The sequence below is a fragment of the Schistocerca americana genome, chromosome 3 (assembly GCF_021461395.2).
Source record: "Schistocerca americana isolate TAMUIC-IGC-003095 chromosome 3, iqSchAmer2.1, whole genome shotgun sequence".
Lineage (NCBI taxonomy): Eukaryota > Metazoa > Arthropoda > Insecta > Orthoptera > Acrididae > Schistocerca > Schistocerca americana.
In genome coordinates, this window is record NC_060121.1 from 930,948,321 (window position 1) to 931,525,036 (window position 576,716).

Genomic DNA, 576,716 nt, shown 5'->3' on the forward strand with positions numbered 1-576,716 from the left:
CCTCTGAGGTAGATCAGGGTGAGTGGTACGCGGGGAATCGCTAAACGTGGCCTCTCCGTTGTGTTGTAACTCTGCTTTGTAGTGAAATATGTTATGTAGCTTTCATGACGTACAGGGTGAGTACAAGATATTCTTATAAGCTTTCAAAAATGATGGAGAAGCGTAAATGTATCAGTTTGAGGTAAGGATCCATGGTTCGAAAACGACCAAGTACAAACTTGTAAACGAGTTGTTCTGATATCTCTGACTGAGGAACATGTATTGGTACTGTTGTTGCTAAGATTGTAGGACAGGCAATTTTCAAACTGGCAGTATGGACAAGACAATACAAAATGGTTAGTAAACTCGGGCTCTAAACGCTTATCGTAAGAGTTATTAGCACTTTCTCTTCGTTGCTACTATGAAACACTCTGTACGTCTGAAGGTATACATTTTAGATCCCATGTTTCCTCGCTGCTTTTTTCGTGTTTTGGCCCATAATACTTGCTCCAAAAATATGGAATCCAGGGAGCTTACAATAGAGTAGATGAGTTTCACAGTAGTGAAGACGAACAAGTGTTCATAACTCTTAAGGTATAATTTCAGAGCCCATGTTTGATGACTTTTTCTTGTTTTGTTTCATACTACCATCTCCGAAGGTCGTCATCCATACAGCCTTATCAACAACAGTACCGATAGATGCGAGCTTAATCCCAAAAGTAAGGTCTTCTATTTTTTTATAAGTACATAGACCAGTTTATTTCTACAATGGGATACATCAGTTTACAGCTTGAACATTTAGCTATTTTTCGACATAATCACCATTCCTGTCGATGCACTTTTGTGGGCGCTGTGGCAGATTTGTATGCCCATGCCATACCAGCTCACCGCCATGCTGTTCAGGAAGTTGTTGCTTGGTCTCAGGTGTAAAGTGGTATGCCCAAATTTCGTCATCCGTGACAACTGAGTCCAGAAAGTTGTCTTGTTCAGCTTCAAGGCGGTGAAGAAATGCGCGGGAAGCATCAACTCGTTGCCGCATGTGGTGCTCAGTCAGCATGCGTGGCACCCACCTTGCGCACACTTTCCGGTAGTTCAATGTTTCCGTTAAAATTCTGTGAGCGGTGCTTCGGGAAACCTCAGGAACCAACGTTCAGAGATCATCCAGGGTGATCCGCCGATCTTCACGCATGCTTTGCTCAACCTTCAACACTGTCTCCTCAGAAACTAACGGTCTCCCGCTCCTTTGTTCGTCGTGAATTTCGGTCCGACCAGCTGCAAACTCTCTACACCACTTACGAACATTTTTTACATCCATGCACGACTCACCATACACTTCCGTCAGTTGGTGATGGATTTCAATCGTCGCAGTGCCCTTTGCGTTCAAAAACCGAATAACTGCGCACAATACGCACTTGGCGGTAACATCCAACGGGAGCTGCATTCTCAACCCCTGCCAAGCGCCTCAGCGCGGCGTGCGCATGTTTACACACAGCACGTGAAGCACTCTTCATAACAGTGTGACCAACTGCCACACAAACAGTTCTGTACTTATAAAAAAAATAGGAGACCTTACTTTTGGGATTACCTTCGTATATTCTGCATTCAGGGATATCAGAACGATTTTCAGCTATGAAGTTCATCTCTGTTGTTTCCGGACCAGGTTCCTTACCTCAAATGGATACATTTACTCTTCTCCATCATCTCTGAATTTTTAATATCATCACAGAATCATCCAATATACGTTCTGCGGGAATAAATTTATATGTTACTTGACATTAAAATCGCTTTTTAACTGTTGCCACACTGATGACGGCGGCGACCTCGCTATGACACTGTCGGAACCAGCGGGAGGCAAGCAGGTTGCCGGCACTGCAAACTAAACCTGCCCAGCTGCAATGGAAGAGGCGCGCTGAGGAGTGGCGAATCACACCGTGGTCCCAGCGTGAACGAGACGGGTCACAGCAGCATGCGAGCAGAACCAGGCAGCAAGATGTTTCCTCGCACAAGTGAGGGCGGCTGAGAGGCTGTCGCACGCCAGAATCGAATGGCCGACCCTCAGGGTAGGAGGCCGGCAACAGCTGAAGGAGACCTCAGGTGGCGCCGGCCGCGGTGGCCGTGCGGTTCTGGCGCTGCAGTCCGGAACCGCGGGACTGCTACGGTCGCAGGTTCGAATCCTGCCTCGGGCATGGGTGTGTGTGATGTCCTTAGGTTAGTTAGGTTTATGTAGTTCTAAGTTGTAGGGACTTATGACCTAAGATGTTGAATCTCATAGTGCTCAGAGCCATTTGAACCATTTTGAACCTCAGGTGGCCTGCCGACCTGAAGGTGCTGTGCCTGCAGCAGCGGGCTTGGAGCAAGTAGCAGGGCGCCAACTAGCAGCGGATGGTGACTTGTTGATCCACGTAGAGCCTAGACGCGGAGATCCCCCACGGGGCTGGTGGCTGGCAGACTGGCTAAAAATGACGAGTATTTATACGGACTTGGTCCATCCTTGTCTCGTTACAGCACTGGTTTCTATCACGTAAACCACAATAAACCACGGCTCGGACATGAAGCAACTAGGTTACCCAGGCTAAAGTGACTCTCCCTTCCTGCTGCGTCAACAGTATTACGCCTCTGGAGCTTCTGCTCTGTTGCAACACTTAGTAGCCAGCAACCCCAAAAAGGTACTGGTGCTACACTATCAGAATCTTTGTTATATAGGTTTTTTCGTAATAATTTCTTTTAACACTATAAATTGAACGTTTCATCACCCATTTCCGTCAGCAAACTTTCAGTCAGCTGATTCAAGAAAATACTTTCTCCTCTAGCCACTCGGTTCTACTCAATAAAAAGTTTATTTTGCAATAAATTAGCACTATACTATTCGTGCGATAGCTGTATTCTCATAAACATGTTTTGCGTAAATTTGTGTAAATTTTACCTATGAAATGTTTCATGAAGCAAGCTGAAGAACATCTTAAAAGCAGTTAACAAATTTCATTCCAGGTACAATAATCTTTCTCATTTGTCACTCTGCTGACAGTTTGCGCCGCTGATGTCGCTCAGTTTCTCGCAATCGCAGACTCGCGCCACACTGGCATCCAATGGCCGGTGCTGTGGGTTGATCGCAGCTTGCTCCAGATGGACGTCGCTCAGCTGCCGTCTCACACAGTGGTTCAAATGGTTCTGAGCAGTATGGGACTGAACATCTGAGGTCATCAGTCCCATAGAACTTAGAACTACTTAAACCTACCTAAAGATATCACACACATCCATGCCCTAGGCAGGATTCGAACCTGCGACCGCAGCGGTCCTGCGGTTCCAGACCGAAGCGCCTAGACCCACTCGGCCAATCTGGCCAGCCTCACACAGTGGACATGAAACAGAGAACACAGCACAAGTAATCAAACATATAATAATAAAAATACAAATAAAACATTTCCATTAGTGGCTTTTGTGGCTGAAGCAGCAAAGTTTTTGTGACTCTAGAGGTAGGACAAAGTGGACTCAGCTACCATTTTACTGTTTCCACTCTTTTAATGCTTTAATCAGTTGCACTAAGTTGCTAATAATGAGTCCAGATATAAGTCTCAGTTTGTCAAGACAACTTTATTTTTACATTTATTTTCCTTTCGTATTATTTTCGCCTTAGATAGTCCTTGCCTCAAAGGAAAAATATTTTAATTTATCTACGAGCTAGGAAGTAGTGGAATGTTATTTCACTTTAAGACAAAGTTGCAAGTCTAACAAGAAGAAGGATTATTCATTTATCTGGATACGTTACATTCGGTATATTTCATAAAAGAAACGTATCTTTTCTTTTTTAAACTAATTTTCGAAGGAATGCAGATAATTCAAAAGCAAGTACTAATAGTACATACCGGATTTATTTTATTTTATTATTTTTCAGAAACTTAAATCGTAGCGCAGAGGCTCACCAACAAAGGCGTAACTGGGGTGCACAGAACGGGCTAGAATGAGAGGTACGAGAAACAGAAAAATAAAAAAAACTGGTAAACTTTGAAAAAAGATGGTGGTACTCTAGCATCACATTTGGCAGGATGGCAGAGATAACTAGGAACTCGGGTGGAAACATTTGGGATCGGCTCAACTGAATGGAAGGACAGGGGTCCCCACATCAATGTTTCAGCCTTAGTCATGTTTAATACATAACTTGCATTTACTAAAGTCAAACGAGTTTTAAAACCAACCAGTAAAACTTACTGAGCAGACTCTAGAAAAATGACTTTTAAACAATGGCACTAATTATGAGCCATCAGCCATTAACTACACACCGTAATACAAAATTTTAAAAACGATTAACACTCAGTAAATAGTCAGCTACAGTTAACAAAAATTCGCTGATCGTATTTTAAGCAGATGATTTTTAAACAGCTGCTATTAATTATGTGTGGTAGTTGCGTAAATCCCGCCGGACGGGGGGAAGAGGAAGTGCGAGAGGTAAGGACACACAGGGAAGTTACTTAACTCGGACAGGTTGGCCGCCTTCCTTCCACTCCTTAAGCCTGCAAGAGACTGGACCATCGTGTCTAAAAATCAGGATCGGCAGCTTCATAGGAACCGATTCGCTCTCTCGTGTACCTTATCTTTTTTTTCTTTTTTTTCTTTGTCATCAGTCTGCTGACTAGTTTGATGCGGCCCGCCACTAATTCCTTTCCTGTGCTAACATCTTCATCTCAGAGTAGCACTTGCAACCTACGTCCTCAATTATTTGCTTGACGTATTCCAATCTCTGTCTTCCTCTACAGTTTTTGCCCTCTACAGCTCCCTCTAGTACCATGGAAGTCATTCCCTCATGTCTTAGCAGATGTCCTATCATCCTGTCCCTTCTCCTTATCAGTGTTTTCCATATATTCCATTCCTCTCCGATTCTGCGTAGAACCTCCTCATTCCTTACCTTATCAGTCCACCTAATTTTCAACATTCTTCTATAGCACCACATCTCAAATGCTGCGATTCTCTTCTGTTCCGGTTTTCCCACAGTCCATGTTTCACTACCATACAATGCTGTACTCCAAGCGTACATCCTCAGAAATTTCTTCCTCAAATTAAGGCCGGTATTTGATATTAGTAGACTTCTCTTGGCCAGAAATGCCTTTTTTGCCATAGCGAGTCTGCTTTTGATGTCCTCCTTGCTCCGTCCGTCATTGGTTATTTTACTGCCTAGGTAGCAGAATTTCTTAACTTCATTGACTTCGTGACCATCAATCCCGATGTTAAGTTTCTCGCTGTTCTATTTCTACTACTTCTCATTACCTTCGTCTTTCTCCGATTTACTCTCAAACCGTACTGTGTACTCATTAGACTGTTCATTCCGTTCAGCAGATCATTTAATTCTTCTTCACTTTCACTCAGGATAGCAATGTCATCAGCGAATCGTATGATTGATACCCTTTCACCTTGTATTTTAATTCCACTCCTGAACCTTTCTTTTATTTCCATCATTGCTTCCTCGACGTACAGATTGAAGAGTAGGGGTGAAAGGCTACAGCCTTGTCTTACACCTTTCTTAATACGAGCGCTTCGTTCTTGATCGTCCACTTTTATTATTCCCTCCTGGTTGTTGCACATATTGTATATGACCCGTCTCTCCCTATAGCTTACCCCTACTTTTTTCAGAATCTCGAACAGCTTGCACCATTTTATATTGTCGAACACTTTTTCCAGGTCGACAAATCCTATGAAAGTGTCTTGATTTTTCTTTAGCCTTGCTTCCATTATTAGCCGTAACGTCAGAATTGCCTCTCTCGTCCCTTTACCTTTCCTAAAGCCAAACTGATCGTCACCTAGCGCATTCACAATTTTCTTTTCCATTCTTCTGTATATTATTCTTGTACGCAGCTTCGATGCATGAGCTGTTAAACAGATTGTGCGATAATTGTCGCACTTGTCAGCTCTTGCCGTCTTCGGAATTGTGTGGATGTAGCTTTTCCGAAAGTCAGATGGTATATCGCCAGACTCATATATTCTACACACCACCGTGAATAGTCGTTTTTTTGCCACTTACCCCAATGATTTTACAAATTCTGATGGAATGTTATGTATCCCTTCTGCCTTATTTGACCGTAAGTCCTCCAAAGCTCTTTTAAATTCCGATTCTAATACTGAATCCCCTATCTCTTCTAAATCGACTCCTGTTTCTTCTTCTATCACATCAGACAAATCTTCACCCTCATTGAGGCTTTCAATGTATTCTTTCAACCTATCTGCTCTCTCCTCTGCATTTAACAGTGGAATTCCCGTTGCACTCTTAATGTTACCGCCGTTGCTTTTAATGTCACCAAAGGTTGTTTTGACTTTCCTGTATGCTGAGTCTGTCCTTCCGACAATCATATCTTTTTCGATGTCTTCACATTTTTCCTGCAGCCATTTCGTCTTAGCTCCCTTGCACTGCCTATTTATTTCATTCCTCAGCGAGTTGTATTTCTGTACTCCTGATTTTCCCGGAATATGTTTGTACTTCCTCCGTTCATCAATCAACTGAAGTATATCTTCTGTTACCCATGGTTTCTTCGCAGCTACCTTATTTGTACCTATGTTTTCCTTCCCAACTTCTGTGATGGCCCTTTTTAGAGATGTCCATTCCTCTTCAACTGTACTGCCTACTGCGCTATTCCTTATTGCTGTATCTATAGCGTTAGAGAACTTCAAACGTATCTCGTCATTCCTTAGTACTTCCGTATCCCACTTCTTTGCATATTGATTCTTCCTGACTAATGTCTTGAACTTCAGCCTACTCTTCATCACTACTATATTGTGATCTGAGTCTATATCTGCTCCTGGGTACGCCTTACAATCCAGTATCTGATTTCGGAATCTCTGTCTGACCATGATGTAATCTAATTGAAATCTTACCGTATCTCCCGGCCTTTTCCAAGTATACCTCCTCCTCTTGTGATTCTTGAACAGGGTATACGCTATCACTAGCTGAAACTTGTTACAGAACTCAATTAGTCTTTCTCCTCTTTCATTTCTTGTCCCAAGCCCATATTCTCCTGTAACCTTTTCTTCTACTCCTTCCCCTACAACTGCATTCCAGTCGCCCATGACTATTAGATTCTCGTCCCCCTTTACATACTGCATTACCCTTTCAATATCCTCATACACTTTCTCTATCTGTTCATCTTCAGCTTGCGACGTCGGCATGTATACCTGAACTATCGTTGTCGGTGTTGGTCTGCTGTCAATTCTGATTAGAACAACCCGGTCACCGAACTGTTCACAGTAACACACCCTCTGCCCTACCTTCCTATTCATAACGATTCCTACACCTGTTATACAATTTTCTGCTGCTGTTGATATTACCCGATACTCATCTGATCAGAAATCCTTGTCCTCCTTCCACTTCATTTCACTGACCCCTACTATATCTAGATTGAGCCTTTGCATTTCCCTTTTCAGATTTTCTAGTTTCCCTACCACGTTCAAGCTTCTGACATTCCACGCCCCGACTCGTAGAACGTTACCCTTTCGTTGATTGTTTAATCTTTTTCTCATGGTAACCTCCCCCTTGGCAGTCCCCCCCCGGAGATCCGAATGGGGGACTATTCCGGAATCTTTTTCCAATGGAGAGATCATCATGACACTTCTTCAATTACAGGCCACATGTCCTGTGGATACACGTTACGTGTCTTTAATGCAGTGGTTTCCATTGCCTTCTGCATCCTCATGTCGTTGATCATTGCTGATTCTTCCGCCTTTAGGGGCAATTTCCCACCCCTAGGACAAGAGAGTGCCCTGAACCTCTATCCGCTCCTCCGCCCTCTTTGACAAGGCCGTTGGCACAATGAGGCTGACATCTTATGCCGGAAGTCTTCGGCCGCCAATGCTGATTATTTATCAAAATTTAGGCAGTGGTGGGGATCGAACCCGGGACCGAAGACGTTTTTGATTATGAATCAAAGACGCTACCCCTAGACCACGGGTACCATACAGAACTCCAAACCTCTCTGACCCTGGCTGACTCATTTGGCACACCGCCCACTCACTGCCCAAAACCGTCTTGCCTCGCAGTTTTTGTACCCACCGATGGCACCACCGACGTACCTCCAAAGTTATCCAAAGATCGTCAGTGAGGGGTGAACTCGATAGAAGGCCGAGCCTGCACAGCTCAACTTTGCCTACTGAAACCCAAAGACGCCACGCTGGGGTTCAGCACGAAGGGTAGAAGGTGCTAGCTACCCTCTTTAATCTGACTAACATGTACTCTGGAGATCTTATCGCTCAATTCATCACGAATCACGATATTAACTAGACTCAGAAATCTTAAAATTTTACTGGGGCCTATAAAATGGTGAGTCAGTTTATTAGAAGGGGTTGCGCCAGCCTTGGCTCTGACGTTAAACCTACACACAAACACACGGTCTCTAACTTTCCACTTGAGCGAGCTCCTCCCACAATTGAAATCTACACAACTGACACCTATGTGCGAGGTCTATATTTCGTCATGCTCTCTCCCAGTCGTGCTGGATGGTTTGCGGGGTGACTCAACCAGGGAGCAACTCACCAATGGTCCAAAGATCACTCAGGGGAGACTTAATCTTATAGGCCAGGAGTGATCTTGATGGGCTCATGCTGAGCAGCATTAAAAGAAATATTTAACCAGAGGACAGAAAGACCCCAGTGTTTTTGGGACCTAGAATGAAATGTTATCAATGCGGCCTTGAAATCCCTATTCACGCACTAAGCAAAGGACGACCAGGGGTAGCAAGAAGCAGTGGTAACATGCCTAACATCATGACCGAAACAAAAATCTCCGGCATTCCATAGATGTAAGTGCTGGAGCATTATTACTTACTAAGGTGCTCAGTGGTCCAAAGACATCAAATATTTTGGTAACATGTACTTATTGACCGCTAGTGACTCCACGGATGGGGATTAACAAGCTAAAACCTGAAAACCTGTCCACCACCAAGATGTAACGTTGTCCTTTCCCCCCCCCCCTCCCCCTGGAGTACGTGGAAGGTGTCCTACGTAATCCACAAAGAGACGGTCTATGGGTCTGCTCTCACAAGTAGGCTCGAGAAGACCCTTGTGTGAGTTAGAATTGGGTTTCCCTCGTTTGCATAACTGACACCCCTTCACTAATATTCTTACACACAGACAACCAAATAACATGTTGTTCCAATTTTGGCCAAGATCTTATGAAACCTAGATGACCATCCACCACGGAACTGTGAAGATATCTAACAACAGAGGAAACCAATACCTGAGGGAAACAAACTTTGAATGTGCAGTCGCCCTTCCCCTTTTGACACACAATGCCTTTATTAAGAACATACCCGTCTAAATGGCCACCATTTACAAGTCTTTTTTTATTTGGATAATTCTGTAATCTTCTTCCTGTCTCCCCTTGAGCTCGCAAAAGAGTTCAGGAGCTTCAATTAACACAGATCCGCCAAAGGCAAGTGGTCCACTGTCCTCCGCATATTGTGGGGAGGCGCAGCCTTCATACATGCGACTTAAAGCGTCGGTTACATTGTTGTCTGGATCCTTGATACGACGAATTTTAAAACGAAGTATGGAGGAGATTCAGACTGCCCAACGAGCGACCCTACCAGTTTTTCTGATGCGGGCCAATACCCAACTCAACACCTGATTATCAGTCTCGAGCACAAATGCCCTATGCCCTAGGTCGAAATGAAACTTCTGCAAGGCGAAGAGAACTGCTAAAGCTTCCCTCGCACACAATGAATATTTTAAGCCGCGTGATGCGTAGGCAACGAAACGCTGCTCTCCCTGTTCTTCTTGGAGGAGTACCGCCGCTACCTCAGAACTGAAAGCGTCTGTCTTGACAATAAAGGGCTTGTCAAAATTCGGGATAACTAACACTGGAGGGATTCTAAGGGTGGCTTTAATTGCCTCAAAGCAAGCTTGATGACTCTCCCCCCAAAGGAAGAGCTCGTCTTTCTTGTGCGAGTTATTCAACAGCGCCTCCAATTGGGTGAAATTAGGAACAAACTTCCGAAAGAGATTTGCAATTACAACAAATCTGGACACTCCCTTCTCGCTCTTGGAGAGGGGCGGGGGAAGCCACTCAAGGAAATGTCCGCTCTTGATCAATGCTGATCTCTTGATCCGAAATCAAGTCACCAAAAAAGGACATAAAAGTGGGAACCAAGGTAATCTTAGAAGATTTGACAGCAAGCCCCGCCTGCTTAAGACCTAACAGAACTTCTTAGAGGTGGTCAAAATGCTTCAAGAATGTGGCACTGTAAACTACCACATCGTCAAGATAGTTATAAACGGATTTGAACTTAAGATCTCTCGAAACATGGTCCAAAAGACGAGACAACACGGACGCGCCTGTAGACATTCCGAAAAGAATCCGAAAAAAATTCGTAAAGGTTTCAGTCAGCACAAAAGGCAGTTTCTGATTTGGAATCTTTGGTCAAGAATATCTGACGGTAGGCTTGATTGGGATCCAGTACAGAGAGCCAAACCAACCAGATAAAGCAATTGTGAAGGTCAGACAGAGGGACTGATTCCAAACTGACCTTGTATTTGAGTGCCCTATAATCGATAACTGACCGATAACGCCTCTTTGTCCTTTAGGAACAAGAAAATTGAGTGAAGCGTAGGGAGCAGTCGAAGGTCTAATGACACAATCCTAGACCACGTTATTAACTTTTACAAAATAAAACGCCTATAGCCGTCCTTGTGATTTTATTTATTTTGTAGCTACCAGTTTCAGTGCTTCAGTGTGTCATCTTCAGGCTGTAGTTGAGGCTGAAGGGGTTGACACAATCCCTAGATATACCACCTCAGTGGCCAACATAACTGGTTACGCAGACTATCTGAAAAAGTTGGGGTCAGCACTCCAATCGTCAACTGCCAGCCGTCGTCCCCAAGCCCTCCTGTCAAAAGGATGGACATACTAAAACATGTTATTAATTATCCTGCACAAAATCTTCACCTTGGGTGTGATAATCTGTAAGGAACCTGACGAACAGGAATATCGTGAACCCAGCGAATCTCACATCGGATCTTACTAATGACGTCTAATTTATTAGTGAGGACACTAGAAAATCGGGATAATACGCTCAACAGGTTCCTAGCTTCCCCAGTTTCCAAATGAACAGTGGAAAACTCAAACAATACTAAACGATTAGAGCGCCGAAACGACCACAGTGCTATCCTTTCCTTAATGCAATATTTGAAATTAAAAACACGAGCGTGATGATCAAGAAGCAGACCATTATCGAGTTAACTGACGAATTCTTATCAAAGACAAAGCTGTCAGGGCGTGTGAAATCCAATATGCCTAACATACCCCACCAGAGGTAACTCTTGATCGTTAATCACAAATTCGAGGTACCAGTTGTAATCAAGTAGTGACACAGAACTCCCACAATCCAAAAGAGCGCATACAGGTTCATTATTCAAGTGAGCACACACATAAGGAAGCATCAGATTTCGCACTGCTCTAATGTTAGAGCAGTTCTTAGTACCAAGACGGTTACGCCTTCTGTCCAGTGTCCTTTGGCGCCAGATGTTCGGGCGCGTGCCCTCTTCACCAGACATGACTGCACAAAATGTCTATTATCACCACACCAGAAACAGACCTTAGTTTAACATAACTGAGTGCAAAGCCCGCAGTGTCATGCTGGTTCGCCTCAGATGGAATAACTAGGTGACCGCCCGCCTCCGGTTGCTCATCAGCAAATCTTAACCATTCCATCTCGGCAATCAAAGGTATTTAATTCAACGAACGTTGTAGGTTTCCTAGAAAACGCCACACAAAACTGGTCCTCCGGTCTTAACCACCTCAACTTCAACCAGAGCTATTACAGCAGTGCGGACCCCATCAGTGTATTCAAGCAAGGTCTCATGCTGGAACGGCATACACCAAAAATGCTTGCTCCCCAAGCCTGATCCGGGACGACAAGTTCAGTTGAATAATGCGCTGCCTCAGATTCACGAAGGGATCCTTCATTGTGCATAATCTCAAAGATAATCTTGCTGAAAACCCCGCATGTTAACGGGTAAAGAAGTTGAAGAACAATGGCATGTGAAATGCACAATGCATCAGCATGAAATTCAGACCAAACTGGTAACCATAAAACAAATTCAACCTGTTTTTTTGGAAACTTGTGGTAAGTTCTATGGGACCAATTTGCAGAGGTCGTCGGTCTCTAAGCCTACACACCACTCAATCTAACTTAACCTAACTTACGCTAAGGACAACACACACCCCCATGCCCGAGGGAGGTCTCGAATCTCCGACGGGGGGAAAGCCGTGCGAACTGTAGCAAGGCGCCCAAGACCACACGGCTACCCCGCGCGGCTTCAACCTCTTCAACCTGCTCCATAGTAAGCTTGTAGCAGATGCAAAATAGGTTTTGACGACCAAGCAAAAGCATTAGACGAGATCACATTTACTGGTCCATTAGTTTCCTGCCCATTCCGTGACGACACGGGTTATCACCTGCATCGTCCCTCTCACTTACACTAGTTGTGTCATCGAAGTTAAGAAGACTCAGATCTACCTGTAGCTCCATAAATTGACTAATTAAGCTATCAATGGCAGCACTGTCGTCTGGCTTCAGTGATGCCTGGTTTAAATCACCAAGATAATTCACCCATTGTGTGACCTGCGCTTCAATGCTATACCCTTGATTGCGCGTACGCTGACTGTCCCCTAAGAAGTTCACATTTTCCTGCAGTCCCAGCAATGCCACCGAACCATCACTTCACGTAGCATCTACCTCACCAGTGGAGATGAGGTTGAGGTCCAAGGCTTTCCCCTTGGCGCTGTACAGGCGAGCAGCCAATTCAGTCACTGCGCCCTCGTCCAATTGCTGACTAATTCGTAACTCGTACAAAAGGTGGTTTTTCTGGAGACATCCTGTCGGTGGACGGGGCCTCGCTTTTGTCCTCATACTGCTACCTGTAAAACAGTACGTAATTAACAAAATACAGCTTATAGTTAAGAATAAGATAGTAACAAAGAACTCTGTTGCAAGAAGGAAAGGATGGCCATGACTCCTCCCCCCCCCCCCCCCCCCCACCGCACCCAGCAATCCTTCTGGGCCATTCCAGAAAAGGGAGAATAACCACGCACTGCACTGATAACTAGGAATGTGGGTGGAAAGATTTGAAATTCGGTCACGCTAATGGAAGAACTGTGGTAGCCACATCACTGTTTCAGAGTTCATCGTCTTTAATAAATAAATTGACTTTATAAAAGTGAAACAAATTTTAAAAGCAATCAACAGTAAAATGGACTGTGTAGACTTTAGAAAAATGACTTTTAAGCAACTGCCACTAATTACGAGCCATCAGCCATTAACTACACACCAACAATTCCGAATTTTAAAAACAGTTAGCAAAATCACCGTGCAGCTTTTAACTAAATGACCTTTAAATGAAACAACAATTTTACGGTTACCAGTCACTGTTTATTTATCTCCACGACGCGTTTCAAAGGTTTAAACCTCCATCATCATTAGGTGTCATATTAACAAATGTAAATCCACCTATGTTGGAGGTTTAAACCTTTGAAACGCGTCGTGGAGATAAATAAACAGTGACTGGTAACAGTAAACTTGTTTTTTCATTTAATTTCAATAACAGTCACTTTAAAGCCTAACGTAAAATTTTCGCATTTACAGTAAATGACCTTTAAAGAGCTGCCATTAATTATGGACCCTTTGTCAATCAGTAGACAGCAATGGTACAGAATTTTAAAAACAACTAGCAAAGAGTGACATGCAGCTACAGTTAACCAAAATTTACTGATTAGATTTTAAGCAAATAATTTTTAAATAGCTGCTGTTAGTTATGAGTAGGGGTTGCATAAACTCTACTGAGGGCTGGGAGAGGAGGGGGGGGGGGGGAGGAGCGAGAGATAAGAATACCACGGAAGTTACTTAATTTCGACAGGACGGCCGCCGTCCTTCCACTTCTTAACCCCGCAAGAGATCGGACCACCTTCACTAGCGTTGACCTGGCCAAATAACCTCCAAATCGCTGGTGCGTTTTCCAAAATATCAAGTCCACTCACGGAAACAACTTCGCAGGTCAGGCGATAACAAATTATCAAAACCAGGCTCGGCAACTTCACAGGGCCAATTCGATCTCTCGTGTACCACTCAGAATTCGAAACCTCTCACGCCCCCGGCCGACACGTTCCGCACATCACACACTTACCGCCCAAGACCTTCCTGCTTCCCACCGATGGCAGCACTGGCGTACCTCCAAAGACATCCAGACAACGATCGTCAACGAGCAGTGAAACTGATAAAAGGCCGAGCCCACACGGCTCAAGCAGTTCGATTCCCATCAAGCCATCTAAATTTAGATTTCCCATGATTTTCCTACATCACTTAAGACATATGCCGGAATTGTTCCGTTGAATAAGACAAGGCTGATTTCGTTCACCATTCTCCGTACTCGACCTTGTGCTCCATCTGCAATGATCTCTTCACTGACGCGAAGCTAAACCATAATTTACTTTCTTCATTTTCGAAGAGAGATCCATCGAGGTTGTTACGTTATTACTATTAGCCAAAGAGCAGTGTGAATGTCTTCAAAGGACAATGAGTTTCACCTTATTACTTTTCTGAGTCTATCTAATAAGAAGTTTTCTTCCCAGTCTTTTTCTGAATCATTTTTCACTATTTTAATTACGTTGTTGTGACCAAAGCAAGGCGCGCATAGAAAGAATTAGCTCCCAAGTACACAAGTAACACTATATACTTTATTGAAAACAACGTAAATAAGGAAACTGCAATAGCCACATGGCAATGAGAAACACTGAAAGAAGTTCTGAACGAAGTATGCACTGCTACTTTCTGATAGTACGCATTTCTTAATTAGGTGCCGCTGCAGCATAGCCATTGTAAGTCAAAATCTAGTGTCTATTATAACAGGCAACAAATTGGACTACTGTCCAGCATTACCAAAAGAAAGTCTATGATAGTTTGATACCAAGTCCAAAGGTCAGAGTACTCAGAGGCGAAGGTTCGCGGCTGGCTATCTGGCAGCGCAGAAGGACGGTGAAGCCAAAGACGGAGGCCATAGTCCTCAGAGGTCAATGTTCGATTAGGTAAATGCTCGTAGTAACCCGGCTGGCTGCTGGTGGTGACAGCACAGGCCAGGTGGTCCTGGATCGGTTTTTGGACTGCGTTTTGGTTCGGCTCCTTAGTCCAATAACTTCAGTGGCTGGAACCGAACTGATTGAGTGGCAGAAACAGAAGTGGTTTGCTGTGTCGGTAGAAGTTCCATCGTCGAAGACGATTCTGACTTCAAGGTGAAAGGTGAGGAGTTGTAGAGAATCACATTACTAATACACTTTTGGGGTCAATTTATCGAGACCCATATGTCGGTAGAATGGTTTTGTAGTACCCTGACTGGTTTGATGGAGCCCGCCACCAACTCCTTTCCTGTGTTAACCTCTTCATCTCAGAGAAGCACTTACAACCTACGTCCTCAGTTATCAATTATTTGCTGGTCGTATTCCAGTCTCTGTCTTCCTCTACAGTTTTTGCCCTCCATAGCACCGTCTAGTACCATGGAAGTCATTCACTCATGTCTTAACAGATGTCCTATCATCCTGCCCCTTCTCCTTATCAGTGTTTTCCACATGTTCCTTTCCTATCCGATTCTGCGCAGAACCTCGTCATTCCTTACCTTATCAGTCTACATGTCAAATGCCTCTGCCGGCTGGAGTGGCCGAGCGGTTCTAGGCACTACAGTCTGGATCCGCGCGACCGCTAGGGTCGCAGGTTAAAATCCTGCCTTGTGCATGGATGTGTGTGATGTCCTTAGGTTAGGTTTAAGTAGTTCTAACTTCTAGGGGACTGATGACGTCCGAAGTTAAGTCCCATAGTGCTCAGAGCCATTTGAGCCAAATGTCACTGTTCTGGTTTTCCCACAGTCCATGTTTCACTACCATACAATGCAGTACTCCAGACGTACATACTCAGAAATTTCTTCCTCAAATTAATGCTGATATTTGATATTAGTAGAGTTCTCTTGGTCTTGCCATTGCTAGTCTGCTTTCGATGTCCTCCTTGCTCCATCCGTCATTGGTTATTTTACTGCCTAGGTAGTAGAATTCCATAACTTCATCTGCTTCGTGACCATCAATCGTGATGTTAAGTTTCTCGCTGTTCTCATTTCTACTACTTCTGATTACCTTCGTGATCAATTTAGTACTCCTAAAAATGGGACGAGATTTTTGGTTATGCTATACGCATCATTCCGAAGTACATGAATTGGTTTATACAGAAAAAACTGTTTATCCGGGGGATAACATCAAATTGGCAGGAAGTGAGGGACATTTCCTACTAAAATACAATCCTGGAAATGGAAAAAAGAACACATTGACACCGGTGTGTCAGACCCACCATACTTGCTCCGGACACTGCGAGAGGGCTCTACAAGCAATGATCACACGCACGGCACAGCGGACACACCAGGAACCGCGGTGTTGGCCGTCGAATGGCGCTAGCTGCGCAGCACTTGTGCACCGCCGCCGTCAGTGTCAGCCAGTTTGCCGTGGCATACGGAGCTCCATCGCAGTCTTTAACACTGGTAGCATGCCGCGACAGCGTGGACGTGAACCCTACGTGCAGTTGACGGACTTTGAGCGAGGGCGTATAGTGGGCATGCGGGAGGCCGGGTGGACGTACCGCTGAATTGCTCAACACGTGGGGCGTGAGGTCTCCACAGTACATCGATGTTGTCGCCAGTGGTCGGCGGAAGGTGCACGTGCCCGTCGACTTGGGACCGGACCGCAGCGACGCACGGATGCACGCCAAGACCGTAGGATCCTATGCAGTGCCGTAGGGGACCGCACCGCCACTTCCCAGCAAATTAGGGACACTGTTGCTCCTGGGGTATCGGCGAGGACCATTCGCAACCGTCTCCATGAAGCTGGGCTACGGTCCCGCACACCGTTAGGCCGTCTTCCGCTCACGCCCCAACATCGTGCAGCCCGCCTCCAGTGGTGTCGCGACAGGCGTGAATGGAGGGACGAATGGAGACGTGTCGTCTTCAGCGATGAGAGTCGCTTCTGCCTTGGTGCCAATGATGGTCGTATGCGTGTTTAGCGCCGTGCAGGTAAGCGCCACAATCAGGACTGCATACGACCGAGGCACACAGGGCCAACACCCGGCATCATGGTGTGGGGAGTGATCTCCTACACTGGCCGTACACCACTGGTGATCGTCGAGGGGACACTGAATAGTGCACGGTACATCCAAACCGTCATCGAACCCATCGTTCTACCATTCCTAGACCGGCAAGGGAACTTGCTGTTCCAACAGGACAAAGCACGTCCGCATGTATCCCGTGCCACCCAACGTGCTCTAGAAGGTGTAAGTCAACTACCCTGGCCAGCAAGATCTCCGGATCTGTCCCCCATTGAGCATGTTTGGGACTGGATGAAGCGTCGTCTCACGCAGTCTGCACGTCCAGCACGAACGCTGGTCCAACTGAGGCGCCAGGTTGAAATGGCATGGCAAGCCGTTCCACAGGACTACATCCAGCATCTCTACGATCGTCTCCATGGGAGAATAGCAGCCTGCATTGCTGCGAAAGGTGGATATACACTGCACTAGTGCCGACATTGTGCATGCTCTGTTGCCTGTGTCTATGTGCCTGTGGTTCTGTCAGTGTGATCATGTGATGTATCTGACCCCAGGAATGTGTCAATAAAGTTTCCCCTTCCTGGGACAATGAATTCACGGTGTTCTTATTTCAATTTCCAGGAGTGTAGTTAGCCGCCTTCTTAACCGGATTAAGTTAAAACTTATTAGTCGTACGTCAAGCAGCTGATGAGTCCAGTTGGGTCTGATGGCGTCTGATATTGGCCTACACATACCGTCCGCCTGTAACAAAGGCTGCGTCGTTAGCAAATTACGCTATTTGGATCCCTTCAACAGTCGGCATGTCATTGACGCAAATGTTAAATAGGATCGGGGACAACACGGAGCCTTGAGGCAGCCCGACATTAGCCGTTCGGAAGTCAGACGATAGATTCCCTAGAGTGACAAACGTCTTCCTGTCCACAAGCCTTACGTAACAGTCAGGAATTGACCTATTCTTATGTAGTTTGTGGATCAGTTTCTCCCTCCAAACTTTGTCATAGGCGTTAGCGATGTTCAAAACGACTACAGCAATGGCTTTAGTCACATTCAAGTTCCGTGTCGCGATTTCCACCAAGCGGAAATGTTTTTATTCCGCTGAGAGCTTACGTTGGAACCCATAGTGTTCCGCTCGAATCCTGGCATCTGTGACAAGGGGCTCTATCAGGCGGAGAGTATGACCATTTCAAATGTTTTCAAATGGTTCAAATGGCTGGAAGCACTACGGGAATTAACTTCTGAAGTCATCAGATCCCCTACACTTATAACTACTTAAACCTAACTAACCTAAGGACATCACACACATCCATGCCCGAGGTAGGATTCGAACCTGCGACCGCAGCAGCAGCGCGGTTCCGGATTCAAGCGCCTAGAACCGCTCGGCCACAGCGGCCGGCTCAAATGTTTTGCCCAATCCGGTAAGAAGACTGACAGGTCGATAGTCGTTACCAAGCGTCAATCCTTATGCAGCTTAGCAGTCTTCCAAGAGGACGGAAAATACTTTGTGAGAAAACTGCTATTATGTGTCATCCTGAAGAGCACGGAATATTAAAGAGAAAGTGCTTCAGCTGTGAGTTGAGAACCTTGTCCACATAGCGTGCCTTATTCCCATTCAGTTATCTGGTTATAACCCTCACTTTGCTGACCGTCGTCCGCCGTGATGACCTTGTCGAAGAGCTGGAAGGTAGTAAGTTCATACCCCCTCTGTGCAACACGTGGCAGTTCTATTGTTCAAAGGCTGTAGCAAACATTTCCGGCGTAATGAAAGGATGGTCGCTGGCTTTACTCGTGTGTTCCCATTAATACTGTAGAGACGGATGAATACGGCACAGGTTACTAAACACGGGCACCGCTGATCGCAGCGGCAGCTGACAGTTTCCTGTGACAACAACACGTTACTGTTGACGTTGTCCTGCAGTGCAGTGTTTCGTCTCAATGACGTGGCGCCGGGAGGCGTGTGTTGTTGCTGTGGCCATTCGGGCTGTTGCGCTCGCTCCTCGATAATGCGGCAACCTGGAGAAACAGTCTGTATCGGTGGTGGATTGCGTTTCTCGCTCGTTGGTTCTAACAAGGGAACCTCCCCATCGCACCCCCCTCAGATTTAGTTATCAGTTGGCACAGTGGATGGGCCTTGAAAAACTGAACACAGATCAATCCAGAAAACAGGAAGAAGTTGTGTAGAACTATGAAAAAAATAAGCAAAATATACAAACTGTGTAGCCCATGAACAACATATGCAATATCACAGGAAACTGTAGTCGCAGAAGCGCCGTGGTCCCGTGGATAGCGTGAGCAACTGCGATATGAGAGGTCCCTGGTTCAATTCTTATCTTGACTAAAAAAATTTTCTTTGTTTATTTTCGCAAAGTTATAATCTGTCCTTTCGTTCATTGACGTCTCTGTTCACTGTAATAAGTTTAGTGTCTGTGTTTTGCGACCGCACCGCAAAACCGTGCGATTAGCAGACGAAAGGACGTGCCTCTCCAATGGGAACCGAAAACATTTGATCGCAAAGTCATAGGTCAACCGATTCCTCCACAGGAAAACACGTCTGATATATTCTATACGACACTGGTGACGGCATGACAGGAATATGTTGTCGACCTACCTAACTCGTACACTTGGCGAATGGGTAACAAGATTCTTCTACCTTGTCCGATTTAGGTTTTCTTGTGAATGTGATAATCACTCCCAAAAAAGTGATGAAAACATAAGAGTTTGTCACATAAACTGCAACAAATGAATGCAACAGTTTCACAGTCGCACAGTTTTCCCTGTGTTCTGTCAAAACATATGTTTTTAAAGTTTTCAAATTTTTCCGTGCGTAGACCTTGAAATCGTGCGTATGTCCGAGCAGTAGACTTGAACCAAGGACCTCTCGTTCTGCAGTTGCTCACTCTAACCACGGGACCACGGCGCTCCTGGACTTGCTATGTCTTGTGTTGTTACCTATCTTTCGCATGGTCTACTCAATTTGTATATTTTGCTTATTTTTTTCGTAGTTACACACAACTTCTACCTGTTTTCTCGTTTGATCTGTGTTCAGTTTTTCAAGGCCTATCCACTGTGCCAACTTGTAACTAAATCTGAAGGGGGTGCGATAGGGAGGTTCCCTTGTAAGCACTACGGGACTTAACATCTGAGGTCATCAGTCCCCTAGACTTAGAACTACTTAAACCTAACTAATCTAAGGACATCACACACATCCATGCCAGAGGCAGGATTCGAACCTGGCAGGTGCACGGTTCCGGACTGAAGCGCCTAGAACCGCTCGGCCACAGCGACCGGCTGCGTTTCTGGATACAGCAGTTAACATGCCGTACTACTGAACCATTCATCCACCTCATTACACAAAAATCAAACTACATAGGAGATTTAAGAAAATGTGGTTCACGTTGTTGTTGTTTAAATGGCTCTGAGCACTATGGGACTTAACATCTATGGTCATCAGTCTCCTAGAACTTAGAACTACTTAAACCTAACTAACCTAAAGGCATCACTCGACACCCAGACATCACGAGGCAGAGAAAATCCCTCACCCCGCCGGGAATCGAACCCGGGAAGTTGTTGTTTATTTGGGGTCCAGCAAATACCACTTACCAGTCTAAAAGGTAAATGTATTGATTGAAACAACGTCGACAAAATAAAAATTACAAATTCAATAAACGACAGTTCTTAACCGTATGTAAATAAATTGACTGACGTACTATGAGGAACATAAAATAATTCGCAGTATGTGAAAATACAAAATTACAGTCCGTCTGTCCCGACAACTGAACGTCTATGAAAAACCTATATTCGGCCTCAGATATCTCTCTCACAGCAGTCAGTCTACTTAATCAACTGAGTCCTAGAGGATATACAGGGTGAGCACAAAGTCCTCGTCTTATTATAAAAATTTGTAACGGAATAACCGTTTGACATAATAAGTTACGTTTGATGCCTTTACGTAGGTTAGTGTTACTAGTTGTTAGGACCAACAGATGGCGCTGGTGCTCCACAACACCGACGCGGTCTGTTAGGTCACGTTAGTTGCTGGCGAAATGGCGTCGAAGCATGAGAAAGCGCAATATGTGCTTTGGTTTCACGAAACGAAATCGCCCATCAGTGTTCTGCGTCAGCCCTCCTGACGTTAAATCAATAAAGCGATGGTATGCAAAATTTGACGACACAGGCAGCTTTGAAGATCGTCCTCGAAGTGGCACGCCTCGTGTGAATGGTGCAACTGTTGATTGTCTTCGGCAATCGTTGCAACAGAGTCCGTCTAAATCATCTCGTCAGGCATCATGTGAACTTCAATCACCGCAAACAAGCTTAGGTTGTATGCTTACAAAGTGCAAATCGTGTAGGCCTTGCAACCGAATGATTTGCTTACACGTGCTGAGTTTGCAACAGAGATTCTCAACAGCATTGATGGCGCTAACGATTACTTAAATCGCATATACTTTACCGATGAATCCACCTTTCATGTCAGTGAAATGGTAAATAGGTATAATGTCCGTATATTGGGTTCAGAGTCTCCAAATGCTACTGTACAGTTACAGCGTAACAGCGAAAAAGTGAATTTTTGGTGCGGCCTCATGCATAACAAGGTTTTTGGACCGTTTTTCTTCGTGGAAAAATCCATTACCGCTAACGTTTACTTAGACGTTTAGCAACAGCTCATTGCCCCTCAGTTAGAAGAATATCAACCATGACACTTTTTCAGCAAGATGGAGCAACCCCCCCCCCCCCCCCCCCCTACTCCTTCCATCACTCGGCTTCGATAGTGCGTGATTTCCTGGATGAAACATTTCCGGATCGGTGGATTGGAAGGAACGGTCCAACACCCTGGCCACCCCGCTCTCCAGACATCACGCCCCTTGACTTTTTTTTCTGGGGCTATATCAAAGACAGAGTCTTCGTCACACCAGTTGCTGACGTCGACGAACTGAAGGCTAGGATACAAGCTGCTGTGGGTATAGTGACAGAACACATGTTACGAAACACCTGGCGGGAACAGGAATACCGCCTCGACATTCTCCGAGCTACCAAGGGAGCACACGTTGAGGTTTACTAACGTAAGTGCTCTTAAAAAAAACTGCTAACACAAACCTCCAGAATGAGATTTTCACTCCGCAGCGGAGTGTGCGCTGATATGAAATTTCCTGTCAGATTAAAACAGTGTGCCGGACCGAGATTCGAACTCGGGACCAGCGTTTGAGTCTCGGTCCGGCACACAGTTTTAATCTGCCAGGAAGTTTCAACACAAACCTATTTAACAGCATCAAATGTAAATTATTATGTCAAACGATTATTCTGTACTAAATGGTTATTATCAGGGCAAGACTTTGTGCTCACCTTTTATATGACTTCGAACCTAATCTGAATATAAATTCTTAAATGACACGATAGATGATTAACTTTGTTGTAAGAACGTTTCATCACTAACTTCATTAATTTCTTTGATTGACATCTATCCATGGACATGTAAATACATATTTAACAAACTACTTTTTGATCAGCTGAAGATATCCATGTTCATTATGTGAAACGATGATTGACACGATAATGAAGGTATGTACCTACAGGTTTACACCAACACGGATGTAAATATGTTAATGGTAGAGTTTAGTCTGCAGTCAGAGTAATAAAGCAGACAGTCATTATTGGCCTCTTGCGCCTCTAGGAAAGGCTTGCCACCTAGTAATAGTTTAAAGGAATTCTGTATACAAACCGGGATTGGACAAAGCAAACAGGACTGGTGAATTGCTGGGAAACGGCTTTCAGTCGCAATAACTGTATCGAAAACAATAACCACCGTGCGAAGCTGGGTAGTTATGCTGAGGGTCCTCATTTGGTAAACTGCATGTGGCGAGTAGTTGATATTAGCAGTTTGACAGACCGAACTTCGTGGAGCAAAGGCTTTCAAGGACTACTTGGCTGAATAGAGGCGAAGATCTGTTTCTGAAAAACTTACATACGTTCGTTTCCACTAGTAATCTTTGTACCTGATCAAACGATGCAATTAGGCAGACAAAACTCTGAAGGTAGTTATAGAAATAGTATCAATAAATGCAACTTAGTAAAAAGACGTACTGGACTGTATGAAAGTATTGGAAAGAATGATAATTATTAAATATAAAACAATAGGGGTTGGGACACGCAGTCATATTTAGGAAATCTCTTTGAATATCTAGACCTGTCGTTCGTAACAAGTGACGTGTCTCATACCCAATCATAGCTGTTCTGTAAGATTTGGTGTTCTACAACAAAAGCAACCACATGTCGTGTCCTATAATGTGGCATTACTAACACTACTGGCCATTAAAATTGCTACACCAAGAAGAAATGCAGATGATAAACGGGTATTCATTGGACAAATATATTATACTAGAACTGACATGTGATTACATTTTCACGCAATTTGGGTGCATAGATCCTGAGAAAACAGTACCCAGAACAACCACCTCTGGCCGTAATAACGGCCTTGAAACGCCTGGGCATTGAGTCAAACAGAGCTTGGACGGCGTGGAAAGGTGTACATGGCTGCCCATGCAGCTTCAACACGATATCACAGTTCATCAAGAGTTGTTGTTGTTGTGGTCTTCAGTCCTGAGACTGGTTTGATGCAGCTCTCCATGCTACCCTATCCTGTGCAAGTTTCTTCATCTCCCAGTACCTACTGTAACCTACATCCTTCTAAATCTGCTTAGTGTATTCATCTCTTGGTCTCCCTCTACCATTTTTACCTTCCACGCTGCCCTCCAATGCTACATTTGTGATCCCTTGATGCCTCATAGCATGTCCTACCAACCGGTCTCTTCTTCTCGTCAAGTTGTGCCACAAACTCCTCCCCAGTTCTATTCAATACCTCCTCATTAGTTATGTGATCTACCCATCTAATCTTCAGCTTTCTTCAGTAGCGTCACATTTCGAAAGCTTCTATTCGCTTCCTGTCCAAACTATTTATCGTCCATGTATCACTTCCATACATGGCTACACTCCATACAAATACTTTCAGAAACAACTTCCTGACACTTAAATCTATACTCGATGTTAACAAATTTCTCTTCTTCAGAAACTATTTCCTTGCCATTGCCAGTCTACATTTTATATCCTCTCTACTTCGACCGTCATCAGTTATTTTGCTCTCGAAATAGCAAAACTCCTTTACTACTTTAAGTGTCTCATTTCCTAACCTAATTCCATCAGCATCACCCGATTTAATTCGACTACATTCCATTATCCTCGTTTTGCTTTTGTTGATGTTCATCTTATATCCTGCTTTCAAGACACTGTCCATTCCGTTCAACTGCTCTTCCAAGTTCTTTGCTGTCTCTGACAGAATTACAATGTCATCGGCGAACCTCAAAGTTTTTATTTCATCTCCATGGATTTTAATACCTACTCCGAATTTTTCTTTTGTTTCCTTTACTGCTTGCTCAATATACATATTGAATAACATTGGGGAGTGGCTACAAATCTGTCTCACTCCCTTCCTGACCACTGCTTCCCTTTCATGCCCCTCGACTCTTATAACCGCCATCTGGTTTCTGTACAAATTGTAAATAGCCCTCCGCTCCCTGTATTTTACCCCTGCCACCTTTAGAATTTGAAAGAGAGTGTTCCAGTCAACATTTCAAAAGCTTTCTCCAAGTCTACAAATGCTAGGAACGTAGGTTTGCCTTTCCTTAATCTTTCTTCTAAGATAAGTCGTAAGGTCAGTATTGCCTCACGTGTTCCAACATTTCTACGGAATCCAAACTGATCTTCCGCCGAGGTCGGCTTCTACCAGTTTTTCCATTCGTCTGTAAAGAATTCGTGTTAGTATTTTGAAGCTGTGACTTATTAAACTGATATTTCGGTAATTTTCACATCTGTCAACACCTGCTTTCTTTGGGATTGGAATTATTATATTCTTCTTGAAGTCTGAGGGTACTTCGCCTGTCTCATACATCTTGCTCACCAGATGGTACAGTTTTGTCAGGACTGGCTCTCCCAATGCCATCAGTAGTTCTAATGGAATGTTGTCTACTCCCGGGGCCTTGTTTCGACTCAGGTTTTTCAGTGCTCTGTCAAACTCTTCACGCAGTATCGTATCTCCAATTTCCTCTTCATCTAAATCCTCTTCCATTTCTATAATAATGTCCTCAAGTACATCGCCCTTGTATAGACCCTCTATATACTCCTTCCATCTTTCTGCTTTCCCTTCTTTGCTTAGAACTGGGTTTCCATCTGAGCTCTTGATATTCATACAAGTGGTTCTCTTTTCTCCAAAGGTCTCTTTAATTTTCCCGTAGGCAGTATCTATCTTACACCTAGTGAGATAAGCCTACATCCTTACATTTGTCCTCTAGCCATCCCTGCTTAGCCATTTTGCACTTGCTGTCGATCTCATTTTTGAGACGTTTGTATTCCTTTTTGCGTGCTTCATTTACTGCATTTTTATATTTTCTCCTTTCATCAATTAAATTCAATATTTCTTCTGTTACCCAAGGATTTCTACTAGCCCTAGTCTTTTTACCAACTTGATCCTCTGCTGTCTTCACTACTTCATCCCTCAGAGCTACCCATTCTTCTTCTAGTGTACTTCTTTCCCCCACTGCTGTCAATTGTTCCCTTATGCTCTCCCTGAAACTCTGTAAAACCTCTGGTTCTTTCAGTTTATCCAGGTCCCATCTCCTTAAATTCCCACCTTTTTGCAGTTTCTTCAATTTTAATCTGCAGTTCACAACAAATAGATTGTGGTCAGAGTCCACATCTGCCCCTGGAAATGTCTTAAAATTTAAAACCAGGTTCCTAAATCTCTGTCTTACCATTATATGATCTATTTGATACCTTTTAGTATCTCCGGGATTCTTCCATGTATACAACCTTCTTTTATGATTCTTGAACCAAATGTTAGCTATGATTAATTTATGCTCTGTGCAAAATTCTACCAGACGGCTTCCTCTTTCATTTCTTATCCCCAATCCATATTCACCTAGTATGTTTCCTTCTGTCCCTTTTCCTACACTCGAATTCCAGTCACCCATGACTATTAAATTTTCGTCTCCCTTCACTATCTGAATAATTTCTTTTATCTCATCACACATTTCATCAATTTCTTCATCATCTGCAGAGCTAGTTGGCATTTAAACTTGTACTACTGTAGTAGGCTTCGTGTCTATCTTGGCCACAATAATGCGTTCATTATGCTGTTTGTAGTAGCTTACCCGCACGCCTATTTTTTTATTCATTATTAAACCTACTCCTCCATTACCTCTATTTGATTTTGTATTTATAATCCTGTATTCACCTGACCAAAAGTCTTGTTCCTCCTGCCACTTCACTAATTCCCACTATATCTAACTTTAACCTATCCATTTCCCTTTTTAAATTTTCTAACCTACCTGCTCGATTAAGTGATCTGACATTCCACGCTCCGATCCGCAGAACGCCAGTTTTCTTTCTCCTGATAACAACGTCCTCTTGAGTAGTCCCCGCCCGGAGATCCGAATGGGGCACTATTTTACCTCCGGAATATTTTACCTAAAAAGACGCCATCATCATTTAACCATACAGTAAAGCTGCATGCCCTCGGGAAAAATTACGGCTGTAGTTTCCCCTTGCTTTCAGCCGTTTGCAGTACCAGCACAGCAAGGTCGTTTTGGTTATTGTTACAAGGCCAGATCAGTCAATCATCCAGACTGTTGCACCTGCAACTACTGAAAAGGCTGCTGACGCTCTTCAAGAACCACACGTTTGTCTGGCCCCTCAACAGATACCCCTCCGTTGTGGTTGCCCCTACCGGTGCGGCCATCTGTATCACTGAGGCACGCAAGCCTCCCCACCAACGGCAAGGTCCATGGTTCATGGGAGGAGGGGGGGGGGGGGGAACTAGCATATTGTGTCGAGCCAGTTTCTGGGACACCAGTGACCAGGCGTTTTCAATTGGTGAGAGATCTGGAGAATGTGCTCGCCAGGGCAGCAGTCGAACGTTTTCTGTATCCAGACAGGCCCGTACAGGACCTCCAACATGCGGTCGTGCATTATCCTGCTGAAATGAAGGGTTTCGCAGCGATCGAATGAAGGGTAGACCCACATCTGAAATGTAATGTCCACTGTTCAAAATGCCATCAGTGAGAACAACAGGTGACCGAGACGTGTAACCAATGGCACACCCTACCATCACGCCGGGTGATACGCCAGTATTGTGATGACGAATACACGCTTCCAATGTGCGTTCACCGCGATGTCGCAAACACGGATGCGACCATCATGATGCTGTAAAGAGAACGTGGACTCATCCGAAAAAATGACATTTTGCCATTCGTGCACCCAGGTTCGTCGTTGAGTATACCATCGCAAGCGCTCCTGTCTGTGATGCAGCGTCAAGGGTAACCGCAGCCGTTGTCTCCGAGCTGATAGTCCATGCTGCTCAAAACGTCGTCGAACTGTTCGTGCAGATAGTTGTTGTCTTGCAAACATCCCCATCTGTTGGCTCAGGGATCGAGACGTGGCTGCAAGATCCGTTACAGCCATGCGGATAAGATGCCTGTCATCTCGATTGCTAGTGATACGAGGCCGTTGGGATCCAGCACAGCGTTCCGTATTACCCTCCTGAACTCACCGATTCCATATTCTGCTAACAGTCATTGGATCTCGACCAACGCGAGCAGCAATGTCGCGATGCGATAAACCGGAATCGCGATAGGTTACAATCCAGCCTTTATCAAAGTCGGAAACGTGATGGTATGCATTTCTCCTCCTTACACGAGGCATCACAACAACGTTTCACCAGGCAACGCCGGTCAACTGCTGTGTGTGTATGAGAAATCGGTTGGAAACTTTCCTCATGTCAGCACGTTCTAGGTGTCGCCACCGGCGCCAATCTTGTGTGAATGCTGTGAAAAGCTAATCATTTGCATATCACAGCATCTTCTTCCTGTCGGTTGAATTTCACGTCTGTAGCACTTCATCTTCGTGGTGTAGTAACTTTAATGGCCAGTAGTGTATAAAGACGACTATTACTGACGCAGTAATCTTTCCGGTTTTAATTCTGACGCTTGCACTTTATGTGCTCGGTTTCAGGTAGCTTATATCGCTATTTATTAACAGGATTTTTTTAAAACACATCGACACCTATTTTTCAAATGGCTCTGATCACTAGGGGACTTAACGTCTGTGGTGATCAGTCCCCTAGAATTTAGAACTACTTAAACCTAACTAACCTAAGGACATCACACACATCTATGCCCGAGGCAGGATTCGAACTTGCGACCGTAGCGGTCTCGCGGTTCCAGACTGAGGCGCCTAGAACCGCTGGGGCACTCCGGCCGTCTATCGACACCAGCTGTAGTTGAAAATGGTCTGTAAGGCTGAATCTGGGCAATCGTGCAAGATACGGGGAGTTATAATGAAAGTGCAGCTAGTCACTGAGGTCCGGTGTTGACTGTCATTAATCTACAGCAGCGTAACTAATGCGAAACCGATATAGACTGGAAAACTTTAGTTCAAATTGTGGCCAACAGGTGCAAATCTGTACATTCGGTGCTCATTCTGAATAAGTTGTGGAAGCGGTTGTTAATAATAAGATCAACATTGTGCCTTTCTCGCTAGTCTGATCTTTCCTGTCCATGTCCCGTCCTCGGCCATTACATATGGAAACATTTCTACACCTCTTTGTTGCATTCATAGTGCTACATTTGCACCGTACTTGTGAAGAAACAGCCGAGGTGGAATACTTCAAAATGTCCTCTGCCAAATCCGTAATTCTGATGCGTTCGTTACGGTGATCTCTGATCAGATGGTAAGAGGTTGCCACGCAACTGCAGACATTTAGTCTGTGCAGTTCTTATAGACTTGTACTAACAAATGGATTGTATTGCAGGCCAAACTATGTCGCTAATTTAATAGCATTAGCTCTAACAAAAGTTGTTTCAAACTCTATAGTCTGCAGCGTTCTCCATCACTGATTATTGATTTCTTCCTCCATTACTCGCGAATGTGATGTCTTGCCATGAGAAATAAAACGCAGTGTGTCCTTCCCATCTCGGAGAAACCTCAGATTACGATAGCCTCGGGTATGTCCGAACAAAGAGGTAAAGGACGGTCATCGTTCAGTCGTTAACGATATCCGGTGTTCAGAGACAATGTTATACTGTAGTACATTCAGACTAAATATTGGAAGACTTTGACATCATTAGCTCTTGGTGCGGTTACCGGCAACAGATTCTCATCACAAACAGAATTTACTACTTGGTTTAAATACGAGGAGACAAAAATTTTTATTTGATTCTATCGGTATCTACTATCAATACAAATAGTCACGACCACATATTGTACAGCTGATTTGACGGCAAATGATTAGACGAAACTTCTCGTACGAAGAGATGGCATTACACTAAAATTCATTGCAAAAACCTCAAGGAAATGTAATTTTGCAAATATATATATATATATTGAAACTTCCTAGCAGATTAAAACTAGGTGCCACATCGGGAGTAAAACACAGGTCTTTGCCTTTCGCGGGGAAGTGCTGTACGGGGTACGCCATCCAAGCGTGACTCACGCTCTATAACTTTTCTCGCCCGTCCCCCTCCCCTCTCCCCAACAGCATAACTTCCGCGTGTACCTCATCTCCTACCTTCCAAACTTCACAGTTCTCCCGCACAGCTTGTGGTGCTAACACTCCTTGAGGAAAAGATATGCTTTGGAAGGCAGCCGATGAAGTAATGGCGGAAGTAAAGTTGTGAGGACGGATCGTGAATAGTGTGCCTGGCTATCTCAGTCGGTAAAACACTTGCCAGCGAAAGGCAAACGTCGCAGGTTCGAATCCTGGTGTGGCACTCAGACTTAATATGTAGGAAATTTTCGAATCAGTGCCACGCCGCTGCAGAGTGCAAATTCATTCTGGAAAAGATTTAATTGTCTGCTTGTAATCAGGGCAATTAAGAAAAATCCACTAGACAAATATTCTCAAGCACTCTTTTAAATTGTATGTTAAACAGTGAACTTTAAATTCTCCGCTGACACATTATTTGCTTTCTCTTTGTATGTATACCCCCAATATTAATAGAAAGCCGACCAATATTTAAATATATTTAATGCTCTCTGAAACAAACATGAAAAAAATTAACAAAAAATTATAAAAAGACGGTCAAATATTTTATGAAATAATTTCTGTAAAAGTAAGGAATAATACACAATGAAGAAACATTAGACGCTTCTTTGAATAATGCTCAAAATAATGTACAGCAACTAAGGTGCCGATTGAGAATTTAAATTTCAATGTTTAACTTGGAATCAAAGAATTTTAAATAGTGCCAGGCAATATTTGTGTGGAGGATTGTGTAGACAATACAACCTGCTGCTGTGGGGCTTTGAAATATTTGTATGATTTATGCCAGAATGTATAAAAAAATTTCCAACTATTTTTCAGTCTCAAAAATTTTTCAGTAGAGAATCCATTATGTCTCAGTTAAAGAGAACGCATGTGCCGCAAGAAATATTATCTAGCTTATAAGTGTTGTCGATATGATTGTCCTTGCCCACTCGTTTTTCCTCATGAAAAAATTAATGCAAAATAGGAGAATAAATTGGAACCGGAAGTCAGAAAGCCATCCCAGTCGAACTACAGATTCTACTTACTAGTGCTCTTTCTACGTAACTAACGAGTGAGCGCTCCAGCTGCTACAGTTCTTAGTTTATGATTTTGAATATGTAAATACTTGATTTTGCATTGCAGTGTTAGTTATTTAGACTCTTTCCTTACTTTTATACAAATTATTTCCCAAATCATTTGACCGTTTCTTTTTTTTCCTTTTTTTACATATGAAGCGAGTGAGAAAAGTAATGAGACTGACAACACAGCGAGCGATATGGCAACGCTGCGTTGTCCTTCTTGTGTAGACCTGTGTGTTTACCACTTACAGTCCGAGTTTCAGCTCCGTACACCCATCACATGATTTTTGAAACCGCCATCAGTGAAGTTGTGTTTTTCTTGTGTGTTACGAAAATGGAACAGTGGAATTTAGAGCAAAGTTACGCCGTCAAATTTTGTGTTAAACTTAGGGAATCCGCCAGTATGACACTTGAAAAGTTGAAACAGGCCTAAGGAGAACATTTGCTATCAAGAGGTCAAGCATTTATCTGGCAGAAATTAGTTTTGGATTTCCGAAACGCTTACAAGATGAACCTCGATCATGGAGACCTTCAAAAATCGACGAAAACGTCGAATATGTGCGTGCTCTTGTTAGATCAGACTGATGTTTAACAATAATGACGACAGGTGACTTATTAAACACTTTCACTGTACATCAAATGGTTATCGAAATTTTGCACACTGTACACAAGTGGATGCTGCATCATGACAACGTCCCATGTCGCACGACCACATTTTATCGCAAAAGGCATTCCTTTTCTGCCACAGCCCTCCCATTCAACTCATCTGACTCCTCACGGGTTTTCTGTTTTCCAGAAATTGAAGCCGGCCACTGTGGCCGAGCGGTTCTAGGCCCTTCTCGAACCGCACTACTGCTACGGCGTAGGTTCGAATCCTGCCTCGAGCATGGATGTGTGTGATGTCCTCAGGTTGGTTAGGTTTAAGTAGTTCTAAGTCTAAGGGACTGATGACCCCAGATGTTAAGTCCCATAGTGCTTAGAGCCATTTGAACCGGAAATTGTAAAATGCCTTAAAAGGACATCATTTTGGGACTCTGGAGAACGGTCGACAGAATGTGACCGACTTATTAAAGTCCCTATGAGTTGAAGCTTTTCAGTGCTGCTACCAGGACTGGGAATGACCCCATCGGTTAATAGCTGCCGACGGGAATTACTCTGCAGGGAACGATATTGTTGTTTGAAAAAGAAAAAATAAAGATAAATCTCATTACTTTACTCACACTTCTCGTATAGTACCCTACTGGCCATAAAATTGCTACACCACGAAGATGACGTGCTACAGACGCGAAATTTAACCGACAGGAAGAAGATGCTGTGATATGCACACGATTAGCTTTTCAGAGCATTCACACAAGGTTGGCGCCGGTGGCGACACCTACAACGTGCTGACATGAGGAAAGTTTCCAACTGATTCCTCATACACAAACAGCAGTTGACCGGCGTTGCCTGGTGAAACGTTATTGTGATGCCTCGTGTAAGGAGGAGAAATGCGTACCATCACGTTTCCGACTTTGATAAAGATCGGATTGTAGCCTACCGAGTTGCGGTTTATCGTATCGCGACATTGCTGATCGCGTTGGTTGAAATCCAATGACTGTTAGCAGAATATGGAATCGGTGGGTTCAGGAGGGTAATACGGAACGCTGTGCTGGATCCCAACGGCCGCGTATCACTAGCAGTCGAGATGACAGGCATCTTATCCGGATGGCTCTAACGGATAGTGCACCCACGTCTCGATCCGTGAGTCAACACATGGGGACGTTTGCAAGACAACAGCCACCTGCACGAACAGTTCGACGACGTTTGCAGCAGTATGGACTATCAGCTCGGATACCATGGCTGCGGTTACCTTTGATGCCGCATCACAGACAGGAGCGCCGGCGATGATGTACTCAATGACGAACCTGTGTGCACGAATGGCAAAACGTCATTTTTTCGGAGGAATCCAGGTTCTGTTTACAGCATCATCATGGTCGCATCCGTGTTTGGCGACATCGCGGTGAACGCACATTGGAAGCATGTATTCGTCATCGCCATACTGGCGTATCACTCGGCCTGATGGTATGGGGTGCCATTGGTTACACGTCTCGGTCACCTCTTGTCCCCATTGACGGCACTTTGAACAGTGGACGTTACATTTCAAATGTGTTACGATCCGTGGCTCTACCCTTCATTCGATCCCTGCGAAACCCTACATTTCAGCACGATAATGCAAGACCGCATGTTGCAGGTCCTGTACGGGCCTTTCTGGATATAGAAAATGTTCGACTGCTGCCCTGGCCAGCACATTCTCCAGATCTCTCACCAACTGAAAACGTCTGGTCAATGGTGTCCGAGCAACTGGCTCGTCACAATACGCCAGTCACTACTCTTGATGAACTGTGGTATCGTGTTGAAGCTGCATGGACAGCTGTACCTGTGCACGCCATCCAAGCTCTGTTTGACTCAATGCCCAGGCGTATCAAGGCCGTTATTACGGCGAGAGGTGGTTGTTCTGGGTACTGATTTCTCAGTATTTATGCATCCTGATTGCGTGAAAATGTAATCACATGTCTGTTGTAATGTAATATATTTGTCCAATGAATACCCGTTTATCATCTGCATTTCTTCTTGGTGTAGCAATTTTAATGGCCAGTAGTGTATTAAAAAAGCAGATAGGCAAGATTCAAAGCACGTTTCGTCAATTGGTCTTGACTTCGTGAAAGCGTCACGGCTCAATAAATTTCAGTGACAGACTCTACAAGATAGTCGTTGTACATCACCGAAAGGTTTACTGGTAAGGTGTAAGAACTTATAAGCAACATTATACTTACCCCTGATACATGTTTCATGAAATGACCACGCAGAGGCACACCGAGTTTATTTATGCATGGTTGGGCGGTATTGTACGGAATTTTCATCTCCACTATTTGGCCAGAAAGAAAAGGGAAAGTGGCGATACGAAATTGTCGGTCACTAGCCTATCGCCAGTGTCCGTGGTTAAATTTATAATTAAAAACACAGTCTTGATAGCAAATTTATTTTAATCGGAGTGACCGGTTTCAGTCCTTATGGATGATCTTCAGACTCTGAAATAACATACGTACAGACAGAGGGATCCTTGCAGTATCGTATATACACTGAAATACAATTACAAACTACATATACATCCGGTCACTCCGATTCCATGAAGCAAGCTGCGCTGGCCCACGACGCTGAACTGACTGCTAAATGGATAGGAAGGGAGTGGTCTTAAATAGCACTAGTCCCGCTCACCGTTCTGTGTATGAAATCAATGCTAACCAGTCAGAAGTATAGTGTGTACTATCAACATAAAATGTTTTACAGTAGTCTATATTACTAAGATTTGAAGAAGAGTTATAGTTAAAATACAGCGTAGAGTTGCTACGAAATAGCTGTTCGTCAGAAAATATAAACTGCAATAAATAATTAGCTTAAAATAAACTAGTCCAGGCTGCCATCTGTTATCCGTACCATAAAATACGTGCTGTTGGCAAAGATATATGGAATAGCTGTCAAAGGTTGCTATAGCGACAGAGAGAAGCTACTTCCAAAGATCATTTGTACAGACGTTGAAGGTTGCCATAGAAACGGCGTCCTCTGTCGATGCGTCATTCTGAAAAGTTGGCACAGAGTGCTGTAACGGCAGCAAAGACTATTTATATAGACGTTAAGGGTTGTCGTAAAGACGGCATCCTCTATGAATGTGAATCATCAAAAATAATGTGACACGTCAAAAATGCAAGTCAACCTGCCGTTCTGGGTATATGTACTTTGTAACTGTATTTCGGTGTATATACGATACTGTAAGGATCCCTCTATCTTTACGTATGTTCTTTCAGAGTCTGAAGATGATCCTTAAGGATTGAAACCGGTCACTCCTATTAAAAGAAATTTGCGATCAAGACTGTGTTTTTTTAATTATAATATTGATAAAAGATCGCTGATAATGTTTTCAAAAAAAATTCCATGGTTAAATGCCAAACGTTTGCGTAGTGTCTCATTGAGTGAAAGCATGTAACACTGTTGATGGTGAACCGTCCTGCAGCTGGGGATATTAAGCTCGGTAGCTCTGTTTCTGTCGTTAGAGAGCAGTAGGATGTGTTTCCCCTTACCCTTCTTTCTCCCATCATGCACTAAAGCGTCACACGCACTCGTCACATACAGAATTCGTGAAAGAAAGTTGCTTGACACGCGAAGAAACAAAACTGTTCTAGTTAGGCGAATAAACACGCCACTAGGGCCTTCACAGCGAACAACGCACTACAGCTGTTTCTGTTTTACCGTGGTAGGCAGATTCACCATTCCGGTACCAGGTGGGCCAACTGGGACCGACTGACCGCCGTGTCATCCTCACCAATGGCACCATTTGGATGCAGTATGGAAGGGCGTGAAAGCACACCGTTCTCCCGGCGGTTTTCGGTTATTCACACTTTTAGCCGCTACTTCTCATTCACGTAGCTGCTCAGTTGACATCACGAGGCCAAATGGAGCCCGGTCCAGTATTCCCACCGAGGAAAAGTCACTAGCGGTACCGGGAATTAAACCAGCGCCCTCTGCATAGCAGTTAGCCACGCTGCAAACTCAACCATCCTGCCACCATGGTAGTAAAAGCACAGAAATTCAAGCTCACCGAGACACTTGCCGGCAGTCGAACTTCTCTCCTTCCGTCAGTAATGAAAATAGACGGGAGCGAAATTCAGTGGTAGGCGGAGTGTCATCCATCGTGAATCGTACGGTGGATTGCAAAATTCGGATGTCACATCGTGAGGCAGACTGCGGAAGGGATGAGACGCACGGCAACACTTGTGACAGCTGTACTTCTCTGCAAAACTGAAGGACGAGCTCGATAATGTAGCGCCAAGTACAAGGGCGTGCTGAGAAATTTCACCTAAAGCTATGCAACCAACATTACATAACTGTTGTGCGGTTTCTTCTTCAAGACAATTCTCAGCAGCTTCTCAGCAGCATTCTGCAGGGGCAATGAAGATGCTCCTGCATCGTTTTCAATTGGAAATGTTTGATTATCCACAATACAGTCCGAAATTGTCTCCCTCTGATTTTCATCTCTGCTCACATGGACCGCTGGCTATGAAGACAACTTTTGGCACAGACAACGAGGTGTAGGCCAGCGTAGAGAATTGGCGAAAGGCACTGGGGCTGCATTGTATAAGGATGGTATTGGAAAGTTGACACAACGTTACGACAAACGTCTAAGTCGGATCGCCGACTCCTTACTTTCCGAATAGCCCTCGTATTACTTACTCCTGGAAATTAATGAAAGTGTGGAACCATGTTGCCAGAGGTCTCCCAGTGACGAACACGAGCTTGGACGTCACACGGCGTGAGATCAGAGTGACTATAGCGCCAACTGGAGCTGACGCCGAACACAACGCGTATGAAGGAACGGAAAGAAGGCAGTGTTCAAATGGTTCTTGTGGCTCTGAGCACTATGGGACTCTACATCTGAGGTCATCAGTCCCCTAGAACTTAGAACTACTTAAACCTAACTAATCGAAGGACATCACACACACTTTCATGCACGTGGCAGGATTCGAACCTGCGACCGTAGCGATCGCGCGGTTCCAGACTGAAGAAGGCAGTGTGCGTCAATCAGCGAGCAGTTACGATGCGCTGTCGTGATGTTCTTTATTACAACCCGATGCCCTCTAGGCAGCTTTGGATAGCTCCACACGGGGAAGAACCATCGGGAAACTGGAAGGACGAAGTGTGATGAGCGTAGCCAAGGAGTGTGGTATTCGTCACAGTATTGTTTTACGTACGTTCTTAACCAGAGGCACTGCTGCCCGTAGCATAGGTGATGACAGCGACGCTCAGTTTCATCACATCAGCACCACCACAGGCGGTGCAACAGGCAACAAAGGATCCACGTCAAGTTGCAACCACATTTACTAAGACTACGAGACACACAAGCTCACCCCGCACAGTGGCACGGCAACTTCGTGGAGTTGGTCACTTTGCCCAACGACCAGTCTGCTGTAACCGGTAACACACGCACAGCTTCATCTACATCTACATGGACACTCTGCAAATTACATTTAAGTGCCTGGCAGAGGGTTCATCGAACTACCTTCACAATTCTCTACTATTCCAGTCTCGTATAGCGCGCGGAAAGAACGAACAGCTACTTCTTTCCGTACGCGTTCTGATTTCCCTTATCTTATCATGGTCATCGTTTCTCCCTATGTAAGTCGGCGCCAACAAAATATTTTCGCATTCGGGGGAGAAAGTTACTGATTGGAATTTCGTGAGAAGATTCCTCCGCAACGAAAAATGGCTTTGGTTTAATGATGTCCACCTCAAATCCCGTATAATTTCAGTAACACTCTCTCCCCTATTTCGCGATAATACAAAATATGCTGCCCTTCTTTGAACTTTTTCGATGTACTCCGTCAATCTTATCTGGTAAGGAACCCGCACCGAGCAACAGTATTCTAAAAGAGAATGGGCAAGCGTAGTGTAAGTGGTCTTCTTAGTAGATCTATTACATTTTCTAAGTGTCCAACCAATAAAACGCAATATTTGGTTACCCTTCCACACGACATTCCCTATGCGTTCCTTCCAATTTTAGGTTTTTCGTAATTGTAATTCCTAGGTATTTAGTTGAGTTTACGTCCTTTGACAAATTTTTCGTGTAAGCGAAGTTCAAGGGATTCCTTTTACCACTCATGTGGGTGACCTCACACTTTTCGTTATTTAGGGTCAATTGCCAACTATCACGTCATACAGATATCTTTTCTAAATCGTTTTGCAGTTCGTTTTGATCTTCTGATGACTTTACTACTCGATAAGCGATAGCGTCATCTGCAAACAACATGAGACGGCTGCTGAGGTTGTCTCCCAAATCGTTTATCTAGATAAGGAACAGCAAAGGGCCTAAAACACTATCTTTGGGAACGCCAGAAATCATTTCTGTTTTACTCGGTGGCGTTCCGTCAGCTGCTACGAAATGTGATCTCTCTGGTAGGAAATGGTTCAAATGGCTCTAAGCACTATGGGACTTAACTGCTGTGGTCATCAGTCCCCTAGAACTTAGAACTACTTAAACCTAACTAACCTAAGGACATCACACACATCCATGCCCGAGGCAGGATTTGAAACTGCGACCGTAGCGGTCGCGCGGTTCCTGACTGTAGCGCCTAGAACCGCTCAGCCACTCCGACCGGCTTCTGATAGGAAATCACGAATGCAGTCACATAACTGAGACGACATTCCATAGGCACGCAATTTCACTACAAGCGCTTGTGTGGTACAGTGTCAAAAGCCTTCCAGAAATCCAGAAATGCGGTATCAATTTAAAATCCCTTGACGACAGCATTCAACATTTCGTGCGAGTCAAGAGCTAGTTGTTTCACAAGAACGATGTTTTCTAAATCCGTGTTGACTGTAAGTAAATAGCCGGCCGCTGTGGTGGAGCGGTTCTAGGCGCTTCAGTCGGGAACCGCGCTGCTGCTACGTTCGCAGGTTCGAATCCTGCCTCGGGCGTGGATGTGTGTGATGTCTTTGGGTTAGTTAGGTTTAAGTAGTTCTAACTTCTAGGGGACTGATGACCTCAAATGTTAAGTCCCATAGTGCTTAGAGCCATTTGAACCATTTGTAAGTCAATAGGCCGTTTTCTTCGCGTTAATTCATAATGTTCAAACACAATATATGTTCAAAATCCTGATGCATATCGACGTTAATGATATGGGCCTGGAATTTAGTGGACTACTCCTAGTACCCTTCTTGAATATTGGTGTGACCTGCGCAATTTTCGAATCTTTGTGTACGGATCTTTCGTCGAGCGAACGGTTGTATATGATTATTAAGTATGCTGCTATTGCATCAGCATACTCGGAATACCACTTGAAATGGTGCCAAGAGCATAACAACTAGACTAGTGAAAAGAGACGTGTTCTCTTCGGATGGGAGCAGACTGAGTCTGAGCAGTAATTCTGGAAGCACGCTACTATTGGTGGGAGTTGGGAACACTTAATTCACCCACGAACATTGTCTAACATGACCGTTTTGGTGTTACGGTGTCGGGAGGCACAGTGCTGCATGGACAAATGACCAAATCCTTCAACACCGTACACCCACCGGTCAATATCATTGGGACACTGTACTCCTTCCCGGTATGCGTCTTTGCAGGAGTGCACTTGGCTCCACTTCATTTTTCTGGATGGAAATGCGAGACCGCATCAAACAGCGCAGGTGGACAAGCTCTTGGAACGAGAGGATCTACATCTACATCTACATGGATACTCTGCAAATCACATTCAAGTGCCTGGCAGAGGGTTCACCGAACCACCTTCACAGTTCTCTATTATTCGAATCTAGTATAGCGCGCTCTGATTTCCCTTATTTTAGCGTGGTGATTGTTCCTCCCTATGTAGGTCGGTGTCAACGAAATATTTTCGCATTCGGAGGAGAAAGTTGGTGATTGCAATTTCGTGAGAAGATTCCGTCGCATCTAAAAACGCCTTTCTTTTACTGATTTCCAGTCCAAATCCTGTATCATTTCTGTGACACTCTCTCCCATATTTCGCGATAATACAAAACGTGCTGCCTTTCTTTGAATTTTTTCGATGTACTCCGTCAGTTCTATCTGGTAAGGATCCCACACCACGCAGCAGTATTCTAAAAGCGGACGGACAAGCGTAGTGTAGGCAGTCTCCTTAGTAGGTCTGTTACATTTTCTATGTGTCCTGCCAATAAAACGCAGTCTTTGGTTAGCCTTCCCCACAACATTCTCCATGAGTTCCTTCCAATTTAAGTTGTTCGTAATTGTAATACCAAGGTATTTAGTTGAATTTACGGCTTTTAGATTAGACTGATTTATCGCGAAAGAACTGGCCTGCCCGTTCCCTCGACATAAATCCCATTGAGCACGTGTGGTATGTGTTGGGCAAACTCCCCCCGACTTAAAACACATCGATCACATGTGAGACGTGTTGGGGAGATGAATTTCAGCGTATCCGCAAGCACAAACAACCACCGATGAATGGTCAACCGCGCTAGTTGACGAAACGAACGCCCTACCGCAAGAACTCCTTACTAAACTTGTACCTAGCACGGAAGCACATTACAGGGCATGCAGTGACCATACATCCTATTAAGAACTATGTCCCGGCTTTTTTAATGCCAAGGAGACCATCATAAATCGCGCTGGCTTCAGTGTAATTATTGTCTTTGAATAAAAATGTCATTTCTGTTCGCCTCATTGTGTATTTCTCTCAGTTATCTTCTGCACTATGCTGCGGCAGTTTTTTCTACGTATGGTCCAAGATCCATCGAGCTGTGTTAGTTGCCAAAGACACTTTGTCCGAAAGTTACTTTCAATCTTAGTGTTTGCACACCAGTATAGTAGCGTAAACAAATGCACCGTAACGTGCATAAACAGATGGAAATTCGTGTTACTGTGGGATTGTTTTTTCAGTAAAAGCAGGTTCCCACTGAAATTCTTTGGATGAAAGATACTGTAATTGATCTGTGAAGCCCTCTGTGGGATCGACAGTGTTTACGCCCACCGCCCACAGTCCTGCCAGCACGGCGCGCCGAAAGAAGCCGAGAATGAGAAGTGCGGGCGGGCGCCGGAACCTGGAGATTCCGTCAATCGCCGCAAGACTAGCTGGTGGCGCTACGTTTCCAGACAGGGAGCCCTGCTAATGACCACGCCCAAAGTGGAGCAAACTAAATCCTCCAGCACCTCTTTATAAGTAGGCGCAGGCAGAGGTCCTGCAAAGAAGATGCACGAATGATTTAAAAATCTGTATCTGGAAAGCGAATGGAGTTCGAAACAAGAAAGCAAAACTACATGACTTTGTCACCACTAATACTATTCGAGCTCCGTTATTAACAGAAAAACATCTCCGCATGTCTGAAATTTTCCGACTACGGAGTATGACAGTTATAGAACTGACAGACAAAATAGAAGAGGAAGTGGGACAGCAGTTTTCCTTCGCACCAATATCATGGCCGGCCGCGGTGACCGAGCGGTTCTAGGCACTTCAGCCCGGAACCGCGCGACTGCTACGGCCGCAGGTTCGAATCCTGCCCGGGCATGGATGTGTGTGATGTTCTTAGGTTAGTTAGGTTTAAGTAGTTCTAAGTTCTAGGGGACTGATGACCTTAGAAGTTAAGTCCCATAGTGCTCAGAGCCATTTGAACCATTTGAACCAATATCGGAAGAAAGGTTGCGACCATTACAACAACTTGAGGCAACGGCAATAATTATCAGGACAATAACAGAACAAGTAATATTGGTAGCGATTTACGAGGGGTAGAACTTTAATAGTGCCAACTATTTATTTACAGCTCGTACAGAATAGATACGTGTTTCAAAGTTTTACTGACCTTCAAAGTAGTCACCACCATTGTGTATAACCCGTTGACAGCGTTGTAGAAGTCGTAGGATACTCTTAGCAGTGTCAGTTATGTTGACAGTTCGAGGGGCGCGGTCTATTGCTCGACGAATTTGTAGCAGTTCTGAAGTGAATGCCGTGAACTGTATACTTTAGTTTAGAAATCGAGTTAAAATCATTAGGGCTTAAGTCAGGGGAGTGACAACTGTGGCCCAATCGTGGTCTTTCTTTCTTTCGAAAGAAGGGTAGCGGTTTGAAGGGCAGAGGGAAAAAAGTACCAAGGCAAGAGCCAAGGAAAAAAACCTCCACGATAGTTAGGTCGGTGGTAAGAGCAGTAGCGGATGTCTTGCTTCCTGTGATAGGTCATGCAAGGGTAGGCTTTGTTAGTAGTAGGTATCATGCATGTCGATACCTTTGACGTTGTGCGGTGCTGTTGCCCGACGGCTGCCGCTGGGTGACAGTGTTGAACTCTCGGTCAGTGCTAGCAACCTGCAACAGTTACGTTTATTATCGTTTTGTGTTCGATAGGTCATATATCAGATGCGAAGTGTAGAGTGATGTGGGGAATTTGTTTGTGCGTCAGTGGGTGAGCTCGTCGGTTTCCCTGCTGTTGCCTGTTAGTCGGCTTTAGTTGCATCTGGTATTTCCAGTCAACGTTGCTGATATGCAGGGGCCGGCCGCGGTGGTCTCGCGGTTCTAGGCGCGCAGTCTGGAACCGCGCGACTGCTACGGTCGCAGGTTCGAATCCTGCCTCGGGCATGGATGTGTGCGTTGTCCTTAGGTTAGTTAGGTTTAAGTAGTTCTAAGTTCTAGGGGACTGATGACCACAGCTGTTAAGTCCCATAGTGCTCAGAGCCATTTGATATGCAGGGGCTTGCCGACGTTTGTCGCTTTTTGGCGTATGTTAGCTTGCCATAGGTGGTTATGCCCTAGCTAGTAGTATCTTTGGCCACTTATGCTTCCACCTATGGTTGTGATCGTAGTTTCCCAGAGTAAGGATGAAAGGATTGTTCGAGTGTCTCGAGTTCCTGTGCAGTCGTGTGGCGTGTTTTTCGAATACTTCCTTGAGGGTTTCAAGGTGGTATTCATTGTGAAGATCCGCGGTGCGTGTGTAACGCGGAGCGTTGCTAATGATTCGTAGCATTTTGTTCTGTATGATCTGCAGGCGGCGCAGTCGTGTAGGAGCTGCATATCCCCAGATTTCAAGTAAAAACAGCCCACACCATTCAGAAGTCACAACCTGCACAGTGCCTTGTTTACAACTTGGGTCCATGTGATCTGTGCCACACTCGAACTCTACCACCAGCTAATTGAAATCAGGAGTCGTCAGACCAGGCCACGGTTTTCTACTCTTGGGTCCAACCGATACGGTCACGAGCCCAGCAGAGGCGCAGCATGCGATGTTGTACTACTGGTAAAGGCACTCGCGTCGGTCGTCTGCTGCTCTAGCCCATAATGCCAAATTTCGCAGTATTGTACTAACGGATACGGTCTTCGTACGTCCCACACTGATTTATGCGGTTATTTCACGGAGTGTTGCTTGCCTCTCAGCATTGATAACTCGACGCAAACAGAGTTGCTATCGGACGTTAAGGAAAGGCCGTCGTCAACGGCTATGTCCATGGTAAGAGGCAATGCCTGAAATTCGGTATTCTCGGCACACAACTGTCACTGTGGATCTCGGAATATTGAATTCCCGAATGATTTCTGTGGTGTGTGTACTGTAAGACCTTCGGTACACACACCATCAGATTATTTGACTTGTCGCTCTAACGAAGTAGGCGAGTGTCGGCAATATGTCTCGTGGTCTTATCATGGCGTATTTATCTTCTGCCATTAGGTCAGACGATAGAAATGCCACTTGCACGCTTAGAGTAGCAGATTGACGGTGGCCAACTTTAAACAGAACTTGATTAATTTTCACACACATTTATTAAAATAATAAAAATCGTAGATATTACGTAACTTGATTCTGGATGCTCTTTACAATTGATAATCTGAAGTTACTTTGGTCTTGGTACGTTAATCTTATTCTCACATATTTCTGATACTGGACAAAGCGTCTATTCATTTATCTTCATGGCTATGTACAGGAATATGATAATCTTATTAGGCGCAGACTAAAACTCGACTATAGACTAATGCAGACTAATGCAGACTGATGCAGATTAATGCGGACTGACTAATCGGTGGTCTGTACACTCGTTATAATACCTGGAGCGTTCAGGTATCACTGCGCGAGTGTGATCCGCCAGGAGAAAAGGTTCTACGTTAGCAGCAATCTCATTGGCCGCGTTGCATATTAATACGCGGATCGGCGGAAGCAGAATTTGGTCCGTCTCTATGGCAGCGCCATCTCGTACTGCGGAGACGGACGAGCGCTGCGCCTGCGCTGTTGTGCTTAGCGGGGCGCGCTCTAGTGGGAAAGTTGTGTACGCGCTGACTACGCGGAACTATGTACACAACAATTTCCGAAATGGAATGGCTCACTACCATTTCGCGCTCAGAGTCTGTTAATTCCCGTCGTGCGGGCATAATCACACCGGATACTTTCACGTGAATCACCTGAGTACAACTGACAGCTCCTCGAATTCACTGCCCTTTTGTAACTTTCGTACTGTATATACTATCGCCATTTGTACCTGTGCATATAGCTTATAGCTTTTGTCACCACAGTGTAAATGTGTAAATTTTACCTACGCATCCTTATTTCTGGTACAGGTATCCATCCCGAATCCGCCCATAAAACTTCTGGCACAACACCCTTCGTCGACAGACTCGCGAGTAATTCTCGACCACCTTTCATCCTTACCAAGTAGTATAAACGAAGCGGCGCGTCTCGTCACCGCTCGTCTGTTAAGCACGAGAGTGTTACTGAGGTACTCGTCGGACTCCGGTGGCAGACGCTAAAAGAGAAACGTTGTGGATCAATGCGAGCTATACAGTTGAAATTCCGAGAGCGAGCCGTCAAAAAAGTGTCAGAAATTACATTACTTCCAACGTACATTCCGCGAAATTACCAGGACGACAGCATCAGAGAAATTAGAGCTCTTAGTCAGGTTGGCCATCAGTCTTCCCCGCGCACCATTTGCAACTGTAAGAGACAAGTATCTGATGTACGCTCTGCTGCGAACCGAAAGCTATCTTGCGAGTTATAACTCTATAAATGGGTATAAAAGCTGACTGCCGGTTGAACTTGTGCCATTACCGCACGCTTCGCTTCAGCCACGGAAACATTTCGAGCTGTTTATAAAGGTAAGTTGGTTTTAACGGAATTTATTCAAGCTCCAGTTGCAGATAAATTCCCTTGCGCCTCCCATAGCAATTAGTTCCGCTAATCAAGTAGAGGTACACATTTGAGAACGAACGTCTCGCTACGAAATGCCATTGTATATCGGAACGCCGTGGAGTGTAACTGGTTTAATTACGTAACTAGTGCATTGAAATTTTTCCGTCATTCGTTCTTCCGTAAATTTTAATTTATATCAGTTACTTTGATTGACACTATCTGTCTATTTAGATCCGGACATTGAGATCCGTACGTACATTGTACTGAGCAGGGTACACGAAAGCAGTGCCCACCATTTTATAACGGAATAGCCGAGCCTCAACCGAAAAATGGTCGTCCAGCTTGCTACAAATCCTTGATTCAGAACGTAACATTGACGGATTCTTGACATCGCTGCTAGATGGCACAACGATCTCGCCACCTCTGGAACATAGGAAAACCAGACACCATCGTTCTCGGTCATCCCAGTCACTCGAGGCGCTTAAATATAACATTTTAAATCAACAAGCATTAAACATATGCAATTACTGAATGAATTCCTCCTTTCATGGAGCTACACAATAAGGCTAATAACCGTGCAACGCTGCCACGCCGTTTATTGCTCGTCATCTTGTTTTTGTGGTTCTGTCGCTTTGTTTTTCTTTTAATTCGATTTACTAGCGTCACTACGATGCTAGTTTTCTTGCCCGTGAGTGGCAGCAGCAGTGCTTATCGATAAGGGCACTGCGTACCATCTCTGAAGCGACCGCTAGTATTTCCTGGTCGTGGTGTGTAGCGAGTTCAGTCGGGGGACAGAGAGCCAGTGAGGCGCTGACAGCCAGTAGTTGCCGACCGCTGGCCCCACACACACACAAACTGACCGACGGAAGGAGATTGGATCAGGGACGACCGCCGGTTGGTCGTTCGGTTGGTCGTCTGATCGGGCGACGTGAATTTGGTCTTTTGACTGTTTCTGGGCTGCGTCAGTTGCTCATCTTGCCGGACGTGGATCGGTTCCTTCCTTGTGCAGAGATGTCGGGTGGCCAATGGGAAAGTCTTCCCGCTGCATGGTTGGGTCCGAGCCAGTGTGACCGGGTCGCCGTGTCTCCGAGTTCCGAACGGACACCAAGGGAGTCGGGATGGAGCAGCAGTGAGCTCCGGACGGCGATGACACGACCGACCATTGCCGATACACATGACTTGACTGGGGATGACATTGGTTGGTCGTTCGGTCGGTCATCTCATCGGACAACGTGTATTTGGTCGCCGACCGCTTGTGGGTTTCTGTGTGTGTCGATTTGTGATTTGTCTTTGTTGTTCCACAATGAATGCTTTTAGGATTGTTCGAGTTCTTGTGGAAGTGTTTTCGTGGGAACTTGTCTAGCTTGTGTCATTTCGACTGAGCAGTTATTTTAATGCTGTCTGCGTACTGGAGTAGGCAGTCGGTTGGTTGGGACAGAGCAGCGAGCAAGTCTCCGCGGCGAGGTCATTAGCGTAGTGTTCCACAGTGTGTTTTTCCTCGCCGTGTTGATGCCGTCCGCCACAGCGTGCACTTCGACAGCCTTTGGTTCAAAAATGGTTCAAATGGCTCTAGGCACTGTGGGACTTAACTTCTAAGGTCATCAGTCCCCTAGTACTTAGAACTACTCAAACCTAACAAACCTAAGGACATCACACACATCCATGCCCGAGGCAGGATTCGAACCTGCGACCGTAGCACAGCCTTTGGTGTTTGTTCATATTTTTGAGTGGTTATTGTGCCTTGGCTAAATTTAGACGCCAATATTTGAAGACGAAGTGCTGCTGGTATCTTCGTCCTCGCTGACATTTTCGGTTGTCGTGCCGTTGGTCGGGCTGAAGGGAACTGGGTCGGGTTGCCATTCGATTATTTAATCTTACTTTCGGCTGCCTGTCTCACCTAACTTTACGTTAGAGTTACCTCCTCATGCCGACCCTTGGAACACTTCTGAGCACCACTGTTTTGTTGTTTGTGATTGTGATCTTCTTTGTCGCAGGTACTGTGTCAGGCCTTCAGCCATGTATTAATTTTGTCTGTTCCTTGTTCAGTATATGGCCTTCAGCTGAACCTTATGTGAAGTATATTAAGATCAGGCCTTGAGCCGTGTTTTATTTAACATTCTTTTTTGCTCTGTATTTAGGCCTCCAGCTGCGTTTGTTTTAAAATTTGTGGCTTTCACCCGTAATGTGTAAATTCCTGTCTATAAGGTTTCTCTTTAATTATTTTGAATTCTTAAAATGGCCTTCAGCCATACTGTGTAAATGATTATCTTAAGGTTTGTCTTTAATTATTTTGAATAATTGTCTGGACCTTCAGCCGTTAAGATATTTCAAGTTTTCTTAAGATGGTTTTCTGTTGTATTTTGTAAATGCTTGTCTTTAAAGGTTGCCGAGGAATTAATTCAAATTTTCCTTAATATGGCTTTTAGCCGAAATTGGTAAATGCTTGCCTTTTAAAGAATTTTCTTTGTTGATCTGAAATATTATTCGGGCCTTTAGTCGAGATGATATTTTAATTTTTCTTAAGTAATGCCTTCAGCTGTTCTTGTGCCTTAAAAGGAATTATTTAGGATATTTTAATTTTACTTAAGTAAGACCTTAAGCCATTTCTCTAAATCCTTGTGTTTTAAAAGGAATTATTTAATCCTTCTTATTGATAAGTTTCTTCGGCCCTAGCCGTGAACTGATCCTTGTCGTTTTAAAGAGAAAACTGTGCATTGTGTTTTCGAGGAATAAAGATCTGTGTTCTCATGTAACTAACAGTAACTGATTTTGGCCCCTTTCCACAACCTGATCCACTCTGTCCTGCGTACCCAGATTTCACTATATATAAAACGAAATGGTGCCACTGATGACCGAGAGGCCCCTTCGGGGGAAGTTCGGTCATATTGGGCGACTTCCGGGTCGGTGATGGTTAGATAATGATGAGGACAAACGGCACAACACCCAGTCCACGAGCGGGGAAAATACCCAAGCCGGCTGGAAATCGAACCCAGGCCCGCTGCATGGTAAGCATTCGCGTTACCCCTCAGCTAAGCAGGCAGACATAGCTATGCATAAATATGAAGCTGTAGTAAACGATGCTTCGAAACGGATCGTTACATACCTTCTCTCTGCCATTTTATACATGTTCGCATTAGAGCTTTTTCTTCAGGTAAGTTTACAGTTCTGTCTTAGGTCTAGAACAGAAAACCACAAAATTTCAGTGCAACCTACGCTGACGATGTTCTGTAAGTATAGTATTAAGAATCCCCCAGAGCGTGTATTGTCATAGAACAATACGATTAGAATAGTACTGCAAATTTCAGCATACACTAGCCTCATTTAATGCACATCGGAAGAGACTCAAACAATGATCCTCCAAATTGGTAGCCACAGGTCACTAGCAGATAGAACCTGGACATACACCTACAGAAACAACCGCTTTACATGGCACAGTGTGACTGGAATGACAAATTGCGAGTTATGTTGGCAATTTTTCGCGGCTGCAACCAGAAAAATGTGGAAAGCGTTTTCAGAACGTTTCTTGTACACGATCACTGTCGACGGCGACGTAGGATGCCGGCTGGTGACGTTGCGGGCACGCGACGCGGTAACAGAAGTTTGTAAGCGGAGCAGACGCGGATGAAGGATCGCCCTAGCAATGCGAATGGGGAAATCCACTAACATAAACGACTTTGAGAAATGGCAGATTATTATTACGCAGAGCCTATGAACTAGTATCTCGAAAACGGCGAAGCTGGTGGAATGTTCACTTAGTACCGTCGGGAGAATCTACTAAAAGAGGTAGAAGGACAGCGAAACTACAACTAGGCGCTAAGTGATTGGACGTCCACAACTCTTCACAGAACGTGGCGTTCGGAGAAGCCTGCGAAGCAGGACATAGCGTAATCTGCGGCATCTCTGCCGAAAGAGCGTCGTGCTGATGCACGCACAAGTATTTGGGAGCGCGCTGTTCATCGTACATTGTTGAACATGGAGCCCCGTGGCAGACCATCCCTATGTGTTCGCACGTTGACCCAACGACATCGTCTATTAGGACTGCTTGCATCTCTTCATGCTTTATGTCTCTCCCAACGGCGATATCGTCTTTCAGCAGTATAATTGTCCGTGTCTCGGAACCAGAACCGTGCTACAGTTGCTTGAGTGAACTCACGTTGATGTCTCGGCCACCAAATTTGCCTAATGTACGAAGGCAGTTCAATAAGTAATGCAACACATTTTTTTTCTGAAACAGGGGTTGTTTTATTCAGCATTGAAATACACCAGGTTATTCCCCAATCTTTTAGCTACACAACACTATTTTTCAACGTAATCTCCATTCAATGCTACGACCTTACGCCACCTTGAAATGAGGGCCTGTATGCCTGCACGGTACCATTCCACTGGTCGATGTCGGCGCCAACGTCGTACTGCATCAATAACTTCTTCATCATCTGCGTAGTGCCTCCCACGGATTGCGTCCTTCATTGGGTCAAACATATGGAAATCCGACGGTGCGAGATCGGGGCTGTAGGGTGCATGAGGAAGAACAGTCCACTGAAGTTTTGTGAGCTCCTCTCGGGTGCGAAGACTTGTGTGAGGTCTTGCGTTGTCATGAAGAAGGAGAAGTTCGTTCAGATTTTTGTGCCTACGAACACGCTGAAGTCGTTTCTTCAATTTCTGAAGAGTAGCACAATACACTTCAGAGTTGATCGTTTGACCATGGGGAAGGACATCGAACAGAATAACCCCTTCAGCGTCCCAGAAGACTGTAACCATGACTTTACCGGCTGAGGGTATGGCTTTAAACTTTTTCCCGGTAGGGGAGTGGGTGTGGCGCCACTCCATTGATTGCCGTTTTGTTTCAGGTTCGAAGTGATGAACCCATGTTTCATCGCCTGTAACAATCTTTGACAAGAAATTGTCACCCTCAGCCACATGACGAGCAAGCAATTCCGCACAGATGGTTCTCCTTTGCTCTTTATGGTGTTCGGTTAGACAACGAGGGACCCAGCGGGAACAAACCTTTGAATATCCCAACTGGTGAACAATTGTGACAGCACTACCAACAGAGATGTCAAGTTGAGCACTGAGTTGTTTGATGGTGATCCGTCGATCATCTCGAACGAGTGTGTTCGCACGCTCCGCCATTGCAGGAGTTACACCTGTGCACGGCCGGCCCGCACGCGGGAGATCAGACAGTCTTGCTTGACCTTGCGGCGATGATGACACACGCTTTGCCCAACGACTCACCGTGCTTTTGTCCACTGCCAGATCACCGTCGACATTCTGCAAGCGCCTATGAATATCTGAGATGCCCTGGTTTTCCGCCAAAAGAAACTCGATCACTGCCCGTTGTTTGCAACGCACATCCGTTACAGACGCCATTTTAACAGCTCCGTACAGCGCTGCCACCTGTCTGAAGTCAATGAAACTATACGAGACGAAGCGGAAATGTTTGAAAATATTCCACAAGAAATTTCCGGTTTTTTCAACCAAAATTGGCCGAGAAAAAAAATGTGTTGCATTACTTATTGAACTGCCCTCGTAAATCCTATGGAACCCATCTGGATTGCTATCGTGCGCCATCAGCGCGTACGCAATTCAGCAACCCGTTATTTACGCGAATTACAAGACCTGTGCATAGACATTTAACGCCACATATCCTACAAACCTACCAAAAGCTATCGGATCGATGATACGCGGAGCCGGCCGCTGTGGCCGAGCGGTTCTAGGCGCTTCAGCCCGGAACCGCGCTGCTGTGGTCGCAGGTTCGAATCCTGCCTCGGGCATGGATACGTCTGATGTCCTTAAGTTAGTTAGGTTGAAGTAGTTCTAAGTCTAGGTGACCGATGACCTCCGATGTTAAGTCCCATAGTGCTTAGAGCCGTTTGAACCATTTTGATACGCGTAATTCCTTCAAAAATAGTTCAAATAGCTCTAAGCACATTGGGACTTAACATTCGAGGTCTTTAGTCCCCTTAGAACTACGTGAACCTAACTAACCTAAGAACATCACACACATCCATGCCCGAGGTAGGATTCGAGCCTGCGACCGTAGCAGCAGCGCGGTTCCGGACTGAAGCGCCTAGAACCACTCCGCCGCAGCAGCCGGCGCGGAATATGTGATTTATTTTGTTTAAAAGACGGACAAACAAGCTGTTAAGCAGGTGGTCATAATACTTTGGCTCATTGTTTTACACTACCGAAATTCCAACTTCTCGCGACAATATATCCAACATCACTACACAACCCAAAGGGTTTCATCGATAGCCCTATGGTTCATTTGAGCACTCATTATTTTCAAGCTCCTATATAATAACAAGGCCACACCCTTCATACATGGGAGCTTGGGTATGCAGCGTGTAGACCTGCTTTGAAACATATCTCAACAGCTTCTTCAAGAAACTAACGAAAAACTGGTTTACAATAACCGAAATGTTATTCCGAAGATACCACCGAGCTGTTTCAAAGTCCCCAATGAACCCTCAGATGCAAGTCGCTAACTTTGAAAGCATCAGTCAATCTCCCATAAGAACACTATTAGTGAGGATACAGATTTGACACATGGTTAAAAATTTATTGTGTCTTCTTTCGCAAGAACTCTAAAAGGGGCATGAAAGGATTTTTTTTATTTTCCTTTATTAAAAGCAAATACCTCTATATTCCAAGCAACAGTCGTGGAAATAATCAGAAGATGAGTGATTGATTTCTTACTTCGTTCCAACGAGTAACTCATCTACCAGGCGACCCTTAATCATTGCTGATATAATTTTAGGACTAATTCCATGAGGAAATTTCAACAAAAGCGAACATAGCTTGAACCAATGAAGGCATAAATAGCTGAGAATGAGGAAGGTCTGCAGAGTGTGGAAGGATGCCATCATTAAAAAAGGTTCACTTGATAAGAACTTACGACGACGATTCAAATCGCCGTCCGTTTTGAATCCATCCAGATTTGGGTTTTCGGTGATTTGCGTTTGAGGAAACTGTTGGGATGAATGATTCCTTTGAAAGGGCGCGGCCTGTTCCCTTCCTCACCCTTTTCTGAGCTGAGCTTGTGCTCCGTTTCTAATGACGTAGCTTTCGACAGGACATTAAACACTAATTTTCTTTCCTTTCCTTTTGGTGAGAGCTTAGCACACCAAAGCTAACGTTCTGGTTACGAATCTCGGTTCGATAATCATTTTAAATCTGCCAGGAAGGTTGAAAAACAGCAAAATTTCCGCAGAATTGTGAAAGATTCATTGAAAAAGATTATCTACGCTATGAGAAAACTATTTCTCAGCAGTCTCCTTTATTTCAGCAGGAGCTAGTCTAGTAAGATATGCAGAAGACCTTCTGTGAGCTTGGGAGTAGGAGGTATTCACAGAAGTGATGCTGTGGCGGCACATCATAAGTCATTTCTGGATAACTTATTTGGTAAGGCCCATGTCTGTTTTGTTAGAAACTCTGTCCAAATTCTTATCAATGCTTCTTATCTTAGGTACACCAATGTATACATTATCGCATATGACAGTTGAACAGCCAAACTGTACTACATGTTAGGTAAATTGCATTGCCATATTGTGTGTCGCACAACTGGAAACACATTGAAGCGTCGCTGTCAATTTACAGGGTGTCCCAAAATAATGTAGACACTCTCAGAAACTGAGTTCCATCTTAATTAAAGCAGAGAAAAATGAAAAGTTTTTGGTATCGTATATATTAATGTGTAATTTCATGTGACGCATGCTCAAAAAGATCACATTCCTCTGCATATATTGTCAAAAACTAATTAGAATAGAGCCACAAAGCAATTCTATTGTTTCTAATGGAATAGCACCATAAGTTTCCTCTATTTTCTCTCTTATGTCATACAGGGTTTGTTGTTTTGCAGTGTACACTACCCGTGACAGGTTCCAAATGATGAAAACTAAAGGCGTCAAATCCAATCCTGAGCTGCTTGTATCACTCCCACTTCGTCCCACCCATCTCGAAGGGAATGTGCGACTGAGGAATTCCCTCACATCAGCTTAAAAGTGAGGTGGCTCCTCATCCTAATCCCCATTGTAAAAAATGTCAATAAGATCTGGAGTTACCACGTGCAACATTCCTAGGTAACAATCGCTTGTGACACTCTCTTTGAAGACGTACGGCCCGATTAACCTCTCGACGACAAACCACACCAGACTGATACTCAAAAAATCAAATGTGTGTGAAATCTTATGGGACTTAACTGCTAAGGTCATCAGTCCCTAAGCTTACACACTACTTAACCTAAATTATCCTAAGGACAAACACACATACCCATGACCGAGGGAGGACTCGAACCTCCGCCGGGATCAGCCGCATAGTCCATGACTGCAGCGCCCCAGACCGCTCGGCTAATCCCGCGCGGCAGACCGATACTCCTGGTAGATGAACATCTTTCTTCAGTTACGTATGGATTTTCCTTTGCCCGGTACACGCAATTATGGGAGTTAATTGTTCCATTAAATTTAAAGATTTATTTTACCTGACCAAACAATTAGATCTTGGAATAGTTCATCTTCTTCACACATATTATTGAACCAGTCACAAAATTCAAATAGCCTATTGGGCTCATCCTTCTTCAGAGCTTGGAGAAGTGTTGGAACGTAAGGCTTCCATCTATGAGTCCGAAAAATACTGTAAACATTGGTTTTTCTGATGCCTGTATGTCGAGTGCATCATCTCACAGACATTTGTGGCGAATATTTAAATCGAAGTATGCACTCACAGTTATTAGTATTTCAGTAAGCACTACGATTGAAAGCCCTGGTTGTACAAGCGTATAAATAACGGGATTCTATGTTTACCGTAGTTCCCGCCTACGTTTGGAAAGTCAGTACTTCTGGTTTCCCCCTTCCCCTTACTCCTCTCAGTTTCTGTCGTGTCGTACTAAACTTTCTGTGGTTTAACGATTCTATCTATTGAGTCTCGAACCGTTTCGGATTTCTTGTCGACAACAGGTAGAGTACCATGTGAAAGTACACATTTAACTGACAAGCAAGTGAAAATAATCATGTGTTAAGCATAAACTGTCAACTCTAGAACTCCTTGTCATTCTCGAGACTCTCAGTTTTCATACTACCATCTTCTCCGACAGTTAACAATTAAATTTTGAATGTATTTGGAGCGGGGAAACCGTGATCCGTTTACATCCCTCCTTACCCCTACTTCCCTCTGAAGTCCCCCACTCTTTCTTCCCTTCGAAACGTGCCTGCCTCAAGATGGTGCTTCAAAAATTTTGGAAGTTTCGTGTCAGGTAATGTGAGACAGCAAGCAGCAATGTAGAGGGAAGCCAAATGACGGCGTAAGAGTACAAAGGGGTTGGTGATTGATCTGGAGATAACTGTCACCAGTGTGGGATCCGTACCAGGTCGGGTTGACGGAGGAGATAGAGGAGGTCCAAAGAAGAGCGGCGCGTTTCGTCACAGGGTTATTTGGTAAGCGTGATAGCGTTACGGAGATGTTTAGCAAACTCAAGTGGCAGACTCCGCAAGAGAGGCGCTCTGCATCGCGGTGTAGCTTGCTGTCCAGGTTTCGAGAGGGTGCGATTCTGGATGAGGTATCGAATATATTGCTTCCCCCTACTTATACCTCCCGAGGAGATCACGAATGTAAAACTAGAGAGATTCGAGCGCGCACGGAGGTTTTCCGGCAGTAGTTCTTCCCGGGAACCGTACGCGACTGGAACAGGAAAGGGAGCTCAGCCGTGTATCGACTCGTGCTACAACTTGTGTTTAGATTGCAATGGTTTTCCTTTCTTCCCCTGACATGTTTGTTTGATATGATGTCTGTCATTAAGTGGCTGCTTGGTTGTCTTTTCCCTCTGCTATCGATATCTGCGTTTTGCTTCCGGGAAACTGCTGTGGAGGAAGTGAGATCTTTGATCGGTTGTAACCTCGTGTGGTGGCGCGGAGAGAGTGTGGTGGACACGGGAGGGCGGTGTGGCTCTCCTGCGCGAAGCAGGCGTGGTCGGTTGTACCGAGTCGCCACGTGATGTATGTCGGTTGTGTGTAACGAGCGGGTCGAGTTGACGGAAGAGCTCCCCGCGTGTTGGTTGTATACATAATCGCCCCACGAGTAGTTGCTGTTCATTTTGCCTTGGTGGGACGTTAACAAGCTTCTTTAAATCCTCCGTTTCAACACTGGAGTTTAAAAGGAGACACCTAACATGAAGGAGCGGTAACTACCCGTCAACGTTGCAGAGAAGACGTGAACTCCGGTGACAGAGCGTGTTGTCGCGTGACCGTGGCGTGCTGGGTACGCTGGCGACGCGTGCCCGATCGGATGTGTGGATTCTTGCCATCGGAGGTCGTGTACTGCCTGTTCGAGCATAACTGCAAGTTAAGATCGTGGAAGGTTTAATCATTAAGTAATAAGTTTGCGTAACGAGTGTCCTTTCTGCCTTGTGGCCTCAGGCTATCGGGTTTCCTGTCCCCGGCACCAGTGTAAGTGAAGACAGTGATCTTTCCTCCTCCTCTCGTTACTGTCCGATGGGAGGTGTAGCTTTGGGCAGTTTGTTTCGCTATTCTGTAATGTTTTATGAGTAAATTCATGCTTCTTGTTGGTTGATCATGTGGTCTCTCATTCATGACTGGTGTATTGTTTCCTTGCACGAGGTTAGCTCTAATTATGTCAGATAGTTAAGCCATCTTATAACAAGTTTTCGCTGGCTAAAAGTCGGTGCAGTGACCAACCTGAGAGTGGCAATTGTGTTTATGGGCGTATTTAAATTGGTCACTATTCTGCCCAGCCCGAGCATCCCTGAGTGGGTGATTTGTGGCCGCCTTACACGGGTCCGTCATATCTGTTATGTTCTAATGATATTCCCGGACACTTTTGTTTAAAAAAATTTTAAATTCCTCCAAGTTTGTAAATTTCTTTTACTGCCATTAATCGTGTGTTTGCTGAGACCTGTTTAATTTTTTTTTTTTTTTTTTAATGGCGGTGTTGGTAGCTTCACTACCTCACTGTACCTTATTAACGAAGTTCTGTGTTACTTTAGTGGCCTGTTTACTAATGTTCTTCAAATTTTTTTAAATTGTTGTATTGCTATAAATTGCTTTGATTGGCGTTAGCAGCGTTTTTTAAAAGGTAGTTTATTGCCGTACTCCTAGCTTCTGTGTCTTTTTTTTGATTTTTTAAACTGTTGTATTGCTATATATTACTTGATTGCCGTTAGCGGCGTTTTTTGAAAGATTGTTTATTGCCGTACTGATAGTTTCTGTAAGATACGAATAAAACATTGGTGAAAATCTCAAGTCGACAGTAAACTACTAGAAATTTGGCCCAGTTTCCCAACTTGTGGTGTGGCTTGTAGTAACCGTAACCACTGTGTGAGGAGGTAAAGACAGTGGCACGTAAAGTGGCCTCCGCCACACTCCGCTGGGTGGCTTTCGGAGTATAAATGTAGATGTAGGAAAACTGTCAAGAGACGTCAGTGTTACGTAGTTTGAACTAATTTGTTGCCTGTTTGAAGAAGACTGCAGTGCCTGTTAGGAGGTACGCAAAGCGAACACGGTCCTCCGGAGCGCTGGGGCCGGCGTCGGCGCCGCTATATACGGTGGCAGCGTCGCGGCGCGGCCGAGGCAGTGGGTGGGGGATGGAGTGAGGGTGGGGGGCGCAGGCGCGGCCCCGCCCCCGGCTCGCGGCGCGGATATAAAGCGGCGGCGTCGTCGCCAGCGGCCCACCAGCCGCAGCACTCAGCAGCCAGCAGCAGCAGCCAGCAGCAGCATGCAGACCGCCACACTCCTGGTCGCCGCCTTGGCCGCAGCTGCCGTCGCCCTCACCGGCGCCGTGCCAGCTCCGCAGGTAAGGCGGTCGCCGCGCAGGGCTGCCTACGCCGCAGGCGCACGGCAACACGATTTCTCCGAGCGTCTCCCAATTTCCCAGCGCAGAAAGCCACGACCTTATTAGCAGTAAACAATAAAGACTTTTAGTGCTGAGGAAAAAAATATAAAATCTTTTTCAGCGACGTTTTCGCAAAACATAGACAACCTCACCCCACAAACGTATTATTAATGTAAATCACGGCGCATCTCGAGCCCTGAAGACCCATCTTAAGGAGCTTAACATTCATACTCTCATTACCCCTACACATTAATTCCCAAAGACCTTCTATTATTTGTATAGACTTACAGTAGAGGTAACTTTTCACTGTAAAAACACAAATTTACAACTCACATTAGATCCTCCTTCATAACTTCCCAACACAACTTTAAAGTGGATTGTCCACCACACGTTATCGTTTTCTACACTATTGTAAATTGTAAAAATGTGCCTTTTACTGCGTAAATTATGTGATATGCATTTCTGCACAATTGCTGACTAATTAAGACCAATGGGAACTTCTACGGAAGTATGAGGACAGTACAGTACGATAAAAAGATAATAGTATTCAGGCCCCAAAATGATCGTGATTTGAAAATAAACCATGTTCGTCACTGACAGCTTACGTCCTTTCCTTTATATTGTTCGAAAATAAATCAACCACAGCACCAGCAATAACCACCATCGATCGAATTAAACAACTTCTTCGCGTTTGAATTAAACTTTAACTACAAGTTCCACTATAACAGCTTCGATGGGTGGACTACTTCGTTTACAACGTCATAAGCAATTAATAAGCAAGCCTTTGGATGCTACCTGTTTCAGTCGATCTCATAATCGCGATCTTTTCTTTATGGAGGGTACCATACCGTGAATTTGTTAAAGGACAATGTCATGATCCCATTATCGCTGTTGCTTAATCGTAAGTATTTATGATAATCAGTATATCTGCATTCAGGATATCTCGGTCGCAATGGTAAACGTCAGACATCAGGATAGGAATGACTCTATTGCTCATATGACGTTTGCTGCACAGAGATATGGCGTTTCAAGTTGTACTTGAAACAAACATTCGCAGACTGCGGTCTAGTCAGCCTGAATGCAGAACTACTGATTATTATAATAATGCATCCTGCATGACTTGATGTCACACTTAAATTAATAAGTAGCTACTTCATTACGTTTCGCACGATTGCCCGATTTCAGCCTTAGAGGACATTTCCAACCGCCTCAGTATCGCCAGTTGTCATACCTAAAACATATTGTAATATATCCGACTATAAGCAGCGGACATAGTAGTTCCTAAATCGAGAACGTGCATGGGATAGTCGGATACATTGTGATGTGTTGATTTATAGCACCTGACGATGACAGGTAACGCAGATGGCCAATCGTCCGAAAGATTATAAACAAAATACTTGTTAATCACGCAACAGCCGAGGTGGAACCATGGCACTGTCCTTTATCTGATGATTATGAAAGAATGTAAGAATTACTGCAACTTCTATTCACCATTACCAACATGACATCTACAAGAAAAATAAAATTGTAATAAACGATTATTAGACATTATCGTCAAAAGAATAAAATGCGTTTATACGCTTGTTTAATCTTACAACAACGTTTATTTTTAAGAAACTTCCTGGCAGATTAAAACTGTGCCCGACCGAGACTCGAACTCGGGACCTTTGCCTTTCGCGGCTCTACCATCTGAGCTACCGAAGCACGACTCACGCCCGGTACTCACAGTTTTACTTTTGCCAGTATCTCGTCTCCTACCTTCCAAACTTTACAGAAGCTCTCCTGCGAACCTTGCAGAACTAGCACTCCTGAAAGAAAGGATATAGCGGAGACATGGCTTAGCCACAGACTGGGGGATGTTTCCAGAATGTTTGTTCGTTGCTGTTCTGCAGGAAGCAAAGGTTTCATATCTGCGCTCACATCAAAGAAATTTAATCATCTTCTGCCCTTCATAAGTATATCATCCGATAGTTAAACATAATTGAAGCGATGGAATACAACAATAATTCTGCACCGTCTTCACAAATCTCAGCAAACCAGCGAACTGCTCTGTAGACATTAACAATAAAACGGCAACGACACCGTTGGCAGGTAACACAAATACAAAGATCGTAACGATACGCACGGTTTGTTAGATTTCTGCGGTAATATCAGATACCACTGTTTTTCTTACGGCACGAATAATTATGTACGCTAGAAGATGTTAACATTATTTTACGTTGGCGTAGGAACGAAAGATTTCACTCGAATTTACAGCAGTGGTGACCGGAATTAAACTGACAAAGGGAAAAATTTTGTCCTTTAAAGTGCTGTAAAATGACTGTGAACCCTGCTGAAAAAAAAGAACTTTTGCAGTTCCAGATAATTTGTCAAACACTGCATATCCTCGCTTCGTAACTATACCCTGACGACTACCCAAAATGTCCACTTACGGCGTTTTAGATTTAAGGTTGGTAAGTGCAACATTCATAGTTATTTAAATCAGCTAATGTTTCCACGACATCAACGCTGCTCTTTTACCAGACTACGTTTTCCAGAAGTGTAGCACGCAGTTCCGACAAAAACCATAAATGCAACTGCAGCCAGAAACAATCATAATGAATGTGAAATAACATTCAGTCAAATCATTATTGAATAAGTACGTAAACGAAGTCTCGCAACAGCCGTTTATTTATCTTTCAGGCCGTCTAAGTCGTTCTTATTCTGCTTAAGCTTAAGTGGATAGCCATGTCTCCTCCCTATCACGATTCGTTATTATCTAAAACTGTTTATTTCTATAATATCTACATCTTCTCTATTCCTACAATTGACACCAAAATATTGTTTTCACATATTTGCAAATTCTCAACTATATAAATCCAATAGAATACTATTTACCATCAAACAAATAAGTCCGAAGAAAGAAAGTACTTAAAATTTAGCCACTTGCAACACTGTCTTGAATATCACAGCCGTCCTAACAATTAGGCTTTCTTAATAAAAGCTGGAGAGCCCTGAAACGGCAACCGCTGAATTCGCAGATTTTATAGAGCTGCGTACCGATGAATTAGCGTAGTTAGAAACTTCTGCGTTTGTGGCGAAAGTATCTCCATGCGTTAACGCGATGCGCACAACGAGATGTCCATAACAGTAACTGCAATGGTCTTCACAGTTGCGCACAACAGCGTATAATGTTATTTTGATCTCTGAAATAGGTTATCATCGCTGTCTTCCATGAAACAAGGCTTTTATTAATTAATTGTGGATAGAATGATCCTGCCTATCTAAAAATTTCATTGTGCCATTGTTAAGATCAGGTCTGAGAAAGGAATTCAAATGCATTTATAGTTATGACGTACAGTAAGGACCTGTCGTCATGTAACGATTTTTCTTGGTCACTACCAAGGAACACAACACGTAAGATTTTCTTAGCGTTAATCTTTTAGATATCACCATACAACTCTGACAGAAAGGACAAGTAGTTCGCGATACACAGTACACAGCTATTAAAGTACCATTTTTAAAACTTTCTATCTCCTACTAACGTTCATCGAAGAACATCACAAAATTTCCCGTTAAGGTTACTAAACTGTGTGGTGTGAGAAACCTTCAGTTAAAGTTCATCTGTTAGATAATTTACTGCCAAATAGATTACTGTACCGATTCCAAGCATTTCGAACTTTTCAATTCCTGGACCTGTGTCCTCCTACCACATAAAGTTCTCACATTGTGACTGTAGCTGTCGTGTAACGCCTTTATATGGCCGGTAATTATTTTGTAAAACTACTATTTCTAAGTCTCCGGTGACATATTAGTCTCAGACAATCGGTTAGTAACATCCATCAGAGCAATGAGCTAGTGGTCGTTTTTGAGGCCTGGGATGTCGTTCAATGTCATCAGAGAACCTGGAACCATAGAAATGAGGAACTGACCTCCGAGTAACCTATAAGTACCACGTTTTGAATTCTCGCTAGCATGCCACGTTGGGGCGCCCCTCAGATTCTGAGGGCATCACCTGGACGTCGACTGCCGGTTCTGCGACATTTTATTTTGTCATAGTTGACTTTCAATGGTAATGTTTAGTTACTGCTTCTACTTGTGTGTTTATACCGATCTTACGCACGACTACTTGTCGTAAGATTTATATTTATCCACCATATGTTGGTCGCTTGTCCTCATCTACATTAATTACAGCATGAAAATGGAATGACAGCCGGAATTTGCAAATTCTGTGAAATAAACACAATTCCAGTCGCAGGCGTAATTTCTGTCATTCTGTCATTCTGCGTGTCCAAAGGAAAATAATTCTTACTATCGATAGTCCTGATGTTCACACATTACTTACATCGTCGTAGTAGTTGTTTTTGTCGTTGTGTTCAGTCCAATGACTGGTTTGATGCATCTTTTCAGGCTATTCTATCCTGAGTAAGCCTGTTATCTCTGCACATCTATTGCAACCTATATGTCTTTGAACCTGCTTTCTATAGTCAAGTCTAAGTCTCTCTCTACAATTTCTTCTTCCATTATCAAACTGACTACGCTTTCGCCTCAAGCCGTGATCTATTATCCGATCTCTTCTTTTAGTCAAGCTTTGCCATAAATTTTTCTCTCCAGTTGGAGTAAATCCCTCCTCATTACTTATTCGATCTATCCAACCTCTTCTTTTAGTTAAGTTGTGACTAAATCTCTTTTCTATCCAATTCGATTCAGTCTCTTCTCATTATTTATTCGATCTACCGGTGTAAACTTCAAAATTCTTCTGTAGCACCAGTTTTAAAAGCTTCTATTCTCTTGTTGTCTAAACTGCTGCCTTCCACGAATCACATCCGTTCAAGACCACACTACAGACAAATACTTTCTTAAAAGATTTCCCAACATTAAAATTTATATTTCATGTTAACAAATTTATCTTTTTCAGAAACGCTTTTCCTCCTATTGCCAGTGTGTATTATACATCATCCATCATCACTTATTTTGCTCCATAAGTGGCAAAACTCATCTTCTGACTTGTGTGTCTCACTTTCTATTCTAATGCCTTCAGTGTCACCTGGTTTAATTCGACTACCTTCCAGTAACCTTGTTTCTCTTCTGTTGATTACCAGCTTATAACCTCTTTTCCATGCTCTACCAATTCCGTTACACTGTTCCATCAAGTTATTTGCAGTCTCCGACAGAATTACAGTGTCATAGACAAACCTCGAAGTTTTTATTTCTTCCCCTGAACTTTAACTCTTCCTTTATTTATTGCTCAATGTCCAGATTAACACCGTGGAGAGCGTCCTGTCCTGCTTTGCTGCCTTCTCAACCAGCGGCTCCTCTCGCACCCCTCAACTCCTAACACTGCAGCTAGTTGTAGAGAACTTTTCGCTCCCTGTATTTTATCCTTCAGAATCTCGAAAAGTATATTCCAGCCAACATTGTCAAACGCTCTCTCTAAATTTACAAATGCTATAACCGAATGTTTGCCTTCCTTCAGTCTTAGATAACGTAGGGTAACGTCATATATCGTTTTTGCCCAGTGTTTCCTCTCTCTTGTTAAAGTACATGATATATATGCTACTGGCTTTTCTGGTCTAACGTCCATAATGTCCCTTTCGGTTAGTTGCAACTTGACTTCCCTGAACGTTACTGCGTTGTCAAATACTACAAAAAATCTTCTTCCGTTTCTTCATTTTGCGGTCAAAAAGTTTCTTCTTAATCGATTATTTACTTATGAAAGTGTATACTTTACCACAGGTACAATGAATACAGTAAACACGTGATGTGACAACGGAATAACGTTTTTCTGTTGGTGACCTCAAGAACTGATCCAATTTTTCAATGGGGTCTAAAATAGTTCTAACTGCTTATTCCATGCTCCTGAGCAAAAGCCTGCATCGTCATGACTAAAACAGTTAACTCGAGACGTGTCGATTAGCAAACAATGTGAGGACTAGGACAAACGGAAAACTCAACAGCGATCTGATACGTTTTAATTGTGCACGCACTAAAAACAAGTTAGGCTAGCGTCCTACCTAACACAAAGAAATACCTCACAAAATAATGGAAAGTTATTGAAATAAGAAAGCGTAGCAACTGCCTTAATCAAGCAGAACTGATGCTATATGGATCCCACCACCGATGAAAACAGTGGCAACTAAATTGATATGCAGGGCGGCTACGGACGGCACTGAAAACAACCAATCAGAGAGGCTCTAAGCGAGGCATTCAGAAAATGTAAAATCGGGCAGACACGTTGTGGAGCCGAAAATGTAATCACCAATTTGAGTGTACACCAGCAGAGCAATCAGTATAGCAATACCCTGAAAAAGCCAGCCACGCGCACCGGCGAAACGTCGTCTAGAACAAATGTTACTGACTACGCCCATTATGTCCGTGAATGAACAGCCAGGTGAATTTTACAAAAGAAGACAAAGAGTGCCCGAGTAATTTTATCAGCTCTCAAAGTGCTTCGTTCGCTGTCAGGTAACAGCGAATGAGGTTGATGCCGAACGGGTGGGAGAGGAGTTAGCGAGGCACCAGACATTTTAGTTCAGTGGGTTTCGTTTGTAGCAGGTCACCTGATGGCTTTGATACAAGTATAGCCCGCAGTCCACTGTACAGAGCACACTATCCATTTTCATCCTTAACCTATTCGCGTACTGCGTGGGCGTAAATTGACTGTCTTCATGTCTCTAAACAGGCCCTAATCTCTTTTATTGGCTCTGAGCACTATGGGACTCAACTTCTGAGGTCATTAGTCTCACAGAACTTAGAACTAGTTAAACCTAACTAACCTAAGGACATCACGCATATCCATGCCCGAGGCAGGATTTGAACCTGCGACCGTAGCGGTCTCGCGGTTCCAGACTGCAGCGCCTAGAACCGCACGGCCACTTCGGCCGGCTCTTTTATTCTCACTATCCATACACGAGATACAAGCTACGCTGTGGTAACATATTGACGTACAGTCGTATTTGAATACGAGTTTTATAAATATACTGCGCGAACTATGTCAGTTTTCTTCGAAAAATTTCAATTTACGCACCTCGAGGTATTTGCGCAACACTTTCGTGCAGGGCTATATCGATCTGTTACGATCCTCGCAGAATGTCTCTGAATTTGTTCGAACTCTGTTGTCATACCCCCTTGACAAGGTCTCCAACCAACTGGTACAATATTCAAGAATTGGTCGCACAAGTGTCTTGCGTGTAATTTCTTTTAATTTGCATCGCTCTTTCCCAGAATCGTTACAACAAAAACTGAGCATTCTATTCGCCTTCCCTAAAGGTGACTTCACGTGATCCATTTCATAACGCTCATTAATATTACCCCTAAATACCTTCACGGTGTGACGTTCTCAAAATGTCTACTACTAAACTTGCAAAAACATACTGCATGGTTCTTTCTCTTTGTTGTAGGCCTTATCGTGACGGTTCAATCCCGCGTCCGGCCATCCTGATTTAGGTTTTCAGTGATTTCCCTAAATCGCTCCAGGAAAATGCCGTGATGGTTCCTCTGAAAGGGCACGGCCGACTTCCTTCCCCGTCCTTCCCTGATCCGACGAGACCGAAGACCTCGCAGTTTGGTCTCTTCCCACAAACAACCCAACCAACCTTATCTTGAGGGCTACTATCACTACACCAAGTGGAAACTTAGTCCAAGTCTTCCTACAGTTCTGTACGAATGTCAAACGACAACGAATTCCTGTAGACAACTGCATCCGCAGCGAATTATGTTATTGGACTGCTGATCCTGTCTGATAAACTTTTCACCTGTATTTGAAGCATTAGAGATCTTATTACGCTTCCAAGGGGCACACACTATACTATTTTCGTTTCCGTGGAACACTCACTGTCCATTATAATGTACTGGGCAGCAAACATAGTTCTAATGACATTAATAGTTTTACGTGACATCCTGCAGGAAGGAAATAACGGGAAAACCTCGTTCCTTTTCCGACTCTCGCGTTTATGTCGTCGCCCAGAGAGAGAGAGCTGACATTAGCAAGCCGACGCAGTAGAATTTGTCGATTACATTCGACAAATGGTTCAAATGGCTCTGAGCACTATGGGACTCAACTGCTGAGGTCATTAGTCCCCTAGAACTTAGAACAACTTAAACCTAACTAACCTAAGGACATCACAAACATCCATGCCCGAGGCAGGATTCGAACCTGCGACCGTAGCGGCCTTGCGGTTCCAGACTGCAGCGCCTTTAACAGCACGGCCACTTTGGCCGGCTTCGACAAGAAAACATCCAGTCTTACGTGTACCTTTGCATCACTATCACCGTCTTCTTTTCATTCACATACATAGAGAAGAGTTTGCACGCAGCAGCAAATTTGACATTTGAGGGTCGTTCTGAGTAACTGTTAAATTCTGCGAATAAAAGCTTGCTTACAAAGTAAGTATCGAAGTGAGTAGTTTCCATTCAGCCGTGGTACGTACACTATGTGATCAAAAGTATCCGGACACCCCCAAAAACATATTAGGTGCATTGTGCTGCCACCTACTGCCAGGTACTCCATATGAGCGACTTCGGTAGTCATTAGACATCGTGAGAGCATAATGGGGCGCTCCGCGGAATTCACTGACTTCAAACGTGGTCAGTCAGGTGATTGGGTGTCATTTGTGTCATACGTCTGTAAGCGAGATTTCTCACTCCCAAACGTCACTAGGTCCACTGTTTCCGGTGTGATAGTGAAGTGGAAACGTGAAGGGAGACGTACAGCACAAAAGCGTACAGGCCGACCTCGTCTGCTGACTGACAGAGACCGCCGACAGTTGGATAGGTTCTTAATGTGTAATAGGCAGACATCTATCCAGACCATAACACAGGAATTCCAAACTGCATCAGGATCCACTGCAAGTATTATGACAATTAGGCGGGAGGTGAGAAAACTTGGATTTCATAAGCCACACATTACGCCGGTAAATGCCAAACGACGCCTCGCTTGGTGTAAGGAGCGTAAACATTGGACGATTGAACAGTAGAAAAACATTGTGTGAAGTGACGAATCACGGTACACAACATGGCGATCCGATGGTAGAGTGTGGGTATGGTGAATGCCCGTGAACGTCATCTGCCAGCGTGTGTACTGCCAACAGTAGAATTCGGAGGCGGTGGTGCTATGGTGTGGTCGTGTTTTCCATGGAGGGGGCTTGCACCCCCTGTTTTGCGTGGGACTATCACAGCACAGGCCTACATTGATGTTTTAAGCACCTTCTTGCTTCCCACCTTTGAACAGCAATTCGGGGATTGCGATTGCATCTTTCAACATTATCCAGCGCCTATTCATAATGCACGGCGTGTGGCGGAGTGGTTACACGACAATCACATCCCTGTAATGGACTGTCCTGCACGGGGTCCTGACCTAAATCCTATAGAACACCTTTGGGACGTTTTGGAACGCCGACATCGTGCCAGGCCTCTCCGACCGACGTGGATACCTCTCGTCAGTGCAACACTCCGTGAAGAATGGGATGCCATTCCCCAAGAAACCTTCCAGCACCTGATTGATCGTATGGCTGCGAGAGTGGAAGCTGTCATCAAGGCTAAGGGTGGGCCAAACCATATCGAATTCCTGCATTACCGATGGAGGGCGCCACGAACTTGTAAGTAATTTTCAGCCAGGTTTCCGGATACTGTTGATCATATAGTGTATGTGGGTGACAAAGTTCGTTTCACTGAATGGAAATTTGAGAAGTAACGAGTAGGGACCTGTATACTGCCTACTAATCTGCCTTAACACATTCCCATGATGGCAGATGTTTTCCGGCACCTGCTAGAAAACAAACTTTTGACTTTTGAAATGCTCCAGCAGGAAGCATCATTTCGCGGAAGAGTGCTATTGAAGGGAGCGGGATGTGACCAATAAAAGTGTCTGCATTCTGCTGCAGAGGTTAATTAGCTCAAAGGCACGGTTGTTAAAACAATTTCCTGGAGTAGCTGCGAGTTCACGAAGTCAGGAGTCGCTTAACAGCCCTTAGGGTGTAAGAGGCAAGTGGTGCGCCCTGTGAGACAAAGGCGATACATTAAAAGTACTGCACCTAACAAGTAGGGAATGAGTGATTTTTAGTGATCGACGAAGTTGTTCTACCTGTATGGACGGCTTAAGAAGAGTTCGCAAGAAGGTTCCCGTGCACAACGTGAAATTGCTTCTTGATTTTACAGTTTTGTGGGTGAGTTAAAGTTTAGTAAGCTAGCATGTACTAGGTAAGAATAGGACTCAGAGCATGAGGCCATTGCTTTGCTGGAGGAACAAACAGTTTTTGCGAAGTCTGATTAAACCCAATAAATTTCATGGTTTTGCTGCGGAAATTTAAAGTGTGACTTTTTCCTTTTTGACTCTGCACTGCTCTCCTGTTTTGCTTTGGAGATGTTGTCGGCGGTGGGTGATATAAATCGGCTGGCTTGTCGTGTACGTTTCTCAGTGTAGTAGGCAGATTTAGGTGTCTTTCTGAAACCAATAAAAGTTCTACAAGGTAACTAACTAACTATCTAACTTTTATTAGTGAATCCTGGCCGCAGCTACCAAGGGGCTTTCGCGAGATGCACCGAAGCACCGAGTGATAGACGTAATTAATGTTTCAAAGTGTGTTACTAAAGTTCATACTCAAACAATCTCAACTCACATTAATGCAGTACTTACGTGGATACATCCACGAGTTTCATGGATACAGTTGCAGGTGGACTGATATGGTAAGAAATGAGGAGGTTCTGCGCAGGATCGGAGAGGAAAGGAATATGTGGAAAACACTGACAAGCAGAAGGAACAAAACGATAGGACATCTGTTAAGACATGAGGGAATGACTTCCATGGTACTGTAGTTAGCTATAGAGGGTAAAAACTGTAAACAGAGACTGGAATACACCCAGCAAGCATCAAATCAGTCAGAAGCGTAATGACTAAAAATAAAAGAAAAATAAAAAGTTGAATTCCAGTCTTTCGGAATGTCGTCTGTTCTGGAAATTCTGAAGTGCCGGACCACGATTTAGCTCCAGGCTTGTTATTTGCCACGTTGCCAATAAATAAATTTAAATGGAACATATTGTGTAACATGTTTGTGCATTACTCACTCGCAACCACAAACACCAGGTGACACCGGCCGTGTATGAAACATCATACATTCAAGTGCCCTACCATACCACTGTCATTTATGCAACACTCAATGCTATGTCTGACCACGCCCGAGGTTTTCACATTCTGTCGCTCGCTACGCGAAAACTATTAGTCCTACAGACAAAATTATTCATATGGTTAATTTTGTACTGGTTTCCCTCTTTGCCGGAGGCCACGATAGTTGAGTTATTGAAGAACCTCTTTCAGTTGTGATCTTCAAACGCGCCTCCATGCCCACGCTCATCCCTCACCGGTTAGGATTTCAACTATGTTGTTCGTGGCACTCCCTACTACTGCTGTACAAAGATTTCCGACTACGCGAACTATTCTCGATATTCGACGTTTCTTGGTCTCTGTTGATTGGGTGCTCTATTATACCACCATCACAGACAGTTATTTCGTTAACATTATTAATGTAAACATACCCATGAGGTAGGGGTAAAATACAGAGAGCGAAAGGCTATTTACAATTTGTACAGAAGCCAGATGGCAGTTGTAAGAGTCGAGGGACATGAAAGGGAGGCAGTGGTTGGGAAGGGAGTAAGACAGGGTTGTAGCCTCTCCCCGATGTTGTTCAATCTGTATATTGAGCAAGCAGTAAAGGAAACAAAAGAAAAATTCGGAGTAGGTATTAAAATTCATGGAGAAGAAATAAAAACTTTGAGGTTCGCCGATGACATTGTAATTCTGTCAGAGACAGCAAAGGACTTGGAAGAGCAGTTGAATGGAATGGACAGTGTCTTGAAAGGAGGATATAAGATGAACATCAACAAAAGCAAAACAAGGATAATGGAATGTAGTCTAATTAAGTCGGGTGATGCTGAGGGAATTAGATTAGAAAATGAGGCACTTAAAGTAGTAAAGGAGTTTTGCTATTTGGGGAGCAAAATAACTGATGATGGTCGAAGTAGAGAGGATATAAAATGTAGGCTGGCAATGGCAAGGAAAGCGTTTCTGAAGAAGAGAAATTTGTTAACATCCAGTATTGATTTAAGTGTCATGAAGTCATTTCTGAAAGTATTCGTATGGAGTGTAGCCATGTATGGAAGTGAAACATGGACGATAAATAGTTTGGACAAGAAGAGAATAGAAGCTTTCGAAATGTGGTGCTACAGAAGAATGCTGAAGATTAGATGGGTAGATCACATAACTAATGAGGAAGTATTGAATAGGATTGGGGAGAAGAGAAGTTTGTGGCACAAATTGACCAGAAGAAGGGATCGGTTGGTGGGACATGTTCTGAGGCATCAAGGGATCACCAATTTAGTATTGGAGGGCAGCGTGGAGGGTAAAAATCGTAGAGGGAGACCAAGAGATGAATACACTAAGCAGATTCAGAAGGATGTAGGTTGCAGTAGGTACTGGGAGATGAGAAATCTTGCACAGAATAGAGTAGCATGGAGAGCTGCATCAAACCAGTCTCAGGACTGAAGACCACAACAACAACAACAACCCATGAGAGTAATGGAAAAAAACTGCTTTTGTAAACGTTACGCTAGAACTAATCACATTGACATTTCGGTCCAAACTTAACCGTTACAAGCACAATAGTTTCGGAGTCAGAAGGCCTGATGAATACAAAGATATAATTGTTTAATTAATGCTGTTAAAATTCTCAAAACTGTTAGGTAATATTTATACAAACGTCAGTTTTATAATTTGTAGGTGCTCCATGAAACCGGTGGTGTAAAAGGCAAGTCAACGAAGAGCAAAAAGTCGAACATTGGGAATAGATCGTGTAGTCGTAAATTGTTGTGCAGGGATAGCACGGGGTGCCACAAACAACGTACTTGAAATCCTGACGTGAGAGACGAGTGTGGGGGGTGCACGTGCCCCTGAAGGTCAATTTTGTACGTTTTTCTTGAATAACTCGAAAACTACACTCTTTATCAAAACGTATCCCAGAAAATCAATTTAACTACGTTAAATTTCCTACACAAAAATTCCTATTAATTTTTTCTGTAGCACTAATAGTTTGCACGTAGCGAGCGAGAGAATGTGGAAATCACTCGAATCGTGAGACATAGCCGGCCGGGGTGGCCCAGCGGTTCTACGCGCTACAGTCTGGAACCGCGCGACCGCTACAGTCGCAGGTTCGAATCCTGCCTCGGGCATGGATGTATGTGATGTCCTTAGGTTAGTTAGGTTTAAGTAGTTCTAAGTTCTAGGGGACTGATGACCTCAGAAGTTAAGTCCCATAGTGCTCAGAGCGATTTTGAACCGTGAGACATAACGTTGTGGTTTGCATAAAACGACAGCGGTAGGGACGGCTGAATCGCCCAGTTTATGGCACGTATCAGTGTTATCAAATAAAATTTATCGTGCGAACACACTGTTGACTAGGTAAGTAACAGGCGCAGTACACGTGTTGTCACTGCCCTCAGATGCCGCACACTGTCCTGAACGTGAAAACTTGTCGCTCTGTGGAGAAGATATTTAAGGTAGATCACATTTCTTTGCCACCCCTGCAGAGCTACGGTTAGCGTCTCGCCACCTAAATGAGACTCGGTGGAATGCTGGAGTCTTGGAATCTGCGGCAAGAGCGTGTCGTAACCGTTGCCTGTGCACGGTAGCACCGCCCTTAAGAGCTCCATGAAACGGCAGGAATCCTCGTTTACTGCTTCACGGCTCCCACTGACGAACATGCCGACGCAGCATTCGACGTGGCTGGTACCTTTATTGCATGCTGTCCGCTCCGTTTTCTATCGTGCAGCAGAGCACTTTTACGCTAAACCTTCTACCTCATACCACATGTAGTTTCTTCACCTCTACTACTGTTAATACTACAGGCAGCATACGGAACTAACGTATATAAGAAACTACACTCTAACAAACAAACAGCCGCGTGGTCTGAGGTCCCTTGCCACGGTTCACGCGGCTCGATCCCATCGGAGGTTCGAGTCCTCCATCGGGCATGGGTGTGTGTTATCCGTAGCATAAGTTAGTTTAAGTTAGATTAAGTAGTGTGTAAGCCATGGACCCATGACCTCAGCAGTTTGGTCCCAGAGGAACTTAACACAAATTTCCAAATTTTCTAACAATAAACGACGCACCACGACGAAATTATAAGAATGGGACAGAAATCGGTAAATGAGATATACATGCACAGACAAACAAATCATTACAATTTGAGAAACATTAAATTATTTATTCAAGAGAAACAGCTTCTCAAATTAAGCAAGGCAGTACAGCGTTGGTCCACCTCTGGCCCTAATGCAAGCATTTGTTATTCAGCTTGGCACTGATTGGTAGAGTTGTTGAATGTTCTCCTGATGGATATCGATCCGAATTCTGTCCAATTGGGGTGTTAGATCGTCAAAATCCCGAGCTGGTTGGAAGGTCCTGCCCGTAATGCTACATACGTGCTCAATTCGGGAGAGATCCGGCTACTTTGCCGCCCAAGGTACGATTTGGCAAGTGCGAAGATAAGAAGTGCGGACGTGCATTATCTTGTTGAAGTATAAGCCCAGGATGGCTTGCTATGAAGGGCAAACAAACGGGACGTAGAATATCGTCGACGTACCGCTGCGCTGTAAGGGTGCCGCGGTGAAAACCAAAGGCTACTGCTATGAAAAGAAATGGCACCTTAGACTGTCACTCCAGATTGTCGGGCCGTATGGCGGGTGACAATCAGGTTGGCATCTACCGCTGTTCCGGCCAAATCCATACGCGTCTTCGGTCTGTAATCTCATTGACTGGCGTAAAATTGTCTTCAGTGATGAGTCTCGCTTCGAAATGAGCCCCAATCTGACTGTCGGCCACCACACGGCCAGACAACCAGGACTGGTGGTTCTGGATGCCATTCCATTTCATTGGTTGTCATCCACTACACCATACAGCACACCGGTACGTCCACGATATTCCACGCAACGTTTTGTTGCTCTGCATGTGAGGCCATCCTGGTCTTATACACTACTGGCCATTAAAATTGATACACCAAGAAGAAATGCAGATGATAAACAGGTATTCATTGGACAAATATATTATACTAAAACTGACTTGTGATTACATTTTCACGCAATTTTGGTGCATACATCCTGAGAAATCAGTATTCACAACAACCACCTCTGGCCGTAATAACGGCCTTGATACGCCTGGGCATTGAGTCAAACAGAGCTTGGATGGCGTGTACAGATACAACTGCCCAAGCAGCTTCAACACGATACCACAGTTCATCGAGAGTAGTGACTGGCGTATTGTGACGAGCTAGTTGCTCGGCCACCATTGACCACACGTTTTCAATTGGTGAGAGATCTGGAGAATGTGCTGGCCAGGGCAGCAGTCGAAGATTTTCTGTATCCAGAAAGGCCCGTACAGTTCCTGCAACATGCGGTCGTGCATTATCCTGCTGAAATGTAAGGTTTCGCAGGGATCGAATGAAGGGGAGAGCCACGAGTCGTAACACATCTGAAATGTAACGTCCACTGTTCAGAGTGCCGTGAATGCGAACAAGAGGTGACAGAGACGTGTAACCAATGGCACCCCATACCATCACGCCGGGTGATACGCCAGTATGGCGATGACGAATACACGCTTCCAATGTACGTTCACCGCGATGTCGCCAAACACGGATGCGACCATCATGATGCTGTAAACAGAACCTGGATTCATCCGAAAAAATGACGTTTTGCCATTCGTACACCCAGGTTCGTCGTTCAGTACACCATCGCAGGCGTTCCTGTCTGTGATGCAGCGTCAAGGGTAACCGCAGCCATGGTGTCCGAGCTGATAGTCCATACTGCTGCAAACGTCGTCGAACTGTTCGCGCAGATGGTTGTTGTTTTGCAAAGGTCCCCATCTGTTGACTCAGGGATCGAGACGTGGCTGCACAATCCATTACAGCCGCGCGGATAAGATGCCTGTCATCTCGACTGCTAGTGATACGAGGCCGTTGGGATCCCGCACGGCGTTCCGTATTACCCTCCTGAACCCACCGATTCCATATTCTGCTAACAGTCATTGGATCTCGACCAACGCGAGCAGCAATGTCGCGATACGATAAACCGCAATCGCGATAGGCTACAATCCGACCCATATCAAAATTGGGAACTTGATGGTACGCATTTTTCCTCCTTACACGAGGCATCACAACAACGTTTCACCAGGCAACGCCGGTCAACTGCTGTTTGTGTATGAGAAATCGGTTGGAAACTTTCCTCATGTCAGCACGTTGTAGGTGTCACCGCCTGCGCCAACCTTGTGTGAATGCTCTGAAAAACTAATCATTTGCATATCACAGCATCTTCTTCCTGTCGGTTAAATTTCGCGTCTATGGCACGTCATCTTCGTGGTGTAGCAATTTTAATGGCCACTAGTGTGTTTCAGCAATATAATGCTCGCCCGCACACAGCGAGAGTTTCTACTGCTTGTCGTCGTGATTGTCAAGCCTTACTTCGGTCAGCTAGGTCGCCAGGTCTCTCTCCAATTGAGAACGTTTGGAACTTTATGTACAGAGCCCTTCAACCAGCTGAGGACTTTGGCGCCAATTGCAAATAATTTTGCACGATATTCCACAGGAGAACATCTAACAACTCTATCAATCAATGCCAAGCAGAATAACTGCTTGCATAAGAGTCAGAGGTGGACCAACTCGTTGTCGCCTTGCTCAGTTTGTGAAGCTCTCTTTCCTGAGTAAATCATCCAATTTTTTCTGAAATTGTAATCATTTGTTTGTCTGTACACGTACTTCACAGCTATTGATTTCAGTCGCATTCTGATAACTCAGTCGTGGTGCGTCGCTTATTTTGTCTTAGAGTGTATACAGCATTTACTGATGATCCAAAATATTATGACGAACCCGTTAATAACATGATGACCACCACCGGAACGCAATACGGTAGTAACTGCACGTGACGTGAGCTCAGCAACTCATTGGTATGTTTCTGTAGGTGCCCTGTACTTACCCACGTAACCAAGTTATCTCCCGCAACGGCCGGTTCTACGGTTCGCTATTACGAATAATCCTACAATACAGACGATTATATACTGTTTTTCAACATATCACGAGAACGTCGATACGGCAGGCTCTTCTTTCTCAGAACATGTGTTGTGTTCAAACATTATGAATTACCTCGAAGAAAACTGTCTATTGACACACAGTCAACATGGGTTCAGAAAACATCGTTCCTATGACACGCAACTAGCTTTTTATTCACATGAAGTGATGAGTGCTATTGACAACGGATGTCAGATCGACTCCGTATTTCTGGATTTCCCGAAAGTTTTTGACACTGTACCACACAAGCGGCTTGTAGTGAAACTGCGTGCTCATGGAATATCGTCTCAGTTATGTGACTGGATTTGTGATTTCCTGTCAGAGAGGTCACAGTTCGTAGTAATTGACGCAAAGTCATCGAGTAAAACAGAAGTGATTTCTGGCGTTCCTCAAGGTCGTGTTATAAGCCCTTTGCTGTTCCTTATCTATATAAACGATTTGGGGGACAATCTGAGCAGCCGTCTTAGGTTGTTTGCAGATGACTCTGTCGTTTATCGACTAATAAAGTCGTGAGAAGATCAAAACAGATTGCAAACCGATTTAGGAAAGATATATGAATGCTGCGAAAATTGGCAGTTGACCCTAAATAACGAAAAGTGTGAGGTCATCCACATGAGTGCTAAAAGGAACTCGTTAAACTTCGATTACAACGTAAATCAGTCTAATCTAAAAGCCGTAAGTTCAACTAAATACCTACGTATTACAATTACGAAAATCTTAAATTGGAAGGAACACACAGAAAAATTTGTGGGGAAGGCAAACCAAAGACTGCGTTTTACTGGCAGGACACCTAGAAAATGTAACAGACCTACTAAGGAGACTGCCTACACTACGCTTGCCCGTCCTCCTCTTTTAGAATACTGCTGCGCTGTGTAGGATCCTTACCAGATAGGACTGACAGAGGAAAAAGTTCAAAGAAGGGTAGCACGTTTTGTATTATCGCCAAATATGGGAGGGAGTGTCACAGAAATGATACAGGTTTTGGGCTGGACATCATTAAAAGAAAGGTGTTTTTCATTGTGACGGAATCGTCTCACGAAATTTCAATTACCAACTTTCTCCTCCGAATGCGAAAATATTTTGTTGGCGCCGACGATAAAATAAGGGAAATCAGAGCTCGTACGGAAAGATACAGGTGTTCGTTCCTTCCGCGCGTTATACGAGATTGGAATAATAGAGAATTGTGAAGGTGGTTCGATGAATCCTCTGCCAGGCACTTAAATGTGATTTGCAGAGTATCGATGTAGATGTAGAAACACAAGCAGACATTCTTCACACTCAGGACCTAGTACCGCCTAAAATACTGTCCGCTCAAAAAAGTAAAGCACCTAAACGACGTGATCAGATGATAATGTAGCTTCGTACATATACACATTATCGACGGTACGTAAATGACTACAGCTGCAGTTCTCCAGGACGGGTAGAACGGCTACCACATGCATTAGTGCTGCTCCTATTCAGTGTTGTTACCAGGAGTGGTGGGGTATTAAACGGGCGTGACTAGCGTCAGATGCTGAGTGAACACAATGATGGGCACGGGGACTCCATGTACTCGTTCGAGAAAGCGACATCAGTACCTGTCAGAACATGTTGGTCTCCATCTGGCCGGCTCGTTGAATGGTGCAATCGCGTTTGTGGGGCATTCGGACAGTACCCAGATGTTGGACTTCGTGGGTTGTAGTTCGTGGGTTGTAGTTCGTGGGTTGTAGTTCGTGGGTTGTCCTTCGTGGGTTGTCCTTCGTGGGTTGTACTTCGTGGGTTGTACTTCGTGGGTTGGAGGACCGCTACAATAGTTGTAGGACAGCTTATCTCAGGTGAATGTGCAACAGTTTTGTGACACTCTTCTCATTCGAATCAGTGTATTTATCCAGGCCAGAGGGCAACGTCATACCGACGCACTGCCGAGTAATTACCAAATTTGACTCGATTTTTTAATCACCGAAATAACATCACGTATCCTTTCAATCCGTGAAGCTTCAACCCCATTGGTTGTCATCCACTGCAACCTCCAGCACAGCTGTACCTCGACGATATTCCAGGCCCCGTTTTGTTGTTCTGAATGGGAAGCCATCCCGGGCTTATATTTCAGCAATATAATGCCCGCCCGCGCACAGCGTGAGCTTCTACTGCTTGCCGTCGTGCTTACCAAACCTTACCCTGGTCAGCAAGGTCGCCAGATCTCTCCCCAGTTGAGAATGTTTGATGTATTATGTACAGGGTCCTTCAACCAGCTGATATTTTGGCTATCTAATGCGCCAACTGGGCTTAATTTTGCACGATATACACCGCTCCTTCTGGGTGCTTCAGTTTCCGTCAAAGATTGTTGTAGTGTCCGGCTATTTGTTCTCCATCTCGGAATGTCTGTGCAGACTTCCATGGCCATTATCAATTTGAATTAAATCCTTTTGACCGTTAGACTCCGTTTTCTTAGGTCTATGATCATCTACAGTCTGTGTTTTTTTGACACTAAAGTTTTGGAACAGGCTGCAGCAGTATCATTTCCTATGCTGGATACTGTTTTCTCCAATCCTTATGTCCCTAGCAAAATTAAAAATAAGTAAAATTTGAATGACCGCAACCAATCATATCTCTGTCCCGATATCCGAATAGCTAAATTTTATGGAGGGATCGGTAACGCGAAAACGTGTCAACTTCTTTCAAAAACTCGAGAAACACGGTTTACGTGAACGATACGAGCGAGCTCCCCTAATGCGTGTTAGTTCTTGCAAAGTAGTATTCGCCAATCATTTGTTTTATAACACTACAGTCAGTACCGATCCCTTCTTACAGACTGGAAAGATCCATATCTTTCTCATGTCGTGCGTTGCTTACTTCACTAAAACAAAAGACAGATCTCTAAAAACATATTCACACACAACTAAAATTAAAAGTTTGTTCTAAATAACAAGGTTCCCAGAATTATGAGCATCAGCGTGAAAATTATTTTTCACAATACCAAAAAAATGTTTTTGTCATTCCACATTTCATAGATCAAGAACCCTTTTTAGCATTCGTACATATGCACAGAAAAATACAACACTGTTCTGTTAAAAAATAATTAACATTATTTATTTTGTAAGTTCGTTCGATCGGATGCCTGTACTTTCGTAACATCAATTAAATAGAACAAGAAGTTCTAAATAAAGCAGTACAAATGGAACTGGAATGCAGACTGCCATTTAGAAAGGTTAAGGAATCATAATTTTTCTTTTTTTACGATCTATGTTCCGAATAAGATTTTTTGCATTATACAGTAAGAGTCATAATAATAACAGCGAAGTATTTCATCATTCTGCCATCTTGTTCATTTGTGCAACCAACATTTAGACTCAGCTAACGTGTGACAAGATATGAACATGTGGATACTTGTTCTCCATATTGTCTCAGTTTCTTTCATGATGCAACATATCAAAGACCAGAGGAGCACATCTCCAAGTTCTAATGCACAAAATATGTTTTGCATTACGTACGTAGAATGTAGAACTAGGGTACAGAGTAACAGCTTCTGTAAATTAAAAAAATCTCTTATGCTATTTTAAATTACAGGATAAAATGTCAGATTTGTACAAGATGTCAAGTCCCCGCCGCCATCTGACGATGTGCTTAGCCGCGAAACTAGTTATGGGACAGTAAATTATTGGTTCAAAAATACTGTGACTAGTTGCAGTTTTCTTCCACTCTGATATCCAGTAGCAGCTACGGCCGTCGTAGATAAAATTATAAACAAGTTATTCGATGTTTGTCTTCATCAGTTACTCTTCACTCGTATTCATTTCAAGAAAAAATGCAATCTACGACAGTAATTATATATTTTAACATTCAAAAATATGGCGTTATTGTACAGTTCACGGACGTATATCTTATTTGCGAAACTAAATATCGGCTTTCAGTCAAACAATTGCGCACTGAAGAACGTCGTGCAGTAAAACGTACGCAATAAGCTGATCAATATAGCTGATTCTTTCTATTCTGTGGTAAGAAAGGCAACAAAGGTGAAAACCATGACAGACAGTACATAAACAGCGTGACTAACAAAGAACTGATTATTCTTTGCGGCGATTCTCTGCAAACTACGGTACTAAAATATTCTATACAAGCTTATGGCGTCATATTCGGTGTCTTTTTCTGTAGACCGAAGATTAAAAAAAAAAACAATTTTCAGACCTAAATATGCTAGGTGTACAGTTACGAATAAATGTGAAGTTGCATACTGCAAAAAGTATCGACTCGCATGGCACAAAGAAAGATAGTCACTGATTCTTCCATCGGCCTTGCGGCAGTTAATGACTAAATAATGGCAGTTTCGTTGTACCGTTTCACTTTTAACGGAAGGCTCTTCCTGTAAAAGAAGGGCTTTGTTACTGAGAGAAAATGAAACCCATTATCTGGACTGGAAGTTATTGGCGATGCGGAAGACCGAGAATGAACTGCTCCCCAACAGCAGCAGAAGATTCTCCTCCGAATTCAGACAGTAGAAGAAGATTGGCGCTTTTAGTGGCAGGACACAGATTTCCTTCTTTTTCCATTAACGTTGTATCAGCTCTACAGCACCATAGCATCAGGTAGCGGCAGATGAATATTTCTTTTTTCTGCTAGGATGTAAAAAGACCCAGTTCCCTTAAACATTTAACTTCGTCCTCCGCTTCTGAGGGCTTAAGACTTCTCCTCACTGTATCACGAAATCTTAGAGGCGCAGGAACAGTGGAATATAATTTAGCTTTCTACATCAAATACTCATGACATCAAATAACATACGACTAAGTAATTCAGTAAAAAAATAAAGAATGTCGTATGCTTCACAGCCTGGGGCAATCTGTATTACCGTTTGTACAGCTCCGGTATGCGTGGCAGTGTCGCAGCTCATGCGTTTAAGCGAGTTCTCAGCTCGACTCACGAGCCTGAAAGAAGGAAGGATATACAACTTCCACAGAAGAAGAAAGGTCGTTTGTGTTTAATGTCCCTTCGATGAGGACATCATTAGAGACAAAGCCTACACTGGCTATGAACAAGGCTGGAGAAGAACGTCTTTTTTAAGAAACCTTTGTGAAATTCGTATTTGAGGAAACCACGAAAATCCAGAAACTGGAAGAGTACACCCAGTCAACGTAAAGTTGCTCGTTTTTGAAACATGGAGATCTGAAATTCACTTCTCATTATTGAATACACTGCTTCTGTGATAGTAGTTAAGAATAAAAGTCTCACTGTAAATCGCAATCACGTAAACGTACAAGAGATCTTCGAAACTGAAGGCAATCGTAAGATAAAGAATTGTTCGAGATTTTCCATTTGCTGTTAATAATGTCGCTTCAATAAAACTGTCCAATATCTTCTTAGCACAGAGTTTAGTAGAACTAAGAAGTTTTTGATATGTGAGGATCCAAAGCAATATAGTTGGAAATTGGATATCACACTTTAAGTAAACATAACCACATCCGACAGCCCGGAAATAAGGGTACAAGTATGTATCGCAATACAGAACGAAAGTTCCAGAATACGGACGTCTGTTGGTTCTCGATCATTTGATATTTTTCTGCCACTTACCGCTTCTTTCGCCTCTTGGTAGAGTTTTTGAATGTGAAAAATGGAAAAATGGAACGTTGCTCCCTAGCCGTAGTTTGCGTTGAACTGTAGGTTCCGCTGTAACTGGCTGGACGTAAGTGATTTCAAAGGTTTGAGGAAGGCAATATCGCCATGTATAATAAACCACTGTGTTAATCAAACCATGCTACCGGTCGAGGACAGATTCCTCTTTTCTAGAGATGCTGCCCCCTACCCCTGTCCCCCTCCCACCGCAACATTGTTCCTTAAATAGTACAGACTGCGTGAAATGGATTTGATTGTAATTTCTCCAAGCGTTCCAGAGCTACGCTTCCGAGTCCTCCAGTTCGCTACGGAAATGCCTGCCATTTAGCTGGCTGCGGGCGTCATAGAACAAAAGTACTTTTATTACAGACAGTAAGTCATATGTGTAAAAATGTAGGGTAACATATCTCTGCTTCAGAGTTACGCATTGTGTATCACTTCTTTCTACCGCCACTCTCACTCCTACGGATTAAATTTTTTCGGAAGTAACAAATCCAACGACTACACAAACTGTGGATTTGACATTAATACAGTTCTTAGTATTTCTATGCGTAACCTTCTTCACATCCTCACCGCACCCACGATAATCTTACTCCAGCAATTTACTTACTTTTCTTTCACGTAGCAATATATATGCAAAGTTAGGCAGAAATTGCTCGAAGTGTCCCAGTGTTATGCTAGATATGTCACTACTTCCGACAGCAAATCGAACGCCTAGGAGTTAAATGTAATCGGACGAGTGACCAAAGAGTCCCGCATCCTCAAAAACTGTGGGTCGACACGAAGAAAAACTGTATTTGTATCGAACAATCAAAGAGGAACAGTATTCGATTATTTTTTCATGTCATACATTTCATGGGATGGTCCACCAACAAAGGCGCTAGGGGCATGTCACTCCGATAGCATATTTTGCATGTAATCAGACATACACTCCTGGAAATGGAAAAAAGAACACATTGACACCGGTGTGTCAGATCCACCATACTTTCTCCGGACACTGCGAGAGGGCTGTACAAGCAATGATCACACGCACGGCACAGCGGACACACCAGGAACCGCGGTGTTGGCCGTCGAATGGCGCTAGCTGCGCAGCATTTGTGCACCGCCGCCGTCAGTGTCAGCCAGTTTGCCGTGGCATACGGAGCTCCATCGCAGTCTTTAATACTGGTAGCATGCCGCGACAGCGTGGACGTGAACCGTATGTGCAGTTGACGGACTTTGAGCGAGGGCGTATAGTGGGCATGCGGGAGGCCGAGTGGACGTACCGCCGAATTGCTCAACACGTGGGGCGTGAGGTCTCCACAGTACATCGATGTTGTCGCCAGTGGTCGGCGGAAGGTGCACGTGCCCGTCGACCTGGGACCGGACCGCAGCGACGCACGGATGCACGCCAAGACCGTAGGATCCTACGCAGTGCCGTAGGGGACCGCACCGCCACTTCCCAGCAAATTAGGGACACTGTTGCTCCTGGGGTATCGGCGAGGACCATTCGCAACCGTCTCCATGAAGCTGGGCTACGGTCCCGCACACCGTTAGGCCGTCTTCCGCTCACGCCCCAACATCGTGCAACCCGCCTCCAGTGGTGTCGCGACAGGCGTGAATGGAGGGACGAATGGAGACGTGTCGTCTTCAGCGATGAGAGTCGCTTCTGCCTTGGTGCCAATGATGGTCGTATGCGTGTTTGGCGCCGTGCAGGTGAGCGCCACAATCAGGACTGCATACGACTGAGGCACACAGGGCCAACACCCGGCATCATGGTGTGGGGAGCGATCTCCTACACTGGCCGTACACCACTGGTGATCGTCGAGGGGACACTGAATAGTGCACGGTACATCCAAACCGTCATCGAACCCATCGTTCTACCATTCCTAGACCGGCAAGGGAACTTGCTGTTCCAACAGGACAATGCACGTCCGCATGTATCCCGTGCCACCCAACGTGCTCTAGAAGGTGTAAGTCAACTACCCTGGCCAGCAAGATCTCCGGATCTGTCCCCCATTGAGCATGTTTGGGACTGGATGAAGCGTCGTCTCACGCGGTCTGCACGTCCAGCACGAACGCTGGTCCAACTGAGGCGCCAGGTGGAAATGGCATGGCAAGCCGTTCCACAGGACTACATCCAGCATCTCTACGATCGTCTCCATGGGAGAATAGCAGCCTGCATTGCTGCGAAAGGTGGATATACACTGTACTAGTGCCGACATTGTGCATGCTCTGTTGCCTGTGTCTATGTGCCTGTGGTTCTGTCAGTGTGATCATGTGATGTATCTGACCCCAGGAATGTGTCAATAAAGTTTCCCCTTCCTGGGACAATGAATTCACGGTGTTCTTATTTCAATTTCCAGGAGTGTACATGTACCGAGACTGAAATTTCCACAGTTTCCAGATCTATGCCAACACATTACTACTTTCCTTCCGTGACAAATAAGGGGATCAAGGGTGGCTTATTCCAACAGTATATTTATCTACATAATAAGTTATAAATGTTCCACGTTGAAACTGCTCTATGCGTTCCATGGTTGTTCTTACATACCAAGAACTTCCCTTCTCCCTGTCCCACAAATAGGAATACTTGAGAAGTCTTAATCCAATTGTATTTGTTTCCGAGTAACAAGTGACACGTGTCCCAGTTTTGGTTGAAACTGCTACATGCCGGCCGGAGTGGCCGAGCGGTTAAAGGCGCTACAATCTGGAACCGCACGACCGCTACGGTCGCAGGTTCGAATCCTACCTCGGGCATGGATGTGTGTGATGTCCTTAGGTTCGTCAGGTTTAAGTAGTTCTAAGTTCTAGGGGACTTATCACCACAGCAGTTGAGTCCCATAGTGCTCAGAGCCATTTTGAACTGCTACATGTGATCTAGAGTGTATGTTGTAACATGTAAAATACTTCCCTGGCTTCGCCTGCTCTTACCTTGTATTTCTAACGTGACTCAGACATCATCTTCATCTCCTACTTGCAGGCGTTACTAATCTTGGGCTCTGTTCTAATTACTGTGATTGTCCTGTTTAATACAGAAGCACTGAAACTAGGCGCTAATTCGTAAGGGTGGTAGGAGCGGCAGTCACTGCTCGATCAACAGAAGAAAATTACGCAAAATAAATGCTGAAATATACGAGAAAATGAAGGCAAGTGAGAGAGCGATTCCATCAAATGACACTATGTGGGCGTCTCTAAGCATGAATCATTCTGAGGTCCGGCTGCGGTCGTACTCTTGAGCTATTGCTGTTGATTCATTAATCAAGTTTTAGGAACGAGCGACCAACAAGATTCTTAAACAGTTTACTCGGTTTTAGTACTCAAATCGAAGCACCAGTTGTTGATCAATATGACCTGAAGGCTGCCGGTACCTGCCGAAGAAATAAGGAAATGCACGTTGACTTAGTCACGGCAGTCAAAAGTTGAGGCTCATAGTCCAATTTGGGTATTACTTAATACATCCGCTCATCCCTCTCCGCCCCCCTCCTCAAAAAAAAGTCAACAGACCAAAGTGGCTCTTTGTTTATGACCAATTTGTGTCTTTTGCTGCAGCTCTGGAAATACTTGGTCTGAGACCTTACGTTTATAGGTTACAATGTCTTCTTATGGCGAATTTCACCTTGGCGTTTTAACAGAGATCCTGCCGAGTCCGGCGGTGTAATGGTAATGAGCGTGCGTGCCAACCGAGAGGTCGCGAGACCGAATCCCAGTCAGACCACAGCTATTATCAATCTGCCTTTAACGCAGTCTTCGCCTCTCAACGATGTGAGGAGCCACCAGAAATGACACATGTTTCGCATTCCTTGTTTAACTGTAGGTCTCCTTTCGCCGGTTGGATAGCTTAGGGACACACAAGTCGGCGAAGTGGCGTCCCATTGAAAGACTTGCACACGACCATTGAGCCACAGGAAATTACCACAGCACGACATCTTTAACATAACTAGCTATAGACTCGAAAAATCAGGGAAAATTCCCCTATAACCATGAAATGGTAGGGATCTAGGATCTGGAATTGGTAAGGTGCTGAACATGAAGAAAGTAATCCTTTTAACTTATTTATTTACTCCAGAGGCTAAATTTCAAATCAGTAAAGACGAGCAATATTTATTTGCAAAGATGCTATATTTTACATAAATAACCATGTACCATACACCAGCGGGAACACTCAGATAAAAAATTTATAATACAGCTTTTACAATAGCACAGGGAATTCCTTTTTTAAAGAAATAAAACCAAACAAATCTGAACTCTAAAAAACACTAGAATATCGCCCCAGAGATACTTACTGCGTCTAACAGTAGTTTTTGCTACTTGGAAACCAATATTACAAAGACAATAATGTGCATATACCTTAAAGATTAAAAAAACTTTCAGGATAGCAGGGTATGTAACTTCTACATAGGCTTTGAAATAAGAACATTACCTTTAGCAAGTCGACAAGCATATGCAATTATTCACATGAGCAAACAAGGACAACTCCAAATTAATTGCCCGCATCTCGTGGTCGTGCGGCAGCGTTCTCGCTTCCCACGCCCGGGTTCCCGGGTTCGATTCCCGGCGGGGTCAGGGATTTTCTCTGCCTCGTGATGGCTGGGTGTTGTGTGCTGTCCTTAGGTTAGTTAGGTTTAAGTAGTTCTAAGTTCTAGGGGACTGATGGCCATAGATGTTAAGTCCCATAGTGCTCAGAGCCAATCTTTCCAATCCAAATTAATTAAAGGGGCTGAAACACATGGATCAACTAGTGCAAGGTAACCGGCTTGAGCTTGACCTACGCCCCGAACGTTTTCTCGGTTCAGTACAGATTCTAAAACATGTACGCATAAAATACGTTAAAGTTACAGAGCATATAAATCGCAAAGACCACACGGGCCTCCAACCACCCGACAGGAAAATGAGAGCAGACAATTGGGTCCGTTTGACCTCAAGTTCTTGAAGCACACTCCGTCTTCAAGCCACAAGTGGCCCATCGGGACCATCCGACCGCCGTGTCATCCTCAAATGAGGATGTGGATAGGAGAGGCGAGTGGTCAGCACACCGCTCTGCCGGTCGTTACAATGGTTTTCTTTGACCGGAGCCACTACTATTCGGTCGAGTAGCTCCTCACGAGGCTGAGTGCATCCCGAAAAATGGCAACGGCGCATGGCCGCCTGGATGGTCACCCATTCAAGAGCCAGCCAGAGCAGAGAGCGCTTAACTTCAGTGATCTGACGGGAACTCGTGTATCCACTGCGGCAAGGCCGTTGCCTGCAAGTTCTTGGGATTAACAGAAAAGAAATTGCACGACGAAATATATTGCGACACACATATGGGCCTTTTAATCTAAACTGGCAATGATAAATATTAATAATGGATAAACCAAGAGAGTACACGCACCAGTGGTGCAGATAATGGGAAATCTTTCCAGATCAAAGTTAACTGACAACAAAAAAATTAAAGGTACCTAAACCTAGCAAATACATCACCAGTAGTGGAGGTAAAGACATTTTTTCTAAATCAGGTTTGCCTAACAATAAAAAAGTTTAAAGGTACCTAAACCTAGTAAACACACACACACACACACACACACACACACACACACACCAGCAGTGCAGGCGAAAGCAAGTCTTTGTAGATGAGATACTTACGAGGGTTATTAGGAAAGTAAGGCTCGATCTGTCGCGAAATGGAAACTACAGTGAAAATCCAATGAAGTTTTTCACAGGTGTGTTGGGCAGTGTCTCTAGTCCTTAGTTCTGAGCACACAGGGAGCACATAAAGATACCTAGAACAATAGTGTCTCCCGCGAAGTACGAGGGTCTAGTGAGAAATTTCGCCTGAAGCTATGCAGCCAACATTACATAACTGTCGTGCGTTTTATTCTTGAAGACAATTCTCAGCCGCATTCTGCAGAGGCAATGAAAATGCTCCTGCATCGTTTTGGATTGGATATATGTGATTACCCACAATACAGCCCGTAATTGTCTCCCCCTGAGTTTCATCTCTGCCCACATGAACCACTGGCTACGAAGGCATTTTGGCAGAGAGAACGAGCTGTAGGCCAGTGTAGAGAATTGGCGGAAAGCACTGGCGGGTGCCTTCTATAACGTGGGTATTGGAAAGTTGGTACAACGCTACGACAAAAGTCTAATTCGGATCGGTGACTATGGAGATAAGTAGCTGGAAGTTGTAGCTAACTGTTGCAAATAAAACAATTTTGATTTTCACTGTGGTTTGCCGGCCGGTGTGGCCGTGCGGTTAAAGGCGCTTCAGTCTGGAACCGCGTGACCACTGCGGTCGCAGGTTCGAATCCTGCCTCGGGCATGGATGTGTGTGATGTCCTTAGGTTAGTTAGGTTTAAGTAGTTCTAAGTTCTAGGCGACTGATGACCTCAGAAGTTAAGTCGCATAGTGCTCAGAGCCATTTGAACCATTTCACTGTGGTTTCCATTTCGCGACCTATCGTTCCTTACTTTCCGTATAGCCCTCGTAGAAACAGAACAAGGTAAAATGCAAGCCCTCTTACAGTCGAATAAATGTTTGTGTCAGGCACGTTGTTGTTACTGGGATGGTGGTCCACGTTAAATACTTCGGCCAAAACAAGCATTATAAGGCAAATCAGCTTACAGCGAGAACATCAAACGAAATTCAATAGCAGAAGTACAGAATTTTTCACAAACTGCTGTATACGCTTTACCACACACAAGAAATGGTGCTCACCGTAATTCCTACGTCAGGCCTAAGGTAATTACGGACGATGTATGTGGCCACGTCCACCAGTAGTAGAACTCCAGAGCGCGGCCCGCTACAGAACAGGCAGAAGGCAGAGCTGACTCCCCTGGAGGCGTAGGCAAGCTCCTCAAAGTAAATATTGCCGTCCAAGTACGGCAAGCGGACCTCCGTGGCTAGCAAACTGAGGCTGATACGCAAGGAGACCTCCCGAGACACTAAATCCCAAGGAGATAAACCACTAGCATGAGCTGCACGCGTACTTAAATCCCTCTCTAGGAATCGCAAGTCGCAAGGGAGCTACCTGCCGAGACACCAACTGTAGCTAGGTAACTAAATCCAAAGACGTTCCACAAGCAAAGGTATCGATACAACGCACGACTCTGTTGTAACATGTTACTATGTTTACGACGTTTCTCATCGAGTGAATACGTTATCTCGCATTTCTAGCTGCTTCTCTCACACAAATAATGATAAAAATTCAGAAATTCAGGGTCGCCACCAGCCCAAGGCCTTCCTAACCATTTATAAAAAACGGAGCTGCAAAATTATTAGTTTAATTACTTTAATAATTTAATTACAAGTACGCAAATTTCTTTAAGCAGCCAGATAAATAGCATTCTATGTCGTGCATGAAGTAACTTGATTAATTCAGGAATGGAAATCAGAGTAAGGGGGTAAGATCGACACCAAAGAATTTATCTTTCAGGTAGATTATTCATTGTAGCTAAATATCTGGTTGCACATCCGACCGCACATAACTAGTGCCTGCTCGATATATTTAAGTAAGAATTACGTGAGAATGAAACAGAGTACAATTTAACTGCAGCAAGAAGAAACACAGAAGACGGGGGTGGGAGACAATTATACTATCATCTCCTTTGCATTAATATCATAAAAATATCTAAGTGAAATTTGCATTACGATTCTACGCTTGCACTATTCTGCACAGAGGTTTAACAGATACACAAGGCTGTGCGATAATTATTTTACATACTAACTGCGTCTGCTGCTTGCAAACGGCCGAACTAGAGCACGTGGTGCATTCTGACTCAAACTGTTGTGCTGCTGTGTAGAAAGCGCACGAAAGAACAGATATTCTTGCAGAAATTGTAGCTCATTAAACAAGCAAACTGTTAAAACAAAGACTATTGCGGTGCCGTGGTGGACCAGAAGGGTCATTGATTACCAAACACGTGGCACAAAATCGACACACAAAGACAAAAGCAATTTCCACAAAATATAAGATTAAGAATCATTAAAAGAAATAACTCGCTTCACACGCTTCAGCTAAGCTGAAGTTCTTAAGCGTTTCACCAATTAAACATAACGAAGTCGTAACTCAACCTGATTCCTATCACCTGAAACACCCCTTAAGAGCTACGATCCGTACTCACCAACCGTTCACCGAAGAGTGCCCCTTTCTCTTTCCAGATTACCTAGCTGCAGCGGAAGCTACCAGAGCGGTAGCCCTACGTCACCAACCTCACACACAAAAACAGCCTCCGACACAGCCCTCGACTAAGATGGTTAAACCTCTCTGCCCAGGTACTGGAAACCTAAGTTGGTCATCCAGTGTGAACGAGAAGCAACATCGTCTGCTCCCAGCAGACGACGACCAATTCAGCGATTCCCACAAAGCAAGACCGAAACCCACTTTAAAACACACATATAATAACCAATAGGCCTTATTTGAGTGTTCAGTATTTCTGGAAGAGTTCATGAATTGAGGTAAAATCAGGTAGTAAAATGAATAGGTTGTACAGAATTCGACAAGCGTCTTATGAAACGACTTCACAGAGACGTTTCACTGTGTACTACCGTTATTGTTTATCATCTCTTGGCCGCCCTTGCATCACACACAAAACTGAAGCGCAAATTTGTCCAATCGTTAATTTCTGAAGTTTTCTGAATTAATTTTTAGCATCAAATGCTTCATTTTGCTTAGTCTAATTAATTCTCATGTTTTGTCGGCAACTATTGACGGTGTGGCACCAGAAATACACACACACACACACACACACACACACACACACACACACACACACGTTTATACAGGGTGTTACAAAAAGGTACGGCCAAACTTTCAGGAAACATTCCTCACACACAAAGAAAGAAAATATGTTATGTGGACATGTGTCCGGAAGCGCTTACTTTCCATGTTAGAGCTCATTTTATTACTTCTCTTCAAATCACATTAATCATGGAATGGAAACACACAGCAACAGAACGTACCAGCGTGACTTCAAACACTTTGTTACAGGAAATGTTCAAAATGTCCTCCGTTAGCGAGGATACATGCATCCACCCTCTGTCGTATGGAATCCCTGATGCGCTGATGCAGCCCTGGAGAATGGCGTATTGTATCACAGCCGTCCACAATACGAGCACGAATAGTCCCTACATTTGGTACCGGGGTTGCGTAGACAAGAGCTTTCAAATGCCCCCATAAATGAAAGTCAAGAGGGTTGAGGTCAGGAGAGCGTGGAGGCCACGGAATTGGTCCGCCTCTACCAATCCATCGGTCACCGAATCTTTTGTTGAGAAGCGTACGAACACTTCGACTGAAATATGCAGGAGCTCCATCGTGCATGAACCACATGTTGTGTCGTACTTGTAAAGGCACATGTTCTAGCAGCACAGGTAGAGTATCCCGTACGAAATCATGATAACGTGCTCCATTGAGCGTAGGTGGAAGAACATGGGACCCAATCGAGACATCACCAACAATGCCTGCCCAAACGTTCACAGAAAATCTGTGTTGATGACGTGATTGCACAATTGCATGCGGATTCTCGTCAGCCCACACATGTTGATTGTGAAAATTTACAATTTGATAACGTTGAAATGAAGCCTCATCGGTAAAGGGAACATTTGCACTAAAAATGAGGATTGACACATTGTTGGATGAACCATTCACAGAAGTGTACCCGTCGAGGCCAATCAGCTGCTGATAGTGCCTGCACACGCTGTACATGGTACGGAAACAACTGGTTCTCCCGTAGCACTCTCCATACAGTGACGTGGTCAACGTTACCTTGTACAGAAGCAACTTCTCTGACGCTGACATTAGGGTTATCGTCAACTGCACGAAGAGTTGCCTCGTCCATTGCAGATGTCCTCCTCGTTCTAGGTCTTCCCCAGTCGCGAGTCATAGGCTGGAATGTTCCGTGCTCCCTAAGACGTCGATCAATTGCTTCGAACGTCTTCCTGTTGGGACACCTTCGTTCTGGAAATCTGTCTCGATACAAACGTACCGCGCCACAGCTATTGCCCCGTGCTAATCCACACGTCAAATGTGCATCTGCCATCTCCGCATTTGTAAACATTGCACTGACTGCAAAACCACGTTCGTGGTGAACACTAACCTGTTGATGCTACGTACTGATGTGCTTGATACTAGTACTGTAGAGCAATGAGTCGCATGTCAACACAAGCACCGAAGTCAACATTACCTTTCTTCAATTGGGCCAACTGGCGGTGAATCGAGGAAGTACAATACATACTGACGAAACTAAAATGAGCTCTAACATGGAAATTAAGCGTTTCCGGACACATGTCCACATAACATCCTTTCTTTATTTGTGTGTGAGGAATGTTTCCTTAAAGTTTGGCCGTACCTTTTTGTAACACCCTGTATATCGTCTCTTGGCCGCCCTTGCATCACACACAAAACTGAAGCGCAAATTTGTCCAATCGGTAATTTCTGAAGTTTTCTGAATTAATTTTTGGCATCAAATGCTTCATTTTGCTTAGTCTAATTAATTCTCGTGTTTTGTCGGAAACTATTGACGGTGTGGCACCATAAACACACACACACACACACACACACACACACACACACACACATATTTGTTTATATATGTAGATACCGCATAGTCTGTCACATTTTGACAAATTGATACATTTTTCCTTGGCAAACGAGGACTACATGTTCTGTTCGTCATTAGTGTTTTCGATCATGCATATGAAAAAATTTTTAATTTTTCAGCGTCAGTCACGTAGATAAACCCACGCCAGGGACCGCAGCAAATAAAATACACAATGGCAGGGCCGAGCGCCCCCGCCGAATCGGTGCGAAAGCTGCTCAGCAGTAACGGCATTTAATTGGGGTGTTTGTCTGTTTGCGCCGGTGCGCCGGGCGACCGCAGCGCTGGCAGGCTGGCTGGCCCGCCGCTGTGCCCCCGGACAATTGCCGGCCGCCGCCACCGCCTATCGCGTGGCTCCGGCCGGCCGGCGCGGCCGCGACTGCGCGCACAGCCAGACACACAGCAGGCGCTGCTGCCGGCCGCTTATCGCTTCTGGGTCACCGGGCGCCAATGCGCAGTCGCTCGCCACTCCGCGCCCAACAAAAAAGAAGACGCAAAAATTAAAATAAAGCCGGCCGGCGCGCGGATTAAGCCGCGCAGCCGTCCGCGTCGTGCCGCACCCGGCATTTATGCCCAGTGTTAAGAACTACACCGCACCGCATCAGTCGTCACAATGGCCGCTAGTCCACGGGATGATACAGATGAGCTTTTAAATGGGTACAGATACTGTGGCTGCCCCTGTTCTTCTCAAGTTCGGCTATCCTCAATATTTGGTCTTCACGTTTCATACAGAGTGATTTAGCTGCCCCTATTGTTTCGAATTATGCAGGCTCCATTCCGCTGTTTGAGAAACGGTATCCAGACAGGCGACACTCACGTCTACAGCTACATCTACATCTGCATGACTACTCTGCAATTCACATTTAAGTGCTTGGCAGAGGGTTCATCGAACCACAATCATACTATCTCTCTACCATTCTACTCCCGAACAGCGCGGGGGAAAAACGAACACCTAAACCTTTCTGTTCGAGCTCTGATTTCTCTTATTTTATTTTGATGATAATTCGTACCTATGTAGGTTGGGCTCAACAAAATATTTTCGCGTTCGGAAGAGAAAGATGGTGACTGAAATTTCGTAAATAGATCTCGCCGCGACGAAAAACGTCTTTGCTTTAATGACTTCCATCCCAACTCGCGTATCATATCTGTCACACTCTCTCCCCTATTACGTAACAATAAAAAACTGCCCTTTTTTGCACCCTTTCGATGTCCTCCGTCAATCCCACCTGGTAAGGATCCCACACCGCGCAGCAATATTCTTACAGAGGACGAACGAGTGTAGTGTAAGCTGTCTCATTAGTGGGCTTGTTGCATCTTCTAAGTGTCCTGCCAACGATATATTAGTCCCTCCCATAGTATTGGGTGACTATTAGCAAACAGTCATACTGTAAAAAATACAAGTGGGTCTTGGTCCTGAGCTGCACGTTATTTTTGGACCATTAATTTTGCCATACTTATCAAAGTGTATCCAATCATTTTTTGTGTAACTATTAAAGAGGCCTTTGGAGAAAAGAGAACCACTGGCATGAATATCAAGAGCTCAGATGGAAACCCAGTTCTAAAGAAAGAAGGGTAAGCAGAAAGGTGGAAGGATTATATAGAGGGTCTATACAGGGGCGATGTTCTTGAGGTTCAAAATGCCTCTGAGCATTATGGGACTTAACATCCATGGTCATCAGTCCCCTAGAACTTAGAACTATTTAAACCTAACTTACCTAAGGACATCACACAACACCCAGTCATCACGAGGCAGAGAAAATCCCTGATCCCGTCGGGAATCGAACCCGGGAACCCGGGCGTGGGAAGCGAGAACGCTACCGCACGACCACGAGCTGCTGACTGTTCTTGAGGACAATATTATGGAAATGGAACGAGATGTAGATGAAGATGAAATGGGAGATATGATACTGCGTGAAGAGTTTGACAGAGCACTGAAAGACCTGAGTCGAAACAAGGACCCCGGAGTAGACAACATTCCATTAGAACTACTGACAGCCTTGGGAGAGCCAGTCCTGAAAAAACTCTACCATCTGGTTAGCAAGATGTATGAGACAGGCGAAATACCTTCAGACTTTAAGAACAATATAATGAATCCAATCCCCAGAGAAAGCAGGTGTTCACAGATGTGAAAATTACCGAAATATCAGTTTAAAAAGTCACGGCTGCAAAATACTAACGCGAATTCTTTACAGACGAATGGAGAAACTGATAGAAGCCGACCTCGGGGAAGATCAGTTTGGATTCCGTAGAAATGTTGGAACACGTGAGGCAATATTGACCCTACGACTTATCTTAGAAGAAAGATTAAGGAAAGGCAAACCTACGTTTCTAGCATTTTTAGACTTAGAGAAAGAGTTTGACAATGTTGACTGGAATACTCTCTTTCAAATTCTGAAGGTGGCGGGGGTAAAATACAGGGAGCGAAAGGCTATTTACAATTTGTACAGAAACCAGATGGCAGTTATAAGAGTCGAGGGAAATGAAAGGGAAGCAGTGGTTGGGAAGGGAGTGAGACAGAGTTGTAGCCTGTCCCCGATGTTATTCAATCTGTATATTGAGCAAGCAGTAAAGGAAACAAAAGAAAAGTTCGGAGTAGGTATTAAAATCCATGGAGAAGAAATAAAAACTTTGAGGTTCGCCGATGACATTGTAATTCTGTCAGAGACAGCATAGGACTTGGAAGAGCAGTTGAACGGAATCTTGAAAGGAGGATATAAGATGAACATGAAGAGAAACAAAACAGGGATAATGGAATGTAGTCGAATAAAATCGGGTGATGCTGAGGGAATTAGATTAGGAGATGAGACACTTAAAGTAGTAAAGGAGTTTTGCTATTTGGGGAGCAAAATAACTGATGACGGTCGAAGTAGAGAGGATATAAAATGTAGACTGGCAATGGCAAGGAAATCGTTTCTGAAGAAGAGAAATTTGTTAACATCAAGTATAGATTTAAGTGTCAGGAAGTCGTTTCTGAAAGTATTTGTATGGAGTGTAGCCATGTATGGAAGTGAAACATGGACATTAAATAGTTTGGACAAGAAGAGAATAGAAACTTTCGAAATGTGGTGCTACAGAAGAATGTTGAAGATTAGGTGGGTAGATGACGTAACTGATGAGGAAGTATTGAATAGGATTGGGGAGAAGAGAAGTTTCTGGCACAACTTGACTAGAAGAAGGGATCTGTTGGTAGGACATGTCCTGAGGCATCAAGGGATCACAAATTTAGCATTGGAGGCCAGCGTGGAGGGTAAAAATCGTAGAGGGAGACCAAGAGATGAATACACTAAGCAGATTTAGAAGGATGTAGGTTGCAGTAGGTACTGGGAGATGAAGGAGCTTGCACAGGATAGATTAGCATGGAGAGCTGCATCAAACCAGTCTCAGGACTGAAGACCACAACAACAACAACAGCGGTTTTGGATGACCCGGTATGTTTATTCCGTTTATTGCACTTAAGAGGAGGTTTACTATCTTTGGCCCGAAAAAGCATGTTCTTTGATGTTGTGGATTGGCAAGACAGCCAACCCACTATGAGAGGAAGCCGAAAGGCACGCGTTTTAGCTCACGCAGGCTGGCGTGAGGTCTGGAACAGGTCAAGGAAATGAGACTAACAAAAAACGTACGTAGCTGCTGCAATACTTAACTTTAATCCATAATTGGTGAACATCGCTCTTGACAGTACATGTTTTACAGCATCAATAATAACTGGTAATGGCGCCTTGCTAGGTCGTAGCAAATGACGTGGCGGATGGCTATGCTAACTATCGTCTCGGCAAATGAGAGCGTAATTTGTCAGTGAACCATCGCTAACAAAGTCGGCTGTACAACTGGGGCGAGTGCTAGGAAGTCTCTCTAGACCTGCCGTGTGGCGACGCTCGGTCTACAATCACTGATAGTGGCGACATGCGGGTCCGACGTATACTAACGGACCGCGGCCGATTTAAAGGCTACCACCTAGCAAGTGTGGTGTCTGGCGGTGACACCACATTTGACAAATTTTTTTATCGGTATGTGTTATAGATATAAATGTCAAATTTGGTCAAAATTTTTATTGATATTTCCTCTACAAACTGGAATTTTTTCGAACGGAAATGTCGAAGAGCAAAGGTGGAAGTGCCGTCGGAACGAAACAAAATTTCGATGTAGACCTCCACGCGCGGAATGTCACAGGTCAGCTGGCTCGTCTGAAATCAAAATCGAGTTGGCGTTAGCGAAGTATATAAGATTCTTTAGGAGTTGTATCTCACTTAATTTATTTGCACCATAGAAAACAAAATGGCGGCCTTTTGAAAAATAAGGTTTTTTCATCGATTTTTCACTTCGTCGGCCAAGTAATAATATTTATAGTTGATGGAACGGAATAAAAGTGCTACAACTCCTAGATAATTCAGCTAGCTTCGTTGGAAACAAAGAATCATGCCAAATCGTTCAGTAGATTTGAAGTTACCATACTGCGCGATAAAAAAAGTCATTTTGAGAAAAAAGCGTTTGAAGTTTTGAGTACATACAAATGCAATTTTATGCAACTTACTTCTAATCTGCTATTCCAGGTCCATAAACTAGTCCTTCCACTTCCTCATAGAGGGCGTTCTGCTCGATCTGGGCCACCCTGCGCTGCTCCAGAGACGCTTGTACGGCCGGTGACAAGCGCTTTTCGGCCGCTTGAGTCCGGTGGTTGTCGAATGCTTGGCGAACTGAGTCGAATAGAATCCCGGAGTGACGTCCATCGTTGTCATGGTCTTCAGAATTGCTGAATACCCTTCGTTGAAGCTGCCCACTGCCAGGAAAGTCGCAATGTCCACAGTATTCGCACCAGACTGCAAATGCTTGGGGGCTAACTTCCAAACACACGCGTTCAAACTTTCATTTGAGTTTCCTGCCAAGCTCCGGTACAATAACTCGTCCTCCGAAAGAAAAAAACTGGTGCGTGAAAAAGGCCGATTTCAAGCAGGTGCATTTTTTTGTTCAACTGCGAATAACAAACATTTCCGTTCCGTATTCGGAAAAACCGTTTCAGGGGTGGACTCTAAACACTTTTAGGGATCCAAAAATGCAATTTTTAAAAAATCGATTTTTTTTAACCAAAAGATAGAAAACCTCCCCTTAAACATCCTTGTATAGTTCAGAGGTTAGATATAGCAAAGCTGTTACTTGCATACTTTCCATTTTGATATCGCTTGTTAATTTCGTTGCCTCCGGTGGTGAAATATACTTTGTAGGACAATGTTTATGAACCATTTACGAAAGACAAAGTGTTGTAAATGGAATAAACTTGCAGAGACAACCAAAATCTGTACGTTTACACCGATAATTACACAAAGAAAGATTGGAGACACTTGGATTTGTATGGCAGAAGTAAGGTCTGTCTTAGTCCAAAAATACCGTGTAACTCAAGGCAAATTCTCAGTGCATTTTTTACCGAATTATTCTGTTTCTGTTTGCTGACAGTCTCCAGAAGCTCTGAGAGGGAACTTGTATCGATTACGTGGCTTTCACATGTGTGGATACCGTTCATGATGCAGACGTAGTACGGGTTGCGTAAAACGAATCGATAGGGGCAGCTGAATCAATGTGCACCCACCTGCTCCCTCTCCAACTTAACCCTCCGCATCTACTCAACCCTTAACCATCTGCCCAATATTCCTCCCCCCCCCCCCCCTCCAGTTCCTGCTCTCCTCCATCCTTCACCAACCCCCATCCACACTGTACACTTGTGTGAGGGAAACGAAACTACACATCTTTGTTCACCTGGCCGGATTTAGCCCTACGACCTAACTTACTACGACCACTTGCTATTAAACAAATTATCGTCTGTCTGCAGTGCACACATAATCCGACTCAGATATATCCTGATAGTTTTCTACTGATCATCTGTCCATCTCGTCCAGTCATACAAACAAGAAGTGGTCACAAAGGCCTCCTTGCAGATTAAAACTCTGTGCCAGATGACTCGAATCTGTGATCTTTACCTTTAGCGGACAAGTGCTCTACCCAGCTACCCGAGCACGACTCACGACCAGTCCTCACAGCTTTGACGCTTGATAGAGGGTGGTGAGTCGTGGGAGTCTTCCTGGGAGAAGCAAAAGCTCCAGGTTTGGGTCCATCACTGGTGCATAGTTCTGTTCTGCCACGAAGTTTCAAATCAGCTGTAAAGTGGGGTCAGAAAGTTGTAATTATCACCTCAAGAAAACCAATTGCGACCAATATTCATATTTCAATATGAAACATATCTCTCAACGATACATAACTTGGCAGATAGGTTGGTTATAGAATTCTGCATTTTGGCTATTCAAGGAAAGTACTTTCACAAAAACCACCTTGGTTGACAGTCTGAAAATTGTTACCATACAATATGAAGAAACAGGGAGACGTTACTTGGAGCCATGTCAGGATGACGTGGAGGTTGAAACAAATTTTGATAGCCCAAAAAGCAGCATGTGTGACTGTGGCCTGTACAGAATGAATTCGGGCTTTGCTGTGGAGCAAAAATACCCCCTTACACACGACTTTTCGTCTTTACAGTATAGTGTGACCTCCTCAAGAGATATTGCTAGTATGCTACTGTGAAGGCTTTCCCACTACGAGCATAACCTGTTAGCATCACACCACGGCAGTCCTAAAAAATACTCAGCATTACCTTCCCCAGTGATAACAGGGTCTTCGTCGTTTTCGGCGATGGTAAATTCAAACGTTTGCATTGCGTCTTTATTCTTTTATCGCGAGGCTACAGTAATGTATCCAGTACTCATCTATGGTAATCTGACTACTAGATATGTGATGCAGATTGGCTTGAAAAAGCTATAGCACTCCCGCTATTTCCTCAATGCGACGGGTTTTTTGAAATAGTTTGAGCATATGGCCAGCGACCTTGGCCATATTCAAAATGTCATGCAAGATGGTGAAAAGTGATCCTTGAGGTGAGTGATTTTTCACTCCCCCCCCCCCCCCCCCCCCCCTATCGCCTCAATTGCGATACGGTGAACTTGGTCCACCAGGACCTCGACTTACGGTATCTTGCGATTCCCGACGAAGACATGGTCTGCAACTTCATTCTTCGGCACTGAGAATTGCTTAACCACACGGGAAGTGTCTGCAATAACTAACCGCTGTCTTATAAGATGGTACATTGTTGCAGTATACTTCCGCCAATTCAGCAGTGACTGTTTCTTTGTTGTTCAACTTCAAATACATAAAATGAATTACATCTCGATACTCTACTTTATTAAAGAGCTATGCCTTTTTTTTCGCTTTAGCGGTATTTCGCGGTACTGTGACGCGAGTATTACATTGTGTGCCCCGACTACAGACAGCCTCCTAACAAACAAAACATTCCCTCAGATTTCTTCGGCGTCGTTGATTATTAGCGTGTTTCCAAATGTTCAGCCGAATTGTTGTTTCCATTTTCTCCACAATATTTCGACGACCAGCCCAGCCATCTTCCTCAGGCGCTGTGAGTTTTGCTGCTACATGTACTCGTTGCGAGGACTACAAGCAGACTGTGAACTATTGTTGTTGTTTCTTTTTCAGCCGTTGGCGGCTGAACTTCGCTTTATTAGTGCATTTGGGCTGTTGTCGCACTTCAAGCCAAATATGGTGATAGCTACTGGCTTTTCTTTAGTCTATTCAATTCCTTATTATGGCTCTAGGAATTCTCACTCTGTGCCGTTCTCGAGGTTCGACTGTTCCAGTGTATTCTAAGTGTCTGGTTGTATTTCTTGAACGGTCCATTTTTTGCAACTTTTTCGAGTTTTTTTCCGGTGTTTGTAGTTTGACTGTTGGCATATTGCGTTCACCATGTAAGTTGATTATTATAATCCACCGAGGGGCTTGAGCATTATTTTGAAACATCGGTTTTGGACTTGCTGGTTTGCATTGCATGTTGTCCCCCAAGTTCAATAGCAGTATAATAGAGCTGCTCTCACGCCACTATTTATAGCGGAGTTAGATTCTCGACGTCCACTGCACCATTTGAAGCTCTTTTGTTCCAAAGAGCACGCACTGATACTCCATGAAACCCAAATTCCCTTAGCGTTTTCCAACTCTGATGCGTGTAATGGACGTCGATATTTTAACAAATTGAGTGCCGGACCCCAAGCGTTATTTTTCTTTCCCGACATCTTTAGTCAGACTGACTCCTTAATTATGCTGCCCCATAAACTTGGCGTTTTCACCACGATACTGATCTCCTCGTATTTTACTTCATGATTATATTCAACACAGTACTTGGTCACAGCTGATTTGCTTGTTTGTTTTAGTCTGGTGTGTCGCTAATGATCCTTGCATTTTTGCTCCATTGTTTTGATAGTCTGCCCAATACAAGACATTCCACATTCGCAAGGAATGCGATACACACCCGGCTTTCTCAGACCTAGATCGTCTTTAACATTGCAAAGAATACTTTCTACTTAGCAGAAGGGAGCGAAATACACTGCATGCCATGTTTCCGTAGGAGTCTACTGATCTTTCTAGTTAAGGCAGAGAAGCGATGGAGGCACAACTCAGCTGAACATCCAGAAGCTCACGATTAAACAAAAATTTAATTAGATAACTTTGTTTTCTAGAGGTGGTGGTCACAATATAATGACTGTCTCTCGCACTACCAAGGAAGAACATTGTACATGCTCTCTCAGAATGAGCTCTCTTCAAGTAGGTACATCAATGATGCCAGACTGCCACAAGGGTCAGTACTGGCATCGGCCTTGTGAACCTTTCCACATTCAAGGTGTCAATTTCAGACCAGATACAACTAGCGTTGTATGCACACAACATGCCTGTTTTCCTTAGTTTATTTATTTATCGGCTTCTGTGGGACCATGTGAACCAAAGCTACTTGGTAATGAAACGAGTCAGTATACATTTTACAGAAATCTGATTAGAAAATTTGTAAACAAAGAATTGCAGAGTTAATAAAACAAAAAAGCGGAGTTTACAAATAAGTAACATGTTACAGAGAAAGTTCTCGACTGCTGTCGGGAAATCGTGTACAGACTAGGAGTGTACCACAAGGAAACATTTAAACTCGGATTGTAATTCTTCGGTTTTATCACTCAGTTCTTGTAGATCTCCTGGAAGACTATTTTAAATGAAAGCTGTGAATAGTACATACCTTTCCTTACAGTACTTAAGGAAGAGTTATGCAAGTGTATATCGTTTTCCCATCTAGTGTCCACTAAATGAATGTTCCAGTTGCTGCTGGATGACTCAATTTTGTCAACAACAAATCCCATGACTGAGTATGTATACAGGGACGGGAGAGTTAGAATTCCAAGACACCTGAGCAAAGGCCTACACGAAGTTCAGATGGATCACAAACGCCTGGCACGTTGTCCGACGTCTCGCAAGTCGCGACTGATCGTATAACCGCATGGATGCTGAAGAGGAGCCTGGCTTCCAAAGCAGAGCCTTTTCCCCGTTCTAGAGGAATCCGCTGATCTCACAGCTGTAACCTTCATTTTATAAGGAGAAAATCTCACCATGGAACTAAAAATATATGTTCATTCTTCAGAGTGCTTTCGGGGCACTATAACTCTGCTTGGAATGCGAACAGTTCATTTCGGGCTGTAAAAATAATGTATAAACAACAGGACCTAGTATTATCCTACCGGAAGATATCAAAATCAGTACATACGCGGTTAAAGAATTGCACATCGTGATTCAAGTACATATGAAATACACTGTTATGAAACAATTCTGACGATAGAGGCTCACTGAATACGAACAACAAGTAATCTCAAATACCTTTGAAACAGTCAAAAGGATAAAAGGGTCATCGGACCTGTGAGCCTCTATCATCAGAACTTTAGAATCGGTGGTCGCAGGTTCGAATCCTGCCTCGGGCATGGATGTGTGTGATGTCCTTAGGTTAGTTAGGTTTAATTAGTTCTAAGTTCTAGGCGACTGATGACCTCAGAAGTTAAGTCGCATAGGGCTCCGAGCCATTTTTAGAATCGGTCAAAGTGAGAAATCAGAAAGAATAAGCAACTCGAAGAATAATCTTCTTTACAGTCACTCAAAGAAAATAAAAATATGCAAGTTGAGAACAAATTGATATACGAATAGTTTAAAAATGAACGACATTTAAGTCGTGAAGGAAACGACTCTGATAAAATTCTTTTCAAGGCGGTTCGTTGTGCGGCATGATATCATAGAAATTCATATGAAATTAGATAAGAGGAAGCTGTAGTTCACTCACAAGCACACTAAATCATCAGTTTGTTAGTGTTTAAATATTTATGTACTCCTTCTTACTTTTTAACTACGTTTGACTCCTATACACATCCATGTTTCTTTTTTTATTCCTTACCTCAGTCGTGAAAAACGGAACCGTTGCATAATAACATTGTTGTCCGCCTGTCTGTCTGACTGTTTGACTGCTAATTTCCTTTTTCTGAGTAACGGGTAGACTTATAACCTTGAAATGTGTCGCACATACTAAGACCACGGTCCCTTGGCTGTGTTAATAACTGCGCCTTCTAAAGCAATATAATTCGCAAACTCATTCAAAAAAACTTATAGTGTACTTGCCGTTGAATTGGAATCACGAAATTGGGTGAGAAGCAAAGTTACAGAGTACAGCTACACTACTCGACATTAAAATTGCTACACCAAGAAGAAATGCAGATGATAAAAGGGTATTCATTGGAAAAATATATTATACTAGAACTGACATGTGATTACATTTTCAAGCAATTTGGGCGCATAGATCCTGAGAAATCAGTACCCAGAACAACCACCTCTGGCCGTAATAACGGCCTTGATACGCCTGGGCATTGAATTAAACAGAGCTTGGTTCCCGTGTACAGGTACAGCTGCCCATGCAGCTTCAACACGATACCACAGTTCATCGAGAGTAGTGACTGGCGTATTGTGACGAGCCAGTTGCTCGGTCACCATTGACCAGACGTTTTCAGTTGGTGAGAGATCTGGAGAATGTGCTGGCCAGGGCAGCAGTCGAAGATTTTCTGTATCCAGAAAGGCCCGTACAGTTCCTGCAACATGCAGTCGTGCATTATCCTGCTGAAATGTAAGGTTTCGCAGGGATCGAATGAAGTGTAGAGCCACGGGTCGTAACACATCTGAAATGTAACGTCCACTGTTCAAAGTGCCGTCAATGCGAACAAGAGGTGACAGAGACGTGTAACCAATGGCACCCCATACCATCACGCAGGGTGATACGTCAGTATGGCGATGACGAATACACGCTTCCAATGTGTGTTAAACGCGATGTCGCCAAACTCGGATGGACCATCATGACGCTGTAAACAGAACCTGGATTCATCCGAAAAAATGACGTTTTGTCACTCGTGCAGCCAGGTTCGTCGTTGAGTACACCATCGCAGGCGCTCCTGTCTGTGATGCAGCGTCAAGGGTAACCGCAGCCATGGTCTCCGAGCTGATAGTCCATACTGCTGCAAACGTCGTCGAACTGTTCGTGCAGATGGTTGTTGTCTTGCACATCCCCATCTCTTGACTCAGGGATCGAGACATGGCTGCACGATCCGTTACAGCCATGCGGATAAGATGCCTGTCATCTCGACTGCTAGTGATACGAGGCCGCTGGGATCCAGCACGGCTTTACGTATTACCCACTTGAACCCACCGATTCCATATTCTGCTAACAGTCATTGGATCTCGACCAACGCTAGCAGCAATGTCGCGATGCCATAAATCGCAATCGCGATAGGCTACAATCCGACCTTTATCAATGTCGGAAACGTGATGGTACGCATTTCTCCTTCTTACACGAGGCATCACAACAACGTTTCACCATGCAACGCCGGTCAACTGCTGTTTGTGTATGAGAAATCGGTTGGAAACTTTCCTTATATCACCACGTTGTAGGTGTCGCCACCGGCGTCAACCTTGTGTGAATGCTCTGAAAAGCAAATCATTTGCATATCACAGCATCTTCTTCCTGCCGGTTAAATTTCGTGTCTGTAGCACGTCATCCTCGTGGTGTAGCAATTTTAATGACCAGTAGTGTAAAAGAGAAAGTCCGAAAATTGTTAACTTGTAATATCACACGAAAGAGTTTTTTTGTCATATGTTATCCGACTCTCCATCTGTCGGTCTGTTAAGACCCTTTTTTACAAGTGACAAACCTAAATGTTTATTTGATATAGAGAGAATTGCATTGCCGTTTTCTCACGTGTGTCACACAATAAAAGGATAATACTGATGTTGATAAATTATCTGTCAGTTGGCTGCAGAATATTAAGATAGGCATATCGGCGTTAGGAACAGACTCAAATTTACGGGAATGACAGACGCGTGGGCTGTTCTTATAAAGGGCAGGTCCCAGGACGCCAATAACGCGATCCGGGTTGCCTACCTTATCGGCTGGTGCGTGGCCCCGGGAGGGCACAAGATTCTATCGGAGCGCGTGAGGCGCAGTGGGCATTAAATATTCCAGGCGCGTAGCAACTTTTCCATCGGGCCAACTTCACCGGTTCCTGATAAACAGTTGACGTACTGCATAATTAGAGAGCGTCTTTAATAACGGAGCGCGCTACGGTGCAGTCCGTAATTTCTGTTCTTTTACAAGTTATGTCGTGCCAGAACATCCGCTCAGTTTAATAACCGGCTGTGTACTTGAGTTACTGTGTGAAAAAAGTTACTAAACAAGTAACGTTATTTCCATGATGCCCTTGATGTTTCGAGTGTAGCGTGATAAGTTAACTCATCTGCGTGGCTCAGTTGTGTATTTGTGGAACACTCAATGTGTCAAAGTCTCCAGCGATTAGTTAAGAATGTAAAGCATAACGCCACATACTTCCAAAAATAAAAATATGGTTCAAAAGGCTCTGAGCACTATGGGACTTAATATCTTAGGTCATCAGTCCCCTAGAAATTAGAACTACTTAAACCTAACTAACCTAAGGACATCACACACATCCATGCCCGAACCAGGATTCGAACCTTCCAAAAATAGATACTTCAGACAGTGAGACGTTGACATGCTGTTACTCTGGACACTATCTACAACTTTTAAGCGTTGGACGTCGTGTCTGTAGGAAATAGTAAGGAACTCCTCAATAACTGAATTTTGATAATATAAGAAGAAAAGTAATCTTCTTGGCATTAGCTAAGAAATGTTCAAAGGAAGGTAAATGTTATTAACATGATGGCTTGGGCACATTTTGCCATTAACTGCATGTACACTGTTCATACGATGTTAATCAGCGGGAAGATCGTGAATTTTTCTTTTCCTGTCTAGGAACGAGGAATCGGAAAATTGTAATTCTGCTGCAACAAATATGTAAACGGGAACATGACTGGACCGTATATAGTTCGGGTGTTCCTGGAATCTCCACTACTTTCGTGGTATACACCACTGATTTGACGGTGGGGGGATTAAAAAAAAACTGTTTCCACAGAGCACAAAAAAGTCATTCTGAAGGACGTGGAATGTAATGTAAATGGTTTAGGAAACATAGCAGAGAAGAACTAGAAAATGTGATTATGGAAAAGAAGAAAACACACTTCATTCACCTTTGATACAGAATGCATCTATTTAATATCACATGATAATCATATAAACAATGAAGCTGAATTACTGAACAGGATTGAACTGGAAATAAATAGAATGTTTCTCAGAAGTTTCGAATCAATGAATTTACATTCATAGTGAGTGATACTGACTCCACTGTAGGAATAGCTTTCAATGTCACTGACATGGAAAAGGGAAATCATTTTTAAATTGCTTGTTTTCACTTAAAGATCTCATCTGGTGTAAGACTATGTGGTTGCTCCTTACATTTGTAAAAAATTTTATTAACCTGGACTAGGGCTACTAAACCATATTTATTGCAAGTCTGCAACACGCGCGGTTTGAAACGCTATGTCACGGACTTTGCGCCCCCCCCCCCCCCCCCCCGGAGGTACGAGTCCTCCCTCGGGCATGTGTGTGTGTGTGTGTGTGTGTGTGTGTGTTGTTCTTAGCATAAGTTAGTTTAAGTAGTGTGTAAGTTAGTTTAAGTAGTGTGACCTAGCAGTTTGCTCCCTTAGGAGTTCACACACACATTGGTGATCTGCAACCGTCGTGCAGACCTCTATTCAAGAGTCTCGCTGTTCTAAATCTGCCACTACCACGCATACACTCTCTTATGGAATTTGTAGTTTACAAAGGAGATTATACCAAAGGAAACTGCATCATTTATTCAATTAATAATAAACTTACATTGGAAGTGAGTGTTACCTACTGATGGGAATAGTTTTCAGCATCATTGCATTTGCACAACAATATCTTAACCACTATAAAGATGCTCATTGTTATATAGTCTCTAGTTATATTGTGGCTCAGACAGGAATAAAACTCGAGAGCGGCAAATTTCAGATTTGCAAATGTAAGTTGAGTGATCCTCACTGTCACTGGCAAGAAAACCTGAAAACTAGTTTAAATGGTTCGTTTTCACGCAAAGATGTTGTTTATTGTAATATTATGTGGTAGCTCTTTACATCTGCAAAAGATTTTCTTAACCTGCAACAGGACTATTAAACCACTTTTATTGTAAGTCTGCAACCTTCGTGTGGACCGCTATTCAAGCGACTCACTATTCTAAATCTGCCGTTGCCACACATACATCCCCTTACGAAATTTACTGTCAACAAAGTGGACTGCATAAAGAGAAACTGCAGCATTTACTCAATTAATAATTAATTTACATTGGCACCGAATGTGCTGACTCCATCATGGGAATAGTTTTCAGTTATCATTGCACTAGTATAACAATTTCTTTACTATTACACATGAAGAGTTTATTGCTACGCGATCTCCACTTACATTGTGGTTCAGATATAAATAGAAATCAACAGTGGCGAACTTCAGATTTGCAAATGTAAGCTGTGAGAGCTTTACGCGATGTATACGTTTTACCTTGTGCTGAATTCTCCGTATTATTCTGCACCCTTTCGGGTCATGTAGCAGTTGTGATCCCAAGTCACAGTAATAAGTTTGCCTTATACACTGAGATCTATTTTTCAGCAATAAAGGTTTCTGAAATTTGCTCGTAATGTCTCAGAATCTATAAATTTCTGCTTTCAGACGCCTAAAATTGTAATAAATACGTCGTTGTGCCTAAAAATGAGCTTTAGATTTTCTGTGAGAAACAACACAGCTGAAAGTACACTGTTTTATGTTTGGGAACCTAGGCTGGAAAGAAATTTAAACTAAACAGAAACCGAGCGAGGTGACGCAGTGGTTAACACACTGGACTCGCATTCTCGATGACGATGGTTCAATCCCGCATCCGGCCATACTGATTTAGGTTTTCCGTGATTTCCCTAAATCACCCCAGGCAAATGCAGGGATGGTTCCTTTGAAAAGGCACGGCCGAATTCTTTCCTTGTCCTTCCCTAATCCGATGAGAGCGATGACCTTGCTGTCTGGTCTCCTCCCCCAAAACAATCCATCCAACCCAAGTAAATAAAATCATATAAGATTCTGACTGCGTTCAGCATTAATGCAACACCAACGACAACAAAATTGAAATTACACAGATCAGCTTGATGTTAAATACAGAGTGAAGTTATAAAGCTTTCCAGTTTTACAGTTTTTAAATACGTATCAAGCGTCATAATAGCATTTACGCAACTTCAATTCAGTTTACAGTCCCGAGTATATTAACAGGAATCAGGCTACACTGTTCGACTTTCCGAACATCTAGGCCTCTAAACCGGAGTTCATTCGTCAAGTGCATTGCCCACTGAAATCACGAAAGGTGTCAGCCAATCATAAATTATCAAGCATTCCAGAACTTCGAAAATGCGGAGATCCATTTTTAATTGGAATTCAAAACAATGGTGTACATTACGAGGGCATGTTCAACTCCATAGCTGAGAGTTTCGCTGACCTGTTATGTGGAGCACCCGTGTTCATTACTTGATACTGCGAAGCAGTATTCATTGGAGACTTTTCTTAGGGCACCTGTACATGTATATTTTCACACAATGAAGAAAACAACCACAACACATGTTGAACCAATAAATTACGACGACCGGTTCCGGAATAGTGTAATTCGGTCTTCTAGTATACAGGGTGTTACAAAAAGGTACGGCCAAACTTTCAGGAAACATTCCTCACACACATAGAAGGAAAATATGTTATGTGGACATGTGTCCGGAAACGCTTACTTTCCGTGTTAGAGCTCATTTTATTACTTCTCTTCAAATCACATTAATCATAGAATGGAAACACACAGCAACAGAACGTACCAGCGTGACTTCAAACACTTTGTTACAGGAAATGTTCAAAATGTCCTCCGTTAGCGAGGATACATGCATCCACCCTCCGTCGCATGGAATCCCTGATGCGCTGATACAGCCCTGGAGAATGGCGTATTGTATCACAGCCGTCCACAATACGAGCACGAAGAGTCTCTACATTTGGTACTGGGGTTGCGTAGACAAGAGCTTTCAAATGCCCCAATAAATAAAAGACAAGAGGGTTGAGGTCAGGAGAGCGTGGAGGCCATGGAATTGGTCCGCCTCTACCAATCCATCCGTCACCGAATCTGTAGTTGAGAAGCGTACGAACACTTCGACTGAAACGTGCAGGAGCTCCATCGTGCATGAACCACATGTTGTGTCGTACTTGTAAAGGCACATGTTCTAGCAGCACAGGTAGAGTATCCCGTATGAAATCATGATAACGCACTCCATTGAGCGTAGGTGGAAGAACATGGGACCCAATCGAGACATCACCAACAATGCCTGCCCAAACGTTCACAGAAAATCTGTGTTGATGACGTGATTGCACAATTGCGTGCGGATTCTCGTCAGCCCACACATGTTGAACGTGACAATTTACAATTTGATAACGTTGGAATGAAGCCTCATCCGTAAAGAGAACATTTGCACTGAAATGAGGATTGACACATTGTTGGATGAACCATTCGCAGAAGTGTACCCGTGGAGGCCAATCAGCTGCTGATAGTGCCTGCACACGCTGTACATGGTACGGAAACAACTGGTTCTCCCGTAGCACTCTCCATACAGTAACGTGGTCAACGTTACCTTGTACAGCAGCAACTTCTCTGTCGCTGACATTAGGGTTATCGTCAACTGCACGAAGAATTGCCACGTCCATTTCAGGTGTCCTCGTCGTTCTAGGTCTTCCCCAGTCGCGAGTCATACGCTGGAATGTTCCGTGCTCCCTAACACGCCGATCAATTGCTTCAAATGTCTTCCTGTCGGGACACCTTCGTTCTGGAAATCTGTCTCGATACAAACGTACCGTGCACGGCTATTGCCCCGTGCTAATCCATACATAAAATGGGCATCTGCCAACTCCGCATTTGTAAACATTGCACTGACTGCAAAACCACGTTCGTGATGAACACTAACCTGTTGATGCTACGTACTGATGTGCTTGATGCTAGTACTGTAGAGCAATGAGTCGCATGTCAACACAAGCACCGAAGTCAACATACCCTTCCTTCAATTGTACATGCTGACGAAACTAAAATGAGCTCTAACATGGAAATTAAGCGTTTCCGGACACATGTCCACATAACATCTTTTCTTTATTTGTGTGTGAGGAATGTTTCCTGCAAGTTTGGCCGTACCTTTTTGTAACACCCTGTATACCGTAACGACGGAAACAATTTTTTACAATTCTGGGTAAGCACCCATTCAAAATTGAAAATGTAACAACAAACTAAAAGCGCAAGGGAGCTAGCATTGTGTTACACCCTTTGTTGTCTGCGAAACAAAACTTCCGTGTACTACTTTATAAAACAGGAAACCTAAGAAGTTAAGAAAACGAAAAAAATCGTTAGCAAACGCGAAACACCTGTGAAATATTAATAAAAGAATAGGACCACACAATGAGAGAGACGCATAGGAAAGCGAGAGCTCTGTTTGCATCACGCGTGGCGCGCGCCCTCACAGGTGTCCCGCCTAAGCTGTTAACGATTTTCCTTGTAGTACTGCCAGACGAGCAAGACGGTGCCTGCTGCCGCTTTTCTATGTGTCTTTCGCATATTGTGTCGTCTTCTCCTTTTTTTAGGTGTTTCGCGATTTCTAACGTTTGTTTTCGTTTTCTTAAGTTCTTAGGTTTCCAGTTTTATAAAGCAGGAAAAGGAAGTTTTGTACAGCCGACAAAAAAGGGTAGAAGACAACGTTAGTTCCTTTACGTTGTCAGTTTTTTGTTACGTTTCCATTTTTGGATGGCAGTTCATCCAGAATTGTAACATACTTTCGTCGTATGTCCTACACTGATTTCTACGGCTATTCACGCTGTGTTGCTTGTCTGTAAGCACTGACATCTCTACGCAAACGCCACTGCGCTCGGTCGTTAAGTGAAGCCCGTCAGCCACTGTGTAGTCCGTGGTGAGAGGTAATGCCTGAAATTTGGTATTCTTGGCACACTTTTGACACTGTGGATCTCGGAATATTGAATTACCTAATGATTTCCGAAATTGAATGCCCCATGCGTCTAGCTGCAACTAACCTTTTACGTCCTAATTCTGCTTATTTGCGTCATGAGGGAATAGGAACGTCGGAAATCTTTTCACATGAATCACCTGACTCCAAATGACATCTCTCCAATGCAGTGCCCTTTTATACCTTGTCTACGCGATACCACTGCCATCTGTATATATGTATATCAGTATCCCATGACTTTTGTCACCTCACTTTCTGTTATCAGTCTTTCCGTATAACTTACTCCTATTTTTCTCAGAATTTCAAACATCTACCACCATTCTACACTGTCGATCCCTTTTTCTTGGTCAATAAATTTGTACTGAATATCAAACTAGGTTTGTGGTTAGAAGAAGAATTCCTAGCAAATCAAATCAAAGTCATTCTTTACGGAGAGAGAATTCCAAACGTAAAAGAGTGGAATGTATTATTGGAGCGGTATTGTTCAATATATAGATAAGTGACCCAGTAGATAAAGTCTGGAGCTCCATTAGGCAGTTCACGTGATGCTGTATATACAGAGAGGTCGAACGCTAAAGAATTGTAGGACAATGCAAGAAGATCTGCAAAGAATGAAAGCTTGGTTCAGGGACCAGCAGTTAGTCTTCAACATAAATAAGTACGAGGCCTGTTCAGAAAGTAAGCTCCGATTGATTGCCAAATTGAAACCACAGTGAACATCAGAAATGTTTTACTTGTAACAATTAGCTACACCTTTCAGCTACTTCTCTACGTAGTCGCCGTTCTGACTTAGACTTTTGTCATAGCGTTGTACCAACTTTTCAATAGCCTCATCATAGAAGGCAGCCGCCAGTGCTTTCCGCCAATTCTCCACGATGGCCTACACCTCGTTGTCTGTGTCAAAATGTTGTCTTCAAAGACAGCGGTTCATGTGACCAGAGATGAAACTCAGGGGGAGACAATTGCGGACTGTATTGTGGGTAATCTCACATTTCCATTTGAAAACGATGCAGGAGCATCTTCATTGCCCCTGCAGAATGCGGCTGAGAATTGTCGTGAAGACGAAACAGCACGACAGTTATGTAATGTTAGCTGCATAGCTTCAGGCGAAATTTCTCACCAGGCCCTCGTACTTGGCGGCAGACACTATTTTCTAGACATCTTTACGCACTCACTGTGAGCTCAGAAATGAGAAGAGCGACGTGATGCTAACTGGGGTTATACCAGAGACACTACCCAACACATCTGTGCAAAGCTTTATCGGATTTTCATAGTCGTTTCCATTGCGCGACCGATCGGAGCTTACTTTCTGAACGCCCCTCGTATAATATACTGTGTAAAAGGGTGGAAATACGAGTAGTTGTATGATTGTACGATTTTCGAATAGTTACTGGAATCAGTTCGATTCATTCAATACTGGAGTGTACGTATGACGCGATTTAAACTGGGACGATTATATAAAAGTAAGGAGAGAGAGATGCCAGAGTGAGATTCATTTTACAAAGCCCTTGTTCGGCCGATGCTTGAGGATTTGGAGTGTACGTATGACGCGATTTAAACTGGAACGATTACATAAAAGTAAGGAGAGAGAGATGCCAGAGTGAGATTCATTTTACAAAGCCCTTGTTCGGCCGATGCTTGAGGATTTATCATAAGTCTGGGACCCTTGCCAGATGGGCTGATGGAGGAAATAGAGAAGATCCAAAGAAGAGCAGCACGTTTCGTCACAGGTTTGTATAGTAAGGGCCAGACATTACCAGAGTGGCTCTGTGCATCACGGTGCAGTTCACTGTTAAAATTCTGAGAGCGTATGTGCCCAGAAGAATCAATGTGTTGCTGTTTGCTACTTATTTCTCGTCAGAAGACAACGAATTGTAAAATTCGAGAGATTCGTCGTGACGAGGGGGCCTTCTTTCCGCACAACAACGGGAATGGAGTAAGGAGGGGGGGGGGGGGGGGAAGAGGCCTTCTTTCCGCGCACAACAACGGGAAATGGGTAAGGAGGGGGGGAGGAGGAGGCAGTGACAGTAGTATAAAAGACCCACTGCCTCGAGTGATAAGGTGGCTTGGAGGTTCTGGATGTAAATGTAGAGGTCCTGAAGTTCGTAATTTGAATAGAGCAGTAGCGACGTAATTATCAGACGGGCGCTGGTCTAGCGAGGAGCCCTCGGCTGCGGAATTCAGCAGTTGGCCGGGTGGAGCCGTCGCGACGCAGCTGCAGCTGGCACAGACTCCCCCCGCAGACCTCGGCTGCTCGTAAATACGGCAATTCGCGGCGCGACGCTCGCTTATTCTCGTTTCCAGCCTGTGCGAAATACAACGACGTATGATTCTCGGGAAGTACAATGAATGATAACGTCTCTCAAACGATTTAATCCGCCGTCGCTCCTGAAGTCCTCGGAGATTTTGATAGAAAGAAATTTGTGCCTTCTCCAATGAAACAGCACTCACGTTTTTGGTAACTGTAGAAGGGCCAACAATCGAATGAACCATACGCTTACGCCTTTTGCTCCCGTATTTTGACAGAGCTGTCTTGAAATCTTCTGTAAGCGGAAAGAAGTTCACAAATGTGGCTACTGATTAGATTTAGTTCCGTTTAAAACAGCTGGAAATGCTACAAGTTACATCTCCCTTCGATAAGAAGAAAATCAAACAACAGTGACTAATTATAACGCATTACAATATATTTCTACGTTATAGGTTATCTGCAACTGTCGACAATAGCTACATTAAACTCCAGCTCCAGTTCCGTAATATTGTATATCTACACATGATCGGCTTCGGTATGTAGGCCATTATTAAGTGTTCAGTCCTGAATGTAAAAACAAACGAGACTAAAATATTGACAAATCCGCCTCAGTTGCGATAATTTTCTGGTCTTTACCCAGGTTTCGGCTAGAATAATCTAGCCGTCTTCAGAAGCATAAAATTACTGTAACATTCCTGAGTAAGGCACAGTCAACATTAAAAATTAAAACCTATAGTACCGTGGTATCCCCTTGGAATTAAAACTACTTAACTGAAGTCCAGCCCCGGTATCACTTAACTTTTAATGTTGCCATTACTCTGTCGCGTCCCGAATACCAATATAGAGTTGGTCGAGGCTGCGTGTAGCAATCGGGACGTTGACAACAATTATGGGTTTGTGGTTCCTTTAACTAGTCTTTATTACGGAGGTGAGAGGGAGTAGACTCTCCTGGACTGTCTAAGGACGTGTAGGAGGTGTAAATACATTAGACAATACTTTCCATAGGTAGCGGGTACAAGGGGGGAATTGGCAGCACTGAACTGTCAAAACAGTAAGGTGAGATTTTTCCTTTAACGCAATTTATTGAACTGATATCACAAAGGACATGTGAGGTGTTAGACCCTTCCCCTTACTCTGTACACTTCTATAGATTCAGCCAGAATCTCCACTTCTCGCTCTATGTCGGAAACGACTACTCACGAGAACTACCACCTTTGAATTCACTCCTCGTTTAAATAATGGACCCTTGTCCTAGCTCACAGGAGACAAGCACCGTGGCTTGTTCCTTCTATTACAGAAACTAACTGTAGAGGCTACTTGAGACAGAGACAAACTGTCCCTGTTCAAAACTATTCCAATGCAAAACTTCTACTTAACTAACAGTTGTAGTTGATTCCACCAGAGCATACCCGTCTTCTCGTAGTTGCAGTTCCTATAGACTCATCAGTAGCGGCTGCTACCTTCTCGATACTGCCGGGCCTTGGGCGCTGCTTGTGCCCTCTTCAACTTCTGCGACGACTCTGCTTCTTGCTGCTCGTGGATGCCCTTAAATGCCCATTTTGAAGGTCTGCCCTGCTCGGATACAGCCCTCGCATCCGCTTTCTCTAACTTATTTTTCCGTCTTCCCGGACATTTTGTCGCTTTGGACCTATATTGGTTTCGATATGTCCGGCAGAGTCCCGGGGCGGAAAGTTCCTTCTCGCCCTCCAAGGTCCGAGAGACGCGCTGTTCGTATCCTCGACGTGTTTACTAGCTCAGGCTATTTGTACTGTGTGACAAATGGTTCAAATGGCGCTGAGCACTATGGGACTTAACATCTTAGGTCATCAGTCCCCTAGAACTTAGAACTACTTAAACCTAACTAACCTAAGGACATCACACACATGCATTCCCCAGGCAGGATTCGAACCTGCGACCGTATCAGTCCCGCGGTTCTGGACTGCAGCGCCTAGAACCGCACGGCCGCCGCGGCCGGCTACTATGTGACACTTTCCCTTCCGTGTCTGCGGTACTGCGCGGCGTCCGCGTAAGAAATACTGGCTGAACCTTTACATTATGAATAGCTATGTCATTTTGTTAATTAAATCCTCTGGGGGCCTGACAACTCTGGAATGTTATAGTAATTTTATGGTTCTGAAGAAGGCTAGAATAATCTAGCCGAAACCAGAGTAAAGATCAGAAAATTATCGCAACTGAGGCGGATTTGTCAGTGTTTTAGTCTATCACAGTTGCTGACGGGGCTGCAATAAGCTAAAAATTGTTACAAACGAGACACTTGAACCAAAGTATTATCAGCTGTACATAATGCAAGGTGTTTCAAAAGATTTGATTTCACAAGACTACACCTTCTACATAAATGGAAAGAAATTTGCTACAAATTTTAAGTTATGCATATTTTAAAAAGTACCATACGATTTCCGATTTTCATTTTTGTGTAACTTATAATCTTGTGAAATCGAAAAAATCTTTTTGAAACACCGTAACTACGAACAATGTTGCACAAAAGCTTCTCCTAAGTGAAATGTATAATTATACAGACAAGCTTTATATTTTCTCTGTATGCACATTTTGCTTACTCATGTGTGTTATTCAACATCATTAATAATTATACTATTGTAGCTCCTGATGCCTTATTTTAAGTTACTTGTTTCCGTATTCAGGACTGGATCCCCTGATGTATATATACTCCTTTCAGTTATAACCTTAATTGAGGATGGAAGTAGTTCTTATGTGCCTCTAATGAATGCTGCGATGATTCTTTCTTCAATGTAATTTTCCTCCCTGGCATTGTTTATAAGTACTTCGATATCTGTGGTACACTTATGAAATACAGACAGACGGAAATGTAATGATAACGTTGGAAGCTGAAGAAGGCAATTAAAATCTGTACTGCAGACAGGACTCGAACCTGGGTCTTTTTGTTTATTAGGCGGATATACTGACCATTACATCACCGCAGCATTATAGTCAATTTAGCTACACTAACTACCCAAGTCAATTACCCTCCCCAACACAAGCTCCAAGTCACATCTCCCCTTATATTGTCACTATTACCAGGGGTCCGACACTGGAATAGCACCCCAGCATTGGACGTAATGGTGAAGTGCAGTACTATATGTGATCTTATAGATCTAAAATTAAATTTTCTCTGAGATACATCGAGATACAATTAAACTTTCTACCGCACTGAACCACAATCATTTAAATTCTTAAGCCATCGCACATCATAATCTTTTGATGTACCAGGTCCTGGCCTGGACATCAGCACTGAACGTTCGTTGATGGCGAAAATACTGTAATGACTTCCTTATAAAAAGTGATAATAAATATTAATTCAGATTTCGTAAAAGTAGATGTGCAGTATCGACTTTTGGACAATAAAATACTTCAACGACAAAACGCGATAATCAGTCGCTCGTTCTCCCTTCAGACAAGGTGAGCACAGTTTCCTGATACATTCTCCTGGAAAACGAAAGATTATCAAATATAATTAATCTATTAGTAGCAAAAGGTTTCTGCAATAACTGCAGAAACTACTATTCATAAATAAAGTTATTATTATTCGATAAATCAGATATGACACAGATGGCAGATAGCGAAGTGAGTAGCCAAAAGCGGTAGTCTCAGCTTCTTAATAAATTGTTTATTTCTAAAAAAAGAAAAGATGAATACAAACAGATGTTACTTATTTCGCCTTATGCATGCTGTCTGTAAGTTACAATTAACATCTGTTCTTCAATCATTGTTATTACATACACATTTTCTGATATAAGGTTGTCCTACAAGTTGATGGTTTTTTCGTAAAAGTTGTAAGGAATAAAGCATATTTTTATTTGATATGCTTCACTCTGCGGACTGCCAGATGAAAGATCACAGGGAGAAGCGAGTTCCAAAATCCTTACCTTTCCAGCTCCTGGAATTCCTCTGCGGGGAGCTGTAGGACATGACAACAAGACTGGACGAGGAGGAGGAAGAAGAGGAGAAGGTGGAAGAAGAGGAGGAGGAAGAGGAGGACGAGGATGAGGAGGAGGAGAAGATTAGTGTTTAACGTCCTGTCGACAATGAGGTCATTAGCGATGGAGCAGAAGCTCGAATTAGGGAAAGGTGGGGAAGGAAAGGAACTATCTCGGCGTTTGCCAGAAGCGATTTGGGGAAATCACGGGAATTATAAATCAGGATGGCTGGTCGCGGCTTTGAACCGTCGTCGTCCTTAACGTGAGTAGAATATACTAACCACTGCACCACATCGCTCAGTGACATCAGGACTGATTTGATAATAGTTGAAGGAATGATCGCTAGTATGTGGGAAGGCCGATAAACTCTGTCGTCACACACATCGTGACCAAGTTGCCAAATGGCATGTTTTAGATGCCACACTGCAATTGTCACCACAACGTCTTGAGGGTTGTACGATTGCAGACCCTGCTTTGACACAGAACATGTCTGCGACGCAATACAAAGTCCTCTATTACCACACTACCCTCAACCAACAGTCTTCATGAATCGACACAGCATGTGATTCAGACATGGCAATAAATTTCTCGGGAAGACGTTTCGAAGCCTCTTGCTTCCATGTCCGGACGAATACAAGAAAACATTCCTGCCTTCGGAATCACACCTCTTACTGATGTTACTGATGAAAGTTTAATCGCCCAATACCGTACATGTGATGAATATCTTCGCAAAGTTTGATAATTTTATACTTTATTGCAAAAGGTATGAGCTAGCAATGGGTTTCATGTTGCCTCTTCTGTCTATTATCAACAATGGAAGCATCACGATAAAACTGATATAAATCTGTAAGTCTTTTTTGCCTAATGAATGCTGCTTCCAACAGTGCTCCATTTAAAACATGCCGTGGCGTACTACCCAGAAGGATTTCGCGGCAGTTCTCAGTAAAAGCTCTACACTCACTCATCACCCTCACTTACACTCAAGAAGTTTGCTTACAACACTCCCGAATGAAAGGTGGCAACCTACGCAAAAAAAGAAAACCATTTCAGTTAGGTGTATCAACCTAGCGCACGGGTTTGGCTGCCAACAATGTCGCGCGACAATACTTAATGCCAAGCAGTGTTCTGAAGCCATTCAAATGCAGACCAACCTGAGTGACGGATTACACCGTCCGTCCAAAAAATTCAGAGACTGGTTTTATACCTGGCGTGTAAGAGACTTCAGCGCAGTAACTATGGAACAGCTTGAACTAACAATTGCAAACAACAGGTGTAGATTCGCGACTGCAGTTTTTCTCGGCGTATTCCACTGATGAATTCTTCTCGGGTTATCAGCCGAAGACTGATAAACTCTGCCGTCACACCCATCGTGACCAAATTACCAAGTGGCATGTTCTAGATACAACACTGCAGTTCCCACCACAAACGTCTTGAGGGTTGTACGATTGCTTGGTTGGTCTACACAGACGACGCCAGCACTCGGGTGATAACCCGAGAAGAATTCATCAGGTGTACATTCGACCAGTCAATTGTGAGCAGGTACTGGACATGCGATCATAATGTGCAACATTGTTTTGTCTCAAATCGCAACGGAGCAAACGAACTGTACGTCTCAAATGCAAATATTCAAGAACTCCTTCCTAATGTTTTGAAGAGGAGAAAAGTGAGCGTAAAATTTGGCCCGCACACATTCACTCTCGGATGATGTGTGAGTGGACGTCTATTGCGACCTGATTGAAAAATAAAACTAGGTTAATTATTTTCTGGAAAAAGTAATGACGGGTCATTAGACTTGGTGTTATCAATACAAAGTTAGCACAAAACGACAAAGTCCAGAAATTCACAGGACGGGCCAATGTTTCGACAACATAACTGACATTCAAGCGAATGTGACGCACGATATGAACGACATCCCAAAGAAGGACTTTTCTGACAGTTTCGTGTGGTTGCGTGAACGGTCTGTGCGTTGTACTCAAGTGGAGCGAAACTCTGCAGAACACCTGCGGCACTAAACTCGCCATCTTAAAGTTTCTCCTTTTTTTTTATCAATACAGAATCAGAACTTTTTGGACTGAAGGAATAAGTACCCACGCCAACAGAGAGAATAATCAAACAGAGCCACTCAAATGCAGACTCACCTGCGTGCTGGGTTAACAAGTACTCAGGGCAACAGAGAAATGGTCAGAGAGATGCTGGTGACTTGTCGATCCCGCGCTGTTTCCAGACGTAACAGTCCCCAGTTACGTCACAGCTGCTCCAGAGCGGCGGTCGTTGTGATCTGTATCTGTCGTTAGCCGCCTCCTGCCGCCTTTGACGAACGTAGTCGTTAATGTAAGTCTCCTACGCCTTGTCAGCCAAGGCGTATCGTCCCAAGCTCAACGACATCTCGCTAACGAGACGTCCCGCGTTACCTAACGCTGCGGCCTTAGGTGAAATTCTCGAATAACTGTGAAAGGTCCCCAACAGACCCTCTCACGCAGTCGAAACATTTCCGTGAAAATAACGAGTCTCTTTTTTCTGCTGCGTAAAGTTCAGACGTAAATTACATTGCTTTCTGAAGTTTAAGTACCCCTCTCATAACACGCTTGAAGGAAATCCTTGAAGGAATTTTGCTTGCGTAACATCCATTACTAATGAGATTCTCAAACATGGACTTTTTTACCAGAACCGTGCGTGTTATGTCATACAGAATTTTTACGGAAATTTTTTTGGAAATTTTTGGTAAGGTCTTATGGGACCAAGCTGCTGAGGTCATCAGTCCCTAAGCTTACGTACTACTTAACCTAACTTAAGCTAAGGACAACACACACACCCATGCCCGTGGGAGGGATCGAGCCTCCGACGGGGGCAGCCGCACGGACCGTGACAACGCACTTCGACCACGCGGGTACCCCGTGCGTCGAAATTTTTGTGACATACATCAACAACCAGCAATATATTGGTTTCACATTGCTGATTTTTAACACAAACACTAAAAAGAAATAAACAAACGTTCCATGAAGGAATTATAAGAGTAGGGGAAAACTGGCAGATTTGATATTCACGTAGAAATATACAAACAAACAATTGGTTACAATATCAGAAAAATTCGATAGACAAATGATTACAGTTTCAGAAGAATTCGATGATTTATTCAGGAGAAAAATCTTTACAGATTGAGCAAGTTAATAACGCACTGGTCAGTCCCTGGCCCTTATGCAAGCAGTTATTCGGCTTGGCATTGATTGATAGAGTTCTTGGTGTAGTCCTGAAGGATATCGTGACAAATTCTGTCCAACTGGCATGTCAGATCGTCAAAATCCCGAGCTGGTTGGAGTGTCCTGTCCGTAGTGCTACAAATGTACTTGGGGAAATACCCGCGCCCTTTCTGGTCAAAGTAGGGTCCGGCAAGCACGATGACAAACAGTAGAACTTGTAATCTTGCCCTCCCACATATCACTATTAAATTTTTCTTAGTCTCTTCATTATTTTCAAAAGCTTCGAGAGGCGTAAGATACACAAAAGAAAATATTTTTACTTATCTTCATTTTCTCTTGTTTTGCGTCTAGGCCGGCCAGTGTGGCCGTGCGGTTCTAAGCGCGTCAGTTTGGAACCGCGTGACCGCTACGGTCGCAGGTTCGAATCCTGCCTCGGGCATGGATGTGTGTGATGTCCTTAGGTTAGTTAGGTTTAAGTAGTTCTAAGTTCTAGGGGACTGATGGCCTCAGTAGTTAAGTCCCATAGTGCTCAGAGCCATTTTGCGTCTAGGGGTCCATTCTTGAGGCTGAAGTTTTGATTTATAACGTTGTGGGTTCCTGATGACTGAATAACTGATGAAGCTTTGCCTATATTATTTTTTAATTTTATTCTTTGTCACATTTTTCAATATCACATCTTTTTTACAATTTCCCCTTCTATCATGCCACAAATCACATTATTAGTGACGCAATCAATAACACGTCTGATTCAATCAGAGGCCTGCCACTAAATGGTTCAAATGGCTCTGAGCACTATGGGACTTAACTTCTGAGGTCATCAGTCCCCTAGAACTTAGAACTACTTAAACCTAACTAACCTAAGGACATCACACACATCCATGCTCGAGGCAGGATTCGAACCTGCGACCGGAGCAGCAGCGCGGTTCTGGACTGAAGCGCCTAGAACCACTCGGCCACAGCGGCCAGCGCATGCCACTACTCCTAACATTCTGCCGAACTCACAGCACTGCAAAGAGTTTTTAAAGCGAAAGAGTTTACATACTTTCTTGACAAAAGAAGAATCATTAAGAATTATTTTATAAATGAATCCAGAAATAAATTTAATAATTAGCGACAGATTGTGCAATTAATAACATGAATTTTAAGCGTGCCAGACATTTCGTAGTTTCAAATATTTTTAAAAGAAGAGTAATTTTTACTGTTAGTACATATCGATTCTTTCTTTCTTTGTTTCACTGGTGCCATGTCCCGCGCTGACGCAGGGTCGGCATTGTTAGGAACGGATATCGCAAGGTTAGTGGAAAGGGGTGGCCGGATGCCCTTCCTGCCGCCACCCCGTACCCCCTGGGACGGAATTAGTGTACCCCTCCTGTCTGCATTGAGTGGAATTGATGGAATAGTTCAAATGGCTCTGAGCACTATGCGACTTAACTTCTGAGGTCATCAGTCACCTAGAACTTAGAACTAATTAAACCTAACTAACCTAAGGACATCACACACATCCATGCCCGAGGCAGGATTCGAACCTGCGACCGTAGCGGTAGCTCGGTTCCAGACTGCAGCGCCTACAACCGCACGACCACTCCGGCCGGCAATGCAATAGTGCGAGCGTGTTCAGATGTCTGCGAGTCGTGTAACTGATGCGGAACGTGGGGACCAGCCCGGTATTCAGCTAGCGGGATGTGGAAAACCGCCTAAAAACCACATCTAGGCTGGCCAGCACACCGACTGACGACGGTAATCCGCCGGGAGGATTCGATCCGGGGCCGGTGCTCCTACCAGAGTCCAGGAAGCAGCGCATTAGTGCTCTCGGCTAACCTGGTGAGTCTGTTAGTACATCTCGATTGTAACACATTAATTTCTTTTAATACATTTTAGCCAAATATAATACATAGTATACAGAATCATATGAAATTCGTTTACTTAAACGAGTGATATAAAGTTCACGTATACAAGAATCGATAGTATAAATGGTATCGATTGTTTCCACAAAAAGGTAATGTTAGAGGAGGGTGTCCTATTACAAACTCTCACCATTTGTGGGTGGGTATCAACTTGCTGATGTGAAATCAGTGGATGGCTTGCCACGAAGCGCAACATAACGGGGCGCAGAATATCGTCCACGTGCCTCTGTGCTGTAAGGATGGCACGGATGACAACTAAAGGCGTCTTACTATGAAACGAGATGGCACCCTAGACCGTCACTCATGGGTGTCGGCCCGACCACCAGACAATTCTTCGTTGGTCATCGGGGCTCACTTCGAAGAGGGTGCTACCACTGAAGACAATTCTGCTCCAGTCAACGAGATTCCATGCCGAACGTGCACGACACCACTGGTGTACAGAGGTCAGTGGCAGTCGACGTTAGGGGCGCCTTGAGCTCAGCTCCCTTTTTATGAGCCGTCTACTAACGGTCCCTGGGGTCACTGAAGCACCAGTTGTACACCGGATTGATGTAATAATGAATCCGGGGCTCTGCCTGAGTGCCTCTGACGATTGATAGTTGCTCACGTTCTGTCGTCTTTCTAGATCGACCGCTTCCTTCTTAACGCTGCGTTCGGTCGTGGCTCACCCATTCTTGCCAACATAATCGAATAGTGGCGTCGATCCATTTCAATTGCCGAGCAATTTGCCGATTAGTTCAAGTGGCTTCTTTGAGCCCACCTGCGCGTCCCCTCTCAAATACTGACATTTGCATGTATTGTTCCCGAACCTACCTGTAGGGCACAGTTACTGTTCAAAGTAACTTATGTCCCGTTATCGACGTGTCTCTTGTTTTCTGTTCTTGAGGGCTGCGCGGTGAAATTGTGCTGCAGCGTCACTTATTCATCTATCGGACGTCAATGTTTACAGTTTTGCATTTTCCGTTGATACCTGTATAAATATCAATTTGTGACAAATCTGTATAACTGCTTCGTGGCACAATTTGCTTTTAAGTTCAGTACAAATAGTCTGTTTCTTTAGTAGTGTGTGTCCTTGAGGCAGGTAGAACTTAAGATTGAAATGTATGGCCGGCCGTTTTGGCCGAGCGATTCTAGGCGCTTCAGTCCGGAACCGCGCTTCTGCTACTGTCGCAGGTTCGAATCCTGGCTCGGGTATGGATGTGTGCTGTCCTTAGTTTAGTTAGGTTTAAGTAGTTCTAAGTCTAGGGGACTGATGACCTCAGAGGTTGAGTCCCATAGTGATCAGAGCCATTTGAACCATTTTGAAATGTATGATAATGATGTTTCAAATGAAGCTGTGTTACAAAAAGTGCGTTACCTGAATTAAAACCAAATTGTGCTTTATTGTTGTTGTGTGTTATAAATTTTCTATATCCCTAAGGTAGTTGAGCAACTTCCAGCTCCACGTGCTGGTTCTTACGATCCATTTAGTGCCGATAGGCCGCCATGTCAATCTCTGCCAGCGGCGTGATTAGTATGCGGTGTGGAGGAGCGTGTATCATCTTAGCAGGTATTGAAATTGCTACTTGTCACTCAAGCAGCTCCTCAGTTGACATCCCGAGACTGACTGCTCATCGCGCCAGCCCTCTCAACACGGAAAAATCCCTGGTATTTCTGGTAATTTTGTCCCGGTTCTCCGCATAGCAGTCAGACGTCTTGATAGATACGGAGCCGAACGATTAATTTCCAATATTGTATAAAACTTTTTATAATTTTATGTCGAACACAGCAATTGCCTTATATAAATTTAAACCGTAATCCGCGGTTATCTGTAAGTCTAACGATAACAGACGGAGAGAAATTATCATAAAAGATCAGTTCGTTGAAATACTACATAGAATGCAATATACATAACATACCATACCATACGCATAACTCGTTTTTTGAAAATCACATATAGCAATACTAGCTGCATTAACATAGGACCATGCGTATATTCATGCTGTGTAGTATTTTCATGTACTGGTCTTTTACGATTATTTCTCTTTTCTTCTATCATAAGACCTGAAGATAACCACGAATTACAGTTGAAATCGGTCGTTTCATATAAATACAGGGTAGCCACGTAAACATTATAATAAAAAGTTTTACGCGTTACTGAGCTCGCCTGATTCGCAATTTATCTTAAGCTACTGGTATTCATTCAATCTCAACGAATGCTGTTGTCTAATTTGTTACCCGTAACTTCTCGGCCCAGCCAAAGCAGTATCTTAACAACCCATTATATACTATACTTCGTCCGAACATGTCTTGAAGAATCAACGGCACCGACCGACCGCCATGTCATTCACAGCCCACAGTCGTTAGCTGATGCGAATATGGAGGTACACGTGGCCAGCACACCGCTCTTCCAGCTGTTGTCAGTTTTCGTGACCTGAGCCGCTGCTTTGCAGTCAAGAAGGCCTCAGTTGGCCTCACAAGGGCTGAGTGCACCCCTCTTGTCAACAGCGCTCGACAGACCGTGACGGTCACCCATCCGAGTGCTAGCCAAGCTCAACAGCTCTTACCCTCAGTGATCTGACGGGAACAGGTGTTAACACTGCGGCAAGGCCGTTGGCCTTCATCTTCACACCTATACGTAATTTGCCAAATAAGGCTCACCATTGCGGAAACGTTGTTGGTTCAAATCCATTACCCATTAAAAAGTAAAAAACAAGACAGTAGAAAAATTACTAAGGTTAAATTAAATTTAAATTTAAATATAAGGGAACTCGACTCGTAACAGTGGTAATGAAATAGCTGGCACATCTGGTATCGCATTGAGTGTCAGTGGAGCAGGTCAAGGCGTATTGAGAAATACTACGTCATTTTGCTTTGCCTCATCTAGTGGCGTGCTACGGTATTGTGAAGCTGGAAACTCAACGTGTAGCAGGACTGCCGAAGTGTACCAGCAAACAATCAAAAGTTGTGGAGCATCAATACTGTTGTTTTCTCCAGTTTTTAACAATCAAAAAATTAATTATGTAACTTACGTTTTTCGAGGGGATGATTCATACGCGATGATTTTACGCATTGCAGCTATTTTCTCAGGAACTGTGATATATGTTTCAGAATAAAATTCAGTCCTCACTTTCTCAGCTAGGTAATTTGTTTCGCTTTACCGGTTTCGGCACTTTAATCTGTCGTCTTCAGAAGCTCAAGACTGGTTTAGCAGAAGTCAATGTCCTCTTCACAGAAGCATCATGCCATGACATGTCGAAAAATGTACATATTGTATGTGATTATTGTAAAAACAGATTGCAAATTTACAGTAAGTAAGCACATTTAGGCACATAGTTCATCTACATAAATGTGATGCATTTACTGTAATTTTTCACTCTGTGTTTTTAATTATCATGTACAACATGTACATTTTTCGCATGTCATGGCATTGTGCTGCCGTGAACAAAATAACCACTCTCTCTCTCTCTCTCTCTCTCTCCGTCCGAACAAGCCTCGGAAGGCCCAACGGTACCGACCGACCACCAAGTCGTACTCAGCCTATAGGCATCCCTGGATGCAGGTACGGAGAGGAGTGTGGTCAGCACAGAGCATTATCGGTCGTTTTCAGTTTTCGTAAATGGAGCCGCTACTTGTCAATCAAGTAGATCCTCAATTCGCCTTACAAAGGCGCGTCGCTTCCAAACAGTGCTCGGCAGACCTGACGGTCACCCATCCAAGTGCTAGCCAAGTATGACAGCGCTTAACTTCGATGAGCTGACGGGAACCGATATTGCGGAAAGACCGATAGTGAAGAAGATACCGACTTCTTATAAACCAATATTAAGCTTCTGATGACTACAAATTAATCTACTCAGTAGAGTGAAATAAATTTCCTAATCACGCAAATGACGACTGAATTTTTCTCTGAATTTCAGACCTTATAACTACGCTTCGCACTTTGCAAATATAGTGGGAGCGCTGCTCTTCCGTGACCGTCTGTGACTGCCAGTAGCTCCGGAAAATATTAACTTTCAAATGTTTGCATAACTGTCAGACACACGGTAATATAAATTTTAATTCAATCACATTTGGCTCCCCCCGTCGGAGGTTCGGATCCTCCCTCGGTCATGGGTGTGTGCGTTGTCCTTAGCGTAACTTAGTTTAAGATAGATTAAGTAGTCTGTAAGCTTAGGGACCGATGACCTCAGCAGTTAGGTCCCACAAGACGTTACCACAAACTTCCACTCACATTTTGCGGAGTATGTGTAGCGTGAATACAATGAGCCACCGACACCTGCCCTCGTGTTTGGCTCAAAGCTGCCGGCTTTTCCCCCTGTGCGCTACTCGCGCCAGCAGCCCTCGTCGCCAGCTGATGAGAACCAGGGGCTGCGCCTGCCTCGGGCTGCAGACAGCTTGAGTTCGCGGCGAGAAGAAAGAGCAACTCTGGTCTACTGAAGGTGGGACCAGCCGCGTCAGCCCTTTGTAACGCGTCAAAGGCTGCAGGCGACTGGAACACCAAGGGTTCACGCTACGTTCTCACTCATCTACACTACTGGCCATTAAAATTGCTACACGACGAAGATGACGTGCTACTGACGCGAAATTTAACCGACAGGAAGAAGATGCTGTGATATGCAAATGATCAGCTTTTCAGAGCACTCACACAAGGTTGGCGCCGGTAGCGACACCTACAACGTCCTGACATGAGGAAAGTTTCCAATCGATTTCTCATACACAAACAGCAGTTGACCGGCCTTGCCTGGTGAAACGTAGTTGTGATGCCTCGTGTAAGGAAGAGAAATGCGTACCATCACGTCTCAGACGTTGATAAAGGCCGGAATGTAGCCTATAGCGATTGCGGCTTATCGAATCGCGACATTGCTGCTAGCGTTGGTGGAGATCCAATGACTGTTAACAGAATATGGAATCGGTGTGTTCAGGAAGGTACTACGGAACGCCGTGCTGGATCCCAACGCCCTCGTATCGCTAGCAGTCGACATGACAGGCATATTTTCCGCAGGGCCGTAACGGATCGTGCTGCCACGTCTCGATCCCTGAGTCAACAGATGGGGACGTTTGCAAGACAACAACCATCTGCACGAACAGTTCGACGACGTTTGCAGCTGCATGGACTATCAGCTCGGAGACCGTGGCTGCGGTTACCCTTGACGCTGCATCACAGACAGGTGCGCCTGCTATGGTGTACTCAACGAAGAACCTGGGTGCACGAATGGCAAAACGTCATTTTTTCGGATGAATCCAGGTTCTGTTTACAGCATCAGGATGGTCGCATTCGTGTTTGGCGACTTCGCGGTGAATGCACATTGGAAACGTGTACTCGTCATCGCCATACTGGCGTATCACTCGGCGTGATGGTATGAGGTGCCATCGGTTACATGTCTCGGTCACCTCCTGTTCGCATTGACGGCACTTTGAACAGTAGACATTACATTGAATATGAGTTACGACCCGTGGCTCTACCCTTCATTCCATCCCTGCGAAACCCTACACTTCAGCAGGATAATGCACGACCGAATGTTGCAGGTCCTGGTTCAAATGGCTCAGAGCACTATGGGACTTAACATCTGTGGTCATTAGTCCCCTACTTAAACCTAACTAACCTAAGGACGTCACACACATCCATGCCCGAGGCAGGATTCGAACCTGCGATCGGAGCGGTCACGCGGTTCCAGAGTGAAGCGCCCAGACCGCACGGCCACACCGGCCGGCTTGCAGGTCCTGTACGGGCCTTTGTGGATACAGAAAATCTTAGGCTGCTGCCCTGGCCAGCACATTCTCCAGATTTCTCACCAACTGAAAACGTCTGGTAAATGGTGGCCGAGCAACTGGCTAGTCACAACACGCCGGTCACTACTCTTGATGAACTGTGGTATCGTGTTGAAGCTGCATGGGCAGCTGTATCTTTACACGCCACCCAAGCTCTGTTTGACTCAATGCCCAGGCGTATCAAGGCCGTTATTACGTAGCCGGCCGAAGTGGCCGTGCGGTTAAAGGCGCTGCAGTCTGGAACCGCAAGACCGCTACGGTCGCAGGTTCGAATCCTGCCTCGGGCATGGATGTTTGTGATGTCCTTAGGTTAGTTAGGTTTAACTAGTTCTAAGTTCTAGGGGACTAATGACCTCAGCAGTTGAGTCCCCTAGTGCTCAGAGCCATTTCAACCATTTTTTGAACCGTTATTACGGCCAGAGGTGGTTGTTCTGGGTACTGATTTCTCAGGATCTACGCACCCACATAGCGTGAAAATGTAATCACATGTTAGTTCTAGTATAAATTATTTGTCCAATGAATAACCGTTTATCATCTGAAGTTCTTCTTGGTGTAGCAGTTTTAATGGTCAGTAGTGTAACAACGAAGATACCGACGGATGCCATCCGGTGAACTTCCTATCTTGTGAAGGCGGCATGTAACGAATGTCGATCAGAAATGCTTACATACCACTCTAATGCAAAGAAAGAACTCTCCATAACGGAATTATCCGAGTAGAACGGAAATCAGTAGATGTGAGATACATGTAGAGAGAATCAAATAATTACAATTTCAGGAAAAATTTGATGATTTATTATAAACTGAACAAGTCAATAACGCACTGGTCCACCTATGGCACTTATACAAGCAGTTATTCGACTTAGCGTGATTAACAGAGTTGTTGGATGCCCTAAAGAGGGATATCTTGAAAATTCTGTCCAATTGGCGCGTTAATGGCTCTACGCACTATGGGACTTAACATCTGAGGTCATCAGTCCCCTAAACTTACAACTACTTAAACCTAACCAACCTAAGAACATCACACACATCCATGCCCGAGGCAGTATTCGAACTTGCGACCGTAGCAGCAGCGCGGTTCCGGACTGAAGCGCCTAGAACCGCTCGGCCACAGTGGCCGACTAATTGGCACGTTAAATCACCAAAATCGCGAGCTGGTTCGAGGGCTCTGTCCACAATGCTCCAAATGTTCTCAACTGTGGAGAGATCCTGAGACCTTGCCGGCGGAGGCAGTGTTTGGGAAGTACGCAGGCAAGCAGTAGAAATTTTAGCCGTGTGTGGGCGAGCGTTATCTTGCTGAAATGCAAACCCAGGATGGCTTGGCATAAGGGCGCAGAATGTCGCCTAGGCACTGCTGTGCTTCAAGTGTGACCTGAATGGCGACCAAAGGGCTCCTGCTATGAAATGAAATGGCACCCCAGAACTTCGCATCGTGATTCGTAATAATACAGGCACTGCAATACCGTAACTATCCGCCAACACCGCGCAAACGGTATTCAAGTAAAATGTCTCCTCTGTACAGGAATATACAACATGGATGTACGAGTGCAGGTTGTTGACACAAGGCTAACAACGTATGGAAGTTTGGGAATGGCCATAGGTCCTGCTCGGATACCCAAACGGTATGTCAACCGCTCGCTGTAAGCGAGAAATCCGGGTTCAATTTTCGGTCCGGCACAAATTTTCACTGTAGTCGGTATGTCATAGGGCTGATGCTTGTCCATATGCGCAGCTGCGAATACAGTTCTTGTATTTCATAACGGCTGCAGTCGCCACAGTGCCTGTTCCTTCGGACATGCATGAATGTCCGAAGGAACGTTGCATCATAATTCGTAATAGCACAGGCACTGCAATATCGAAGTAACGCGTTGTCCGACTCTTTCCGGAAACCGTTCTCGTGAAATTTCAGTAGCAAGTCACTCCGTGAAGCACAGTGCCTCTCTTGCAAGGTCTGTCAATGGAGTTCGTTGAGGATCCTGGTAAACCTGTCATGCCATCCATACGATCCCGTGACGAAATGTGGCGCTCTTCGTAGGATCTTTTTTCTCTCACTCTCTCTTCTATCAGTCCTACACGGTAGGGATCCCATACTGATGAACAATACTTCCTTCTTAAGATTCTTCCTGCGTGTCTGTCTGTCATCTGCTTTTTCCTCTATTTGTGTTATGTGGTTATTCCACTTAAGGTCGCTCTGGATAATTACACCTAGATATTTTATGGTTGACAGATCGACAAATGTAAGACCCGCCAGGGTAGCCGAGCGCGCTGACGCGCTGCTTCCTGGATTCAGGTAGGCGCGCCGACCGCGAATCGAATCCACCTGGCGGATTAACGACGAGGGCCGGTGTGCAGGCCAACCTGGATATGGTTTTTAGGCGGTTTTCCACATCCCGATAGGTGAATACCAGGCTGGTCCCCACGTTCCGCCCCAGTTACACGAGTCGGAGACATTGAAACCCGTCCGCACTATGTCATGATTTACACTAGACGCAGACAGTTGGGGTACATTGATTCCGTCCTGGGGGGTACGGGGTGGCGGCAGGAAGGGCATATGGCCATCCCTAAAACTAACATTGCCAAATCCGTTGTAGCCACGCCGACCCTGCGATCGCTGTGGAACTATGGCGAAAGCAAAATAAAGAAAAGAAAGATCGACAAATGTAACGCATCGCGCGTAAAAAGGCAGAGATATCCGCTGTTGTATGATTTCAAAATTGCAGAAAAATCGCTAAAAGCAGTATTTTTGAGCTTTTCCTCATTACAGAGGCTTATTTCCAACATAATAGCTTACTCGGAAATTACAATAGAAAGAATAAACGTTCTTAAACCATATTTTCAAAATATTCCTCCAGGTGTTTCGATCTTGTGTGTCCTCTTCCTCTGCGCCCATTCTCCTTATTGTGTGCTGTACATTTTGTAGCCAGTTGGTCATAGGTCGTCCTCTTCTTCTTCTCCCCTCCGGTTCCCACTCCAATATCAATTTTGGTATTCTGACTTCCTCCATTCGTCCTACATGCCCGTGCCACTGTAAATTCTTCCTATCCATTACGTCACATATTCGTTCTTCTTTTTCCATTCTCTTTATTATTTCGGTGTTCCTTATCTTTTCTTTCCTGGAGATTCTTGCCGATCTTCTTCAGATGTCCATCTCTAGAGCTTGTAATTTTTTAATGGGCTTCAGGTTAATTGTCCAGGTCTCCGTTACATACAGAACCACACTCTCTAGTATGGATTTGTATATTAATTTTTTAGTTCTGCTCATTACATTCGTGCTCCGTAAGACTGAGTTAAGTATCCCAATGACCTTCCGTCCGCTACTAATTCTTTTACTGATTTCTGACTCTGACTTTCCCTCGATTTCTACAATGGATCCCTAATAACAGAAAATGTTTATCTTTTTCATTTTCTTTCCTTCAGTGTATAGCTCATCTGAATCATTAGTCAAATATTCTGTTTTTTGGTAATTGATCTTCAAACCCCAAGTTTTGTGTGCTGCTGCTGGTTGATTGCACATATAGTTAGCATCCTCCCCATCTTGTGCTACGACTACTTGATCATCAGCAAACAATAAATGATATAGGTAAATTCCAGCTCTTATTTCAAATCCCATACTATTACATTTACGAGACCATGTTCTAAGGCTAATATCTATATAGGTTTTAAATAATGATGGTGACATGGGACAGCTCTGTAAAAGGCCTTTGCTTGTTCTAAATTTCTGTGAAAGTTTATTACCAAGCAGTTACACCCATAAAATATCTAGGAGTATGAGTACGGAGTGGTTTAAATACGAACTATCACCTAAAACGTATCCTAGGTAAGGCAGATGCCAGATTGAGATTCACTGGAAGAATTTTTAGGAAATGTAGACCGCCCATTAAAGAGGAAGCTTATAAAACCATTGTTCGACCAGTACTTAAGTACTGGTCGTCGGTCTGGGATCTGTACCAGACAGGATTGATATAGGAAATAGAGGAGATCTCAAGAAGAGCAGCACATTTCGTTACAGGTTCACTCAGTAAGTGCGAAAGCGTCATGGACACAGTCAGTCAAATCTAGTGACAGATGTTGCAAGCGAGGCATTCTGCACCACGGTATGGTTTCGGGAGTGTACTTTCCTAGAAGAGTCAACAAATCCGTTGTTTCCTCCTACGTATGTCTCGTGGAAAGACAATGAAGGATAAATTAGAGAGATCAGAGCTCACTCAGAGGCTCGACACCAGAGTCCTTCCTGTGAACCATTCGCGAGTGGAAGAGACGAAGTGGCTTGTGGAGTATAGGTGTATCAGGACTGCGGTTTTATCGTTCCGCGATACTGCTGCTCGCGTCTGCCATGCGATTATAGAATGGATGGACTCAGGAGGGCACTGGAACACGTGAGGCAATACTGACCTTACGACTTATCTTAGAAGAAAGATTAAGGAAAGGCAAACCTACGTTTCTAGCAATTGTAGACTTAGAGAAAGCTTTTGACAATGTTGACTGGAATACTCTCTTTCAAATTCTAAAGGTGGCAGGGGTAAAATACAGGGAGCGAAAGGCTATTTACAATTTGTACAGAAACCAGATGGCAGTTATAAGAGTCGAGGGACATGAAAGGGAAGCAGTGGTTGGGAAGGGAGTGAGACAGGGTTGTAGCCTCTCCCCGATGTTGTTCAATCTGTATATTGAGCAAGCAGTAAAGGAAACAAAAGAAAAATTCCGAGTAGGTATTAAAATTCATGGAGAAGAAATAAAAACTTTGAGGTTCGCCGATGACATTGTAATTCTGTCAGAGACAGCAAAGGACTTGGAAGAGCAGTTGAATGGAATGGACAGTGTCTTGAAAGGAGGATATAAGATGAACATCAACAAAAGCAAAACAAGGATAATGGAATGTAGTCTAATTAAGTCGGGTGATGCTGAGGGAATTAGATTAGGAAATGAGGCACTTAAAGTAGTAAAGGAGTTTTGCTATTTGGGGAGCAAAATAACTGATGATGGTCGAAGTAGAGAGGATATAAAATGTAGGCTGGCAATGGCAAGGAAAGCGTTTCTGAAGAAGAGAAATTTGTTAACATCCAGTATTGATTTAAGTGTCAGGAAGTCATTTCTGAAAGTATTCGTCTGGAGTGTAGCCATGTATGGAAGTGAAACATGGACGATAAATAGTTTGGACAAGAAGAGAATAGAAGCTTTCGAAATGTGGTGCTAGAGAAGAATGCTGAAGATTAGATGGGTAGATCACGTAACTAATGAGGAAGTATTGAATAGGATTGGGGAGAAGAGAAGTTTGTGGCACAACTTGACCAGAAGAAGGGATCGGTTGGTAGGACATGTTCTGAGGCACCAAGGGATCACCAATTTAGTATTGGAGGGCAGCGTGGAGGGTAAAAATCGTAGAGGGAGACCAAGAGATCAATACACTAAGCAGATTCAGAAGGATGTAGGTTGCAGTAGGTACTGGGAGATGAAAAAGCTTGCACAGGATAGAGTAGCATGGAGAGCTGCATCAAACCAGTCTCAGGACTGAAGACCACAACAACAACAACAACAGGAGGGCATTACTCACTGCTATGCAGGTTCTCAACGGCGACACTCGACTAGCGCTTGAGAGGGCTGGTGTAAGATTCGCTAGGCTGTGCAGGATCACGCCTGGTCACGTCATTTAACGCACCTTGAGTCAGGAAATGAGCTTGTTTGAAAGTTGTATAAGTGGATACAACGCGAAGACAATTGGAATACCACGGACTCTCAGCACTGCAACCATTGTTACAGCTTTACTTGACGCGGCAGCGAAGAGGAGCATCTCGACAGTGCTGCGCCCAGTCACAACGCACAGGAGCAGCGTCAGATCTCATTTTCAGATGAGTCTCAGTCCTGCATACAGCTTCACAATGTATGTATCGCCACAGCGCCATACCAGGCCGCTAAATGAGCCAACACAAAACTGCACATTCCATGGACAAACTTGAGTATCGTGCAATAGTTCTTTTTCAGCAGTGTCAGTCGAATACAGATGACCCTTCTACTACTTCTGCATTTCGGCTCTGTTATGTACAATTGATTTCCCAAGCCTATCGAGGAACGGACAGAAAATCTCCCTTCACAAAAATGGTTGAAATGGCTCTGAGCACTATGGGACTCAACTGCTGAGGTCATTAGTCCCCTAGAACTTAGAACTAGTTAAACCTAACTAACCTAAGGACATCACAAACATCCATGCCCGAGGCAGGATTCGAACCTGCGACCGTAGCGGTCTTGCGGTTCCAGACTGCAGCGCCTTTAACCGCACGGCCACTTCGGCCGGCTTCTCCCTTCACAGATACACATATTGCTTACTTCTCAAAATAAATTCCTCGCATAATCTCTTCTGCCTTATTCGATGAAGGACCAGTTCCTCGATTCGTGACATGCAACTCATGCCTCGGATATATTTACGACATGAGAAACTGGAAGCGCAGAAACAATGTTTGCTATTCTCTGGGGCTTAGTACTGTACTCCTGCGGTAATAGGGAAACTAGTAACACGACACTACTTGTACTGCAGAAGTTGGCGCTGATGCAACCTGTCAATTTCGAGTCACAGAAATACTGTGTTTGTCGTTGCCGTATGTATGCAGATAGAGTTACGCTGAAGCTGAGCACGCCCGACGACAGTTTGCACTGGCAATATTAGTTCCACCGCCATCTCTGCGCTCGTCGCAGATTATTCAAAGTTGGACACAACGGCGGGATCGTCCGCACACAAGTTGCTAATCCCATGCGCAGCCGGTGTTTGTTCTGCCGTCCACGGAGATCACGTGCGACGAGTTCAGATTGCTACTAATGGCGGGCTGGTTGTCGGTACTCTGCACTGTAAGGGGCATTCGCTCTGCGCGGTACGAAAGCGAATGAGCTCATGAAGCTGCCCCGAGCGATAAGTTCACAGAAACTGTTAAACGCGTGACGATATCGTCGGACCACAAGTGAAAATGCCTCTACCAAACTAAGGAGACTACATTCTCACCACTACACCTCTTCAGAACGCATTTACCCCGTGCAGATGTTGTTCTTGAAAACAAGTATGTATATCTCCTAATTACTGTCACTTGTTACACTGACTTCTCTCATAGAGCTTAATGTTACTCATATGCAATTGCCTTCTTCATTCTAACTTTGCTTCCCTATAATAGTTTCCGTGTCGTCACACGGAAATTTTAGTCGAGTTATTCATTTTGATAATAATTTAATTTAACTTAAAGGTAGTTGAAAACAGAAAATATAGGTGGATCTCCATCGCAGCCGCCGGTGTCTGCGGCCTTGAAGTACAACACGCATGCAATCTACACACTTTGATAAGTTGTCTAAATTTTTCATTTACGTTAAGACAGTTTACACTTCAGTGCGGTCCTGGAAATGCTCAGGTTGTGGAGATTTAGACGCCTCACTCCCCTTGCAGTCCTGTTCTTAGTATTATTTACTGAACATTACGGAATTTGATAAAGCTGTATCTGTCGTAGATATCCTATAGATACTGATAGTGCTCGTATCTGAAAATAATCTAATGTTAACAGTTGCCTCTGCCAAACGCGCAAACAGCATCACTTTTCTACATCGGCAAAATAGCGTCGTTGGTCCAAGTGTTGGAGAGGAATGAGCATTAATACACGTTCAACTAAACGATAATGCATTAGTTGATTTCTTCCACAGTCTCAATTAAAAGAATGATACTTTTCTATCAGGCTAGTGTCCGCCCCCGGTAGCTGAATGGTCAGCGTGACATAATGTCAATCCTAAGGGCCTGTGTTCGATTCCCGGCTTGGTCGGAGATTTTCTCCACTCAGGGACTGGGTGTTGTGTTGTCCTAATCATGATCATTTCATCCCACCAACGCGCAAGTCGCCGAAGTGGCGTCAACTCGAAAGACTTGCACCAGGCTAATGGTCTACCCGACCGGAGGCCCCAGCCACACGGCATTTCCATTTATTTATCAGGCTAGTTTCCAGCGTGTACTCATTTCTCATGGGCACGTTGCGTGTGGATACATCATCCTCGTAACTGATGTAATTATATTTTGCCGGCCGAAGTGGCCGTGCGGTTAAAGGCGCTGCAGTCTGGAACCGCAAGACCGCTACGGTCGCAGGTTCGAATCCTGCCTCGGGCATGGATGTGTGTGATGTCCTTAGGTTAGTTAGGTTTAACTAGTTCTAAGTTCTAGGGGACTAATGACCTCAGCAGTTGAGTCCCATAGTGCTCAGAGCCATTTGAACCATTTAATTATATTTTCCTGGAGATATGAGTCTCACCTTTATCTTCAATAAGGATAGAAGAGGAAATAATTAATTAAAATTTGTACCAATAGCAGGACTTGAACCCTGATCTCTAATTTAATATGCAGATGTACTAAGCACTACACCACCATGGCATTATAGCTCAGGGCGCTGCAGAGACTACTCTAGTCCAATGCCCCCCCCCCCCCCCCCCCCCCGGCAAATGTCAGTTCCCCATTACGTACAAAGCTGGGGTGCCATTCCAGTATCGCAGAGCCTCGGGAACATTTGCAGATTTCTGTACAAAAGATTGAAATGTGAATGTGTTGTAAGGTATAATAATATTTTTAAAATTAGCTTATTACCCTTCATTATGTGGAACTGTTAAATGCTAAACAAATATACATCCAAAAAAAGTTATGGCCTTGGCACAAATATTATTTCATTACTTCAGCTTCTATCCTTACTACATGAGGTGTTTCACAAATCCTATAATAGGCTTCTATGGATTATGGAGAAGTCTTAGTACACAACATTTTGATGAGGGCTTTATTTCCAGAAATATGCCGTTTGACGTGAAATAAGTTTGAAGATGGGTTCACTTTCAAATCTCCCGCTTCTCGGTACGCAAACAGTGAAGACAACGAGCTTTGACCTTTGTGCTCTACAGGAGCCCACGGCATTGACAGTGTTCGTCATCGGGTTGTCCTCTTTGTGACGGGGGATGCTCTCTTTAAAGTCGAGAGTGCGGCGCTTGCATCGAGCACCACAGTCAACCCATCTACTACGCAACGGACCAGTTTCTCGGAGCCGTTACTGTAGTCGGACTAAAATGGAATGTGACGTCATAATTACAAGAGGAACTGACGACGGCGGCCTCTTCCCAGTTTGTGTGCGTACCGTGAAGTTGGAGATTTAAAACTCATCCGATCTTACAAATCATTTTAAACTATGGAACACAATTTTTCGTGTATCCCGAAACTGTCTCACAATGCTGCACAGATCTTTAAATGTGGCTCAAATGTGCCAACGACATTCCTCTATAATGGTGGAAAAGCATGGCGCTCTATGCCGCCACCCACAGGCTTAGTTATGCTTTTCCCCTTCTTTGAACTTCTTTGATGTCCTCAATCAATTTTAATTGGTAAGCATCCCATACCGTACAGCAATACCTCACAAGAGAACGGAAAAACCTAGTGCAGGAAGCCTCTTTAGTAGCTTCATTGCACCTTCTAAGTTTTCTGCCAATGAAACGCCATCTTTTGTTCACCTTCAGTACTTTCTATATGATGGTTCTAATTTAGGTTGTTCGTAATTGGACGTCTAGGTATTTGCTTAAAATGACAACCTTTAAATTTATGTGGTTATCGTGTAACCCAAATGTAGCACATTTTTTTTCTTACTTGCGCAGAGGGCCTCGTACCTTTCTTGTTCAGGATCAAGTTTTACTTTTTGCATCATGAACATATAGTGTCTAAATCATGTTGTAATTCGTTTTGATATCATTATGACTTTTCTAGATGGCAGATGAACTGCAAACAATACAAAAGGGCTGCAGAGATTTCTTCCTAGATCGTTTGTATGGATGAAGAACAGCAGTTAGTCTGTAAAGTTTCCTTGGGTAGTCCCAGAAACAAATGCTGTTTCAGTATAAGACTTTCTGTTATAACAAAATATGCCGTTTCTGACAGGAAATAACGAAAAACATTTTAATTGCAAGCAGTTTCAGGCCAAAGCTGGGATGGTTCTACATCTACATTTATACTCCGCAAGTTACCCAACGGTGTGTGGCGGAGGGCACTTTACGTGCCACTGTCATTACCTCCCTTTTCTGTTCCAGTGGCGTATGGTTCGCGGGAAGAACGACTGCCGGAAAGAGTCCGTGCGCGCTCTAATCTCTCTGATTTTACATTCGTGATCTCCTCGGGAGGTATAAGTGAGGGGGAAGCAATATATTCGATACCTCATCCAGAAACGCGCCCTCTCGAAACCTGGACAGCAAGTTACACCGCGATGCAGAGCGCCTCTCTTGCAGAGTCTGCCACTTGAGTTTACTAAACATCTCCGTAACGCTATCACGCTTACCAAATAACCCTTTTGAAATGAACACGATCGAGTTCTTCCCTCATCCTTCTCCTAGCTGAACTTATCTATTTCCTAAGATATCGTCGTGGACACAACGTTAAACCTAATCTTCCTGAAACTTCCTGGCAGATGAAAACTCTGTGCTGCAAGGAACTCGAACTCAGTGACTTTGCCTTTCTCAGGCAAATGCTTTACCGACTGAGCACCCGAGTATGACTCACGGTCTTTCCCCTCATTTCCTCCTAACTTCCTCCAGAGCCTCGTCTCTTACCTTCCAAACTTCACAGGAGCTTGCCTATGAAACTTACAGGACTAGCACTCCTTGTAGATGGGATATTGCCGAGGCATGGCTCAGCCACAGCCTGGGGGAGGTTCCCAGGATTAAATTTTCATTCTGCAGAGGAATGTGCGCTGATAACAAACTCCCTGGTAGATTAAAACTGTGTTCTGGTTCGAGACTCGAATTCGGACCTTTGCCTTTCGCGGGCAAGTGCTCTACCGGCTTAGCTACCCAAGAAAGATTTCTGAACCCTCCTGACAGCTTTCTTTCTGGAATACTAGTCCTGTATGTATCGTAGGAGAGTTTGTGTGAAGTCTGGAAGGTAGGAGAAGAGGTACTGGTAGAAATAAAGCTGTGAGGAGCAGTCATTAGTCGTGCTTGGGTAGCTCAGTCGCTAGAGCATTTGCCAGCGAAAGGCAAGGGCCCCGAGTTCGAGTCTCGGAGCGCTAAACAGTTTTGACCTGGCAGGACGTTTCATATTAGCAAACTCTCCGCTGCAGATTGAAAATTTCATTCTGGCCTGATTCCCAAAACGATCTTATGGAAGTGCCATTACGTTTGTAGGTTTGTCTCTTAAAACGATCTGCGTCTGCAGTTGCTCTAGATGGTGGTTATTATTGTGTGCTTTAGAGGTACCAACACAACGGCCTCGCCATTACCCTGCAGAGCTAGTGTAGTCCTCATTTGTCACGCCACCGCGCTTGTTTCCTGCGCTGCACTCGGCCGGGTCTCCTCTTTGTCCGTTGGCTGGACGAGCCATATGTTTTCGCTTTCCGTAGTTCCGCTGCTGACCCCCGTCCCCAGAGAGGCTGTTTCGCTGCAGTCATTTCTTTTGAGCCGCGCGCGGCGCGCTCCCCGGAGGCCAGCGTGTCTTTTGTGCGGACCTCGTGGCCCGAATCTGTAATTGCGGCTGCTCGCGCTCCCGCTCTTAATTAATGCCGGCCCGTACTCCGGGGCTGCATCCCCCGCGGCTCTCCCAAATTACCAAATTCAACTAACGAATTCTTTCCATTGTCTCGGCCAGTGTCGCGGTCTCCAAGAAATGAGGCTGCGCCGCCTTCACCGGCCACTTGTCGACACGGCGCAAACTTCGCGCCCCCCGTTTAAAACTAATGGCTTCCTCCCACTGCCGCCCGAGACACAGATTCCAATTTAGATGTCTCCCCGACGAGTGTCATTTGTTTTAATTTTTTTGCTTATAGTACATTCCTCATGAATTTCTCCTACAAATAAGAACAAAGCAACCACCGTTTAAGTTACCGACATTTTCTGGCATACATTCTTCTTCTGTTCATTTTGTTACAAAATAACGAGCCTCAGTTCCAATTAATCAACCTACACAAACACCTGGGCGCAAAAATTTGTGGGGATATGAAATGGAATATCTCGTAGATTCGGTGCACTATGGAATATCTCGTAGATTCGGTGCACTACTAGAATGCTGGGAAAATGCAGAACACTCGCACAGTCCATTCTGCAGGATGTCCGGAAATTCCCGTTACAAACTTCTAGGGCTTCTAGAGACGAGTCAATACATACTATTTCGAATAGGAACACACAACCAGACAAAGCATCCATTTATCAATTAAGCACATTTTTTGTATTAACACTTAAACTTTCCATGTTTATAGTATTTCAAAACAGAAAAGAACCCAGCATATAGTGCGTACAGAACAGTACTCATGCATCACAATACCGGCTAGATGTGGCGACCACATGTCGTACAGACATCGTGCCTACGAAGCATGTTCTGGTATATACTCTCCATCCTACCTGATGTTTCTTCAATTTCTAGTGTAGCGGCCAAAACTCGTTCCAGCCGATCGTCCTCTGTCTCTACAGGAGTCTCGTAAATTAAACTTTGCATAAACTGTGAGAAATGGATGTCTCGTTATGTTTCCTTTCGAATTGTTATCTAAAACACGAATTCCTCATCTAGATGTGGATGAGTTAAAGATCTGAATTGAAACCGTCGTAGGACATTGGTTTCTATTCAAAATATTATGTACTCACTCCCCTCTACAAGTGCTACAACTGCGCGGAACACTTGCCACATAGGATTAGTGGGGGGTATTGAACGACAACATAGGGCAGCACGAGGTTTGTTCGCCCATCGGTTAGTGTCATTGAGATGGTTCACACATGGAACTGGCATACGCCTGACGACAGACGCCATACTGTAAAAACCCACTCCCATATTTTGAATAACCACTATCAAGTGCGCCGTCTATGATTGCCCTACAGCGCCATGAATACAGGCTGTGACAATTAAAAACTATATTAAATAAAATCTCATAACTTGTGAACGGTTTGCGTTAGGACGTTCAAATTGCACGGTTGTCGAGGGTCTTGATGGGAATTTGGTTTAGCGACGAAGCCCACTTTCACTTGGATGGGTTCGTCAATAAGCAAAATTGGCGCTTTTGGGGGACAGAGTCTACGCATTTCGCGAGTGAGAAGTCTCTTCACCCTCAACTGATGACTATGTGGTGTGAAATGCTCAGACACGAAATAATCGGTGCTGCATTCTGTTATACCGGAGCCAAGGTAGCCCCTGAGGGCCAGCAACCCATATAACACTACATAGCACGAGGTTGCCTATGCCCAAAGGCGTACCAAAAGCACCATGGTAAACACCGGCTATTTACATACAAGATTATGGAAACAGACATTCCGAGCACTACTTCCTGCAGGGGGAGCTCGAGCCACAGCCTGTAGGAAGTATCACTACGCCAAAACCTGATTGGCTGGAGACAGCTATTTAGAGGGTAGAATCAGGCCCGAAGTTCAGTTCACGCCAGATGCCGACCTCGTGTACTGCAACCGTCGAAGATTACTTCTTCGTCTCGGAACTGGACTGTTACTAGTGTGTGAGTGTTTTACTACGAACCTTTGTGGAAAATAAGAAGTGAACTCTTGTTTGTCTCTATTAGGAGACTTTTTTTTCGCTGTTGATACCTTTCGTTTGTGAGTCCAGTCATCAACCTTGTAATTTACATCAATAAAAGTTGTGTTCTGAAAAATTGCGAATTGTCAGTCACAACACATACCTTTATGGCACTATGACTACCGAACGGCACGTAAGATTTTGGAAGATGATTTCATCCCCATTATTCATAGTGACCTTCATTTCGACGAGATATGGTTCATGTAAGACGGAGCTCCACCCCACCGAAGCAGGAGAGTGTTTGATGTCCTGGTGAAGCACTTTGGGGCTCGCATTCTGGCTCTGGGGAGGTACCCAGAGGCAACAGGTACGGACCTCGATTGGCCGCCATATTCTCCGAATCTGAACACATACGACTCCTTTTTGTGGAACTATATTACAGATAAGGTGTACACCAATAGCCCCAAAACCATTTCTGAACTAAAATGAGATCATCGACAGCATCGATGTTCCGACACTTCAACGGGTCATGCAGAATTTCGCTATTCGCCTACACCACATCATCGCCAACGATGGCAGGCAAATCGAACATTTCACAATCTAAGTCCAAATATCTGTAGTGACGTTTATATGTTGAAGAAAGTGTGTGCACGCCCAAGTTTGTAACTAATTTACGCTTTTTCCATATATTTCAGTAAGTATCATCCTGTAAGTCTCGCAAAGGGAACGAAAAGATCAGATTAGACTAATTACAGCGCATGCAGAGGCAATTACGCAATTATATTTTCCTCGAACTTTTTGCGAATTAAATGGGGGAAACTACATTAAGTGATAGAGTGAGAAGTAGCCTATATTGTACAGTGAACCTCTCAGTAGTTTGCAGAGTATCGTTGTGGATTTAGATGTAGAAAGCTATCATTTGTTAGCCTCACATTCGAAAAGAATATGATGTGATTACTTTTGCCGGCCGATTCTTGAAGTAACCAACTAGCCTTCCTGTCCTATCATAATTTTTTTTTTACTATTATTGGGCTCCAGGTTATTGAAGGTAAGCTGTATAACAGCAGATCTGTAGTAACAGGCTGCTTTAAGCAAAGAGGCTAGTAGATGACCACACACGTTGAAAGAAGAACTTTCATAAGTAATTCGTATTTTCAGTAAACCAAAGCAATTAATAATGTGTCGAAATAATCAACAACCAGTTTGACAAAGGAAATTTTATTCCTTTACCGATTTCAGGCACCTAGTGCCCTTCCTCAAAGAGGAGGTAAAATGCTGCATACACATGCTTATTTTTGACGTTTGCTGTTGGCACGATAGTTAAAAATCTTCTGGAGAAGGGCTAAATGTGTCTGAACCCGGTAAAGGAATAACATTTCCTTGGTGCAACTGGTTGCTGACTATTACAACCAGAAATACGGTTGCTGAAAATGGGTAAGACACTGAAATTAATAATTAGCTGGTATATCTCCGAGCAGTTGACTTGGGTGGAAGATTAATGACACATTAATTATTCCAAGTAGACCACTGGAAGCACTTACAAATATGCGTTATAAGTATTCGTTTTTGCGAAGAATACAGTCTACTACACTTGCATTTTCATTTATTGTAGCTAGTTTCAGATACTGCCAACAACAGGTCCTGCAGTTAAGTTTAAAATAAAATGAGAATAAAACGTGTTATGTATACCGTATTTTATTACTTCTATCTTAATTAATGAATTTGATTATCGCAGCAGCCAAAACACGTAATCGTTGAAAATACGTTAATCAATTTAGACAGTATTATTCGAAAAAGTTCGTGACGATCAAAGATTCATGTAAGAAATTTGGATCCTTTGTTAATAAATATATGTTTAACAAATCAGTGATTGGTGGAACGGGAGAGTTCTGGGTTCCTTCGTTATCCACTACGCCGCATACGTAGTCTTTGTCACACTTATTAATTTAATGTCGTTGACGTTACTTACGGGGCTCATTAGCTGTCTTTCTTCTTTATGAAATGCTGTGGCACGAATATTTTATTAGTTAACCGCCTTATAACACCCACACATTAATCTGAAGCATATCGAAAACTGCTAGAGAATGTATTAATAGAAAATTACATTTGTAAATGCTTCAGCGAACGCAAAAACCGTGTTGGTAGCGTAAGTAGTCCCCGCCCTACACTGTAAGGCGTATGGACGTAGACGTAGAACAGGAGTTTTATGTCAGATTGCTGGCGGGCACACACCCCGTCCTCGACAACATGGTGCCAGCTGGTGCGTGGGAGCCTGGCGGCAGTTGTTTATGGATTAGTCCCGCTCTCGGCCGCGTTACCAGCTGGTGTCTGCTTCGTCGGGGGCCGACGCCACCACAAAAAGCTCTCCGCCACTGCCCGGACAAGGGGGTGGGGACCGCTCAGCGAAGAACCGGCCAGTGTTAACATGGCCTCTAATGTAGGCCGCTTCTGGTACAGCGCAGCGCCGGTGCTCACCGAGCGTGTTCTCTGAGCACCAACTGTGCCCGTCCGTGTCGGCGGCAGCTCTTACCGAAGCGGTAAAAGCCAGGGGGCAGCCCGAAATCTGCACTGTCGTTTAACAAACGTGGAAACCCGCTGGTACGGGAATCCACCTGCTGCGGAGCACTACACTCGTCGTGCTGCCCGTAAGGTGCCTGTCGTACCGATGGACAACAGCATAAACAGGCAATAGCCGGAAATACAGCGCCGTCGGTCGTCAGAAATACACTCGACAAGTGCTGCTACTATTTTCATCTATAGGAATGTTTTCTCCTTGTTCTGAAATGTTATTTTACTGATTTAACGATCTGTTCTGTAATCTTAAATTTTATGTACATTTGACCTAAATATTAATAGTAAACTAGGCTTTTGAAAAATGAAAACCATCTTATAGAGGACGCGCGCATCTAGCGCAAAGAGGGTGAACAAAATCTAAAAAAAATGTATATCTATATAAGAAAGGTGTTTTACATTTTATAGCTAATTTGACAACGCATGAACCTGTGTTCAGTGTATGCCGCCTTTAGGTATGAACTATACGTATTTCGCATAAATTCAGTTAGGTCATTAATAAGCCTGGTTAAATATTGCACTTATCTTTAGGTTTTAATATAAATTTTCTTTTGTATTGTTTTATCATCTGAAGATGGTCATTGTATGGCCGAAACCGGTTATGACTGTGTCATCAACAAGTGATTGTGTCTATATATAAACAAGAGTGATAGGGCACAAATCGCAGAATATCTGAGTGACCACCATCAAACGTTCATTTCTGAGGAAGAGGATGTGGAACAAAAATGGAAAAAATTCAGAAACATCGTCCAGTACGCCTTAGATAAGTTCGTACCGACTAAGGTCCAAAGCGAGGGGAAAGATCCACCGTGGTATAACAATCATGTACGAAAGGTACTACGGAAACAAAGAAAGCTTCATCATAGGTTTAAGAGTAGTCGAATCATAGCTGATAAGGAAAAGCTGAACGAAGCGAAAAAGAGCGTAAAGAGAGCAATGAGAGAAGCATTCAACGAATTCGAACATAAAACATTGGCAAACAATCTAAACAAGAACCCTAAAAAGTTTTGGTCATATGTAAAATCAGTAAGCGGATCTAAATCCCCTATTCAGTCACTCGTTGACCACGATGGCACCGAAACAGAGGACGACCGAAGAAAGGCAGAAATACTGAATTCAGTGTTCCGAAACTGTTTCACTGCGGAAAATCGTAACACGGTCCCTGACTTCAGCCGTCGCACGGACGCCAAAATGGAAAATATTGAAATAAACGATATCGGAATTGAAAAACAACTGCTATCACTTAGTAGCGGAAAAGCATCCGGACCAGACGAGATACCCTTAAGATTCTACAGTGATTATGCTAAAGAACTTGCCCCCTTTCTATCAGCAATTTATCGTAGATCGCTGGAAGAACGTAAAGTACCTAGCGACTGGAAGAAAGCGCAGGTCGTTCCCATTTTCAATAAGGGTCATAAATCAGATGCGAATAATTATAGGCCTATTTCGCTTACGTCAATCTGTTGTAGAATAATGGAACATGTTTTGTGTTCTCGTATTATGACGTTCTTAGATAATACAAATCTCCTTCATCATAACCAACATGGATTCCGCAAACAGAGATCATGTGAAACTCAGCTCGCCCTATTTGCCCAAGAAATTCACAGTGCAGTAGACACTGGCGAGCAGATTGATGCCGTATTCCTGGACTTCAGGAAGGCATTTGATACGGTTCCGCACTTACGTTTAGTGAAAAAAATACGAGCTTACGGAATATCGGACCAGGTTTGTGATTGGATTCAGGATTTCCTAGAAGAAAGAACACAACATGTCATTCTTAACGGTTCAAAATCTGCAGATGTAGAGGTAATTTCGGGAGTACCGCAGGGAAGCGTGATAGGACCTTTATTGTTTACAATATACATAAATGACTTAGTTGACAACATCGGTAGCTCCGTGAGGCTATTTGCAGATGACACGGTTGTCTACAAGAAAGTAGCAACATCAGAAGACTCGTACGTACTCCAGGAGGACCTGCAGAGGATTAATGCATGGTGCGACAGCTGGCAGCTTTCCCTAAACGTAGATAAATGTAATATAATGCGCATACATAGGGGTAGAAATCCATTCCAGTACGGTTATGCCATAGGTGGTAAATCATTGGAAGCGGTAACGACCGTAAAATACTAAGGAGTTACTATCCGGAGCGATCTGAAGTGGAATGATCACATAAAACAAATAGTGGGAAAAGCAGGCGCCAGGTTGAGATTCATAGGAAGAATTCTAAGAAAATGTGACTCATCGACGAAAGAAGTAGCTTACAAAACGCTTGTTCGTCCGATTCTTGAGTATTGCTCATCAGTATGGGACCCTTACCAGGTTGGATTAATAGAAGAGATAGACATGATCCTGCGAAAAGCAGCGCGATTCGTCATGGGGACATTTAGTCAGCGCGAGAGCGTTACGGAGATGCTGAACAAGCTCCAGTGGCGGACACTTCAAGAAAGGCGTTACGCAATACGGAGAGGTTTATTATCGAAATTACGAGAGAGCACATTCCGGGAAGAGATGGGCAACATATTACTACCGCCCACATATATCTCGCGTAATGATCACAACGAAAAGATCCGAGAAATTAGAGCAAATACGGAGACTTACAAGCAGTCGTTCTTCCCACGCACAATTCGCGAATGGAACAGGGAAGGGGGGATCAGATAGTGGTACAATAAGTACCCTCCGCCACACACCGTAAGGTGGCTCGCGGAGTATAGATGTAGATGTAGAAAATGTTTACAAAAGAATCAGTCACGCACTCCATAGACAGAATGTCGTTTTTTTCCAAAATCTAGTATGGGGCTGATCTTCATTCGCAGTGATAATGGTATGCATTCGTCTACAATACAATTGACACGGCTGAGGAGCTGTCCATAATATAATTTCTCGCCGTGCTTTCACAAATAAATATATTTAAGCATCTCTCTGAAACAAACTATACACGATTTAATACACTGCATGTTGGTAATGAAGCAATGCTCCTCTGCAGCCGATGTCGTTTGCACTCACTCAGAGCTGTGGTCTAGACAGCAGTTCATTCAGTCATTTAATTCGTGAGAGGAACACACAAACGTATTTTGGTAAATGTACAGCTAACAAACACACAAAACAGTCTTGCCACATTTCCCCGTCGTTGATTCTGGGATGGACAGAAATATGGAAACACCAAAAACACCTCAAAAAGGTTCAAATGGCTCTAAGCACTATGGGACTTAACATTCCCTGTGTGCGGTGTAAATCATCGATATGGTGCCTCTTCAAACACTACACACTTCGATTAGCACCCATCATATGAGCATCAACAATTTGCCCACGTTCGAAATCACTTAGCTGCGGTATAATACAGTCACAACTACACAGAGCACTGTTCTAAACACGACTGACACTTACAACGTACTGAGGACACTGCGCAGGTGCCATCCGTCGTCAAACACAACAGCGTGTCCTCCAGACGTGAGTAGCATCTTCATTTATGTTGAAGCATGTACTTGTCATGGTATTTCCATATTTTTACCAACCGCTATACTGCGACTGGATCTGCAGCTGTGTAATCTATTTTTAGGGGAAGAATATCCATGGAACAGCTACAATTTTTCTTCGAACTTTATTCGCAGACCAAACAACACGCATCAGCGACGGCTAAAAACTCTCGAAGCTCGTCTCATGCTCCAGTCGAAGCTCGAACTCGATGCGAACGTAAAGCAGCGCGTCGAACTTGAATGAACGATCACGAAAAACGACTGAAATATTAACTGCAAATTATCCCCGACACCGATGAGAGGCACCTGACAGCAGTCCAAACCATGTCTGGCTCATCTCCCTGCTCAACCTGGTGACTACATGCATATGCACATGGCCTGCTATTTATTCCCTACGATGATAAGGATCTGGGTAAAACTTGACTCCACTGACCCACATTCCATTGCAGGTGCTCCCTGGGCCGCATCCTTCGCGCTCCACAGATCGGCAGTTTTTTGCTGTCGCTCATAATGATACCTAGAGGCCAAATTGATCGTGTGGACACGGGTGCGTATTGTTCTGTATCGATCGACGCAAGTCTTCTAGCTGTCTTCAAGGAAGCGCGCAGAATTGTTGCATTCTTCGGGGGATACCCAAGAGCCATAATTTGCAGGCAGCAGCCACTAATCTGTACTGTGAGGCAGATTTTGAATATCTGTCGATAGTAGCTGAAAGTTCTATTGACAACGTTGTGGTGTACTCTATTTCGGTGACAAACTCGACGTGCTCGCAACCCGTGCTGTAAAGCGACTTGCGTATACAGGTTAAGCTAGAAGTTGCCCATCGAGGCGTGTGCACATACTGTCCACTTCCTGACTCTCCCGTTCATGTTTGTGGAAACAGCACAATCTGCTGATAATGTACGTTATTTTTACCTCCAGTCCACAGAAGGCTGTACGTAGCGAGTTCCCATGGGCAGAAGAATATTGAGAAAGACGTTTCCGACCAAAAAATCTAGCCCATGAAAATCATGAAGGTAGTGTTACACTTTTTTGAGAAGTTTAGAAAGTGCATCGTCAAACGTCCTGCACTTAATATGTACAGTCCATACAAAGATGGAGTTATGCACCGGATTAATGACCGTTCGATTTTTGTGCCCGCTTTCCTCTTCACTATTGTGTCGACTGGAATGGCCAACACTACGTAAGAAAATAGATTATATCACCGGTAGGTCCTAAGCCAATAGATCTATTCTCCATGAAACCTTCCCAATCGGTATTCCGCTTACCAGACGATCCGCTAATTGCGTCATTTATTAATAAGGGAATGTTTGGTCCCGTCCATATTGCAACTTCAATGTCATGATTCACGATGTTAGTAACATTCTCTATTTATCACAAGTGATTGAAACTATTCTAAAAAATGAAGGAACCACAGAACAATTGCTTAATCCACAATCTTTTATTGTGTACACAACCGGTTTCGGAACATTTAAAGTTACATCATCTGCTCTAAAAAATAAAATCACTAAATCATCTGAGGCCATGCTCCCTCCAGTGTTGTTCTGTTTGTGTTCTACGTCGCGCAGCAAGGAAGAACGGTTGTCATGGAATTCTTGTCCCTTTTTCTCTATTGGCACGGAACCTTTGGTTTCATATAAGCATTGGGGTGAAGATGACCTCAGATGATTAAGTGATTTTATTTTTTACTCCAGCCGATACCGGTTGTTTAAATAATAAAAGATTGTGGATTAAGCAACTGTCTTGCGGTTTCTTTATTTTTCGAGGAGGACTTGTACTGTTGTTACTGCCCCACAAGAAGAACTCGTTGTAACTGTAACTGGACCACAATTGTGGAGAATGAGTTCTCTAACCTGTGGATTCTAAGCTGTAACACCGGTCGTTAAACAGTTTACTTATAAGAGCAGTCAAGCATTTATTATTCATAAGAGCAGCCAAGCGTTTATTATTCGAAATAACATATTTGAATTTCCGTTTTTCGCGTAATTATTTACCGAATTTCAGAATTTAAAATGATATTATAATCTACTCATTAAGAGGTGTGATCTTACGTTAAATGTTAAACACTAGAAGACACGTGTTACAATCAGATACCGCGTGTTTGTCCTGAGGTAGCCTGACGCACGACGCACATATACTCGAACTTTGTTCAAGCAGTATTTGAGAATGACGGCAGGTAACGACTTCCAACAAACTTTAAATATAATTTTAAACCTTTACGAACATTTTCTCGCCGACACCCCCCAAAAAATGATAAAAGGGAAAAAAGTATATCGCTTACTACATTTTCTCTGTTCACGCAGTAAAATTTCAGTATCAGACATGACGTTTTAATTATTTACGCCTTTACTGCCGAGTCTATTCGCAACACAGTTTAGAGACAGACTCCGATAATACCAATGAATGTATCTGCAAATTGGTATTATATTACTACACATAGTTCAGAAGATATAACATCGCTGACATTTAGATTCGCTAGACACTTTGTAAACACTATCTGCATGTATCAGTGCACCAGCATAATTATATCATTCCACAACAAACAGTGCAGGAGATATGACGTAATAACACTGAGATGCGAAAGAAACTTGCTTTTGCTTAAAACTGGGCGTAAATTATCCACACTATATTCATCCATTGTTTCATAATGAGAGCACTTAGCGATCCCCACCAAACCTTAAGCATAATTTCAAACCATTTCTATACTACTCCTCTTTTACAAGCTGAACGTCAAGTATTTAACACATTATCTCACTTGTACACGCTTGAAGCTGTTTATATGTGGCAGTTCGATTCTTTAAACTATCGGGGTTTACTGGCTGGGGTACAAGGAATAGGCTCCCTGTACCTCTACATTTCGTTACCTACGCGACGACTCTGATCAACGAAACTCCTTGACGGGGTGATTAAAGCGATGCACTTGGCCCCATGCTGGTAGCCGGGAAAGTACGGCAGTGGCTGGGTCGGCTCCACATGTGGAGACATGCTCGCCAAACACCGGCCGCAGATTGAATACGCTGTGGAATTGCTGCGGTCCGCACCCTCAAAGGGACGCCTCTGGCTTCCGAGAAGGCACCCGAGCCCTCGGCGCACAGCCGGCTCGCAAATTACATTACAGAGAGCTCCGGCGCGTAATATTTACATCCGCACCGGCCGACACCGCAGCTTACAGCGTTTCTGGCCTAAGCCGGTGATGAAACGGTCATTTCAAGACGCACCACACTCCACCGTCCTGGCTTATTTGAGTTCCGTCATACCTAGAGGGCACTGGACGGCATCTAGAAGTACATCTCGTTTCTGAGGTAGGTTAGTTGTCTGTGTTTATAAGAAAACATAATTTTATTAAAAAATTAATTTTTGATAACCAGAGTGTTGAGCAAACGCAGATTATCATCATCATCATCATCATCATCATCATCAACAACAACAACAAGAAGAACATCTCTCTCTCTCTCTCTCTCTCTCTCTCTCTTTGTGTGTGTGTGTGTGTGTGTGTGTGTGTGTGTGTGTGTGATAATTCTGGCATGCGAACATATTCGCTCTCTTTTTTAACCGTAACTCGCTCACACCCACACTCCACCGTCCATCTAAACACTCCCACTTGCTCATTCATTCAACCCATCTCACTGTCATTATTGTTGTGACTTGGCACGACAGCCAAGCCACTAGGAGGAAGCCGAAAGGCACGCGTTTAAGCTCACGCAGGCTGGCGTGAGGTCTGGAACAGTTAAAGGAGTTGAGTCTAGTAAAAAGAGTACGTAGCTTCTTGAATACTTAACTTTAATCCATAATTGGTGAACATCGGTCTGACGGTACATGCATCACAAGATAAATAGCAATTGATAATGGCGCCTTGCTAGGTCGTAGCAAATGATGTAGCTGAAGGCTATGCTAACTATCGTCTCGGCAAATGAGAGCGTAATTTGTCAGTGAACCATCGCTAGCGAAGTCGGCTGTACAACTGGGGCGAGTGCTAGGAAGTCTCTCTAGACCTGCCGTGTGGCGGCTCTCGATCTGCAATCACTGATAGTGGCGACACGTGGGTCCGACGTATACTACCGGACCGCGGCCGATTTAAAGGCTACCACCTAGCAAGTGTGGTGTCTGGCGGTGACACCACAATTATCATTTTCTGTCTCCTTCTCCCTATATCTTATTGCCACTGTCTCGTTCATTTCTTCCCACTGCGCCTATTTTTTCTCACTGCCACTATCCCTCTCATCCTCGTTGTCATTGTCATAGATCCTGTGCCCTTAATCACAGCCTCTCACACACTTCCACTTTCTTCTCCTATTTCATTTCTCTTCCACTGGCACTATCTCCTTCACACTTTATCTAGCATTGTTCCGTCGTTGACGACTATGATCCACTGCAACTGTCCCCCTCTCTTTCTCTCACGCTACCATTGCCTTCTTCGCTCTTTCTATACGAAGTTCACTTCTACTACGTTCCAGTATTTATTAATTTTTGGTCTCTTTCCAGCTGCTACTGTCTCCTCGCTTAGAATAAAAAAGCGAAAATACGTTCGCATACTTAAATTTTTGTCAAAATTTTAAAGGTGCGTGGAAGGTAACCTGAGACAGCTGGTTTTCTCCCTTTTCAGACTCTTTTATCTCTTTCGTTGCTTCAGACGTGCCGTTTGTATTCCGTGCTGAGGCGGCTTTTGCTATGGCTGCACTGCGCGCCAAATGCTAGTGTCTGTACTAATAGACGGCGTTCCAGACGATCCGAAATACTTACCACCCGAATTTTCGAAAACCATTAGGTGAAAAACTTTCACTCGATAAAGATCTGAATTTCTTTTCTTTATCCGTTATACTTACTGCGCTGCATCCAATTAAGTAAAACACTGCACGAAATTTTAAAGAGTTCACAGACGTAAAAACGCATAGTGTAAATTTTGCCTATTGTTGATTTTAGCTCACGTATTGCAGTGAATGAAATGTAGATAAGGTATCGAAATTTTATTTTAACATTGACAGCAGAACGACATCTCATTTCGTTCTAGAGTTATTGGGTTTTATATCCGAAGGATGGTCGTGCAACGCGCCCATTCACTTGCTTGCGCTTCGCGAATCATGTGATCATAACAATCGTTACAGCTCATAAACGAGTCAAGATGCAGAAATGGGTTTTTGCAAACGATAGCATCCAATGAGGCGCATATCTTGCGTGATAAATACTCGAAACTTTTTTATTCACCAAATTATGGAATTAACTCATCCGCAGCAGTGTGAGATAGGCGGCCCATGAGGCATTCAGACGTCCGTAGCACTGTAGGAAAAGCCAAGTGGCTCGCATATACACGTCCACAAAACCTGGCGAACGGCGTAGCAGGACGTGTATACACGTCCGGAGCACAGAAAAAGTTAAAACAGAACCACAGTAGCCTTTTTGTGCTTCGGTAGGAGAATTTTTCCGCTAGTTTCCTACTTTTCCCTGCTACAGCAAGGCATGTCACCCACGTGAAAGGAAATATATTGGTCAGTAAAATTTTGACAGATTACTGGTGTCGCATTGGAATAGCGCAAAAGTAATTTTGCCCCTCGGACCGAATTTTATGTGCTCAAAAATTTTGCATGTGCTTCAGTACTATAGTACTGGGTTCCGAGAAGCCTTGTGATATCAGAGACACTTTCCACAATATTTCTCCGCACTACATGAGTTCGCCACACACGTGCGTATTTTACGTGTAGAAATAGGGTAACTTTGAGCCTCTGTATCTCAGAAACGGATAGACATAGCAAGAAAAGTTTCAGTGTTGTTTGAGATCAGGATCTTAAGAATATATCTTAAAAATTTCAGCTATTTGCTGTGCATAGCAGTCTTGGAATCTGCGGCACGGTCTTGGCACCCAAAAGCCATGTTTTTAGGGTTTTCTCGGGAATTGTCCATGAAATAAATATAACCTCCATAAGCGTCTTTAAACGCCCCATAAACTGCATATAATGCGAAAACAACCAACGATTTGCTCCATTTTCCTAAGCTGGATGGAATGTGTAATATTCAAACTCTGAACCTGTACTGTAGAATACTTACAGTAAGACGAGCCTTCTGTTGGGTATACAAATAGTCCCTATCTCAAGGGCTATCCAAAACTATATACGATACCTTTCTACCAATAACACAATACGTGGTACGAATTCCGGAAAAATCCTGTTATAACGTGTCAAACATATTAGGTGGCACATGCTGTCGCGTGAGTACCAGTTGTCCGTCTGTCCCTACAGTTTACTCCTATTTTCGTCAGAATGCAGAAAGCAGGCGTCATGGATAGATGAAGAGAGGGCTGCATAAAAACGGTATTCAGGCTGAAGATTACAACAACAATAACAAAAACAAATTCAAAATGATTGCTGAAACAGTGATTTCATCCCACAGCCTGATAACGTTTCGTTAATGTCTAAATATTATGAAGACTGAATATTTTTCTGATATTGAGAGAGTCTATTACGACTGCGGTGCATCTGCGACTGGCAGAGAGAGAATGAGGCGATGGAAATGGAGAGCTTATACAAACAGGCGTTTGGCTGGCGGGCGAGTGATTTATTCAGTGAGGGTGGTGGGCGGGGCTCGTTAAAACGTAGCGGCGGCAGAAATTGTGTCCAGTGGTGCAGCCCGCTGGAGCAGCCGGCTGGAAGCGCAGCGGGTCGCAGTCACAGCCACGCGCCACGGCACCGATCCGTATGCTAACCGACGGACCGACCGACCGATCGAGTGCCCACCCATTTAACATCGCTGACGTTCCGCCGCGATCCGCAGTCGTCCGTGTCATATGCAGATTCGCGCGGTTCAGTTTGCATATTGCCTAATCATCGTCACCGGCGACGTGTCACTCAGCTTAAGGTCGTTCAGCAAGCGAGAGAACGAAGAAATGTAAATTGAAAAGAGCCCGTGGACGAGTCACGATATTTCCAACATCACAACTGTTGCGCCGCTGTTACGGAACACGTAATTTCTTTCAACGATTAGAAACGGCATTCCACCATTTTAACTAAAACATTAACACAGGGCACAAACTGGACACACTCTTCCACCATGTTAACTAACATGTTAAGGTCATGGAAGAGCGCAGCTTGCGTCCTGCGCTGAAAATTGTGTTTAGTGATTAAGGCACAACAATAGCTTCACCAGCAGTACAGAAAAAGCACTTCCAGAACCGTATGCACACACAGCTGTTGATGGTGCCTAAATGAATTGAGGCTATACACGTCAGGCAAAAATAATACACTTTTTTATTTGTTTGGGATTGAAAAGTCAAGATCGCACATATTTATTTGGAAGAATAACTAGCTTCGTCTAACAGTCTAACTATCTTCAGATCAAAAAATATTCTTGCTTAGTGTTGGTGCCGGCCGGTGTGGCCGTGCGGTTCTAGGCGCGTCAGTCTGGAACCGCGTGACCGCTACGGTCGCAGGTTCGAATCCTGCGTCGGGCATGGATGTGTGTGATGTACTTAGGTTAGTTAGGTTTAAGTAGTTCCAAGTTCTAGGGGACTGATGACCATACATGTTGAGTCCCATAGTGCTCAGAGCCATTTGAACCATTTTTGTTGGTGCCTTTACGGCTTCATGTGTCGTTAAAATCTTCCTTAAAATAACAACATCCATACATGACATAGTTAAAAACAGGTTTTCATCGTTCATGGCCAGTGTAATTGAACGACGCTCATAAAACAATGGTGTTACGCCGTTAAAACTTTGTAATCAATCCAGATAAAGATTCCATGTGCAATCTTGACTTCATGGCTTTTCAGACCCTACCACAAATAAAAAATTTACAACAGATCACGTATCTCCTGGTTGAGAGTGTAAACAAACATGGTAACACGAAATTATTCAAACGTACTTCCGGGGTTTCTGAAGACGGCTGCGCAAAACCTATCACATAAAGAAACAGGCACGTAGTACTAGTGGATAATCTCACCAATTTTCGATACGTAATATCATTTCTTCAGACCGCAGCCAGTCTCCTGCCGTGTGTTTCATAACCCACGGATTATTTCTGTCTCTTGGAGATTTTTGGTACGACATAGATGAACCCTCACAACTGACTTACATTTAGCTAATTTAAGGAGACAACTCATGCATCGCTCAGTTATACTCAAAGTTCTGACACGCCTGCCCCCTAACTTCTGAAACCTCACCACAGCGCGTGTTACGAATGAAAATTTGGGGAGGTGCTCTATCCATTGATATGTGTCATTTTTCTATGTGTCGTTTAGTTTTCGCGCAGCCGTCTTACGAAGCCCGGGAGGTTCTGGGAAGTTATAATTAAAATGGTAGTATTCAGAGGGCTGCAGTGCGGGCTGTATACATTGCAGGACGCTGAAACTTCGTTGGTTTGTTCATTAATCTCGTGGAATATGCTGAAAAAATAATAGTTCCATTTTCTGCCACCAAGTGAAAATATGACGCTGTAAGCAGTCAGAATGCAGTGTTGTTGCAGGAAAATATGAGGAACGATCAAACATGTGACAATGGTGGCTATGGCGCAGTTATTAGTAGCTGGTCATAAATTACAACATGGGTTCAATATGGCCTCCAGACTCAGCAACACGCTCCATCCGTAACACGGCGTGATCGACAGTTGCTCGCATCATATCCGGTATAATCAGAGCGATATGCTATCCTTCAGCTCAGCAACAATCCGGATACATCCCTGATAGACTTGAGCTTTCAGATACCCCCACAACTCGAACCAAATGGATTTAGGTTGGCGGATCTGGAAGGCCATACATCGTGAAACTGCCTAAAGGTGATGCGGTCATTACCGAACCTTTCTTCAACCAAGAGACAAATGGTGTCGCCCTGTCTTGCATGTAAATAGTGGTGTGAACAACTGCGTTCTTGCAAATCTGGAATCACTTGTTACACAAGGATGTTCTTATAACGTGCAGATATCACTGGACACCTAACACACCTGAAAGGTGTCATCTTCTCGAAGTAATTTCCACAGCGAAATTCTGTCCCGAAAGCTGGCAAAAAACCCAAAGAGATTCTGGTCAAAGCACACCAGTGGCAAGATCAATACCTTCACTGCGCGAAAACAACGGTGAAGTCACTGATAACAGTGCCACCAAAGCAGAGTTATTAAACACGGATTTCCTAAACTCCTTCACCAAAGAAGACGAAGTAAATATTTCTGAATTCCAATCAAGAACAACTGCCAATATGGGTAAATAGAAGCAGATATCCTCGGTGTAACAAAGAGAAGTAGGAGTAATCCACTGAATAACAGGCCTATATCACTAACGTCGATTTGCAGTAGGTTCAAATGGTTCAAGTGGCTCTGAGCACTATGGGACTTAACTTCTGAGGTCATCAGACCCCCAGAACTTAGAACTACTTAAACCTAACTAACCTAAGGACATCACACACATCCATGCCCGAGGCAGGATTCGAATCTGCGACTGTAGCGGTCGCGCGTTTCCAGACTGTAATGCCTAGAACCGCTCGGCCACTTCGGCCGGCTTTTCAGTAGGGTTCTGGAACATATACTGTATTCCAACATTATGAAATACCTCGAAGAAAACGATTTATTGCCACATAGTCAGCACGGATTCAGAAAATATCGTTCTTGTGAAACACTTTATACTCATGAAGTAATAAGTGCTATCGAATGAGGATGTCAAATTTATTCCATATTTTTAGATTTCCAGAAGGCTTTCGACACCGTTCTTCACAAGCGTCTTCTAACCAAAATGCGTGCCTGCGGAGTATCGCCTCAATTGTGCGACTGGATCCATGATTTCCTGTCAGAAAGGTCACAGTTCGTAGTAATAGGCGGAAAGTCATCGAGTAAAACAGAAATAAAATCCTGCGGTCCCCAAAGGGCCCTCTATTGTTCCTTATCTATATTAGATTGTTTGCAGATCATGCTGTCATTTACCGTCTTGTAAAGTCATCAGATGATCAAAACGACTTGCAAAATGATTTAGATAAGATATCTGTTTTTTTGTCATCAGTCTACTGGCTGGTTTGATGCGGCCCGCCACAAATTCCTTTCCTGTGCTAACCTCTTCATCTCAGAGTAGCACTTGCAACCTACGTCCTCAATTATTTTCTTCACGTATTCCAATCTCTGTCTTCCTCTACAGTTTTTGCCCTCTACAGCTCCCTCTAGTACCATGGAAGTCATTCCCTCATGTCTTAGCAGATGTCCTATCATCCTGTCCCTTCTCCTTATTAGTGTTTTCCACATATTCCTTTCCTCTCCGATTCTGCGTAGAACCTCCTCATTCCTTACCTTATCAGTCCACCTAATTTTCAACATTCGTCTATAGCACCACATCTCAAATGCTTCGATTCTCTTCTGTTCCGGTTTTCCCACAGCCCATGTTTCACTACCATACAATGCTGTACTCCAGACGTACATTCTCAGAAATTTCTTCCTCAAATTAAGGCCGGTATTTGATATTAGTAGACTTCTCTTGGCCAGAAATGCCTTTTTTGCCATAGCGACTCTGCTTTTGATGTCCTCCTAGCTTCGTCCGTCATTGGTTATTTTACTGCCTAGGTAGCAGAATTCCTTAACTTCATTGACTTCGTGACCATCAATCCTGATGTTAAGTTTCTCGCTGTTCTCATTTCTACTACTTCTCATTACCTTCGTCTATCTCCGATTTACTCTCAAACCAAACTGCGTACTCATTAGACTGTTCATTCCGTTCAGCAGATCTTTTAATTCTTCTTCACTTACACTCAGGATAGCAATGTCATCAGCGAATCGTATCATTGATATCCTTTCACCTTGTATTTTAATTCCACTCCTGAACCTTTCTTTTATTTCCATCATTGCCTCCTCGATGTACAGATTGAAGAGTAGGGGCGAAAGGCTACAGCCTTGTCTTACACCCTTCTTAATACGAGCACTTTGTTCTTGATCGTCCACTCTTATTATTCCCTCTTGGTTGTTGTACATATTGTATATGACCCGTCTCTCCCTATAGCTTACCCCTACTTTTTTCAGAAACTCGAACAGCTTGCACCATTTTATACTGTCGAACGCTTTTTCCAGATCGACAAATCCTATGAAAGTGTCTTGATTTTTCTTTAGCTTTGCTTCCATTATTAGCCGTAACGTCAGAATTACCTCTCTCGTCCCTTTACTTTTCCTAAAGCCAAACTGATCGTCACCTAGCGCGTTCTCAATTTTCTTTTCCATTCTTCTGTATATTATTCTTATAAGCAGCTTCGATGCATGAGCTGTTAAGCTGATTGTGCGATAATTCTCGCACTTGTCAGCTCTTGCCGTCTTCGGAATTGTGTGGATGATGCTTTTCCGAAAGTGAGATGGTATATCGCCAGACTCATATATTCTACACACCAACGTGAATAGTCGTTTTGTTGCCATCTGTATGGTGCGAAAAGTGGCAATTGACCCTGAGTAAAGAAAAGTGTGAAGTTATTCACACGAGTAATAAAATAAATCAGCTAAATTTCGATTACGCGATAAGTAACCCAAATCTGAAGGCTGTAAATTCAGATAAATTCTTAGGGATTACAATTACAAATAACCTAAACTGGAACGATCACATAGACAATATCGTTTGTAGAGCAAACCAAAGACTGCGATTCATTGGCAGAACACTTAGAAGGTGCAACAGGTCTACTAAAGAGACTGCTTACATCACGCTTGTTCGCTCTATTCTGGAATATTGCTGTGCGCAGTGGGATCCGCATCAGGTGGGACTGACGGATGACGTCGAAAAAGTACAAAGAAGGAGAGCTCGGGTTGTATTATTGCGAAATAGAGGAGATAGTGTCACAGACATGATAAGTGAATTGGAGTGGCAATCATTAAAACAAACGCGTTTTTCGTTGCGACGGGATCTTCTCATGAAATTTTAATCACCAGTTTTCTCCTCCGATTACGAAAACATTCTGTTGCCACCCAACTACATAGGTAGAAATGATCATCACGATACAATAAGAGAAATCAGGGCTCGCACAGAAAAATTTAAGTGCTCGTTTTTCCCCCGCGCCGTTCGAGAGTGGAACTGTAGAGAACTTGAAGGTGGTTCATTGAACCCTCTCCTAGGCACTTTATTGTGAATATCAGAGTAATCAAGTAGATGTAGATGTAGATGTAAAGCGGACTGAGAATGAGGAAGCTTGTGAAAAGACACCACGCAGTCTCATAAGGTGAGTGTAGTCGAAGTGCCTGTACAACATTTTGGGGAGTAGGACCCCATATCCGACGATCCTGTGCATTCAAGGCACCGTGGTCCTTCGTTCGTCCAAATAATAGTTCCCGCTCGCATGCCATCAATTTCCATGGCTGCCAAAACTCTAAGGTACAGTCAGTGCATCCTATCTTGGAACTTCACTTGATCCACATTCTGAATCTTATAGGTACACAATTGTAGAATGTGCTGCGGAATCTTGTAAACTGTTGACCATGGGAGAGGCGATTCCAATGACACAGTTCGAGCACTGGCCGCAGAATTTGAGGCATGTGCTGCGCGGTCGGCTACAGCTACAGTAACTTCGTCAACAACTATTATTAGAATGGGGCGTGTCCCTCTCCTTGGCCACCACCCATTTCACCTGTTTCTTCAAGTTTCTTTATCGCATTTTTCAACCCATTTATTGACATGGGGCCTCCTCACAGCTGTTTCTATCGGCGATATTAACGCAACGAAACACTGCTCTTCCTGGCAAATACACTAGTACTGCATGGTCTTTCCTCCCAATAGCCACTCGCAATACAGTGAGTTTAATTATAACCACCCAGTACTTGTGAGTAGCCCTGTACTGCCTTCATTCTGCTGCATGCAGGCGGTTGTTAGTTAAAAATTAATAATATAACATTGATTGCAACTGGATAGCGACAAATCAACAATTTTCAGTTCTGAGTGGCAAAATAAAGATTTTCTTAATCTCTATCTTTCGAACATGCACAAATTACCTTAGCAGATGGTCTTAAGCAATTTAAATCCATATCCAAGCAATCAAAGACGCTCGAAGAGTTACTCTCATGTAAACTTTTCACAAATACATTTGTCAGATCACAAGGATTAGTGATTTCAAACCACGCCACTTAACAGCGTTGTTGCCATTAAGCATGTAATAACAGTATGAGATTTCTGTTAGTAAAATACTGTTATCAAAATAATGAGAACATACAACAAACATATATTTATTTTGCCAATTAGGAATTTGTAAATTGTCCTCAAAACACATACGCACACATACACACACACGCTGAATGCTTTTCTAAGTGTTCAACTGACTGAAGTATATCTCTCACAAACTATGAGGACTTCTCTTTTCAACTTCCGATCGGTCGCGAAATTAAAACCATAGTGAAAATATAGTGAATCTTTGAGAAAATGTGCTGTGCGGTGTCTCTAGTACGCCGGTCTATAGTATCACGTCACACTTTTCAGTTCTGAGCGCATAGTGAAAAAGTAAAGTTGCCTGCAACAGTATAGTTTCCCACCAAGTGTGAAGTGTCTGCTGGAGGGTTTCACCCGATTTCATGCATCCCACATAACGTAATCGTCGTGCCTTTCCTCCTTCATGCCAATTCTCGGCCACACACTAAGACGCTCCTGCAGCATTTTCCATGAGAAGTGCTTCAACACCCACCATAGAGCCCAGTCTTGGCTCCCCCCGAGTTTCATCTCTACTCACGCAGAACGATGGCTATGAGGATACCATTCTGGCACAGAAAAAGAGCTGGAGACCAGCATGGGAACTGGCGGAAATTACAGGCAACTGCTTTCTATGAAGAGGGTACTGGAAAATTGATACCAAGCTAAGACAAATGTCTAAACTGGAGCGATGACTATATAGAGAAGAAGCTGAAATATATAACTAAATGTAGCAAATAAAACATTTTTTATTTTCACCATGATTTCCATTCCGCAATCAGTTAAAAGAAAACAGATCTCTGACAAACTGAAACAGAAGAAACCTTAAATAATGCACTAGATATAAAAAGGTCAGATCCAGTCATTCTAACAACACGTGACTATATCCATCACAACACTTGATAAAGCAGTTTTCACATTTAACAAAATTTTAAAATGTGTGGTAGCTCAGACACATTGCTAACTGATGTAAACATAGATTCAGAATGCAGGAAACTTCTTTTCTATATCAAACAAGAACAACTGATAAAACATAGTCTACCGGAAGCAGAACGCCGCAAGGTTCCACTTCACCAAATAAGGAAATTTCGTGTCAAAATACAATTTTCTATTCGTATCCTTACTAAAGTGTGTTTCGTCCTTGTCAGTGTTGTACAGGGTATGGAATCGGAAGTATAAACTTTACAATGTGAATTCTTTTCTATTTCCACCTACTGAGAAAGTATGCCAAGAAATAGTATTGATTTGCGAAGTATAACATGTACATAGATGTACTAACAGTATGATATGGAACTGACGCTGAAGAATTAATTATGACGTACCTATTACTGTTGAGGAAATTGCTAGAAATTGTTATGTAAGTCGTCACTTTAATCAAAATTTTCCGATATTCGAATGGCTATTGGCAGGGTAATTTTACATCAACATGCTCTTTTTTATCATAACTTAATTCAATGTACAACAATATGAAAATTAATCAGACTTAACGTTTCATTCCATCTCGTTTAATGGTTGAACCGTCGTAAGACATGTACGGTATTGATTCCAGAATACTGAATGCGGTATCGTAAAGAAACTAAACATTTTGTTTCCCGATAACACGAAGACCGTCATATTATCTTGATGCTTTGTGGACTCAAATGCAAATCATGTGGAGGAAATTTCCTCACGAGCATATCCAAGTAGCAGTGTTCGCTGGTGTCAAATAGAAAAAACAAGCCGTCCTATCTCGCCGTCCACGTTCCCACTTCTTGTACGCGTACGTGCGTGTATATTTGCTGCTGTTCTTCTGAACGGAATCTCAAGCAACGAGACGTCGTAATCTTCCCCCCTCCACCCTCCTCGCCTAGCTTTCCCGGGTGCAGAGAGGCAGAGAACTGGTCTGTGTCGAGGCTATTGGGAAGCACGTTGTCCGCGCGCTCGTCTCGGTAAGTGCGAGGGCGGTCGTTAAGGCGTGTGTGTGTGTGTGAGTGTGTGTGTGTGTGTGTGTGTGTGTGTGCAGTTACTGGCTCTTCCGGCCGCCCGCACAGTGACGCTGGGATTGCGGGTGTAGACTGGCCTATGGTCCACCGCGGCGCCTTGGTTTGCTACCCGCATCGCTGCACCTACACACCCTCCCTTGTGCTCTACACGCCGTAACGGCCGCATTCCGGAACAACAGCGCCACACACCGAACATCTGACGCCGCGACGGAACGATCACTTCTTGTAGTAAGAAAATTGCTCTCACTGAAAAAGGTACACTACTGGCCATTACAATTGCTACACCACGAAGATGACGTGCCACAGACGCGAAATTTAACCGGCAGGAAAAACATGCTGCGATATGCAAATGATTACCTTTTCAGAACATTCACACAAGGTTGGCGCCGGTGGAGGCACCTACAACGTGCTGACATAAGTAAAGTTCCCAACCGTTTTCTCATACACGAACATCAGTTGACCGGCGTTGCCTGGTGAAACGTATTTGTGATGCCTCGTATGAGGAGGAGAAATGCGTACCATCGCGTTTCCGACTTTGATGAAGGTCGGATTGTAGACTATCGCGATTGCGGTTTATCGTATCGCGACATTGCTGCTCGCGTTGGTCGAGATCCAATAACTGATAGCAGAATATGGAATCGGTGGCTTCATGAGGCTAATACGGGACGCCGTGCTGGGTCCCAACGGCCTCGTATCACTAGCAGTCGAGATGAGAGGCATCTTATCCGCATGGCTAAAACGGATCTTGCAGCCACGTCTCGATCCATGAGTTAACAAATGGGGACGTTTGCAAGACAACAACCATCTCCACGAACAGTTCGACGACGTTTGCAGCAGCATGAACTATCAGCTCGGAGACTGTGGCTGCGGTTACCCTTGACGCTGCATCACAGAGCGCCTGCGATGGTGTACTCGACGACGAACCTGAGTGCACGAATGGCAAAACGCCATTTTTTCGGATGAATCGAGGTTCTGTTTACAGCATCATGATGGTCTCATCCGTGTTTGGCGACATCGCGGTGAACGCATATTGTAAGCGTGTATTCGTCATCGCCATACTGGCGTATCACCCGGCGTGATGGTACGGGGTGCCATTGGTTACACGTCTCGGTCACCTCTCGTTCTCATTGACGGCACTTTGAACAGTGGACGTTACATTTCAGATGTGTAACGACCAGTGGCTCTACCCTTCATTCGATCCCTGCGAAACCCTAAATTTCAGCAGGATAATGGGCACCGCAAGTTGCAGGTCCTGTACGGGCCTTTCTGGATACAGAAAATGTTCGACTGCTGTCCTGGCCAGCACATTCTCCAGATCTCTCACCAACTGAAAACGTCTGGTCAATGGTGACCGAGCAACTGGCTCGTCACAATACGCCAGTCACTACTCTTGATGAACTGTGGTATCGTGTTGAAGCTGCATGGGCAGCTCTACCTGTATACGGGAACCAAGCTCTGTTTGACTCAATGCCCAGGCGTATCAAGGCCGTTATAACGGCCAGAGGTGGTAGTTCTGGGTACTGATTTCTCAGGATCTATGCACCTAAATTGCGTGAAAATGTAATCACATGTCGGTACGAGTATAATATATTTGTCCAATGAATACCCGTTTATCATCTGGATTTCTTTTTGGTGTAACAATTTTAATGATCAGTAGTGTAGCTAACTGTACATGTGTTTAGCTGAATAAAATGGACGTGCTATCTATCTGCACTCCGCAAGTCCGTTTATAGTGTGTAGCAGAGAGTACCTGTGGTACCACTGTAATGTTACCCTAGTTTCCGATTCATTCGCGAATGGTCTGTTGTAATTACCATTGTCGATAATAGTCAATAAAATTCTTCTGGGTTTGAGGCCGCATTGTCATCTGTAAAATTCCGACGTTTCGGCGACTGCTGCACGGTGCCTTCCTCAGGGCGTATTGCTAACAGTTAGTAATACAGCCTGAGAAAGGCGCCTTGCAACAGTCGCCGAAACGTCGGAATGTTACAGGTGACAATCTGGCCTCAAACCCAGAAGAATTTTATTGACTGTGACAACGGCCGCCATCGCCTACGTTTACATTGTCGATAATCTTTCGTACGATCTCTGAATCCCCTGTTTTCGGATCCATATTGTTCTTTTTTATACAGGTAATTTTGATGCTCCATAAATATAAGCCGGCCGTGGTGGCCGTGCGGTTCTAGGCGCTCCAGTCCGGAGCCGCGCTGTTGCTACGGTCGCAGGTTCGAATCCTGCCTCGGGCATGGGTGTATGTGATGTCCTTAGGTTAGTTAGGTTTAAGTAGTTCTAAGTTCTAGGGGACTGATGACCACAGCAGTTGAGTCCCATAGTGCTCAGAGCCATTTGAACCATAAATATAGTAGTGCACGAGCATATAACATATTGCATGATCTTACAACAGATTCGAGTCGTAAATACAGACTTTTAATTATGCGCGTCAATTTGGAGACTTGTCTTGAAAACTGGAATAACTTGTGGTTTCTTCACCCTCGCTTGGTATCATTCGTTGTTCTACCGACCTACGATAAGCTACTGCTAGAAGGAGATAAAATTATTTCGGATAATTTCTGTGGACTCCTACAGGTATCTCATACGGTCAAGATGCAGTACCACTTTTGAGCAGTTTTAATTTATTTTGTGTGCCACTTATCAATACTTGACATTTCGCAGTATGTGCTATGAAAGGAGCAGTCGTAGTATGGACTCACGCTTTGTAAAAGGTCGATAATGCGATATTAATGTGTTAGTAAAGTACCTGTACATCTTACTGTTATACGTTATTGTGTTAATATCTTATAACTTAGTTACAATTACGATAGAAGTTGAAGCTAAATTTGAATACACTAGGTAATTTAGCAGACTCTGTAGTTTGACAGAAATTGGCTACGGAAGCGATTTGTTGATTGAGGTTAAGATGCAATTCAATTTTACGAACACGACAGAACAGGATAATACACTGCTGATTCCATATTCTGCTAACAGTCATTGGATCTCGACCAACGCGAGCAGCAATGTCGCGATACGATAAACCGCAATCGCGATAGGCTACAATCCGACCTTTATCAAAGTCGGAAACGTGATGGTACGCTTTTCTGCTCCTTACACGAGGCATCACAACAACGTTTCACCAGGCAACGCCGGTCAACTGCTGTTTGTGTATGAGAAATCGTTTGGAAACTTTCCTCATGTCAGCACGTTGTAGGTGTCGCCACCGGCGCCAACGTTGTGTGAATGCTCTGAAAAGCTAATCATTTCCATATCACAGCATCTTCTTCCTGTCGGTTAAATTTCGCGTCTCTAGCACGTTTCCTTCGTGATGTAGCAATTGTAATGGCCAATAGCGTAAATAATGAAGTAATAGAAGTAACAGATCAATTATAGCACCTAAACTAAAAGTCAGTACAGAGCATTTTCCCTGTTTTTCGTTTTCCTCACATTTTTTCGAGCACTATTGCAGCACCTTACACGACCCTACGCTTCTGACTCTCTATGTGTGCGGCTAGGTATGAGGACTTCCCACAGACGGTATCGCCGTTCCGCTCCCAATATGCAGCCATTAAGCAGCCGAGCTCGACAACTCGCCGGCAGCACATTCCCCGTATGCAGGGTGGAGCAGACGAGATGATGGGAGGGGCCGGGAGGTGCGCAGCGGCGGAATGTCAGCCAGCTGTTGGCTGCCGCAATAACGCCAGACCGCGCCGAACGCTTTGCGGGTTGCGTCGCAGCCGTCATAAGGCGCTCGGCCAAAGGCTCGAGGCCAGGTCACGTGCTGGAGTGTGTTCTCTGCCATTCGGCGTTAGGATCGCTGTAGTCGCCCCATATGAGCTCACTACAGATACCGTGTTTCCAATATCTACATCTACATTTATACTCCGCAAGCCGCCCAACGGTGTGTGGCGGAGGGCACTTTACGTGCCACTGTCATTACCTCCCTTTCCTGTTCCAGTCGCGTATGGTTCGCGGGAAGAACGACTGCCGGAAAGCCTCCGTGCGCGCTCGAATCTCTCTAATTTTATATTCGTCATCTCCTCGGGAGGTGTAAGTAGGGGGAAGCAATATATTCGATACCTCATTCAGAAACGCACCCTCTCGAAACCTGGACAGTAAGCTACACCGCAATGCAGAGCGCCTCTCTTGCAGAGTCTGCCACTTGAGTTTGCTAAACATCTCCGTAACGCTATTACGCTTATCAAATAACCCTGTGACGAAACGCGCCGCTCTTCTTTGGGTCTTCTCTGTCAACCCGACCTGGTACGGATCCCACACTGACGAGCAATACTCAAGTATAGGTCGAACGAGTGTTTTTTAAGCCACCTCCTTTGTTGATGGACTAAATTTTCTACGGACTCCTCCAATGAATCTCAACCTGGCACCCACCTTACTAACAATTAATTTTATATGATCATTCCACTCCCAGATATTTTACAGAAGTAACTGCTAACAGCGTTTGTTCCGCTGTCATATAATCATACAATAAAGGATCCTTCTTTCTATGTATTCGCAATACATTACGTTTGTCTATGTTAAGGGTCAGTTGCCACTCCCTGCACCAAGTGCCTATCCGCTGCAGATCTTCCTGCATTTCGCTGCAATTTTCTAATGCTGCAACTTCTCTTTATATTACAGCATCATCCGCGAAAAGCCGCATGGAACTTCCGACACTATCTATTATGTCATATATATATATATATATATATATATATATATATATATATATATATATATATATATATATCTTCGTCCCTATCATTGTATCTTTTATGTCTCATGGCTGACGTTATCGACAAAAACGAAATTTTCTACCACAATAAAGTCTACTGGAAATCAAGAATAAATACTGAAATAAGATTAAAGTTCAGAATAAAAATAGAAACTTTGAGGGTTTCCGATGATTGTAATGGTGTCAGAGACGGCATAGAAATTGGAAGATCAGTAGAAAGAGGTTCTAAGATTTGAGAAAATACTGGCCAGGTGTGAGTACTTACTCACAAACATAATTATGTATACAGACAGTTTATCCATTCCGGCAATCGAAGATATTGACGAGTTTTTCGTGTTCGAACATTATCAAGTACCTCCAACAAAACCATTTAGTGACTCGCAGTCAGCACGGATTCAGAAAATATAATTCTTGTGAAACACAAGTCGCTCTTTATACTCATGGAGTAATGAGTGAAATCGATAGGGGGTGTCAAATGAATTCCATATTTTTAGATTTCCAGAAGGCTTTCCACACCGTTCCTCACAAGCGTCTTCTAATCAAACTGCGTGTCTTTGGATTCGTGATTTCCTGTCAGAAAGGTCACAGTTCGTAGTTATAGACGGAAAGTCATCGAGTAAAACAAGAAGTAATACCCGGCGTACTCCAAGGAAGGAAGTGTTATATGTCCTCTATTGTTCCTCATCTATATTAACGACATAAGAGACAATCTGAGTAGCTGTCTTAGCAACATACAACCCTTCCTACGTGTGAAATCCGGCTTTGTGTTTTCATGCTCGGCAAGCATATGTGATCCCCACTGCGTCCACGGCACAGCGGTTTAAACACGTTGCCTTTTCTCTCCTGTAATACTGCTCCACGCAAATGTGGTGAGTCTACTCGTCATTAAAGATCTTCATTTCTCGTTTTCCGTTAATTTAACGTGGCTGGCAAGAAGATCGTAGATGAGATACCAGTTTTCAGAACACAAATCAGCTGAAAAAAATGCAATTGTGATGGCTATTTACTTGCTTCAGATGTTATCTACGATGTTCAGTGGCTTGATTTCCCACCACAACATACGCTAATCTTCTCGTGTTCTGTGAAATTATTTGATCTGTTCGTCAGGCGTTAGCGGCTGAAATATACTTGTTTTCTGAACAACGTTGTAATAGAACATTAGTTTCATAGCCATTCACATCATACTCTACAATACATAGACGATGCATATTTTGATTACTCGGACATAAGGAAACCAGAATAAAAAATGTTCCTATCATACCACAAAAAGGCGAATACAACGTATGTCCTGGGCAGAATTAGGGACGTAAACGAAGGGCACTACCTTTTCGACTTATCTGGCAACTTCAAAGGCATTTAAATCATAACATCTTGACATATTCGCACGTTTTTACTTTTTTAGTATTCGCTCCCATGTTTTGTAATACAATGCATCGTCTCAACATAATACATGTTGTCATGTCGTATAAACATGACACGTGCCATGATGTCATCCAACGCACCGTGATACGAGGGCTATTCGGAAAGTAAAGAACGATAGGTCGCAAAATGGAAACCACAGTGAAAATCAAAACTGTTTTATTTGCAGCGGTTAGCTACACCTTCCAGCTACTTCTCTACACAGTCGCCGCTTTTCGACAATTTTCTGCTCTGGACTGCAGCTCGTTGTCTGTCAAAATATTGCCTTCATAGGCAGCGGTTCATTTGAGCAGAGATGAACCTCAGGGGGTAGCCAATTACGGGCTGTATAGTGAGTGACCAATCACTTCCCATCGAAAACGCTGCAGGAGCATCTTCATTGCCCCTGCAGAGTGCGGCCCAGAATTATCATGTAGAACGAACCGCATGACAGTTATTTTTTGTGGATTACATAGCTTCAGGCAAAATCTTTCACCAGGCCCTCATACTTCGCGGGACACGTTAATTTCTAGCCATCTTTACGTTCTTACTGTGAGCTCGGAACTGAAAAGAGCGACATGATACGATCGACGGGCGTACTAGACACAGTGCCCAACGCATCTGTGCAAAGCTTCATCACATTTTCACTGTATTTTCCATTTCGCGACCGGTCGTTCCTTACTTTCCGAATAACCCTCGTACAATGTGTCATTAAAGTTCAGAACGCATGCATCCCCACTCTGGAATAGTTCCTACTAAACATGCTCTCCCATTCTCTGATACTTCCTACTGTAAATGCATTCCACTCTCTAGAAACACAAAAATTAGTGTCTATTTGATCTTACACCCCTCACCACACAGGTAACAAGGGGTGTGTTTGGGGGAAAAATGGTCCCTTCGAGGAAAGAATCAGTCCACACCCACCCATACTTCCTACTGTAAATGCATTCCACTCTCTAGAAACACGTAAATTAGTGTATATTTGATCTTACACCCCTCACCACACAGGTAACAAGGGGTGGGTTTGGGGGAGAAATGGTCCCTTCGAGGAAAGAATCAGTTCACACCCACCCATACTTCCTACTGTAAATGCATTCCACTCTCTAGAAACACGTAAATTAGTGTATATTTGATCTTACACCCCTCACCACACAGGTAACAAGGGGTGGGTTTTGGGAAGAAATGGTCCCTTCGAGGAAAGAATCAGTCCACACCCACCCACACAAGAATCAGACAATTATTTTAGTGCCCCTTCCCCTCCCCCCAGGAACAAATCCGCCCCAGGTATTTTAACCACAAGAAATTTTTTTTAGCTGTGACGTGTAAGCTCTTCAGCCACGTGATATTGTGTATTGTTTACTATGGCTGCCGAACCTTCTGGATTTTGGGCATAGCATCAGGGACATTAACCTATAAATTGCAAGATGCAGGTGTGCCAACACCTTGCAGTTAATAGAGCACACTGCTCTTGGGAAGTAGGGTTAACTCGTGAAAAAGTGCGAATGTTTCCGAAGCTGCAAAACGTCGAAAAGCTAGTTCCTTTCTGTTACATCCCTATCTCTGTCCAGGACATAATGGCCTTTATTGTGCCGTGATAGGAGAGGGTTTCATTCTTGTTCCTAACTTTTACTCTACTATATTTTTGACATTACATCGCCTTAGCTTCCAACCGATGTAGATTTTTGTTGACATGGTCGACGACTGATCTGGTATAACTTTTCTTTATTGTCTTTCGAACAATTTCACTTACCGTGGCAGCTGATAAAGCCTCCACAAAACAACAGGACGGCTATTAAATACATACATTTGTCTGACTTCTTACAGACTCTAAACCGATTAGCACAAGTTTTAAACATAGAAGTGGCGCACGTAAGAGGACTCGCAAAAAACATTATTGCACGTAAAACCCGACTGAAGGTGGATATTTTTTAAAGCGAGTTTTCAATTTTACCGTAAGAACACGTGCTACATTTAGCTCAACTTTAAACCATCGTATCTCGACAATGAATAAAGATTATTGGATATTATTGGATAAAAAACTTCATTCATCTATCCACCTTCGTGTAAAGTTTGAACCGATTCTTACAAGTTTAAAGTATAGAAGTCGTGCGCTTCAAAACCTCCCAGAAAAAAGTCCTTTTTACACCCAAAATCCCAAGCAAGGAATTGTTTTTTCTAACAGTTAAAACTTTTCAGAAACAAAGGTCCAGTACACCGGTGGACCAAATGTGAACTATCAGTCTGATTGTTTTCGCATGTAAAATCCGAATGAGGGTGACTGTTTTTGCACTTGAAATCCGAATAGTGCACCTACAAGTGATTCCATTAGCTGAGAATTAATTTCAGTCAAAAGAATTAATCGATTCATACAATTTGCCTCAGCACCAGCTCCGATTCGCCGTTCAATCCTTGCTGAATATACTGTAACAAATGTTCGAATGGCTATAATAATGGCCGCTAGTCCGGGCTAAAGCAAAAGATTTTTCCTGCATGTTCCTATCTCAAAAAAGAACCGAGAACCATGACCCCCCCCTCCCCCCCCCCCCCAAAAAAACAACTATTCTGGGTGTGGCCTTTTCAAACACATTTGTTACAGCGCTTCTATGCTGTAGCGATTAGAAAATGTTATCATCTAAATTTCCATATATCTATGCAGTCTCCGTCTCACTTACTAAAATACCTTAGATCTATTCAGCCGTATCCCTGATCTTCAATCCATAACGCGAATATTTGGTTGGTTATTGGTACTCGTGTCAGGAATGACTACGGAAACTACACAGGACAGTGCAACAGAAATAAATTGTAATGTTGATGACTAAAACAGCCGCTACAACTTTACTGTTATGTATTGACTGATGTCTCTACCAGGTTTTAGGGATTCAACCCATCTTCTGGTGCTTATACACACGCACCATCGATGGCGCGTTGCCACGACCTGGCAGTCCGGAAGTTCTGGAATGAATTCCGCAGCGTCGATTCCCAATATACGGCCTACATGTTGGCAGCTGCGAAGTGGACACACGTGGAGCGAGGAGCCTGTCTGTTCCTCATGGTCAGCATAGAAATTAAACTGCGTATCTGTGAACGTCCGTAGACATATATTTCAGGGAAGGTAGGAAATGAAAGAACAAACCTTATGAAACTGAAACAAGTAGCTACTGTACGCGGTTTTAAAGCACATTTCTCTGAACATCTGTGAACTCAGGAAATGCTCCTGAATTACATTCCTCGCCGTGTTCCTCCAACCAGAGCATCGTAAAATGATTGTATCAGGGGCGACCATGTGTGTGTGTGGGAGGAGGGGGGGGGGGTGGAGGAAATCAGTAAAATACTGAAGGCTATTCTATAATGAACAAAATGCTGGAATTGTTCAAAAATATTAAATACCATTACATAGCAAATTTAACTAGTACTATATTTTTAATGTGATAGATAAATTTCGGTTGTATCCGACACAACTGCTGATATAAAACACAAAAATAACAACTAATACTGTAGTTGATAATGAAGACACACACTGAAATTTAGTTTCAAATGTTCAGGCTACGTTAAAGCTATAAAATCTTTCATGGTGTGGAGACCGTAACTGAACTATTGCGTTAAAGATGTTAGCCACTTTTTGAGAAGATTGTAATGAGAAACAATGTTTGTTGTTGTAGTCTTCAGTCCAGAGACTGGTTTGATGCAGCTCTCCATGCTACTCTATCCTGTGCAAGCTTCTTCATCTCCCAGTACCTACTGCAGCCTACATCCTTCTGAATCTGTTTAGTGTATTCATCTCTTGGTCTCCCTCTACGATTTTTGCCCTCCGCGCTGCCCTCCAATAGCGACTCCTTGATGCCACAGAATATGCCCTACCAACCGATCCCTTCTTCTAGTCAAGTTGTACCACAATTCTATTCAATACCTCCTCATTAGTTATTTGACCTACCCATCTAATCTTCTGCATTCTTCTGTAGCACCACATTTCGAAAGCTTCTATTTTCTTCTTGTCTAAACTATTTATCGTCCATGTTTCACTTCCATACATGGCTACACTCCATACAAATACTTTCAGGAACGACTTCGTGACATTTAAGTCTATACTCGATGTTAACAGATTTCTGTTGTTCAGTAAGGCTTTCCTTGCCATTGCCAGTCTACATTTTGTATCCTCTCTACTTCGACCATCATCAGTTATTTTACTCCCTAAATAGCAAAACACATTTACTACTTTAAGCGTCTCATTTCCTGATCTAATTCCCGCAGCATCACCCGATGTAATTCGACTACATTCCATTATTCTCGTTTTGCTTTTGTTGATATTCATCTTATATCCTCCTTTCAAGACACTGTCCATTCCGTTCAGCTGCTCTTCCAGGTCGTTTGCTGTCTGTGACAGAATTACAATGTCATCGGCGAACCATAAAGTTTTTATTTCTTCTGCATGGATTTTAATTCCAACTCCGGATTTTGGTTTTGTTTCCTTTACTGCTTGCTCAATATACAGATTGAATAACATCGGGAATAGGCTACAACCCTGTCTCATTCCCTTCCCAACCACTGCTTCCCTTTCGTGCCCCTCGACTCTTATAACTGATATCTGGGTTCTGTACAAATTGTAAATAGCCTTTTGCTCCCTGTATTTTACCCCTGCCACCTTCAGAAATGATAATTATACAAAAATATCTACTTCATTCCACAGACAGTTGATTTCGCTCGTTTTTGGGAACTTATCGACGGAATAATGACTTAGCAATACACACAAAGGTGCTACGAGAGATTATCCTATAATTTGTGTGAGAACATGCGCTAATAGAAGACATAGCTGTTCTTAGGAGCGACAAAAATGTCGGCATCTAACAAAGGCAGGTACGGCGCGCGGAATATCGCGTGATGGGTGTTGCCTGCGCACCAGTCCTGAAACGGCGAGAGCGAGATAAATAATAGGAACGTTCTCGCCCTCAGGGGCCAGCAGTGAGAGGCAGGCAGCAGAGTGATGTTTCTTCATCTCAACAGAGGGCGGGCAGTGCGTGACCACCATCCACGGCGTCACACCTCCGCGTAGCTGACGGCCGGCTGCACGCAACCAGTCAGTGTTCCTCCCTCAGTCTGTGTCAGAGGGCATCGAAAGCGCAGAATCAGAAGGGCAGGCGGGAGCTGTCTTGTGGGCTGGGGAGTCTTGCTCTCCGCCGTGGGGCTTCGTTCATCGTTTCCACAAATCAAACTACGAGGGGCGTTCAATAACTGATGAAACACATTTTTATGTCGGCCTGTTTCGGCTGAAAAATGCAAAATTTTTTGCTGTAATCGTGGAATATTCCCTATAGTTTCATGAAGTTCCGGTAGGTAGCGGTGCTACACGCAGCCGTCAAAATTTGCGTCTCTGACTGATGTGCGTTCCAGGCAGGGAGCTGTCATTGAGTTTCTTTCGATGGAAAACCTGAACGTCGCAGATACTCATAGGCGCTTGCAGAATGTCTACGGAAAAATCAGCAGTGAACAAAAGCACGGTAAGTCGGTGGGCGAGGCGTCTGCCAATATCGCGACCTTGTCCGAACCCACATAAAAATGATATTGATGGAAAAATGATAATGTTTCGTGTACTTATGGAAGCTTGCGAATAGTCATTCTTGCCGCACACTGTGGAACATAAAAGGTGTAAATGATAGTGGCAGAAGGAGAGCTCTCACACAGATGGCCGGCCGGGGTGGCCGTGCGGTTCTAGGCGCTGCAGTCAGGAACCGAGCGACCGCTACGTCGCAGGTTCGAATCCTGCCTCGGGCATGGATGTGTGTGATGTCCTTAGGTTCGTTAGGTTTAATTAGGTCTAAGTTCTAGGCGACTGATGACCTTAGAAGTTAAGTCGCATAGTGCTCAGAGCCATTTGAACCATTTCGCACAGATGATAACATGGCACAAATGTAGACGTTTATGTTGTTGACAATTAAACCTCCCAAACGTAGTGGCTTAAAAACTGGCTTGAGATTATAGAAAATGTTCTGCTTTTCAGTGAATTACGCCACATGATGCAGAGCCTTCAGTTACAAGAAAGTAGGACTAGGAGATGCTGAGAAGCAACTAAAGTGCGCGTCATTTATGTTGGCGGCCGAGTTTAGGTTCGTTCTGCGCATTTGACGTCACCAAACACAGTCAGCCAATGAACAGAGAACGACGTTGCCAGATCTCGACTGCAGTGCAGAGCATGGACGAGTGTCTTCAGTTTTAGAAACGTTCAGTCATAAATAAAGTAATAGAACAAAAGCAATTTCGTGATAGCAGACTTCCTTTTATAGAAAGTTTGCAAAAAGCATTCTTTATACCAACTGCTTCATATTCTATTAATTAATTACACAAAACAAGCAATAAGACTCCTAATTCAGGCGATAGCAAGGAAAGGTGTTTGTATCAATCTCACGAACTGCTTTTTCGCAATAAAGAACAGCGGTAATTGTTTATCTCCTATTGTACTTCGACGAAGCGTGAATATTCATAATCATACCAACGGTGTTTGTCAGTATTTTGCGTGACGTGTTATACTTCTCAAGGAGCGATAAACACAGACGAGCTGCGTTAGCATAACGGTGAAGGTGTCGGGCTTCTACGTGAAAAATTACGAGTTCAATCCTTGTGAGGCGCATAATATTTTCCTTATTTAAAAACAATATTGAAGTGCCATACTTAACGAATTTTATTCGTTTGAATGCAATTTTTCGAAATTTATAGTGCTTTGTCTCTTCATTAACCCTTTCGCTGCTGCAGACACGTGCTCCCCGCATTCCGCGCTGTGCGCGATTTTGTCATCGCTGCACTGCTCGCCTGTGCAGACACATGGTGTTCCCACTGCTTTGACACGCTTAACATTCGAATTTCACAAAAACTATTTGGCCCAAAAATTTGATTTTTACACGTCTTCTTGACTGATGCCTTTTCCCCATAAATGACTTAATTTTGTTTCGATGTTCAACGCAGTTATTATGCAGCATTAAATGTAGTTAACCATCGCACGAAATTTTGAAGAGTTTGCAGAGGTAAAAGTCCATAGCGTATACTTTCCGCATGTCGATTTTAGTTGCCACAGTGTTGAGAATGAAATGTGGACAAGATACCTAAATTTCATATAAAATTTACTGTATAACAACATCTCATTTAATTTACGTACCACATAGGTGTCGTATGTAATATTGAGAAATATTCCGTCTTTCGCGACTGTAATAAAAGTTTTATTTACACCGGGCGCGTTTGGCTTTGTTTTAAAGCACTTCAATCAATGAAAGGTATGGCACATACACAATGGTACTCATGTTCTCTTTCTTGTTTTTGTTCCACAGTCGCAGATTTACCAATGGTATTGAAATATATTCCTCTTCTGCAACTGTAATAAGCGACTTATTTAGACCAGACGTGTATCTCTCTTTTGAAGCATCTTCAGTGGACAGTATTTTGTCTCCTCCATTGCCAAGTCACCTTTCGTAGTTTTGTGCTGCGGTAACACAATATTCAACGTTTGTGTTGGCTGATCAGTGTTTTATCAAATAAATGTTGTTTGTGCGTGCTGCACACAAAAATTATATTTGACATAGCTCAGAGGACTTCACTGATAGACGGTATATTCAAGTCCTAATGTTTTTGTAAGTCCACAGTTTTGTTTAATGTATTTTGTGTACTGCCTTTTGATTGATTGAAGTGCTTTAAAATAAAGCCAAACGTGCCCGGTGTAAATAAAACTTTTGTTACAGTCGCGAAAGACGGAATATTTCTCAATATTACATACGACACCTATGTGGTACTTGAATTAAATGAGATGTTGTTATACAGTAAATTTTATATGAAATTTCGGTATCTTGTCCACATTTCATTCTCAACATTGTGGCAACTAAAATCGACCATGCGGAAAGTATACCCTATGAACTTTTACCTCTGCAAACTCTTCAAAATTTCGTGCAATGGTTAACTACATTTAATGCTGCATAATAACTGCGTTGAACATCGAAACAAAATTACGTCATTTGTGGGGGGAAGGTATCAGTCAAGAAGATGTGTAAAAATCAAATTTTTGGGCCAATTAGTTTTTGTGAAATTCGAATGATAAGTGTGTCAAAGCAGTGGGAACACCATGTGTCTGCACAGGCGAGCAGTGCAGTGATGACAGAATCGCGCACAGCGCGGAATGCAGGGAGCACGTCTTTGTAGCAGCGAAAGGGTTAATGCGGCCGTGGTGGCTTTACTTCATGTACTGCGCGCTCCCCCCTAAACGTAAGTTTGCGAACTATGCTGTACTACGGAGCTGCTTCTCTTGGCGCGTGCGTCGTGTGCAACTGGCAACGCAGCAATCTCCCGCGTCTGGGCGGGCATGCGCGAGCCGCCAAGATAAAAGAATTCAAATATAGTAATCTAAAAGTATTTAAACATGTTATCCCGATGAGTTAAGCACGAAGATGTTATAAAGTATGATATTATAATCATGTGGTAACGTAAGAGACTAAGAATTCCAGCTGGAGGAAGTGGCCGCGAGGTTAGAGGCGCCATGTCACGAATTGCGCGGCCCCTCCCGCGGGAAGTTCAAAAAAAAAAATGGTTCAAATGGCTCTGAGCACTATGGGACTCAACTGCTGAGGTCATTAGTCCCCTAGAACTTAGAACTAGTTAAACCTAACTAACCTAAGGACATCACAAACATCCATGCCCGAGGCAGGATTCGAACCTGCGACCGTACCGGTCTTGCGGTTCCAGACTGCAGTGCCTTTAACCGCACGGCCACTTCGGCCGGCGCGGGAAGTTCAAGTACCCCTTCGGGCATGTGTGTGTGTGTGTGTGTGTGTGTTATCCTCAGCGCAAGTTAGTTTAACTAGTGTGTAAGTCAGGAACCGATGACCTCAGCAGTTTGGTTCCTTATGAATTCACGCTAAGAATTCTACACTGGAAATTCGTCTGAAGATGACCGTTTCTATACGTATACACAGCATTTTATGAGGTTCAGCCGCAAATTTCTTCACGCTGAAGCAGAAAACTAAAACTACCAGGAAATGAGGAGAATTGGTCTCTTGAGCTGACATATTCAATTGAGAATAAGATGCAGTCACAAACCGGCTAATATATTGATGGCGTTATGTTTAAAAGTGCTTATACTTGCGAGCTACCGTATGCTTCACCACTTGTCGCTACTGCCATCTACTGCAAAACAGCGGAAGCAAAATTGTAGACCTAATATTTCTACATTCCATTTTCAGTTAGTACTCTTGGAAGTCCGTACTCTGGCATGCACAATTATTTTATATTTTCTCAGAAGTCGTTTAACTTAATTTCCGTCTTATCTTAGTGTTTCTCTTACTCACTAACAAAGTACACTGACGCTTGCTCCGTAAAAACTACTATTCTGCAGGCTATTTTTCCTTACCATTGCCTTATCATCTACCCCTTAGGTCAATGATATAATTTACGTCAAAATTCCTTTGATTTACCTGATTTACCTAACTGTGGTAATTGACGGCATCTTGGAGTTGATGTCGTCAGCGAATATATCTACTGCTATGTCAAAACTTAAACACACTCCCGAGCAGCGACATAATGTGATATCGGTGTGATTTGCTCATAAATGAACAACATATCTTCATCGCAAACAGAGTTATTGATTACCGCTTTTGAGATAAACGCGAGGACCATCTTCAAACTAGAAGAGCTAACTTATTGTGGAAATGAAGACAGCGGATGTAGAATTCGGAGATCTGCTCTATATTTACCTTGACAGCCACGCTTTATTTCAGGCGAGCTGTTATCAGAAAGCAGCGATATCTTCACAAACTACTGCAGAATAAAAAATAAAGAAGAGCACGGGACTCGTATTAGGGTGCAGAATACTTCAAAAGCTGTCCCCTCATCCTCACTTCCATTTTCTTTGTTGTTGTTTTTTTTTCCTGAGCCTTGTAAGGTATATGACCTTACGATTTAATAGAAAATCGTTTCGTTAATCAATATGTAAATGTGAGGAGATGTAAACTTGAATACAAATTCTTATTTTAACTAGCAAAATTAACGCGAGGGAGACTTTGAAACTGGTGGCTTAAAATTTCATAGTTGGTAAATAAATACTGTCTATTGCTTGGAACTAAGCGGTTATTTGTTCACCTACATCTCCGCAGGCCACCGTACGGTGCATGGCGGAGGGTACCTTGTACTTCTACTAGTCATTTCCTTTCCTGTTCCACTCGCAAATAGAGCGAGAGAGAAACGACTGTCTGCAAGCCTCCATACGCGCACTAACTTCTCGCATCTGTCTTCCTGGTCCTTACGCATAATGTACGTTGGGGGCCTTAGAATCGTTGAGCAGTCGGCCTCAAATGTCGGTTCTCTAAATTTCCGCACTAGTACCTTGCGAAAATGCACTACAGCGTCGTCTTCCCTCCAGCGATCCCCATTTGAGATCAAGAACTATCTCCGAAACGCGTGCGGATCGAACCTACTGGTAACAAACGCGCCTCTGAATTGCTTCGATGTCTTCCTTGAATCCGACCTAGTGCGGATCCCAAACACTCGAACAGCACTCAAGAATGGTCGCAACCGCTTTCTATACCCCATCTTCTTTATGTATGAGCTACACTTTCCCAAAATTCTCCCAATAAAATAAATTCGAGCATTCGCCTTCCCTAGCACCAACCTGGCGCTCTCATTCTGTTCAAATGGCACTATGGGACTCAACTGCTGAGGTCATTAGTCCCCTAGAACTTAGAACTAGTTAAACCTAACTAACCTAAGGACATCACGAACATCCATGCCCGAGGCAGGATTCGAACCTGCGACCGTAGCGGTCTTGCGGTTCCAGACTGCAGCGCTCTCATTCTGTTTCATACAGCTTTGCAGCGTCGCGCCTAGGTATACTACTGGCCATTAAAATTGCTACACCACGAATATGACGTGCTGCAAACGTGAAATTTATCCGACGGGACGAAGATGCTGTGTTATGCAAATGATTAGCTTTTCAGAGCATTCACACAAGGTTGGCGCCGGTGGCGACACCTACAACGTGCTGACATGAGGAAAGTTTCCAACCGATTTCTCGTACACAAACAGCAGTTGACCGGCGTTGCCTGGTGAAACGTTGTTCTGATGCCTCGTGTAAGGAGGAGAAATGTGTACCATCACATTTCCTACTTTGATAAACGTCTGATTGTAGCCTATCGCGATTGCGGTTTATCGTATGGTGACACTGCTGCTCACTTTGGTCGAGATCCAATGACTGTTAGCAGAATATGGAATCGATGGGTTCAGGAGGGTAATACGGAACGCCGTGCTGGATCCCAACGGCCTCGTATCACTAGCAGTCGAGATGACAGGCATCTTACCCGCATGGCTGTAACGGATCGCGCAGCCAGGTCTCGATCCCTGAGTCAACAGATGCGGACGTTTGCAAGACAACAACCATCTGCAGGAACAGTTCGACGACGTTTTCAGCAGCACGGACTATCAGCTCGGAGACCATGGCTGCGGTTAACCTTGACTCTGCATCACAGACAGGAGAGCCTGCGATGGTGTGCTCAACGGCGAACCTGGGTGCACGAATGGCAAAACGTCATGTTTTCGGATGAATCCAGGTTCTGTTTCCAGCATCATGATGGTCGCATTTGTTTTTGGCGACATCACGGTGAACGCACATTGGAAGCGTGTATTCGTCATCGCCATACTGGCATATCACCCGGCGTGATGGTACGGGGTGCCATTGGTTACACGTCTCGGTCACCTCTTGTTCGCATTGACGGCACTTTGAACAGTGGACGTTACATTTCAGATGTGTTACGACCCGTCGCTCTACTATTCATTCGATCCCTGCGAAACCCTACATTTCAGCAGGATAAAGCACGACCGCTTTATGCAGGTCCTGCACGGACCTTTCTGGATACAGAAAATGTTTGACTGCTGCACTGGCCAGCACATTCTCCAGATCTCTCACCAATTGAAAAGGTCTGGTCAATGGTGGCCGAGCAACTGGCTTGTCACAATACGCCAGTCACTACAATTGATGAACTGTGATATCGTGTTGAAGCTGCATGGGCAGCTGTACCTGTACACGCCATCCAAGCTCTGTTTGACTCAATGCCCAGGCGTATCAAAAATGGTTCAAATGGCTCTGAGCACTATGCGACTTAACTTCTGAGGTCATCAGTCGCCTAGAACTTAGAACTAATTAAACTAACCTAACGACATCACACGCATCCATGCCGAGGCAGGATTCGAACCTGCGACCGTAGCGGTCGCTCGGCTCCTGACTGTAGCGCCAGGCGTATCAAGGCCGTTATTACGGCCAGAGGTGGTTGTTCTGGGTACTGATTTCTCAGGATCTATGCACCCAAACTGCGTGAAATTGTAATCACATGTCAGTTCTAGTATAATATATTTGTCCAATGAATACCCGTTTATCATCTGCATTTCTTCTTAATGTAGCAATTTTAATGGCCAGTATTGCATTTAGTCGATGGGACTGTTTCTAACTTCTCCATACTAATGTTGTATTCCAACGTTTTCCTATTCATCTGCATTAACTTACATTTTTCTACATTTAGTGAGAGCTGCGATTTATAACACCAACTAGAGATTTTATTAGTTAAAAAAGGGAAACAGCCGTAAATTGCTGCTCACCTCCACCGTCAGGTAATTTATATGTAGAGAGAGCAGAAACGGTCCTATCACACTTTCCTGGGACACACCTGCCGATACCCTTGTCTCTGATGAACCTCATTCGCCCATTCACTTGCTATCAGGATCCTCACAGAAACAGAAGCGTCATGCGATATCGTGTTTGCCTAAGCAGAAATTAACTGAAACCAACTGGACATTTCACGACTGCAGCGCAACGTGTTACAGTGAGCCTGGCAAGCGTGGGGGATTTGAGGTGAGGCCTTGTCGTTGCCCACACAGTAGTGCCTCCCTCTGGACACGCCATAGCAGACACGTCATCGTGGAGCTGATGCGGTGCGTGCGCAAAGAATGAATATGCATCCCGCGGACGCCGGTTCTAAGGCCGACGACTTGCCCGTCGTAATTGTGTCATCCGCTCTAAAATGAATAATGCATGGCCCTGTTACGTATCTGACTTGGAAATTACTCGCCTGGTGGAGAACGTCAAGAGGTCTCCGCTCGATCCCCAGTAGGTCGCATTCCGCCAAGTCAATCACCGCGGCGGTGTCGACGTCCGCCCCGGTGTGGAATGTTAGCGAGGAAGTCACGTGTTTAGTACTCGTATATTATTCATCGTAAGGGAACCAAAGCTACACTCTGTTTTCATCCAACTAAATTCCTACTCGAGCAGTACTTCTGGAACATTAAGGTTAGATGTTTCGAAATCCCAAAGAAAAGATCCTGCTTCCTTAAAATGGCAACATTATAGGTGAGATGGAGCAAATCAAATGTCACAAAATGACGGTAGGTGAAAAGCTCGTACGTTAGCAAATATTCACGACCTATTTCAAAAGTTACAGTCACCTACTACTAATACAAGATGATTCAGCTGCCACCACCGATGTCGTTTTATGCAACCCAAAACGTTCAAAAATCACTCACGAGATTTTCATATTCTCTCGCTCGCTACGTTCCTACGCGCCAACTACTAGTTCTGCAGAAAAAAACGAAGAGAGCCTCTTTGTAGGAAATTTAATGAAGCTAAATTTTGTGCTGGAGTACGTTCTAGCTGGAGTCCAAGGTTTTCGTATTATACAACCTGCACCTGCACTCCTACACTGATCTTGTCCGGATTTCTAGTATGTTGTTACTGCCACTCTCTCTTACCACTGTACAAAGATTTCTGACTACACCAACTGTTTCCGATGTTCGACCCTTTCTGATCACTATTGATCTGGCTGTTATGCTACCATCACAGTCAGCTATTTCGTTAACATCATCAATTGAAAGTGCCAGTCGGGGTAATGGAAGGAAGACGACTTTTCTAAACGTTACACTAAAGCTAATTTCTCTGATAATTCGAGCCAAAATTAATCTTTACAAGCTCAGTAGTTTCGTAGTCAGCAGGCCTCAAGAATTTAACGATGTAATTGTTTATTTGATGCTGTTGAAATTCTCAAAATTGTTAAGTATAATACACACGAAGCTCAGTTTTACAATCTGTAAGAGGTCGGCTAACCTGTTAGCGTAATAAGACCAGTCAATGAAGTAAAAAAAGAGGTTGAATGTAGGATATAATTCGTGCCGTTGCAAAATTTTGTATAGTAGCAAGTGCCACGAACAACATACTAGAAATCCTAACCGCTACGGACTGAGTGTTGCAGTAGGGGTGCGTTTGAAGGTCAGTTTTCTACGTTTTCTTGAATAACTCTAAAACTACGGCCTCTAACGAATATATACCCCAGTACAAAATCTAACTACAATAAATTCCACACAATTCTGTAGGACTAATACACTACTGGCCATTAAAATTGCTACACCAAGAAGAAATGCAGATGATAAACGGGTATTCATTGGACAAATATATTGTCCTAGAACTGACATGTGATTACATTTTCACGCAATTTAGGTGCATAGATCCTGAGAAATCAGTACCCAGAACAACCACCTCTGGCCGTAATAACGGCCATGATACGCCTGGGCATTGAGTCAAACAGACCTTGGATGGCGTGTACAGGTACAGCTGCCCATGCAGCTTCAACACGATACCACAGTTCATAAAGAGTAGTGGCTGGCGTATTGTGACGAGCCAGTTGCTCGGCCACCATTGACCAGACGTTTTCAGTTGGTGAGAGACCTAGAGAATGTGCTGGCCACGGCAGCAGTCGAAGACTTTCTGTATCCAGAAAGGCCCGTACAGGACCTGCATAATGCGGTCGTGCATTATCCTGCTGAAATGTAGGGTTTCGCAGGGATCGAATTAAGGGTAGAGCCACTGGTCGTTACACATCTTAAATGTAACGTCCACTGTTCAAAGTGCCATCAATGCCAACGAGAGGTGACCGAGACGTGTAACCAATGGCACCCCATAACATCACACAGGGTGATAACGCCAGTATGGCGATGACGAATACACGCATCCAACGTGCGTTCACCGCGATGTCGCCAAACACGGATGCGATCATCATGACGCTGTAACAGAACCTCGATTCATCCGAAAAAATTACGTTTTACCATTCGTGCACCCAGGTTTGTCGTCGAGTGCACCATCGCAGGCTCTCCTGTCTGTGATGCAGCGTCAAGGGTAACTGCAGCCATGGTCTCCGAGCTGATAGTCCATGCTGCTCTTAACATCGTTGAACTGTTCGTGCAGATGGTTGTTGTCTTGTAAACGTCAACATCTGTTGACTCAGGGATGGAGACGTGGCTGCACGATCCGTTACAGCCATGCGGATAAGATGCCTGTTATCTCGACTGCTAGTGATACGAGCCCGTTGGGATCCAGCACGGCGTTCTGTATTACCCTCCTGAACCCACCGATTTCATATTCTGCTAACAGTCATTGGATCTCGACCAACGCGAGCGGCAATGTCGCGATACAATGAACCGCAATCGCGATAGGTTACAATCCGACATTTATCAAAGTCGGAATCGTGATGGTACGCATTTCTCCTCCTTACACGAGGCATCACAACAACGTTTCACCAGCCAACGCCGTTCAATTGCTGTGTGTGTATGAGTAATCGGTTGGAAACGTTGCTTCATGGCAGCACGTTGTAGGTGTCGCTACCGGCGCCAACCTTGTGTGTATGTTCTGAAAAGCTGGTCATTTGCATAACACAGCATCTTCTTTCTGTCAGTTAAATTTCGCGTCTGTAGTACGTCATCTTCGTGGTGTAGCAATTTTAATGGCCACTAGTGTACTTCTTTATCAACGGATAACCGCGTATGTTCGATCCTAAGTTGAAAGTTTCTCTCTTGTTATTTCCCTATGATTTTCAAAAATACGAAAGGTCTATTTAAACCTTTCTGTTTCATTGTAATTTAGAAATTGGGTTCTCCGTTGTTTTCGCTGGAGAAAGCGTGTATTGCACCTGGAAATACGCCATTGTTTCTCTTCCAATTCCATGATCGTTATTGGCTATTTGAAATTAATGCCATATACAGGAACTCTGGGATGTGGCAGTTACAGTATCGTTAGTAATTATCATCATTATGTCTCAAAGTATGTTTCTCAACGTATGACCAGTTTCAAGATCGTATAATCTCTCATCGGACATAAATTTCTTGCCTATGATTAGCATTTCAATGTGCACTGATCTTTCCTTTTTCCCATTAACAGACTTAATGTGAGAATTGCATCTCTGAGGCCTTTACCTTCCCTAAATGCAATGTGATCTTCATTTAACAGAGCCTCACTTCTCGTGTTATTGCAGCATATACGTATGATTTACTAGTCTCCACTACAGGGAACATGGAAGGAAGGTTAGGGTTTAACACCCGACCGACGACTAGATCATTACAGGCAGCAAAGAAGCTCGGATTGGGGAAGAAACTAAAAGGTACTGACCGTGTTCTATTCAAAGACACCAACCCGGAACTTGCCCTAACAGAACTTGGTGTGGGGTCACAGACTGTCTGTCACAATGGAACGTTACGTCAAACACGACCCGAATATTTAATACTTCTGTGTAGGGGTGGACGTGCTGCAGGGCTGTTTGATACGGCTGATGCTCGCTCGTTTTTGCGCTTCATTCACTTAAAAAACGGCCTCTGTTATTGAATTTTCTCGTGATGGTGCATTTTTGCGCAGTTTCGTGTCAACCCATACAGCGCTTTCATCTTGTGCATTACGTTTTTATTTGACTTAATACCTGCGTGAAGTCTAATATTTTAATTAACTCCGCTTCGTCACATACATACTGGTTCGCTGTGGTTCTCATGATGATCGACGCTAATTTCATTCCTCGTACCTCCGTGCCTTACCTCTCCGCTTGTTGCGTCAGCGTGAATTTGTGCCGCAGCCCTTAGTTATTACAGTCATAACATCGACAAAACACCTGCCGCCCATTAGCCGTTGCTGTGTTCATAATGTATTCTTTTTCATACAATCCATACAGCTGCACTATATTTTCTTTCACAAAACCTGTACATGTTTCGCGATAAACCCATTATGAACGGCCTGAAGCGAAAATGCGCCGAATTTGTTTGTACACAAATGACTTGACATTTCTTCGCTGTCATGCGCTGAAATACCAGATAATTTTCTGATCGGTATCTAGTCTTACGTGCTGAGGTGTACCTCTACGTATTCTCTGGAACTCAATCCGGTCCTCATTAGCAGACGTCAGAATCCTCAACATCTAAGTATATACTTGTCATTCAACGGGTCCAAGGCTTCTTTCTGTATCTCAGATAATATTAAGCTTGGAATAACAAATAAAAACTCTACAAAATACTTGTTTATTACCAACATCCAGTACCAAAAAAAAGATACGTAACTGGCGCATTCCAGTTTACGTTCCATCAGTTTTGACACGGCATCATTACTAGAAAATGAAAATAGAGTGCTATCTGAAGCTATACACAGCTGTAGCTGTTACATGAGCCACTAACCGCCGCTACCGTCTCTCCTGATGCTCTCCCTAGTTCTGCCGGACTGTGCCATCAGATTCTACCATCACCTAAGGCAGCTTCTTTTTTAATAGTGATTCGTGACGTCACTGTTAAAGCTTCAATCAAGCCATAAGTCATAAGTAAAAAATCAAATTATCTATTCTATAGTTTCATATTACGGTGAAAACCAATTCTGTGGAAGGATTCGTTCCTACAAACGAAAAACTAGAACCCTCGTAGACTGCTGCTTCTGTTCGCATGCATATCATATGTACAGTATGTTAATGAAATCGGAGACTATAGGACTAAATACATAACAAAAAATTACCAAAACCCCAAAATAAAATTTGAACAGGACGTTTTTGTGACTACGTAGGCTTTCCCGGCGTAATAAGTCATGAAAGTCTCTTCGGGATCCGGCAGCAAACCCGAAGAGACTTTCAGGACGTTTTTGCCCCGCTTGTCAAGTTGTAACGGATATAAACAAATCTGATACCAAAAACCATAAACTTTAGGTTTGGCTTTAAGCCAAGGTGCATTGTTGTGGTGAAATGAAATGTCGAGAGGCTAGGCCCTCACGTCGGTAGACTGGTCACCCGGTGCAAGACTTTTTAGTTGACCACTTCCGCGACTTGCGTGTCGATGGGGATGAGATGATGATGATGATGATGATGATGATGATGATGACAACACAACACACGATCCCTGAGAGGAGAAAATCTCCGACCCAGCCGGGAATCTAACCCAGGCCCCTTTGCATGGCATTCCGTCGCGCTGACCTCTCAGTTACCGAGGCGGGCCTTGTCATGTTGATACAATCGATCATCGTCTCGGAAATGTTCCTCCACTTTACGCAATACACAAGGCTGTAAAACGTTTCCCATTCACAGCTTTCTTAAGCTCAATAAGGACACAGCACACTAACCACGAAAACCACCCTTATTCCGCAGCACCACCTCCCCTGTATGTGGCTACTGGCACTACACACGACAGCAGGTAACGTTCTCTAGGTATTCGCCTAAACCAAACCCTTCCATCGGATTGGTGCACAGTGTGGTTTGATTCATCACTCCAAATCATTCGTTTCCAGTCATCCACTGTCCTCTGACAATGCTGCTCACAGCAGCTCAAGCGTCTCGTGGCACTGTCTAGATATATGCGTAGTTTATGATGACGTGCTCGACCACTGTACCTCATTTTTTACCTCCCTTCGCATAGTCATTGTGCTAGCTGGACTGCTGATAGCACTCTGAAAGTCACTAGTGACTCCTTCCACTGATTTTGAGCGATTTTTTGCAACCTTCCCTCCATAATGCTCGACAGTCCGTCAGTCAATAGATTATGACTGCCTGGTGTTGGTTTAGTTGCGGTTGTTCCTTCACGTTTCCAGCACACAACCACATCAGTCGACCTTGGCAGCTTTAGAAGGGTTGAAATGTCCGTGATGGATTTCTTACGCACATGACATCCAAAGAGTACTCCACATTCGAAGTCACTGAGCTCCCTTGACTTCCCCTTTCTGCTGTTAGTGCTCCTCTACATACTGCTACCCACCTGATTTCATACTGGCGGGTACGCCTCTAGTGTCATCTGGTGGTCAATTCCGCATATTGTCCGGATTGTATTTTATCGTATTGTATGTTAACCGGGGGCCTAGAAACGATGGAGCGGCTCAGTCTCCGCCGCAGCCGCAGTGGTCCACAACCCCACGACGACTACCGCAGTCCACTTCACCCCTCCGTCGCCCCACACCGAACCAGTCTTTCACGGTTATGGTAAAGTTCGACCCCCCCCCCCCCCCCTCCCCAGGGAACGTCTCACACCAGACAAGTGTAACCCCTATGTTTGCGTGGTAGAGTAATGATGGTGTATGCGTACATGGAGAACTTGTTGCACAGTAATCGCCGACATAGCGGAATAAGGGGAAGCAGCCTGCATTCACCGAGGCAGATGGAAAACCGCCTAAAAACCATCCACAGACTGGCCGGCTCATCGGACCTCGACACAAGTCCGCCTGAAAGCCGTGCATTAGACTGCACGGCTAACTGGGTGGGCTTGTCCCTGTATACTTTTGATCATATATATCATAATGTTTTTATTCCTTCCCTCATTATGTAAGTTTTTCAGTTTTGCGATTAAGATATTAGGTAATACTGCAATCAATCATGTTTCGCAGTTCTGATTAAAATGTGTTAAATAATCTGCATACACCTCCACATTTAAAAAGAGGTATTCAGAAGTACATCTACTGATCGTTCGAAAGACTAAAACTACGAGGGCTATTTCTTTTTCAAAGCCCGATTGGTCGTGAAATTAAAACCACAGTAAAAATCCGATAAAGCTTTGCACTGGTGTCTTGCAGTCTCGCACTTTTCATTTCTGAGGTCGCAATGAGCACATAATGATGCCTAAAACAATAATGTCTCCCGATAAGTGTGTATTGCGTGTTCTCATCGGATATCTTCAGGCCGAGGGGTTCCGCCTAATTTCATGCAAACCGTATAACGTAACTGTCATGTGTGACAGCAAAGTCCTTCTTCATTACATTGCTTGGCCCTTCTCCCTGTGATTTTCATTTCCTCGCTCACACGAACCGCTATCTATGAGGACAGCATCTTGGCACAGACAGTGAGCTGCAGACCAGCCTAGGGAATTGGAGGAAATCACGGGCGGCTGTCTTCTGTGGCATGGGAATTGGAAAGTCGATACCACACTACGATAAACGTCTAAGTCGGAGAGTCATTTCCATTTTTTGATCTGTCGGATCTTGAAAGAAATTGCTCTTGTAATCTGAAGATATAGAAGCTAACGAGAGGCAAGAGGGAAATAAAGCCAGTTTTAGTTTTAAGACATCTCTCCGGAATAAATGCGTCCGTGGTTATGGGAACAGGTGGGAGCTTTCAAGAGGCTGCATCGACAACTATAAAGCGTAACGTGCAGCGTAACAAAGTTTTCTCGTAGGCGGTGTCGGCGCTTTCCGTGGCAGAAGCGGCAGTCCAACTTCGTCGGCCTAACGGAAGGACGAGAAGGCTTTTATCACATTTCCGCTCGATTTTCACGGCTTCCTTCCAGGGGAATTCACGTCCCATGTGAGGAAAACAGGCATCGCGGCGTCGGCACGAGTAGAAGGAGAACTTTACCGAGTCTTCGGAGACAGTCCGTCGTTTCGCTTAAGACATGTACATTCACTAGCGCTTTGACGATGCCTCAAACTTGGATACCGCAACATCACTTACAAGTGTTCCGAAGCTTGCAATGTTCTTTCAGGCAGTCATTTTGGCTTTAGCAAAAACTGAAAGTTTGAAGGTTGGCTGGTACGTAACCTGTTTACTATTTAATTTGCTATTTTTTTCACGTTTCAGTTACTTCACGTCCTAGCTGCTGCAGACTCATTTAGAAAACGTATTTATGTACTTGTCGATTGCGAATAACGTATCTGTCTTTGGATTACTCTGTAAGGTAAGTATTCTTTGAGTTTTGGGTGTACCGCCAGTCAACTCAAAGCCCGCCTTGCTGAGTACGCCGGAGCATGAATTCGAAGGAAGGACTCCCGTGTTCTGTGTGCTGGTAGTCGATCGTGTTTTGGGGTCTGACGCCACTGATTACTGTGATATGTGCGGTGAGGTAATGATATGCAGCTTGGTTGCGTGCCAGCTTAGCACACTTCCAATACGATCTTGTTAATAACTCACAGCGATCGTGTGCTTCATGGGTAACTACAAATTGAGTCGGAAGCGTCTCTCACATGTGGAGATTTAGTCTTTGTGCCTTCGTAACGAGCGTATATTTCGAGTCTCAGTACATAATCTGCTTGCTAATAATTAATCATAATCGTAGTACGATCATTTTGTCACATTTTCTATTGATGAAGCTTTATAAATGTTATTCTGTTTGTAAGGAATATATTTTGTTTGATTCTCTTAAGTACTGAAACAGTGCGCCACATGCTGTTTGAGCACTTTGTTATGTTAATGAGCCTAGGTTACATTTTGGGAGTCAATTAAATGTATTTACATCCAAATATTCTTTCTAATAAATTTACCTTGCCACTTACTTTTCTGTTTATACAAATTATGCCGATTCGTTGTCAACAGTTGGAATACAGTGATATGAAATGAAACGTGCTATTATTTGCCTTTGACAGTTGGTAAAATCTTGAAAGATCTTTCATTGCGATTAGGTATAGTAGGAATAGTAAGCACTACAAGTGTTTTATTTAGCATTTCTCTGCTTGCTTTTCTGCAGAAAATATAGGAGTGGAACCTTTCCTACACGCTCGCTGATGCCTCTCACATACACTGGGCTGAGTTTGAATCCTGGCGGAATGAAAACAAAGGTGCATGCTCTATGAGCATTATTTGATGCTCAATACAAAAAGATATAAAAAAATGCTTAGATACTTTATAGCTGTACAATCTTCATTAACAATCTTTCATAAAAGATCAAATGGTTCAAAAGGTTCTAAGCACTAAGGGACTTAACATCTGAGGTCATCAGTCCCCTAGACTTATAACTACTTAAACCTTACTAACCTAAGCACACCACACACATCCCTGTCCGAGGCAGGATTCGAATCCCCGACTGTAGCGGTCGCGCGGTTTCAGACTGAAATGCCGAGAACCGCTCGGCCACAGCGGTCGGCCATAAAAGATTGGTAATTAAGATTTTTTATTTGCAGTGAAAACGAGATTTTTGGGGTGCAATATATAACTAGGAATAAGAATCGTGCATTATCCATAAAGATGACAATTATATGTGTTAATTAGCATATATTTGCTGAATTTTACATTTAAACAGCGTAGGTTTCGAGCTGAACGGAAACAAAACTGACTGATTACCATTCTCGTGCGTTTTGTGTGTTCTACACTTCACGGAAATGCTCGTATAACGTGCACTTTTGTTTAAAAATTTGATTTCGCCTGCAATCCAACCCAGGCGGGCTCTGTACCACAGAACCACACTGCCAGCCGAAAAAATCTTATAAAAAAATTACCAAAATTCGACTGCGATGTGGTCCACTTACAAAAGTTTCTAATACTTGTAAATCATTGATCTGAAAATTGTTGACGTGCTCTACGAAAGCTTCGGCTGTAATTAACAAGTATATGTATATAGTTCTCTGACTACAAGAATTCAGTATAATGTCACCGAAACTAAATATCTTACTATACGACGTGGCCCCCACAGCGCCTTACTGACCAAAATCAACTCAACGTACAACGCACATTCGCCTTAACACAAGCTGGTTCAAATCCAACTAGATAAATCTCTGAAGTAGTTTTACGATTACCTTTCACTTTATGCCAGACTGTAATGACCAGGGTAACACATTCATACAAAACAGTGAATACAAACATATACATACTTAGATATAAATACACAAATGCTGCAGTGGTCTCCTATAATAATGATTACTGCGAAGTCAAATGTAATTACTTTTTTATGTGACTGTTACGCAAAGAGTAAGTTAGTAAAAATGTTTTCTTGTTGTGCATTAGGAGATCAGCGCAGCGTAATATATAAAACATCGAATATAAGATGACGATGTTTGGTCTGTGGGGCGCTCAACACTGCGGTTATCAGCGCCCGTACAAAGTTCCAAACTTTGCTCAGTCCTGTCTCGCCACTTGCAGGAATGATGGTGAAATGATGAGGACAGCACAAACACCTAGTCATCTCGAGGGAGGTGAAAATCCGTGATCCCGCGGGGAATCGAACCGGGACCCGTGTTCGGGAAGCGAGAACGCTACCGTGAGACCACGAGCTGCGGACGCAGCGAACATAAGAAAATGCTGATTATTGGAAATTTCGGTTGCATACGACGGTGGAATTCTAGCCAGATTGAATGCATTGGAATAAGGATTAGCACTTAAATGCAGCGAATGAAATTTTCACTTCTATATTAGTTCTAAATTCAATGTTGCCGTCAGCTAAACGTAAGCTTTGATTATATTTCGCAACAAACCCTAGATTTAATTACATATGTTTATGCAAAAGTTACTGTCGTTTTAACCATGTTTACCACGTCCTCAAAACTATCTAATAAAATTATTTCAGTAATAACAAGCTGTGGTAAAATAACGGAAAAAGATGATACTTTATGCACAAATTCTAATCTCCATTATATGACTGCAATACACTGATATTCTATGTAACACTGTTAATTGTTCTTTTAATGTAATACACTTTAACTAACCAGCTTATCGAATCTGTTACGTGAAGTAAAAGACAGATGTCGCTTGTCTAACCTGGTGTCGCTTGTTGCCATGACAGTTCTCTGCAGCCGGTGTTTTGCGATTTCTAAGATCTCTGGTCTGCATCAAGATACCGATGGCTATTAAGTTAGTTAAAAAAATCAACCATCATAGTTGAAATGCTGCTGCTCCGGCAAGCCGTTCAATAACAAAACATACTATAAACAAATATACTGTATATAAAACTGTTTCCAAATAAATGCGGGACGGGATTCATAGGGTTAGTAAATTTTGCAGATGCAGATTTTGCACATACAATAATGACACCTGCGTAGCTGAATTTAACTGGCAGTTAGACGGTTTTTCGATTCACTTCAAACCATATAGTTGGAAGGTCGGGCTTCACATTGTCTAACTTTTGAAAACAATTCATAGTTCGGCGGTCAGAACAATTTCAGTTTCCACTAGTAAGTACGTAGTAATTTTAAAACTCACAGTATGTCTCATCTTAACTATCATGGAAATTAGTTCGGTTTGCTGCTCGAATAAATCAAGAATTGGTGCTCTCTTGATGCGATTGTTTCAGGTTATTGACTGTTTGGCGTATTTTGGCTTCTTCTTCTTCTCCCCATCATCTTCTTCAACGATCTTAAAATATCTTCTCAATTGAATGGTTCTAAATTCTTCTCTATGTCTTCACCACCTGCGCTTCCTCTTCTGCGTGGATCATCGAAATAAATGTTCTCCTTGAAGTATTAGGATGTTCTAAATTCCAGTCACCTCGCCTTGTAAATTTACACCATTCTTCCTGACACGATACTGTCTCTGATATCTTCAAAACTTCTCCTCTCTCCACCACAATTGGAACTTTTTTTTCATAAACTAACAGACTGTCCGCAAATTTACTCCACACTCACGCCCGACCGTTTAAACACTTCAGAGTCCCTCCATTAGACGACCCGCTCATCAGCCGTCATTTTCTTCCGCACTATTTTTTGTTGCGCAGATAAAATATTCTCTGCCTGGCCGAAGCTTCCATAAATACACAGAGGATACGTAAAGCTTCCAGAAATACACAGAGGATACATAATGATTACACAGAAAATAATGTTACTAAGTTACGTAGCAGCATTACATGTTCACGCACATAAAATCATAATATAAATGAAGGAAACAGAAAAGAAAGAAGAAGAATATATACAATTTTATAATGCGACGGAATATTAAATTCGTGGGGACGCTGTTGCTTTATCGTTGAAGGGCCTAAAACATGCCTACCACAGCCTCGATCTTTCTTTACCATCGATATTAAGTACATTGATAATGACACAAATTTTCCATATTATTTTGTAGCATATGCAGCGTCTCCTTTTGAAACTACTTGATCAGACCTTTTCATAAAAATATGTAAAGAAATAAACTGGGTGATGTCAAATGAATTTCTAATACTTGTTGAGCACAGAAAGTAAAACACGATCGAATGTGCATTTCGAGTCAACGAAATTTATTATTAAAAACTTATTCACTTACCATCGCTGAAATACCGAAATTAAGGTGGTTGGTTTGTGGGATTGAAGGTATCACACTGCTACGGTCATCGGTCCCGAAATTAAGGAACGGCAATTTCTCGCGATAGCTATTGCAAATTAGCAGGAACTGTTCAGAGACTAGTACGTTACTGGTAGTGCCGTGTTCGGCGGTCCGTTGACTCGTAGGAAGTGACTCCAAGTGATCGGTAGCCAACTCGACTCAGACACGAGTTCCTTTCCAGTATCCTCACGTTCGTAGTGCCTAACAGTATTATTTGATTACTTTGGTGCGTCTGTCTACATAGGCACCTTATACTGTGAAGTACTTTTTTCAGCCTTCCCGAGATATCGTCGCCAGACACTATTTGCAATTAGTTTGCTTTTTGCAGGCAAGAGTTGAAACCTGCAGCGGCAGAGAGCCACTCTCATTTCCGCGCCGTAGCCGTGTATGTCAGTGGCGGGCGAGTTGTAGCCCATCCCCCTGCCTTCTCTGCAGCTGGCTTCATTACGCCTTCGAAACCGCAATTCCGCACCACACACATACGCAAAACGCGGCGGTTATGCGAAAATACTCGGCTACGCCGGGATCGCGTTAATATTAACGACATTTTATTTTTGCCGTGTTAGTGAATTTTCTACAGTAATGTAAATCAGGTATCAACTTGATCTGCGTATTAGTTTTGTTTACACAGCTTTTTAACGTAGTCGTATTGTGTGCATTTCTTTCAAATGCAGTGAGGAAGATGTCACAATGGTTAGCAATCGAGGGGACTGCGGTTCCCAATACCTCTCGGATATCCAGATCTAGATTTCTACAGTTTTCCTAAATTGCTTAAAACAAGTGCCAGGATTGTTCCTTTGAACTTACAAACGATACATTTCTTATCAAAGTAATTCACCTGTGCGCAACGGCAACAATACAACTGAGATTTTTTTTAAAGTTCAAAATGGTTCAAATGGATCTGAGCACTATGGGACTTAACATCTATGGTCATCAGTCCCCTAGAACTTAGAACTACTTAAACCTAACTAACCTAAGGACATCACACAACACCCAGTCATCACGAGGCATTTTAAAGTATGAATGCAAATATCCACCCTGTTAATCAGATTTGGCCGCTTTGATTTCCACAAAGTCTCAAATCTAAAGAAATTTGTGGCTGGTATACACCAATTTAGAGAATGTCCTAGTCGTAGACGGATATTTTACAAACCCTTCATAATCGCTTTTTAGGAATTTCCATACTACCGGAAACCCTTCTGAAAATGGGCATTGGTCTAAAAATAGGTTACGTCTGTCTATGGTAAGTTATTTATTTTTTAATAAAGGTGGAGCCACTCCGCGCCTACACCGGCATGATAGCCAACACAAAAGGTCTACTGTCATCTCTGCAAAAGAGTTTTTTACTAGAGTGAGGTCTCGCACGATGTCGGTATTGCGATGTTTGCGAGGTTAACCATTAATAAGTGCTCATCTGGAGATAGACTGGGTCGAAAGTTGAACGAAGGGTAGCGGTTTGAAGGGCAGAGGGGAAATAAGTGACAAGGCAAGAGCCAAGGGAAAAAAAACTCTGTGATAGTTGGGCCGGGTTGTAAGAGCAGTAGCGGTTTTCTTTCTGCCTGCGACAGGTCATGCAAGGGTAGGTTTGTTAGTAGTGGGTATCATGCATGTCGATACCTTTGACGTTGTGCGGTGCTGTTACCAGGCGGCTGCCGCTGGGTGCCAGTCTTGATCTCTCGCTCAGCGTCAGCATACCTGTAACAGTTTGGTTCATCATGGTCTTGTGTCCGGTAGGTCATACATCAGATTCACAGTGTAGGGTAGTGTTGGTGATTTGTTTGTGCGTCAGTGTGCGAGTTTGTCAGTATCCCTGCTGTAGCCTGTTAGTCAGCTTTAATAGTAGCTGGCATATCCAGTCAACGTTATTGATATGCATGGGCTTACCGACGTTTGTCGCTTGTGGATGTATGTTAGTTTGCCATAGGTGGTTAACTAACATAGACTTACAAGTTACTTGGCACACATTCGCTTTTATACTACCAGGCCACTGACCTATCATCCTGTCCATAGCAACGACACACTTTTTCGCTACAATACTGCGAGCGTTTTTGTTAAGAACATTAGATAAAATATACTAAAATATCATTAGTGGTTGAGTTTTCGATTAATATTGTTCAGAATCAAAAACAAAATTTCAAAGGTGATTCTTTCATTTTTAGCTCTTTGGTCTCTTCACGGACGAGTCCATTCTCTTGATACACACTCGTTGCGCGTAATAGATGGTGATCTGGAATGTGCATTGACGAATCTGAACTGTACCTTTCTCCCCTAATCTGATAACTCCATAACATTGAGTGACAAAAGGACGCCATACATTGCAGAAATTCACTTTGACAAATTAAAACACATTTTTCGTGCCGTGAGATACTCTTCTAGGATGTTCCAATCAACCGATCTGATAATTATCTGACATGAAAGCAAGCAGTTACAGGTGTCTGAATGAACGCCCTGTCCGGCTCCAGGAATTATTAACGAAAAATTCCCGAAATTTGATAAGATCAGCTGATTTTGTTAAGTAGTTAGCACCTGCGCCAGCTTAAAGCAGAAATTTTAATTAATGGAGTGAAGTTCAGTTGTTATTGAATCGCCGGCCGGAGTGGCCGAGCGGTTCTACGCGCTACAGTCTGGAACCGCGCGACCGCTACGGTCGCAGGTTCGAATCCTGCCTCGGTCATAGATGTGTGTGATGTCCTTAGATTAGTTAGGTTTAAGTAGTTCTAAGTTCTAGGGGACTGATGAACTCAGAAGTTAAGTCCCATAGTGCTCAGAGACATTTTTTTTATTTTTATTTTTATTTTATTTTTTTGTTATTGAATCGTCTTTGGGAGTTACAGGCATGTATGAACTGAGCTAGGTTGTCCTTGCTAAGGTAATGTCTGTGAATGACAGAACGGGAGAGACCACCATCCTGCTCTGTCTGGACAAGTGCTCGGTATTTGGCGTGAGTGTTAAGACTTAGTGTTAAGACTCAGTGCTAAGTGTTCGAACCTGGAAAACCACTTCTCATTGGTAGTTCTCTTGTTAGCGTTCTCTGGTAGGGATTTATCCAATCACAGTTCATGTGGGTCACCGTAAGCCAAAGCACTGTTGAAATCAAGTTTAGGTAGTTATTTTTCTTTCATTCCCTAGGTCGTCAAAGTGTGTAATTCCACTCTTGAAACACGTGCAGCTATAAAAAAACACTATCTTAATTTTAAAATATGTACTATTTTTAAAATTAGTGAACACATTAACATATGTGATGATGACGACCAGTTTGTTGCCCTTTAAAGCACGGACATTGGCGGCTGTTTTCATAATAAGACCCACCCACTTCGCTGTGGTGTACTAAGTCGTACAGTATGTACCAGGAAAGGATTAGTTGGAAAGAACAGGGTTAAGTGGTGCTATGAGGCGTGGAGCGTAATGAAGTAGGCGGGATGGTGTTTAGGGATGTGCAATGTGGGAGACTGAGTGGATGGAGACATGAAATTCAGATTTGGAGGTGTGGAGAGGAAAGAAGATAAGATAGAGCTGGAGGAGGATACCCTGATGTAAGAAAAGTTAGGTATGAATGGGATAAACCTGACAGGAAGGATAAACATGTATTGCCTGGATAAGGAGATGCCGTAAGTTGTGGGAGAGACTGTAGAAGATGGGTGAGGATGGTGTCCGTAGGAGGGAGGGGGGTGAGGAAGTTTTACGTCGTAGCAGAAACAGGGGGGAAGGTAGGGAAACGGGCGGGGGGAGTGGGGTGGAGGTTGTTGGTAAGATTGTTGGAGGCTACTTTGCGGAATGACCAGAGTATATTGAAATTTAAAGGTGTGTTAGGAATGAGGGGAATTTTATGAGAGTTGCTAGTTCAAGAGTAAGCAAATCATCGCCAGAAGCAAAACTGCATTACCATACATCCTCACAATCCATAGCACTTTGAAATACAGTGAATGCCAAGGAACAGAATGTGGCTAAGCGTCGGCGGCAGCCCAGTTAGTGGGCCCTGTTCCGAACTCTTGACAGACTGGCTCTTTGGACAGACTCCCATGAGCGTCCCCGGCGCTGCCTGCAGGAAATAAATGGAAATGTCGAGTGGCTAGGGCCTCCCGTCGGGTAGACCGGTCGCCTGGTGCAAGTCTTTCGAGTTGACGCCACTTCAGCAACTCGAGTGTCGATGGGGATGAAATGGCGATGATGAGGACAACACAACACACAGTCCCTGAGCGGAGAAAATCTCCGACCCAGCCGGGAATCGAACCCGGGCGCTGACCACTCAGCTACCAGGGATGGACTGCAGTAAATAAGAGGACGTCTACTGAGCTTTTGTCTGCATTCGTAGTGCTACCCGCACGACATTATTGTCCATACCTTCCGGTGGTCTGTGTGAACTATTACGTCAATAGACAAGCATATGGGGCTACACTTCGCGTACGACATTGGCTAAGCCAGACTCTCCTTGCATCCTGTATCGCAGGGTGACTTGACTCGCAGAGACCCTCTGTACACGCTTAAAAAGAAACAGGGAGGTAGTTCCAGGTTGAAACTGAGACATACTCAGATGGCTCAGCTAGAAGACAAGACAGGTGACCAGATTCGCACCCCAGTCAGACACGGAGTTTAATCCGTGACATACATGGGAGAATAGAATAAATCATTCAACATAAATCACGTATTTGCCTATAAAAAATTATTCATTTGGGAGCTGTGACTAAAATTCTCCAAAGACTCCACAGCATCCATTAATGTTGTCAATGGTTACTGATGGCATTTAGCCGTGAAGAACCAGGATTAATTGGTTGATATCTAGCACGGCATTTCGAACACATGCCTTTCGAATGCCTTCTGCTACGTGCATGAAAGGAAAAAGAAAATTCAAATACTAGTATCCATCATGAAGACTTCTGAGGACCGTTACAGCAAGAAGTATTGAAATATATGTTCATATATCATCTTTAACAAAGGAAACAGTTTTAGGGTATACCTAATGGGCAGCGTTGTATTTGGAGAGTTATCACAAGATTAGTTAGAGGATAAAATGAAAGAATCATCTATCGTTTTCCTGCTACTATTGATCTCATCATTAGCAAGCACTAAATAGTAGAAACCAAGAATAATTAATGTTAAATCATGGCAGTTATTACTCCCGCTCCTCCAAAAATAGTCATCTCACAGTATGTCAGTTGTCTACGAATATACACACATCAACAAAAGTTTTGCATCACCTCAGTTCCGAGAGTTCCGGAACCTGTACAGAAAATTGGAGTAGAGATCAACATAAACATCATTTCCGCCCTTTTTATTGCTCATGAGACGGGCTTGAGTGGCCGAGCGGTTCTAGACGCTACAGTCTGAAACTGAGCGATCGCTATGGTCGCAGGTTCGAATCCTGCCTCGGGCATGGATGTGTGTGATGTCCTTAGTTCGGTTTACGTAGTTCTAAGTTCTAGGGGACTGATGACCTCAGAAGTTAAGTCCCATAGTGCTCAGAGACATTTGAACCATTGCTCATGAAAACCACACAATGCATGTTGTACCACCATACAGCGAGACCTTGAGAGGTGGTGGTCCAGATTGATGTACACACGGGTACCTCTAATATCCAGTAGCGCATCCTCTTGCATTGATGCATGCCCGTATTAATCGTGGCATTCTATCCACAAGTTCACTAAGACACTATTGGTCCATACTGTCGCACTCCTCAATGGCGATTTGGCGTAGATCCCTCAGACTGGTTGATGGGTCAAGTCGTCCATAAACAGCCCTTTTCAATCTGTCCCAGGCATGTTCGATAGGGTTCATATCTGGAGAATATGCTGGCTACTCTAGTCGATCGATGTCGTTATCCTGAAGGAAGTCATTCACAAGATGTGCACGACGGGGGCGCGAATTGTCGTCCATGAAGACGAAAGCCTCGCCAAAATGCTGCCGATGTGGTTGCACTATCAATCGGAGGACGGCATTCACATATCGTACAGCCGTTACGGCGCCTTCCATGATCACCAGCGGGGTACGTCGGTCCCACATAATGCCACGCGAAAACACCAGGGAACCTCCACCTTGCTGCACTAGCTGGACGGTGTGTCTAAGGCGTTCATCTTGGCCGGATTGCCTTCAAACACGTCTCTGACGATTGTCTGGCTGAAGGAATATGAGACACATCGGTGAAAAGAACGTGATGCCAATCCTGAGCGGTCAATTTGGCATGTTGTTGGGCCCATCTGTACCACGCTGCATGGTGTGGTGGTTGCAAAGATGGACCTTGCCATGTACGCCGACTGAAGTTGCGCATTATGCACCCTATTGCGCACTGTTTGAGTCGTAACATGACGTTCTGTGGCTGCACGAAAAGCATTATGCAACATTGTGGCGTTGCTGTCAGGGTTCCTCTCTGCCATAATCCTTAGGTAGCGGTCATTCACTACAGTAGTAGCCCTTGGGCGGCGTGAGCGAGGCATTTCATCCACAGTTCCTGTCTCTCTGCATCTGCTCCATGTCCGAACAACATCTCTTTGGTTCATTCCGAGACACATAGACACTTCCCTGGTTGAGAGCCCTTCCTGGCACAAAGTAACAATACAGACCCGATCGAACCGCGGTATTGACCGTCTAGGCATGGTTCAACTACAGACAACACGAGCCGTGTGCCTCCTTCCTGGCGGAATGACTGAAACTGATCGGCTGTCGGACCCCCTCCGTCTAACAGGCGCTGCTCATGCACGGTAGTTTACATCTTTGGGAGTATTTAGTGACATCTCTGAACAGTCAATGGGACTGTGTCTGTGACACAACATCCACAATCAACGTCTGTCTTCAGGAGTTCTGGACACCGGGGTGATGCAAAACTTTTTTTGATGAGTGTATTTGTTGTTAATAATACTGGTCTGATTTCCTCCTTTCCTACCCCGAGGAACATTTAATATTCGCGAGTGGTCAAAAATATGTGCGTTTTTCAAACTTAGTAAGAGCGCAGAGTAAAAAAAGGGTTGGGACCGTTTATGAAAATTATTCTCTTTTGTGAACTGAGCCCTTCACTCTTTTAATTTACTTTTTACTCTCAGCGGCGAGATGTGAAAAATAATGTGTGCTCTACAGGCACAAAATAGCTTTGGATAGATGTGCTGCTTGGAGATGACAAAGTTGCCGTCCGCGTACTGCTTTATCGCGATTTGCCCCTGGACAGGACGACACGGATTCTCCGAAACTTCCCTTCACTACTTATCTCTTGATCAAGTTCTGTACTTGAGTGCTTCTTGGAACAGTTCGTCGCAACTGATTTAACGGAAACGGTAGATCGAAGGCCTGATTACACGTAGTGTTCAAGAAGCGGTTCATTTGTTTGGAACCTAAAGCTATGGTGTTACGTTCATCATCACGCACGGCTTCGTCCTTTATTTTCAGCTTGCTTTTATTACAACTTCCTGCTTAAAATACATGTATTTAGCCTACTCCTAGTTTGACTCACCATACTGATCTTCCAATTTTCTCCATTAATCGCATTCGTTAGTGAATAATACGCTTTAGATTTTGAAAAGATATCTATGTAGTGCGAAAATTGGAAATTGGCCCTAAATTACGAAAAGAGTGAGGTCATCCACATAAATGCTAAAAGGAATCCGTTAAACTTCGGTTACACGATAAAACAGTCATTTCTAAAGACCGTAAATCAACTAAATACCTAGGAATTAAAATTGTGAACAACGCAAATTGGAAGGAACACATTGAAAATGTTGTGGGAAAGGCTAACCAAAGACTGCCTTTTATTGGCAGGACACTTAGAAAATGTAACAGATCTACTAAAGAGACTGCTTACACTAAGCTTATCCGCTCTCTTTCAGAATACTACTGCGAGGTGTGGGATCCTTACCAGACAGAATTGACGGAGTACGTCAAAAGAGCTTAAAGAAGGGCAGCACGTTTTGTATTATCGCGAAATAGGGGAAAGAGTGTCACTGAAGTGTTACGGGACATTATTAAAACAGAGGTGTTTTTCGTTGCGGAGGAATATTGTCACGAAATTCCAATCACTAACTATCTCCTCCGAATCCGAAAATGTTTTGTTGTCGCCGACTTACATAGGGAGAAACGATCACCATCATAAAATAAGGGAAATCAGAGCTCGCGCGCTATACGAGATTGGAATAATAGAGAATTGTGAAGATCGTTGTATGAACCCTCTGCCAGGCACTTAAATGTGTTTCACGAAGTATCCCTGTAGATGTAAGAGTAGATGTTGTGCTTTGCATCCTCCATAGAAAAGTAAGAGTATTTTGTTTTTCCTTACACACGCTCATTATTTTTCGCATTTCCTTACACGTTATAACCTTCTTGGTAATGAAATAAATAAACAACAGATACACCCATCACAATATAAAGAGCATATAATACCCTAAACATACAAGAAATCAAGCAAATTTTGAGAGACACCTATGCTGTCACCATCATCAAGTTACTACAAGAGACACAGATATGCAAATCATACGGGCAAGCAAGCAAAAATCCTTCCTAACCGTGCTAGAAAACTACTACACTCATAAGATAAAATCGGAAAATAATTAGTTACTAAATGACCAGACGAACTTGGCAAACCACACATTTTTAAATCAATGGAACATATACAATAACATAGGAGCATAGCATGTATTAAACTTTTCTGTGAGTCACCAGTCTTCTAACTGGTTTAAAGCGGCCGGCCACCTGCTCCTTTCCTGTACCAACCTCTTCATCCCACATTAGCACCTGCACACTTGTCCTCAGTTATTTAATAGATGTATCCCAGTCTCTGTTTTCCCCTACTGTTTTTACCCTCTACATTTTCCCTTGTAGCATGGAGGTTATTTACTGATACCTTAACACTTGTCCTCTTATCCTGTCCCTTCTTCTTATCAGTGTTTTCCATATGCTCCTTTTTTCAGCGTTTCTGCGGAGAACCTCCGCATTCCCTGTCTTATCAGTCTACCAGATTTTCAATATTTCTCTGTCGTACCACGTCTAAAACATTTCGATTTGCTTCTATTCCGGGTTTCCCACTGTCCACGATTCACTGCTATACAATGCTGTGCTCCAAACATACATTCTCTGCAATTTCTTCCACAAACTCACTGCTCAAAATACCGGGTGGTGGTTATAATTAAAGTGTAGGATGTGGGATGTAATTATCGTATGGCGGCGAAACTTGGTGGATAAGACCATGCGTTAATGCGAAACCAATTTTCGCTGAAAAAAATTAGCTCCCATTTTGGCCACCAGATGCAAATCTGGAGCTGTGAAGCAAGAAAGATGCTTTGCAATGTTTGCATGTGTAATGGATTAGGAAAGGGTCGTGGGCATAGATGGTAAAATCTGTGAGAAAGGCATAGTGTTGAATTTATTATTAACCGTCTTGCATGAAAACAGCTGCTTCCACACACCGGCTCTCTTCCAAAACAGGAATCACATGCTATACAAAGAGGTGCAGACGTCACGGTACAACTGAAGGCCCTCTCGGTGTACTCTCTTCAAAGAACAGATTGAAAGTGTTTGTGAATTCTCACCACAAAGTCACATACTGCGAGTGGAATGGCTCCTCGTGCGCAACTCGCGGCTTAACAGTACCCAAAATTTGGCAGTTATGTGTATTCTCTCTACGGTATAGTGTACCTCGTCACTCCACAGAATTTGCCCAACCACATTTCCTCAACTTCTACCCGTGCCAGAAGCCCTAGAGTAAATTCAGAACGTTGCTGCGGATCATGAGGTTTCAGTTGCTGCACCGTTTGTAGGGTACCAGAGTAATATAGACCGCATAACTCATCTTATTGTTGACCATGGGAAGAACAATTCTCGCGACACTGCACAAACACTAGCACTACATGAAGCACGTGCTGCGTGGTCACTTACAGCAACTGCCGTCGATAACTTTCACCTGGATAGGACGCCCTCCTCTTCCACACCAAACACCCATGCTATCGAATTTCATCATCATCATCTTCTTCAAACCATTTAAACACTTCGGGCCTTTCCTCAGACCTTTCACTCGGTGGTACTCTCTCAATGCAGCACTGTAATTATTGCTGCCGTTCACATAAAACAGTTTCACTAACAGCACGCGGTCTCTCTTCTCGATAGCTATGGCGACGCCATGGCCTGTAAGATGACAGTGTGGATTTCATACCGTCATACAGACAGCGTAAAGTGCTGGGATTTTCACCTGGTGGCCACTGCTGGAACTAATTTTTTTTCCAGCGCAAGTCACTTGTCCAGTAACGCTTTAACATGTCTACGAAGTTTCGCGGCCGATCGACAATTAAGTTCACACTGGACCTCCGTGAGAAACTGCACTTAAGAGGAGTTTAAAAAAAAATTTTTTTTCAAGATTTTCGGATTTTTATCTCATAAAATTTGCAGTTTTCTGAATAAAATGATATATATATATATATATATATATATATATATATATATATATATATATATATATATATATATCACTCATAAACTCACATTTTTTTAATGTAATCTACACTGGCTGAAAATGTTAAAAATTTTACGTGTATTAGTCCAAGATCTAATAAGATCGGAAATTTTGTATATAGAAGGCTGTGGATTGCTGTGTTATAAAGGTCATGTTCAGAAGAGAATGGGCACCAGGTTGAGGAAGTTGAAGCAAATTGTGAGGGACAAGAAACTGTATGATGGTACAACCGTAAGAGGTAGGCTGACAGACAAAATGACTGATGAACTACAGCAGTATTATGGGATGACCATTAGAAATAATACTGAGGATTTGTTGAAAATGAAGCTGGCAGTATGCACTACCTTCTTCCACAGACTGTCAAGTGAAGAAAAGCCAGTACACCACCTTTGCCCGCCTGGACCTGTGTCATGGTGCAATTGCTGCAATGCACAGTACTCAGAGAGTTCATACAGCCATAAACATTCCATCCCAGCAGCAGTCATGGGTATCATAAAACCTATTTACAGAGACCTGGCAAATCCTGAATTACTGAAGACGAGTCTGCATGGTCAGACTCAAAATCTCAATGAGTCATTCAATAATCTTATATGGACTCGCTTACCAAAAAGTGTTTTGTTCGAATGAAGACACTAAAGTGGAGGGTAAGTGACGCTGTTATTGCTCTTAATGAAGGCAACATTGATAGAGTGAAAGCGCTACAGCATATAGGAATTAATCCTGGAGCAAACTGCATCAGAGAACTTGAACAGATGGACAAGGTTCGCATGGATAAAGCAGACTATGCAGCACATTTGGCCAGTAAGGAGTCCAGAAAGAAGAAAAGAAGGAAAAAAACTTGGAAAAAGGTGAAGAGGATGATGTACAGTATGGTGCAGGGTGCTTCTGAGTGACTAAAAATAAAAACAATTAAGCATATATTAAGTGTGTTACCATCTTTCGAAACTTTAGAATCCATTCCTGAAAATTTACATTTTCTGTTGCATTTTCCCCTAAATCTCAGAAACCACTTCGAGTAGAGTATTCAGATTTTCAGGGAGTAATAACATACATACCCTGAGTCTAGTGAACTAAAAGAAGAACATAATGTTATGCATAACTAAAATTATTTAGGATAACGTACAAAAAACGTACACAAAATTTTAACACTGTAATTAAAAAATTGTATTTTACGATAGCAGTGCCTGAAATGCAATCATTGTAGTTCAGTAAACTCAGAACATACAGTTTAATGTACTGTAAAAGTTTCATGGCTACAGTGGTTCCTGAAATACGGAGAAGGCAAGTCACTAAATTTAACATTGTCGGGATACGGCGTTCCAACTCCCCTTAAATTATACCCAACGTCATTAGTCAGGCCACTAAAAACTCATACTGATCGCTTTAGAGCGACGTAGATGGTTCAAAACTGCTGTCAGGCTGCAAGCTAACATGTGACTCCACTCCGAAGTAAGTCATAGCTGTAAAGTGACACATATGTCCAAGTCCATCGTAAGTTATCAGCGCTGGAAGATGGGTCCACGGGAGACGTTACAGAATGGCATAAAGGAGCTGTCGTGTTGGGTGTGCCCACGTCCACAAGGAGAAAGAAGTTGTCCGCTTTGTTGGGATGTCGACGCGGACCGTCCAATGTGTCTAGAAGGGCGAGTGGGGCGAGTCTCATGCCTTCTCATTGACAGTCGTCTTCAAACCCGACAGGAATTTTTGCTGTTAGCGAAAGTAGATGAAGCTAAGCAATTTTCCGAGCAAACAATGAGAATGAAACTACATACAGTGCATCAAAAATGGCTCTGAGCACTATGGGACTTGACACCTGAGGTCATCAGTCCCCTAGAACTTAGAACTACTTAAACCTAACCAACCTAAGGACATCACACACATCCATGCCGAGGATTCGAACCTGCTACCGTGGCGGTCGCGCGGTTCCAGACTGAAGCGCCTAGAACCGCTCGGCACATACAGTGGATTTTATATTGTAGTATATGTAGCACTGTAAGAAGAACATTTACAAAATACTCAAAGAGACGCAAAAAATGATGCTGTATAAGGTGACGGCTGTAACTGTTCTACAGTATGGCAGTGAATCCTAGGTTATAAAGAGAAAAGATTCTACCCATGTTCAGGCGGTTGAAATGAAACTCTTACGAGTATCCAAAGATACGTGTAAACAAAACTGCAAGGAACATCTGGAACGAACAGAAAAAAACAGGGATTCCACAGGCGCCCTTGCAATACAAGCCCAAAGGAAAGAGGGAGATGGGACGGCCACTAGAAAGACGGAACTGATGCCAGAACAGGTCGACAGACCTAATCTTGGAAAGGCACAAAAGGACGATTTTTGGAAACGATATTGTTACCCTGTAAAGTCTTTAAAGGTACTGCTCTGATGCAGAGGCTCTTCTTTGATAGACGTTCTCCGTGAGCATCTCGAACCAAGCGTTTTCCAAGGGCAAACACGAGGCCCACGAGAAAAACTGGCAGCGGAGCGTATGTAACGAAGGTAGGCCTGAACTCGCTCGCTCGCTCAGTTCAGCAGACAAAATGCGCTCCTAATTCTATTAACTCGCAGCTGGGTTCGTACAAATTAACAAGAATTGCATCTTGTACTGGAATATGCTATTATGTAGTCTTAATGATTAACAATACTACACCGCGCGACCGCTACGGTAGCAGGTTCGAATCCTGCCTCGGGCATGGATGTGTGTGATGTCCTTAGGTTAGTTAGGTTTAAGTAGTCCTACGTTCTAGGGGATTGATGACCTCAGAAGTTAAGTCCCATAGTGCTCAGAGCCATTTGAACAATACTACAAAAAAATTCAATTTACGATCAATACTCGATATAAATGTTATAACGGCTTGTTTATAGCATTTAGTCTCTTCTGGTTAACAGTCCTCATTTCATACAAGAAGTGCTGCCTTATGCAATTGTGATTCATTTTGGCTTGATATTAATTTTATTGCATCCCAGTAGAGCCGTAACAAATTATTAGCAAGCCTATGAACTCCCGATCATTTTAAGAATAATAATAGCAATATTCCATAACAGCGGATTTCAGTAGAACATGCAATTCTCGTTTGTACGTACGCACCTAGTTACGAGGTAATAGATGAAGAAACGCTGTTGAATATGTCGTGTGACCCGGGCCTCCCGTCGGGTAGACCGTTCGCCGGGTGCAAGTCTTTCGATTTGACGCCACTTCGGAGACTTGCGCGTCGATGAGGATGAAATAATGATGATTAGGACACCACAACACCCAGTCCCTGAGCGGAGAAAGTCTCCGACCCAGTCGGGAATCGAACCCAGGCGCTTAGGATTGACATTCCGTCGCGCTGACAACTCAGCTACCGGGGGCGGAAGAAACGCTCCTTATCTGCCGAGTTAAGCGAGCGAGCGATCTCAGGCAAGACCGACTCAAAGGAAGGCCTCGGCGCTTGTTGGTGACGTCACGTCAGCTAGGCACGGCGAACGCCAGGCCTGTTACAGGCAGAAACGCCTGGGCGTCTATTTTTGGACAAACTGTTTGGTATTGTTTTGAATTCTGCAGTTTTATTTAGATGAAAGATTTTCTTACTATCGTAAAGCTACAAATGAAGACCATAGCTCTGTATTACTGAATCCTGTCCAAACAAACGTAGATCAATAGGAGAAGATGCTTTGCCCCATTGCAAGCTTCGGAAATTTTACATTCAAGAAACTATATTTACTTGATCCATTTTGTTATCGAAACTTACCCCAACCCCCTTACAATGAACTCGTTTCTTTTATTTATTTATTTATTTTCGTTTGACATCGTCACTGGAAATGTGAACTAATTTACATGTGTAAATGTCCAACTGTTCCCAGTCATAAGGTTACAGTCGTTTTCAACGAAAGGAATTCTAAACGGGAAACAAAATAGCTTCCTACATCGAAAATACTGCCGAGCTTAGACTTTTTTAAACATGCACATTAGAAAAGATAAATATTCCCCTCTTGCAACTGAAAGGAGAAACCTTAGAAGATAAAAAAATGTTATTTCATGAAGCAAGTATCACTCTTTTGCCTCTTCTTCTGTCCCCCACCCCCTCCCCCAACGTGTACAATCGCAAAATATTTCATTAAAATTCAGTGCTCCTCACCCTATCGTCAACCAAGATACCTAAAGAAGAGCACCAATATGTTCACAGTTTCTTGTAAAAGCAACCCAGTACAAACGTAACTTCCTCAGATTTACAAATAAGGTAAAGAAGCACTAATTCTGTTGCTGCTGGACCATGAAGTTGTTTTTGTACGTCAATCCTTAAAACAGGTGAAAATTTAAGTTCAGGAGTACACTATTTGTTAAGAAGTGTAATGAATTGCACAATTAATTGATTGCAGAAATCTCTCAGAACATTGTGTGTTGGTCAACTACCGCCAATAGTTTCACGTTTTCCTGTGTCAGAGAGGGAGACACCACCGTTATGAGTATGCCTGCAACAGACCTGGCGTTCGCCGTGCCTAGCTGACGTGACGTCACGAACAAGCGACGAGGCCTTCGTTTGAGTCGGTGTTGGCTCAGGCCTCCGTTCGTGACGTACGCGCCGCGGCCTGTCTTTCTCGTAGGCGTCGGCGCAAACCGGAATGTCGTTTACCCTGCGGCTCTAGGCCGACAGCGAGTAATCCGGAACGGCGAACTCCGACTGACAACAGCAGTGCTGTGCCCAGTTGACAGCTCCCTGCGCAATTAAACTCTCGGCCGCCGTCCGAGTGTTGCTGACACCTCTCTGCGCGACTTCTGTGCGGCGCTGTTAAACGCCAAAAATTATCCGGAGGTTCTCACGTCACGAAGCAGCAGACACTGTTTATCTGCTACGCTGCTGAACCAATAAAGAAACAAAAATACATCGTTGTTGTGTATCAACATAAATTCATAAAAACATAAAATTTATGTGTCATGTGACTCTCGACATTATTCTGGATGAGCATCTGACAAGTGTTGCAACATGCAGGAAATCTTTCTCTTGCCTAGATGCGATTCAAATACAGTAATGTAAATAAGTATACATACACTAGAGCGTGGAAAAGTAAACTGCCTTTTATTTCCAATATGAAATCAAAAACACTAATTGGATATGCACTATATACATTGGCCAGTCGCCAATGCAGCTATGCCGGTATATAGAACGAGAATGAACAAGCCTTTACAAAACAAAATACAAAAACGTCTGCGGCGCGGGATTAGCCGAGCGGTCTGGGTCGCTGCAGTCATGGACCGTGCGGCTGGTCCAGGCGGAGGTTCGAGTCCTCCCTCGAGCATGGGTGTTCGTGTTTGTCCTTAGGATAATTTAGGTTAAGTAGTGTGTAAACCTAGGGACTGATGACCTTAGCAGTTAAGTCCCATAAGATTTCACACACATTTGAACTTCTTTTTTTTTATTTTTTTTTTTTTTATTATTTTTAGCAACGTCTGCCACGTTCTCTACTCTGCTGGGAATTAAGTATCCATACACAAACAGAAAATGACACTTCTAACAATACCAGAACATGTACATACCCTTCCGATGTATTACTTCGTCCGCAGCTCGTGGTCGTGCGGTGGCGTTCTCGCTTCCCGCGCCCGGGTTTCCGGGTTCGATTCCCGGCGGGGTCTGGGATTTTCTCTGCCTCGTGATGACTGGGTGTTGTGTGATGTCCATAGGTTAGTTAGGTTTAAGTAGTTCTAAGTTCTAGAGGACTGATGACCATAGATGTGAAGTCCCATAGTGCTCAGAGCCATTTTTTGTATTACTTCTCGCAACCTCCGTGCCATGGAATGGACCAATTTTCTTGTAGTTTCCGACGTGACACCTTCCCATTCTCGAAGGAGAGCCTCTTTCAAAGAGGTCTTACTACGGATGTTTCCAGCTGACTCCACAAGTGTTCGATGGGATTCAGGTCCGGACTCTGAGCTGGTGTTTTAAGAGTGTGTGAACTGTTGTAGAGCAACCACAGCCGGACAATTTGCGCCGTATGTTTGAGATCATTGTCCTGTTGGAAGTAATAATTTCTAGAAAGACTCAAGGCGTCTACACTCCGTTGTAAGTTCTGTTTGAGAATGTTCATATACACAAATCTGTCCATGGTACCTTCCACAAACACTAATTTTCCGACACCGGAGGCTGACATACAAATGGTTCAAATGGCTCTGAGCAGTATGGGACTTAACTGCTGAGGTCATCAGTCCCCTAGAACTTAGAACTACTTAAACCTAACTAACCTAAGGACATCACACACATCCATGCCCGAGGCAGGATTCGAGCCTGCGACCGTAGAGGTCGCGCGGTTCCAGACTGTAGCGCCTAGAACCGCTCGGCCACTCCGGCCGGCCGCTGACATACAGCCCCACACCATCGCTCCACCACCTCCGTGCTTCACTGTGGGTTGAATGATGTTTCGGTCGATGTTTGTATTCGGTCTTCTCCAGACCAAGATCCTACCATCATTGTGCACAATATTAAATTTTCTTTCATCACTAAACAATACACTTTCCCAGAAGTCTGCTGTCTTGGATACATGCTGTTTCGCGAATTTCATCCGCCACTTCCTGTTCTTTTTGCTGACGTAGGGCTTTCGTCTTGGGACCCTGGCTCTGTAGCCAGAACGATTGAGAATGGTACGAACTGCCCTTGGAGTGATGTCCTTTAGGAAGTGGTCATGTACATATGCGGATAGTGCCGACTCTGTCGTTTTCGGGTTTTTCTTGGTGATTCTTAGTAGCATTCTTGTGTCTCTTGTTGTAAGCTTCTGTGTACGACCGTGTCGTTCATTGTTTATTACTACATGTCTGTCCCAATATCGCTTAATGATAGAATTCACAGTCGCTCGGCTTCATCCTGTGATGTTCGCAATTTCGGCATACGGCTTGTGTTGAAGATATTGGGCGACAACGATGTTTCGTTCCTCAATGGTCGTTTCCTTCCCCTTGCGGCCCATTCTGCCGTTCCACGGTACCCACGTTCGACGTGCTGTTGCTTCACGGCCGCCACACGACTACACAGTGTGGCATGCACTCCGGGGCTGCGTCAGCCGTTTGTTTGGTTGAAAGTAATCCGCTGTATGAATACATTGTTCCCTGTCGTAGACCGTGCGGAGTGTATTTTATTTTCCCAGAATATATTCATGGCGTACGGGAAGCTTCATTACCCAGAACACGGTAATCTGACGCTACATCATCGTACTTATTCTTATCGGCGCTGTGGGTGATTTACTATCCCAACACACCATCGTAGTTTGTCACCACCTACTGTATGAATACTTATTTCCATGACTGTATGTAGAAAAATATTTTCATCTCATATGAAACAAAGATTGTTCCAATCTTTAGTGCTGTCAAATCTTTACTGTTGTGATTTAGTTCGTGATGGCACCAACAGTGAAAACCCAGACAACTGCATTCGTGTATAAGGTATGTCTGTAACATATATAAGTTGGATCCTACAATTATTTCGGGTGCATGCGACCGGATGGATGGCTCGATTTAACACGCTCTATTTCCCTCACAGGTTTCATAGTCACTTATGTTCTCAATGCCTCTCCATAAGTATCCGATATCAACGTCATTCCACAACTGCAATACCAGACTGAATATGTCTAGCACCTTGGTTGCACTTTTATATTGCACTAAATATCTCTCCCTCTCATCTTCCATTTCAGCCATCGGCTGCGACAGACGGCCCTTTAGCCTGTGCATTGTCCAAAATCGCTCGGCTCTCATGAGGAAATGAAAACTTTATCTGTTATCATCGGCGTAGCTTCATCAGTGAACTCCTTTTCCTCATTGTATTCCTTCCGCACTGCTGTCATACATTTCTGTCAGATGTCATTATTCACAATCGACAAACACGTAACGAAGAAATTGTTTAACCAAGTGTTAATAGCACGGACATTTCTTGAATTCCATATATTCATTACTATTACATATTATTACATTTACTACTTCTTCTTCTTTCGAATAATGCATTTGGAAGGTACAATGAATCAACTTTGGCTACTCTTCATTGTATTAGATTTCCTTAGTTTCCAAATTTCCTTCATCCTTTTGGAATGTAGTTCCCTTTCTTCTTGAATCCACTTTCGTCTAGTGTTTTCTTTCTCTGTTGAAATTCTGCCATTTCAACTGCCTTTATGATATTTCTTCTGTTTTCTGTTGTGTCTATTGTAATTCCAGCGTTTACCATGTCCATTTCAGTCTCTATGAACCATGCGGGTTTGGATTTGTAGCTATTGAGTAATGTGAATATCCGCTTGGTTATTCTGTTGTTATCCATTCTGAATATATATCTCTTCCTCATTACATCAGTTACTTTTTCAGTTTTCAAGTATAGCTCTCTGTTTGGTCTTAACCTGTATGCAGCATTATCGTTTCTTTCACCTCCCAGTATTTTTCTTAAAATTCTTCTTTCGACTTTCTCTAGTTTCTCAAGATCTCCATATTTTGAGGGGCATCACAGATGTTTGTCATGAACTTTGTTTTTTCAAACGATATTTGTAGTCCTACTTTGGCTGCTTGTTCTTGCAGTTCTCTTATTTGCTCTTGGGCATTATTTAGCGAATCTGTAATCAATGCCATGTCATCTGCGAAGGCTAAACAGTCGACAGTGATCTTGTTTGGATTTCTTCCTAGTTGAATCCCTTTTGTATTGACGGCCTTCCTCCATTTTCGAACTTCCTTCTCTAACACACAGTTGAAAAGCAGAGTGACAAACCATCTCGGGGTCGGACACCTGACTTTATTTCAAACGATTTTGAGAGTTCTCCCCTAAATTTTACTTTCGATTTTGTATTTGTCAAAGTTGCTTTAATTATTTCAGTTGTTTTAGTATCGAGTCCCAATTCTTTTAAGATATCAAGCAGTGTATTTCTGTCAATCATAGGCTTTTTTAAAATCCACAAAAGTAATTACATATTTTAAGCTCCTGATTTTCCTAATTTCCATTATGTTCTTTAAGTTTAATATTTGTACTGCACATGACCTTCGCTTCCTAAATCCAGCCTGATACTATCCTAGTTGTTTGTCATGTATTTCTTCTGCTCTTTATAAAAGCGCCTCAAACAAAATCTTATAGGTCACTGGTAAGAGGGAGATTCCCCTATAATTGCTAGGGCCTGTTTTCTTCACTTTTTTATGTAGTGGATGTATTAGTGCAGATGTCCATTCTGGTCGTAAGCTGTGTGTTGTGCAGATTTCTTTCAGTATTTACAGTTATCGCATACAGCTAATATAGTATGCATACTGTGATACTGAGACACTAAGGATGTCTAGTTAGAGGTCAGAAAGCGTCCTAAGACCCTTATCTAGCCAGCTGAAATAAATTCAAAAATGAATTAATCCATATATATTATAAAAATGGATATGTGTATGCGTGTGTGTCGGTACGTACCAGTTCTCCTCCTAAACCACCACACCGATTTCAACCAAAACTGCTACACATATACCGTACTGTCAGGCAACAATCAAAATGGTTCAAATGGCTCTGGGCAGCATGGGACTTAACTTCTAAGGTGATCAGTCCCCTAGAACTTAGAACTACTTAAACCTAACTAACCTAAGGACACCACACACATCCATGCCCGAGGCAGGATTCGAACCTGCGACCGTAGCGGTCGCGCGGTTCCAGACTGAAGCGCCTAGAACTGCTCGGCCACCCCGGCCGGCAGGCAACAATGGCTCTGGGGTTAAGAACCACTACCCATCAAAGTGGTGTGGGTTTGTGTGAAAAAAGGGGCGTATCCCGCGACGTAAAAATTCCAATACTTTATTCACACAGCATTTGAGAATGAGAGCACATAGCTCCTTGCAACAAACTTTACGAAATTTTTCCCACTGGCAACTCCCACAAAATTATGAAAGGAAAAAAGACTGATCGCATACTACTTTTCCGCTGCTCATGAACTGAAAGTGTCACATTAGGCATGACGTTATAATTTATTACTTCTCATCAATTACTGCACTCGTGACACATTTTTCAGGAAGTATGCGCTTATAGTACTGAATGTAATTGCAAAATTATATCACTGTTATCATTGTACTATATGTATGTAGGGTATTCGGACAGTAAGGTCCGATCGGTCGTAACACGGAAACGACTATGAAAGTCAAAAATGCTTTACTTGTAACAGTTAGCCACACCTTTGAGCCACTTATCTACGCAGTCGCTGCTCCGAATTAGACATTCGTCTTACCATTGTACCAGTTTTCCAGTAGCCTCGTTATAGAAGGCAGCCACCTATGTTTTCGTATGGCCAGAGATGACTATCAAGGGGAGCCAATTACGGACTGTACTGTGGGTGATCAAACACTTCTCTTTGAAAACTATTCAGGAGCATCCTGGCAGATTAAAACTGCGTGCCGGACCGAGACTCGATCTCGGGATCTTTGCCTTTCGCGGGCAAGTGCTCTACCAACTGAGCTATCCAAGCACGACTCACGCCCCGTCCTCACAGCTTTACTTCTGCCAGTACCTCGTCTCCTACCTTCCAAACTTTACAGAAGCTCTCCTGCGAACCCTACAGAACTAGCACTCCTGAAAGAAAGGATATTGCGGAGACATGGCTCAGCCACAGCCTGGGGGATGTTTCCAGAATGAGATTTTCACTCTGCAGCGGAGTGTCTGCCAGGAAGTTTAATATCAGCGCACACTCCGCTGTAGAGTGAAAATCTCATTCTGGAAACATCCCCCAGGATGTGGCTAAGCCATGTCTCTGCAATATCCTCTCTTCAGGAGTGCTAGTTCTGCAAGGTTCGCAGGATAGCTTCTGTAAAGTTTGGAAGGTAGGAGACGAGATACTGGCAGAAGCAACGCTGCGAGGACGGGGCGTGAGTCGTGCTTGGGTAGCTCAGTTGGTAGAGCACTTGCCCGCGAAAGGCAAAGGTCCCGAGTTCGAGTCTCGGTCCGGCACACAGTTTTAATCTGCCAGGAAGTTTCATATCAGCACACACTCCGCTGCAGAGTGAAAATCTCATTCTGGATGCAGGATCATTTTCATTGCCCCTGGAGAGTTCAAAAATGGCTCTGAGCACTATGGGACTTAAAAACCGAGATCATCAGTCCCCCAGAACTTAGAACTACTTAAACGTAACTAACCTAAGGACATCACACACATTCATGCCTGAGACAGGATTCGAACCTGCGACCCTAGCGGTCGCACGGTTCCAGATTGAGGCGCATAGAACCGCTCGGCCACACTAGCCAGCCCTGGAGAGTGAGTCCGAGAGCCGGCCAAAGTGGCCATGCGGTTAAAGGCGCTGCAGTCTGGAACCGCAAGACCGCTACGGCCGCAGGTTCGAATCCTGCCTCGGGCATGGATGTTTGTGATGCCCTTAGGTTAGTTAGGTTTAACTAGTTCTAAGTTCTAGGCGACTAATGACCTCAGCAGTTGAGTCCCATAGTGCTCAGAGCCATTTGAACCATTTTTGAGTCCGAGAATTGTCATGAAGAAGGAAACGCATGGCAGTTACGTAATGTGGGCTGCATGACATCAGGTGAAATCTGTCATCTCACCAGGCACTCAAACTTGGCGGGAGACTCTATTGTCTTTTCGTGCTCACTTTGCACTCGGAACTGAAAAGAGCGACGTGACACGATCGACCGGCATGCTAGACACACTGCTCTTCATCGGATTTTCAGTGTGGTTTCCATTTCGTGCCCGATCGGACGTTACTTTCCGAATATCTCTCGTATTTATTAACGCTCTGACAGCTCTGGATTCATCTAGAAGATAAGATGTATGAAAAAAGTACAAGACGATGCATTTTGCAAAGGCACCAATTTTGGCTCACTAAATACACTTGTAAATAATTTTATTTGAATCTTAAGATCTTTCAATGATATTCACCTCCAGTTTCAGTCGACATGCAATATTGTTTTCCCAAGTTTTGAAAATCTCTAATAGAATATTATGGGCCCAGCAAAAGAGAGAAGTCAACATACTAGTATCATCTATAACACGACTGCTACCATGGACAGTAGTTCTGCATCAAATTCTTGCGGTTGCAAGCTTCTATATAAGACGCAAGAAATGCATCAATGTCCCTCACGATTTACGCCTTATCTAGTTGTCCTTAAATCTGAAGCATGGCGTTATCGTACTTTCTACTGGTCTTCGAGTTACCAAGTGAATTGATCAAATCAGTATTGAAGATGTTTTACAACAAGGAGATAAAAAAATAATGTGCATATGAGTCGTTTGATGAAAACGTGAAAGTTCATCGACGCACCTAACTACGGGAAGACGATCACTTGCCGAAACACTGTGTCCACTGGACGCTGACATCCAGCTGCTCGCCCATACGCCATTTGGTCAATTTCATATAACTTTTGATATTATCCCCCAGATTATTTACGTACAGTGTATCTCGAGAGTAACAGTAAATATGTTAGGAGGTAGTTCGAAGAAAGCATTCTATAAACGTTCTGAACGTTAATGAGACAACCTGTCCAAAACCTTAATAACCACCTTTTGCAGCGCGGACGTGCAGGAAGAGGGCCAGTGAAGTTCTAGAAGGTACCGACAGGGATGAAAAGCCTCGTCGACTCCGGTGCCGTGGTCATATGCGTTAGGGTTCGCAGCTGAGGATTCATGGCGCCAACAGACCGATCGAGGTGGTCCTACAGGTCTCGATACCGGTTTAAATTCGAGGAGTTTGGTGGCCAGGGGAGTACGGTAAACTCGTCCCGGTGTTCTTCGAACCACACACGTTGCATTGTGCTGCTGGCAGATGCCGTCGTGCCGGAGAACAACAGACTGGTCCCCAAGGGTAGATACGTACTTTTGTTGGTCAACTATGTCTTCCAGAATGACGAGATCACCAAGCGAATGCCGCGAAAACACACCCAACACTATAATGCACCCTCCTCCATTCTGGACCGTTACGACAATTATTGTAGGGCCATATATGCCAAAGATCATCTCTCCGATTGAGCATAAAACGTGCTTCACCTGAAGAGGGTGTCAGACGCCACCCAATGGACGTTCACTTGCGGTATTTGCGCGCAAACTTCAGCCGATGAACAACAGTCAACGTGTACTTATATGGATATGGTGTCTGTTCTTTCGACATGTCTGAAAGTGTGTGTGTGTGTGTGTGTGTGTGTGTGTGTGTGTGTGTGTGTGTGTGTGTGTGCGTTGGGGCTTATGGGCGCTCAACATCGAGGTCATCAGCACCCTGACACACATTAAAAGAAACGAATGTGGACAGACCTAATAAAACTAAAGCACACACTCAAAGAAAGCAGGAAAAGAAGGAAAATGCTACATAAGAAAGTAAAACCTAAGGAAAGGGGAAACATAGCAACAAGAATGTCACAGTAAATTGTTATTGGCTGGCCACTTACATAAAATATGGGCGAGCTGACATGTCTAAAAGAACAGACACCATATCCATATAAGTACGATATAGTTCTGGCAATACCAGCCATAACCCTCTTCTTCTGTGCGGATGCACACATATTACCCGAACTCTTACGGGACTTGGTAAGAATGTCTTCCACGAGTAATGAGTGTGTTGGATAGGGGCACTACGAATGTAGTGTGTGGACATATAACTGAGAATGTGGGCCCTGCGAGAGGCGTGCATGAGATAGTTGCTGCAGTCGCACTATCCTCTGTGCCCTCGGTGGTTCAAATGGATAGAGCATCCGCCGTGGAAGCGGGAGGTCCTGGGTTCGAGACCCGGTCAGGGCACACATTTTCACCTGTCCCCGTTGATATATATATATATATATATATATATATCAGCAGCTGAAGGTACTAATATGTAATTCTAATTTCGTACAGTCAACATGGCTGCATGAACCTAGCGCCTCCCACGGAGCCCATATGCACGAACATTCTCTGAACAGTCGTTGAGGAGCCACTATTGCTAACCTCTTGTTTCATCTGGGCAGTCAGACGTTTAACAGTTGCGCGTCTATTCGCCTGTACACATCATCGCAGCCGTTGTTCATCCCTATTATCTATGGCCCGCGGTGCACCACAGTTCCCTCGTTGTGGATAGCGCCATTTAGCTCTGCACGATGTGCTTCAACCACGGTGGCACACGAATAGTTGACATATTTAGCCGTTTCGGAGATGCTTCCAACCTTATCCCGAAAGCTAATTATTGTGCCCTTTTGAACGTCAGGTAAATCACTCCGTTTCTACATCTACATCTACGTCATTACTCTGCTATTCAAAATAAAGTGCCTGCCAGAGGGGTCAATGAACCACCTTCATGCTGTCTCTCTACCGTTCCACTCTCGAGCGGCACGCGGGAAAAACGAGCACTTAAATTTTTCCGTGCGAGCTCTAATTTATCTTATTTTATCGTGATGATCCTTTCTCCCTACGTAGGTGGGTGCCAACAGAATGTTTTCGCAATCGGAGGAGAAAACTGGTGATTGAAATTCCATGAGAAGATCCCGTCGCAACGATAAACGCCTTTGTTTTAATGTTTGCCACTCCAATTCACGTATCATGTCTGTGACACTATCTCCCCTATTTGGCGATAAAACAAAACGAGCTGCCCTTCTTTGTACTTTTTCGATGTCAGCCGTCTGTCCCACCTGATGCGTATCCCACACCACAAATCAGTACTCCAGAACAGGGCGGACAAGCGTAGTGTAAGCAGTCTCTTTGGTAGACCTGTTGCACCTTCTAAGTGTTCTGCTAATGAATCGCAGTCCTTGGTCTGCTCTACCCTCAATATTATCTTTGTAATCGTTCCAATTTAGGTTATTTGTAATTGTAATCCCTAAGTATTTAGTTGAATTTACAGCCCTCAGATTTGTCTAAGTTATCGCGTAATCGAAATTTAGCTAATTTCTTTTAGTTCTCATGCGAATTACTTCACACTTTTCTTTATTCAGGGTGAATTGCCACTTTTCTCACCATACAGATATCTTATCTAAATCATTTTGTAAGTCTTCTTCTACAACCCTACTGCAAATCGACGTTAGTGATATAGGCCTGTAATTCAGCGGATTACTCCTACTTCCCTTTTTGGGTATTGGTGTGACTTGAGCAATTTTCCAGTCTTTAGGTACGTATCTTCCTGTGAGCAAGTGGTTGTATATAATTGCTAAATATGGAGCTATTTTTATCAGCATACTCTGAGAGGGATCTGACTGGAATACAATCTGGACCGGATGCCTTGCGTTTCTGCAGTGCATCAACGACTGCACTGCTGTTTCCACCCCTCTACGGAGAAGCTTTATACAGAATCCACTGCTAGCCGTCTGTGAGTGGTAATTGCACCTTGACGTCTAATATAGACAGTGGTCACATTAATGTAACTGGTGTAAGATGTGTCCCATTTTTACTGGTACAGAGACACAGCCGTTAGAATGTAACCCAAACAGATGGCTCTAAGCACTGTGGGACTTAACATCTGAGTTCATCAGTCTCCTAGACTTCGAACTACTTAAACCTAACTAACCTAAGGACATCACACACATCCATGCCCGAGGCAGGATTCGAACCTGCGACAGTAGCAGCAGTGCGGTTCCAGACTGAAGCGCCTAGAACCGCTCGGCCACAGCGGCCTGCTAACCCAAACAAACTCTCACAGAAGATGTTCAACTAAGACAAACGATTAAGGTCAAATGTTATTTTCATGAATGACATTTACGATTTAATACATTTTTGAATTTTCTAGAGAGCACCACGTTTAAGTTTTCTAAGGTCCGCTAGTCGTTCATTTATTAGTGAGGTACTATTCTGAGTCCGAGCGATCAATTCGTCTCTTACGGTCACTTTTTTTCGTTTCAGTCATCGCCACAGGCAAAAATCTAAATAGTTAAGATCCAGAGATCTTGATGGCCAAGAAACTTTGGTATTTCTGTCATCTCGTCTTCCGAGGAATGTTAGATTTGAATAATGTTCAGTTGACGACAGATTCATCTACGTAAAGTGAAACACGACTTCACAACTTTAACTTTAAAACAAAAATGACAGTTGATAAATAAACCTGTACCAATAGGAGAAATGATAACTGGTTTATGTAACCAGCTGTATCTCTGTAAACGATAAAAATTAGACGCATGTCATATGGAATGTTTTATACGAACTAGTCTATACTACCACCTTCTGAAATATTAACTATCCCTCCTGAAACAGTCCATATATCTTGAACAGTAGAGGCCCTATGGTACTTCCTGAGCGGACTCCTGAAGTTTCCTTTTACGTGTGACGATTTCACCACGATTCTGTTCGCCAAGAGACAGTGGGGAAACTGTATCGTATGCTTTATGGAATTCGAGGAAGACGACATCAATGTGGGCGCTGTTACACACCGCTTGCACCCATTGCCTTTTATCCTCTTTAAATGGAGCTCCTAATAGCAAACGGATTTATGAACCTAAAAAAAAAGAGCCGCAATCAAACTCGTAATCAGGCTGAACACATTAAAAGTGCGTGTTGCGTGTGACTTGCTGCGGCTGGAGTTTCGACACGCTCATTAGCGCTTGGTGGATGCTGCGTCAGGTGCTGACACCTGCGCATCACGTCAGCGGTTTCGTCACACGCCACGCTCCAACGGCGTGCCAATTTCAGCCGAATCTGGCTGCACCGAGGCTGAGTAAATTGCAGCACTCGGCGCCGTTTCATAATCGATTACCCTCCTGGAATGTTCAGTGGCCATTTAAAAACTGCCGCTGTTGAAGTTACACGACCATTTATTGCCTATTAAACACGTTCCTCTAAAGTTATAATTATTTAATGATACAGCTCACAGGCCATTGTCTACATGTACGAGGGCGTGCTGAATAGTAATGCTTCCGAATTTTGTATTCTGTTCACAATATCGGTAGAGATATTACATGTCATGCATATCATTCGGTCAACTTTTCCACTTCGCTGACGCGAGTTGCAACCCTATGCAGCTAGACGGCTCTGAATTGCAGCGTGTAGCATGGTACTTGTATCGTATCCATCGTGGTGCATGAGACTGCGTGTGCTGTGATCGAGATCCTTACTCGTAGAGTTCTTCTACACATGGATCACCCTCTCCTTCAGCACGATAGCGGCAGACCACGCACGAGCGAAAAATGGTTCAAATGGCTCTGAGCACTATGGGACTTAACATCTGAAGTCATCAGTCGCCTAGACTTAGAACTACTTAAACCTAACTAGCCTAAGGACATCACACACATCCATGCCTGAGGCAGGATTCGAACCTGCGATCGTAGCAGCAGCGCGGATTGAAGCGCCTAGAACCGCTTGGTCACACTGGCGGGCCGACTAATGAGCTCTACTGCCTGGCTGGAATAGTGCCACCATGGATACGCAGAACAGTGGCTGCCAACAAGGAAAGACTGAAAGTGGAACAGGACAGTGCCCATCCACTGCACGGGCATAATCCACCACAGCAACGGCAGAGATCGCGAAAGAGCTTCCTAAGAACATCCGAGAAGCTCACCATTTCACCAGAGAAGGCAAGGCTGGAGTTTGCAAGAAGACGACACCTCACCTGCAGACGCCAGAAGCTGAAGAACTACCACCTGGACACAACGAGAGCTGGCTGGTGTGGAAATCTTTAAACAGATTACGATCAGGAGTTGGACGATCCAGAGACAACCTGAAGAGATGGGGCTTCATAACAGAAAATACGTCCTGTGATGGTGCACAAGAGCAAACCACAAGCCACATGCCCCAGTGCCTTTTGTGCCCTACATCCTGCACGAGATTGATCTCCTGCAAGCCACTCCAAGCGCCTTGGAGGTTGCAAAGTACTGGGCACATGTAATATAAATACAATTTTTATATATATATATATATATATATATATATATATACATATATATATATATATATGTGTGTGTGTGTGTGTGTGTGTGTGTGTGTATTGATGTGTATGGCTACTGCAAATTTGTATGTTTCTGACTCGAGAATAAATAAAAACAATCTGGTCTCTCGTTGGGTGAAATGCGTTCGTCACCATGGTTTGAAGAATAAAGGTACACAATGTTAATAACGTTTGTTTTATTTAAAAAGCTTTAAGAGTGTCGCATAACAAATTCGGAGGGATTACTTTTCAGCACGGTCTCGTAGGCCGGTATTACACTATCAAATTTCTTTGTCAAAGATTTGATCAAATATTCGTCAAATATATTTGACAAAGATCTTTGACGTGGTGCTAAAAAGGGATATTACACTGTCATCACATTTTTCGTCGAAGTTCAAGATGGCTGACCACAACTTGTTATTAACTGCAGCAGTTGCATGTACCACAATTGCACAGTGTGCATATGCGGAAGAGATGCGGGGCAAAAAAAGGAAACGTACCTGGGTTAAGCCGTGGGTTTTACGACAACACGATAAAAGCATTCAACAAAACTTGATACGTGAAGTTATAGTGGAGGATGGAAGTCGTACATCAATTACTTAAGAATGGATGAGAATACATTTCAGTATGTGCTCAGTGAAGTGCATCCTCACATCACAAAGCACAATACTCACTTAATAACTGCTATATCTGCAGATGACAGGCTCACTGTAACACTCCGATTCCTTGCTACAGGAGAGGGTTAGGTCAGGTTAGGTTAGGTCTCCAATCTTCTTAATCTGTTTTTGTATTCAGGGTGCCTCACGTTTTAAAGCGCCTCATCAGCTTGATACATCTTTATTAATTTTGCAGTTGTCTCTACACGCCAATTATTTTTACCAGCAATGTTTATAAAAACACTACAGATGACAGAACGCTGCAGCGATGCTAGCGTTCCATGTGGTAACATGTGACATTGCAGTGAACAGAAGACAAGCGACTTCTTTGCTCAAATCTACAGCGAGCCCCTAGATTTGATCTAATTTATTTGACGACAGACGACATTTGACAAAGTTCCCTATCACACCATCAAATTTCTTTGACAAAGACATTTGACAAATATATTTGACAAAGAAATTTGATAGTGTAATATCGGCCATACATCAAATTGTGCGTGAAGCGGCCTGATTGGCTTCAATGCTAATTAACTCGGAAATGCCGCAACTTCTCGAATTTTCTTCTTAACAGTTATTTCTAGTCACAACCTATTCTGCAACACACTTAAAAGCTTTTCAGACTATTTCCGAGAACCCTGTATTTCTGGTGCCCAACAGAACAAACTTAGTAACGCTATGTGATTCGCAAATTAAATAGAAAATTATTACGCAACATAGACTTGCAGAAATTCAGCGCACCGGAAAGAAATGGGAGGCTGCATATCTAATACTTGCAAACAGCATATGATAGCACTAGTTCTTGAATGCAGTGGTTTACTTTAAACATTTACATCGTTAGTACGCCAAAGCACAGACGTGGACGTTCTAAGTCAGAAAACAAGGATCAGGTTTCAACGTCCCTTCGACGACGTGTCATTACGTAGGGAGCACAAGCTCGGATTAAGGAAGGAGACTGGCAGTGCCGTGCCAAAGAAACCATTCCAGCATCTGCCTTCGATTTAGAAAAACCACGAAAACCCAATGTCTGAATGTCCGCAGGGGGTTTGAAAGGCGTCCCTTTGCAATGCAAAAGCCGAATATTTCCCAGACTCTTTGGGTCGACGGCTGTCTGATACTATTGAAAATTACTGCTAATGCTGTAAATATACATAAATAAGGCTAGCTAACTGGCTTTTGAAAGCCGCCCTTAGCAGAAGAGAGAGCTCCGATTTTCAATAAAAGGCAGGATATCGTAACCGCATCACGTCTCGGGCTCTTTTCACGGGAAGCTCACTTATATTCCCGGCAACGCATCGATAAAAGCGAAACCTCAAATCATGAGAACCTGAAAGGCTTCCGTTATGAGCACGCAGTTGGTTATGCAGAGCTCATATTGCATGCGGTTACACGGGAATCGGACTGCAGTTGTACATAGGGACTTCAGAAAGTAAGTTACACATGTTATCCCGCCCTAAGACTGCTTCACAACAAGAGTGGCATATTTTCGGAGGAGAGTACATATTCTGAGCTGCCTGCAAGCACAGTTCTACTACGATACGAAAGATAGGTGCATCACAGCATGCAAGCGAAATAGAGTGACAACTGGAAACTTTTTCCAAAGTGAAATACATGGAAAAAATAAGATTCCTGAGGGCAAAACGTAAAGGACGAGAGGAATAGAAAATGAAAAGGCATTGTCCTCCATCACGACAATGCAAAATCTCACACGAAGCGCACAACACGAGCTTTGTTCCAACGTTTCCCGTGCGTGGTTTGGGAGCATCCTCTATACAGTCCAAATCTAGCCCCCTGTGGTTTCCATCTTCTCGGAAAGCTGAAAGAATAATTGGAGAGCAGAGGTTTTCCAACAACGAGGATGTTCACAGAACGGTTCTCAAATGTCTCCGTGGACAAAGACCGGATGTCCATCGTCGAGGAATAGACCAGTTGGTAGATTAGACTGGATTTATGGAAGGCTTTTGACACTGTATCACACAAGCGGCTCATAGTGAAATTGCATGTTTATGGAATATCGTCTCAGGTATGAGACTGGATTTGTGATTTCCTGTCAGAGAGGTCACAGTTCGTAGTAACTGACGGAAAGTCATCGAATAAAACAGAAATGATTTCTGGCGTTTCCCAAGGTAGTCTTACAGGCCCTTTTCTGTTCCTTAACTATATAAACGATTTGGAAGACAATCTGAGCAACCGTCTTCGGTTGTTTGCAGATGACGTTGTCGTTTATCGACTAATAAAGTCATCAGAAGATCAAAACAAACTGCAAAACGATTTATACAAGATATCTGAATGGTGTGAAAAGTGGCCTAAATAACGAAAAGTGTGTGGTCATCCACGTGAGTGCTAAAAGGGGTTCGTTAAACTTCGGTTACACGATAAATCAGTCTAATCTAAATGCCGAAAAATTCAACTAAATACCTAGGTATTACAATTACGAACAATTTAAATTGGAAGGAACACGTAGCAAATGTTGTGGGGAAAGGCTAACCAAAGATTGCGTTTTACTGTCAGAACACTTAGAAAATGTAACAGACCTACTAAGGAGACTCCCGACACTACGCTTGTCCGTCCTCTTTCAGAATACTGCTGCGCGGTGTGGGATCCTTACCAGATAGGACTGACGGAGTGCATCGGAAAAGTTCAAAGAAAGGCAGCACGTTTTGTACTATCGAGTAATATGGGAGAGAGTGTAACAGAAACGATACAGGGTTTCGGCTGAACATCATTAAAAGAAAGGCGTTTTTCGTTGCGACTGAATGTTCTCAGGAAATTCCAGTCACCAACTTTCTCCTCCGAATGCGAAAATATTTTTTTGACACCGACCTACATAGGAAGGAGCGATCACCACGATAAAATAAGGGAAATCAGAGCTCGTACGGAAAGATAGAAGTGTTCATTCTTTCTGCGCGCTGTACGAGATTGGAATAATAGAGAATTGTGAAGGTGGTTCGATGAACCCTCTGCCAGGCACTGAAATGTGATTTGCAGAGTAGCGATGTAGATGTAGATGTGGATGTAGAACGTTACGTTCGTTGTTTACAGAGACCCTATGACTTTGTTGAAAAATAGTGTCTTACATCTGTGTCACTTTGAAGTGTTCAATAAAAATTACTTGGCTTATCATAACAATGCATAACTTACATTTTCGAAGGTCCCCCTAACGATGAAGTGACATTGAACGCAGGCAGTTCAAATGGTTCAAATGGCTCTGAGCACTATGGGACTTAACAGCTGCGGTCATCAGTCCCCTAGAACTTAAAACTACTTAAACCTAACCATCCTAAGGACATCACACACATCCATGCCCGAGACAGGATTCGAACCTGCGACCGTAGCAGTCGCGCGGTTCCGGACTGAGCGCCTAGAACCGCGAGACCACCGCGGCCGACAACGTAGGCAGTAGCTAAGAAGAGTGACTCAAAGATGCTGCCTAGACCCTGGTGTTATGCAGTCTGTACACTGAGAAACTGTCGACCAATGACGTTATTTTGTCTGAGACGGCAAGGACTTGCAACCGGAGTTGAGCTGAATGAATAGTGTCTTGAAAAGGGTTGTAACCCAATTATTCTCAATTATCTTCCCTGAGCAAATTCTGTAAGTGGCTTTTTTTTCTAAATATGTCCATGTGCAGCTTCTGTGAGTACCTTTTTCTAAGCGTGTCAATTCCTCTTCAACTTAACTGCCAATGTGATATTCACTGCTCAGCACCTGCCCACTCAGAGAACTTTAAACATACGACGGTAATCCCAAAAGTAAGGTCTCCTATTTTTTTAATAAGTACTTAGACCTGTTTATTTCTACAATGGTTTACATCAGTTTACAGGTTGAACATTTAGCTATTTTTCGACATAATCACCATTTCTGTCGATGCATTTTTGCAGACACTGTGGCAGTTTTTGTATGCCTATGTCATACCAACTCCCTGCCATGCTGTTCAGAAAGTTATGAAACTCTTCTTTTGCCTCGTCGTCGGAGCTGAATCGCTGGGACCACATTTAACGCTGACAAGTACTGTGAGACTCTGAAAAAACTCAAACGGGCAATTCAAAACCGGAGAAGAGGAATGTTGAGCAAGGGCGTACACATTCTCCATGACAACGCTCGCCCACACATCGCTCGGCAAACCGTTGCTCTCCTGCAACAGTTTCAGTGGAATATAATCACCCACCCATCCTATAGACCTGAATTGGCGCCCAGTGACTATTACCTGCTCCCTAGGTTAAAAGAACATTTGGCCGGAAAGAGATTCAGCTCCGACGACGAGGTGAAAGAAGAGGCTCATAAGTTTCTGAACAGCATGGCGACGAGCTGGTATGACATGGGCATATAAAAACTGCCACAGCTTCTACAAAAATGCATCGACAGAAATGGTGATTATGTCGAAAAATAGCTAAATGTTCAAGCTGTAAGCTAATGTAAACCCTTGTAGAAATAAACAGGTCCATGTACTTATAAAAAAAATAGGAGACCTTACTTTTGGGATTATCCTCGTACATCATGTTTCGTCAGTACTTCAGTATGCCACTTCGTTCAGCATTGGTTCCTCTGTCTTACACTTTATTTGATACAAGCACTCCTCTCTTGGGTCTTCATTCTTATTACTCACTCTCGATTCTTGAACGCACTGAAAATCATGTCTTTCCTTATAGCTTATACCTACGTTTCTGTGAATGTCAGTCATCTCGCTCCATTTTACGCAGGAAAAGGTAGTGTAGATTGAAGCTATTGAAGCTGATAGAACAGTTTCATTCATGAATAATGTCATTTCCTTGGATGGGAAGGTGTTTCAAATAACGCTCGAAAAAGTATGTGGAGATGTAACGAAGATGGGAATGGCACGGCAGCAGCGCAGGGTAGTCCACGTTAGGGCATACAGCGGAGTGTTAGAATTCGATCTTGCGGTATCACTGGAGGTCATGTATTCGCAGCGGTGAAGATTTATAAGGGAATGACGACACTGAAAATCTGTGCCGGACCGGGTCCCGAACCCCGAATTTTTGCTTTGCGCGAGCGGTCGACTTGATCGATTTTGGCTATCTATGAACGACTCACGGCCAGGCCTAAACTTCCGTGCGACGCAGACTTCCTGTGACGCAGGAACGACGTCATACGAAAGTTTGGATCTGGTTCAAAAATGGTTCAAATGGCTCTGAGCACTATGGGACCTAACATCAGAGGTCATCAGTGCCCTAGAACTCAGGCCTACTTGAACCTAACTAACCTAAGGACATCACACACTTCCATGCCCGAGGCAGGATTCGAACCTGCGACCGTAGCAGCAGCGTGGTTCCGAATTGAAACGCCTAGGACCGCTCGGCCACCGCGGCCGGCTCTTGGGTGTGGTCGTGAGCCATTCACGGATAGCCAAAGCAAATAAGTTGACCGCTCGCGCAAAGCGGGAAATCGGCGTTCGGGCCCCGATCCGGCATAAATTTTCCCTTATACAGTTGATAGTTGTTCATATTCAATTCATGTATTTCAAAATGGCTGTAGTCGCCGTAGTGCCTGTTCCTGCGGACGTCTACATTTACATCTACCTCCACACTCTGCAAGCCACCTGACGGTGTGTGGCGGAGGGTACTTTGAGTACCTCTATCCGTTCTCCCTTCTATTCCAGTCTCGTATTGTTCGTGGAAAGAAAGATTCTCGGTATGCTTCTGTGTGGGCTCTAATCTCTCTGATTTTATCCTCATGGTCTCTTCGCGAGATATACATAGGAGGGAGCAATATACTGCTTGACTCTTCGGTGAAGGTATGTTCTCAAAACTTCAACAAAAGCCCGTATCAAGCTACTGAGCGTCTTTCCTGCAGAGTCTTCCACAGGAGTTTATCTATCACCTCCGTAACGCTTTCGCGATTACTAAATGATCCTGTAACGAAGCGCATTGCTCTCCGTTGGATCTTCTCTATATCTTCTATCAACCCTATCTGGTACGGATCCCACGCTGCTGAGCAGTATTCAAGCAGTGGGCGAACAAGCGTACTGTAACCTACTGCCTTTGTTTTCGGATTGCATTTCCTTAGGATTCTTCCAATGATTCTCAGTCTGGCATCTGCTTTACCGACGGTCAGCTTTGTATGATCACTCCATTTTAAATCACTCATAACGCCTACTCCCAGATAAATTATGGAATTAACTGCTTCCAGTTGCTGACCTGCTATATTGTAGCTAAATGATAAAGGATCTTCTCAGCATATTACACTTGTCTACATTGGGATTCAATTGCATGCATGTCGCAAGGAACATTGCATCTTTCTTCTTAACAACACAGGCACTGTAATATCGCATCGCTGGAGAAGGTTTTCCAGGCGTTTGAGATGTTTCAGCTTTATAAAACGGTCCGGCATTCAGGTGGTGGAGGGCTGATGGATACGAAATGCGACAGAGAGTGCATGACACTCAGGGATTTGGAGGTAGTCGTTATCTGTAGAGCGCCTTTGGTTACTCTTCGTATAGGTTCTCTACCCCGGGTACCTGACGGGGAACCAAAGGCGTGGACCACCTGGCATTTCCTGAAAGCGCGAAGACACAAAGGCACGGGAGCCGCCTCTGTTGTGAGCCCTGGCAACGTGAGGGCCGTTGTGCTGGACTAAGGCAGACTGTCCCGAAATGTTCAAAGCGTCCGACGTAGAAGAATGTCCCGTATTCCGCTATGCGGAGCCGCAACAAACCGCACTTCTCAATGCACGTTCCTGGTCGATAGCTCTTAGTATAATGGGAATTACAGTTCCATAAGCCGAATTTCCAAATTTCAGCGCAGGTGGCAGCAGTGGAGCGAAGCGGACGCTCCGCGAATACCGGGAAATCCTCTTAGCGCATCTCTTCAGGGAGACTCATGCAGATCTGCCGCTACCTGCGTATACACTACGTCAGGGGCATACGCTCCGTCGGAACACACCGTGCGTGAATTACATACGAACAAAACTTCGCTCTATACCGGGTATTGTCAAACCCAACGTATCTTACCGGCGCTATATTTCACTTGTCTGTCGCTACCTCAAAAAATTGATTTATTCATAGGTCTCAAGGATATTGCGCGACATTACAAATTATGGAGCTGTATTCTGCAACTACACTACAGAGAAAAGTAGAAGATAAAAAAAGCCTACAAACATGTCATGATAGTTAATATATACCAAACAAAGGAATGATAATGCCAAGCATATGAACATTAGGCAAGAATTTAAACTCTTTGGTCTTACAGAAATTATATACAACCACTCGCTCACAGAAAGATCCCTACCTAAAGACGGGAAAATTTGCTTAAGTCACACCAATACCCAAAAAGGGAAGTAGGAGTAATCCGCTGAATTACAGGCCTATAGCCGTCCGCTGTGACCGAGCGGTTTTAGGCGTTTCAGTCTGAAACTGCGCGACCGATACAGTCGCAGGTTCGAATCCTGCCTCGGGCATGGATGTGTCTGATGTCCTTAGGTTAGTTAGGTTTAAGTAGCTCTAAGTTCTAGTGGACTGATGGCCTAGGATGTTAGGTCCCATAGTGCTCCGAGCCATTTGAACCAGTTTTGAACAGTGCTATATCACTAACGTCGATTTGCAGTAGGGTTTTGGAACATATGTTGTATTCGAACATTATGAAGTACCTCGAAGGAAACGATTTATTGCCAGCACGGTTTCAGAAAATATCGTTCTTGTGAAACACAACTAGCTCTTTATACCTATGAAGTAATAAGTGCTATCGACAGGGGATGTCAAATTGATTCCACATTTTTAGATTTCCAGAAGGCTTTACACACCATTCCTCACAAGCGTCTTCTAACCAAACTGCGTGCCTACGGAATATCGCCTCTGTTCTGCGATTAGATTCGCGATTCCCTGTCACAACGGCCACAGTTCGTAGAAATACATGGAAAGTCATCATGGAAATGAAATGTCGTGTGGCTGGGACCTGCCCTCGGGTAGATCGGTCGCCTGGTGCAAGTCTTTTTAAGTTGACGCCACTTCGGCAACCTGCGTGTCCATGATGATGAATGCAACACAACACCTAGTCCCTGAGCAGAGAAAATCTCCGACTCGGTCTGGAATCGAACCTGGACCCCTTTGCGCAGCATTCGGCCGCGCTGACCACTCAGCTATCGAGGTGGACAACAGAAGTAATATCCGGCGCTCCCCAAGGAAGGAAGTGTTATAGGCCCTCTATTGTTCCTTATCTATGTTAACGACATAGCAGAATCTGAGTAGCCGCCTTAGACTGTTTGCAGATCATGCTGTCATCTACCCTCCTGTAAAGTCATCAGATGACCAAAATAAATTGCAAAATGATTTAGATAAGATATCTGTATGGTGCGAAAAGTGGCATTTGACGCTGAATAAAGAAAAGTGCGAAGTTATTCACTTGAGTACTAAAAGAAGTCAGCTAAATTTCGATTACGCGATAAGTCACACCTAAATTGGAACGATCACATAGATAATACTGTGGGTAGAGCTAACCAAAGACTGCGATTCATTGGCAGAACACATAGAAGGTGCAACAGGTCTACTAAAGAGATTGCTTACACCACGCTTGTCCGCCCTATTCTGGAGTATTGCTGTGCGGTGTGGGATTCGCATCAGGTGGGACTGACGGATGACATCGAAAAAGTACAAAGAAGGGCAGCTCGTGTGGTATTATCGCGAAATAGGGGAGATAGTTCACTGACATGATATGTGAATTGGGGTGGCAATCATTAAAACGAAGGCGTTTTTCGTTGCGACGGGATCTTCTCATGAAATTTCAATCACCAGTTTTCTCCTCCGATTGCGAAAACACTCTGTTGGCACCCACCTACATAGGGAGAATTGATCATCACGGTAAAATAAGAGAAATCAGGGCTGGCACAGAAAAATTTAAGAGCTCGTTTTTCCCGCGTGCCATTCGAGAATGGAACGGTAGGGACACAGCTTGAAGGTGGTTCATTGAATCCTCTGGCAGGCACTTTATTTTGAATAGCAGAGTAATCACGTAGATGTAGAACTACAGCAATTTCAAGGTGATCTTTCCTTATAATGCATCCGTCGGTCAAAATTTCTGTTTGTGGAATGTGTTTCGTAGTTAGTGCACATTAATTTTTGCTGTACGAGCAAGATGGTAAATTAAATGTAACTGAACAGTGCTTGGGAATCATATTCTCTTGCCGGCCGCGGTGGTCTAGCGGTTCTGGGCGCGCAGTCCGGAACCGCGCGACTGCTACGGTCGCAGGTTCGAATCCTGCCTCGGGCATGGATGTGTGTGATGTGTTTAGGTTAGCTAGGTTTAAGTAGTTCTAAGTTCTAGGGGACTGATGACCACAGATGTTAAGTCCCATAGTGCTCAGAGCCATTTTATATTCTCTTGACCAGATTCAGTGAAGGGCAACATAATAAAACACACAGATCTAAAGACTGTAAGTTGAGCTGAATATTAAGGAATTACAATCACGAATAACTTAAACTGGAACGGAGGACGAATAGGAGGAGATTAGTTTTTTAACATCCCGTCCACAACGAGGTCGTTAGAGACGGAGCAAAAGTTCGGATTAGGGAAGAATGAAGAAGCAAAGCAGCTGCACCCTTTCGAAGGATGATATCATCCCGACATTTGCCTTACGCAATTCAGGGAAAGCACGGAAGACCTAAATCTCGACGGCCGGGCGCAGGTTCGAATCGTCGTCCTGCGAGATGCGAGTCCACTGTGCGAACCACTGCGCTATCCCACCCGATTTTATATTGGAACGATCACATAATGTTGTCGGGAAAGCAAACCAAAGACTTCGATTTATTGGAAGAACAGTGGAAAATGCATCAGGTCTACTGAAGAGACTGCTTACACTACTCTCGTCCGCCTTCTTCTGGAGTACTGCTGTGCAGTGTGGGACCCTCATCAGATAGGATTGACGGAGGAGATCAAAAGAGTTCAAATAAGGGCAGCTCGTTTTGTATTATGGCGAAATAGGGGAGAGAGACCCACGGATATGTTGCGGGAATGGTGTTGGCTGACATTAAAACAAAGGCGATTTTCGTTGCAGCAGGATCTTCTCTCATCACCAACTTTGTCCTCAAAGCGAGAAAATATTTTGTTGGTGCCATCTACATAGGGAGGAATGATCACCATAATCAAATAAGAGATATCAGAGCAGGCACGGGAAGATTTAAGTGTTTGTTTATCCCGCGCACTGTTCGCGAGTGGAATGGTAGAGAAATTGCTTGGAGGTGGATGGGTGAACCCTCTGCCAGGCAAATGTGAATTGTACTAAATCGCTCCAGGCAAATGCCGGGTTGCTTTCTTTGAAAGGACACGGCCGACATCCTTCTTTGTCCTCCCCTAATCCGATGAGACCGATGACCTCGCTGTCTGGTCTCTTCCTCTAAACAACCCAATCCTCTACCGACATATAGTACATGAACATTGCATGGCATAGTCAAACAAGATTTAAGCAGTGCAGTCCAATAAACCAACTTTAGAAAGCTCATCAAACCAGCATACTGCTGTGTACATTTTCATATTACTACTGCAGCTCTAACATTATAACTCTATGTCCACTGTTTTGACCTTGTTTAAGCGTGTGGTATGTTTATGTATGACAGAAGATGTTTCAATGTTTTGACACGTAGGAAGTCACGAAATGTTTCAAATGAAAAGTAGTATAAGGAGATAGTGGTCACTGAAATTAAACTATCATACAAATGCGAGAATAAAATATTCTTTCTCAAAAAGAGTTCGGAATGTCCATTGTGACCCATAACTACTTGAATACGTTGGGAAATACGTCAGTCGTGGGCAAAAGCGATGTGAGAAACGATTCCCGATGATCGCGAATCCAGGTGTATGCTATCCCGATTTCGCTTAAGAGGCTTAAGAGACGAAAACAAATAAAACTTCGACTGTACCCCGAAGAAACGTAAGAAGACTTTTTTGTGAAGCATAAACTGTTAAGTAAAAAGGGCAGCACTCTCCAGTTGTCACCTGATGATGCTGTTATCTACCACCAGAAATTGTTACTAGATGACTATAAGGAAATACAATACTCTAAATTCAATTCTCTTTACATTTGTTCAAATGTTTGTAGAAGCTATAACAGTGCGATTCATTCCGTACAGAAGCCTATTTATAGTAAACAAAGTGATAAATAGTTTTGGAAATATCCGTTGCGAGCGAAACCAAAATTATGTGAGTGAGTTCCCCAAATACCACGATGCCGCTTTCCCATTTGTCTTTACGGTACATGTTTAACAATTGATTTTAAATTAAGTTCTTGAGGAGCTAAGGACTTGAAATTAAACATACCTAAGAACAGGATGACAATGCAATATTAAATCGCTTTATTGTCTGGTATGTGACGGAGGGTAATTTGTGTAGAGATAAATGGGCAGTGGTACACAAATTACAACTGCCCATTTACGAATGGTTCGCTGAAATAACAATTGATAGTAACTCTCCGCATGAGCCCGAATCTCCCTAATTTTTACTTTCAAAGTCTTCTCGCAAGATACACATGTGATCAAAAGTACCCGGACACCCCCAAAAACATAGGTTTCTGACAGTATGTGTATTGTGCTGCCACCTACTGCCAGGTACTCCATAGCAGCGACCTCAGTAGTCATTAGACATCGTGAGAGAGCAGAATGGGGCGCTGCGCGGAACTCACGGAGTTAGAACGTGGTCAGGTGATTGGTTGTCACTTGTCATACGTCTGTACGCGAGATTTCCACGCTACCAAACATCCCTAGGTCCACTGTTTCCGATGTGATAGTGAAGTGGAGACGTGAAAGGAGACGTACAGCACAAAAGCGCACAGGCCGACCTCGTCTGTTGACTGACGAGACCGCCGACAGTTGAAGAGGGTCGTAAAGTGTAATAGGCAGACATCTATCCGCAACATCACACAGGAATTCAAAACTGCATCAGGATCCACTGCAAATACTATGACAGGCTGGAGGTGAGAAAACTTGGATTTATGGTCGAGCGGCTGCTCGTAAGCCACACATCACGCCGGTAAATGCAAAATGAGGCCTCGCTTCGTGTAAGGAGCGTAAACATTGGACGATTTAACAGTGGAAAAACGTTGTGTAGAGTGATGAACCACGGTACACATTGCGGCAATCCGATGGCAGGGTGTGGGTATGGCGAATGCCCCGTCAACGTCATCTGCCTGCGTATGTAGTGCCAACAGTAAAATTCGGAGGCGGTGGTGTTATAGTTTGGTCGTGTTTTTCATGGAGGGGGCTCGCACCCCTTGTTTTGCGTGGAGCTAGCACATCACAGGCCTACATTGATGTTTTAAGCATCTTCTTGTTTCCCACTGTTGAAGAGCAATTCAGGGATGGCCGAGCGGTTCTAGGCGCTTCAGTCCGGAACGGAGCGTACGCCGTCCAGGGTGGCCGAGCGGTTCTAGGCGTTACAGTCTGGAACCGCGCGACCGATACGGTCGCAGGTTCGAATCCTGCCTCGGGCATGCATGTGTGTAATGTCCTTAGGTTAGTTAGGATTAAGTAGTTCTAAGTTATAGGGGACTGATGACCTCTGATGTTAAGTCCCATAGTGCTCAGAGCCATTTGAACCATCTGAACAATTAAGAGCCAAGCAGAGGGTTCCTCGAACCACCTTCGAACTATCTCGCTACCGTTCCACAGTCTAACAGCGAGCGGTAAAACCGAATTCTTAAACCTTTCCGTGCGAGCTCTGATTTCTCTTATTTTATTATGATGATCATTTCTCCTTGTGTAGGTGGACGCCAAAAAAATATTTTCACACTCTAAGGAAAAAGTTGGTGATTGAAATTTCATGAGTAGATCCTACCGCAACGAAAAACACCTTTGTTTTAATGATTGATTCCCGTGGCACACACTCCTCTATTTGGTGATAAAACAAAACGATCTGCCCTTCTTTCAACTTTTGAACTTTTTCAGTGTCCTGTGTCAATCCGATACTGATTCCATTGCCGCAGCAATACTCCAGAAAAGGATGGACATATGTAGTGTAGACAGTTTCTTTAGCAGACCTATTGCATTTTCTATGTGTTCTTGCAATAAATCGCAGTCTTTGATTTGCTTTCCCTACAGTACTATGTATGTGATCGTTCCAGTCTAAGTTATTTGTAATTGTAATCTCTAAATAATTAGCTGAACTTACAGCATTTATATTTGTGTGACTTATCGTGTAACCGAAACTTAACGGATGCCTTTTAATATACGTACATGAATAACTTTACATTTTTCATTATTTAGAATTACCATTGTATTGGACCTACTTTTCCAAAGCAGTGATCGATTTATGATGTTAGCAATGAATGTCAAATTAAAGAACTAGGTGCGCCAACTTTAAGAATATAATTAATACAGTATAAGTGATTTTATTGCCTCAAAATTTATCTAATGTGGACGACAGCTAAACTGATTGTGGTTGCCCTTGACAACGCTCTCCACACTTCATCACTGTTCATCTGGAAACTAGTTGTTATTACAGGAGAGACCACTCCGCAATTCATTGCAAAAGAAGATAATACATCCGAAGGTGAAAAGAAAAAATAGAACTGATGTGCACGAAACAATGCGGAATGGTGAAAATGTAGTGAAAAAGCAGTTTGTTTGGCCTCTCGAGAGGAGAATGAAGTGCGATCGCAAATAAAACAGGCTATTCCACTCGCCGCTCGGGGTTGACTTTAGCTGCCGGTCAGTGTAGCGGAAAATCGAACATTGTCTGCCGTGTGATGTCAGAGTTCCGCTTAATTCGCGTGGTCCTCTGTATGCGCAATAAAAAAAAAAAAGTCGAAACAAGTGAAAGGCTGCTACCGGCGAGTTGCGAGATCGCCGATACGCACCTGGCTACGCAGCCTGCGTACTCCGGCTGCAAGAGTGAAAAAAGGCCCAACGCAAATGTTAATGGCTGTAATTTTACGACCAGTCTGTCTCTTCAGAAACCTCTGATTTTGTTAATAATATATCGGCTTAACCACTTGTTTATAGTGTAAAACACTAAGATTGACGCGTTTCGGAAGTCAAGCTTCATCATCAGAATAATAAAAAGTAAAAGAACCTGTTAAAACTCGCTAAAGTGGAACATGCACCATGCATGATAAAATTAAAACATCGTGGCTACTTCCCTTTTTGCAGACGTGTCTTCCAAGGTGCATCTCCACATGGTCGTCAAGATATAAAAAACTCTAAAATGGTGTCGCCTATGGTGTGCAACATCTAACCACATGGCTCTCTCCTCTATCGTCGTAAACCACCCGTGCGTCTTCGTTGATACCACACACCACGTAGCCAAACACGACACTGAAACGCGAGTAAACTCACGCGCAAGTAAACAAGGAAGTCACAGAGATGTCTATACAAACAGATAACGTATACGTGTTCCAAGGACCTCATAAAATGATGGTATCCTGCCCATTGCTAAAAATGTAGTTACTCAAAGAAACCAGTGAAATGTTTGAAAAAGTTATTTATATCACCAGTTAGCTGTTCATTCAGTATGTTCTGATTATCCACGCTATGTATCGTAATTTCCAGCTGTTCTAGTAGATCCAGCTTTTAGCCTTTGTCCTGTCTATGTAAAATAACGAGATCCTGATCTGTTCCCAACATGGGGTGTCCCGTTTCCCAAATATGCTTTCCGGCTTAATAATTTCGAAAAGTTATCTGTAGCCACGCAGTATAGTGTTGGGTAGTGTTGGCAGAAGAGCCAACACCGTGTTACTAGAGGACGCCGAAATGCACGCGTTTTAGCTCACGCAGACTGGCTCAAATGGCTCTGAGCACTATGGGACTTAACATCTGTGGTCATCAGTCCCCTAGAACTTAGAACTACTTAAACCTAACTAACCTAAGGACATCACACACATGCATGCCCGAGGCAGCATTCGAACCTGCGACCGTAGCGGTCACGTGGTTCCAGACTGAAGCACCTAGAACCGCACGGCCACACCGGCCGGCGCAGATTGGCGTGAGGAGGGAAGAACTATACTGACGTGAGGTCTGGAACATAACAAGGAATTAGAATTCAGAAAGCGGACGTAAGTAGTTTGATACTTAACTTTAATCCATTAATGATGAACGTCGCTCTTGACGGTACATGATTCACAATATCAATACCAATAGTAACTGAATATGGCGCCTTGCTAGGTCGTAGCAAATGTCGTAGCTGAAGGCTATGCTAAACTGTCGTCTCTGCAAATGAGAGCGTCTGTAGTCAGTGAACCATCGTTAGCGAAGTCGGCTGTACAACTGGGGCGAGTGCCAGGGAGTCTCTCTAGACCTGCCGTGTGGCGGCGCTCGGTCTGCAATCACTGATAGTGGCGACACGCGGGTCCGACGTATACCGACGGACCGCGGCCGATTTAAAAGCTACCACCTAGCAAGTGTGGTGTCTGGCGGTGACACCACAGCTTGAAAGAAATCATGGTTTGAAAGAGTACCTATTACCTACGATACGTTTTATTTAATTATCACAGGTGGAATTTACAATACGTTTAATATTTGGAACAAAATTTCTACATGCAGACAAACGCAAAAACACTTACGTAAATTTTCATCACTGATGTTTGCTCTTAACCTAGACTTATTAATTCAGCAAATGGTTTTCCAGCTCTCGCTATATTAAGCGCAATCTTATAACTTGCACGTACCGCAGGGCTATTATTGTTGTCTTCCTGAAAAATTGATAACAGTGCTCCATAAAATGTTAAATCAGTTAGATGCGAGACATGACGAAAGAAGGTCGCAGATCTCTCGTGACAACAGCAACTTACGTCAGATTCATCTAGTATCGTCAGATTGCTCTTCTTAAGCTCAGTCAATTTCCCCATCCGCTCAGAATCCAACAAATAATTGTACTCGTCCTTGTGAAATTTATTATTATGGCCCTCAATACTAAACTTCCGCTGACCAGCGAGAATACTGCCACATATTAAACATTTCGAATTTTCACGTTTTTGCACAAAGCATAAATAATTCTCCCATTACTTTTTAAAAGATAGCAAATTTCGCTTCTCCGTTTCCTTGTTTCACTCTGCATTTTCCGGTTCTTGAAATACAACGTTCACTACGTAGTGGTCGCTTCGCATCAACGTCCGCAGCTTGTCCTGGTACTACACCGCCGCAACCTGCCGGCCGTCGCCACTGCCCCATTCGACGATTCCACGCGAGCAGCACACGTGCAGCGCTGTGCGCTCATGAGCCGCGTGCAACGTTTGCCCGCCCCTGCACCAGGCGATAAAATGTTACTTCGTAAATCTGTGTCAGTAACTACTCGTAAAACGGTTAATTTGGATTTTATTTTCTGTGCTTTCATTCAGCATAAGAGCAACCAGCCTAATATTCTGACAGAGAAACGATGTCTCAAGTATCTTAACAGTCAGAATGACGTACATCAAAAGAAGTGAATTCATTTGCAGTGCGTCGGTGGAATATCACGGCCGACCCACCCGTCTCGAGGAGACGATAAAAATGGGTGCACGCTTTTGCGCGGCTGCCATTAGGCCAGCGCTCGTCGAACAATAGTGCATTTTCCCGGCGCGGATGAACGGTGAGTGCGCCAGCAGACTGCAGACTGCGAAACAGCTCTGCCGGTCACCGCAGGACTCGCGCAAGTCGCCGATAATGGTGCGGAAATTAAGGCGGGTGGCCTTGCTCTCATTGTCTCGATATCGGTGTGCCAAGCTGACGTATCGATCGCGCCACCGACTTCCGCCGGAAGGAAATGGTGTAAGGAAGGAACTGCTACGACTAGAGGCTTGCAGGTAAATGAAGAACTCGCAACGAAATATCTGGGTTGTAGGCAAGGCGTCTTAGAGAGGGCATGTACACTACTAGCCATTAAAATTGCTACAACAAGAACAAATGATAGTTTTGGTACCCAAAAATCATTGTTTTTCGGATGTAAATTGATAACGGGTAAAGCTTTTGGAAAAAGGAAAATGGCATTTCTGCATAAATATCTAAAGAATGTACAGTTAAAAGTTTAGCCATTTGCTATGGTTAGTTATTTAAATAATTGCAGCTCATGGTTCAAAAACGGCTAAAAACGGGTTTTTGCTGTTTTCTATATAAATGCAGTAAGTTCGAACATGTGGATCTCGGTAATGCATAATGATATAGAAAAAGGTATTGAAGGTCCCCGAGAATATCGTCTTAAGAAAATGTGGCACACATTTCGAACAGAAATTATAGAAGTGGCCATCCCCACAACTGGTACTTTTCGTATGTAAAAATCATGGGTTTTCGGGGTTAAAGCGGCCGAAGGTGCACCTTCGACTACACCTAACGCAAAAGAACCAACCGATTTGCTCAATTTACCTATGCTGGAGGAAGTGTGTAATGTTTAAATTTTGAACCTGTGCTCTAGAATAATTACAGTATACCCTCTCTTCCGATAGATATAAAAATGGTCGTTAGGCAAGGGCTATCCAAACCACGACTTCGTATCTCCGTGATCAATAGAACCCGACCCACTGAAAAATCACATTTTAGAATGCGACTCTTTGGAACATCTTGCTACCGTGCACTATCGTGCGCGGGTCGATTACTATGCGCTGAAGATTTTAAGGCGTTGCAGTAGTCAACTGGATGAATTATACATTCATAAATTGTGCTGTTGCTACTGAATAACAATAATGTGACGTGCGACATATCAAAAAATGCCAACTGTTTTCTTACAGATGAACCTATATACTGCCCTTACTCAACGATCCTTGTACGATCACTGCTGATGACGAGTACTCAACGTCTTTAATACATCAAGTTGTTAAAATCAGTATTAACGTAGTTCATTACATCCGCGGTCTAAGAGTATCGTCTGTCTCTAGTGATGTTGTTCTGGGTCCTGGGTTCAAACGCCAGCTTTTGCTTCAATTTCTAATTATAATCAGAAGCAATGGCCGCCGATGACTTCCAGTATACGTACCCTCGATCTGTCAAAGGCCTTGTCGAACCGGACAGAATGCTTGGGGTCCACTCTTTCCCTGGGTGAGAAAGTTCCCTAATAATCGAAAGAATCAAGACCGACCAGCGGCAAGAGGAAAGTGTTATGATGATCTCTTCACTGGCTAGATGATTACGGATTAGGCCACCATTCGGGTCTCCTGGAGGAGACAGCCAAGGGGGAGATAACCACGAGGAAAAGGTACAATAAAGAACGAAAGTGGACGTGATGTGTTAGAAGTTTGAGCTTGGTAGGGAAGCTAGACAATCTAAAAACAGAAATGTAAAGTCTCAATCAAGTGGGTACTAGTGAAGTTTAATGGAAACAGATAATTTCTGGACATACAAATATGGGGGTGATACCAAAAGCATCAGAGAATGGTATAACGGGAGTAGGATCATTTCGAATAGGTAGGTTGGACAGAGAGTGAGTTGCTGTCAACAGTCCAGTGATAGGGTTGCTGTCATCTGAATCGACAAGAAACAAACGCCAACACTATTAGTCCGGGTATACATGCCGACGTCACATCCAGACGACGAAGAGCCAGAGAAAGTATATGAAGACACTGAACGGGTAATCCAGTATGTCAAACGAAATAATCTAATGGAAATGGAAATGTCGTGTGGCTAGGGCCTCCCGTCGGGTAGACCGGTCGCCTGGTGCAGGTCTTTCGATTTGACGCCACTTCGGCGGCCTGCGCGTCGATGGGGATGAAATGATGATGATTAGGACAACACAACACCGAGTCCCTGAGGGGAGAAAATTTCCGACCCAGCCGGGAATCGAACCCGGGCCCTTGGGATTGACGGTATGTCACGCTGACCACTCAGCTACCGGGGCGGACAATCGTGAGTGACTGGAGCGCACCAGTGAAGAGAAGATGGAGCTACTAAATAATCTGGGATTGGTAATACGAATGAGAGAGGAGAACGACTGAGTTCCGTGATAAATTTCAGATGCGAATACTCAGTTCAAGAAACACAAGAGGAGGAGGCATACTTGGAAAAAGTTTCAGAGACACGATACGATTCCAGCTGGATTACATCATGGTTAGACAGTCATTCTGAAATCAGGTGCGCCCAGGAGAAGGTACAGGCTCCGATCACATTTTAGTAAGTGTAAAAGACGTGTGATACTAAAGTACAGAAGAATGAAGATACGAGGTGTGGCTAGAAAAAAACCGGACTAGTACTGGTGAAACAATAAAACGAATGCAATAAGGCTGAAAGTCGCGTGGCATGTCACGTGACTCTCGCTCCGCCTACTGCTCGAGTTTCATCTGCCTCCTGCACTCAGTCTGCCCGTGGCATCTGTTTTAAATAGTTGACGTTTTGTCTGTGCGACGGAAAATGTTGAGTGTACAGAAAGAACAGCGTGTTAACATCAAATATTGTTTCAAACTAGGAAAATCTGCAAGTGAAACGTTTGTAATGTTACAACAAGTGTACGGCAATGATTGTTTATCGCGAACACAAGTGTTTGAGTGGTTTAAACGATTTAAAGATGGCCGCGAAGACACCAGTGATGACACTCGCACTGGCAGACCATTGCCAGCAAAAACTGATGCAACCATTGAAAAAATCGGTAAACTTGTTCGACAATATCGCCGTTTAACAATCAGAGCAGTGTCTGAGTTAACAGGAGTTGACAAGGATTACCGATTTACCGATTTTTTCAATGTTTGCATCAGTTTTTGCTGACAATGGTCTGCCAGTGCGAGTGTCATCACTGGTGTCTTCGCGGCCATCTTTAAATCGTTTAAACCACTCAAACACTTGTGTTCGCGATACACAATCATCGCCGTACACTTGTTGTAACATTACAAACGTTTCACTTGCAGATTTTCCTTGTTTGAAACAAAATTTGATGTTAACACGCTGTTCTTTCTGTACACTCAACAGTTTCCGACGCACAGACAAAACGTCAACTACTTAAAACAGACGCCACGGGCAGACTGAGTGCAGGAGGCAGATGAAACTCGAGCAGTAGGCGGAGCGAGAGTCACGTGACAGGCCACGCGACTTTCAGCCTTATTGCATTCGTTATATTGTTTCACCAGTACTAGTCCGGTTTTTTTCTAGCCACACCTCGTATGCGTTAAGCATGTGGTTACTGTGATAAGGAATATCACAGAACGCTTTTCAGTTGAAGAGGAGTCGACATATCCAAAAAGGGCAATCACAGGTATTGAACAGTGAGACATAAGTACAAGGAAGGTAACTCCTAAGAAACCTTGTGTAACGTAAGACACACTTCAATTGATCGGCGAAAAGAGGAAGTCCAAAAATGTTGAGGGAAATACAGCAATACTACATTATAAATCACTTAGCAATGAAACAAATAGGAAGTGTATGGTAGCCAAGCGTAGCCTGAAAAAGCGGACCCGATGTTGCACGGAATAAGCACAGAAAAAAAGAAGAAGAATGCAGTAGTTTCTGATGCTTTCTACATCTTCATGTCGTTGATCATTGCTGATTCTTCCGCCTTTCGTTGGAAATTCTCACCCCATGGGCAAGAAATAGTCCTGAAACTGTTTTTCCACCCACTTGGGCAAAGCCGTTGACAAACGAGGATGACTCCTTACACCGCAAGTCTGCTGCTGCCATTACTAACGATTTTTGTTCAAAATTTAAGCCGTAGGAGGGATCGAACTCTTGACCCAGGATGTACTGACTGTCAAAAACCCTAATAGTAGATCCTTACAAAGAGAAGGAATACGCTGCTGTAACACTCACGGCCGTTTACGTCGATCCCATTATCTCGGATGAAGTCCATTTGACTGGAAATACTGCCGGCATAACTGAAGGACGATGCTAATCAGGGCGACTAACGAGATATACAGCTGGTTCAAGATGTCGTAGACATTGCGCATCCCCTAATGCTGTCGTCGGTGACGACATTACGAAATTACTTCTCCGTAACCTAAAGTCCTCCTTCATTTAAGACATTACTCTCGGGAACGATGCTCAATTAGAGTTCTCCATCAGGAAAGCTAGAGTTCGTTAGGGAGAATACGAAACCTGATTCGAGGAATCCAGTGTTGTCGTCAGTATTGTCGAATTTTTGAGCCACCAAATGTTCACTTCGCCTGTCATTGTACCGCACCCTCTTCTTTCCATGCAAGTGAACAAAATCTTTTTATTCGTTCACCTAAGTCATGAATGTAGTGTCGAATTGGTATTAAGAATCATATGTGATGATTATGCAGAATATTACTTCTTGATGTCATTTTGTTCCACTGTTTGGATTCAGAATACCTGCAGTGCGCAAGAGCTTACCCAGAGATACGGAAATTTTCGGCGTTCTTATTAGTTTCACGAAAAAGGGAAGGGTGAAAAATACAAAATATAACTAAAATCTATTATCACCCATGTTTATTACTCTAAATTAACGCTGTTTCTTTGTAATAGGTACCTAGTATCAAAAATGTACTCTACTGGTAGAGAAGAGTTCGTATGGGATTGGTAAATATTATGTGCTGTCAGGCAGGTAAAGGTTCAGCTACATGCGGATATCTTCTATTATTACATTTTTACCTTGCATCTCACAAAATCTGCTATTACACGCAACAAATTTGCACACTTCATTCCAACAATCAGTTGTTTCCAAATCTCGGTACTGATATTCAGATTTAGTAACGCCAAACCTCTTCAGGCGAATGCTGGGATGGGTTCAATCCTGTCAATGACTGTGTATTCTCCTGCACCCTAATGCCTCTTACAGTATTCCCAAGATCTCTGCTCGAGATTCAGAAATGAAATTCCCATTTATGTTCCCTGAGCGTCTGGGTTACATCTTCTGAACGTACTAGATGTCATCCCGGTGGCGTGGCTCTTACAACCGATGTTTGTTGTCGTAGCCCCTTGGTAACGACTCAAAAGGCTTCATCAGCACTCTAAATGGATCGCACAAATGTATTCTACTTATCTGTCTCTTTACATATCCACTTAATTTTAACATTAGACAATAAAGTGAGAAATGAACAAGCAGTAAAAGGATGCACGAGAAACTAAATCTACGGTTCAAATGGTCTGAGCACTATGGGACTTAACTTCTTAGGTCATCAGTCCCCTAGAACTTAGAACTACTTAAACCTAACTAACCTAAGGACATCACACACATCCATGTCCGAGGGAGGATTCGAACCTGTGACCGTATCGGTCGCGCGGTTCCAGACTGTAACGCCTAGAAACGCTCGGCCACCTTGGACGGCGACTAAATCTATGGAAGACCCTTACCATAAGCAGGGACAGGTTACTAGGGCATCTGCTACGGTACGTAGAAATAGTGAATTTCGCTTGTAGGAATAGTACAGGGGGTAAACGGTGAGGCACACAGAGACTAGGATATGTTAAGTTCTTACATAGAGGTCTAAGTATTTGCACAAAATAGGATGTGCTGTTGCACAGCATCAAAGCAGTTAAAAAATGATGGCTTTAACTAAACAGGAAAAGCGTCTTGTACGCCACTTCCTTTACAGACGGAAGAGGCTCTGCATAAGACCGCAACAACAAATACGTCTCCCATTTGCCATCTTTACTGCAGATTTCACGTGCTTCTCCCAGTTCACATTGCTTCTTAGTATTACTTCTAAATATTTAAACGATATCACACGCCTTAGAAGTTTCTCATTAACCTTGTTGTTAGAATTATGTTGAATTTATGCGTATTTAAAGATAGCAACCATTCATCTCTGCAATTCAATAACTGCACTTTCGTGTGCACAACATCGCCGACAGCGAACTGTCCGATGGCACTCTTAATCTTCTTTGATATGTGAGGTAGCAAGCTTTTGTTCTAGAAGGTTTTACCTAACTGAGTTTGAATTTAAGATGGTTTCCTGACAGCTTCATGACATCATGTGAAGTGGGGGGGGGGGGGGGCATTCCATTTGTAACGGGTGCGATGGTTGGCTGCGTGAGGTTGCACGCTAACGAGGCGAGTTTGCTCTAAACTGGAGTACGGCCTGTCATTTGGCGGGCGTCGATAGGAGAAACACTGCTGGAGAGCGTTTCCAGAGGTTGCTGGCAAGGCGCCAGTGAGTAGACTCACTATTATATTTCATAAAGTGCTGATTTCGCCACTAGAAGCGGAATCATTCGTTTCTCTGTGAGCAGAGAATCGAATATTTGCTTCTTTTTGGAGACAGGCATTGCGAAGTGCTTCTTTACGACCGCACACTTGAGCCAAGTCTCTGCTCCTGTCTTACAAGCGATCAGAATTCTTGATTCGGGTTTTTCACCCTAGGAATCAGCGGGCGCTACTTCACGTCCTCTGTGTAGTCAGAACTTTCAGCTACGCAACACTCTTCGTCAGCACTGCGCAGACCGGCGCAGCACAATTGCTCTTCGCAGCACTGAAGTCAGTGATAGACGCATCCCGGCTCACGTTCCATTCGCTTGATCTCTGAGTTCTTTACTCCCAGCGCCAGTCAGGGTGGAGGCATTCTTAACTTTGTTGATAATCAGTATTATTGTTTCCGTAGAATAAACCGGGGGCGCGATTTCGAGTCATAGATGTTTTGTGGATCTCACATTTAGATTAATGAATAGAAGTTAACGTTCTAGGTCAATACTTGTTCAATTTGCGTTTTGATTAGAGTGTTGTTCTTTTTATAATAACTATCTTCCAATACCCAGGTGTTCCGCTTTTCATAGGATTACATTCCTAGTACCTATCCTTATCGCAATTGGACCCTTATTCACATGTCATTCCTGCTTGCAGGTTATCAATGGCAGTGCTCATTTAATTCACTTTTACATGTGAGTATTCCTTTCCATACACACCATTGATAACCGTCCGGAGATAAAACGTTTTAAAAGACGCCTCCTCTTCTTGTCTGTCTAAATCTACGCCGTTTGTTCTTTGGTGGGTATAAGTTCCCTATAAAAGGGAACTTTCGCAGCCGTGAGCTCCCTATTTAACACGGTACCTAAAATTTATTGCGTACCCCTGAGTGCCAAGTCGTCTGAAGTCCCAGAAATATTGAGAGAAATTTAGCACTACCGCAAAGAAATACGCGCTGTGGGAAGTCCAATTACCGGACTTTAGATCAACCGATGAGGGCCTGAATTTCACTGACTGTTCGTAGTACCTTTTTCTTACAGGGTCCAAGATGATGTGCTAGTATGCACAGTGGGCAAAGGTATACCAAAAGAAATTACTGAACATAACGTATTTATTTACAAAAGAGAGTGTACTCATCATCATCATCTTGGACAGTTTCAAGCCACTGGCTGGGTCTGTCGGGAACACAAGCCTCTCCATCGTGTTCTGTCTTTCCACCATTCCCCCTCTTCCACCTTCGTCCAGTTCTCTCCTCTTCTCGTCACACATTCCTTCACTCCCTTCACCCATCTATCTCTTGGTCTTCCCCTGGGCCTCTTCCCCTCCAGTTGCAGATCAAACATCCTCTTTGGAATTCTTCCCTCATCCATTCTCTTCATGTGTCCATACCACTGCAGTTTTGATTTTTCTATCCTGTCCTGGTTCCTCCTTTAGTCTTTCCCTCACATACACATTTCGCAATCTGTCTCGTCTTGTTACACTCAACCTGCTCCTCTGGAACTTCATTTCACTAGCTTGTATTCTACTTTTGTCGCTTTTGTGCATTACCCATGTCTCACTTCCGTATGCCAATATGGGGACAAAGTAGGTTCGGTATATAATTCCCTTGGATTTCTGTGGCACCTCCTTGCTCCAAATAAGCCCCCTAATGCATTTGAAGAACTGCCCTGCTTTTCTGCACCTTTCATTTATTTCAATTGCGTTTCCCCCCTTACTTTCAATCATGCTTCCCGGGTACTTGAAGTTCTCTACCACTTGTAGTTTTTCCCCTCCACAAGTTATATCCACATTTGGCCTATTCTTCTTCCTTGTTGTGACAATTATTTCACTTTTCTTTGCAGAGAAATGCATTCCATATTGTGCTGCCGTTGCCTCCCATACATCTAACAGCTCTTGCACCACCTCCTCGCAATTTCCCCATATCATCAGGTCATCGGCAAAAAGCACTGCTTTCATTTTATGATCTCCAATTGCATCTGATACTTGCTGTAGGATTTCATCCATAACAATAATAAACAATAAAGGCGAAAGTGCACTTCCCTGTCGCAGCCCATTTCCCAGCTTGAACCATGCAGTACGTTCCCTCCCCACTTTCACACAACTCTCACTTCCCTCATACATTTTTCTGACTTTTCGTGTTATCTCTTCATCTATCCCTTTTGCGTTCAGCACATCCCAGAGCTTGTCCCTATAGATACTGTCATACACCTTCTCAATATCTAAAAAGGACATGATTAAGTCCTTCCCGTACTCATAGTGCCTTTCCTGCAGTTGCCTTACCGCAAATATGAGGTCCGTTGTTGATCTTCCCGGTCTGAAACCATACTGCTCCTCTTGCAGTCTTCTTTCAATACTGCTTCTTATTCTCTTCTCCAGGATCTTTTCATAGATTTTTCCAGAGTGGCATAGCAGGGTGATTCCTCTGTAGTTCTCACATCTCCTTTTATCCCCTTTCTCGAAGATCTGGACTATAATTCCTTTCTTCCAATCCTCAGGAATTCTGTTCTCCTTCCACACCACCCTCAGCACTCTGTATAGCCACTGGGTTCCTACTTCTCCTGCTGCTCGTATCATATCCACTGTTACTTCGTCCCAACCTGGTGCCTTGCCCCCTTTCATCCTCTTTATGGCTTCTTCCACTTCATTCCAAGTTAGATAATCAATTTCTCCACTATTATAATCGTCTGCTGCCTTAGGCTCACCATCGGTGTTAGTTACCCGCTTGACGGCAGTCAACAGATCTTCAAAGTACTCCTTCCAAATCTTTTTGAGCTCATGCATTTCCTCCACAACTCTTCCATTATTATCCATGATCCTCAGGCACTCGCTTCTGTCGTTCCTCTTACTTCTTACCATGGTGTACTTTTTTGTTCCCTTCACTGTCCTCTTCTAACATTCTTGTCCATTTTTCCACCCAATTCTTCTTCTCCGCCCTTACTATGGTCTGTGCCGCTTTCTTGCTTCCCTTATATTTTACCCTAGCTTCCTCTGTTCGGGTCTGGAACCATTCTCTGAAGGCCTTGTTCTTTCGAAGTACTGCCTCTTTACATATGTTGTTCCACCATGGGGTTTCCTTACTTCTCCTCTTTGTGCTAGTTCTTCCGCACACAGTCTCAGCTGCCTCAACTAGAGCCCTCTTAAAATCTCCCCATTCTTCTTCCACTGTTCTCTGATCTTCCTTTGGCAGCTTCTTCCTGATCAGTGTCTGGTACTGGGTCCTCCGTTCATCCTCTTTCAGCATCCATGTCTTCAACCTTTTCTCCTGTAGGTCTGTTGCCCTCCTATCTTTTTTCTCTCTCAGGGTGGCTACCAACAGCCGATGGTCACTGTCTAAGGCCTCAGATGGAATGACCTTAACAACTGCTTTCAAAAAGGAGGAAAAGAGAGTGTACTCCTGAACTTAAACATGGAACACCATAAAAATTTTAGCACTGTTGTCCCTGTATTCTTCATGATTATTCAGAGGGGATTAGCCTGGAAAGCATATACGCTTTCACGCGAAGTCTCAGACATTCGCGCAATTGTCTAAAATAATATGAACCATTTCCGAACGAAAGTTGAGTCGTCAAAACTGGTACTTGCCTCGTTTGGTAGGGAAACATGGACATTGTCAGAAATACGACGCATTAAATGAGTCGTGTCCGGGAAAGAATAAGTTATGCCCCTCTGAATTTACTGAAATGGTAGCAATGTTAACACTCGAGAGAAACACACAACGCTCTTCACAAAAGTTTAAGGTTACAGGAAGTTCCTAACTTCAAAAACCTGAACTAGTTCCCGTCTAAAATAGCTGTTTACGTATGCATAGAAGCAACATCGCTAGCACAGAGACTCTGCTGCGACTCTCGTCAGCGTCCCCACAACTTCTGTCTGTAAGCCAATCTTCCTTCTCTTCAAGCACTGAAATAGAAAAACTTGGAGTGGTTGAACTGACCAATCCCCAACACGAACCCGTAAGCGGCCCCCGGAATCTCGTTCAATAAGGAGCCAGGAAAGAACACGTTTTTGTCTGTTCTCAAAATTTTTCGTAGGTTTCACAAGTGAAACTTTCAATGAAAGCATCTCTGTCGTTCGGTCAGGGACAGCCAATTGCGAGAGCCTCGAAAGGCCTCACAGATAACGCTTCCACGACCGCCATACTGTCGCCTCGAGTAAGACTTGAAGTTTCAACTGCCGTTCCCAGGTTTCTACTGCAAATTTAAACCAAGATATTGCACCTGAATTCTACATCTACATCTACATGGCTACTCTACAATTCACACTTAAGTGCTTGGGAGAGGGTTCATCGAACCATTTTCATACTACTTCTCTACCATACCACTCTCGAATAGCGCGTGGGAAAAGGGAACACCTAAATCTTTCCGTTAGAGGTCTGATTTCTCTTATTTTATTATGATGATTATTTCTCCCTACATTGGTGGGTGTCAACGAAATATTTTTTCATTCGGAAGAGAAAGTTGAAGATTGGAATTTCGTAAATAGATCTCGCCGCATAGAAAATCGCCTTTGTTTCAATGACTGACAGCGCAACTCGCATATCATATCAGTGACACTCTCACCCCTATTGCGCGATAACACGAAACGAGTTGCCCTTCTTTGCACTTTTTCGATGTCCTCCGTCAATCCTACCTGGTAAGGATCCCACACCGCGCAGTAAAATTCCAGCAGAGGACAGACAAGTGTAACGTAGGCTGTCTCTTTAGTGGGTTTGTCGCATCTTCGAAGTGTTCTACCAAAAAAGTGCAGCCTTTGTTTCGCCTTCCCTACGATATTATCTATGTGGTCTTTCCAGTTTAAGTTGCTGGTAATTGTAATTCCTAGGTATTTAGTCGAATTGACAGCCCTTAGATTTGTGCGATTTATCGTATGCCAAAAATTTGGCGGATTTCTTTTAGTACCCATGTGGATGACCTCGCACTTTTCTTTGCTTAGTTGCAATTGCCACTTTTCGCACCATACAGAAATTTTCTCTAGATCATTTTGTAATTGGAATTTATCGCCTGATGATTTTAATAGACGGTAAATTACAGCGTCATCTGCCAACAATCTATGGCGGCTGCTCATATTATCACCTAGATCATTTATGTAAATGCATGCGTTTGTAATCACACCCAACCATGTTTAGGATAGGTGGTTACAGGTACATAGCGTGCTATCAATTGTAATAAAGTGAACATTAAATACACTTAATTCCGTTTCCCAGCGCGATCTTTCTCCCTGGCCCGTAAAACTATACGAAAATGCAGTCTTATTCGGACCATGAAATTATAAAACCACAAAATTATGTGAAAGGTGGACTGATTGCCGCCTTTCAGTTTATTCGTATTGAGAATATTGAAGGTTCTACTACGCTTCCTTGGGCAAACCCGGTGTTACTTTCGTTTCTGTTGATCATTTTCCGATCAGTGCAAGATGTTCTTGTTCATCTACTTTCTTTAATAATTACGTGGGCTGTGTCCTTAAATACTGGAAAGAATTATCGGTGATCTGAATTAGTTAAACACAGCTATCAAAGTGCACTGCTATTTGCAGTGAAGATGAGGTGCAGCCAACTACAGTATTGTTGCATCTTGGACCAAGGATGTTTGGTCAGCGTATCATAAGTCAGCGCGTAATTAGGGTTGACAGTATACGCACAAATGACCTCAAAGCATTGACAGTGCTATGCGTTTTCCTTGGTCAATATTGTACTTGTATACTGTGACATAACCACGTGTTTCCGTTAACGTAAAAGTGCAGTAATATCGTGGTTGAGTAGTACATCGACTCAACAAAATATGTATGCAGTTTGTTTGGAGAAATGCATGATACACACTGTGCAGTGTTACAGTATGTGTATTCACGACCGGTTTCGACCATGGATCACCTTCACAGTAAAAAGTATCTAATGTGACAACTTCACACGTCATACATGCTATTTAACGAAAAAAGTGTACGCCATAGCTGATTCGCAAACATTAAAAGAGAGGGAGTGTGCTCCCTGCCGCCGTTGGATAAGCAGCTGCAGCAGCAAGTCGTATACCCTTAGCTTACTTATTTGTTACATAGTTTAATTCTTAATTTCTTTGCGTGTTTTTGGGTACTTGCATTGTTTAATTCATACATTTCGGGCGTATTATAGTATTTGAGAGTTGTAGCATCGCGCATTAGTGTTTACTTCGTCGATTCTTACTTAAATTGCGTGTGAGTTTCGTATAGGAGGTGTAATTTCGAGTTTTAGTTACTGTAATCGTAAATTCAGGCAGATTGTAGCGCAGTCGTTAGGCATTTGTACAGGTTAGTTAACACATTCTTTGCGTGTTTCCCTTGCGTTATCTAGGCACTGACTCGTGTTTCAGTAACTGTTGTTCAACATCGATTAGAATGGACAGGGACTGTGATTGCTGTGTTCGGATGAGGGCTGAGTTGGCATCCCTTCACTCACAGCTGCAAGCGGCGCTGACTTCGGTCACGCAGCTTGAAGCTGTTGCCAATGGGCACCACTGTGGGGAGCCGGACTTAGGTATCACGGGGATATCAACCTCGTGCCGTCTGTCCCCAGATCGGTCTGCCGCTGTGGTTGCCCCGGTTGCTGCCCGCAGTGGGGCTGAGCCCTCGCCTGTGGTTGATTGGGAGGTCGTTCCAAGGCGTGGCAGGCAGCGAAAGACGTCCCCGGAGGCTGATCAGAAAGCCACCATGGTGCGTCTGATACACAGGTTTCAGGCACTGTCTCTGGCTGAACCAGATGCAGCTGCCTGCCCTGTTTCAGAGGATGATTCTCAGTCTTCAAGGTCCGGGCAATCACAGAGGGTGGGCTTATTGGTAGTTGGGAGCTCCAAAGTTAGGCGCGTAATGGGGCCCCTTAGGGATATGGCGGCTAAGGAGGGGAAGAAATGCAGTGTGCACTCCGTGTGCCTTCCGGGTGGAGTCATTCCTGACGTGGAAAGGCTCCTTCCGGATGCCATGAAGAGCACAGGGTGCAGCCAGCTGCAGGTGGTGGCACATGTCGGCACTAATGACGTGTGTCGCTTTGGATATGAGGAAATTCTCTCTGGATTCCAGCGGCTATCTGATTGGTGAAGGCTGCCGGTCTTGCTTACGAGATGAAGGCAGAGCTCACCATCTGCGGCATCGTTGACAGAACCGACTGCGGACCTTCGGTGCAGAGCCGGGTGGAGGGTCTGAATCAGAGGCTCCGACGGTATTGCGACCGTGTTGGCTGCAGATTCCTTGACTTCGGGTTCCGCTGAATAGGTCAGGAGTTCACTATACTCAGCTGGCGGCTACACGCTTAGCGGAGGCTGTGTGGCGTGGACTGGACGGTTTTTTAGGTTAGAAGGCCTCGGGAAAGTACGGGATGGGCTCCAATCTCAAAGGGTGCATGGCAAATACAGGAGGTGCTTGGATCAAGGAACAGTCGGAATTGTAGTTGTAATTTGTTGTAGTTGTGCTGGGAAAGTCCCTGAGCTTCAAGCGCTAGTAGAAAGCGCAGAACCTGAAATCGTTATAGGTACAGAAAGCTGGCTAAAGCCTGAAATAAGTTCTGCAGAAATTTTTACGAAGTCTCAGACGGTGTTCAGGAAAGATAGATTAGGCAGAATTGGTGGTGGAGTGTTTGTGTCTGTCAGTAGTCGTTTATCTTGTAGTGAAGTCGAAGTAGATACTCCGTGCGAATTGGTATGTGTGGAGGTTATACTTATCAGCCGAACTAAGTTAATAATTGGCTCCTTCTACCGACCCCCACACTCCGATGATATAGTTGCGGAACAGTTCAGAGAAAATTTGAGTCTCGTAACAAATAAACACCCCACTCATACGGTTATAGTTGGTAGGGACTTCAACCTTCCCTCGATATGTTGGCAAAAATACTTGTTCAAAACCGGTGGTAGGCAGAAAACATCTTCCGAGATTGTCCTAAATGCTTTCTCCGAAACTTATTTCGAGCAGTTAGTCCACGAACCCACGCGAATTGTAAATGGTTGCGAAAACACACTTGACCTCTTAGCCACAAACAATCCAGAGCTGATAGAGAGCATCATGACTGATACAGGGATTAGTGATCACAAGGTCGTTGTAGCTAGGCTCAATACCGTTTCTTCCAAATCCACCAGAAACAAACGCAAAATAATTTTATTTAAAAAAGCGGATAAAGTGTCACTAGAAGGGTTCCTAAGAGACAATCTCCATTCCTTCCGAACTGACTATGCAAATGTAGACGAGATGTGGCTCAAATTCAAAGATATAGTAGCAACAGCAATTGAGAGATTCATACCTTATAAATTGGTAAGAGATGGAACTGATCCCCCATGGTACACAAAACAGGTCCGAACGCTGTTGCAGAGGCAACGGAAAAAGCATGCGAAGTTCAGAAGAACGCGAAATCCCGAAGATTGGCTAAAATTTACACACGCCCAAAATTTGGCACGAACTTCAATGCGAGATGCCTTTAATAGGTTCCACAACAAAACATTGTCTCGAAATTTGGTAGAAAATCTGAAGAAATTCTGGTCGTATGTAAAGTACACAGGCGGCAAGATGCAGTCAATACCTTCGCTGCGCAGTGCCGATGGTACTGTTACCGACGACTGTGCCGCTATAGCGGAGTTATTGAACGCAGTTTTCCAAAATTCCTTCACCAGGGAAGACGAATGGAACATTCCAGAATTTGAAACACGAACAGCTGTTAGCATGAGTTTCTTAGAAGTAGATACCTTAGGGGTTGCGAAGCAACTCAAATCGCTTGATACGGGCAAGTCTTCAGGTGCAGATTGTATACCGATTAGGTTCCTTTCAGATTACGCGTATACAATAGCTCCCTACTTAGCACTCGTATACAACCGCTCGCTCACCGATAGATCTGTACCTACAGACTGGAAAATTGCGCAGGTCGCACCAGTGTTTAAGAAGTGTAGTAGGAGTAATCCATCGAACTACAGACCTATATCATTGACGTCGGTTTGCAGTAGGGTTTTGGAGCATATACTGTATTCAAACATTACGAATCACCTCGAAGGGAACGATCTATTGATACGTAATCAGCATGGTTTCAGAAAACATCGTTCTTGTGCAACGCAGCTAGCTCTTTATTCGCACGAAGTAATGGCCGCTATCGACAGGGGATCTCAAGTTGATTCCGTATTTCTAGATTTCCGGAAAGCTTTTGACACCCTTCCCCCCAAGCGACTTCTAATCAATCTGCGGGCCTATGGGGTATCGTCTCAGTTGTGAGACTGGATTCGTGATTTCCTGTCAGGAAGGTCGCAGTTCGTAGTAATAGACGGCAAATCATCGAGTAAAATTGAAGTGATATCAGGTGTTCCCCAGGGAAGCGTCCTGGGACCTCTGCTGTTCCTGATCTATATAAATGACCTGGGTGACAATCTGAGCAGTTCTCTTAGGTTGTTCCCAGATGATGCTGTAATTTACCGTCTAGTAAGGTCATCCGAAGACCAGTATCAGTTGCAAAGCGATTTAGAAAAGATTGGTGTATGGTGTGGCAGGTGGCACTTGACACTAAATAACGAAAAGTGTGAGGTGATCCACATGAGTTCCAAAAGAAATCCGTTGGAATTCGATTACTCAATAAATAGTACAATTCTCAAGGCTGTCAATTCAACTAAGTACCTGGGTGTTAAAATTACGAACAACTTCAGTTGGAAAGACCATATAGAAAATATTATGGGGAAGGCGAGCCGCCGGCCGCGGTGGTCTAGCGGTTCTAGGCACGCAGTCCGGAACCGCGCGACTGCTACGGTCGCAGGTTCGAATCCTGCCTCGGGCATGGATGTGTGTGATGTCCTTAGGTTAGTTAGGTTTAAGTAGTTCTAGGGGACTGATGACCACAGATGTTAATGCTGTATTCGAACATTACGGGTTCGTTTTTCCTACTCGTCTGCGTTTGATTACATTTTCTACATCACACGAAATAAAAATTTTGTCCATGTCATCCCCTCGTCTCATATTACTTAACTTATGTGGGTATGTATTTGTCATTGCTGTTATTTGAAGTCCACAGCTCGTGGTTGTGCGGTAGCGTTCTCGCTTCCCATGCCCGGGTTCCCGGGTTCGATTCCCGGCGGGGTCAGAGATTTTCTCTGCCTCGTGATGACTGGGTGTTGTGTGATGTCCTTAGGTTAGATAGGTTTAAGTACTAAGTTCTAGGGGACTGATGACCATAGATGTTAAGTCCCATAGTGCTCAGAGCCATTTGAACCTTTTTTTTTTTTTTTGTTATTTGTGGTCAAGATAACATTGCACCTTTTCATAAATACACCGCTTGTTTATTCAAACACCCACCCGAAGATCTAGCGTTAAGATACGAAACCGGTCATGGTTTTAAATAAAGCATCTTGCCTACAGCTGTTTGTGCTTTTCATTCCACCAGTTACATCGAGCAATGAAAACATTGTCTAATAGCCCGAAGATTTTATCAGGAGTTGGCAGAAGAGTCGTGACAGGAGCTTGCCGCCAGTTACTGCCAGGCGACGCGTTTGACACGCAGGTGTGTCAGCCGGAACTCGGGCTGTTGCGTGTCCAGAAGCAGTTTTTCGTCTAATTTTCCTGCTTTCAAAACAGATAACATTCGTTTGTAAATTATTCTTTCCACGAAACATTCGTTTGACTTTCCTGTGCCTGCATTAAACTGATGATAAATTGGGGCACGATAAAGCATCGTGCGGACGGCTGCGTCGCGTGCGAAACATTCCGTTCTCTGGAGGACCATTGCTTAGTGGAAGCGTCACGACGCATGGCATACGTCTGTTGTTCGCCGCGCGGCCCATGCTTACATGCTGTGATTGAAACGCAGAATTTTGTCACTAACAGGACCCAATATGTGCTATGATGAGTGTCTTGTATACAGGGATGATACATCTGCTTGTCCCGTCCTCATAAAGTTTGTCAGACGGAACTCGGGCTGTTGCGTGTCCTGAAGCAGTTGGGAGAGGTGCTTTATGCAACGTATTACATCGATTTCTTCCAGGATGTTATCCATAGATTATTAAATCCTCGTATAATTTATGATTGCAGATGATATCAACTCACAGTACACGTCAATCCGTTATTGTTAGTGTAGGGTACAAAAAATGGACATTTTGTACTTATTTTGTGTGTATACCGCTGGAGACCTTATAATTGTAATTAACTAGTTCATAAACTACAAATTATAACTTCCTTGGAATAAAATATGGAGTACTACAGTTCATGATTCTTCAGTAAGAATGTAACATTTTTCTCGTGTCTAGGATTCTAGGGTTCAAATGGCTCTGAGCACTATGGGACTTAACATCTGAGGTCATCAGTCCCCTAGACTTATTTAAACCGAACTAACCCAAGGACAACACACACATACGTGCCCGAGGCAGGATTCGAACCTGCGACCGTAGCAGTAGCATGGTTCCGGACTGAAGCGCCTAGAACCGCTCGGCAACAGCGGCCAGCTCTATGGTTAATGGTGTGCCTTTTTTCTCCCTGTACAGTATCTTTTAGTTGTTAGATATGTTGGTGCCGAAATGGCAGTGGATCCCGTAAATTACCTGGTATACTTATGACTCTCCTTCCTATCATAGGGGAATTCAGGATTTTGTTTGGTAGTCTTGCAGTTCTCCTTCAGTTCATATGTTTGCATCTATCTTTGTATTCCCTGTTTTTCGTCATTAATAGCGTATCCATTCAGTTCATTACGGTCATATCTCTTTTTATGCAGCTCTTCACTCCTTCTATAATCTCACTTCTACTGCTTCTCCCTTTCAACTTTCTTGTTATTCATCCAAAATCCCTTCCACACAATAGTAATAATCATTTGTTAAAATCTGATTATTGAACCTTTTGTGGTTTTACTGTTAAGTGTTATATTTATTGAACCATATATTGCTTAAATTTGTTCATCTTTTACTATATACTAATAACATAATTTCAACTCGTGCCGTAGATCAGATACATAAAATGTGACGTCTATGCAATTATTCAATTATTATTGTCTTACATAATGAGATTTTTGGGGCTGTATTGTATACGTCCATTTCGAAAAATGAAGAAAACCGCAAGACAGTTGCTTAATCCACAATCTTTTATTGGGTATAGATTTTCTGTTTATGTTCCCGGTCGCGCACTACGAGGGAACGGCTGTTACGGAATTTTTGTCCCTTTTACTTTTTTGATACCGAATCTTTGGTTCCAAGGCAACAATGGATTTAGGATGACCTCAAATGATTAAGTGACTTTATTTTTCATACCAGATCATGGAACTGTAAGTGTTCTGAAACCAGTCGTCTACCCAATAAAAGATATGTACATTTTTTTTTTCAAGGCTGCTGTCAACAGCATCGATATACTTGGAGAAATACATGATACACACTGTGCTGTTTTACGGTATATTTCTTCACAACCGGTTTCGATCATGAATCATCTTCACAATGGGAAAAATATCTACTGTGACAACTTCACATGCCGTACAGGCCATTTAACCAAAAAAAGGAAATGCCATAGTTGACTTGAAAAAGACGTAAAGAGATACTTAACGCTGGAATACCGGCTTAAGCAAGTAGAAAACATTTAAAACATGAAAACAATAACATTGCTCAGCCACAACACCACTCTCCGCAATGGTGCCATGCACTTACTGCTGTTACAAGTTATCATGTCTACAATGTTTCGCCGGACGGGGTGGCCGAGCGGTTCTAGGCGCTACAGTCTGGAACCGCGCGACCGCTACGGTCGCAGGTTCGAATCCTGCCTCGGGCATGGATGTGTGTGATGTCCTTAGGTTAGTCAGGTTTAAGCAGTTCTAAATTCTAGGGGACTGATGACCTTAGAAGTTAAGTCCCATAGCGCTCAGAGCCATTTGAACCATACAATGTTTCCTGCTTGCTTAAGCTGGCATAATGGTGTTAAGTATCTACATCTACATCTACATCACTACTCTGCAATTCACATTTAAGTGCTTGGCAGAGGGTTCGTCGAACCACAATCATACTGACATCTTGGGTTGTCGGGTGTTCTGCCGGATATCAGCGTCGTACTTGCACGATATTTCGGTCACGTAACTCGAGACCTTCATCAGGTGCGACCTGAGACTGCTCCTCGAGTGGACCTGGTCCAGTATTTATGCCTATGGCCTTCCCCCTCCACCAACGGCTGCAGGCGCTTCCTCTGTGGTCCGCGCCCATTCCCTGTGACCTGCTGGAGCGTTGCTACTCCGTTTTCCGTCCGCTGCGGTTCTAGGTGTTCCCTCTGCGGTCCGCGCCCACCAAACCCGCTCCTGGGGGTTTCATCTACGGGCTGGGGTACCAGGCGTTCCCCCTGCGGTGCGCGTCCGCTCACCACGACCTGTTGGAGCGTTGCCGCGCCGTTTTTCGTCTGCTGCGGCTCTGGATGTACCCTCTGCGGTCCGCGCCCACCAGTCCCACTTCTGGGTGTTCCATCTTCGGTCTGGTGCTCCTGGCAGTCCGTCAGGGGCTCGTTTACCATCTCCATGTCTCTGGTTCTTCTGTTTGTGTAGTGTTGCAGCTGGCCCCGTTGCTCCTTTAACAATTCCAGAGCCAGATCCCAGGCTCTGCTTAGCTGGTACCCTGTGTCACGATTCATAAGATCGTCAGCCATTTTAATCTCAATCGATTCTCTTATAACACCGTCCCAAAATCTGGGTGTTTGTGCTAGAATCTTGGTATCCTCATACTTCATGGCATGATCTAGTTCTAGACAGTGTTCAGCAATGGCTGACTTAGTCACCTGTCTTAATCTAGTGTGCCTCTGATGATCTTTGCTCCTGATCTCCACAGTTCTTGTCGTCTGGCCAATGTAGGACATGCCACATTGACAAGGTATATTGTAAATCCCTGGTTTTCGTAACCCCAGGTCGTCTTTGACACTCCCGAGCAGTCCCCCGATCTTGTTGGATGGACAGAAAACACACTTGATGTTGTGCTTACGCAGGATCCTACTGATTCTGGCAGAAATAGAGCCAGCATAGGGCAGATATGCCACCTTCCTTGCTTCATCTTGGTCTTCTTCAGGAACCTGTGGTATAGTGGCTGGTCGGAGTGCCCTCTCAATTTGTATATAGGGTGTATAAAAGGGATATTTTGTACTTATTTTGTGTGTATACCGCTGGAGACCTTATAATTGTAATTAACTAGTTCATAAACTACAAATTATAACTTCCTTGGAATAAAATATGGAGTACTACAGTTCATGATTCTTCAGTAAGAATGTAACATTTTTCTCGTGTCTAGGATTCTAGGGTTCAAATGGCTCTGAGCACTATGGGACTTAACATCTGAGGTCATCAGTCCCCTAGACTTAGAACTATTTAAGCCGAACTAACCCAAGGACAACACACACGTACGTGCCCAAGGCAGGATTCGAACCTGCGACCGTAGCAGTAGCATGGTTCCGGACTGAAGCGCCTAGAACCGCTCGGCAACAACGGCCAGCTCTATGGTTAATGGTGTGTCTTTTTTCTCCCTGTACAGTATCTTTTAGTTGTTAGATATGTTGGTGCCGAAATGGCAGTGGATCCCGTAAACCCCGAACGTTTCTTTCTTTATTTATTTATATTTATTTTTTTAAACCCTGCTGAGACTTTGAGGGGAGCGTATTTTTTCCCGGAACGTGGTAATGTTTATACTTAGAATGTTCTTAAAGGTTACGCAACGGACATAAGTCAGCGAGATAGGTCTGTAATTCTGTGCACCCGATCTCTTTCTCTTGCCGTAAGTAGGAGTGATCTGCAATCTCTTGGCTGCGCATGCTATTCCCGATAAACGTGAGGTAGGACCTGACCTGATTCCGCGACGTATTCAACAAAGAAAACCTAATTGGAGCTCTACTGTGTCCTGTTGTCTTGTTCGCGTTAAGTAGTCTTAATTGTTTTTCAGTACCACAGGCGCTAATTTCGATATCTATTCGTGAGTCTCTGTGACTTTAGATTGGTTTATATTAGATATACTTTCATTCCATATGGTCCGTAGTGAGGAGGTCCTCCAACAACAATACATGACAAATATTTACAACTAAATCAAATAAGCTAATGTACCATTCCACAGGCCCCAAGTAGAATAATCGCCATTTTATAATGAACATTATATGAAAGAGTCATTTTACAAATACTAATGTACTGAATTTAAAATAAAAAAGATTTTCTATTTATTTATAAGGTAATAAACGTGTAATACAACTACTATAATACTTATTTACGATGAACACGTTACTGCACTGAAATGGTGAAGAAGTTAGTTTGTACTTACAGACACACACACACACATATTTACAATGAACAGATTACTGCACTGAAATTGTGCAGAAGTTATATTGTACTTTATATATATATAATCAGTTGGTTTTACTGAGAAATTCATCAACGAGGTAGGAGTTAGCCACCAATAAATCCTTTAGGCTTCTCTTAAACTGAATTTCATTGGTTGTTAAGCTTTTTATGGCTGCTGGTAAGTTATCGAAAATGTGTGTTCCTGAATAATGCACACCTTTTTGTGCAAGACTAAGTGACTTTAAATCCTTGTGAAGATTATTCTCATTTCTAGCATTGATTCCATGAATTGAGCTGTTGGTTTGAAAAAGTGATATATTTTTAATGACAAATTTCATTAAGGAATAAATATATTGGGAAGCAGTAGTTAGTATCCCTAGTTCCCTAAACAGGCTTCTGCAGGATGTTCTTGAGTTCACGCCACATATAACTCTTACTGCACGTTTTTGTGCCCGGAAATCTTTAGCTTGGCTTGATGAATTACCCCACAAAATAATCCCATATGATATTATGGAATGAAAGTAAGCATAGTATGCCAGCTTTTTCATTTTTATATCCCAGATGTCTGACACAATTCGCATTGCAAATAGAGATTTGTTAAGACGCTTCAGCATTTCTGTGGTGTGCTCCTCCCAGTTGAATTTATTATCAAGCTGTAATCCCGAGAATTTAACACTGTCCACTTCTTCTATCTGCTTGTCATCATATGTTAGTCATATACTGGTAGGACACCCCTTACAAGTTCTGAACTGCATGTAGTGTGTTTTTTCAAAGTTGAGTGACAAAGAATTGGCTAGGAACCAGTTATTAATGTCCACAAATAATTAGCCGACCTTTGTAAGACTACACTTGATATGCTATTTATTGCAATGTTTTTATCATCGGCAAACAATACGAACTTGGCATCTGGTAATGTTACTGATGACAGCCGCAGCTCAGGGACGGTTGAGATCGGTAACCTGGCAGCAGCCCAAGCGGCCGGTGCCCCCCCCCCCCCCCCCCCCACCACTGCACTGTGCTGGGCTGCCGCCTAGTCTCTGGAGGCGCCGCCTGCAAGCACGGATGCCCGAAGAGCTGCGCGCAGACCCGAAACCCGCCGGTCGCCGTTCGGCGTGTCTAACGAAGCCCGGCGGGCGGCGGCCGGCGCATCAAACATTCAGCGGCGCTGCCCGGACAGGCTCCACAGCGACCTCTTCCCTCGTTCAGAGCACAGCACAGCACAGACGGTCCCGTTCAGCCGACTGTGTGTGCCGTGTCCCCCAGGCGCATTAAATCTTGATCCCCGCTGCTGCAGCCCTACGACTGCCCTTTCTCTGCTGCTCGCAGCCGCGATGGTCGTTTTGTTGTTGTCCCGTTCTGGCATAACAGTTTCCGCTAGGCCTTACTTTCTCATATATCCTTCCCTCCCCACCCCCCACCCCCCACCCACCACCCCCCCTCCTCAATGCAACCGCAAACATCCTCTGTAGCTCCTGCTACATTCTGCTAGATGCTGTAATGCATATCGGATAGGGTAATGGGAGGTAGGACGACAGGAAAAGAATACCAGATCTTAGCTTGACACCAAAGAACCAAAGATCTTGTGGAATTAAGTGTGCTCTTTTTGTCTATGAAAGGGTGGGACCAATAGGTAATGGTGCCAGGTTGACGCCATGTTCCCCTTGACACAGAATGCATCGACACAATTCCACGCTAAAAAAAAGTAGACAAACTTTTTAACCACATTTTATTGGGTGGCTTTCTTGTCTGTCGCCGGCCGGAGTGGCCGAGCGGTTCTAGGCGCTACAGTTTGGAATCGCGCGACCGCTCAGGTCGCAGGTTCGAATCCTGCCTCGGGCATCGATGTGTGTGATGTCCTTAGGTTAGTTAGATTTAAGTAGTCCTAAGATCTAGGGGACTGATGACCTTAGCAGTTAAGTCCCATAGTGCTCAGAGCCATTTTGTCTGTCATTTTGCGGTTATTTTTACACTACTGGCCATTAAAACTGCTACACCACGAAGATGACGTGTTACAAACGCGAAATTTAACCGACAGGAAGAAGATGCAGTGATGTGCAAATGATAAGCTTTGCAGAGCATTCACACGAGGTTGGCGCCGGTTGCGACACCTACAACGAGCTGACATGAGGAAAGTTTCCAACCGATTTCTCATACACAAACAGCAGTCGACCGGCGTTGCCTGGTGAAACATTGTTGGTTGGTTGGTTGGTTGGTTTGGGGAAGGAGACCAGACAGCGTGGTCATCGGTCTCATCGGAGTAGGGAAGGATGGGGAAGGAAGTCGGCCGTGCCCTTTCAGAGGAAATCACGGAAAACCTAAATCAGGATGGCCGGACGCGGGATTGAACCGTCGTCCTCCCGAATGCGAGTCCAGTGTCTAACCACTGCGCCACCTCGCACGGTGTGAAACGTTGTTGTGATACCTCGTGTAAGGAGGAGAAATGCGTACCATCACGTTTCCGACTTTGATAAAGGTCGGATTGTAGCCTATCGCGATTGCGGTTTATAGTATCGCGACATTGCTGCTCGCGTAGGTCGAGATCCAATGACTGTTAGCAGAATATGGAATCGGTGGGTTCAGGATGGTAATACGGAATGCCGTGCTGGATCCCAACGGCCTCGTATCATCAGCAGTCGAGACGACAGGCATCTTATCCGCATGGCTGTAACGGATGGTGAAGCCGCGTCTCGATCCCTGACTCAACAGATGGGGACCTTTGCAAGACAACAACCATCTGCACGAACAGTTCGACGACGTTTGCAGCAGCATAGACTATCAGCTCGGAGACCATGGCTGCGGATACCCTTGACGCTGCATCACAGACAGGAACGCCTGCGATGGTGTACTCAACGACGAACCCGGTCGCACGAATGGCAAAACGTCATTTTTCCGGATGAATCCAGATTCTGTTTACAGCATCAGGATGGTCGCATCCGTGTTTGGCGACTTCGCGGTGAATGCACATTGGAAGCGTGTATTCGTCATCGTCATACTGGCGTATCACGCGGCGTGGTGGTATGGGGTGCCATTGGTCACACGTCTCGGTCACCTCTTGTTCGCGTTGACGGCACTTTTGAACAGTAGACGTTACATTTCAGATGTGTTACGACCCGTCGCTCTACCCTTCATTCGATCCGTGCGAAACTCTACATTTCAGCAGGATAAAGTACGACCGCAAGTTGCAGGTCCTGTACGGGCCTTTCTGGATACAGAAAATGTTCGAGTGCTGTCCTAGCCAGCACATTCTCCAGATCTCTCACCAATTGAAAACGTCTGGTCAATGGTGGCCGAGCAACTGGCTCGTCACAATACGCCAGTCACTACTCTCGATGAACTGTTGTATCGTGTTGAAGCTGCGTGGGCAGCTGTACCTGTACACACCATCCAAGCTCTGTTTGACTCAATGCCTAGGCGTATCAAGGCCGTTGTTACGGCCAGAGGTGGTTGTTCTGGGTGCTGATTTCTCAGGATCTATGCACCCAAATTGCGTGAAAATGTAATCACATGTCAATTCTAGTATAATATATTTGTCTAATGAATACCCGCTTATCATCTGTATTTCTTCTTGGTGTAGCAATTTTAATGGCCAGTTGTGTAAATTAATTGCTCGACGTGCTAGAGATGTGAAATTTTAAACTTAGCTCATAATTGGATGACCTTGCTACATTAACCAGATTTCTTGTCTGTTTCACCTATCTCCCATAGGTGTGGAGGTGGCATGAAAAAAAAAGAAAAGAAAGAGAAGCGAGAGAGAGAGGAAGAGAGTTGGTAACACCTGACGTTCGGCTGCCCTGCAGGACCGGAGTGTTCTGCGGGTGGTATCGAAATGTGTTCCAGTCGGTATGCGAGCTAACAGGCGAAGCTGAGCAACAAAGGAGATGGCATAACACTTTCTTGTCTGTCCGTCTGTCAGTTCTTGCAACATTGTAGACATTAATGAAATTCGTAGTAGAGACTTGTGACCACTATAATCAAATGATGAAAATGGCTTTAAAACATCTAGTTTGTCGGAAACAATAGTCACATGATGTTCCTGTACCCATTCATTATTCATTACGCGTTTCGGGCCGAGTGCTGTAAACAGCACACATGCTAGATCGCAAAGTTATCTGCTGAGTGGACTAGGAAAGTTTACGTTTCTTTCCCGTTGTTTCACGTTCTTGTCAAATTCGTATTTTCATTCCATATTAAATGATCACCTGAAGTTTGAAAGAGCCCTGAACGCGTAATGAATAATAAATGGGTCCAGAAACTTCCTGTGAGTATTATTCTGCTACCAACCCGCCGTTTTAAAGCCATTTTCGTTATTGTTCGGTACAAATTTTGCAATTGATTTCTAACTAACATCCGGATGACCTACAGACTTGAAACTTTGAAAATAGCACAGAATGTGTGTGTGTGAATTCCTAAGGGACCAAACTGCTGAAATCATCGGTCTCTCGACTCACACACTACTTAAACTAACGTATACTAACAACAACACATACACCCATGCCCGAGGGAGGACTCGAACCCCTGGCGGGAGGGGCCGTGCAATCCGTGAAATGGCGCCCTTAACCGCGTGGCCACTCCGCGCGGCAAGCTCAGAACTGGTTGACAATGCAGCATTAATTCACGTGCTTGCCGTGGCGGAGAGTACTTTGCACACCACTGCCATTTCCTCATTTTCCTATTTCAGGCACGAATACTTTGCTGTAAGAACGAATGTTGGTAAGCCTCTATGTAAGCACGAATCTTCAAACTTTTACCTTCGCGGTCTTTTCGCGAGATACACAAAGGAGAAAGCAATATATTGATTGAGACAGATGAAGAGTAACTGGAATAAATTTGAAATTTACCACATGTTTTTGTTGCAATCTCATCAGAATGTTCGAAATCGATTGAAAAAATTCACTCACGTTAGATTAAAAAGCAGAAAATAATTATTCAGATGAACATGAATTTTTTAATTTACTACGCTTTTAAATCGGACTAAAGTGTATAAAATAATTTCTCCAAGCTCCATACAGAATCCTAGGCGTATACACAGTCCCGCCCCGTAAGGATAGTCCTTGTGAGTGTGAATTTTTAATAGCTATGAAAAACGGACAAACGTGGAGTGCATGCAATACGTAATTGATGCATAAATAGTTCACCCCCTTACTATTGTCTGCTGCATGCATCCCATGTTTATCGTTTCCTTCGAAGCATTTTCATAAGTGTTAAAAATTCACAGTCACTAATTTTCAGGACTTGTGTATGGGGTTAGAGATCTGTATAGGGCTAAGAAAAATTGTTTTATACTTTTTAGTCCAATTTAAAACTTCGCATATTAAAAATTCATTTTTACTTAAATAATTATTCTCTTTTTATTTTCAACAGAAAATCCTCGGTTCGTTGCGAACCTCCTTTATCACCTCCAAATGGTACTTAGAAATATCTCAGAATGAATCGGTCGTTATTTTTTTTTAATATTGTGAATCTTACATGTATTTTCATAGCTACTACAAATTCGCAGTCACAAATCGTATGGGATCAGTACTCTGTATGGGGCTAGGAGTAATGATTTTATACTCTTTAGTCCGATTTAATTCATAATTATTCAAATAATTATCCTCTATCTATTTTCACAAGGAAAGTCATCACTTTGTCACGACCCGCTCTTAATATTTCCAAATGGTAGCTATAAACATGTCAGAATGAATAGGATAGTTTTTTCTTTCAATATTTTAAAACCAGGACTATTTGCTAAATTTGTGCAGCTTAAGGCGGTTTTTCCTAGAAGAATGAATTTTGCGCCACGTAGTAGGTAATGCGTCCGGCTTAGTGGATCGTCCACTCCACAGTGACGAAACAGTAAAAATGTTTTCGGACAGAGCGCAATACGTACTGGTGCTCTTTACGTCGAGCGTGACAATCCAAGTTATTCTGGACGAGTCTAATGGGCTTTACGCTGCGTTTTAGTGAAGCACTTGCTGCAGCTGAGATAAAATTGGTTTGCAAAATGGCTACAAAGTATGCTAACAGGGAACAAATGCTTTTCGGTGAGGAAGAAGACAAACTCTTAACTGATGCAATGTTAAAACATATTGCTGACTGTTTGTCTGCACCTCGCATAAGTCTGGAGCAAATAATTCAATGTAGGTTAATTCTTATAAAGAAGAAAACAGCAACCAGCCACTATTAATACTGCTATTTATTTAGGTAAATTGCGCCGTTACCGGTTTAGAACTGGCAAGTTCATCATCAGACGGCTGTTCACGTGATTTTCAAGATACACTTTACATTATCGTCCGTTTTCGATTTTTATTATTCCACTGTGGCGAAGTATTTTTGATGTGTTGTTGCCCTACGGTAGAAAACAGTGTTAGAAGCGCCCTGTGTGAAAATAACTAACCCCCACACGATGAAATACAGCGTTAATAAATATGTGAGGTTAAGTGTTTATGGTACTTACGTCGACGTATGGAGGTTAGTTATCGACGTAATACCATAACCACTGCACCTCACATATTTATTAACGCTGTATTTCATCGTTTGGGGGTTAGTTATTTTCACACAGGGCGCTTCTAACACTGTTTTCTACCGTAGGGCAGCAACACACCAAAAATACTTCGCCACAGTGGAATAATAAAAATCGAAAACGGACGATAATGTAAAGTGTATCTTGAAAATCACGTGAACAGCCGTCTGATGAAGAACTTGCCAGTTCGAAACCGGTAACGGCGCTATTTACCTAAATAAATAGCAGTATTAATAGTGGCTGGGTGCTGTTTTCTTCTTTGTAAGAGTTAACCTACATTAATTGTACGCAACCACGGTCTCACCATGTCAATTTTACACAGAACAGCAAATAATTCAATTCTTCGTCGTCCATAACATGTTTATCTGTCGACAAACCCAGAATATCTTCCTTCTCGCGAAACCAATCAATATTGTACAATATATTAGACCTTTGGCTAAAGTATTAACACTTTGAACACTCCTCCCAGCCAGGACGTGTGGACCGAATGCTTAATACGCTTGCGAATTAATTTTCTGGGGAAACAAAAATGCGAAACATATTTAAGTTTCGCGACCCTGTCGACGCAAAACTCCCTGTACTATACGCGTTGCGCAAAATTCCTGCCTCTAGGAAAACCCGGCTTCACAGGCACTGCTGGCGACATAAAACTGTTAGGGTGTAGAACTGCTCACTAATATTTTGAAGGAAACGTAACTTAAGGCTGGTGGCTCTGCATTAAACTCTTCGTTTTCATAGGAAACTAAATCGTAGAGCTTCTATTTTTTTCTATTTTTTACGAAATCTGTTGGTGCAGTGAGGTTTCTGCTGCATATCTCAACGCCAGACGTTGAGCTAGCTGCCATATGAAAGTAATGCATCAAGATTCAGAATAATTCGAAGTTCAGTGACCATCTGAGAAGTTGTTTCTTACGATATAAATTCCGTACTCAGAAAATCTATTTGTGGAATAAATAATTTTGAAGAAAGTCGGGTAAAGTATTGACTAGGATGCACGTATTTTTCAAGAAATAATAAAATAGGAAAACATAAATGCTTTCAGTTGATTATGGTCAGCGATTTAGACTTTAGACTAAAAGAAAGAAAATAGAAATCTTTCGCTCTTCAGATTAGAACTATTGCTTTGAAACTTAAGTCTTGCTTATATGTGCACACAAACATTATGTAAAAACTTAAATGATGGCTGATCGCTTTGTTAATTATTTGACGACAACTTGTTACTCATTTCAATAAATTGAATAAAATAAGAGATTAATTCTTGTTACGGTTAAATAACACTTCTCACACCAATTATTAGTGATAATTAATAATTAATAGAGTGATACTTAATTATATGTTACTGTCCAAGAGACAAAAAATGATAATTTACTCGAAGTTGTGAAACGCGCATCAAAACGCTGATGCGTATGTATCCATGATAAAGACATAAATAAAATATAGATAGCCAGCGATAACACCGCTACAGTTCTAAAAATTGTTTATTTCTAAAATGGAAAGCACTAACCGGTTTCTGGACATATATCCCATCTTCAGGTGCATATTAAAGTGTAATCCCACAAGGATGCATGTGTGTAATGTATAGTGTCACAGAATTAAGTATACTATAACGAAATTAGATACCAAGCCAACTTTGTTTACTACATTTTACAACGTAATTTTTTTTTCATTTTTTAAATGTTCTTTATAATGGGTTAGTAGAGCAATGTATTGGTCTATTACATGTAAAATATAAAATTTCTAGATTGAGCATTTGATTTGCTTTTTTATTTACAATCCTCAATATCACGAAGTTAGGTAGATTATCCTGCTTTCTTCTCCAAGAATGCCTACCCGGGCTCCTTCCGTCCTGCTTCTCAGATATTTCTTGCGCCAACTCTTGGTGACGTCCTTTCATTAACTCAGACACCTCAAATAAACAAGTCTTGGCGCAGGCATGTCTTTGAAAATAGTACTTTTTGCTTGTCTACTTACAGGTACTGTGCTTCCTTCGTTGTGCAGAAATCCACACACACGTAGGTCCTCACTCACACTGTCTGCGTGAATTAGAAATATGTTACACACATTAGCACGTAAAAGCCACAAGATTCACATTTTTCCAGTACTCCAATGACGTTAAAACCACTAAAAGGAGATTTCATGGCATGAGAAGCAGAAAAACACACACGCATACATCAAATAAAATACCAATATAAATATTTACACTTGATAATCAGAATAAATTCGTGAAATGCGTCGTTCTATGCTAGTTCAGTGTCTCATTCTATAAATCGTGAAAAAGGAAGTCACAGGTTTTCAAAAACATTGATTATGACGAATGATTTGGTTTTCCGGGATTTGCCTTAACCAAAAAATTGCAATGTGATCATATCTCCTTTTGATTCTCGGAGATCGACAAAACACACAGCACAAGAAATGGGAAATAAAATCTTCTTTAAGAAATATTTCAAAACTGAATCCCATACCACATCGCAGATTGAGATCGACTTTATATTTATTTTCTCTATGTCTGGATGATGCTGTTGATACCGCAACTATTGTTTAACTAATGAAACGCCTCTCCAGTTAAATTTGGCCTTTATCAAGTGTATCTGAAAGTTAAGCTGTAGAGAAGTAGCTTCAAACGATCCTGCGATAATCTTGTAGTGTCTTCTATAGCATAACTTTCAGATACACTTGATAATAGCCTAATATAAAGGCCGAAACCGGTTGTGTATACAAAATAAAGTTGTAAAAAAAGCAAATGGAACTGAGTTTCATTAATTAATTGATATATCACGTTCTCCGCATCGTTCACTCAAAAAAGTAGGGACGTTCGTTGTAAGTACGTGTGTAGAGACTGCTACGCTTCAGTTAGCCTGCGCTGGCTGTAGAGAAAAGTTGGAGAGCGACTTGATTGAGGCTCGCTCTGACCGCCGAGTCCCCGTCCATTAATTCCTGAGCAGCAGTACCACTTAACGACAATCTCAAGAATTTTAAACTTGCTCTCATTTTCCCATGACGCAGTTCTTATTTAGCCGCTGGAAAAGACAAAGATAATTAATTTTGTCAGATTAAATGTCTTCTGAAAAATGTAAGAGAGCGGGCACAACTTTTCTAAAAAGAAGCACTTAAGCGGCAGACACGTACAAGTGAAAGTGACACTGTTCTCACAGACGGCTAACAAATTTAAAAGGTTCTCTGAAAGAACGTTGCATGTTTCTGAAGTACGTCAAATCCGAGAACTGTTTGAGCAATTACTACGTCGGAAATTCCTTAAACAATATTATTTTTCTAATTACAGATTCTCTTCCACCTTCTAATATTGAGGCTACAAAAAGTAAATTAAACAGCCGTGAAGAGAAGCTACGACAAATCCTTACGCGCTCCCTAAAAACGAGCTAGCCTTTCTTAATTTTCATGTTTTCTCTAGATATTGTAGACTTTTCTTTCGTCCTTGCAGTTAATCCCAGTTTTCGTCAATTTCTCGAACGTATTCCTCCTTACATTGTCACAAAAATTATCTAGCTTAGCAAATCCCGTGAGAATATTTAGTTGTCCTCTATCATACAAAAATATATTTTTCCATCGCCAATGGTTTTCAGTTAACTTCATTTTGCCCAAAGCACAAACCATACCACTTTTGGGACTTTTCTGAGTATACACCCATCCTTACAACACTCTATTAAGGGAGTTGGACATATTGTAATTAAAACCAATTTAAGTAACTGCATGCTGATCACATAGTAACAGATGAATTGTCGTAATAAAAAGGTAAAGGGCATTAGAAGTACTTTATTTTGTTCTGAAGTGAAATTGCTTCATTACCTACTGGTTCCACAATGGTTTACAACAGGTTAAGATAATGCAAGATGCATATATCTCACTATCAACTGACGGACAGTGCATGCTATGGTGCAGAGAGTACACACACAATCAGTTATGTGTGCAAATTATAACCGCTTCGAAAGTCGGCAATGATTCTGAGAGTTGCAGGATTTTCCTAAGCGAATATAGCGGTGGTATTAGTACGAAACTGGTGTTACAGTTTCCATAATCGGTTGCACGAAGTTATTTGCTGATATTGGTGCCCTCATGCGGTAAAAGTCACCATATTATGAAGAGCCTTGCGAATAACGTGGGGAGTCCACAATGAATTGCCACTCTTTTGTGAAGAATACGCTGATTTGAAACTTCCAGGCAGATTAAAACAGTGAGGGATGGTCGTGAGTCGTATTCGGCTAATTCAATCGACAAAGCAACTGGTCGCGAAGGGCGAGGTTCCGATTTCGGGTACCGCTCCGCCACACAGTTTTAATCCGCCAGGAGGTTTTAAAGGGGGGAATCTTGACATCCTGTGGAAGTGATTGGATAAAGTTCCTGCGATGTACGCGCGTCCGTATCAGTGAAGTTAGGTATTGTCGATAGCGAGTCTAATCCGTAAAGTACGATCTTCTTGCTACGGCTGGTTGCACATCATAATACTGGCAGCCTCTTTGCTGCCGTGTTCCTCTCAGTTCTTTCTTTCCATGCTTTAGACGCCCTCGCCTTAAGTTCAGAGATGTGGCTGGACGTATTGAAATCGGCGTAAGTGCCCATTGTACAGCCAGAAAAATATACCAAGTAGATATGTAACATGAGTTATTAGAATCAGTTTGGGACACGCATCTACAGAATTGACGTGCTAGGCTCTCTCACACTCACCAAACATACAGATGACAACGGAGATCTAGATCGTATCACTTTGGAATGTTCCAGATATGCTGCGCATCGAAATGAACTGTGGGAAAACTTCACAGAAATGATTATCTTATCAGCAAATATTAAAACATTTATGAATGAGTAAAAGCTCAAAATTAACAGTTTAATAGGACATTATCTACAAGAAGCAGGTATAAAGCTCTGACATATCAAATAGATTCGTAACTTTATATACGAGTACATATAAAACAGTTGTCTACTTAAAATTTAATTTTAGTGACTAACTTAAGCAACTATAATGGCTATATTGTTTGTTGCATAAAGCCAATGAACATTATTAAAAAATATAACTGCCTGCTGTGTGTTGCGTCATTTGAAAGGACTACCACGTACGTTAGCTATTATTGTAGGCATTCGCGTGTTGGTATCCACAGAAAGTTCACCGAAATTCGATACCGTTGTAGCTCAACATGTTTCTGCATTACGTTCGTTAAATGATCTTTGTTAAACCTACATATCGATATAGTGTTCGCAAGTGATTGCACGCTTAGCGAGTCGCGTAAGATCAAGATCCTGTTCAGTCCGAGCAGACGGACGCTCTGGTGGGCTTGCATTAGGTCCACTGCCTCTGCAGTAAACGTCACTTGCTCCGAGGGAGGGGGTGTGAACGTTCTGCACGGAGATCAGGACGAAGTGAGGTACGATCAGGGAAATTTTCATCGCATCTGGCCACCGCAATTGCACGTTTCACCTTTGGAGTGCGGAAATGCTGCAGAAAGTGTGTAACTGCGCAAAAGTAATTTCCAAGTGCTGATTCGTCCGGTGACAAGAAGAGAACGCTGCTAGCACGCAAGTTGAACATTTTTTGCAGAGAGGATGGACAATACGGCTTTACACTTCTCTCTCTCTCTCTCTCTCTCTCTCTCTCTCTCTCTCTCTCATACACATACACACACACACACACACACACACACACACACACGCACACACGCACACACACACACACACACACACACACTTCTCAGACAAAGAATGCAAGCACGAGACTACAACGTAGCCGCAACAGCAAACGCTGCCCGCATGTGCAGGTTCATTTGTTTCGGGTGCTACGCACTCCCGGCAATCAGAGAAATTTAAAAATGCAAAGACCCCAAACAATCCAAGAATTGACGGAGGCCAGACAAAGCTAAAGGTACGCTTTCTGCACAACGAGAGAACCGCAGATAGCAGTGTGGTGCTTCATTCTTCACCATTTTGAATAGTACAGAAGTCTTTATGCAGCATGATGTCTCCCCGAACACAGAGTGCATACTTTTGCATATCTTTGGCATACTAATCGCTTCCTACATTTAACCTATTCCGAAGCAAATAGACAGTGAACGAACAAAAGCTGGATACTGCATTTAAGTTACATTTGATAAAATCTGTATCGTAACATTGCACGATTACCCCTTTTATCTACGGACATGTATGCAACTCATACTCTCGTGGGACATGTAGCACACTGTTCTATGGACTACAATTTTTTCAGGTTGTTAATCACTGACAGAATAATAACATTAAATGAAACTATATGGTTCCAGAAGACTTTTCAAGTCTCAAATACCTATAGTGCATATACGTTCGTCGCTTCACTCTGCATATATATATCATAGATGTCTGAGACTTGAAAGGGTCTCTGGAACCACATAGTTTCATTTGATTAAAGCGCCTATGCCTGTGTTTAGGCAGGGTCCAGCCTTTCGTTCGATGCTGAGGTGCTATTCCAATACAGCTGGAGAGCTTCTGCATTAGCTTTCGAGTATACATGGAATACCGAGTAGGCTGAGGCGTGAATGCGAATTTGGATTGAGGTGAGTGGGGTGTTAGGACGGTCCGCGCTGTGTCAGAGTGGCGTAGTGGTTAGCGCATTTACCTAGTGAACAGGACACCTGGATTCGAATCCCAGCGTTGGTACAAATTTTCATTCGTCGCTTGAGTCTGCATATATATAGCCCACATACTTTGCTCCGGCAATGTACTGCTATTTTCATTTTAAATTCATAATCACAATGTGAGTAATGTGGTGATTTTTTTTTTTTTTTTTTTTTTTTGTCAAGCTTCTGATGTTTCACCAGCTGCAACATAGTCGCGTATATGAACAGTGATCCAATACTGTCAAATGTTTTTATTCCAGTCTTTGATTACAATATCAATTCTTTTGACGATGACCGGTTTCAGTCAGCAATGACCATCCTCAGATCTTTTCTACACCATGTCCTAAAGTGATAATGCACCCCGCAATGACTTCCTCTGTTCTGCCCTCTTTGTTTTCTCAGAGTAGCACTTGCATCCAACATCCTCAGTTACTTATTCTACATAATCAAAACTGTCTTCCCCTACGTTTTTCGCTCTCTAAGGCACCCGATCGCTCTAGTTTCTTGGAAGTCATCCTTTATCTCCTAACACAAGTCCCATCGCTCCGTCGCTTCTTCTACAATTTTCCACATTTCCACTGATCTACCGTCTACACACCGTAAACTTCACCTAAAGCACTATGGATTGCGGTGGTATTTTGTCACGTACAGTTTCGAATGTACGTCTTTGATACTCAGCCATCATAGTGCCCTAGATCAACAACGATGCCACTTCTAATTTCCGACTTCACAATTTAGTGCATGATACAGACAAACAAAATGCAAGCGTCTTCCCCAAACCTTGCTCTACAGCTGACATAACCAATAATATCGACGTCTCATCAACACTGTATTGTAGCTATCAGGTGCATTATTTGTGAAACAAACGTCGCATTAAGGATACAATGTATTAGATATTTTGGTACTAGATTTCACCACGTTACAGATGAAGTTGCTCACTTGAATAGTGGAAAGTAAAGGAAAAAAATCTGTATTGTGGAATACATGGCCTCACAGAGCTGACAGATATTTCTTAGCGTGTTTCAGGTTCACTTAACAGACAATGTTCTTGCAACATATTCTTGTTCCTTAATGGGCTCTCAGCCTGTCTAATGTACTGGCGAGCAACTGCTGGTGACGTCCGTGATTTTGCGATGTCTGCTAAGAGGCTTTATCACGGAGTTCAACTACGCCGAAACCGAATGCATTTAGGAACGTGGTTATCAAGAACACAGCAGTTAATGGAAAATAAAGTGTATGAATAAAGAGAATTGAATAATAATTAGGCCGGCGGGTGTGGCCGAGCGGTTCTAGGCGCTTCAGTCTGGAACCGCGCGACCGCTACAGTCGCAGGATCGAATCCTGCCTCGGGCCTGGATGTGTGTGATGTCCTTAGGTTAGTTAGGTTTAAGTAGTTCTAAGTTCTAGGGGACTGATGACCTTAGATGTTAAGTCCCATAGTGCTCAGAGCCATTTGAATAATAATTAATTACAAATACTAGCGGTCACGAATGTTTGGTGTTATGGTAGCATCTAAAATGACTTACAGCAACGTTTAGTGGACCTTTTCCACTACCACTCTTGGGGATGTGTGTGACGTGCAAAACGCATCACACCGTAACTGCATGGTGCAAAATTTTGAAATGTCATCTCCATTACCGAGACACTACTCGTATGTTCCACTGGGGGATAACGTTTCTCAGTTCTCTCGCATCGTCAGACATGCTTGTGAACTGAAGCTTTCAATGACATCCTCGTCGTCACAGCCCGGAGTTAACTGTCATGTTAGTAGCCCGAGTGGTACTTTCGAGTGTAGTTGGATGAACTATGTTATGGACGCAGGCGTCACAACGTTGAAGTTTCTCTTAATCCTATCAGATATCTTGTGGATTGAGAAATGGTACTAGAGATGGGGAGAAGGGGCGCCTAGTGGTTGTCTGTCTGCAGGGGTTATGAGCACTGTGCAGGTTTTCTCTGTAAAGGCATATTTTTTTTAAAAAATTCTGAATAAATGTGGACGGATGCCACCGAGAGTTTTACCAAATTCACGTATGTGTCAGTGTCGCAACCCTCCGTGATCACGGCCCAGGAGGGCGCGAAACAGGAGCGCTGGAAATGCACAACCACCCTTTGCAGCTGGATCACATTAAAATTTGGTGGAATGATTTTGAATGGTCCATAGTTGTTACAACCGAAACGCTCTGTGATGGTGGGGTTCATCTGCTATTCTGTTATTCTGTGCAACGGATTAATCTGAGATGTACCCTTTACCCTGTGGCTCCTGCAAGATGCAATTTCCACCCCCACACTACTACAGAAGTCAGCCAGACGCTCCTAACGTTCTAAAGAGGAATGCCTGAAAAACTTTCAGCAATAAATATCTTCTGGAGTCGTCTGCTGTAAAGAAAAGCCACAAAAATTCACAAAATTTCTTACGTAACTAGTTGGATAGTTGGGTACTGGAGTAGTGCTAGTTAGTGTAAGAAAAACATGAAACTAACGAAAATTGCAAAATACTCAGAAATCACAATGGCACTTTTAGTTATGAGTTGAACAAGTTATATCCTGGTTCTTTTTGGAATGTGAAGTTACCTCTCAAGGATACGATTTGCTAATGAATTTTCTATACATAGATTGTTATTGACTTGGCAGAATGGCTGAGAGGCGCGCCTGCTCAACTTGAATAATTATCCTTTAGAATGTTGCTAGGTACAGTCGAGGCTGTCGCATGTGAAATGAAATGCAGTGAAGTGTGCTGTTGTGAAGGAAATATGGGGCTGTAGCGCACAATACCGTAAGCTGCGATGACTGCTGTCTGCGCCGCTCGCTGCTGACAAATAATATAACTCTCGTTCTATCTGGATTGACCTTCGCCAATCAAACTCTCCCTAAGCCTTGATGAAGTCAAGGATTCCTATTCGCCCCTAGTCTAACTATTGGCGTGGTACACCGGTCACATAACCAGTCCACCGCAATGCCACTCAAAAATTCGCTCGCAGGCGTTTAACGATGTCCGTTCGCACCGCACAATAAGTGTGTCGGCCAACACAGTGAACAACGCTTAATTGCAAGGAGTCGCACTTCGATTCGCTCTCGACAGAGGTGCTCTCCCAGTGAAGTACTGAGGAGAGACTTGTTCCTCACTCCAAGAGCACCAACGGAATGGCGCCTCTCCACACCAGACGTGAAGGGGTATATCTTTCGGTCTCTTCCATTACTCCTTCATCTCAAGGCGTCAGAAATATCGTCTGCCAATCAGCATTGCTCTTCTAAAACGGGAGAATGACGTTTCGTTTAAGGCGGCCAATCCAGAAATCTGTAGTATCGGCGTTTGCTGTCTCCCTGTGAAAACCTCTGAAACTGCGTGCTATGTGTAAAGAATGCGTAGGCTGGCCGCTCCCACACAATGTAGCGGAATTTGCTTTTAAGCTGAATACAGGGTCGTTCCTCCTTTCCCTCGGGCGAACGCTGTCCGCTCCACGGGTGGCCACCAGCCGACGTAGATGGGTTGGGACTGGCCTCCTGGCGTGCGGTTGCCTCTCTCGAACTAAAAGCTCCTGTGACCGTCGTGTCTGGAATGTATGTGAGTACGCCAGCCTCGAGTATTTCAACCACGGTGCGCACTTGCGATTTATTAGTTATTTGCATATCGGTTACATGAATTCATACAACATTTTTATCTGATCGAGTTTGGGTTCGAATGAAGCGTCTTGATGTGCGGAATATGCTTGTGAGGGCGGAATATGTAAGTAATGAAGGTCAGGAGACCATGACGTCTTACAACACGAAACCAAAAACTGTGGTCAAGTTACTCTCAAAGGAGGCTACGATCACGTTCGAGGGGGTTGCAGCCCCACAATGTTCTCAGAGAGGAGTTGAAACGTCGTGAGGTTAAAAGATTTCAAGAACATCGTCCTGTTGCTGACTGCATTGCGAACTGTCGTTTTCGGCTGCGAAATGTGTGAGAATCAAGGAAAGGGTTGTTTCATTATCGCCTTTCATGCCACACCCTGACGCATTTTCGTGTCGATTCTAAGCGGTGTTGTATTTGAAATTCTTTCCTCGGCCGCTCACGATAAAACAGCTGGACATCGCGGTTGTGACCTCCATCGCAGAGAATCAAATGAAGGCGTGATATGCGGGTGAGAGGGGCGTGCCGATCTTCCAATCGTGTGACCGGTCGGCGGTGGCGCTGGGCAGAACTGTGGTGACATTTGGTGCCAACCCACCTTCAATGGCACATGAGCTTCCGAGCTCTGGCCTTCATGTGTCGACACCCGCTGAAGCGACGTCGAGCCTGACGGCGACGTCGAAGAGCGCCACGCTTCCCCACCGTTACAGAGCAAGGTTGTAGTCACCTTTGAGCGAATTTTCAAATTTATGCGTCGCAACCAGAGACAATTAAGGAGTTTTGAATAAATGATCCTTTAATTGCGTTGCCCGGTGTGCATTCTCACGTCCCAAAGGTTTCGACAAACATAGAAGCACGGTTTGTTTCCATACTTGCGCGCAACAATCGTGGTAGAGTTTAAAGAGCGGCCAAACAGGGATCGATGGTGACTGGCATCGCGCGCCGCGGCCGGAACCACTCGCACAGTAGCGGGAGTGTGGCCGCGCTGGGGGACGTGCATCCGTTTCCCGCGGGAAGAGGCGCCGCGTTTAATTTGATTTTAATTACACTCAGAACACAACCTGGAAGGGCCCTCGCAATTTCCCCCAACGCCTGCTCCCGCAATGGGCTCCGCGAACGAATTCCCGAGTAGGAATTTATTACCGTCCCACTTACAGAGGGTACACAACCGCGCCCCCTGCGGACGCCTTGGACAAACTTTATTAATTCCCCTCTTTTTCGTGCCGAGAGTTTTCATTCCCGGAGTACCTAATCTGTTCGTTGCGTCGACTGTGACAAGAATAACGCCCCAGCGATTATATATTAGTATATGTGGATACAGCACAGTCAGCTGTTTATCGAGGCTTAAACTATCTGTGGTTTGTTCCATCGTCGAGTATTTTTCCCTGTCCATCGTTTCCTTGCCCGACCAATCATTAGCTGCCTGGTTTAGGCTTATACTTCAGAAGTGACTTTGGTGTTTGGTTGCTTACGGTAATGATAAATGTTCTTTCCAGTACTTTACTACATCTTCATTCGTATACACAGTTTGGATTTCTGAAGGATTCTGATATCGAGAAGGCTATTTACACTTACAGTGAAAATGTACTTAGTTCATTAAATAACAAGTTACAAGCAGCAGGTATTTTCTGTGATTTGTCAAAGGCATTCGATTGTGTGAACCACAATATCCTTTTACATAAATTAGAATTCTATGGTGTCACGGGCAATGCTAAAAAGGGTTCAAGTCATACCTCGCTAACAGGAAACAAAGGGTGTCAGTCCAAGGGAAGAATTACATGTGGTGTCCCACAAGGATCCATCTTAGGGCCATTGCTTTTTCTTATGTACATTAATGATCTCTCATCAGTTACGCTGCCAGAAGCAGAGTTCGTTTAGTTTGCAGATGACACAAGTATTGCAATAAATAGTATGTCGAGTGTAGTTCTAGAAGGATCTGCTAATGATATTTTCATGGATATTAATAAATGGTTTAAAGCCAACTCACTGACATTAAACTTCGAAAAGACTCACTATATGCAATTCAGAACCTGTAAGAGGTTTCCACCCAGCATATGCATAAAGTATGAAGAAGAGCAGATAGAAGAGGTTGACAGTCTTAAATTCCTGAGATTACAACTTGATAATAAATTCAGTTGAGAGGAGCACACCACAGAACTATAGAAACGCCTTAACAAATCTATATTTGCAATTCGAGTGTTAGCAGACATAGGCGACATAAAAATGAAAAAGCTTGCATACTTCGCCTATTTTCATTCGATAATGTCATATGGTATGATATTTTTGGGTAATTCTTCAAGTCAAACAAAAGTTTTCAGAGTCCAAAAGCGTGTAATACGTATTATTTCTGGAGTAAATTCACGGACGTCCTGTAGAAACCTCTTCAAAGAACTGGGTATACTAACTACTGCCTCACAGTGTATTTACTCCTTAATGAAATTTGTCCTAAATAATATATCTCTTTTTCCAACAAGCAGCTCAGCTCATACATACAATACCAGGAACAAAAATGATCTGCACAAGGACTTAAAAGCACTTACTTTAGTTTGCCAGCAAACATAAAAAATTTGGTGAAAATAAAGATCAGTTTAAAAGGAGCCTGAAAGACTAACTAGTGGCCAACTCCTTTTACTCCATGGACGAATTTTTTCATAGAAACAAATTATGTATTGTATATACTCATACTATTAGCATTGATATTTCAGTTTTTAAAAAAAAATTGACATGTTCCACATCCACGAGGACCTCCTCAGCATGGATCTATGGAACGAAAAACTACTCTAATCTAATGTAATCTAATCATTTGCAGTAGGGTTTTGGAACATATACTGTATTCGAACATTATGAAGTACCTCAAAGAAAACGATTTATTGACATGTACTCAGCACGTATTCAGAAAATATCGTTCTTGTGAACACACAACTAGCTCTTTATACTCATGAAGTAATAAGTGCTGTCGACAGGGGATGTCAAATTGATTCCATATTTTTAGATTTCCAGGAGGCTTTCGACACCGTTCCTCACAAGCATCTTCTAATCAAACTCCGTGCCTACGGAGTATCGGCTCAGTTGTGCGGCTGGATTCGTGATTTCCTGTCAGGAAGGCCGCAGTTCGTAGTAATAGATGGAAAGTCATCGAGTAAAACAGAAGTAATATCCAACGTTCCCAAAGAAGTGTTATAGGCCCTCTATTGTTCCTGATCTATATTAACGACTTAGGAGACAAACTGAGTAGCCGTCTTAGATTGTTAGCAGATGATGCTGTCATTTACCGTCTTGTCAAGTCATCAGATGATTAAAACGTCTCGCAAAATGATTTAGATAAGAGATCTGTATGGTGCGAAAAGTGGCAATTGACCCTGAATAAAGAAAAATGCGAAGTTATTCACATGAGTACTAAAAGAAATGAGCTAAATTTCGATTACGCGGTAAGTCACACAAATCTGAGGGCTGTAAATTCAACTAAGTTCTTAGGGATTACAATTACAAATAACCTAAATTGGAACGATCATATAGATAATATTGTGGGTAGAGCAAACCAAAGACTGCGATTCATTGGCAGAAAACTTAGAAGGTGCAACAGGTCTACCAAAGGGATTGCTTACACTACGCTTGTCCACACTACTCTTGAGTACTACTGTGCGGTGTGGGATCCACATCTGGTGGGACTGACGGATGACATCAAAGAAGTACAAAGAATGGCATCCCGTTTTGTATTATCGCGAAATAGGGGAGATAGTGTCACAGACATGGTACGTGAATTGGAGTGGCAATCATTAAAACAAAGGCGTTTTTCGTTGCGACGGGATCTTCCCATGAAATTTCAATCACCAGTTTTCTCCTCCGATTGCGAAAACATTCTGTTGGCACCCAACTACATAGGGAGAAATGATCATCACGATAAAAAAAGATAAATCAGGGCTCGCATGGAAAAATTTAAGTGCTTGTTTTACCCGCGTGCCGTTCGGGAGTGGAACGGTAGAGAGACAGCATGAAGGTGGCTCATTGAACCCTCTGCTAGTCACTTTATTGTGAATAGCAGAGAAATGACGTAGATGTAGATGTAGACATATTTCTGTGCTTGGGAAAAAAAGAGGTATTAATATTATTAGGAACCATTTCCTAATGTTCAGTAAAATTTGTTCATACACCAGCTTTCTGCTTATTAGGCCGTTGTGAGGTGATAAATTTTTTGGCGGGGCTTGGCAGAACATGATAACAACAATAAAGAAAGAAATAAAATATTAAATAAAGAAATTTTCATCCAATGATGGCCTAAGAAATTGATTCTCGGTGAAATAAATATAATTTTGTAGAATATTAGGAAGTATTCCTTATTTGATATTCGTATTAAATATTTTAATTATTTTCTGATACCCATATATCTGTTTCTATCGAAGGATGTATAGCCAGCTACTGCTCTCATAATTTTGATCACATTTTGTCAGTAGTTTAATAACAACAAGAACATCCTTACAACAATGGTCATACTATAACTGTATTGTTTGGGATCAATACTGCTTTCATAATACTCGTATAAATTTCATGGCAATACACACCATTGGACATCTATAAACTTTCAAAAGATGATAGTTTCTGCAAACTAAACTTTTAATACCGAGTGCCATTAATTAGTATAAAACTAGCATCAAAATATTGTACTTCTTAACATACCGATTGATAAAGAATATTGTGCAGATTATGAGTGATTGCTACTCCCCTGTTTCACCTCCAGCACTACCAAATAAATATTGGAATATACGTTTTCTGGATAATTTCCTGTCAGTCTTAACGTATTAACCATTTAGCTTCCTTTTTCTTTTTCATATTCGTGCCCCACCCCTCCCAACAACTTCCCTTTTAGAGAATAATCAGGCAAAATGCTAGACGCTATTAATTTTCAATACTTTATACCCTGTAATAAGAATATGGTGACTTAATACAAAATATAGCTGTACAAGTTTATAAGCAGGTAGTGTGTCACCACTAGCTCATATTATTTTCCTTGTCTAGAAAGATTACATTTGCTATTGCCGCCATCTTGTTTCGTTTTCGCAAACCTATGGCGATTAGTAAAGTTCGTGCACCGCATATACTGTTGTCATCAACGTTATTGAAGACCTACATGTAACATATGTATTTATTTATGATGTCATTGTAGAATTTTGTTTGGTTGTTGTGTAAAACTGCTGGCACTCACACGCTACCTTCATTTCGAACTCTGCTATACCATTTAAGAGTCATTAAAGTGATGGTGATTCTATGGTCAGATAATGAATTCGATGTTCTTGGTGGAATGTTTTACAACATGAAATGTAACTCATTTCCAAAGGACAATAAACGTATGTTATCTGTTAACAGTATGCTCGTTAAGATTTTTCATGATGTAAATTGTAATGTTGTAACAATGTTCTAATACTGAAATGTGAATGTTTATCGCAGAACCACTTGGCAATGGCAACAAAGCTGTAATTGCAGTAGTGTGTTCGTAAGAATGTAAAATAACAGTTCAATGGCGAAAGCATCATTTAGACAATGCTATACGGCCGAGAATCCAAATAATAAAAGAATTATCGAATTGTTGCGATGTGGTGGATACAGAGTGGCTTTGGATATACTAAATTATCGCAGGCAGACGTTCAGCTGGTGTAGGATCAGAAAAAAATCCACAACTGTGAATTTTAAAGTTGGTGATCTTCTCGTAAGTGATTAATGTGATAAATCCTTACTTATAAATCATTAATTTACAGCAGCTGTTCTAGTTTACGGAAATCTAGGTAACAAATAAGTGGTGCAATGTGTGACATGAACCTCCAAACGAGAAACTTTATTGACAAGAAAAGAGGTCAGCACATACATAGAGGGCCAAAGCAAATCTCCGTTGAAAATTTTTATGTCTTTACGTAAATATCTTGGTTTAAAGATGAATTTAACTTTAAAAATACTTATTATCTGCAAATACTTTTCTTTCGATGTGCAGGAAGATTTTTAATTTCAATTTGTCATCCATTTTTAAAGTCTTAGTGGTCAAGACTGTTGAGAAAATTACATTTCGAAATGTAACACAGTTTCGTATGAGATTAACACTAATTATGTCATACCATTCTTACAATAGTCGTCAAAATTTTATGCATGTTCTGCTCGTTTCAAACGAGAGACTGAAAATTATTGTACAAATCATAAAAACATTAAAATCAACGAGTTTTGGTTGCAGCTATGACCTATAGGCATCAAAATTGATTTTCCAACAAGTATTGGAATGCTTTTGATCTTTTTCTCATACATTCAAGACCCCAACGCGTTTATAATCTTCCTACAGATAAATCGTTGAAACTCTGAATTAGGTCAAAAACTGACTGTAACACGTATATTGAATACTACTTTATAAACTCATTTTGAGGATCCAAACGTGTGCTGGTATTTCGGTCGCAGTATCGGAGTCGTCATGTGTGGTATGACACACTGCAGCAAACCTATTTGGCCTCTCCCATATTGTTGTCAGCTTGAAGAAAAGGACTGCCTGTAATAAAAGTAGCATGTGTCTCTCAGTGTCGAGTATGAATATGCTGCCTGCTCCACGTTAGTCAACAAAGAATCTGAATATGTATTTTGGCACCAAAATGAGTGTTCTAGTATTTCACCTACTCAGTTCCATACCTATTCCTTTTTTTTTTTTTTTTTTTTTTTTTTTTTTTTAACTCTTGATGTGCAATATCAACGAGGGAACTTACTACCGTGTTTCAGAGTACTTCAACTCTTCATATATTTTATAGTTAGCAGACTCTCTGTTTTCAGTGGAAGATGTATAGAGCTTTTAGCAAAAATGACAGAAACGAATATCATCTCTTTAAAGTGGACGAAAGAATAATATACTCTTCTTCTCTTTTCAGATTTTTTAATTTATCGGTACTTTGACTGGTTTGATGCACCATCCATCTTTTCCTACCTTCTGCTACTTTTTTCTTTTTTCAAAATTAAATGCTAATCCTGTATCCAACATACCTTACAGCTGTCTAAGTGATTATGCTTTCGCCATGCCTATCTTCTCTATGATACGCAACCGAATTTTGAATTTCTAATGACTCATTATTAGTTAACTTTCATGTCACATGTTGTTTGTTGAAGCATAAATTAAAAATACTATGTTTACTGTCAAAAGGAGTTTATACAAGAGAAGCATTATTATTTAGACAATTCTACATGACTGCGAACAATTAGCATTGCTGCAATTCTGGTCTTTGTTTACTCCTACTGTCCGCCCCCCCCCCCCCCCTCAAACTCCAGTGTCAAGTTAAATATATCTTCTTCTGGTGAGATCTACCACAGACTTTTTTTCTCGCCTTTTCCTTTTAGTACTTCATGTGTCTGCTTAATTTTTTCTTCGGGAACACTACATTTAAAATTCTTCCATATTAGTCTTCTCCAGCTTTTTTTATGATCCACGTTCTCTTCCGTAGAATGGAGTGCTCCATAATACACTTTTTTTTATTTACATATCAGTATCCTATAGTAGAGCTGTTTCACAGAATATATGTTTCTTCTTTCATCGCTTCGATCGTCCTATATTATTCTTTCACTTTTTTCCACAAGTATGTAGTTTTCTATTTTGACGTTAAGTATGCCTTGATTCTCCTAACTACTACTCCTCATAGTCTTTGACTTCGCTTTATTTATCCTTCAGTCATATTCTGAGCTAAATATCTACTATCGAGACCCTTCATTCGATTTTCTGAGTCTTGATTACACCCGGCCATTGAAATATATTACTACGAGTGAAAAAGTTGCATATGTATTCGAGGGTTGTACTGAAACATAGTCCTTTTTGTTTCGTCAGTAAAGTGTTGCTTCCGTGTTGTGATGACTTATCTGAATATTATAGGAAGAGAAACAGTGAAACCGGCTGCCAGCGCACATCCTGCTCACCAGAGGGCTATCGAGCTAATAGTCCCTGTGTGACGGACAGATTGCACCCCCTCGCTACGTGATGCAAAGTACCATCGTACTTTGGTAATCACCGCTGTAAATGGGCCTCAGAGGCGAGAACAGAGCGTTACATTTTGCTTGACAACTATATTTTACGTGATAAGTGAATATAAGCTGTTGTAAGAATAAACGTAGAACACGAGTATCTGACATTCCGAAACTGGGGCTCTGCATTAAGTAGCCCTGTGACACAGAATTTTTCGTGACGCTGCTAATTCATGTTCCAGACACTTCTAGCGGCAGCATTTTCAAACGGCTGGTGTGTGACGACATGGCACGTCAAGCGCTTGCCTTTTTGCCTGATTGTCAGCGAAGCAGCCGTGTGACACACGATATTTTGTTCCCGTCGAGTACAGCAAGGGCAGTGATGCGCGATCTCCCCAAAGCTGTTGCAGTACACAGGCGCTAAATACTGTAAATCTGCTGCAGAGTTGTCAGGGGAGTATTAGCCCGTTATTTGCTGATGATCACGCGTCCAAATAACGCAGCGGCGCTAATGAACGACGTATCCGATTTATTCTGCCGTTGTTTTTATGACGGGCGCATATACAACGCTTAAGCGCACGTGTGTTCTCGAATCACATTTCCGGGCCTGGATGCGTCAAACTAACCTGCCAAACACCAATAACTTCCGAAATTTTCCGCTGTTTGGCAACTTTGCCAGAAGATTCTGAATATTTTGAAGTAGTTGGGGAATTAAGGTACGCAAAAAGGGGGGGAGGGGGGGGGGGAAGTGTGGGGGCAGAAGTACTAACAGTGGCTGATAAGGAAACAGCATTTATAACACACATTCATTTGCACGTCAACACTTACATCTGTATTCCTCATATTACCGTAGTTATGTGGCGAAGGGTACGTATTGTAACAATATCATTTAATGCTTCCCATTTCTATCGCATTCGTGGATGGAACACGGGAAGCAAGATTGTCCGTACCCTTCGGTATAATCCAGAATTTCTCCAATTTCAGCGCCATTGTCATTATACTAAAAGTGAGAGGAAGTAGTATCTTTCTTGACTCTTTGTAACAGGAGCACTTGGTTCAAATGGCTCTGAGCCCTATGGGACTAAACTTCTAAGGTCATCAGTCCCCTATAGCTTAGAACTACTTAAACCTAACTAACCTAAGGACATCACACACATCCATGCCCGAGGCAGGATTCGAACCTGCGACCGTAGCGGTCGCGCGGTTCCAGACTGAGGCGCCTAGAACCGCTCGGCTACAAAGGCCGGCTGGCGCACTTGGTAGTTCTGAAATGCTCTTCGTTAAGTAAAACTTCTTTTTTGGAACGGTAGTTACCTACAGACCCACCAGACTTCGGCCACTACGGCCATATTGGTTTTTCAGCATTCCTTTCTCTCTCCGTGAGGACGTAACGTTGCGAAGAGCAAGAAATGGACCGAGCACGTAAGGCCGATTGAAGGTAAGGCAAATGGTCGCCTTAGGTTTATTGGTCGAATTCTAGAAAAATTGTATCTCACCTGTAATAGTGTATAGAACACTGTTGTGACACATTCTTGAGTATGGCTCGAGTGCTTGGGGCCTCTTTCAGGTTGTGTTAAAGGAAGACATCGAAATACTTCAGAGGTGTGCTGGTCGACGTATCACCGTTAGGTTCGATCAACAATAGGATGTTACGGAAATATTCTGTGAACTCAAATGCGAAAGTGTATAGGGAAAGCGACGTCCTTTTCGCGAAATCTGTTGACAAACTTAAGAGAAACGGCATTTGAGACAATCTGCTGCCACTAACGTATATCTCGCTCAATGACCGCGAAGACAAGATGAAGAGAAATCGTGTGTCGTGTGGAAGCTTATAGACAATAGGTGTTGCTTCGTTCCATTTGCGAGGGAAACAGGCAAGGGAATGACTCCGCCATGCACCGTATGGTCCTTGCGTAATATGTACCTAGATGAAGGTGTACTTTCTTAGAGTACTCTCATCCTGTCTGTCAATTTGATAAAAATAATTTCCAAACGGCCACCATTACACTATTTATTTAAGACATAACTAGTTTCAAGAGTTCATTTCTTATTGTCAAATGTCGCAAACATACACTTATTTACGCGGACTCCCCTGTGTATGGTTCAAACGATGTAGCTATGGCTTTTAATGTTCTTTTTCGTAACAGCTTCAGAACAAATTATCTTTGTGACGTTTGTGGTTGGGAAGTGAATGCTCGAACCTATTTTTGTCTGAAATAAATGGTATAAAGCTGCTCAAACATAATACAAACCACGTTTCCAAAGTCATTTACAGCCATATGACCTATTTTTAAGTTTATCATTATGGTAAATCAGATCACAATAACCTTTCCAATTAGATTAACATACCTATCAAATAAATTTCAAAATTTTTCTTCGTAATAACAAACGGTTTTTTGCAGGTCTCTGCGATAGAGAATCCATCTTGGATGTAGAAATGCTGAGCTGAACGAAAAGCATTACTGTCATTATTCCGCTTTTTGTTACCTTCTAATCTTTTCGTCTAATCCAGCAACTATTAACGTACTTTATCCAATATACTAATCGTCTTTATGGTAGATATCTACAGTGTACTGTGGTTTTGTACGGCATCCATAATTTTATACTCGCTGAACAGACAGTCGTCGCCAATTTTAACTTAAACGCACCCACAAACATGACAGACCATCCAAATGACTGTACTTACCAACTACAATGAGTTCGAGTACTCTGAAAATTTTGTTGTTACACTCTTCAGTCAGAAGACTCGTTTAATACAGATTCTTCATCTCTGAGAAACTGCCGCGAACTACATTCATTTCATACTGTATTCCAGACTGAGTCTGTCTCTGCGAATTCTATCACTCACACTTCTCCCCGTTAGCAAATTAACTATTCCTTGAAACATTATGATGTGTCCTACGATTCTATACTTTCATTTTGTAACGTTATGCCATACATCTATTTTCTTCTCTCCTGTCTTGGTGGGTATATTATACGCCCATCTAATCTTTAGCTTTCTTTTGTAGCACCACATTTCAAACGCTTTTATTCTTCCTCTGACTGTGCGGCTATCGTCAAGTTCCACTCTATATACTGAACAACAAAAACTTATTTTTAGAAAATATTTCATAAGACTTAAATTTATCTTCAAAGTCATGTCTCTTTCCGAAAAGACTTTCTATGTGTTGCCAGTCTGCATTTTATACGTTCATTATTTCTTCCATTCTCTTTTATTTTGATGTCCAGATAGGAACATTCGTCTGCTAATTAGTGTTTCGTTTCCTAATCCAGTTTCTATACCATTACATCTTTTAATTAGTTTATACCCCATAAAATTGTTTTACTATCATTGATGTTCATCTACTCACCTCATTTAAAAACAGAATCAGTTCCATTTGACTGCTGTTCCAAGTTCTTTATTGTCTCTCACAGAATTACATTGTAATTGCAAACTTTATAATTTTTTTTTACTTCTTTCTCATGATACTTAACTGCAAATCATTTTCCAAACTTCTCCTTAGTGTTATTTTCTGCTTATTCTATGTGCAGATTATTAGAAGGCGGGGTTTCGCTGGGGAGAGAGGCTGTGTTGCTAGAACTCTTCCTTACTCTCATCCCCTTCTCAGTCACTGCCTCACAGTCTTTCAAATCACGTGAATGAAATCCGGCTTTCGGATTAGGGAAAATCGAAGGACAGTGAACAGGAAATACACTGTTGGCCACTAAAACTGAAAATAGAAGAAGAGAGCATGGCACAAACCACAACTTCGCGTTAAGCGTAGTACATGCTTGGATGTTCATTGGAATAACATTCCAGAGTAAGTACTGAGTACGCATCTATGTTCCGTATTTAAGGAAATATGAAGCTAAAAATTTTTCATTCAGGAATAACATTTGAATGTTGTTGGGTTGTGGGATCGTTTATGTCTCGCATAAGAAGTATAAACATCCAGCAGCACTTGTTAGTGTACAGGGACTTCAGTTTATCAAATGTCCCCTAGTACCTAGAACTACTTAAACCTAACTAACCTAAGGACATCACACACATCCATGCCCGAGGCAGGATTCGAACCTGCCACCGTAGCGGTCGCGCGGTTTCAGACTGTAGCGCCTAGAACCGCTCGGCCACTCCGGCCGGCTTCAGTTTATCGTTCTGCAGCACTGCTGCTCTAGTTCGTCGGGATCTCATGATTGTTCCGTGCATTTAGAATCAATTTGTTCAAGAGGGCCTCACTCGACACTCTGTTGAATCTCAACTGCTCACGCGACTAGCGCCCAACAAGACAGACATTTTGTTCGTCCGCCGTGAAGGGTTGTACAAAAAAAAAAATGGCTCTGAGCACTATGGGACTTAACTACTGAGGTCATCAGTCCCCTAGAACTTAGAACTACTTAAACCTAACTAACCTAAGGACATCACACACATCCATGCCCGAGGCAGGATTCGAACCTGCGACCGTAGCGGTCACGCGGTTCCAAACTGAAGCGCTTAGAACAGCACGGCCACAGCGGCCGGCGAGGGTTGTACAGATACGTCATGTAAATGGGCTGGTTTTCAGCAAGACAAGCATCAGTACGTACTCTGAATGACGTCTGCAGCAGGCGACCACTGTTGTGGCTTCCCTTGACGGGACTGCAGAAGAGGTGCTCCGTCACCCGTGCACCCACTGGACACAGGAGTGGCGCCACGCCGTCGATTCAGGCTGTCCCCGGTTCAGCGTGCAGCATCACACAGGAGATATTCGTGCCTGGAGGCTCCGTTCCCAGATAGCAATCGTCATCTTCATATGGATCCACAACTTGGCGAGTTGGTGTGAGGTACTATTACGCACTCGGTATGGTCACATCTGGTTCGCGTAGCTGATAATTTGCCTAACAGTGATAGAATTATGATGTGTGAAGGTCGGTACTGTGTCCTATCTTGGAGGTCTTCGTGACGTTATCTTTCATCAAGATTCTGCAGTACCACCTCTTGCCCATAGTGTCTTGACCTACCTCGATCCTCGATACAGAGGGCGATAGACTCTTTTCCGGCACAGCACGTTCTCCAGATCTTTCACCAACTGGAAGTATCTGGTCAAGGACCGCTGAGAGATTGGCGTACCACCAGTCACTATTGCTGAACTGTGTCATAGAGGTGAAGCAGTATTGTCATCCAAGCTTAGTTTCATTCTATGCCCAGCCACGACAGAAATCCTCACGGTGTTTCATAACTGATGTCACACATCTCTAGAGGTTGTAGAGGGGACTTAGCAGATAAAGTTTTTACATAGGAACCCCATGTCAGGAAACGGTTATGGTAGGCTACCTACATTCATGATTGGTACGATGTCACGTTGCATCCTCTGCTTCCAGCTTCCATCTGCCTTATTTTCATCCTTCCTGGTAAAGCGTGAGTTGACAGTATACTGCAGTATAACATTCTCTCAGAGTACACCGACGTGTTGATAATTTACAGTGAAGCTCGCCGTAATGGAAGAGAAGCTCGACGTCTGTATCACGAGCACTTTCCAAATAGTGTGACTGCATCTCGACCCAAGTTTGGCATAGTAGAACAACGGCTGCTGAAAAGTGGGAAATTCACAAGCAATAGCGCAAATTGTGGCGGTGCACTGTCATATTGGAAGAGTAACTGCTTCATCAAGTTGAAGAGAACCCATCGACGAGTATTGGAGCTACTGCACGCGACTTGCGTGTGTCTCACACATCTGTCTGGCGTGTTCTACACAAACATCAACTCCACCCATATCACCCTAAGAAGATACACCCCATACTCCAATTGGGTTTTGTGCGACGTGTCGACTTCTGCACTTGGTTTTTACACCACTGTGTGGACTTTCCTCAGTTTCTAAGGCGGATTTTGTATACCGACGAAGGGCATTTCAACAAGGAAGGTGTTATGAACGCACGAAATACCCGAATTTGGGATCAAGGAAACCCCAAAACCACATGTACGCACCTCACCTTTGGCATCAGTGTTTCGGCAGGTATCTGCGAAAGTCATGTGATTAGGCATACATCCTTACACTCCATCTAATAGGCGCCAGGTACTTGCTATTTCTACAAGCGCTGGCAAAGTTTTTGGAAGATGTGCTGAACCATGGTACTACTCAATTCTACCCGGGATCACTAGTGATGGACAAGCTTGTGACTGTTTTACAATTTTAATTTGACTCAAAACAGGCTTTATTATAAAATTCAATTCGGACATTTGCCCTCTTGCTGATGCAATATATAAATCTTCACTTTAACTGAATTACATAAACGCGAATAAGAATCATATTTTGCGTCTGCAACCACAATCACAGATAGTAGGAATGATGAAACAATCAATCATAAACAATCGTTCTTGTTTAACCATATCTCAAAAGACTTCCAACCCAAAGTTACACAGACACATAATACCACAACTTCGTTAAAAAAATCTTAAAGCATAATAAAACTGAACTGCCCACATAAAGGTCCTCAATGAAACAGGCTTATACTAAAAATGCAAAGAGGGGCAACCAAGGTCGCAAAACTGGCACACAGAAAAAATAACAAGTTGCACATTCATTAAAGGTACACAAATGATCAACATAAGTGTTAAATAAGAATGGCTAATAATAACTCAACCAGTAAAATGACTTACAGAAACTCTAATATTAACAAAGTGACCTCACTTAACTAAAGGACATAATGACTCAGAATGATTCGCAAATTGCACTTAACTTTAGAGGACAGAGTTAAGGCCCAGAGCAGTATATGGAAGCAATAACGCTCCGGCCGGTAGGCAATACGAGCGTTCACTCCCCACGAATTGTGCACAGGGTCACATAGCAGGCGGTATATATTGATATATAGTCCGACCGGCCTCACAATGAGCGGTCCTGACAAGAATCCATAACCTCACCTACACCATGAAACGAGCAGACTTAGCAAATGGCCTGCAGCACAAATAGATTGCAATGAAAACAGGATCAATCACAGCCACACTGGAATATATAATAAGCGTGGCCCCAAATTCTTATGGGGCGATACTCTAACATTACCCGTCTCGCAGTAAATTAGCAGGAAACTTAGATCACTTCCAGTTGCGTTAAGGCACTTGCAACATTAAATATACATACCAAATCCTGCCGTGACAAATGATTAAATCATTAACTCTACGGCTGACGGGTGCGTACACAGCCGCAACCAGTCCTAAAGCGGTCAATATTTCCTAAAACAAGTTAAAATTTGCATGAAAACCAGTTAAAACACACACTCCACAGATGATGAGAAACGAAATGCGGAACATCAGCCTCCTTAAAATAGCCACTGTGTAAACAAGTTCAGAACCATCTCCGACAGCTACCAATGCCACAATAAGGTCCAACAATCTTCTTAGTTAAACACAAAATAACTTGGAGTTTGCAAATTACGAGCTGAGAAGCTGTTCAGCGTGAGACGACGAACCCACCACAGTTTTGCACGTCAGGGCGCCCAATGGTCGATGATCAGCTCCGTACATCCGGAGCGACAAAGACAAGGACGGCGAGCACGGCGAGGCCCGTACACCACGGTTAGGGACGTAGGCTTGTTTTCAACACAAGATGGCTCGTTGAACGCCGACCGGACACGCTCGTCACACGTTCACCCGGAAAACCACCGGGGGGAGCAGTCAAAGATAACCAGACAGCCGAATATCCATATCAGCGATGCAAGTAGAACACCCTATCGCCAGTCGCCACGGCTCATGTGCCGTTGGATAGTCGGCAGGAATTGTGCTTCCAGCATGACGGCCAGCAGCACATTTTGCTGTTTCTGAACTTAGTCTATGAGGATAGGTGGATCGGTCGAGGTCGGCCAGATGCTTAGCCACCAAGCTCTCCAGATTTGACTTCGACTTTTTTTTTGGGGGGGGGGGGCTACTTGCAGAGACTTGTTTATGAGATCCCTGTCCAGTCGGAGGAATATCTGGTTGCATGGATTATGGTTGTGGCAGAAGTGACTAACCATACACCACACATGTCGCTTATACACGACTGGCCATTAAAATTGCTACACCAAGAAGAAATGCAGATGATAAACGGGTTTTCATTGGCCAAATATATTTTACTAGAAATGACATGTGATTACATTTTCACGCAGTTTGGGTGCGTAGATCCTAAGAAATCAGAACCCAGAACAACCACCTCTGGCCGTAATAACGGCCTTGATACGCTTGGGCATTAAGTCATACAGAGCTTGGATGGCGTGTACAGATACAGCTGTCCAAGCAGCTTCAACACGATACCACAGTTCATCAAAAGTAGTGACTGGCGTATTGTGACGAGCCAGTTGCTCGGCCACCATTGACCACACGTTTTCAATTGGTGAGAGATCTGGAGAATGTGCTGGCCAGGGCAGCAGTCGAACATTTTCTGTATCCAGAAAGGCCCGTACAGTTCCTGCAACATGCAGTCGTGCATTATCCTGCTGAAATGTAAGGTTTCGCAGGGATCGAATGAAGGGGAGAGCAACGGGTCGTAACACATCTGAAATGTAACGTCCACTGTTCAAAGTGCCGTCAATGCGAACAAGAGGTGACCGAGACGTGTAACTAATGGCACCCCATACCATCACGCCGGGTGATACGCCAGTATGGCGATGACGAATACACGCTTCCAACGTGCGTTCACCGCTATGTCGCCAAACACGGATGCTGTAAGCAGAACCTGGATTCATTTGAAAAAAATGACGTTTTGCCATTCGTGCACCCAGGTTCGTCGTTGAGTACACCATCGCAGGCGCTCCTGTCTGTGATGCAGCGTCAAGGGTAACCGCAGCCATGGTCTCCGACCTGGTAGTCCATGCTGCTGTAAACGTCGTCGAACTGTTCGTGCAGATGGTTGTTGTCTTGCAAACGTCCCCATCTGTTGAGTCAGGCATCGAGACGTGTCTGCACGATCCGTTACAGCCATGCGGATAAGATGCCTGTCATCTCGACTGCTAGTGATACGAGGTCGTTGGGATCCAGCACGGCATTCCTTATTATTCTCCTGAACCCACCGATTCCATATTCTGCTAGCACTCATTGGATCTCGACCAACGCGATCAGCAATGTCGCGATAGGATAAACCGCAATCGCGATAGGCTACAATCCAACCTTTATCAAAGTCGGAAACGTGATGGTACGCATTTCTCCTCCTTACACGAGGCATCGCAACAACGTTTCACCAGGCAACGCCGGTCGACTGCTGTTTGTGTATGAGAAATCGGTTGGAAACTTTCCTCGTGTCAGCACGTTGTAGGTGTCGCCACCGGTGCCAACCTTGTGTGAATGCTCTGAAAAGCCAATCATTTGCATATCACATCATCTTCTTCCTGTCGGTTAAATTTCGCGTCTGTACCACGTCATTTTCGTGGTGTAGCAATTTTAATGGCCAGTAGTGTAGTTTATGCGAACTTATTGACGATATACACTGTGTGCACCGAATTCAGTACTCGTCATATCGAACAGCTGTTGTAATACCTCAATAAACAGGAGTGAAATCTGTACATCTTGCTGTCCCTTTAACGTGGAAACGAACCTAATTAATTTCGCTACACTTTGAACGTGGTAGGGAAACTAGAAAATCTGAAAAGGGAAATGCAAAGGCTCAATCTAGATATAGTAGGGGTCAGTGAAGTGAAGTGGAAGGAAGACAAGGATTTCTGGTCAGATGAGTATCGGGTAATATCAACAGCAGCAGAAAATGGCATAACAGGTGTAGGATTCGTTATGAATAGGAAGGTAGGGCAGACAGTGTGTTACTGTGAGCAGTTCAGTGACCGGGTTGTTCTAATCAGAATCGAAAGCAGACCAACACCGACAACGATAGTTCAGGTATACATGCCGACGTCGCAAGCTGAAGATGAACAGAAAGAGAAAGTGTATGAGGATATTGAAAGGGTAATGCAGTATGTAAAGGGGGATGAAAATCTAATAGTCATGGGCGACTGGAATGCAGTTGTAGGGGAAGGAGTAGAAGAAAAGGTTACAGGAGAATATGGGCTTGGGACAAGGAATGAAAGAGGAGAAAGACTAATTGAGTTCTGTAACAAGTTTCAGCTAGTAATAGCTAATACCCTGTTCAAGAATCACAAGAGGAAGAGGTATACTTGGAAAAGGCTGGGAGATACGGGAAGATTTCAATTAGATTACATCATGGTCAGACAGAGATTCCGAAATCAGATACTGGATTGTAAGGCGTACCCAGGAGCAGATATAGACTCAGATCACAATATAGTAGTGATGAAGAGTAGGCTGAAGTTCAAGACGTTAGTCAGGAAGAATCAATACGCAAAGAAGTGGGATACGGAAGTAGTAAGGAATGACGAGATACGTTTGAAGTTCTCTAACGCTATAGATACAGCAATAAGGAATAGCGCAGTAGGCAGTACAGTTGAAGAGGAATTGACATCTCTAAAAAGGGCCATCACAGAAGTTGGGAAGGAAAACATAGGTACAAAGAAGGTAGCTGCGAAGAAACCATGGGTAACAGAAGAAATACTTCAGTTGATTCATGAAAGGAGGAAGTACAAACATGTTCCGGGAAAATCAGGAATACAGAAATACAAGTCGCTGAGGAATGAAATAAACAGGAAGTGCAGGGAAGCTAAGACGAAATGGCTGCAGGAAAAATGTGAAGACATCGAAAAAGATATGATTGCCGGAAGGACAGACTCAGCATACAGGAAAGTCAAAACAACCTTTGGTGACATTAAAAGCAACGGTGGTAACATTAAGAGTGCAACGGAAATTCCACTGTTAAATGCAGACGAGAGAGGAGATAGGTGGAAAGAATATATTGAAAGCCTCTATGAGGGTGAGGATTTGTCTGATGTGATAGAAGAAGAAACAGGAGTCGATTTAGAAGAGATAAGGGATCCAGTATTAGAATCAGAATTTAAAAGAGCTTTGGAGGCTTACGGTCAAATAAGGCAGAAGGGATAGATAACATTCCATCAGAATTTCTAAAATCATTGGGGGAAGTGGCAACAAAACGACTATTCACGTTGGTGTGTAGAATATATGAGTCTGGCGACATACCATCTAACTTTCGGAAAAGCATCATACACACAATTCCGAAGACATCAAGAGCTGACAAGTGCGAGAATTATCGCACAATCAGCTTAACAGCTCATGCATCGAAGCTGCTTACAAGAATAATATACAGAAGAATGGAAAAGAAAATTGAGAATGCGCTAGGTGACGATTAGTTTGCCTTTAGGAAAAGTAAAGGGACGAGAGAGGCAAATTCTGACATTACGGCTAATAATGGAAGCAAGGCTAAAGAAAAATCAATACACTTTCAAAGGATTTGTCGACCTGGAAAAAGCGTTCGACAATTTAAAATGGTGCAAGCTGTTCGAGATTCTGAAAAAAGTAGGGGTAAGCTATAGGGAGAGACGGGTCATATACAATATGTACAACAACCAAGAGGGAATAATAAGAGTGGACGATCAAGAACGAAGTGCTCGTATTAAGAAGGGTGTAAGACAAGGCTGTAGCCTTTCGCCCCTACTCTTCAATCTGTACATCGAGGAAGCAATGATGGAAATAAAAGAAAGGTTCAGGAGTGGAATTAAAATACAAGGTGAAAGGATATCAATGATACGATTCGCTGATGACATTGCTATCCTGAGTGGAAGTGAAGAAGAATTAAATAATCTGCTGAACGGAATGAACAGTCTAATGAGTACACAGTATGGTTTGAGAGTAAATCGGAGAAAGACGAAGGTAATGAGAAGTAGTAGAAATGAGAACAGCGAGAAACTTAACATCAGGATTGATGGTCACGAAGTCAATGAAGTTAAGGAATTCTGCTACCTAGGCAGTAAAATAACCAATGACGGACGGAGCAAGGAGGACATCAAAAGCAGACTCGCTATGGCAAAAAAGGCATTTCTGGCCAAGAGAAGTCTACTAATATCAAATACCGGCCTTAATTTGAGGAAGAAATTTCTGAGGATGTACGTCTGGAGTACAGCATTGTATGGTAGCGAAACATGGACTGTGGGAAAACCAGAACAGAAGAGAATCGAAGCATTTGAGATGTGGTGCTACAGATGAATGTTGAAAATTAGGTGGACTGAGAAGGTAAGCAATGAGGAGGTTCTACACAGAATCGGAGAGGAAAGGAATATGTGGAAAACACTGACAAGGAGAAGGGACAGGATGATAGGACATCTGGTAAGACGTGAGGGAATGACTACCATAGTACTAGAGGGAGCTGTAGAGGGCAAAAACTGTAGAGGAAGACAGAGATTGGAATACGTCAAGCAAATAATTGAGGACGTAGGTTGCAAGTGCTACTCTGAGATGAAGAGGTTAGCACAGAAAAGGAATTCGTGGCGGGCCGCATCGAAGCAGTCAGTAGACTGATGACAAAAAAAAAACTACTCTGACTTAATTTAGCAAAAGAATTAATAAAACCGGAAAATTGAAAGTTAATTTAGTGACTGAAATTAATAGTGAACTTCGATTCTGAAGCACTACGAAATTCAATAAAATAAGGCTACTCTCAGGCTACCTCAACAATCATTTCAAAAGCTACTTGGATCTACGCAATTTAGAAATAAGAGATTTAACTTTGAACTTGAATTAAATGATTCTGAACATTTAACAATAGTAAAATTTAGTGCGTACCAAGCTGAGGTGCAGTCACGGGTAAGCTAAAATATGATAACAAAACTCGCACTATTAATTCGTGCTTGTGTAATCTAAATATTGTAGCCAGCTATGAATAGTTTAACTGAACTTTGAAATTAAAGACAGTGAAATGGAATGATATTACTTTAATGCTGGCGTATGAATTTTAATGACACTCGGGTTCATTCCGGAAAAGGAAGGGACCATGCTTGGTAATGTAATTGGGGCAATGAGCAACAAAGGTTCATGCTAAGTTGCTGTATTTTTGTTATGCAATAGTTTGAAAAGCTGAGGTCTCCCATACAGTTCTAAAACTGTATGTGCTTTTAGTCTTCCTTGTTGGTTGATTGAAGATTTGCAGTTGTCGATCGGGGAGGTGGCGACAGTCACTCATTGTCGGCCGTCGCTGTTGCAGAAGCTGGATGTTTGCACGCGTTCTTCTCGATACGGTCTCCAGCCAAAACGGGCTCTTGATGTGCGCCAGCTAATGCTTCCCGTCCGCGACACCGTGTCAGAAACTATCATAGCAAGTCGAGCGTAATTACATGCTTCCAAACCCCGAAAGCGCGGCAACTCGCGGGAGCGTCACATAACACACCTGCTCCACCGCCCTACTCCAGTCAGACTCCCTCTGCCCGCGCTCCATGCGGCAAACACTACCAAAGATCCTAAACACTTGGGTTCTCCACACGACCTATCAATGTAATCGTTCGATAGCATAGTTTTCCCTAGGCAAGACCCAGCGTAAAAATACAAATAATATTTACAAAACAAACCAATTATACATTGACATAAATGCATAAAAATATATATACAAAGTGTAAAACAATTACAATATATAAAGACACCGAAATGTCATATCTTCAGGTAACAAAATAAGGAAAAAAATTTATAGTACAATAGATGGAAATAGGAGGATACGCATTTCCGGCGTTACAACCTGATGATGCATTTTTCCGCTACACTGCGTACGCACAGTACGTATAATTCCGTTGCTCGTTAAATATGCTGGTGATGCAGTTCTAATGGCCTGTACAGTACTTCGGCGAAGTTTCCCAGATTACCAAACTGCGCACCCACAGTATTTGACATCACTTATGGAGGGCGGCGGGCAACGGATATCTGCGGAAATGGATTTGTCACGAGGCCTCTACGGTATGAAAACAAAAAGCGGCGGCCAGATAATGTTGCCGGACGGGCTGTTAGTGCAAACGCGCCGCTGAGAGTCGGCGGCACTCGCACCTGCCTGTGTGCCCGGGGCCTCAGCGTGACAGCGGGTAAGCGGAGCTCTGCGGCGATAGCCGGCCCCGCCCACGCCGGCGCGGCCGCCGTTTGAAGGGCCCGGGTAATCGCAAACGCTGACTGACAGCTGCGACTCGCCGCACCCTATCGTGAGTCAGCGGTTCAGGGATTAGTGCGGCCTACCATCCCCTCCTTCCTCTACCAACCTACCGCAGCATACTCCGCCTTCACACCCAGCCCCACAGAGGAAAAAAAATCCTACTCTTCATCACTTTATCCTATGCGTCAAATTGAGACAGAATTCCGATCAACTGCTGCAGAGGCCGATTCCTGCTTTTATTGAACGAAAAAGTTTTCACAATATTCTTTTGACCACAGGGAAGCACTACTTGCAGCCACCTGTGTAATGCAGGTAAAAGTAAATCTCCAGCGATGGCTAGAGAACAAATGTAAGGATGCAGAGGCTTATCTCACTAGGGGTAAGATAGATATTGCCTACAGGAAAATTAAAGAGACCTTTGGAGAAAAGAGAATCACTTGCATGACTATCAAGAGCTCAGATGGAAACCCAGTTCAAAGCAAAGAAGGGAAGGCAGAAAGGTGGAAGGAGTACATAGAGGGTCCATACAAGGGCGGCAGATACGATGCTGCGTGAAGAGTTTGACAGAGTACTGAAAGACCTGAGTCGAAACAAGGCCCCAGGAGTAGACAACATTCCATTAGAACTACTGACAGCCTTTGGAGAGCCAGTCCTGACAAAACTCTACCATCTGGTGAGAAAGATATATGAGACAGGCGAAATACTCTCAGACTTCAAGAAGAATATAATAATTCCAATCCCAAAAGAAAGCAGGTGTTGACAGATGTGAAAATCACCGAATTATCACTTTAATAAGTCACGGCTGCAAAATACTAACACGAATTCTTTTTCTGGTAGAAGCCGACCTCGGGGAAGATCAGTTTGGATTCCGTAGAAATATTGGAACACGTGGGGCAATACTGAGTTTACGACTTATCTTAGAAGAAAGATGAAGAAAGGCAAACCTTCGTTTCTAGAATTTGTAGACTTAGAGAAAGCTTTTGACAATGTTGACTGGAATACTCTCTTTCAAATTCTAAAGGTGGCAGGAGTAAAATACAGGCAGCGAAAGGCTGTTTACAATTTGTACAGAAACCAAATGCCAGTTATAAGAGTCGAGGGACATGAAATGGAAGCAGTGGTTGGGAAGGGAGTGAGACGGTTGTAGCCTATGCCCGATGTTATTCAATCTGTATATTGAGCAAACAGTAAAGGAAACAAAAGAAAAATTCGGAGTAGGTATTAAAATCCATGGAGAAGAAATAAAAACTTTGAGGTTCGCCGATGACATTGAAATTCTGTCAGAGACAGCAAAGGACTTGGAAGAGCAGTTGAATGGAATGGACAGTGTCTTGAAAGGAGGATATAAGATGAACATCAACAAAAGCAAAACGAGGATAGTGGAATGTAGTCGAATTAAGTCGGGTAATGCTGAGCGAATTAGATTAGGAAATGAGACACTTAAAGTAGTAAAGGAGTTTTGCTATTTGGGGAGCAAAATAACTGATGATGGCCGAAGTAGAGAGGATATAAAATGTAGACTGGCAATGGCAAGGAAAGCGTTTCTGAAGAAGAAAAATTTGTTAACATCGAGTAAAGATTTAAGTCTCAGGACGTCGTTTCTGAAAGTATTTGTAAGGTGTGTAGCCATGTATGGAAGTGAAACATGGACGATAAATAGTTTGGACAAGAAGAGAATAGAAGCTTTCGAAATGTGGTGCTACAGAAGAATGCTGAAGATTAGATGGGTAGATCACATAACTAATGATGAAGTATTGAATAGAATTGGGGAGAAGAGGAGATTGTGGCACAACTTGACCAAAAGAAGGGACCGGTTAGTAGGACATGTTCTAAGGCATCAAGGGATCACAAATTTAGCATTGGAGGGCAGCGTGGAGGGTAAAAATCGTAGAGGGAGACCAAGAAATGAATACACAAAGTAGATTCAGAAGGATTTAGATTGCAGTAAGTACTGGCAGATTAAGAAGCTTGTACAGAATAGGGTAGCATGGAGAGCTGCATCAAACCAGTCTCAGGACTGAAGACCACAACAACAACAACAAATATTGTTTTCCTGCAGAAAATATTTTTTGTGAACTTCCTAATGGTGATAATATTAACGAATGTAGTACCAGATGTGGCTTTTTATGTTATGCACAGTCTCTGAAAATTTCATTCATTTATCTATGACAGTTTCTGATATAATGGGACATATGGACTGAAAATTTTAGTTTGCGGGAAATTGACTACAAAGAAAAAACTTTTGAAATTTTTTACTTGCAGTTAATTAAAACTGTCCTGCTGCATATGATGGCCCTTCTTTGGCCCCTAGCAGGTCTTCCAGCTTCTTTTTGACCTTCCTGGATTTTTGTCTTGCTTTCTTGGCCATATTAGATGCAGACCTGTCTGCATTGGCTATCCTCATTTTATCGCAATTTTGCATCACAGTGGTCATATTTTCACCAGGATTAATTCCCAGCTTTTTCAGTACCCAACACTTTCCAGTATTAACACAACTGAATGTAACAACAGCATCATGAACTCCTAGTTTCATTGTATGCATGCCTACAAATATAGTTTTAGGAAGGCGGTTCCAAATTATGTTGTTGCAACATTCATTTGGGTTCTGTGTCTGCCCATGCAGACATTTCCTTAGAAGGTCAGGATGAGCCAAGTCTCTGAAAATAGGTTTAATTGCTGTAATAACAGCAGCAGGAAGAGAACGCTGGTGAGAATCTCCAGTTGCCTCAGCCCTATTGTATTTGCACCACGAATTTTCTCCTGAAAGACACAATCCATGACATGATTTATCATCAATAGAGGACTTATGGAAGAATATGGCCCAAACATCTCTCTTCATTGCCTCCACATTTTCTTTATTTCTCCTAATTGTCTGCCCGTAGTATACCTGCAAGTTTTCTATTTAAGTTTTAGTTAACCGACCCTGTCCGGCCAACAATTTTCCATCTTCTAATTTATTTTCCTCTCATATCAACAGTTAGTTTCCTCAGCCTTGTTCCCAAACGTTTTTGAACATGGCCTACACATTCTATTTTGCTAATAATGGCATCTCCATATGGCTTAGAGTTGACAGTGGGTGGGTTGACAGTGGGTGATAGAAAAGTAGGCGTGCCACATAAACACACGTGGTAGGAAAATGCTCTTTAAACGGTCGAAAAAAATTTTTTCAGCAAAATCCTTTTCAGAGTACTTAAATAAAACCTTAATCTATCGAAATATGATGAAAACCGAAAATAGATTTTTTTCGACCTGAAACACGGTGTGGTCCCCGTAACGTCAAGAGGTATCAGTACGGTATGTTGCTCGACGAATCAGTGTGCACCACAACAACGTCATTCGAACATTCAACCACTATCGTGAAACATAAAATACTGTGGACCTTCCTCGTAGTGATCACGTGCAGTCAACACCATCAGCTGATGGCAGAAAATGTAACACCTCCTCGGCTGCTACACAGTACAGTTTACTTTCGCAGTTGTGATATACTGTTTCGCTCATCCTTCCTTTCGTATCGATTAGGCTCACATTTGAATAAATATACAACGCCTGACTTGAAAGTGAAGCTCCCAGTAGGGGACCACGACACAAAAGGAGAGTATGATGTTGTTACAGTTATCACAAAATCATGTACAATTTACAAACAGTTTGGTAGCATGAGCCCACGAATCAGTACGATGTAGCATCCACTCTGGCCCGGATGCATGCACTGATTCGGCTGGGAAGGGTGTCATAAAGCCGTTGCACCCACTCCTAAGCCAAGCCGGCTCACAACTGTTGTATCCATGACAGTAATTCTGGGAGGTAGTTGAAGTCCGAGTTGGTCCTCTCACAGGTTTACACTTACATCTACATATATACTCCTCTAGCCACCAAGCGGTGTATGGCGGAGGGCACAATTCTATTCCACTCACGGATCGCGAGAGGGAAAAACGTCTGGACGCCTCAGTACGAGCTCTAATTTCCCTTATCTTTGAATGGTGATCATTGCGCGATTTGAAAGTTGGTGGTAATCATATATGCTCTACATCCTCGGCGAAGATCGTATTTCGGAATTTAGTGAGCAGTCCCTTACGTTTAGCTCGTCGTCTATCTGAATGTGTGTCCCACTTCAAACTTTCTATAGGATTTGTAACGCTCTCGCCATAGCTAAATGTACCAGTCACGAAATTTGCCGCTCATTGGACCTTTTCAGTCTCTTGAATCAGACCCAACTGGTAAGGGTTCCATACTGACGAACAATACTCTAAGGCTGGACGAACTAACGGACTGTAAGAAATTTCCTTTGCTGAAGCACTGCATCGCTTCAGGATTCTACCAATAAACGGCAATATAGAGTTCGCATTGCCCGTTACTTTTGTAATCTGATCATTCCATTTGAGATCATTTCGAATAGTCACACTCAGGTACTTGACGGATGTTACCGCTTCCAGAGACTGGGCACTTATTTTGTACTCGTACATCAATGGGGATTTTCGCCTTGTTCTTTGCAGTAGGTTACATTTACTAATATTGAGAGATAACCGCCAGTCATTACACAACGTATTTATTTTCTGCAAATCCTCAATGATTTGTTCAGAACTCTCGTGTGATGCTACTTTCCTCTAGACTACAGCATCGTCGGCAAACAATCTAAAGCCGCTGTCAATACCATCAACCAGATAGTTATGTAAACCGTAAAAAACAGCGGATCTATTAGGCTGCCCAGGGGCACACCTGAAACTACGCTTGTTTCTATTGAAGCCACCCCGTTCAAGACGACATACTGCTCTCTGTCTGTTAGAAAACTTTCTATCCAACGGCATATCTCATCGGATAGACCGCAAACGCGCACATTTTTGAGCAAGCGACAAAAAATGGTTCAAATAGATCTGAGCACTATGGGACTTAACATCTATGGTAATCGGTCCCCTAGAACTTAGAACTACTTAAACCTAGCTAACCTAAGGACATCACACTACACCCAGTCATCACGAGGCAGAGAAAATCCCTGACCCCGCCGTGAGTCGACCGAGCAACCGACAGTGCGGAACTGAGTCTAACGCCTTTCGAAACTCGAGAAATATGGCATCAACCTGGGAGCCGGTATCTAGAGCCTGTTGTGTATCACGCAAAAAGAGGGCCAGTTGTGTCTCGCATCCGATTTTCTACCCTTTTTATGGTTGTTTTGGGGAAGGAGACCAGACAGCGAGGTTATCGGTCTCATCGGATTAGGGAAGGACGGGGAAGGAAGTCGGCCGTGCCCTTTTGAAAGGAACCATCCCGGCATTTGCCTGGAGCGATTTAGGGAAATCACGGAAAACCTAAGTCAGGATGGCTGGACGCGGGATTGAACCCTCGTCCACCCGAATGCGAGTCCAGTGTCTAACCACTGCGCCACCTCGCTCGGTCCCTTTTTATGGATTGCAATTTATATATAGATCTATCAGAAACAGATAAGCTTTCTGGCCGTGGAAGTACAGCAATATCACGCAGGCTTCATAGAGACACGCGCCATTTGTGGGCCAGTATTGTCCTATTGAAATATGACATCACAGTACTCTCCCATGAGAGGTAACACATGAGGACTTACTGTTGCGCCAATCACTGCCAGCTGTGATCTGAAGTCAAATCCGATGCCTCCCCACGCCATGACGTCACACCAGTACAGAAGCAATCGCTCTACCTCTCCAAAACAATGGGAGAGTGGGATCTTTCTTCAAGTTTCACCCATAGTTGCCGACAATGGTCACTCAAAGCAACGAAAACAGATAATCATCGCAAAACATAATGCGATGCTGTTCATCCATAGTCCATCCTTCACGGTCACGGTATCACCCCATATGCAGCAGTGCGTTATGTGGTGTTAACGGCAGGTCGTGAATGGGACAGTAATTATCTAGACTGCTGGTATCCGCTGCGACAGTAATTATCTAGACTGCTGGTATCCGCTGCGAAACGTTGCAGGAGTTCATTATTTGTTCACGGAGGTGTGAAGCTGTTGCGACGCGCTTGGAGCAGAATACGTCCATCCTCCCTTGTGCTTGGTGATCATACACCCTCGACCACAACGTTGACAACATGTATGCGAGCCCTCACGTCGCCCTGCAGGCCAACATTGGGCCACTGTCACGTGTGAATCCCTGATAAATTTGGATACTGCACGATTTGACCAGCCGGCCAAACGGAGACCCCTCTCAATGAAGCTCCTCTCAGCCACTGTCAGGTGCCGATAACGCTGTCACACAGGAGTTCGTAGTATCACCACACCCTCCACGGCGTTCACTCGACATTCGACACTCTTCACGCCCCTTGTATATTCCACCTAGGCTGGTAATAATACTTAATACGAACAACACTAATGCTCTTTGGTGGTCGTCCTTCTAGTCACGGAATTGCAAATGTACGATTTAAGTGTCCAACTACGTGCCCGGTGGCGCAGTTGTATTGACATTCGACCGTGTCTTCTGGGTGCTTCACTTTTTTTTGTCAAACAGCAGTATCTCTGCTGCCGGCTACTTTCATCTGTCACCGACGGAATGAGAAAAACATTAAATTAGTTTTTTTGAAAGACATCATGTTTACGCCAGTGACTGTTAACTTCTTATTTCCACTATTGCACTTTCGGTCTTAGGCCATTATCAAGTGCAGATGTTTTGGCTTTAAGCCATGTCAACTTTATGCAGGCTGACACATTGTCGTTGTCATTTGCTCTTATATACATTCGTAACGCTGCAAAGTAGTGGAAGCACACATGTCCATATATCGTAAAACAGCCTGTCAGCCAGTATAAAGTTGGCATGGCGTATAGCCAAAACATCTGCTCTTGATAATGGCCTAACGCCGAAATTGCAATAGTAGAAATAAAAAGTTTAACAGTCACCGGCGTAAACACGATGTCTTTCAAAAAAATTTAAATGACTGTGAATCCCAGTTATGAAAAGTTAATTAAATTAGGTTTTTCTTGTTCTGGTTAAAGTCTTATCGAATGGACGCGAGCCAGAAGTGAGTTCGCATTTTGTATAAGGTTTTTTTCAGTTTCGTGGAGTGTCGAAAAAAATTTTGGGTGTTGCCTAGATTATTTCAAAATGTCACCTAAAACTTGATGCTGTTATATAGTCAAAAGGAAAAACAGAAACCATAAAGGATAAAATAGTGCAGAAAACGGATTATAGATCTGGGAAGACTGAAGCTTGCGATTTCGAGAGTGCGAGGAAGGATTATGTTAGTATATGATCTACAATAACTTGTAGATGAGCTGGAGTGGAATGCAACAGAACTGTGAGCTGTCTTTTAGAAGCAAACTGGAACGACTGTGTCTTCCCTTTCAGTACGCAACCTTCTCGTCGCTATCAGTCTGGACTCTCATTACGGACAATATTACAAACCCCTAGCACCATGGCCCTAGAAGAAAGTGGGCAACGGAACGTGTGAAATGGAACCTACATCATTCGCGTCAGGTTCTCTTCACCGACAAGTGCATGGTATGTCTGACATCTAACAATGTTCGTAACACGTACGAACCCGCGTCTCATACACGCATTCCGAAGGATTCAGCGCAGATCTGCGTCAGTCATCTTGTGGGATGGCATCATGTACAGATGTTCGACACGTGTGATCGCTATCGATGGTAGTTTGATGGCCGCGTTGTATCTGGACAACGTCCTCCAATCCGCAGTTCCTCCTGGAGGCAAGATCCAAAAAGGTTCAAATGGCTCTGAGCATTACGGGACTTAACATCTGAGGTCATCAGTCCCCTAGACTTAGAACTACTTAAAACTAACTAACCTAAGGACATCACACACACCCATGCCCGATGCAGGATTCGAACCTGCAACCGTAGCTGCAGCGCAGTTCCGGACTGAAGCGCCTAGAACCGCTCGGCCACAATGGCCGGCAAGGCAAGAATCAGCTTAATGGAAAGGCCTTCGACGTTTTCTGACATCAGTCAGATTACGACTGCTTGGGACGAATTGAAACTTGCAGTGCGTCGTCGCAGGTACCAACCTCACCCACTGAATAACCTCAGTACGGCCGACGTCGAGGGATGGGACAGGCACGAGCAGAAAATTTCTACCGTCTTGTGGACAGTATGCCAAAGAAAGCCCAACCATGTATGGGGTAGGGCAACACGGTACTGAATTTTCGTCAGCCGCAGATTTTCATGTTAAAGATGTGCAGTTTCAAACATACTGTCTTTGTTTTGGTTATCGTTTTTATATCACAGGAAAGCTATTTTTTGGTTTCCTAAGGTTTATTCTTTCATTTATCGCTTGGATCTAGGCCCACTACTTTCACAGATGTGCTGGTGGTGCAAAAACTTATTTTGAGCGGTTTATTCCACTTAACTGTACGAGGCCGACAATAGCCCAATTCCTGCAGTCTAAGATGTCTTTTGCTCAAAACATCCATTTACATAGCACTTCAGTTAAATTTCGAAAGCAAATAATATACTTCTTGCAGAGTCTTATTTTAGTGCAGATACAATAAATGTGTTCACTTTTCTAGATGTCTGATAGTGGATCCTGTGTACAAGTCCAGTTTTCACTTTTCTGTACAGGCCAGGTTGTGCTAGCGTTTATCGAAAGACAGGGTGACACATAATCCATAGTGATATGATGGATTTTTTAGGGGATTGCGTCATTAAATTGATGGATCACACCTGGTATGCGGTGATATACAGTGATCGTTTTGCATCACTCTGATTACATCACGCATCAGAGTGAATAAGCTGTTCCCAAAAGCACATCAGAATAGCTCGGTATAGGCCACGGAATGCTATTACAAAAGCCGTATAATTAACACTGAATGATTATGTCACATTAAATTATTAATTTTTCATCAACCAACTTCGCAGGAACATTTTCTTGACAGAACCACTTTTACTCACCAAATGCAAGCGGACGACAAGAATCAGCAAATTAGTTTTATAATTTTATATTTTAGGCGGAACGTAGTTCCCCCTAACTTGCTTCTGGCTGCAATGACACTCAATCAAATAATTCTAAATATCTACATCTACATCTATACTCCACAAGCCACCTGACGGTGTGCGGCGGAGGGTACCTTGAGTACCTCTATTGGTTCTCCCTTCTATTTCAGTCTCGTTTTGTTCGTGGGAAGAAAGATTGTCGGTATGCCTCTGTGTGGGTTCTAATCTCTCTGATTTTATCTCGCGAGATATACGTAGGAGGGAGCAATATACTGCTTGACTCCTCGGTGAAGGTATGGTCTCGAAACTTCAACAAAAGCCCGTATCGAGCTACTGAGCGTCTCTCCTGCAGAATCTTCCACTGGGGTTTATCTATCATCTCCGTAACGCTTTCGCGATTACTAAATGATCCTGTAACGAAGCGCGCTGCTCTCCGTTGAATCTTCTCTATCTCTTCTATCAACCCTATCTGGTACGGATCCCACACTAGTGAGCAGTATTCAAGCAGTGGGCGAACAAGTGTACTGTAACCTACTTCTTTTGTTTTCGGACTGCATTTCCTTAGGATTTTTCCAATTAATCTCAGTCTGCAATCTGCTTTACCGACGATCAATTTTATATGGTCATTCCATTTTAGATCACTCCAAATGCCTATTCCCAGATAATTTATGGAATTAACTGCTTCCAGTTGCTGACCTGCTATATTGTAACTAAATGATAAAGGATCTTTCTTTCTATGTATTCGCAGCACATGACACTTGTCTATACTGAGATTCAATTTCCATTCCCTGCACAATGCGTCAATTCGTTGCAGATCCTCCTGAATTTCAGTACAATTTTCTGTTGTTACAACCTCTCGATATACTACAGCATCATCCGCAAAAAGCCTCAGTGAACTTCCGATGTTATCCACGATGTCATTTATATATCCTGTGAATAGCAACGGTCCTACGACACTCAATAGTGATTCAAAACAAAAAAGAACTGACAACCTAGGTTGGAAACCGTTAAAAATGTTTGAACCTGGCCTTTAACTGACAATAATGTTAGTCGAAATGTCTTCTTCGTATATGCCCTATGTCTGCGTCTCAGCGTTAGATTGAAAGTATGGTATGTTAAACAAGAATATAATAATGGTTGCCAAACGTGATGATAATCATTTTTCAGAAATTTTCTGCAAATAACTCAAAAAATTAAGAATTCTGACGCTTTCAGTATTAATGATCATCTACAGTGAGTTGCAATTCCTTTAATTTCTTGCGGTATTCGCAACAAATTTTTGTGTTTAATCAAGTGTTATCATTAATAATACTGTTATATTTCTCACAAAGTATTTATTAGTCGTCATAATCACAATACGATCGTTTTTTTTATGGTGACTAATTGGAGTATTTTTCTAAACCTTTTTCATATCGAGTTATTACTTCTGCACGATAGTAGTAGTGCTGTCGACAAGCGTGTTGTGCTGCAAGTTATATGATATCCGTGGATTTGACCAAAGAGACTGGTAATCGACAAAAAACTGTTTCGTGTACTTGATAGCTAATGCATACGTTTTCCTTTTACTGAATGCTCTCATACACACAATGATGATGTAGATAGCGCTGTTCATAATTAGGCAGCACAGAACTGTTTCAGTTAGAAAATTCAGTTGTTGCTGATGTAGATAGTGCTGTTCATAAACAGAACTGCATACGACTGTTTCAATTAGAAAACGCAGTTGTTGCTGAACTTTCTTACAAAACAGTCTTGTGTCTTCTATTGCCGTCTGTTCCATGATTATTCTTGCTAGTTTTAAATTTGCTAAATGTTGCATATCTCGACTTGAACGGTATGATGTTATTGTCATAGCAAGTTGACAGAGTCTCTCTAAATTAAGTTCTTAATTAACGTGGAACAAACCAATAATCCACAGTAAACTTGTGGACTTACACTAGACTAAACAATTCACCATAAAAGGTAATGTTTTCCACGACTGTGGAGACTGGCATTCCTGCACTCGTGACTTTTACCTGATACATTTCAAAACATTTTGACAAGAACGTCACAAAGTGTAGAGCAGAGTAGCCGTGTTTTAACGGATAATTATTTCTTACTTTCGCCACATTCGCTGTCTCTGTGAGGAGTAGTGATACGTTTGGAGAAACGGTATGAAGTCCTGAAATACGTTCATTTTCCAGCTCTCTTGCTTCAGACCCTCTTTCTCGTGCTAAAGTGACTTCAGTGACCCACTCGTGTACATTTATCAGTTGCACCTCTTGTTCCAGTTTCATCTTCTTTCCGCTCAACAAAATTATTAAAATTACCATAAAAATCGTTGCAGCGTGGTAGTAAGACATCTGACTTTAGGATGTGGGTACGTTAAACCAGGGCGGAGAGGCGGGTGCTGTGAGAATATGTTGCTAATACGTTCACGTGGATTAAATGTGGAGATAGGAAAATTTGTTGGTGTATGTGGGAAAGTGATGATCGTGAAGCTATTGCAGGAGTATTGTGACGAAGCGGACATTATCTTCAGCTATGAGAGGGAGACGGTGGGAGTTGTTAGAGTGAAAGAGCTTTCACCTGTTCGGATTTCTAAGAAGGAGGTCTTATTTTTGATTAGCGGGTCTCACCCGTCTGCGAGAAGGATAGTAGTGGTGATTCACGCAACTACCCTCCAGTGTCACTGACGTCCATTTGTTTAAGAGTACTATAACATATTCTGAGCTTAAAGAATTCTATCTCGAATGGAATGACCTAGTCCATGCCAACCAGAGTGGGTTCTGAAACCATAGGTTATGCGAAACCCAATTCGCCTTTTTTCACTTGACGTCGTGAAAGACATGGATCAAAGCAGTCAGGCAGATGCAATACTTACTGACTTCCGAAAACCGTTTGGTCAGTACTTATTAACGGAAGTATGATCCAATGGAGTATCAAACGAAATTTATGACTGGATTGCGAATCTCTTAGCAGGGAGTGCGGAGCATGTTATCTTGGACACGGAGTCGTTGAAATGCATAGAAGTAATTTCATGCATGTCCATGGCAAGATGATGCGACCATTGTTATTCAAGTTTTATACTGATGACCTGGCAGAATACATTAATAGTAACCTCAATACTTCTTAGATGGTATGGTTTTCTGCTAATGGTACGTGTGAAAAATTTTTACGGTTAACAAACCGATCTTGATACGATTTCAATATGCTGCATTGACAACTCCTTCAGAAATGTGGTATTTTGCGCTTCACGAAATAAGAAAAAAGTATCTTTCGATGACAAAAACGCTGAGTCACAATTGAGATAGATTTGCTTTTACTGACAGCAGCAACTCCTGTCTGATTTGGTCGCAGGTTCGAATCCTGCCTCGGGCATGGATGTTTGTGATGTCCTTAGGTTAGTTAGGTTTAACTAGTTCTAAGTTCTAGGGGACTAATGACCTCAGCAGTTGAGTCCCATAGTGCTCAGAGCCATTTGAACCTGTCTGATTTGAAACCCATTTCATTGACAGCGAACACTGCTTTTCCGCCCTCTTGTATTCTTACACCATTTCTTCCAATTGGGAAATCTTTTCTGGCATTCTGTCCGTCGTCGAGTGGACGCATCCTGATGTGCTGACACTGTGCACATTCGCACCACTTGAATCTCGGGCCAATGGTGGAGGGTGACATGGCAGTCGGATACCAATTCTATATCATCTACAGCGCTCCACAGCGCCAGTATGATCTTTAGTGACTATGTACGAGGTCTATTTTTTTTTTCGAGGTCCGATCGGTCGTGAAATGGAAAACACAGTGAAAATCAAGAATCTTATATTTGCAACATTTAACTACACCTTCCAGCTGTTTCTCTACATAGTCGCCAAGCCGACTTACATATTTGTCGTAGCGTAGTACCAACATTACACTATCCTCGTCTCAAAAGGCAGCCACGTGTGCTTTGTGCCAGTCCTCTACGCTGATCTGAGGCTTATTGTATACTTGGTTCATGCGAGCAAAGAGATGAAAGATAGACGAAGTCCGAACTGTATGGCGCGATCAAACACTTCCCAACGAAAACGCTGCTGGAACGTCTTTGTTGCAGCTGCAGTGGGCGGCCGAAAATCGTCATGAAAGAGGACAATACCTGAGACAACATTCCTCTTCGCTTGTTCTGAACTGCCGGTCGCAAACGATTTTCTCGAATCTCCTGATCCACTCACTGAACCGGATCATCTGTTGACACTCACTTCCATCCCTGACTGCCTGCCTCATGATCGTACGTACGTCCTGCTTCAAAGTTCCTGTATCATCACAGCAATTTGCCGTCACGCACGACGGGTTATATGGGCGCCATGAAATCAGGTGGAACAGCTCAGCATGAAGAAATCGTATGACAGGGCACACTTCACATTTGGCGGGACACTGCTGTTTTGGGTATCTCTAAGTGTTCAATGTGCACTCAGAACTGGAAAGGGAGACGCGACGCGATCTATATGTATACCAGAGATACTGTACAACACATGAGCGAAAAACTTCATCGGATTTTCACTGCGTTTTTAATTTCGCAACCGATTGGACCCTCGTTTATTGTTCGGTGAGCTTGTCTTGGCGATGTATTGAGGCTGACGCTCTACTCTGTCCGATCCTTAACTGTAGCGCCGCAGGGGGCTGCGGTTTTCCGATGTTTCCCTCGCCGGGGCGGTGTTAATCTTCTGCTGCCCGCGGGCCCGTATAAATAGAAGCCGCCGATACCGGTCGATGGGCAGAGATAGCTGCCTGATCCGCTGCGGCAGCGCCAGCGCGAGGCATCTGCTCTTCATTATTGCTTTGTCCTTTGTCTCACTACTTCTCGTCTCTCCTGATGCGGGCCGCCCTGTGTAACAATGACGTCAACGCACGTGACGTCACTGACAGGACCCGCTCTGCGTCCGTACTAGGCGGTCTGTTCACCACGGAAGCCGATCAGCACAACAGCCGAGACAGAAGCAATTTCTTGACTTATTCTTCCCTGTCGTTCCCACTGCAACACACCGCACTGTTGACTGCTAATACTCATTCGAGTATAATGACTTTCCTGGAGACTAGAAATCTACTCTGTAGGAATCAGCATGGGTTTCGAAAAAGACGGTCGTGTGAAACCCAGCTCGCGCTATTCGTCCACGAGACTCAGAGGGCCATAGACACGGGTTCACAGGTAGATGCCGTGTTTCTTGACTTCCGCAAGGCGTTCGACACAGTTCCCCACAGTCGTCTAATGAACAAAGTAAGAGCATATGGACTATCAGACCAATTGTGTGATTGGATTGAGGAGTTCCTAGATAACAGAACGCAGCATGTCATTCTCAATGGAGAGAAGTCTTCCGAAGTAACAGTGATTTCAGGTGTGCCACAGGGGAGTGTCATGGGACCGTTGCTGTTCACAATATACATAAATGACCTTGTGGATGACATCGGAAGTTCACTGAGGCTTTTTGCAGATGATGCTGTGGTGTATCGAGAGGTAGTAACAATGGAAAATTGTACTGAAATGCAAGAGGATCTGAAGCGAATTGACGCATGGTGCAGGGAATGCCAATTGAATCTCAATGTAGACAAGTGTAATGTGCTGCGAATACATAGAAAGAAAGATCCCTTATCATTTAGCTACAAAATAGCAGGTCAGCAACTGGAAGCAGCTAATTCCATAAATTATCTGGGAGTACGCATTAGCAGTGATTTGAAATGGAATGATCATATAAAGTTGATCGTCGGTAAAGCAGATGCCAGACTGAGATTCATTGGAAGAATCCTAAGGAAATGCAATCCGAAAACAAAGGAAGTAGCTTACAGTACGCTTGTTCGCCCACTGCTTGAATACTGCTCAGCGGTGTGAGATCCGTACCAGATAGGGTTGATAGAAGAGATAGAGAAGACCCAACGGAGAGCAGCGCGCTTCGTTACAGTATCATGTAGTAATCGGGAAAGCGTTACGGAGATGATAGATAAACTCCAGTGGAAGACTCTGCAGGAGAGACCCTCTGTAGCTCGGTACGGGCTTTTGTTAAAGTTTCGACAACATACCTTCACCGAAGAGTCCAGCAGTATATTGCTCCTTCCTACGTATATCTCGCGAAGAGCCCATGAGGATAAAATCAGAGAGATTAGAGCCCACACGGAAGCATACAGACAATCCTTCTTTCCACGAACAATACAAGACTGGAATAGAAGGGAGAACCGATAGAGGTACTCAGGGTACCCTCCGCCACACACCGTCAGGTGGCTTGCGGAGTATGGATGTAGATGTAGATGTAGATGTAGAAGCAAGAATATGGAAATTCCTCAATTAATAGTATATGAGGAAAAGCACTCCACACGTGTCGAAAAAGCCACCGACTTTACTCTGTCCACTCACAAACAGAATTATAACTACACATCAGGCTATATCTATTTTTGGTCATATTGGCTCAGAAATAATTTAAAAGTACCTCATATCCAACGTAACCAACTGGTAATCCTCTCCTACGTGTTGTAAGGTTTCTACACTGACGGAAAAAAAACACATGTCTGTGGGACATAAACGAAAGTTGGTAGACATGTTTCTACATCTGTTGGATGTCCGCCCCGATAGCTGAGTAGTCAGCGTGACGGATTGTCGTCCTACGGGCCCGGGTTCGATACCCGGCTGAATCGGGGATTTTCTCCGCTCAGGGACTGGCTGTTGTGCCGTCTTCGTCATCATTTCATCCCCATCCGGCGTACAGGTCGCCCAGTGTGGCGTCCATTGTAATAAGACCTGCACCAAGGCGGCCAGACCTGCCCCGTAAGGGGCCTCCCGGCCAATGACGCCAAGCGCTCATTTCCATTTACATCTGTAAGATTATACCTGTTCAAATTTCACGCTAGTAGCGCCACTATGGGGAAGCAAAACAGGTTTGCTTTAAACACACACTGTGACGGTGGTCAAATGATTACTAATTATATCACCCAATACCGTAACCTTGTTTCGCATTCCATACCTTCAATCTAACGTTGAAACAGCGTGGAACGACATATTCATATCTGTCATCAAAGCTCACTTCGACTCGACATCCGTCCTGGTTAGAGTCACTGCTGCCGTCTAATAAATTTAGCACCCTATCCACCCCCAAATCACCGACAAATTTAATATTGTACTCTTCCTACTGTACTGTGTATGTACAATCAGTGAAATTTCGTTATTTTCCATCCTTCACAGTGTCGCAATTTTAATGCTCAGCGTTGAGTATAATATCCTAAGAAATGCAAGTCATTTGGCTGCAGCATTTTTACAATTGTCCATAATATATGTACGTGTGAGGGACTTTGGCCCAACTGAGCGACACACGCGTTTCTTGTTCCAGATGGTCTCCAGCGGCTTCCAGCAGTACCGCGATGAGCCTAACGACGTGGAGGAAGGATTGGTGCGCCACCTCGACAACATCGGTGAGTATCTGCTGTGGCACGCTACGCGATGAGACTCTCCAATATCGTGGGAAAAAATAACGCACGTACACCTCGTGCACGCTGTTTGTGTGTGTGCCTGTCTGCCTGTGGTTGTGTGTGTGTGTGTGTGTGTGTGTGTGTGTGTGTGTGTGTGTGTACGTTTTTGTGTGTTTGTGTGTGTGTGTGTGTACGTTTTTGTGTGTTTGTGTGTGTGTGTTTCGTGCGTACAAAGATGCTCCATTGCTAATCAAGTGTCCACACCCTATCGTACGCCGTGTTGGTCTTGTCGTTGTTTTGTCGTGTAAGTTGTGTTTCGCGAGAGCTAGTCTTCAGGCAACTCGCCTCGTGAGATTCGTATTGTACTGTACGCCTGTACACTATCTTATGTAGCCGCACTAACACTGTGTTTGAGAAAAGCTCTTTCTTGTTCGGTACAAAAATGTGCATGTTACAACCTGTATGGAATGTTGTGTGTTGGAAAAAAAAATTGTGTTTCCACTGGAAAAAATTATCTAAAATTAAACGAAGCTTGGTCTGGATGGATACAGAGATGATTTTGTAAAATTTAAGATAACACTCATTCGTAAAAAAGGAATGCTACATACTGCCACGATTACAGAAAGATAAGCCTAATTTTAGTTGCAGGAAGTACGCTCAAATACATATTTTACAAAAAAAGAACAAATAAATTTAGAACTGGATAATCAGTTAGGTTTTCGACAAACTTTAAGAATAAGAGAAACCATCGTCTCCGGAGCTTTTTAGTGATAAGATCGGTATTAAACAAGAATTCTTAAACGGCCTTTTATTTGACGGAAAGAAGGCATTTGACAGCATTATCTGGAGTACACTCTTCATAGTTTGGAAAGAGACATAGTTGGACTGATAGAATTGTTGTTGTTGTTGTTGTTGTGGTATTCAGTCCGAAGACTGGTTTGATGCAGCTTTACACGCTACTCTATTATGTACGAGACTCTTCATCTCCGAGTAACTACTGCAACCTACGTCCTTCTGAATCTGCTTACTGTATTCATCTCTTGGCCTCCCTCTACTGTTTGTAACCCCCAAGCTTCCCTCCAGACTAAATCGGTGATCCTTTGATGCCTCAGAATATGTCTTACCAACCGATCCTTTCTTCCAGTCAGGTTGTACCAGAAATTTCTCTTCTCCCCAATTCTATTCAGTACCTCCTCATTAGTTACATGATGTACCCATCTAATCTTCAGCATTCTTCTGTAGCACCATATTTCAAAAGCTTCTATTCTCTTCCTGTCTAAATAGTTTATCGTCCATGTTTCACTTCCATATGTGGCTACACTCCATGCAAATAATTTCAGAAAGAACTTCTGACACTTAAATCTATACTCGATATTAACGATTTTCTCTTCTTCAGAAACGATTTTCTTGCCATTCCCAGTCTAGATTTTATATTCTCCCTACTTCGACCATCATCAGTTATTTTGCTTCTCAAATAGCAAAACTCATCTACTACTTTAAGTGTCGTTCCCTAATCTAATTCTCTCAGCATCACCTGATTTAATTCGACTACATTCCATTAGCCTCGTTTTGCTTTCGTCGATGTTCATCTTATAACCGTCTTACATTGTCCATTTCTTTAAACTGTTCTTCTAAATCCTTTGCTGTCTTGTAATTCTTTACAATGTCATGAGCAAACCTCAAAGTTCTGATTTCTTCTCTCTGGACTTTAATTCCTACTCCAAACTTTCCTTTAGATAGAATTAAGTGTTAACATTAATTAATAAATGTTAAGATTAATTAGTGATAGAATTAAATAACACTTATCCGCAAACCAAAGAATAAAAACATAGATTAATGGAGACCAACTTAAAGTTGTCATCATCAAAGGGATGAGGCGGTAATCTTTGTAACGATAGGCTTCGACTTTTTCATCGAAAAAGCTACGAAGATATTCAAACCAAAAGCTTATGGAACTAAGGTAAATGGAATTCCCATGCACTGAGTCTGTTTTAAGGATCAGATTATACTAATTTCTTTTATCTTAATTTGTACTATTCTAAAAAAGATCCAGCTTGCACTGTTCTGAAAAAGATCCAGCTTAACAACACAAAAAGAACCAAAACTTTGATAGAAAGCTAACCAAATATGAGAATGAACAGCTAATATCAAAACTGAAAGAAATGAATCAGAAAAAGTGGGAAAATGTCGTTATTTCACAACAAGACTATTGATCTGCATAGATTTGCAATGCCAAAGCGTGCTACCATTAAAATAATACAACTGTTGTCGAACAAGACGTTTAGTATAGAAAAGACAAAATTATTTATCAAGTCGTTCGTCTTGAGTGTGCTTTTCTGTGGTTGTGAAAGCCGCAAACTATTGACGACAGACAGAAAGCTGTTAATAGCGAAGGAATTCTGTTTGGAAGGGAAACAAAAAGCAGATGGACAGAATTAAAATCTAATAAACATGTTTTGAAATAAATCAGCGAGTGAAGAAACTTCCAAGACATTATTTGAATATTTTTGAGGATTTATTTAATATAATGAGTATTATAGGAAGGTAAATGCACAGGGAGGCCAAGAAAAAAGACAGAAGACCAATAGGGTGTAGTTAAATGTTAAAATCATCAAGTAGTGAAAAGAGTAGAACGAACAAGAGAAGAGTGGTTGCAGAAACTAGATACAGTCTTTAGTAGTCTTGCAGATTTGAAGACGGCCTATGACGTCCTAAACTCGTGTGATTATGTTAGCGAATAAAAATGGCGAAGAATTAAGTGCAAGGATTAAAAAGAGTGTAAGAGAGGGACGTCGTTTTTCGGTATTTGGGCCCTGCTTTTCAGTCTATAAGTCAAAGAAGCCATGACGGAAATAAAAGAAAGGTTCAGGAGTGAGATTAAAATTCAGAGTAAAGGGATATCAATGTTAATATCTACTGATGGTCATGACATTGCTATCCTCAATGAAAGTGTAGAATCTAATGAGTACAAAATATGGATTGAGAGTAAATCGAAGAAATACGGAAGAAATGAAAAGTAGCAGAAATGAGAACAGCGAAAAACTTAACATCGGATTGATGCTCACGAAGTAGATGAAGCTATGGAATTCTGCTACCTAGGCAGTAAAATAACCAATGATGGACGGAGCAAGGAGGACATCAAAAGCAGACTAGCAATGGCAAAACGGGCATTCTGGCCAAGAGAAGTCTACTTGTATCATACATAGGCCTTAATCTGAGTAAGAAATTTCTGAGAATCTAAGTCTGGAGTACAGCATTGTATGGTAGCGAAACATGGACTGTGGAAAAATCAGAACAGAAGAGAATCAAAGCATTTGAGATGTAGTGCTACAGACGAATGTTGAAAATGAGGTGGACTGATAAGGTAAGGAATGAGGAGGTTCTATGCGGAATCGGAGAGGAAAGGAATATGTTGAAAACACTAATAAGGAGAAGAGACAGGATGATAGGACATCTGTTAAGACACGACGGGTCCGCAGCTCGTGGTCTCACGGTCGCGTTCTCGCTTCCCGAGCACGGGGTCCCGGGTTCGATTCCCGGCGAGGTGACTGGGTGTTTGTGTTGTCCTCATCATTTCATCATCATTCATGAATGGGGCGAGTTTGGACTGAGCAAAGTTTGGGAATTTGTACGGGCGCTGATAACCGCGCAGTTGAGCGCCCCATAAACCAAACATCATCATGATCATCAAGACATGAGGGAATGACTTCCATAGTGCTAGAGGGAGCCATACAGGGCAAATAACTGTAGAGGAAGAGAGAAACTGGAATACATCCACCAAGTAATTGAAGACGTTGGCTGCAATTGCTACTCTGAGATGAAGAAGGAATTAGTGGCGGGTCGCATCAGACCTGTCAGAGGACTGATCCCCCACCCCCCCCAAAAAAAAAAAAAACTTTGGGTGAGTATGAGAAATACGTATAAGTGTGAGATGGTATACATTGTACATATGCCATTAGTTGACGTTGGGTGATACGGAATAGTGTAATGATTATGTTTAATTTTTTCATGAATGAAGCACCAAAGACAGTCACATCATTATCAATGAACATAAGTTACCTATTTTTTTTTAAATTACATTTTCTAAAGCTCTCTGCGCACAGTCATGAGTAGTAATTTGCAGCAAGTGTCGAGCATGTTTTTCTAGATATATCGATTCCACTAATAATAATTTGAGATTCTTGTATACCTCACATTGTCTAAGAGCAGTGTGACAAAAATCTTCCCATTAATTTCTCATATCTTGGTTTTCAGCAGTGAATCTGGTTATAAACGAACCACGCAGATCTCATTGTCTTACTACTATCACAAGATTACCAGTGTTTGGTAAACTGATTTGGTTTTTTATGTTCTGCATCGTTTTCTTTGTTAAAGGTGCACATAATTCCATTTTCTGGGAAATAATTGTGAATACTTACCCGTTGTGCTACAGCGACCAGATGATTATTTTTGTTCGATCAGAAGTTCTTCGGGTGATCATGACGTCGTTTGAAAAGATAAAGACGTGACTTTTCTCCTTTTCGCTTAAACAAAGACGCCATCTCCGGCCTCAGGGAGTGTGGAGGAGGGTGTTGAGTGGCTGGGTGCACGTTTTGCGGCAGCGAAAGGCAGGGAAGAGGCACGCCGACAGGCGGCGGCCGTACGCAGCTCAGGGCTCAGCGGTAGCGCTTGGCGTCCCTAATGCGTCGCTCCCGCCAACGACCTGCGTCGCCTTCTCAGGGGACGCCAGTAATTAGAGAAGACTTCTTCAACGCTGCAGTAGCACGCCGGAATAATTACCTGAGGGACTGGCGTCCCACAAGCCCGCACTCTCTCACTCTCTCTCTCTCTCTCTCTCTCTCTCTCTCTCTCTCTTACACACACACACACACACACACACACACACAGAGATAGAGAGAGAGAGACCAATCAGCGAATGATGTTACGTATGCGATACGTACCTAACAGACGAAATGATGGAATTTCTCAAGAATCTATACGTCCACTCCAACCAGAGGACGGTTCTTAGACCATAAACTTGCGTTCCGCCACACAACATCGATAATCAGAACAACAAACGACCATCGCTTCCGCCCGACACATCTCCATTAAACTAAGATCCCCCTCGGTTGCTACAGCTATGCAACCCACATTTCAAGCTTCACAAAGTACACTACTGGCCATTAAAATTGCTACACCAAGAAGAAATGCAGATGATAAACGGGTATTCATTGGACAAATATATTATACTAGAACTGACATGTGATTACATTTTCACGCAATTTGGGTGCATAGATCCTGAGAAATCACTACCCAGAACAACCACCGCTGGCCGTAATAACGGCCTTGATACGCCCGGGCATTGAGTCAAAAAGAGCTTGGATGGCGTGTACAGGTACAGCTGCCCATGCAGCTTCAACATGATACCACAGTTCATCGAGAGTAGTGACTGGCGTAGTGTGACGAGCCAGTTGCTCAGCCACCACTGACCAGACGTTTTCAATTGGTGAGAGATCTGGAGAATGTGCTGGCCAGAGCAGCAGTCGAACATTTTCTGTATCCAGAAAGGCCCGTACAGGACCTGCAACACGCGGACGTACATTATCCTGCTGAAATGCAGGGTTTCGCAGGGATCGAATGAGGCACGGGTCGTAAAACATCTGAAATGTAACGTCCACTGTTCAAAGTGCCGTCAATGCGAACAAGAGATCACCGAGACGTGTAACCAATGGCACCCCATACCACCACACCGGATGATACGTCAGTATGGCGATGACGAACACACGCTTCCAATGTGCGTTCACCGCGATGTCGCCAAACACGGATGCGACCATCATGATGCTGTACACAGAACCTGGATCCGTCCGAAAAAAAAGACGTTTTGCCATTCGTGCACCCAGGTTCGTCGTTGAGTACACCATCGCAGGCGCTCCTGTCTGCAATGCAGCGTCAAGGGTAACCGCAGCCACGGTCTCCGAGCTGATAGTCCATGCTGCTGCAAACGTCGTCGAACTGTTCGTGCAGATGGTTGTTGTCTTGCAAACGTCCCCATCTGTTGACTCAGGGATCGAGCCGTGGCTGCACGATCCGTTACAGCCATGCGGATAGGATGCCTGTCATCTCGACTGCTAGTGATACGAGGCCGTTGGGATCCAGCACGGCGTTCCGTATTACCCTCCCGAACCCACCGATTCCATATTCTGCTAACAGTCATTGGATCTCGACCAAAGCGAGCAGCATTGTCGCGATACGATAAACCGCAATCGCGAGAAGCTACAATCCGACCTTTATGAAAGTCGGAAATGTGATGGTACGCATTTCTCATCCTTACACGAGGCATCACAACAACATTTCACCCGGCAACGCCGGTCAACTGCTGTTTGTGTATGAGAAATCGATTGGAAACTTTCCTCATGTCACCACGTTGTAGGTGTCGCCACCGACGTCCAACCTTGTGTGAATGCTATGAAAAGCTGATCATTTGCATATCACAGCATCTTCTTCCTGTCGGTTAAATTTCGCGTCTGTAGCATGTCATCTTCGTGGTGTAGCAACTTTAATGGCCAGTGGTGTAATTCTATAGTCTTTGGCCCTTACTCTTTAATCTTTTACATCGACGAAGTAGAATAAGAGAAAGGTTCACGGATGGGATTAAATTCAGGGATAGAATTAAAATGATGAGTGTAAGGACATCAGTGATAAGATTCGCTGATGACATAGGTAACCACAGTGAAACTGGGGAACAATTTGCACAATTTGTTGAATGGAATCAACAGTTAAGGAGATAGACTATCGACTGAGAGTAAACCGAAGAAAGACGAAAGCAATAAGGAGTAGGAGAAACGAAATTACCAAAAGAAACATCAAAATTTAGGACTTCGAGGTAAACGAAGCGAAGATATTCTGCTACTTTACAAACAAAATAGTTCATGATAGACGAAGCGTGGAGGGCATAAAAACAGGACCTTTGTTGAGTCATCAGTCTTCTGATTGCTTTGGTGCCGACCGCCAAGAATTCCTCTCCTGTATTAACCTTTTCATCTCACAGCAGCAATTTGCAACCTTCGTCCTCAATTACTTGCTGGATGTATCCCAATCTCTGTTTTCCTCTATTGTTTTACCCTCTACAGCTCCGTCCAGCACGTCGCATGCTATTTTCTGTCGTCTTAACAGATGTCGTATCATACTGTCCCTTCTTGTCAGTGTTTTACACATATTCCTTTCCTCGCCGATTCTGCGGGGAATCTCCTCAATTCCTTACCTTAGCGGTCCATCTAATTTTCAACATTCTTTCTTCTGGAGCACGTCTCAAATGCTTCGATTCTCTTCTGATCCGGTTTTCCAACAGCCCTTGTTCCACTATCATGCAATGCTGTGCTCCAAACGCACATTCTGAGATATTTCTTCCTCAAATTAAGGTCTATGTCTGATACTGGTAGACGTCTCTTGGCCAGAAATGCCCTTTTTTCCAGTGGTAGTCTGCATTCGCAGTCCTCCTTGCTCCGTCCGTCATGGATTATTTTGCTGCCTGGGTAGCAGAATTCAACAACTTCATCTACTTCCTTGTCACTAATTATGTTAAGTTTCTTCCTATTCTCACTTCTTCTACTTCTCATTACTTTCATCTTTCTTCGATTTACACTCAGTCCATATTCTGTACTCACTAGACTGTTCATTCCATTCAACAGATACTGTAATTCTTCTTTACTTTCATTGGGGATAGCAATGTCATGAGCGTCAGTGTAACTTAACATTGATATCCCTTCACCTTGAATTTTAATCTCACTCTTGAACTATTCTTTTATTTCCGTCATTGTTCCTTCGAAGTGTAGATTGAACAGCAGGGGCGTAAGTCCGAAAGACTACATCCCTGTCTTACACAATTTTTAATCTTGCGCATCGCTCTTCGTCATCCATTCTTAATGTTCCGTCTACGTTCTTGTACATACTGTATATTACCCGTCTTCCCTTGTACCTTAGCCCTACCTTTCCCAGTATCTCGAACATCTTGCATCATTTTAGTGTCGAACTGTTTCTAGGTCGACAGATTCTATTAACGTGTCTTGATTTTTCTTCAGTCTTGCTTCCATTATCAACGGCAACTTCAGAACCACCTCTCTAGTGCCTTTACCTTTGCTAAAGCCGAATTTATCGTCATCTAAAATATTCTCTGTTTTCTTTTCCATTCTTCTGTGCATTATTCTTGCCAGCAGTTTCGATGCATGAGCTGTTAAGCTGATTGTGCGATAATTCTCGCGGTTGTCGGCTCTTGTTATCTTCGCATTTGTGTGGATGATGTTTTCCCGAAAATCTAATGGCATGTCGCCAGTCACATACATTCTACACACTAACGTGAATAATCGGTTTGTCACCACTTCCCCCAAAGATTTTAGAAATTCCGATAAAATGCTATCTTTGAGTCTTTCAAAGTTCTTCTAAATTCTAACCCTAATAATGGATCCCCTACTCTTCTCTATCGACTTCGACTCTTGTTTCTTCTTCTATCACTTTCTCAGGTAAGTCCTCCTCCTGACTGAGGCCTTCAGTATACCCTTTCCAGCTACCTGCTCCCTCCTCTGCATTTAGCAGTGGGGTTCCCATTGTATTCTTAATGTTGCCGCCTTTGGTTTCAGTTTCAGCGAAGGTTGTTTTGTCTTCTCTATATGCAGTGTCAGTCCTTCCGACAATAATTTCTTTTTAGATTCCTTCACATGTAGCCATTTTGCCTTATCTTCCCTGCACTTCCTATTTATTTCATTCTTAAGTGACTTGTATTTCTGTATTCCTGAGTTTCCCTGAACATTTTTGTACTTCCTCCTTGTCCATCAACTGAAGTATTTCTTCTGCTACGCACTGTTTCCTCGCAATTACCTTACTTATGCCTATGTTTTTCTTTCCCACTTCTGTGATTGCTCGTTTTCAACTGAACTGCCTACTGAGCTATTCTTTATCGCATTGTCTTTATCCTCAGAGAAATTCTAGCATCTCTCTTCATTCCTTAGTACTTCCCTATCCCACTTCTTTGCACCTTGATTCTTCCTGACTACCGTCTTAAATTTCAGCCTACTCGTCGTCATTACTAAAATATGATCTGTGCCTATATCTGTTCTGATTACGTCTTGCAATCCAACACCTGATTTTGGAACTTTTGCCTGTACATGGTGTAATCCAACAGAAATCTTCCTGCATCTGCCTGCATTTTTCAAATATATCTCCTCCTCTTGTAATTCTTGAACAGGATCTCCGCTTTTACCATTGAAATTTATTCCAGAACTCTCTTTCTCCTCTGTCATTCCTACTAACAATATCATATTCTCCCGTAACCCTTTCTTCTCCTTCCGCTACCGCCGCATTCCAATTCCCCATGACTATTGCATTTTCATCTCCCTTTACGTACTGAAATACCCTTTCAATATTCTTAATACTTTCTCTGTCTCTTCTCCTTCTGCTTGCGACATCGGCATGTATACATGAGGTACTGTTGTCGGTGTTTATTTGCTGTCGATTCTGACGGGAACAACACTGCCACTGAACTATTCACAGTAATGTCCTATCTATAACGAATCCTATCATTTTCTGCTGTTGTTTATATTACCCTATACCCTCCTAATCAGAAATCCTTGTCTTCTTTCCATTCGACTTCAGAATAGCACAGCTTTGTCAGGTTTGATTCCTTAGGGGAATAGTTTTACCCAGCGACTGTATTTATTTCAAGTAGTGAAGGGTGCAGCAGTGAGTCGGAAGGGAAGCTTACTTCCTATTTAGATTTTGGTCACTGTGTGGCCATCTATAGTGCAGTACATGTAAGTTAAAACATTGAAAAGATTTGTATATGCAAGTAGTTCAACTGGACTATTCGTGTCAGAGGTTAAATGTAACGGACCTCGTCTGTCTTCTGGGATACTCAGTACAGCACATGGTACTTGCAAGAATCATACTTCGATATCTAATATTCAATACGTCACATTTCCCCTTCTCCTTCGTTTCTTAGCCGTTTCTGTAGAGAACCTCCTAATTCCTCACTCTAACAGTCCAGCTAATTTTCAACATCCTCCTGTAGCGCCACATCTCAAACCCTTACATTCTCCTCTATTCCGTTTCTCCCAATGCCCATAATTCACTACCATAGAATGCTTTGCTCCGAATGTACATTCTCAGAAATTTCTTCATCAAATTAAGGCCTATGTTTGATACCAGCAGACTTCTTTTGGCAAGGAATGCCCTCTTGGCGTGTGGTAGTCTGCATCTTTCTTCGTTCGACATGTGTTATTTTGCTTCTAATAAATTTCTTGATAAATCTAACTTTGTACACATCCTTCAACGCTGCTAAGAATGTCACATCCATATCTACACTTTCATAAAGTGCTAGAGAACACACAACAAAATCTGTACAAAGATTTAGAGAACTGGCTCCCGGCTGTCTGCCATAACTTGTGCGGGACGCATGATTGTCGCGAAACTGTTCTACCAGAAGTGGACATAAATGTTCGGCAGCAACTACAAAGTTAGTATTCTTTTATTAAATTACCACTCGTGAAAAGCGCAAAGACATTACTAAAAGTTTGCAATTTTGTTCCTCATCCGAACAGCACACGTACCTGACGTTTCCTCCTGTTCACCAGAGAGCTTCCGCTTAAGTTTCAAAATCCCTTGTAGCGCACACGTCCTTCGCACTTCCCACTCCGTATTTTTTGTTGTGGTAAGCCATAAATACACTTCTGGCCATTAAAATTCCTATACCAAGAAGAAATGGAGATGATAAACGGGTATTCATTGGACAAATATATTGTACTAGAACTGACATGTGATTACATTTTCACGCAATTTGGGTGCACAGATCCTGAGGCATCAATACCCAGAACAACCTCCTCTGGCCGTAATAACGGCCTTGATACGCCCGGGCATTGAGTCAAAAAGAGCTTGGATGGCGTGTACAGGTACAGCTGCCCATGCAGCTTCAACATGATACCACAGTTCATCGAGAGTAGTGACTGGCGTAGTGTGACGAGCCAGTTGCTCAGCCACCACTGACCAGACGTTTTCAATTGGTGAGAGATCTGGAGCATGTGCTGGCCAGAGCAGCAGTCGAACATTTTCTGTATCCAGAAAGGCCCGTACAGGACCTGCAACATGCGGTCGTACATTATCCTGCTGAAATGCAGGGTTTCGCAGGGATCGAATGAGGCACGGGTCGTAAAACATCTGAAATGTAACGTCCACTGTTCAAAGTGCCGCCAATGCGAACAAGAGATCACCGAGACGTGTAACCAATGGCACCCCATACCACCACACCGGATGATACGTCAGTATGGCGATGACGAATACACGCTTCCAATGTGCGTTCACCGCGATGTCGCCAAACACGGATGCGACCATCATGATGCTGTACACAGAACCTGGATCCATCCGGAAAAAAAGACGTTTTGCCATTCGTGCACCCACGTTCGTCGTTGAGTACACCATCGCAGGCGCTCCTGTCTGTGATGCAGCGTAAAGGGTAACCGCAACCACGGTCTACATCTACATTTATACTCCGCAAGCCACCCAACGGTGTGCGGCGGAGGGATAGTCCATTCTGCTGCAAACGTCGTCAAACTGTTCGTGCAGATGGTTGTTGTCTTGCAAACGTCCCCACCTGTTGACTCAGGGATCCAGACGTGGCTGCACAATTCATTACAGCCATACGGATAAGATGCCTGTCATCTCGAATGCTGGTAATACGAGGCCGTTGGGATCCAGCACGGCTTTCCGTATTACCCTCCTGAACCCACCGATTCCATATTCTGCTAACAGTCATTGGATCTCGACCAACGCGAGCAGCAATGTCGCGATACGATAAACTGCAATCGCGATAGGCTACAATCCGACCTTTATCAAAGTCGAAAACGTGATGGTACGCATTTCTCCTCCTTACACGAGGCATCACAACAACGTTTCACCAGACAACGCCGGTCAACTGCTGTTTGTGTATGAGAGATCGGTTGGAAACTTTCCTCATGTCAGCACGTGTAGGTGTCGCCTCCGACGCCAACCTTGTGTGAATGCTCTGAAAAGCTAGTCATTTGCATATCATAATATCTTCTTCCCATCGGTTAAATTTCGCGTCTGTAGCCCGTCATCTTTCAGGTGTAGTAATTTCAATGGCCAGTAGTGTATATTGCCTTTATAAACTGAACTTGCACTTCTCCTGTTTGGTCGTGAGCACATGGTGCGCGAACATTTCCTTCAGTCCCCACCACTACGCAACTGCTCTGCTCGCGAGCAAGAGCGTGAGCAAGAACGAGTGGTCACTCTCAAAAGCCGTGAGTTGTTAAGCCCTGCTGTTTTTCTTCTTCATTCCTGATGACGATGGCAATGTCATCAGCGAATATTATCATTGGCATCCTTTCACAGTCCCCTTTTATCCCGTTCTAGAGCCGCTTAAGCAAACCACTCCATTCTCTCAAAGCAGGACAAAATCCTCCTTCTCCCGGGAAATCGTCCCTGACGTACTCAACACACAGACCACGAGCGTACTGGCGTGTCCAGGTAATGATATGTTGCAATACTGTGACGGGATACCAATTTGATTCTACAGAGTACGCGAAAGAACTTGCCCCCCTTCTAGCAGCCGTGTACCGCAAGTCTCTAGAGGAACGGAAGGTTCCAAATGATTGGAAAAGAGCACAGGTAGTCCCAGTCTTCAAGAAGGGTCGTCGAGCAGATGCGCAAAACTATAGACCTATATCTCTGACGTCGATCTGTTGTAGAATTTTAGAACATGTTTTTTGCTCGAGTATCATGTCGTTTTTGGAAACCCAGAATCTGCTCTGTAGGAATCAACATGGATTCCGGAAGGCGTTCGATACAGTTCCCCACTGTCGCCTGAAAAACAAAGTAAGAGCCTACGGAATATCACACCAGCTGTGTGGCTGGATTGAAGAGTTTTTAGCAAACAGAACACAGCATGTTGTTATCAATGGACAGACGTCTACAGACGTTAAAGTAACCTCTGGCGTGCCACAGGGGAGTGTTATGGGACCATTGCTTTTCACGATATATATAAATGACCTAGTAGATAGTGTCGGAAGTCCCATGCGGCTTTTCGCGGATGATGCTGTAGTATACAGAGAAGTTGCAGCATTAGAAAATTGTAGCGAAATGCAGGAAGATCTGCAGTGGATAGGCACTTGGTGCAGGGAGTGGCAACTGACCCTTAACATCGACAAATGTAATGTCTTGCGAATACATAGAAAGAAGGATCCTTTATTGTATGATTATATGATAGCGGAACAAACATTGGTAGCTGTTACTTCTGTAAAATATCTGGGAGTATGCGTGCGGAACGATTTGAAGTGGAATGATCATATAAAATTAATTGTTGGTAAGGCGGGTACCAGGTTGAGATTCATTGGGAGAGTCCTTAGAAAATGTAGTCCATCAACAAAGGAGGTGGCTTACAAAACACTCGTTCGACCTACACTTGAGTATTGCTCATCAGTGTGGGATCCGTACCAGATCGGGTTGACGGAGGAGATAGAGAAGATCCAAAGAAGAGCGACGCGTTTCGTCACAGGGTTATTTGGTAACCGTGATAGCGTTACGGAGATGTTTAGCAAACTCAAGTGGCAGACTCTGCAAGAGAGGCGCTCTGCATCGCGGTGTAGCTTGCTCGCCAGGTTTCGAGAGGGTGCGTTTCTGGATGAGGTATCGAATATATTGCTTCCCCCTACTTATACCTCCCGAGGAGATCACGAATGTAAAATTAGAGAGATTAGAGCGCGCACGGAGGCTTTCAGACAGTCGTTCTTCCCGCGAACCATACGCGACTGGAACAGGAAAGGGAGGTAATGACAGTGGCACGTAAAGTCCCCTCCGCCACACACCGTTGGGTGGCTTGCGGAGTACAAATGTAGATGAATGTACATGTAGAAAAAACGGCTTAGCCCGTCCCTGTGTGGAGTTATGGCAGGGCGGACACAAAGCCGGTCACATCAATATCTACCGCAGGCGTGGAGCAGCATCTGCCGTAATACTGCGCCGCTTGTAACCTAATCCGCCTGCTAATGCCGTAATTCAAGCCTCAGTGCAACTCTGTAACATTTGCACAGTCAGGTGGCTTTGGTAAAGCCTATAATCTGATAACATTTCTCAACAAAGGTGCAAGAAACATTCGAATCCTGTCATCTGAGCTTCTAGTTCAGTGCATATCCTTCTACGCACAGTTTAAGCGAGACGTACCTCATAGCCTGTTCGTTTTAAACTCGTCTCTTTATTAATGCAGGAGAAGCAAAATAAAACACTGAAATTAATATAGGAACATGTTCGTCAGCCATAACAGCTCCTTCGACCGCTGCTTTGATACTCGATAAACGAGCGCAACGTTCGTCTGGGGCAGCACAGCAAGTTTTCAGTAAAATGTCGTGTGACTAGGGCCTCCCATCAGGTAGACCGTTCGCCTGGTGCAAGTCTTTCGATTTGACGCCACTTCGGTGACTTGCGCGTCGATGGGGTTGAAATGATGGTGATCAGGACAACACAACACCCAGTCCCTGAGCGGAGAAAATCTCCGACCCAGCCGGGAATCGAACCCGGACCCTTAGGATTGACATTCTGTCGCGCTGACCACCCAGCTGCCGAGGGCGGACATGTTCTCACTGACCGAACACCGGAAAGACAGCGGCAAGGTAATAAAATTTAGCAGAACCCGCGTACTGGCCCAGCAGCAGAGTTTGACGAAACACAAGATCAGAGAAGCCATAGAAATAATAAAACACCCTGACAACATGAACAGAGATAACGGACCCGCGTTTTCCCCATCCTGGCTGCCAGCTGTCAGAGTCCAACAGGCCGCGGGGACTATAGGCGAGTAATTACCGCCGCGCAGCCTGCTTCCAGCAGGAGGAAAACGCCTCACTCGTCAGTGAGCACCAGTCATAGCAAAAATGCAGGAAGCAATAGACAGCAGCATATCCCCACTCTCTCTCCATACAAACCTGTTATAATGAAGTTCCCGCTCCCTGCTCTACAAGTGACCTATCAACAAAGCGACCTCTTTTTGTTTTTTGATTGTGACATAACGTCATGCTTAGTGAGCAGGAAAGACAAAATACACGCCATTCCACACAGCTAAAGCACACCAATAGACTCAGAAGAAGGCCACTGCAACCGTGGCCGAAATGTTGGTTTCTCCAGTATACTTTTTAACATTATGACGCGGTACGATACTCAGAAAACCTGTACAGGGTGTTACAAAAAGGTACTGCCAAACTTTCAGGAAACATTCCTCACACACAAAGAAAGAAAATATGTTATGTGGACATGTGTCCGGAAACGCTTACTTTCCATGTTAGAGCTCATTTCATTACTTCTCTTCAAATCACATTAATCATGGAATGGAAACACACAGCAACAGAACGTACCAGCGTGACTTCAAACACTTTGTTACAGGAAATGTTCAAAATGTCCTCCGTTAGCGAGGATACATGCATCCACCCTCCGTCGCATGGAATCCCTGATGCGCTGATGCAGCCCTGGAGAGTGGCGTATTGTATCACAGCCGTCCACAATACGAGCACGAAGAGTCTCTACATTTGGTATTGGGTTCCGTAGACAAGAGTTTTCAAATGCCCCCATAAATGAAAGACATGGGGGTTGATGTCAGGAGAGCGTGGAGGCCATGGAATTGGTCCGCCTCTGCCAATCCATCGGTCACCGAATCTGTTATTGAGAAGCATACGAACACTTCGACTGAAATATGCAGGAACTCCATCGCGCATGAACCACACGTTGTGTCGAACTTGTAAAGGCACATGTTCTAACAGCAGAGATAGAGTATCCCGTATGAAATCATGATAACGTTCTCCATTGAGCGTTGGTGGACGAAACTAAAATGAGCTCTAACATGGAAATTAAGCGTTTCCGGACACATGTCCACATAACATCTTTTCTTTCTTTGTGTGTGAGGAATGTTTCCTGAAAGTTTGGCCGTAGCTTTTTGTTACACCCTGTATATCAATCTCGATTCCGATACTTCCTGGCAGGTTAAAACTGTGTGCCGGACAGAGACTCGGACTCGGGAACTTTGCCTTTCGCGGGCAAGTGCTCAGATGGTAGAGCACTTGCCCGCGAAAGGCAAAGGTCCCGAGTTCGAGTCTCGGTCCGGCACACAGTTTTAATCTGCCAGGAAGTTTCACATCAGCGCACACTCCGCTGCAGAGTGAAAATCTTACTCTGGAAACATCCCCCAGGCTGTGGCTAAGCCATGTCTCCGCAATATTCCGGGTGATCAAAAAGTCAGTATAAATTTGAAAACTTAATGAACAACGGAATAATGTAGACAGAGAGGTAAAAATTGACACACATGCTTGGAATGACATCGGGTTTTATTAGAACCAAAAAAACCCATATCGCTAGACGCGTGAAAGATCTCCTGCGCGCATCGTTTGGTGATGATCGTGTGCTCAGCCGCCAGTTTCGTCATGCTTGGCCTCCCAGGTCCCCAGACCTCAGTCCGTGGGATTATTGGCTTTGGGGGTACCTGAAATCGCAAGTGTATCGTGATCGACCGACATCTGTAGGGATGCTGAAAGACAACATCCGACGCCAATGCCTCACCATAACTCCGGACATGCTCTACAGTGCTGTTCACAACATTATTCCTCGACTACAGCTATTGTTGAGGAATGATGGTGGACATATTGAGCATTTCCTGTAAAGAACATCATCTTTGCTTTGTCTTACTTTGTTATGCTAGTTATTGCTATCCTGATCAGATGAAGCGTCATCTGTCGGACATTTTTTGAACTTTTGTATTTGTTTGGTTCTAATAAAACCCTATGTCATTCCAAGCATATGTATCAATTTGTACCTCTCTATCAAAATTATTCCGTGATTTATTCAGTTTTTAAATTTATACTGACTTTTTGATCATCCGGTACTTTCTTCTAGTAGTGCTAGTTCTGCAAGGTTCGCAGGAGAGCTTCTGTGAAGTTTGGAATATAGGAGACGAGGTACTGGCGGAAGTAAGGCTGTGAGCACGGGGCTTGAGACTTGCTTCGGTAGCTCAAATGGTAGAGTATTTGCCCGCGAAAGACAAAGGTCCCGAGTCTCGGTCCGGCACACAGTTTTAATCTACGAGAAAGTTTCATATCAGCGCACACTCCGCTGCAGAGTGAATATCTCATTCTGGAAATCTCGATTCCCTTTCTTGCATACATTATCCTTTGTCAGTTACGGCGATTATTTCCCTCTGTTATACCTCTCAATACCAATTCATGATCTTGCCCCCGTCACTTGTTTGGCGCATGGCAGCTGTACACCTAAGAGGCTTCTCGCAGATTGACTTCTCTACGGGGAAGTAACATCGTCAGAAACTCGTCATAAAACAATAACAGCGCCTGGTACAAAGATCAGCAGTTGATTCTAAACATAGTAAATGCGATGTGTATCTCTGAGAGCGCTGCTAACAAAACTTCGAGAGCCCACATTTCAAAACGAGTCAACGGACGTACTATCTTCTCCAACACATACGCCTAACCCTCACTGTAACCACTACGCAAAAAAAGAAGTTCGAGCTCATAAAGAGGACTACCGAATGTCCTAACGGCTATGAATGAAATAGGAAACGGAAAATTTCTGCTGATGCATTATACATTCTCCGTCATACTGCATGATTTGCCGAACACAAATGTAGACTTAGATATAAAAGTCATCGTTAGACTTCCATCTCTGTCTATTTCTTCAACTACCTCTTCATTTCTTACATTAACTTTCAACTTAGATTTTAAAATCTTCATGTAACTTCTCACGTTACATCCTTACACTGTTGTCTTCCGTGATTCACCCAAGGTTCACCTTTCACACTTGCAGTTTCAGGAAAGGCTTCACCAGTTTCAGATCATATTTCTTGTACAAGAGCAATTACGCAGAAATAAAAGCCTGTGTTCATTTGTTTCCACTCGTTTCCGCCATCGTACTTGTTCTTGCTTTATATCAAATTATTTCAACCCGTCTGTTGTCTTTTCACGTACAGATTTTTAGCAGATTAACATTTTTCATTGTGTACTGTTCACCACCTTTGTCTTGTCGATAATCTGAATTCTGTGCTGAGTTAACAGCCCATCCCATCCAACAGGTTCTTCTATACTTCCAGCCAGAAAGACTGCGCTACTATTGGGATCTGTCCTTCTTAGTCTTTTAATGAAGTTTGGAAATTTCTTTCATTGTGTTGGTCGATTATTCGAATTACAGGCTAACCACCAGTCTCAAAAGACATCAGGGTAACCTTACTGTGTTCGCATCTCGTTCTCATTTTAAATTTTGTTTTACTTTGGCTTACATTCAGACAAATATATTTCACTTTTGAAGGAAGTCAGATACTTTCCGGGTTTAGTGCACTTGTGTTTTCCATACCTGCAGCAGTCAGCATAGGAATTTCTCGCAGCTTCTTATTACTTGCTTCAAAAAGTCATAAGTAAATCGGATCTAGTGTGTTGTTAGGAACAATAATTTTACTTCTCATCACGCTCTGACTACAGAACATTCTTAGGATTACTAAGGTGAATATCAGAAATAATTTGTATATAGTGACATGTTTATGGGCTCTTTTTTTCATTAAAGCGTACAGCACCTTGCTCGTGGAAAGAAAGGAGCACATAATACAGGAACTTGACGTATTATTATTGAAGTCTGCAGTCCTATGTCTAATCTGATGTAGATCTGTCCTCGACAAGTCTTTTATGCTCTGGACAACTGCTACAGTCACTTGAATCTACTTACTGTAACCTCCTATTAGTCTTACTTTACAGTTTTTCTTCTTCTCCCTGTTACCAGTTTAAATATTCCTCCATGCCTTGGTATGTGTTCTATCAACCAGTCGCTTCTTTAAGTCAAGATGTTCATAATTTTTCTTGCCGATTTCAATAGTCAGTAGTTATTAGATCTTCAGCATTTTTACCTATCGCCACTTTACAAAATCTTCCATACTCGTCTCGTCTGAACTGTTTATTCATGTTTCACTTTAAATAATTTCAGAAAAGCTTAAGACTTAGATTTATGTACCAAGTTAACATTTTTTTCTTTTCCAGAAAAGCTTTTCTTTATAGTGCCAGTCCGAATTTTGTATGTTCTTTACTTCGGCCATCATCAGTTATTTTTCTGTGCGAATAAAAAACGCACACTCCGTTTACCGCCCAGTTTCCTAATCTAATTCCCTTAGCATCGCCTGATTTAATTTGACTACATTTCATTACTGTTTTACGTTCTTTGGGGATTTACCTGTAACTTCTTTTCGAGATATAATCCACTCTATTCAGTTGGTCTTGCAAGTTTTTTTGCCAACTCTGGCAGAATTGCAGCGTCATACCCAAACCTCAAGAATTTATTTCTTCACTGCGAGCTTTTATGCCTTTTTCAAATTTCTCCTTAGTTTTCTTCATTGCATTTTCATTGTACATAAAACAACCTTGTCTCAATCCCTTTTCAAATACTACACGCCCTTCATGTTCTTCAACTATTGAAACTGCAGTCTGGTTTCAGCACAAGAAAATAAATGGAGAGATACTAATTCGGACACCTTGCCGCAAACTCCAGCCATAGAAAATTGTAGGGGACTAGGTATCTGTTTCCACAGCTGCAGTTCTAAGGCGACGGGGAGCTGCTCCGGCAGCGGGCCTCTGGTGTAACCTCAGAGGCGGCGCCTTAGGCGGCCGGATTAGACTCTCCCGCAAAGCGCTCCGCCTGAGTGCCACGCGAGGAAAGCCGGCGCTGGCGCGTCGGGCGGATTTCGTCCGCAGTTTGCTGTTCCTTACTCTAGCGAGTCCTGTCACGAGATGGACATTCTGCTTCACAGATTACGAGTTAGGAGGTGTCTTTAACACGAAAACCTGGCTTAACGTGAGTAGGTGGCGGAGGATCAAGCTGTAACGGCAGAATCAGACAAAGAAACTGAAAACTTTTTCAGTTTGGTGCCCTCGAGCAATGCTATAAATTAAGTGAACAGTTGAAGTACTAAATGAGAAGGTACTAAAAATAACATGTGAAAACGTAAGAACCTTACTACAATACGATACGTATTGTGGTTGTTCAGAAGTTCCTGTGTTGTTCAGGAGTACTATGCAAGCACTGAAGCGACTATAGCCGTTATGAAATACATAAAATGTATTCGCAGTTGCGAATATGGACAACCATCAGCTGTATAATGGAACAACGGCAGTGAAAAATTTGTGCCGGACCGGGAGTCGAACCCCGATATCTACATCTACATCTACATCCATACTCCGCAAGCCACCTGACGGTGTGTGGCGGAGGGTACCTTGAGTACCTCTATCGGTTCTCCCTTCTATTCCAGTCTCGTATTGTTCGTGGAAAGAAGGATTGTCGGTATGCCTCTGTGTGGGCTGATTTCATCCCCATGGTCTCTTCGCGAGATATACGTAGGAGGGAGCAATATACTGCTTGACTCCTCGGTGAAGGTATGTTGTCGAAACTTTAACAAAAGCCCGTACCGAGCTACTGAGCGTCTCTCCTGCAGAGTCTTCCACTGGAGTTTATTTATCATCCCCGTAACGCTTTCGCGATTACTAAATGATCCTGTAACGAAGCGCGCTGCTCTCCGTTGGATCTTCTCTATCTCTTCTATCAACCCTATCTGGTACGGATCCCACACTGCCGAGCAGTATTCAAGCAGTGGGCGAACAAGCGTACTGTAACATACTTCCTTTGTTTTCGGATTGCATTTCCTTAGGATTCTTCCAATGAATGTCAGTCTGGCATCTGCTTTACCGACGATCAACTTTATATGATCACTCCATTTTAAATCACTCCTAATGCGTACTCCCAGATAATTTATGGAATTAACTGCTTCCACTTGCTGACCTGCTACACTGTAGCTAAATGATAAGGGATCTATCTTTCTATGTATTCGCAGCACATTACACTTGTCTACATTGAGATTCAATTGCCATTCCCTGCACCATGCGTCAATTCGCTGCAGATCCTCCTGAGTTTCAGTACAATTTTCCATTGTAACAACCTCTCGATACACCACAGCATCATCTGCAAAAACCCTCGGTGAACTTCCGATGTCATCCACAAGGTCATTTATGTATATTGTGAATAGCAACGGTCCTATGACACTCCCCTGCGGCACACCTGAAATCACTCTTGTTTCGGAAGACTTCTCTCCATTGAGAATGACATGCTGCGTTCTGTTATCTAGCAACTCTTCAATCCAGTCACACAATTGGTCTGATAGTCCATATGCTCTTACTTTGTTTATTAAACGACTGTGGGGAACTGTATCGAACGCCTTTCTGAAGTCAAGAAACACGGCATCTACCTGTGAACCCGTGTCTATGGCGCTCCGAGTCTCGTGGACGAATCGCGCGAGCTGGGTTTCACACGACCGTCATTTTCGAAACCCATGCTGATTCCTACAGAGTATATTTCTAGTCTCCAGAAAAGTCATTATACTCGAACATAATACGTGTTCCAAAATTCTGCAACTGATCGAAGTTAGAGATATAGGTCTATAGTTCTGCACATCTGTTCGACGTCCCTTCTTGAAAACGGTGATGACCTGTGCCCTTTTCCAATCCTTTGGAACGCTACGCTCTTCTAGAGACCTACGGTACACCGCTGAAAGAAGGGGGGCAAGTTACTTCGCGTACTCTGTGTAAAATCGAACTGGTATCCCATCAGGTCCAGCGGCCTTTCCTATTTTGAGCGATTTTAATTGTTTCTCTATCCCTCTGTCGTCTATTTCGATATCTACCATTTTGTCATCTGTGCGACAATCTAGAGAAGGAACTACAGTGCAGTCTTCGTCTGTGAAACAGAGCGGTCGCCTTACCACTAAGCTATCTGACCATAGTACCCAGCCACGCTCAAACTTCCATATATCGTCAACTGTGTGTCTAGAATCTGCACTCGCACATCCATTATGTATGTACCCTTACAGGGGAGTGATTTTAATTAAACCTACTTGCCCTCTGTTGGTGGATAAATACGATACTGCAGTGTCTGTGGTGCACAAGTACAGCTTGTAGACACATGGTTGACGACATTTAGAAGTCTGGACGTGGCCGAGAAGAGTCCTCAGACAGAATATAGGCAAGGTGATCGCTCTAGATTAGAGGAAAATACGGGTTCAAGTACCAGTCTGGCCACATTGTCATCGTCGTTATTCCATTAAACAGCTGTTTGTCCACATACATGCTTGTGCTGGAAGAAGCAATAGAGGTGAAAAATATGAGTAAAAGGTGCAGACAAAAGCTAGAATATACTAAACTCATTGTAGAAGGTAGTGAAAATATTAACATAATATAACAAAATAAAAGCTGGAGGAGAGATTCAAAACCAGTCAAAAACAGTTGATTTAAATAATGATACACACATCAAAAAAAAGTTTTTCTTCATCCGATCTCCCAGAACTCCTGAAGACAGACCTTGATTGTGGATATTGTATAACATACAGAGTCCCTTTGACTGTTCAGAGATGTCACTAAACGCGCCCAAAAATGTAAACAACCATGCATAAGCAGCGCCTATTAGACGGAGGGTATCCGACACACGATCAGTTCCAGTCATTCCACCAGGAAGGAAGCTCGTGTTGTCTGTAGTTGAACCGTGCCTAGACGGTCAATACCGCGGTTCTATCGCGTCCGTATTGCTACTTTGTACGAGGACGGGCTCTCAACAAGGGAAGTGCCCAGGCGTCTCGGAGTGAACCAAAGCGATGTTATTCGGACATGGAGGAGATACAGAGAGACAGGCACTGTCGATGACATGCTTCGCTCAGGCCGCCCAAGGGCTACTACTGCAGTGGATGACCGCTACCTACGGATTACGGCTCGGAGGAACACTGACAGCAACGCCACCATGTTGAATAATGCGTTTCGTGCAGCCACAGGACGTCGTGTTACGACTCAAATTGTGCGCAATATGCTGCATGGTGCGCAACTGCGTCCCCATGCCCATGGCGATGTGCATCTTTGCAACCACGACCCCGTGCAGCACGGTAAAGATAGACAACAAAGCTTTAATATCAAAGCTTTACGGCATCGGATACTTACCTATGTATAAGGAATACGTTATTGAAATTACACGACCAGAGCAGAGCGCCGTTTAGAAATGAAATGTGGACCACCGGAAAGTTAGTGGAAGTATTTAAAATATTATGGGCAAATATATTACGAACTGAATGAGAACTAAAAAGAATAGGTGAGGAAAGAAGTATGTGAGGGACAATAATAAAATCGTTATTAACGGTCATTGTGGAACATTTACGTAGGGAAGTTATAAGTCAAAATATATCACGCGACCCAAGCCTTGAAGTCGTCTGTAAATATCGAATCTGCATTTACTATTGAAAGTCTTGGGATATCAACCACACTGAAGAAGCTAGACTGTTTCCAAGCCCTTGTAGCAATAAGCGCCTGGTGCCTATAAATCAGTCCTCGTCCAATGGCTAATGTTTAAAGAGCAGGCTCTGTTTCGAACGTGATCGCCCTGTCGCACGGAAAATACATATTTATCCTGTTATTGCAGTCCTCACGCTTGTGAAGATGAAATCTCCGCGAGGTGCATAAGTTTTGAATTGTAGCAGAATTTATCAGCACGAGCGTAAAACAGCATCGCAGAAACCTTTGGTTGGGTGGCAAGTAGATAACCAAGAGCAGCAGAATAAAACTAACTTAAATAAGCTTAACTAAAATTTCAGAGAGGTTGGGAACAGGGGAACTGAATGTATTGTGGAAATGATTCTGAGCCTCCATGTCTTAATATCAACTGCACATTTACTGATTTTTTTTTTTTCATGTTGTTTCGCTTCCCAGGAGTCAGATCGCTTTCCAGACGTTGTTAGCATCCCCATTTTATCAGCGCTTCTTTAGCTTGTGTGGCCAAATCTCCCATAGTAGCACAGAAATCAACAGTCGCCTCCAAAATTCTCGTATTATATTCTGCAAACATAACCACACGAAAATAACTGCAACTGTATGCCGACATATTCCCATGAGCATTACTTTCGTTCGTATCGGATCCCCACCATTTGTCAATATTGCCAGTTACCAGAGTTTCTACGTTCCTTGTATTATAATTTCGAGAAAAACTTTCGGAATATTCACCAAAAATCTTAATAGATTGTGAAAACCTTTTGTTTACTAAAATACAGTAACAATGTGGGCCTACAACAGATACGATGATGAGCCAAAACATTATAGCCATCTGCTTAATAGCTTGTTTGTCGGTCTTTGGAACGAAATACATCGCTGATTCTGCGTATCAGTGATAGTTTGTTGGTAGGTTGTTAGAGGCACGTGGCATTACATTTGTACGCACAGCTCATGTAATTCACGTAAATAACGGGCCGCTGAATTGCGTACGCAGTGATCGCGCCCTATAGCGACCCAAATGATTTCAATAGGATTTCAATCAGGAATTGGGTCGCCGAGATATCAATGTGAGTTCATTATAATGCTCCTCAAACTAATGTAGCGTAGTCCTCGTCCCGAGACACTGGCAATTATAAAAATGACATCGCCGTCGGGGAAGTCATCATGCATGAAGGTACGCAGGTGGTTCGCAGCTGTCAGCGTGTCTTCGATTAGTACCACAAGTACGATGCAAGCGCAGAAGAGTGTCTCCCACAGCATAATACTGCTCCCACCAGCCTGCGCGCTGCACGTTTTGAGCCACCTTTCACCTCGATGACGGCGTTTGCGGAGACGACTGTCGACCTAGTGCAACAAAAATATGATTAACCCGAAGATCCGACACGTTTCTATTGATCGACGGTCGAATCCCGATGGCTTCGTGCCCACTGCAATCGTAATTGATGATGTCCTTGGGTCAACATGTGGACACGGTACTGATCGTCTGCTGTGGATCTCCATGTTCAATAATTTACGATGAACGGTGTGCCACGAAACACCTGTGCGTGCACCAGCATTGTGCTCTTTCAGCAGAGATGCCATAGATCACCATCTATGCTACTTTAGGGAGCAGACAAGCCTCCGAATTCTACGTTCTGTGAAGAGTGACGGACATCCAACTATTTAGCACGTTTCACCGTCCTTATACCTCCTTCCTTAGATGCTCACGAAAGTAGCAAGTGAAAATTCGACCAGATTCGCCGTTTTCGAGATACTTGTTCACAGGCTCTGCGTAATAATAACCTGCCCTTTCTCAAAGTCACTTATTTCACAGGATTTCCCCATTTACAGCCCATATCTTTACTAGGGTGATTCTCCGTCCTTGTGTACTCCGCATAGATACTTTTGTTAGCGCGGCACGTTCCCACAACCTCACCAGGTGATATCCAAAATCACGATGGTCAGCTGTCATAATATTATGGCTGATTAGGTTAATTTTGAGAGACAACACATACATATCTTACACATTTCTTTTTCCAACTATCCACGTCAGCAAACTGTAATACGCTGAAAATGAGTATCATAAAACAATCGCACAGAGTTTCGATAGCATAAAACGGCAATTTCCATCGTAGAAAAGCGTTCGGAAGCATTTCCGATAAGTTAAAAAAAAGTCTCACGTAGCTTTTGTTACTGCAGTCACGTGAGAATCTGTGACACCATCGAGTTTGCTAAATGAACCCGTGAGAAACCGCAGTGCTTCTCTATGAACGCCATATGCTAAAGGTGACAGACTGATGCATAAAATTTACTAATCGGCAGAGCTAGGGATCTGTAGACCGCTTTTTCATGGGTAAATTGTCTATCGTTTGAATTCTTCCGTGAATCTGAGCATATTGTCTGCCTGATCATAGTATGAAGGCTTTCACGACCGGATGATATATCTTCTGGTAAACCTTCCGGGATGTAAGGTCGTGGTCCATGAAACTCTTCAGCTCCTAACGTTGGGTATTTGGACAGTAGCACTACAGAATTCCTAGACAGTTTTATCCTTGACGAGATTACGATCGATAGTTAAGTTATCTCTGACAAAGATTATCTCTGCATATCACGTGTAACTCTGGTCACGACCACTTTCTACGATATATAAGTCGCTCTCAGACGTCCGACCCGTATCACGCCCCCACCGTTCACGTGCCGTCGCCATCATCCATGTTCTGTGCATCGTGTCGCCCAGTGTTAGTGATGTTTCTCGTCCAGCGTGAACGGCTACGTGTTTTTTCGATTTTTAGTGTCTACATTTTTTTGCCCACCGTTTTTACTGTCTACTCTGTGCCACCTTTATGTACTACTTGTTGTAACACTCAAGGCTGAAGAGCGGCGTATTGTGCTGCTGCCAGCCCGCCTTTGTATAAGGTGTTAAAATCACAATAAAGAAAAAAAAAAAAAAAAGTCCGACCCGTCAGTCGGCAAGACTCACCGGAGGAGAGATGTCCAGCGCAGCTTTGGACGAAACGTTAGGAGCTGAAGAGTTTCATGGACCACGACCTTACATCCCGGAAGGTTTACCAGAAGATATATTGTCTGCCTCTCAACCACTTTCGTGTAATCTTTCTGCTCGTCGTGCACACATATGTATTTAACATTAGGATCTGTATTTAGTGATTGATTGCCAATCGTATTATTAAACATTGCTGTGTCTTTTCGTCTGTTTATGTACAATACTTCACATTTGTTTACAGTGAGGATCGACTGTGAATCTCAGGAGGTCTTCTAGCATTTCACTACGAACTTAAGGCGTTGCTACTTTCCTATGTTGTTTTCTGCCTTAATTTGATGCGGCCCTACAGGATTTCATCGCATGCGCCTCTCTCTTCGTCTCATAATATCTCTGACACTCAGTATCTCACATATTTATTGTATATAGGGTGTAAGAGGTACAAGTGCGCCCGCATCTCGTGGTCGTGCGGTAGCGTTCTCGCTTCCCACGTCCGGGTTCCCGGGTTCGATTCCCGGCGGGGTCAAGGATTTTCTCTGCCTCGTGATGGCTGGGTGTTGTGTGCTGTCCTTAGGTTAGTTAGGTTTAAGTAGTTCTAAGTTCTAGGGGACTTATGACCACAGCAGTTGAGTCCCATAGTGCTCAGAGGCATTTGAACCTTTTTTTTTTTTTTTTGTACAAGTGCATATATTTATATATGTCGCACTTTGATATGTGCACTCATCAGTGTGTGGGTTGTTTTTTTCTCTATATCGAACAGTCTTCCCACAAACACGTCACAAACTTTACGACTTCATATTTTCTGCATGTTCGTAATTTCATCACTAAGTGGACTAAACCTGTTCGTATAGACTAACTGTTTTCCGGCTATGTCTCCACACTCCAACACATGGGGACAATAAATATTAATGGCTTGCTCTTACCACATATACTCGCTTTTGGAGGTACAAACCAACCTAAAAACATACGACTTGTAATAGTCTGCAGATGACGTAAATACTGATGTAATGTTGTTCATTATACTATCCTCAGCCACCAATATAAATATCTGCACTTACACCCTGTATAATTCAACTCTGTCTTCCCCTACAAATGGCTCTGAGCACTATGGGACTTAACTTCTGAGGCCATCAGTCCCCTAGAACTTAGAACTACTTAAACCTAACTAACCTAAGGACATCACACACACCCATGTCAAAGGCAGGATTCGAACCTGTGACCGTAGCGGTCGTGCGGTTCCAGACTGTAGCGCCTAGAACCGCTCGGCCACCCCAGCCGGCCTTCCCCTACAACTGTGACACTCTTTTGTTCCATGTTCCATCCAACTGCATTGTCACATTCTTTCTTTTCTTGTTTTATGCACAGCCTTTCCTTTCTGAGTCTGTCGAGTACCTTGTAATTTCTTATCAGTCTACTCAATTTTCAGCATCCTTCTGTAAGATCATATCTTAAACGCTTCGATTCTCATCTTCCTTGCAACAAAAAAACAAAAAAAAAAAGGAGTTTCCTATACTCAACACTATCTGCGAGCAGCCTTACAGAGCGTCCAACGATATTGTGTGTAGTTTACAAACACACTACAGCAAGTTACAAATATTTCTTATTCTTACACAGCGAGATCTTACAACGGCCAGCGTACAATGGTCGATATCGTGCGTTTACTGTGAGAATAGTGTGTTCTTTATCTTACAGTCCTACTGGTGCTAACTTTTTTTTGCCGCTCTCGCGAATCAGGCGTGAGACTGGTAAGGCAGAGAGGACGGATAGGCGTGGGACGACGCACCTGTAGAGTTCCCCAGGGAGCTCGTACGGCCGGCGTCCCCCGCTCCCAATGCTGCCTGCAAAGCTGCGGCAGAATGCAGGTAGCAGGCACTGTGGGCCATACTCATAGTCTATTTACAACCCAAGCGCTTCAGATGTCCCAGACGAACATCGAAAAAAGCCTGAGCACAGGACTCAACTCACTGACGGTGAGGGCGTACGCATGTAATGACATTCTTTGTATGCAGACGATTTATTTGACATTCTGAGCCCAAGCTGTATCTATGTAATTTTTTTTAAAAAGTGATCATTTCATTTAAGTCGATACATTTATCAGTATTATAAGAAGTTCTATTGGGGGTCAAATCGCAGCCTACGTGGACATGGAGCTTCAGGAACCCGTTTCTATCAGGATTGTGCGGATACTGATGCTCCACATATGCTTCACCAGTCGACGGGCTGGTCGACTCGCAGTGCCTAGCCATTTTTGGCCACTCAGAGCATAAAGTTCCTGAGAACTGAGGTATCGATCCCAACTGTTAAAGAGCTTTTGAAGCCCAGCAACATAAAAGTTTGGTGTTTTGGTTGCTCTGCCGTCGGTATTTGGCGCAGACTTCCCTTGCAGAGCAGCATCGTCGACGGAAATCTTCCCCAGAAGATGACGTGTGATACGAATGACATTACCTAAGTCGTTTAGAGGAACCTGGGAGCTGTAGGATACACGATAAACTTTGTCAGTGCCTTATTTGTCTCTTAGCCAATATGTAAACTCACTTTGCCACGCGAGAGGATGGCTTTACGAAGCTTCCTGTGCATTTTACAGCAGGAGATATCATTCACGGTGTATCTACGATGCTTCAGTGCAGTAGCAACTTTGCAATCCTAGGAGATAACATCACCCCCTCCCAGTGGATCGCGTTAAGTAGTTCTTTTTCTTTTTTGCTTTACTTGTCCTACGATGGTTAATGTTCTCTGCATATTTATTTAGCTTTGCCTCGGACTGCTGAACAAAAGATCGAGATTAAGGGCTTACATTTCGTGTCAATATAGCAGTGTTTAAGATGTTAGAAGGCCAAATTCATTCTCTGCACTTAGTATGCTGGGATCAACACTGGTGGCACCCATGGTCAACAGAGTGAAAACATATCCTGTGAAACATTATAGTGTGGATCTATCACGTGACATTCTTGGCTAGATATTCTGTACTGGTGTATTTTCTTTAGCAGGCGTCCTTCGGCGTTCACCCATGGTTCAGTAGATACAATGGATAACCAAAGAGCTTTTAGCTGTGTTCCACGTGAGCGGTGCTTTCCGAATTCTTTCTGGTTTCTATGGATAAAGTTAGTACGTTCCAGTTACACCGACATATGTCAACTCAGAATATAATTCGATATATCCTGGAGTATTTATTACCACAAGTTTCCTGAAAATTGAATCATTCTGGATGCACTTACTATAAATAAAAATTTAGGCACGAGACTAGCTTTTATGCTACCAGAGACAGTATTTGCTTGCCAGGATTACGGAGCCGGCACCCAGTCAGAAGATTACATATTTGATTCTAAATGAGAGGAAATATTCTGTTGAAAGCTGTGACTTATCAGAAAGGCTGTACGAGATAACAGTTGGTTTTTGCGTGGGAAAGCTATGCTTTCCAGGAATCAGTAATTATCAATGTTAATTGTTCGTGGCTACTACCATTCCTATGTGTGCATTGTAATCCTTGTACAGAAAAGTCAGATGTTAATATCAGAAGTAGACTGTGTAATACATTCTGCTTTCACGTCAACTTGTAATTATGTATTTGTTGTGTCGTGATAAACGAACATTGTGTACGTCCCATGTTCAAAGTCTGAAGCGTGCATGTAGTCCATGTTTGCACCGTCGCCGCCCGTCCGTGTTGTTGCTGTGTGCAGTCCGCTGGAATTTCTTGTGCTCGTGCTGTCCGCCGTCCACTCGTCTTCCGTCGAAAAGCAGGTAAGTTGATTTGCATCTTCGCATCCTTAGCGCCTATTAACTGTAATATAATTCTTCTTCTATCTATTTGCTATAGATTTATATCTCAGTATGCCACAGCAATACGTGTGTTAGCTGATGCTGCTGTAAATGTTATTTTCGCGATCATCATAGAAACTTTAAGGGATGAGAGAACATGGAAAATAAAATCATGCTCATAAATCAAGGATAATGCTGATACATGCAGAAACAACGCTCTGGTGGGCGGTTTATGGGTTTAAATCACCTCGGGGTATGACCATGTGGTGCATTTGACCTGCGGTCGTCGCACGGTGGTGCTGACAGCAGTCCACATACACAGAGGTGTATTGTGCATGTCAGAGTACGGTGCAGCGAGTAAGTGTGCAGACGTTTTCAGACGTGCTAATGGTGACTGTGTGTTGAAAATGGCTCAAAGAACACATATTGATAACGTTATGAGGGGTACAATACTACGGCGACTGGAGGCTGGTCAAACACAACAGGTCGTAGCACGGGTCCTCCGTGTGCCACAAAGTGTGATCTCAAGATTATGGCAACGATTCCAGCAGACAGGAAACGTGTCCAGGCGCTACAGTACGGGACGTCCACAGTGTACAACACCACAAGCAGACCGATATCTCACCATCAGTGCCCGCAGACGGTCACGGAGTACTGCAGGTAGCCTTGCTCGGGACCTTACCACAGCCACTGGAACAGTTGTCTCCAGACACACAAACTACAACCGACTGAACAGACATGGTTTATTCGCCCTGAGACCTGCAAGGTGCATTCCACGGACCCCTGGTCACAGGAGAGCCCGTAAAGTCTGGTGTCAAGAACACAGTACATCGTCATTGGAACAGTGCTCCCAGGTTATGTTCACGGACGGGTCCAGGTATAGTCTGAACAGTGATTCTCGCCGGGGTTTCATCTAGCGTGAACCAGGAACCAGATACCAGCCCCTTAATGTCCTTGAAGGGGGCCTGTATGGAGGTCGTGATTTGATGGTGTGGGGTGGGATTATGGTTGGTGCACGTGCACCCCTGCATGTCTTTGACAGAGGAACCGTAACAGGTCAGGTGTATCGAGACATGATTTTGCACCAGTATTTCCGCCTCTTCAGGTGTGCAGTGGGTTCCACCTGCCTCCTGATGGATGATAACACTCGGCCCCACCGAGCTGTCATCGTGGAGGAGTACCTTGAAACAGAAGATATCAAGCAAATAGAGTGGCCTGCCTGTTTTCCAGACCTAGATCCCATCGAGCACGTCTGGGATGCTCTCGGTCGACGTATCGCTGCACGTCTTCAAACCCATACGACACTTAAAGAGCTCCGTCAGGCACTGGTGCAAGAATGGGAGGCTATACCGCAGCAGTTGCTCGACCACCTGATCCAGAGTATGCCAATCCGTTGTGCGGCCTGTGTACGTCTGCATGGTGATCATATCCCATATTGATGTCGGGGTACATACGCAGGAAACAGTGGCGTTTTGTAGCACATGTGTTTCGGGACTGTTTTCTCAACTTATCACCAATACCGTGGACTTACAGATCTGTGTCGAGTGTGTTCCCTATGTGCCTATGCTATTAGCGCCAGTTTTGTGTAGTGTCACGTTGTGTGGTGCCACATTCTGTAATTATCCTTAATTTATGAGCATGAGTGTATATTACTGTGAGTAATGGAATGCTGAATGAAACGTGTTGAATTGAAAGCGACGAAGCCAAGCATGTGTGATAACTGTGGCTGTGACATATGTGAACTTACAAATCAATGTTTCTATGTAGTTGTAAACTGATTTTCTAAATGCTCATTGTCTAATATTAGAGGTTATGTAAACTCTTCTAAGATGGAGACGCAAATCATGACGGATAGTAGGAGGAACTAAACTGAAGATTGAGAGGTGGTGCGCTTACATTTTTGGTGTTGATACAACGGTCTGCAAGAATGTAGTCCATGTTTGCAGGTAGAAGTGTACAGTCACCATCTCGGCTTGAGAAATTAGTAGGTGTGATTTTCGTCAGCGAACCAGCAAGCTCAGGGAAACTGAAAGGTTGCATTGAGCCAAGTACCCACTTAGGAGCGATCTGACGTATACCATACATCCAAGACAGTTCCTACGGCCACAAGGGAAGTGATACCACTATACAATGATAGGTAAGGATAACAAAGACTTAGAAGAAGCAATTCATACTCGAATGAATGAGAAGCCTTCGATTGGTTGCCCGTGGTGAGCCGCACATTCTGAAAAGCAATATGGGAATTGCGGCTACAGCCCTGCTATCCTAAGGAAGTGCAAGACGCATTTTCCGGAGGACAGCAGCTGAAATCACTGTATGAAGAGAAATTCCATATTTAAGTTTTCCGTGATTTCCCTAATTCGTTTGAAGCGAAACGTGTACGGTTCCTACGAAATATCATGGCCGATTAGCTGTCCTAGCCGTCGCCAACTGCGTATGTGTTCCGTCTACAATGACCTCTTTATCGACGGGACGTTAAAGTCTCGCTTCCTTTCTTCACTAACACCTGTGTCAGCCGTGTTCTGAGAGGCGGAGAGAGAGGAAGTTGTGTTCGTAGCTAGCCCGGTCATCTGATGTGACACCGCTCCCATCGTTTGTTCTTGTGGACACAGGGAAAAGCCAGTTTGCTATAGACGTGTCGGGTCGGTAGAAGATCTCATGGGAGGAATGCTCGCTGCCTGTAACGTCATCCCAGCGACGTCGAGATTGTCAAATGGACATAAGTGAATTTTGTTAGAAGATATGAAGGCTATGTATAACCTGCTGGATGCTAATCTCAACTGCTGTTGTGAACGTAAAAGGGTCACTCCAAAAGAAATGCACAATACCTTTTTTTCATAACTCCAGTTATTGTTCACATCTTTGCTGTTCACAGAAATCATAGCAACATTCTTCCCGTTTATACTGAAATTCAGTTCAACTTGTTTCCGCAAGTGGTGCTGCCGTAGCACTCCGTCAAAATGGCTGCTGCACTTGTTGTTACTCTAAAGCGACGAGCCAGTATGGAGAACGAGACAGTGTCAAACATTCACAAGAGATTCAGGAAGGTGCTCCAGGATGACGCCGTTGATCGTAGTATTGGCGGTCGTCGGATAAGCAAAAAATCTGCTGAGGGAAGGCACGCCAATACTCGCGACCTCCGAGTACACAGATAACATGCAACGTCTTTTCAACCTCTTTTTGGCTGGTCGTAACAGTGAACGAACTGTCACTCCGAGAGGGACTGGAGAGATGAATGTGTGCGGAATATTGAGACATTAGAAGCTCATAATGTCTGCACCGAGTGGATTCTGAGATGTTGGCAGACGCTCTCAAAGAAACAGTGAGTACAGTGTGCAGCAGACTTTTGGAACAGTGCAAGACTTGTGACAGGAAATGAAACCTGACTGTATCATTTTGAACTGGAAACGACAAAGCAACCTATGAAATGACATCATGCAAACTCGCCGAAGAAGAAGAAATTCAAAATTTAGCAGGAAATGTGATGGCTACTGCGTTTTTTAATTCATAAGAATTATTGCTTCTGAACGTCATGCCACACGAAACCACTATCAGTTCTGAGGCGTATGTCGCATCCCTTAAAAAAAATGCATTAATGTGTCACATACGACAATATCGGCAAAACTGTGATGTTCTGCAATTTCATGATAACTCCCGGTCACATGTCTGTGAGAAAAGCACTCCCGAGATCAGAAAGCATCGGTCGACCACACAGAAACATGTACCCCACGGCTCTGGCCTGGCTCTATGTGGCTGCCTCCTCTTTGGTAAATCGAAGGAATTCCTTGGCGGAACGAGACTTGAAGATGATGACTGCCTTTTTAAGGCTGCCAAACAGCGGCTCAAGCCTGCTGGTCCTTACTTCCACAGTGAAGGTATACAGATCTTAGTTCAACGGACGGATGTTATATGGCAAAATGACGTCTTGTCTCTCAATAACATATCAATATGCTGTAAAAGACCTTCCATTAGAACTACTGATAGCCTTGGGAGAGCCAGCCCTGGCAGACCTCTACCATCTGGTGAGCAAGATGTATGAGACACGCGAAATACCCTCAGATTTCAAGAAGAATATAATAATTCCAATCCTAAGGAAAGCAGGTGTTGACAGATGTGAAAATTAGCGAACTATCTGTTTAATATGTCACGGATGCAAAACACTAACACGAATTCTTTATAGACGAATGGAAAAACTGGTAGAAGCCGACCTCAGGGAAGATCACTTTGAATTCCGTAGAAATGTTGGAACATGTGAGGCAATACTGACCCTACTACATATCTTAGGAGATAGATTAAGGAAAGGCAAACCTACGTTTCTAGGATTTGTAGACTTAGATAAAGCTTTTGTTGATAATGTTGACTGGAATACTCTCTTTCAAATTCTGAGGGTGGCAGGGATAAAATAAAGGGAGCGAAAGGCTATTTACTGTTTGTACAGAAACCAGATGGCAGTTACAAGAGTCGAGGGATTGAAAGTGAAGCAGTCGTTGGGAATGGAGTGAGACAGGGTTGTAGCCTATCCCCGATGTTATTCAATCTGTATATTGAACAAGCAGTAAAGGAAACAAAAGAAATATTCGGAGTAGGAATTAAAATCCATGGAGAAGAAATAAAAAGTTTGAGGTTCACCGATGACTTTGTAATTCTGTCAGAGACAGCAGAGGACCTGGAAGAGCAGTTGAATGGAATAGACAATGTCCTGAAAGGAGGATATAAGATGAACATCAACAAAAGCAAAACGAGGATAATGGAATGTAGTCGAATTAAGTCGGGTGATGCTGAGGGAATTAGATTAGGAGATGAGACACTTATAGTAGTAAATGAGTTTTGCTATTTGGGGAGCAAAATAATTAATGATGGTCGAAGTAGAGAGGATATAAAATGTAGACTGGCAATGGCAAGGAAAGCGTTTCTGAAGAAGAGAAATTTGTTAACATCGAGTATAGATTTAGGTGTCAGGAAGTCGTTTCTGAAAGTATTTGTATGGAGTGTAGCCATGTATGGAAGTGAAACATGGATGATAAATAGTTTGGACAAGAAGAGAAATAGACGCAAATGTGGTGCTACAGAAGAATGCTGAAGATTAGATGGGTAGATGACATAACTAATGAGGAGGTACTGAATAGAATTGGGGAGAAGTGAAATTTGTGGCACAACTTGACTAGAAGAAGGGATCGATTGGTAGGTCGTGTTCTGAGGCATCAAGGGTCACCAATTTAGTACTGGGGGGGGGGGGGGCAGCGTTGAGGGTAAAAATCGTAGAGGGAGACCAAGAGATGACGGAGACCAAGAGATGACTGCACCAAGCAACTTCAGAAGGATATAGGTTGTAGTAGGTACTGGAAGATGAAGCAGCTCGCACAGGATAGAATAGCATGGAGAACTGCATCAAACCAGTCTCTGGACTGAAGATCACAACAACAAACAACATGCACTAAAAATATCAAAGATATGGATTACAAATCGAATGCTTAAAAAATATTGTCAATTTCCTCTCGACTGGCTCAAGAGGCGCCCAGGGAAGTATGATAGGACTGTTCTTGCTCTCTGCGTGAATAAACGATATGACGAATGTGGTGAGCAGCAATCTGCGACTGTTTACTGATGAAGCTGTCGTTTACGGGCAAATGTCATCGTTGGGTGACTGAAGAAAGACACAGGATAAGTTGGACAGAATTTCTATCTGATATGATGGATGGCTGCTTGCTTTAAGTTCAGAAAAACATAAGCTAATGCAAGTGAATGAGAAATACAATTCTGCAACGTTTGAATACTAGCAGCGGTACGATTCACCTTCCTCCTTGAACCGTTTGGTGGTTTGTGGAGCCTGTGAGTAGATGTAGATGCAGACGAGGGGGCTCGCCGCCGGTGCTGAGAATCATCCAAGTAAATACATATCAGCGCTCTGCTTATGTCGCTACACAGTCTAATAACTGGATACCAGGCAGCGACCACAACAACGCTCGCAGTACCTGAAGAGAGCAGCTGCTGTATCTGATGGTATGGCCCCCACCTGAAACAAAATAAAAGAAAATTAAGCAAAAATGCCGTTTGAGGTAGTCTGCGAAATAAAGAACAAATACGGAAGCCCTCTGCGTTCCCGAAAGTGACTCTACTGAAAATCGTAGTGAAAGACTGAAGTTTCCCACAGATAATTACTTCTGCCTTAGCTCAACTATGACTCTGCTCACGCTAATTTACTTTCCAACAGGTTTCCTTAGTTCTGTTCGAGAACAAGATGGAATTCTTCCATCAAAATGGGTGTATACGTTTTGCGATCATTTTCATTCTGATGCGAAGTCTCTGATGACTTGGCTGTGAATTGGATACTGAACCTATTTCAGCAACAAATTTGAGCTCTTGGATGGTAAATGTATTTTCGGGTCAAATTTACTCTTAAACTTTACGTAAATGGATAACCATTCCACATTTATTTTTCTTTAAAGATTCACCACGCACGTCACTTAGAGCACTTCATTAGTTTCTATGGGTTTCAAAATAAAGTTCATTTACTTACTCAATAAAAATTAATCAGTTGCTACTACGCTGAAAACATCCAGCAGAATAAAAACATCGTATGAATTATATGATAACCCAGTCGCGGTCGAACCACAGTGCCATAATAAAACTAATGTTTATTCTACATGTCTGAGACACAGTACAAATGAGTTTCCACATCCGAAACAGTGAAAAATGAATTTTGCTTGTAATTTCGTTGCTCGTCACTTGAATCTCTGTTGCTACGTAAGAAAGCAGACGATATGAAACCCGCTGCATCTCAAGTTAATTTGCACAGTCCCCTATAAAAAAAGAATATTTCAAATGAAATACAGTTTAATCCCAGTAGCTAATTAGAAATCACTTCCACAAAGATGAAAAGTGAATTTATTTCACAAATAATCAGGCAGAAATAAATCTCCAATTTGAATACTAAAATCTCTGCGACAGTACAGAAAACATAATTTATTCGCCTTTACGTTGTCGTTTGGATTTATTAAGAATGTTCATATCGCCTAATAAACCGAGAGACAGTTGTTAATGTGATTATCGGTGAGCGAGCTGTTCTTTAATTTAATTTTGTTTGCTTCGAAACTCTGATTCGATCACAATTAGTCTTAATAGAAGCCTGAGGTGAAACATGCTACTGGAATCAATATGCCCTCCGTGCTATTTTCCTTAGAATGCCAGTCAGTCACGAAAACGTGTTAACAATCGAAACTAATTCGGGATACATGACAAATCTTGACGTTGTTACTTACGATCAAGTGTTACTGAAAGGCCTTTAATCTCATTTGAAATTCATGTAGAAATATATGTACAGGGTGTTCTATATCTCCTGAACACTCCAAGTAGCAACATAAAAAAACGCATCAAGCAAATTTTGTTTAGCTTCCTTGGTGACATTAACCAGCATGACTGCTTATCTTGTACCTTTTGATCATTACGACGATATAAACAGCAGAACGTCGTTTTCCAGTCGCAAACTGTATGTTTCATTTGGTAATCAAGATCTGTTCAAAAACGCGTCACAGCATACCGTTCATGTAAACATGTTATTATAAACCGAATAAAAAGTTGGCTTTGACACAGTGCAGGTACGAGGTAACGTAACTCGTCCACTTGCTTGAGTTGGTAGCAAGAAAATGGAAATACAAGCAACGTGAACATCAGTTAGCCGCCTTCAGTTCAACCAGAATAAAAGAAAAGAAATGTTGATGCAACTTTTAATTGCGGACAGCCTTTACTGTACACACCATATCGCTTAACGATACTACAGTACAGTACTACATGTACCCGCATTGTAAATAAGAAAGCGAGGTTCCAGTTTATGTTCTGCTAACTTACAGTCTCCATAGATGAGTAGCATTTCACATTTTCTTTGGCGGTGTAGGCCTATAGTGTACTCACACAAACCATCAACTGAAAACGGTTGATTGAGTGACTAGTGCGCATTTCCCGTGTATTTCCATTTGTTTACTGTCAACTCCAACAAGTGAACGAGTTATTTTATCCGTCGTACAAGCACTGTGTGCTAGTACAGGGCCGTCAAAGTCAGTTTTGGCTTGCGTTTCTAACAACGTCATGATTACGTGAATGGTCCATCGTGATAAATTTTGGAACAGGTCTTGAGCAAAGGAAGTAGATTACTAAACAAAAAATAAAGGATGCTACTTAAAATAGACGTACCGCTGTTCAAATCTGCGTACCGATCAAAGATGCAAGAAAAGCAGTCATGCTGGTTAAAGTAGGCCTAGTAACTAAACAACATTGGCTTCATACTTTTTTTTAAATTTGGTTCTGGACAAAAAGTTATTTGGGGTGTTCAGGATAAGTGGAAGACGCTACATGTATTTGTATGCCCTAACATTGGTAAGCTCTCGAACAAAATGCAGTATTGTTAATTTGTATCATCAACAGTTCCAAAAATGGTTCACCTACATGAAAACACAACTACATAAAATTAATGCAATCATATTTTTTTAGTTTAAATGAACACTCGGACACAGAGTAAATATGAGACCAATCAGTAAAGCTCATTGCGGAAGGAAGTCATACTACGAGTGGACATTCTACTGCAGAGAGGTGTGTGAATCTCAGTGAATCCAACAGGTAGGCCGGGCTGGCGTGTCGCGCCTGCAGTGTGAACTGCCGGCTTAACGAGGCCTCTGAATTATTACTGGTGACACGCCTAGCCCCTTGCTGCCTGCCTTAACGAACCACGTCACGGCGAAGGCGATCGCGTGCTCAGGTCAGAGGCACACACGCGTCGCCGGTCGAGTTCCAGTCCCTAACACAACGTGTTTTCTCTTTCTTACTCTGATTTACAGACGAATGGAAAAACTAGTAGAAGCCGACCTCGGGGAAGATCAGTTTGGATGCCGTAGAAATGTTGGAACATGTGAGGCAATACTGACCCTACGACTTATCTTAGAAGCTAGATTACGGAAAGGCAAACCTACGTTTCTAGCATTTGTAGACTTAGAGAAAGCGTTTGACAATGTTGACTGGAATACTCTCTTTCAAACTCTGAATGTGGCAGGGGTAAAATAAAGGGAGCGAAAGGCTATTTACAATTCGTACAGAAACCAGATGGCAGTTATAAGAGTCAAGGGACATGAAAAGGAAGCAGTGGTTGGGAAGGGAGTGTGAGACAGGGTTGTAGCCTATCCCAGATGTTATTCAATCTTTATATTGAGCAGGCAATGAAGGAAACAAAAGAAAAATTCGGAGTAGGTATTAAAATCCATGGAGAAGTAATAAAAATTTTGAGGTTTGCCGATGACATTGTAATTCTGTCAGAGGCAGCAAAGGGCTTGGAAGAGCAGTTGAACGGAACGGACAATGTCTTGAAAGGAGGATATAAGATGAACATCAACAAAAGCGAAACGAGGATAATGGAATGTAGTGGAATTAAATCGGGTGATGCTGAGGGAATTAGATTAGGAAATGAGGCACTTAAAGTAGTAAAGGAGTTTTGCTATTTGGGGAGCAAAATAACAGATGATGGTCGAAGTAGAGAGGATATAAAATGTAAACGGGCAATGACAAGGAAAGCGTTTCTGAAGAAGAGAAATTTGTTAACATCGATTATAGATTTAAGTGTCAGGATGTCATTTCTGAAAGTATTTGTATGGAGTGTGGCCATATATGGAAGTGAAACATGGACGATAAATAGTTTGAACAAGAAGAGAATAGAAGCCTTCGAAATGTGGTGCTACAGAAGAATGTTGAAGATTGGATGGGTAGATCACATAACTAATGAGGAGTTAATGAGTAGGATTGGAGAGAAGAGAAGTTTGTGGCACAACTTGACTAGAAGAAGGGATTGGTTGGTAGGACATGTTCTGAGGCATCAAGGGATCACCAATTTAGTATTGGAGGCCAGCGTGGAGGGTACAAATCGTTGAGGGAGACCAAGAGCTGAATACACTAAGCAGATTCAAAAGGATGTAGGTTGCAGTAGGTACTGGGAGATGAAGAAGCTTGCACAGGACAGAGTAGTGTGGAGAGCTGCATCAAACCAGTCGCAGGACGAAGACCACAACAACAACAACTCTGATTTAACGACCAGTAGCGAACAGTGTGCTTTAAGTGTAATGTAATGCGAGGAAGCAGGCGGAAAACTTGGAAATTAACTTGACTGTAATGCCGCCGAACAATCACTGGAGCCATTCGCAACCATCAGATACCCAGAGGATGCAAAGGGGAACCGATCACATTTACAAAGATGTAGGAAGACAGGTGTCCAATTAGGCTTCATTGAAACAACTTCTGACGATGAGATTATAGTAGCTCCAAAATTAGCTTACAGGAAAATAATCATCCCACGATTATAAATCGTCACTAGTGGCCGTTGCCAGTCAAATGATTGTCTGTCCTCAGAATAGACAAGACAAAGAAAGGTTTCGTTCTAAGGAGATACTGCTACAAAACGAGATCAGAATTTGCGTGAATTTATTAATGGTTATGGAGCCATTCCCTATTCCCTCATCACTATGATGAGGTCGAAATTCGTTGCATTTTTCACGTTTATGGAAAATAAATGCGAAAATAATTTAGTTTAATAGAAACGAGGCTGGCATAACCTGATGTGGAGCGATAAACGGGAAACACCTTGAGAGACAGAATGAACTATTTATTTATTTATTTATCCACCGGGTTCCCTGGAACCATGCTGGCAAAAGTTCTTGGTCGTGGAAGGAGTCAGTATACAGTTTACAAAATTTTGAATAGAAAATTATTTATAGACAAAGAATTAAGGAATTGATGAAACATGAAAAAAGTGTAAGAGAGCGAGCAAATAAATAACAGATTTCACACAGAAGTTCTCAACTACTGTGAGGCATTCCTGAAAACAAACTGTGAACCTGATAGCAAATTAGCAAATTATATGTTCTGAGTTGTGCTACTACACTCCTACACACTGCTTTGTCACACATTTTTGAAAACACTGGTAACAAAGAAATAGGTTGGTAATTATCTATAGTCTCTCTCCTACCCTTCTCATAAAATAGATTCACTAACGAGTATTTCAGTCTGACAGGAAACTGATTCCACCTGAGGATAAAAATTTCTCAAGTGGCTGAGTAAACATCAAATTTATGGTGCACTGATCTTAATAAGCTTACACGAAATTTCATCGTACCTACGGTAATTTTTTTAATGATGCATAATTGATTCAGTTTCATCCTTCAGCTGTCTGTCATGTACCTGTCCCGGAACATCTGCTATCATAAGATCCCCATACTTACCTGAGATCCAAGTCTAAGAAACTTCTTGCTGAGTGAAAGAACCAATTAATAGTCATAGCAACCGCATAGAAAATTCCTGTTACTAACGTACGATCGTTCTATAGCGCCGGACTATGAGCACATGTAACTTTCGCTCTTTTCAAGTTAAACATAGTAAGACTTAAAAGTGTTATTAACAACTTTAACTTGATATTGAGTTAGTCCCACGACATAAATCAGGCAACAATTATAAACGTACATTACTAATAACAACTTCATGAGATATTCATTACGTAATTATTCCATGATTATTTCCTGTGCAGTTTTTTAAGTCATATAACGCCTATTCTTTGGCATATCTTTATTAGCATACATATCGCAAATCAAGTGTCTGTAAAAGAGAGTTTTAAATGAAGCTACTAACATTAAAACAATAGGCCGTAATTGAGAAATTTCTTCTGTTACAGGTGCTGGTTACTCCGTTAACGAGCTAGATTCACTGAAGGCTATCTTCCAGCACTCCAGGAAAGAATCTACCAGCCATCACAACAGTGATCCTTCAGGCGTTGATCACAAAGGAAGTGAAAATATGGTTAGAAATATTGATTCAATAGGAGGAGGGAATCTGGTGAGAAATATTGACCCAATTGGGGGAGGGAATCTCGCCAGAAACATTGCCCCTATTGGTGGTGGAAATCTCCCCAGAAATATTGATTCTATTGGAGGTGGACATCTAGTCAGAAATATCGATTCAATTGGAGGTGGAAACCTTGTTAGAAACATTGATTCCATTGGTGGGGGAAACTTAGTGAGAAATATTGATTCACTTGGTGGAGGAAATCTCGTAAGGAACATTGATTCCATTGGAGGCGGGAATTTAGTGAGGAACATTGACTCTATTGGTGGTGGGAATCTGGTAAGGACAATTGATCATATTGGCGGTGGACATCTCATTAGAAATATTGATTCAATTGGAGGTGGAAATCTCCCAAGAAACATTGACTCCATTGGAGGTGGAAATCTAGTCAGAAATATTGATTCCATTGGGGGTGGAAATTTAGTCAGAAACATTGATTCCATTGGTGGTGGAAATCTGGTTAGGGCCATTGATCGTATTGGAGGTGGACATCTCCTAAGAAATATTGATTCCATTGGGGGTGGAAACCTAGTCAGAAACATTGATTCCATTGGGGGTGAGAATCTAGTTAGAAACATAGATTCTATTGGGGGCGGAAATTTAGTCAGAAACATTGACTCCATTGGTGCTGGAAATCTGGTTAGAACCATTGATCATGTTGGAGGTGGACATCTCCTAAGAAATATTGATTCTATTGGTGGTGGAAATCTAGTCAGAAATATTGATTCCATTGGGGGTGGGAACCTAGTCAGAAACATTGATTCCATTGGAGGTGGGAATCTAGTTAGAAACATAGATTCTATTGGGGGCGGAAATTTAGTCAGAAACATTGATTCCATTGGTGGCGGAAATCTGGTTAGAACCATTGATCGTATTGGAGGTGGACATCTCCTAAGAAATATTGATTCTATTGGTGGTGGAAATCTAGTCAGAAATATTGATTCCATTGGGGGTGGGAATCTAGTTAGAAACATAGACTCTATCAGAGGTGGGAACTTAGTGAGGAACATTGACTCTATTGGTGGTGGGAATCTGGTTAGGAACATTGATCGTCTTGGAGGTGGACATCTCATAAGAAATATTGATTCCATTCGGGGTGGAAATCTCCCAAGAAACATTGATTCCATTGGAGGTGGAAATCTAGTCAGAAATATTGATTCGATTGGTGGAGGAAATCTTGTCAAACGATCTGAATAGCTCTTTACCGTATTGCAGACTATAGTCTTGAGAAAAAAACTTTTAACACCTTATGTTTTGCTTCAATCATAATGTATTAAATAATGTCATCGTTTTCAGTAACATAAAATTATTTGTGATTTTATTTATTTATGTCTGAATATCAATCAAAGCAATAAAGTTCACATGTTCCAGAAAAAAGTACATTTTTCTTTGTTCTGTCGTTTCCATTTACAGGTACCAACACATGAGACTGCCTAAAACTATCCTCATAGAAATCAAAGTACGCAATAGTAAAGGTTGTAGACTGAGAAGTCGATTAATACCATTAGGAAAGATATTTCAGTAATAGTTATAAGTTGCTGGTAAATAGAAGCAAAAATGCTCGTGTGCACTTACTAACGGATTTTGATTATTATCAACGATGGACTCATATCGGATATTTATGGCTCATATTCCTATCACTGTGACATACGACAGCTTCTGTTCAACAGAGTGACATTTTACAAAAATGAAGTGAACTATTTAAAGGCATTGACCATATCGGCTGTGTATGGTTCATATTTCTATCACTAACTAACGTTAGTAAGTAGCAACTTCCATTCCACCGCATAACAAGTTACGAAAACACAGTGAATTATTTTAAAGGTATTGCGTCAATGTGTATGACTCACGTGGTGCCAGTTACTGAACATATTCCACTTTGTTACAAGGGAAATTCTGAATCCATAAATAACTCCTTACGCCTTTTAGATTTTATTTTGCATAATATAGAACGAATCGTTTCTGGACAAACGACTAGCCAATCTTCGATCGAGATTTGCTTTCTTGAAGTGAAACATGTTTCCTTACTTGGGTGTCATTGACAGTGACAGCTTTGCATTTGGTGCATGGAATAGCGCTTCCGCTATCTATATGCTGTTACTGTGTTCGGTCTGCCAATGCTGCCATTTGGAATTTTTGATGTTTCATTTTGCAAGCATCCAATTTGAACCGTTCTGACAATTCGAACGCTATGGAAGTTGAAAAGCCGTGTATCTTTAATTAGCCAATGTTAAATTAGTTATGTGATTATTTGCTCCCCTGTCGTTCTGGTTTAATTGTCTTATTTTTTACCACAGAGCGAGGTGATGTAATGGTTAGCAAAATGGATTCGCAGTCGGGAGGACCACGATTCACACCCGCGTATGGCCATTCAGATTTAAGTTTTCCGTAATTTCCCTAAATCGCTCCAGGCAAATGCCGGGATGGTTCCTTTGAAAGGGCGCACCGATTTTTTTTCTCATCCTTGACACAATCTGAGCTTGTGCTACGACCCCAATGACCTCGAAGTTAAACCCATTTTCTGTTTTTTTTACCGTTATTCTAATTCTCATTAAATTTCTCGCAGATGTATGCACCTGAGGATGCGAGTAAACTATCGCGCCACCTGTGTATATGATCCTGCAATAAAATAACTATAGCAGGTGATGCGACTAACAGAAGTTATTTAGATAATTTTAACAGTTTTTTAATTAAAATATGTGTATTATTTTTGTGGGGAGTTGTCAGATTATATCATACGATTGTACTGCGTTATATATGAAATTTTTCCCGCAATGGTGAGATGAACAGACCCTCAGAAAAGAATTTAAAATTTTGTGCGATTCTGGAACCATTTAGCTCTTTTGAACCAAACAGATTCCAATTTAAGTTCTGAAGTGAAGTTCGATTCTTTTGAATTTGCAGAAAATTTCAGGCATTTTTACGTTCACAATTTACTCGTACTCAGATTTTTGTCTAGATAGCATGTTATCGGGAGAAGCTTGATCGCGCGGTGATCGATACAAAAAGCAGATACCGTAACTTTGGATTTAGCACTACAGTATGATGACCATGTAACCACACGCATTTAGTACCTGCGTTTTCCTGCACACCCACTTCTGTGTAAACACCACTCTTTGACGAAACGCAAGATTACCATAAAGCGTTATATTAGATTGCATGTTGAACTAGAATAAGCTGATACATTTTACCGATTCACTTTTGTCACTGCAACAGGTGTCTAGAATGGATATAACGACGTGACAATGCTCCTAATATGGAAAATTAGTTTAATAATTAGAATAAACTATTAGTTGTGTAAAGTAATTGCTGCACATTACACTTGCGTTTGTAGCAGACTGTTCAATTATTGTCAATAAATTATCTCAGTATTCAAAATGCTGGTATGATTCACTTACAAATTACGAAAAAAAAGAAAATTACGACGTTTGTCATAACGACCTGAAAGTGTTACCATTTGTAAAAGCTAAGTGATACTTAAAAATGATACTTAATATTACATCCGGCGATTCCATTGCCGACACTCAGAAGCCCTTCGCCAATTTAGTCGATCCAAAGTGTGGGTTCACAACAAATTATGACAACAATTTTCAGCTTTATTCGCTTCTGTCACAGTGTTTGTGGTCTGTCTCTCTGAATGATGAAAATTTAAATTAATTTTTAATTCCACGTTTTTTTATCTTACTCGAGCATATTTAATTACCGTCAGAAACAAGTGCTCTCTCTCTCTCTCTCTCTCTCTCTCTCTCTCTCTCTCTGTCATACACACACACACACACACGTGCACACCCACACATGCACATGCTAGCAGAATAAATACACCGCTCATACAAACAGTCTACATTGCACGCGTAATTGTGCTACAGTGAAAAATACTCCGTCTTCTGCTATTTATTTAAAACCAGTAAAGCTGGTCAGACTTTCATCGTTAAATAACTAGTGTGGAAAAACCCTGAACTGAAAGCAGAGAATATGAACAGTTTGGGCACTAGCAGATATGCCACCGTATGTCGACATGAGTGACCTAAATTTTGCGCGGTAACGAGTCTGTGGTGATTTCGTCACATAACAATTACGTCTGCATCACAACTCCACACTGTAAGGCTTGTGAGAGGTATTCTGAATATCTACGTCTACAATACGTAATTGGAAATTACACTATGGGACTCAACATCTTAGGTCATAAGTCCCCTAGAACTTAGAACTACTTAAACCTAACTAACCTAAGGACATCACACACACCCATGCCCGAGGCAGGATTCGAACCTGCGACCGTAGCAGTCCCGCGGTTCCGGACTGCAGCGCCAGAACCGCTAGACCACCGCGGCCGGCGCAGCATTTCTAGCAGCACATATGAGTCTATTTGTTACCAGGATGTGCTGCATTCGAAAGCACACCAGATAAAGTAATCATGCAAACACCTACTAAACCGAAGGTTAACACTTTCTTCCGACGACTCCTTCAGTTGATTCATTAATTGTTTGACGAACATAGTCGAGTCAAATTATTGAGAACGCCGGCTGGTTACCGATCAGCTTTCTGGCTGCCTTCAAGCGTCCACCACGAACTGGTCTCCTGTGCCAGTCTCTTCGTCTCAAATGTTCGTTCGATATATTCTAATTCTGCCTTCCGAGAACAGTTTGTGTCCTCTGAGAGTCTCTCTAGCACCACGCAAGCTATTCTCAAATATCCTGTTACCCTGTCAGAAGAGTCTATACGACATAATCATCTACATGTGCTGTAGATGAAACATAATCAAATGCTGGTAGATTTTCCCTGGTATCTCTAGCCATGCTATCTCTAATGGGTCACAAATCTAAGGATACACGCCAGAGAATTCGCACAGCAAACACAACCATCTAGAAGATATTAAAGAGGTTCCTTTGGCTATAGATGTGATAGATCAGGCAGCCACACAATTACGAATACTTGAACGTATTCTTCCACTTACATGTGAACACATGTACCAGCGTGCTTAGGCTGCTCATGTTGCTGTTGCACCCAAGCTGACACGTCCATCATCATTAAGCTAACATTTACATATGTACTCGCCAACTGGTTGTGCGGTGGATAGCGGAGGGTACATCGTGCCAATATTAACAGCCGGCCGCTGTGACAGAGCGGTTCTAGGCGCTTCAGTCTGGAACCGCGTTGCTGCTACGGTCGCAGGTTCGAATCCTGCCTCGGGCATGGATGTGTATGATGTCCTTAGGTTAGTTAGGTTTAAGTAGTTGTAAGTCTAGGGGACTGATGACCTCAGACGTTAAGTCCCATAGTGCTCAGAGCCATTTGAACCAATATTAACAAATTTCTATCCTTATGGTTCACGTACTGAGCGAGGGAGAAATTACTGTCTGTATACATCGATATGCCTCCTAACCTACCTAATCTTATTCTTATGATCCATACACGACGGAGGTAACAGGTCACAGTCCTAGCCAAATACCGGTTCTTAAATACCCCACCTAATTTCACTAGAACATTGTCGATTCTTTTCTTTCACTTTTCTTGTTACCTGTCATACCGACACGCAAAATGTTGGCATTCAGATTGATCGGGTAAAGAAAGCACATGTCAAATTAGTGCTCACTAAAGGTGCACACATCGTGCTGAGTAGCAGACGATTCCCACAATGTCCTAATCAAATAAATCATCAGTTCTGCAAGGGAGTAGTCGCAAGCAATTAAATAAAGAGGGAAATGGCAAATTAGACTAATAAATAACAACAGTAGAGCTATTCATAACATTAACAAGAATATAGATACCAAAACGAGTTACCTCACTAAGCCCGAGAAATGGTGAATTATGTAATATTAATTATATCAATAATAACAGTGAGTAAATAAACAGTGCAGCAGTGGAGTCGCTGTCGTAATGCGGAAACGGAACGATTTATCTGGCGTCCAAAATGGCATGATCATTGGCTGTCGGGCCAAGGATGGAACCATTCCCAAAACGTCTGAGTTTTTTTACTGTTCGCGTGCCGCCGTGTTTAATGAATACCGCGCATGGCAAAATGGTGCTACCCAAAACCGGTACCGAGGCAACAGTGATGTACCATAAGCCAGAGATGACAGAGGTGAATGAAGGCTGCGGAGGTGTGTGAGACGTGGGACTTAGGGAAAGCAGGAAAGGCGTGGACGGGGCCTAATCAGTTACCGTTGGCTGCATAGAAAACACATACACTTTATTTAAAAAAACTCTTCAACAATCATTTTAAAACATTTTACTACACTGACAGCTGAAGGCCTTACTAAGAAGGAACTCATTTTTTTGTCGGCAGACGGCCACACGCAACTTCAGACTACTCAACAGCTGGAGGCCTGAATTACAAGTGAGGATGGCAGTTACACATTAAAATATTAGCTTTTGTATGTCCATCCTTTTAGCAGGACGTCTCTGGGACGACGGCCGTTTACCATCGTGACAAAAAATAAAAACACCTACAACCGTCCTTATGATTTTATTTTATTTTGTCGCTACCAGTTTCGGCGCTTCATTGCGTCATCTACAGGCTGTTTTGATGCTGTACAGGTTGATACGATCTCCATGCATAACCCATCAGTTGCCAGCATTACTGGATTCGTAGATAATGTGGCAGCACTCCAACCATCAACTGTCAACAGTGATTCCCATTCCCTCGTATCATGTCATATGATGTGAATAATACATGGTGTGCAAAACACAGGGATATCTACATCTACATCTACATCCATACTCCGCATGCCACCTGACGGTGTGTGGCGGAGGGTACCCTGAGTACCTCTATCGGTTCTCTCTTCTATTCCAGTCTCGTATTGTTCGAGGAAAGAAGGATTGTCGGTATGCTTCTGTGTGGGCTCTAATCTCTCTGATTTTATCCTCATGGTCTCTTCGCGAGATATACGTGGGAGGGAGCAATATACTGCTTGACTCTTCGGTGAAGGTATGTTCCCGAAACTTTAACAAAAGCCCGTATCGAGCTACTGAGCGTCTCTCCTGCACAGTCTTCCACTGGAGTTTATCTGTCATCTCCGTAACGCTTTCGCGATTACTAAATGATCCTGTAACGAAGCGCGCTGCTCTCCGTTGGATCTTCTCTATCTCTTCTATCAACCCTATCTGGTACGGATCCCACACTGCTGAGCAGTATTCAAGCAGTGGGCGAACAAGCGTACTGTAACCTACTGCCTTTGTTTTCGGATTGCATTTCCTTAGGATTCTTCCAATGATTCTCAGTCTGGCATTTGCTTTACCGACGATCAACTTCATATGATCATTCTATTTTAAATCACTCCTAATGCGTACTCCCAGATAATTTATGGAATTAACTGCTTCCAGTTGCTGACCTGCTATTTTGTAGCTAAACAACTTTCGCACGATGTGTCACTGCCAAGTAGCATAGCTCCAAAGAACTTCTACAGTGCATGAAAAGAGCTCCTACAGAATGGAAGGAAAGGTAACTGAAATAAATACAAAAGGAGATTAATAGAAATGACAATTCAAAGACAATAATCACGCTGCAGTCACCGCGATGTGTGATGGTCCCCTGGACATTACAAAAGGCGGGACATATTTTTTAATACGTTGTGTGATCAACACGCACGACAGTGCCTGCTCTGCAAGTCCAAGGATTTAGTAGTCAGCAGAGCATGCATTGACTATTAGGAGCCATGTCCCCCTTTTGTAACATCCCGGGATCCATTACAAATCGCGGTAAACTCAGTGTAATTATTGTCTAATGGGGAAGAGGTACACTCTCTGAAATTTTTTATCTCCTCTGAACACTCTACAATCTTCTGCGTGTAGTATTTTTATATCCTTTATTTAGAACACCAGAAAGAAAATTTGAACAGGTGCTAGACAAATGTCAGTTACGTTTCATAAAGGAAAAAGGTAGCAGACAAACAATTATGACATTGTGCTTAGTAATTGAAGACAGAATAGAGAATAACCGGTGTAACCCATCTAGCATTTTGGGCTGCAGAAAGCCTTCATCAGTAAAAGGTGCGTTAATACACACATCAAAAAGAGTTTTGCATCGCCCCGGTTCCCAGAACTCCTGAAGATAGACGTTGACTGTGGATATTGCATGACAGACTTAGTTCTTTTGACTGTTCAGAGATTCCACTAAGCCCGCCCAATGATGTAAACAACCATGCATGAGCAGCGCCAATTAGACGGAGGGGGTCAGACAGCCGATCAGTTCCAGTCATTCCACCAGGAAGGAGATACACGGCTCGTGTTGTCTGTAGCTCAACCATGCCTAGACGGTCAATACCGCGGTTCGATAGCGTCCTCATTCTTACTTTGTGCCAGGAAGGACTCTCAACAAGCGAAGCGTCCAAGCGTCTCGGAGTGAATCAAAGCGATGTTGTTCGGACATGGAGATAGAGAGACAGGAACTGAAGATGACATGCTTCGCTCAGGCCGCCCACTGCAGTGGATGACAGCTACCTACAGATTATGGCTCGGAGGAACCCTGACAGCAACGCCACCATTTTGAATAACGCTTTTCGTGCAGCCACAAGACGCCGTGTTAAGACTCAAACTGTACGCAATAGGCTGCGTGATGCGCAACTTCACCCGGCGTACATGGCGAGGTCCATCTTTGCAACCATGACACCATACAGCGCGGTACAGATTAGCCCAATAACATGCTGAATGGACAGCTCAGGATTACCACCACATTCTCTTCACCGATGAGTGTCGCATATGCCTTCAACCAGACAATCGTCGCAGACGTGTTTGTAGGCAACACGGTCAGGCTAAACGCCTTTAGACACACTGTCCAGCGAGTGCAGCAATGTGGAGGTTCTCGGCTGTTTTTTGGGGTGGCATGATGTGGGGCCGACGTATGCCGCTGGTGGTCATGGAAGGCGCCGTAACGGCTGTACGATACGTGAGTGCCATCCTCCGGCCGATAGTGTAACCATATCGGCAGCGTATTGGCGAGGCATTCGTCTTCATGGCCGACAATTCGCTCCCCCTTCGTGCACATCTTGTGAATGACTTCCTTGAGGATAATGACATCGCTCGACTAGAGTGGCCATCATATTCTCAAGACATGAACCCTATAGAACATGCCTGAGATAGGTTGAAAATGGCTGTTTATGCACGACGTGACCCGCACACCACTCTGAGGGATCTATTTCAAATCGCTGTTAAGGAGTGGGACAATCTGGACCAACAGTGCCTTGATGAACTTGTGGATAGTATTCCACGACAAATACAGGGATGCATCACTGCAAGAGGACGTGCTACTGGATATTAGGGGTACCGGTGTGTACAGCAATCTGGACCACCATCTCTGAAAGTCTCGCTGTATGGTGGTACAACATGTAATGTCTGGTTTTCATGAGCAATATAAAGGGCAGAAATGATGTTTATGTTGACCTCTGTTCCAATTTTCTGTACAGTTCCGGAACTCTCGGAACCGAGGTGATGGAAAACTTTGTTTCATGTATGTATATTCGCAGTCCTCAGAAAACTGGAGCTAAAGTACAGAGACAGAAGAGCCCTTTTAAGTGCAAATGAAACTGGAAAGTCTTTTAGTAAAATCATATCTTATAACAGACACCTTAATCTAGATGTGGACAACGAAGGTATTCCAGAGAGTGTATTTGTCCAGAGCTACACTTATCGTTGTCAGAGTGACATTGTTTGGCTATGTTGCTCGCACATCAAGAAACCAGAGTTCTCAACCTTTTGTGTGTTCTCCGATTGGCGTATGATAAGTCGATTCTCCTACCATTCTTTCCTTGTGTAATGAATTATGAATCTTTCGTGAGTGACTCCTTCCAAAGGTGAAATCTGGCTATTAAGGTAACATCCACAGTCCGTTTCTCTGGACTACACTGTTCCTTTATCTGTGATGTGATGATTGTACACGGAATGGCTGCAGTTGGACATGTGCTTCTACTTTTCATGCTTTCCACTAATGGCTATTATTACATGTTTATAAGCAATGACGGCAAGATGGTAGGACCTGCTTACTGAGGTAGCCAGTGACAGTTTCATTGAGTACGACACTGACGGGCTTTATATGGGCTTAGAAGCCTCCACGTCAGTATTGGCTATTCTACTGATGCTAAGCTTATTCTGTCGTCTGTTGAAGGACTGGACTGGTTCGCCATTGAGTTCAACATTTTAAATATTCACTTCATTCTGCCGGAGCTTCCTTTGAGATAATCGCAGTGCTTCTTGTAAGAGGTTGCGAGCTTGAGCTATGTCAGTTTTAGATTGTGCTTCAAATTCACTTCTCTCCATGTGACAGTAAGATGATAATTTCTGGGCTTGTTGCATAGGGGAAAACTAGACTTTGGTTTTTCTGGTGTTTGCCGTGTGATGGTTCTCTTTAAGAATACAGCGACATTTTCTAGGATGTCAATTGCACTTCGGTTCTTCAAAAGTTCTACTTTGAGAAATTCTTCCTTTATGATCATCACTGATGAATCGACATATTCTTTGAGGATTTGTATTGTCGATTGTATAAATGTTTCAGACTATAGACGATAGGACAGTTCACTTGTCGCGGCTGTTCTTCTAGTTCCTCTAGAAATTCTTCCTGAATTGAAGTGTTACACAGAATTTTCCGTTTTGGAGCATGTCCTTCACTTGGCTAGTGACATGGAAATCTGTTGTCAGACTGAAGATTTTCCTTAGAAGTGTCTCATAGTGGATCGTGTCTAGGCAAGAGTCAGGTTGATAGCAGCCCTGGTGCCCAATTTTTTTTCTTGGATTCATCCGTGATATACTGGCTTAAATATAGTACTTTGTCACATCACAACCTACCAAACATGGAATATCGTTGTTCAAGAATTAAGTGCTCGTCAGTACTAGATTCACTCGTAATGCAAACCACCCTCTTGAAGGGTCTGTGAAGATGACACAGAAGAGATCGGTGAAAGTTCTTAGGATCGTTGGGTTCTTTCCCAAGCTTTAGCGGTGCAGCCTCAGACGTCTTCCAAAAAATCTTTGGGAAGACCGAGGCAGTTATTCATCGACTGGGTCAGCCAGTCATTTGCCACTAATCTTAAATTTGTTATTTTTTCTGCCCTGGTGTTATCTGGGCTCTTCACTTCCTCTTTCTTCTGGTGTATGGCTGTTCCTAGTCCCATTAAGGAAAGATCCAACTGTGTTACTGGCACACTCACAATCGTTCTCTTGGTCATCTTTTGGTTGCTTTTACAGTTTAACAGCGACTGATGGGCAATATAATAAGGAATGAATTGAACTGTAAGAAATTATAAGAAGTTCTCTTTTAGTCATTGTTGAGGTTGATGTGAAACTTCCAGGTAACTACTTTATTTGAGACGTAGTATCGATAATAACTTTTCCCTGTCTCTGCCTTTGCTTCGCTCACAGCTCTCATAATTTTCTCTATATTCCATCATCTGCTAAAAGGTCGTCAATGAACTTCCGATGGTCATTTAGTACCTATCACTGTCCCTAGCCAGACCTGCAATGAAACGCTCTGCCCATGTGTCTGTACGAGATTTTCTTCATCAATTGGGAAAACGTTTTGTAGTTTTAGGATAGTGACTGAAACCTAACGTTCTCTTGATCCAACTTTTATAAACCCATTCCGTCTGGTCTACTGGCATTCATCGCTGGAAGAAAATACATTGTTGTCTCACGACTTGGGTAACACCGCAAGAGGAATGGTGCCTCGTCTTTTGGCCTGGATCGACTACCACCTTGCTACATGTTGAACCAGCTGATCAAAGATGAATATACTCATGCAGCTAAACGCTACTATTGAAAGATGGACTTAAGTTACTGGTCCTCTCTCCACTCAATGTCGGAGCTGCTACGCGTTGCTATCAGTAGCTTTGTAGCCCTAGGTGATAACAGTGCAACTGATGCCACAGAGAACTATCTTTATTCTTCAACTGTCATAGTTATCCGTCTTGGCCACGCTGAAATTTTATGGTGGTCTCTGGCAGACTGATTTTACATTATTAGACTTAAGTTCGATAGTGAAGGACAGATTGTTAGTGTGTTTGTCATACAGATAGACTTCCCTGTGTGACATCATATTGCTCGTTCAGTGAGAAACTCGATGCTTTGTATTACTGGTCATTTTCTCCTCTTTCGGGTTGCTTGCAGTGCTAAAATATCTGCACAGCATAGTTTGCAATGTCTAGATCGTAACGTTTCTTGGTTTCTTGAAAGTCTTTCATTCTTAAACACCTAGAGAGGCCTTTGGTTCGTTTCGACAACCATATCCTGTAATCCCTCGTGGTAGTAATAACACGAGAAGGTATCGAAGTCCTCTTAGATCTTAAGTAGATCTCAGATTCATTAACAAATTCTTGAAATTCAACCAGTATTGCACTGCAGGAGTAAACACGTTTTCCAGATGCCGAAATGCTTCCATCAAAAATGCTGCTATCGGTTCTTGGCTCCAGCTTCCTCCAATTGACCTTGTGCACCGTCTGGAATATACTGCAGGTAAATGAGAGACAAAGCTTTCAACTTCCTCGTACTGCCAACGCTTCCCGCTTGTGTTTCGACAACGGAGGTAGAGACCGCTGTTGCCACCTGTTGCGGACAATAGGTCGGCACATCTGTTGCGCGTAACTCAAACACCTGTTGCTCCTCTAGCTCCAGTCCTCCACCGAGTCCGAGGAAAGGCTGGAAAGCACAGTCAAACGAGGACCAAAAAAGGAAAATTGTGCGTTGTGCTTGGAGGGAGTGATCTGAAGAACATAAAATCCTGAGTGAAAAGGTGTAAAGTCTGGAGTGAGGATGCGCTTAAGGATCACTGTTTTGTGTCTTTCTCGAATAACTCGAAAACCGCTGATTCTAGTGGAAATGTTTCCGAGTACAAAATAAATACATTGAATTTCCTACAAGAAAGGTTACATTCATTTTTTCTCTAAGTCTAACAGTTTTCGAGATGCGGGGGATGGAAAAATTACAATTATAGAAATATTGTTATAACGTCTGAAATTAATGTTTATTTTTGAATGAAGTGGCTTAAAAAGAAATATTAAATTTGTGTGTCACATCTAAGTGCAGTATAACCTAATGGTGGGAACTCTTCCATGGGTGTAACAGCGTGGAGGGGGCAAATTTCTGCGGGAGAAGTGCAAGGGAAGCAGGTCGCCGCATTGTGTTCATGCACTTCCCTCCTGCATAGGTCTGCAAACTGAAGGGCGAGCAAGTGTATTCCCTCTCTCTCTGCCCCACTATGTTACAAGAAGCGACTACAGGATGTCTTCCAAAGTTACTCCGATCCTCCACACCGCACGTTATGAATCTCTGGCGATGCAGTAGTCAGACATGTCCGGAGTGTGTTTATTTCCCACAAAGTGCAACACTACATGGACAGAAACGCATATGGACAGTGCCTACGTAAACCTCTGGCTACATTCTCCATTGCTGGAGATGAAATTGATTCTTAGTCATCGTTGTACACCAGCTTTCTCCTGGGAAAGGCGACTTCTTCTACCAAGAGGGTTGTTCGAATTTCAGTTTACATATTGTACCTCCCCAGCATTTCCTGTCCTGTTCTCTTATTTGAGTAGACAAAATAATTTCCCTGAGTACTTGTTTATGTAGTGGAGTTATTTTCAATTTATTAAATGAGTATACGTGTTTTCAATTGTTAAGTAAGCTTTTATGTAAAGTACATCACTATAAACAATGGCTGAGAAGTGTATAATTTGTGTAATGCTGTCGGCGACCTCTGTATTGTTGATGGGAAAGCGATTGGATTGGCAAATGTGACCCCTTGCTGCTGTCTATCATTGATAGCATACTGTAAAGCTGCACAATTGTGTTGTACTCACTTGGTGGTGAATTAATGAATGACCAGAAAGTTACTGAATTTCTCTCACCATAAATTGTGTTACTTGTATACTGCATAAGTCTTTACCACATAGGAATTACTGGCACCTATAGAGTAAGTAGCACTGAGTGAAGCCACTTACCAAGAGTCCACAATATATATATTGGAAAAGGGATGAGAATATGTCTGATGGAATGGATCTAACGTTAAAGCGTAGAACAGTAATCTGCTGTAATGCGTTGCTTCACTTACGTAGAAATATGTCAAGTTTTGCCGCAGAGGGAGGTAATTTAAGTCTGCGGGCCTCTTCGGATGGTGGGAGAGCTGAGGCTGGGGTGATGCATTTCGTACCCCTCGTGCTGCGAAAAGTATTCCAGCCAGTGACAGTAGAGATAATGAAATCGACAGAGTCTAATACACTCTGACAGCAAGTTATACTTCGATCAGGCTCTTCAGAGTGGTAGACAGTTGACAGCTACAGCTGCTGAGCTTTCATACACAATAGTTCACTTAACAACTGCGTATAAGTGCTCACTTCATAAAATGAAAATACGTGCACTATACAAACAAGAGCTCAGTTATTATGTCTACTCCCACAAATGAACGGAACAGGAAATGCTGGGGTCTGTAAACCGAAAATCGAATACCGCTTGTGATAAGGTGGGGGGGGAGGGGAGGTGGGAGGGGAGAGGAAGTTGCCTTTCGTGGAACAACACTTCAGCTACCGCACAGGATGACTAAGAACCAATTTCCCTTCTAGCAGTGTAGAACATGTGCAGAGATTTGCATATATTCTGTCCACATGCGTTATTTGCGTTTAATATTATTAGTAATCCATACAGGGTGGCTCTCCTATGAATCGTCAGGTCCAGTTTCCCTGGTGTTTCTGTAGATACTTGCTGTCTCTTTTTTGTTGTGCGCAGATGGAATTTGCCCAAACAAATACTGCTCATCACGTCTCTCATGCGACGCCCATGATTTACGGAAAGCGTCGGTTTGTTTCCTCTTACGAAACAAATGATTTTTGAAGTGAAATATTATGTGCGCATCCGACAGGTGGTCCCAGGTTAGCCTAGTGCGATATTGGTTTTGTTGATATGAATTAAGAGGGAAAGTAAAACGCGAACCAGTCCACAAGCAGCGACTAAATAGCGGGGGCCAGGACTTTGCTGGCGCTGCTGTAGTACTGGTTACGCTTACGCGTTTTAATGTCGCTTTTAATTCACATCAACAAAACCAATATCGCACTCGGCAAATCTGGGACCGAAATGATAATTAAATCGACACCTTAGATGCAAACAGATGTTGATATACATCATTGGGGACAAGTTGAAAATGTGTGCCCCGACCGGGACTCGAACCCGGGATCTTCTGCTTACATGGCAGACGCTCTATCCATGTGTGCCACAGAGGGCTCATACTGCCTTCATATATTGTTAAAATATGGTCACCCGGACATTGACCTTTTTGTGCGAACGCACGCGCTATGCCCCTACTCGTCCGGGACTTGGTAGATTAATCTTCCAGGAGTAATGAGTGTGATGGGCAATCATCTATCAGACGCACTACGGAGGTAGTGGTGTGGACATGTTGGGAATGTGGGTCTGACGGGGTGCGAGCAAGGGATAAGTCCCGGCAGGCGAACTATCCTCTGTGCCCTAGGTGTCTCAGATGGACAGAGAGTCTGCCATGTAAGCCGGGGCACGTACTTTGAACATGTCCCCAATGATGTATATCAACGTCTGTTTGCAGCTAGGGTGTCGATTTAATTATCATTTCATTCTAGAGAAGTTGCACGGTCATCAATGGTATCTGTTCTTTCGGGAAAAGATACCGCCTTCATAAATCTGGGACCCCTCTGTCGGATGCGCAGATTAAATTCCGCTTCAAAAGTCATTTTGGGCGTATTTGGAAACAAACCGACGCTTTTCGTCCACGAGGGACGTGATGAGCGGCAACTGTTTGGACTAACTCCATCTGCGCACAGCAAAAAAGAAATTACAAACATCTGAAGAAATCGACAGAGAAAATGTACCTTAGGACTCTTCAGGGAGACACCCTGTAAATGTATTCCATACAGCGGTAACTCACTGTGTGGAAAATAGACATTCCCAGGACATGTCTTCACAGTGTGTCACCAGTGATTCATGGCGCACACTGTGGAATGTAATTATAACTTAGTGAAACACCTTGTAGTTGCTTTTTGTAACGTAGTGAGATGGATAGATTGGGGATTCACCTGACTGGCCTTCAGTTTAAAGGTCTGTGAAGGAGGTAAATGATTGCACACAATCAGGTGACCTTCTTCCTTTGCACTACTACCCCACTCAACCGTTCCCCCTCCTCCCTGTTTCACCCCCGGAACACGGCTCTACTGCAATTAGACATGATACACACATTTAATATTTGTTCTTAATCCACTTAATTCAAAAATGAATAGTAATTTCATACTATTAAATCGTTATTTTTGATAGTCTACGATTTTTTCATCTTCTGCAACATGGAAAATATTAGTCCTACAGAAAAAATGAATAGGACATTTTTTGCAAGAAATGTAGTGTAGTTTAATTTTATACTGGGAAATATTTTCGATAGGAGCCGTGGTTGTAGAGTTCTTCAAGAAAAACACAAAAAAGTGACCTTTAAAGGCGCTCCCATCCTAATACTCAAACTTCACCGGTATGAACTTCTAGCATGTCGTTCAGAACACTTCCTCTTAGCACGGTAAACAAATGAGTGATTTCACGATTTTTCCCCTAATTTTCCTACGTTGACTGGAATAGGAGTAACACAACGGAGAAGAGACTCACCTGGACCAAATAATCACACTCGGAATGAGACTCACTGACTGGCTTGAGGATGAAGAATAACGAAGTACTATGGACAGTAGTAATTCAAATAAACATATATATGAGATTCAACTACAGACACACTTATAGCTATTTTAAATTATTCAGGACGACATATTGGCCCCTATCCATCTTCTAGTGCTCTGAATCTTCAGCATCTGCCTATGTCACTTTATGTGAGCTCTTGCATTTAGTCTTAACAAATCCTATGTTGCATGTAGCACATACGGAAAAAATTAGAATAATAATAGATTATTGTTTAGGAAAGAAGCAGTCCTTACCGACGCGACAACCTAAAATAACTGCAGAAACACAGATAGCGGTGGAACGTAGCATAGTCTTAAATAGCAGAACTTAATTTTAGAACGCACCATAAACGTTATGTGTACAAAGATGTTAACATAAAACAGCTCTCTGCATTTAGAGGTTGTATAAACTTTGAGAAGAGAGCAAATTGTGGCATTTCAGGGCATTTATATAGCTGTTCATGTCAAAGACTAGATTCATGTATAAGCTTAATAGGCAATTTTCTTCTTTGGACGAAAGTGTTAGGACACATACCATACATTCCCAACGCTTAGATCGTATATCACAAGTAAATAGTTATTCAGAGAAGATTAACATAAAATAACAAGACTACTAATGTAACAACACTATGCGAAATAAAGTCCAAAGATCCTATGTGTCATCATCAGTAATAAAACAGGTACACTCACAGTTACACAATAGGCAAATAATCAGAAAAAGTACGTGGATTTGCACCGTGTTTGGAAATACAATAATATAAAAAAACTCTTGTACACAATACGTAACTTGATAGAAGCTGTGCGGTAACATGGAATAAAATGAAATGTAACCACTAAGAAAGTGCCTACGATGCTGTGCTAATTGATGCCCCTGACGAAACTTCCTCGCTCACAATTACAATCATAATACGATCAGACGGTGGAAGTAAATATACCTGGCGTCCCAAAAAAAACACCAAAAAACTATAGGGACAGGCTCCTTACAACAAAAAAAAGAAAAAAAAATCTGGTAACTAAGGGCTCCAAAGTGCATACGTTATGAGGTATGACCATTTGTTATTCTTCGATACTATGAAACATATCTCTTCTACTTCAAGCTCTTTGCTTTTCGTATTTTGTGACGAGCAGTATAGCTTATCAGGTAAAATTAAGGGTCATATAAGGCAAAAATAGGTGTTCAAGCTTCATAATTCACTGAAGGATACCGAATGCTTCAATGTTAAAATTTTCCACATACCATTCAGAATATTCTTACAACATTACCCTGCAGTTTCGGGCGTGCTCATTTTCAGGGACAAAGGTCAAATATTTGAGATTGTGTAAAAGTTAGACTTAATCCAGTGAAAGATATTATACTTAGAAAGACGCAGGCGCAACTTGAGAGACTGAACTTTATTTTGTTGTTTAACATCTGCACCCTGTCAGAATAAGTTTGTCCAGTTACTTCTCTACCGCCCAGCACTCCGTTACCACAATTCGACTTCTCGCCAGCTAAGCGCCCTCCCTCCCTCCCCCCCCCCCCCCTCCCACCAACAAGTGAGAAGCAGTTCTCTAGGCTCATTGCGCCGTGTCTCCCACCCACACTGCCAGCATTGCCCTGTCGCATACTCTCTTTGTAAATATGTACAGGTGTTTACAACATTAACGTATAGCATTAATTTAGACATTCTACTTTGGAGACATGAAGTGATACTAACAACAAAAGAAACAGAAATAATTTGTCTTTAAACATGAATAATAAATACACACATCAAAAAGAGTTTTCCATCACACCGGTTCCCAGAACTCCTGAAGATAGACATTGACTGTGGATATTTTATCACAGACACAGTTCCTTTGACGTGCAGAGATGCCACTAAACCCGCCAAAAGATGTAAAAAAAGCATGTATGAGCAGCGCCAATTAGACGGAGGGGATCCGACAGCTGATCAGTTCCAGTCATTCCGCCAGGACAGAGGTACACGCCTTGTGTTGTCTGTAGTTCAGCCACGACTAGACGGTCAATACCACGGTTCGATAGCGTCCGCAATGTTACTTTATGCCAGGAAGGGCTCTCAACAAGGGAAGTGTGCAATCGTATCAGAGTGAAGCAAAGCGATGTTGTTAGGACATGGAGGAGACACAAAGAGACAGGAACTGAAAATGACATCCTTCGCTCAGGCCACCCAAGGGCTACTACTACAGTGAGTGAGAGCTACCTACAGATTATGGCTCGGAGGAACCGTGATAGCAATGCCACCATATTGAATAACGCTTTTCGTGCAGTCACAAGACGCCATGTTACGACTCTAACCGTGCGCAATACGATGCATGATGCATAACTTCACTCCCGATGTCCTTGGCGAGGTCCATCTTTGCAACCACGACACCATGCAGTGCGGTACAGATTAGCCTAATAACATGCCGAATGGACGGCTCAGGACTGGCATCACGGTCTCTTCAGCGATGACAGTCGCATATGCCTTCAACCAGACAATCGTCGGAGACGTGTTTGGAGGCAACCCGGTCAGGCTGAACGCCTTAGACACACTGGCCAGCAAGTGCAGAAAGGTGGAGGCTCCCTGCTGTTTTGGGGTGGCTTTATGTTGAACCGACGTACGCCGCTGGTGGTCATGCAAGTCGCCGTAACGGCTGTGCGAAATGTGAATGCCATTCTCCGGGGGTGTAACCATATCGGCAGCATATTGGCGAGTCATTCATTTTCATGGACGACAATTCGCTCCCCCTTCGTGCACATCTTGTGAATGACTTCCCTCAGGGTAACGACATCTCTCGACTAGAGTGGCCAGCATGTTCTCCAGACATGAACTCTATCGAACATACCTGGGATAGATTGAAAAAGGCTGTTTACGGACGACGTGACTCACCAACCACTCTGAGGGATCTATACAGCATCGCCGTTAAGGAGTGGGACAATCTAGACCAACAGTGCCTTGATGAACTTCTGGATAGTATGCGACGACGAATACAGGCATGCATCAACGCAAGAGGACGTGCTACTAGATATTACAGGTACCGATGTGTACAGCAATCTGGACCATCAACTCTGAAGGTCTCGCTGTATAATGGTACTACATGCAATGTGTGGTTTCCATGAGCAATAAAAAGGGTGGAAATGATGTTTATTTTGATCTTCTGTACAGTTCCTTAATTCTACCTGATAAGCTATACGATCTTAATAGTGCTCGTCCCAAAACATGAAAAGCAAAGAGCTTGCAGTAGGAGAGATAATGCAAATGGCTCTGACCGCTATCGGACTTAACTTCTGAGGTCATCAGTCCCCTAGAACTTAGAACTACTTAAACCTAACTAGCTTAAGGACATCGCACATATCCATGCTAAAGGTAGGATTCGAACCTGCGACCGTAGCAGTCGCTCGGTTCCGGACTGAAGCGCCTGGAACCGCTTGGTCACAGTGGACAGCATTCAGGAGGTACATTAAAGTTAAAGTGAAAGGATATCAATGATAAGATTGCTATCCTCAGCGAAAATGAAGAAGAATTACAGGATCTGAAGTATGGCACGAACAGTTTGATGAGTACAGAGTATGGATTGAGAGTAAATCCAAGGTAGACGAAAGTAATAATAAGTAGCAGACATGAGACCAGCGAGAAACTTAACAACATAATTGGTGATCACGAAGCAGACGACGTTAAGAAATTCTGTTACCTAGGCAGCAAAGTAACCCATGACGGACATAGCAAGGACGACACGAAAAGGAGACTTCCGCTAGCAAAAGTTGCATTCCTGCACAAAAGAAGTCATAGAAACATAGGCCTTGAGTCGAGGAAGAAATTTCTGAGAATCTACATTTTGAGTACAGCGTTGTGTGGCAGTGAGAAATGGATTGTGGAAGAACCGGAACAGAAGACAATAGAAGTATTTGTGATGTGGTGCTACAGACGAACGTTGAAAATTAGGTGGACTGATAAGGTAAGGAATGAGGAGGTTCCCACAGAATCGTAGAGGGAAGGAATATATGGAACACACTGACAAGAAGAAGGGACAGGATGATAGAACATCTGTTAAGCCATCAGAGAATAACTTACATGATACTAGACGGAGCTGTAAAGGGATTGGGATACATCCAGCAACTAACTGAGGATGTAGGCTGCAAGTGCTACTCTGAGATGAAAAGGGTGGCACAGGAGAGGAATTCGTGGCGGGACGCCTGAAACGAGTCAGAGGATTGATGACTCAAAAAAAAAAAAAAAAAAAAAAAAAAAGTTCGTCATCATAATGAAACGCAAGAGTTTTCTGTTACTAGTGGGAAATGGAAAGTTGTTTGTGTATCGTAGAAACATGTTTCATATAACCTTGAATAAGTATTGAAGTAATATTTGTGTCGGTTTTCTTTTTTTGAATTTTTTTATTTTACCTTTGTTTGAGTAAATTGCGCTTTCACGTTTTCTAGCGCTATATGATAAATCTGTCTTTTTTTTCACCACAACATCCCTCTGTTTCAACTTACAAAACAATATTTTCGAATAAAACCTGAATTATACACTGACAATTTTAATTTTGCTGTAAATATTGTTTATTTTAAGTAACAGACAGGAGGATAATTAGGTACAGCAAAACTGTTACAGTTCTTCATATGTTGGTAGTATTGGAAAAGATTAACATGGATATACATTTCATGATATCAAGTAAAAGAACTGTGACTAAAGGTTGATAAACTACTGATGAATGTTACTTTATTTACCTGTAAACGTAATGGAAATACATTGTCACCTTTCAAAAGACGACAGTAGTTTTGTCAAATTTTTGGAGAAATTAATTGAAATTTGTAGAATACTTTTCAACACAAAATACAACAAATTAAGAAAATTAGTGAGAAATTCAAAAATAATGATAACGAAAACTGTTGCCTGTGATCATGGCTATGGTCACTGTGATCATTACAAAAATTGTACATTTCGGTTCATAATAACATTACTCGTCATCACTATCAGTGTCTTCCACCTGAATAATTGTACTATACTCAGTGTATTTTCCTAACGTTTTTGAAGACACACCCTTTCCAACCAAATCAGTGCATCCATCCAGGCCAGAGAGGCTGCAGCATCGTAGTGATCAGCGAGCTCTTTGTAAATTTACTCGATTTTGTAATCACTGAAATAACATCACACGTCCTCTCATCCCATAATGTACCTCCTTCTCTTCAGAGTTCTTCCCTTTTCTTGCCAGACAATGCATACAACTAATTGTTTCAAATTCCTGGGTATTCATATTGATTGAAACATGAATTGAAACTCACGTATTCATTCCTGTCTTACACCCTTTTTAATCAGAGCACTTCGTACTTGGTGTTCCACTCTTATTATTTCCTTTTGGTTTTTGCACATACTGTATATTACCCATCTTTCCTTATAGGTTGCCCTTATTTTTTTAGGATTTCGAAAATCTTGCACCGTTAAATACTTGAGAGGAGAAGCAACAGTTGCTCTACGTACTGGTGTTGAAAGTGATGAAAGTGTTATTAAATTAGCTTACACTGCATATATCCATTCATTGACGCCATATGAAATTATTTTCTGGGTCAATTCCACACATAGACAGAAAGTATACTTGCATGCTATAAGGATATTTTGTGTAAATCTTCGAACTTCATACAGGCGACAGTTTTAAAAGATTTACATTCTAGTAGCAGCTTCATAATGCATTTACCCTCTTACAAGGATCGTTGTGAATATTTGGTCACGATTTGAAAATAGTAATGGTTTTTTTTAAAATATAACGTTAGGAATAAATATAGCTCCACCATCCTTACGCTTTCACAGAAATAAGTAAAGTAGTAAACCGTAAATATATTTGACCAGCTCCACTGTGAATAGCCTCCACCACCCACAATGTTGTTCCTAGTGTCGATCGCGTTTTATTTACGATTACATTCGCGTATAATGCATGAAACTATGACTGTACTGTCTTAGACAGAACCAACCCACGTGCCATCAGCTCAGTTGGTATGGTTTAATTCAGTGTCTTCGAGAGTGGAAGCGTAGAGAAGTAGCTTAAAGGTGGTTCGATGAACCCCCTGCTAGACAATTAATTGTCAGTTGCAGAGTAATCGTGTAGATGTATATGTAGATACTAATTCGTTCTAGCGTGTAATTTGAGTGAAATTTTGTGTATAGTGAGTGACAGACCCCTGTGCTGGTTCTTTTTAGTCTAAATTTCAATAATCATTGTATCATATAATCACCTTCACGAAGTTCTGGCTTTCACTCGAGCGCGGTTCCCATCGGCTTTAAATTTATTATTGTGTGCTCGTTAGGTCGAACTTGTTGTTCGTGTAGTATCAACAACCACGTTTACTTGAGTCAGTGATTCACAGTTAGGAACTCCTCCTATTAGAGAGAACGCTCTGAGCAAAACGAATCCCATTAACGATGGTAACAATTCCAACGAATTTTATTGAAATTATTGTGTTTTTTGGTCGGTTGGCTCTGATTCGGCCTTTTTTTTCTCTATTCCCTTACCTAAATCACATGATCCTAAATGTAGTGAGTTGAGTGAAGCCTTGTATGTACGGCAATGTTTCCACATGTTGCGTTTTATCGTATTAATTGGATTTTTCTCAGTTGTAGCAGACTTGAGATCACTTACTTTGTGACACCCTGTAACCAACGGACTGCTTGTTAGGGAATAGCTTCTTGTAGCTTTCCATTGTTCTTCTTCTTATGTGATTGATTGTTCAGTGTAGTTCAGAATTATTCATGCCCCACAATTCCCGAATGACACATCATAAATCGTCCTTGGAGGTCTTATTGTTGTTAGATTAATGAAGTGTGTTAATGTTCTCCGTATATGTAAAAGGGACATGCAGAATTAATAGTTCTTCACGATATAACCACTACGCAATGTTGCAATAAAGCTCCACTATACCAAAGGTGAATGTTCATCAGATATGATCTCCAGTTGGTCCACCTTTGCTTTGCAGTCAGCAAGACACAACGGAGGAGCAACACCTGAAGCAGTTCTGTACGAAACGATATGAACAGAAGAGTTTCGTGGACCAGAACCTTATATTCCGACAAGACCAGAAGTAGTTCGTGTAATGTTCAGTAATCGGAGCCTACTATCCGAAAGACTTCCCTGTCATATAAATGTGTGGTGAGCTCTGACATGATTTATAATTATTAGAAATCTACGAAGACCAGATCGCCACTGTGTAGATCACAGCATTTTTCCGCTGCTCTTCTAAATATTTGGTCATCAATGTCGCCAGAGATTAATCTGTAATAACGTACCTCTTTTAGCAGTAATTGGATTCGTATGCGAGATGACCTCTGGGACGAGATGAAACTGATAATGTAAATGAACATAAGTGATCCACTCGGTGTCCGTCTTTCTTTATTAACCTTGAAAGAAACAGAACGTAGTTCTCGTGCAGCATTATTGGGTAAGTTTAGACAGCCTGTATTCGAAGTAGACTGTCTCACCATTGCGCTAACAGCACCGTATGTCTCACGTAGGAGTCTGTAATAGGAAATCTTCAACATCCTTCTGTAGCATCACGTCTCAAACTCTTCGATTCTCTTCTTTTACAGTACTTCCACAGTCCATGATGTAGATAAATTCACGTCACGCCTGGACTCTCTGTAGCCCGTCACACAGTCTTCAATTACTCGGAAAGACAGTGGGCCAAATTCCTACCTGTGCGTCTAGATTTATGTTAGTTTCGGTTGCTTCGAAAAGGTCACAATCGATGCCTTTCCCTTTCTTCCACTTTCTTTCATCCACTTGCGCCTTTGCCCCGCAATGTTCGCAGAGTCGGCGTGGTTACAACGGACTTGGCAAGGTTAATTGAAAGGGGTGGCCGGATGCCCTTTCAGTTGCCACCCCATACCCCCCAGGACAGAATCAGTGTACCCCAGCTGTCTGCATCTAGTATAAAGCATGAAATAGTGCGGAAGTGTTACAAACGTCTGCGTGTCGTGGAACTGAGGCGAGATGTGGGAACCAGCCCGCTACTCACCTAGCGAGACGTGGAAAACCGCCTAAAAACCATATCCAGACTGGCCGACACACTGGCCCACGTCGTTAATCCGACCGGCGGATTCGACCCGGGGCTGGCGCACCTACCCGAGTCCAGAAAGCATCGCATTAGCGCTCTAGGCTAACCTGACGGGTTCGATCGATTCTTTTCTCAATCTTTCCCTAATCCAAAACACACACGCTGTCACCGACGACCCGCCAGCTGCCTGCAACCCGCAACACTTGCGTCGCACGTTGCCTACACGCGCGCCTTTTTCCTGGACCACTGTAGCCGCTCAGCAGTGTGTTGCATAGCGTGTGTTTTTGCAGGAGGCGGCCACCTGCTCCGAAACCTGGACGGCCTGGGCGGCGGACACCTGCTGCGACAGACCAAGAGTGGCCTCGACTCTCTCTCGGGCGCCACCTTCGGAGAGCAGAAGCGGCTCGACTCCCTGAGGTAACAATACGATCCGCCTTAACTACAGACTTTCGCTATTGGTCCATATGTAATAAAAATTAATAAAAGTTGATTGAAAATGCTCTTTTCTTTATGATACCTTGAGCTTATTTTAAAATGGTACAGGTACAGAATATTAATTGTCGATAAGGTATGTACACTACTGGCCATTAAAATTGCTACACCAAGAAGAAATGCAGATGATAAATGGGTATTGATTGGACAAATATAATTTACTAGAACTGACATGTGATTACATTTTCACGCAGTTTGGGTGCATAGATCCTGAGAAATCAGTCCCCAAAACAACCACCTCTCGCCGTAATAACAGCCTTGATACGCCTGGGCTTTGAGTTAAACAGAGCTTGGATGACGTGTACAGGTACAGCTGCCCATACAGCTTTAACACGATACCACAGTTCATCAAGAGTAGTGACTGGCGTATTGTGACGAGCCAGTTGCTCGGCCACCATTGACCAGACGTTTTCAATTGGTGAGAGATCTGGAGAATGTGCTGGCCAGGGCATTTCTGTATCCAGAAAGGCCCGTACAGGACCAGCAACATGCGGTCGTGCAGTATCCTGATGAAATGTAGGGTTTCGCAGGGATCGAATGAAGGGTAGAGCCACGGGTCGTAACACATCTGAACTGTAACGTCCACTGTTCAAAGTGCCGTCAATGCGAACAAGAGGTGACCGAGACGTGTAACCAATGGCACCCCATACCGTCACGCCGGGTGATACGCCAGTATGGCGATGACGAATACACGCTTCCAATGTGCGTTCACCGCGATGTCGTCAAACACGGATGCGACCATCATGATGCTGTAAACACAACCTGGATTCATCCGAAAAAATGACGTTTTGCCATTCGTGCACCCAGGTTCGTCGTTGAGTACACCATCGCAGGCGTTCCTGTCTGTGATGCAGCGTCAAGGGTAACCGCAACCATGGTCTCCGAGCTGATAATCTATGCTGCTGCAAACGTCGTCGAACTGTTCGTGCAGATGGTTGTTGTCTTGCAAACGTCCCCATCTGTTGACTCAGGGATCGAGACGTGGCCGTTGCAACCATGAGGATAAGATGCCTGTCATCTCGACTTCTAGAGATATGAGGCCGTTGGGATCCAGCACGGCGTTCCGTATTACCCTCCTGAACCCACCGATTCCATATTCTGCTTACAGTCATTGGATCTCGACCAACGCGAGCTGCAATGTCGCGATACGATAAACCGCAATCGCGATAGGCTACAATCCGACCTTTATCAAAGTCGGAAACGTGATGGTACGCATTTCTCCCCCTTACACGAGGCATCACAATAACGTTTCACCAGGCAACGCTGGTCAACTGCTGTTTGCGTATGAGAAATCGGTTGGAAACTTTCCTCGTGTCAGCACGTTTTAGGTGTCGCCACCGGCGCCAACCTTGTGTGAATGCTCTGAAAAGCTAATCATTTGCATATCACAGCATCTTCTTCCTGTCGGTTACATTTCGCGTCTGTAGCACGTCATCTTCGTGGTGTAGCAATTTTAATGACCAGTAGTGTACTATGTGTCTGACATACAGTGATTTTGTCACCAAACAGTACAGACGCTGCTATTCGGTTTCATACAGAGTGTATAAACTTTTAGGTCACAGTCAAACAGTTAATAAAGAATCATAACTTGATAAGACATGGGTCATGCGAAATCAAATTCGCTCTTTCCTCACATGCTTAATGAAACACATTTAGGCACATTCAATATTTCTTGATTTCCACAAATCATTTGGTGCAGTACCACGCCATCGTTTATTTTGACTAGCTTGGGAATTTCTTGATACGCACGGTGCATAATGTTGTCTTGGGTTGAAGTTAAACGAAGGACCAAGAGTAACTTTGGGTGAGACCCATGGGAGTGCTTTGGGACTACTGCTGTTCATGTCGTATGTTGACGACCTGGTTGACGATGTTAAGAGTAGCATCAGTCTTTTGCGGACGACGCAGTTACCTGTAAAAAAGTACGATCTGGAAAGAGCTGCACATACATCTAAGCAGATGATGAAATTTCAAATCAGAACTACGATTGGGAACTCACAGTGAATTGCAGAAATTTACAATTGCGCATTCTCTCTATCTCTCTCTCTCTCTCTCTCTCTCTCTCTCTCTCTCTCTTTCTTGGCTGATGCCGACTCTCTGTGTCCTCAAACTAAAGCATGCCAGTTTCTTCTGTATTGTATAATCTCCTGAAGACTTTCCAAGCTGGAATCCATCACTTTTGTGATGGCATCGATCTATGTTATTCTTTGTTGCCTTGTTCTTGTTGTGTCTTCGGTCTTCCTCATCATTAAGATTTTTTGTAGCGAATCATGTCCTCTCGTGATGTGCCCTAAGTAGGTCAGTTGTTTCAGTATCAAGCCTTCAAAGAAACCTTTCTTGTGGTTCAGTCCTCACATAAATACATCACATCTGGGAAGACCATAGCCCACACTACAGGGATCTTAGTTGTTAAAATTATATCCCTACGCCCATAAAACTTTGTCGAGGTTGGAAGTCACCTTTGTACCAAGTAACAAGCGTCTCTTCATTTCGTGGCTGCAGTCACCAGCAGCAGAAATCTGATAATCTGGTAGCCGAGATACTTGAATATAGTAACTACCTCCATTGTTACTGTTCATAATGCCATTAAGTGATAGATGTAGTTGCCGTAATTTTCGTTTCCTTGACAGTCAGCATTATGCCAATTTTGCATTTCTTGTTTCACCTTCAGCACGGGGATTTTTAACTCTTCTTCACTTTCTGCTATCAGAGCGGTACTATCTGCATATCTAAGATTGTTTATCTCCGTCATAGCTATTTTAATTCAGGTTTCTTCTTTGATTGAATAAACAGGGTGGCAATATTGAACCTTTCCGTACTCCTTTCTCAATCCTGATCCATTGAGTATATAAAGTTCTCACCGTGGCTTCTTGATCATAGTATAAAGTCCACATGAGGTATATGAGGTGATTCGGTACTCCCATGTTTTTGAATTCTGTCCATAATTTACTGCTATCGACGCAGTCAAAGACTTCAGCATAATCAGTAGAGCAGAGAAACACATCTTTTTAGAATTCTGTTGCCTTCACCATAATCTGTCAAATGGTGACTGTTTGGTCCCTCTTCCTTTACAAAATCCAGCTTGTTCTTCAGGTAACTCTCGATCTGTATACTCCAAAAAGTAGTGTCCTGTGACTACAGTAAGTGTCATTTGGAAGTAGCACAAGTGGGTGTAACAATTCACAGGGATTTAAAGGTCACATAGGCTCAGTCGAAATTATAACACGTGCCATACTTCGGTTCATTGGCAGGATACTAGGAAAATGCGGTCTGTTTACGAAGGAAATTGGTTACAATATATTTGCGTTTCCCATTTTAGAATATTTCTCAAGTGTGTGAGATCCATACCAAGTAGGACTTACAGGGAATGTCGAATGCATACAAAGAAGGGCAGCCCGAATGATTATAAGTTTCTTTGACTCAAGAGAGAAAGTCAAGGAATTCATGAAAAACCGGAACTGGTAATCACTTGAAGATAGACGCCAATTATCCCGCAAAAACCTACTTGCGAAGATTCAAGAAACAGTACTACATGAAGAAACAGCCCTCTGTGTACCGTGAAGAGGTGAGTATTACAGCGCTCACAGGGTCACTTAAGTAGTAATTATTCCCGCGCTCCATATGCTCATATGAAACGAGAAGAAACCATAATAGGTGGTACAGTGCTAAGTATCCTCTTCATACACTTTACAGTGATCTGTATTGTACGTACAGAACTTGGAGAAAAACATTAAAACATAGCGAGAAACGTATGTTTGAACATAAATGCACACGCTAGCCAATCCTGCATTTTGCGCTGTTGTACAGGGTGGGGCAAATATTAGTGGCCCGCACGGGTGGATACGATTAGACGTGAATTTGTGGCAGCATTAACGGAGGAGGGAAAGACCTAAAGTTACGTCCAACAGGATGGAGAAACTGCTCGTGCAGCTGGCCGAAGCTTGGAGCACATTTACACAGTCTTCACGCCTGACAGAGTTGTTAGCAGTGGTCAGTCAGGTGCCGACCGTAGCTGGCCACCCAGGTCATCTGATCTGTCAGACTGCGATTACTTTGTTTGCGGAGCCCTCAAAAAAATGTGTGTGTAATCTTATGGGACTTAACTGTTAAGATCAACAGTCCCTAAGCTTACACAATACTTAACCTAAATTATCCTAAGGACAAACACACACACTCACGCCCGAGGGAGGACTCGAGCCTCTGTCGGGACCAGCCGCACATGCGGAGCCCTCAAGTCTAAGGTGTATCACAACAACTGTCATAGCCTTCAAGAACTGCAGCAGAACATTACGGGCGAGACTGCAGCAATTCCAGTAATCCAGCTTCGATGCGCCTTCAGCAACTTGCTGTCAAGGGCCCAAAAGTGCCAAGAGATGAATGGTGGTCACTTTCAACATCTGATTAGTCAGGTTAGTACTATATTTGGTCCGGTGAGTCTTGTTACACACTGTTTCCAACTTGTGGCCTAGTTTACGTCCAAAGAGTGAAACATAGAGGGTCGTATTAATGCTAAGGATTATATGACCACCCTGGATGATGGGGTTTACCCCATGGTACAACGTTAGTTCCCCAATGGTGATGCTGTGTTCAAAGAAGACAAGGCCCTTGTTCACACAGCGCACATCCTCCAGGACTGGTTCTGTGAGCACGAGGATGAATTTTCCCACTTTCCCTGACCACCGCAGTCACCAGATCTCGATATTATTGAGCCTTAGTGGTCTACTTTGCGAAGGATGCCTGATCGCTATCCACCACAATCATAGTTAGCTGCATTTGCCACTGTGTTGCAGGGAGAATGTTATAACATTCCTTTAAAACCAAACAGGCCCTGTATTTATCTATTTCGAAATGAATTTTGAATGCCATCGGTTTTAGTACACCGTACTAGGCATGGAAATGCGTTGTGCTTTTGGTGTTTTCATATTTATGTCCTCCCCCTGTATCTAGGAGTAGCTGTTGAAGTTCCCAACCTAACAACCACAGCCATAGCGAAGTTGATGGTGTTAGCTTAAAAAATGATAAACAGTTGTCTGTGTAGTGCCAGCTGTGGTGTTTACTAGGGGTTACAGTTCGTAACGTTGTAGAAGATGGAGCATTACAGAGCTGGAACAAGATGAGAGTTTAACGTACAATGCAGTAATCAATGTCTGCATTCTTGGAAGATAGCGGATCTGAAATACACATATTCTTTTCTTTTCCAGTTTTCCCACTGTCTATGGTTCACTTGCATATAGTGCTATGCTCCAGACGCACATTGTCAGTAATTTCAGAGAGAGCTTATAGTTGGAAATACAGGGGGTCCCAAAAAGAATCACACGATTTTAAATACAATTATTTATCAGGGAGAAGGGCTTAACACCAATAAATTGTATACTAACTTACTCAGAAAAGACAGAAGTTTATAAAAATCCATCATAAATGTTCAATATGTCCTCCATTGGCTGCACAGACGACTTCTAGCCGTTAGCCAAATTCATCCCAAACTGAACGTAAGGTGTCTTCTGTCACTGAAGCTACAGCAGCTGATATTCTGGTTCTTAGTTCATCAATGTCACGAGGTAAGGGAGAAACGTAAACACATTGTTTAACATATCCCTACAGGAAGAAATCACATGGTGTTAAGTCAGGGGACCTAAGAGGCCAAGAGTGTAAAGCCTGGTTTCGCGGTCCTATACGCCCTATGCAACGTTGACGCACGTTGGCATTGAGGAAACTGCAGACGTTGCTGTGCCAGTGCGGTGGAGCTCCATCTTGCTGATAGATGAAATTGTCAGAGTCAAGTTGTGGGAATAACCAGTTCTGTAGCATTGCAAGTTATGATTGTCCTGTTACGGTTTCTTCCTCAAGAAAGTAGGGTCTATAAACCTTGCTTTGTGAAACAGCACAAAAAACATTCACTTTTGGTGAATCACGTTCGTGTTCAATTGTTTCATGAGGATTTTCGAGCCCCCATATATGCATATTCTGTCAGTGAACCTTACCGCTAATACGGGAAGTTGCCTCATCGCCGAATATCAACCGTGGCATAAAAGTGTCATCTTCCATGGCCTCTAGAATAGCATTGTTAAAGTCCTCTCGCTTCACTTTGTCAGCATATTGAAGAGCTTGTACCAGTTGTAATCAGTATGGTTTGAGGGCTAAAGGACGCCGTAACACACGCCACACTATCATGCGTGGTAACGCAAGTTCTCGGCTAGCACGACGCGTAGACTTGCGGGGGCTCTGCTCAAATGCACATCGGATTTGTTCCACTGTTTGTTCAGGAACACGTGGCCGGACAGGACTTTTGCCTTTTCAGAGGCACCCTGTTTCTTCAAACTGTTTATACCACCGTTGAATGTTCTTTGGTGATGGTAGTTTAGCACGAAATCGAATATGAAACGCCCACTGGACTGCGATCACTGAATACGACTAAATTCAATAACACAATAAGCATTCTGTTGCATGGACGCCATATTGCGCGAGACTGGCTGCTAGCTCCAGGTCAGCGCTCGTAGTGACATCTAGCGATTTTTTTCTGAAACTCTAGACCATGCCGATTTCATCTAGCGTCGTTTCAGTTACCTAGTGACAATTGTCTCAATATTATTACAAGTTAAAATCGGGTCATTCTTTTTGGGACACCCTGTAGTTTACTGATGACTCCTGGGGGAGAGAGAGGAGGAACTGTCTGCTGCCGTGATAGAAGAAGAAATGAGGGTCGATTTGGACAGACTTCAGCAGAATGCAAATAAAATCAAGGATATATATACGGAGTTCAGTTTGGCGTTTGGAAAGGTAAAGGCACCAGCAAGACAGTTCTGGCGCCGTTGAAAATGGAAGAAAGACTTGAGTAAAATCAAACCACTTTCACATGTCAAGCTCAGAAAAGAGTTAGACATTCTAAAATGATGCAAGATGTATTACATCGCGTTAAAAATAGATATGAGTCGTAGGGTAATATGGTTAATATACTATATATGGGCAATTACCAAGAGGTAAAAATAAATATGGAAGATCAAGTACTAACAATAAGTGCTCAAATTCGAAGGAGTATACGACAGGGATATAGTCTTTCGCCCCTACTACTCAATCCTTAAATCGAAGAAGCCATGACGGAAATAAATGAAAGGTCCACAAGTTAGATTAAAATTCAGGTTGAAAGGCTGTCAATGATAAGATTCGCTGAAGACATTGCTCCGCTCACTGAATGTGAGGAAGAACTGTCATACCTGTGAAATGGAATGTACAGTCTAATGACCACACACTACTGACTGACGAATGTAATGAGGGGTAGCAGAAATGAAGGTAGCGGTAAACTTGACATCAAAATATCGGACCAGGAAGTAGACTAAGTAAAGGAATTCTGCAACCTTGGAACCAAATATACACTATACGAGGAATCAGTAAGGACAGATGTATCACACTAGCAAAGGCAAAGAGAACATTTCTCGCCAAGAGTTCAATAGAATCAAACAATCTGAAAAACAAATTTATGATAACATACCGCTGGAGTACAGAATTGTGAGGAAGTGTATCGTGAACAACGTAAAAATCAAAATAGAAAAAAAATTAAAGTGTATGCAATTTGGTGTTACAGAAATAGGCTGAAAATTAAGCAGACTGATAAGACTAGAGGAGGCTCTCCGCAGATTCAACAAAGTAAGGAATATGTAGGCAACAATAAATAGAAAAAAGGACTCGATTACGGAATATGTCTTTAAACATTAGATAATTAACTTCCATGGCAGTAAGTGGGCCGCAGAGGGCTAAAACTGTAGGCGTGGATTGAGGTTAAAATACATACAACAAACAACTGGAGACTGAGAGGAAATCGTGGCGGGATGCGTCAATCAGAAGAATTATTATCGCAAAGGAAAGAAGTAAGAAAGATACATATTTTTAAATAATTTGAGGACCACGAAAAAGTCGCATGAAATAGAGGTTCATCAGCGTTAACACATGCTGAGGTATTCCCATGAAGATGCGCTTCCTGGTGTGGAAGTGCTTTTACCAGCAGAGGGATCGATAAACGATTTCCTGTTAGAGCTCCCATACCAGACCCGAGATGAAATTCACGTGCCGTTAACGTTAAGCACTCTTCCCGAGGGACATGGTCTGTGAAACGTTTTCAGCCATGAGTCCTGCATGCTGTTCTTGATAAAGGAGAGCTCGCGCTAAGACACTTCGACAGAGGACGAGGGAAGGAGACAAAGTAACTTCTGAATCTTGCTCCTTTGCTTCTATGGCCTCGTCTCTTAGAAAAGAAGAATTCATCTGATACGGATTGTGTACTAAATGGAAGCAACTTGCTTTAGTTCAGCATTCGACTGCAACGAAGGATACAATGAGTTTGAAATTATCTTCAATACCAAGGCTGCAGCGCAATTAGGACCATGTTGCGCTAGACGTTCTAGACGACTGACGTGTCGCCCATGTCATCAACAGCTGAAGAAGGTATTAGACGTCGTATCAAAATGTGTGTGTGTGTGTGTGTGTGTGTGTGTGTGTGTGTGTGTCATCAACGTCCTAACTAAAATAATTTTAGACAAATACGGATAAAATGTTTAAAATTACGTTTCAAAATGTAAAATATGAAATAAAAATCTCATAGAGTCTGGACCACTCTCACTCACTCTCAATTATACCTTCACAGAAAATCGCAAATGTTACAGTTGGATCTTGGTTGGTTGGTTGGTTTGGGGAAGGAGACCAGACAGCGTGGTCATCGGTCTCATCGGATTAGGGAAGGATTGGGAAGGAAGTCGGCCGTGCCCTTTCAGAGGAACCATCCCGGCATTAGCCTGGAGTGATTTAGGGAAATCACGGAAAACCTAAATCAGGATGGCCGGACGCGGGATTGAACCGTCGTCCTCCCGAATGCGAGTCCAGTGTCTAACCACTGCGCCACCCCGCTCGGTACAGTTGGATCTGTCTATTTGTAAAATCAATTGTTAAAATTCACTGATCATAACTATAACATAACTAAAACAATGTAACAGGTGTAACAGGGAATTGTGACTGGCTGATCACTGGCAAAAAAATAGGATGAACCAGTCACTCCGAAAGTAAATTACAATATGCTTACCCTACGTATTCCGTTAGACACTACACAGACTCTTAGAACACGAACCGCATTCCTTCCATCGTCACGTAAAATAGAGGGCAGATCAGATGGTAAGCCCATTGCTGCCCTAGTATATGTTAAAACGGGGTATACTTAGATCTGCACAGCAAAAGCATTACACGCTGGTGTGTTCACTTCGCCAGGGGAATAAGGATCCCTGCATTTGTGATCAGTACCTATCGGAACACACATTAAATATACTTCCATCAGCATGAGTGCCTATAGCTTGTTTCACTGACTGCAGTTTGTTGTTTCTCAACCCTAGCCACTCCTAATAGTTCTTGTGTGAGTGGATGCATGGGTGTGTGTTCGTGGGTGTTCAGAATGGTTCAAATGGCTGTAAGCACTAGGGGACTTAACTTCTGAGGTCATCAGTCCCCTAGAACTTAGAACTACTTAAACCTAACTAACCTAAGGACATCACACACAAACCATGCCCGAGGCAGGATTCGAGCCTGCGACAGTAGCGGTCGCGCAGTTCCAGACTGTAGCGCCTAGAACCGCTCGGTCACCCCGGCCGGCTTGGTGGGTGTGTTTTCAGGTATATATCTGGTACGCATGGGAGCAATTTCAAACAGTTTTTCTTCATACATGACCCACATGGTGGAAAGGTATTCCGTTGTGTAAGATACCCCCCGATTCATTGGGGGTGTTGGGGGCGGGAGTGAGGAAGAGACGATAAAAAATAGTCTAAAATGAATGTTATTAGCGTTAAATTTACAGTTTTCGGTACTAAGCAAGATAGCGCAGTGGTTAGCACACTGGACTCGCATTCGGGAGGACGACCGTTCAAATCTTCGTCCGGTCATCCTGAGTTAGAGTTTTTCCGTGACTTCCCTAAATTTCTTAAGGCAGGGTGCTGAGACGGTGCCTCTGAAATGGCACGGCCGATTTCCTCCCCCATCCTTTCTTAATCCGAGCTGTGTTCTATCTATAATGACCTCGTTGTTGACCGGACGTTAAACACTAATTTCCTTCCTTCCTTATAGTTTTCAGGGTTGTAGGACTGATTGGTGACATACTCCATGCCACTTAGTCCCTAAGTAATGCGGACAGGGAAAAGCGCCATGTAACATCGTAAGCCTAGAACGAGTGTAGCTGCGACACGCAAGAAGAAATTTCAAATGTCGGAAAGATTCCTTTCAAGGGAGCGGCCAATTTCCCTTAATTTAGTTTTTATTTTTTCAATCTTGTATAAACGTAAAGCACCTGCACACCGCAAGACACCACACTGCTGGCAATTTGGCGGAGGATACATTGCGTATCAATTTCCTTTTCTCTCCTTCCTGTTATGTTCTTCTACGGTACGCGAGAAGAAACTTCACGAACCCCTCCAAGATGAGCACGATTTTCTCTCATTTTGGCGTCATGGTCATTACAGGAGACGTATGTTAGAGGAAGTCATAAGGTTCTTGACTCACTTTGGTTGGTGGATCACGGAATTTCGTAATACAATATGTGATCAAAAGTATCCGTACACCCCCATGAAATATGGAGTTGACCACTCGATATAACGAGAGCCACACTCGCCAGTACAAGAGGAGGTGAGTCTACTTTGTTGTCAGTACAGAAGCAGTAACAGAAGAATGTGGTGCGAAAGCTCAGTGACTTCGAATTGGACTACTCAATGGACGTCACCTGAATATCAGATGCGTCAGGGACATTTTAGCCCTTCTATAGCTGTGAAGTGAAAAACAGGAGCAGCAACCATAGCTAGAAAAGAAAACGGGCAGACCCAGGCACTGACGGACAGGGACCGCAAAGCATTGTACAGAGTGGCTGTGAAAAATCGAATGAAATCATCAGAAGGAGTCACTCGTGAGTTACAAAGTGTTACCAGCAGTCCACCTATTACAATGATTGTGCGTAAGGCGTTTGGGGCACAATGGTAGATCAGCTCTTCAAAATCCACACATTTCTGTAGTCAATGCTATGCGACACTTGAGGTGGTGTAAAGAACATTTAATGACTGGAAACGAGTGCTTTTGAATGATAAATCATGCCGTATCGCGTGCCAGTCTAATAGAAGGGTTGGAGTCTGGCTAATGCCTAGAAGACGTTACCTACCATCGTGTGTAACGCCACACTGAAGTATAGAGGAGGCTGTTTCGCGGTATGGGGATGCTCTTCATGATTAGGGTGTGGACCCCTTACTGTGCTTATGAAGACGCTAAATGTGGAAGAATATGAACACATTTTACAGAACTGTGTATTGCATGCAGTGGAGCAACTGTTCGGTGAAGATGTATGTTTGTATCAGCATGAAAATGCACCGTGTCTTAAAGCAGCATGCGTGAAGGAATGGACTGTGGACAATAACATTCCTGAAATAGACTGGCCTGACCAGAACCCCGACCTGAACCCAACTTGACGTCTTTAGGATGAGTCAGAACGTCGACTTCTCTTCAGACCCTAACGTCCAATATCACTGAGTTTTCTGGTTTCGGTTCTTGAGGAAATATGTTTCCCTTCCTCCATATTTAGGCACCTCACTGAACCCCAGCAGAGTATAAGTCAAAACATTAATTTTAAGAGTTTATGTGAAGATAATTTTCAGTGGAACAGATCGAACTGCCTAATAGAAAGTTCTTTAACTCAGTCTTAAAGGCCATAAAATTATCTGCAGGGCATTTAATGTGGTCTGGCGAGCTGTTGAATACGCGTATCTGACTCCTCTCTTGACTAATGTTAGGCCCTTGAACTCTTGTAAGAGGTTCGTGTCGGTCCTGTTATTGTTTCATATTTCGCACATCGTTTTCATAAGAGTGAAATATCGGGAACGACATAGAACATTATGGAATATACAAATCGTAATGCAGCTGTCCAAATATCAACTTTCTGAAGAGGACTCGGCTGTATATTTGAAGACCTCAGTCGTAAATAATGGTAAGAGACAAATTGGTCCTTTTGAGAAACTGCGCAGTAAAGCTCCAATAATATCTCATAAAAAATTTGAAACGTAACACTTAGGGAAAGGCAGGAAAAGGTGTGGACGGGGCCTAATCAGTTACCATTGATTGCACAGTAAGCACGTACACTTTATTTAAGGAAATAATTTTTTGAAAAGAATCATTTTAAAAAATATTGACTGTAACACAAGCTACACTGACGGCTGAAAGTCTTATTAAGAAAGAATTCAAAGTATTTGTCGGCTGAAGGCCACAAGCAATAGGAATAATTTAAACAAAATATTTTTAAGCAATTGACAAAATCAATCCAAATAAGGAAGGGAGTGATCCACAGACAGTGTTCCAAGGATCGATCTGAGAAAAGTCCCTACAGCTGCGTAAGCGTTGAGACAGACAGCCAAGAGTTATGCTCACTTAACGGGATGGCAACTCAAACTAGGGACAGCTTAAACGCCGACTAACACACTCGCACAATCCACCTAAGATGCGATAACCAATACCACGATAGAATAACAATTAGCATCGTCAAATGACAAGCATTAAATTACCCAAGTTGGCTCCACCAAATCCTAGTACACAGAAAGGGTTAAGACCAAACTGCCTATTCAAAATCTGATTATATGCACAATGAACGGCAAAAGACAATTCCACAAAAAACTCAAACTATGCTAAAACAGTCACTATACAGCAACAAGACGAATTGTACGTAGACATGAACGCTAAGAACACAGAAACGGTCGAAAGACCAGATACACGTCGTCCACTGAGACGACCGACCGAACGACCAACCATCGGTCGTTGCCAATCAAGTCAGGCAAGGGAAACGTCGGAGTATGAAACCGCCAACTGACAGCTTGATGGCATGAAGTCACTTCGATGGACGGACACTTACGTAAGTGAAAGCTGCACTACTCGAATATAAAGGTCCATTCAACTTAAACTGGCTGAATCCGGACCTCGACGTGGTCGTGCACTCTCGCGACCACATCCATCCATCGGGCAGTGCATATATCGCCAGATCTCTCGGCGAGTACTGGCGCAGTTGGACCTCACTGCTGCTCCGTCCTAACTGAACTCCGACACACGACGACCCGGAAATACTAGAGGCCGCTCCAGAGATAGTAACACAGTACTCGCTATCGATAAACGCCGCTGCCGCCACTCACGGACGGACAAAGCGAGCAAACGTAGTGGCGCCAATGAAATCACTAAGAAAACGAGAGGTCACAATCCGAATACACGACGCCAAGCTGTCAACGGCACAAACGCGAGCCGGAGCACAGCTCAAATATATTTCAATTACATCCATTGTGATTCTTTTATTCACATGACTCACTATTTTCATATGTTTTTAGAGTAACGACATGTTTTTAAAATCATAAATTCCGTCCACAACTTTATTCTTAACAATACGTCAATAGGCACTTAACATTTTTTACTTGCGAAATGAGTGCACTTAACATGGCTTAGCACAGAGTTATCACTGTTTACTTGTTGGGCGGGTTAGCGAAACATTACTGTCAAACCTATCAAAATACATATTTATGTAATTTGAATTGTTTTCACTTATGATACTAAGACCTGAAATATCAATTTTTGCAATAATAAAGGGAAACTACCTTAAATTAATCTATGATTCAGTATAATGGACAAGTAATTTTACGAGTATTATCGCCTTACCACAGCTGCTCAATAATGTTAAGGATGGACCTTAAAATTCCTGTCATCACACTGTTACATAAATCCACGTAATCTATGGTAAGGGAAGCAACTTAGCATTGTTTATTTGGTTAAATAATTATTCACGTTTACCTAACTAGCAACACCTTTTGAAGAGTAGTTGCGCTCAGGATCACATTCAAGATCTTTACCTGAGTCACAGCTCCCCACATCATACTTGAATTTATACAGATCGTCCCTGAAGAGCATCTTCTTGGCACGAACAAAGCACATGTTACTATTACTGCCAGCCATGTTTTTGGCACTTACCATTATTTACTTGCGCACGTCCTAGCAAAGGTGCCAGTAGTGAGAACTTTAAATTAGACATAGAGATGCGATTTCTCAGTTTGTCGTGGACCTATCCACTAATACGAATAAAGCACATGATGTATCATGTTACCATACAATAACTCTGCTTCTTATCGACAGTTCTTCGCCATTGTTTACAGCTGAGGTCTTTATTTTGAAACATCACGTTTAGCTTTAATACCATGCCTCCGTATTCTGAAAATATTATCACGGTAATTTGAGTTTCCCCAAAAAATGATTTTGTATGGTTCAAATGGCTCTGAGCACTATGCGACTTAACTTCTGAGGTCATCAGTCGCCTAGAACTTAGAACTAATTAAACCTAACTAACCTAAGGACATCACACACATCCATGCCCAAGGCAGGATTTGAACCTGCGACCGCAGCGGTCGCTCGGTTCCAGACTGTAGCGCCTATAACGGCACGGCCACTCCGGCAGGCAATGATTTTGTAAATCCTATTTGGAGAAAATATGCAGAATAAACCAATTTCTTCATTTTTAATTTACCAATAGCAATAACCATGTGTCCCTCAAACATAACTAAAATAAGGAGCTTCATTAATTCTAGGCTGCTGGTGAACCCCATCAACTTAATGCTTTGTGCTTCTGAGCCATCTCAAATTTTTAATGACAACCCATTTGCCTTGAACCATTTCTTAATGTTTTCAAACACTGAGCAAGTTTTTTTCCAGTGAGATGACTGAAACTTCTTTTCAGTCATATATTTGTATCATCTGCAAAAAGATAAAAACTTGTTTTCTCTGAAAATGGATCATGCATGTATGTCAGAAACAACAGCGAAACCAAAATAGTACCCTGCTGCGCACAGTGTCTAATTTCCAAAAATTCTGCGTACAGATTGCTATACAATCCACACGAAAGTGATACACTTTGCTTTCTGTGGATCTTTAGGTTTTGGCGGCGCAAAGACTGTTCCATTAAGTTTCGGATGTGCAGCCGCAAGAATTCTCCTTGTTCTTCTAACATTTCGGCTGTATAACGTTCAGCCATCTTCAGAGTGAGCCGCAAGACTCCCGCTCCAGTGCTCGTTTCGTTCCTATATACTCGTGTACCGCGCAACTGCGTATGCGGTCGCAGATGGTTCAAATGGTTCTGAGCACTATGGGACTCAACTGCTGAGGTCATTAGTCCCCTAGAACTTAGAACTAGTTAAACCTAACTAACCTAAGGACATCACAAACATCCATGCCCGAGGCAGGATTCGAACCTGCGACCGTAGCGGACTTGCGGTTCCAGACTGCAGCGCCTTTAACCGCACGGCCACTTCGGCCGGCGCGGTCGCAGATGCAAATGCGCCAAAGACGTTGGTCGGCGGCAGAGACGTGCACAATGCGCGAGTTACATCTATGACTCCGCAGTCGATCTGTCTTGGCATGTCGATATATCATTGTGAGCTGCACTGTGACGACGTCTTTGTGAGTTTATTACACCAAGTGCCAGATTCCATGATTTATCAAGGTTGAAACCACTATTTCTATTAATTAAATTCGTCGTCAAGCGAATCTCAATTACCTCCTTCACTATCGAGCCCCCAAAAAGATGATGTAGTTGCCAAAATTTCGACGTTGTCATACAACATACTGTGACCAGTGTCAATACAGTGCTCTGCCACTGCCGACTTGTTTGGTTGTAAAAGTCGTGTGTACCTCCGGTGTTCTGTACATCTTTCTTGGACAGTACGAGTTGTTTGTCCAATGTAAGAAAGGCCACGTTCACACGGAATTTTGTAAACTCCAGATTTTCGGAGCAGCAAATCATCTTTGACGGAGCCCACGAGTGCAGCTGTCTTTGGTGGAGGACGAAAAATCACTTTTACTTTGTGTCTGCTGAGAATCTGTACTATTTTTTATGAGAGGCTACCCACATATGTCAGGAAGACCATCGATTTAAAGGTTTCTTCGTCTTCTTTGTGGCCTCTTTCGGTTTCATTTTCAGTGCCTTCGGTATTTGCTGTGGGCAGTACCCATTGTCTTCAAACACTCTTAGTAAATGGGAAAGTTCATCTTGCAGACTGCTTTCGTCAGAAATAATATGCGCTCTATGGGTCAAAGTTCGGAGAACACTCATCGTCTGGGCAGGATGGTGGCATCTATTTGCACTTAAATACAAACCCGTGTGCATCGGCTTCCGATAAACTTCATGTCCCAAAGTGCCATCCTCTCTGCCCCGAACCAGAACATCAAAGAATGGAAGGCATCCCTCCTTTTCAATTTCCATTGCGAACTTTAATTGATAGTGGAGGGAGTTCAGATGTCTTAAGAAGTCTTGCTTTCCGTTCTGCAGATAAGGCGCGAACCATGAATCTCATCACGTGACGAAACCATCTAAAGGCGGATTTATTGTTTCGAGTCTTTGCAGTATAACTGCACTGCGCCTACAGCAGAAACCAGTTTACGTTGGTATTTGTGACAATACCGAAACAGGATTCTGTCTTCATAAGTTTCTGAAACTCTGCAGTACGCCAGTAATTCTCTATGCACCGCATAAATTATGTTCACACGAGGCAGTCGGTGTGAAGTCGCTGATACGCGTATCTGCGAGGAGTCGCTAGGAGCTGTCCCAGTGTGATACTACGAGGGAAGGCGAACACGCCAAGACGTTCCCGCTGCTTCCCAAAGACGGTAGCCGACGCAGCAGATAATGCGCATTGTACGCGACAGCCATTGTTCCACACCTTCCACATCTCCAGTCTGTCTCTCTGCGTCTACAGTAGTTTCCTGCGCGCTGCGCGAGACAAACAGTGTATACTAACAACTGTATCACAGAACTACAGCACCTCCCTGATCGCCTATTTTGTCCCTTCAAAGAACCCGAGGTACAGCCGCATACACTGCACGAAGATCAGTTTCGTTTCAGGACCAGAGAAACTACCACCCAATCAATTTTGCCACTGCGCTGAGTAATGTAAATCAGATTATACAAAAATAAAGACGCATCCTTAACGGCGAACAACGTGAGACGGCGACAAGGCACTGGACACGCATTCCGGAGAATGGCGGTCTCATAACCCCGCGCAGCTACTCAAATTTAGACTTTCCACGATTTCCCTGAATCTTTTGTCGGGACGCCTCCTTTGAAAAAGCACGGTAGATTTTCTTTACCTTTCTCGCCCACTGCGAGCTGGAACACCTACGGTACCAAAAATATTTTGTATCATTGTTGTTGTTGTGGTCTTCAGTCCTGAGACTGGTTTGATGCAGCTCTCCATGCTACTCTATCCTGTGCAAGCTCCTTCATCTGCCAGTACCTACTGCAACCTACATCCTTCTGAGTCTGCTTAGTGTATTCATCTCTTGGTCTCCCTCTACGATTCTTACCCTCCACGTTGCCTTCCAATACTAAACTGGTGATCACTTGATGCCTCAGAATATGTCCTACCAACCGATCCCTTCTTCTAGTCAAGTTGTGCCACAAACTTCTCTTCTCCCCAATCCTATTCAATACTTCCTCATTAGTTATGTGATCTACCCATCTAATCTTCAGCATTCTTCTGTAGCACCACATTTCGAAAGCTTCTATTCTCTTCTTGTCCAAACTATTTATCGTCCATGTTTCACTTCCATACATGGCTACACTCTATACAAATACTTTCAGAAACGATTTCCTGACACTTAAATCTATACTCGATGTTAACAAATTTATCTTCCACAGAAATGCTTTCCTTGCCATTGCCAGTCTACATTTTATATCCTCTCTACATCGACCATCATCAGTTATTTTGCTCCCCAAATAGCAATACTCCTTTATTACTTTAAGTGTCTCATTTCCTAATCTAATTCCCTCAGCATTACCCGACTTAATTCGACTACATTCCATTATCCTCGTTTTGCTTTTGTTGATGTTCATCTTATATCCTCCTTTCAAGACCCTGTCCATTCCGTTCAACTGCTCTTCCATCATATAATAACAAATTAAGAACTTTATGACCCTACAGATTGTAATGAGTGAGTTTGTGAGTATCAAAATATGCGGTGTAAATGGCTGTATCTTTTGACTGCATTGACTTCATAGTCTACATTTATTACATCGCCAATGGACCATAGACCTTACAACGGGAGCGTACCTATTTGCCCCCACCGATTTGATTCGTATCGACAGGGTGCGTTCACAGCTCTCAACCGTTTTTGAGAAAATCTAGTTTGAAAGCTTTAGGCATGCATGTATACCAATGTGTGGTCGCTACTAGCTACGTAGTTCGTAGTGGAGCGAGTAAGCATTTGGTGCATAAAATGAAACACTGTGGATCGCATCTCGTTCCAGTTTTTTTTTTTTTTTTTTTTTTTTGTTTGTTTTCCGCAACCCAAGATAACTCTAAGAACAGCTTTATTATGACAGTGGAAATGGTCAGTATCTAAGGAATCATTTATTGTTAACATAATCTTCATCCTAAAACTTAGGGTTTTTCTCTAACATTTTGTAAGTGGCTTACCATCATACCGGTATTCCTGCAGGAACGTTTCAACCCACCAAGATCCCATTTTCCCGGTATAGGCACAAGTATGGTACGACTCACCGTATGAACCCACTTTCCCGGTAATTCTGCAGTTAGTTTTGACCCACCACAAACAACCGCATATGCACAAACAACTTTTGGTTGGTGGAGGAAGAAAGGGTACAACGTTTACAAATACGGAGAATACTTCACTCGTGAGTCAGGTATGTCGACAGCAAGAGAACGTGAACCTGATTGTGAAGTCGAATCGCTTTACAGTGAAGTTTCAAAAGTACGATTAAAAACGGCGCTGGTGTGTAATTAACATCTCCTTCTCCAAAACAGTCTCATCGCTTAGAAACGTTCTGCAGTAATAACACGAGAATACACGGAAATTGCAGAAGAAATATTTCGCAGAATTTTCGAAATGCTAGCGGAGAAACAAGTCGTGGTACAAGACGAGCTAATTGCCCACCAAGGCTTTGATGAAGGCGTGTTTGAAGAAACTGAAGAAGTCGCTTCATCATCAGATGTAGGGTAGTCAATCCAGAGAGAGAGGATCCAGGAAGGAGTTTGGTCACTCTTCGTAGAAGGAGAGCTCCCCGCCTCAAAAGTCACATTATCTGGAAAATTACTTGCGAGAGATGGTAACATCTTCAAAGTCCGGCAAACCAACAACCGTACTATACAAGAAATGTCTAATTGACGTCTTGAAGCCATACGTGAGAGAAGAACAATTACTTTTGCTCCTCGATTCGTGCGAAGCGCAAACGAACCCGGTTTTGTATGACGAAAGTGTTCAAAATACAGAGGGTCTATCAACGTGCATTAGTAAATCAATTCCTCAAAAATGAACTCCGCTAGTGCAACCCTAGGACGTTTATTTTTACAGGCAGATGAAAAATTTTATAAAGCGAGTACGAAATTGGTAGTACATCATCGAGTGCAATAGAGAGATAGCTCCAAGAGAAGACTGCATAAAAAGTCAACCAGTCGTACATCATCAGTTGTCTGCACCAATATTCGGTGATATGATCACATATGCATGGTATGCCGCGAAACTGTGTAATGACCGAGAACCGTTTGTGAACGTAAACCAAGTTTTTTTTTTTTTTTTTTTTTTTTTTTGCAGTAGAAACATTGAAGAAACCATGCTCATACAAAAACTCTGCGTCCATTTCGTGCACCGTATATCACAATAATTATTGTGTAACATGTTTCTGCGATCAGTGCTATCCTGATTCGTACAGTGCTCCAAGCGTGTCATAAGTGTAGGTATAATAATGTCACTAAAAACACGATACTGATTTGATTCAAAATGGTCGTGTATCCTTATCATTTTCAATGGCCTTACAAAAATACTGCTATTTTGTTTTTCTATTTTGCAGGACAAATATTATGCAAATAATAAGTGAATTATTAAATACTGGTGGCTTAGACAGTCGTAACAAATCTGTTATTAGAGTTACGTGGGAATAGAAAAAAGCACCAGTAGCCAGATTCGATCCAGAGACGTCACACTCACGAAATTAAGCACTTAATCACTTGGTTGCGGACTCCTGGTCAGTTAGTAACCAAACAGTAACATATGTAAGCATGCTTAAAGCTTTCAAAGTCGATTTTTTCCAAAACCGTTGAGAATTGCACCTTCCACTTCACATAAGTTCAAGTATAGCCACGCTCGATACACCCTGTCAACATGAATCAAATTGGTGAGGGCAAGTACGTACGGTGCCCTAGTCAGTACACTAAGTGATCAAAAGTATCCGGAGACCCCTAAAAACATACGTTTTTCATATTATGTGCATTGTGCTGCCGCCTACTTCCATACACTCCATTTCAACGGCCTCAGTAGTCATTAGACATCGTGAGAGATCAGAATAGGGCGCTCCGCGAAACGCACGGGCTTCGAACGTGGTCAAGTGATTGGGTATCACTTGAGTCATCCGTCTGTGCCCGACATTTCCACACTCCTGATCATCCCTAGGTCCACCGTTTCCGACGTGATAATGAAGTGGAAACGTGAAGGGACACGTACAGCACGAAAGCGTACAGGCCGACCTCGTCTGTTGGCTGAAAGAGACCGACGACAGTGATTTTGCTGCTTCATGAAAATTGTAGTTGGTACATATAAAATTTAACAACTCTCTTAAGTAATATTTGATTATATTTAGGCTAAATATTACGTGGAACTTCCACGTTTTCGTGCCTCGTCACAAAATGGCTTGCTACACTGGGAAGAAACAAAAGGGAAGAGAGAGCGATCCTTTTGCAAAGGTAACAGAGACTACAATTACATTCCCAGATCATATTAACTGATTACAGGTTCTTTGTGATTTTTCTGCGATAATATTTGTTTCGTTACGACGCCAGTTTTGGTATATTTGCGAAGTTATTCAACATCATTTTTATCACGTTCTGTGCCGTATCGCAACAATACCTATACCAGAAGTATTACCTTCTTTAGACATTACTGTATACCAGTGCTCTTCGAAGTTAGATCTACTTTGTCTTGAGGTATTTGGTTATCTTACAAACACCGCTGTGCTTAAAAACTCGAACACAAATATGCAAACTCATAAAATAATACTATGTGAGAAGGAGCCCAAAGGTGTGTTCATACGCCCTTGCCGTAAAACAAACTGTAAAAAGTGTTACTGTACTCCTTAAGTAGCATATATATGTATATATATGTTACAAACTGTAAAAAGAGTAAATGTAATCCTTAAGTAGCGTATATATATATAAGTCTCGTGATTCTCGTATATTAAGGTCACGAAGTTCTTTTTCTCGTCTCCCGAGATTTAAGCCGTTGTTTCAAAGAGCATAAAACCCGAGCCATTAACCGTTTTAAAAGTACTTTCAGCTTTTCCTGTTGGGTAAAAGCATGAAGACAATAAGTGCTCAGTCTGCTACAGAGGCTGTTTTTATGTCACTAAAATTATTATTTTTGTTTTGTTCCTTATATTGCATACAACGTTAATCACCTGTCCACGTCATCTGCCGACTAGTTTCTTTTGCATGGCTTTCCAAAAATAGCAGCCGGCCGGTGTGGCCGTGCGGTTCTAGGCACTTCGGTCTGGAACCGCGTGACCGCTACGGTCGCAGGTTCGAATCCTGTCTCGGGCATGGATGTGTGTGATGTCCTTAGGTTAGTTAGGTTTAAGTAGTTCTAAGTTCTAGGGGACTGATGACCACAGATGTTAAGTCCCATAGTGCTCAGAGCCATTTGAACCATTTTTTTTCCAAAAATAGCAGGTTTGTGTGTTTCATTTGGATGAATAAAATCAAATACCATGCCACGTACATTTCTCTTTTTAACACATTAACGTCATCGGAAATTCGTCCAAAACGTTGGAAGGTGTATGACGAGCTTGCTCCCTAGTTTTCAACAATTAATAAATGAGGAACTGATATCGTTCGTGTTCGCACCCCTTTTGACAGTGATATATTGAAAGGACAGTTGGATGAATAGTTATATAAGTATATAAGAAGGGAGAGTACAGGACATTTTATGTGAGGATTAATTATAAGCAAACGTTGTGTATAGTGGATGCTGAATTGTTAACTTCTGACAACTGTGAGAACGAGTTCCAAGCAATGGTTAGCCTGTTTCAGAAAATTCAATGCATTTATGAGTAAATTTAATGCTGTGTACGAGACATGGGTCAACCAAATACCTACAGAAACCAAATTGAGAGGAAATCAGTGACCCTGGACCAAAACAAAGGCGAAGTCGTTTACCTCTGCCGGAAAGATTGTATCATAGTTTTCTGAAATACAAATAGAACATTTATTATAGTTTATCTTGCAAATGGCAAAGAAAAAAAGTAATAGGCGTGTTACAAGCAAGTATTTTCAATTCTGAATTAAAAAAAAAAGTTACCTGGACAACTCCCACACAGGTGCTTTGTTATTGGAAAAACTAAGGGATTTCCGCTTCGAATTGTTAACATCCACTCTAATCGTCATGCTTCGTTTCTCTGACTCCCAAATACTGTCACCTCTGTACAAATTTGTGATTGCAAAACGTTTCTTTAGACCAATGAAGACCGAGCGGGGTGGAGCACTGATTAGCATATTGGACTCTCATACGGAAGGAGGAAGGTTCAAGCCGACGTCCGGCTATTCTGATTTAGGTTTTCCGCTATTTCCCGAAAACGCTTCAGGCAACTGCCGAGATGGTTCCTTTGAAAGGGCATGGCCGATTCCCTTCACCGTCTTTCCCTAGTCCGAGTTTGTGCTCCGTCTCTAATGACGTCGCTGTCGACGGGATTCTTAAACACTAATCTCCTCCTCCTCCTCCTCCTCCAATGAAGACGTTACGGCAGCTATACAGAGGCATGTTATAGACAAACAGCACTTATAAATGGAATGGTACAAGAGGCCAAAATCACAAAACGAGTAACACAGGACTGTCATCTCTGATATGTAATCTTTCTATTCAGGAGGCATTGAGAAAAGTAGAAGAGTATATCGACGGGGGAATTTGCCACAGTCAGCTAATCAACATGAAACTATTTTCTGATAATAAAGCACTGATCGCCGAAAGTGAATAAGAACTGAATTGGTTGTGTAATGAATTGTACGTATGTTAGCTGGTGGCTATAGAAAGGAAATACACAGAAAGAAAACTACGATAACTCTATCACAAATTCTTGAAGAGATGGATGAATTTTGCTATTTCAGAAGTAGAATATGAGAAAAAGGAAAGTGCAAGAAATACACTACTGGCGATTAAAATTGCTACACCACGAAGATGACGTGCTACAGACGCGAAATTTAACCGACAGGAAGAAGATACTGTGATATGCAAATGATTAGCTTTTCAGAGCATTCACACAAGGTTGGCGCCGGTGGCGACACCTACAAAGTGCTGACATGAGGAACGTTTCCAACCGATTTCTCATACACAAACAGCAGTTGACCGGCGTTGCCTGGTGAAACGTTGTTGTGATGCCTCGTGTAAGGAGGAGAAATACATACCATCACGTTTCCGACTTTGATAAAGGTCGGATTGTAGCCTATCGCGTTTGCGGTTTATCGTGTCGCGACGTTGCTGCTCGCGTGGGTCGAGATCCAATGACTGTTAGCAGAATATGGAATCGGTGGGTTCTGGAGGGTAATACGCAACGCCGTGCTGGATCCCAACGGCCTCGTATCACTAGCAGTCGAGATGACAGGCATCTTATCAGCATGGCTGTAACGGATCGTGCAGCCACGTCTCGATCACTGAGTCAACAGATGGGGACGTTTGCAAGACAACAACCATCTGCACGAACAGTTCGACGACGTTTGCAGCAGTATGGACTATCAGCTCGGAGACCATGGTTGCTGTTACCCTTGACGCTGCATCACACACAGGAGCGCCTGCGATGGTGTACTCAACGACGAACCTGGGTGCACGAATGGCAAAACGTCATTTTTTCGGATGAATCCAGGTTCTGTTTACAGCATCATGATGGTCGCATCCGTGTTTGGCGACATCGCGGTGAACGCACATTGGAAGCGTGTATTCGTCATCGCCATACTGGCGTATCATCCGGCGTGATGGTATGGGGTGCCATTGGTTACACGTCTCGGTCACCTCTTGTTCGCATTGACGGCACTTTGAACAGTGGATGTTACATTTCAGATGTGTTACCACCCGTGACTCTACCCTTCATTCGATCCCTGCGAAACACTACATTTCAGCAGGATAATACATAACCGCATGTTGCAGGTCCTGTACGGGCCTTTCTGGATACAGAAAATGTTCGACTGTTGCCCTGGCCAGCACATTCTCCAGATCTCTCACCAACTGAAAACGTCTGGTCATTGGTGGCCGAGCAACTGGCTCGTCACAATACGCCAGTCACTACTCTTGATGAACTGTGGTAACGTGTTGAAGCTGCATGGGCAGCTGTACCTGTACACGCCATCCGAGCTCTGTTTGACTCAATGCCCAGGCGTATCAAGGCCTTTATTACGGCCAGAGATGGTTGTTCTGGGTTCTGATTTCTCAGAATCTATGCACCCAAATTGCGTGAAAATGTAATCACATGTCAGTTCTAGTATAATATATTTGTCCAATGAATACCCGTTTACCATCTGCATTTGTTCTTGGTGTAGCAATTTTAATGGCCAGTAGTGTACATAGCAGTGAGGACTGCACAAGGTAGAAGAACTTTCTATAAAAATAGAAAATCTTCACGAAAAAGTATGTTTATAGCACAGTTCTGGACGGTTATGAAATATGGACAGTGGGGAAGGGGAAGACAGAAATGAAACAATTAGAAGCCTTTGTAAAGCGGTGTTACTTTAGACTGCTGAAGAACCCATAGATTGATAGAGCAAGGAACGAAGAAGTCCGGCAATGAGCCAATGGCGAAACAGTGACTAATAAAGAATATAATTAATCGGAGAGATTGGTTGGGCACGTGTTACGTCGAGCTGTTACTAAAATTTGCAGTTGAATGGATGCCGGAGGAAAGAATCGCATGGTCATACCTGTACACGATGTGTGTCGAAAGGTAATGGAATTTTGGTATTTCACGTGTTGTGTTATCCGATTCGCGCCATTTTTTAGTTCTCGTGTTGGTAAAGTTATCTGAGACGTATCTAAACAGTGTTGGCCCTATTGGATACTCAGTCAGTTGTCATTTGTCAAAAGGATTATATATGTGTTGGTAATATCGGCGATTGTTTAACTTCTATAAAAACGAATTAGAGAATTTGTTTTAAATTTTGTTGTAAGAAAATAAAAAAGTGCGGCAAAACTTTAGAAATACTAAATACTACTTGTGTGAGTCCCCCAAGAGTGAAACAAGGGTTTAAGAAGTCAGCTTTCGAAAAAGCTCGTGTAAACATTAAGGATGACGAGTTACTGGACGCCCAAGCTCAAGATGAAATCCGGAAAAAGTGAAATAAATGATTATGAACTATCGCCGAAGTACAGTCAGAGAAGTCACCGATGATTTTGGTGTATCGTTTGGTTCATTCTGGGAAAATGTTTTGGCTCTTTTGGATGTGAAACGTGTGCCATCAAAAATTTATTACAAAACTGTTGAATTTCGAACCAAAACAGCGGCGGAGTCACTAGGTGAAGGGAACAACGATTCTGAACTACTGAAATTTGTCATAACAGGTGATGAAACATTAATTTATGGATGCGTCGTCGAAACCAAGCGTTCTGGATCTCTCGGACCGAAAAAAGCTCGACAACAGCGCTGAGATAGAAAGATTATGCTCCTTGTGTACTTCGATTTTAACCGCATAATGCTCCTGTTTGCTTGCCTCAAGTCTGAACTATCAATAAAGAGTTCATCGCCACCTGCGCGAGTTTAGCTACGAGACGTTCATTTGTTTCGTTTCGTATTGTTTGGAGAGTGGTGTATGATGTCAAAGCGTTGCTGACAATTGAAATTTTCATCGTGATAAACATCACAAATGTCAACAATAATTTGAAATCGCCATTCTCTAAATAAATACGGAGCGAAACAAACGAAGATCACATAGCTATAACAACATGTGAAATGGCGGCAGAAGCCTTATCCTTTACTGATAAATTATATCAAATATTTGTGTAACAGTAAGAAATTACAACATCTAAGAAGAAGTGCTTCAACAGATCATGAACAACCAAAGCAAAACCAAAATATGAAAAAAGCATGACAAGCTGTAGAATCTATGGTAGACATAAAAGTACCAGCGTACATAACGAATAGCGTCACGCGGGAAAGAAAATAAGCAAAACATCCAACCAAAGATAGCTGATAAGGTAGTGAAACACGTTTGGACAATAGGAAAACTATAAAATGCTTTCTTGCACAAGCCGGTTTTTTTCTATTTCTTATCAAGTACAGAAATGAAAAGAGTTCCAACATCCAAAACATGATTGTAGTATCAAACCTTGAAAGTATTTTAATTTCCCTGCAATATCTCTATACAGCTCCATGTCATGTAGTGAAAGAAGAAACCAAAGACCACAAATGTAAAAATAAGGATCGAAAGATGAGAAGTAACCTCACTTGTTGGCTGTTCATTGCAGCCGGCCGGGGTGACCGAGAGGTTCTAGGCGCTACAGTCTGGAACCGCACGACCGCTACGGTCGCAGGTTCGAATCCTGCCTCGGGCATGGGTGTGTGTGATGTCCTTAGGTTAGTTAGGTTTAAGTAGTTTTTAGTTCTAGGAGACTGATGACCATAGAAGTTAAGTCACATAGTGCTCAGAGCCATTTGAACCATTTTTTGTTCATTGCAGATAGTACATGACATCATGTTAACCACGAACGCCATGAATATATTCTATATTTATTTTATTTTTTATTTATTATACACGTTTCGCCTACGTTCATGACATATCTTTTCAATAATTGTCATTAAATTATTCTACAACACATACAGGCAGTTTCGATAATAGTTTTTCATCCCCTGTATTAAAAAAGGCAAAATCCCGTGTTGGTAGCCAAAGATTAAAAGGTAATTCGAATCCCGGATGAGGGCAACATTTGAAATTGTCTTTAAAACAGCAGCCTTTCATATTTTGAAATGTAAATGTAATGAAACATTGAGTAGCTGAAGTTCACAGTAATTTATTAAAAGTGTTCAACCTGTGTAAAAAGCAATAATTAAGCACATGATGCAACCACAATTTAAATTAACACATTTACACAGAGATAAACTTTCAAAATTAATGTGGTCATTCCCATTCTGCCAACGATCACTTTAATTACGAATCCAGCTTTGTAATTGACGACAGCTCATTCGCAACCACTCGTCGGTTAATCGCCTGAACTAAAACTGTTATTACGTTAGCAGTACTGCTCTACACTCCAGAGTGGACTAGAACGCAGCACTGATCCTACAGATGAATATATTCCCATTTTGCATCTGTACTTCACGTGTTTCTAGAAGTTAAATTATATTTTGATTTGATGAAATAATTCACAACTAGCTGCACAAAAGAAATTTTATTTCTATACCAGCTTGGGGCACCTACTTGCCTTCTCCAGAATTGCAGCATATTGTTGTAGTGATGTGGATGATAGTGCATGTAATAATACAATAATTCTAATTTGCTAAAGAAGGGCACTAGGTGACTCAAACACGTAAAAAAAAATAGAATTTCTTTTGTGGAAGTGGTTGCTGATTTTTTTAAAAATATAGTTACATTGCTGGACGTGGATAAAGGAGTAATACTTTGATCTATTAATTTCGTCTTAATTAATTTCAGCCCACCCTTTCTGTCGCAGCCTATGTTCAACGTTCAGCTCGATAAATTTTTTACAACGCTTGCCCCGTAAAATGTCTGCTATATACACCGAGCTTTAGTTTTTGTTATAGAACTTTACGGCTCCCGTGATTATCAAATTACCTCTTTCCGCTTTCCTCCGAATAAGTGACGCAGTTGTGAAACTTGGTATCTGTAACTGGTAGGACTGAATTTTCAATCCCTCTTTAGATTTGTCATCGACACTCTGACTCGGTGTTTAATAAAAGTTTCTGGTTCCCAGCCCACGATGTACCGAACGCAGTTGAGGTTCGTTGTTAATGTGGTTAGTTTAGTTTTAAAGTATAATAATAGTTAAAGCAAGACTTCCAAATTCGCGGACAATTTACTGAACAAATTTATCGTCAATATAATTAATGGGAAGGAGGACCCTGTTGTTCGTAACTTCTCAAATCTCGGAATGAGAATATAGCTACATTAATTTCCCATTACACTTTAATTTTGGCAAGATATTTACTGTTTGTCACAGCGACTGCCGGAAACTACGCTTCAAAACAATAGTATACTGCCAATCGAATTAATGTTCATTAAGCTTTTCCAACGAGCAGCGTAGATTCATCTTTCACTGTTTTTCAAAAATCGTTATGTTTGATAGTGCCAATATGTATGTTCAAAATCCTGTTACAAGACAACTCAGTATGACTTTCTTCATCTAAAGAAATAGATTCAACTAGAGCTTAAGCTCTAAACGAGATGTGAATCTATGTGACTTTGTCGCTTTTACGTTACAACTAAGATCAACTTCATTGGAGATTCTAAACTGATGCAACAAGGAAACAGAATTCTACCATTTTTAATTTTCGTCACATTCTTCAACCAAAAATCCAATGCGCGGGCTAATTTAAACGCAGGAATGCGGCAGGTGTACAGAAAGGCCTGCGAAGGATCGATGGTTGTTACAGGGACTAGCAGTTCACGCTGAACGTGAATGAATTTAATGTATTGCTCAGGTGAATCAGATTCCAGGCTGAGATTCACTTGAATATTAAGGAACTACAGGGTGTTCAAAAAGTCTCTCCGCAGTGCCGTCTGATTGTTCGCCTGCCTGGGTTACTTCCCTTCATGTGGACTCTCCCAACATTCCACTGTTTCCTTTATCTCAGCCAGCGCCAGTAGTATCGTTGGTGTGTGTCGTTACGTGTTGACCTGAACGTTTTACTTCCTTTGTTCGTTTGTTTCGTTTTTGTCCCTGTTAAAATGCTTACCATTGAAGAACGTGTGTTTTTAGTGGAACAAGTGGTCAAAGCTGGCGGTAAATACACATTTTCAGTTCGTCAAACATTTAATTCTGTTTTCCCAGAAACAACATTCCCACATTGAGATATTGTGCGAGATTTGATTAACATATTTCGAAGTACGGGTTCAGTGACAGATGTACCGAGAAGTGGTCGTCCTAGCGTTTTGTGTGAGGATAAACTACTCGATATTTCCGATAAAATGTCCATGAGTCTGAACAAGTCAGTAAGAAAACTCGCCCAGGAAATCGAGTTTCATTTCGATATATTCACTGCGGCATACGGCACGCGAGGCTAACAATCATACGGCACTGCGGAGAGACTTTGTGAACACCCCGTATAATTCATACATGGAAGAAGTCACTTACTTGTAAGGCTAGTTACTGAATGCCTCTCATCAATGTGACACCCTTATTATTTTGCACTAACAGAAAAGGTAGAGAACATCCAACGGAGCGCGGTACGTTCCATCACAGAATCCATCCACACATATACAAATGGATGTGTGTGTGTGTGTGTGTGTGTGTGTGTGTGTGTGTGTGTGTGTGTGCGCGTTCCACATCTCCTTCTAAACCACCTGACCGATTTCAACTAAACTTGCTACACATATCACTTACTGTCCGGAAATCATCGTTGTGTGGGTAAGAACCATCTACATATCAAAGAGGAGGGCGTGGGGGTGAAAAAGAAGCGTAGCACATGACGCGTGTATACACATACACTGTGAGATCAGAAGCATCCGGACATCTGGCTGAAAATGACTTACAAGTTCGTGGCGCCCTCCAGAGGTAATGCTCTAATTCAATATGGTGTTGGCCCATCCTCAGCCTTGATGACAGCTTCCAGCATACGTTCAATCAGGTTTCTTGGGGAATGGCAGACCATTCTCCACGGAGTGCTGCACTGAGGGGGAGGTATCGATGTCGGTCGGTGAGGCTTGGCGCGAAGTCGACATTCCAAAACACCCCAAAGGTATTCTATAGGATTCAAGTCATGACTCTGTGCAGGTCAGTCCATTACAGAGATGTTATTGTCGTGTAACCATTCCGCCACTGAGCAAGTGCTCGATCGTGCTGAAAGACTTACTCATCGATAATGGGAAGCAAGAAGGTGCGCCGTGCGGGATTAGCCGAGCGGTCTGGGGCGCTGTAGTCATGGACTGTGCGGTTGGTCCCGGCGGAGGTTCGAGTCCTCCCTCGGGCATGGGTGTGTGTGTTTGTCCTTAGGATAATTTAGGTTAAGTAGTGTGTAAACTTAGGGACTAATGGCCTTGCAGTTAAGTCCCATAAGATTTCACACACATCTGAATATTTTTGAACAAGAAGGTGCTTAAAACATCAATGTAGGCCTGTGCTGTGCTACTACCACGCAAAAGAATAAGGGATGCAGGCCTCCTCCATGAAAAACACGACCACGCCCTAGCACCACCCCCATCAAAATTTACTGTTGCCACTACACACGCTCGCAGATGACACCCTGCCATCGGATCACCACATTGTGTACCGTGATTCGTCACTTCACACAACGTTTTTCCACTATTCAATCGTCCAATGTTTGCGCTCCTTACACCAAGCCAGGGGTCGTTTGGAATTTACCGGCGTGATGTGTGGCTTATGAGCAGCCGCTCGACCATGAAATCCAAGTTTTCTTGCCTCCCGCCTAACTGTCATAGTACTTGCAGTCGATCCTGATGCAGTTTGGAATTCCTGTGTGATGGTCTGGATAGATGTCTGCCTCTAATAATTTCCGGGTATGCAGCCGGATCCTGTCGAGATTCTGCCACGATATTTCGGCCCAGAGATGCACCTGGGCTCTTCAGTAGTTGTGTACTCACCTGATGATGGCCGGACGTCTCTGGGCCGAAATATCGTGGCAGAATGTCGACAGGATCCGGCTGCATACCCGGAAATTATTAGAAGAAGAAATACGCCGGGAAAATTTCAGATGTCTGCCTGTTACACATTGCGACCCTCTCCAACTGTCAGCGGTCTCTGTCAGTCAACAGACGATGTCGGCCTGTACGCTTTTCTGCTATACGTGTCCCTTCACGTTTCCACTTCACTACCACACCGGAAACAGTGGACCTAGGGATGTTTAGCAGTGTGGAAATCTCGCGTACAGACGTATGACACAAGTGGCACCCTACCACCTAACCACGTTCGAAGTCCATGAGTTCTGCGGAGCGCCCCATTCCGCTCTCCCACGATGTCTAATGACTACTGAGGCCGTTGATATGGAGTATATGGAAGTAGGTGGCAGCACAATGCTCCTAATATGAAAAACGTACGTTTTGTTTGGGTGTCCGGGTACTTTTGATCACAGAGTGCATAAACAAATATCTGGGCAGTTTCATGTTTCCCCGCTAGTCGTTTAATAAGCGCGAGAGCGTTACAGAGATACGGAACAATCAGCTACGGCAGACACTTTAAGAGAGACGTGGTTCAAAAATGGTTCAAATGGCTCTGAGCACTATGCGACTTAACTTCTGAGGTCATCAGTCGCCTAGAACTTAGAACTAATTAAACCTAACTAACCTAAAGACATCACACACATCCATGCCCCTAGGCAGGATTCGAAGCTGCGACCGCAGCGGTCGCTCGGCTCCAGACTGTAGCGCCTAGAACCGCACGGCCACTCCCGCCGGTTGAGACGTGGTGTACCATCAAGAAGTTTACTGTTGAAGTAACGAGACCGTCCGTTCAAAGAAGAGTCGGGCAATTTATGCGATACAAATCTCGTGAATTTACTAATTTTTGAAAAATCTGGAAAATTAGAGCTCATACAGAGGTTAATCAACAATCGTTCTTCCAGAATGAGATTTTCACTCTGCAGCGGAGTGTGCACTGATATGAAACTTCCTGGCAGATTAAAACTGTGAGACGGCACACACTTTTAATCTGCCAGGAAGTTTCATTCTTTCTTCCTTACAACGGAGCGCAAACATAAGACATACATTTTTATTTGACCTTTCCGTATTATTCGTTAGTGTTACTGTTGCAGTAGGTAACTAATGAGTGAATATTTTTGTGGTGGGACCATCAGCACAACCAGGGCGCCTTAATTCACAATTTGGAAAACACTGATGTAACTTATACAATACGATTACACACAGGGCGTTTCAGACATTTCTACGTGTAGAGAAACATGGGGTGGACAAGAATATGGATACACCGCGAGAAATGGACCCCATGGCTAGCTACAAGTCGCATTACTGCTGAGAATTATGTGATCATTTTGACTGATCAGGTGCATCCCATGACACAATGTTTGTTCCCCGACGGTAATGACGACAGGGGCCCTGTTCACACTGCCGCACAGAACGAGGATGAAATTTCGCATCTTCCCTGCCCACCACAGTCGTCAGATCTCAGTATTATTGACCCCTTGTGGGGTACTTTGGATAGAAGTGTGAGTGATCGTTATCCACCTCCTTCATCATTACCTGACGTTCCTACTATTTTGCAGGCAGACTGGTGTAAGACTCCTTTCAAAACCATACATGACCTTTATTTATCCGTTCTGAGACGATTGCAAACTTTTATGAATGCCAACTGTTTTCCTGCACGGTACTGTGTTGTGATTTTAATGTTTCATATTTTTATCCATCCTTTGTCATGTATACTCGGCAAACCACTGTGAAGTGTGTAACAGGGAGTGAGTCCCATTGTACCACATATTATTGTTTCTTCCCCTTCCATTCACACGTGGAGCCTAGGACGAATGGCTGCTTAAAAGCCTCTCTGCACACTGCAATAAGTCTAATACTCTCCCCGCGGTCCCTACCGAAGCCTTACGTTGGGGGCTGAAGCTCTCGATTCTTCAGTCAATATTTGTCCTCGGAATTTTGTACGTACGGCTTGGTGAGATAATTTGCATCTATCTTCAAAAGTCTACCAACTGAAACAAGACATCCGCGAACCTCTCCCGTGAGTCAAATAGACCTGTGACCATCGTCCTGCCCTCCTTTTGTATACATTCAACAACCCTTGTTAGTCGTGTCTCGTATGTATCCTACGCACTTGAGCAATATTCTAGGATGGTTTGTATCAGTGTTTTGTAAGCAGTCTCCTATGTACGCTGTGCATGTTTGCAGTTTCCTACTATCCTACGATCTAAAGGAAATCTGCCACCTGTTTCACCTACGACTGAATTCTATCGTTTCATTTCACATCCCTACAAATTTTTAGACCCAAGTATTTATACTGAATTGACTGATTGTATTTTTGTCTCACTGATATTATAGACATAGAACATAACTTTTTTGTGTTTTGAAGTGTGCAACACTACATATCTGAACATTTTAAGTAAGTTGCCTGTTTTTACACCCTTTTGGAATCTTATCAAGCTAGAAATAAATATTTCTGAGTTTTTTTAATTATAGAAATTGGAAATTTGTGGTAAGGTCTTACGAGACCAAACTGCTGAGGTCATCGGTCCCTAACCTTATGCACTATTCAATCGAACTAACTTACGCTAACGACAACACACACACCCATGCCCGAGGGAGGACTCGAACCTACGATGGGGGCAGCCGTGCGGCCCGTGATAAGACGCCTCATACCGCGCGCCACCCACCCCCCCCCCCCTCCCCCCCCTGCGCAGTTTTCTTATAGGTAACTACATCATCTGCAAAATGTCTAAGGTTGCTATTAGTATTGTCCATCAAGTTATTAATATACAGCGTGAACGGGAAGTGTCTTAACACGCTTTCAGTACTGTCGATGCCTCTCCATCCAAGATAACACGCTGTGCCTTGCCTACCAATTAATCTCGAATCTAGGACACATACTTTGTTTGAGCGTACTTTAGTTAATGAATGTTGGTGTGGTACCGAGTCACGTGATTTTCGAAAATCAAGAAATACTGCATCAGCTTAGTTACCTTGGCAACGGCCTTGCCGCAGTGGATACACCGGCTCCCGTCAGATCACCGAAGTTAAGCGCTGTCGGGCGTGGTCGGCACTTGGACGGGTGGCCATCCGGGTCGTCATGTGCTGTTGCCATTTTTCGGGGTGCACTCAGCCTCGTGATGCCAACTGAGGAGCTACTCGACCGAATAGTAGTGGCTCCGGTCAAAGAAAACCATCATAACGACCGGGAGAGCGGTGTGCTGACCACACGCCCCTCCGGTCCGCATCCTCACCTGAGGATGACACGGCGGTCGGATGGTCCCGATGGGCCACTTGTGGCCGGAAGACGGAGTGCTAGTTACCTTGATCGACGCTTTTCGAAATGTCATGCGATAAAAGCGCAAACTGTGGTGGTTTAAGACCTGACATAGGACCCTGTATAGCTGCAATTTTATTTGGCAGTCACGACTAGATCTCGAAAGAAGTCATGCGCGTTGGGTGTTAGTATATAATTACCTGTTAAAATGTAAATGTCTTGTGACTAGGGCCTCCCGTCGGGTAGACCGTTCGCAGGGTGCAAGTCTTTCGATTTCACGCCACTTCGGCGACTTGCGGGTCGATGGGGATGAAATGATGATGATTAGGACAACACATCACCCAGTCCCTGAGCGGAGAAAATCTCCGACGCAGCTGGCAATCGAACCCGGGCCCTTAGAATTGACATTCTGTCGCGCTGACCACTCAGCTACCGGTGGACGGACATGTTACCTGTTGTACATCCTACATATGCTGCCAGACGGACTCTGTACCTCTTGTATTCGGCGAGAGGCCGTGGTATCGACACGACAGTACTTCCACGCTGACATCCAGGAGCACTTCAACTACCACATTATTGGATCGGAATGGCAGATTTTGTCCTTCGGCCATGGGGATTTCGGCTCCCAGTTCTCTAATTACACTATTGGCCATCAAAATTGCTACCCCACGAAGATGACGTGCTACAGACGCGAAATTTAACCGACAGGAAGCATATGGTGTGGTATGCAAATTATTAGCTTTTCAGAGCATTCACACAAGGTTGGCGCCGGTGGTGACACCTACAACGTGCTGACATGAGGAACGTTTCCAACCGATTTCTCATAGACAAACAGCAGTTGACTGGCGTTGCCTGGTGAAACGTTGTTGTGATTCCTCGTGTAAGGAGGAGAGATGCGTACCATCATGCTTCCGACTTTGATAAAGGTCGGATTGTAGCCTATCGCGACTGCGGTTTATCGTGTCGCGACATTGCTGCTCGCGTTGGTTGAGATCCTATGACTGTTAGCAGAATATGGAATCGATGGGTTCAGGAGGGTAATACGGAACGCCGTGCTGGATCCCAACCGCCTCGTATCACCAGCAACCGAGATGACAGGCATCTTATCCGCATGACTGTAACGGATTGTGCAGCCACGTCTCGATCCCTGAGTCAACAGATGGAGACGTTTGCAAGACAACAACCATCTGCACGAATAGATCGACGACGTTTGCAGCAGTATGGACTATCAGCTCGGAGACCATGGTTGCGGTTACCCTTGACGCTGCATCACAGACAGGAGCGCCTGCGATGGTGTACTCAACGACAAACCTGGGTGCAAGAATGGCAAAACGTAATTTTTTCGGATCAATCCAGGTCCTGTTTACAGCATCATGATGGTCGCATCCGTGTTTGGCGACATCGCGGTGAACGCACATTGGAAGCGTGTATTCGTCATCGCCATACTGGCGTATCACCCGGCGTGATGGTATGGGGTGCCACTGGTTACACGTCTCGGTCACCTCTTGTTCGCATTCACGGCGCTTTGAACAGTGGACGCTACAATTCAGATGTGTTACGACCCGTGGCTCTACCCTCCATTCGACCCCTGCGAAACCCTACATTTCAGCAGGATAATGCACGACCGTATGTTGCGGGTCCTGTACGGGCCTTTCTGGATACAGAAAATGTGCGACTGCTGCACTATCCAGCACATTCTCCAGACCTCTCACCAATTGAAAACGTCTGGTGAATGGTGGCCGAGCAACTGGCTCGTCACAATACGCGAGTCACTACTCTTGATGAACTGTGGTATCGTGTTGAAGCTGCATGGGCAGCTGTACCCGTACATCCATCCAAGCTCTGTTTGACTCAATGCCCAGGCGTATCAAGGCCGTTATTACAGCCAGAGGTGGTTTTTCTGAGTACTGATTTCTCAGGGTCTATGCACCCAAATTGCGTGAAAATGTAATCACATGTCAGTTCTAGTATAATATATTTGTCCAATGAATACCCGTTTATCATCGGCATTTCTTCTTGGTGTAGCAATTTTAATTGCCAGTAGTGTATATTCCCTTACAAAGACTTGCATGAGATGAAAATGAAATAGTTCCTGTATATCTACTGATTCTTTATTATGACATGAGTTGTTGACGTTATAATAAAGCATTAGTAGCCCAGTTACTACATCTACATTTCTCCTCTTCAACCCAGCTCGCAGTGTGTGGTGGAGGATGCATCTGGTACCTCTATCACGATTGTTGGCAAGCCTCCACGTTTTCCCGGCATACTTATTACGCATGAAGTAACATGCTGCTTGAGTCTTCTTGGAACGTATACTCGGAATGTTGCAGGTAACCCCTACCATGAGCATAACACTCCTATTGTAGAGTCCGCCATTGATGTTTGATCACCATCTCCGTAAGGGCCCTGCTGCACACACGCCACGGCAGATCTGCTGGCAGTACTGCAGTCTGCCAGTACGTCCGCCAACAGAGCCGCCAGAAGAAATTCTTCAATCTATGCTCATTATTGAAGTGGTCATAGAAAAGCCAGTGGCTGTGCTTTGTGTGCAACGTCGAATAAAACGATAATGCCTAAAAAGGAGAATTTCTGGGTACATCCTTTCACGGCTGATCGTTCCGCAAATGGGTTGTTCTAGACACTATACAATGGTCTGAGCAATTACAATGATAACTTTTTCATTTATGTGAGGATGTCACGACATTCATTCGAAGAGTTATAGGAGATCTGCCTAGATGAACTGAATGAAAAGGACACCATTTTAAGAAAAGCTATCCTGCCGGAAGAAAAGATTTTGACTCACAGTTTGCCGAGAAACTGAAGTCACCAGAATAAAGAGTGATGTCTAACCTATTTGTATATGGTACTGTCTAATCAACAACCAATTATTTGTAGTTAACAGTGACATTCAAAGTTCCGGTTGCAACTGTAATATATACGTACACTCCTTCCACTCTGGCCCACACGATCGTGTGAGTTCCTCCTGCTTCACTCCGGGCTGCAACGATAGTGTGAGTTTCCGGTTTACATTTGGCAGCTGGTTTTTTCACATTGTGACCACCATAGCGCAACAGATCATTCCAAATTTCAACGACAAAACAAAGCCATGCTTCACCGAGATAAATATGTTTCCCCATATTTCGTTGACTGATGGCAGTTGCAGTATTTTGGACTGAGAATGTAAGTTGTCTAAACACACGCATTAAGTGCTAGATGGATTTTATAGATGTCTGAAATTTGAGTAGCACAATAACACTAGTGACTTCTTTAAAAAACTATCACCATGCGAATTTTTAGGTATTTTTGCTTGATTCTGCAGTTCATAATGTATGGAAATTGGTACAGATTACAAAGGGATGAGTTACTTTTCAGTTTTTATTTTGAAAAGTTCTTCCGTTACACAATCAAATTAAATATTACAAATAAATGTTCTGGACAAAAAGTAAGAAAACACTCGCATTTATCTACGTCTCTTTTCTTAAAATAATTCAATCGCATCTGGCATCTCGGATCCATTAGCATCACTTGCTGCAGCAGGAGGTGCAGCTGTGCTATTTCGGTCTATAAATAGGTTTTGAGGAAAACTTGCATATCCCAGATAGTAATGAGCTTTATCTGAGCTGCCGCGTTCTTGTGACTGGGGTGGAGCATCAGAAACAGGCTGTGAGGAAACTGTGGATCGATAATTTCCATGGTCTCCAACCAGCCAGGCTCCAGAAAGTGCTTTATTATCATAACTAGTTTGAATGTGTTTGCAACGTGAAGAGGCGTATTCTCCTAACTGAGTTTTAATCACGACTCTCAAGATTTCCAACACGGGTTCTCTTTTTCTGTTCGCGATTTCAACAGTCCTGAGATGAAGTGGTCTCATATGAATCTCGTATATATAAAGATTCAGTGTCAAAATTACTCATTGCGCAGATGTGGAACTGGAAAAAGTGGGTGGCGAATAGCGCCTTGCGGTTCTGCTGGCACAGTGGTGCCTTTCATTAGCCGCCACGCGTTTCATAGGTAACACTGCCAGGCTGTCAGACCTGCCGGCAGAGCAGAGCTGCGTCGCTCAGGTAAGATGCCAGGTGCTGCGGGCTCCGTTGTGCACACGCTTTGTGTCCGGGGTCCCTGCCGGCAAAGCTGCCGTGGTATCCCAGTGCGGTAGGGCCCTAACGCCGTCGCACTACTGTTTCAACCCCTGACAATACACGCTGTATTCCTATGAATACTCTGTATCCTCTACTAATATCACCTCTCCCACATTGGAGACTATGTTGTTGTTGTGGTCTTCAGTCCAGAGACTAGTTTGATGCAACTCTCCATGCTACTCTACCCTGTGCAAGCTCCTTAATCTCCCAGTATCTACTGCAACCTACATCCTTCTGAATCTGCTTAGCGTATTTATCTCTTGGTCTCCCTCTTCGATTTTTATCCTCCACGCTACCCTCCAATACTAAATTGGTGATCACTTGATGCCTCAGAACATGTCCTATCAACCGATCCCTTCTTCTAGTCAAGTTGTGCCACAAACTCTATTCAATACCTCCTCACTAGTTATGTGATCTACCCATATAATCTTCTGTAACACCACATTTCAAAAGCTTCTATTCTCTTCTTGTCCAAATTATTTATCGTCCATGTTTCACTTCCATACATGGCTACACTCCATACATATACTTTCAGAAACGACTTCCTCACACTTAAATCTATACTCGATGTTAACAAATTTCTCTTTTTCAGAAACGCTTTCCTTGCCATTGCCAGTCTACATTTTATATCCTCTCTACTTCGACCATCATTAGTGATTTTGCTCCCCAAATAGCAAAACTAATTTACTGCTTCGTGTCTCATTTCCTAATCTAACTCCCTCAGCATCACTCGATTTAATGCCACTACATTCCATTATCCTCGTTTTGCTTTTGTTGATGTTCATCTTATATCCTCCTTTCAAGACACTGACCATTCCGTTCAACTGCTCTTCCAGGTCCTTTGCTGTCTCTGACAGAATTACAATGTCATCGGTGAACCTCAGTGTTTCTATTTCTTCTCCATGGATTTTAATTCCTACTCCGAACTTTTCTTTCGTTTCCTTTACTGCCTGGTCAATATACAGATTGAATAACATCGGGGAGAGGCTACAACGCTGTCTCACTCCCTTCCCAACCACTGCTTCCCTTTCATGTCCTTCGACTCTTATAACTGCCATCTGTTTTCTGTACAAATTGTAAATAGCCTTTCGCTCCCTGTATTTTACATCTGCCACGATCAGAATTTGAAAGAGAGCATTCCAGTCAACATTGTCAAAAGCTTTCTCTAAGTCTACAAATGCTAGAAACGTAGGTTTATCTTTCCTTAATGTATCTTCTAAGATAAGTCGTAGTATTGCCTCACGTGTTCCAATATTTCTACGGAATCCAAACTGATCTTCGCGAGGTCGGCTTCTACCAGTTTTTCCATTCGTCTGTAAAGATTTTGCGTTAGTATTTTGCAGCCGTGACTTATTAAACTGATAGTTCGGTAATTTTCACATCTGTCAACACCTGCTTTCTTTAGGATCGGAATTATTATAGTCTTCTTGAATTCTGAGGACATTTCGCCTGTCTCATACGTCTTGCTCACCAGATGGTAGAGTTTCGTTAGGGCTGGCTCTCGCAAGGCTGTCAGTAGTTCTAGTGGAATGTTATCTACTCCCGGGGCCTTGTTTCGACGTAAGTCTTTCAGTGCTCTGTCAAACTCTTCACGCAGTATCATATCTCCCATTTCATCTTCATCCATGTCCTGTTCCATTTCCATAATATTGTCACCAAGTACATCGCCCTTGTATAGACTCTATTGGAGAGTAACGTACACAAATTTGTCGCAAGAGTATATTATAAAAGACTTAGTTGTGGATGAATTACTTTTCATTAAGATTCTTCCAATGAATCTCAGCGTGGTATTTGCTTTTCCTACTAGTTTTAAGTGACCGTACACATCAACCACACTACATTGGCCATACCACATCGGTTGGTTGGTCCCGAATATTTTATAGATGTAGCTGTTTTTTGGACGTTGGTGTAAGAGTATAGTCCAAACTGTAGTGGGTTTGGTACATCTTACACGCAGTCCACTGCATTTTATTACGCAGAAGGTTTAGTTGTCAGTTCCTGCACAAAGCGGCGATTCTCCGCAAGTCTTCCTGCCTTTCGTTACAGTTTTCTTTTTTGCAACTTCCCTGTGCCCAGCAGCAGTATCTGCGAACAGCCTCGAGGAGCTTTCGACATTATCCGAAAGAGCTGAAGAAGCATTAATCATATTTATCTCTGTCTTTTATCTTTTACACCGTTTTCTACGACTTTAGGAAGGCATTTGACACTGTCCCACGCTGCCCTTTACTGTAAAAAATACGAACTTATCGGATATTGCCACTGGATTCAAGACTGCCTTTCGGACAGAACTCAGCAATTCTCACTTAACGGAATAAAATCGACAGATGTAAATCTAATTTCTACAGTACCTCAAGGAGGACCATTAATGTCAATGTATATAACTGACCTACTAGAACCCGTCGGAAACTGTTTAAGACTGTTTGCAGATGATGTTGTCTATAAGAAAGTGTCAGTGCCAGAAGAATTGCAGAATGACCTACAGACGATTGACGAATGTTGCAAAGTCAGGCACTTGAAGCTGGCCATAAATAAACGTAACATATTGTTCATACGTAGGAAAAGAAGTCCACTACTACACAACTACATTATTGATGACAAATTAGTGAAATCAGTATCTACCGTAAAGTATCCAGGAGTAACTGTCCAGAACGATCTTAAGTGGAATGACTGCATAAAATAAATAGAAGGAAACGATGATACCAGACTGAGATTCGCAGGAAGGATCTTAAGGAAGTGTAACTCATCCACGATAGAAGTGGTTTGAAAGGAGCTTGTTCGACCGATTCTTAAGGAGTGTTCATCAGTCTGGAATCCTTACTAGGTATGACTGACAGAAGAGATAGAGAAGATCCAGATTTGGAGAGAGAACTTTCCAGATTTGGAGAGAGCACTTTCCAGAAACAGTCAGGCACTGTATTACTATCGCCCGCATTCTTCTCTCGGAAAGACCACGACGAGAAAATTCCAGAAATTAGAGCTAATACAAAGGCTTACCGACAATCATTCTTCCCACGTGTCATTCGCTAGTGGAACGGGGAAGGGAGGTGATACCAGAAGTACCCTCCGCCATTCACCGTCAGGTGACGTGAGGAGTATGATGTAGATGTAGAAGTAGTAATCTACCCGGAAACCTCCTTTAAAATGGAGTCACAGGTATATGAAACCTTTGTGCACTTTTAGTGGGTCGTTGTTGACAGGGCCTTAACTGCGTCATTGTAGAACAAGTCTCATGGCCATTTTCGTGAGTGCAACAGCGGTGTGAAGACTGACAGTCGTAACTCTGCTGGGTTGCTGTGCGATATAAGTTACTGCTCTGTGACAAAAATTGTTCACATAGATTAAAAAATGCGAATATGCATTTCTCACAGCTCATTTTTGCATTATCTGCCGTTATTTATAATTGAGGTTAGACTCTCTGGATGAATCTCAATGCTTAATCTTCTTCATACAGACGTTCAGGACTCACAAAAATTTAGGATATTAGGCTTTAACGTATCGTCGACAATAAGGTCATTAGGAACGGAACGTAAGGTCGAATTAGAGGAAGAACTCAGTTGCGTATTTTGCGAAGGAACCATACGGTTTATGAAACCCCAGGAAAAATAAATCTGAATTGCCAGTCGGGGATTTAAAGCCTCATCCTCCAAAATTTTAATCGAGTGCCTACCTACAGCTTTAGCTACCTTGCTCGATACAGTACTGGCAGTAACCACGATGAGCAACATACACTCCTGGAAATGGAAAAAAGAACACATTGACACCGGTGTGTCAGACCCACCATACTTGCTCCGGACACTGCGAGAGGGCTGTACAAGCAATGATCACACGCACGGCACAGCGGACACACCAGGAACCGCGGTGTTGGCCGTCGAATGGCGCTAGCTGCGCAGCATTTGTGCACCGCCGCCGTCAGTGTCAGCCAGTTTGCCGTGGCATACGGAGCTCCATCGCAGTCTTTAACACTGGTAGCATGCCGCGACAGCGTGGACGTGAACCGTATGTGCAGTTGACGGACTTTGAGCGAGGGCGTATAGTGGGCATGCGGGAGGCCGGGTGGACGTACCGCCGAATTGCTCAACACGTGGGGCGTGAGGTCTCCACAGTACATCGATGTTGTCGCCAGTGGTCGGCGGAAGGTGCACGTGCCCGTCGACCTGGGACCGGACCGCAGCGACGCACGGATGCACGCCAAGACCGTAGGATCCTACGCAATGCCGTAGGGGACCGCACCGCCACTTCCCAGCAAATTAGGGACACTGTTGCTCCTGGGGTATCGGCGAGGACCATTCGCAACCGTCTCCATGAAGCTGGGCTATGGTCCCGCACACCGTTAGGCCGTCTTCCGCTCACGCCCCAACATCGTGCAGCCCGCCTCCAGTGGTGTCGCGACAGGCGTGAATGGAGGGACGAATGGAGACGTGTCGTCTTCAGCGATGAGAGTCGCTTCTGCCTTGGTGCCAATGATGGTCGTATGCGTGTTTGGCGCCGTGCAGGTGAGCGCCACAATCAGGACTGCATACGACCGAGGCACACAGGGCCAACACCCGGCATAATGGTGTGGGGAGCGATCTCCTACACTGACCGTACACCACTGGTGATCGTCGAGGGGACACTGAATAGTGCACGGTACATCCAAACCGTCATCGAACCCATCGTTCTACCATTCCTAGATCGGCAAGGGAACTTGCTGTTCCAACAGGACAATGCACGTCCGCATGTATCCCGTGCCACCCAACGTGCTCTAGAAGGTGTAAGTCAACTACCCTGGCCAGCAAGATCTCCGGATCTGTCCCCCATTGAGCATGTTTGGGACTGGATGAAGCGTCGTCTCACGCGGTATGCACGTCCAGCACGAACGCTGGTCCAACTGAGGCGCCAGTGGAAATGGCATGGCAAGCCGTTCCACAGGACTACATCCAGCATCGCTACGATCGTCTCCATGGGAGAATAGCAGCCTGCATTGCTGCGAAAGGTGGATATACACTGTACTAGTGCCGACATTGTGCATGCTCTGTCGCCTGTGTCTATGTGCCTGTGGTTCTGTCAGTGTGATCATGTGATGTATCTGACCCCAGGAATGTGTCAATAAAGTTTCCCCTTCCTGGGACAATGAATTCACGGTGTTCTTATTTCAATTTCCAGGAGTGTATTAAGGAATCAGTTTTTCGAAACCCCGTAATTGTCTCGCATTGCGACCCATACTTTTAAATTTGGAAGGTACCTGCAACCATCATCTGTATTGGTGAAAAACCGTGGCACCCTACAACGTCATTCTTAGTCATACAGCAAGGTGCTGACAAATGCAAGAGAAGTCCAGAGCTCAGAGGTTCATGTGACGTTTGGGACGGGTTAATGATGTTCCATAAGCACCAAATTTCACCACAATGTTACCCAATGCCACTGTGGACGTGTCACACGATGGAGAGGTCGTAGCACCCCGTCTTTTCCACATTTTACCCCCAATTTTTACAACTCTGTGCTGGATGTCAGAACCGCAACGCCCAGCGTTGAAATCGCGCAGGTTCCTTACAAGTGGCAGAGCAAAATCGTTTCCGACACACAGCCGCTGAGCATCGGCACGGAAAGGCCTCAGGTGCTGGCATCAAGGGCGTCATTGAAACCACCCCTTTCCTTGGGAGATTGATTTCCACACATTTCGCCGTCGAAAACGACAGTTTTCAGTGAGATGAGCAACAGGAGGACGTTCTAGACAATCTTCGATACTGCTAACATCTCCCTGACCCTTGAACCTTTCTCTAAGGATATCGTGAACTAGCAACGCCAATGAACGTAAACTCACCGCTTTGGAGTGCAATGCGACTAAAATGACTGCAATTTTTGCTCTGGTGTACAGGATGGAACCACTAGGGACCGTTCAAAATCATTCGACGAAATCTGAACGTAATCCGAAACAGCAAAGGTTCAAATGGTTCAAATGGCTCTGAGCACTATGGGACTTAACTTCTGAGGTCATCAGTCCCCTAGAACTTAGAACTACTTAAACCTAACTAACCTAAGGACATCACACACATCCATGACCGAGGCAGGATTCGAACCTCCGACCGGAAGCAGCAAAGGGATTTTGCGCTTTTCCAGTGATCCATTTTCTGGTGGGATCACGTAGGGGTGCGACATTGTCAAATGCGTGAATAAAGCGGCAAAGGATTTCTCTAAGGCCCCCCCCCCCCTGTTCGACAATAAACTCAGTGGCACCACCCTCCCGCCACCATTTACTAAGAATTTTAAAAATGTGTTTTTACAGAGAAAACCTTCGAAGTAGCGCTAGGCGCCTGCACATAGGCAACCACTTGATACGCTTCCGTTGTCAGTTGCCTTCATGGAGGCACCTAGTACTACTTTGGATGTTTTCTCTGTAAAGGCACAGTTTTAAAATTTTGAACAGATATGGGAGGGGTGAGGGTCCGCCGAGGTTATCGCCGAACTGAAGAGCTTAGAGAGGCCTTTTGCCCTTTTATTCATGCGTGTATCAACACGCTACAGGAGCATGTGGCACAGGTGCACTGAAACAGCGTAAGAACCCTTTGCTGCTTCTGAGCTCTGGACTTTTTTTCCTCATTTCTCAACACCATGTTGTCAGAAACGTCGTCGAGCCCGAGGCCAATAGCGGAGGGCGCCACGGTTTCGCACCATTACAGATGAAGGTTGTAGGCACCTTTGAGCCAAATTTCAAACTGATACACCGCAGTGGGAGATAATTACGGGCTTTCGCAAAAGTGATCCTTTAATTCTGTTGCACAGTGTATTATAACACACGCTGTCGCCACGAAATGAAACAGTTCAAGAGAAAACTCGACGCATCGGTAACCAGTTGTCTTATTTCGTTAATTTTTGGGGCGTTGCTCCCGTGTTATTTTGACCCTTGGGATTTTATTTAGAAAGATTTCAGTCATTTGGTAAGAAAGCATTAAATAGCAAGAGAATTTAAGGCTAATCCTAATTTGAGCCGGCCGTCGTGGCCGAGTGAACCTAGACGCTTCAGTCTGGAACCGCGCGACCGCTACGGTCGCAGGTTCGAATCCCGCGTCCGCAGCTCCTGGTCTCGCGGTCGCGCTATCGCTTCCCGAGCACAGGGTCCCGGGTTCGATTCCCGGCAGGGTCAGGGATTTTCACCTGCCTCGAGATGACTGGGTATTTGTGTTGTCCTCATCATTTCATCATCATTCATGAATGTGACGAGATTGGGCTGAGCAAAGGTTGGTAATTCGTACGGGCGCTGATAACCGCGCAGTTGAGAGCCCACAAACCTAACATCATCATCATCGAATCCTGCCTCGGGCATGGATGTGTGTGATGTCTTTAGGTTTTCTCTGTAAAAACACATTTTTAAAATTCTTAGTAAATGGTGGGGGTATGGTGGTGCCACTGAGTTTATTGTCGAACGGGGGGGGGGGGGCTTAGAGAAATCCTTTGCCGCTTTATTCACGCATTTGACAATGTCGCACCCCTACGTGATCACACCATGTGAGGGCATGAAAATGGATCACTGGAAAAGCGCAAAATCCCTTTGCTGCTACCGATCGCAGGTTCTAATCCTGTCTCGGGCATGGATGAGTGTGATGTCCTTAGGTTAGTTAGGTTTAATTAGTTCTAAGTTGTAGGGGACTGATGACCTCAGATGTTAAGTCCCATAGTACTCAGAGCCATTTGAACCATTTTCTTAATTTGAGGCACCACGTGTAATGCCCCATGTTTAGAGTCCACTAGAGCGACACGAACAATGTCTATCATTATTTTGTAGAGCAGTCTGCTGTCTTCCGCGAGTGTAACACGCCTAGATTTTCTCCTTTCCTAGCTTTTACCTAGTTCGGCAGAGAATCTGCAGCTGCTGTGCGGGCGAGATCTTCACTGTTGTGTTGCGCCATGCCGCAGCGTTCCCTGTGGCCACGGTAGACGAACAACTCGAACTGATACGATTTTTGTGGTCAGAGCGTGTCACAGCAGCCGAGGCCCATCGACGGCTGTCATTCCAATATGGAGACAGCGCTTTACCACTAGCGCTTCGCTGCGAAGTAGTGTAAATGTACACAACTATATCGAGGAGTTCAAAAAACTGACGCAGAACTGTGAAGGCCGCAGCGAGGCCAGGATGCACAAGTACAGTAAATGCACCATTAACACCAGTGAGCAAACGCCCGCTTTAAAGAACGCTATTAACATTCTTTGTGAATTGTGTCGTAGCAGAAACAGACGTAACGGTAGGCACTGAAACAAGCCTTACACCACAGCATAGGGTCTATGTAATAAAAATCAGGAAGTCCCAATGAGACGGTGGCTGTTAATTAGGCGGCAACTTGCTTACACATAATATTATCCGAAACAAACCTACTTTTCGCATTATATGTATACAGTATAAATGGGGTGGACAAAATATGGAAACGCCAGAAGCACAAAATATTACCACCCTAACACTGTTGAAAAAATGTTGACATTCGAAACAGCCCCCAGTCATCTCAGAATGGATAAATAATGGTCCTGTACGGCTTTCAAGGGAATCTTATACCATCCTTCCAGCGAAATAATGGCAAGTTCAGGAAACCATGTCGGTCGGTAGCGATCACGCAACTATCTCTCCAAAAGCTGAATAATATTGAGATCTGGAGACTGTTGTGGCCAGCGGAAATGCGACAATTTATCCTTATGCTCACAAAACCAGTTCTGTGCTATGTGAACAGGGGGTCCTGTCTTTTAGGAAGACAACATCACCGTTGGAGAACAAACATTGTACTATGGGATGGACCTAATCAGCCAAAATGGTCACATAATCTTTGTCAGTAATGCGACTTCGCAGAGTAACCATAGGGTCCAGGAATACCAAAATGTAGCTGCCCAAATCATGAGCGAACCCCGGCCGTGTTTCACCCATGGGACGTGCACTCGCCCAGAATTTGGAAACAATGTCAAATGAGACTCATTCGACCTGATTACTTTCTTCCATTGTTCCATAGCCCGTGTTTTATGGCTTTGGTACCACGTTCTCCTGTCGCGGTCATTTCCATCACTGATGTGTGTGTTTGGAATTGTAACCCGCTCTTGCAGTTCCCAGTTTATCGACCTCCCTTTATTGTTTTTGTGCTAACAGAGTATGCGATTGCGACATTCAGTTCGATAGTGACTTTTGAAGCTGTTATCCTCTCATTTTTCATCACAGTCCTCTTCAATGACCGTCCGTCATGATCGCTCAACGCACACTTTTGTGACTTGGCGGATGATGTTTTTCCGCTTTTCCTGTATGCGGTATTAATCTTCGATATGGTTCCTCTTGGACTATCTTAGTTACAGAAACACTATCTACCATAGGAGCACCAACAATCTGCTCACTTTCCATGTCACCTAGCTCCTTCATAATGCACTCACAACTACACAGAACACTATCATTATCCCGATCGACACTTGCAACACTTTGAGGGCATCTCATAGATGCCGTTCGCGGTCAAATACAACAGCGCAACCTGCAGGCATGCCAAGTACCTGCACATATGTTCTAGCATGTATTTCTCGCTGTATTTCTATATTTTTATTCAACCCCTGTACCTCGAAACAGCTTACAAGTGAGTTCGACGTAAAAGTGAACCATGTGGCATTAGATGCCTACGCACAGGCCATGTATTCGAGTAAATAAGGATCGATAATTTGAGAACGCAATGATGGCACCCGATAGCGACCAAGATGAGTTCCACAGAATATACATCAGGCCAATTTGGTCACCGATACATCAACGTGAGTTGCAGTACGATTCTGGCTCCGAGACACTGGGGGTTATACTGCTGAAAGATGACATCGCCATTGGGGAAGAGATCAGGCATAAAGGGATGTAGGTGATTTGCAGCTGTCAGCGTGTCTCCCATTACTACTAAAGGTCCCATACAAGCGCAGAAGATGTCTCCCACAGCATAATACTGCTTCTACCAGCGTATGTCCGTAGTGAGCTGCACGTTTCGAGCCGCTGTTCTCCTCGATTATGTGGAGACGACCATCGACCCAATGTAGCAAAAATGTGATTCACCGAAGGCCCGGCGCGGTTCCGTTGACTGGCGGTCGAATACCGATGGTTCCGTGCCAACTGCAGTCTTAACTGACGATGTCCTTGGGTCAAAATGTGAACATGTAGGGGTGGTCTGCTGCGAAGCTCCATGTTCAACAATGTACGGTGAACAGTGTGCTCCGAAAAACTTGTGCGTGTACCTGCATTTCAGCAGAGATGCCACAGATCACCATCTCCCCTACTTTACAGAGAAGACTTGCCTCCGAACCCCACGCTGTGTGAAGAATGGTGGACGCCCAACCATTTAGCGCTTAGTGGTGTTTTCACTGTCCTTCTACCTCCTTCCGTAGATGCTCACAACAGTAATACGTGAATATTAGACCCGCTTCGCCGTTTTCGAGATACTCGTTCACAGGCTCTGCGTAATAATAATCCGCCTTTGTCAAAGTCGCTTAATGTATTTCCCCATTTGCAACCCATATCTTTGCTAGGGCGATCCCCCGTGCCTGTCTGCTCCGCTTATATACTTCGTTACTACGTTACGAGCCCACAACGCCACCGGGTGGCAACAAACGTCGCTGTGAGCAGGGTCATAATGTTTTGGCTGATCAATGTATTTATAGTGATTTGGGATACGGAATGCAGTATACTTTTGGCAGCAATAAGGGCTTTAATCCGTCTAGGCATCGAGTCGAACTCAGCTTCGATGAGAGATGCGGGTACGTCATTTCAGACCGCTTCAACTCTGTCAGTGTTCATCATGGGTTGGAGAAGTGGCGGTATGCCAGCCTTTCGGTGACCAATGACTCAGTGTTTCCAGTGGGTGAGACATCTGGAGAAGCTCCTGTTCACGCCAACAGTTTAATACCATTGTATCAAGACAATTCTTGACAACACGAGCAACATACGGTGATGTTTCATCTTGTTTGTGGACTCCATAACAAGGACTCAGTCACTAACCTTAATATATCAGAAATGTAACGGCTGTTGTCCAAATTTCTGCCTGCGCAGATCAGTAGAGATCATGGTGCCTATCCAATGGCAGTCCAGTCGTTCACACCAGGTGTCTGAGCGCTTTCTGTGGGCCTCTCTCAGTTACCACACAGACAGAAGCAGTAACGATGGTTGCCATACTGACCGTCTGTGGCGCTGCAGACATCGCACTGTCCGTGTGTATACTTCTCCTACTGCAAACATACCCATTCCCTTAGTTAACGGACAGGACGTCGATGTACGATCCTGCACGGCCTTGTGAATAATATTACTATCCTCTTGGACATTAGTCGACTCAGGCCGTTGAGATCATGCATGGTGTTGAGTATGGCTTTCCTGAACTTGTTGTTGTTGTTGATGTAGTTGTTGTTGTGCTCTTCGGTCCAAAGACTGGTTCTAAGCAACTTTTCGTGCCAGTTTGTTCTGATGCAACTTGATTACTGTATTCATCCACCTGTGTCCCTCTGAAGATTTTAGCCCCTCCTCATCATTACCAAACTGGCTACTTCTTGATGCCTTAAGACACGTCCTATCAACAAATCCCTTCTTTTAGTCAGGTTGTGCTATAAATTTCTTTTTCTCCAATTCGATTCATTACCTCTTCATTAATTACTCGATCTACCATCTAATATTCAGCATTCTTCTGTAGTATCACATTTCAAAAGTTTCTATTCTGTTCTTATCTGAAGTGCTTATCCTTCATGTTTCACTTCTGTAAAATGTTATATTCCAGACAAATAAATTCAGTAAAGACTGCCTAACACTTACATTTAAATTAACAGTATTGTGAAAATGATAGGTTCCTGCTCGCCATATAGAGGAGATGCTGAGTCGCAGACAGGCACATTAAAAAGACTACTGAATATATGAGCTTTCCGACAAAAGGCTTTCTCTAAAGTAGACAACACACACACATCAGCTCACACACACATGACCACTGTCCCTGGCCATAGAGTCCAGACTCATACGATTAGAAGTTCTTTTAGTGTGCCTATCTGCGACACAGCATCTCCTCTATGTGGTGAGTGGAAATCTATCCTTTTCATGATACTGTCATTATTCCATCTTGTATTTCCCACTATCTAAATTTATATGACATGTTAATATATTCTTCTTTTTCAGAAATGCTTTCCGTGCTATAGCCAGCTCGTATTTTGTATCCTCTCTACTTCGGCCATCATTGGTTCCTGTGAAGCCTGTATAGCAAAACTGATCTGTCATTTCTAGTGCCACATTTCTCGTCCATTTCCTTCAGCATCTCCTGATATAATTCAGCTTCCCTTATTTTCTTTGTTGATATTCATCTTACAAACTATTTTCAAAATACTATCCATTCCGTTACACTCAGCTGTTCCAAGTCCTTTTGCCGTCTCTATCAGAATTACAATGTCATTCCAAAACTGCTCTTCCAAGTCGATTGCCGTCTCTGACTTCTGTAATTCTTTACAATGCATCGGTACTTCTCGAAGTTCTTATTTCTTCTCTCTGAGCTTCAATTCTTTTCCAAATTTCTCCTTTGTTTCCCTCACTGCTTGTTCAATGTCCAGATTGCATTACATCGAGGATATGCTACAACCCTACCTCACTCTTGTCAACTACTACTACCCTTTCTTGTCCTTCAGCTCTTATAGCTGCAGGCTGGTTCCTGTACAAGTTTCCTGTATTTTATCGCTGCTACTTCCCAAATTTAAAAGAGTGTAATCCAGTCAACATTGTCAAAAGTTTTCTCTACATCTACAAATGGTGTAAACGTAGATTTGACTTCTTTTAAAATATTACCTATGTCGTAGTATCAGTATTGTCCTGTGTGTTCCTACATTTCTCCAGAACCAAAACTGATCTTCCCCGAGGTGGTCTTCTACTAGTTTCATCATTCCTCTGTAAATAATTCAGCCAATAGTATGCAACCATGAATTCTTTAGCTGTTGGTTTGGTAATATTTACACCTGTAAGCACGTACCTGCCTTCTCTGAAGTAAAAATTATGACATTTAAGTCTAAGGGTGCCTGCCAGTCTCATTTATCTTGCACTCCAAGCGATTAGTTCTACCACGGCGGCCGGCCACTGTGGCTGAGCGGTACTAGGCGCTTCAGTCCGGAACCTCGCTGGTTTCTGTACAAGTTCCCTGTATTTTATCCCTGCTACTTTCCAAGGCTCTTTCTATTGCATTCCTTTCCCCCAGTCCGCGTTCTCCTAGTGTTTCTCCTTCCCTTCCTGTTCCTACTAGCGAAATCCACTCCCGTGTCATAATTAAATTTTCGTCTCCCTTAAATATTTGAATATTTCCTTTTTACCTCGTCATGAATCTCTTAATCTTTTCATCATCTGCTGAGCTAGTTGGCATTTACAGGGTGATTCAGTTGCCACTACCGCTGTCGTTTCATACAGTCCGCAGATTTATAGCTGGCTTTCATAAACTACGCGCGAGATTTCCATATTTTTCTCGCTCCCTACCCGTAAACCACAGTATAAGACCTACGGAAAAAATTAACATGATCTTTTTGCATGGAATTTTATGTAGTTAAATTTTGTTCCGGATACAGGGATAGAGGCCGTAGTTCTCGAGTTATTCAGAAAAAACTTACAGAAGTGACCTTCAAACGCACTTCCGCTCAGCCCTCAACGGTCGGATTTCTGATATGTTCTTAACGGCACTCCCTCCTATATATGTACAAATATTTGCGACTCCACGAATTACTGCCCATATTCGTCTATTTTTGGGATTCATTGATTGACCTTATTACGCCGCCGCTTGGTCAAGCACTTACAAATTGTAAAATTGACGTTTGTATAAATTTTATCGAACAGTTATGTGAATTTTAACAGCATGAAATAAACGTTACACCATCGTATTTGTCAGGCCTTCTGCCTACGAAACTACTGTGCTGTAAGCGTTGAGTTTGGACCGAATTAATGACTTAATTAATTTTGACCTAACGTATACAAAAGTCGTTTTTCGTTCATGAACCTCCCGGGCGCGTAATGTTAATAAAGTAGCCGACCACACTGGTGACATATTAGGCTTATCAATAGAGACCAAAAAAAGGTCGAATATCGAAAGTACTTCGTGTCATCAGAAATTTTTGTACGGTGGTAGGAGGAAGCGCCACGAACAACATACTAGAAATCGTGATTGGTGAGGAGCATGTGGGTAGAAGTGCGTTTGAATGTCATTTTTCTACGTTTTCCTAGTCATTCCAGACCTGGAATCAGTCCTTCTGGATGCCATGAAAAGCACAGGTTTCAGCCAACTGCAGGTGGTGGCTCACGTCGGTGCCCACGATGTGCATCGCTTTGGTTCAGTAGTGATTCTCTCTGGTTTCCAGAAGTGGTAAAGGCTGCCAGTCTTGCTTCCGCAATGAAAGCAGCGCTCATTATTTGCAGCATAAACGACAGGACCGATTGCGGACCTCTGATACAGAGGCTCAGGCGGTTCTGCGATCGCGTAGGCTGCCGATTGCTCGACTTTCGCCATAGGGTGGTGGGGTATCGGGTTCCGCTAAATAGGTCAGGAGTCCATTACACGCAGGAAACGGCTACAGTGGTAGCGGGTATTGCGTGGCGTGTTTTTTTTTTATGTTACAGGGTCTGGGGAAACACGAAAGGCGCTTCAGTCTCAAATGGTGCACGTCGAACACAGGAAGAACGTAGATCTAGAAACCATCGGTATAACAGTTGTAAATTGTCGTGGCTGTGTTAGGAAAGCACCAGTGCTCAAATCTTTATAGGCACTGAAAACTGACTAAACCCGGAGATAAGTTCAGCTAAAATTTTTGCGAAGGACCTAACGGTGTTCAAAAAGGATAAGCTAAATACAACTAGCGGTGGTATGTTTGTTGCTGTTGGAAGTAGTCTGTATTGTAGCGAAATTGAAGTACCGTAGATAGTTCCTGTAAGTTAGCATGGATAGACGTCACTCTTGACAAACGGAATAAAATAATAATTGGGTTATTTTACCGACCTCCCAACTCAGATGGCTGGAAGATTCAAAGAAAACTTGAGTCTCGTTTCAATCAGATACCCGACTCAAACAATTATAACTAGTGGTGACTCCAATTTATCCTAGATATGTTGGCTAACATACACGTTTAAATCCGAACGTATCCATAAACTATCATCCGAAACTGTGCTAAACGCATTCTCTGAAAATTATTTCGAGTAATTAGTTGATGAGCCCACTCGAATAGTAATCGGTTGTAATAACACCCTTGACCTATTAGCAACAAATAATGCTAAGCTAATAACGAGCATCAAAACGGGTACAGGGATTAGTGAACACAGGGTTGTCGTAGCGAGACTGAATACCGTAACTCCCAAATCTTCCAAAAGTCAACGAAAAATATATCTATTCAAAAAAGCGATAAAAATTCTCTTGACGCCTTCCTGACAGACGATCTCCACTCCTTCCAAAGTAACAACATAAGCGTAGACCACATGTGGCTTAAATTCAAAGAAATAGTATCGACAACAATTGAGATATATATATATATACGAAATAAACTGACGAACGACGGAGCTGATCTTCCGTGGTACATAAAACACTGTTGCAGAAACAACGAAAAAAGCATGCCAAATTCAAACGAACGCAATGTCCCCAAGATTGGCGATCTTTTACAGAAGCTCTCAATTTAGCGCGGACTTCAATATGAGATGCATATAATAGTTCCCACATCGAGACTTTGTGCCGAAGCCTGGCAGAAAATCCAAAGAGATTCTGGTCCTATGTAAAGTATGCCAGCGACAAGACACAATCAATATCTTCTATGAGGGATAGCAATGGAAGTACTATAGATGACAGTGCTGCTAAAGCAGAGTTACTAAACACAGCCATCCGAAATTCCTTTCCGGTGCAGACTGTATGCCAATTAGGTTCCTTTCAGAATATGCCAAGCCAAAAGTTCCATACTTAACAATCAATTTAAAGGCCCTAAATTCAACTAAATATCTTGGAATTACTATTACGAACAACTTAAACTGGAAAGAATACATAGAAAATTTTGTGCGGATGGCGAACCGAAGACTGCGTTTTAATGGCAGAACACTTCGGAGATGCAACACAGCGGCTGAAGAGGCCGCCGACACTATCTTTGTCCGCTCTCTTTTGGAGTACGGTGTGGGATCCTTTTCAGGCAGCATCAACAGAGTAGATCCAGAAAGTTCAAAGAAGGGCAGCACGTTTTGTATTATCGGGAGATAGTGTCATGGACATTATACAGAATTTGGGATGGTCATCGCTATAACAAGGGCTTTTCTCGTTACCGCGGGATTTTCTCACGAAATTTCAATCACCAACTTTCTCCTCAAAATACGAAAGTAATTTGTTGACGCCGACCTACATAGGGAGAAACTATCGTCATAATAAAATAAGGTAAATTCAGAGCTCGCACGGAAAGATATAGGAGTTCGTTTTCTCCTCGCTCTGTTCGAGGATGGAATAATAGAGAATTAGTGTTGAGGTGATTCGATGAACCATCTGCCAGGCACTTGAGTGTGGTTTGCAGAGTATCTACATATCTGTAGATGTAGGTGTAGAACATTAGACCTATTCCAGCATCACCCTTATTTGTGTTTATAACCTAGTACCTACCTGGGGAGACGTCCTGTTGTTCCTATCGCCACACTTCATTAATGCGCACTATTTCTAAGCTCAACTCACCCATTTTCTTTTTCAAATTCTCTAACCTACCTAGCTGATTAACGAATCTCGCATAAACCCGTAGCATATCACTTTTGTTTCTTCTGATGACGACATACTCCTGAGTAGAGAATGGTCGGACCATTCTAGCATCGAAATACTTTGCCGAATAAGATGTCATACATGTACTCGGAAAGGGTAGCAGCCGTAATTTCGCTTTCAGTTGTTTCCAGTACCATTACAGCAAGGCCATGTTAGGTGACGTTGCCCTTGCAACTACTGAAAAGGTTGTTGCTCCTCTTCAGGAGCTATAGGTTAGCCTGGCGTCGAAGTATGCATCCACCCATTGTGGTTGTGGATGCATCTACGGTACAGTTATCCGGGTCTCTGAGACATGCAAGCGACCGCACTTCGTATTGGTCCATGGTTCATGGGGCGTCCTGAATCCGTAAATTCCATTCGTACCAGAGATTCTGACTAACGCTAGCAGCAATATAGCTACACGATAAAGTGTAGTTCGGTGGAATCGATACTGCAACAGTCGTAATTCGAACAAACAACCAGCATTTAAATGCGATTACAGAATGAGAAACCTGCTGCTTGATCTCCCCTTGTGTACGGAACGTATGGTGTTACTCCAGTCGGCCTCGTAAACAGGCATATGGCTGGGAGAGCAGTGTACTGACCACATGCCCATCCATATCCGTATCCAGTGACGCCTGTGGGCTGAGGATGACACGGCGGCCGGTCGGTACAGTTGGGCCTTTTGGCCTATTCAGGCAGAGTTTAGTTTTTTGATGTTACTCCATCCACGTCATACAGCTACGCTGAAATGCTAATCAGTTTCATATCCAAGCATGTTGTCCACTTCATGCAATTTTACATTTGTTACAGACCCTCTCTACAGAGCCTTTGAAAACAGGAGTATCCTAAGATGACTCTTCTAAATGCTCCCAGTGAGATTTGAGACCTTAAATCATCCTCTGTTTGACAAATAAATAATATATTCATTTATGACTTGACACCCAGCCTGCGGAACTTGAAGTAACGATCTAGGGACCGATCGCAATCGCAGATTTCATAAAATTTATTTGCAGAGCTTGTTAACTGTTGCATAAAATGCATTTAAGTACGTGAAGTCAATGTGACTGATTAACTAGTCGACACTGATGTTAATATTTCAAATCGAAATATTTATCTTAAAAAAATACAACTCCTTTTGCGGCTAATAACTGATGAGTTAACAATACATGCTGGCCGAAAGTGCGCGTAATGTTGCACTAACATCTCACTAAATGTAGGAAGAAGTTTATTTCTTACCCCTGTTACTCCGTTTGTCACAACACCCGACGAAATTTTTAGAGTTCACAACATAAAATGCTTCACGAAAACATCTAACAATGAGACCACATGGCAACAGAATTTTTGTTATACGTTCTTCCGTATAGATATAAATGCGAAAGTAGCTCTGTCTGTTACGCTTGTACGACTAAACCACTGAACCGATTTTGATAAAATTTGGTTCGAAGATAGTTTGAACGTTGAGATAGAAGATGGGCTACTTTATAAAGTGTGTAGTACAACACATTTACTGATTTGAACGATATAAAGCGAAATATGGAACAATAATTACTCTTTGTAAACCTTATTTACTCTCTGACTTTTGGACTTTGTCATATTTGTGAAAATTATTCTGTTGTGTGATATGTTCTACATAACACTATGAAACGTAAACGAATAGAATGCTTATGCAATCCTCTACGTGTACTTCCATAGTAATATCAGTGGCAAACCCGTAACATTTTAGCCGCTGAGCGTCATGCGTCTTTTGTAACTTCCTTGTTGCGTTTAACAATAAGCGAACAGCTCGTGTCACGTGGTTAACACTGCTGTTTCACGATTACGGGTTCCCGGTTTCAGTTTCCGGTTGGGATGGGCCTTTTTTTCTCCTTGCGTCTGGACGTGTGCCTTGTTCTCATCATCACTTTATCATCATCGACGTAAGATGACCAATGCCCGGTCATCCCAACAGTGGTCTCCCGGCCAATAAAGTCATAGACACATTTCATTTACTTTTACTGGTACGGTAGCTCAGCTGTGGGCAACGGCTGAATACAATTCTTTTACATTTCTCAAGTCTTTAATCCATGCCACGCCACTCTTCCATAGTAGTATTATAAATGCGAAAGTGACTCTGTCTGTCACGACTCCTCCACTAATACGTTGAAGCGACATCCACGAAATTTAGCGTGAGATAGCTTGAGCCCTGATGAAGAAATTAGGCTGCTTAACAAAGTGTTTGGCACAAGATAGTTAACGATTTGAAGAGTATTACGCAAATTATGGAAAAATATTGACTCTTTGAAAAGGTTATTCACTCTTTCACTTTTGAACTTTGTTGTGAAAATGATTTTGTTCGTTGATACGTTGAACGTAATCAAGACAATGCCTATTCAGTTTTCAACGTGTTTAATCCATACTTCCATACTAATACCAGTAATATTAACTGCGAAAGTAGCTTACTCTGTTACGTCCTTCACGACTCTATCGCTGAACCGATTCCTGTGCTGTTTGCTATGGAAACAGCCTGAACCATGAGGAAGACCATAGACTAATTTAGAAAGTTGTATCTTTTTGAGTATTATTAATATTTTTAAATACATTACATGTAGCGGCATGCAGACGACGATGGTCTACGACTCTTAGGGTCTTTAGATTATTCTGTAACTGTGCAAATCCACTGTTATTATGTACGTGATTTATGATATTAAGTTCCCACGCCACCTGGCATAGCTGGAGAGTTTTGGTGTAGATACAACAATAAAATCGTTCGGATGTTTAAGAATTTTGCTATAAGTGTACGAAACGTAAGTCCGGTTAAGCGCAAATTTCTAAGAGAGCTCAATCTGCGAAAGTTACTCGAATCCATGAAAGCTCAGAGCAATCTTATGTCAGCCGAAAGTGGATGCAGAACATCAGGCGGCCTTGGGAGCTACAGAAGCGTTAGAACAGTCACAAACGAGTCGCATTTTAGACGTTGGGAGTCAGAAGTCTCTTACAACTTCCAAGACGCTTGAAGAACCTCAACGACGTCGAAATTTAACAGTGTGTCGTGCCTCTATATGTGGAATGTGGGAGGCTTTCGGTGAGGCTGCAGTTGATTATCATCTATTAACTGTCTTTGTTAGTCATAAATTAGTCATCATAGGGGGATGTATCAAAAATGTAGCACCATGATGCATTAAAATGGAGGGGAGAGACGGTAGGCATACGTCGTTCTGGTGGCAAAATCTCACACCCAGTTCTAGGGGGTCAGAGAAACACCGAACGACTCCCCCTTTGCACGAATATAATGAATCAAAGCATTTTTTAAACATAATGCATCCTTTCAGATTCGACATGCAGCAAAATAACAGAAACACATTCATTATGTACCTACATACCGGCACTGCATACATCTCTTCATAGATACGTCTTTACCCCACTGTATACACAGACATCTCGTAAAATTACTAGCTTACTTTCTCACTACTACTCATCATTACAAAACTATTGAAAAGCGAGCGAAGCAGCCGGTAACAGCCAGTTTTTTTTTAAATTATTATTAATGGTACATGTAGTTGAGAACTCAAATATCAATATCCCAAAGTAGTTCCATGAACTCTAAAAAATTCTCGAGAAAATCGACTTTGAATTTTTCCAGGGGTTTTTAAGACCCTAAACTAAGTTCCGCTTTTCGGCAGACATTATGGCTCAGTGGTAGAGTGCCGGCCTGACACCTGGGCGACCTGGCTTCGATCCCGGTCAATACAAATTATTAAACATTGGTGCACGTCTTCCGAGCTTTTCAGTGAATCGTTAGTTGCATATAGATGGAAAAATATCGGTAGCACCCAAGTCTGGTAATTGCTCGATTGCTGGTTCTAGTTTCGTTTCGGTTAATACATTTACTTTTGTTTCGTTTAGTTCGAGTACCTACGTCATTTAAAAATAAAATTCAAAAAAGTCATGTTGACTAATAACTACATGATTGTTATTTTTACAATAAGTGCACTTTTTTATTTCTAGTAACGTATCTCCCTCTAAAGTCTAGCATTATTGCAAACAGAAATTCTTAGAGATTTTTTTATAGAATATTGTTACTACGGATAGTTTAAATTTAAAAAATTTAAATTATTTTTCGTCTTCTTTATGTACTTTACGCTTCACTGAAATACCAGAGAAAAGGGATCTTTGTTTCAAAATTTGCACTGAGCCAGAACCGAAACCCGACCGCGCACAGAGCATGTAACAATTCCACCACAGAACCGCACTATCCGTTCGATAAAACGGTTTTATATTAGAGTATTAAAAACATGCGACAAACTTCAAAGTCGATTTTCTCCAGAGTTCTTCAGAGTTGCATTGACTGCTTTGGAATACTCATATTTGAGTTCTCAACTTAAAGGAGAATAAACATAAAAAATTCCAAAAATGCGATTGCCGTGTAAGACCCACACTGACATCTCTCGAAAAACTTTTGACTTTTTACAATGCGGTAGTCTACTGGCCAAAGGAATACCAACTCCTCTTGAAGTCTCCATCTCTCAACGCTAACTGCCGTTTTTCTGTCACCATAAAACAACTTTCGTCCAACCCTTTCATCCCATTGTGTCCCCTGGTACACAGCGATATAGGCCGTCTTTGGCTGTCGCTTTTGCTGCCTCCTCTCCACCCGCAACCGCGCAATATGAAATTTACAATCGTCGATCTTACTGGTTGATTTACATCAATGATGCCTGATACGAAGTGCGCTAAAATGCATGTCAATGTCATGTTACACAGCATAAAAATAATTAGTTATTTCTTTTATAATTTTAAATATATAATCTGTAACACCGTGAGCTAGTCCTTTCACGAACACAAATCAAACCTCTACGCTTATCTGGAGTGATAGCTCACCACTTACACCGCAACACCATCTTTGTACAGGTCCCTTGCAGGAATTTCGCAGTGCGCCAAGACACAACGCGTTTACTCTGGCAAATTCTTTGACATTCCAAACTTCCCGACATAAGCCTACAAAACTGTCCAGCATCATTTTATGAAACAGGAACATTTTTTCAACGTTTTCGGCGACAGTATCTTTGTGCTAGAGAAATGAGAAAATTACATCCCCGGTATTTGGTAGCTCTACGGGAACTAATCATCTGCGAGTAGATTTCTCACGATATGGTATACTTGCAGATATTTGAAGAGACTCTTCCTCGCCGAACGCAATGTATTATCGAGTCTAGAGTCGGTGTTGCGCGTCATTGCCCTAATGTCTTGGTCGTGCCTACCTTGGGTGGGAAGCGAGTGAGCTGGACCCTTGCCACAGACGTGGAACCGAAGGCACGTTTCCTGAAACAAGCGCGTTCCCCGCCATTTAGGGGTCCGTGGGACACGCGTTGGCAGTGCGCGCCTGCGCCTCCTAATCTCGCGAACGCGCGTCACACGAACCATCGAGGTTTCGCTCGGCGTGTGGAGGCTGCGGCGCCATGTGTTTGATTACGCGAGTGGAAGCCAGCCGCAGTAATCACATTAGTCGCGCCTCGCGGGGGCAGCGCAGACCTGTCGCTGGAAAAAAATCCGCGCCGTCTCTGTCAACTGTGGGGGATGGACGCTGACGTCACATCCGCATCCGCGTCTCCAAAGGGGAGCGTCGGGTCCACGTGAGTCAGTGCCGTCTGCACCTACAGGGCGGTAATGCCGCTTGACATGACGTAAGGAAAATTCAGTCACATTTCCTTATAGAGTATTGTATCTGGAGAAAATGGTGAGCAGCGTTGGACAAAATACGACTATACGGAACATTAGGTCTGGTTTTTGAGTTCAGGATTTTCTAGTAAATAGAACTCAACACGTTCTTAACAGGGTCAAATCGACAGATGTGAACGTAACTGCCCCCTTTCCCCAAGAGTGTGTTATAGGGCGGTTACTGCTTGCGACATAAAGGGCAGCTCAAAATGAACATAGCGATTACAGACGACTGTAATTGCTTAACGCATAGCAGTTCATCGATAAGTATTACAGAAAATGTAAAATAAAGTTCCAGAAACATTTTACAGACTAATAGATGTTCCATATTACTCCCCTTGGTCACAAGGACAACATCTAAGCTAGGAGGGGCTTTTGAAAAGCCCACGGAAAATCCGAGAGATGGCACCACCGGAGCTTATCGAGGTCATATTTAGTTAGTAGCATCTTTGGAAAGAGCGTGCACCAAGTTTCAGACATATTGGTCTATTTCTTTGTGTTTGGCATTCGTGTGAATCAAGAAAGTCGAGTGATTGTCAAAAACTGGACGAAAAAGAATTTCGTGTGGTGATTAAACGTTACTTTATGAAAGGAAAAACGCCTCAGGAGACTAAAGAGAAGCTTGATAACTATTACGGTGACTCTGCACCTTCGGTTAGAACAGTTTTTGAGTGGTTTCAAAATTTTCGGAGTGGCCATATGGGCACAAGTGATGCTGGCCGTTCTGGACACCCTATGGAGGTTACGACTCCAGAAATTATTGATAAAATCCATGATATGGTGATGGGTTACAGAAGAGTTAAGGTGCGTGAGATTGCTAGTGCCGTGGGCATCTCTAATGAACGGGTACATAATATTTTGCATACACATTTGGACATGTGAAATCTATCCGCAAGATGGGTTCCGCGATTGCTCGCGCTTGACCAAAAACGTCATCGTGTGAAGTGTTGCAAGGATGGTTTGCAGCTGTTCGGGAAGAATCCGCAGGACTTTCAGCATCGTTTCGCCACTGTGGATGAAACATGGATACATTACTATACTCCAGAGAACAAACAACATTCTAAACAATGGGTTACCAGGGGGGAATGTGCACCAAAAAAGGTGAAGACTATTCCTTCGGCCAGAAAGGTTATGGCGACTGTCTTTAGGGATTTGCAAGGAATAATCCTCATGGACTATCTGGAAAAGAGTAAAACTATTACAGATGCATATTATTCATCGTTATTGGACCTTTTGAAAACCGAGCTGCAAGAAAAACGCCGGTGATTGGACGGTAGAAAAGTCCTTTTCCATCACCACAATGCACCAGTACACACCTCAGCAGTTGTGGTCGCAAAATTATTGGAAATAGGTTTCCAACTTGTTTCACATCCCCCCTATTCTCCAGACTTGGCTCCCTCAGACTACTGTTTGTTCCCCAATTTGAAGAACTGGCTGGCGGGACAAAGATTTTATTCAAACGAGGGGATGATTGCACCAACAGACTTGGACAATTCCTATTATTCGGAAGGGATCAACAAATTATATCAGCGTTGAACAAAGTATATAAGTCTAAAAGGAAACTATGTCGAAAAATAAAAAAGGTTTACCCCAAACACGCAAGTAGTTTTTATTTTTGCACGGACTTTTCAAACGCCCTTTGTATAATGCGTTTCGCATATATGCATATATGGAGTCACAGATGCTAGCGAATTACAAATGTGTATTTTGAGTTCTGGAATTGTTTTCAGCAAAGGTTGTACGTACGTAACCCCATAAAAGATATCTGGAATCTCTTTTCACCTAGATGAGTAATGGCCAGTGACTGGAGCTCATGTAAGTAAGACCAAGAATACTCACAACTTCATAAATACCAAAATGCAAGTATTGACTTTGCTTTTTTAAATAGAACTAAAATATTATTTTTCGCCAGAAGAGCGGAACATAAATTCATTGATACAGTTCTTCTGGTGGTCTAACAAGGAATTACGGAGTATATAATTCATTTAATACGGGAAATTTTGTACTCATGTTGCTATTCGAATAGTTCACGACACATTCCACGAATATTAAAAACCGAGTTAAGTGATTGGTGATATTTATGCCACTCTCTGTAGAGCCCGGAGAGTGCTAACAAGGGAAACTCCCCGTCGCAACCCGCTCAGATTTAGTGGTAAAATAGCCCGTCAAAAACTGAACACTGCTCAAGCATGAAAACAGGAAGAAGTTTTACTGAACTGTGAAAAAAAAGCAAAATAGAAACAAACAACGGTCCGAGCTTAACAAGTGCAATATTGAGAGACACTGAATGACTTCGGCGTCGTGGGTAAGTGGTCACAGTGTTGGACTGTAAACCGGGCGAGACAGAAGTTCGAATTTAGCGAGGATTTCAGTTCGAGGTGCCTTTAATGCTTTCCTCAACGAAATTCTGTTTCGAAATCTGGCAAGACACATTTAGCATTTTTGCTGCGCGACAGCAAAGGTAATGTTACCGACGACAATGGCACTGAAGTGGAATTGCTAAACTCTGTTTTCTGAATTAGGCAGCAAACATTCAAAAATTCAAATAATGAAATCATGAACAGCTCACAACTTGGATATTTTTGAAGTAGATACCCTCGGTGTAGCGAAGCAACTTAAGGCACTCAGTAAAGGTCAAACTTCCGGTCCAGACCGTATACCATTTAAGTTTGCTCCACATTATTCTGATTAAATAGCTCCATTTTTAGCAGTCATATAGAACCGCTTACTCGACGAAAGATACGTACCAGAAGATTGCAAAATTGCACAGGTCACACCAAAGCACAAGAAACGAATCAGAAGTAACCCGTTGAATTCCATCATCGGTTGAATTTTTGATCATGCACTGTGTTCTAACATTAGGAAATCTCAAATTTTTGAACATACCCTGCATTCTAACATTGTGAAATCTGAAAGAAAACTATCAGGTGACACAATCAGTACGGGCAAAGAAAATATTGTTCTTTTAAACATGACTGGCTCTTTGTTTGCACGAAGTAACAAGTGCGATCGATCGGAGATCTCAAATTGATTAACTTTCTTGGTTTTCCAGAAGGCTTATGACACAGAACCACACAACCGGCGTCTAATCATAAAGCTTGCCTTTGGAGTATTGCCTCAGCTCTGCGACTGGATTCGTGATATTCTGTCAGAACAGTCACATTTCGTAGTGACTACCGGGAAGTCATCGAGAGAAACAAAAGTGATATCTGGATTTCCCCAAGGAAGTGTTATAGGCCATCTCCTTGTGGGGCGGCGGGTAAAATCTAATCATTTGTTTGTTCGCCGTTTTTCTCACACGATCCAGGACGCTGTGCAGTCCTCGCGAATTCACTGTCCGTTTTTACCGCAAAATACGCGCTTTGACACAGTTCGGCTCTGACGTCATCCGAGGCAGAGCGCTATCCGACGTTTAACACACGTGGGTCTTACAGTAGTTGAGTGCGAAGTGAACCTTACCACTGCCTCTCGGACTGTATTTACACTCCTGGAAATTGAAATAAGAACACCGTGAATTCATTGTCCCAGGAAGGGGAAACTTTATTAACACATTCCTGGGGTCAGATACATCACATGATCACACTGACAGAACCACAGGCACATAGACACAGGCAACAGAGCATGCACAATGTCGGCACTAGTACAGTGTATATCCACCTTTCGCAGCAATGCAGGCTGCTATTCTCCCATGGAGACGATAGTAGAGATGCTGGATGTAGTCCTGTGGAACGGCTTGCCATGCCATTTCCACCTGGCGCCTCAGTTGGACCAGCGTTCGTGCTGGACGTGCAGACCGCGTGAGACGACGCTTCATCCAGTCCCAAACATACCCAATGGGGGACAGATCCGGAGATCTTTCTGGCCAGGGTAGTTGACTTACACCTTCTAGAGTATGTTGGGTGGCACGGGATACATGCGGGCGTGCATTGTCCTGTTGGAACAGCAAGTTCCCTTGCCGGTCTAGGAATGGTAGAACGATGGGTTCGATGACGGTTTGGATGTACCGTGCACTATTCAATGTCCCCTCGACGATCACCAGTGGTGTACGGCCAGTGTAGGAGATCGCTCCCCACACCATGATGCCGGGTGTTGGCCCTGTGTGCCTCGGTCGTATGCAGTCCTGATTGTGGCGCTCACCTGCACGGCGCCAAACACGCATACGACCATCATTGGCACCAAGGCAGAAGCGACTCTCATCGCTGAAGACGACACGTCTCCATTCGTCCCTCCATTCACACCTGTCGCGACACCACTGGAGGCGGGCTGCACGATGTTGGGGCGTGAGCGGAAGACGGCCTAACGGTGTGCGGGACCGTAGCCCAGCTTCATGGAGATGGTTGCGAATGGTCCTCGGCGATACCCCAGGAGCAACAGTGTCCCTAATTTGCTGGCAAGTGGCGGTGCGGTCTTCTACGGCACTGCGTAGGATCCTACGGTCTTGGCGTGCATCCGTGCGTCGCTGCGGTCCGGTCCCAGGTCGACGGGCACGTGCACCTTCCGCCGACCACTGGCGACAACATCGATGTACTGTGGAGACCTAACGCCCCACGTGTTGAGCAATTCAGTGGTACGTCCACCCGGCCTCCCGCATGCCCACTATACGCCCTCGCTCAAAGTCCGTCAACTGCACATACGGTTCACGTCCACGCTGTCGCGGCATGCTACCAGTGTTAAAGACTGCGATGGAGCTCCGTATGCCACGGCAAACTGGCTGACACTGACGGCGGCGGTGCACAAATGCTGCGCAGCTAGCGCCATTCGACGGCCAACACCGCGTTTCCTGGTGTGTCCGCTGTGCCGTGCGTGTGATCATTGCTTGTACAGCCCTCTCGCAGTGTCCGGAGCAAGTATGGTGGGTCTGACACACCGGTGTCAATGTGTTCTTTTTTCCATTTCCAGGAGTGTATATAAGTGCGGGAACGGACGGCTGGGGGAACATTTGTTGTCTACGGCATATGCATACTGCAGCAGCCTCCGAACGACCGCTTTCTCGGGCACATAAACTTTAATAATACAGTTATAAATTACTTCAGAAACCTCTTGATTTTTACTTGTATACAGTTAAGATGTTTGAAGGCACAGAAAAAGTTTCAGCTCGCTAGAATCAAAACTTTGCCTTCTAGAATTTTTATAGTGGAACTAACGGTAGATCGTTACCTCTGAACCATATCTTTACTAGAACTTATGTTAGCAGTTATTAATGGCTCAAATGGCTCTGAGCACTATGGGACTTAACTTCTGAGGTCATCAGTCCCCGCAGTTATTAATACTACAACTCTCAAATTTGGTACAGCTCTATCACTTGATATGTTTTATCATCCACTTTAACCAAAATTCTCGATCATTAAAATCACAGGTACTTGATCTATGACAATTGGGTACATTTTAGTTACAAATTTGGTTTTTTACTTAATTACTCAAAAACTATAAGAGGTAGCTTAACGTGGTCTTTCAGTTATTATTTTTGGGGTGAAGTGAAGCATAAAACAAATTTTCATATTTCTAAGTCCATTATTTAGCGCCTCTGATTTTCCCTAAAAACGAGAATTCCGGCGTTAATTTTTGTTATATGGTTTTGGAAATCTGCACCACTTATTTATGAGCTCTAACTACACCTTCTGTTCAAATTCTAGCTTTCTAGCTTTATTATTTAGCGCCACTTATTTTTCTCTTAAAACGGCATTTTTACTTAAACTACTAAGTCTAGAACATAAAGACTTGGTATTTGAAACATTATAACACTAAACTGTATTTTAACAAGTTTTAAACATAAATTTTTATTTTTAATTTCATACTTAATTGTGGTGCAATACTTGCACACTACGTGCAGACACGTTAAGGTGACGTGGCGCTACTAGCAGTGAACTGGGATGAGTCCCGACACAGTCGCTCGCATCTGTATCTCACACACACGATACAGCGCTTGGCTTGCCTCATCCTGTTCTGGCAGAGACCCGTGTACCTTTAGCGGTTGCATGGTCTGCAGCGCTCTACTTAGGCTTGAGATGTGTGTATCTTTTCGCCACTAGGGCTACGTGTCGATTCTCATGAGTTGTAGTGGTCCTTGTACGATCACCGGCATGCTCTCGCGTAGCATTTCCACTTTTAGCGGCCTTTTTTTAATCGTGAGATGACACTTTTGGACTCGCTCATTACTGCAGGCACGGTAGCTGCACTTTGATCGGCTTCGAGCCGTCCAACCGCTCGTCCACGATCGAAAGCACTCAACGTATGTCTTGCAGACATCTTGTCGCAGCACACGAAACGTTGCACTAATTGGTTGCGCAACTTACCTTCGTCAAACACGTATTGGATCAAGTGTCGAATGCATAAAGGGTGTTTTTGTCCAGGCTACGTCGCAGCTAACGCGTCCCACCCTCCATGTTTCCTTTTACTATCACTGGTCGGGTATTCCTTCGAACTGTCGGTTCTTCCTTAGCAACTGGCAATTGTTCTTTAGCAAGTGTCAGTTGTCCTTAGCAACTGGAAAGCAGTGTAATTAAAATACAAGCGTTTTTCGCTATGGCAAGATCTTTTCACGTAATTTCAATCACTATATTCTCCCTCTGAGTGCGAAAATATTTTGTCGACTGCTATCTACGTAGAGAGAAATGACTACTGTAATAACACAAGAGAAACCAGACCTGTCACTAAAAGATTTAGGTGCTCATTTTTCCCATATGCTATTCGACAGTGGAACGGGCAAGAAATAGTGTAAAAGTGATTCTGTGAAATCTCTGGCGTGCACTTAAGTGTGAGGTTGCAGATTAATCATATACACGTAGATGTAGAAAGGAAATATAGAATAATGCTAATGCGATAATCTTCACATTCATTTGGGTTACATTCAACGTCGACTAAAATCTCTTCTTCCCGTCTCAATTTCTAGGATAGCCCGTAACCAAATGTGAAGGGATTACTATAACAACACCGTCTTCCACTTTCATTTCATTTTTGAAAGCAAACGAAGACGAGTTGTAAATTATAGAGCTGGCCGAGATGGGATCCACGGAAATTGGATATGCAGAACTATATTTGGGAAGATGTGACGCAGGCCCAACTTTGTCCCTATCAGATCCTCCAGCTTTCAAGAGTGGATAAGTTGCGGTAAATGTCTGCAATTTCTGTCATTTCTTTTGTCACTCAGTTCGGTGGTCGTTTTGGGTATGACTGTTCTTCTTGTTGACGATCTAATCTTGCTTTACGTTAGATCTCTGAATTGACGCCGGCCGCTGTGGCCGAGCGATTCCAGGCGCTTCAGTCTGGAGCCGCGCTGCTGCTACGGCCGCAGGTTCGAATCCTGCCACGAGCATGGATGTGTGTGATGTCCTTAGGTTAGTTAGGTTTAAGTAGTTCTAAGTCTATGGAACTGATGACCTCAGGTGTTAAATCCCATAGTACTTAGAGCCATTCGAACCATTCTGAATTGACGAATTTCATTAATTCTCCTTTCGTCGGGCCAGTCAGTTACGGTTCTTTAAGCCGCTCCTTTGTCGTATTTAAAACAAGTAGGGCGCATTTCATGTTTTTGCCATAGCCATTATAGAAAGTTGTGAAATTTTCTCTCATAGGCTCCTGCATTTGTGATTCAAGAAACAGAAGCCATTTGACCGAGGTCTAAACTTGAAGAACAACTAATAACATAAGACTTGTACTTACCGTTGTATTCAACAGATATTCATAGGTATTCTATAAGAGTGGCCCAACGTGTTATGCGATTCGTGAGTGTGTTGTTGTTCTGATACTTGTCTAAAGTCCACCAGCAGTGTAATCTGCCCATTGAAAGACGCAAAAAATATTGTTTTGTCAGCCTCGATCTTTGCTGTTGATCTACTATGGAATTGATTAAAACAACTGGAAAGTATACTGCTATCACTAGCAAATACCAATGGAGAGTCTGGGAGCTAATTAATGATGAAACTAACGGTGCATAATGGCATTTCACGATTACCGTTGACTTTTGAGCATGTTGTCTGAACTCTCGGAATCTACGTGATGGAGTCACCGATAGGGAGGCCACAAGCAATCAGTTTCCATTGCGGTCGCTGTCCGTTTTAAATATCCATAATGAACGCGTACGATATAATTTTTACATACCCAGTGGTATCCGTATAATGAGATAGATTGCTTTTGTTAGCTCATTAATGATGACATCTATACAATACAGGTACCGTACGTACTCATAACATGGGATAAAAATAATAATAAGTCTAGTACTCGAGAGATCTACAAATAGTCCCCTTTGTCTGCAATATATTCAGGGGGTAACGGTAGCGCGTCATCGTACACTGCTCTGGGCGGCAGTATCTTCAAACACAACCCCTGGAAAAAAGGTGACGGTTTGAAAAGGGACAAAGCTGCAGCCACGAAACGCTGACGCAGCCTACTCTCGGATACACAGTTCGTATTGTTGTCGTTGTGCACGAGAGTAACACGCCCTTGCACAGAGGGAATTTGCCGCCTGCTTCCCCTATAGAATTTTCGGGGACGCGCTTTAGATGGTATGAACATAGCGGTGTGTACACAGTTGCAGTTACTTGTCTGCGCGTTTTTCGTTTACACCTGCGGGGAATGTCACTTGGTGTTTTCAAAGCGGCTTTGGAACAAAAAAGAAGTGGTGAAACGCCGAGTGTCTGAAGCTTGAAATTTTTACCAGCCGTGCCGATAAAGAGGACACCCACGCAAGACAAAATACTCTTAGTCATAAATGGCGGAAACAGTCTATGTATGAACATTCAGTAGTTAGAAAATAAAAACCTGTAAGTACTAAGAGCAATAGATAAAATAACTGTAAGACCGATTTTTCATTCCAAATTTGAGCTGACTTTAATAAAATATTCTCGGCCGTACAGCCATGTCAAGTGGCTAAAATCCTACAGGTTTTCGACTGAGTAATCCTCGGCAGTTGTCAAGTACTAACTGAATGCCTTGTTGCCTTTTTTCCCCTTTATTTTCTTTACGTTCCTTCGCATGTGTCGGAACCAGTACAACATGCAGCTCTTCAGCCAGAGCTAGAGAAACGAATGATAAAATATTTACAATTTTTAATGATTATTAATATAATTTCACACTTTTTTTTACAAAAAAGGACAGAGAGGGAGATTGCGAAAAAAGTGACGGAGCTCTTTACTGCACTGAAACCGGAAGGATCTGCGCCGGTATGGTACAGTTTGGAACAGGAGAAGTTGAGAAGTATGGTGCGGAACTTGAATTGAGCTGCTGGCGGAAAGTATTCGTTACGGGTGGTGGAAAGACTACCTAACAGAGCGGATTTCATGCTCCGGGAATGTGAAACTGACATGGGGAATGTGCGGGTGTGAGGCTGGTGAAATATGTCGGCATGGGCGCTGCAGGATACCAGGATGGGAAGTTAGACGGAAAAATGTAGTTACTGGGGTCGAGTTTGCGGGTTGTGTACACTACATATGCTAAATGTTTGTGAACAGGAAAGAAAAGTGATGAGCTAGTAAAGTATTCTTGCAGGGGCGAGTAAACAGATAGGAAATCAAGGGGGGAGTGGCTCTCCCGGTTAGCCGAGCGGTCTAATGCACGGCTTTCCGGAGTGGGAAGGAGCGCCTGGTCCCCGGCACGAATCCGCCCGGCGGATTTGTGTCGAGGTCCGGTGAGCCGGCCAGTCTGTGGATGGTTTTTAGGCGGTTTTCCATCTGCCTCGGCGAATGCGGGCTAGTTCCCCTTATTTCGCCTTAGCTACACTATGTCGGCGATTGCTGCGCAAACAAGTTCTCCACGTACGCGTACACCACAATTTATCAAGCAAACATAGGGGCTACACTCGTCTGGTGTGTGACGTTCCCTGGGAGGGGAGGGGGGAGGGGGTGTCCATCGGGGGCCGAACCGCACAATAACACTGGGTTCGGTGTGGGGCGGCGGAGGGGTGTAGTGGACTGCGGTAGTCGTCTAGGGGTTGTGGACCATTGCGGCTGCGGCGGGGATGGATCCTCGTTTCTAGGTCCCCAGTTAACATACAATACAATGCAAAGGGGGGAGTGCGTGACATTCACGCATTTGGAGAGAGTTATAGAACTCTGGTGAAGCAGATATCAGGATTATAATGGCATTGCAGACGAGTGAAGGAATCGAGGTTCTATAGGTGAACAGACCTGCGGTAGGTTGAAATCCTCATTTCGGCCAGTTAGCAGATTAGTGGTTTTATTCTCTTGTAGTGTACCTGTTGGGTACAAGAAATGTATTCATAGTTGCGAATATGATCAACCAACAGCTATATTACGGAATTACGACAATGACAATTTGTGCGGGATCGGCCTCAATCATGGTTTCCTTCTTATCGCGAGCGGTCGCCTAATCATTTGGCTACCCGAGCTCGACTCACGGGCAGACGCAAACTTCCATATGCCGTCAACCATGTCTCTACAACCTGTACTCGTACAGCCATTATGTATACCCCCGTGCAGGGGAGACATTTTACTTGAAAGTCGCTTGCTCAGAGTCAGCAGATAAATACGATATTGCAGTGCCTGTGTTATTCCGAATTATGATGCCAGGTTCCTTCGGACATGAAGGCCCTTACAATCAGCGGGAAATCCGGGCTCGCTTTCCGGTCGGGCACAAATGTCCATTGTCATTCCATAACGCACCTGGTGGTTGTCCATATTCGCAACTGTGAATACATTTCTTGTATTTCATAACGGCTGTAGTCGCCGAGGTGCCTGTTCTTTTGAACGTGCATGCATGTTCGGAAGAACATTGCATCGTTCGTCTGAAGAACACTGGCGCTGCAGTGTCGTATTTCTGTTGGATTTTTAATAGATAAGTTTCACTGTTAGTTTATGGTCAAGGGGTAGTCTGAGATGTTTTGGTGTATTAGGTAGTTGGACAGGACGATAATACATGATTAGCAAAAAGTTATGGCGCTAGAAGCTGTGAGTAATTCGTCCTATAATTATTGCTTAGGTTTCGGATGACTTTACATAATGGAATAACTTGGAATGACTGATAGCACCAGGATATGAAGTGATGGCGCTGAAAGGACTGTTGGAATTTCTGGGCGGAGAGCTATGAAGGGCGGGGGGGGGGGGGGGGGGCGGGGGGGGGGACGATCGTCTTCAGCACTTTGGGTCCGCACCTCATGGCTTAGTGGCTAGCGTTGCTACCCTGGATCACGGGGTCCCAGGTTCGATTTCCAGCCGAGTTGGGAATTTTCTCTGCCAGGGGACTTGGCATTTGTGTTGTCCTAATCATTTCACCATCACCATCATCATCATTCGTGATAGTGGCTAAATTGGACTGCGTAAATAAAATGGACTGTGAAAAAATTGGGACTTTGCACGGGCGCTGATGACTGCCCAATTGAGCGCCCCACAAACCAAACATCATCATCATTAGCGTATTGGAGATGGACAGAGTGGGGTGGGTTGTGCATGTCAGCTGCGTAAAAGGGATGGAGGGAGGAGCTTTGGGACACTCTTGTAGAAGGATGGAAGCTATGGCAATTGGTGTTTATTATGATAAACGACGAATAATTGGATAGAAAAGAGACAGTAACGTGCACATTATTCATTGGGTGTGGACTAGTCTGGCGTTTGAACTGGAGACCGGAATGTCATACTTTATGATAAATCGTTTGAGGGCAAGAGATACAAACAAAGGCAGATTTTCGGTTATTAAGCTGACAGAATATGAGTTATAGGAGTTGGCAAACGAAGGATGATTTGGGATGGAAGCCACAGCGGTTAATAGTAAGGAGTGGGTGTTGGCTTAGGTGAGTTGGAAGAGGATCGATTCGGAGATCTTGCTAAACACCGAGGCGGGCCTGATGGGTCGCTGGAAGCAGGCGTCATGGGCGGGATTGTTGGGTTTAAGGAATAGTAGGACCCGGGACAGCGTTGTCGATGCCACCCACCCCCCTCTTATGTAGCCATGTTGTCCCCTGTGACGTCACTGGTGGTCAGTCCCTCGCCAGATAAGAGGATATTTACGTTCCGTGTTCACAGCGCCCGCTTCAGCCTCGCGGCGGCCGTGTCCTGGAAGCGCAAGGACCGAGGAGAAGTCGGTCGAGAGCTCGTGGGATTTCAACGTCATGAGGCTGTTGGAAGCCCATGGAGATTTTTTTATTGCCGAGAGATTACGCATTCGTATGTTAAATTTTTGTTTTTATTTTTCCGTAGTTTTTAATCATTCAACCGTGGTAGGCCATCACAGAATTCCAAATCCAATTCAGCTACGGCCCCAAGAGCTGAAAGGCAAGAACCTCTCGTTTGGCATTATTTAGGAGGAGATTATCTGATCTCGGTGTTTGTATACACCCAAAGGGAGTCACCCTAAAATCTTGGTCGGGAACTTAATTTAATCCTGAAACAATGCTCCTCTATTCAATCCAGAAAAGATAGAAACAATAAGGATATTTAAACGCAAATACACTACTGGCCATTAAAATTTCTACATCTAGAAGAAATGCAGATGATAAACGGGTATTCACTGGACGAATATATTATACTAGAACTGACATGTGATTATATTTTCAAGCGATTTGCGTGCATACATCCTGAGAAATCAGTACCCAGAACGCATACCTCTGGGCGTAATGAAGGCCTTGATACGCCTGGGCATTGAGTCAAACAGAGCTTGGATGGCGTGTACAGGTACAGCTGCCCATGCAGCTTCATCGAGAGTAGTGACTGGCGTATTGTGACGAGCCAGTTGCTCGGCCACCATTGACCAGACGTTTTCAATTGGTGAGAGATCTGGAGAATGTGCAGGCCAGGGCAGCAGTCGAACATTTTCTGTATCCAGAAAGGCCCGTACAGGACCTGAAACATGCGATCGTGCATTATCCTGCTGAAATGTAGGGTTTCGCAGGGATCGAATGAAGGGTAGAGCCACGGGTCGTAACACATCTGAAATGTAACGTCCACTGTTCAAAGTGCCGTCAATGCGAACAAGAGGTGACCGAGACATGTAACCAATGGCACCCATACCATCACGCCGGGTGATACGCCAGTATGGCGGTGACGAATACACACTTCCAATGTGCGTTCACCGCGATGTCGCCAAACACGAATGCGACCATAATGATGCTGTAAACAGAACCTGGATTCATCCGAAAAAATGACGTTTTGCCATTCGTGCACCCAGGTTCGTCGTTGAGTACACCATCGCAGGTGCTCCTGTCTGTGATGCAGCGTCAAGGGTAACCGCAGCCACGGTCTCAGAGCTGATAGTCCATGCTGCTCCAAACGTCGTCGAATTGTTCGTGTAGATGGTTGTTGTCTTGGAAACGTTCCCATCCGTTGACTCAGGGATCGAGACGTGGCTGCACGGTCCGTTACAGCCATGCGAATAAGATGCCTGTCATCTCGATTGCTAGTGATACGAGGCCGTTGGGATCCAGCACGGCGTTCCGTATTACCCTCCTGAACCAAATGGTTCAAATGGCTCTGAGCACTATGGGACTTAACATCTATGGTCATCAGTCCCCTAGAACTTAGAACTACTTAAACCTAACTAACCTAAGGACAGCACACAACACCCAGCCATCACGAGGCAGAGAAAATCCCTGACTCCGCCGGGAATCGAACCCGGGAACCCGGGCGTGGGAAGCGAGAACGCTACCGCACGACCACGAGACCTCCTGAACCCACCGATTCCATATTCTGCTAACAGTCATTGGATCTCAACCAACGCGAGCAGCAATGTCGCCATACGATAAACCGCAATCACGATAGGCTACAATCCCACCTTTACCAAAGTCGGAAACTTGATGGTACGCATTTCTCCTCCATACACGAGGCATCACAACAACGTTTCACCAGGCAACGCCGGTCAACTGCTGTTTATGAGAAATCGGTTGGAAACTTTCCTCATGTCAGCACGTTATAGGTGTCGCCACCGGCGCCAATCTTGTGTGAATGCTCTGAAAAGCTAATCATTTGCGTATCACAGCATACTTATAAGATGCCGAGTTAAGAAGTTCTTTGAACTGGAGTGAATCAGTCAATAAAATAATAACTTGGCGTTGGCCATGATAGCACCGAAAAGGAAGATGATAAAATGAAGGCGGAAATACTAAATTCTGTCTCCTGAAACTCATTAGCCAGAAAAAAACACCATTTAGCGCATTCGACCGTCGCAACGATGAGAAAATGATTGATATTACAATAACTGAGGCTTCAGATCGCTCGGTAGAGGTAAGACCACAGGACCTGATTGGGTATCCTTTGGGCTCTATATTGTATGTGCGGAGCAACTGGCCCCTCTTCTAGCATTAGTTGAGCTGTATAACTCACTTGACCCACAGAGCGCGCCACGAGACTGAATAGAGGTGCATGTCGTACCAGTTTGTGTTCGATGGCCATATCGACGCCCAGCACAGTAGTCATGTTTCATCGACTCCTTTTTCTTCTACAAGTAATGCACCACTTATTACATTCACGTACTACGGCTTTTCTGGCGAACGAACTCCTACGTGCCATCATGGTTTCCGGAAGCACCCATCCTGTGGCATTCAGATTGCAGTAGATGACGAAATTATGGTTTATTTTCCTTCAAGAGAGGCTTTGATTGGGGTTCCGCATATACACTTGCACCTGTATGTATATAGTGTGTTTCTTTTAACTTGAGGCAACTAAATATCTCGAAAATGGTTCATCATACGAAAAAAATGTTCTAGATGAAAAGCTAATTACTAACGGGTACACATGTGTGCTACAACTAGCCACCTAATATCCACCCATCTTCCATGGGTGGGGTGAACTTTGTCATTTTCAAATGGGAAACCATTGTTTTCCATTCGTACAATATCAATCTTCCGAAGAATTTTCTTTATAAGTGTTGTAACCATGGTAAAGGGGTTTTCATAATCCTTCTAGTTTGCAATCGATTGGCAGTTTACTATTTCTACAAAAAAATTAAGTGTACCTGTTTTTGCCGTTAAGGCCCGACACATTTGAATCTATGTTTCACGTACAGTGTAAGTGTAAACCTTCGTGTTCTGACGGTTGATATTTATATTCAAACATTACTTTCGCGCTGCAAATTTGATCGAATAGTACAATATCTTCAGCCGTTTCAATGAGTGGTTAGAAACCACGTCTAGCGTGATCCAGGAACAACACCGTGGATATAATAGTTCTTTGTTGCCATCGGGATGCTTGATTTCGGTGAGTCGCCTTGCCTCTGACCATTGGGATGTTTAATTTCCGTGAGTATCCATGGCAGCTGTGACTGCCACTATCATTTCACGGATATCTTATCTTATCACAGGTGTTGCAGTTTCTACTCTGCCAGTAGCCGCGCAACGGCCAGCGCGAGAATTACGGTGGTTACATGGAAACATACATCGAAATCAGTCGCCCTGATTGACGGGGTTCGAGGACGGCCATCTAAATCAAGCATACCGATGGCTTGGGGACTCACAGCAATCAACCCTTTGGGAACAGAAAACTACTTTACCATACAAGCAGCTTATTTGCCAGAAATGTACAGCCATATTATTTGCAACAGCTGAGTGGTACCTCATGGGGCGCAAGAGCTACGACACTGCTGTGCGCTGCCTTAGGGCTGGTCTGTTCACTTGCTGAATACTATGCCCCAGTGTGGCTCAATAGCACACATGTGAGAAAAATTGGGTAGAAGGCGGATCCTCAAAATTACAGACCAATATCCTTAACATCGGTTTGTTGCAGGATTCTCGAACATATTCTCAGTTCGAATATAATGAATTTCCTTGAGACAGAGAAGTTGCTGTCCATGCATCAGCACGGCTTTAAAAAGCATCGCTCCTGCGAAACGCAACTCGCCCTTTTTTCACATGATATCTTGCGAACCATGGATGAAGGGTATCAAACGGATGCCATATTCCTTAACTTCCGGAAAGCGTTTGACTCGGTGCCCCACTGCAGACTCCTAACTAAGGTACGAGCATATGGGATTGGTTCCCAAGTATGTGAGTGGCTCGAAGACTTCTTAAGTAATAGAACACAGTACGTTGTCCTCGATGGTGAGTGTTCATCGGAGGTGAGGTTATCATCTGGAGTGCCCCAGGGAAGTGTGGTGGGTCCGCTGTTGTTTTCTATCTACATAAATGATCTTTTGGATAGGGTGGATAGCAATGTGGGGCTGTTTGCTGATGATGCTGTGGTGTACGGGAAGGTGTCGTAGTGGAGTGACTGTAGGAGGATACAAGATGACTTGGACAGGATTTGTGATTGGTGTAAAGAATGGCAGCTAACTCTAAATATAGATAAATGTAAATTAATGCAGATGAATAGGAAAAAGAATCCCGTAATGTTTAAATACTCCATTAGTAGTGTAGCGCTTGACACAATCACGTCGATTAAATATTTGGGCGTAACATTGCAGAGCGATATGAAGTGGGACAAGAATGTAATGGCAGTTGTGGGGAAGGCGGATAGTCGTCTCCGGTTCATTGGTAGAATTTTGGGAAGATGTGGTTCATCTGTAAATGATACCGCTTATAAAACACCAATACGACCTATTCTTGAGTACTGCTCGAGCGTCTGGGATCCCTATCAGGTCGGATTGAGGGAGGACATAGAAGCAATTCAGAGGTGGGCTGCTAGATTTGTTACTGATAGGTTTGATCATCACGCGAGTGTTACGGAAATGCTTCAGGAACTCAGGTGGGAGTCTCTAGAGGAAAGGAGGCGTTCTTTTCGTGAATCGCTACTGAGGAAATTTAGATAACCAGCATTTGAGGCTGACTATGGTACAATTTTACTACCGCCAACTTACATTTCGCGGAAAGACCACCAAGATAAGATAAGAGAGATTAGGGCTCGTTCAGAGGCATATAGGCGGTCATTTTTCCCTCGTTCTGTTTGGGAGTGTAACAGGGAGAGAAGATGCTAGTTGTGGTACGAGGTATCCTCCGCCACGCACAGTATGGTGGATTGCGGAGTATGTATGTAGATGTATGTAGATGAAAATTGACATGGAGCTAAATGCAGCAATGAGAACAATAACAGGCTGCATCAAATCTACTCCTGTATACTGGTTACCACCTCTAAGCAACATTGCGTCACCTGACCTCCGAAGACAGAACGGCCTCCTCAAGGAATACCAAAAATTACTTAAAATCCTCGAGCTTCCAATGCACTCTGACGTTCCTGCACTCCGAATGAATCGATTAAAATCTAGGCAGCCGTCTGTCCTACTGGCAGAGTCCTACAGGCAGCTACTTTCAGTATCAACAAAGAGTGGACAGAAATTTGGAACACCATCGCCCATGAGGAACATCAGACCCTCCAAAGAGTTGACACAAGACCAGCCGGTATGGAACTAACGCGACGTGCCTGGAAAACAATTAATCGGATCCGCGCAGGCCGCGGCATCTGTGCTGGAAACCTCTACCGATGGGGAAGGGCTTCATCTTCTCACTGTGGCCGTGGAAATGAACACCAGACGATCCGTCATTGTAGCAAGCTGTAGCGGTAGAGCCTACCGTGGGAACTTGGAAGATTTCTTTGAAGTGACAGAGGCAGCCCTTGAATGGATCGACAAATTACACATTAATTTATATACTTATTTTCTAAATTATAAATTATGAAATTAATATATTTTTGTAAAATTTTGTAAACTATGTAATCCACAATTGCTAGCCGCTGTTCATATGTAATGCCACACGCTAATTAAATAAATAATAATACATTTGCAACACTCTAGCAACATTTGAATATCAATATCAACCGTTGCAACACAAACCTTCACAATGACAGATTTAAATGAAATTCAGAATCAAATGCGTCGGTTCGTAATTGCAAAAGCAGGTACACCTGTTACTTCTCGCTTATATTGCCATCTACCACGAATGGAAAATAGTCTGAGTAAATCGTTCGTATTTTTTGGAGTAGAATCCGAATGTGCAATAAAAATGGAGTTCCCATTTGAAAATACAATGATGACCCCATCCACGCAGGAGGGATGGTTAGGTGGTGGCCAGCTGTAGCACAGACGGATGTCCTCTTTAGTTTTGTCAACTCTTCGCCTAGAACATTTTCTTTCGTACGAAGCGTCGTTTTCGAGATGTTTAGTTGTCACCAGTTAAAGCAAACACCCCGTACCCCGTAGGCCAGCGTACAGTGAGTGCTTGGCGGAACGACCATCGTGTCACAATTATCGAGTTACTTTCCTATTCAAATCGCGTACTGAATGAGGGGGAAACGACTGTCTACATGACTCCGCAGGAGTCATTGTCTTTCTCATCTTATTCTCTAGGTTTTTTAAGTGAGACAATCGTTGGCAGCACAATGATCGCACAGCTTTCATCGAATACACGGTTTCACGAGAAACGGTTCGTCTTTTTCCAGGGATTGCCGCACACTTCCATACCGTTGCCTGGTACAAAAAAGGAAAAAAAAAACAAGCACGTGCACACGGAATATCTGAACAGACACGTGTTTGTACTGAAGGCTTCTAGAGAAGTAGCTGTATAAATAAAACTTCAAAAATATGTTAATTAATGTTAAGACAAGTCCTGTTTACATATCCTGTAAACTGACTCGTTCCCCATCATTTTCATAAAACAATCGTTCAAATGATCTACCAAAGCGATGAATATGTAACTAACTAATTGAACATGTCAGTAAGTCGCGACTTAATAGACTTACAAGGGACGATAATCGGTGCAAGTCACGCGGGTCATTTCATACTCGCGAGTAGACAAGAATTGGGGATTCCGAGGTGAAAGAATGTTTAGATTGGATTTCCAGTACCAGAAAAATGTTTCCACTTGCGTAAGTCGTCGCATGGGACTGCTGCAAGTGTTTGATGAACGGCACCACGCCACCTCAGCAGAACAGTGCGAAATGGTACTACGAGCCTACTACGAGTCTGATCACCGCCATTTTGAATCTGGGGCTCAGCAACCAATTTCTGACAGGACTGTGAAGAGACTTATGCACGGCATAGGCTTCACCAGTGGAGGAGCGACTCGGTATCAATATTACATCAAGTCCTTTCTTCCGACTTTTGACCACTCGTATAGAACGCATGGCCATACGTCACGAAAGGCAATGGTTTTATACTGAAGTGACAAAATCTTAGAATCGAGGAAATTTCATCCACAAATCTGTTCTAAATCTAGGTGTACAATCTGGGTGGCTACTCACACAGGTCCAGTGTGGGCTGTAATTAACAAACGGCAGCGAAGCTTGATAGATATTCTGATGCATTAATACAGAACCGTTACTCTGGAAAAAAATTAATTCTAATTTTGGCCACCAGGTGCAAATCTGTCGCAGTGAATACAAAGAAGACTAATATAAAAGTGATGCATGAGACTGGGACATGGGCAGAAAGAGTAAAACAAGTGAGAAAAGGGTAATGTTGATTTCATTAGTAACTGCTGCTTACACCATTTGTTCAATATAACCACTAGAGACGCCAACGAGATGCTGTTCAAATGGCACTGTGCACTTAGGACTTAACATTTGAGGTCATCAGTCCCCTATAATTTAGAACTACTTAAACCAAACTAACCTAAGGACATCACAGACATCCATGCCCGAAGCAGGATTCGAACCTGCGACCGTAGCGGTCGTGTGGTTCCAGACTGAAGCGCCTAGAACTGCTTGGCCACAATGGCCGGCCGAGATGCTGTACAGCGCCAGATTTGCACATGGCGACCAAAATTGGAACTAATTTTTTCAGCTTAAATCGGTTCCGCGTTAACGCATTAGCATATATACCAAGTTTCGCTGCCATACGATAAAAACAGCCCACGCTGGACCTCCGCGAGTAACTGCACTTTAATTATAACCACCCAGTAGCTACTTAACAAACCACTGCCACAAGTTAGGGTTTCTTCTTGTTCCAATCCAATGCGGAGTCTAACCCTTCTCTTCGCGGTCCCTACGTCAGCGATACGTAGAATGTTGGGAAATATCTCAAGATTCTTCACTTAACACTAGCTCTTGAAATTTTGTACGTAGTCTTTCACGGGATAACTGGGCCTACACTATCTGATCAAAAGCATCCGGACACCTTTTCGGGGACATTAATGTAAGGTGTGTCCACCCTACGCTTTTATGAAGCATGAACTCTTCTGGGGACACTTTCAATAAGGTGTCTGTAGAGGAATGATAGAGCTAAAACCAGACAAGTTAGTGATTAATTAGATTATACAGACATCAAAAAAGGTTTTGCATCACCTCGGTTCCGAGAGTTCCGGAACCTGTACAGAAAATTGGAATTGAGGTCAACATAAACATCATTTCCGCTCTTTTTATTGCGCATCAAAACCACACCACCATACAGCGAAACCTCCAGAGGTGGTGGCCCAGACTGCTGTACACGCTGGCACCTCTAATACCCAGTAGCACGTCGTCTTGCATTCATGCATGCCTGTATTCGTCCTGGCATACTATTCACAGGTTCATCAAGGCGCTGTTGGTCTAGATAGTCCCACTCCTCAACAGCGATTCGACGTAGAACCCCCAGAGTGGTTGCTGGGTCACGTCATCCATAAAGAGCCCTTTTAAATCAATCCCAGGCATGCTCGATAGGGTTCATATTTGGAGAACGTGTTGGCCACTCTGGTCGAGCAATGTCGTTCTCCTGAAAGAATTCATTCGTTGGATGTGCACGAGGGGGGGGGGGGGGGGCGAGAATTGTCGTCCATGAAGGCGAATGCCTTGCCAATATACTGCCCGTATGGTTGGACTATCGGTCGGAGGATGGCATTCCCGTATCGTAAAGCCGTTACAGCGCCTTCCATGACCACCAGTGGCATACGTCGGTCCCTCATAATGCCACACCAAAACAGCAGGGCACTTCCACCTTGCTGTACTCACTGGACAGTGTGTCTAAGGCGTTCAGCCTGAGCGGGTTGCCTCCAAACACGTCTCCGACGATTGCTTGGTTGAAGGCATATACGACACTCATCAGTGAAGAGAACGTGATGCTAATCCTGAGGGATCCATTCGACATGTTGTTGGGCCCCATCTGTACTGTGCTGTGTGGTGTCGTGGTTGCAAAGATGGACATCGCCATGGACTTTGGGAGTGAAGTTGCGCATCATGCAGCCTAGTGCGCACAGTTTGAGTCGTAACACGACGTCCTGTGGCTGCACGACAAGCATTATTCAACATGGTGGCGTTGCTGTCAGTGTTCCTCCGAGCCATAATCCTTAGGTAGCGGTCATCCACTGCAGTAGTAGCCATTGGGTAGCCTGAGCAAGGAATGTCATCGACAGTTCCTGTCTCTCTGTATCTCCTCCACGACCGAACAACATCGCTTTGGTTCACTCCGAGACGCCTGGACACTTCCCTTGCTGAGAGCCCTTCCTGGCACAAAGTAACAATGCGGCCGCGATCGGACCGCGGTGTTGACCGTCTAGGCATGATTGAACTACAAGACAACACGAGCCGTGTACCTCCTTCCTGGTGGAATGACTGGAACTGCTCGGCTGTCGGAACCCCTCCGTCTAACAGGCGCTGCTCATGCATGGTTGTTTACATGTTTGGGCGGGATTAGTGATATCTCTGAACAGTCAAAGGAACTGTGTCTGTGGTACAAGATCCACAGTTAACGTCTATCTTCAGGAGCTCTGGGAACTGAGGTGATGGAAAACTTTTTTGAGGTGTGTATGTATATTATACTTCTAGTGTATAACACATTTAGTTTCACTGGATCTATACTAATGAGATCCAACAGGATGTAGAACATGTAAGAAAAATAAGAATACAGAATAAATATTCACAAATAAAAGGGAATTGTCGTCATAGATGCGGAGTAAGTAAAAAAATCTTAAACATATTTTTGTTTAAAAGGTAATAAATAACTTGTCATAAAATTAATAAATGTTCTGTGCGCTGAGGTACATTTGATAATTCTTACGCTAGTATAGCCACGCATCACCAAACGGGAAAATCATTTTACATTATTTACATACAAGGATAGCATTACTGTACCGAATTTGTACAGACGCCAGATTGTACTAGCACTCGCATTGATGTTGGAGACTGGGATCTGAAGCGAAGTCGACGTTCTGACTCATCTCAAAGGTGTTCGACTGCATTCAGGTACCAGACTCTTGGCAGGACACTCCATTTCAGAAATATTATTGTCCACAAACCGCTGCCTTACATTAATGCCTTATAAGAGGGAGCATTGTCATGCTGATAAAAATGATCATCGTCCACGAACTGTTCGTCTACTGCACGCAGTACACAACAGTGTAAAACGCGTTCGTGTCCTTCCGCATACAGCATTTTCTTACGCACAATAAGGGGACGACAACCTAAAAACGAAAAACGCACCCGTACAATAACACCAGCTCCTCCCTATTACACTACTGGAATTATACATGACGGCCATTAATGTTCGCCAGGCAGTCGACAAACCCAATCCCATCCGTTGGACTTCCATGATGTATAGCGTGGTTCATCAGTCCAAACCACTCATTCACAGCCATCCACTGTTCAGTAGCTCATGCGGGTCTGCTCGTCCGTTTTACCCCATTCTTTACAACTCCCTACGCACAATCTATGTGCTAGCTGGACTGCTGGCAACGCTTTCGAACTCACGAATGGTTTCTTCAGCTGATTTCGTGCCATGTTTTACAACCATTTTCTCGACGGTCCCAGCCCGACAGTACCGTGTGGTCTGCTTGGTCTTGGTTCGTTCACAGGCCCAACACCAACAGTCGAGTTGGACAGCTTTGGAAGTGTTGAAATGTCCCGGATGGATTTGTCACTCAGGTGACATCCAATTACTAGTCTTCGTGGCTGAGCTCTCCTGACGTCCATTCCGCAGCAACTGCTTCGCTACTGACAACACGACACTTCCCCCCCCCCCCCCCCACCTTTCCCCACCCCTGTAAAATTGGCTAGTCCGCCTCTCGTGACATTTAATGGTCAATTCTGTATTATATACCCCGCGCCCAACTCCCGGGTTCGATTCCCGGCGGGGTTAGGGATTTTCCATGCCTCGAGATGACTGGGCATTGTTGTGTCATCTTCATCACCATAATTCATCCCCACTACCATCGGAGGAAGGCAATGGCAAACCACCTCCGCTAAGAGGGCGGTGCGGGTCTCCCGCAACGTCCCCTACGCTCATCTGAGTATGGGACCTCATCGTCATCATACCATTATATACTGGTGCTCGGGTACCTTTGATCAGATAGTGTATGGTCAAGCATCTTCCAGTACATGTTTTTCAACATTTCCATGACACCATCCCGTGAGAATACAATTCATACTAAGCGTAGCGGCAGCTGTGGAATACATGTTGATGAACGAAGAACCGCAACAGTTGTTAAATATACTTTATTGAAACCAATATTGGCTATATACCACAAATGATGTAGTAAATAATAGGTAAGAGTACTCACAGTCATTTCATATAAAGGCCGGCCGGAGTGGCCGAGCGGTTCTAGGCGCTACAGTCTGGAACCGCGCGACTGCTACGGCGCAGGTTCGAATCCTGCCTCGGGCATGGATGTGTGTGATGTCCTCAGGTTAGTTAGGTTTAAGTAGTTCTAAGTTCTAGGGGACTGATGACCTCAGAAGTTAAGTCCCATAGTGCTCAGAGCCATTTGAATCATTTTTTGAGTTCATATAAAGTCCAGACCGGAGTTAATTGGACGACCCAACATTGTCAGACAAATAAATATTAAAGAAAACCATCGAAGGAATATTAGTCAGGTAAAAAGTCGGCTGAATGATGGAATCGACTAACCCAGATAGCAAGGGATCGTACAATGAAAAAAACGTTGAGAGAACTGACAGGGTGAAAAATTCAAAGTTTGAAAATGTGGAATTAAAATGACTTAAACAAAAGTTTGACCATTCTTGCCGCCCTTCTTTTTATACCTGCAGCATTCTCTACTAGTCTATCTGCTATTACTTCCACAAGCTTGAAAAATATTCTAACAATAACAGAGAATGAACAAGTGATTTTTAAGCAGCCTCCTTTGTAGACCGAGTGCATATTCCTAATAACGTGCAAATGAACCGATGTTTGTCAACTGCCTAATGTAAGACTGAGCCTATGTAATCTTTCTGATTCCTACAGTTCGTCGCACGCAGGTGTTTCTTCGAGTCGTCTGATTGTTTTATGACTAATTGATATTTTAATCACTGGATACTACATCGTATTGAGAAATGCATATTTTCACATTTATGAACAATTAAAACAAATTGTCATTGTTTGCACAGTTTTGAAATCGTATGAGGATCTAACTGGATATTTAAACAATTTATCAGATTTTATCTCATCATAAAAAACTGCATCATCGGCAAAAAAGTGTCAGGCTACTATTGATATTGTCTGCCAGATCATTAATATACTACATGAACAGCAAAGTTCCGAAAGCACTTGCCTGGCAAGCACCTACAGTTACTTCTGTTGATGACTTGCCCTCTATGATGACATGCTGCGTCTTTCCTACTATTTATTTTATTTATTTATTTAATCGTGTGATGATTTTATACAATATACAGTTGTTATAAGGCAAATGATTTTATACAATATACATGTGATATTAGACAAGATTAAACCTTAAAGTCCTTGTTTTTAAACCAGTTAATTAAGCTGGGTGTGAGAGTGAACAAGTCATCGGGAATTACAGGGTATGAATGAAGTGGACAGCGTTGGACTAAATGTTCGGTTATCTGTTCTTCTTGATTACGTTCACACATTGGTGAACTGATCCATCCCCACTTGTACCTGAAGAACCTACAACAACCATGTCCAGTCCTTAACCTGTTGAGGCGGCACCAAGGGTTCCTCGGTAGGTCAAAACCTTTTGGCTTCTTTGTGGGATCAAGGTGATGGGCTCTTGTTCCCAATGTTTTTGTTGACCATTCATGCTTCCAGCTTTCATTTACATCAATGAGCTGTCCTGCAGTAACACTTGATGGTCTTATTGATCGCAATCGTTGCTATGGCAGATGACAGAATTCCTGGTGCAGTGGTAGAGAGGGTGATGCAGAGATTTTCTTGGCCTCCCTCAGCAGAGCTTGTTTCCGCCTTAAGTGGGGTGGAGGGATGTGACTCAGTACGGGTAACCAGTGGCATGGGGTTGATTTGATGGAACAAAAATATCTCGGAATAACTCTAGATGGAAGCCTGAGCTACAAAGAGCACATCACCAAGCTTTCTCATAAAGTTGCTGCAAGGAACAACATACTACATAAGCTCAGTGGTATCACCTGGGGAACACCTGCTGACTGTCTGCGTTTAACTGGCATCAGTCTTGTGTACTCTGCTGCCGGGTAACTGTGCACCTGTCTGGTCTTTCCTACTAATAAATCCTCAGTCCAGTTGCGTCACTATAAATTGTAACAAAGCAATGAACCGTTTCTGAGAGCTAAAGCTTGTCTGTTCGTGTGTTCCAGTGGCATCACATTCGGCAGCCAGAAGAGAAACTTTGACGAGATCGACAGGAGCGGCTTCAACAGCTTCATCAAGAAGAACTTCGACGAAATCGACCGCTCGGGCTTTGACCGTTTCGTGAAGAAGAACTTCGACGAGATCGATCGATCTGGCTTCAGCGGCTTCGTGAAGAGGAACGCGCCGATGCTGGCGCGCCACTATGACCAGGGCGACCACTGAGGCGCCCCACCCCCGCACCACCCTGCACCAGACCCGCACCCGCTCGCTGCCCTCCGTGTTATGTTGTAGAAGCAACGCTCCTCTGCCGTACTGTTCCCTCAGTCACTGGAATATTTTCACGTCTACTTAAAACTACTGTGTAGAAAAAGCATAGCATTAAAGTGTTGGTGTTTTTAATTATTATGTACATACTCGTGTATAATTATTAAATGTCCTGACGCAACCTACCTGTAAGCGTATACGAATAAAAGCATCCATTAGAAAAGGCCATCTTATGCTGGTGCACATTTTGAACCACTCAACTGAGCCAGAGTTCCTGTACTGCGAAATACCTCCTAGTCAGATAAATAAATATCACCGAAACCAATATAATACTTTCATGTTTTCTGTACCATTACCTTTACAACACCTATCAGCTATTGTGCAAAACTGGCGTTCTTCTCAACAGGTACAACTATTATTAAGTATGAAAACAAATGTATACCAGTCCTCACGTTATGGGAATGTTTTTGAAAATGTGCCGCAGTAGACTGGATTAAGGACAAGTCCAGAGGACTAAAGGTTTCTACGTCCATCTCAACTGGTTCATCTGCTCCTACAGATGATGTAATTTCTAACTACTAAAAACTACACATTACTGAGAACAACAGCTAACATTCAAAGTAAATTTCACTATCCTGTCTATGAGTTTACAGCCTGCAGCCATTAATAGTTTTTTTAGTAAGTTTATGGTAAGATCTTATGGGACCAAACCTCTTAGGTCATCGGTCCCTAAGTTTACACACTACTTAATCTAACTTAAACTAACTTACGCTATGGACAACACACACACACCCATGCCCAGCCTTAAATACTGACTGAATAACAATTGTAGATTGCTAAACGGGAAAATAATATGGATAGTCACCTCTAAACATAGCATCCAACGTGGTGAGTGAAAGTCTGCTACACTCTTGATCGAATGTATTATGGTTGATACAAAGATAGCTATTAAATGATGATATTAACTGAATACCTGATAGCTGCGTTGGAACACAAATTGGTCTTCCTTACCACAGGCTCTGAAATTTACATGCACTCAGGTCTGGGCTGAGATGCTGCGAGCACTATTCACGTATTTCTCCAAACTGTTTGAGCCCTGACGGGCTAGAATATTATGGACGGCTCCACTCCCATGGGCGAATTCGGGATACCGAATTCCATATCAAGTGAAAGAATATTGGCAGTAGGATCTTATTCATCGTGATGAACTATTCATATGTTTCTCCAAACTAACAGAGTGGAATATCATGGTAGAGCCCACTGCCATCGGCGAATTTCTGAGACATCGGATTCCAGCACTATTGAAAGAATATTGGGAGCAGTGTCTTGTACCTCATGATGTTCATGTGCTTCTCCAAAAGGTTTTGGTCCACGCAGGCCATGGTATTACGGGAATCCTCACTGCCATTGGAGAATTCCTCGCAGGTCGGATTCTAGTCCAGGTGAAAGAATATTGAAAGAAGGATCTTATTCATCATGAAGGGTAAACTGGCAGGGTTGTTAGCGAAATCCATAAGGGGGGACACTAGTACCCATGGATGTACCTCTTTTTTAGACTAATTTCAGTATCCAATGAGGAGTTCAGGCAACAGGTGCTAAAGAGGTCCAAAACACTCAAAATTCTCACAACAGGAAAGTAAATAATGATGTTACCATATTTAACAAAAATATTGGTGGATTAAAGAAAAAAGTAGATTCCCACAAAAGTAAAGTAAAAAATAATGTTACCTTTTTTCACCAAAATATTCCGGGATTGAAGAACAAAGTAGATGAGCTCCTGGTTTGTTTAGATGACATTGAATCTGATAATGTAATAGATATACTATGCCTGTCTGAGCATCACCTTGTGTCTGATATGGAAAAGGTAAATATTAGTGGTTATAAACTAGCTGCACATATGAGTAGAGAGAATAAGGTGAGTGGAGGAGTTGCCATATATGTCAAAAGTTATCACTGTGTAGAAAGCTTAGATACAAAAAGTTTTGCCTAGAGCAACATATAGAAGCATGTGCCTGTCAATTTAAACTGAAGGAGGGCTCTTTTATAATTGTAACAGTATATAGGTCCCCTTCAGGGAACTTTCATTTATTCCTGGAAAACTTGGATGCCTTGTTGTGCTATCTGTCAGATAGGGGAAAGCAAATTATTACTTGTGGGGACCTCAAGGCTGATTCACTGAAAGAGTGTAATAGGAAGAATGACCTGGAAGTCTTGTTCGGTTCTTTCAATTTGACATCTGTCATTAATTTTCGTACTCGGGTAGTAAAGGACAGCAGCACATTGATAGATAAAACTTTTATAGACCAAGACAGGTTTAAAAACATAAATTCTTGTCCTGTTGAGAATGGGCTTTCTGATCATGATGCTCAGCTAGTTACAGTATATGACGTAGCTCCATTCAGTAATTCAAAACTACCCTCCAAAGTTGTGCGTTCAATTAATGACTCAACAATTAGAAATTTCAGAGAAAATCTTCAGCAGTTAGACTGGGATGAGGTGTACAAGGAACCCAATGCTAATTTAAAATATAACTTATTTCATGATACACTTGTAAGAGAATTTGAAAACTGTTTCCCCAAGAAAGTAGTTAAATCAAATTGTAAGAAACCATGCAAAAAACATTGGCTTACTAAAGGAATAAAAATATCTTGTAACCACAAAAGGAAACTGTATCTAACAACAAGAAAGAGTAATGACCCAGAAACAGCCAAATATTATAAAAACTACTGTGCTAAATTAAGAAATGTTATTAAAAAGTCCAGAAGCATGTGCATCATGTCTGAGATTAATACTTCTGATAACAAAATCAAAACAATTTGGAATATTATTACAAGGGAGACAGGGCAACCAAGAGTACAGGATGATGGCATCACCATCAAAGCGAATGGAAACTTGATAAACAACAAGCTGGGAGTCGAAAACATTTTGAATAATCATGTTTTAAATGTTGTAGAGAAAATAGGAGCTAAATGTTCATTAGAAGAAGCAAGGCAGTTAATGGAAGAGGCCTTACCCACACCATTTGACACAATTGAAATTCCACCCACCTCTCCTGCTGAAATTAGGAAGATAATAAACTTTCTCGACAGTAAAAGCTCACATGGAATTGATGACATTTCCAGCAGGATAATAAAAGCTTGTTCCCAAGAAATAAGTGGGATTCTTAGCCACATATGTAATAACTCTCTGAAGCAAGGTATGTTCCCAGATAGACTGAAGTATGCCATTGTTAAACCACTGCATAAAAAAGGGGATACGTCTGATGTCAACAACTACCATCCAATCTCTCTTCTGACTGCCTTATCCAAAATTTTTGAAAAAGTAATGTATTGTAGAGTAGCTTCACACCTTTGTAAAAATAAAGTTTTAACACAATGTCAGCTTGGTTTCCAAAAGGGGTTTTCAACGGAAAATGCTATATGTACTTTCACTAATGAAATATTAAATGCTCTGAGTAACCGGAAGTCACCCGTTGGGATTTTTTGTGATCTATCAAAGGTTTTCGATTGTGTAAATCATGGAATACTTTTAGATAATGTCAAGTACTGTGGTATGAATGGGACAGTGCTCCAATGGTTTAAATCATACGTAACTGGAAGAGTGCAGAAAGTTGAAATAAGCAGTTCACATAATACGCAAAAAACTGGTCATTTCTCAAACTGGGGAACAATCAAGAATGGGGTGCTGCAAGATTCGGTCTTGGGTCATCTGCTGTTCTTAATATATATTAACAACTTGCCATTCTATATTCACGAAGATGCAAAGCTGGTACATCTACATCTACATTTATACTCCGCAAGCCACCCAACGGTGTGTGGCGGAGGGCACTTTACGTGCCAATGTTATTACCTCCCTTTTCTGTTCCAGTCGCGTACAGTTCGCGGGAAGAACGAGTATCTGAAAGCCTCCGTGCGCGCTCGAATCTCTCTAATTTTACATTCGTGATCTCCTCGGGAGGTATAAGTAGGTGTATGTAATATATTCGATATCTCATCCAGAAACGCACCCTCTCGAAACCTGGCGAGCAAGCTACACCACGATGCACAGCGCCTCTCTTGCAGATGACTTTTTGCCGATGATACAAGTATAGCTATCACACCCAACAGACAAGAACTAACTGGTGAAATTGTAAACGACGTTTTTCAGAAAATCATTAAGTGGTTCTCTGCAAATGGGCTCTCATTAAACTTTGACAAAACACAGTATATACAGTTGCACACAGTAAATGGAATGACACCATTGATAAATATAGACTTCGATCAGAAATCGGTAGCTAAGGTAGAATATTCAAAATTTCTAGGTGTATGCATTGATGAGGGGTTGAACTGGAAAAAACACACTGAGGATCTGCTGAAACGTTTGAGTTCAGCTACTTATGCTACTAGGGTCATTGCAAATTTTGGTGATATACATCTGAGTAAATTAGCTTACCATGCCTATTTTCATTCTCTGCTTTCCTATGGCATCATATTCTGGGGTAACTCATCATTGAGTAAAAGAGTGTTCATTGCATAAAAGCGTCTAATCAGAATAATTGCTGGAGCTCATCCAAGATCATCCTGCAGACACTAATTTAAAGAGCTAGAGATCTTCACTGTAGCCTCACAATATATATATTCACTTATAAAATTTGTTATTAACAATCTGTCGAATTCAAAAGTGATAGCAGGAGAAAGGATGATCTTCATTACTCAAGGTTAAATCTAACTTTGGCTCAGAAGGGGGTAAATTACGCTGCCACGAAAGTCTTTGCTCACTTACCTAATAGCATCAAAAGTCTGAAGATAGCCATGTAGCATTTAAAAGGAAATTAAAAGAATTTCTTAATGGCATCTCCTTCTACTCATTAGATGAATTTTTGGATATAATAAGTTGGTAATTTCCCCAAACCCCACAAAAAAATTAAAAATATTAAGTGTCATGTAATATTTTGTGTAATGTAATATCTTGTATAGACACCTTTTATTTAACCTGACATGTTCCACATCATTACGAAGTGTCGTATTCGTGATCTATGGAACAAGTACTAATCTAATCTAACCTAAACTAAACTATTTATATGTTTCTCCAAACTCTTTGAGTCCTGACAGGTTAGAATATCAAGAGAGACCACACTGCTATGGGCGATTCTATCCCAAGTGTAAAAGTATTGGGAATCTTATCTTATAATGATGAACTATTCATTTATTCTTCCAAATTCTTGGGGGCTGCGACGGGCTAGAATGGGCTGCTCCACAGCCAAGGACGCATTCCTGAGATGTCGGATTCTCGCCTAGGTAAAAACAATATTTGGAGTAGAATTTTATTTTTCAAGATGCATTATACATCTGTTTCTCCAAACTCTTTGTCTCCTGACAGACTACGATATCAAGAGAGGCCCCACTGCCACTGGAAAATTCTTTTCACAACGTAATCCAGCACAGGTGAAGGAATATTGGGAGTAGAATATTATTTATCATGATTAACTGTTCATATGTTTCTTGAAACTCTATCAATGGAGGCTACACTGCTGTGGGCTAATCCTTGGAACGTCAGATTCCAGCCCAGGTGAAACAGTATAGGGAGTCGGATCTTATTTATCATGGTGAACTATTTTTGTGTTTCTCCGAATCATTAGAGGCCGGAACAGGCTAGGATAGACTGCCCCACTGCCATGAACAAATTCCTGGAACGTTGGATTCCGATCCATGAGAAAGAATATTGAGTGTAGGATCTTCGTCATTATGATGGACAGTTCCTATGTTTCTCCAAACTATTTGGGCCCTGACAGGATAGTATATCATGGGAGGCCCCACTGCTGAGGTCGAATTCCTCAGACATCCGCTTCCAGCCCAGATGAAAGAATATTAACAACAGGATCGAATCTATTCACATGTTTCCTCATCTCTTTGGCCTCGAAATCCTAGACTATCATGGGCGGCCCCACTCCCATGGGAGAATTCTTGGGACGATGAATTCTGGCCCAGGTGAAAGAATATCGGGAGTAGGATCTTATTCCATACGATGAACTATCTATTTATTTCTCCAAACTCTTCGTCTCCTGACAGATGAGGATATCAAGGAAAGCCCCACTGCCACTGGAAAATCCCGGTAACAGCGGAATCTGCCCAAGTTGAAAGAATATTGGGAGTAGAATATTATTCATATCGACAAACTATTCATATCTTTCTCCAAACCTTTGAGCCTTGACAGGCTTGTGTACCATGTGGGCTCTCACTGCCACACTCAAATTCCTGGAACATCAGTTTCTGCTATAGGCGAAAGACTACTGGGAACAGCATCTTATTCATTGTCTTGAACTACTGATATGTTTCTCTGAACTCTTTTGGCCTTGGTAAGGCAGAGTATCATAGGTGTCCTCGCTGCCACAGTTTAATTCCTGGGATCTCTGATTCTGTCCCAGGTTAAAGAATATTGGGAGAGGGGTCTTACTCAGCATGAAGAAATATTCGTATATTTCTCCCAATTTTATTGGGGATCTTATTCAGCAAGAAGAATTATTCGTATATTTCTTCAAATTTTAAGGGGCTTAACAGGCTAGAATATCATGGGTGTGACACTGCCTACGGCGAATTTCTGGGATGTCAGATTTTGGACTAAATGAAAGACTATTGTGAAATAGGGTCTTATTCATTATCTTGAGCTATTCATAGTTTCTCCAAACTCTTTGGGTACAGACAGGCTAGGATATTGCGAGAGACCACGGCCATGGCTGAGTTCCTGGGACGTTGGATTCTACATCAGGAGTTAGACTAATAGGAGTAATATTTTATTCATCATGATGAACTAATATGTTTCTCCAAATTCTAGGGCTAGGAAGGGTGGCCCCACTACCATAGATGAATCACTGGAATGTTGGAATCTGACACAGGTGAAAGAATATTGGGAGTAGGATCTTATTCATCATGATGCATTATTCATATTTTTCTCCAAATTCTTTTGGGCCGAAAAGGCAACGTTATCACTGGAGGTCCCATTGCCATGAGCGAATTCCTGGGACGTCAGATTCTGTCCCAGGAGAAAGAATGTTAGCAACAGAATATTATTCAGCACAATGACCTTGGGATCAGGATACATGGCTGATTAAATTTGGAAATCTTACAGAAGAGTCTCCAAACACCTACAATTTTAACTTTTATTATAACTAATTTCAGAAGTTTGTGAGATTTGAGAATGAAAGGTGAAATCTCGAAACCAGCTATGTCTCAAATAAACGATGTAATAGTGACATATGAGAGACATTTTATATAATATTTCGAATTTTTGGATTTTTGGGTTAAGGGAAGACTAATTTTGTTTACGACAGCTGTAGAGCTCTGGAATCCCTAGATAGGTTAGTGGAGCTGAAAGAGAGGTAAACGTAATCGGAAGTGTGGGAAATACGTCACTCGCAACTAGAGTTATAAATAGATCATTTTGTTACAAATGGAAGATCTTCAGGTGAAGATTGTATTGTAAACAAGAAAAATTATAACAATGTCATGGATTTTGAAGGACAGTAAGACAGACTATAAAATTTTTTTTTAAAAAACAATCGAAAGATCTTCTATGGAAATGATTCAATTTAGTTCACCGACTCGCTCACATTCTGATGAGTTATACCTCAATTAGAAGATACAAAAGCTGATAAAAATCAACATGTCCAACTATAGGAGCACTAGGGAGATTTTAATCCAAAATTTGGAGAAAGACTAAATAAGGATCTGGAACTTTCAATTGATATCAGACAAAGGTCACAACATTTTTATCCATAACATTCATTTACACACTGTGTTCCGTAAATTCCAACATGAAGGAGGACCTTCATCACATGAACGAGTTAAGTAATCATGCTGATTAATTCTGCAATGTGTAATTCATTAATTACGACCAGCGTTATCTACGCAATCTGATAATTATTGAAATAACTCTTAGATTACTCTATATATGTGTGGTGCCCGTTAGGAATGTGGGGCCGGTTTGACAGATGTGTATCAACGTTTAGGTAACATATTTATTCACAACTTAAAAATCTCAATTCGCAGATCAAAATCAAAAGGTGGACCACTAATCCACGTTTACAATCAGTATCGTATCATACAATAACCCCAATATACGACCATTAAAAAAAGAGACTAAAGGACAGCGTCACTTCGGCAGAAGTTACAAAGTTTAACTCACAGTATCTGGCTGACAAGGCCACAAATACAAGAAAAATCCAGAAGATCTTAGACTTATGATTCCATTTACATTTCTTTTAAGGCAATCACGTAACACACATTCATGCGAGCACGTTAGCCACCTACTAGTGCCCACCTCTGTTACTCCAAGCACTCAGACCATCATGATTTTAAACCTCCAGATTGGTCCTTTCAAAAAATGATCTCCAAACAATACTCACTAGAGGTTTCATAAAACACTATTAAGTCTAAATGCATCCACTCAAAATACACAGTAATCACAACATTAGCAATAAAGATAGGTACCAATTACCACAGATGCCCTTGTCAAAATCACAACTGCTATTCAGTCGGCAACGTGTACTAATATGGAGTCTATGACCATGTATCAATGATGAGTAGAAAACATTAGCGTGAATAAAAATACACACCGTTACATTTGAGCTCGACAACAGCACGTGTACGGGCGCGAATCATTGTCCATATCACAATACAGCTTACTGTAGCCACCATTTAACAAAGTTTATATGACTTTCGTAAATCGATTCCGCTGCCCCACAACTGGTTCATAGCGAGTAAAGAATATCACTTTATTCTTAAATAAACTATCCTTTGAGTGGCTGGAATATGACTGAAGTAGTGGAATGCTCGTTCGATTGTGCAGGTAATGGTTATCGTGGATAAAATTTCGGAACAGTTAATAGGAATAATACGATTCAACTCGTCACCTAGTGCAGGCTCTCAACATCGCCGCAACATTAACTGCAAATACGAATCATGCCACAAAAGTTTAAATCTGAAACGAAAATACTGGTAATCTTACGATCTGTGAATAACTACGCCGACACTGTGATAAAGGGATAAGTCTCATCATAATCCAATGTAGACATTTATTAGTATCTTCCATTATAATCTACAAATCTCGACATAATCTCGATATTGAATAATCAAGATGGCATATTCGTTGCCCAAGCTTACACACATCCAACTTCTACCATGAATTGATACAGAGCGCTAATATTTCTTTCCTTCATAAGACAGTGGATAACAAACAAAATACTGGCAGCAGAAAGAACAGTACTCATTGGGTGCAGAAATAACGACCACATAGGGACTAGGAACTCTGGTAAACAGAACACTGGAAACACAACATGATCTGCTATACGAGCCAAGAATACACAGTTCATTACATACAACTGATCTCCATTTCATACAAGACGAACTGAGCCCGTAGGAATTTCAGGTAACATCCCGGCAGCGAATCTAATTGATGCGACCTATTTCTCGCCGGTTGGGCGCACGTGGTACTAAATCCACGCACCGCCGATGTGATAGCAAATAATGTTTCCTTGCTGATGGCTCGACAGAGAAGGCCTGATCGGAAAGCCGCGCTGCCCGAAGCGACACGTGGACCGTCCCAGCAGTTGTAGCCTGCGTGTCTACCTACATCTTCGTCGGGCCGCACAGGATGCACCAGAGTCGTTCGGTGGGTGATCAGAGGCTAACAAGGAACCTCTTGAGTGCGAGGTAGGAAATTAAATCTCTAGCAGGACTAATTTGAAACTGTTGCGTTAACAATTATGATAGGAAAAATATTAGCTGCACATCGTGTGTGCGTCAGGAGGGCGACAAAAAAATGAGTATCCGTAAGGTGGAGAGATCAACCTTTTATGGGACCTATGTAATACACTTCACAAAATGGACATCGTCGACATTCAAACAACGTTCAGAATAAAGCATTAACTGGTACCACGAACACCGAATGAAGAGTGGTGCGCCACAATGATCACACCAGTAAGATCCAAAGTGGACCCCTTGGGAGTTACAAACAGGGTAGGACGTTCAGCTAGATATCCACTCTTAAAGAATGCATATAGGAACATATTGGTGTAATAGGGTGATGAAAACTGATGGAATGTGATGGCACGCAACCGAATGCGAACCAGTGTGTCATGGAGCTTATGAAACTGGCTATCCTTTAAGGCTTACAATGGGAGGCCGCCAATTGTGAAATTCAGATTCGATTCATACTGCGCACGATAAAAGCTCATGGCCAGAGGTGTAATGTGGCAAAGCACCAAGATGCACTTCTCAGCCGTTGTCGAGAAAATCGACAGTTAAGATAAACCGTTGCGGTGAAATGCTCTCTACGATTAATGGTTTCATACAGCGTTGTGGCGCAGCGGTAAGCGCTCGGGTTTGTAATCCGAAGGTCGCCGGATCGAATCTCGCGCCATGCAATTTTTTTTTAGTATTTGTTTTTTGTTATTCAAATGTGTCTATACACACACACACACACACACACACATATATATATATATATATATATATATATATATATATATATATTGAAATACAACTTTGTTTGCGGAAAACATAATGATGTTCGAAGTCGCCAGTTTTTCCACGACAAACGACCTTCAACAACTTATTATATGCATAATTGTTGCAACTGATTGTCGGGAATTATATATATATATATATATATGCATATAATAAGTTGTTGAACGTCGTTTGTCGTGGAAAAACTGGCGACTTCGGACATCATTATGTTTTCCGCAAACAAAGTTGTATTTCACAAATGTTATTAATTGTCTTCATAATGTTAACCACGTATAGTTAACGGAAGACGTAGAAACGATATTCCGAAACGAATACGTATAGCGTAAGTCAAAAGTTCGAATTAGAATAGAATTTTCTGTGGCAGGTATGAAATACACTCCTGGAAATGGAAAAAAGAACACATTGACACCGGTGTGTCAGACCCACCATACTTGCTCCGGACACTGCGAGAGGGCTGTACAAGCAATGATCACACGCACGGCACAGCGGACACACCAGGAACCGTGGTGTTGGCCGTCGAATGGCGCTAGCTGCGCAGCATTTGTGCACCGCCGCCGTCAGTGTCAGCCAGTTTGCCGTGGCATACGGAGCTCCATCGCAGTCTTTAACACTGGTAGCATGCCGCGACAGCGTGGACGTGAACTGTATGTGCAGTTGACGGACTTTGAGCGAGGGCGTATAGTGGGCATGCGGGAGGCCGGGTGGACGTACCGCCGAATTGCTCAACACGTGGGGCGTGAGGTCTCCACAGTACATCGATGTTGTCGCCAGTGGTCGGCGGAAGGTGCACGTGCCCGTCGACCTGGGACCGGACCGCAGCGACGCACGGATGCACGCCAAGACTGTAGGATCCAACGCAGTGCCGTAGGGGACCGCACCGCCACTTCCCAGCAAATTAGGGACACTGTTGCTCCTGGGGTATCGGCGAGGACCATTCGCAACCGTCTCCGTGAAGCTGGGCTACGGTCCCGCACACCGTTAGGCCGCCTTCCGCTCACGCCCCAACATCGTGCAGCCCGCCTCCAGTGGTGTCGCGACAGGCGTGAATGGAGGGACGAATGGAGACGTGTCGTCTTCAGCGATGAGAGTCGCTTCTGCCTTGGTGCCAATGACGCTCGTAGGCGTGTTTGGCGCCGTGCAGGTGAGCGCCACAATCAGGACTGCATACGACCGAGGCACACAGGGCCAACACCCGGCATCATGGTGTGGGGAGCGATCTCCTACACTGGCCGTACACCACTGGTGATCGTCGAGGGGACACTGAATAGTGCACGGTACATCCAAACCGTCATCGAACCCATCGTTCTACCATTCGTAGACCGGCAAGGGAACTTGCTGTTCCGACAGGACAATGCACGTCCGCATGTATCCCGTGCCACCCAACGTGCTCTAGAAGGTGTAAGTCAACTACCCTGGCCAGCAAGATCTCCGGATCTATCCCCCATTGAGCATGTTTGGGACTGGATGAAGCGTCGTCTCACGCGGTCTGCACGTCCAGCACGAACGCTGGTCCAACTGAGGCGCCAGGTGGAAATGGCATGGCAAGCCGTTCCACAGGACTACATCCAGCATCTCTACGATCGTCTCCATGGGAGAATAGCAGCCTGCATTGCTGCGAAAGGTGGATATACACTGTACTAGTGCCGACATTGTGCATGCTCTGTTGCCTGTGTCTATGTGCCTGTGGTTCTGTCAGTGTGATCATGTGATGTATCTGACCCCAGGAAAGTGTCAATAAAGTTTCCCCTTCCTGGGACAATGAATTCACGGTGTTCTTATTTCAATTTCCTGGAGTGTATAAACTCCGTTACTCGCTCGTTATACTTGAAAGGACAGATGTTGAATGGGCCGAAACGAGCCGCCGCTTAACAGCGTAGTTGCCTGCTAGCTTCGAAAGAGGGTAGATGCGGTCCCTAGCGCAACTTATAACATCGTCGAAAATCAGTGCGGACGTGAGAGCTTTGGTACACCCTGTTAAACAAACGGAAAAATGGAGGCGGTACAATTGGAGAGCGATCCGCCTTCACCAAAATGCCTAAGCAATTCATTAATAGTTTTTATATATATATATATATATATATATATATATATATATATATATATATATGAATTACAAAAACCTAATAATAAAAAAAAAGTTGCATGGCGCGAGATTCGATCCGGCGACCTTCCGATTACGAACCCCAGCGGTTACCACTGCGCCACAACGCTGTAGAAAACTATTAACCGTAGAGGGCATTTCACCGCAACGGTTTATTTTAACTGTCGATTTTCTCGACAACGGCTGAGAAGTGCATCTTGGTGCTTTGCCACATTACACCTCTGGCCATGAGCTTTTATTGTGCGCAGTATGAATCGAATCTGAATTTCACAATTGGCGGCCTCCCCTTGTTAGCTGCAGATAGCGCGATAATTTGTTTTATGGGTACGGAAAAAAAACATCTAGAAGCTGAATTTGTATACTGGTTCCAAGTGGTATGAACTGCAATGCACACACTTTTCAGGAGGGATAGTTTGCTCTCAAGAAGTTTGATTTTTATAGGCTGATGAGAAATCCAGCAAAAGCAGGTTACTTCGACCAGTTGTTGACCAAATGCAGTGCCGGCCGCTGTGACCGAGCGGTTCTCGGCGCTTCAGTCTGAAACGGCGCGACCGCTACGGTCGCAGGTTCGAATCCAGGTGCTCAGAGCCATTTGAACCAAATGCAGTGCTCATACCATAGTTGTATTTCTCTTAGGCTCATTTTCCCACTCTTGCTTGCTGTGACGTAAATAATCCCTACTGCCCTCGGAAGATCACACACACAAAAAAGAATCGTAGAGGGAAGAGCGCCTCCAACTTCTTGCAGCACGATAAATAAATTTCGAGCCAATTTACCGTCCAGATTAACAGTCCAGTCAACATAATAGCACTCGTATACAAATCCGTTAAAGCACTGATGTTAGTAGATCCCGATACAACTCACTTGGTACCTCTAATTTTCAGAGTTCCTTTCACATGCATTTCCTCTTCAAATCCCTATTGGCCACAGCTCGAAACAAATTTCTTACTTACTGATGGAATAAGTTTGTTTACCTCATCTGCAAATTTTCGATCCGATTCCGTTGTTTGATGTGCAACTTCAAGTTGACGCTTGGTTTGAAATTTCGATATTTTTGGTCTTCCACTTCTATAACACTCTTTGAAGTTATGCCACCATCCACTGCTTCCCTTGAAACCACTCTAATCTAAATCGCGCGTAATTTGTTGTCCATAACGTAGTGGATCACTGTCATGAACATCCTTTAAATTGTGTCGAGCGTCCTTGAAATGCAGAAGCACTAGTTTTTATAACAATTGCGCTTTGTCCTCCCTTCAATGTCCCAAGTTTTTCTTATGCACTACACAGTCATACTGCTGCGGATTTCTTCGAGATCTGTTCATAATTGTTTTTTACTATGCTGTGGATGATCTTCCATGTACCCGTTCTTTCCGGCCTCTGTGGCCGAGCGGTTCTAGGCGCTGTAGTCTGGAACCGCGCCTCTGCTACGGTCGCGGGTTCGAATCCTGCCTCGGACATGGATGTGTATGATGTCCTTAGGTTAGTTAGGTTTAAGTAGTTCTAAATTCTAGGGGACTGATGACCTCAGCAGTTAAGTCCCATAGTGCTCAGAGCCATTTGAACCATTTGTACCCGTTCCTTGAACAACGATTGTCCTTTACTACGTTTCGCTGGAGACGGTATTTGTTGCTCCCTGTCCGACAAGGATGATAATACTTGGCTCGACACCAGTTTCAATATCACTGCCACTTGTTAAGCACGTATCGTCATCGTTGATAGTGTTCCTCGTGTACATTGTGCGCACAGTCGAAGGTATACGACACCACACATTCCACTGACTCATTTTGCAGAAACGCTAATATTTCATCTGCCACTTCTTTCTCAGTCTGCGTAATTCCATGAATTCCATTCTGACGAAATGTCAACTTCGGCGACTGTTGTAGATATAATGCTCTGCTTTGTATCAACACCACTAGCACTGTAGCACTGTTGTGAGTTATTTGTCGACTAGGCACTTTAACTACGCTCCATATCCTCATGCTGTGCTCGGCATTGTATACCACCAGTCCCGTCCCTGTTGCCATTAGCAGCCGATATTGTGGTTGCATGGTAGACAACATGTGGGGCGTCAAAAAAAAATTTTAACACTTAAATCTATACTCCATGTTAACAAATTTCTCTTCTTCAGAACAGCCCACATTTCAGATCCTCTCTACTCCGGCCGTCATCGGTTGTTTTGCTGCCCGAAAAAACAAAATTCGTCTACTACTTTTAGTGCCTCGTTTCCTAATCTGATTCTCTCAGCATCACCTCAGCGTTCAGCATTCGACGATTCCATTACGCTCGTTTTGGTTTTGATGATGTTATCTTATATCCTCCTTTCAAGACACTGTCCATTCTGTTCAATTGCTCTTCCAAATCCTTTGCTATCTCTAACAGAATTACAATGCCATCGGTAAATCTCAAAGTTTTATTTCTTACCCCTGAACTTTAATTCCTACTCCAAATTTTTATTCTGTTTCCTTTACAGCTTGGTGATACGTTACAATCCTCTGTCACTCCCTTTTCAACCACTGCTTCCCTTTCATGCCCCTCGACTCTTACAACTGCCGTCTGGCTTCTCTACGAGTTGTAAATAACCTTTCGTTCCCTGGATTTTACCCATCCTTCCCTCACAAGTTCAAAGAGGGTATTCCAGTCAACAGTGTGAAAAACTTTCTCTAAGTCTACAAATGCTATAAACGTAAGTTTGCCTTTCCTTAACCTATCTTAGTCTTAGGGACATTTTGGCCTTGAGTGTTCCTAATTTTTTCCAGAATCGAAACTTATCTTCCCCAAGGTCGGCATCTACTAGTTTTTCCATTCACCTGTAAATAATTCCTTTTAGTATTTTGCAACCATGACTTATTAAACTGATGGTTCGGTGATTTACACACCTATCAGCAACTGCTTTCTTTGGAATTGAAATTCTTACTTTCTTCTTTAAATCAGAGTATTTAGCCTGTCTCATAGATCTTGCACTCCATATGGAATAGTTTTGCGATGGCTGGCTATCTCAAGGTTATCAGTAGTTCTGACAGAATGTCGTCTATTCCAAGGGCTTTGTTTCGACACAGGTCTTTCAATACTCTGTCAGATTCTTCTTCCACCTCATCTTCATGTACGTCCTCTTCCATTCCTATAATATTGTCTTCAGGTTCATTTCTCTTGTATAGACCCTCTATACAGGGTGTTACAAAAAGGTACGGCCAAACTTTCAGGAAACATCCCTCACACGCAAATAAAGAAAAGATGTTATGTGGACACGTGTCCGGAAACGCTTAATTTCCATGTTCGAGCTCATTTTAGTTTGAGCCCCATGTTCTTTCACCTACGCTCAATGGAGCACGTTATCATGATTTCATACGGGATACTCTACCTGTGCTGCTACAACATGTGCCTTTACAAGTACGACACAACATGTGGTTCATGCACGATGGAGCTCCTGCACATTTCAGTCGAAGTGTTCGTACGCTTCTCAACAACAGATTCGGTGACCGATGGATTGGTAGAGGCGGACCAATTCCATGGCCTCCACGCTCTCCTGACCTCAACCCTCCTGACTTTCATTTATGGGGGCCTTTGAAAGCTCTTGTCTACGCAACCCCGGTACCAAATGTAGAGACTCTTCGTGCTCGTATTGTGGACGGCTGTCATACAATACGCCATTCTCCAGGGCTGCGTCAGCGCACCAGGGATTCCATGCGACGGAGGGTGGATGCAAGTATCCTCGCTAACGGAGGACATTTTGAACATGTCCTGTAACAAAGTGTTTGAAGTCACGCTGGTACGTTCTGTTGCTGTGTGTTTCCATTCCATGATTAATGTGATTTGAAGAGAGGTAATAAAATGAGCTCTAACATGGAAAGTAAGCGTTTCCGGACACATGTCCGCATAACATATTTTCTTTCTTTGTGTGTGAGGAATGTTTCCTGAAAGTTTGGCCGTACCTTTTTGTAACACCCTGTATACTCCTTCCATCTTTCAGCTTACCCTTCTTTCAACTAATATCAGGAAGAATTCTTTAATTTAATAGATAGTGATTTGAGTTTCGTATCATCTGACTCGCTGCAGCTGTTATCAGAGAGATGGCTAATAAGTCCAGAGAGATGAATACTTAGTCTTAAGGAATCGATTCCTTCCATGCGTAATAATGATTAAAATTGTCCTTGTCTTGTTCTTGGAATTTTCTATTTTTGTGCATGGTACGTGATTTTCACGTTTTTGATGACATCCCGAAGAAGTCTGCGGTACTGCTTGTAGTCTTGATTACTAGTCCTCTATATTAAATAAATTTCTCTCTTCCATGCACCGAACATTTTGATCGTAGGTGTTGGTCATCCTTTTTCTCAGTTTTCACTTCTTCCAAAAAAAATGTAAAACAGACATGATAAGAAAGAAACGGAACTAAAAGTAATATTGATTACACTTTGTCACATACTGACGACAATTTTACAAGATGTGGCGGTCGCAAATTACTTTCAAATTGCAAGAGAGCGCAAACTCGTAACACGTAGAGTAAAAATAAGTACAAAACTAGAAAGAAATAGACTCCAGCCAGCACTGCGTGTTACATATGCTAATTATAACTGCACTTGAGTTCACTATTTCCAGATTATAATGAATAAAGGGATTAGGAGCGTCCATTGCATGAACGTAAACAGGTTAAGTTACAGTCATTTTTTTTTCAGAAAATTTTCTTCGACCACAGCAGCCCATTTCATGCATCTTTCACAAAGCAATTAAAATATTTCAGTCATTACCATTACAGTAATAAAACAATTTTATTCTCATTATATGTACGAAAAAATTCAGGCTCGTAAACATGGTTTTGGTGATTGATAACCAAATACGAACGAAAATTTGGCAGCAGGCTTTGATGGAAATGCTTAAGGGAGCGTCATTTACCAAGAGATGACTGGTCTGTAGGCAACACCAGCACTGCAAGCTGCGTGCGAAAGTCAGCAGACAAAATATCGGGCTGCAGCGTGAAGACTACCTGATTGGACTGGATCTTTGGCATTTTCACTAATGTAATTCGTCTACCTCCTGACATAGCTGAACGCAAAAGACAGTAGCTTGCCAAACTGTAAAATATCGAGTTCCCACAATTACACGTAGGAATTTCAGAAAGTAACTTGCACTTGTCGTCCCACGCAAACACCATTGCATAACAAGAGTCGCGCATTGTCAGAAGAGAGTATATGTTCTGGGTTTGTTGCAGACTGGGTTTCGCTGCGATGCGGATAATAGATGCATCACAGAGTGGGAGTGAAATGGCGAACCAGCTGAACACGTACTTGAAAGTTGAAGTAGGCGTGACACTATGATTCCCACTGAAAAAAGTCTAAATTGTTGCACAGATTCGTCGCCAAATTCTGGCGATATATATGGTCGTCCATCGATAGTGACCAGGCCAAATATCTCACGAAATAAGCATCAAACGAAAAAACTACAAAGAACGAAACTTGTCTAGCTTCAAGGGGGAAACCAGATGGTTCTATGGTTGACCCCGTTAGATGGCGCTGCCATAGGTCAAACGGATATCAACTGCGTTTTTTTAAATAGGAACCCCCTTTTTATTACATATTCGTGTAGTACGTAAAGAAATATGAATGTCTTAGTTGGACCACTTTTTTCGCTTTGTGACAGATGGCGCTGTAATAGTCACAAACGCATAAGTACGTGGTATCACGGAACATTCCGCCAGTGCGGACGGTATTTTCTTCCTGATACATTACCCGTGTTAAAATGGACCGTTTACCAATTGCGGAGAAGGTCGATATCGTGTTGATGTATGGCTATTGTGATCAAAATGCCTAACAGGCGTGTGCTATGTATGCTGCTCGGTATCGTGGACGACATCATCCAAGTGTCCGGACCGTTCGCCGGATAGTTACGCTATTTAAGGAAACAGGAAGTGTTCAGCCACATGTGAAACGTCAACCAAGACCTGCAACAAATGATGATGCCCAAGTAGATGTTTAAGCTGCTGTCGCGGCTAATCCGCACATCAGTAGCAGACAAACTGCGCGAGAATCGGGAATCTCAAAAACGTCGGTGTTGAGAATGCTACATAAACATCGCTTGCACCCGTACCATATTCCTGTGCACCAGGAATTGCATGGCGACGACTTTGAATGTCGTGTACAGTTCTGCCACTGGGCACAAGAGAAATTACGGGACGATGGCAGATTTTTGCACGCGTTCTATTTAGCGACGAAGCATCATTCACCAACAGCGGTAACGCAAACCGGCATAATATGCGCTATTGGGCAACTGAAAATCCACTATGGTTGCGACAAGTGGAACATCAGCGACCTTGGCGGGTTAATGTATGGTGCGGCATTATGGGAGGAAGGATAATTGGCCCCCATTTTATCCATGACAAAATAAGTGGTGCAATGTATGCTGATTTCCTACGTAATGTTCTACCGATGTTACTGCCAGATGTTTCACTGCATGACAGAATGGCGATGTATTTCCAACATGATGGATGTCCGGCACATAGCTCACATGCGGATGAAGTGGTATTGAATAGCATATTTCATGACAGGTGGATTGGTTGTCAAAGCACCATACCATGGCCCGCACATTCACCGGATCTGACGTCCCTGGATTTCTTTCTGTGTGGAAAGTTGAACGATATTTGCTATCGTGATCCACCGACAACGCCTGACAACATGCGTCAGTGCATTGTCAATGCATGTGCGAACATTACGGAAGGCGAACTACTCGCTGGTGAGAGGTATGTCGTTACACGTATTGCCAAATGTCTTGAGGCTGACGGACATCACTTTGAGCATTTATTGCATTAATGTGGTATTTACAGGTAATCACGCTGTAACAGCATGCATTCTCAGAAATGATAAGTTCACAAAAGTACATGTATCACATTGGAACAACCGAAATACAATGTTCAAACGTACCTACGTTCTGTATTTTAATTTAAAAAACTTACCTGTTACCAACTGTCCGTCCAAAATTGTGAGCCAAATGTTTGTGACTATTACAGCGCCATCTATCACAAAGCGAAAAATGTGGTCCAACATTCATATTTCTTTAGGTACTACACGAATATGTAATAAAAATTGGGGGTTCCTATTAAAAAAAACGCAGTTGATATCCGTTTGACCTATGGCAGCGCCATCTAGAGGGCCAACCATAGCGCCATCTGGTTTCCCCCTTCAAGCTAGACAGGTTTCGTTCTTTGTAGTTTTTTCGTTTGACTTTTATTTCGTGAGATATTTGGTCCGGTCACGATCAATGGACCATCCTGTATAGACCAAATGGCGTGTCGTGTCCAGCCGTAATGAAATGGTGTCAGCAATCTGACCAGAGCCGCAAGACTTGGGTGATGCTGATTGGCAAGGTCCCTTGTTTGCAGAGATTTGGTGCCGATGTTTCGCAATAGCGCTATGTAACTGTCACTTTGAAGTGTAGTGCAGCATTTTATAAAAGTCACTTGGCCTGCCATAATAATGCGTAACACACATTTTAAAGCCTCCTAATGAAACTGAACTTCAGCGACAAAATTTCGGAGTTTGTTGAGGCATCCTTTCTGAGTATTTTGGTATAAGGGGTGCATGGACTCCGGTGTCTCGGCACAGAGTAATCGCATTCGTTTGAATTCTTAACCCTATTTATCTTTGTATCTACAGGGTGTTTCAAAAATGACCGGTATATTTGAAACGGCAATAAAAACTAAACGAGCAGCGATAGAAATACACCGTTTGTTGCAATATGCTTAGGACAACAGTACATTTTCAGGCGGACAAACTTTCGAAATTACAGTAGTTACAATTTTCAACAACAGATGGCGCTGCAAGTGATGTGAAAGATATAGAAGACAACGCAGTCTCTGGGTGTGCCATTCTGTTCGTCGTCTTTCTGCTGTAAGCGTGTGCTGTTCACAACGTGCAAGTGTGCTGTAGACAACATGGTTTATTCCTTAGAACAGAGGATTTTTCTGGTGTTGGAATTCCACCGCCTAGAACTCAGTGTTGTTGCAACAAGACGAAGTTTTCAACGGAGGTTTAATGTAACCAAAGGACCGAAAAGCGATACAATAAAGGATCTGTTTGAAAAATTTCAACGGACTGGGAACGTGACGGATGAACGTGCTGGAAAGGTAGGGCGACCGCGTACGGCAACCACAGAGGGCAACACGCAGCTAGTGCAGCAGGTGATCCAACAGCGGCCTCGGGTTTCCGTTCGCTGTGTTGCAGCTGCGGTCCAAATGACGCCAACGTCCACGTATCGTCTCATGCGCCAGAGTTTACACCTCTATCCATACAAAATTCAAACGCGGCAACCCCTCAGCGCCGCTACCATTGCTGCACGAGAGACATTCGCTAACGATGTAGTGCACAGGATTGATGACGGCGATATGCATGTGGGCAGCATTTGGTTTACCGACGAAGCTTATTTTTACCTTGACGGCTTCGTCAATAAACAGAACTGGCGCATATGGGGAACCGAAAAGCCCCATGTTGCAGTCCCATCGTCCCTGCATCCTCAAAAAGTACTGGTCTGGGCCGCCATTTCTTCCAAAGGAATCATTGGCCTATTTTTCAGATCCGAAACGATTACTGCATCACGCTATCTGGACATTCTTCGTGAATTTGTGGCGGTACAAACTGCCTAAGACGACACTGCGAACACCTCGTGGTTTATGCAAGATGGTGCCCGGCCACATCGCACGGCCGACGTCTTTAATTTCCTGAATGAATATTTCGATGATCGCGTGATTGCTTTGGGCTATCCGAAACATACAGGAGGCGGCGTGGATTGGCCTCCCTATTCGCCAAACATGAACCCCTGTGACTTTTTTCTGTGGGGACACTTGAAAGACCAGGTGTACCGCCAGAATCCAGAAACAATTGAACAGCTGAAGCAGTACATCTCATCTGCATGCGAAGCCATTCCGCCAGACACGTTGTCAAAGGTTTCGGTAATTTCATTCAGAGACTACGCCATATTATTGCTACGCATGGTGGATATGTGGAAAATATCGTACTATAGAGTTTCCCAGACCGCAGCGCCATCTGTTGTTGAAAATTGTAACTACTGTAATTTCGAAAGTTTGTCTGCCTGAAAATGTACTGTTGTCCCAAGCATATTGCAACAAACAGTGTATTTCTATCGCTGCTCGTTTAGTTTTTATTGCCGTTTCAAATATACCGGTCATTTTTGAAACACCCTGTACATTTGGCAGTGTCAGGTTGTACGTTAAAAGCGATACACAGCGGTATGGATGGTTTGCTGAGGAGGAGTTGCATATGAGGCGAATACACGCGGCATAGCGTCATAGTGCAGTTCTCCCGGTGTATTCAGTGACCCCATACATCAAATACATGTCGGCCAGCTCTGCATTAATAAGCCTAAGCAAACTGCTGCGTCAATGTACAACTACCTCACTGTGCTGGAGTACTTATTACAGTTCTACGTAACGGACGCCTAGAGGACACATCTGTGTTGTGGGGACGACTGATGCTGGGTCAACACAGTACTTTCACCTACCACCAAAACGCCAGCTTTTAGTTATTTTGCGTTCTCCTCGCGATACCTATGAGCTATAAGTCGTAGATGGCGATCATCATGGTGTTGTTGACTCGCGGACTTCCACTACGAGGCAGATCTTCAACGTTTTGTGCCTCACGACAGTGGCTCAATGTTCAAATGACGCCAATCGGGGAGCAACTGCCAAACCACCATTGTGAGCTCCGTTCATGATCCTGAAGCAAATGACTTCTTTTTCTCGTTTTCAATTCAAACCTCTTCTCGTTTTGGTTTCTTACACATTTAGTGCAAAAATTTTGCTCAGTATTGTGCACTTGCTGTCTTACTATTTGGAAAGTAATCAATAAGAATTAATCCCTTTTGTATTCTAGGAAGGAAGGAAGATAAGGTTTAACGCCCCGTCCACGATGAGGTCATTAGACAGGGAGCACATCTTGCACTGGGAGAGGTAGGGAAGGAAATCGACGACGCAGTTTCAAAGGAAAGAGTCCGGCAACTGCCTCAAGTGTTTTAGTGAAACGAGGTAAAACAATCTGAACGATCGAATTTTCCGCCTTCATCACGAATACGGGCCTAGTGTCCCACCACTGCGCCATCTCCTTCGACTGCATTACACAATACAATGGCTACAGTTTTTTCAAGCATGTACAATCATCTTTACTTTTTTATTTTTATTTATAGAAGGCCTCTGGCTTCAATAAACCGTTGCGATTGTCCTTTTGTTACTGGTGGTGGTGGAGGCCTCATCTACAACAAAAAGCTGACGAATTAGATCTGAATTCTTTGTGGAATGGCCCAAAAGTACCTGTAGGCGAACGTGAAAGGTGGCTACGCTGAGTCACAGCGCCAGAAATTGCGCCAAAGAGTATTATTCCGCCGCCTCCACTGGCGCAGTTGTTGTTGAGAGAATGTCGAGGGCAGCAGTAGTTCAGAGGTTGCCGTGGGCAGTGCTTGTTGAGAGGATGTCGAGAGCAGTACTAGTTGAGAGCATGTCGTGTGCAGTTATTGTTCTGCTGAGCGAGAGAGTAGATGGTGTTCGGTTAGTGTAATGTATATATGGAAGGTGTTGCAATGATCACAGTGTATTTTTCGTCAATATATATGGAGGTAACAAAAAATTTTTTTTATTTCAAATCTCCTTAATAATAATGCCTCTTGGTCACAGGTTCAGTCAACAAAGCATCTGGGTCGTGTGCATGTACTAAACTGTAATTCTGGTTTCTATGTGCAATAATAGTATTTATAGTATTTCTGGTTTTTTAATTAGTTCATTGTAAATGGTATTTAAAATTTCTTGTCGTATTGAGGAAGAACCGTGCCAGATACATGTACGTTGAACCACACTACCACACACAGAACAGTTACACTTGTACTTCGTTGTTTCGTAGCTTTTATAGTTGCAGGGGACTTAATTAATCAATTGTGTTAACGGAAGTTTCCTTTCATTCTTTATTGTCATTTTATGCAGTCAGACCGCATACTAATACTACTCAGGGCCAACCGGTTACGAGACTTCGTAACCGGACACACAGCTACTAAAATTATTTTCATTTTATAATTAAGCCCCCATGCAACAGTTATTTTTGGAAAGCGGTTTGGCCAGCATATAGCAAACGCAGTACTAGACTTTCTGAAAACTTTCTTATAGTGACTTTTCGTGCAAAGTGTAACGTACACTTTCTTCTGAATTGATTTCGGTCTCACCTCCTCGATGTTTTAATCTATGGCTTAAGTTTGGACTTCAGTAATGTGGACCATCCTAAAGAAATATGTCGCCACCTACTTTTTTAGCTGCTTATAATGGAGAAGCTGACTTTCTATGGACTCCCACAAATTCTGAATGAATTTTTGCTGGCGATAGACCGTCAGATTTTTTTATGGAATATAATTCATTTAATCAACAGAGACAATGGGTTTCCTCTTAGCAAGACGTGGAATCCTATATTACCTCGCATCAAAACTGAACGTTCTTCGGTGCGGCCCTGAGTGCGATATATCGTTGTCAGCAGTGTTCCACTAAGGGCTGCGCCACCTCCCTGTCTTGGAGGTCAGCAACCGTGATGGGCGGCGTATGCGCCGTGTACTAAACGGTGGCCTACGTAGGACGTCGATTTGCAGCCTGGCGTCAGTTCTCAGCGGGACTCATCAGCACAAGTAGCATTCTCCTGAAGATGGCGACCAGTGGATCTCCGAAATATCGAGTCAAGTTGATTTTAGGATCCGGCAGCAAACCCGAAGAGACTTTCAAGACTTATTACGCCGGGAAAGCCTACGTAGTCACAACAAACCACGAACTTCTCGCGATAACAAGCAACAGCCTTGTTTTAGTTTTGACAATTTCGTGAGAATAGCAGGAAAGAGTCTTCATCCTACCACTGCTTCTGTTCTACTCCAAGACTTGTCATCAACATGTATGACTATATTACGGACGCCTAATTAAGGCAGCCGTGGATACACAAACATTAACGATCTTTTAGTAAGGTTGACAGGTAACGGCTAAAATGCTGTTATTCAGAAAAGTTATTTGACTGTGAGCACAATACATTGTTTTATTCGGGTATTAGAGGCTACAATGATTTACTGAGTTGACTGAAATTGTAAATTCCGATCCCTGTTCACATATGTGTAAGAAATTCATCGTTAATCAGCTTGGAAACTTGTTGGTAATATTCAGACAGAACAAGGATGAAATTCTAGAATGAAATTCCACTCTGAAGCGGAGTGTGCGCTGATTTTGAAACTTCCTGGCAGATTAAAACTGTGTGCCGGACCGAGACTCGAACTCGGGACCTTTGCCTTTAGCGGGCAAGTGCTCTACCAACTGAGCTACCCAAGCACGACTGACGACTGGTCCTCACAAATGTACTTCCGCCAGTAGAGCACTTGGCAGAACACTTGCCCGCGAAAGGCAAAGGTCTCGAGTTCGAGTCTCGGTCCGGCACACAGTTTTAATCTGCCAGGAAGTTTCAAGGATGAAATTAATTAGGAATTAAAAGCCTAGTATCCTAAGTAAATTATATGTATTAAAGTGACAGTAATAGTGATCAAGACAATAAATTACAGCGTCAAGATGTGTCACAGGGACAGTATCAACAGACGTCACTAGATCACAGTACGACCAATAGCTCGAGAATTAGACTGAACAGTGACTGCAATTTTTTATTACTTTATTATTTACTGTTTTTATGTGCACGATCTGCACCCTATAAGACAATTCAGTCCATGTTGCCGAACGCTACGCGCTGTTTTGGAAACACTGCAGCGCTTTCCATAATTTCCAGATAGTTTCTAATACTTTTGTTATAAATATCGCGACTTTTCAAGTTTTCTTTCGTTTCGTGTCTTCTCTGATTTAAAACTTACGTTCAGTGAATATCGGTGGTGTGTTGACAAGCTAGTGTTAACGTGTGCACGCCGTCTCATCGTTAGATGTCGTTTTGGACTCATTACAGTGATTTACTAAATTGACGACAGCAGAAACTCAAAAATATGTCAAATGAAGCAGACAAGAGAGAACAGAGACATCTGAAAAAATGCGCGAGAGGAAGGACAAAATGGCAAAATAGGAATCGCTAGAGCAGAAATGCAAAGCCACAGAAGCCTATATGACTATAGGAAAGATAGACACCGCCAAATGGAAACTCAGAAACCATTACAGAAAAGAGTAGCAGCTGTATGAACATCAGAACATCTAGAAGAGGAAACGAATTTGAAGACGCTTTTAGGGAAAGGGGGTAGAAAGCAAATGAAGAAGAGATGGGATATATGATGTTACATCCAGAAGAATTTGATTGAGCAATGAAAGACCTAAACCGAAACAAAGCATCGGGAATAGACGACATGTCCTCAGAATCCTTGCGTGGAAACACATTAGCAGCGTTTGAAACACTCGAATTAATAATTCCCAACTTCATAGTTACTGATCAATGCAGTCAATTTGTCAAATAAGTTCGAGCCTCATAGATCCTTAAGTAGGCCACTGAATTACAAGGTGTCCCTGAAGCTCCACTACCAATTCTAAAAATTATAACTTGTATAATATTACAGATAGACTTTTGTAGTTTGTTGTAAAACATTTTGTAGCTCTCACAGTTTTTTTCCGTTACGTCAGAATTTCACTGTGTGTCCCACTAATCACTTGTGCAACATCGAGGCGGTATTAGATTTCTGTCCCTATACAGGTCACCATTGCAGCATCAACAGTTCTTACTGTTTTATTGATTAGTGCACATAGAGTAGCAACGTCATTGACCGATTTGCACACACGCTATCCCTAGAGAAATCCCATAAAAAAAAGTCTAACGGCGTGGCACAGGGAGAGCACGGGGGCAATGCGATGGGACTATCGCTACCCAACCACATGTCATAAAATATGTCATTCAGAATGTCCATCACGTTCAGACTCCAACGTGGGGTTGCACCGTGATGCTGGAGGATGATGGACGGCTACAGCTCTTACAAGGGAACCTCCCCATCGCACCCCCCTCAGATTTAGTTATAAGTGGGCACAGTGGATAGGCCTTGAAACACAGATCAATCGAGAAAACAGGAAGAAGTTGTGTGGAACTATGAAAAAACAAGCAAAATATACAAACTGAGTAGTCCATGCAGACGACAGGCAACAACAAGGATGATGTGACCGGAGGAGCACCGTGGTCTCGTGGTTAGCGTGAGCACCTGTGGAGCGAGAGGTTGTCGGTTCAACTCTACCCTCGAGTGAAAAGTTTAATCTTTTGTTTTCAGACAATTATCAAAGTTCAGGCACTCACACATCAATTTCGCTCTCCAAAATTCCAGGACATGTTCAGATTTGCTTGGACATATGCAGGATTTGACGGTCTACACAAGGAAAAATTTGAAAACGTTAAAAACATATGTTTTGACAGAGCACAGGGAAAACTGTACGACTGTGAAACTGTTGCATTCATTTGTTGCAGTTTGTGTGACAAACTCTTATGTTTTCATCACTTTTTTGGGAGTGATTATCACATCCACAAGAGAACCTAAATCGGGCAAGGTAGAAGAATCTTTTTACCCATTCGCCAAGTGTGCAAGTTAGGTGGGTCGACAACATATTCCTGTCATGTGACGAACATGCGTCACCAGTGTCGTATAGAATATATCAGACCTGTTTTCCTGTGGAGGATTCGGTTGACCTATGACCTTGCGATCAAATGTTTTCGGTTCCTATTGGAAAGGCACGTCCTTTCGTCTACTAATCGTACGCTTTTGCGGTGCGGTCGCAAAACACAGACACTAAACTTATTACAGTGAACAGAAACGTCAATGAACGAACGGACAGATCATAACTTTGCGAAAATAAAGAAATTAAAATTTTCACTCGAGGAAAGACTTGAACCAAGGACCTCTCGTTCCGCAGCTGTTCACGCTAACCACGGGACCACGGCGCTCCCAAACACAAAGTGTGTCCTTGATGTTACCTATCTTAGGCATGGACTATTCAGTTTGTATATTTTGCTTTTTTTTCATAGTTCCACACAACTTCTTCCTGTTTTCTCGATTGATCTGTGTTCAGTTTTTCAAGGCCTATCTACTGCGCCAACTTATAGCTAAACCTGAGGGGGGTGCGATGGGGAGGTTCCCTTGTTAGATGTGTGGTAACAGGAGCTTTTCGGTCATGTCCAGGCAAACATTTTCCAATATGCTGGGTTCTGAACCACATCATTGTGCTTGTTTTGCCTATGGTGCCCTCCCATACTGGCAGTACAGTTGTCACAGATTTGCATTCTGCGTGCCAAATAAATCATTGCGCTTCCTCCTCGTCTGTAGCCACTTTGATGTACTCCGTGTAAAATCTGCAACGAAGAAAAAATGAAAAAACTTTTAGAGTTCCTAAATGTTTTACATCAAACCATGATTCTCTATTTGTAATACACTGAAGGAAAAAAATTGCAACAACCAAAAAATAATTAACGCAGAGCAACGAAATTTCCGAAATATATTTGTCTAGGTAACACATTTAAGTGATTAACATTGCAAGTCCACAGACTAATGTACACATGAGATAAACCATCGAAAATTAACCGGTACAACCGCCAGAATGTTGAATACAAGCGTGCAAACGTGCATGCACTGTGTTGCATAGGTGCCGGATGTCAATTTGTGGGATTGAGTTCCATGCCTGTTGCAGTTGGTCAGTCACTTCAGGGACGGCTAGTGTTGTTTGTGGATGATGCTGGAGTTGTCGTCCCATGATGCCCCACATGTGCTCGACTTGACACAGTTCTGGTGATCTGCAAAACGGTATCTTGCAGGAAAACACCCTTGTAATGTTGTTCATGAACGGCAGCACAACAGGTCGAATCATCAAACTGACGTACTAATTTGCAGCCAGCGCGTGTAGCATAGCCACGAGAGGGCTCCTCCTGTCATACGAAATCGTTCCTCAGATCATAATTTCAAGTGTAACAAGCAGGCAGCGAGGCAGAACCAGCTTTCATCAGAAAACACAACACACCTACACCCTGCCCTCCAATGAGCTCTCGCTTCACACCACTGGAGTCACAAATGGAGGTGGTTTGAGGTCAGCGGAATACTCGAAACAGAGCGTCTGGCTCGGAGCTCTCCTTGTAGTAACCGATTTGTAACAGTTCGTTGTGTCACTGTGGTGCAAACTGGTGCTCAGATTGGTGCTGCAGATGCAGACGACGCGCCAGAGGCATACGCCAGCGCGATGGTCCTCCATCTCGGTAATGCCATGTTGGCGTCCGGAGCCCGGTCTACTTGCGACCGTACATTATCTCGTGACCACCGCTGCCAGCAGTCATGTACAGTGGCTACATTCCTGCAAAGTCTTTCTGCAGTATCACAGAAGGTACACCGAGCTTCTCGTAGCCCTATTTGTAACGTCCCCTTAGAAAAAAACTTTATAAATGACAGTGCTGGAAAACCTCTACGTTATTTGATTTTCAAACAGCTGAGCAAAACTGAACGTACTCAGACATTTCGCTCTTTACTTATTCTGATCAACACTAAACTGACACACAATATTTTTAGCGCAACGCAATCTGACTTTCAATAATCCCTACAAAAGAATGGCCGGGTCTAACAATAACCTATACATTTCATGAATCACTTACCTCACAAAAATCTTCGTTACTCGAACTACCGCAATACAGCGAGCGTCAATACTGCCAGCTAAATGAAAGATTCTAACTACTGAAAGCGCTAACTACTGATAGGCATAGTTAGCAAATGAAAGATTTTGATGGAGAACAACCAATGTATTTACCTTAATAGTGTTCAAAAGTCATTATATATACAGGGTGTCACCTAACGTTACCGCTGGATATATTTCGTAAACCACATCAAATACTGACGAACCGATTCCACAGACCGAACGTGAGGAGAGGGGCTAGTGTAATTCTTTAATACAAACCATAAAAAAATACACGGAAGTAAGTTTTTTAACACAAACCTACGTTTTTTTTAAACGGAACCACGTTAGTTTTGTTAGCACATCTGAACATATAAACAAATACGTAATCAGTGCCGTTTGTTGCATTGTAAAATGTTAATTACATCCGGAGATATTGTAACCTAAAGTTGACGCTTGAAACCTCCGACGTTCAGTTGCGTGTTGTAACAAACACGCGCCACGGTCGGCGAGCAGCATCTGCAAGGACATGTTTACGATGACGACCGTGTTTACGAGTGTGGCTGTAGTGCACTGTTGTGGTTTGGTCTAGCTGTCGCAGTGTCCGCATGTAGCGCTTGCTGCTATTGTTATTCTGCATTCGTCTCCGCATGCAGACCAACTGTAGTACACCGTGTTACCAGACGTCTGTGATAGTGTAGTGTTGTAGGAACTGTGACCATGGTGTATTCGAACTCTGAAAAGGCGGAGATGATACTCATCTATGGCGAGTGTCGACGAAATGCAGCTGAAGCCTGCAGGGTGTATGCAGAACGGTGCCCGGACAGAGAGCATCCAACGTGCCGCACATTGAAAAACATCTACCGCCAACTGTATGCAACAGGTATGGTCGTAGCACGCAAACGGGTCCGTAACAGGCCCGTCACAGGAGAAGCGGGTGCAGTTGGTGTGTTAGCTGCTGTTGCCATGAACCCACACATGAGTACACCGGACATTGCGAGAGCCGGTGGACTGAGTCAAAGTAGTGTCATGCGCATACTGCATCGTCACCGCTTTCACCCGTTTCATGTGTCGCTACATCAGCAACTACATGGTGATGACTTTAATCATCGAGTGCAATTCTGTCAGTGGGCATTAACAGAGAATGCGTTGCATTTCTACCTGTTTACCGATGAAGCGGGTTTCACAAACCACGGGGCAGTGAATCTACGGAACATACATTACTGGTCCGTGGACAATCCTCGCTGGCTCACACAGGTAGAACGACAGCGACCGTGGACTGTAAATGTATGGTGCGGAATCATTGGCTACTACCTCATTGGTCCTCACTTCATTGCAGGGGCCCAAACAGCTGCAACATACATCGCGTTTCTACAGAATGATCTGCCAACGTTGCTCGAAAATGTCCCACTGGAAACGCGTCGACGTATGTGGTATCAGCATGATGGTGCACATGCACATTCCGCAATTAACACTAGGCTGACCCTTGACAGGATGTTCGACGGGCGTTTCATAGGACGTGGAGGACGCATAAATTGGCCAGCCCGTTCTCCTGATCTTACACCTCTGGACTTCTTTCTGTGGGGTACGTTAAAGGAGAATGTGTACCGTGATGTGCCTACAACCCCAGACGATATGAAACAACGTATTGCGGCAGCCTGCGGCGACATTACACCAGATGTACTGCGGCGTGTACGACATTAATTACGCCAGAGATTGTAATTGTGTGCAGAAAATGATGGCCACCACATTGAACATCTATTGGCCTGACATGTCGGGACACACTCTATTCCACTTCGTAATTGAAAACGGAAACCACGTGTGTACGTGTACCTCACCCCTCACGGTAATGTAGATGTTGAAAGGTGGCTACACTGTGCCACTGCGCCAGAGATTGCGCCAAAGAGTACTATTAAGCCGCCTCCACAGTGCGTGTTAAGAGTTCGTGGCAGTCAGTGGTTGTTGAGAGTTCATAGCAGTCAGTGCTAGCAGAGAGCTCGTAGAGGACAGTGCGTGTTAAGAGTTCGTGCCGAGATGTGCTAGTGGGCACTGCTTGTCGTGAAGTCGGAGTGAGATGTGGTAGTAAAGAGTGTTGTTCCATGTTTAATGCAGTTATTTGATGGGAGAGATAGCAGATGTTATTGTAATGAGTGCATTTCGTCAATATATGAAGGTAAAAACTACAATGTTCTTTTATTAATTGTGTGTCTGAAATAATGCATCACTACAGGTTCAGTCAACAAAGCATCTGGCTTGTGTTCTTGTATTAGAGTGAATTCTGGTTTTCTTGCGTAATTACAGTTTTTCTAAATTTCTTTTGTCACGTCAGTATAGTGGGTATTTAAAAATTCTTGTCTTGTTGGAGAAGAACCGTGCCAGATGTGGACGTTGAGTCACACTCCCACATACAGAACAGTTACATTTGTGCTTGGATTTTGTAGGTTTTATAGTTGCTGGGGACTTAATTAATTAGCTGTGTTCACGAAAATTTTCTTACATTGTTTGTTGCAGTCAGATAGCGTGATAATTCTAGTCAGGGCCAACCGTTTACGAGACTTACGTAATCGGACAGACAGCTACAAAAAAAAAAAAAAAAAACATTTTCAATCTTAAATTTAATTAAGCCCCCATGCACGTGGCGACCCTGCCAGGATCGTCCCTTGGATTCTTCTGATTGTAAAAATAGTAGACTGTAGTATTGTTGTAGTAATTTTGAGTTTAGTGATTGTAGTCTGTATTGAGTGTGTAGATTTGGTAATTGGCATTCTTCTAATTGTATTTTTCAAAATTTAATTTTTATTGCCTTGTATACGCGTTTGACAATTTAGTGCAATTATTTCAATTGTTCGATTGATCGTGTCTGAGGGAGACATTTCATGTGAATAGTATTGTTGGAGATAAAGAGTCATTGTGTGTAATTTTCGTACAGTGACAAATCTTTTGTATATTTTGTAAATGATTATGCGATCAATGAAAAAGGCAAAAATGATGGATAGTGAGAATAACGAAATTGTTAACATGGCGAACTCGCCAACAGAGGAAAACAGTGTCATGAATAATGTAGTGGAAAACAATTTAATAAGTAGGGAAAATAGTCCAGAACCAGTTCAAAATTTTTCACAATCGAAAAATTTTCCGAATACGAGATTAACGACAGAAGATATGGAGCAGTTAATGAGTGCAATATTAAATTTGGGATCACGGATGGAAGCAATGATAACACGGATGGGAACTATGGAAACTCGGCTAAGATCTGCATTTAAAACAGAAATAGGAACAGTTAAAACCGAGATGAAAGCAATGGGATCACAGTTACGATCTGAATTAGAAGCTGATATGGGAACAATGGAAACACAGTTAGGCTCACGAACAGGGACATGTTTCAAATACATGAAAGACGAATCAAATAAAGAAATTAGAGAAGAAGTACAACCGATTTTGAAGGCTCACAATAATAGCTTAATTTCAACAGAAATTAGACAAGAGGAACAGGGCAGGGAACAGGAAGAAAAAGATCGCGTGATAGTACAGAAATTTTCAGAGTTAAATTTACAACGTGCAAACGATAAGGAAGAAATAATTGAGAGAATCGAAGGATCCGTACCAAATGACAGATTAAATAACCTAACACAACAATATGAACAGCTAGCTACTAAATGTGACAATACTGAAACCCGAGTCGCGACACTTACGGAAGACGTAAATAAAAAGAAAGAACAAATAAGTGACTCATCGGAAAGAGTTGAGGAGATCTCAGATAAATTGACAAGTGTTAGTTTAGCAGAAGGCTTTGAAGAAAGTAATTTATTTTACTTACCAGAAGCAACAAGAGAGCGCCAGGCGCGCGAACTTTACAATAGTCATCATTGGGACTGGGACAGACGCGGTAGGTCTTTGTCGCCACGAGGCGAAAACTTTGACTATAAACACTTTTTGACTGTTCGGAAATTTAAGATCTTCCGCAACTCTAAGAATGACATACATCCATGTGCATGGTTAGATCAATTTACGTACGCACTTCCGCCAAAGTTGCCATTAAGTCACAAACTTGAAATTATGTGCAGCTATTGATGTCCTCAGGGGATTCACTACTCTAAGTGGATATGTGCCGTAGCGAGCATAGGGCCCCGAGCTGTAGTGGTGCTATTTCTCTTTTAGTTTTCTGGACCGCTGCCTACTCTTTTACTATTCTTCGCATCTGTCAAACCAACTCTTCGACTATCAATCTATCTAGACAGTAAGTAAACAATAACCGGATTTGACTAATTTACCCAAAAGTGATTTCGGAAATTACCATGTGGAGTTACTGTACCTTCAGCAGCATTCATTCGTAGCTTAAATGAAATTTTACCTGTTTATCTTCGTGACAACATTACTTCTTATGTTGATGACATTCTTATTGCTAAACGTTCTTGGAGTGAGCACAGCAAAATTTTGGATTCATTGTTACGTATCTTTGCAAGAGTTGGCATTACAGTAAACTTGGAAAAATCTGAATTTGGTCGTTCTCAGGCGAAATTTCTCGGTCACATTATTTCGACTGAAGGTATTCTCCCTGATCCAGAGAAACTAGACGCTATTCGTAATTATGCTGTTCCTACTACAAAACGTGATGTTCGTAGTTTCCTTGGTGTCTGTAATTTTCTTAGACGCTTTGTTAAATTGGACGATTTGGCCACACCTCGTTTTTGCGATCTATCTGGAAAGTTCTTTTTAAACGAAAATCGGTCGACAACTCTGTTTGGTTAGTTTGTATTCCTGATGAGTGGGTCAATAAATTGATTTGGTATACGCATTTCAGTTATGCACACTTTGGTCCCCGAAAATGCTTTCACAAATTACGAGAAAATTGTTACTTCAGTAATATGGAAAAACGTATTCGATCTGTTCTTGCCAAATGCAAATTATGTCAAATGGCTAAGCCTCCAACGATTTCTCACAGTGCACCGTTGTTTCCCATCATTCCAGCGAAATTAAAGGAGATGGCTGCAGTCGATTTGTTTGGTCCAGTGGTTCGTTCTACTAATGGTTTTGCGTACATTTTCGTAGTAGTGGAACTGACATCAAAATATGTGTGTTTTACACCTTTACGCAAAGCAACAGCTCGTTCAGTATCTAATGCTTTCCTCAAACATTTTCTTAAAGAAGTTGGTCATGTTGATAAGGTTATATCAGATAATGGATCACAGTTTCGTTCTAAAATTTGGCTTCGTACTCTACAGCGTCGCAAAATTAAACCAATTTTCATTTCACTTTTTCACCCTCAATCTAACGCTTCAGAGAGATGGATGAAGGAAATCAATAAATTGTGTCGTCTTTATTGTCATCAGAATCACAGAACTTGGGATCAGTATCTTCATATTTTTCAAAACATTCTGAATGAACTTCCTAATGACTCAACTTCTTTACCGCCTCTATTGATATTAAAAAATAAAGCACCGACAAATCGCATTTCTGAAATAGTTCCTTTTCCGCCTTCACGGAAACTGCGGCATTCTGAAGTTGTCAACCTGGCTCTACGAAATATTGCATCTGCGGCTGCTAGAAGAGAGAAATCAGCTAGACGTCCTGGTCGTTCAAAAATCTTGTCAGTTGGTCAAAAGGTATTAATTAAGTCCCACCGTTTGTCTCACAAAGGAAAAGGCTTGTGTCGCAAATTTTTTCTGCTTTATAACGGTCCATACAGAATTCGCAAAATTATACATGATAACACTGTTGAAGTAGAAACTCTTAAATCACGACGCTCTAAGGGAATACATCACATATCTAACGTAAAAATTTTTGTGGAATGACATACTTGTGAGAAACTAACAGCTACATGTAAACATGCGGAGAGTACAAGGATACCGCGCTATGTTTTGGCGGCGGCACATACTCAAAGCAACAGTCAAGTCTGCGCGCCGCACAAGGCAGTCGTTGACCGCGAACAATTGCTTCCTACGTCACGCGCCTACAGCTGATCGAGCGCTCAGTGCGAATGCACTGACAGCCGTAAACAAATACACAGTCTAATTTCTCTGACTAAATGCAGTATAAAGCTATAGTGACTTAATGAATTCTGTTATTAACATTCAGTATTTTTCAGGATACGGTTGTATATAGTATTTAAGACCTTCAGGTAAATTCTGTGCGTGTCCGACGTTAAGACGACTTGCTATCGAGAAAATTTCAGGAAGAATGTAATTTCCAAGAAGAAACTAATAAACTAAGAAGGTAACTATTAATTGAGTTTATTTTTCAGGTAACAAATTTCCACTTAGGTACGTACTTTAGACGTAATTTGCTGCTCGCGATTACGTGACTCATACTTTGTGCTAATTTCATGTTCTATGAATTTACGTGTGAAGCGACGCGCTTGCGTACGTTAACTGATTTTGACAATGATTATTAATGAACTGGGTTGTGACTTGTATATATTATGCATCGCTTGGCTGCACTGCTATTTCACTGATGTCATATTTTTTAATTATGTGCCTGCTGTGCTTATTTATTTAAATTATAATTGTAACCTGATTTATTGTGCTGATGTGTTTAGGTATGTAAGTTATACTTTGTGATTTATCTGCTTGCGCCTTCATGTTTACTTGCTAAGATGACATATGAACATTTATTTGCTTATGCTGATATGTTGCTAATGACCTGTTTATTACGTAAGATATATGTTTACTGCTATGCGTATGGATTGCATATTTACACATTTCTGTTTTGTTGTCATAACTACTCTTTAATTTGGTGTATAGCAATGCTGATGTACAGTGTATAAACATAGAGTTTAGGTCACACTACTGTATTAATTATAGATTGTTCGCTTGGCAGAGCCTCGTTGTAAGAATTGTGCTGCATACACTTGTTGACATTCTGTTCTCCACTGGTATATTTACTCGCTATTGCTTGTTTTGCTTACGCTCAGTGCCTTATATTTTTAAGATAAGAAAATTAACTGCTATAATTCGACGAACGACATTGGTACAAAGAACTTCGTTGAAGTCACATGAGCTGAGGTTTTATGAAAGCTGTATAAATGTATGCTAATAGGAAGGAAGCTAACGACATGACAGACCAAAACTAGGTTTAGACCATTAAAAGTTATTACACTGCATTTTTCGTGAGCAATTGAAATAGGAAGTGACACTTGACACAAAAAATACTCCACATGTTTGCTTCTGCTATGATTCTTGAAGTGGTGTACACACTGTGAAACATTATGATTATTCACACTCCGTAATCGTACTTAATTACTGAGAGTTATTCGAACTAAGTCTGTTAGAGGTCATGTATGCATTTCTTTGTTATAATTTATAATGAGTAGAAAATTTGGGTCAGATGGATTACACAGAGGTTGTGTATTGACACTGTGTCTTCGGATTGTATGGGATGCTGAATTGAAGTTGCATTAGGATTTTATCTGTACTTGTTCGAGGAGACTGACTAGAGGAAAGAGTTGTTATGGAAGTGAAATGATATTGGTGCTGAGGTTTATATTTATCGACGTATTATTGAGGTATAGAGATTATATGAAGTTGATGATTATTGGAGTTTTTGTGGACAAGAGGTAAGGTAAATGATATTGATGATAAGAGTTATATGTATCGACGTATTGAAGAAGTATTAGTGACGTATTGAGATTGTGTGAAGCTGATGATTATTGGAGTTTTGGTGTATAAGAGGTAAAGTAAGTGAAGAGCATATTTTTTTTTGTTGGTCTTATGGAACAAGGAGGATGAAGATACCAGACTAGAACACTAAAATAGAAGGAAGATAGTCTATACACACACTTTGTTAAATCACTAAGCAGTATATACTTTTTTTTGGAGACAGGAAGTAATTGCATATCTTGGCTCACTGACAGTTGTTCAACAACAGTACATTTTGATCTGGCTTGGCAAACATTGGTCTTGACATGATGACTATGACGTTGACTTAACTATTATTGACTATTATACATTGCTGCCAGTACTACTTGATACACATGATGAACATCAGATTTTGACAGAATTACATTTACACAGTTAACACTATTCAGTTACACAGTAGTACTTAATGTGGATGAAAGATGAATGAGTGTGTTTTGTGTGTTTTCCTTTCCTAATCCTACCCACCTATCTCGTAAATATTATTTTATTTATTTGTAGTGGCTTGCACTGACACCCATAAATATTATAGGTTTACTGGTATTTGAGTATTTGTAATAGTTAATAGGACAATTATCTGATATCATTTGTGTGTTTGTTATGATTTGTATGTTACTGTAAAAGCATTTGTATGTGCATTCAAACTATTGTTCATGCCCGAACTGTCTGATTAGTGAAGATAAATATTCTGAACTGTTACCGGCACTTTTCAACATGATGTGTGACATTTGGTCGTGTTTAATTTCTGCTGATGAACTGTGTGATCAGTGATTGTAAAAAAAAAAAAAATTATGGACTGTTACTTGTACCCTTTCTTCATGATTGGTGCCACTCGGACATGTTTAAATTCTGCTCATAAACTCTGATGAACAGTGTGATCAGTGCTAGTGAATTTGATGGAACTGCCTCTGCTGAGAGATGTGACTTGTTGCTGTCTGCACCTGCTCAACATTGCTGGGTGCAACTGATGAACTGTTTCTACTGAAATGAAGTCACTTGTTGCTGTTTGCACCTGCTCAACATTGCTGGGTGCAACTGATGAACTGTTTTTACTGAAATGAAGTCACTTGTTGCTGTCTGACATTGCTGGGTGCAACTGATGGACTGCTCCTACTGAAATGATGTCACTTGTTGGTGTCTGCACCTGCTCTCAACATTGCTGGGTGCAATTGATGAACTGTTTTTACTGAAATGAAGTCACTTGTTGGTGTCTGCACCTGCTCTCAACATTGCTGGGTGCAACTGATGGACTGCTTCTACTGAAATGATGTCACTTGTTGGTGTCTGCACCTGCTCAACATTGCTGGGTGCAACTGATGGACTGCTCCTACTGAAATGATGTCACTTGTTGGTGTCTGCACCTGCTCAACATTGCTGGGTGCAACTGATGAACTGTTTTTACTGAAATGAAGTCACTTGTTGCTGTCTGCACCTACTCAACATTGCTGGGTGCCTCTGATGGACTGCTTCTACTGAACTAATGTGACTTGTTGCTGTGTGTACCTCTTGAACTTTACTGAGTGCCACTGTTAGAACTGTTTCTACTGAAATGATGTTACTTTTTGTTGTCTGCACCTACTCAACATTGCTGGGTGCCACAGATGGACTGTTTTTACTGAAATGGTATCACTTGTTGGTGTCTGCACCTGCTCTCAACATTGCTGGGTGCAACTGGTGAACTGCTTTTACTGAAATGAAGTCACTTGTTGGCGTCTGCACCTGCTTAACATTGCTGGGTGCATCTGATGGATTGCTTCTACTGAACTAATGTGACTTGTTGCTGGGTGTACCTGCTAAACTTTACTGGGTGCAACTGATGGACTGCTTTTACTGAAAAGATGTTACCTGTTGGTGTTCTTTTTTGTATAAACTAATCATTGAAAGCATTTTATGTGAACATTTGTATAAACTGATTTTTTGTATATTGTGTAAACTATTATGTAAAGTCACATGTATGAAAAGAAGTTGTATTGCTTACTGTATTTCATATGTTAGGTTAGTGAAAGGTCAGTGCAAAGCCAAAATTTTAACTAATTATGTGATATTTAGGTATTAATATTATCTTTTATATTTGTCTGTATTTTTCTGGACGAATTTGGTGGTATTTTCACCACCAATGCTGGCAAAAATACCATCAAATTCTGGCCTGTGGAGGAGGGGCATATGAAAGGTGGCTACACTGTGCCACTGCGCCAGAGATTGCGCCAAAGAGTACTATTAAGCCGCCTCCACAGTGCGTGTTAAGAGTTCGTGGCAGTCAGTGGTTGTTGAGAGTTCATAGCAGTCAGTGCTAGCAGAGAGCTCGTAGAGGACAGTGTGTGTTAAGAGTTCGTGCCGAGATGTGCTAGTGGGCACTGCTTGTCGTGAAGTCGGAGTGAGATGTGGTAGTAAAGAGTGTTGTTCCATGTTTTATGCAGTTATTTGATGGGAGAGATAGCAGATGTTATTGTAATGAGTGCATTTCGTCAATATATGAAGGTAAAAACTACAATGTTCTTTTATTAATTGTGTGTCTGAAATAATGCATCACTACAGGTTCAGTCAACAAAGCATCTGGCTTGTGTTCTTGTATTAGAGTGAATTCTGGTTTTCTTGCGTAATTATAGTTTTTCTAAATTTCTTTTGTCACGTCAGTATAGTGGGTATTTAAAAATTCTTGTCTTGTTGGAGAAGAACCGTGCCAGATGTGGACGTTGAGTCACACTCCCACATACAGAACAGTTACATTTGTGCTTGGATTTTGTAGGTTTTATAGTTGCTGGGGACTTAATTAATTAGCTGCGTTCACGAAAATTTTCTTACATTGTTTGTTGCAGTCAGATAGCGTGATAATTCTAGTCAGGGCCAACCGTTTACGAGACTTACGTAATCGGACAGACAGCTACAAAAAAAAAAAAAAAAAAACATTTTCAATCTTAAATTTAATTAAGCCCCCATGCAATGTGCGTCAGTGAAAAAGACCAATAAAAAGGTGTTAGCATGTGGACGTAATGTGCTGTTCCAGTCTCTTCTGTACCTAAGATCCATCACCGTTCCCTTTGGATCCCTACGTAATTCGGTGCTCTCCGATACACACGATCGAACAGCGGAGGAGTGGTACTCAAGCGTCAACTTTAGGTTACAATATCTCCGGATGTAATTAACATTTTACAATGCAACAAACGGCACTGATTACGTATTTGTTTACATGTTCAGATGTGCTAGCAAAACTAACGTGGTTCCAGTTTAAAAAAACGTAGGTTCGTGTTAAAAAACATACTTCCGTGCATTTTTTTATGGTTTGTATTAACCAATTACGCTAGCCCCTCTCCTCACGTTCGGTCTGTGGAATCGATTCGTCAGTATTTGATGTGGTTTACGAAATATATCCAGCGGTAATGTTAGGTGACACCCTATATATATACATCAGTTCATGACATCCGGTCTTACAAACTTCGTTTCTCTGACGGACACACATCCAGATCGATCGTCCGCTCTCAAAAATTCTGCCATTTCTCTCCCCACATCCACCACTGCTGGCGGCTCACCTCCAACCGCGCTACGCGCTTTTCACATCCAACTGCCCAACACTATAATAGCGAATATTCCAACAATGCCAACCAGCCACAGATTGCACACAGCACAATCAGTGATTTTCATACTGAGCGCTACGTGGCGTTACCAACATAAAAACCTAAACAGCCTACTTACATATTACACGACCTAGTTCAGACCCAGTGCGGTGTTAATACTGGCGTTTTTGTCGCCTTAAACGCGTTCTTGAACAACATCAACTCACCACGTCCGTTCTCAAAGGTAGCTAACACTCACGACCGTTACAGCGAATATTTAAAGTGAAACTGATATGCATCCTCATAGCGGCGCTACTAGCATCTCTCTTATGCGAATGGCATGAAATTTGAACAGACTTCATCTTTCAGATGTAGAAACACGCCTATCATCGGCCGTTTATGACGCAAAACTCCTTCTTGGTGTTGCTATTTTTTCCTGCCCGTGTGGTTTCCATGTTACGATTTTTTAACTGAGAGTGAGACGTTATAGACACCCTATATATTTATGTGAGAAGTAGCTCCATTTGTTAATGAAAATAACTTCACACAATTTTTTTTTATTTGTATGGAGCAACCAGTGTACTCACTTCTTCTGAAATGTAGTGGTTAATCTTTCCGAGACGAAGAATTTCAAAGAGGCATCACTTCGAGTTTATTCATTAGAACAAAACACCCACAACATGTCTCGTCTCAAAAACCGTCATCTGAGAATCAAATTGACACTTGCGATGTGTGCCAACATCACAATTACATTTTTGTTTTGCTGTCACCACCATCTCACCCTCAGGCCGAAAAGTTTACCTTGTTCTCGTGTACCTTGCAGCAGAATTGCAACCTAAACTTCACTGCCTCTTGAAAGCCCTAACCGCAACTAATTTACAGAGTTTGCCTCTCGGGAGAATGTAGCAGAACATTTCAGCCTCACACGAGGGACGTAATTAGGCAGAGGCAAATGGGGCATTGCCCCAGGGCCGATTAAGGCGACCCTGGCACCCGAAAGAAAGACACGAAAAAGAAAATCAGTAGCAGTTATACGGGAAAGAAAAAGGAAAAAACAGTGCAATCGATCAGTCACGTGAGGTCCTTCCCTAAGTTAAAGCAACTAAAGGTAATTTGTAAATCCTTTAGAGTTAAAAATATAAGAGTCGTTTACATCTTTTACTCATGTCAAAGACCAGTCTGTATTAGGGCTCAAACATCAGTTAATTAGATATGTAAAACGAAAAGGTCTGGACGTGAGAAATTTTGCGACCAAAGGAATGCCGGAATTGAAGGCTTCAAAACGTATTTGCGAAATGCAGACTGAAAAAATCTACGCAATGCACTTGGCGTCACTGAAAAACAAAGTATTGCTTAACATAGACATAGGCTACCTACTTCGAACAGGATTGTTCTAAGAAATTAACGTGTGTGAGTACACTAAATGTTATATAATTTTTAACATTTTTATGCAGCGACAGCAACTGATATTGTTTATATAAGAATATACAACCTACAGTTGCAGGTTAACTTTATCGTTTACCAAGGTTTCAACGTTAGTAATAACGTCTTCTTCAGAACCTGCAAAAAGTTAATATTATAATGTGCTAGTAAATTATATTAGATATGGTCATCCTACGGGATGCAACGTGTAGTACTTACATAAAATATTATTTAAATAAACATTTAAATAACACTAAATGTTACCTAAATCCTAGGCTACAAACAGAATCATAATAACATGCAGATTAACTGAATGAGCACGAAGGAACTATGTTTGCATCGTGTAAACTGTGTGGTGCGAAAAAAGTGAATTACTCCAAAAAGCAGTGGACAGAAAAGCCCTTAAATTGTCAGCTATGCATTAAGTATGAATCTTCAAGCCCCAGCATGAAACTGGAAACCCAGTGTGACCTGTAATGATTAACAGAATAATCACACACGGACACACACACTTACCTAACTTAAGCGCAACTTAAAATGGGTCCTGCATAGCTAAAATTTGAACATTGAGCATTAAGTAATGATGCACCAAGAAACTGCTCAAGAATTAGATAAGTGTCTCTTTTCTGCTCATAGCCTCCAGCAATGCTCATGAGGATGCCGCCTCAACCATGCAGTCATTTACTCTTAGCCGGAAAGATAAACTGAACCATAAGAATCAACACATAATTTATGAATCCTGTTTCTGTCTAACATCTCAGTAAGCTTCAAGAGCACTCAGCAGCATATTTAATGAGCACCGCTCGCCGGAACTGCAGTAATCCACCTACCTTTCGGCATCTGAAATCTGAATTCGTACCAAGAGAAAATTTATTCCTAATGATTCACAGTTGCAAAATTAATTCAGTGGATGACCTCTGAAGCATAAGAATATTCATGACCGCTAGTTAGAATCAAGTTAAAGCAATACGGAAGCGTAGCAGCTTAGCAATGTATCACGAACAAGTAACAAAGAAATTAGTTGGTTGGAGAGAAACAATCAGGAACAAGCATATTAATAAATAAATATATCGTTACCAAAAGAACACAGTTGATTTACAAGGCCACCTGAGTCGTCAGGGCAATAGAAACATGCGCAAATTTCACAATGAACAATCGGAATACTAGTTCTCAGTGCACGAAGTTTAATTAGACAGCAGCTATTATCATCCAGGTGAGGATGATAATTTTGAATCTACTGGACGACGGATGGACTAGGTAATAACCGTTACGGTAATCAGCTTCTATTTAGTCAAAATTGAGCAAGCTAGGAGTTTCCATTTCGTCATGCGGAAGAATATTGCCACAAACCTGGCCGCAGAGTAATCTCGAGTAAACTGTGCAGATAGCTAGCAAGCTCTTCCGAAATAACCTAACCAATTCATCTATGCTTCACCACGGCAATTTCCTCATAGTTGTGGAATCTCCAAGCAAATCTAATTCGCCACTAGTCAAAGCCACCCTTCCCGCCAAGGCAGAACTCTCCATCAGTATTATAACAGAACACATCAAAGGACAAAACCAGAACAGCGGAAGTAGGACGAAATAAGAAACAGCTAGTGGTTTCCAAACCCTGAAAAGTTTCCCATTAGCTGATAGACAAATCGACCTTTAAAAGATGCGAAAGCGTCTCGGTCAAGGCCACATAATATTGTGAACAGCGGACAATTTGAAAGGCGCTTCGGTAGTCACTGTCTTGGTAAACTTATACACGCCTTTGATTATAACACAGCTTCTTTTCAGTTAAGTCACAAAGCTAAGTTCTCATTTACATAATTAACTGCACGACAGAAATTTAACCTACATACAAACGGCAAACAACCACTGTTTACCGATTGTTTTGATATTTTGCAAAAATTTTGCCTTAACTGTTTGTTCACAACTAAATGCAGCTTATTACGTTAGTATGAACGTGAATTCTAACACTGATATGCAGTACGCATATGAACCCTGATACCTGGCAGTATGGTGTTCTCATTAACATCTCAGATAATTTTAATGCTCTTGTCCCTTTGTATTGTTAAAAAAGCAACTACTCTTCAAAAAAAAGTAATGCAAATGTACTGACGTATCCCGTCCCGCCTGAAACTATAAGTGCTATAACTGATGGTCTGAAATACAAAACAACTAAACATACCCACAGACCAGGAAAAGGTAATATTGGTTCCTTTAGCGAATTTATTCGTGCAATTGAACGCTGCACAATTCTTCACCATTTTTATTCATGTACACTGGAATGTGTAGGCAGCGCAGTTACGACTAACAAATATCGTATTTATGCACCAATATAATGACCGATCTACGTCCTTATTAACCACAACACAGTTTGACTTATCAGATTCTTACCACCACAATGGCGTCCAGGAGAAGCTATGATAAACTGTGACTGAAGGCTCAAAATATTACGCGCCTGCAGCACCCTCCGAAACTCTAATTATTTTTTGAAGGTCTTTGATCTTGGTAGATACGAAACGACCAAAGAGACATTGTTTGTACACGTCGTTGGTAACGACTATAGAGTGTAATTATCTGTGGAGTGAGCATTTGGATGCGCAGAACGAGAAATCTGTTCGCAACATCTGCTGTTCCAGTCAGGTGGTATTGGGACGGCGCTTGTTAGTCCGTATAGCGTATTTTGAGTGTTATTACTCCGCTAGAACAGACAGATCATCTTCAGAAGTATCCTTAAACTTTGTATACGCGTTTTATAGACATCTCAACAGTTATATACCTGCAACTGAAATAGTTGTAAAGCTGTGAAGAGCAAAGTTATTAGCTTTTTCGCCACAGTATCATAGCTCAGGCCCACTTTAATTACGTTTTTTCTGGTGCGGGAAAAGAAGTGACAGTCAACAATACCTTTTTAGGTTTTTTATTGCACTTATTCATGCTGTCGAACCTTTGTTCCAATTAATTACAATTGCACTGTATTGGGCGCCGATGCAGGAAATTAATCACACTGTCTTATATAAATTTTATCTGCAATTGAACATAGCACGAATACGTAAACACTGACTGGCAGCTTAAACGTAGTTGCAAATTTCTCTCATAAACACGTGGGCAAAAAAAAAAAAAAAGAAAAGAAAGGAAAAAGAAAGAAAGAATCGCAGAAATTTGGTCTGCAATACAAGACATTATAATACCACGTCTCAATATTTTTAAACATATAAAGCATCTCACATCAATATGATATTCACTATTAGAGATTTTTTGTACGTACCTATGAAAAGTAACAGGTCCTCCTTTCACGTACTTCTCTGTACATCCGTAGCAACAGCAATGCTGCACCATGGCTGTTATTACTACTAAAACGTGTAGAAATGTACGTACAACGGGAGAATACGTGTAATATTAAAGTTTCGTTGTTACCACAAATTGCAGACAAGTAGCAACATTCCATTACCACGTGAACCAGTCCGGTTTGATGTTGAGAACATGTGTATTGTGTAGTAGCCAAAGAGTAAACATCTCTGGAGTGAGCATTCACATGCGCAGAACAGATTTTGTGTTGTCAACATACATTGCCGGCCTGGTCACGCGATCTCGGGACATCGTGTGTTTGTCCGTATAGTGCCCTGTATATTTAGAATGTCACTACATCCCTAGTACTGACGGATTCTTTTCGTACGTGTCGTGGATTATTTATATATGTTGCGCAGACATTTTAACAGTATCCATTTGATACCGGAGATAAACCAGCTACGTAACTTTTAAGGGCAAGTGATATTGCATTCTGCTTCTTTGCGATAGGTGTCATAGTTCAGATGCACTCGATTTTTGGTAGTTTTCGCTATGATACGGCACTTTATAGTATTACAGAGCCTGACGTACATTTTTGCAGTGATAGTCGTTTTTGCAATCTAAAGCACAATTTTTCGTAGTGGTGGCACTTTAAGGTATTTATTTAACGCATTTTAAGTACTTGCCCCCAGTTTATTAAATAAATAGTAGACTGAGTAATCTATCTACATAATCGACAAGTCACTGATAAATGCATGGAGGATAGTATTTACTGAAACAACTAACCTTTCCCTTTCCTGTTCCACTAGCAAATTTACAAGAGGAAGCGGTTGTTTGTAAGCTTTTGTACGAGCCATAATATCTGTTTTATAGTCATAAAATCGTAGATAAATAGGTCTACAGAATCAAGCCGTAATTATAAAGCGTCTCGAAATTTTTAAACATATACAGTGTCGCTTACTAATATGATTACTATAATTAAAGCTACATGGTGTGTACCCATGAAAAGTTACTATCCCTCCTTTCACATATTTTTCTTTGCATCGCTATTACACTATCAACAAACGGTGAAACACAACAAAAACTCTTGATATTATAAACGTCAAACGCTTCAGAAAGCACATACGCGCAGCGAAGTCCCGAAAACACGTGACAATCCTGGATTAATGTTGACAACATGCGGAGAACGCAATGCTCACTCCAGAGATATTTAGTCTATGGTAGTAGGCTACGATCACTCCATAGATATTTATACTCTATGGTAATGGCGTTGCTCAAGGAGCTGAGTACAGTAGAGATACCCTATGTAGTGCAAAGATAAGTGCTGCAATTTACTCAATACATATTATCTTTAATGTCGTTTGTTCTCAACAATATGAGCTTGTTCCTAAGATCTAGCAGCTTTCACTCAGTTAATACTAGTCAGATATCCAATCTGTATTTGGAAAGCACATCCTTGACACTTGTGCAGAAAGGCGTGCAGTATTCTGCTGCATTCATTTCCAATAAGATGCCACAAGAATTCAAAAATGTTGCAGTAATCCAGGCGCAATTCCTGGTATAATTAAAAAAATTAAGGTAGTTCTTGTTTTACTTTGTTGATTACGTTTATTGAAACTTATGGCTTATGATCTGCATAGGAGTCACATACGTTTGGTTTTGTCAGTTATTAACCTTTTGTTATACTTTTATGTACTGACTCGTTCCGTGACCATGGAGATTTGCTCCTCAATTTCGTCCTACGGAAAATGACATATAAAATAAAATAAAAAAGAAACATATGTACGATAAAGATGAAATTTCCGAGGGACCGGATTACTTTCAACGGTTAAATCATATTACAAATTGAAATGAAAAATTCTAAGCAAAATTACTTTAGAAAAAAAAAACATATGTATTTTCAAAGAAGGAATGAAGATTGCGGTTTAACACTATATCGACGATGAGGCCATTGGAGACCGAACACAAGCTTAGCTTGAGTAAGGACAGGAACAGAAATCAGCTAAGCCCTTTCAAAGGAACCATTCCGCCATTACCTTAAGCAATTTAGAACAAAATCTAAATCTCGGCAGTTGGATGGAGCTTTGAATCGCCGTCCTCCCGAATATGAATGCACTGCATGACCACAAGAGTGTAATTTGCAGAGAAAATAAATTCCTTTAGCAACAACAAAAAAACTGTTTGCAACATAGTAAAAAGTGAGGCACGAGCAAGTAGTCAGGAAAATAAGGAAATTTTTGAAGGCTAAAAATGAACTGACCAAAGATAGGCCCCCATATTGTGGACGCTTTCTAAATTTTCAAGTAAGTAGCAGTCTGAACATTGCCTTAGTGGATAGACTACAGTCCCTCCCCCTCCACCCCGAAAAAAAATTCAAGTTTCAACTCTTACAACTATTATTTAAGTACGCAGTTTTTCTGAATATAGCAAATAATTTTCGTAGCAGAACTTCCCGACATAGTGGCATTCAAAATATTTAAGTCTCTTGGTAAATCGCTCATGTACTGCAGGATCGAAGACTGACCTATTGCAGGGGATATTGCTTCCGAGATACCAGCGATATACCTTTCGTGTGTGGGCCGTCAATGGCTATGTACAAATGGCTATGTACAAATGATACTTATAAACTGCTTGGACAAGGTGGAAACTGCGAAACTCGCCGTCGGCTTTGACTAGTGACGTAATGAACATCCGACAGGCAACGTAAATAACATGACAAATATATCGTCATATCCTTGCCCAAGCTTTGAAGTAAAATTGTCCGTTTGGTTACGAGAATTTACTGGAATGAGACAAGAAGTATTTCAGCTTACAACAACGATGCTTAGTCACATACTAATAAGGCAAACTTTAATCGGAAAAGAATGATAAAAAAGTTCTGCAGCAGCTGTGGAGACTAGAGCGAATTAAGCAAAATATCGTCAATCGATCGAAGCTAGTACTGCAAAATACAGCCTAGGTATATAGTTTCAGTGGGCACCATGATACAAAGAATGAGTAAAAACACACATTTATCGTAAGAAAAAAGCGATAAATTATCGAAGTACCGCTATTAGAGTTCATACCGAGACAACTGAGTCAATATTTTGTTTCTGACACACAACACAGATTACAACGTAAATATGACAACCAGTAACGTGTGAGGTTGCTGTCTTGTTTCAAATACGGATTAAATGCAAGACTGTATCTTTAAATATATCCTGAAGGAAAAGATGCCCATTTACACACAAAATTTAGTCCCCCTGAAACCATGTTATAATGCTACCTCACTACATGCACTAAGAACTTGTGATACAAACAGGTGAAACCTAGTTTGTGCAACATACTAATAAAGGACATAATACTGACCCAGTCCATTAACATATATTTCTTATTTAGAAACACGAATGTTGAAAGACACAAGCGATTACATTATACATTAGATGATAAGCTGCCAGTCTCTTCTGCAACTGTGGTGGATGACTTACCGCCTGTTCTTTAAAAATCATACGAAGGGAATGAACGGAACATATTGCTCATCTCGTTATCTGAAGTATATATGTGTTGTAACGATTTTGCAACAGTAGTACAGGTAAAGGCAATCAGATGTACCTTGTTTACATTTGTGATGTCATGTGGCCTAGGTCACTGACTTGGTGACATCATCATCCTCATCAGATACATCGTCAGTGACATATTCACTGTTACCAGTGATGTCGTCGTCCTTATCAAGTCACTTTCCTTTCCCCGTCGCCCCTCCCCACCTATCTCTAACCAATCATAAGGCAGTATTTAAAAAATCTAAGATGGATGAAATAAACCAATAGCATTAGTGGAAATTAAAATCCATGTCCTCCTCCCCCTATCTCCAGTCAAACATATGGTACCAGTACTCCTAATCTCCTGATAATCACATTGCTGAAAAAAATCGAAGGTGGCGAAACTTAATCAACTTTCCCCAGTAGCTGGATGTGTAGAAGACTGCACAAGCATTATAATGCCTACACTTGCAGCCTAACACATAATGCATAAGGCCAACTACATTATATCAGTTTCCCTCTCTCCAGTAACTGTCATCCATCTGGTATTCAAAATACTCTTCAAGACTCATTAATGCCTGAAGCTTAACAGCTATAGATTTTAGGTAAGGAATAGTCTTACGTTCGCCACAATTCATTTTATTTATTTTATTACGTTCACCTTTTATAAAAAAATTATTACGTTTTATTTTCTTTCGTCCATCTTTTGTAAAACGAAAGTGAGTTAGGCCTGAAAACTGGATTATAATAGATTGCTTTAGTAGTTTCTGGGTACGTTTTGGCTCAAAAGCGATGGCACTTCGTGAGTGATCTAGTGAGCCAGGGCTGAGCCAGAACCTACTAAAGCAATCTACTTCTGCTATCACTATATGCAGTCTTTGTCTTAATTAACTTTGCTTTTCATCCTTGGCAGCATTTACCAAGCTCTTTCTTTGTTTTTACTAAGTCAACTAAAATATTTTTGAAGTAGTTGTTTCGAAAGCATTTGTCTGAGGAGAAGTCGATCATTACATCCTTCTATCTTAGGAATTCAATGCCGAAAATGCATTCTACAATCAACCCACTTATGATTAGCAACAAGCATTTTGTGATTTCATTTCCTATCCCAACTTTCACCTATGTTTGCATTTTGACATTTCGCGATCTGGCTTCAATTGCTCCAATAATCTTACAGTTCTGTAAGCGAATGTTAGTACCCTTGTGATCTCACGAATCTAATTAAATACGCTGGATGACGCAACATTGACCACATCACCGATGTTCACAACAAGTGTAGTTGGTATTTTCCCTACGATAGCATGTACAGCAGTTAAAACAATTTCTTCAATATGATCAAGGCATTTGTAGTGGACAGTTGTTCATTATTCCTAATGTCCATGCCATCATAATAGATTTATAGTGCTACATACATTACCCCCACAGCCAACATTGGGGCTCTTGTGCCACCTCAGCAATAGTCACAGAGGGATCATGTGTTCATCAGTTTGCGGGTGTCATTATGGCGTGCTAGCACTGCTCGTGTTTCATTGATTGTGGTTCCCCATTTGGGGTTCGACTATTGTTGTTTTTGTTCTGCTAGTGACGTGTCCCATTACTATAGTAACCAGGGTGATATCTGTTATCGTTTTTCTCTTAGTATTAAAATGTGTCGGACTGTGATGCAAACAGCTGTGTGCTGTTCAGCAGGGGCAACACCAGCTACGTCATAAAGTTGACACGACAGTCTCTTGTCCTACCATGATTCTAAGATTGCGCAGACAGTGGAGAGGATTGAGTCTTGCCATTATTGTTATTGTTCAGTTCTCAATATTCATATATCAGATAAAGTGAATCTAATACAGACATGAAGTGCTCAAGGTTGGTTTTTGGAAGATGTGGTATTTATCCCTTAGGTCAAGTGGTAATTTTGCATTTATTGTTTGAAGGACGTCCCTATGTGATATCAACTTGTCCCAGTACCATGACTTGTTCAAATACTTGCACAAACTTCTTTGCCTGCCGTTAAACAGTTCAGGATTAAATATCTACTTACAGAGTCTTTCTTGCACACAACTGTAACAGTATTTCGATAAGAATGCCTTCTCAGACTGTTCATAAGTTTGACAATTTTTAGTGGTCTCAGTTGCCCGAAGGGCGGCGTCTCTCTGAACAAAGCCTTTAGTGAAGTGGATCTTTTCTTGATCTATCTATGACCTTGGTAATACACCTTTAAATGACTCGATAAAAATAACCGTCTTCGTCTGTGGTAAAAAGCTGCAAACGTCTGTGCTTTAATAAGCTCTCATCCTACAGCACAGATGACAACGGAGATGCTGCCCCATCCCATATGATACATGGTTAGGTTACATGCTTATGTCATCTATATTGTTACTTTACCTTCCCCCATATCATGTAGGACTAATATTTTCATCACCTATCCCACCAACAGAGGGCAGTGTGTCATTTACTTTCTGCTTAACCGTTGAAAGTACCAGTTGTATGGTACCGATTTGTGATGCAGCACTATTCCGCCACTCCAGTAAACTTTGCTTAGTGTAGTTTCAATTCAATTTAATTCTGAGTCAGTTACTTCTCCCAAAGAGTCTCCCTGAGATAATACAAGTATATCAGAAACTGTCTTCTGTGCAACACATGATAGTTACGAATCTAGTCTTTCATTTATATTTGTTTCCTTATTCGAAATCCGCTCGGAAAAATCTTTGAAATAAATTTTTTCTTTGTGCAGAAAACTGAATTTTTATCTTAGTCTCTTGTTCAGCAGTAAAATTATCTACTTTTATATCTAGCTTATGAATAAATTTTTTATTTGTGCTTGCTCATCAGTGAATTATTTTATAGCAACAGAAATGCTTTGATTTGCAGTTTTTAATGCTCTAATTTTATTTGTCAAGGCATCCTGCTGTGCCGACAAATTAAACAATTTAGATAATATTTGATTTCGTTATAACCTTAAATCTGTTGTGTCAGTTGACACAGCATTTTTCAGTTAACATTTCATTTTCTTGTTATGTCAAATTTGATAAATTGTTTGTAAAGTTCATTTCTTTAAAGAACAGTTCATTATGTTTATTGGTAATTTCATTACACAGTTCATTTGACAATTGGCTAAACATTTGATAAATTGTTTGTAAAGTTCATTTCTTTAAAGAACAGTTCATTATGTTTATTGGTAATTTCATTACACAGTTCATTTGACAATTGGCTAAACATTTCATTTAACTTTAATGAGAATTGTTCAGTGTTTGCTTTTATCATTTCTTCTAGCATACAACACAAGGCAGTAGATACATCTTGTGTGAGACTAGTAGTTGGAATAATTTCCTCGCTCTTAGCATTACAGCCTATTCCAGGCACTAAAGTGTGAACTTTCTGAAGGGCCGCATCAGCAAATTCGCCATTACAGGTATTCAATTCTACCTTGACTTGTGTTTCAGTTCCCATTTCGGTGGGCTTCCCTGTTTTCACTATAATATAAAATATGGCTGAATTCTTGTGCATGAAATCATGTATCTTTATTTAATAACAACATACAAAAAATAATTCTTCCGAGTATGAATGTTCGGGAAAGACAAGATTAATTGGTTGAAACAATAAATAAGCGGCATGCCATTCCATACTCTCTTGACTTAAAACCAGCCATCTTGTACAAACTAAATTCACTGTTGTTCAAACTAAATACCATAATAATTTTAAAATATTGACATACCAAACAAAACTGAGCATTGAATGATTACAGCTGCCCACGAAATCTACTCATTGCGCAGACTAAGGAGATAAACAATGTTGTCCTTGAGACCTGAGTTTCTCCTTGCATATACAACTTTCAAATAACTTCTGGGAATTCAGCCAGCTAACACTTTCAGCGACCGCCGATATTTCGGTGATGAACACCTCGCCATTTTCAAAGCAAACTGCAACAGACAGGTGACTAGATGCAAATTTAAAATCATTGGGACATTCAGTCTACAGGAAACTTACTCACACCGACTTGCACTTACAGGCATATAGTTGTCACCATCCGGCTCAGCGTGAAGGGATACTTTGTACCTTGATACACAGGGCACATGTCGTTCCGACGCTGAGACTTTTCCAGCTGAGCTGCCCCATCTTGAAGGTACGTTTCGTCAAAATGGTTATAATGATAGATTGAACGTGCGTTGCGCTATCGGCCAACTGTACATCGGGTGATTGATGATAATTCTGAATCGACACCTAAGTCTACTGCCTTTTTGCCTTACGTGGAAAACACTACCAACAAGATCGGTCGTGTTTTATGGAAATACGATGTGAAATGTGTTTTCCGACCTCCATCTAAAATTAGAGTGTTTTTGAGTTCTCTTAAGGATTATCTTGGTCTGCGCGAGGCAGGTGTATATCGCATTCCTTGTAGCTTCAGCATGGCATATATTGGTCAAACTATCAGGACCGTGGAGAACCGATGTACTGAGCATAAACGGCACACACGATTACAGCAGCCAAGTAGATCTGCTATTGCCGAACATTGCTTGGATACTGGTCACCCCATGTTATATAATAACACTAAGATATTGGCATGCACGTCCAGATATTGGGACAGAGTTATTAAGGAGCCAGTTGAGATTAAATTAGCGAGCAATCTCGTTAACAGGGATGAAGGTTTTTGTTCGAACTCTGTTTGGAATCCGGCTCTCTCCCTTGCCAAAAAACAGAGGGACAGAGTCAATGCTACCTCACCTGCGAGTTCGTAGTCTCACTATCGATATCTCTGACTTTGATCATCTTTGGTGGCACTAGTGTTCTGTGTGTGTGCGTGTGTGTGTGTGTGTGTGTGTTATCTTTGCTGCATCAGTCCGAGAACCGAGGTTTTAAATTTGCATGTATGTCTCCTGTCCGTTGCAGTTTGCCTTGAAAATGGCGGGGTGTCCTCCCGCCAAAATATCGGCGATCGCTGAAAGTGTTACCGGCCTGAATTCCCGGAAGTTATTAGAATGTTGCCCTTATTTTTGGATTATGTGGTAACACAGATCACCATCCACAATTTTTTTTAATTTGTTTTTTTAGTAGATTTTTTTGGAATCACAGTTGTTGATTTTAACATTTATTTATCGACCCTTTTTTCAGCTGCTGATCATTTTTCTATAGCACATCGATTTTTACAGTGCATGAAACAAACACAAAAAATTTATAACAGTATAATGGCAGTAGGCATCTCTCTTAAGAATCGTCAAATGTATTTTCTCTGGTGTTTCGGCGGATATTTGTAGTTTCGTTTTCGCAATGGTTAAATGTAGTCAGCCCAAACAAATCCTGCTCATCAAGCCCAGCATACAACGTCCAGTATCTACAGGAAGCACTGGTATGTTCCCATTACAAACGAAATGATTTTCAAAGTGTAATTTTACATGCCTATTGGCAGATCGGACTCAGATTATTCTAGTGCGATATTCGTTTTATCGACGTGTGTTAAGAGGGCAGTAAAACAACAAGAGTCAGCAGAACTCCAGCAGTGTAAGTGCCGCCCTGGCCCGTGTTGACAGCTACTGGCCATGCAAAGCGCTGCTGCAGTATGGATTGTTCTTTGTCTTTTACTATTCCTGTTAAATACATACACGAACAATGCGCTAGACTAATTCACGATCTCTCTATCGAATGGGCACGTAAATATACGATTCAAAATCATTTTGTTTGTAACGGGAAACAAACCGACGCTTTCCGTCGACGCTGGACGTCGTATGTGAGGCGTGATGAGTAGGAAGTGTTTGGGCTGATTCCACCTACACCCTGCGACAACGAAACTGCAAATATTCGCCGAAACACCAGAGAAAATGCACCTGCCGACCCATCGATGTATTGGTCCTGTCACTGTGTCGGCAGTGTAATGCTGGCTTTGTTTTCACCCGTGTGTTATATTTTAAAGGCTTTTGAAATTATTATTAAAACGTTCATGAACAGAGTCGCCTGACATTAACGACAGAAAGAGAATGCTAAAGTCATTAAATCCTAAGTTTAAGAATTAATAAATTAGAATTAATGAACTAGACTCAAATTCTCCTGCTCCATCTAATCTCTTAAATTGATTAAATACCCATTATCTTCATGTGAATGACTCATCTGACCCAGAAGTCGTTGTTGGAGACCGGAAAATTTTGGTAACGCAAGATCCTCTTAAGGTGTAATATCAATGCAAAGAAATTATTTGCATGATAATAACAGCGACAATCGGACTTCGTCAAAAAACACTAAATTGCAGCCGCGATTTGTAGAAATAAAAGCATGCTGGTGGCCTTCCATCATTGTGACCCCTACAAGCCACTCCCAACGAAACTAACATGCTAAAACATTAACACAAGCGTTAGACATTATTAGTAAAAAGGATCGATCACATTACTATAGAATACAAAAAAACTATTTTTTAGCATGTCAGGTCCACTACATAAAAAAAATTTAAGTTATCGGTGAGAGATATAAATTTTGTGCAAGTACTTGAAGGTGAATGAATAAGTCAACACATAAAAAAGCGGGTTGAGTAAGTGTTACAAGGATCTGGGCGAGTTGATCTACCATGTTCCAAGATGGCCGCCGAGTAAGTGACGCCAGAAACTATTTCCAGAAAGTTAAGTGATTTAGACAGGAATATAATTTAGTGTAACGCCGATAACAAATTAAATACGTGCATTAGTGTATCGTTTAGTCTTGCCGTTGAAGGTTTGACTTTTCTTTGCGTATTTTTTCGGAAAACACGAAAAGATCGTAACTTCGCGAAGTCGCGCTTAGGCTTAAATTTTGTAAACGTGTTTGTTTCTTGTTTCACGGTAATTTAACTAGTTTTTCGGTAACAAATAAGTAAACTACCGTAAATATCGTATAACTTCATTGTTTTAAAACAGATTTCAGAAAAACAGCGTAACTTTATATCAGAAACTTGCTTATATACATTTGTTTATAGGCCCAATTCTCGTAACGTTTTTGGAGAATCAAACTTAAAGTATCTCGTTTAATTGTCCTTTTTTCATTCCACCGAGTGAAATATATAATAAATAGCGTATACCTTCATTGTTTTAATACAGTTCTCAGAAAAACAGCAGAATTTTAAATCAGAAACTTGCTTATATACATTTGTGAATAGGCTTAATTCTTGTAACGTCTTTTTTTGATTTTCGGTAATTTAATTGATTTATTCTAGCTAAAGTATTATTTTTGCCATGAGTGAGAAGTGCCTGACTTGCCGTAGAATTGTTAGTTCTGGGGTTTGGTGTGATGGATGCAGTAGTTTTTTTCACTGGGGGGACTGCAGTGGCGTGGGTGTGGATCAGGCTCATCAGTGGTTATGTAGGATTTGCAGCAGAGATAGGAAGATAATGGAACAGGAGGGGAAAATTGCTGGCCTTCAGGCTGAGCTAGATCAGGCTAGGGAAGATCTGGACAGGTTAAGGAGGGAGAAGGGCAAAGAGAGGTGGGAAGTGGCAACAGGTAACAGAAGGAACAGGTCTAGAACTAAGTCTGACAGTTTTGTGGTGAATGTCAAAAATAAGTTTGACCTCTTGCTTAAGTTAGAAACTGATGAGCCTCAAGCAGAGGTAGGTGTAGACAGGACACAACAAACTTTCAATAGGAAATTGAAAAAGAATGTAGGAAAGTCATCGAAAAGGAAGAAAGTTTTGTTGTTAGGCAGTTCTCATGCCAGAGGTGTAGGCCAACTTCTGCAGGAGGAATTAGGACCAGAATACCAGGTCACAAATTTTTTCAAACCAAGTGCTAGTCTGGATCAGGTGACAGAGGATTTAGGTTCACTCTGTAAAGGATTTACCAGGGAAGACACCGTGGTTATTGTGGGAGGGCCAGGGAACAGCATCGACAGAGATCCTGGGTATAGTATGGAGTGTGACATGGTAAAGATTGCGTCGGCATCGAGACACACCAATGTTGAATTTGTATCTGCCCTGAGACGCAATGACCGGCCTCATTTGAACTCTTCTGTTGGGAGAGTTAATTTGGAGTTGGAATGGTTGCTTGGGTCTGGGTGCGGGGGCTCATATTGATGTGGTCCCTGTTGATTATCTCAATAGGTGGGACTATACCAGGCACGGCCTACATCTCAACAGGAAAGGGAAGGGGAAACTGGCTGGGGTAATAGCAGGAAATTTAAGGGGGGGAGGCACTGCCATGAATGGTAAAATACCAGTGGTTACAGGTGTTGGAGCAGCACCTTTTTTAGGATAGGTAAGACAGAAAGATGTCAAGTTCTACTAGAGGTCAGGATTGAAACAAATCTTCAGTTTAGGAAAGAAATTAAACAGCACAATTCTAGCACACTGGATCACCAATCACAGCTGTCAATTATAAAGTTTCACCAATCACCGGAAATTTTATCTCCACCAAGTTGTATCTCAGTCCTAGGTAATTGCATTGATGGATTAAAGTCACCCAACCCAGTTGACATAATCTGCCTCTCTGAACACCATGTGACCACTGGTATAGCAACTAGGCCTAAGCACAATGAGAAACTCAGACAGGACAGTACAGCAAATGTTAGAATAAGGAAAGGTTCTCATAAAAGTATAATTAAAAATAATGTAAGTATATTTCATCAAAATATTGGGAGTTTAAAGAATAAAACAGATGAGCTTCTGGTCTGTTTAGAAGATTTAGAAGCTGAGGATGAAATAGATATACTATACCTGTCTGAGCATCACATTGTTACTGATATGGATAAGGTAAATGTAAGTGGATATAAGCTCTCTGCATATGTAATGAGAGAAAATATGGAGAAAGGAGGAGTTGCCATATATGTCAAAAGTTATCATTGTGCAAAAAGTATAGAAACAAAAAAGTTTTGTGTAGAGAAACATATAGAAGCATGTGCCTGTGGGCTTAAATTAAATAAAGGCACATTTATAATTGTAACTGTATATAGGTCCCCATCAGGAAATTTTCATCTATTTCTGAAAAATTTGGACTCTTTGTTGTGCTATCTGTCAGACAGGGGGAAGCAAGTTATTATTTGTGGGGACTTCAATGTAGATTCTCTGAAAGAGGGTAATAGGAAAAATGACCTTGAAGTATTACTCAGTTCTTTCAATTTGACACCCGTTATTGATTTTCCTACTCGGGTGGTAAAGGATAGCAGCTCACTGATAGATAACTTCTTTATAGACCAAGATAAGTTTAACCAGATAAATGCTCAGCCTGTTGAGAATGGTCTTTCTGATCATGGTGCACAGCTAGTTACAATATATGACATAGCTCCATTCAGCAATACTAAACAGTCCTCCAAAGAGTACGTTCAGTCAACGATTTAACAATTGCAAATTTCAGGGAAAGCCTACAGCAGTTAGACTGGGATGAGGTGTGCCATGAACCTGATGCCAATTTAAAATATAATTTATTTCATGACATTTTTGTAAATGCATTTGAAAACTGCTTCCCCAAGAAAATAGTTAAATATACTCGTAAGAAACCTTGTAACAAACCATGGCTTAGTAAGGGTGTAAAAATATCTTGTAACCGAAAAAGGGAAATGTATCTGACAGCAAGAAAGAGTAGTTACCCAGAAACTATCAAAAATTATAAAAACTACTGTGTTATATTAAGAAAAGTTATTAAAAAATCCAGGAGTATGTGTATCATGTCTGAAATCAGGAACTCTGATAATAAAATTAAAACAATTTGGAATATTATTAAAAGAGAAACAGGTCAACCAAGAGCACAGAAAGACAGTATTACCATCAAATTGAATGAAAACTTTATGAACAAAAAGTCAGAAGTTGAAAATATTTTTAATAATCATTTTCTAAATGTTGTGGATATAGTAGGATCCAGGTGTTCATTAGTAGATGCTAGGCTGTTAATGGAAGAGGCCATACCTATGCAATTTGATACAATTGAAATCTCACCCACTTATCCCTCTGAAATTAGGAAAATAATATACTTGCTTAAAAGCAAAAACTCACATGGAATTGATGGCATTTCCAGCAAAATATTAAAAGCTTGTTCTCAACAGATAAGTAAGATTCTCAGCCACCTGTGTAATAGCTCTCTGGAACAGGGCATTTTCCCTGATAGACTGAAATATGCTATTGTTATACCTTTGCATAAAAAGGGGGATAGATCTGATGTCAACAATTACCGTCCAATCTCCCTTCTAACAGCTTTATCCAAAATCTTTGAGAAAGTAATGTATTCAAGAGTAGCTTCACATATCTGTAAAAATGAAGTACTAACAAAATGTCAGTTTGGTTTCCAGAAAGGTTTTTCAACAGAAAATGCCATATATGCTTTCACTAATTAAATTTTGAATGATCTGAATAACCGAACACCACCCATTGGGATTTTTTGTGATCTCTCAAAGGCTTTTGATTGTGTAAATCATGAAATTCTGCTAGACAAGCTCAAATATTGTGGCATGAGTGGGACAGTGCACAAATGGTTCAATTCGTACCTAACTGGACGAGTGCAGAAAGTTGAAATAAGCAGTTCTCATAATATGCAAAGATCAGCTCATTCCTCAAACTGGGGAACTATCAAGAATGGGGTTCCACAAGGGTCAGTCTTGGGTCCTTTGTTGTTCTTAATATGTATTAATGACTTGCCATTCTATATCCATGAAGAGGCAAAGTTAGTTCTCTTTGCTGATGATACAAGTATAGTAATCACACCTGACAAACAAGAATTGACTGATGAAATTGTCAATACTGTCTTTCAGAAAATTACTACGTGGTTCCTTGTAAACGGACTCTCACTGAATTTTGATAAGACACAGTACATACAGTTCCGTACAGTGAATGGTATGATGCCATATAGACCTTAATCAGAAGCATATAGCTAAGGTAGAATATTCCAAATTTTTAAGTGTGTCCATTGATGAGAGATTAAATTGGAAGAAACACATTGATGATCTGCTGAAACGTTTGAGTTCAGCTACTTATGCAATAAGGGTCATTGCAAATTTTGGTGATGAACATCTTAGTAAATTAGCTTACTACGCCTATTTTCACTCATTGCTTTCATATGGTATCATATTTTGGGGTAATTCATCACTGAGGAATAAAGTATTTATTGCACAAAAGTGTGTAATCAGAATAATAGCTGGAGTCCACCCAAGCAGACATTTATTTAAGGATCTAGGGATATTCACAGTAGCTTCTCAGTATATAAACTCTCTTATGAAATTTGTTATTAACAACCAAACCCAATTCAAAAGTAATAGCAGTGTGCATAACTACAACACTAGGAGAAAGGATGATCTTCACTATTCAAGATTAAATCTAACTTTGGCACAGAAAGGGGTGAATTATACTGCCACTTAAGTCTTTGGTCACTTACCAAATAGTATCAGAAGTCTGGCAGATGACCAACAAGCATTTAAGAAGAAATTAAAAGAACTTCTGAATGACAAGTCCTTCTACTCCATAGAGGAATTTTTAGATATAAATTAAGAAAAAAAATTATTAAAAAAATAAAAAACACAAAAAAATAAAAAAATTGTTATATTAACTTAAGTATGTTGTTAAATTAACTTAATTATGTCATATATTGGAAAATTTGACTCGTTCCACATCATTATGAAATGTCGTATTCATGATCCATGGAACTAGTATTAATCTAATCTAATCTAACCATGTGATCAACAGTTTATACCAAATATGCACTATCAGTTTTAGATTTTTACGTTATATTGATTATTGCAGTATAGTCACTTGATTTTTATTATAATCATTATGAGGTAGTCTTGCTTTTTCTAAAAAAAAAAATCAGGAAGTATATATAGAAAGAATACAGTTCAAAACTATGGTGACAGTCTAGAAAACATTATAGCATCAATTTTCTTGTCTTTTGTCGCCAGTATTCACTTCATCTTCGACAGAACTAATGGAAAAAAATCCAGACAAGCGAAACAGCTCTGGGCAAATTGTGATAAGACAGCATGTGAAGACTTAAAGCAAGAGTTGTAGCCCAGATGAAGACTGAATTTTGCTGAAGACTACATCGGTAGGTGTACTTTCTCTAATGCAAGGACCTCTATTAATCACCTGTACATTAGCCCAAAGTGACAAATGAATCTCATATGGTTTATACATCTTTTCCAGGGGACAATCAGAGTGAAAATATTTTAAGAAACACACAACATAAGTGCTGATTTGCATCGTATTTTATTCACCAACCGGATTCAGTGCAAGATCATACTCACGGTAGTCAAAATACTATCACAAATCCAACACTACATGTCATACTTTTTTTTAAAGTTGCTTGGTTTCTGCCTGGTTAGATGCCGCCCGCCACGAATTCCTCTCCTATGCCAACCTCTTCATCTCAGAGTAGCACATGCAACTTACGTCTTCGACTATTTGCTGAATGTATTCCAATCTTTGTCTTCCTCTAAAGTTTTTACCCTCGACATCTCCCTCTGATACCATGGAAGTTATTCCCTGATATCTTAATAGATGTTCTATCATCCTGTCCCTTCTTCTTGTCAGTGTTTCACACATATTTCTTTCCTCACCGATTCTGCGCAGAAGCTCCTAGTTTCTTACCTTATCAGTCCAACTAATTTTCGACGTTCGTCAGCAGCACCACATCTCAAATGCTTCTATTCTCTTCTGTTCCGGTTTCCCTGCAGTCCATGTTTCACTACCATACGATGCTGCGCTCCAAACATACATTCTCGGAAATTTCATCCTCAAATCAGGCCTATGTTTGATACAAGTAGACTTCTCTTGGCCAGGAATGCCCTTTTCGCTAGTACTAGTCAGCTTATTGTGTCATCCTTGCTCCATCCATCATCGGTTATTTTGCTGCCTAGGTAGCAGAATTTCTTCATTTCATCTACTTTGTACTCCCCAGTTCTGATGTTCAGTTTCTCGCTGTTCTCACTTCTGCTGCTTCTCACTGCATTCGTCTTTATTTTGTTTACTCTCAGTCCATATTCTGCACTCATTAGACTCTTCATTCCATTCAGCAGATCCTGTAAATCTTCTTCACTTTCACTCAGGGTAGCAATGTCCTCAGCAAATCTTATCGTTGATACCTTTTCACCTTGGATTTTAATGCCTCTCTTGAACCTTCCTTTTTTTCGTCATTGCTTCTTCGGTGCGAAGATTGAGAAGCAGAGGCAAAAGATTACATCCCCGTCTTACACTCTTTTTAACCCGAGAATTTCTTCCTTGATCTTTCAGTCTTATTGTTCCCTCTTGATTCTGGTACATGTTGTATATTACCCTTCTTTCCCTATAACCTACCCCTATTATACTCAGAATTTCGAACATCTTGTACCATTCAACATTGTCGAAGGCTTTTTTTCAGGTCGACAGACCCTATGAACGTGTCTCGATTTTTGCTCATTTTTTTCTGTTATCAACTGCAATGTCATAGCTGCATCTCTGGTGCCGCTTTACCTTTCCTAAAGGCAAACTGATCGTCATCTACCAAAAACCCCAATTTTCTTTTTCATTCTTCTTTAAATTATTCTTCTCATCAACATGGACGTATGAGCTGTTAAGCTGGTTGTGCGCTAATTCTCACACTTGTTTGCTCTTGCTATCTTACGAACTGTTGGATAGTGTTTTTCCGAAAGTCTAATAGTATATCGCCAGTCTCATACATTCTACACACCAGCTTCAGTAGTCGTTTTGTCGCCATCAATTATTTTGGAAATTCCGTTGGAATGTTATCTATCGCTTCTACCTCATTTCATTTTAAGTCCTCAGGGCTCTTCTAAAATCTGATTCTAATACTGGACCCCTTATCTCTTCTATATTGACTACTGTTTCTTCTTCTACCACGTCATCATACAAGTCTTCTCCCTCATAAGAGGTCTTCAGTGTACTCTTTCCACCTATCTGCTCTCTCCTTTGCATTTAACAGTGGAATTCCCAGTGCATCCTTAATGCTACCGACCTTGCTTTTAATTTCACCGAAGGTCGTTTTGACTGTCCTATATGCTAAGTCATCGCGCGGAGTGACCGCGTGGTTTGAGGCGTCATGTCACGGACTGCGCGGCCACTCCTGCCGGAGGTTCGACTTCTCCCTCGGGCATGGGTGTGTGTGTGTGTGTGTGTGTTGTTCTTAGTATAAGTTAGTTTAAATTAGTTTAAGTAGTGTGTAAGTCTAGGGACCGATGACCTAAGCAGTTTGGTCCCTTATAATTCACACACATTTGAACATAAGCTAAGTCAGTCCTTTCGACAATCATTTATTTTTCGATTTCTTCATAATTTCCATGCAGCAATTTCGCCTTACCTTCCCTGCACTTTCTATTTATCTCGTGCTTAAGTGACCTGTATTTCTGAATTTCCGTCATCATCTTCTTTCCAAGGATTAGGCTGTTGCCTGTTCCGAACTCACAAACAAAATCATTCGCATCTTTTTCTAAGTCTTCCAATACCTCTTTTCCCGTTCGGCTTGTAGTTCAGTGTCTTCTGACGAATTCTGTGACCTGGCATTTTCATGAGGCGTTGATTCCAGTTTTCACGATATTTTTGAATTTTTTCATTCATGCTGAAAATATTTACTTCTGATCTAATCATGTCTCTTCTTGTTCAGCCCTTCGTCTTTCTTAGAAACTTCATCACTGCTGTTTGAATCTTATTTTCTTTGTTTTTTTGTGGTAACCCAGCCTTCGCTTCTGTAGGATAACACTGTAACCGCTATTACTTTATAGAATTTCATCGTGGTTTCTTTTCGTACTTAAGGGCCCAATGTTCTGCTACTGGTATCACACACAGCTTGGAATTTGTGTATTTTATTTTCAATATCAGGGTCCAAATCAAAACTTATAGCACAGCCTAAATAAGAGATTTCAGACACTGTTTCTAAAACTAAATTATCCAATACACTTTTTGATCTTTCTGAATATTTTCCTCGAAATGCCGTTTTTTATGTTACTAGAAATTTTAAAGTTGTACTTCTTACAAATTTCGTACAGCTGGTATACTGGTCTTTGGAGGTCATCTTCATTCTTTTGAATAATAACGATCTCATCAGGAAATGAAAGTACGTCTAGGTATTCCTCATTCGTTATCTTAATTCCTTTGTTTATTTTACATTTCCATTTGCGAAGAATGACATCAATGTAGATATTAAAAGGGGTGGATGATAGTCCACATTCTTGTCTAATCCGAATTTACTTGAACTTTTTTTTTAATTTCTTTCTTTCCAAGCCGGCCGTTGTGGCTGAGCGGTTCTAGGCGCTTTAGTCTGGAACCGCGCGACCGCTACGGTCGCAGGTTCGAATCCTGCCTCGGGCATGGATGTGTGTGATGTCCTTAGGTTAGTTGGGTTTAAGTAGTTCTAAGTTCTATGGGACTGATGACCTCAGATGTTAAGTCCCATAGTGCTCAGAGACATTTGAACCATTTTTCTTTCGGAAATCAACTAAGGTGTTTTCTCTGTTACCCACGATTTCTTCGCAGTTACCTTCCTTGTGCCTATGTTTCTCTTTCCAGTTTCTGTAATTACCGTTTTTAGAGATCTCTACACCTCTACAACTGAACTGCCTACTGAGCTATTCATTATCGCACTATCAATGCCCGTAGAGAACGTGAAGCGTATCTCTTCGTTCCTTAGTACTTCTGTATGCCACTTCTTTGAGCACTAATTCTTTCTGGCTAGTCTCTTAAACTTGACCCTGCTCCTCATCGTCACTAAATTGTGATACGAGTCTATATCTGTTAATGGCTAAGTCTTACTGTCCAATATCTTATTTCGGAATCTCTTCTTGACCATCTAACTGGGATCATCCCTTATCTTATGGCCTTTTCCACGTATATCTTCTCCTCTTGTAATTCTTGAACAGGTTATTCGCTATCACTAGCTGAAATTTATTGCAGAACTCAATTACTTTTTCTCTTCTCTTATTTCTTCTATCAATCCCATATTCCTCTGTAAGCCATTCTTCCACTTCTTCCCCTAGGATCGCATTTCAGTCCCCCTTTTCGTATTGAATTACCCGTTCAATAACCTCACATACTTTTTTTGTTTCGTCTTCTGCTTGTGACGTCGGCATATACGCCTGAACTATTGTTGTCGGTGTTGGCTTGCTGTCGATTCTGATGAGAACAACCCTACCACTGAACTGGTCACAGTAATTCGCTCTCTGTCCTACTTCCCTATTGATAACAAATCCTTCTCCCATTATACCATTCTGTGCTGCTGTTGATATTACCCAGTACTCGTGTGATCAGAAATCTCTGCCTTTTTTTCCATTTCACTTCACTGACACCACTATATCTAGATCGAGCCTTAGCGTTTCCCTTTCAGATTTTCCAGCTTCCCTACCACGTTCTAACTTCTGACATTCCACATCAAATTTCGTAGAACGTTATCCTTTCGTTGGTTATTCAAATTTTTATCCTTCCACTTGGCAGCCTCCCCCCCCCCCCCTCCCCCTGGAGATCCGAAAGGCGGACTAGCCCAGAATGTTTTGCCAATGAAGAGATATCATGACACTTTTTCAATTACAGAACCATGTCCATTGAATACACATTATGTGTCTTTAATGCAGTGATTTCCATTGCCTTCTGCATCGTCATTCCGTTAATCATTGTTGATTCTTCTGCCTTTTACGGGCAGTTTCCCACATCAAGGACATGTGAGTGCCCTGAACCTCTGTGCGCTCTTCCGCCCTTTTTAGCAAGGCCGTTGACAAAACGAAGGTGACTTCTTGCACCGAAAGTATCCGGCATCCATTGCTGATGGCTTTTATTCAAAATTTAAGCTGAACTCTTGACTGAGGACGTTTTGGTTATTAATCAAAGACGCCACAACTAGACCACAGGTGCAAATTGAACAGCTTACGAAAAAGCAAAACACCTCATGAAATTCAAAGAGTACAGATCCAACACAACATGACATTCTGAGAGACAGACGCTAATCAGTTCGAATTTATCAGCGCCTGTCTCTCAGACAGTCATTGTGTATTGTATCTGCACTATTTCAAATTAATGACGTGTTTTGTATTTTCGTAAGGCTGCGTGTTATTGGTAAAACACTTAGAAAATGCAACAGATGTACTAAAGAGACTGCCTACACTACGCTTCTCCGTCCTCTTTTGGAGTGCTGCTGCGTGGTCTGGGACCGTTACTAGACAGGATTAACGGAGTGTATCGAGAAAGTTCAGAGAAGAGCAGCACGTTTTGTATTATCGTGAAATAGGGGAGAGAGTGTCACTCACATGATACAGGATTTGGGGTGAACATCATTTAAACAACGGCGTTTTTCGTTGCTGCAGAATCTTCACACAGTTACCAACTTTCTCCTCAGAGTGAGAAAATATTCTGTTGACACCGACCTACATAGCATAGCGAGAAACGATCACCATAATAAAACAGGGCAAATCAGAGCACGCACGGAAAGATATAGGTTCAAATGGTTCAAATGGCTCTGAGCACTATGAGACTTAACATCTGTGGTCATCAGTCCCCTAGAACTTAGAACTACTTAAACCTAACTAACCTAAGGACATCACACACATCCATGCCCGAGGCAGGATTCGAACCTGCGACCGTAGCAGTCGCGCGGTTCCGGACTGAGCGCCTGAACCGCTAGACCACCGCGGCCGGCGAAAGATATAGGTGTTCGTTTTTTCCGCGCACTGTTCGAGACTGGAATAATGGAGAATCATCCATGAACGCTCTGCCAGGCACTTAAGTGTGATTTGCAGACTATCCATGGAGATGTAGATTAAGATATATGATGTGTATTGTTGGATTTGTAATATTATTTTGATTACCGTGAGCATGGTCTTGGACTGAAACCGGTTGGTGATTAAAATACTACCCAGTATTCGTGTTACATATGCCTTTAAAAAAATCTCATTTGAATTCACGAACACACATGAGATGATGAACTCAGCGAGATGAGCCAATTGATCTAACAAGTAGGACCAGAACTAAGAAGATCTTCTTTTCGCAGTCAGATATCAGACACTTGCAGTAGCCTCGCAGTACAATGTTTGTGCATTATTCATAGTTTTTTGTGCTTATTTTTAAAATTAAACAGCAACTAGTATTTGTGCACATTTAGTTCTTGTAATTTATTTACTCCCATGAACAGGATGGCCTGCATGCCTCGATGATATAGATAACCCTATGATAGGTACAGCCACAACAAAGAGGTATCTATCGAATGACCAGAGCAATATTTCGCTTCTGGATAGGATCAGCAACCTTTTCAGATGTCGTAGGGTAACGGTCTGGATGAATGACTGATCTGGACTTATGACATCAGTCAGCACAATCTTGATGTGTACGTAATACAAACTGCTGAAAGCAAGGCGAAGTTACAGTCATTATTTTGCCCAGGTCATACAGCTCTAAGCTATGGCTTAATGATAATGGCAGCACCTTAGGTAAAATATTCCGGAGGTAACATAGTACCCCATTTGCATCTCCAGACCGGGGGGGGGGGGGGGACTACTGAGGAGGATGTCATCATCACGAAAAACAAAATATCCATTTTACGAGTCAGAGCAGGGAATTTTAAATGTGCATCGGCAAGAAGGCTAGAGGATTTAAACATGAAAATGGATAGTCTGAAGATATATGTAGTGGGCATTAGCGAAAAGCCGTGGCAAGCAGTTTCAAATAGATTATATAATGGTAAGATAGAGATTTCGAAACCAGGTTTTAAACTGTAAGACATTTCCAGGGCCAGTTGCGGACTCTGACCGTAATTTATTGGTCATGAACTGCGGACTAAAACTTAAGAAACTGTAAAAAATAGGTAATTAAGGAAATGGGACGTGAATAGTAGTAGAACCAGAGATTTTTGATAGTTTCAGAGAGAGCATTAGCCAAACATTAAAAAACGGAGAGGAATACAGCAGAATACGAATGGTTAGATTTGAGAGATGAAATAGCGAGGACGGTAGAGAGTCAAATAATTAAAAGGACAAGGCATAGCAGAAATCCTTGATTAACACAGGGAGTACTGAATTTAATTCCTGAAAGGAGAAAATATACACCGAAGAGCCAAAGAAACTGGTGCACCTGCGTAATATCGTGTAGAGCACAAGGGAGCACACAGAAGTGCCGTAACGCGACGTGGTATGGACTCGAATAATGTCTGAAGTAGTGCTGGAGGGAACTGACACTATGAATCCTGCAGGGTTGCCCATAAATCCGTAAGAGGACGGGAGAGTGGAGATCTCTTCTGAACAGTGCGTTGCAAGGCATCCCAGATATGCTCAATAATGTTCAAGTCTGGGGAGTCTGGTAGCTAGCGGAATTGTTTAAACTCAGAAGAGTGTTCCTGGAGCCATTCTGTAGCAGTTCTGGACGTGTGGGGTGTTGCATTGTCCTGCTGGAATGGCCCAAGACCGTCGTAATGCACAATGGACATAAATGGATGCAGGTGATCAGACAGGACGCTTAAATACGTGTCACCTGTCAGAGTCGTATCTACACGTATCAGGGGTTCCATATAATTCCAACTGCACACGCCCCACACCATTAGAGAGCCTCCACCAGCTTAGCAGTCCCCTGCTGACATGCAGGGTCCATGGATTCATGAGGTTGTCTCCATACGCGTACACTTCCATCCGCTCGACACAACTTGAAACGAGACTCGTCCGACCAGGCAACATGTTTCCAGTCATCAACATTCCAATGTCAGTGTTGACGGGCCCAGCTTTGTGTCGTGCAGTCATGAAGGGCACACGGGTGGGACCTCGGCTCCGAGAGCCTTTATCGATGATGTTTCGTTGAATGGTTCGCACGCTGGCACTTGTTGATGGCCCAGCATTGAAATCTGCAGCAATTTGCGGAAGGGTTGCACTTCTGTCACGCTAAACGATTCCTTAAGCCCCCGTTGGTGCCTCTCTTGCAGCTCACAGTGATGTTGGAGACTTAATGTTTCACCGGATTCCGGATATTCACGATACACTCGTGAAATGGCCGTACGGGATAAATCCCACTTCATCTCTGCCTCGGAGATGCTGTGTCCCATCGCTCGTGCGCCGACTATAATACCACGTTCAGACTCACTTAAATCTCTATAACATATCATTGTAGCAACAGTAACCGATCTAATAACTGCGTCAGACACTTGCTGTCTTATACAGGCGTTGCCGAGCGCAGCGCCGTATTCTGCCTGTGTACATATCTCTGAATACTATACCAGTTTCTTTGGCGATTCGGTGCATAAATGCATTAAATGTGCTGTGTCGACAGCATCTTCGTCAACCAAGCCCGGCGCGCCGCACAACTCTCACACTTACACGCTTCTAATCTCCGCTACTGCGCCGCCAGGTAAGCATTGCTCTTTTATCACTCGCTGTTCTCTGTTGGATGACGCCACACTTACACTCAACCAGAGAACATGAAATTCATATGACGTCCCTATATGGGTCTCTTATTGCTTGGCGAATACTTTTAACCAGCCGCCACTTGGGATCTTAATCTATTCTTGGTTCTCTCCAGAGGATACGCAGACTAGCATGACATTCCAGAGTGAGCAGAAATACTGTCCTGAGAATATATATATATCACTTCCATGTGCATCATCTACATCTACATCTGCATCTACATGATTACTCTGCAATTCACATTTAAGTGCTTGGGAGAGGGTTCATCTAACCACAATCATACTATCTCTCTACCATTCCACTCCCGAACAGCGCGCGGGAAAAACGAACACCTAAACCTTTCTGTTCGAGCTCTGATTTCTCTTATTTTATTTTGATGATCATTCCTACCTATGTAGGTTGGGCTCAACGAAATATTTTCGCATTCGGAAGAGAAAGTTGGTGACTGAAATTTCGTAAATAGATCTCGCCGCGTCGAAAAATGTCTTTGCTTTAATGACTTCCATCCCAACTCGCGTATCATATCTGCCACACTCTCTTCCCTATTACGTGATAATACAAAACGAGCTGCCCTTTTTTGCACCCTTTCGATGTCCTCCGTCAATCCCACCTGGCAAGGATCCCACACCGCGCATCAATATTCTAACAGAGGACGAACGAGTGTAGTGTAAGCTGTCTCTTTAGTGGACTTGTTGCATCTTCTAAGTGTCCTGCCAATGAAACGCAACCTTTGGCTCGCCTTCCCCACAATATTATCTATGTCGTCTTTCCAACTGAAGTTGAATTGACAGCCTGTAGTGTAATGACGTATTAGTTTTTCGTTTGATATATGTATGACCATGTGCAGACTTCGTCACCTACGTCAGTTACAACCCACTTCAATAATGATTCGTATTCTTTTAAATTGTCATAGAATGGTTCTTGAACGAAACTGTAAAACATCAGTTGAGTCGTGTGCAAAGAATTACATCACTTGGGCCAATTGGTTTTTGTAACTTTTTCGACTTTAAATTTCGTTTGTTTCTCCTCAGAAATTATATTGACACACGTTATCTTGATCTAATCGATATCAGAATCACACATTAAATAAACTTTTTAGATTCAAAGTTTCGGTGAACGCCGTAAGAATCACGAATCTTGTCAAATATATTATTAATCCGTTCACATAATTCTTCATAAATAAATCTTCAAGACACGTGTTTCAACTTTAGTAGCATACACTATTTTATTAGCTTCCTACACATACAGATGTGAACTTGAGCGTTGAGAGTTAGTGACTGACATTTCAATAAGATTAAGCTCTATAAGATTAAGCTCTATATGACGTCATTGTTGTACAAAAAGAGTATAAAAATTCATTTTTAATTTTTAGAAGCACGACGCAACAACTCGGTTCCAGGATCTTCTGTTGCTCCTTGGCTGTCGATCCGCGACGTATAGCGGCCAGCAAATTTCCTCTCTGGTCGCGGCAACGAAGATGCTGTCCCCGTTCGTTGCGCCGCCCTCTCCGTACATGAAACACATAAAAAAATACAAAACTTTTAAATAATTCACATCTATTACAAATAATAAGAAAACACATAAACAAAACTAAATTAAACTTATAGTCACCTGCAAATTGGGCTGACTTTGGTGGGTGGATGACGCTTAATTTCGTCCCACTACATACCCCACCCACAAGCTCAGTTTGTCAGCTTTTAACCGAAAATAAAACTTTTCAATATACAATATTTAACTGTTAATACATTATCCTCACATTTTACGTAACCTAGAGTCCTTGCTCTTAGATAGATTTAATCGTTTTGATACGATATTGTTGTGACTATTTGTCATTTACTCTTAATTGTGCTATTATGGTAATTCGTAACCGAATATAGGGAGATTGCTCCTCTTCAGTTAATAGTTGCTAATAAATACCAATTTAGGACGTTCTTTAACGTTGTTACATTAGGACAGAGCATTCAAATTGTGATAGATTAGTTTCAGTTTCATTTATTTAGTAGAGTTATTCTTTCCAAGAATGTATATTACTAATAAGTTTCTCACAATAACTAATAGTACTATTTACTTTACGTCATTCTTTTCCCTAATGCCTTATTTATGCCTGAGGTCAAGAAGAAATCAAGCAAAACTTTCTTTAGAATCTCGACACGGCTTTCTTTACCTTCGGACACCTTGTTGGGTAATGGCAATTTATTTAGGAGAAACAAGCGAGAAAGCCCCGTTTGGTGTGTTCTACATTAACACTATTACAAATCTCTATTAAAGGCACTCTGCTATGTTCTCGTGAGCCATATAGCTCTGGACGCCCATGGTCCCTAAAATTATTAACCATCCCGTTTGGTTCCTACTATCCGAGTAAATATACTATCTACAAAATTCCTTCTGACCTAAGAGCAAAATTTCTTCCATACAAATCCCCCTTTTGGTTATCTTTCTCTTTTTGAAGTACCAGTAGATTATTGTAGAACACTTGTTTAAGCTTTCTGTTTCATTCTTTAAAATAATACGTAACTATCACGAAAAACTTCACATGAATAAACTATGAACGCTCTTCCGTGTGTAACATCTACTAAATATTTACTTATTTAGGAATGAAGGGTTTCATTTGATCAACACTATATAATCCTTTAATTACACCTGATGAAGGTTCCATAAGAAGTAATGCTTTGGGATGTACAATCTTATGTACAACATATGGACCTTCAAAGATAAAGAAGAATTTCCTACATTCCTTATCGATCTTAGAACTTTTAGGATGAGATCGTACTAATACAAGATCTCCTACCTGAAATGAGGGTTCTATAGCCAGTTGATTATAACTTTTAATTCTCCGTTCGGCATTTTTTACAATCTGTTCGCAAACTTTTTCGTCTGGAATGCATTGTTGGATCTCATTTACCGGTGGCCAAGGTAGAGCAGCTACTAGCTAGCACCTATAATTCGTTTGCCTAAAATTTCTATAGGTGATAATCCCGTCGTTAGGTGAGGCAATTCATTTAATATCTTTTCGAATTCAGGCATTAGTTTGGCCCACCGAGTATGTTTATGTGCACAATAAGTTCTACATAATCGTCCTAACTCTTTCATGACTCTTACTTTGAGGGTGATATTTCGAAATTAAGATATGTTTGATTCCATATTGTTTTATCATATCTTGAAATCTTTGACTAATAAAGGCACTACCGTTATCAGACATAAGTCGTTTAGGAATGCCCCAGTTAACAAAGTAATTTTGGGTGAGGCAGCGTATAACGCTTGCTGTATTCGCTCGTTTCAAAGTATATAGCTTCACATGTTTGGACCAACATTCCATTACAACAAACACATAAGATAATCCTCCTGAACTACGAGGCAGAGGGCCGAAAAAATCTAATGACAGTAGATCCCACAAACCTCGAGGAATTACAGCATATAATTTATAACGCTTAGATTTGTTATTAACTTTAACCTTTTGACAGGTTTCACAAGCCCTAATAATACTTCTCACAATACGGGACATATTTTTGAAATAATAATACTTCATTAGATGTTTAATACATTTATGAATTCCAAAATGCCCGTAACCTTCATGAATATAAGTAATTAACTCGTCCACAACAGTTTTCGGAATGCAGATTTTCCATCTCTGGTGTTCCCTCTGTGCTTTCCAATACAACAAGTCGTTAAAATATAACCACACACCCCGGGTGTTAACTGTTTCGTCCCCATTATTAAGGTTTTGTATAATTCGTAGAATAACATTTTTCTTTCCTTTACATAATACGGTAATCCACTAATTAGGACTCGCATTAGATGACTTTCAATCATTGGTTCTTCAATTAATTTAGCATGGTTTAAATGCCATTTGAAATAATTCCTATAACCTCTCCACCGTTTAGAATATGGAGAAGGGTCTAACAACTCTAAAGTTAAGTGTTGTTGTTTTCCTCTTGACCAATAATTTTGTTTAAACTGCTTAACAAAATCATCCCAATCCCTGAATTCAGTTCTATGCAGTACTGCCCATTCCGCAGCTTCTGCTTCTAAATGTCCTATTACAAATTGAATGCGTTTTTCATTACTCCATTTAGGAGATAATGATGTTTCAAAAGCTTTTATAAAGATTACAGGGTGAAGTTCGCCTCCAGGTTTGAATACAGGAAATCAACTTGCTACATTTGAATTTGTCGTTATGTCATCCAGACATTCTGCGAGAGAAATAGTCGGATTTTGTTTAGATTGCAGAGACGGAGTTGCATCGGATTGGCTTGCCGTGATTGCTTTATTCATATTGTTGTCGTCCGAGCTAGCAAATTCGATGCGACTGTTGTCTCTGATTATGTTATTACCTCTGCTACCTGAAATGTTCTCGTTATTATCTAATACCGATAACCGTTTAGTAATTTCCTGTATCCGCATTTCTGTATTGGATACGCGATTAGCTAATATCGATTCTTCACTGTGTTCACGGTGTGAACGCTCTGTACCTTCGTCAATATTATTATCTTTGGCAGTCTCAAGGTTACTGCATATTTCAGTAATTAAAAATTTCATGCTTTCGATTTCGGTATGGTCCTTTTCTACTTGATGAGTTAGTGTCTCTAATTCTACATTATCTATTGAAGAAATCTCTACAGGTTTGGTAGAGACCTCTTTAATAGATTCCAATAATTCTCTACGAACAGTTTCCGTTTGCGTAGAAAATTCATCTCGTAACATATTGTTATTTTTCTGTATTTCATTTACAACTAAGATATTGACACTATCTAGTCTCTCGGTTAAGTCAGCAATATCGTTTCGCATGCGAGCTTTTTCCTCGCGCGATTCCTATATATTTTCTTCTAACCTTTTACAATTATCAGCAATCTTATTACTAAGTCCTACTAATTTTTCCTGCATTTCAACTTTAGAAGACTCTATTTTATCACTTAATTCTCGACTGGTTTCATTAAGATATTCCTGTAACCTGTCTGTAGATTTTGTTAGCTCCCCTTTAAGTCTAGCAGTAGATTCCTCGTTAGACTGTTTTAACTCCTGTTTTAGTTCCTCTTTCAATCTAGCAGTAGATTCCTCGTTAGACTGTTTTAATCTAGCCATAGATTCTTCGTTAGACTGTTTTAATCTAGCAGTAGATTCTTCGTTAGACTGTTTTAATCTAGCAGCAGATTCTTCGTTAGACTGTTTTAATTCAGCTAGAAAATCCCCGTTAGATTGTTTTAATTTAGCGATCGCCCTAAAAAGGGATCTCTTGCTCCTATCGGACATAGATTCCTCTTCGTCTGACCTTTCACTTCCCGACATTATTGTAAGATATTAACTAGTTACACACGCAGACTTGTAATCAACAATCCTATTAAAAGCACACTCCCTATGTACAACACTCCACTTCCAACTTGAAACAAACTCACCGGACACTTAATATTGTAATTTGTAGTTCGAGATGATCAGAGTACTGCTATGGGGCTGCAGAAGAAACAGCTGTCGATGCAGCCGCTGAGATGCTGCGACCCCGCTTCCGCAACCGGCCAGGACGCTGAGTCGAACACCGGAACGTCACCGGCTGCCACCACGCCCGGCACCGCCGTAGACAGGCGAAGCCCTCAGCAACACCTCTAATACCAGCCGAGGGAACACCCCGCAGCTGACGTACTGGGCCTATTAGTTTAGTGAGAAAAGAGGTTGTCGGGTTTTGCAGCGTTCAGCTGGTGCCCAACAGACGCGCCTTCTCGTGGAACAACTGCGTGACCGTACTGCTTGGCTGCACTCCGTCAGATGCCCACACCCGCGAAGTCGCCGCTGGCTGGTGAAGGCTCCACGAAAACTCGCGTTGACTTCCGAAGGACTCTTGATGCTTTGTTTCGTACCTGTGTGCCTTAGTTGCATACAAGTTCTGTCACGGTCGCCACGACATGTATGACCATGTGCAGACTTCGTCACCTACGTCACTTACAACCCACTTCAATAATGATTCATATTCTTTTAAATTGTCATAGAATGGTTCTTGAACGAGACTGTAAAACATCAGTTGAGTCGTGTGCAAAGAATTACATCACTTGGGCCAATTGGTTTTTGTAACTTTTTCGAATTTAAATTTCGTTTGTTTCTCCTCAGAAATTATATTGACACACGTTATCTTGATCTAATCGATATCAGAATCACACATTAAATAAACTTTTTAGATTCAAAGTTTCGGTGAACGCCGTAAGAATCACGAATCTTGACAAATATATTATTAATCCGTTCACATAATTCTTCATAAATAAATCTTCAAGACACGTGTTTCAACTTTAGTAGCATACACTATTTTATTAGCTTCCTATACATACAGATGTGAACTTGAGCGTTGAGAGTTAGTGACTGACATTTCAATAAGATTAAGCTCTATAAGATTAAGCTCTATATGACGTCATTGTTGTACAAAAAGAGTATAAAAATTCATTTTTAATTTTTAGAAGCACGACGCAACAACTCGGTTCCAGGATCTTCTGTTGCTCCTTGGCTGTCGATCCGCGACGTATAGCGGCCAGCAATTTCCTCTCTGGTCGCGGCAACAAAGATGCTGTCCCCGTTCGTTGCGCCGCCCTCTCCGTACATGAAACACATAAAAAAAATACAAAACTTTTAAATAATTCACATCTATTACAAATAATAAGAAAACACATAAACAAAACTAAATTAAACTTATAGTCACCTGCAAATTGGGCTGACTTTGGTGGGTGGATGACGCTTAATTTCGTCCCACTACATACCCCACCCACAAGCTCAGTTTGTCAGCTTTTAACCGAAAATAAAACTTTTCAATATACAATATTTAACTGTTAATACATTTTCCTCACATTTTACGTAACCTAGAGTCCTTGCTCTTAGATAGATTTAATCGTTTTGATACGATATTGTTGTGACTATTTGTCATTTACTCTTAATTGTGCTATTATGGTAATTCGTAACCGAATATAGGGAGATTGCTCCTCTTCAGTTAATAGTTGCTAATAAATACCAATTTAGTACGTTCTTTAACGTTGTTACATTAGGACAGAGCATTCAAATTGTGATAGATTAGTTTCAGTTTCATTTATTTAGTAGAGTTATTCTTTCCAAGAATGTATATTACTAATAAGTTTCTCACAATAACTAATAGTACTATTTACTTTACGTCATTCTTTTCCCTAATGCCTTATTTATGACTGAGGTCAAGAAGAAATCAAGCAAAACTTTCTTTAGAATCTCGGCACGGCTTTCTTTACCTTCGGACACCTTGTTGGGTAATGGCAATTTATTTAGGAGAAACAAGCGAGAAAGCCCCGTTTGGTGTGTTCTACATTAACACTATTACAAATCTCTATTAAAGGCACTCTGCTATGTTCTCGTGAGCCATATAGCTCTGGACGCCCATGGTCCCTAAAATTATTAACCATCCCGTTTGGTTCCTACTATCCGAGTAAATATACTATCTACAAAATTCCTTCTGACCTAAGAGCAAAATTTCTTCCATACAAATCCCCCTTTTGGTTATCTTTCTCTTTTTGAAGTACCAGTAGATTATTGTAGAACACTTGTTTAAGCTTTCTGTTTCATTCTTTAAAATAATACGTAACTATCACGAAAAACTTCACATGAATAAACTATGAACGCTCTTCCGTGTGTAACATCTACTAAATATTTACTTATTTAGGAATGAAGGGTTTCATTTGATCAACACTATATAATCCTTTAATTACACCTGATGAAGGTTCCATAAGAAGTAATGCTTTGGGATGTACAATCTTATGTACAACATATGGACCTTCAAAGATAAAGAAGAATTTCCTACATTCCTTATCGATCTTAGAACTTTTAGGATGAGATCGTACTAATACAAGATCTCCTACCTGAAATGAGGGTTCTATAGCCAGTTGATTATAACTTTTAATTCTCCGTTCGGCATTTTTTACAATCTGTTCGCAAACTTTTTCGTCTGGAATGCATTGTTGGATCTCATTTACCGGTGGCCAAGGTAGAGCAGCTACTAGCTAGCACCTATAATTCGTTTGCCTAAAATTTCTATAGGTGATAATCCCGTCGTTAGGTGAGGCAATTCATTTAATATCTTTTCGAATTCAGGCATTAGTTTGGCCCACCGAGTATGTTTATGTGCACAATAAGTTCTACATAATCGTCCTAACTCTTTCATGACTCTTACTTTGAGGGTGATATTTCGAAATTAAGATATGTTTGATTCCATATTGTTTTATCATATCTTGAAATCTTTGACTAATAAAGGCACTACCGTTATCAGACATAAGTCGTTTAGGAATGCCCCAGTTAACAAAGTAATTTTGGGTGAGGCAGCGTATAACGCTTGCTGTATTCGCTCGTTTCAAAGTATATAGCTTCACATGTTTGGACCAACATTCCATTACAACAAACACATAAGATAATCCTCCTGAACTACGAGGCAGAGGGCCGAAAAAATCTAATGACAGTAGATCCCACAAACCTCGAGGAATTACAGCATATAATTTATAACGCTTAGATTTGTTATTAACTTTAACCTTTTGACAGGTTTCACAAGCCCTAATAATACTTCTCACAATACGGGACATATTTTTGAAATAATAATACTTCATTAGATGTTTAATACATTTATGAATTCCAAAATGCCCGTAACCTTCATGAATATAAGTAATTAACTCGTCCACAACAGTTTTCGGAATGCAGATTTTCCATCTCTGGTGTTCCCTCTGTGCTTTCCAATACAACAAGTCGTTAAAATATAACCACACACCCCGGGTGTTAACTGTTTCGTCCCCATTATTAAGGTTTTGTATAATTCGTAGAATAACATTTTTCTTTCCTTTACATAATACGGTAATCCACTAATTAGGACTCGCATTAGATGACTTTCAATCATTGGTTCTTCAATTAATTTAGCATGGTTTAAATGCCATTTGAAATAATTCCTATAACCTCTCCACCGTTTAGAATATGGAGGAGGGTCTAACAACTCTAAAGTTAAGTGTTGTTGTTTTCCTCTTGACCAATAATTTTGTTTAAACTGCTTAACAAAATCATCCCAATCCCTGAATTCAGTTCTATGCAGTACTGCCCATTCCGCAGCTTCTGCTTCTAAATGTCCTATTACAAATTGAATGCGTTTTTCATTACTCCATTTAGGAGATAATGATGTTTCAAAAGCTTTTATAAAGATTACAGGGTGAAGTTCGCCTCCAGGTTTGAATACAGGAAATCAACTTGCTACATTTGAATTTGTCGTTATGTCATCCAGACATTCTGCGAGAGAAATAGTCGGATTTTGTTTAGATTGCAGAGACGGAGTTGCATCGGATTGGCTTGCCGTGATTGCTTTATTCATATTGTTGTCGTCCGAGCTAGCAAATTCGATGCGACTGTTGTCTCTGATTATGTTATTACCTCTGCTACCTGAAATGTTCTCGTTATTATCTAATACCGATAACCGTTTAGTAATTTCCTGTATCCGCATTTCTGTATTGGATACGCGATTAGCTAATATCGATTCTTCACTGTGTTCACGGTGTGAACGCTCTGTACCTTCGTCAATATTATTATCTTTGGCAGTCTCAAGGTTACTGCATATTTCAGTAATTAAAAATTTCATGCTTTCGATTTCGGTATGGTCCTTTTCTACTTGATGAGTTAATGTCTCTAATTCTACATTATCTATTGAAGAAATCTCTACAGGTTTGGTAGAGACCTCTTTAATAGATTCCAATAATTCTCTACGAACAGTTTCCGTTTGCGTAGAAAATTCATCTCGTAACATATTGTTATTTTTCTGTATTTCATTTACAACTAAGATATTGACACTATCTAGTCTCTCGGTTAAGTCAGCAATATCGTTTCGCATGCGAGCTTTTTCCTCGCGCGATTCCTGGATATGTTCTTCTAACCTTTTACAATTATCAGCAATCTTATTACTAAGTCCTACTAATTTTTCCTGCATTTCAACTTTAGAAGACTCTATTTTATCACTTAATTCTCGACTGGTTTCATTAAGATATTCCTGTAACCTGTCTGTAGATTTTGTTAGCTCCCCTTTAAGTCTAGCAGTAGATTCCTCGTTAGACTGTTTTAACTCCTGTTTTAGTTCCTCTTTCAATCTAGCAGTAGATTCCTCGTTAGACTGTTTTAATCTAGCTATAGATTCTTCGTTAGACTGTTTTAATCTAGCCATAGATTCTTCGTTAGACTGTTTTAATCTAGCAGTAGATTCTTCGTTAGACTGTTTTAATCTAGCAGCAGATTCTTCGTTAGACTGTTTTAATTCAGCTAGAAAATCCCCGTTAGATTGTTTTAATTTAGCGATCGCCCTAAAAAGGGATCTCATGCTCCTATCGGACATAGATTCCTCTTCGTCTGACCTTTCACTTCCCGACAGTATTGTAAGATATTAACTAGTTACACACGCAGACTTGTAATCAACAATCCTATTAAAAGCACACTCCCTATGTACAACACTCCACTTCCAACTTGAAACAAACTCACCGGACACTTAATATTGTAATTTGTAGTTCGAGATGATCAGAGTGCTGCTATGGGGCTGCAGAAGAAACAGCTGTCGATGCAGCCGCTGAGATGCTGCGACCCCGCTTCCACAACCGGCCAGGACGCTGAGTCGAACACCGGAACGTCACCGGCTGCCACCACGCCCGGCACTGCCGTAGACAGGCGAAGCCCTCAGCAACACCTCTAATACCAGCCGGAGGAACACCCCGCAGCTGACGTACTGGGCCTATTAGTTTAGTGAGAAAAGAGGTTGTCGGGTTTTGCAGCGTTCAGCTGGTGCCCAACAGACGCGCCTTCTCGTGGAACAACTGCGTGACCGTACTGCTTGGCTGCGCTCCGTCAGATGCCCACACCCGCGAAGTCGCCGCTGGCTGGTGAAGGCTCCACGAAAACTCGCATTGACTTCCGAAGGACTCTTGATGCTTTGTTTCGTACCTGTGTGCCTTAGTTGCACACAAGTCCTGTCACGGTCGCCACGGCGTAGTGTAACGACGTATTAGTTTTTCGTTTGATATATGTATGACCATGTGCAGACTTCGTCACCTACGTCAGTTACAACCCACTTCAAAAATGATTCATATTCTTTTAAATTGTCATAGAATGGTTCTTGAACGAAACTGTAAAACATCAGTTGAGTCGTGTGCAAAGAATTACATCACTTGGGCCAATTGGTTTTTGTAACTTTTTCGAATTTGAATTTCGTTTGTTTCTCCTCAGAAATTATATTGACACGCGTTATCTTGATCTAATCGATATCAGAATCACACATTAAATAAACTTTTTAGATTCAAAGTTTCGGTGAACGCCGTAAGAATCACGAATCTTGTCAAATATATTATTAATCCGTTCACATAATTCTTCATAAATAAATCTTCAAGACACGTGTTTCAACTTTAGTAGCATACACTATTTTATTAGCTTCCTACACATACAGATGTGAACTTGAGCGTTGAGAGTTAGTGACTGACATTTCAATAAGATTAAGCTCTACAAGATTAAGCTCTATATGACGTCATTGTTGTACAAAAAGAGTATAAAAATTCATTTTTAATTTTTAGAAGCACGACGCAACAACTCGGTTCCAGGATCTTCTGTTGCTCCTTGGCTGTCGATCCGCGACGTATAGCGGCCAGCAATTTCCTCTCTGGTCGCGGCAACAAAGATGCTGTCCCCGTTCGTTGCGCCGCCCTCTCCGTACATGAAACACATAAAAAAATACAAAACTTTTAAATAATTCACATCTATTTCAAATAATAAGAAAACACATAAACAAAACTAAATTAAACTTATAGTCACCTGCAAATTGGGCTGACTTTGGTGGGTGGATGACGCTTAATTTCGTCCCACTACATACCCCACCCACAAGCTCAGTTTGTCAGCTTTTAACCGAAAATAAAACTTTTCAATATACAATATTTAACTGTTAATACATTATCCTCACATTTTACGTAACCTAGAGTCCTTGCTCTTAGATAGATTTAATCGTTTTGATACGATATTGTTGTGACTATTTGTCATTTACTCTTAATTGTGCTATTATGGTAATTCGTAACCGAATATAGGGAGATTGCTCCTCTTCAGTTAATAGTTGCTAATAAATACCAATTTAGCACGTTCTTTAACGTTGTTACATTAGGACAGAGCATTCAAATTGTGATAGATTAGTTTCAGTTTCATTTATTTAGTAGAGTTATTCTTTCCAAGAATGTATATTACTAATAAGTTTCTCACAATAACTAATAGTACTATTTACTTTACGTCATTCTTTTCCCTAATGCCTTATTTATGCCTGAGGTCAAGAAGAAATCAAGCAAAACTTTCTTTAGAATCTCGACACGGCTTTCTTTACCTTCGGACACCTTGTTGGGTAATGGCAATTTATTTAGGAGAAACAAGCGAGAAAGCCCCGTTTGGTGTGTTCTACATTAACACTATTACAAATCTCTATTAAAGGCACTCTGCTATGTTCTCGTGAGCCATATAGCTCTGGACGCCCATGGTCCCTAAAATTATTAACCATCCCGTTTGGTTCCTACTATCCGAGTAAATATACTATCTACAAAATTCCTTCTGACCTAAGAGCAAAATTTCTTCCATACAAATCCCCCTTTTGGTTATCTTTCTCTTTTTGAAGTACCAGTAGATTATTGTAGAACACTTGTTTAAGCTTTCTGTTTCATTCTTTAAAATAATACGTAACTATCACGAAAAACTTCACATGAATAAACTATGAACGCTCTTCCGTGTGTAACATCTACTAAATATTTACTTATTTAGGAATGAAGGGTTTCATTTGATCAACACTATATAATCCTTTAATTACACCTGATGAAGGTTCCATAAGAAGTAATGCTTTGGGATGTACAATCTTATGTACAACATATGGACCTTCAAAGATAAAGAAGAATTTCCTACATTCCTTATCGATCTTAGAACTTTTAGGATGAGATCGTACTAATACAAGATCTCCTACCTGAAATGAGGGTTCTATAGCCAGTTGATTATAACTTTTAATTCTCCGTTCGGCATTTTTTACAATCTGTTCGCAAACTTTTTCGTCTGGAATGCATTGTTGGATCTCATTTACCGGTGGCCAAGGTAGAGCAGATACTAGCTAGCACCTATAATTCGTTTGCCTAAAATTTCTATAGGTGATAATCCCGTCGTTAGGTGAGGCAATTCATTTTATATCTTTTCGAATTCAGGCATTAGTTTGGCCCACCGAGTATGTTTATGTGCACAATAAGTTCTACATAATCGTCCTAACTCTTTCATGACTCTTACTTTGAGGGTGATATTTCGAAATTAAGATATGTTTGATTCCATATTGTTTTATCATATCTTGAAATCTTTGACTAATAAAGGCACTACCGTTATCAGACATAAGTCGTTTAGGAATGCCCCAGTTAACAAAGTAATTTTGGGTGAGGCAGCGTATAACGCTTGCTGTATTCGCTCGTTTCAAAGTATATAGCTTCACATGTTTGGACCAACATTCCATTACAACAAACACATAAGATAATCCTCCTGAACTACGAGGCAGAGGGCCGAAAAAATCTAATGACAGTAGATCCCACAAACCTCGAGGAATTACAGCATATAATTTATAACGCTTAGATTTGTTATTAACTTTAACCTTTTGACAGGTTTTACAAGCCCTAATAATACTTCTCACAATACGGGACATATTTTTGAAATAATAATACTTCATTAGATGTTTAATACATTTATGAATTCCAAAATGCCCGTAACCTTCATGAATATAAGTAATTAACTCGTCCACAACAGTTTTCGGAATGCAGATTTTCCATCTCTGGTGTTCCCTCTGTGCTTTCCAATACAACAAGTCGTTAAAATATAACCACACACCCCGGGTGTTAACTGTTTCGTCCCCATTATTAAGGTTTTGTATAATTCGTAGAATAACATTTTTCTTTCCTTTACATAATACGGTAATCCACTAATTAGGACTCGCATTAGATGACTTTCAATCATTGGTTCTTCAATTAATTTAGCATGGTTTAAATGCCATTTGAAATAATTCCTATAACCTCTCCACCGTTTAGAATATGGAGGAGGGTCTAACAACTCTAAAGTTAAGTGTTGTTGTTTTCCTCTTGACCAATAATTTTGTTTAAACTGCTTAACAAAATCATCCCAATCCCTGAATTCAGTTCTATGCAGTACTGCCCATTCCGCAGCTTCTGCTTCTAAATGTCCTATTACAAATTGAATGCGTTTTTCATTACTCCATTTAGGAGATAATGATGTTTCAAAAGCTTTTATAAAGATTATAGGGTGAAGTTCGCCTCCTGGTTTGAATACAGGAAATCAACTTGCTACATTTGAATTTGTCGTTATGTCATCCAGACATTCTGCGAGAGAAATAGTCGGATTTTGTTTAGATTGCAGAGACGGAGTTGCATCGGATTGGCTTGCCGTGATTGCTTTATTCATATTGTTGTCGTCCGAGCTAGCAAATTCGATGCGACTGTTGTCTCTGATTATGTTATTACCTCTGCTACCTGAAATGTTCTCGTTATTATCTAATACCGATAACCGTTTAGTAATTTCCTGTATCCGCATTTCTGTATTGGATACGCGATTAGCTAATATCGATTCTTCACTGTGTTCACGGTGTGAACGCTCTGTACCTTCGTCAATATTATTATCTTTGGCAGTCTCAAGGTTACTGCATATTTCAGTAATTAAAAATTTCATGCTTTCGATTTCGGTATGGTCCTTTTCTACTTGATGAGTTAATGTCTCTAATTCTACATTATCTATTGAAGAAATCTCTACAGGTTTGGTAGAGACCTCTTTAATAGATTCCAATAATTCTCTACGAACAGTTTCCGTTTGCGTAGAAAATTCATCTCGTAACATATTGTTATTTTTCTGTATTTCATTTACAACTAAGATATTGACACTATCTAGTCTCTCGGTTAAGTCAGCAATATCGTTTCGCATGCGAGCTTTTTCCTCGCGCGATTCCTGGATATGTTCTTCTAACCTTTTACAATTATCAGCAATCTTATTACTAAGTCCTACTAATTTTTCCTGCATTTCAACTTTAGAAGACTCTATTTTATCACTTAATTCTCGACTGGTTTCATTAAGATATTCCTGTAACCTGTCTGTAGATTTTGTTAGCTCCCCTTTAAGTCTAGCAGTAGATTCCTCGTTAGACTGTTTTAACTCCTGTTTTAGTTCCTCTTTCAATCTAGCAGTAGATTCCTCGTTAGACTGTTTTAATCTAGCCATAGATTCTTCGTTAGACTGTTTTAATCTAGCCATAGATTCTTCGTTAGACTGTTTTAATCTAGCAGTAGATTCTTCGTTAGACTGTTTTAATCTAGCAGCAGATTCTTCGTTAGACTGTTTTAATTCAGCTAGAAAATCCCCGTTAGATTGTTTTAATTTAGCGATCGCCCTAAAAAGGGATCTCATGCTCCTATCGGACATAGATTCCTCTTCGTCTGACCTTTCACTTCCCGTCAGTATTGTAAGATATTAACTAGTTACACACGCAGACTTGTAATCAACAATCCTATTAAAAGCACACTCCCTATGTACTACACTCCACTTCCAACTTGAAACAAACTCACCGGACACTTAATATTGTAATTTGTAGTTCGAGATGATCAGAGTGCTGCTATGGGGCTGCAGAAGAAACAGCTGTCGATGCAGCCGCTGAGATGCTGCGACCCCGCTTCCGCAACCGGCCAGGACGCTGAGTCGAACACCGGAACGTCACCGGCTGCCACCACGCCCGGCACCGCCGTAGACAGGCGAAGCCCTCAGCAACACCTCTAATACCAGCCGGAGGAACACCCCGCAGCTGACGTACTGGGCCTATTAGTTTAGTGAGAAAAGAGGTTGTCGGGTTTTGCAGCGTTCAGCTGGTGCCCAACAGACGCGCCTTCTCGTGGAACAACTGCGTGACCGTACTGCTTGGCTGCGCTCCGTCAGATGCCCACACCCGCGAAGTCGCCGCTGGCTGGTGAAGGCTCCACGAAAACTCGCGTTGACTTCCGAAGGACTCTTGATGCTTTGTTTCGTACCTGTGTGCCTTAGTTGCACACAAGTCCTGTCACGGTCGCCACGGCGTAGTGTAACGACGTATTAGTTTTTCGTTTGATATATGTATGACCATGTGCAGACTTCGTCACCTACGTCAGTTACAACCCACTTCAAAAATGATTCATATTCTTTTAAATTGTCATAGAATGGTTCTTGAACGAAACTGTAAAACATCAGTTGAGTCGTGTGCAAAGAATTACATCACTTGGGCCAATTGGTTTTTGTAACTTTTTCGAATTTGAATTTCGTTTGTTTCTCCTCAGAAATTATATTGACACACGTTATCTTGATCTAATCGATATCAGAATCACACATTAAATAAACTTTTTAGATTCAAAGTTTCGGTGAACGCCGTAAGAATCACGAATCTTGTCAAATATATTATTAATCCGTTCACATAATTCTTCATAAATAAATCTTCAAGACACGTGTTTCAACTTTAGTAGCATACACTATTTTATTAGCTTCCTACACATACAGATGTGAACTTGAGCGTTGAGAGTTAGTGACTGACATTTCAATAAGATTAAGCTCTACAAGATTAAGCTCTATATGACGTCATTGTTGTACAAAAAGAGTATAAAAATTCATTTTTAATTTTTAGAAGCACGACGCAACAACTCGGTTCCAGGATCTTCTGTTGCTCCTTGGCTGTCGATCCGCGACGTATAGCGGCCAGCAATTTCCTCTCTGGTCGCGGCAACAAAGATGCTGTCCCCGTTCGTTGCGCCGCCCTCTCCGTACATGAAACACATAAAAAAAATACAAAACTTTTAAATAATTCACATCTATTACAAATAATAAGAAAACACATAAACAAAACTAAATTAAACTTATAGTCACCTGCAAACTGGGCTGACTTTGGTGGGTAGATGACGCTTAATTTCGTCCCACTACAAGCCTTGAGAATTGTACTATTTATCGAGTAATCGAATTCCAACGGATTTCTTTTGGAACTCATGTGGATCACCTCACACTTTTCGTAATTTAGCGTCAACTGCCACCTGCCACACCATACAGCAATCTTTTCTAAATCGCTTTGCAACTGATATTGGTCTTCGGATGACCTTACTAGACGGTAAATTACAGCATCATCTGCGAACAACCTAAGAGAACTGCTCAGATTGTCACCCAGGCACTAAGTAAAAATTATTTTTATATTATAATCAGTTTTTGTACTGAGTATCTAAATGAAGAAAGGACTTCACAACTGTCATAGAAGGAACTGATTATTCTACTTTCAAATCTAACGCCGAGTTAAATACCCACAATGTTCACTATGGAGCATTAGGAATACAATCAGCACATCATGGGCCAATGATTAAGTTGTCTGACCTTCTTTTATGAACAGTTAAGTGCTGATGGTGCTCTGTATTTTAGTAGCATGCACTGCTGGAGTTGCTAGAAGATGTTTCACTAGCAACGCAGTTCGGAAATATGGGTGCAGTAGGTTGAACGTCGAGCACATTTCTCCTTGGCGACTATATATGCCTTGAATCATTTTTTTTTTATGGTTAATAGTTCGGTAAAGAAGGACCAGTGACTTGGCTGCCATTGTTGCCAGGTTTAATTCCCCTTGACTAACCTTTTTGGGGCATCATAAAAGACATTGAGGATCAACAGTCTTCTACAACGCAAAGTGATAGGAATTATTAAATTCGCAAATCATGCCGCCAGATGCTCAGATACCTCATCATACTCAAGTGTACGAATAGCCCAGTCAACGAAGATTAAAAAAAAAGGTCGATTAGGAGAAATAATTCGTGTAGTCGCAAATTTTTGCGCAGTGGTAGGGGGGAGTGTCATAACAATAAACAAATAATCCTGATCGGTGAGATGTTAGATGTGGGGAGGGGTGAGTGGAGGGTGTTTTATGGTGACTTTTTTTTGTTTTTCTTGAATAAGTCGAAAACTGCGGCTTCCAGTGAAAATGTTTCCTGCTACAATGTTAGAGTACAGCAATTACTAAAACGCTCTACTCAGTTTTTCTCTAGGACCAATGGTTTCCAGCGCAGTGGTAGCACACTGGACTCGCATTCGGGAGGACGACAGTTCAATCCCGCGTCCGGCCATCCTGATTTAGGTTTTCCGTGATTTCCCTAAATCGCTCCAGGCAAATACTGGGATGGTTCCTTTGAAAGGGCACGGCCGACTTCCTTCCCCATCCTTCCCTAGTCCGATGAGACCGATGACCTCGCAGTTTGGTCTCTTCCCCCAAACAATCCAATCCAATCCAATCCATTAACCAATGGTTTCCACGTTACAGGGGATAGAATAGTCTCAGATTATTAAAAATAGTGTTTTAATGGTAGGTACTTAATGTTCGTTGTTAAACTAGATGACAAACTCTGCATTGCTGGGTATCCAGTTTTCGCCAGTTTTCTGTTACAGCCGGCCGAAGTGGCCGTGCGGTTAAAGGCGCTGCAGTCTGGAACCGCAAGACCGCTACGGTCGCAGGTTCGAATCCTGCCTCGGGCATGGATGTTTGTGATGTCCTTAGGTTAGTTACGTTTAACTAGTTCTAAGTTCTAGGGGACTGATGACCTCAGCAGTTGAGTCCCATAGTGCTCAGAGCCATTTGAACCATTTTTTTCTGTTACAATCTAAAACAAAAAATGAAGTGTGTTTGTAGAGTAACATCGAAAAAATCCATTTTCATGTATTTGTGAAAACACCTTTGAAATTATGAAACAGATGTATAAATAAAGTATCCAAATTAAAGAAAGATTCCATTTCTGTACGTCGTGCGCGGCTGTTAGCATCTCTACAACGCGATTTTGTAGAAGTCTCCATGACAGCTTATACAGCTATTGTTTTGCCTATAACCCTGGGTTCGGTGTGGGGCGGTGGTGGGGTGAGTGAACTGCTGTAGCCTGTTGTGGGGTTGTGGACCACTGAGGGCTACGGCGGGGACGAAGCCTCTCCGTCGTTTCTAGGTCCCCAGTTCCATACAATTGTTTTGCCTACAGCCGTTTACACTTCGCAGTTGAAACCTGTCAAAATGGCTACCAGGTGTCACGGATTTCCTTAAGCTGACTCGACTGTAGGAGTGTCTTAGACTTGTCCCATATTATGTAGTGCTTTCCGTACCCAAAATGATTCAATGATGAATGAATGACTGACTGACTGACGTGACATTTCTTCGCGCTTCTCAGTGTGTATGACGTAATATCTCTTGAACTATAGCTCGTACAATGATGTATTTGCGTAGATACATTCAGCGGCCTATGTAGATACTGTCTGCAAAATATGTTGCGAATAGTGTTAGTAGCAGATAAGTAATAAATTTAAACGTCATGCAAGGTGCGGAAGTTTTTCCGCATTCCATTGTTCATGACATCTCCTGAACTATGTAGGTAGGTGGTTCCTACCCCAAGAGCGATTCTTGCCTGACAGAATGGGATACGTGTACCAAGTTAGGTTGAAATTGGTCCATTGGTTTAAAGGGAGATGTGGATAGAAAACACACTCACGCTTTTGTTGTATGTATGAATGAAATGGGTTAAAAACAAATGTTAAACTATGTACCACAACAAAACGCAGTAGTATTGTATCGTATTGTTGGGATGTGATAGGCTGGAAGGGATGGAGGAAAGTGGCAGAAGGTGAACATGACACACACACGTTATCTTCACGAATTTAAGCAAAAGTTGTGAAAAAAGGTGCTAATGTGTGGAAAACTTACCTTGTTCGCGTGTTATATCATCGCTAATGTTGCGGATAAAATGAGTAAAGAAGTAGTAAAATGCATAACGATGCCATGTGCTCAGTTTACACTTCGTGTAGTGACTGAACATGAGCAGCCACAGTCACTTACAAAGGAACATGAGAACAGACACACACTAATTTTTGCTATTGCAAAGTACGTGTTGCTGAAGGTGTTTCGTGCATTAAATGCAAGACGCTTTATCTTTATAGTAGTACAGAAGCTAGTGAAAAGCAAGAAGTATGGCTGTGTCGAGAATGTTCTAAACAAGGAGTAGGCCTAACGTTTAACAGTAGTAGGCCTATGATACACATTAAAGCAGGGTTCACGCACGCAACTAATATGAAGCCACAGCTTGTGGCTTTCTGAAGTGGCATCGCGAGCTACCATACACACAGGACGCCATAAATTCTACGTAGTTGCACAGCTTTCAACATGGCGTCCACTGAAATCATATGGACAGTTAGCAGTGTTACAGTGCTGGTTATGGAATTAGAGATGTGACAAGAGTTAAATACAAGAAAGACGAAACCCAAATGTTAGATCCGAAAATACACTGACGGACAAGAAACGTACCACCAAAAGTTGACAGCATAAACAAAAGTTGGTAGGCGTGTTTCTACATGTGAAAGATAATGTCTGTTTAAATTTCGCGCCAGTTACACAGGAGTGATTCTAGTACCGCCACTATGGGGATGCAAATCAGGTTGGCTTTAAATACGGGCCGTAAAAGAGGTGAGCGTAATTTACCTTCTAGACTAACATGATGAGTTGAAGTTAGACAAAAATGCCTTTAAAGCGAAAAAGACGTCATTGTCAACACTGTGGATATATAGGGTCGTGTGGTAAGGCTACGAGAATCTGGATGTTCTTTCTGCGTCACTGCAGAAAGACTTGGCAAGAATGTGGCAACCGTACATGATTGCTCCAGATGGCCAAGTGGCACTACCGAGAGGGAAGACCATTGTGTTCGCCATGTGGCTCTGTCGCATCGCACTGCATCTGCAGCAGCAGTTTGAGAAGCATTTGGCACCACAGTGACACATTGAACTGTTACAGATTGTTTACTTCATCAACAGCTCCGGGTCAGACGCCCTGTATCGTGGCCGCAGACCACTGGCAATTGCGGCTTCAGTGGTATCAAGTGAGAGCTCACTGCAGGGCAGGATGGAGGTCTTGTATTTTCCCATTAAAGCTGGTTCTGCCTCGTTGCTAGTGATGGCCGCAGCAGTGGGATGGGGCTCCTCCAATTTCACTCCGACGTGGTGACCAAACCAAAAGTTCTACTGTCACCTCCGTATAACATGTTAGTTTTCGGATCAGGAGTCGCAAGATGCGGGCTGTGATGTTGTCCATGCGTCTGGGTAGAATTAGCCATTGACATGGTCCGTCAGGAGACAGAAAGTGGACGAAAGCGATCGAAGAGTAGCGGTTTGTAAGGGCAGAGGGAAAAAAGTGCCAAGACAAGCGCCAAGGGGAAAAAAACCTCTGCGACAGTAGGACGGGTAGTAAGGGCAGTAGCGGCTTGCTATCTGCGACAGTGTACGCAGTTATGTTAGTGCGAGGTATCGTGCATCGTTACCTTTGTCGCTGCGGGTGCTCGTTGTAGATGGGCCAGTCCGGGCGCTGCAGCTGGGCTCCTGGGAATTCTCCTGGGCTTGCTTGCTGCAGCGGCTTCGAAGCTGCAACAGTCCGAGATCGTCATACACTACTGGCCATTAAAACTGCTACACCACGAACATGATGTGCTGCAGACGCGAAATTTAACCGACAGGAAGACCTTGTTGTGATATGCAAATGATTAGCTCTTCAGAGCAATCACACAAGGCTGCCGCCGGTGGCGACACCTACAACGTGCTGACATGAGGAAAGTTTCCAACCGATTTCTCATATACAAACAGCAGTTGACCGGCGTTGCCTCGTGAAACATTGTTATGATGCCTCGTGTAAGGAGGAGAAATGCGTACCATAACGTTTCCAACTTTGATAAAGGTCGGATTGTAGCCTATCGCGATTGCGGTTTATCGTATCGCGACACTGCTGCTCGCGTTGGCCGAGATCCAATGACTGTTAGCAGAATATGGAATCGGTGGGTTCATGAGGGTGATACGGAACGCCGTGCTGGATCGCAACGGCCTCGTATCACTAGAACTCGAGAAGACGGGCATGTTATCCGCATGGCTGTAACGGATCGTGCAGCCACGTCTCGATCCCTGAGTCAACAGATGGGGACATTTGCAAGACAAGAACCATCTGCACGAACAGCTCGACGACGTTTTCAGCAGCATGAACTATCAGCTCGGAGACCATGGCTGCGGTTACCCTCGACGCTGCATCACAGAGAGGAGCGCCTGCGATGGTGTACTCATCGACGAACCTGGGTGCACGAATGGCAAAATGTCATTTTTCCGGATGAATCCAGGTTCTGTTTACAGCATCATGATGGTCGCATCCGTGTTTGGCGACATCGCGGTGAACGCACATTGGAAGCGTGTATTCGTCATCGCCTTACTGGCGTATCAGCCGGCGTGATGGTATGGGGTGCCATTGGTTACACGTCACGGTCAGCTCTTGTTCGCATAGACGGCACTTTGAACAGTGGACGTTACATTTCAAATGTGCTACTACCCGTGGCTCTACCTTTCATTCGATCCCTACGGAACCCTACATTTCAGCAAGAAATGCACGACCGCATGTTGCAGGTCCTGTACGGGCCTTTCTGGATACAGAAAATGTTCGACTGCTGCCCTGGCCAGCACATTCTCCAGATGTCTCATTAATTGAAAACGTCTGGTCAATGGTGGCGGAGCAACTGGCTCGTCACAATACGCGAGTCACTACCCTTGATGAACTGTGGTATCGTGTTGAAGCTGCCTGGGCAGCTGTACCTGTACACGCCATCCAAGCTCTGTTTGACTCAATGCCCAGGCGTATCAAGGCCGTTATTACGGCCAGAGGTGGTTGTTCTGGGTACTGATTTCTCAGGACCTATGCACCCAAGTGGCGTGAAAATGTAATCACATGTCATTTCTAGTATAATATATTTGTCCAATGAACACCCATTTATCATTTGCATTTCTTGTTGGTGTAGCAATTTTAATAGCCAGTAGTGTACATTAGTGGGCGATCAGCCATAGATCAGCTCACAGCGTACGGGGGGTGTGTGGTTGGTTTGCGTGTTGTGTACAGTACGGCTTCCCTGGGATTGCCTGTTTTTTGGCGGGTCGAGCATCTGCGGCTGCCAGTAGTAGCTGTGTTGCAGGAGCTCGCCAATACTGCTGTGTTAGCGTGCTATGGACCATAGATGTTTAGTTCCTTGCTAATAGTCGTGATGGGCGTGTGTTGGCTAGAAGGAGGCCAGTTGAGGGCCCGTACCCAACCTGTCAACGTGCGAGACGCACTACACCTACTCTTGGAGTTATGATTTGGGGAGCGATTTCGTATGACAGCAGGAACACTCTCGTGGTTATCCCATGTACCCTGACTGCAAATTTGCACATCAATCTGCTGATCCGACCTGTTGTGCTGTCATTCATGAACAGCATTCCAGGGGTTTTTCTAACAGAATAACACTCTCCCACATACCACTGCTGTAACCCAAGATGCTCTGCAGAGTGTCGACTTGTTACCTTCGCCTGCTCGATCTGCCGATCAATCTCTAATCGAGCACGTATGGGACAACATCGGATGACAGCTTCAGCGTCATCCACAACCAGCATTAAACGCCCTTGTACAGAGCGACCAAATGCTACAGGCATAGAACTATTCCATAAACAGACATCCGGCACCTGTGCAGCACAATGCATACGAGGGGCGTTTGAGAAGTCCATGCATAGTCCGAGAGATGGCACCACGGCCGAGTATCGATGTCGTGTTTAGTTAGTAGCATCTTTGGAAAGAACGCACACCAAGTTTCAGCCATACTGGTCTATTTCTTTGTGTTTGGCATTCGTGTGAAACAAAGAAGGCGAGTGATTGTCAAAATATGGACGAAAAAGAATTTCGTCTGGCTGAACGCCTCAGGAGACTAAAGAGAAGCTTAATAAATATTACGGTGACTCTGCACCTTCGATTAGAACAGTTTATAAGTGGTTTCAAAATTTTCGCAGTGACCATATGGGCACAAGTGATGCTGAACGTTCTGGACGCCCTGTGGAGGTTATGACTCCAGAAATCATTGATAAAATCCATGACATGGTGATCAATGACAGAAGAGTTAAGGTGTGTGGGATTGATACTGCTGTGGGCATCTCGAATGAACGAGTACATAACATTTTGCATAAGCATTTGGACATGAGAAAGCTGTCCGCAAGATGGGTTCCACGATTGCTCACGCTTGACCAAAAACGGAATCGTGTGAAGTGTCGCAAGGATGGTTTGCAGCTGTTCAGGAAGAATCTGCAGGATGTTAAGCTTCGTTTCGTTACTGTGGATGAAACATAGATTCATTACTATACTCCTGAGACCAAACAACAATCTAAACAATGGGTTACCAAGGGAGAATCTGCACCAAAAAAGGCGAAGACCATTCCTTCGGCCGGAAAGGTTATGGCGACTGTCTTTTGGGATTCTCAAGGGATAATCCTCATGGACTATCTGGAAAAGGGTAAAACCATTACAGGTGAATATCATTCATCGTTCTCTCTGGCTCGTGATGACTGGGTGTTGTGTGATGTCCTTAGGTTAGTTAGGTTTAAGTAGTTCTAAGTTCTAGGGGACTGATGACCATAGATGTTAAGTCCTATAGTGCTCAGAGCCACCATTCATCGTTATTGGACCGTTTGAAAACCGAGCTGCAAGAAAAACGCCAGCAATTGGACCACAAAAAAGTCCTTTTCCATCACGACAATGCACCAACACACACCTCAGCAGTTGTGATTGCAAAATTAATGGAAATATGATTCCAACTCATTTCACATCCCCCCTATTCTCCAGACTTGGCTCCCTCGGACTACAGTTTGTTCCTCAATTTGAAGAAATGGCTGGCGGGACAAAGATTTTATTCAAACGAGGAGGTGATAGCAGCAACTAATAGCTATTTTGCAGACTTGGACAATTCCTATTATTCGGAAGGGAACAACAAATTAGAACAGTGTTGGACAGTTTAAAAGAAGACTATGTCGAAAAATAAAAAAGGTTTACCCCAAACACGTAAGTTTTTTTTATTTTTGCGCGGACTTTTCATATCTTTACATGCTTGCAGTCAACATTGTGGCGGTTACATCGGTAATTAATGTACCAGCATTTCACATTTGCAATGGATTATCTCATACTTAACATTAATCTGTGATCTTGCATTGTTAATCACTTAAATATGGTACTTCTACAAATGTATTTCCGAAATTTCGTTCCTTTGCATTAACTATTTTTTTCGTGTAGCAATTTCTTCCGTCAATGTATATTTCATGCACGGATAAATCAAAGGCCATAAACACATTTACAAAAGGAATGACACTCGAAGACGAAAATGTCGCCTACTATGGCAAACTGCCAGCTGGCATGTAAATAGCATCTGCAGACATACCACTCTTCCAAGATTTTGGAATCTTATTGTATTCATTGATGTAGGCATTTCCCACAAATTGTACATAATTTATACACTGCTTGGTCTTACCAATACCGAAGTTTATACGACTCGCTTTTTTTCTTACATATTAAGTTTATTTATTTATTCATTAAAACATCTTTCAGTACTTTGGGACAGACCTGCATCATAGATTTGCAAAAATTGTTCACGCGCACTATATTACTACAGAAAATTAAACATGGGTTGCTCTTCTTGAAGTTCGAGAAACAGCGAAAGTGCACCTGCCGAGCATTGTTTTAACTTTTCTCAATAATAAAATGAGAAACACTGAAACAGAGTGCAGGAGCAACTGTTCCACGATAACTCATGGAACGCTCGTGTTTCGAAATCTACAGTCACCAGAGAGTAGTGGTGGAAGAGAAGTGGCGTAACAAAGTACAACCAAGTTGAACTTTTTGTGACAGACAAATGTTGTGTGTTAAGTTGTACCGCTGAAAAATGGGGAGTTTACACATGCAACTGCAGTATGCCGCTAGCTGTGGCGACACTTTCGTTGCGAATGTGAACCCGGCTTACGATATGAAATTAGCGAAGAACAAATCAGTAGAACTACATGTGCAGTCACTAGTATGAGAACTGATTCATAAACAAAGCCTTTCTAGCGATGGAACAAACGCCCAAACGAAAGGAAGAGCACTAAATTCAGATAAAGTAGGAAACGAAGGGGCGGTGACAATTCTGGGAGAAGTTCATGGACATGATATCACCGAAGTCATCAGAAGAAACTCTAGTGTAAATATATTTAGCTTTATTACATCTGAGGCTGTGTCAGTTGAAATGTTTAAGATTTCAAAATCCTCAGAAATAAGCCGTTTGAATTCGAATGATATTGTGTTAATAGTGGGTTCAAATGACAGACAAAAACAAAGCACATATGGCTGTTAAAGCTATAAAAGACTGTATAGAAAACCTTATACACACTATTGCGATAGCAATAAACGTTCTGCAACATCCGAACGTGTCAACCCAAAAATATGCGTCGCAAACCTGCAATTAAAAAATTAGTGGCAGAAACTTTAAAATGAAGAAATTGTCGACATAAGTCGCTTTGGATGCAGATTTCATACCAATCATGGACAAACGCCTTAGCTACTTAGGAAAACAGTTATTCGCAACGAAAATAATCTCTGTGATGGACGACTGAAAACTATAGACACTCACAAGGTAGTTTGTAAGTAGTTGCTGATTACACAACGGGTAACAAGAACTAAGACGAAAGCATTGATAAAAGCATATCCAGTGCGTACTGAATGACAACATGCAGTTAATGTCAACACCACCAAAAGGACATTTGCTGACCGGGCGCGAACAAAAAAAAACAATACACAAGATCCACAACCAACGTACAAGTGACTCCTGGAAAGTCAACATTATCAATAGCAGCAATAAAAAAACTCAAAGACCGAAAAGCTTCACAGAAGAAACTATGGCGACAGCGCCAGAAAGCACCCAGCGAATTGGCCTGAGACCCATGATTTACACAGAAAAACCACCATCTACATCTACGTAATTACTCTGCTATGCACAGCAAAGTGCCTGCTAGAGTGTTCAATGAATCACTTTCAAGCTGTCTCTACCGTTCCACTCTCGAACGGCACGCGGGAAAAACGAGCACTTAAATTTTTCTGTGCGAGCCCTGATTTCTCTATTTTATCGTGATGATCATTTCTCCCTATGTAGGTGGGTGCCAACAGCATGTTTTCGGAATCGGAGGAGAAAACTGGTGATTGAAATTTCGTGAGAAGATCCCGTCGCAACGAAAAACGCCTTTGTTTTAATGATTGCCATTCCAATTCACGTATCATCTCTGTGACACTATCTCCCCTATTTCGCGATAATACGAAACGAGCTGCCCTTCTTTGTACTTTTTCGATGTCATCCGTCAGTCCCATCTGATGCGGATCCCATACCGCACAACAGTACTCCAGAATATGGCGGACAATCGTGGTGTAAGCAGTCTCTTTAGTAGATCTGTTGCAGCTTCTAAGTGTTCTGCCAATGAATCGCAGTCTTTGGTTTTCTCTACCCACAATATTATCTATGTGATCGTTCCAATTTAGGTTATTTGCAATTGTAATGCCTAAGTATTTAGCTGAATTTACAGCCTTCATATTTGTTTGACTTATCGCGTAATCGATATTTAGCTGATTTCTTTTAGTACTCATGTGAAGAACTTCACACTTTTCATTATTCAGGGTCAATTGCCACTTTTCGCACCATACAGATATCTTATCTAAATCATTTTGCAAGTCGTTTTGATCATCTGATGACTTTACAAGACGATAAATGACAGCATCATCCGCAAACAATCTAAGACGGCTACTCAGATTGTCTCCTATGTCGTTAATATAGATCAGGAACAATAGAGGGCCTATAACACTTCCTTCGGGAACGCCTGATATTACTTCTGTTTTACTCGATGACTTTCCGTCTATTACTACGAACTGTGTCCTTTCTGACAGGAAATCACGAATCCAGTCGCACAACTGAGGCGATACTCCGTAGGCACGCACTTTGCTTAGAAGACGCTTGTGAGGAGCGGTGTCGAAAGCCTTCTGGAAATCTAAAAATATAGAATCAATTTGATATCCCCTGTCGATAGCACTTATAACTTCAAGAGTATAAAGAGCTAGTTGTGTTTCGCAAGAACGATATTTTCTGAAACCGTGCTGACTATGTGTCAATAAATCGTTTTCTTCGAGGTACTTCATAATTATATGTTAACTAAATTTCAGTCTTGTTCACAACACTTAGGTCTCAATTACATGGTTTATTATATTTTAACTAAAGTTCAGTCTTGATCACAACACTTATGTTATTGAGACATAAGTGTTGTGATCAAGACTGAACTTTAGGTAAAATATAATACCCTATTGATCACTGTTTCCAAAAATGTTTACCAAAATAGTACTTCATAATGTTCGAATATAGTATACGTTCCAAAACCCTACTTCAAATCGACGTTAGTGATACAGGCCTGTAATTCAGCGGATTACTCCTACTTCCATTTTTGGGTATTGGTGTGACTTGAGCAATTTCCAGTCTTTAGGTACGGATCTTTCTGTGAGCAAGTGGTTGTATATAATTGCTAAATATGGAGCTATTTTATCAGCATATTCTGAAAGGAACGTGACTGGTGTACAATCTGGATTGTCTTTATTAAGTGATTTAAGCTGCTTTGTTACACCGAAGATATCTACTTCGATGTTTCTCATCTTGGCAATTGTTCTTGACTGGATTTCAGGAATATTTACTTCGTCTTCTTTGGTGAAGGAGTTTCGGAAAACCGTGTTTAATAACTCTGCTTTAGTAGCACTGTCATCAGAGACTTCACCGTTGTTGTCGCACAGTGAAGGTATTGATTGCGACTTGCCACTGGTGTGCTTTACGTATGACCAGAATCTCTTTGGGTTTCCTGCCAGGTTTCGAGACAGAATTTCGTTGTGGAAATTATTAAAAGCATCTCGCATTGAAGTATGGGCTATATTTCGAACTTCTGTAAAACTTTGCCATTCTTGGGGATTTTGCGTTCTTTTAAATTTGGCATGCTTTTTTTGTTGCTTGTGCAACAACGATCTGACACATTTTGTGTACCATGGGGAATCAGTGCCATCACTTATGTGGTATATATCTCTCAATTGCTGTCGATACTGTCTCTTTGAAAACATTCTACACTTACATGATCAGATCGGAAGGAGTGAAGATTGTCTCTTAAAAAGTCGTTAAGAGCATTTTTATCAGCTTTTTTTAAATATATATACTTTGCGTTTCTTTTTGATGGTTGTAGGTGTTACAGTATTCAGCCTAGCAGCAACTGCCTTGTGTCGCTAATCCCCGTGTTTGTCCAGGATTATTTGTTGCTAAAAGGTCAAGTATGCTTTCGCAACCATTTACGCTTCGAGTGGGCTCATGAACTAATTGATCAAAATAATTTTCTGAGAAAGCATTCAGTACAATTTCGAATGACGTTATATGCCTACCGCCGGCTTTAAACGTATAATTTTTCCAGCATATCGAAGGTAGATTGAAGTCACCACAAACTATAATTGTATGAGCGGGGTACTTATCTGAAATGAGACTCAAGTTTTCTGTGAACTGTTCAGCAACTATATCTTCTGAGTCGGGGGGTCGGTAAAACGATCCAACACTAAAGCCGCAAGCATCCAAAGAATGAGAGACTAAGAAGAGCCACAATACAAGATGAGAAATTTGTATGATATAGTCGCAGAATGGGGAGAGATCCATCCCATACGTAAGTAACATGGCCCAGCCCAATAATTATCAGTTTCATTATCTTTACAAGAAGTCTCCCTTGTCCATAAGAATTGGTCCTTAAGTGTGCTGAAAGAAACAACAGTGGTACCAAATACTAGGTAAAGTACTTACTGTGTTACAAGCCAATAAATGCAGCATTAGAAGTAAGATACTATAGTTGTACTTACTGAGTTACAAGTCAATAAATGCAGCATTAGAAGTAAGATACTATAGTTGGAACATTATTGTTGAATCCTCGCTAGCAGCTTATATGTCTCTCATTGTCTATGTAGAGCACTACCTTGGGAAGCAAGAAGAGGATGTTGGTTGCTGGTTGGTATGCTCGTTCTAAAACACAAACTGCTCGTTATTATTAACTGGGTTCTTTCAAATGGTTCAAATGGCTCTAAGCACTATTGGACTTAACATATGGGGTCATCAGTCCCCTAGACTTAGAACTACTGAAACCTTACTAACCTAAGGACATCATCACACACATCCATGCGCAAGGCACGATTCGAACTTGCGACCGTAGCAGCAGCACGGTTCCGGACTGAAGCGCCTAGAACCGCTCGGCCACAGCGGCTGGCAACTGGGTTCTTTATTCATAAACAAAGAGCTGCTTTACTTAAGCTTCCATGTGCTGTAGTACAAGCTTTCCTACACAGACCACTTTAGCCTCAATGCTAGTGAAGTTAAAGTCTGCTACCTTCACAAACTGTGGTGTGCGTACTGTAGGACCTTCAGTACACACACCATCAGATTATTTGACTTGTCGCTCTAACGAAGTAGGCGAGTGTCAGCAATATGTCTCGTGGTATTAGTGTGGCGTGTTTATCTTCTGCCGTTAGGTCAGACGATAGAAATGTTACTTGCACGTTTAGAGTAGCAGATTGACGGTGACCAACTTTTAACAGAACTTGATTAATTTTCACACACATTTATTAAAATAATAACAAGCATAAAAATTACTTAACTTGGTTCTGGATGCTATTTACAATTGACAATCTGAAGTTCCTTTGGTATTGGTATGTTAATATTCTCACATGTATCTCTGATACTTGACAAAAGTGTCTATACATTTATCTCGATGGCTATATACAGGAATATGGTAATCTTATTAGGCACAGACTGAAACTTGACTATAGACTGGTACAGACAAATGTAGAACTCGTACAGACCGGTACAGACTAATGCAGACTGGTACAGACTGGTGCAGACAAACGCAGACCGACTAATCGGAGGTCTGTACACTCGTTATAATACCTCGCTCGTTCATGTATCACTCACTGCGCGAGTGTGATACGCGAGGAGAAAAGGTTCTACGTTAGCAGCAATCTCATTGGCTGCATTACATTACATATTAATACGCGGATCGGCGGAAGCAGAATTTGGTCCGTCTGTATGGCAGCGCCATCTCGTACTGCGGAGACGGACGAGAGCTGTGCCTGCGCTGTTGTGCTCAGCGGGGCGCGCTCTAGTGGGAAAGTTGTGTACGTGCCGACTAAACAGAACTATGTACACAACACAAACCTATAAGGTTACTATGTGCTGCCTGTCTCTGTGCTAGGGGCTAAGACTGCGACTCAGATTCGGTGACACGCTGGATCTCACAAGGTGGGACAAACTCGAGCTAACTGAACGAACTGGCCCTCCGATTTGTGACGACAAGGCTAGATGCTGGCGGCCGAGAAGGCGTTGGTGGTACGTTTCCAGCAAGTCTGTCGTTGGCCTCGATCTTCTTGTGACCTCTGTGCCACATGCTGTGTGGCGCCAGCTTACACCAGCACATTCCTCCCCTACGAAATGCCGCACCATTGTCGTGTAGTGAGGTTGCAAACGACAATGGAGAGGGAGGCAGGACGCCGGACATTGAGATGGGCTGCGAGTCGTGACTGGAGGATGGTGTATTCCCGACCATACCTCGCCATCTGGCTTTCGAGGCAGCAGAAACATCCTCCAGAAAATTGCTGCCAGGGCGCACGTCCAGGACTGAGGGCATGTGCTGTGGCGATGACGGCGACAGAGAGCGCACCGGCGACGGTTACGGCGACGGGGGGGGGGGGGGGGGGGGGGGGTGAGGGCGGGGGCGGGGGCGAGGGCGCATCGCTCCTCCTGGGCTGCCCTGGTCTCACCAGCGGGCGGCTGCGAAGGCCGCGCGGTCCTGTGAAGTCGTGAATCTGGGGGAAGAAAAGCGGCAGAATCAGGGGGCAAACGATATGCGCCAATTTGGTTCTTGTGGCGTCGCTGCAAACCATCGGGACCTGCAAGTAAGTACACATATCAGCCAATGCATTCCTGGATTACGCCTCTTTTCCAGCGCTCACGGTTGCCATAAAACCTGAAAAGAACAAGATCGCGCGGCGGAGAGCGATGCTTGCGGACTAATAGCGGCGCCGGCCGCTGCGGTGGGTGTAGCAGCGTCCGATGGCGGCTGCCGTGCGGAAGTTCCACCGGTGATGGTCCGTCTCGTGGGTGGGAGCGATAGGAGGCGACAAAGAGTTGCAGTGCCTGTGTGTGTGGGTAATGCGAAGCTTGGCCATCTCTTGCTTGAAAGTGCGTACGAGGCGTTCTGCTTCTTTGTTGGACTGCGGGTGGAATGGAGAATTTGTTAGATGATGAATGTCATTGCGTTCAAAAAACTGTTCAAAGTCACGTGAAGTGACGTCCGTTGTCCGACACAAGTACTTCTGGCAAAATTCTTATGCAAAATATTGGGAACGACCCTTGAACGGTGCTATGTAACTTCGTAGAGTTCATAGGCACTGCAAATCTAAACTTGCTGAAAGTGTCTACCACTATGAGCCAACGAGTGTTGCAAATAGTCCTGCAAAGTCAATGTGCACTCGTTGCCATGGCTATTCTGTCTTAGAACAAGCTGAGAATGTCTTTGGTGGAGCGGATTGGTTTACCGCGCATGCGGGCCACTGTGCCGTCATTTGTTCATTGTGGGAGTCCATGCCATGCCAAGTACAGTGCCGACGCACTAACTGTTTGGAAACCATGCCCGTAGGAAGACTCGAATCAACCGACGGAGGGAATCGCGTAAACCGTGACAAGGCGTCCTAAACCGCGCGGCTACACAGCGCGACGCTAACTGTTTAGTGCGGACAGTTCCCCCGTGTCCTTGGTGGGGCAACCGCAACTCATCCTGTTGCAACACTTTGGGAATAAGCACACGGGATTTTCCACTGTCATTTTGAACTAGAATCACACTCTGTTGAACCGAAAAGCTATGCCGACGAGCAAAGTATCGACGCATAATTGAGTTCTGGATACTGTTCAATGAACGAGGCCAAGACGTGCGAATATAATGCAACATAATCTCGAGGTTTGGGTCTGCTTCCATGGCCTGTCCAATTTTTCTCTAGTGCAAGGGAAAATATTCCAGCAATTCAGAGGCCTGCGCATCGAATTGGCAACAGGATGAGGGAGATGCATCAAAATCGAAGTCTGGGCCAATCGGAAGGCGAAATAGGGCGTCTGCATTGCCATGCTTTGCCGTAGGTCTGTATACAATTTCATACTGATACTGCGAAAACAGCAAAGCAAAACATTTTTATTTTTGAGCAGAGTGTGTAGGAACTGGCTCTGACGAATGAAACTAGGATTGCAAAGGCTTGTGATCCGTCAATAAATAGAACTTCGGATCATACAAATAGTGATGGAATTTTGTCACACCATACACAATATCGAGAGCCTCGCTTTTTCTATTTGAGAATAATTGCAATGAGATTGAGTTAACAACTTTAAGGCAAAAGTAATAGGTCTGTCTTTTGCACCAATTCTGTGCGAAAGCACAGCGCCGATTCTGTAGGAAGAAGCGTCGACTTGCAAAACTAATGGCTTGGCAAGGTCAAAATGCACTAAGCATCTGTCACTAATCAAAGCATTTGAGTTTTTGAAAGGCACCTTGACAATCTTTGGCCACACAAAAGGTACTTTAGTGCGACACAGGTGATGCAGTGGAGCCGCGATCTGAGCAGCATTCGGTATGAATCGAATGTACTTTGCCTAGTAGTGACTGCAGTTCAGGCACATTTTGAGGAACTGGCCGGTCACGGATTGCAAGCAAATGGGTTGGAGAGAGTGCACACCATGACTGTTTATCACATGACCTAAGTACTGTAGTTCAGTTTGAAAAAGTCACACTTTTCGAGACGACACTTAAGTCTTGTTTCTGACAATATTCGAAAAAGAGTACGCAAATTGGCAATGTGTTCCTCTGGTGTACGAACATGAGACGACAAAGTCGTCAAGGTAGTTTGAGCAAAATGGCACTTTTGCATTCAGCTGTTCCAAATAACGTTGAAAAATGGCGTGTGCGGAAGCACTGCCAAAGGGCAACCGCAAATACTTGAGCAGTCCTCAGTGTGTATTTAGAAACATTTTGTGTGATTTTTTATCCAATGGAATTCGCAAGTAGGCGTCACGCAAATCTGTTTTAGAAAAGTAACGTCCTGCACCAAGCCTGTCCATGAGTTCCTCAGGGCGAGGGAACGGAGGAATGTCAACTCCTGTCTGTGGTTGACTGTAGACTTGGAATCAACACGGACGCGAATGCGACCAGAAGGCTTAGGCAACAAAATTAGTTGACTTGCCCACTGACTAGCTTGAATGGGAGCAATTACACCATTATCTTGCAGTTCTTTCAATTCACTAGCTACTTTGTCTCATAAAGCAAATGGAATGGGGTGGGCCCAGAAAAACTTAGGCTGTGCATTCTCTTTCAATGGAACATGCGCTACAAAGTTATTAGCTTTTCCCATTCCTTCTGAAAATAGTTCAGGAAATTCTTTAAACAAGCTAGTGATTCTGTCTTTTGGATCACAAGCTGATATGGAAAGTACATTGTCATGGATGACAAGGCCAAACAAATCAAAGGCATCTAAACCGAAAATCTTCCACTGTCTCTTGACTTCAACATAGTAAAAGTCACTGTCCTAGTGTGAGATTTGTAAGTGGCTGGCAAACTACACTGTCCAAGCACTGGAATTTCCTGTCCGTTGTAAACAGAGAACTACTTGCTCAATTGAGAAAGTCGGCAAGTCGTGGTGAGACTAACTGTTCGTATATGGCACAATTAAGTGACTGATGCACCTGTGTCTAACTGAAAGTTCACACGACGGCCTGCAATTCGCAATGAGACAAATAGTTTGTTAGAACGTAATTGCACGGCACTAGGGCGAGAAGGAGACACAACCTTAATCTTACTTTTGTCAGAACCTGTTGTTGGTTTGAAAAACAATGTTTATTGCAAGTGCACGAGCCTGTTTATTTCTTGGAGAGTGCAAAATTGGCGCGTTTGTGCCGTTGCAAACAAACTGCTACGACACGTCCTTTCTTTCCATACATGTAACACTTTGCGTTACGTGATGGGCACTCCTATCGTTTATGGCGAGAAAAACATCTAGGGAAAGACCACTAAGTTCATATGTCTGTTTACAAGTTTACGTGGCAGTCCGCGCGGCTGTGTACACACTACTTGTTGTGGCTGCTTGGGACTGTCGCGAGCAAGGGGCGACTCGAACCGACAAATCTGGGCATGGTCAAACTTATTGGTCGGTATGGCACCCGAATCATATTGCTCCAAGATTTGCAACACTTGAGGAAGTGAAGGATCTGTTTTTCAGTATCCTAAGGCCACTAAACGTATTTTGTAAATACAAAAGTGCTGCTTGGAAAGAAGCCTACTTAGATAATATAGTTAACCTGTCCAGTGAGAGTTTTACTGTTGGTCATGAAGATGGATGTTTTTCTGACGATGAACCACTACTTTTTACACTCTACAGCTAACTGTCTATTCACACAAATAACACTACCCTTGAAGAAGGTATAGTCACTTGGATGAGAGGTCACGAAGATGCGGTTGTTAACTTGTCTTCTGATACGTAGATTAAGTTACATAAAATATGATTTTATGTTTCAAAAACAGATTGAACAAACTAATGTTGAATCTATGTTTGACAGAGTCTTTAGAAAATGTATTGATGTGTGGTGTAATTGTTCTCCACTGAAAAAGACATTTCAAAGGCAAGCACAAAAGAAAGTTACCAAACAGATATAATAGAGAACTTGGAAGCAGAGCCATTTACGGCTTCGGCTGGATCTGGATCAGGATGTGTGACTGGACCCCATATCCAAATATAATAATATAATGTTGCTGTTATTTTTAAACAGTTTTCACATGAATTAGGATCTGCTCTCGTATTGAATGTTATAGCAACCTTAATATAATTGGTCACTGTAAAAGTTACCACAACTACACTTAAATTTACACTTCTTAGTTATGCCTGTTAATTCTGTATACCACTGACGGTACATCTGTTCCAGCTTTTTCTACAAACGAAAATACTGATATCTGGCTGCAGCTACTTGGACCTACTGGTCATAGAACTTATTTAATGCAGTGGTTACTTCGTTATAATGGAGACGCAGTTGGGAATAGTTTTTGTGACACTGGGGACCCCGCAATAGAAAGAAAGTATTGTAGCTCCACAATACCTTGAACGCGATGAACTGCACAATGAGCTCGTAACTGTGTCAGGTATTCGAGCCATTCCTCTTCCATGTCGTTTAACTGCCAGAACGATGGGCAGCCGCCGTCAGCAAGGCAGAAATTTGTTGGCCATCTGCGGCTGAGTCGCGGGGGCCGGGGGGACGAGGTAGACATTATTTACACAAATACGTTCCAGCTTTAAAAAATAAAAAAATTAAAAAAAATTAAAAAAAAGGTCTCTGAAATTTGATTAATTCTGCCGCTCCCTCCTGAAAAACATTCAAGATCTCAACTACACATTAGCAATGAAATATTAGAACCCCTGCAAACAAACACAAGGGAAGCAAGCAAGTTCTTCACTGAAGTTTTCTCGTCACCTCTACTGAATCCTCGTTACCAGTTTTTATGTCTCTAGTTGTCTCTGAAAAGCTGTACCTTGGGAAGCAAGGAGAGGATGTTGGTTGGTCGCCAGTAGCCTTGTTCTATAACACAAACTGTACACAGTTGTTAACTGGGTTCATTATACATGAACAAAGAGCTACTTTATTTAAACGTCCATGTGCTGTGGTACAAGCTCTCCTATATAGTCCATTTTAGCCTCACTGCTGGTGAAGTAGAAGTCCGCTATGTCACTATAAGGTTGCTTTGTGCCGCCTGTCTCTGTGCTAGAGACTAGGACGGCGGCTCCGACTCGGTGACAAACTTGATCTCAGAAGGTAGGACAAACTCGAATTAACTCGCACTAGCTGAACGAAATGGCCCACCAGTCTGCAGCGGCGATCCTAAATACTGATGGCTGAGAGGGCGTTGGCGGTGCATTCCCAGCAAGTGTGTCTTTGGCCTCGATCGATCTTCTTGTGATCTCTACGTCACATGGTGTGCTGGTGCCAGCTTAACCCAGCACAATTATTGTAGAAGACAGAATGTGGATGTAATTTGTATATCAGAATGCTGGCTAACTGAAGTGGAAATAGAAATTTTTGTTTCTCAGTACTATGTTATTGCCAGTATAATGCCTATAAAACAGAAAAAATGGATGAGTTGCAATTTTTACGAAAGAAGGTCTGAAATTCACAAAAGTAGGCATAAGTTGATAGTGTTCCCAATTAGATTGTGAGTTGTTCAGTTGCATAAAGCTGACAGACCAGAATATGATAGTTCTTAGTGTTCATAGGTCTCCAATAAGAGCTGTAGAAATATTCTTCAAAATTTTTGAGCTTATTTTCAGAAAAGTATTAAGGAAAAACTAAATATTGCTACCTGTGGTGACTATAGGATAGAAATGTCAAACTCTAACAAGCAAGTATCAAGACTGTTTTTCAGCATCTTAAGGCCACTAAATTTATTTTGTAAATACAAAAGCGCTACTTCGAAAAAAGCCTGCTTAGATAATATTACTGTTAACGCATCCAGTGAGATTTTTACTGTTGGTCATGAAGATGGTTGTTTTTCTGACCATGAACCACTACTCTTTACACTATACAGATAACTCTCTACTCATGCAAATAACACTATCCTTGAAGAAGGTATAGTCACTTGGATGAGAGATCAGGAAGATGTGGTTGTTAACTTGTCTGCTGATCGATTAAGTTACATAAAGTGTGATTTTATGTTTCAAAAACAGATTGAACAAACTAATGTTGAATCAATGTTTGACAGATTCTTTAGAAAATATATTGAAGTGTGATGTACCTGTTCTCCACTAAAAAAGACATTTCAAAGGCAAGCACAAAAGAAAGTTACAAAACTGATATAATAGAGAACTTGAAATCAGGACCTTTGATAGCCTCGGCTGGATCTGGGGCAGGATGTGTGACTGGGCCCCATATCCAAATACAATAATCTAATTTTGCTGTTATTTTAAAATAGTTTCGACATGATTTGAATGGAACACAATTTGGGGAATACTGGAGATACACAAAAAATACTCTTTGAATGTAATACATAATAATTATAACTCTTTTTTATGATTCCTCATTAACATTGAACATACATTCTCAAATGCAATTTATACAATGGTAGTATACACTGCATGAGATTTGCCATTGCATGAGATATTACCATTGGAATTCGAGTGAACTGAACAGTTGATCATGGTGCGAAAGGTTGAATCATGTAGCATCAAGCCACCATCAACAGCACTAAGTTCGGTTGCATGTTGTATGCTGTGTTATCCTGTATTTCAGAGTTCGTGAACATTCAAGAAAATCGTGTGAAGTTTTCAAATGCAGAGCAGAAAGTTTATTCACAGATGTATCAGTGTAACTGTTTCTTATTTTTTTGACATCACACAGAACATGAAAATAAACATGACTTATCAATAACACAATGTTCGCTACTGATTTATTTTCTATACAGAAGCCAGTGCTCATCACTCAGATTTTGAATACTTTAGTTTCAGCTGAAATTATTACCATGGAAACAATGAACTACTGAAGTAAGTTGGTTATTATAAAACACTGAATATCTTGAAATCTGGTTACTTAGTTTCTGGTATGTACAACATTCTTTTTCTATGAATGTGTGGAAAGATGGGCTTCCTAATTGCAGAACTGACACTTAAAGTTAAATTGCCTGTCTCCAGTACGCAATTTTTTCCGAGCACATTTTCTACATTCACATTACTCATTCCAACATATATTTTCAATGGGAATTAGAACAGATTGCGGTAGTTACAAATTTAAATAACGTTTATAAACGAATTTGCAATTTTCATTATATTTAAGTAAAATAATACAAACAAAACCTTTTGAAAACATACTTGCATGATGTGCCATTGCTAAGATCATGTTCTGAATTTCACACTCGCTTTACAGTGAAGTCCTTCCAGCACCTTTTTTTGCAATATACCATTTCCTTTATCCTAGCACATGTTCAAGACAATGTATTACCGCACAGTGTTTTATTAAGGACTATGTTTAACTTCATACCCTCTATTATTTCAAAAAACAAGAGGTACTTATGATACACCTTGTATAATGTTCCATTACAATCAGCATCATTGAGAATGTAGTAGAACAAAAACTAGTCGTAAATCAAGTCTCCAATTGCTTTGAAAGAACTAACACATAAATTGTTGTATCATGAATGAAGGTACATAAGTTAAACATGAGAGATATCCAGTAAGAAAGATTCCCTGTTAAAAAACATTACACACAATTTATTATGTTGAAATAATTTTAGTGGCAGTGTGCAATGCTTCTGTTACCTTTCTGTCATCACCATATTTTTCCAAGCTTTTTTGGTAACACGACAAAAGTTTATAAAAACTAGTGTTGTACCAGGTCAGGTCCTGTGCTCATAACCAGTTCTTCACTGTTAATGTGACTTTATCATCAGTATTACTTCCAAAACAACCTCTGCATTGGTCGAAAATATGAAAATCACTTGGAGGAAGACCTAATTTATATGGAAGATGTGGAAACACTTCCCTGTTGAATCTTCTGAGATCTACCTGGGTCATTCGAGCTAAATGAGGAAGGGAACTTCGCAAGACAAAATGCCAGGACGTTATCTTATGATGGTTATCTTATGATGGCTTCTTGCTGATTCGTCAAAACATTATAATTCCTCTGCACGTTCATTGTGATGTTGCGAGGCAGCTAGTGAATGAGCAAAACCCCTAAGAGCCACGAAAGATGGTTGCTATAACTTTCCCTACTAAATGTGTGACATTTCAATTTTTGTGGCTCTTTCGCTAGGTTTCTTCCACATCATGACCTGACGTTTTGTCTCAGCAGTCGATGTTTGAATCATGGCATCAGAGTATAGTTACCTTGCCACGTTACAGTCAGTTGCCAAGGTCCCCAAATCTCTGACACATTGTTAATGCACAATTGATCTGAGACAATTTTTAACATGGGTCATAATACCAAATGATCTTTCTGCTTCAGCTACAGTCACATAGATACACATGAATTCAGAAATCAGCTTGAAATTTTAAGATAATGCATCTTATCCAAGAGGCCTTATGGTTCCATAGTAATGTATTCAAAGTTGGGGTACATACTGTTTTCAAATATTTAAGTCCTTCTTCTAAATCTGTTGTGACATAGTTACAGTGTTCACTGATAAATAACTTGCATACCTCAGTGACCTGATCGTCAGTCACTTTTGAGTATTTCCATAAAACAAATGTTTAATACAAAATATTCGCTGTTTCAGATCAGGTTTTCAAGTTAGACTGTAGATTTTCAAATGGTTCAAATGGCTCTGAGCACTATGCGACTTAACTGCTGAGGTCATCAGTCGCCTAGAACTTAGAACTAATTAAACCTAACTAACCTAAGGACATCACACACTTCCATGCCCGAGGCAGGATTCGAACCTGCGACAGCAGCGGTCACGTGGTTCCAAACTGAAGCACTAGAACCGCAAGGCCACACCGGCCGGCGTAAATTTTCAGCAACGACATAAAAACATTTATCTTGAATACCTCTTCCGAATTCACATCTGTCACCTCATTCCTTGTGATTTACTTTTCTTAGTGTGCACCTCAGGAAATTCAGACTCGCTACTAACTGCACTAGAACAACTTTAGATTCAGGGACAACACTGTCACAATTTTCATGAAGACATTTTAAGTCATTTAATAAGGTCTCAAAGCGTTTTACCTTGTCATCTATGGTAGTATTTCAAGGTTGTAGTAATTTGTTTCTATAATCAATTAATACCAACTCCCTTGGCTAGAATGGTGTCATGATTAAACACTTGAAAGATTTCACATAATCCAAAACACCCTGTACCACTGAATTGGTTTCAGCTTGCTGTGTGTTTCAAAAGCAATGGCTATCTTATCCAAGTGAGTTGCAATTGGTATTTCAGCATCAACCCGAGCACTCCTACAGGTACATACCTGAAACTAAGAACTTACAACACACTGTTTCTGAATTTAGTGTCATTGTTGACTTCAGCTGAACAGGTTGTAACAAGCTGAATCACTCTAAAAAAAAGTATCGGTTTGATGGTAGCTCTCAGCTGTATGTACTCTGCATAAGGCTATGGCAAGCACACAGAGGAAATTTTACATGAAAATTCTACTGAAGAAAATATGTCTGAGCTCTGATCATGACATGCGGCATCTAGTGTTAAATGTTGAAACAAGATAAAAAAATCTATTAAATCTGAGTATATAAGGGCAATAAATCAGTCAAAAATCGAGAATTTTAGGAGACAGCTCAAAGACATGAACTGCATAGATGTTTACAGTAAGTTACTTACTCTTTTGAAAATTCGTTTCCCCTAAAGGTAACTCAAACAGAAGTCTAAAAATAAATCATGAATTACACAAGAAATAGAGATATTATGTGGAACAAAAAGAGACTGCATCTAATATCTAGGAACAGCTCTGATGTTAGCACTGTAATACATTACAAACAATAATATTAAAGCAAGTAATCCATAA

The 576,716-nt window shown here is 42.8% G+C and overlaps 1 protein-coding gene and 1 pseudogene across 1 annotated transcript; both read left to right on the top strand.

Annotated features, from left to right (window-relative positions):
* Positions 1–15,035: 15,035 nt before the first annotated feature.
* On the top strand, positions 15,036–466,591 carry LOC124606547 (orcokinin peptides-like). The gene is made up of 5 exons (XM_047138532.1): positions 15,036–15,097; positions 55,895–56,174; positions 312,760–312,841; positions 379,756–379,882; positions 466,019–466,591. Exons 1-5 carry the CDS (start codon positions 15,036–15,038, stop codon positions 466,233–466,235), a joined length of 768 nt encoding a protein of 255 aa, XP_046994488.1. The 3' UTR covers positions 466,236–466,591.
* Positions 413,847–413,964, top strand: LOC124608177 (annotated as a pseudogene).
* Positions 466,592–576,716: the final 110,125 nt, after the last annotated feature.

What these genes read in the sequence shown, in the direction of transcription:
- LOC124606547 (XM_047138532.1), top strand. Translation starts at nt 15,036, where the DNA reads ATGCTCGTAGTAACCCGGCTGGCTGCTGGTGGTGACAGCACAGGCCAG. An exon ending in GGCCAGGTGGTCCTGGATCG is followed by an intron (nt 15,098 to 55,894) that starts GTTTTTGGACTG and finishes GGTCCTCCGGAG; the next exon opens with CGCTGGGGCCGGCGTCGGCG. An exon ending in GCGCCACCTCGACAACATCG is followed by an intron (nt 312,842 to 379,755) that starts GTGAGTATCTGC and finishes GTGTTTTTGCAG; the next exon opens with GAGGCGGCCACCTGCTCCGA.